Raw genomic sequence first — 576,716 nt, 5'->3', positions numbered from 1 at the left:
CTCAAAGGTCACTTTTCAATGAGGCTTACCCTAACCACTCTCTTTCATATTGTAGCGACCCCCTTTAACCTCCCACTCCAAGTCCCCATCAACTTTACCTTGCTCTACTGTTTTGTTGTCTTTTTTTCCATCACATGCATCACATCCTACTAAATATAATTTACTTATGTTCATTGTTTACTGTCTTTCCCTGTTAAATACAGATTTTTCCCAGCACAAGGATCTCTGTTTTATTCATTGATTTATCCCTAGAGAAGAAGGCAAATTTACTGTTATGTTTTAGATAGCAAATATTTATGATTTTGTGGGTCACACATTCTGTTGCGACTACTCTGCTTCATAACTTGAAAGCAAATAATACACAAATAATACATCAGCAAAAGGGCAGAGCTGGTGCCCAGGAATACTTTATTTATGGACATTAAAATTTGAACTGAATATGATCTGCATATGTCACAGAAGATTCTTTTTCTTTTTTTTTTCCAACCACTTAAATAAGTAAAAAAACACTCACATTCCTCAGGCCATAGTGAAACAGGCAGCTGGATTTGGCCAACAGGCCAGTTTGTCAACTGCTGACCTAGAGCATGAATAAGGTTCAAATGAAAATTTCTATGCCAAAGTGCTTGAGTATTCAAAAGTGGTTTATTATCCTAAGTATATGATCGTGTACATGTTATTATTGTGTTTGCCAAGTGCCTTTTCATAGTCTATAAGAGGAAAATTTAACTTTATCCACTCTCTGAAGTAGTGATATTGGAATAAGGAAGCCCTCAGTAAAGACAGTCGATGGTAAACAATTGTGGACACAAAAGTCTGATTGCGCTCACATTTTACTTTATCGATAAGACCAAGTTCTCAGCACAAGCCTTGGATTTGATTTTTAAAAAAAATTTTTATTGAGTTAATATTGGTTTATGTCATTATTGCCATAAAAGAAGTATATGATCCCCCCTTCAGGCATTGTTGCCAGAGTGTGCCCACCACCAAAAAACCCATAGTCGACCACCATAGACTCTTGTTATTGCTTAAAATGCAACCGACAGAACTAGAAACTAAACCACTTGTCATGATATATGCATTTTTGATGATGACTCATAATGAGAAAAGATGAAGTTAGTTAACCTCATGGGTATAGAAAATTCTGTGTAGCAGTAGTATATATATGATTGGAGCTTGAGGGTCATCTCAACACATTTCTGACCCATGGCTCTGCGAAGGAGATAGTTCCACACAGGTCAGTTTGTTCAGGGCCTTGTTCTTGTAGAGACATCCTGCCTCCTAGAACTAGGACTAGGACTAAAGTACCATAACCTCATATTGACCTACACAAAGGAAGCAGAGCCTTGACATATAAGAGGTACTCAGAAAATATTTCGATGGAGGAATCCAAATGCATTCATGAATGGATGAACATATGAACGAATATATGTATGAATGAGTGGATATATGGATGAATGGTGACTACATTGATAATTTTGAAATACTAATTAGAAAAATGCACTCATTCTATTGAACAGCTCATGAACAAATACTGTTTGTTTTGCTCTATTCTTGTCTGCCACAGGAGAAACAGGAAATATAGCCCCCAAAGTTTGGCCAGTTATTTAGTCAATTATTTCACAAACATTTATTGAGTCATACTGGGTTCCAGAAACTCTACAAAGAACTGCGCCCATAAAGCTAATAAGACACAGAAGGGTTGTATTGCAACTTTCATGAGCCCTAGACACCTTCCCCTTCCTCCATAAAAAAAAAATTCTTCTGCATTAATATAAAAATAAACATCATTATTGTCAGACATCTTGCTCCTCTGAGACTTCAACAGCCACACTGAGTTGTGTGGTCAACTAATTCAGGTTTCTAGATTCATTGTTATATTTCTTATTGTTGTTGTTTTCATTATTATAAATTTATAAGAAATTAAAATTACATTATTGTCATGGACCCTTAAAATTATTATGGCCCATGAGCACCATGTCTTTTGTGCTTGGAGGAGGAGTCAGCCTTGTGATAGTAGCTGCTTTCCTGCCTTCAGTTCTGAATAACTCAGTCCAGAAGTTATTAGGTTGACTAGTCAAAAGAGATAGAGATGATGGCTGGAATTTCAGGATGTGGCAGCCCTGAGGGGGTCACTGTGGAGAGCTTCCATCAGGGGGCCTAGGTGATAGGTAGGGAGGGGGTTGTGTGTGTGGGGACAGTGACAGCAGCCTGTTGAGGGGCAGTAGGTCCTGAGCAGAGTGAGGAGGGGATGTAGTTGTGTGTTGGGGGCATAGTGAAGATTGCAGGCAGGAAAGTGAAATGGGAGCAAAATGACAAAGGTGACCACACCACTCAGTGTGGCTGTTGAAGTCTTAGAGGAGGAGTAAATATCTGTGTAAGGAAACCAAGATGGTGGAGTAGCCCGTCAGGAGCCATTGTGGGGTGGAGAGGGCCTCGAGGAGGGCTAGGGGAGCAGAAGAAATAGCCTGGCTTGGAACATTGGTGTGAAGCAGGGTGAAGAGGATATTATTACATTCAGTGGCAGAGCTGGAGCAGGGTGGGGCAAGAAGGCAGTTTCTCACAGTCAGGAAAAGCGGCTATGAAGATGGGAAAAGAGAAAACTAGAATGACTCTGTGCTATTGACTTTAAAGTACTCTTAGAGTCCAAATATATCCCTGTCAATAAATACAGACATAGGGCCTCCCCTGGTGGTGCAGCGGTTGAGCGCTGGGCTGCGAAGCTGCCTGCAGCCTCTGCAGTGCCAGTTCAATCCCTGGCCACCAGTGAGGGTCCCACATGGCACGTGGACCTCTCCTGTCGCCCGCTGCTCCCCTCAGCAGTGTATTTCGTCTGTCTGCCTGTTCTGTTCCCCGCTCTGGCTCTGGTGGATTCTCTCACCCTCCTGCGCTTCTGACTGTGCCCAGTGCTTGTATAAATAAATAAATAAATCTTTAAAAAAAAAAAGTTAAAACAAAGAGGTAAAAAAATAAATAAATAAATACAAACATAGGGCCTCTCCAGTTGCGCAGCGGTTGAGCGCTGGCTTGAGAAGCTGCCTGAAGCCTCTGCAGTGCCGGTTCAATCCCCGGCCACCGGGCGAGGGTCCCACATCGCGCGCAGACCTCTCCTGCCTCCCGCTGCTCCCCTCAGCAGTGTACTTCGGTCCTTCTGCCTGCTCTGCTCCCCGCTCTGGCTCTGGTGAATTCTCTCACCCTCCTGCGCTTCTGAATGTACCCAGTGCTTGTATAAATAAATAAATCAAAAAAATAAATAAATAAATACAGGCATGATATAAAATACAAAAATATAAAATGCAGTATATAAAAGACAAAACATAGTATATAATATACAGCAGATAAAAGATAAAAAGATATAAAAAATAATATAGCTGTAAAGGGATGTGTGTGTGTGTATGTGTGTGTGTGTCTGTTACCTATCTCTAACCATTTAGAGGACATGGTAGCAGTGACATCCTTATAACAATAACCACACCAAATATCCCCATCCACATTTTGATTTCTAAATGCCATTCTCCATTAAATGGAATCAAGGCTCTTAGAAGAAATGGCAGGAGAATTACAAGATGAGCTTGGAATATCTTATTGTTTCAGAAAGAAAGTAATCAAGGAATGATTAGGACACTACCAAATAAGGGACAATTTGGTAACAGATTTGATAAATAATAATGATAATATGTTCATTATAATAATGCTAACTCTAACAAATTAGTCTAATGAATAAAATGGGAATCCATGAGTCTGTGCTGACAGAAATTAATTAGTCGGTTAATTGATTAATAAGGAGAAGAGAGTTTTTGCCTTATAAAAGAATGTCAGCTAATAAATAGATAAAATGAATGATTGAATTTAATTAGAAAATTACTATCAGGCAACCACCATAGTAATATTGATTCAGACAGGAATAATCATTGTATGCTAAAACTAACAGGTGCACATTTAATGCAGAATGGGATCTTTAAACAATCTCAAAATACCTCCCCCAACATACTAATTATAAAGAGGAAAGGATTACTCCTACAAGAAGGAAGCCTGACAGAGTCTCTTCATCAAATGATCTGTGAGCATCACCATTAATGTAATAACTTGAAATTGTGCACCACCTATTGGAGGCAAAGAGAAGACCATCACGTCTGTGATATTCCTGTCAATAATAAAAATAAACAGGCACTTTCTAAACCTAATTATGAGGAAACATCAGACACACCAGAACTGAGGTACATGCCACAAAATACCAGTCTTATAATTAATTTTTTTACTGTGCATTCCTCTTTTTATTTTTATAAAGGATGACAAAATAAGGAAGCAACTGGCAAGTTAAGCATTTGGGCAATGAAAAACTGCCTTGACCTTCTCTTGACGTCTTAGGGATCACAGGTGGGCAAATGTTTCTTTAAAGTGATTTTTGTCCTAGAACAGATTTCAGAGTGGTTCTCATAATGGGAGGAGGGGGGAGGAGGGGGGAGGAAAGACAAGAAATATGTATTCACAATTATTTTAACTGACTTAAAAGATAAACATAGGGCCTCCCCTGGTGGCACAGGCAGTTGAGCACCGCGCTGTGAAGTTATCTAGAGTCTCTACAGCTCTGGTTCAATCCCAGCTGGCCGGCAAGGGTCCCACATGGCACGACAGACCTCTCCTGTCGCTCCCGCTGCTCCCCTCAGCAGTATATTTCGTCAGTCTGCCTGTTCTGTTCCCCGCTCTGTGTCTGGTGAGTTTTCTCACCCTCCCACGCATCTGGCCTGTACCCCGTTCTTGTATAAATAAATAAAATTTTTAAAAAAGCTAAATATAATAAACATAGCAACTCCTTTAACCTAATACAAAAACAGTGCCAGAAACCATTTATTTGTTCAAATACATTGAAAAGGCATAAGAATACAAATAGATATTAACAGTGCTTTGTGATGATTCAGAGGTTTGTGTATCTTCAAATCTTATAGAAATTTATATTTTCAACTACTTTTGAAAATGGTATTTTTTTTAAAGATTTATTTATTTATACTTCAACTGGGGTACAGGCCAGAGATGCAGGAGACAGAGTAGGGAGCAGAAGAGGCAGATGGACCAAAAACACTGCTGAGAGGAGCAGCAGACAAGACAGGAGAGGTCTGCCGCACCATGTGGGTATCTCTCTGGCCGGCCAGGAATTGAACCCGCACTGCAGAGGCTGCAGACAGCTTCACCGTGATGTGCTCAACCCCCTGCACCACCAGGGAGGCCCAGAAAATGGTATTTTCAATGACATTCATTGACATGTTTACACAGATTTTTGAGAAGCATGGAAGGGAGACATGAGTTTTCATTTTTGCTCCCTGTGGAGGAACAGAATATCTAGTAAAGTCATAAAGTGTTGAGGTCCTGAAATTCAAGGAAAGATTTGGAACCCTCCAACTTTGCAGATGAAAGAGACATGACACCTCAGTGTAATGCATGATCTTGGACTTGGTGAAACTTGAATGGGGCCTGCAGAGATAGTGATAATGTGTCCATGTTATTTTCTCAATTATGATGGTTACATTATTGTTCTGCAGAAGGATGTCCCTGTGATTCCCTGAAGGAATCACACACTAAAATATTGGGGTGGGAGGTGGGATGACAGGATAATATTTTTAAATCATATACTTCCATATCAATATCTTTTCTGGCATAAAAATATGGCTCCCACATCCAAAACAAATATATAGTATTAGAAGAGAAGAAGCAAAGCCAAACTTTTTTTTTATTATTTAACTTAACATAATCACCTCAAGGTCCATCCATTTTATCCCAAATGCCACCATTTCATCTTTCTTTACAGCTGTGTAGTACACCATTGAGTATATACTCCACAATTTCTCTGTTCATTCATATGTTAATGGTTTCACCCATCTGTGGAATATAAATACCAAAAAAAATAATATGCAAAGAATAGTAAGAATAAATCTTGACTAAATCTCAGCAAAAAGAATATACTAGATACCAGAGGGACCAGAGAGGATAGGGGAGGAAAGTAGATGGGGTATGGCCATCAGTGGTTTGGTGGAGGATGAAAATAATTTTTTTTATAAAATAAATAAAAATGCCCCCAAAAATAAATAAATGAAAGAGAAGAAACTAGCTGCCATAGCAAGAAGATAAAGGAGAAGCAGTGCATAGGAGAGAGGCATGCTGAGTCAGTCTTTGTTGCCTAATCCAGGTGCTGACACACGGTGTCCCAAGTTGTATCATGAAGGTACATTCTTTATGTATTCCCTTAAGCTGTACACTTAAGATCTGTGCTCTTTTATTGAAGCATGTTATACTTCGATGAAATGTAAGCGAAAAATAAACAGTCCCGATTTTTCAACACTATGCAATCCACCATAAACACAAAATGATGACATTTTTGTCCCAGTTGCTTATCTGACACTCACAAATGAAGTGAACCATAAAGCCAATTTACAATGGAGCTCTAAATGTGTGGTTGCATTCAAGGGAGAAGGTCACAGGGGTCCAAAATAGTTTTAAAATAATAATCATCATAATAATAATACACGCTCACTCACTGACTCTCCCTCTCTTCTCATGCAAAGGTGGTGGATGGAGATCAAGGTCTCATTTTACTGCCACATTAACACTGCTTGTAATACTGTGAGGAGCACTTCAAAGGTGTTTATTGTAAAGACCCCCAATGATGCTGTAACAGTTATGAACCCATGTGGTGCTGGTATCTTAATAACCCCCACGGCGATGTTCCAAAGGATGTGGGTACAATCAAGAAAAAGAGCATCTACTGCTGGTGGCAGACATAGCAGGGATGGACTTTCTATGCGAACATGAGTCTAGCTACTACCAGCCTTTTTCCTCCTCACCAAGAGCAGGGAATTTTCACCCAGAAATTCCAGCTCAACCAGGACAACGCAGTCACCAGATAAGCACATGCACCCCTGCTCCCTGGGGCGGCCTTCACTGCACACCACAGTTCTCATCTTACTGCTTCTTAGACTTTAACCTGGTGAACTCATTAAAACTGGACTCAGACTGAAACTGGGTGGGAGATTTTGCATTTCTAATGTAGTTCTGCCAACGCTGTCGATCTGTGGTCTCATACAGTCAGTCAGGTGTTAAAGATCAGCCTTCCTTTCACCCATGTGCTTCCCCTTTGCGGGGAGAGGTTGAGCTGGTAAAACTAAGATATCTGATAGACTCATTGAACTTCTTTGCAATTTGGCAAACACTCAAAGGTAAAATAATGAAGCCAGAGAGAAAGGCGTGAATATAGCATCTCCACCCACTCTACAATAGTATTTCCCTCACCTTCCCACTTGTGGGCTGTAGAATTCCAGTTCTCCATTCAGACCGGGGCCCTGGCATTCACAAGTTATGTATTTTGAGACAAAATACTTAACTTCACTGTACTTTTTCACTCACCTATCAAAGTAATAATAACATATACTTTGTTCTATTTGTATGAAATAAAATCTAGTCGGGCAATGTTATATAACTGAGCAATGTTAAAACATATCAACACATAAAAAAAAGCAATCATGTGGTGACTAAAAGACATGCAGGCAGGGGGCCTCCCTGGCAGTGCAGGGGTTAAAGACAGTGCTATTAAGCTATCAACAGCCACTGCAGCACGAGTTTGATTCCCAGCCAGGGGGCTGACCCACATGGTGCAGCAGACCTCTCCTGTTGTGCCCACTGCTCCCCTCAGCAGTGTATTTCAGTAGATCTGCCTGTTCTGCTCTCCAACTCTGTCTCAGTGAATCCTCTCACCCCCCACCCCGCACCTCTGGCCTGTACCCCAGTTCTTGTATGCATAAATAAATCTTAAAAAAAAAAAAAAAAGACATGGGGCCTCCCCGTTGGCGCAGCGGTTGAGCACTGGGTTGCGAAGCTGCCCACAGCCTCTGTAGTGCCGGTTCAATCCCCGGACACCAGATGAGTGTCCCAAATGGTGCGCAGACCTCTCCTGTCACCCGCTGCTCCCCTCAGCAGTGTACTTCCTCAGTCTGCCTGTTCTCTTCTCCGCTCTGGCTCTGGTGAATTCTCTCACCCTCCCGCACTTCTGACTGTACCCAGTGCTTGTATAAATAAATAAATAAATCTTTAAAAAAAAAAAAACATGCAGGCAGAATGGTAATAATTATAGTTTGACTTACTGAGAGACAAACCCTCCTCTGCTTTAGCTTTACATGCAGTTTCATATCACCTTCCTCGGTCTACATTAACAGCACATCAAGGTAGGCATTACTATAATCCCCATTTTTACAGACAAGAAAACTGAGGAGTAGGTGGTGGACACGATGGGTGCTTTTGTGGTGAAAGCACTAGGGTAGCAGTACTGGAAGGGTACTGCTTCCAAAATACAAACAAACAATGTAAACCAATGTTACCATAATAAAGAAAAAGAGAGAGAGAGAAGTAAAACAAAATTCTACCCAGAGAAAATTTAAATTTAAAAAAAGGAAATAAAATGGAGGACTCAAGAGGCTACTTGTAGGTAAAAAAATACAATTGTTAATCTGTCAGAGCCCAAGTTCTAGATGGCAAAATGGGCTTCAGAATCATCTGTTTATCATAATCACTTGAAGGACTTGCTAAAATCCCAGATTCCCAGGCCAAAGACCAGATCCACAAGGACAATTTTACAGAAACTTATACAGCACCAGTTCATCCATCTGAATTTAGGAACCACTGCTGAAATGTTCTTTCTCTAATAATGTTAGAGAACATTCAAGAAACATTTATTGTAAAGGGATAGGATTATTATAAAGAGCCTAATGGCGTTTTAACAGTTCCTACCATGCCTAAGGGAGACCTCACAGTGCTGGTTCTTACAATCATGATTCTTACAGATGAAGTAAGAAGAAGACAAAAGAGGCCTCACAGAGTCACTGTCTCTTTATGTCACTGGTCTCCATTTCAAGGTGAATACCAAGACATCTATAAGTCTATCACTCTCTTGTGGTATATATACATGCAATGGCGATCAAAAAAGATAAACTCATGCCATTTGCAGCAACATGGATGGAGCTGGAAGGGATTATGCTATGCAAAATAAGTCGGGAGATAAATACCAGATGGTTTCACTTACATGCAGAATACAGAGAAACCAAACAGTGTGTGTGTGTGTGTGTTGAGGGTGAGGGGAACAAAACTTGCACGCATAGATCAGAGGCATAGAGCAAGGAAGGAGGAAGGGTCAAAACAGGGACAGGGGAGGGAGCACAAGAGACTGTGATGATGGATTGCAGGTGTTATGGTGATGGGAGAACTACATGGGACTACACCAGAGGGGAAAAATCAAATACTATCCAAAAATTAACCAGAGATGGAAGGAAGGAAGGAAGGAAGGAAGGAAGGAAGGAAGGAAGGAAGGAAGGAAGGAAGGAAGGAAGGAAGGAAGGAAGGAAGGAAGGAAGGAAGGTCTGTCTTAGCCAAGGACTTGTTGGAGGCTGTAAAAATCCAACTTTGAATTCCAGATTCCTGAAACTGACCACAGCAGGAAAGAACCTTGTATCCTGGACTAAAACCCAAGAGGTAATAGCCCCACTTGGAAGACATGTGCCCAGAACTTGTGATGTTGTTTTCCCTTCACACAGATCTCCTGAAGTACCTCTGATTTCCCCCTGCCAACACTGGTCCACTTTCGCTCTTGACTTGTGTGGACTTCCTGAAGTCTCTACCATTTCAGACCAGGAGTTTCTCACTTTCGCCTAACCTAGGGTCAAAGGAAAAGATTAAATCATCCACTCACCTGAGATAGGATTCATCTGCCTTAAGCCTTTCTTTGCCAGTTTAGTGAAAGGGAAGGGAGAAAAAGGGTTCAATCCAGGAGATCTGGGTGTGATTTCTGGCTCTGGTTTAGCTGTGGTTCTAACACAACGATGATGACAAGCAAATTATTGATCACATCCTCACCTTGTTTTCCTAATCAGAAATATAAGAAAGTATTTTTTAATAATTTCTGAAATCCTCTAGCATTAAGCTGCATGACAGTGTCACATTGTACAATAAACACTCAGTAAATACTTAATCAAGATATAGTTAAATGAATCTTTTCTAAGATCAAATGGCCCCACACATCTTCAGGGCCCAAATCTTGATTTTTACCACAACCACAGTGGAAAACATCTTGAGAAGATCAGACTGGCCTGATGCTGGCAGTGCCCTCTGCAGTGCCACTCTCCAAGTCCTTCTGCATCCTGCCTCTATTTCTGGCTCAACCCCATGCTCTTGCAACCTCAAATTCAATACCAACAAAAAAAGAACCACTTACCTCTTCCTCCCTAGAGAGTCACTAACTGGTTCATGATCTCAGAATGAGCAAAGATTCTTAAATAGAATAAGTAAAAAGCATCTTTAGGGGGGTAAAGATGCAGATTATGGGATAGAAGAATATACTTGCAATATACGTATCAAGCAAATATCTATATTGAGAATCATAGCCAGAATATATAAAGAATTGTTGGAAATCAATCAGAAAAAGAACACCCCAGTGATTTTTAAAAACAGGCAAAAGCTTGAACAGCCATTTGACAAAACAGGATATTCAAATGGCCAATCAGCATATGAAAGTGTTTGGCACCCTTAATCTTCAAGGAAATACAAATTAAACTATAATGTAATACCTTAATACCCAGCCAAAATGGCAACAATTTATTTTTTTAAGATTTATTTACTTATACATACAAGAGCTGGGTTGTAGGCCAGAGTTGTGGGTGGGGAGGGGTTGAAAGGATCCACCAGAGACAGAGAGGGGAGCAGAACAGGCAGACTGCCTGAAATACACTGCTGAGGGGAGCAGCAGTTGAGACAGGAGAGGTCTGCTGTGCCATGTGAGTTAGTTCCCTGGCTGGAGATCGAACTAAGGCTGCAGTGGCTGCCAATAGCTTCATAGTGCTGAGACTGAACACCTTGCACCACCAAGAATGCCCAAAATGGCTACAATTTAAAGGCTATCGATAGTAGTTAATAGGTAAGGATGGAGAGCAACTGTAGGTTTCCATTATTACTGGTGGATGTTTAAGTTGGTATGCTCATTTGGAAAACTACTTGGCAATACCTATTAAAGCTATGTGTTTTTTCTACAACCAAAAATTCCATTTCTGATAGGCACCCAAGAAACAAGTGTTTATAATCACCAAGATACATATAACAGAGTACATAGTAAGTTTGTTTATTTAATAGCCCAAACTGAAAATAACTCAAATGAACCAATACTATACATATATATATGTATATATATATATATATATATATGAATTTCATGACAAAATGTTGAGCAACAAAAGACACCAAAAATAATATACTGGATGATTCCATTTGAATGGAGTTCAAATAATAATAATAACAACATCAAATCCCTATCTGTAGTAATAGAAGTCAGAATGGTGAATATCTTTGGGTGGAGCTTTCTGGGCTGCTAGAAATGTTCTATAGCTCCGCCTGGATGGTGGTCACATGGATGTATACATATCAAGTTCATTGGGCAGTACATTTGAGACTTGTACACGTTATAACACACAAATTATAACTTAAAAAAAAAAAAAAAAGTCCCAGGCTGTCTCTGGTCACATGCACACTGTGGCTCAACCACCGTAGCCAGGAAAAACAATCAGTGTGGGCTGGGGTTCTACAATTCATCCCTAGGACTGGGAGTGTAGGCCCCGCCAGGGCAAGAATGGACTCAAAGGGAAGTTGGGAGGCGCTTCTAGAAGATGAGTAAACGGCTGCTCTATGAGAGATGGACAGCCACTTTCCAGCAGTTAGAACAGAGGTGGCCTTCACTGGAGCAAGCAGATGGGAGGAACCCATCTTCAGGAGAGCAAGTACCGAGAGACACACGTGGAGCAATCCGGTCCTGGCATTCCAGTGCTATGCCTGAAGCTACATTTCCTATTTGGAGGCTCTATAAGACTCCTCTGTATCTATAGGGGACTTCACATTCCTTTGGACCATTCTGATTGTCCTTTTATTATTTGGGAAAGTTCTCACCCAGAATCTTGGTAGGAGGCAGAGCCACTTCTCATCATCAATGCGAAAATGCTAACTACCTGCTTTCCAGACTGCGTTGCTGCAGGATGCAGAAAGGTGGTCTAGGCTCTGCCTGGAAGATCACACCACTCCCAGACCACAGAACCCATGAAGCACACTCACTCCTGAGGAAGGCATAGCAGAGCTGGTGCAGCCAAGACCCAGGGTGTTGGTGAACGGACAGCAATGACTCCATGGTGGCCCTTACGTCCTAATCAACTGCCTAGTGGTATCAAATTTGACCCTTTGCCCAGCAAAGCCTCACACCTGGGTCTTCAGCTTTGCTGTGCCTGATGAATATCTTTTCACTAATTCCTTTCTGGCCTAAGTCAACCAGCATGGATCATGTTGCTTGAAACCAGGAACCCTAACTGCTGACACCGTAATTCCAGAAAATTTCTCTTTTGGGTTTTATTAGTTTGCCAAAAATCTGTTTATATACAAAATGGAAAAATGTCTGAATTTGAGGACTGCATGAATTTTCCACATCTTCAGGCAGTCACAAGTAAGTCACTTGTTAGCCAACAGGCCCTTAATGCCCCCACAAATCACAGCACTGGAGAAAAGGGGGGAAGTTCATTAATGGACGGGACTGCTGTTATGTCTTCAATATGTGTTGATTAGTGAAATCATGAGAGAGTATTGTGTTAGTTCATAGACTGCCAGAACAAAATAGCACACACTGCGTGACTTCAACAATAGACATTTATTTTCTCACCATTCTGGAGGCAAGAAATCCAAGTTCAAATTCTTGGAAGTGGCCTTTCTGCTGAGATCTCTCTCTCTCTGGCTTGCAGAAGGCCTGCTTTCCTCTGTATCTCACATGACCTTTCCTTTGAACATGCCTGGAGAGAGCTCTCTGGTATATCTTCATTTCTTATAAGGACAATAATCCTATCAGATTAGGACCCCGCCCTATGACCTCATTTAGCCTTAATTACCTCCTTAGAGACCCTATTTCCAAAGAGTCACATTGGGTTAGGGCTTCAGCATAGGAGTTTGGGGCAAAGGGTATGAATTTGGGGTGAAGAGATGGGGGAGTGGGACACAATCAGCCCATAACAGGTACCATCCAACACTGCAGAAGAGGGGCCTCCTAGTGGTACAAGGGGTTAAGACGCAGCACTATGAAGCCATCCACAGCCACTGCAGCATGAATTCAATCCCCTGCCAGGGAGGACATCCACATGGCACAGCAGACCTCCACCGTCTCACCTGCTGCTCCCCTCAGCAGTGTATTTCAGTCAGTCTGCCTGTTCTGTTCCCCACTCTGTCTCTGGTGAAGCCTCTCATCCCCCTCACCTCTGGTCTATACCCCAGTTCTTGTATGCATAAATAAATAAATCTTTAAAAAATAAAAACAATACTGGAGAAGAGAAACATGAGGTTAAAACCCTTGTCCTAGGTCTAAATAAAGTCTTTGTACTTTCCAGTCTCATTTGTGGTAGAAAGTATCTGAGCTTAGAAATGAAAACTTTCAAAGCACTAACGAAACGTAAGTGGATGTCACTGAGCAGTAAGAAAGGTGTAAGTGGGCCTCCCCGGTGGCACAGTGGTTGAGCGCTGGGTTGCGAAGCTGCCCACGGCCTCTGTGATGCCGGTTTGATCCCCGGCTGCTCCCCGGCCACCGGAGGAGGGTCCCACAAGGCGCGCAGACCTCTCCTGCCGCCCGCTGCTCCCCTCAGCAGTGTACTTTGGTCCTTCTGCCTGCTCTGCTCCCCGCCCTGGCTCTGGTGAATTCTCTCACCCTCCCGCGCTTCTGACTGTACCTAGTGCTTGTATAAATAAATAAATAAATAGAAAGAAAGAAAGAAAGAAAGAAAGAAAGAAAGAAAGAAAGAAAGAAAGAAAGAAAGAAAGAAAGAAAGAAAGAAAGAAAGAAAGAAAGAAAGGTGTGAGCACGACCAGAAGGGGAGGGTGAGAGGGGAGGGAAAAAGAGGGGAGGCTGCCCAGTGGCCTGGGGTAAAGGACTATGGGTGCCTTGGTGTGGGGGGCTGCACGGTGGTGACATGCATCCAAAGAAATGTGAATTTATTTGCCTAAGTCAGATAAACCAATGTTGCCTCAATTTTTTAAAAAGAAGAGGAGGGGATGTCAAAAAGGAAACAAATATGAATGAGCGTGGGAAAAAGCCAGTTCAAGAACCCAAAGGTCAGTGCTTAGGCCAGTGGCAGGGGGACCCAGATGCACCCATGGGCGCCTCTGTGAGTCCAGCTGTGTCAGGGGTGGGCTAACTGCTCGTTCCTGACTGCCCCCATCCCAGGTCCTCTGCTTGGGTCCTGACACTCACATTCCTTTGTGAGTCTGACAGACACTCCCTCCTTAGAACCTTCTTCCTCACCCAGCCTCCCTTGGCCTGCTGAGTCCAGTTTGAGCAAAGAATTCTGCTAAGTCAGTTTATAGATGATCCCCCCAGCCCCCCAGGACCTATCCAATCAGGTTCTCTTCCTTTACTCTTTATACTGAACCAAGTTCCTTTTAGCAGTTTTCCATCCACCCCCTCACCCTGCCGATTGGCTAGAAATCCTAACTGTAGCATTGAGTCCAGTTGAAACCCTTTCATCTGTTGCAAGAATCTTGACTAGTCTTTCTTGCCTTCTTAATAAGTATCAGTGTAATTTTGTCTGTGTGTTCTAAAGGCCAGGCCCACATTTCACATTCCTCTTTACATCCCCCCACAGCACTCAGCATGTGCTTCAACTGGTACTTTGCCCAAAAGGCCAGTGAATGTGTGGGTGGGTGAGTGATAGTGAAGAAGTCCATGAACGACAAACAGAGGAAGCCCAGAAAGCACCTTGATGCCCCTGCAGAGTTGCAGATGGTATCAGCCTTGGAACGGAAGCACAGAGGAGGGCAGGGTCCAGAACACAGCGGGGGCCATGTTCTACTGTCCCTCTGGGCCGTTCCAAGAGCAAAGGACTCCAAGCCAGATAGCTTAGACTCCAGGGCCCAGGGCCTCATTTGACACACACTGGACAGTCCCCCCCCACCCCCAGGAGGTAAATGCTCCCTGATCCTCCATCTCTCAAGTGTGAACTGAGACAATGGCTCCTTTACATATGCCAGGAGATAACTACATGAATTAATCTTTTTCTTTTTTTATTAGCTCTTGTTATTTATTCACAAGAGCACAGACAGATGTTTTTTCCAGGCAGAATTAAGGAACTAGTCTGAGTGCCTACTTTTCTTTGCATGGTTTTTAAGCATGCTTTATCCAAATGCACATACCATCAACAGTGGACTGCTGAAATTTTTAAAGAAACAGCCGTGCAAAAGATGGGAAGAAAAGCTTCACTCCTGGGCACATGAGCCACTGCTGCCAGGAGGCAGGAGATGCTCCTGGGAGCAAGCAGGGAATGAAGCAGCTTGAAAGAATGGCCCCTTGGGGCCCGGTGAGCTGTCCAAATCCTTGCCCAGAGGTGCAGCCAACTCAGGACCAACTAGTAGGTCCTCATCTCCAAAGGTGGTGGGAAGGCCCAGGTATATGCAGGTGGCGTGATGTGGCAGCAGAGTTCTCTGGGCAGATGGAGATCTGGCCATCGGGTAGTGCAGTGCAGGGCTATGGTGTTGTAACAATTTGTGACAGGGGCCTGTCTACAGCTGGAGCTCAAGACACAGATTTTCAGAAGAGGGATCCTGGGACTGACCTGCACGAGTGAGCACTTCAGCATGAGGCCCCAGGCCAATGACAGGAAGCCAAATTACCATTCCTGCAACAAAGACAAGCCCAGGAGGGGAAGGGAAGCAACAGTCGGGCAGGGGAGACAGATGGGGACCAGAAGGATGATGGGGGTGGGGCAGTCTGCAGGGAGGGCACTGCCTCAGGGGGCCAAAGTTCCCCTGACCCAGTGATCATCATCTTCGTTGTCACCCCAGACAAAACCAGCCTTATTCCATTGAGGACATGACAACCAATGTTTATAAAAGCACACATTCCTGGTAGGAAGTAATTCTCCCCAGCACCCATTTTTCTGAGACATCTTTTCATCACTGCAGCACTCGGAATGTGTTATTAGCTCTGTTTTACAGACAGGACAGTGGATTTTCCTGGGGCAGCATTTCCCAATGGAATGATGAGAGTTGGGGACAGAGGGGAACATGAAATCCCTTCTGTGGTTAAATACGTTTGAGAAATAAAGCAGCAGGGGACTGTGTCCATGAGCACGGCCTGAGGAGTAATATCCACCTGGGTCTGAGGGCAGGCTCTGCTCATGATGAGCTACAGAACTTGAGGAAAGGGTAACATGAGTTGCCTCGTCCATATATTGGAGGCATGAAACACACACTTTGTGAGGTTTTACAAAGAGCCATGTCACTTCCAGCCCTTAGAACTCTGGAGCAGAGTTCTCCATAAATGTGAGGTCTTACTGGCTTAGTAGCATGTTTAATGTGAACACCTGCTTGCAGAACATCTGGTTCTATCATACTTGAGGGGAGACATAGATTCTGCTCAGGAAAACACCTTGATAAATCACCAGGGAAGTGGGCAGATGAGACTCTAAAGATGGGAGGCATCAACAACCTGGGACAAGCCTGAAAAGGAAACTGAGCAAGCCAGAGAGACTGAGGGGGTGGGGGCGTCAGTGGCTGCTGCCTTTCTCACCCTGTTGTTATTGTCCTTGGCAGTTCTGGCCACAGGGAAGAGGTCTCCCCTGGAACCATGGCCCCTCTCTCTTTTCGGCATTGTGCCATCTCCTCACTCACACAAACACTCGCATGCTCACGCACACTCGAGCACACTCACATGCATACTTACATGTACACACCTTGTTTTCCAGGAAGACAACCATGAGCTCTGGTTGAGTATAAATACTACTAATCAAACTTCCTTTCCACTCCTTAGACTTCCCCTAAAAGGAACCTATTTCTATAAAGTATAACTTATTTGCAATGAGATGTTATCTTTGTAGCTAGATTTTTCTTTTAAAAATGTACTTAAAAAAAAAAAAAAGTGAAGGCTTTGCTCTGCCATGAGCTTTAGGAAGTCTCCCCTGCCCATCCCCAAGTTAGTCACCCCTTTTCTGAGATCCCAGAACATACCCTTTTGCTATAGACTAAATCGAAACACTGGCTTACCCAGACATCCCCTGACTTCGTCGTGCAGGTATTCCCTGCATGTCACTCAGAGCTGGCAGGACACACCCTGGCACCGGGGAGCCACGCCTGCAGCTGGACATTTTCCCAGTAGAAGAGCCCATGGAGAGGAGGAGCAGGGTCTGAACCTCCCCCCGACCCTGCAGAGTGTGGGTGCTCAGACAATGCACCTTCCAAGGCCCAAAGTGGCATTCTTGTTACGTCCTGGAAATCCCCTGGTTGGGGGCTTTTGGGGTGACATCCAGTATGTAAATACACAGGGTGGGATCTTGGTAAGCAGCAGCAAAGTGCTGGGTATGAAAGTTCCACCAACAAGCCTTCATTAGTCATTTCAATGCAAACAGCTGTAAGGAATCTGGCAAAGTTGGGTTTGGCTGGTGTGGAAGGGGGTGCATTTTCCACTCGTGGGCGTCTTGAAAACTTTCTCACCAAAAAAAAAAAAAAAAAGTCATGAAAACCATCATAGTCCAAAACGGGAAGCCAAAAATTGAAGGTGGAAGAGCAAAAATAATGGAAAGAGGCCCGGACTTGAAGTCAGAGTCAAGCTCCCACCCAGCCATGAACTGGTGTGTGATGGCCAGTCAGTCTCTGCTCTGCTCAGGAATCCTCATATGTAAACAGAGATAACAGAGGAGAAAACAATCACTGAGTTAGTGGGTGTGAAAACCTGGACCACTCCCAGGCAGTATTCAAAGGTCAGGCAGGGCCTTCCTGGTGGCTCAAGGGGTTAAGCTATCAGCAGCCTCTGCAGCATGAGTGCCACGCCCAGCCAGCCAGGGAGCTACCCACAGGGCGCAGCAGACCTCTCCTGACTCACCTGCTGCTCCCCTCAGCAGTGTGTTTTAGTCAGTCTCCCTGTTCTGTTCCCCACTCCATCTCTGGTGAATCCTCTCACCACCCACGCCTCTGGTCTGTACCCTTTCTTGTAAGCATAAATAAATAAATCTTACAAAAAAAAAAAAAAAGGGTAGGCAAAAGACACAGAGTTCATAGAAAAGAGAAGGAGGGTGAAGGTTAGGGAAGAGGCACCATTGGAGCCAGCCTCCACCCCTTTCTGCAGTGCCTGTAAAAGGTCCACAGGGCGAAGAAAGGACAAAAGGAAACAGCCCTTCTTGCTGTGGTTGGGTCAGGGTCACTAGGCCAGAACAAAGCCCACAAAGTCCCTGCTATAACGGACTTAAGGATTTTTAAAGAATTTTTTAATAGATTAATATGGATTCTGGAGCTGACTTATGCTGCATTTATACCTCCCCATGATTTTTTTAAGATTTATTTATTTATGTATACAAGAACTGGGGTACAGGCCGGAGGTGTTGGGGGTGAGAGAATTCACCAGACAGAATGGGCAACAGAATGGGCAGCCAGCCAGGGACTGAACTTGTGCTGTGCTGCAGTGGCTGCGGATAGCTTCATAGTGCTGCGAATTAACCCCTTGCGCCACCAGCGAGATCCTACCTCGCCATGATTTTGACCTCAGTTTGTTGTAGTATAAGATGAAAAGCAGGAATCCAAATGCAAATCAATTCCCCTATTTCTTGGCAATGTCACTATGCTTCATCCCTTCATCCCCTCTGATTTTTACCTCTGGACAATGCATTTACCTCTGGACAGTCAATGCATTTGAAACATGGTGACTGAATGAATGAAGTGCATGCGACAGGATTCGAGGAAAACACACATCTGTTTTCTATTCTTTTTGTCCCTTCAACTCCACTATCTGTATTTGGATGAGATCCCTGTGCCTTGGATGAAAAATGAGCAAACCATGGGTTTTCTAACCACTCTTAGCCAAGTGGCACTCTTTCCAGGATGTAACAAGAATGCCACTTTGGGCCTTGGAAGGTGCATCGTCTGAGCACCCACATTCTGGCAAGGAGTGGGGGGATTTCAGGCCCTGCTCCCCTTCTCCACGAGCTCTTCTCCTGGGAAGATGTCCAGCTCCAGTCGTGGCTCCTCAGTGGCAGGGTGCAGCCTACCAGCTCTGAGTGGCATGCAGGGAATACCTGCATGATGGAGAAAAGGGAAAGTGATTTCACTATTGGTGGGAATGTAAACTGGTGCAACCATTATGGAAAGTGATCTGGATTCACCTCAAAGCTAAAAAGTTGAAATGCTTACTGTATGACCCAGCAATTCCACTCTTAGGCATCTAGCCAAGGAATATGAAACCATTGACACAAAGACCCATATGCTCCACAATGTTCACAGAATTAGTTATAAAAGCTATAACATGGATGCCGCCTATAAATGTCCATTGCTAGATAACAGGATCAGGAATATGTGGTTATTCACACCATGGAGTGTTATACAGCTATAAGAAAGGATGAAATGCAGCCATTTTTAACACTATAGAAGGAATTTAAGAGAATTATATGTAGCAAAGTAAGTCAGAACAATAAAAAAAAAAATACTGGACATTTACATAACAGACAATGCCCTCACATAAAATACTTCCAAAATCCAGTGGACATCGGTAAACATGCTGAGGGTTCTGAGGTTAAGAGGGAAGAGGAGGGAAGGGACAAGAAGACATACAGAATGGCGGTGAGAAAAATAAATAAATAAATAAATAAATAAATAAATAAATAAATGAAATGTCAATCCCAGTTCAAAAAAAGAGGCTCTAACTTTTGACTAGTCCAACATAATAGTACTCCACTCAATGCAAAACTAACCTCTCCAGCACACAGGATTTAGAGAAACACAAATATTGACTTTCCTCTAAGGCGTCTCTTGGGCACGTTGCAGTAAGAGTATGTGGTCACCAGGTGGCAGTAAAGACTGCTTTCTTTGCCAGGAGCACGTACTATCAGTTTTAACGGCCACATAATTTTCAGAAAATAAAATATTTTCCATCCATTTAAAAAGAAAAGAAATACCTAAGATCACAGATTGTCTTGACTAACACAAAGCTAAATTCAAGCTTTGTTTGACCATATATTAATCAGTTTGGTCAAATTAATCAAAAATTAGAGCCATTGCTACATTTCCTTATAAAATTAAGTTTTTAACATAAGCCTACCCTGCCAAGTCAGTTTAATCACAAGCCCGGCTCCCCACCCCACCCTTGCGATCACCTTCAATATCTAGTTTCTCAACTTCCAGCGTCCCCCAGGTAATGTCTGATCACCTGGTCTTTCTTCATCAAGAATCCTGTTATGTTGGTTTAACCAGGATTCCTCTCAGTAATTTTCCATTCACAGGCCCCCACCCTGACCCTTGGCTATTAATTCCCACTTGTCCAAGAGCTGAGCCCAATCCCTTCCTCCCCTCCTGTAAAATCCTATTAACATATTACCTATGTTTATCATAATGGGCCTAAATCAAGTCTCCTACCATCTCTCTCTCTCCCAAGTGTCACTGAATACTTTTTTCTTTAAAGGTATCCTAGGCAACACATTTTTAAAGAAAATCTTTCAAGTCATTAAATAAGCATATAATTTACTAATTCTTTTCTCACCTCCATTTATTACTGTAATTCTAAATCTCCCCAGACCTTAATCATAATTTACCTTCCCTTAACTCTGACTGAGGAAGTTTTCCCCAAGGGCTCCCTGTTGGGGAAATTGCCATTTAAAGACCTTTCTGTGTGGGAGCACCTAGTTGGGTTGGGTCTCTGCTGCAGGGACAAATATCACTTCAGTGCTTTATTTTGCTTTGCGGTATGCTCAGCACAATAGGGTAATACTAAAGACGCACAGCACATGAGCGACTGCTGAGGTTGCCATCCAGGAAAGACTTTCAGTGAGGAGCTGGAGAGACAGCGTGATTCTGTATTTCTTTCAGAGGGAATCGCTTTGTGTGAAGCTGTGGCTTCAGAATGTCTGTGTGAGGAGGCAAGTTCAGGAGCCTTCTAGGACGCCATCTTGTACTGGACCCCATCAGGATCATGGGTAATGGAGTAAGTACCCATATTGAAATGCGTCTTAGCACACCCTCAACTACTAGGACCCACTAACCAAAGAAGGGAGGAGGGAGAAATGAAGGGAAGGAAAAGCCTTTATTAATATTAGCTATTGTACTAATAACATCCTTCTTTTCAGATTTTTACTATGCACAAGTTGTAGAAATGTTATAGGACAGGGAGAGGGGCAGCCCAAACCCCGCAAACCTGCCTATTCTACATGGGTTCTGCCATCCGCCGCATCAACACAAAACATAGGAGACTTTAATGGGAAGGAACTTTAATAAAACTAGGAAACAATACAGGTAAGGCAAAGAGTCTAGTTTCTAGTCTAGTTTCTAAATGAAGCATCCAGAGTTACCCGTCCCCTCGTGGGTAAAAGTCCATCCAAATGGGATTGGCCCAGAGCAAGGCCCCAAGGCCTGCCACAAATCTAAAGCATCTTCCAGTGGGGACCCACAGAAAAGGGTCACAAACAACTGGACAAGCCCAGAAGGAAAAGAGCAAAATCAACATCAAGATAAAAGCTGCCATTGTCACCTCCCCATGGGTCTCACCCACATCTGTGTCACCCCGTCCACGACCAAAAGACAAGCGCAGCTTCTTCACGTGTCTCTAGGCTCCATGTGCCTCCTCCAGGTCTCCTGGCTCCATCCTGCTTCCTTCCTTCCTCAGTCTCTTCTGCAGCTTCTCCTCTTCCTGCTCAGCTCCACCCTCCCTTGGGTGGGGCAGGGAACCTCCCCCTTTCCTGGGGACCACCCTGTTACAGAAAGACTTAAATAAAGTATTTCATCTTCACAACTCTCCTATAAGATAACTATTTCTATTCCCACGCCCCACCCCCATGCCATTTAGGGTAGCCAGGTAAAATACAGAATGCCCAATTTCAGAAAAACAATGAATAATTAGGTAACCCCCGTTTTTATGGATAAGAAAACTGACCCTCCCGGATACAAAAGTTGAGCAAAACTAACAGCTGGTAAGTAATGTCTTTTAGCTCCTGGCAGTTCTCTCCATCTGCCAGCTGCTTCCATCCTCTGGTAAAATAACCCTTCGCCCCATTCCTGCAAAGTACAAGAACATTTACCTTATCAGACAAGAAGGATTCACTTGAAGGTGAATTCCCAGACTAAGTTTCCCAAATCTATCTTCTTTGCCAGTATTCCTCTTTTGTAAAGATAATGACAATTTCCCCCACCCCTTTTCATTTTGATATTCATGTTTCTGTAAGTCTTTCAAAACTATCTTTAAAAAATTAAAATTTAAATACAACTTTCCATTCCAACTTGTTTTCTGTCTTTAATTACCAGAAATGTAAGTCATTTATTTTTTTAAAAAGATTTATTTATTTATGCATGTAAGAACTGGGGTGTAAACCAGAGAGGGCGGGTGAGAGGATTCACCAGAGACAGAGTGGGGAGAAGAACAGGCGGATCTATTGAAATACACTGCTGAGGGGAGCAGCGGGGCGAGGAAGGAAAGGTCTGCTGTGCCATATGGGTAGCTCACTGGCTGACCGGGGATCAAACTCATGCTGCAGTGGCTGGTGACAGCTTGACAGTACTGTCTTTAACCCCTGCGCCACCAGGGAGGACCAACATAGTCATTTAAACCTAGACATAAAGAGAAAAAATATTGCTATAGTGTCATTTCCTTATATGGATATCACATGTTCAGGACTTGTTATTGCTCTTTCTAGTCATAGCTTCCAAAACTTGAATGATAATAAATCTAACCACTTGTGTCTCACTGCAGGATTTACTGTGCTTCTTGTGTCTGTAAAAGGTTGACCTTGACCTCTAGCAGAAAAATTTAGCAACAGAAGAACATGTTTTTTTGTTTGGTTGTTTTGGGGGGTTTTTTGCATAGAAGAACTGGGGTATAGGCCAGAGGTGCGGTGGGGGCGGGGGGTGAGAGGATTCACCAGAGACAGAGTGGGGAGCAGAACAGGCAGATCTACTAAATACACTACTGAGGGGAGCAGCAGGCAAGACAGGAGATGTCTGCTGCACCTTGTCCATTAGCTCCCTGGTCCAGGATCTAACTCAGACCTTCAGGTGATAGTGCTGAGACTTAACCCCTAGGCCACCAGGGAGGCCCAAAGGAACATTTAAAGGAGTTTGTGCAAGTAATGTGCTTGAAACTGCCAATAGCAAATGCTCAGTCAATGTGAACTAGTGTTACTGTTAATTTAAAACCTGAGGGCAATTTTGATGGTCAGGTCAGGAAGTGGCTTTTAACTCACAGGTCATAAACCACACTGAAAAACAGAGGAGTGGGTGTGTACAGAGGGAAAGAGAGGAGTCTGAGAGAGAATGGAGAAAATGAACTTTCGTTTAACAATCACATACAAATTGAGAACTATATGCCCATCAGGAAGGGCTGGGAGTCAGTGAGAGAAGCAGGTCTTTGTAATGCAGTTTGATAAATGTGCTGAGCGATGCCGTGGGGCGTGGGAGCACAGGCTAACAGAAAGCCAAACTCGGCCTTGGAGCCGAAGAGGGGTCAGGGAAACTTCCTAGAGCCGACACCTCAGCTGCTTCCTACTAGGGCGCTGAGCTTCCTACTGGGGGTTGAGAGCTGGCCAGGCTGAGTCTGGGAAGATGCCACATGCCAGGTAGAAAAGGCAACACAAAGGCACAGACAGAACATCTAAGCTTTGGGTGGGAGGCACAGGGGAAGGATTTGGGGGGGTGGAGAAAATTCATTTCCCCACTCCCTTGGAACACCACCCGATCACTAAGCAATCTGCAGTTACTAGAACAAGAGACCAAGCTGTGGCCCCCAGACACACACACAGAAGACCAAATGGAAGGCTTATCTTCAGTCACCCAGAGCAAATGGTAAACATCCTAAAAAGAGAGATTTGGCCACACAGAGAGGTTTGTCAGTGTCATACATTGGCAAATAATGACCACTGAAAATGTTAACCGAGTCCTAGCCAGCTCGCGAGCTTTTCACATGAATTCTCATGACCATCTTAAAGTAGATTTTATCATCCCAGTCTTATAGATGAGAACACATATTCTCAAAGAGATTAGTTTTTCCTCAAGAACACATAACCAAGAGCAGGAATAAGAAACTGTTAAGACCAGAATGTCAGTGTTTCGCACAGTTTATTTCCCCTTCCTCTCCACCCCTCTAACCTTCAAACCTTCTCTGCTTCTCTGCTTCAAAACAGCCCTGTTCAGATCCCAGTTTCCCAGCAAAGCTTTCCCTGTCTTCCCCATAACACGCAGGACAGCCTTTCATGTACCCAATACACATAATAGTTTGATGATTAACAGTGATGATCAATGATTTGGTGACTGACAATTATCAATTTGTGTGGGTGTCTTGTGACCATAGTAAAGAGGGTCTCCAGTAGCCTGGATTCAGGAGAGAAGTCCCGAAGGAACGAATAGTCTTTGAGCCAGGTCATAAAAAAGTGGTTGTGTTAGGGGGAAATGATGTCCTGAGTTAATCCCATACAGGCTTTGTGGACCCCACCCCCACTCCAGACTAAAGCCATCAAGACATTGGGAAAGACAAATCCCATCACCACCAAAGGGAAGGTGGCTGGGACCTAAGGGTGGAGTTGGGCAGCCAGGTTGGATATAAAAACCAAACACGTGGGCCTTGGGCTGGCTCGCTATCACTCGCCTCCTGGCTTTACCACTCCTGGCTGGCGGCCAGCTCTAAGAGCGCCATTTTGGGATTCCTGATCTGCAGATCGGGTAGGACTTATTTAAAACTTTGTCTCCCACTTTTCTCCCTGAGCTGTACAATTCCTCATTTCCCCTTCCCTTGTAAATAAACCTTTTATTAACCTTTCACGTGTGCCTGCCTGCAGTAGAGCATTGATAAGTCCTTTTAAGCGCGCGGGTGAGGACCCACAGTCAGGCACCCCGTTTTGTATCGGGGTTACTCTACAACAGTTGCTGTGAATTTTCCAGTTCAAAGTTTCAATAACTGAAAAGGTTGAGAAACCCTCTCTTACAAGCTCCAACAAAATTCAAAAGACACAATGACATTACAAAGAATGTTATGAAAAAAAGATAGAGATTCTTTCCTCATTTAGGAAGACATTTTGACAAATAACAGAACCTGGATCTGACCAAGTCTCTAGATACAACTACTAAGTTACAGGAGACAGAGGATGGAGGACCCAGGGAACCAATCAGCAAAACTTACTAGATGAAGTTCTCAGGTTTTCAACAGATTGTAAGGGTGTGGGTCTGCTAATCCTGAGTGGCTTGTTCAGCCACCATTTTTTTGTTACCTGCAGTTGTGCATTCCTACACAAGGTCAGAACTGTCATAGGAGGTAAACCTTACAAGATGCCTTTCATATCAACCAAGAGCTTAAAGCTTCATCACTCTGGGAAGATTATGCATCATGAGGTTATGGCCAGGAACTCCTGGGGGCAGGGGTGGGGGGCTGAGGACCAATGACAAGGTACCCCAGAAGTTGATCAGTAGAAAGCCTTGTTGATAAGATTGAAACCGTGGCTGTGAATCTAGGGCTTTATCTCAATTACAATACCAGGTCATCAAGCAGATGAGAAGTGCCTGGAGGGCAGATTCACAATCCCCATACTACAGATGACAGAGCACATTTTCTAGTTTCACCCCTCCCTTTTCTTTTAGACCTCCTTCCTCTCACCACTGATGCTGTATGATTATTCTATAAATAAAAAGGCCAGGATCTTACTCTTCAGCAGCATCCTGCATCCTACAGCTTGCTCCACGACTGCCATTTGTCAGTGAGGTGTTGTCAACACAACATAAGGGTAATAAGACACAGGAATGTGGAGGAAGGAAATCTATGGAATAAGCATGACTTAAGAGATGAACTAATTACAATATGTAAAGGTGATTTGAATCCTAATTCAAAAACATAAAGTGTAAAAAAAATGCAGATTTGCATTTGAGACAATTAGAAATTTAAATACTAAGTAGTTTATGAAATTAAAGAATTACTGTTTATCTAGGTGACTTAATTGTTTTCTGTTACTTTTTTCTAAAGTGGTCCATATCAATTAGAACTACATGTTGAATTGTTTACAGATGAAATCATCAAATTTGCTTCAAAATAGTACAGAAAAGGGGGGTGTGCAAAACCAGATTAGGCCACAAGCCGATCTTTGTTGAAGCTGTGCAGTGAGCACAGGGAACTTATTTTACTACTCACTCTACTTTAATGTGTGCCTGCATTTTTTCCATATTAAAATATTTTTTAAAAAGAATATTATATGTATTTTTATGAAAAGTGTCTTTTTCAGAGAAAGGTCTCCCTCCTACCTATATACCCTCATCTCTCTAAATGATCTGTTCACATTTATCATGCTTAGAAATGTGCTCCCAGCCAAAGCAGAAAAGAAAAAAGTACCCAGACTCCTCTTACCACTTGTTAGGTGCCAAATAAATAGAAAGGGTCCCAGTTTAGAGTGAGTGACACTCACTGGTGAAAAGAGGGGAGCTGGGTGGGCCCCTCGCCTTGATTAGACCCTGCCAGCTCTCTCTCAGTGGCTCTTGGAAACAGCTGAAGGAGGGATTTGATCCTCAGAAGGTGCCTAGCCCTGGGCACAAGGGGCCACAACTTCCCCTTCTTCGAGGAAACAGACCCTATGGCTTCCCCATCAACTGGCCTGATGCTTGGTCTCCGGTGAGTCCCCTCCAAAAGGAAAGAGGGAGGAAGTTGATTTCGTGGGTTTAATTTTTGAGTGAGCATGAGGGAGCGTTAGCAGTATCTTCCCATCCCCTTCAAAGCTCTTTGCGGCAGAACAATCCCAAACAGTAAAGATCAGTGGCCACACCAGATGTCCAGCTTCCCTGTCTTAGCAAGAATTTTCAAAGAGGTGCTGGGCTGAAGCTGTCAGCTGTTGCTTTGTAAAATAAATCCTATACTCAAATAGCTACTCCTCGCAATGCCCACTCAAGTGCTACACTTTATTTTTAACCTTCATCACAGTCCTGCGGATAGAATGTGGGGCACTGGTGCTCAGCTGTTGGGTTAAACCCAAGCCTGCCCCTTCCCCCACCACTCCATTTCTGTCCCCCCACCCCACCCCCATCCCCCACTGCTCCCTCCCCACTGGCAAAGATCTGCTGTCCAAGACAGCACCTGGCTTGGCAATACCGCAGATGTACTTAAAAACTTTTCAGGAGGTAGAGCTTATATTAAGTGGTTAAAGCTCAACAATGTGAAGCTATCAGCTAACCGGGAGCCACCCACATGGCAGAGCAAACCTCTCCTGTCTCACCTGCTGCTCCCCTCAGCAGTGTGTTTTAGTAGATCTGCCTGTTCTGCTCCCCACTGTGTCTCTGGTGAATCCTCTCACCACCCCCCCCCAACTCTGGCCTGTGCCCCAGTTCTTGTATGCATAAATAAATAAAATATTTTTTAAAATGTCAAGATAAGATCCTCTTCCCTTAGCACCCAAAGACTGCACAAACCACCACCTGTCTCAGGCTACCTCTGCTGGGTCAGGATAATTGGTAGTCAGGCCTAGGCCTCTGCTGCAGTCTTCTGTACAGCCAAGAATCTGTTTATAATGTGAATAACCAGTCTCTCAAGTTCTTTTTGAATTTTAATTCCCCACCCTTTCACTTAGTAAGATTTCTTAAAATGTGGTTCAACCAGTAATTGCTAGTTTGTTATTTTTCAATTCTCCCCATTGCCACCCCTCAAAGAGCTAGAGAGCATGCTATTTTCATTGTTATGTTAATATTTATGACATGGATTTAAAGTAAATAAATTAGTATAATTAAGGCTCTAAGTTTCTTTGGAGAAGATTTTTACATTATAAATATCTTCCAATCAATCATTTTTTGGGGGAAAAATGTTGGTTTCTTTAAACCAGGTGGGAAGATAAAGAGGAGGGGGCCCAGTGGACAGTGGTGGAGGATGGTTGGTGCTTTGGTGGTGGTGTGATGTGGGGACATACATCTCAGGAGGGGCAGGCCTATTCCCTAAGTCATATACAGCCTGTCAAACAATATTACCCTCATAGAAAATACTACCATTAAAAAAACTAACCTCCAGGCCCTCCCCTGGTGGCGCAGCAGTTAAGCACTGGACTGAGAAGCTGCCTGCAGCCTCTGCAGTGCTGGTTTGATCCCCGGCCACCGGGCGAGGGTCCCACATGGCGTGACAGACCTCTCCTGCCGCCCGCTGCTCCCCTCAGCAGTGTGCTTCATCAATCTGCCTGTTCTATTCCCTGCTCTGGCTCTGGTGAATTCTCTCACCCTCCCGTGCTTCTGACTGTACCCAGTGCTTGTATAAATAAATCTTTTAAAAAAAATCCAAATTGGGTTTGAAATTCAGAAATACTGTGGTGTTTCCAGGCTAAAGTTGTTAAATGTCCTATGCTTCATTCCTGAGTAAGGTGTTGGGCAGTAGAGGGACCTCCAAGCTTCTGGGGCAGGATTTGTTAGAGGTGCAGCAAAAGAGAGGCCTGCCTTAGCTCCTGGACTTTGGGCAGTGCTGAGGACCTGCCAGCAGAGGGAAACACTGTTTTCTTGTGCCTTACTTAGGTGACTAGTGGCTGAGCTTTCTTCCTGCAGGGAAGGTTGGCTGCTAAAATGATTCTTTTGCCAAAGCTACTACTTTCTGAATAAAGTGTATCATGGTTGACAACCTGCTTTCACATGCATTACCTTGCATGCTGCCTTTTGCTGACAATATTCCATGATCTCAGGATGCATAGGATAAAAAGAGTATTGAGGATCATAATCTGATGTTGACATTTGCCCAAATTTGGAACTGAGCCTAAATCTTGCCCAAGAGCTTACTTGCAGGTTACCTGAGGATGCCACCTAAGCTTTAATCACCTCTGACCTTCAAGGTAGAATGATTTGGGAAATAAGCAAAGTATAAGAAACAACCACCAGGGGCTGGCCACTCAAAATATGTTCATTTCCTTTTCTCCCCTTTTCCCCAAGGGCCTCTCACTGAGATACACACACCTACAGTGAGAAAAGCTGGGAAACTTTCTCTGGGAAACAAATTTGAAGAGAAAGTCAGGTAAAGGGAAAGAAATCTATCCCTGCAGCCTGTGACCCAGGTCATGGAGACATATGAAAGAGAAGAGAAAAGGGAGGTCTTCCTGGAGGAAGGGGTGAATCCAGGTAAGTTGTCAGGCCCTAGGCTTATTTCCTTGGCTTTCCCTGGGAGACATGTTCTTCACACACATGTAACCATAGCTATATTATGAACACAGGGTGGTTGCCAGACTTCAGAGTGGCACCTTCTGGTCAGACTATGTTTTGGGTGAGAGCAGTAAAGAGAAATAAACTGAGTGTAGCAGTGCCCTGAGCGTGTCTGCAAAAAATGGGTGAAGGAAGCCATGAGGATTGATGAGTAAAACCTAATAGCTAGTGCCTAACAGGGTGAAGGAAGAAGAGGTCCTCCCCAGTTAGCCCTTGGTGCATAATAAATGTGAAACAAAACTTGTCAATTCCTAGGAATTTTCTGTCAAGTGGTGATCAAGAATGAGGGGTTGTCTCCAGTAAAGAACCCAGTCCAAACCCAGAGACCAGCTCTCCTGCAGACACCCAGCTGAGCAGCCCAACCTTCATCAGAAAATTGCAGTTACACCCAGTAACTGTTGCAGTTACACCCAGTAATTGTGCTCCACCCAAACTCATAGGCCCCAACCCTGCTGTGACCGTATTTGGAGATAGGGCCTTGAAGGAAGTAATTAAGGTTAAGGGAGATCATAAAGGGTCCTGATGGTCCTTATAAGCAGAGGAAGAGACACCAGAGCTCTCCCTCCACACCCTCACCATGTGAGGTTGAAAGAGGTCTCACCAGAAACCAACCCCGCCAGCACCTTGATCTCTGACCTCCAGCCTCCAGAACTCACAAACAATACATTCCTGCTGTTTAAGCCACTTATGTCATCATACTTTGTTTCAATAACCCTAGAAAACCCATATACAAAAAATGCATACTGACCTTCCCTTCCCTTATATTGTCTTGCATAGTGTCTAGTTAAGATATTACATATGCATGGTACCTGTTGTTATTAGTATGACCTAGTTGCTCCTTAGTCCCTGTTTGAACCTCATATAATTTACATTGTGGCATTTTCCCTTCTTTTCAGACAAAAGATCACTTGGGAGACCTGAAAAACTGGTGAGTGAGCAAACAATGGGAAGCACTACAAAAAAAAATAGGATATTTGAGGTAGTCAGTTTCACCACTAACCCTTCACCTTTTTTATCTCCAAGTGCCCAGCCAGTTGAAGGTGCTGTTGAGGCTTAGCATGGGAGTAGAAGTGCAAGTAAAGACAGAGTGAGAATATGCTGGGGGTGTTAGGAAGGGTACTTAGTTTTCTAAATATAATTTAATTTTTGAGCAGTTTTAGGGTCATGAAATGGAATGTATAAAAATGTACATTCAATGCCATAGAGACCAAATGGGGTGCTAACAAAGAGACCACCCCCCTGCAGAGACTGGCACCCCCAATGCTATCTGAGTGACTGACATATAATGTCTGAACATAATGGCAAATATAAGATGAATCATACAGGTTTTTAGTCTTTTTTTTTAATTTATTTATTTATGCATAGAAGAACTGGGGTATAGGCCAGAGATGTAGGGGATGAGAGGATTCACCAGAGACACAGTGGGGAGCAGAACAGGCAGATCTACTGAAATACATTGCTGTGGGGAGCAGCAGGAGAGACAGGAGAGGTCTGTTGCTCCTTGTGGGTTAGCCCCCTGGCTGGGGATGGAACTCAGACCTTAGTGGTGAGAGTGCTGAGACTTAATCCCTCGGCCACCAGGCAGGGAGGCCCCAAATCATACAGGTTTTTATTCTAGGAGCTCTACTCCATTGATAAAAGGAGGAAATCCAAGGAAATTCTCAGTGTCCAGTATCAGGTGTACTCATGGCTGGGAGAGACATTCAATGCCCCTGTGAAAGAGGGAGAAATACCAAATAAATGGGGCCCTGACAACAAGGCTTAGGGCATGCCCTGGAGGAAAACTGGCTGCTAAGAATGAGTGATACTGTTCCCCTAGGGGCCGGGTGCACAAAACAGCAAATGAAGGTTGTAGGGACTGCTGAGACTTGAAATCTTCATGGTTCCTCATGATCATCCCCAGAGGTATGATGCCACATAATAAGAAATAGGTCCAAGTTTGGGGGGATGAATGGCACCAAATGCCCCTGTTTTGAGGGCTCCAGAAGGGGGCTCTCAGGGCACATTGCTGTAGTATCTCCAGCATCATGTAAGACTGAAAAATGTTCCCTTGTCAATCTGAGCCGATAAAAGTCTCTCACTGTGGATTTAATGTGTACTGCTTTGACTCTTTGTGATGCTGAATGAGTCCACACATATTTATTGGCTAGTTCTATTTCTTTATATCTTTGCCTATTTTCTATATTAAGAAAAATAACGTGGGCCTCCCCTGGTGGTGCAGCAGTTGAGTGCTGGGCTGTGAAGCTGCCCGTAGCCTCTGCAGCGCCGGTTCGATCCCCGGCCGCCAGCGAGGGTCCCACATGGCACTGCAGACCTTGCCTGCCGCCCGCTGCTCCCCTCAGCAGTGTATTTCCTTGGTCTGCCTGTCCTGTTGCCCGCTCTGGCTCTGGTGGATTCTCTCACCCTCCTACGCTTCTGACTGTACCCAGTGCTGAAAGAAAGAAAGGAAGAAAGGAGGGAGGGGAGGGGGAGGGGAGGGAAAGAAAGGAGAGGAAGAAAGGAGAGGAAGGAAGGAAGGAAGGAAGGAAGGAAGGAAGGAAGGAAGGAAGGAAGGAAGGAAGGAAGGAAGGAAGGAAGGAAGGAAGGAAGGAAGGAAGGAAGGAAGGAAGGAAGGAAGGAAGGAAGGAAGGAAGGGAAAAATAACGCTTTGATTTTCAGGTGGAATTATTTTACCCAGTTTGACATTTGTCCTCTAACTTTATTACCTTTTCTGACATACATAATTTAAGTTTTCCATCCAAGCAAATCTAGATGATGTCTTCATTTATACTTAGGAAGTGCTCCAATTTTAAAACTACACAGTATTTGTGTATTTTTTGTAGTCACGTATATTTTTCTATGTTTTTATATCTCATAATTGGTTTTTAATCCTTAACCCATTTTGGATTTCTATCAGTTGATGGTGTGATATAGAGTTTTCTTCTGAGTTTTAGGGGTTGGTTTGCTTTGAGTCTATATATTGAATCTTGGTCATCATCTTTTTATTAGTAGCTGTTCTGTGTCAAAGAAATTTCGTTTACTAAGTAATTTTTAAGTACAGAATTTCTTGGCACACAGTCTTCATTAGAGCAATAAAATGTTCTCATTATGAAAGGAATTTAAACAAAGACAGCCAAAACCTTCTTACTAGTATACCCTACAAGGTACATTTCAGATAAAGAAATGTTGGCTATCATTCAGCGGCCAACTGCTGTCCCTCTGGGGCTTTGTTGAGGTTTCTGAATGAGTTAAGCAGGTTCTTTTTCCAGCACCATCTGCCAAAATGGGTTGCTACAACTCACTTGGAACCATCAGTCCCCTAAGGGCACAAGAGTTCATCCGGCAGTCACAGCTGCTCAACCAAAAGGGAACATGGCGTTCTGAGAAATCCAACATGTTTGGCAGCACCGACCCAAGATTTCCAGCAAAGCATCATCAACACAGGAAAGATTAGGAGCAGGAAAAGCCTCTCCTGACATCAGCTATAGTACCAAATGAGGAACATCAAACTGAATCTCTGGAAACCTAGACTGGCATCCTTACTCCATCACCAATGGTTCGACCTTGAATAAACCACTTCGGGAATTTCCATTTCCTCTCTGATAAAATGGATGACATCGTCGAACCTTGGAAGAACGAAATGACAAAGTCTATCTGAAGGTACTGTGTAAATTGTAAGGCACTATTCAAATCACAGTGGATATTAATTAGCCTACGATTTCACTTGTGATATTCTATTTCCTGTGGAGGAGGAGGAGTTGGCCAGTCTGTCCTGGGGAAGCAGGGTCAGATCCCAACGTCCAGCAGACGTGCCTTTGGCTTCAAAGTCGAGGACTTCCAAGAAATTAAGCCTGCATGTGGGAGGAGGGGGTATAAAAAGGAATAATGTCTATTGAGCACCTACCATGTGTCATGCACTGAAAGAAAGTAAGGACAATCTCTCACTTTTTATTTTAACTTCCACTGGACGTGGAACATGAGCGAACCAGCCAAGATACCACCAGCCGACATACCGCACTAGGTGAGTCTGTTAAGCATGAATTACTTTTCCACCCTTGGGCAGCGTTAGGACTGGGAAAGTCTGCGAATGTTAGGTGCAAGGAGAATGTTAGGTGCAAGGCGAAAATATAATACTTGCAAAACAATTAACATTATAGCTGACTCAAAGATCTGTGTGTGCAGTCTGTAGGTTCAGCACTCTTTATGGGAAGCCACATTCTAGATATGTTACTCTCCTGCCCTACTTTCATTTTTTTTCTCCCACCCTTTTATCAGGTTTTCTCCAGTTCAAGTTCTGCCACAGGTGATTTTTTAACTACTTTTTAATTTTATTGGAAAAAAAAATCAGATAGCTATAAAAATTTAAACAATACAAAAGATTATACTAGAAACCATAAGTTTTCCTTCCTACCCAAAGATAGACACCATTCTTTTTTCCTTCGAGAAATTTCCCACTTCCTAAAAAGAAGTAACAATTCAGTATCAGAGACTCTCACACACTAAAAAGAGCATTGATAGTTTCTTATCTTTCACTAATATTTAAGTAATATTTAGTTTATTAAAGTTATACATTTTTAAGCATAGTTTTTAAAAGTCTTTCACCTACAGCTAGTTTCAAAATGTTAAAGCCTAACTTTGAAAAGACTCAAGATATTCAAATTGATGTAATGCTGTTATTAATGGAATAGTGTTGGCACAACAAGAATTCCTTTTAGTTTATTTTTGAAACATTTTAAATCATGGTAACAAGAGGTCAAGTCAACCTCTTTGAGATCCCACAGTGTGGTCTGAGAATCAGGAAAAGTGTGCCAGCTACTGCAAATCTAAGAAATCAAACATAGATACGTCTTAAACATGTAATCATGGCTTATATAAATTTAATTCTTAAGTATGTTTCAAATTGATATCACAGACCTAATATAAAATACTTCAAACACTGTAAAATTCCAAATCCATGCCCGATCATAATGAAAAAGTTGTCAAGTATCTTAAATAATTAACAAAACATCCATTACCACAACTTACGCCTAATTTAGCACAAAAAAATATTAATACCATCAGCTTGATTTACTTGACCCTCTCTATATTTAGTTATGCACCTTTCCAGAGGTACGAAGTCCTTTGCCAAACTAAACAAGCCAATTTTCTACCTCAGGGGGTGCCGTGTTCACTCACTCTAGGACTCGGGACTGAGATTTATATATTGATTCATGTCTTGGCTCAAAATTCTTGACAAGAATCTAGGTTGTGTCAGGGTGTAATTTAATAATGTTAGAAACTATGACCCCACCCCTGGCCCAGCAGACAGTATTGGGAGGCTTGAATAGATAAGGGAATGTTTTATGGCTGCCTTGGGGATGAGGCCATAAAACCAACCACCAACCAGCCCAGCTCCAGGAATGCTGAAACAGACACCAGGACATGTCTGTGTCAAAGGCCAGTGCCTGACACCAGATAGCCCAGCAGTTAACTGGTACAAACTGACACTCCAAGTTAGAAAGCCCACAGAGTGTAAAGGAAAGCCTCAAATCCTCCTTCTCGGGCAGACCTCTCCTGTCTTGCCCACTGCTTCTCTTATCAGTCCGTTTCTTTTTTTTTTTTTTAAAAAAGATTTATTTATACAAGAACCAGGGTACAGGCCAGATGCGCACCAGAGACAGAGCGGAAAACAGAACAGGCAGACTGACGAAGTACACTGCTGAGGGGAGCAGCAGGCGAGACAGGAGAGGTCTGCTTCGCCATGTGGGATTCTTGCCAGCCGGCCAGGATCCAACCTGCACTGCGAGGCTGCGGACAGCTTCACAGTGCAGAGTTCAACCGCCTGCGCCACCAGGAGGCCCTTATCAGTATAGTTCAAGAAATCTGCCTTTTCTGTTCTCCACTCTGACTCTGGTGAATTCTTTCACCCCCACACCTCCCACCTCACCCCAAGATTTCTCAGCAGTACAGCCTAGGCTTTTCTTTCAAGAAGACTCCACCCAAGCCTCGAGAGACAAACACAATTGGAAGACATGGAGGAAGGGAGGACATGATAAGAGCTGTGCTTTTAAAAGATTATTCTGGTTGCTATTCAGAGAACTCAAGGGAGCCTGATCAGAAGGGAGCCGGAACCCCCTAGCGCTAGAGTGTTGCTGCTGCCTTCTCCTGCGCATATCTTTCAAAGACTGCGGTTAGTGTGTCACAGTGGGAGACTGAAATAGGCCATGGTGTGAGTTTGAAGATGTGGAAAGATGTGGAAAGCAGGCCTTTTAAGACATGTCACCTTGGCATGGGGATTATTGCAAGCTGAGGTCAACTGAAATCCAGCAGACACGGGGGAACCTATTATCACTACTTTAACTACCTAGAAAAATGAAAATTGGGGCCATTAACTAGATTTAGGGTTATCCCCAGCAATAAACTTTCCATTGGAGAAACTTCTCAATATGGAAAGCAAACAGTCCCCCTCTCCTCATCCTGTGAGATCCCCTCCTCCCTCCTTGAACCCCCAGGCCCTACTCCTTAGCTCAGGATAAAGACCCTTGTTTTTTTTTTTACCCCCATTGACTTTAGAATTTACATCTATGGGGCCTCCCTGGTGGTGCAAGGGGTTAAGTCTCAGCACTATGGAAGCTATCCAGAACTACTGCAGCCAGGTTCAATCCCCGGCCAGGGAGCTAACCCACATGTCCCAGCAGACCTCTCCTGATTCACCTGCTGCTCCTGTTTCACAGTCAATCCACCTCTTCTGTTCCCTACTCTGCCTCTGGTGCATCCTCTCACCCTTGCACCTCTTGCCTGTATCCCAGTTCTTGTATGCATAAATAAATAAATCTTTAAAAAAATTTACATCTATGTAGACTCGCCATGCATATGTAATTAAATTTGTTTTCTCCTACTTACCTGTTTGATGTTAATTTGATTGTTCAACCTGTCCAAGAAGAACACAAAGAGATAGACAGTTCCTCTCCACCCCTACTGTAGGGTAAGGGAAAATGTCAGGCTTTTCTGCCCTCCGGCCATCAGGATAGATGATGGGTCCTTGCAATCCTGAATGCATGCCTGATGGTGGGCACCTGGAATAGGGTGTGGGCATAGGTAGATGGGATTCACCTGGGCTAAGACTGTGCTTTTAAGGGCGGCATCACAGGGATGCCAGTAAAAGCTGAAAGAGAAGCCGAGAAGCAGCAGAAGCCCAGAAGGCCCAAGAGCCCAGATAGAATCAAGACTTGCTGGGGGCTGGGAGGCCTGCCAGCCTCCCGGCCCCCCAGCCTGCTGTGTACCTGGTAAGTCCCAATAAAAGCCTGCAAAAGCCACTGAGGACTCTGACTCCTCCTTTACCCAGTCTGCTGGATCATAGAAAACCTGCTCAGTGCCCTGTTCTTGTCTCTACACCTACAGTTATTTATACCAAGAAAATCTGCAGCTATTACAAACCAGGGCTTTCCTACCTGAAAAACCTGTCAGTTTTCAGCACACTACTGCCTCAAAGGCACTTACAGTACAGCAGACAAGAGGGCCCGGTGCTTGGTGTAGGTGGTGGCAGTGGAAGAGAAGGGAAGTAGATAGACTTGGGAAGGTATCTGCAGGTGGAATTAGCAGAATTTGCTGAGAAGTTGCATATGAGATGGGACCCAGGGGAGAGGAGAGAGATGAGGATATCTCCCAGGTTTGGGTGGGAATGTGTGAGCATATATATTGAGTTTGGCTTTGAGACAGAGAACGCTCTAGACTCTGACAATGAAGTAATTGAAAAACCGCACACCCACAGCTTTCAGTTAGCCCCAGTCCATCTTCCTGACTCATCCTGGACCATTCTCTTCCTCTCTGCCCTACTCTAGTCACACCTGCCACTTATCAGGTCTTCACTTAGAAAACTCCCTGAGTCCCAAGCCTTCTCTAATCCTGTTCCCTCAACCCAGAAGGATCTTATTACAGCTCTTGGCGCAAGGCTGGCTTGTTTTCTCCCTTAGACCTCTGCTAATAGAGAACATCTCTAACTCTTCTAAATAAGTCTCCCTCCAACTTTATCCCCCATTTGTTTCCTTCCTCGCCCTTATCATCATTTACAATCATATTTTTATGTCTACTTGTTTGTGCTCTGTCTCCCCACTATACTGTAAGCTTTTTGTTTTTTACTCATTCTGATTCCTCAGCACCTAACACAATTTGCTGAACAACCAGGTAAGAGAGGTAATCTGCCCACAACTTACAGAAAACAGAGACTAATATTACACCACCTCTAAATGTCCACAATAAATATCTGCAATTAGCCTGACCATAGAGCATGGTGACCTGCATGGGTAGCTCTAGGCTTGGGGCTAGTCCCACTGCCTGGACTATCTCAGAACCTTTGGTGGAGAGCCAGCTAAAGAAACAGCTGTCACTGAAAGTAACTAAGGGGTAGGTGTATCACATGTCTACAGTAATCCCAGCTCACAAAAGGAGATTCCCATTTTCTGTCGATCCTTATATTACCCCCATGCCACAGGCAGAGCAGAGGTCAGACTTGCTGTGTAGCGAGGAGGAAGCTGAAAGGTCAGCATCATGGGGCTAACAAGTATAAAGCCTAATTAAAGATCAATCATCTACCTCCACATTCAGAGCATTCTGTTTCCACTTAGCTTGTATCTTTGTGAAACTACTATATGGATATATGGGGCAAAAGGGAAACATAAAACACAATCCCTGGGCTAATAGAAGTAAAAACTTGCACTTCAAATACATGCTGAGTTTACAGACTGTAGGAGCTCAGAGAGAGCGTGTAGGCGATAGTGGGAGAAGCCATTACAGAAGGTGAAATTTGAGCTCAGCAGATCCCAGCAGCGTGGAGTAGACCTGATTCACTGTGTCCTCTCTCAGCTCATCTCTTGACTTTCACTGATGAAGACTTTTCAGTCAAGGAGCCTCTTTTCTAATCAATAACATGTTGCATATGCAAATACTTCAAATTGTTGCAGCCACCAGGACTCTTCCCACCCAGACTATTCCATGATCAGCATTGCGTTGTCTTGTTTCTTTCTTCCACCCTGCCATTTTCTTTCCGCAACGTTCAAATCCCACAAACTCAGCAGCACTCAGCACCACCTAGCAGGCCCAAATTGAAAGGTCCATGCAGGAGGCCAGAATGCAAAAACCCACCAGGTAGCCCACCTGGGAACAGGAATGCGGAAGCCTGCCTAGAGAATTCAGACAATGAACCTTCCCCCTCCCTACAAATTTTTTCCCGCCATACAAACCCAGTCTCCCACCTGACCTCTCCTCACCCTATAAAAGCCTGCATCCCCCAGACAATGTGCGCGGCTTCACGGACCCCCACCTTGGGTCCGTGAGGTCCGCCCAGCACGCAATAAATTTTCCCTTTCTTTGAGAAATTTAGCCTGGCTCTCCTTTTCTTCACTGCTCTGAACCTTTCATCTGGTGCGCTGGCTGGGAACGGGGTTTAATCCCGCGTGGGGACCCTGCCCCGTCCCGAACCCTCCACTCTCCCTCTCGTTCATTCTCTCTCTTTCTACCTCTCCCCGTGGAACTGGAAGCCAGGAACCCCTCGGAGCTCCCTAAGGCTTAACAGCAGGCGGTAAGCGACCCAGGGCACCCCTCCCTGCCAGAGAATGGCCCTCGCTGCCTCTAATGCCATGTGAGCAGAGCAGGGACTTGCTCTAGTCCCTTATTGGGCTTCCCTGGTAACTCCAATCCATGGGGCCACTTCCATCTCAACAACTTCTTCTCATCTCCCTTGGAGGGGCCATCCTCCTCTTCCTCCTTTTGGCCCACCACCTTCTCTTCCTATGGCACTTCACCAAATAATCATAAAGAACGAAAAGACTCGGCAGGCCTGTGGACCACCAGCGCTTGACTCTTGACTCTCCCGGGTGAGTTGTTGCCTCTAGGGTCCCTCGGATCATGAGGTCACTTCATTTTTCAGTGATCACAACCCCCTCCTGATCCACAGTTTCCGTTTGGGGCTTCCTCTGAGGTGAGACGTCTCCTCAGGGGGACGACCCATCCTATTTCTTGGAGGTAAAGAGGATCGCGGGACACCGGCTTTCCCTTTCACTCTCCCACTCAACTTCCTGAGGATTGGGCCAGGACGCTGGGACGCCAGCTTTCCCCCGACCCTCTATTTGAGATCCTAAGAGGGATACTCACTATGGGATCAACGCAATCTCTCATTCCGGCAGACACACCCTTGGGGTCCCTTCTAAAGGCCCTTGGCCCTCTACATTTAAAGCCGGATGTGAGACCTAAGCGCCTCATTTTTATTGCACCACGGCCTGGCCCAAATACGAATTGGACAATGGCTCTAGGTGGCCAAAAACGGACTCTTTTGACCCCAAAATTCTAATCGACTTAGACAACTTTTGCCATAGGCAAAAAAGCGGCCCAAAATTCCCTTAGGGCCAGGCTATCTTTCTCTTGCGCTCTGCCCCTTCCCTCCCTCCTAAAAACCTGCCATACTTTCAAAGTCTCAAGACTCCTCACTCTTCACCCTCTCCAAACCCCTCTTCTGCATTCTCTAATCCTCTAAAAAAAGCATCTTGACTCTTTCACTACCTACACCCAAATATTTTGTTATCTCACCCGAGTCTATGACCTTACAAGTCATAATTTACATGTGATCTTCTCTTCCACCCTGACCTCTAATAAAAGGGAACATGTTTTTAGGTCTGCCCAAGACCATGCGGATCAGGTCCATTTGCCGGACACAACCATGCCCTCAGGCTCTGAAGCAGTTCCCCACCGGGCTGGGGTGGGAATATCAGACTGACAGACACAGCCCCCGGGGCAGGGCTCATCTAGACCATTTTATTACCTGTCCCCTAGCTGGTTTCCAACCGGCAGTGCATAAACCTATAAACTTTAATAAGCTAAGAAAAATTACCCAGTCTGCCTCAAAAAACCCTTCTGCCTTCCTTAGCCACCTGACAGAGGTGCTCCAGCACCATACTGTTACAGGGCAGCCGCGATACAAAACGGGGTGCCTGACTGTGGGTCCTCACCCGCGCGCTTAAAAGGACTTAACAATACTCCACTGCAGCACACACGAAAGGTTAATAAAAGGTTTATTCACAAGGGAAGGGGAAATGAGGAAATGTACAGCTCAGGGAGAAAAGTGGGAGACAAAGTTTTAAATGCGTCCTACCTGATCCGCCAATCCGGAATCCCAAATGGGGCTCTGAGAGCTGGCCGCGAGCCAGGAGCCATGAAGCCAGGAGGAGGGGGGCGGGAAGAGAGAGAGAAAGAGAGAGAGTGAGACTTCCTAGGCCCACGTGTCTCGTTTTTATACCAACCCCGGCTGCTTAACTCCACCCTCAGGTCCCAGCCACCCTCCCTTTGGTGGTGATGGGATTTGTCTTTCCCAATGTCCTGATGGCTTTGGTCTGGAGTGGGGGTGGAGTCCACAAAGCCTGCATGTAATTAGCTCAGGACATCCTTTCCCCCTAACAATACCAGGCTTGACCCTGACTCGCATGGAGGCGCCACAGTAGCCATTTTATATCTCAGTCAGCCCCAGACATTAAAAAACAGCTTAAGAAGGCTGAGGACGGTCCTCAAACCCCTATCTGGGATCTGCTGTATATGGCCTTTACAGTATTTAACATCTGGGAGGAACAGGACAGGGCAGAGAGGGAACTCTGTAGTCACCAGAAGGCTGAGCTTCAAGCTCAGGCCCTAGTAGCTGCCTTAAGACCGCCAGGCCCTGCTCCTCCAACGACCGCAGCGCCTGCCACCCGACAGAGGACAACAATGGGCCCCAACCGACCGCCGCTGGGAGCCTGCTTCCAGTGTGGCCTGGAGGGCCACTGGTCCAAACATTGCCCCAGCCCCCGCCCTCCGCCAGGACCATCTGGGGTCACTGAAAAAGTGACTGTCCCTCCATGCCTGGCTGTGGTGGGCCTGGTCGTGGAGGGCCAGTCCTTCCAGTCCCTGCAACTCTTGCCACCAGAGATCTTGGGTTTGGCAGCTGAGGACTAAAGAGGCCCGGACTCATCAACTCCGATAACCTTTGAGGAGCCCAGGGTAACAGTCAAGGTAGCAAGTAAGTCCGTCTCCTTTCTGGTTGACAGGGGGGCTACCTTCTCTGCCCTCCCCTCCTATTCCGGTCAAGTTTATCCTTCTCAGGCCTCAGTTATGGGTGTTGACGCCTTCCTTCTCAGCGCAGGACCACTGGTCCACTCTTTCCTAGTCCTGCCATCTTGCCCCACACCACCCCTGGGTCACGACTTCCTGACCAAACTTGGGGCGACTCTCATGGTTCCAAGACCCTAGCGCTGCTCTCACCCTCCGGCTGCTCCAGACATCTCCTAACCCTCCTCAGGACTCCCCGCCGTCTCCTTCTGTTAGGGGGAAAGGATGTCCTGAGCTAATTCCATGCAGGGTTGGTATAAAAACCAGACACGTGGGCCTTGGGGGCTCTCGCTCTCTCGCTGACCTCCTGGCTTCACGGCTCCTGGCTGGTGGCCAGCTCTCAGAGCCCCATTTGGGATTCCAGATCGGCGGATCGGGTAGGACACATTTAAAACTTTGTCTCCCACTTTTCTCCCTGAGCTGTACATTTCCTCATTTCCCCTTCCCTTGTAAATAAACCTTTTATTAACCTTTCGCGTGTGCCTGCAGTGGAGCATTGATAAGTCCTTTTAAGCGCGCGGGTGAGGACCCACAGTCAGGCACCCCGTTTTGTATCGGGGCTGCCCTATATCACTTCCACTGTCGACCCCAGGGTCTGGCATACCTCTACACTGGTTATGGCCACTCACCACCCCCTACAGAGTGGTCATGGGCAACCCAGGTCACCCAGACCAATTTCTATATATAACCTCCTGGCTTACTGTAGTCCTTTCCCAGCCATCTTGGTTAAAAGTTGCAGTACAACCTCCTTCTGTTTTACAACTGTCCCAGGGTAGTCCCCAGGAAAGTGGGAGGTTCCAGGTTCCCTGCCCCACCCAAGGGAGGGTGGAGCTGAGCAGGGAGAGAAAAAGCTGCAGAGGAGACTGAGGAAGGAAGCAGGATGGAGCCAGAAGGAGACCTGGAGGAGGCGCATGGAGCCTAGAGACACGTGAAGAAACTGCGCTTGTCTTTTGGTCGTGGACTGGGTGACACAGATGTGGTTGAGACCCGTGGGGAGGTGACAATGGCAGCTTTCATCTTGATTTTGATTTTGCTCTTTTCCTTCCGGGCTTGTCTGGTTGTTTCTGACCCTTTTCTGTGGGTCCCCACTGGAAGATGCTTTAGACTTGTGGCAGGCTTTGGGGCCTTGTTCTGGGCCAATCCCATATGGATGGACTTTTACCCACGAGTGGACGGGTAACTTTGGGTGCTTCTTTTAAAAACTAGACTCTTTGCCTTACCTGTATTGTTTCCTAGTTTTATTAAAGTTCCTTCCCATTAAAGTCTCCTATGTTTTGTGTTAATGCGGCGGATAGCAGAACCCGTTTAGAATAGGCAGGTTTGCAGGGTCTGGGCTGCCCCTCTACCTGCCCTGTAACACAACCTCAACTGCAACCTCTTAAATCAGACAAAGACTTCTCCAAAACCCCCGACCCCACAAAAAACTTGAGTAACCTGTCTTTTCATCCACTAATGATAAAGAACAACCACAACCATATGCCTGGGCACCCTGGAGGCCCCCCTTGTATCCTCCTCTACCGGCCTCCCAGGAATCCCACTTAAATGAGCCCCATCTACTTACTCGATCTAAATCTGAGCCTCAGCTGTCTCCTGCTAGTCCTGACTCCAAAGCCACTGGTTCTTATGCCCCAGGTGGTAAAACGTGTAGGTTGCCAGGAACAGATAGAGGCTCTCTAGCTCCCCTTAAAAAGACTCGGGGACCAGTATATTAAAATCCAAACGGGACTCTCTGAGGTAAATAAAGGTTATTTACCGACCAGCCCTACTACACCACGGACTTGCTCAGCTGAAAAATCCCGTACACCTTCCTGCTCCAGTAAGCCCTAGGCTATGATTAATCTCAGTCCCACAGTGAACACGCCTAGAATCCAGTGTCACCTTGGGATTCTTAACAGTATCAGCCCAGCTAGAATTTCCCCTTTAAAAAATCCACCCACCCCACCTCCTCCCCTAACACAAACCCTACAGGGTGACCTTAGCCAAATTACACCTTAAATTTGTGTTTTTTTCATCATTGTTTACATGGTGTTAAATTTCCTTATAACACTAAGGTTTTGCTAAGTTTAGTAAATGCAAGTAAGGTGAGATATGTGTGTTTAAAAAATGTATTGAAGATGGGTATTCTGACGGTCCTTAAAATAATTTAAAGTAGGATGGGTAAAATGAAATGGTATTAGAAAGAAAGCAAAAGAAAGTGTTGAAGGTCTGAGAGAGATTTTGGTGAGAAATCGTGTGTACTCAGGTGTCTCCCCCTCCTCCAACACATTCATGGGCTTGCTCATCTTGTTAGGGGGAAGTGATGTCCTGAGTTAATCCCATACAGGATAAACTTTGTGGACTCCACCCCCACTCCAGACTAAAGCCATCAAGACTCTGGGAAAGACAAATCCCATCACCACCAAGGGAGGGTGGCTGGGACCTGAGGGTGGAGTTGGGTAGCCAGGTTGGATATAAAAAACCAAACACGTGGGCCTTGGGCTCTCTGGCTCGCGATCGCTCGCCTCCTGGCTTCACCGCTCCTGGCTGGCAGCCAGCTCTCAGAGCGCCATTTTGGGATTCCTGATCGGCGGATCGGGTAGGACTCATTTAAAACTTTGTCTCCCACTTTTCTCCCAGAGCTGTACATTTCCTCATTTCCCCTTCCCTTTGTAAATAAACCTTTTATTAACCTTTCACGTGTGCCTGCAGTAGAGCATTGATAAGTCCTTTTAAGCGCGCGGGTGAGGACCCACAGTCAGGCACCCCGTTTTGTATCGGGGTTGCTCTACAACAATCTGACCAGCAAAACCCCTCTGACTGACTCTTCATCAGCCGAAGCTGGGGCCAGGATTACCAGACTTGGACCAGCTCTCCCTTACTGACAAGGATCCTGCCCCTAGTAGGCCCGGTAATAATGATCATGCTTTTCTTTGTTTCTACACCCTGTTTTCTCCGCTTTATCCAGGCAAAGATCTCTGAGATGAGCCTTAGCTCTCCCAGACCCGGAAAAGCCATTCCTGTTATTGACAGATGAGCAACAGGGCCCCTGTGGACAAGCAGTATGTATGTCAGCGCTTGGGCCCAACTCGGGTACACACCACTGCGCCCCTGGTCCAGGTTCCACTCAGCCTACAAAGTAGAGGCCCTCTGACTCTACCCCCTGTTTCTAATCCCATCTCTTAAAGCCACTTCCGTTCTTCTGTCTATGCCTGGCAATTCCAAATCAACCCAGCCAATATTAATGATACTTTTTTTTTGGCTCCTTGCCTCCTAAAATTCACACAGGCTCATATTCAGTAAATGTCTCTATACCACCTTTAACCAACTCCTCCTCCACCCATATTCTCGTGTGCCTGCAGAAGGCCTTCATAACCAGGCCTGAGCCCCACCCTTGGTCTTCGCCCCTTTTCCTATCAACAAAAGGCTGGAATGAAAGGTCCATGCAGGGCCCAGGAATGAGGAAGCCCACATAGAAAAAGACAAGATGACCCTGACACCAGGACCACTGACACCACCAAGCCTAAACTGAAGCCATAAACAGGAGAAAACAACTCGGCTCCACCCAAAACAACTTTGTTCCGCCTAAACCGTTTGCCTCCTGCCAACCCAGTTTTCCTGCCTGATCTCTCCTCACCCTATAAAAGGGACATCTCTCTTCACAACGGGCGCGGCTTCACGGACCCCCACCTTGGGTCCGCGAGGTCCGCCTGGGGCGCAATAAATTTTCCCTTCCTTTGAGAAATTTAGCCTGGCTCTCCTTTTCTTTACCCTGCCAAACCTTTCACAAATAAGCATGGCTGATGGCAGCTACCTTCTTTTCCATCATCGAATGCCTGCCGCGTGGCTAACGAGGACACCAGCACCTCCATCTACCCATCTCCTCAGAGAGTGGATGCTCTGGGGAAGTTACTCCCAGCTGCGGCCATCTTGCCAATCCTCAAAAAGTCAGGAGGGAAGGAACAAGAGAAGAGGAAGAGAGAGAAGCTGTATGTGATGAGAGGTTAAAGGCCACCAATTATTGCTTTCAGAGTCAGTCAGTGACACAGGAGACACAGGCTATGTCAGCTAGAAAGCTGCTGAATGATTTTGCAGATTGGCTTGTGACCAGGAGGCAGTGCAAGCTTCTCCCCCACTCCCATCACCTAGGGCACAACTTGTAAATAATTACTCCAGCCTCTCCTCCTCCTGGCTTGGAACCCAGTTCTGCCCTTTTTCTTTATGCTTTGTTTTGTTTTGTTAGTGCTGCACCTCCCCCTGCAGTGACCTTCAGGGCTAATGGCTGTTGCCATGGTCCCTGAGGTCCGGGCGTGGGCAAGGAACCATAAGCGCAGGGGGAGAACAGCAAATTCCCTAAGATGCAGAGAAGCCGAATGTCTGCCAAGAGATAACAACTACCAGAAGCCGCCACAAAGACTTAAAAGGGATGCTGACCACACAGAACCTTATCTCGCTTTCTCAAGGCCCACAAACTTTATTCTGCTACAACTGTCTTTCTAAAATCTTTCCTTTCTCTGGTCATTGATTGCTGATTATAAAACATATGTAATCTAATAACTAGGCTAATTCAAATGAAACATTACTAAACTGTGTAATAATAGAATTGTTAGTTTTATGATTTCTCTGATTGTGTCCTTGGCTTTGTTATCTTTGATCTTATGAAAAGTATATTCACCCATGCTAATTAATAAATAAGTTAGTGGTAGTGAGTAGTTATTAAAACAAAAAAGTAATTACATAGAACAAAAGAAAGAATTAATAGCCTGTCTACTCAGAAGTGTAGCTAAGTCCAGATGTAACTTCAGACATAGATCACTGCCCTGTCAATGATAAGCTAAACCTATGAGCCAGCTGGTTTAGTTCACTGATAACCGATCCTATGCCTTTAGAAAAACATATATATACTGACCACTGACTCAAATAAAGTTGCACTCAGATTTATACTCTCTCTTGAAGTGTGTCTGTCATTTCTTTCACCGAATCCCTGACCACCCTGTGCAGTCTCTCAACCCTGAGACGGCCTTATCGCTCACTGCTGTGCTGGTCCGCGGCAGTTAGTTTTCAACATTGTGTAAGTCTCAGACATACAGCTTCACACCTCCACATCTGTATAAACCACACTGCACCTGCCACCAAAGGTCTAATTTTCCATCCACCACCATCTAGCCAACCCCCTCCACCTGTGCTCTTCCCCTCTGGTAGCCATTGTGCTATTGTCAAAATCTAAGGGTTTGATTTTGTTTTGTTTTGTTTCTTTATAGTCCACTTGTACTATGTGTATGAAATCATACAGTATTTGTCTTTCTCCTGATTTATTTCACTTAGTACAATCCCTCTCAAGTTCCATCTGTGTCCTTGCAAATGGCAAGGTTTCATCGTTTTTTTAATAACTGAGGAGTATCTATTGTGTATAGATATCAGATTTTCTTTATCCAGCTATCCATCACTGTGCACTTAAGTTGTTTCCACATCTTGGCTATTGTAAATAATGCTGCTATGAACATAGGGGTACATATATCAAGATTAGTATTTTTATATTTTTCATGTAAGTACACAGAAGTGTAATTGCTGAGTCATGTGATATTCTACCTGCTGTTCAACATCAACCTTGTGAGGTGATGTTTTTGTGGACTCATTTTCAACACCAAGGGACAGAAAAGCAAATGCAGATGAATGGGGCTGTCCATCTTTTTTTTTCTTAATGAATATTTATTTATTTATGCATACAAGAAGAGGGGTACCAGCCAGAGGTGCAGGAGGTGAGAGGATTCACCAGAGAGGGTAAGGAACAGAACAGGCAGACTGACTGAAATATACTGCTGAGGGTGTAACAGGGTGGTCCCCAGGAAGGGGGGAGGTTCCAGGTTTCCTGCCCCACCCAAGGGAGGGTGGAGCTGAGCAGGGAGAGAAGAAGCTGCAGAGGAGACTCAGGAAGGAAGCAGGATGGAGCCAGAAGGAGACCTTGGAGGAGGCACATGGAGCCTAGAAACGTGAAGAAACTGCACTTGTCTTTTGGTCGAGGATGGGGTGACACAGATGTGGGTGAGACCCGTGGGGAGGTGACAATGGCAGCTTTTATCTTGATGTTGATTTTGCTCTTTAACTTCCGGGCTTGTCTGGTTGTTTCTGACCCTTTTCTGTGGGTCCCCACTGGAAGATGCTTGAGACTTGTGGCAGGCTTTGGGGCCTTGCTCTGGGCCAACCCCTTTTGGATGGAGTTTTACCCCCGAGGGGGCGGGTTACTTTGGGTGCTTGATTTAGAAACTAGATTCTTTGCCTTTCCTGTATTGTTTCCTAATTGTATTAAAGATCCTTCCCATTAAAGTCTCATGTTTTGTGTTAATGCGGTGGATGGCAGAACCCTGTATAGAATAGGCAGGTTTGCAGGGTTTGGGCTGCCCCTCTCCCTGCCCTATAACAAGGGGAGCAGTGGGCAAGACTGGAGAGGTCTGCTGCGCCATGTGGGTAGCTCTCTGGCAGGCCGGGGATCGAACTCATGCTGCAGAGGCTGTGGATAGCCTCACAGTGCTGTTCTTAAGCCCTTGCACCACTAGGGAGGCCCGGAACTGTCAGTCTTAATACTACCTTGCTTAAAGATGATGTTGTTTTCCCATGCAAGAGGAGATGGTATTGTCCAAAGAGCAGGAGTTCAACTAGAATATAATTTTCATCCGTGTGGATGGCTGGACCTTGTTCGCTTTCTTAGTCAGGAAGAAACAGATATTTTGTTTAAAGCAGTTACATAAACAATAAAGCTACAAAGCCTCCTCCTTATGAATCTTTTCTCATTTTATTTGTTTGCATTGTGTGTTCCTCATACCGGGTGCTAAATTGAGGAAAAACAGATTTATTTTTAAATAAACAATGTTCCCAGGTGTAATCTAGCTGCATCATGAGATGAGGAATTCTAAATCTCTCTCTTAAAAATAATAAAATCTGTCAGGTTTAAAATCCATCAAAGCAAAATACAAGCTATATTTATAAAACCTAATACAAATTACTAAAGTCTTAATTTCTGAGTAATTTCACCACAAGGTGAAGATGTTCAAAATCCCGTGAGAAAACACTCTTGTCAAAAATAAACAAAGATGGAAAATAAGAATAAAAGCTTCTCATATTGTTGCTAACCCCCTGGAGGGCTGATTAATTAGAACAGGGGTAACTCCTCCCTGCTCCCGCAGCCAAGTGAAACCAAGCAGCTTCATTTCAAACCCACACACCTCACCAGCTTATCATCTCTCATCTCAAGATCCACTTTTCTCCTACACTCTCCCCATATTTTCCCTCTCTACACATTTTCTTCTCATCCCTTTCCTCCTTTTCTCCACTTTTCTCTTCCCTCTCTGGGCCCCCCATTCTCTACCTCTCTTGTTTCCTGATCTTTTTCTTATGCGTCCAATCCTTTGCCACTCAAAGACAATATAAAGGCTATAAAACTCAGTCCAAGATAAAGGGTTATGTGTTTTGAGAACACTTATTTTTAATTTTAAAGGTGGGTGCTTTTTCACTCTAGCATAAAAGCTTACTTTTTGTGTGTATGAGTATACCTGCATGCATGTGTGTTTTTGTCTACCATGATCATGGTGATTCCCCCGGGAATTAGTGGATCTTGAAAGAGCAAAGGGTATCTGGCTATAGGCCTACATAATTTTGGATACACACTCTCAAATCAGTTTGAACTCAATTATCTCCTGGATGCACAGGTAACTGTAGGTATAGTGGTGACTTTCTGCCCCTGCCTGTAGAATGTATGATGAATGCTCCAGGGTCAAAACCAAGAAAAGCCTATCACCCCATCCTAAAAGAGGGGCTGGTGACTTCTTACCAGGCTATTAAAACCAGTCCTGTCCATTTTTTACATAAAGCAATTCCCAAGAGACCAAGATGCTGGACAGAAAAAATGTGTCAATTAATGGACTAGTGGATAAAGAAAATGGGAGATATCTCTACCTACCTAGATATCTATATACCTATAGCTATCTCTACCTATCTATCTACCTCTATATTTATATGTGTTGTTATACACTATGTAACAATGCAGTCAATGATGGAGTACAAATACAAGAGTGGCCTCTATTTACAGTCTAGGGGTGCAGTAGGCTATACCATCTAGGTTTGTGTAAGTACACTCTATAATGTTCCACAACAATGAAATCACCCAATGAAACAATTCTCAGAATGCATCCCCATCATTACATGATGCTTGGCTATAATGATGGAATATTATTCAGTCATAAAGAAGAAGGGAATCTGGCCATTTGTGACAACATGGACCTTGAGGGCATTATGCTAAATAAGTCAGACAGAGAAAGACAAATACCATAGGATATCACTTTATGTGTAGAGTTTAAACTAAAAATAAAAACTAGCTCATAGATAAAGAGAACTGAATGATGGTTGCTAGAGGCAAGGGGTGAGGGGTGGGCAAAATGGGTGAAGGTGATCAAAAGGTACTAACTTCCAGTTATAAATAAGTTCTGAAGATTTAATGTACAGCCTGCTGACTAGAGTTAATAATACTATATAGCGCTGTACATTAAAAAGTTGCTGAGAGTAAACGTATTGAAAGTTCCCATTTTGGGCCTCCCCTGGTGGCTCAGCGGTTGAGCGCTGGGCTGCAAAGCTGCCTGCAGCCTCTGCAGCGCCGGTGTGATCCCTGGCTGCCGGCAAGGGTCCCACATGGTGCGCAGACCTCTCCTGCTGCGCTTGCTGCTCCCCTCAGCAGTGTATTTCATCGGTCTGCCTGTTCTGTTCCCCACTCTGGCTCTGGTGAGTTCTTGCACACTCCCGCGCTTCTGACTGTACCCAGAGCTTATATAAATAAATAAATCAATCAAAAAAAGAAAGAAATTCCCATTTTAAGAAAAAAAGTTCTAATTATATATGATGATGGATATTAATTAGATTTATTGTGGTGATTATTTCATAATATATACAAATCAAATCATTATGTTGTATACCTAAAACTTGTATAATGTTATATGTGTTAACCAAAGCTAACAATTCAGTGGCTACTCTTCTCCCCAGTCTCATTAGGGGCATGAGCCAAGTGCCAGCACTCAGCTGATCAGGTCCTAAGAAGAAACTAAGCCTGAGAAAAATGCTGCCTCACTGAAAAAAAAGCACTTGGAAGCTGCTGTGTCTGGGCAAATGGGTAACTTCAAGGAATAACAAGTCTGAGATTTGTGACATTGCTAGAACTCCCAGTTCCCAAAAGATAAACTAAATAGGTTTGACAAATTTTAACAACGCTTTTTGTTTTTGTCAGTCCATAGGTAACATCACACAGATCCATGAACTGGACCCTTACCCGGATTGTCTTTGTAGAAATTCTTAAAATGTTTTATGTAACCTCTTTGCAAATTGTATATAATCCTCATTGAGAAGCTCAAGATCTTTCCCACAGATCTCTGGCGGCTGTTCCAGACTCAAGCCTCAGTCTTTGATTCTTTAATAAACTCACTTTTTTTTAACTTAACTTTATTTAAGTTGACATGTCAATTATATCAATGTTTCAATAGCATTTCCCCTCCTTTGCTCTTCCATTCTTCAGGAGAACATGGATTCCAGAGGCAGAGACTTCCCTTTGTTCTCCCCAGAGCCCAGAACATGTGTGGTGAGGACTGGGTAACCAAACACTGGTTGTTACACCTTATAGCCTATTGGTCTGAGGAAGGCAGTTACAGCGGTGGGAGCTCAGCCTGGTGGAAGGTCTGTCTTCCACAGAACATATCCTTGCTCCTTCATTCCACTCACGGTCAGATCACCAGATCACACCAGGCAGTAGACAATCAAGATGGAGCATGCAGGCAGTATTTGGAATATTACAAAAAATTCCTTGAACACATTCCTAACCCAGAAATGTTGACTGAGTCCCTGGCCAAGGATCTTTGTCCCAAGCTGTTGGTGGTACTATTCCTGTTCTGTCAAGCTATTGGACATAAAGGTGGGCCATTTCCATGGTTGAAAATATTTGGGAGGCATTCTCACCAGCACAGAGGGGACAGGGAGGTGAGATGGGGAAAGTCCCAGGAAGAGACCATATTCAGGCAACCAGAATGTTTCAGGCTTTGTTCTTCTCCTTCTCAAGAAAAGTCAAGCCCTCTTCCCTCCTCAATCCTTGCTGAGCTAGAAGGTGGTTGGGAGGCTGGGGAGAAGAGGTATTGTAGTTCCCAACAGCAGTCTGCACATATTCTCTGGGTTCATAAGAAAAAACAAAGTAGAGCTGAGGCGTGAATGTTGCCTAACACCCTGACACACGAGCAAGCAGAGGAAGTCGGTGATGTGCTCTGGTGTTGAACAACTGAATGGGAAGGGTGGGAGGCTGGCAGTGCAGCTGTACCATCTGCTTATTTCTATGGTGTAAATGCTCCCAACTTCAGGCTACCACAGTGACATCTGGACAGTGATTTAGGAGTAAGTGTACAGGCAGCTCACCAAGCAGATATGACAAATGAGAAATGGCAAATACGGTAAAATGAAAAGTGATGTTCTGAGTAGTTTTACCTTTGTTTGCAGTATAACTTATTTAAATGTGTGTATAAAAATTTTAACTTTTAAATGGCTGTATTTATCCACCAGTTTGCAAAATCCTGAAAATTGAACATTCTGTTCTTACAGACTAGTGAGAGTAGCTCCCACACCACCTCAAGAAAGTCACTGCCTCTCATCTAGTTAGATGGGAAAGGCTGGTGCTCAGATCCAGCGGGATTTTAAAAGCCATAGTAATAGTAGAAGGGGGGCCTCCCTGGTGGTACAAGGGGTTAAGGACAGCACTATGAAGCTATCTGCAGCCTCTGCAGTGGGAGTTAGATCCCCGACCACAGAGTTACCCACATGGCACAGCAGACCTCTCCTGACTCACCACTGCTCCCCTCAGCAGTGTGTTTCAGTCAATCTGCCTGTTCTGTTCCCCACTCTGTCTCTGGTGAATCCTTTCATCCCCTGAACCTCTGGCCTGTACCCCAGTTCTTGTATGCATAAATAAATAAATCTTTTAAAAAAATAGTAGAAGGGAAGGAGTTCTCCTTAGTATTGACATTTGTGCATAAAGATTGCACTTCTCCAACCAGGTAGCTTCTCAGTGCCTATAAGACACTCGGCTGCATCTACCACCAACTCCTCCTTCCTCAGTCAACATTTTCATCCAAGCCCTCCACACTGAGCCTCACTTATTTCCAGTAACTTCTACTTTGCCATGTTACCATGTCAACAATCTAAAGATTAGCTACATGAATATCTTACTGAATGGGAAAAGGAAGCATTAGCTTCCATTCAATATCCATTCAGGATATTTACAAAAACCTCAGCAAACTAGGAATAAAACAAAATTTCCCTGATCTAATAAAAGGCATCTATGGGAAAACGTACAGCTAATGTCATATTTAATAATGAGAGAGTAAATTGTTGGAAGATTAGAAACAAGGGAAAGATGCCCTCTTCTACCACCCCTATTCAACAGTTTGCTAAAACACCTAGCCAGTATAATAATGCAATAAAAAGAAATAAAGGACATATAGATGGGAAGGGAAGGAACAAGAATATCTTTATTTATAGATAATAAAATTGTCTATGTCGCCAACTTCAAGGACTCTACAAAAAGGTCTTGAAACTAATAAGAGAATTAGCAAGGTGGCAGAGTACAAAAGAATGTACAGAAGTCAACCTGATTCCTTTATATTAGCAATGATTAACTGAAATCAGCATTGTAAAAAATACCATCCACAATAATACTCAAAAAAAGTAAAGAACTTAAGTATACACCTAACAAAATATATGCATAATTAGTTTGCTAAAAACTATAAAAGATAGGCGAAAGAAACCAAAGAAGATCTAAATAAAAAGACGACATGCGGGGCCTCCCCGGTGGCGCAGCGGTTGAGCGCTGGGTTACGAAGCTGCCCGCGGCCTCTGCAGCGCCGGTTCGATCCCCGGCTGCTCCCCGGCCACCGGAGGAGGGTCCCACATGGTGCGCAGACCTCTCCTGCCGCCCGCTGCTCCCCTCAGCAGTGTACTTCGGTCCTTCTGCCTGCTCTGCTCCCCGCTCTGGCTCTGGTGGATTCTCTCACCCTCCCGCGCTTCTGACTGTACCCAGTGCATGTGTAAACAGAACAAACAAACAAAACAAATAAATAAAGAAATAAACATGCCTCTATAAAAATAAATAAATAAATAAATAAATAAATAAATAAAAAGACGACATGCAACGTTCATGGATTGGAACACTCGACATTGTTAAGATGTCAAGTCTCTGCAAATGAAGAGTCAATGCAAAACCAATCAAACTTTCAGCAGGAGTCTTTTTAAATAAAAGCAAGCTGATTCAAAATTTTATACGAAAAATCAAAGGAATCAAAATATTTTTTATTTTTTATGTGTGTTTGGATATGTATAGTTTTTTTATTTTTTTTTATTTTTTTTTTTTATAGAGGCATGTTTTATTTATTTATTTTGTTTGTTTGCTTGTTTTTGTTTATACATGCACTGGGTACAGTCAGAAGCGCGGGAGGGTGAGAGAATTCACCAGAGCCAGAGCGGGGAGCAGAGCAGGCAGAAGGACCGAAGCACACTGCTGAGAGGAGCAGCGGGCGGCAGGAGAGGTCTGCGCGCCATGTGGGATCCTCCGCCGGTGGCCGGGGAGCAGCCGGGGATCGAACCGGCGCCGCAGAGGCCGCGGGCAGCTTCGCAACCCAGCGCTCAACCGCTGCGCCACCGGGGAGGCCCATGTATAGTTTTTTTAAATTTTTAATTGAGGTAATATTTGGACACCCCCATCAGGTGTTGCCACCATAGTGCACCCACCACCAAATCACCCACAGTCCACCACCATATTCCATTTTGCCTCCTTTACTCTTTGTTCTTACCCTTTCCCCACCCCACCCCCCCCTTGCTCTGGATGCTTCAATTCTGTAGTCAGCTTTCAAGGATTCATTTTTAAAAATTAGAAAATGAACAGAGGTCTCACACTACAAGAATTATGGTAGTAAAGGGAGTATGATATTAGCAATAGGAGAGAAACTAGATCAATGAACAGAATTGAGAGTCCACAAGTAAACCCTTATATTTAGGGCCAATTTATTTATTTATTTTTAAAATATTTATTTATTTATGCATACAAGAGCTGGGGTACAGGCCAGAGGTGCGGGGAGGTGAGAGGATTCACCAGAGACAGAGTGGGGAACAGAGCAGGCAGAAGGACCAAAGTACACTGCTGAGGGGAGCAGCAGGCAAGTCAGGAGAGGTCTGCTGCACCATAGGGCTGGCTGGGGATCGAACTCCTGCTGCAGAGGCTGCGGATAGCTTCATAGTGCTGTGCTTAACCCCTTGCACCACCAGGGAGGCCCTATTTTTGATAGAGCTGTAAAAGCAATTCAATGAAAAAAGTATGGTATTTTTCACAAATGGTGCTGGAACATTTGGACATATAAATGCATATAGATGCATATAAACATGCATGAGAAAGAGAGGCCTTCCTCTATATACCTTATGTGGCAGCTCCTGCCTCCATGGTTGGCAATGCCACTGTTGCCACCATTGCTCGCCAGTAATTGGATGAAATAAAGAGTGGCTGTACTGTGGATGCTCACAAATAAAGTACGTAAGACCCTCTTCCCCTGTGCGCTGGACTGGACAGTCAATGACGGGTAAGATTGGGGGCAGACTAAAGAAGGCACTGGCCAGCCTCATGTCTGTGACTCCTGACGACCTAAGACAGACGCAGTCCCCGAGGGGCTTCATCATAATAAACTTTGGCGTTCAGATCAAACAAGGCCTACAAGCCTATAAGCCCAATCTAGGCAATAAGCCTGCAGTAAAAAACCCCTTCTTTGCTTGAAAACAAGGCTGCTGAGAGCGTTGCCTACAAACAAGCCTGATGGAATTACCTACAAAGCAGTTTAACCATTAACCAGTTAATCATTGTTTCTGAATAAGTAGTAACTTAGCAACTTGTCCATAATTAATTTTCTTACCTGACTTTTTCTATATATGTAAAAATCAGTTTCAGGAAATGTAACCACATATGCTTAGCAACTTGTAAACTATTAGCTAGAAAATTGTATTCTATGCCTAGGTAACAAAAAACATTGTTATGCTGGGAAAATAGATTTTGTGTGACCTAATGCCTTTTGAAAATGTATAAATATGCGTAATGATTTGAGCAAATTACACTCAGATTTTCACTCTCCCTTGAGTGTGTCTGTGTGTCATTCTTTCTTGTCCCCCGCCCTAATTCCTTCGACCACCTTTTGCTCGTTCTCACTCAACCCTGAGACTGTCTCGATCTCCCGCCACCGCTGAGCTGGTCTGTGGCAACCTTACATGCAAAGCCAGTTGAAGGAGATAACAGACCTAAATGTAAAATCTAAATTAATAAAATTCAAAGGGGGTGTGGGGGAGTTGCTTGCTCTTCTGTTCTTAAAGAATTGTTTTTAACTTCAAAACCCCATAATTGGGGCCTTCCTTGTGGCTCAAGGGTTTACGTCTCAGCATATCAAGCTATGGGCAGCCACTGCAGCATGAGTTCGATCCCCAGCCAGGGAGCTACCCACATGGCGCAGCAGACCTCTCCTGTCTCGCCCGCTGCTCCCCTCACCAGTGTATTTCAGTAGATCTGCCTGTTCTGCTCTCCACACTCTCTCTGGTGAATCCTCTTACCCCCTGCACCTCTGGCCTGTACCCCAGCTCTTGTATGCATGAATAAATAAAATAAATCTTTTCAACAAAGGTCTTGCCACTGGACCGCTCACTCAGGTGAAAGTTGAACCTGGCATGGGCATGGCAGCAGGGCTCTGGGGATAACTGGCGCTGAACCCACGTTCCCAGATTTTATCCTCCCAAGTCACTACTTGCTCTGCAGAGTGAACATGAACCAATATAACTGCACTATTATGTCCTTACTAAACAAGTGTTATGTAAAAACCTGAGGTGTGTCTGACCTTGTTTCTCTTCCGTGGTTGTTTCCTCCTTTGACACAGTTTCTCACTCTAATTTAGAACCCAAGGCTGAAATAAAAAAAACAAATCCCTGTTTGGACAGGAAAGTGGAAGAATTTGTTCTCATACAGTTTGTTCTCCTGACCACTGAAATACTCAGCCTAACTTCTTGGTTTTTATTCACTATTGTCAGTAAATATTTATTAAGTAATCATTCCAGGATTACTAACAAGTAAAAATAGATAAACGCTAAGCAACCAAAAGAAAAACACAAAGCCAGAGTCCCCAGCCCTCAAGGGTCCTTCAAGAAAAACAGTAAATATAAGCCATACAGTAGAAAAAATGAAAAAATAGAAAAGCATTAAGGGGAAAAGTCAGGTAATTCTCTTTCTCCTCTCTTTCTCAATGTCTTACTATATGTAACATCTTATTTTCAGCCCACATTTGACTTTGGATAAATAAAACGACAGGAATGAAGCACGGTAACGGTGAACTGCCATTGCACTGAGACGTCTTCCTATTAGAAGGATGTACTTTCAATGATTTATCCTTTATTTTTTTTTAAATTTTATTTATTTTATACAAGAAGTGGGGTACAGGTCAGAAGTGCAGGAGGGTGAGAGAATTCACCAGAGCCAGAGTGGGGAGCAGAACAGGCAGACTGACGAAATACACTGCTGAGGGGAGCAGCGGGAGAGGTCTGCCATGCCATGTGGGGTTCTCCCTGGACGGCGGGGAATCAAACTGGCGCTGCAGAGGCTGCGGGCAGCTTCACAGCAAGGCGCTCGACCGCTGCACCACCAGGGAGGCCCCGGTTTATCCTCTATTAGAGATGAATCAGCCACATATCCTGCCCAGGATGACCAGGGGTTGATTTTAGGATGACTTCATGGAATAGAGCAAAGTTAACAGGAGTCCATTAAGTCTGAACCCAGGGTTTGGTTTTCACTGGAATTGTACTTTCAACCAATATGAGATGGAAATGAAGGCTGAATACTTACCGATGAAAACTGCATGCTGAAGTGGGTACACAAAAAATGGATTTTACATGTAAACACTTTGTTCAAGTAGCCTCAATTTTCTAGCTCTCTGAAAAGGAAAGAATTTGTTTCGAGACATTCGAGCTCAGTATCTAAGGACTCTGTCAAGCCCACATTCTTTCTCTTTGGAACAGAGAGATCCTCTCTTTCAATAGTTAAGTCCCAGCCATTTGCTGAAGGTGACTGAGTGCTCAGAAAGTCCAGGAGAATAAATTTCAGAGAAAGAGAAAATGTCTCTGCTAAAAGTCCAGTTTATAAGCCACCCAAGTTATCACCCATACAGTCAAAAAGCTAAGCAGAGTCAATGCTGAACCGTCCAGAATTGAACAACATACATGTGTTTCTTTAAAGAGATTTCTTCTATTAAAGAGCCTGAAAATTGCCTCTCAAACTGAGTTCTTGAAACCACAGTGTTGAAAGACACTGGTTGAGAATCTGGAACCTAGTGTTCATTGAGGTTATAATGGCCCATGTTTACTCTGCAGAGCAAGCGGTGACGCCCTAGAAGAAGGAGCAAATCCGGGAACCTTAACTCAATGCCAGTTACACCCGGAGCCCTTTGCCTCATCCAGCCTACCTGAACAGGCCGAACTTTAACCCTAGTTAGGGGTCCAATGGCAAGAAGGGGTTTTTGGGATAGATTTTAAGGAGGATGGACAACCTTTCCTTTTGTGAGATATATGCTGCAGATGAGGTAATTACAGGGTTTTGAGGTGGGGAAAGACTCCCCAGATGTAGAAGGTAGACTAGGGAGCCTTAGAGTGACTCCAGATTGTCAGTTTCATTCAAGCCTAATCAGAACTCCCATTTCAAGTTCTGCAGTCTCATTTCTTTCTAATTGATGACCAAACTTTCATATGATAAAACTGGACAATTCAACCAATATGATTCTGCAACCTGCACAATTTAATTTTACATTTGCATTTTCAATGATATCATCCCCATGGTTATAAGAAAGAAAAGGGTTTTTTTAGGGCTGGTATGAAAGTTCTTTGATTCTCAGACCAATCTAAGAGTTGGAATAGGGCCTGAGATTTTAATCTTATTTCTGTAAGCACTCTATATACAGAGAAATAAGCATCCTACACCACAGTCCTTGCAGTGATTACCATTGCCATAAAGGTCAAGTGCAGCAGTCACTTAGAGCGCCAAAGTACATGTTTCAGTTGCTATTTCATTACAATCAACCACATATAATTTGATTGTGATGTCTTTTTGCATGTCATGCATTTCCCATCAGTAAAGAGCTCAAACAAAACCAACCTTCAAAACTAGTCTTTGAGAGTTTTTCCCCTAGGACTACTCCGGGTATCATTTTCCACTTCAGAGTACAGTCAAGAGGCAGATGCCGGGCCTCCCCTGTGGCGCAGCGGTTGAGCACTGGGTTGCGAAGCTGCCCACAACCTCTGCAGCGCCGGTTCGATCCCCGGCTGCTCCCCGGCCACCGGAGGAGGGTCCTACATGGCGCGCAGACCTCTCCTGCCGCCCGCTGCTCCCCTCAGCAGTGTACTTCCGTCCTTCTGCCTGCTCTGCTCCCCGCTCTGGCTCTGGTGAATTCTCTCACCCTCCAGCGCTTCTGACTGTACCCAGTTCTTGTATACATAAATAAAAAAATAAATCTTTAAAAAAAAAAAAAAGAGGCAGATGCCACACAGTAATTCAAAGCATCATATAAAGAATGTTAATGTGGTAAAGCAATGTTTTCTACTGAAAAGGGTAAAAGAAATGCATGGTGTTGAAACAGGGTTAACTTAAATGGTTAAGTTGCTCTCAGATCCTATAGCACAAAAGAAAAAATTCTTATTTAACTTTCTCTTTGAGGCTTGTGTTCACAGACACAGATGACACAGCCTCAGCAAGCAGAAACAACTAACTTTGAGCTGAGTTCTAAGGTCATCTAGAGCCAGGAGACTGCAAGTGCAGACAAGAGGGGCTACTCAGAAGTAAATGCTCACCAACAGAAATTCAAAACTTCATTTATCTGGGGGAAAAAAAACCTCTTCATTTTCCATGTATGAATTTCCATGTGACTAGTCAAGGAACTTTAGTCAAGTCCAGATTACTTTACCCCAACCTACTTCTTTTTTTAATAAATTCTAGATTAATTTTATTTATTTATTTATTTGATGCATATAAGAGCTGGGATGTAGGCCAGAGGTGCAGGATGTGTAAGTGTGTCTGTGTGTGTGGTGTATATGCACACGCATGTGTGTGTGTGTGGGCGGGGGGATTCACCAGAGACAGAGTGAGGAGCAGAACAGGAGTATTGACTGAAATACACTGCCATGTGGGTCAGCAACCTGACTGGGGATCGAACTCATGCTGCAGTGGCTATGGATAGCTTCATAGTGCTGAGACTTAACCCCTTGCACCATCAGGGAGGCCCACCCCAACCTACTTCTTGACAATAATATTTAACTCCTTTGTTCTCAACACTACTCCCCTAAATCAATAATAAACCTCTTCCCTTTCCTAGACAGAAAGGCAGATTTGAATCCTCCCTGCCTCTTATCCAATTTGCAATAAATCCTTTCTTTTCTTAAAATCTGTTGCCATGGCATCTGCCACTATGCACAGCAAGCCGATTGCTATTTAACGGTGTAAGAGAGGTGGGAATCAACAACAGACTATGGTTATCACTTTTAGGACTGAGGAAAAGGTAAACAAGAGAAATTTTGAAAACTAAAGAAGGGCAACACCAGGCTAAGATTTGGATCTAGAAGGGGATGGCTCAGTTGGTGGAGAAGCATGTCACCCACCACTGGGATGAAGAAACTGTTGGAGGACACTCACTCCCTGAAGCCCTGGTGGCAATCCACTGCCCAGGGATGCTGCTGGGGCCACTGCATGCTGGTCCAATTACTGTCATGTGGAGGGGAAAAAAAAAAAAAAAAGAAGATAAGATTCTTTTCCTGCTCTAGCCCTGAGTATGCCTTCAGCACACTCTCAGCTCCCCACTGACTGAACCTAATATCCACCCCTATGGCTGAGGGGGAAATAGAGTTTGTTTGCACAGTACAACTCCAGGATCATAAAACAAGGCAAAGAAAGGTCAAGTGAAGCCACAGGGAGTAAATTAGTAACTAGAACATCTGAATACGGAAAGTAGGAGCAAATATGGAGAGAGGTAAACAATAACAAGTTATATACACTTGGAAGGCAGAGTCACTTGCAGTGGATGTTAAGACTCCTATGGAAGGTGAGTAAAAGGAATCAGAATGACCTTTTCTATAGGAAAGAGAAAATTAGGGATGTTTAGTCTTTTATTAAATGAGCTTATTTTGGTGGGGGAAGTGGAGAAATAGAATTACATTTTAGACATATCTCATTTGTCTATGACACACAGGTCAAGGATTAAATGGACAGATAGATTGCCAGATAAGTCTTGAGTGTGGCTGAAGATAAAAATAAGCATCATCAGCATCCAAATGTTATTTAAGGTTATAGTAATACTACAGAGAAATTCTAGACAGATGAAAAGATCAAGAAATGTGCTCTGAGAAGTTCCAACTCTTAGAAATAAGAGGACTGAGAAGGCAGCTTTTTTTAATGTATAAATAAAAATAAAATAAATCTTACAGCATAAGAAAGGAAAAGGTGATCTTTAATGTTCTTTCTATCTACCTAACAATTTATTCAATATTCTTTCTATTTATCTAACAATTTAACTTTTTTACTTTGGTTAGTAATAGTTAATTTTTTTTTAGTTTTGAAACCATCCTTAATAACTTTATTTTTTTTTTAATAGAGGCATGTTTTATTTATTTATTTGTTTGTTTGTTTGTTGTTTATACATGCACTGGGTACAGTCAGAAGCGCGGGAGGGTGAGAGAATTCACCAGAGCCAGAGCGGGGAGCAGAGCAGGCAGAAGGACAGAGGTACACTGCTGAGGGGAGCAGCGGGCGGCAGGAGAGGTCTGCGGGCCTTGTGGGACCCTCCTCTGGTGGCCGGGGAGCAGCCGGGGATCGAGCCGGAGCCGCAGAGGCCGCGGGCAGCTTCGCAACCCAGCGCTCAACCACTGCGCCACCGGGGAGGCCCCCTTAATAACTTTAAAAAAGAAACATTTCGATGTTAAAGATAATCCAATCCAGTGAAATATTTGTGTGTGAATTAAAATTTGCATTTACCAAACAAAAATATTACATCTTAAAATTTGCACTCTGTTTCACTGTTTTAATTATTTTTAATTGCTTTAATTTTTAACTGTGGAAAATCTACTACGTTAACCATATTTTTAAGTGTATAGTTCATCAGTATTGTATATTCACATTGCTATGGAATACATCTCCCTAACTTTTTCATCTTGCAAATCTGAAAACCAATATTCATTAAACAACTCCCCATTTCTCCCTCCCTCCAATCCCTGGCAACTACCATTCTACTTCTATTTCTATGAATTTAAGTGGGATCATATAGTCTTTGTCTTCCTGTGATAATGTACTCAAGTTTCATCCATGTTGTAGCACATTTCCCTCCTTTTTAAGGCTGAAGAATATTTGATTGTATGTTTATATCACGTTTTGTTTTTTCATCCATCAGTGGCCATTTGGATTGCTCCCACCCCTTGGCTATTGTAAATAATAATGCCTGAGTTTATAAATATCTGAGATCCTGCTTTTCATTCATTAGCATTATAAAGGAAGGCAAAACTTTATCTTTGATTTTCAGCAAAAATAGAGATTAACATAAGAAAAACCAAACACTAAACATGGGCAGATATAAACCTAAAAAAAAAAAAAAAAAAGAAGCTCAAAGCAGCAGCTTAGAACTGTAACTTAAATACCATATTTAACAAAGACCAACAGAGAAATGACAGGACAAAGGAAAGTGATTTTAGGTTTTCAAGGACAGCAAGCAATAGGAAGGCAAAGGATAAAAAAAATTACTTAGAGGTGAAGGCAATTAAAAAGTAGCAAAAGTAGCAAAGTTAGAAAATGCATTCTTTGAGAGGAAATTAATGGAGTAAGGTTTGGTGCCAGATTCTCCTGGCACCATCTCTGACTGATAAGAGTCTAGAGTCTCCAGGAAAAGAATTTTTTTATCTTGCCTTTAGGAAGGAAAAAGGTGGTGTTTTTGCTTTTTTTTTTTTTATTTGTTACTTTTTTTTTTTTTTTTTTAATAGAGGCATGCTTTATTTATTTGTTTGCTGGTTTGTTTGTTTGTTTTGTTTTTATACATGCACTGGGTACAGTCAGAAGCGCGGGAGGGTGAGAGAATTCACCAGAGCCAGAGCGGGGAGCAGAGCAGGCAGAAGGACCGAAGTACACTGCTGAGGGGAGCAGCGGGCGGCAGGAGGGGTCTGCGCGCCATGTGGGACCCTCCTCCGGTGGCCGGAGAGCAGCCAGGGATCGAACCGGCGCCACAGAGGCCGCGGGCAGCTTCGCAACCCAGCGCTCAACCGCTGCGCCACCGGGGAGGCCCTATTTGTTACTTTTTAATTTCCTTCAAATGAAAATTATTTTTATAACAAAGAGGCATATTTTGGGGTGACATTCTAGTTTCCTTCAGTTCCCCATTTGCAACTTTACCTTCAGAAAGTTTCACATATTAAAGGCTGAGTTGATAGCTGTGAAGAGATTTGGGTGAGAAGTTGTGAGATAATCAAGCAGCAAAGGGGGAGAAAAGCCTACGCCAGAACAAGCAGAAAAGGACAAATCTAAGCACATCGTCCACCAATTACTGAATGAGTCTCTTCCTCTTGGGAATAAGCCAGATCAGTTAAACAGTCATGTCTCATTTCAGAAGGCAGTGTTGCAAGTGGGCTTCCATTAAATTAGGCCTCTTTATGGTGTAAGTAACTAGGTATTTAGTAAGACATATCCCTACAGAAACAAAAGAAAAACAAAGGTTAGTGGTTGAAGCAAATTATCAGATTTTGAGACAAATTATCCAAAAGGGCAGCCAATTGAGATTTCTAGATATTGGGTTTACAGTGTCTTTTGATGGTGAAGCTTTTATTTGATATTTCATTTTCTTCATTTGGAAACTTTAACCATGAGACAGTATCATATAACAAAACTGACTAGTTTATAGTAGAACAATGGGATCCAAATTGTGTTTACAGAGGCTGGAACAAGTTAAGGTTATCACTCAGATCATGCTATTCCATTTGTCTGTGTAGGGATGCTTTTATGCTAGTACCAATCTATTTTGATTGCTGTAGCTCTGTAGTATGTTTTGAAATCAGAAAATACAAGATCTCTAATTTTGTTGTTTTTTTTTTTTTTTTAAATTACTTAGGCACTTTGGGATCATTTGGTATTCCACATGAATTCTGGGATAAATTTTCCTAATTCTGCAAAAATATCAGAATGATTTTGATGGAGATTGCATTGACTCTGTACATCACTTTGTGTGGTACTGACATTTTAATAATATCAACTCGTCTAGTCCTTGAACACAGGATGTCTTTCCTTTAATTTGTGTCTTTGATTTGTCTTCTAGCAATGTTTTGTATTTTTCATTGTACATGTTTTTTAAATTTCAAACACAAAAATTTCAAGTAGTCACTCAGAATAAAATAACTTAGTTTCACCACTTAAACTTTATAATCATTGAGGTATTGTTGCTTCCCCCCACTGTGAACAGCTGCCTGAATCTGATGTCCCACATTCTAGTCACCTACAAAGGATCCAGTAATAAAGCATTTTGTGCCAGGCCTCTCACTAGCTGTTAGGTAGTAATGTAGGGTGACTGCCTATGGGTCAGTCACCCAGTCCGATGCCATCCCCAATGGCCAGAGGGACGCATGAGCTATCCTCAAGATGAAGCCTCTGCAAACACTTGCCTTTCTCCCATTTTTCTTTATTTATTTGTCCCTTTCCCAGCTCTTACGACTTCTTTGCCATCTGGCTTCTCTCTTTTCTCCCCCTTTCTCTTTCCATTTTTCCCTCTCTATGACAGCCTCTGTATATACAGAGATACGAAACTCCACTGTCCTCTCTATAAAAATAATAAATTCTTTCTTTTATGACATGCAGCTTCTCATGCTTAACCAAAAGCAGATACGAGAGTTGGCTAACTTCATTCACCATCTTTCAGACAATTCCAAGTTGGTTTTTAGCCTTTAGTTACCCAATTATTAAATTATGATTTCACATCGAATCCTTTACCATGATTTCTCGCCAGATAGTAGATGTCCTGTGACAGGTACAATAGGGAGAGGAGACCAGCGTGTCACGTGATAAAGAGCCCCCTCTTACCAGTCCCATTCACACAGCAGGCCCATAGCACTGCCCTGGTCAGTACCGACTGTGCTCTAGCCTTCTTTCTATTTTTTTTCTGAAAAGACCATCAAATGTTACAAGAAAGCTCAGATGAATTGTTTTTAAAAACATAATTTCATCTTCTAACATTAACTTCAAGTTTTACGTACTCCTCCCACATACATAAGGATTTTTTTTTTATCTTCCTACAATTATAACCAGGGACACATTGCCCTGCTACTCCCAGCTTAGTCATCCAAGAAAAGTTGAAGTTGTGGCAGCAGGAAGGAGCCAAATGCTTCTCTAATATTTTGTGCAAACTTTCACCACACCCACTATGTGAACACAACAGGACACAAATATTAATAAATAAGACATGGTCAAAACATTAGGGGTTCACAAGAGAGAGAGAGGGAGGGAAGGAGGGAGAGAGAGAGAGAGAGAGAGAGAGAGAGAGAACAATGTACTCTTGTTCTTCCAAAGGGCTGTTGCCAATTTTTCATCATTTCTTCCAATCTGTCCAAGCAGCAAGGCAGAGACTCAACTAGTCAACAGTCCTCTGAAAACCCCAAAATTCCTTCCTTCCTGTCACTCAGGAGATAATTCTAAGAACTTCGAGGTTATCCCCAACCCTGACAGCTGTCTGAAAACATTTTTCCGGATATTGGCATCTCCACTCTCTGCTCAGAAAAATGCACCCTTTAGCCTAACTCTCCCTTTTCCACATTCTGGTCTCTCCTTAGAATGCCTCCCATAACCGGCTCCTTTCCATCTTTCCCATGGGAATGCTTGCTAGCCTTTGGGAAAATTCCCAATCTTTTCCCTCTGGAATGGGGCTCAGTCCAAGGAGTATCTACTTCAGTTCAGGTCAGAGGCTAAAACTCAGCGACACACAAGAGGTAGACATGACAAATGGTGTTCTTCCAACTTTGTTTGCATAATAAATATATGGGAACGTTCTTTACTTTTACAAAGAAATATGAGCTACCTTGTTCCTCCTTGAAACACAAGGCCCTTAGTGAACTTTTTTAATTGTCAGTTGTCAACCATTTGTATCAATTTTGACAGCAATAGGAATATATTAGAATAGTATTCATTTTCCTCCTAATTCTAAGAAAAACAATCGTGCAAGAATGGGGTGAAAATGACAATTGATAAAATGGCAGTAAATAATGGGGACCATCTGAATAAATAGGGACTACATTCACTCTAAAAAGATTACTACAGTTACTACAGATCTTCTGGCATAGTAGAAATCATGTTTTTTGAATGGTGACAGCTAATTCAATAGAATTTTAAATGCTGCAAAGGCTAAAGCAAACAAATTTTCAGGGTGTAGGTAGAGGCCAGCACTCAGCCTCTGGTACTATACATTCCAACAGTCACTTATCTAATTATATTTGCTTAATTTACAATAGATAATTGTAAAATTACACTTGTATAAAAATGGTGATAGTTATATCTATATATGTTCTATCTATATAATTATGCCTTTTATAGAGATAAGTAATCTGTTTCTGTATTCCTTCTCCATGTTTACGGTATATATGTGTTTTCTAACTTCACAACATCATTAATAGTATCATAAAGTCACACTCCTCTTTCTTTCCTACACAAGGAGTGAATCACAACACTTCTAAAACCAAAGTTTAGAATCAAAATACTTTCGAGATTAAATTATAGTAGTCCTACGTAGCTTTCTAGAGTGGCTAGAATTATCATCAGTAATCTTTCTTCCAAGTCCTTGTTCAGAGGAGAGCTGAGCAAATATGATTAGCATGTTGCACACACGTACACACAAATATAAGTATGATGAAAACTGAAATCACAATGTGTGGGAGTCACTTCTGTTAATACTGTAGTGTGATTTCTTTATGCTTGAGGAGCCCTATTCAGAAGACTCTTCCCACTCCTGAATTTCAATAATTTGGCATTCTCACCCCATCAGCATTTACCCTTCATGGACCTCTGCCTTTAGTGAAAGAGCAACTATATCTCTCCATTGTATCACCAGGCCTGGCCAGTCCTACTACATGGTTATTGTATAAACTGTTATCATCATCCAAATAAAAGTTCCACTTCCAGAGCGCTATGTGCTGAGTAGTTTACCTACATTATCCTGGAGGCTTCCCCCAACCAGACCATCCAAGACCAGCCACTTTCTAGCACATTATTTTTTCTCTGAGTAAGACTTACTGATATCTAATATATTCTCATTTAATTATGTCCCCCACCCCCCATTAAAATGAAAGGTCCAAGAGACTAGACATTTGCTTCATGCTTGGCACATAGAAAGGAAAAAAATTAATCTAAGCATCCCTCCTCCCGGGGTAGCAGATTTGATCTGGGCACAGTAGATCTCAAAAGATAAGTTTTTAAATTTATGTTTATGGGCCTCCCTGGTGGCGCAGCGGTTGAGCGCTGGGTTGCCAAGCTGCCTGCAGCCTCTGCAGCGCCAGTTCGATCCCTGGCTGCTCCCCGGTCACCGGAGGAGGGTCCCACATGGCGCGCAGACCTCTCCTGCCGCCCGCTGCTCCCCTGAGCAGTGTACTTCGGTCCTTCTGCCTGCTCTGCTCCCTGCTCTGGCTCTGGTGAATTCTCTCACCCTCCCGTGCTTCTGACTGTACCCAGTGCTTGTATGTATAAATCAATCAATCAATAAATCTTTAAAAAAAAATAAATTTATGTTTAGGTTTCAGGGTAGGTGGATTGAATATTTTTACGGTTCATAATGAACTGGGGGTGGCCAGTGAAGCAAAAAAAAAAAAAAAAAAAAAAGTTACATTCACCCAAGCAGTGGCTGACTCGGGTGAGGGAATTTTTGCTGCAATAATATAAAGCCACTTCCTCTGACAAGGTCCTCCATTTCTCTAGGTCTTGCCCCATCTTCTGCAGAGCTGGCTGGGCCGGCCAGGATTCCAGACGCTCACACTACAAAGAGGGGAGATGTGGGGTCGCCCCCAACGTAAGTGAAAGTGCAGGAGGGTCTGCGCGGATCCTTGAGGCCCCGCAGGGTGAGATGTGGGACTGCGGCAGCCGCCGGAGGGAGCCTGCCCGCCTGGGTGATTCTCGGTATGGGGGCACCGCTTTTGCTACGTTCAGCTTCCTTTTACCTCCAAAATCCCAAACTCCTTGCAGGGTCAGACCCTGCGCACGCCCAAACCTGCAGGTGGTGACGCCCTGGACCCCAGATCAGGGGATCTGCGCGCAGGAGTCCACCGGCTCTGGGAAAGGTCAGACGCCTGGCTGGACGCCAAACTGATCTCCGGGTGAGCCTGGCTTGGCTCCGCCCCCGCCCCGCCCACGTGGGACTAGGCCCCGCCCACAAACCGGCCCAGGCCCCGCCCACCCCCGCCCCGGCCCCGCCCCCGCCCCACAAATAGCGAGGCCGAGGGCGCCGTGCACCTACTTTCTGGAACCTGCGGGCTGCCGGCCTTCGCTGCCGAGCTTCCTCCCCTCCTCCCACCGCCGCCGCCGCCATGCCCGGAGGGCTCCTGCTCGGGGACGAGGCGCCCAACTTCGAGGCCAATACTACCGTCGGCCGCATCCGTTTCCACGACTATCTGGGGAGCTCGTAAGTGGCCGCCTCGCAGCCCCGCCGTGGCCTCGGCTACGCGGGGCTCGGGGCGCCCTCGCTATTCTTCTCCCTTCCCGCCTCCGCACCGGTTCCTGCACGTGCCCCCGGCCGGCGCCTCCGCCCAGAACTGGCCGCGCGCCTGCTGCGGGGGGCAGGTGACCCTCCGGCGCGCCCCGCCCGCCTCCGGGCCCGGGGAGCGCGCCCCCCGCCGCGGGGAGGGCCTGGAGGCGTGAAGTGCGGGCCCTGCAGGACCCGGAGCTGGAGCTGGAGCGCGGGCGCGCGTGGGGGCTGTTTCACTCGGGCTGGGCAGCTGCGAGTGGCATGGTCAGGCCGGCACCCGCGGGAGCCGCGGCCGGGCAGCGCCGGCGGACACCCCCCGAGACTGGGGCCCGAAGTCCTGCCCTCGCCTCCCCCCTCCTCCCTCCCCCCGTCCCTCGGTGGAAGTGGGTGTCTGAAGCCTGAGTCGGAGGATGTCTTGTTGGTCGAAGGCTCAGCGTGTTATTTGTGGGTTCTGATTGTTGTGCACTGGTTTTTGCAGGCTGTGAGGCACAAAATGTAACATTTAAATCGCCTCCCCGGTGGCGCAGCGGGTTGAGCCCAGCGCTGTGAAGCTGTCCGCAGGCGCTGGTTCGAGCCCCGGCTGGCCAGGGAGAGACCCGCATGGCGCAGCAGACCGCTGCTGTCTGGCCCGCTGCTCCCCTCAGCAGTGCTTTCGGCCCATCTGCCTGTTCTGCTCCCCACTTTCTCTGGTGAATCCTCTTACCCCACCCCCCAAACCTCTGGCCTGTACCCCAGCTCTTTAATGCGTAAATAAATGAATTTAAAAAAAAAAAAAAAAAAACCACCAGCTGCCCAATCACTGGCCGGAGGACTTATTGTCCAGAGCCGCCTCCACTGGCCAGGTTATGATTTGATAACAACTTTGGGAGGAACCGAGAACGGTCTGTATGTGGGTGTGTCTTTCAGTCCAAAGTTTGCAACACTTTGAGTGAAGGACTTTCTGAACTTGTTGGACTTTCTGAAGTTGTTCAGTTGCAGTGGCCTATTCTGGCCAGGGTTGGCCATTGCAGGACACGTGTACCTCCCCACTGGGAGACCCTTTGTTTCCCACCCTTTGTTTCCTAGCGTGTCCCCTCTCGCCTCCACTTCTGCCTCACTTCCAAAGGCAGGAGGCCTTGCTAAAGTACCGGCTATACTGTGAAGTTCTGAGGCTTAACAATCCGTCTTTCAGATTTGTACCCCTTTTACATAGAGGTGCGTGTGTGTATAAAAAGAAAGGGGGGAATTTATAAGCTTAATCAGTGATTGGACAAAGCCTGCAAGGAAGCTGGGGGAGATTTCTTAAACCTTAGGCCTACGGAACCTCTTAAGCCCATTTTCCAGGCACTGATTAAGGGAATATCTAGGCTGTGTCAAAGACAGGGTTAGGCTAGAAGAAAGAATGAGAAATGGAGCCTGCACTTCCTTTATGTCAGGAAACGATTTCAGAAATAGACTGAGGCCTGTCACATACTTGGAATCTAGGTATTAATATTTTTCCAAAATTCCATGGGTTTCCCATTTCCAACTATAGCCCTCACCCTCACAAAACAAAATCTTACCGGAATTCTTAAATTGAGTGGATTAAAGATAAATAGTGACACAAAGCATATTTACCATAGCAGTGATTATACTGTCACTCTTTAAGCTGACCCTACTTTGAGGTGTTTTTTTGTTGTTGTTGTCCGTTGGCCTCTGATTCAATCCTTGCTTGATTAAAAGCAGTGCCTTCTCAGGGAGCCACATAGTAGATGAAGAAAATATCTGCACCTATAAAGAACTACTACACAAGTTTGCCTCAGATGATAGTCCCTGCCCTATCCCAACATGAGTTCGAGCCCTTTACATCATGACACATGGATTTTTCCCAAATATGATTTTCCCCATAGTTCGTTCTATATGTGATTTCGGTTGAGAATGTCGATTTTTTATTTATTTATGGATACAAGAACAGGGGTACAGGCCAGAGTTGTGGGGAGTGAGAGGATTCTCCAGAGGCAGAGTGGGGAACAGAACAGGCGGATTATCTGAAATACACTGCTGAGGGGAGCAGCAGGCAAGGTCTGCAGTGCCATGTGAGTAGCTTCCTGGCAGGAGATCAAGCTTCTGCTGCAGTTGCTGCAGATAGCTTCATAGGTTGTGTCTTAAACCCCTTGGCACCACAAGGGAGGCCCCCCAGAATGTTGATTTTTTTTTTTTTTTTTTTTTTTTTTTTTTTATAGAGGCATGCTTTATTTATTTGTTTGCTGGTTTGTTTGTTTGTTTTGTTTATACATGCACTGGGTACAGTCAGAAGCGCGGGAGGGCGAGAGAATTCACCAGAGCCAGAGCGGGAAGCAGAGCAGGCAGAAGGACCGAAGTACACTGCTGAGGGGAGCAGCGGGCGGCAGGAGAGGTCTGCGCGCCATGTGGGACCCTCCTCTGGTGGCCGGGGAGCAGCCGGGGATCGAACCAGCGCCGCAGAGGCCGCGCGCAGCTTCGCAACCCAGCGCTCAACCGCTGCGCCATCAGGGAGGCCCCAGAATGTTGATTTTTGATGCAAGTTATTTTGGAGAAAAAATTTTAAATAATTTCAAATATTATGGTTATCTACCCTGCCCCTGAAACATGGAAACAACTAAGGGGATTGGTGCTGGATTTGATGATCTGAGTCTTCTATGATGTTTCTGTACATTTGATAAAAGAAGCTGCATCATAGTACATCTTCACCAAACAAAACATGTTTTCCTAGAGTTTTCCTGGGAGTTGGTAAGATAAGGGACACCTCCATTAAAGGAGGAAATCTTTTGTTTTTTAAAATGAGGACGGAAATGGGATAATGTAATTGAATCTCTCTTAAGAGCAGCAACAGAGAGACTTTGTAAGGGCGGGCAGGCCACTGTAAGAATTCTCAGTTTACCCTGTTCCTAGCCTCATGATTAACTGGAGTTTCTCTTCTGAAGAAGAGGAGGGTGTGAAGTAGCTTAAATTGGATTCCTTAGCATGATTCAGCAAGTCTCTTGACTTGCAATGGAAAAAAGAACTTCCAACTTTCTAATTAGTGACCCCTTTAACAACAGGAAGAGGCACACCCAGTCCCATTTCTTTGCAACTTCTGGGAATTTTCTCTTAAGTCTAACCTGACCCTTATACAGATCTTCTCCATAGATCCTAAGGCCTACATTTTACTCAAAGCTAGGTGATTTATTTAAAAAAATCCACGTTCCTCTTAACTGCCCTTTAAAAAAAAGGTTAACATGCCTCTCACCCCTCCACAGTCTTAACGACATTATCTGAAATATCACCATTGGGCCCTCCATCCTCCTTGTAAGAAGGTTTTTTCCTGAAACTGTTACAGGGCAACCCCAATGTGAAGTGGGTTGGCCTGACTGTGTTGTGGATCCTCACCTGCACGCTTCAAAGGGACATAAAATGAGACTCAACTGCAGGCATACACCAAACGGTTAATGAAGTGTTAGTTTACAAAAAGGGGAAATGAAATGATTAACTCAGAAAGAGAGAGAGATAAATTGGTGAATGTGGCCTACAAGTTCCACTGAGCTGGAACCCCAATAGCATGCTGAAAGCCAGTGAAAAACCAAAGACCCTAAAGGCCCACATTTCTGATTATATACCAAACCCGGCTGCTTAACTCCACCCTCAGTTCCCCGCAATCCTCCCTTCCATGGTAATGACAATATGGGATTTAGAGTCTTTGGTGCCTTGGAACTCTTTGGTCTGGGGTGGGGGTGGGGCCTATAAAACCTATTTGTGGAGTTTGTTCAAGATATCCTTTCCTCCCAGCAAAGTCTTGAGAGTTGAGTGGCAGGTGTAGCTAAGGAGGATTAGGTACTCTTCTATTTTACTTTGAGCGTCAGAAAACACAAACTTTGCAGAGGCCAACTTGGCATCTAGGCTAGATTTAGTATTCTGCTAGTTTAGAGTCCTGTTTTAATGTTGAGTCGATGGGAGTGTGGAAAACAAGTGTTGAACTTTCTCTTTTCAGTGTGGTTTCTGTTGCCAAGGAGAAGGCAGAGGTACTCGGAATAGTCTTGGTGACTTTTAGTTTGAAATATGCCTAAAATCTATACAAGTTTAACTCTAGGCAATGATGATTTAGGTATTAGTATTTACCTAAGAATCTTTAATTGTAGAAATCAGTAGGCTGTAGGCTGTCAGTTTTCTACCTGCTTGGTCTCAAGCAAGACGAAAAAAGAAACTACAAATGAAGAAATAGGCAAAGTTCATAAAATGCTGTGGTTTTTGTTGGGATACAAATATTCGGTGTCCTGTTTGGCAGGTTAGAGCAGTAAAATGGTGTTACAAAAGATTTTATATTCATTTACTTGAAGCCAAATGTGGCCTTTAATTTTGCATATAAATAGAGGTGAGCAAGCCTATTTGTTTCAGATTACATAATCTGTTTACTATTGCAGTCAGGCATTTGCTTGGATTTGGGGCATATGGGACATCATTGTTGGAGCTGAGTGTCAAGGCCTCTGCTTAGAAAAAAGTGTAGAAATTGGGCCTCCCCGGTGGCGCAGCGGTTGAGCGCTGGGTTGCAAAGCTGCCCGCAGCTTCTGCGGCGCCAGTTCGATCCCCGGCTGCTCCCCGGCCACTGGAGGAGGGTCCCACATGGCGCGCAGACCTCTCCTGCCGCCCGCTGCTCCCCTCAGCAGTGTACTTCGGTCCTTCTGCCTCCTCTGCTCCCTGCTCTGGCTCTGGTGAATTCTCTCACCCTCCCACGCTTCTGACTGTACCCAGTGCTTGTATAAATAAATAAATAAATCTTTAAAAAAAAAAAAAAAAAAGAAAAAGTGTAGAAAAGGGTAAGGGGAAAAACAAACTATTTCAATAAACTACTTGGTTTGAGTAGCACAGATTTCATTAGTTAGAAAGCAGTCAGGGTGACTTGTCATTCATTGAGGCGACACTTAAAATACTACAGTCTTAAAATATTTATCATCTTGGAATTCATATCTTGGATTGATTTGAGCTTCAAACATAGACTTTTCTGGAGACAAGAAGGTCGAAAAACAGTCCTCAACAGAAAAGCATAAAAATAACTGTCTTCAGGGCCTCCCCTGGTGGTGCAGCGGTTGAGCGCTGGGCTGGGAAGCTGCCTGCAGACTCTGCAGCACGGGTTCGATCCCCTGCCACCAGGTGAGGGTCCCACATGGCGCAACAGACCTCCCCGTCTCGCCCACTGCTCCCTTCAGCAGTATATTTCATCAGTCTGCCTGTTCTATTCCCCGCTCTAGCTCTGGTGAATTCTCTCACCCTCCCGCACTTCTGACTGTACCCAGTGCTTGCATAAATAAATAAATAAATCTTAAAAAAAAAAACAAACACTGTCTTCATAAACATTCGTTTTACTAAGTCATTTTTTTTTTAAAGATTTATTTGTTTATTTATTGATACAAGCACTGGGCACAGTCAGAAGCGTGGGAGGGTGAGAGAATTCACCAGAGCCAGAGCTGGGAACAGAACAGGCAGACCGACAAAATACATTGCTGAGGGGAGCAGCGGGCGGCAGGAGAGGTCTGCGTGCTAAGCAGGACCCTCCTCTGGTGGCCGGGGAGCAGCGGGGGAGCAGCCGGGGATCGAACCAGTGCCACAGAGGTTGCCGGCAGCTTCGCAACCCAGCGCTCAACCGCTGCGCCACCGGGGAGGCCCTGCTAAGTCATTTTTTACCTATGATTTGTGACTTCCTATCCTCCATGATGTTGGTGACAACCTCTTCGTTCAGGTGTGACTTTCTCTTCCTTCATTTCAGATGGGGCATCCTCTTCTCCCACCCTCGGGACTTTACTCCAGTATGTACCACAGAGCTTGGCAGGGCTGTCAAGCTGGCACCAGAATTTGCCAAGAGGAATGTGAAGCTGATCGCACTTTCAATAGACAGTGTTGAAGACCATCTTGCCTGGAGCAAGGTATAGTACCCTTTGGGGTGTGCTTTGAGGCTATAGGTCAAGTTTATCAATTATAGAGAGTAGCTTGGTTTGTTTTTGGTGAAGGTAACTTGGTGATTTGCCCTCATGTTTTTCAGGTCTCAACTCAAATAATACCATTTTTAGGTCTTTCTTGACCTCTTTATCTAAAATTATAACTCCCCTTCACATTCCCTGTGCCCTCTAATTAATATTTCTCCTTAGCACTTTTCTCCATCAGAAACCCTCTGCACATGGCTCACTTGGTTGATTTATTTCTCTCCACCAGAATGGAGGTCGGCAGGGCAGACTCCTGTTTTGTCTATTGCTGGAACAGTGCTCAGTACTCAGTGAGCGGTTGGTCTGTATTTGTTGAATGAATGAACTGTGAAGGAAATGTCTACTTTCAGCAAAGTATTTACTTGGACATGAAATGTGGTGTTATAAACTTCAGACCATGCTAGGACTTTGCTAAGTGTGCTATTAAATCATTATTGGTAACATTCATGGAGGCTTGCTCTGCACTAGGCTATATCAGGCACTTCAACTTGCAACAAAAGATGTACAGTTGACCCCTGAACAACAGAGATTTTAATAATAGGGGTTCACTTATTCAGGTGTAAATAGAAGGTGAAAACTTATGGTATTGATAAATACAGTGCTGTAAATGTATTTTCTTTATTATTTACATAAATGACATTTTCTTTTCTCTACCTTATTTTATTGTAAAAATTCAGTATATAATTACTATGACATACAAAATATGTATTAATTGACTATGTTATCTGTAAGATTTCCGGTTACCAGCAGGCTATTAGTAATTGAGGGGGGAGAGGTGGCAGGAAGCAGGGGCTAGTTATACTCAGATTTTCAACTACATGGAGGGTCAGCACCCCTAATCCCCACATTATTCAGGGATCAATTATAGTACTGACAGTTGACCTCTTGAGGCTGTATCCCTAGCCATTTCATACCAATTAATCCTAATGACTGAGATTACAAAAATCATGTATAGGAGAAAAGGGAAAGCCATTTCTCTCTTTCTTGAGGTAGAATTTTTTTTTTCCTTTCCTTACATTTGCCTGTTAATGGTATCTGGTTTTTCTGCAGGGTTCTCACTGGTAGTTTCAGGTAGCAGCCCTTTAAGAAAAGTATGTGGTTTCCAGTCTCATTTTCAAAGATGAGAATGTCTTTCAGTCAGAGATGGAGGCTCAAGATTGCCCTGCTTTAAAAAAAAAGGGTGGTAGTATGATTCGAACATCAAACTAATGCTCTTTTTCATACTAGATTATAGAGACTAGAATAACCTGATTTAGGATAGAAAAAAAACCAAAGCATATTGTTCAGTGTTCATGAATATAGACTGTTATATAAGTGACAGGATTGAGAAGACTGCATAGCAAGGATTAAAACTAGATTGTTATAGGAAAAAGGCTTATGTAGTCCATTATTTAATACCTTTTAAAATATGGAATCATACCTAGGCTTATTTTAGCTGGTGAGCTTCTGCCCAAGAAGTTTTCAAAATTGTGATTGCATTGAATTGGAAACAAGTTTTAACTAGCAGATACCTATTTCAAAGTTCATGAATGCCACTTTTACCCTATTGCATCTCTGGATAAATCCACAAAGGTTCTGTAAGTGCTGTGTCATCAACCCGTTTTACTTTGAAGGCACCGCATAGTAAATAAACCTTGTTCAAATTTTAGACTTCTTTGCCATTAAATCCTAAACCTTCATCCAGCGAAGCTCTTTATTCCTGTCATCAGTTTCTGCTCAGAATTGCCTAAATGTTGCATTAGTATTGCTTCCCATTCCTGGAATGTCTGTCTTTGTCCTGTGAAACTCTTATCCAGCCTTCAAGGGTCCAGATGAAAGTCATACCGTGTTCTTAAAGCCTTTCCCAGTGGCTCTACAAATGGGAGCATAAGTGTACTTCAGCATTTACAATCATCCATTTACATATTACAGTCTTGTGTTTGCTTCTACCTCATATGGGAATCATCTAACCAAATCAGAATTCCTTTGAAGGGTCTTACTCATCTGTATTCCATGTATATTTACAATATTGCACAACCCATCTTTAACTCTTTAGCAATGCTAGATCAAATATAGAAATGAGATTTCCCCTCCCCCAAGTTTCCAGGGATTAGAAAGTAGGAATGATTGAAGTTTTACTGGGAGAAAGGGGAATAGAGAGGAAGACAGTAAATTATTGTCCTTTAGTTCATCCTTAAAATGCCTTTGTGTGGATTTCCATAAATATACCTCTGCCTTTTCACCCACAAGACATTTACCTTTGAATATATTCAATTTTTTATTCTTGTGTTGCTTTAAGTTATATGATTTTTTTTTTTTTTTTTTTTTTTGGCATTCCCTAATATCTGTCTTATAGTAGATGGACATCTGAGTGAGGAACAGACTCTGGAGACTGTTCTCAGCATGTGGCATTATTGCTAGATATGATGAACTTAAATGAATTTACTATTTCTGGTGGTTTTTACAGTATTTGGGTACCCAAAGGTACCTTTGATCTTCTTATTCAACTTTCAAAGAGTTCCTGCTGCTTCTCAACGCAGTAGAAACATGCTGAACTTTAAGAGACTTGGGCATGAAAAAGATCTGCAGTTACAAGCTAGGTGTCATACTTACTGTTATTCCTGTTGATGAATAACTGAGACAAGGCATGTTCATTAATTTTCTTATTGAAATTGCTTGAAGAATATGATTATGATTATGGTCCTGTTTCCTGTCTTGCAAGATGGTGACTCAGAGGATGTGCCAACCTTTGACTTCTCTTCTCCCTCTGCCATGCATTTCAGGATATTAATGCTTACAATGGTGATGAACCCACAGAAAAGTTACCTTTTCCCATCATTGATGATAAGAATCGGGAACTTGCCATTCTGTTGGGCATGCTGGACCCTGCAGAAAAAGACGAAAAAGGCATGCCTGTGACAGCTCGTGTGGTGAGTGGTAGGAATCTATGGTGTAGACATCCTGATCAGCCAGGCTGGACTTCCAAGTAACTACTTGAGCCAACTATAGGGAAGAAATAGGAGAACAATTCCTCTTACATAATAACTGCATTTGTGGCCATCTCACTGCTTATCTGGAAAGGTGGTGATACAAAGTAAAATTTTCAGCCTAATTTTCAAACTGCTGAATTCTTAGCATGAAATCTACATAAAAATATGTAGTTATTCTAAATGTCAAAGAGAGTTGAGAAACATTTTCTCTAGTTATCCTAACAGCCTTCACTTTCAAGTGATGGCCATATCCTTCTTCATAAGGCAGCTCTGATTTTGAATTCTTATTTGTTCTGTCCTCTTAAACATGCTTTCTACCCAATAGGAAATAAACTGAGTCCCTCATCTGCAAAAAATATACAACTATTTGAGTATACCAGTACCAACTCCCATTAATATCATTTTATGATAATCATCCCTTCCTGAGGCCTTCCCTGGATTAAATTGCACATTGGCCTTTCTTACTGGGATAGCCGGAACCAAATATAATTCTCTTCTAAGTTCAGAAAGCTAACATGAAGAAGAAAATTGTATTCCTGACTCCCAGATTGCAGTTTGACATATCTTTCAGGTGTTTAGGGAACAGGGTGGTGGCAGTGGTTTTGTTTTATTGTAATGCCCTTGAACATTTGTAATGTCTGAAGAGCTTTTCTTTTTTTTTAAGATATATTTCTTTTTTTTTTTTTTTTTTTTTTTTTTAATAGAGGCATGTTTTTATTTATTTATTTATTATATTTGTTTGTCTTGTTTATACATGCACTGGGTACAGTCAGAAGCGCGGGAGGGTGAGAGAATTCACCAGAGCGGGGAGCAGAGCAGGCAGAAGGGCTGAAGTACACTGCTGAGGGGAGCAGCGGGTGGCAGGAGAGGTCTGCGCACCATGTGGGATCCTCCTCCGGTGGCCGGGGAGCAGCCGGGGATCGAACCGGCGCCGCAGAGGCCGCGGGCAGTTTCGCAACCCAGCGCTCAACCGCTGCGCCACCGGGGAGGCCCTAAGATATATTTCTTTATGCATACAAGAACTGGGGTACAGGCCAGATGTTGAGGGGGGGTGAGAGGATTCACCACAGTCAGAGTGGGGAACAGAATAGGCGTATTGACTGAAATACACTGCTGAGGGAAGCAGCGGGCGAGTAAGGAGAGGTCTGCAGCACCATGTGAGTAACTACCTGGCCAGGGATCTCGTGTTGCAGTGGCTGTGGACAGCTTCATAGGTTGATGTCTTAACCCCATGAGCCACCAGGGAGGCCCATTTTAAAAGACTTTAATAACAATAGCATTTAAAGAAGTCTTTTTTTCTGTCTGTGTGCTCTGCAGGTGTTTGTTTTTGGTCCTGATAAGAAACTGAAGCTGTCAATCCTCTACCCAGCTACCACTGGCAGGAACTTTGATGAGCTTCTCAGAGTAGTTATCTCTCTCCAGCTGACAGCAGAAAAGAGGGTTGCCACCCCTGTTGATTGGAAGGTAAAGATGTTAAAAGGGCAGATAAACCACTTGACTGGAAGGCTTGGGGGGCCATTCTCTGAATGGCTCCCTTTAGCGTCAGTGTTGCCTATGGCTGTTTCTAGCCTGCAAATAACACTAGGGGGACTTTTCTTAAGATGGTCATTTTCAGGGTCTTGGTACCATTTATATAAAACTCCCGGTATTGCTTTCTGACTTTCATTTTATAGATTCCTTTTCCTAATAATAGGATTTAAAAGCAAAAAAAGAACCTTTAACCCTTTCCCAATGACAGAATACTTATAGAAAACCTTGATTGGTCACTAAGTCATGGCTATCAAACTATTTGTATTACTTTTATAAAGCTTTTCATTTCTCTTACGCTTCAGTCTTTTAAACCCATGTACACTTATCTAAAACTCATTACCTTTTAATTTCTTAGGATTTCTGCAATATGTAGGACATGAATAAAAATATCACAAGACAATTTTAAATTTACTACATCATCTTTAATGTGCTAACCTGAATACTGGGTATTTTTGTTTTGTTTTGACTAGTAAATCATTTCAATACTGTATCCATTCATTGAACAGTATTTTTTGAGCCCAGACAGTGGACACTTGGGTAAACAGTATAAAGTCCCGGCCTTCTTAGACTTAGATTCCAGCTGGTAGAAACAAATATTACACAAGTTTATAGGATATTATGCAGTGATAAGGACAGCAGAGAATAATCATGCAGAGCTAGTGTAAGGGCAGGACAGGACACAGTGCAGGTTTTCTGATCCAGCAGACCAGGTAAAGGAAGAGTCAGAGTCCTCAGTGGCTTTTTGCAGGCTTTTATTGGGGTTTACCCGGTACACAGCAGGCAGGGATGCTGGGGGGCCGGGAGGCTGGCAGGCCTCCCAGCCACCAGCAAGTTTTCACTCTATCTGGGCTCTCCGGCCTTCTCTGCTTCTCTCTCGGCTTCTATTCCTTCTTGGCTTCTGCTGGCGTCCCCGTGACGCCGCCCTTAAAAGCCCAGTCCTAGCCCAGGTGAATCCCATCTACCTCTGCCCACACCCTACTCCAGGTGCCCGCCATCAGGCATGCATTCAGGACCGCAGGGATCCATCATCTATCCTGATGGCGGGAGGGCAGAAAAGCCTGACATTTTTCCCTTGCCCTACAGCTAGGAAGAGCACGGAGTTGGGAGGATTGGTTTTTTGACTGTCAAGGAAGGTCTTTCTCTGAAGGGATCTTTGAGGAGAACACGAAGAAAACAAGGGACAAAGTAATGCGTATTTGAAAGGAAAAGCCCTGCCTGAAGAAGGAACTGGTAGTACAAGGAACTTGAGCTAAAAGTGAGGCTGGTGTATTAATGGAATAGAGGGAAAGCTGTGTGCCTGGAGAAGTAGCAGCAGAAGGTGGGGAGCGGGCCCAAGGATAAGAGAGGAGGCAGTCTTCAAACATGCAGGGCTCTCTAGCCCATGATAAAGACTTAGAATAATGGTTTCAAAGTGTGGGGCAATTCCTTACTAGGTTTAAAACAAGACTATTTCGTGTTAAGTGGGAAAGTACTTACCCTCACAAAAGTAGGAGAGGGAAAATTCCTTAGAGGGGAGAAGGTAAAGAATACTTGATTATTCTTGATTATTCTCATTAGTACCTATAGCAATAATTCTTTTCCTTTTCAATCTGAGATTGAATCTCACCCTTCTCAATGTTTTCCAATAGAATGGAGATAGTGTCATGGTCCTTCCAACGATCCCTGAAGAGGAGGCCAAAAAGCTTTTCCCTAAAGGAGTCTTCACCAAAGAGCTCCCATCTGGCAAGAAATACCTCCGCTACACTCCCCAGCCCTAGGTTTCTCCGAGCTGCTGGAGCTGCTGGAGCTGCTCGCTTCGTACCGTGAGCCAGAGGATGCCAGCTGCCAATCATGTTGGCCTGCGACAATTCCATAAAAATGTCCTGGTGTGATCACATCCACAGCCTTTAGATTGCTCTAGGCTTATTAAATGAATATGGCACTCAAAATTTCTTGGAATTCTTGACTCTGTGCCTTAACCAGCATTCTGTCCTGTTCACATATCTTAGCACTCTGCTGGCTCTCTTTGAAGTATGTGCTACATTTGAGAGTCCAATCCTGCTGGGTCTCTGCAAGGTTTGCGATCAACATGGTATTATCCGTTGATGGTTGAAAAGCCTGCTTTGCTCCATCAAAGAATGACTATCAGGTTTTTTAACTGTTCTAATCAAATTCTCCTTTCTGTTACCCATTTTTGTGAGCAACAGAAATTGAGGTTCAGCTTCGTCTGTAGATATCTAAGTATTAACCCAAGAACTTAGAGTAACTTGGATATCTTCAATATTCAGTGTTTTAATCACAATGGGGGGGAACTTTTTGATTCTGTACTTTTGCAATAGGTGACTGAAGCAGGATGAGCAAGGGGAAGGATCTTGAAATATTTTGCTATAAAGAAAATTTTTCAATAAATGTCTTTCAAAAGAGGGAGCTTGCATGCCTGCCAGGGAGGTGTACCAGAAGGTATGAGTGGTGCCCTGTGCCCATACCAGTCTGCTCGATCAGGATGTACACGTGAAAGGTCACACCTTGGAAAGTGAGAAGATGACTGAAAATGTTTTATTATAGAACCATTCTTCTGGGCGGGGGGAGGGCAGAGATGGGGTGTGCTATTTTCTGAATTTTGCTTTTTAGGGATCAGCAAATAAATCCTTTGGTTAAACCAGACAAGAGAATTCTGTTGTCACATTTTGAGTTACCTGTTGAACAGAGTTTTCTCGCTGCCCTTGGCATTGGTCCTTTTCTGCAAGACAATAGAAATTTTCATATAATGAAAATGGAGGAGCAGCTGATGGTCAAAATTTCACCACCTCTCTTGCCCACTTTGCTCCTTCATGTTACTTCACTCGATCTTGGAGTTCCTTGAGTTTGGGACCCCTGCTATAAAGAGCTCTCCTAACCTGATGCCTGAATTGAATTGGGCTCAAGAATATGAACCATGAAGACAGTGGTACATTTAAGCTTTTCTGCCAGAAACATACTAATTATTTTGAACTCAAGGTCTCAGACTTTTATTATATTGTATTAGTAAGTCCTACATTTAGAAAGAAATGTCCCACACCTGCTGTAGTCTTGGGTAACATGTAACCCTATTTTTTTTTTAAGATTTATTTATTTATATAAGCATTGGGTACAGTCAGAAGCGAGGGAGGGTGAGAGAATTCACCAGAGCCAGAGCGGGGAGCAGAGCAGGCAGAAGGACCGAAGTACACTGCTGAGGGGAGCAGCGGGCGGCAGGAGAGGTCTGCGCGCCATGTGGGACCCTCGCCCGGCAGCCGGGGATTGAACTGGCGCTGCAGAGGCTGTGGGCAGCTTCGCAGCCCAGCGCTCAACCACTGCACCACCAGGGGAGGCCCAGCCCTCTCTATTTTTCTTGAGTAAGTAACACTAAACATGATACCTGATAGGATGTGTTAGCAGTGTCATCGAGCCTTTAGTTTCCATGGTTATATCCACATGTAAAATTTGATGCCATTAAAGCTGAGAGAATAGGTGAGAATTCCAAGTTGGGGGCCTCCCTGGTGGCCTAGGGCTTAAGTATCAGAGCTATCACCACTGCAGCCTGAGTTACATTCCTAGCCAGGGAGCTAACCCACATAAGGCATAGCAAACCTCTCCTGTCTCGCCCACTGCTCCCCGTGGCAGTGTATTTCAGTAAATCTGCCTGTTTCCCATTCTGTCTGGTGAATCATCTCTGGCCTGCACCTCTTCTATGCAAAAAAAAGAAAATTCCAAGTTACATAATATCCTGGGGGTGCTTGACTGAAGGAAGCTAAAGAGTGCTGGCATCCTATCCTCACCTCTTCTCCAGTTCACAATATAGTTTGCTGTTATCTGCTCCTCTAACTATATACGTCTTCTGACTAAGCTCTTATTTCCCATGTCTGGTTACCACCCTGAGTATTTTCCTTGCTGCTTCCTTCCCTTTTGCTGTTTGCCTTCTTTAGTCTATCTTGAATCTGTTCATCATTTGCTAAAATCTCTTGTAAGAAACTAAGGTTTACCAAGTTTAATAATGAGAGTTGATATCTAAAATCAGTCTATCTAAAATTACTGTGCCTTCAGGTTTACATTTTGCACCTTATTGTAAGGAAACTGAAATTTTAATGTCCTATTGCCTAAATAATTTTAAAGCAAGTGCTTAAAATTTTTAACAGATTATGTGTACCAGTCATCTAGTCTAAAGGGATGATAGTATAACAGCTATTACAATTTCTTACTATCTAAAAACTGGAATGTAACAACTGAAATGCAAGTAAGGGTGCAAAAAGGGTTAAAGCATTCTAAGACTCCCTGTGCTAACTTTTAATATCAAAGACAGTTTAGCTAACCTAAATGTCTTGGTATTCTTCTACCCCCCAGTGTGGTTCCCTGTGAAAAATCTAGTCCTATCAGCATTGCTAAGCCTTGTCAGAGAAATAGATCTACTCTTAAAAAATCTTTGTCACTCTGGGTAGTTATTTTATAAAATTCTTTAAGTATGTAACTAATAGGAGTGTTTTGAAGTATGTAAGACTTCTTAAAACCTAATATATTCTGGAAGGCAGTCCATAATACGGACTCTCAATGGGAAGACCAATCCCGAAACCCCAGTTGTAGGGGCAGGGATCATATGACTACTTGCCTCCTCCAGGGCACGCAGGAAGTCATTGTTAACCCAGTGAGTAAGACTAACTGAGGGAAGTTACTCAGGAGCCCAGTGAAAATCCTGCATGAGGCCATGAGGAAGTACTCTAATCTGGATCCAGAGACTAGAAGGACAGGTCATCCTAACAGCATTTGATTAGCCAGTCTTGCTCTGACATCAGGTACAAGCTCCAGTGACTGCATCAAGGGCCTCAGGCCTCTTTCTCAATACTTCCAGACACGACCTTCAAGGTCTACAGTAATAGGGAGAACAGCCAGGCTAAAAGAAACGAGAGGAAGACAAGAGAAAGGCCCAATATGTGGTGGCTGGCATTGGCAGCGCCCTGCCACCTCAGATTCACCCAAGACCCCATAAACCTTTAGGACACTTAGGACCTCAATCTCTTAAAGGTCCCCCAGCAACTGGGACACTTTAGCTATGAGTGTCTGAAAAGGCCATGCCCTCAGCTATTGCACAGGACATTGGTAGAAAGACCGTCCCACTCTCCAGAGAGGGAAGGGCCAGCCCAAAGCATGTGCCAGGTGGGAAAATAAGAAGGGCATCATCAAGTGCCTCTGACTATGGTCATTGACTATGAAGAACCCAGTGTGAGAGAAGAACTTTTCTGAAGGGGCTCTGAGGTGAAACAGGCTCGCCTATTTACTATTTCTAGGCAGAGCCTCAAGTGATCTTGGAAGTGGCAGACAAAGAGATCACCTTCTTAGTGGATACAGGGGCCACTTACTCTGCCTTGCTGCAGTTCTCCAGAACTGCCTACTGGTCGACTGTCCTCACTGGTGTTGATGGCCAACCTAAGCCAGGATGCTCTACAGCACCACTGCCCTACTCACTACAAATCCACCTGTTTACACTTTGATTTCTGGTCTTGCCCCATTCTGATTCCCCATTCTGCTATATCACTTTTGGGCCTCTGGGATACTACATTCCCAGGCTGAGCTATCTTTGTGACCCCTGTTAGGGTGCAATTAAAGGACCCTCATTTTCCCTAGTGTTATAGGGCAGCCCCGATACAAAACGGGGTGCCTGACTGTGGGTCCTCACCCGCGCGCTTAAAAGGACTTATCAATACTCCACTGCAGGCACACGCGAAAGGTTAATAAAAGGTTTATTCACAAGGGAAGGGCAAATGAGGAAATGTACAGTTCAGGGAGAAAAGTGGGAGACAAAGTTTTAAATGCGTCCTACCTGATCCGCCGATCAGGAATCCCAAATGGCGCTCTGAGAGCTGGCTGCAAGCCAGGAGCCGTGAAGCCAGAAGGCAAGCGACAGAGCAAGAGACCCCAAGGCCCACGTGTCTGGTTTTTATACCAACCAAACCTAGCTGCTTAACTCCACCCTCAGGTCCCAGCCACCCTCCCTTTGGTGGTGACTGGATTTGTCTTTCCCAATGTCTTGATGGCTTTAGTCTGGAGTGGGGGTGGGGTCCACAAAGCCTGTATGGGATTAGCGCAGGACATCATTTCCCCCTAACACTAGGAAGACACAATATCTAAGGACTATGACTTCTTACACAAAATTCCTCCACTTGGGTCTTTTAAGACCTGGCATTCTTAACTTTTTTGTTTAGTTTCATCTCACACACCATCAAACTACAGCTTCCAGTTATGGAGAATCAGGCACCATGGAGTACCGTTCGTTATGGAGACCTAGAAGCACAAACAGCTGCGGGAGATGTGAACCTGGATGCTTGGTAGCCCATTTTGGACAACCGGCACCACCTGAGCCCCTCAGAACACCACATAGCAACTAAAATTGACCCTGTCTGAAAGCCCAAAGTGCAGCCATCAAATTCTTCACACCTCTTTCCCACCATACCCAGATGACAATAGGCTAATGGCCAGCACTACCGGCCAAAATTCAGCTTGAAGCAGCTACACAAGCCAGAACTCCAACCCATTCCCAAAGATTCCCATCATCCTCTCAGAAGAGGGGGAAATAGCGGGTATCATTATCAAGATTAAAAAGTAAAGCCCCATTCCTTGCCCAGCAGGCAAGTTTGGAACGCTTCAAAAGATAAAGGGAAATGATAAGGTTGCTATGAACCAGGACATAAGACCAGATCACCTTGACTATGAATGTGGAAGCAAGGCCAGGACACATGCTGTGTCAAAGGTCAACACCCAAGACCAGACATCCCAGAAGATAACAGGTTATGAAAGAAAGTCTTAAGCCCTTCATCACACACAGACATCTCTGTCTTGCCCCCTGGTCTCTTGCAAGGTATTTCAATAAATCCACTTTTTCCTGTTGTCCCTCCCCCACCACAATAAAGTCAAGCTCATTAAACAAATTTCAAAAGTATTATAATCAAAATCTGCTTTCAGATTTTGCACACCACTGAAATTTCCAGTAGGTTCTTAATAGTTAAGCTTGACTTTTTTTTCTGTTGTATTTCCTTCTATTCTTAACCCCTAATATGGTTTTTCCTAGAGTAAAACATCATATATTCTTTCCATCTTTCATCTCAAAATTGAGCTAAAACGAATAATGGATTCTAAATAACAAACCATAAAAATTCAACTTTATTTGACTTTTTAAAATAAAATGGAAAGTGATACCAAATAGTACTATGCAATGTAAACTTGTTAATTTCCCCCAAATTTTGCTTTAAGTAACAAAGATTGTGGAATATTTGTTCAGTGTTAACTAAATTAGGACAAGAAAGGGAAATGACTTTACTCTGGAAAATGTTAGGGAAGCAATAATAACAACAATATCACAAATCAAAATTCTAGGCCCTATGCTTTCAATAATAATATATTAGTTGTACAACAGATTTGGTAACTTGTACCCTATTATAACTGAGTCTCAGCTGGAAGTAGGGTTTCATTTGGGAGCTTTCATTCAGCTGGAAGTAGGGTTTCACAAGTTTTAGGATATCTTGCATCATCCTGAAGAATTCTTGAACCTCTCAAGTATACTGCAACTGCTTAAAATTAGAGTTTTACATCAGTCCATTAATCACTTGTAAGATAAATATTGCAGTAAAGTGTTCCAGCAACTTCTAAGCAAACTCCTTGCCAGGTAGATAAAATCCTTTAGCACTTGAGCCAGGATATTAATTTGGTCTTTCGCCTGACTCCATACATCATATTAGTGCCTTAAAAATCTTTTTTGAAATGGGATCCAGCTTCCAACTATAAAAGAAAGTCGAAAGTAAAATATTAGACTATGAACATTTCTAAAACTTACTATTAACTGCAATCAGAAAACTTAATGAAAAGCTTCCATTTTATTGTCTGAAACAGTCCCCTATAAGTAAATACATGTGCCTCTCTATACCACCAATCTCTATACTTGATGATACCATCAAGTATCATCTTATAAAGACATATCAGATTGTTTTGATTAGAGTAGTCTATAGAAGGTACACTGAAGGGAAGGAAATGTTAGGAGGCTTGAATTCCTGTTAACTTTATGACTGGTTGCGTGAATGAGATTTTTTTTAAATAATGGGGTCTGGGAAAGACCATGACAAATAAGGAGCCCAAGCACTTGACTCCCAATTTATTTTTCCCATTTGTGAATGAGGGTCCCTTTAAGAAAGAGAAGAGGGTCATGCTAGGGATACAGCCTAAAAAGAGTTAAGTTTCTTTGTTTAGAGGAGCCATTAGCCACAAGTTTGGTGAGTTTCCTTTCCCCCAACAAATTACACTGCAACCCTTCTTGATTGGCATAAATGATAGTGACTGGATCAGAATTTTTATTCAAGGGTCTATAGTCACTTAGGGTGACTATGTGGTTTGGGGTGTGGTGAGGCAAGAGACTGCTCTTGAAGCCACATTTCAATGCATATCTTTTTTCCTTAGATGGCATGTTTATTAGGGATGACTTGGCAACTAGGGGAGGGTAGGTACTGGAGACCCTGAAGTCCATCCTTGGCACCATTAGTGCCATCTGGCCCACTTCCGCATTTTCCTAGTGTCCTACCACCCTGCCAGAGTTGTCCACTCCACTCCCTAGATTTGGAGCTCTCAGAGACCCCTTCAGTGAAGGGGATAGCAAAGTAAAGTAGTCTTGCAGACTCTCTCCCCAACACACTTGCCTCTACTCTGTCCTGGTCCAAAATGCCCTGCCCCTTCCCCATACCGGGCGTGACTTGCAGCACATCTCACATTTTCCTAGATGAGTCCTGATTACAGAGGGAATTAGGAAAAGTCTTCATGGCAAAACTAAGTGACTTTCCATATAAAATATTTTGAAGTAAAAATGGAAATGCCATATGACCTAGCAATACTTCTCCTGGTGAAGAAGAGTATGAAAACACTAATAAGAATTATGCACCCCTGTGTTCATAGCAGAATTATTCACATTATCCAAGATATGGAGATAGTCTAACACCTATGACTGGGCTTATCCAGCTCATCCAGATGACTAGATAAGCAAATTGTAGAATATCTACTCAATAGAAGACTACTCAACTATTTAACAAAGATGAATTAGGCCTTTTGGAACAAAATGGGTGGATCTTGAGGTGATGATGCTAAGTGAAATAAGTCAGAAAGTAAAAGGTATTTAGTTACCAGATGGTTTCACTCATGTATGGAATATAAACAACCAAAGAAAACAAACTGACAAAATACAACAAAAATAACTCTTTGACTCTGTGAAAACTATGGTGGATACCAATGGCAGCTAGAGGATAGAGGGTACAAAGTGAGTAAGGTGGCAGTGTCTTGTCACTGCAACTCTGGCAGAGGACAAGGGCAGCATATGTACATGTTGAGATGTGAAGGTGTACTCCCAAACACACAATTTTTTATAAATGGCAAATCAATAAAATTTTGAAGAAAAAATGTCTTTGATGTCTCTTATCTTAAAAATTCATGCAAATTTGTCCCCCTATTGCATAATATATTTGTTTTAATATAAAACATTTTAGGGGCCTCCCTGGTGGCACAGGGGTTAAAGACAGCAATATCAAGCTATCACCAGCCACTGCAGCATAAGTTCGATGCCCCACCGGGCCAGGGACCATCTGCTGGTTCTGCTCCCCACTCTCTCTGGTGAATCCTCTCACACGCACCCCTTGTCTCCCATGCACCTCTGGCTTATTTATGCATAAATAAATAAATCTTTAAAAAAAATAAAACATTTTAAACAATCTAAATAAGCTAAATGAGTTAATTTAGCTTTATTTATCCCTTTCAATTTAAATTTAGTTTATTTCTCCCTTTAAAAAATCGAGTATAATTGATAATCTAGGAACATGTCCATAATCAGCTTATGGTTCCACATACCCCCATTTTAGCACTCACACATCCTAGGGAATGCACATTGCAAAGGAAGGGGCACTGATATTTAGAGGCTAATGTCTGACTATATGCATGGTTAAGCCCATTCCCATCCCAAGGCCCAAAGATCTCAACTTTTGAACTAAAAATCAGAGAAAGGGGGTGTTGAGAGAGAAACTGGGAGAGAGAGAGCTGACAAAATTGCATCTTTCAAAAACATTACATAATTTTAATTTTAAGTAATTCAAGTGAGTTTTACCCCAATTTCCCCATATTAATGAGCTGCCACTAAGAGTCTCTTTCTTACCACCTACATTTACAACTTGACTTCACAATTTTAGTTGTATAGTTCAATATTCACAATAAAAAAATCTATCAAATCCTTGAGTTTATTACCTGATCTTTTCCAGCCATATTCTTTCTTGTTCATTCGAAGACACGTATTGACTGAGGCTGTCCAAATATATGCATTAAATGGAAAAACAAATTAGGAATTTAAGAATATGGTAGCACTAGAATATTTTAAAATATCAACTTGCTTACTCCTTTCAGGTCCTCCCTTTGCCTTTCAAATGGGCCCTTTACTCCCTCGAGGATATTTGTTAATATATTCCCAAAAATCCAACACAAGAGCTGACAAACTCAAATGGGAAGAGGGAGGTCACAGAAACAATTAAGGAAGGCTGGATATGAGACAAGAGGGAGCAGTTAGACTGTGGCAAACTGGTAAGCATCTGTTTTCCCTACAATAGCCAGCAATATTGTACTATCTGATTATTGCTATTGGTAAGAATGAGGATTTAGTATTGGCAGACTTTCTGATTTTATTTTTCAAGAAAACCTTGAAATTTGGATTCGTTAAATATGAAATTTCTTGATGTTTATACTTGGAAACAATTTTTTTTTAATTTAAAGAAAATGTGTATGTTTGCCAAATCCAGTGTACTGACTAGATCCTGTCCATGGACCTACCATTTATGACTTTTGTTCTGAACCCATTGAACAGTAGAATGATGTGTTTCCCTCAGTCTAAAAACAATTTCAGAGGGTTTTTTTTTTTAAAGATTTATTTATTTATACAAGAACCAGGGTACAGGCCAGACGTACAGGAGGGTGAGAGGATTCACCAGAGACAGAGCGGGGAACAGAACAGGCAGACTGATGAAATACACTGCTGAGGGGAGCAGCGGGCCAGACAGGAGAGGTCTGCTTCGCCATGTGGGATTCTTGCCAGCTGGCCGGAATCCAACCCGCACTGCAGAGGCTGCTTCGCCATGTGGCACTCTCACCGGCTGGTGGGGATCAAACCCGCACTGCAGAGGCTGCATACAGCTTCACAGTGTGGCACTCAACCACCTGCCCCACCAGGGAGGCCCAATTTCAGAGGGTTTTAAGAAGGAAAGAAAACGATGGCCCAAGGAATAGAAAGGACTTGAGCCCTAATCCTGGCAGTGTTTTAGGTCTCTGACTCAGTAGCCCTTATGTGGCCCCAATGTGGCTGACACTAGGCCCTAAACTCCCAGCCTTTGCCATAGAATCCTATACCCTAAAAGTATTGTGGAAGCAGCACAGTGGCAGCCCTAATAGACTATAAAGCCTGAGAGTAATGGTTATATCAGTATTAACCATTTTGGAGAGAAGACCAGAAGCAGAAGGGACTCCCAAAATCATGGCGTTGCACATGACCCCATAATAGAGCATGGAGGGCCTCCCTAGTGGTGCTGGCAGTTGAGCGCCACACTATGAAGCTGTCCGCAGCCTTTGCAGAGCGGGTTCGATCCCAGCCAGTCGGGGAGAAACCCACATGGCGCAGCAGACCTCTCTTGTCTTGCCTGCTGGTCCCTTCAGCAACGTATTTCGTCGGTCTGCCTGTTCTGTTCCTCGCTCTGTCTCTGCTGAATCCTCTCACCCTTCTGCATATCTGGCCTGTACCTTGGTTCTTGTATAAATAAATAAATCTTTAAGAAAATTAATTAATTAATAAAAAAATTTAACATAAAAAAAAAAAGAACAAAGCATGGAAAGTGAGCCCAGTGTTGTACTTGCTGCTAGGGGGGAAATGGAATTACTTATTTAATGTCCGTCTCTTCCTCCATGAGGGCAGATAGATGGTTTGGCTGACTTACCAACTAACACTTGACACTGGTGCCCAGTACATGGGGAGAGACATTTTATAAGAATTATGCAAATGTAGGCCTCCCTGGTGGTGCAAGGGGTTAAGACGCAACCTATGAAGCTGTCTGCAGGCTCTGCAGCACGAGTTCAATCCCCAGGCCAGCCAGAGAGCAACCCACATGGTACAGCAGACCTCTCCTGTCTTACCCGCTGCTCCCCTCAGCAGTGTACTTTGGTCAATCTGCCTGTTCTGTTCCCCACTTTGTCTCTGGTGAATCCTCTCACCTCCCACACCTCTGGCCTGTACCCCAGCTCTTGTATGCATACATAAATAAATCTTAAAAAAAAAAAGAATTAGGCAATTGGGAAATGAGGCATAAAACATTAATGAATGAAATGTCATTTTATGCACAAAACTTTAAATCATATCAACCATTCTCAGAAATTAACAATTCTTTAAGAATTCCATAATGGAGGCCTCCCTGGGGGCGCAGGTGGTTGGGCGCAGCGCTGTGAGGCTGTCCGCAGCCTCTGCAGTGCCAGTTCAATCCCCATCGGCCTTAGAGCAATCCACATGGTGAGCAGACCTCTCCTGTCTCGCCTGCTGCTCCCCTCAGCAGTGTATTTTGTCAGTCTACCTGTTCTGTTCCTCGCTGTGTCTCTGGTGAATCTCTCACCCTCCCGTGCATCTGGCCTATACCCCTGTTCCTGTATAAATAAAATAAATCTTTTAAAAAAAATTGCATGATGTCTAAGCTAGCAGGTCACATGAAGTATTCACCAGAATGCTGGCGACTAGAGGAAGACATCAAGATGACTTTGTTTTCAAGTCAGGGTAAAAGAGAAAATGGTGACATTGGACTTGGTAAGGCATTAATGCCGAGCACTAGAAGAAAGATCTAGAATAAATTCTCTCTAGTGTATGGGCCTCCCTATCTAGTATTTTTTGTGCAATATTTAGCTCCGTGATACATGTGATTGGGTGTTAATACATATTTAGTGACTATAATTACTTAGTGACCATTGATGTACAATTCAGAGCAAGCCATTTGAGTTGTGACTGTCACCACAGTCTGGATTCTCAGTGAGCATGGGGCGGGGTTCATGTTCCCTTTGATTATTGGGAACAAACTCGCTCCTCAAGCCTGAGCTCACTGTGAGAAAGTTCACCCCCTCCCCTGCTCAGCCCCCAAACTGCACTATGTGACTCACCCCAAACAGGGCGGGAACAGAATCCAACATAGAAACTGCTCTCCTCCTGCAAGGGGGTAGAGCCAGGGGCATGGGAGAGGAAGGAGTCACTTTCATTTCAGTGTCTGGAAGTCTCTGAATCTATGTTTTCAAAGTGGCAACCAGGTGGACCCAACGATGGAGAGCGACGATAAACCCACACAATGCCCTCCAATTTCATTTTTTGAAGAATTAAATGAATTTTACATGTATCAAAATTCCTTCTCAATGGTTTCCCTATTCTTAAAGGTTTACCCCTTACCCATGACATTTGATACAGTATCTTCTGGGGAAGCCTCAGATGTTTGGATAACCAGCAGCTTGCTTAAATCTGAAGTTCCCTGAACCTAAAGGAAGAAAAGTCAAAATTAGTCAAAAGAGTATTCTTTTCCTGGGGCCTCCCTGGTGGAGCAATGAGTTAAGTTTCAGCACTATGACGATATCCGCAGCCACTGAAGCATGAGTTCAATCCCTGGCCAGGGAGCTACCCACATGGCACAGCAGACCTCTCCTGTCTCACTCGCTGCTCCCCTCAGCAGTGTATTTCAGTCAGTCTGCCTGTTCTGTTCCCTGCTCTGTCTCTGGTGAATCCACTCGCCCCCTCCCTGCCCGCACCCTTGGCCTGCACCCCAGTTCCTGAATGCATAAATAAATAAAAATAAATCTTAAAAAAAAAGTATTCTTTTCCTAACCTTAACCTTTCCAAAGAATATAAGAAATAAGCCATCCCCTGGAACTAGGCCTCCAACCCAAGTTCTATCTTATTCATTTCAAATTCTCTTTAACGCTGTTTCAAAAAGTGTTGGACCAACAAATTATCTTTTGCATATTTATAGACATCAGAGAGAAAATTTCCACAACTTGCCTCTAAACAGACTGGAAATTCTCAGTTTTGAAAACAGAGACTCCCCAGTGTCAGCTGAGTTACTTTTATTCATACATTGACATTTATGGGCTTTGGCCCAGTCTCCCAGATGGCAATACGGTCTTTTCATCTTGGGGCTTTTGCCTTGCACGCCACAGAATCTGACCTCCCAGAATGCAAGTAGCAGCCAAACAACAAATAAACTATCATCACCAGAGACCACACATTTTCTCCTTTAATCCTCACAACAACCAGATCCTACAACTGCTACTATTACCCATGTATCAATAATAGGCAACTGAGATCAGATTCCCTGTGCTCATATATCTAATGGGCACAGGGTCAGGTTCAAATTCAAGTGTGCCTGACTCCAAGCCCTGATAACTTACCACACTAAACTGTGGGTGGTGCTCCCACCTTCTGCATTCCTACCCCTTCTTTCAAACCTAGAGATTTCCACTTTCTGTTCATTAAAAAAAAAGATATTCAAATCACTATTGTCCTCTGAATTGCTGAGAGATATAAAATAAGAATATGATGAAGGGGGCAAAAGTGCTTTTTAGGACACTTGCCAACTGTTCCAGGACACAATTTTTCATTTAATTAGTGACCTTCCTCAGCGTGATAAGACAAAAGGAATCTCTCCCAACTTTCTCCCAGGTTCAAGAGATGGCAGTTCTTCCCACTCTTCTTGATCCCCCCCTTCTGTCACTCCTATATTCAACAGCTGGTGATCCATTAAGGGTCTTGTTTCGTCTTTTCCTGTCTCCGCTATACTATACCTGTATACCTCTCTCTCGTCATGGGACAGTGAGGCCCAGGACCAGCTATCAAGTTGCACCCACAGTCCTCAACATGCAACAAAGCAACCTGAGCCCTGATCACCTCCCTTCTTATAAGAGCAACAGTGCGGTGCAACCTCCAAGCCAGTAGGGGACGCTCATAGCCATCTCAACAGTAGAAGGCAGAGCTTTCCAGACTCCACCCCTTCATATCCTGCAGGGATGATGGGAAATAGGGGTAGGGCTGGAGCTTTAGCAGTTAAATTGCCTTTGAGGAGGTGTCTGTGGAGAAACTGGCTTCACTCTGAGCTCTGGTCTCTGCTCAACAGACACTATCTGGCATGAGACAGATGGCATCTGGCCAGGTACGAGCCAATAATTTTTCTCTTTCTCTCCCTCCCTCTCTCTTACCTCTCCCTTTTCTCACTCCCTGTGTAAATAAATCCTGTTATTGTTGTTTCTCCCCGTGTGTCTGCTTTTGAGTCATGTTCTGCAGGTGACCACATAGATGAGGACCCAACAATTGGGTAAGCTGTAGCTCCCTGGTTTGTCCTGTTTCACTATCAACCAGTGCAGAAACTTCCAGAACCATGGTAGCATTTGATATCACCACTGCCTTAGTGGGAACTAGTAAAAATGCACTCTGGGAAGCCCAGAGAAGGATGTCCCATAATAGAACAAATGACTTGGCAAACAGAGAGCAGACAGAGTCCAGACCCATATATCCCTTGGTTGTCCCGTGAGCAGGACACAAACTACATGACAGTACACTGAAACCTTGGTCATGTTGACTTTATTGCTAGGGGGTGTGTCAGAATTACAGGGTCGCTCCAAGTTAACTTTCTTTTTGAAAAATGGTCAGTTGAGTTTTAAAGTCACTTAAGGGGCACCATGAAAAGCAAATCACCTTTCAAAATGATCCTCCTTACCTGTGCACAAGTTTTAGGTAAAATACAAGGTGCAAAATAAGATGTCTCTGTCTTTATATCAATCACACTGCCATACACAATAATAACAAACTTCATGGTCCTATTATCAATCGTCATTTCATTATAGCTTGACAAAGTCTCCACATATACAAGATTGCACATCACACATTTCTGGAAATTTAGGTCCTAAAATAAAATTACATTTTTCTATAAATCATACAAAATGATACGTGATCTCAAGAAAATAGCAAATTTGGCTGATTTAGCTGAGTTCTTTGAATGTGTCACAATGGCCTCTGACAAGATTCTCAATTCCAAGTTTTTTTTTTTTTTTTTAATTAAATTTGTTTGTTTTCTTGTACTGTTGTTAAATTTCGGACAGTATTTGATTTCTTCCCTCAGGTGTGATCCCCATAGATCTCCCACCACCAATGTAGCATGTACAGGAGCTAAAGGTGCATCTAATGGCTGGAATCTCCTGGATGCACCCAAAATAGGGGCCATCAGGCCACTCTGAACATCTCCAGCCATAGGGAGTGCACGGTGACATGACCCAGCCCTCAGACCTTGGTCCCTACAGGCAAATCAAATATTTAATTGCTGAGGACACCAATACAGCTGAAGTACCAAAATCAAATGAAAATTAGCTAACTTATCTAGAATTTTACAACAAGAAAATCTAAAAAATAATCCATTTTGGTTTTCAAATGCATGTAAATTTCAAGTTATATAATTAAGAGGGTACAACATAATTCTGTTAGGATGTAAGGGTTCTAAAAAGTGTTCATTGGCTAGCTTTTTTATGGAAAATTCTAGAAGAAAATAAACCGAAGTGTTTAAAATAGAGATTTTCTGGGGAATAAAGTCAGGGTGGAAGCTTATTATTTTCTTGTGTTTTTGTAATAAACAAAATAATATAAATAAAATTTATTTTGTAATAAAATAATAATAAAATAAGATGGACATCCATCTTATTATTGAATCAAGTGTGACTCCATAGAACATCACCCTATTTATCCTAATTCTCTCCTTTGGAGTTCTATGTTAAACAACTCTAAACTACTGCTCATGAAAAGGTAAGACAAAAAAAAAAAGAGAAGAAAATAATTCTCCTTACCCTTTTGCTAAATTTTTTCTGAAAATCATTGGCACTGAGTAAAAGAAACATGATTGCTAATATGCTTAATATGATTTGCTAATTATTTTTAAGATTTAATTTTGAGAGCCTTTTTAGGTTCACAGCAAAATTAAGAGAAAGGTACAGAGATATCCCATATACTCCCTGCTGTTGGGGCCTCCCTGCTGGCCCAAGGGTAAAAGTCAGTGCTGTCAAACTATCACCAGCCATTGCTGCACAAGTTCGATCCCTGGCCAGGGAGCTAACCACATGGCACAGCAAACCTCTCCTGTCTCGCCCACTGTGAGACAGTGGATCTGCCTGTTCTGCTCCCCACTCTGTCTCTGGCAAATCCTCTCACCCCTGCAGCTGTGGCCTGTACCCCAGTTTTTGTATACATAAATAAACAAATCTTAAAAAAAAAAAACAAAAAACGCCAAATACTCCCTGCTTTCCACACAGGCATAGCCTCCACTGTTATCAACATGCTCCACTACAGTATATTTGTTATAACTGATGACCTGACACATGATCACCCAACATTCATAGTTTCCTTTAGGGTTCACTCTCAGTCCTGTATATCATGTGGATTTGGAGAAATGTATAATGGCATTTACCCATCATTACACTAACATACAGAGGATTCTCATTACCCTAAAAATTCTTTGTGGTCTCTCTGTTATTCACTCCCCACCCCAACTCCTAGCAACAATTTATCTTTTTTATGGTTTCCATAGTTTTGCCATTTCCAGAATGTCCTATAGTTGGAATCATATAACATGAAGTCTTTTAAGATGGCTTCTTTCAGTTAGAAATGTGCATATAAGTTTCTTCCAGGTCTTTTCACAGTTTGATAGCTCATTTCTTTTCAGTGCTAAATAATATTCAATTGTCTGGATATACCACAGTTTATTTATCCAGTCATCTCTAGAAGGACCTCTTCAATAAGTTATGAATAAAGTTGTTATAAACACTATTGTAGGGTTTTTTGTGGATATTTTGTGTGACATTTATCACTAAGTAAATATCAAGGACCATAATTCTTGGATTGTAGCATAATTCTTGGTAACAGTGTGTTTAGTTTATAAGAAACAGATAAACTATTTTCCAAGGTGGTTGTAGCAGTACCAGTAGTGAGTGAATATGCATTCCTATTGCTGCATAACACTAGCCATTTGGTATTATTATTTTTTTTCTTTTTTTTTTAATTAATAAATTTTATTTTTATATTCCCCATACAATTGCAATCCCCCCATTCTGACCCCTATCCCTCCCCTCCCGCCCCCCACCCCCCAAAAAGTGTCTCTGGTTCATAGTTTTTGTTGATTTTGATTTTCACTTTCTTATAGTTATTCATTTTCCTGGTCCCTTATTTAAGTATTCTAGATTCCTGCTATGAGTGAGACCATCCGGTATTTTTCTTTTTCTTTTTGGCTTATTTCACTGAGCATGATCCCTTCCAGCGCCATCCATGTTGCTGCAAATTACATGTGTTTATCTTTTTTGAATGCTGAGTAATATTCCATGGTATATATGTACCACATCTTCTTGATCCAGTCATCTATTTTTGGGCATTTGGGTTGTTTCCAAAGCTTAGCTGTTGTAAATAGTGCTGCTATAAACATAGGGGTGCAGGTGCTCTTTGGAATTGATGTTTCTGTGTCCTTTGGGTAAATACCTAGGAGTGGAATTGCTGGATCATATGGAAGCTCTATGTTTAGTAGGTCCAGAAATCTCCACACAGCTCTCCATAGTGGTTGGACCAGTTTGCACTCCCACCAACAGTGCAGAAGAGTTCCTTTTTCTCCACAACCTCGCCAACATTTGTTGTTGCTAGTTTTTTTAATATGTGCCATTCTCACTGGTGTAAGATGGTATCTCATGGTAGTTTTGATTTGCATTTCCCTGATTGCAAGTGATGTTGAACATTTTTTCATATGCCTGTTGGCCATTTGCATTTCCTCTTCAGAGAAGTTTCTTTTTAGCTCCTCTGTCCATTTCTTGACTGGATTATTTTCTTTGTTGTTGTTGAGTCTCGTGAGCTCTTTGTAGATTTTTGTGATCAGTCCTTTATCATTAGTGTTGTGTGCAAAAATTTTCTCCCAGTTGGTGGGGTTTCTCTTTGTTTTTGTTATTGTCTCTTTTGCTGTGCAGAAGCTCTTTAATTTGATGTAGTCCCAGCTGTTGATCTTTGCCTTCACTATCACTGCTTTGGGTGAAGTGTCTGTAAAGATGTCTTTGATATGCAAATCACATAGTGTTTCGCCTATATTTCCTTCTATGTATTTTATGGTTTCAGGTCTTATGTCTAGTTCTTTAATCCATTTTGAGTTGATTTTTGTATATGGTGTGAGGTAGTGGTCAAGCTTCATTCTTTTGCATGTAGCGACCCAGTTTTCCCAGCACCATTTATTGAACAAACTTTCTTTGCTCCAATGCATAGTCCTTGCTCCTTTGTCAAATATTAGTTGACCATAAACCTGTGGGTTTATTTCTGGATTTTCTATTCGATTCCATTGGTCTGTATGTCTGTTCTTGTTCCACCATTTGGTATTATTATTAATCTGAATTTTGGACATTCTAGTAGGTGTATAATATCTTATTGTTGTTTTATTTTGTATTTCTCTGATGATATATGATGTGAAGCATCTTTTCATATTTATTTGCAATCTGTATATCTTCTTTGATGAGGTATCTGTCAAGACCTTTGACCTATACTTTAATTGGTTTGTTTTCCTATTGCTGAGTTTTAAGACCTCTTTGTGTATTTCAGATTAACAGTCCTTTATCAGATGTGTTCTTTTGCAAATATTTTCTCTAGTCTATGCTTGTTTTTTCATTCTCTTGAGTTATGTTCGTTTTTAAATTCAAACTAAAATCCAGTCTGTCTATTCAATGAATATTGTTAACTACAGGTCTTTCACCTCCCTAGCTCCTGAGTCCATAGTAGGAGCTCAAATAATTATTAAATAGAATATAAGTATTGTAAATTTTACCAGTGCTAGAACAAACTCAAAACGCTACTATTTTCGAGAAAAAAGTTCACATAAGCGGCTCATTTACTCCAGTAAAGATTTTTTAAAAACAGGAGATTCACATTAACACAGGTAGAGTAGACTATTGTAAACACCAGACTGTTTATTAACCCACTCTGATTAATGCTATGCTTGGTTCTGGGGGAATCTATTTAATATTTGCTTAATTTTTTTTTTTTTTAAATATTAAATTTTATTTTTATATTCCCCCATACAATTGCAAACGCCCCATTCTGACCCCAATCCTTCCCCTCCCGCCCCCCACCCCCCAAAAAGTGTCTCTGGTTCATAGTTTTTTGTTGATTTTGATTTTCACTTTCTTATATTCATTTTCCTGGTCCCTTAATTAAGTTTTCTAGATTCCTGCTATGAGTGAGACCATCCGGTATTTTTCTTTTTCTTTTTGGCTTATTTCGCTGAGCATGATCCCTTCCAGTGCCATCCATGTTGCTGCAAATTGCATGTGTTTATCTTTTTTGAATGCTGAGTAATATTCCATGGTATATATGTACCACATCTTCTTGATCCAGTCATCTATTTTTGGGCATTTGGGTTGTTTCCAAAGCTTAGCTATTGTAAACAGTGCTGCTATAAACATAGGAGTGCAGGTGCTCTTTGGAATTGATGTTTCTGTGTCCTTTGGGTAAATACCTAGGAGTGGAATTGCTGGATCATATGGAAGCTCTATGTTTAGTAGGTCCAGAAATCTCCACACAGCTCTCCATAATGGTTGGACCAGTTTGCACTCCCACCAACAGTGCAGAAGAGTTCCTTTTTCTCCACATCCTCGCCAACATTTGTTGTTGCTAGTTTTTTTAATATGTGCCATTCTCACTGGTGTGAGATGGTATCTCATGGTAGTTTTGATTTGCATTTCCCTGATTACAAGTGATGTTGAACATTTTTTCGTATGTCTGTTGGCCATTTGCATTTCCTCTTCAGAGAAGTTTCTTTTTAGCTCTTCTGCCCATTTTTTGACTGGATTATTTTCTTTGTTGTTGCTGAGTCTCATCAGCTCTTTGCAGATTTTTGTGATCAGTCCTTTATCATTAGTGTTGGGTGCAAAAATGTTCTCCCAGTTGGTGGGGTTTCTCTTTGTTTTTGTTATTGTCTCTTTTGCTGTGCAGAAGCTCTTTAATTTGATGTAGTCCCAGCTGTTTATCTTTCTCTTCACTATCACTGCTTTGGGTGATGTGTCTGTAAAGATGTCTTTGATGTGCAAATCCCATAGTGTTTCGCCTATATTTCCTTCTATGTATTTTATGGTTTCAGGTCTTATGTCTAGTTCTTTAATCCATTTTGAGTTGATTTTTGTGTATGGTGTGAGGTAGTGGTCAAGCTTCATTCTTTTGCATGTAGCGACCCAGTTTTCCCAGCACCATTTATTGAACAAACTTTCTTTGCTCCAATGCATAGTCTTTGCTCCTTTGTCAAAGATTAGTTGACCATAAATCTGTGGGTTTATTTCTGGATTTTCTATTCGATTCCATTGGTCTGTATGTCTGTTCTTGTTCCAATACCATGCAGTTTTGATGATTATGGCTTTGTAGTATAGTTTGAAGTCTGGGAGTGTGATGCCTCCATTTCCTTCTTTTTTTTTCAGTAGAGCTTTGGCTATTCGGGGTTTTTGGTGATTCCATATGAATTTCATCAATAATTGTTCTATTTCTTTGAAGAATGCCATTGAGATTTTGATTGGAATAGCATTGAATCTGTATATTGCTTTTGGTAGGATGGCCATTTTAATAATGTTTATTCTTCCAATCCATGAGCAGGGGATGTCTTTCCATTTCTTTGTGTCTTCTTCTATTTCTTTTAACAGTGTTTTATAGTTTTCTTTGTATAGGTCCTTTACCTCTTTTGTTAGATTTATTCCCAAATATTTGATTTTTTTTGTTTCGATAATAAAAGGGGTGGTTTTTTTGATTTCTTCTTCTTCAGATTTATTGTTTGTGTATAGGAAGGCTACTGACTTTTGCGTGTTGATTTTGTATCCTGCCACTTTACTGAATTGATTGATGAGTTGAATTAGTTTTTCTGTGGAGATTTTGGGGTTCTCTATGTATATTATCATATCATCTGCAAATAGTGATAGTTTGACTTCTTCTTTTCCAATTTGGATTCCTTGGATGTCTTTCTCTTGTCTTATTGCTCTGGCTAGGACTTCCAGTATTATATTGAAAAGCAGTGGTGAGAGTGGACATCCTTGTCTTGTTCCAGATCTTAATGGAATTGCTTTCAGCTTTTCACCATTGAGAATGATACTGGCTGTTGGCTTGTCATAGATGGCCTTTATGATGTTGAGGTATGTTCCTTGTATCCCAAGAATTTCAAGGGCTTTTATCATGAATGGGTGTTGCACTTTGTCGAAAGCTTTCTCAGCATCTATTGATATTATCATATGGTTTTTATATTTCTTTTTGTTGATGTGTTGGATAACGTTGATTGATTTTCGGATGTTAAACCATCCTTGTGCCCCTGGAATGAATCCAACTTGGTCGTGGTGAATTATCTTATGGATACATTGTTGGATTCTGATAGCTAAAATTTTATTGAGGATTTTTGCATCAGTGTTCATTAGGGAGATTGGCCTATAGTTTTCCTTTTTTGTGTTGTCCTTATTCGGTTTTGGTATTAGTGTAATATTGGCTTCATAGAACGTGTTTGGTATTGTCCCTTCCTTCTCAATTTTTTGGAAGAGTTTGTGAAGGATAGGCACTAATTCGTCTCTGAATGTTTGGTAGAATTCATTTGTAAATCCATCAGGTCCTGGGCTTTTGTTTTTGGGGAGGTTTTTAATTACCATTTCAATTTCGCTCCTTGTAATTGGTCTGTTTAGGTGTTCTATTTCTTCTTTATCTAGCTTTGGGTGATTGTAGAGTTGTAGGAATTTGTCCATCTCCTCTAGATTGTTGAACTTGTTTCCATATAACTGTTCATAGTAGTTACTGATTATTCTTTTGATTTCTGCTGTGTCCGTTGTGATTTCTCCTCTTTCATTTATGATTCTGTGTATTTGTGCTTTCTCCCTTTTTTCCTTTGTGAGCCTGGCTAGGGGTTTGTCTATTTTATTTATTTTTTCAAAGAACCAGCTCTTGGTTTCATTGATCTTTTGGATTGTTTTTTTAGTTTCAATTTCATTTATTTCTGCTTTGGTTTTTATTATTTCTTTTCTTCTACTGGTTCTGGGGTTTTTTTGTTGTTCTTTTTCTAGATCTTTGAGCTTCGAGATTAGGTTGTTTCTTTGAGTTCTTTCTTGTTTTTTGATGTGAGCTTCTATTGCTATATATTTTCCTCTTATTACTGCTTTTGCTGCATCCCATACATTTAGGATATTGGTGTCCTCCTTGTCATTCAATTCAAAGAATTTTTTAATTTCTTCTTTGATCTCCTCGTTAGTCCAGTGGTCTTCCAGTAGTGTGGCTTTTAATCTCCATGAGGTAGGATAGTTCCTTGCCTTCTTTTTATGATTTATTTCTAGTTTGATGCCTTCGTGGTCAGAAAAGATGGTTGGTATGATTTCAATCTTGGTGTATCTGTTGATGTTTGTCTTGTGCCCCAGTATGTGATCGATCCTGGAGAATGATCCGTGTGCGCTTGGGAAAAATGTGTACTCCGTTTTTTTGGGGTTTAGTGTTCTATAGATGTCTGTTAAGCCCAAATGCTCTAGGTCCTTATTTAGAGCTTTAGTTTCTTTACTTATTTTTTGTCTTGTTGATCTATCCATTGTTGATAGTGGTGTGTTGAAGTCTCCCACTACATATGTGTTTTCTCTGATGTCTGTTTTCAGAGAGGACAACAGTTGTCTGATATATTTTGGTGCTCTTTCGTTTGGTGAGTATATGTTAATGAGTGTTATTTCTTCTTGAAGTATTGTCCCCTTAATCATAATGTAGTGACCATTGGGGTCTCTTTTTATTTTTTTGAGTTTGAAGTCTGTTTTATCTGATATAAGTATAGCTGTTCCTGCTTTCTTTTTTGGCCCATTTGCTTGTAGGATTGTTTTCCATCCTTTGACTTTGAGCCTATTTTTATCTTTTGTAGCTAAATGTGTTTCCTGGAGACAGCAAAAGGTTGGGTTTTGTTTCTTAATCCAGGCTGCAACTCTGTGTCTTTTTATTGAAGAGTTTAGTCCATTTACATTTAGAGTTAATATTGATATGTTAGCATCTGTATTTGCCATTATGTTTGTCTTTCCTTTGATTTTATTTATTTATTCTTTTAATAACTTTTTTTTTTTCTTTCGTTGTTATTCGTCCCTCTGAGGTTCTGGCTTTAGGATTCCTTGTAGTATTTTTTGGAGTGGGGGTTTAGTCGCAATGAAATTCCGGAGTTTCTCTTTGTCTGGGAAGGTCCATATTCTTTCTTCATGGAGGAAAGAGAGCTTTGCGGGATAGAGTATTCTTGGTTGGCATCTGTTTTCTTGGAGTCTGTTGACTATGTCCCTCCACTCTCTCCTTGCCCATAGTGTTTCTTCAGAGAAGTCTGATGTCAGCCTGATTGGTTTTCCTTTGAATGTTATCTGTTTCTTCCCTCTTGTCAGCTTCATTATTTTTTCCTTGTCCTGGATTCTTGGGAGCTTTACTATTATGTGTCTTGCTGTGTTTTTCCTTTCGTCGTGGAAGTTTGGTGTTCTTCTTGCTTCTTGTATATCAATTTTCAGCTCCTTCTTCTCATTTGGGAAGTTCTCTTCAATTATATCCATGAATATTTTCTCTGTTCCTACATCTCTCTCCTCTCCTTCTGGAATTCCTATAACTCTTATATTTCCTTTCCTCATGGAGTCAGATAGTTCCCGAAGTCTTTCTTCATTCTTTTTCCTTCGTACTTCTCTTTCCTTTTCTGTTTTGGTTCTTTTTATTTCTGTGTCTTCAAGATTACTTATTCGTTCTTCCATTTCATCTATTCTGCTTTCATTGCTTTTCCCAGAGTTCTTTAGTTCCTCCATTAATTCTTTGATCTCCTGCATTTCTTTTACTTCCCTCTTTAGGGACTCAATTTCCTTCTTCTGATCTATCACTTTTTTAATCATGGCAATTTTAAATTCTCTTTCTGGAAGGCTCAGAAGTTCTTCCAAGTTGCTGTCGTTGCAATCTGGGGAGTGGGTTTCTTTTTGTGGTGTGCTTCTTTCCTGAGGAGTTTTTAGGTTGCGTGTGGTTCTTCTACTCCCTACTGTCTGTTTTCTAATTTGTCGTATGCGTTGGGACACTGTGTTGCTCGGACTGACTGACATCTTGGGTGAACTTCTCCGCTCCCCTCTGGCTCTTCCAGGAGCCATCTCTGTCTTCTGGGGGGGCTTTCTGCTGGTTTTAGGCAGTTTTTACTGAAGCAATGTCCCTGTTCTCAAATGGCGAAGCGGGATGCAGTCCCTGCGCCTCCGGTTTCAGGCACACTCTTCTGCGCACCCAGTCTGCCCCAGACGTGGGTGCCTGCTCCCTCTGTGGGCTCAGACTGCTGGTCGGAAGGGGCCTGGCGTGGAATAACTTCCCGGCTGGCCACTGGGTCCTCCAGAAACCTTCTGCCCTTTTCAAGCAGTCTTAAGAAATGTCCTGTTTTATAGGGTGTTAGTGACTTTTTTTTTCCTGGTCGCTAGGTGGCGCCAGAGATCTCTCCTATTGTCCTTGGGGGGCTGTTTTTCGCCTCCCCCCACCCCGTGGGACAGAGAACAGAGCGGGAATGGTAGGGTACACCTCAACAGCTTTGGGGTGCTGTGTCTGCCTTGTGCCCCACCGTCGTGGAGAAACCACGCCCCGAATTTTCGTGCCCCGGGTCTCAGTTCAAAGCCCTCAGTTCCAGGACGCGGGCTGTAGCCCAGTTCAGTGGCGCGGGAATGGCGCCTTTTGCACCGCTCCCGTGCCTGGGCGCCTGGTTCCTGCTCACTCAGGGAGGGACCTTCACCTCAGTGAGGACCTCCGCGCGTCTCCCCGCAAGCCTAGGTCGTCTCCCAAGCCTAGGTCGCAGGCGCGGGGACCTGGGCAGCCGAGATCCAGGTCTGCACTTGCTTTTCAAGCGCGCCGAGTGCGCCGCGTTCCCGAGCCAGCTTACCGGCAGCCCGGGCTGTGTGCGCGTCTCCCGGGGTCTTTGTTCTTCTCTAATGGCGCCCGGAGCCGTTCGCTCACCGCCGCGGCGGATCCTGCAGGGTTCGCCTCAGCTCCCGTTCACGGGGTGTGGTGGCTGCAATAGTTCCTTTCCACGCACAGTCCCGCTTGCTGCGTCCTTTGTTCTTGTGGGTCGTTTTAGTTTGTTGTTTCCCTCCTCTCTGCCGGTCGGAGAGTGCCGCCTCTGTGGGCGGGGGAGGGGAGCAGGGTTCTGCGCTTCCCTCCCTTCTAGTCCTCTTTTATGGCCAGTTTCTTCTTCGGGCAGTTCACTGGCGTCACCCGTTTATCTTCCGTGTCCCACTTCTCACTGGGACCTGCCGCTTTTCCTCCCTATTCACTTTTTTTAATGGGAGATCTTACTCGCAGCGTCTCCTCGCCGCCATGTTGCTCCGCCCCCCTCTTTGCTTAATTTTTTTAAGGGATGACATCAAATAGCCTTAGAAAACTAACTGTGACTACAGGATTGACAACAGATACAACCTTCTTTTCTGCCTTTGCCTCTAACATGAAATGCACTTTTGTGAAAAATATAGTAGATAAAAGTTCATTCATATTTTAATTATGTAACTTACCTCATTGATGAGACTTGATTCAAAATATTGATTGGCAATGCCGAGAGCAAGTTTTAGCCATATTTTATATTCTAGGGATGGCCAGAAGACATCAAAACCTTCATATAAGTCCTCCAGAGAGATAAAGCAGGCCTGGAAACATGAAGAGGTATCAAACAGCAAACTTATTTTGGAATTAAATGACATCAGGAAACAAAATGCCTATAGGTTTAATCTTCATTTAACCTCTTAGAAAAACTGACTCTAGTGTAAGTATGATTCTTGGTCACTTAAAAGCACTGGCCCGTGCAGAGGCTCTTTCTATGGATAACATGATAAAATATAATCAAGTTAAAGCTACAGACTTAATACTAGGTCAGGAAAATTCACACCACTCAATACTAAGATAAAGGAGATGGTTTATGAGCCTAAGGACCAGGACCTGCGCCACATAAACTTATCTATTTTTATTGTGATAGTAGGTAAGGTGGGCTCATTCCCAGTGCTTCTTCCAGAGGCAAACTCCTTCCCTGAGCAAGGAAGACCGTTTGTTCCGAATCCCAGCTGCATGAACTTTAATGAATCCAGTTCAGCCTTGATACTAAATCCATGTTTTCATCCTCTTCCAGAAATGAAATAGTATGATAAAAACTGATAAAACAACAATCTCTTTGGTCTTTAAGACTATGGATCCTGCTGCATTGCACCTAATGGTCCCAAAGGCTTCTGTTTTCCTTATAAGCACAAACTTTGGTTCACTTCAATTTGAATTCCCCACCCCTGGAATTTTATGTAGGTATTTTCCTAATCATCATAACATCAAAAGCTGGGGGAGAAATCAAATACTCTCCAAAAACTAATGATGTATGAAAATAAATTAATTTAACTTAAACTTTAAAAAAAAACCACACCAAAAGCTAGATCTTCTCTTTTATTTTTCTTTTTGAACATTTTTTTTTAAGTTAGCAAAGATTTATTTACAAGGGAAAAGGAAATGAGGAAATGTACAACTCAGGGAGAAAAGAGGGAGATAAGTTCTTAAATGCATCCTACTGTTCCACCGACCTGGAATCCCAAATGACCTGCCAAGACCAAACCTGTCTGGCCAAGAGCACCAGTCAAGTGCCCCAGACACCACTAACATGGCTGGTTTTATTTACAAACAGAGAAAATGGCCATTTAACTCTGCCTTTAGGTCCTCACAACTTCCCTTTGGGGATCCTGGGATTTGTAATTCCCAGTGTCTTGATGGAGTAGGGGTGGCATCCACAAAGCCTATATGGAATTCACTCAGGACATCCTTTCCCCCTAACAATTCCCCCCTTTCACTTTTTGCCACCATCCATGGTGATGAATAGATCTTCTCTTTTAATAAACAAGGACATTAAGACTCAAAGGGGCTAAACTATCTCAACTCCAAGTCCTACACTCAAGATGTGAGACACTAAAATCTTCCTTAGCTTAGCTGCTTCCCAGTAACTGGTTGGTTGACTCAGTAAGATACCAAATCCAAAGGAAGAAAGGACACTGGTATTCTTTATTTACTTGAAGAACAAGCAATTAATAGCCATGGTACTGACAACACCAGCTTCTTACCTGTAAAGTAGTTTCACAGATGGCAGTATATTCAATTTCATGCTTAAGCAGACAACTCAACTCTCCAATTATGTCCCCACTGGTACAGTATTCTGTAAGTATGGTATTGGACTCTGTATCAGGCCTTAGACCATGGTTTATTCCAAAGGTAGGAAGTGGACTATGCAACTACAAAAGGCAAAAAACATGCAAAAGTAAAAAAAATTAAAATATTTGACTAAGTCATAGCAGTTCCCACTGCTCTTGCACTTACTATAGCAGAAGGAAAAGATTCTCTGTGAACACTTTCAGGTTTCAAAACAGAAGCAGGCTTCACAAAAGTCATGGTTTCTTTCACATTTCAACTCTCCAAGGTAAAGACTGTTAACAATCTTTAGCTTTACAGATGACCCCTATTTATAACTTTCTATTTATACCTTCCTTATATAAATAAAAATCCCACCAAAGTAGTAATTGCAGTCTGCAATTTATATAGTCACCCACTCAGAATCTACTAGATATTCTGGTGTCTTGCTGGGGTGGGGGGTGGGGAAGCATGGGAGGGGGGCACAACTTTTAAATTCGAGAATGCATAAATCAGATATCATGAATTAATTGGCCTCCAAACCAAGCCATGATTTCAATTAAAAACCTTGTCTTCCTTATAATGTTTAAAAATAAGCATTTGTCATCATCTGACATCAACCAAAAAAAGTTTAGAATGACCACAAAGATGGTTGAATCTCTTCAGGAAAAGAACTGGTAGCCATGGGTGGGGAAGAAACAGGCTATCAGAGCTCAGGAGGAAGATCAGCAATCAATCAGAAGGATTACAGAACTCTCTAGAAATTGTAGCTGTAAACATCAAAGAGGAAGGCTATTCAGGATACAGGAAATAGGGAACAGAGAGTAACTGATTAAGTTGCTGTGAAAATTGCACTCCCATCCTATTAATTACCAACTCAGAGTTTTAGAGGCATTTGAGCTTCCAAAAGATTGAACTCTTTTTTTAAATTTAATTTTGAATCCACTTCAGAGGCCATTTGGGCAGTGAAGAATAGCTCTGCTTTTTACAAACCAAGAAAAAGAAGATATCATTTGTGATAGGCACAATTCTAAAGAAGTCCTTTCAAATTCCTCTCTTTGTTATTCAACCAAACATTAATCTAAATATTGCTGTGAAGATACTTTACAAGTAGAATTAGGGTTACTAATCAGCTGATTTTAAAGAGATGATTCTGGATTATCCTGGGGGACCCAATGTAATCACTTGAGCTCTCATAAGTAGAACAGGAAATATAATCAGTCACAGAGAAGTGCTTCAACATGAAAAAGATTGGAAAGGATGAACTCTGAGATGTGTGTATTTGCAAGCAATGACCAAAGGGGAGCTAGCACCTAAAGGTGGTTCCCAGCTGAGGTCCTGCAGAGAAGCAGGACATCTGTCCTATAACTCTAAGGAATTGGATTATTCTGAAAACCTTAAGGAACCTGAAAACTAATTCTGCCCACAGAATTTCCAAGAAAGGAATGCAAACAATAGAACCTTTTATTTTGGGCTGTGAGCTTCAAGCAGAAGAAGAGCTAAGTTATAGAAGTTCTGAACAGAGCTATGAGATTCAGATAATAAACCTAAATCACCAAATTTATGGTGGTTTGTAATAGCATTTATAGAATACTAAAATAACATTTTCAGCCCAAATATCATTGGACTTATGTTTTAAGAAGCCTTAGTTCAAATATTACAAGAAATTTTCCCAAATGAACTGCAACTTTTATGTGTTTGATTTAATGTATTTAATAAATACTGGTAGGAATATATTTTTGTTATGATTCTAATGGGAACAGCACTAAGCATGTGGTTGCTAATAAAGGCAGTACTGTACAATGGCCAAGCACATGGACACCGGAAGTAGACTCCATGGGTTTAACCACTTACTAGGTGTCCTTGGGGTCAAGTCAATTAATTTCTTTGTGCATCATTTTTCTCATGCGGAAAACAAGGTTGTTATAAGGATTCAATGCCATAACATATTGCAATTCTTGACTACGACTAACTCCTTCATCTATCACCTCTAACATACTATAGAATTTACTTATTTATTTTGTTCATTGCCCACCCCCTTCTATGACTTGACTAGAAACTAAACTCTAAGAAGGCAGGGGTTTTTGTCTGTTTTGTCAATTCCGTGCCAAAAATAAGCAGTACCTGTTGCCTGATAGTAATAAAGTAAATATTTGTTAGATGAATTAATGAATTAATGAATGGAAAGTGTCAACTACTTAATAGTTTCTATATGTGTGTTTGTATTATAATATTTATATATGTTGATATTTTTTATTTTCATGATCATTTTTTGTATTTTTAAGGTCTAAGATAGCCATTCTAAAAATAGAAAGTCAAATATACTTCTTGCACTATAATAAGGGGTTGTCACTTCTAATTGTCATCTAGGAACTAGGGATCATTTGTGTCATAAGCTGGGGTTCACCCCTGTATTTGATGTAATTAATAATGATTAGTCTCTCGGATAAGCATTAACAAGTTTGTCTTCCCCCATCTCTTGCAATTTTCCCCTTTGTTTGACAGGTTTGTCTTCTTGCGTTCCAAGGAAAATGGAGTTAAATACCAGTTGTTGAAAACGCAAGATGGCGCCCAACCTGCCCACCTTTCTCCGTGTCGACCCCTTCCCTTCCCTTTGCTGACTCTTGCCCAGCTCCCCACTTTTTTCCCTTTGTATAAATAACCTGCACTCTGCCAAAGAGCAGGATGGTGGTCTTTCAGACATGAGTCTGCTACCTTCTTCATTTGTTGACAAATTAAACCACTTTCCTTTTCCTCAAACTCTGTTTCCTTTTATTAGCTGAGGGAAACTGAGGCCAACATTTGGTATCATATTCAGATACTAGTATTCAGATTCTAAATGACCCTTGTCCACATCACTATACTGACATCTTTCTCTTGTCACCAAAAGTCTCCTATTGGTCAGAAGGAAAATTGTACTTTTGATCTTTACCCTATTTGATCTCTGTGAGGCTAGGACATTGCATCCCTCATTCTTGGCTCTCACTTCCTGTGGATGAGTAATTCAACCTTCCCAGGTATTGGGTGCCACATCTGAACATTATGGGAAAGACTACTTTCTCCCAGGATTGTTATAAGGAAAAATTAGTGACTGTGAAAGCATTTTGTAAAATATGAAGTGCTTTCCAAATGTTGGATATTTAACTACCAGCTGTTGTGGCCATTCTGAGCAGAAATGGTTTCATTTGGAAAAGAGACTGCACTAAAAAATTGAAACTTTTTTGGGACCTCCCCGGTGGCGCAGCAGGTGACCACTGGACTACGAAGCTGCCCGCAGCCTCTGCAGCGCCGGTTCGATTCCCAGCCAACGGCGAGGGTCCCACATGGTGTGACAGACCTCTCCTGCCACCCGCTGCTCCCCTCAGCAGTGTATTTCACTCAGTCTGCCTGTTCTGTTCCCCACTCTGTCTCCGGTGAATCCTCTCACCCTCACCCACAGTGCTTCTGACTGTACCCAGTGCTTGTATAAATGAATAAATTTTTTTTAGAAATTGAAACTTTTTTCTTGAATTTCTCCTTATGTTATAATTATACACTTCAAAATACATTTTTAGTAAAGAATAAATAGCCCCTTACAATTGCCATTCCCGAAGTAATTAAGTAGATTCCTTGTGACATTTCACCTTCTTTACAAATAATATCTCCATAATCAAAATAGGCGAGCTTAGCTTTTTCCTGGAAGAAAAAAAAAAAAGTCAATACAACAACATCATAGTCACTTTTCTAAATGGAAATAAGTGTGTAAAGCTAAAATGGCTTTCAAGTAACATGAAAACAGAACTACATTCTTTAGTTTGTTAATGAATTACTACTTGCTGACATACCTTTATCAAATTTTAGATAGAAAGGGACAATCAAGCAAGCTGTAGACTTGTGATTAGAACCTCATAAAATCTGACAGAAACACTCAATAAAAGTTTATGCAGTAAAAGAGTGAATTAATGAATATCTCTCCAATATTGTGATCATCTCCTAACTGGTCTTCTTGACCACTTTGTAACACTTTTACTAGTCCAAAACACCATCAACTCTTGCCTCCAGTATTGTAATCACCTCCCAAGTGGTCTCTCTGATTTGCCTTTGACCCCTTATAGCTCAATATAACATCAGGATGGTCATTTTATTTTATTTTAAAGATTTATTTATTTATACAAGAACCAGGGTACAGGCCAGATGCATGGGAGGGTGAGAGGATTCACCGGAGACAGAGCTGGGAACAGAACAGGCAGACTGAGTGAAATACACTGCTGAGGGGAGCTGCGGGCGAGACAGGAGAGGTCTGCTTCGCCATGTGGGATTCTCGCCGGCCAGCCAGGATTGAACCCGCACTGCAGAGGCTGCCAACAGCTTCACAGTGCAGTGCGCACCACCAAGGAGGCCCAGGATGGTCATTTTAAAATGCAAGTTAGATCATGTCACTTCCCTGTTTAAAATCTTCTGGCAGGTTTCCTTTTAATTCAGAAGAGAAGCCAAAGTCATGGCTAACAAAGTTCTACTAATTCAGGTTGTCTACAAACTGCTCCAACTTCATTTTCTCTCTTCATCGCTGCTCCTGACACATGATCCTCTGTGATGTTCCCAAAACACACTAAGCACATTTCACCTCAAGACCTAGATTGCTCTTCTCCCATTACTCTAGGTGACTTGCTCCCTCAATTCTTTCAGATCTCAAATGTCACCTTATTAGAAGAGTCTTGCCTGACTACCCATACAATATGGCTCCCAAACATATTCCCTTTTTTACCTATTCTCCAGAGTTTTTATTAGTAATCTTGTACACTACATATTTCGATGTTGGTATTTTTATTACTCTTATCCATCTATATACTATAAAATCCATGGAAGAAGACACTTTATTTATTTTATTCATGGGCAAATCCCCAAACCTAGAACAGTCTCTGGCACATAGAAAATAATAAGTATTTGTTGAAAGTGTCCAAGTTCCTCTAATAACACTCAGCTGACTTTAGACAGAGTATGATCTTTTGAATACACAACACAATTTACATTTTTCCCTGTCATACTACACTCAGCTGGTTTTGCTTTCAAATCATCTGCCTGGCCTGTGTAGTGATTTACATTTGAGACTCTTATTCCAAAAAAAAAAATAAAAGTCTTTTCCAAAGCATGCACCTGAAAATCCAGAACTCTATAACATAAAATAAGGTGGAACTGGCAGCAATCAGGTAACAGAAATAGTTCATCCTCAATAGACAATGGGGTAAATTATCTTTGTCTTTAGGCTCAAAATAAAATCTACTTTTCTGGGTTTTGTTGGGTCCTTCATTTTGAGTTCCCTTCATTAGTCATTACAGGATTCTTACTTTGAAAAAATATATATATATATATATTTGTGTTAATCTTAAATTGTTGAGTTAAAAAAAAAAAAAGGGAAAACAATTATCATCAAACGAGTCAGAAGAGGAGACAGAATTTTTACCTTGAAGAAGTCAATAAGAACTTCATTATTTTCCAGCCACACAATATTATGAAGATATTTCTCAGGAGTAGGGAGCGGAATTAACATTGGAAAGTTATTAAGTGCCTTTATTTTTAAAAGTAGTACCTAAAAACAATCAACAGTAATCAGATCCTGTAACAGGAATGGAACATTAGGTAAAAACTAAGGAAAATTTTAAAACTACTGTTAAATAAATTTAACATTGACTTTGGCTCATAGTTTTTTTCACCCTATTTAAATTATATTCTAACCTTTTTTTGACACTATTCACCCTTTATTACTATTTTCATTGTTAGACTAATCCAATCAACACTGTAATCTACACTGTCTTAATTTCAAATTATCTGAATGTCACAGTTAATTACTACAAAATTTAATACCATGATCTTTCTATTTTTTATGTGTATAATTTGTTTCTCTATATTTGTCCAATTTTAGATAATACAGTTCTAGTTTTTCAGCCTCTGAGAAGCCTTTTATGGCTAACGGACCTGGTAAGAGATAATCATTCATTTTTTAATTTGATAATCAAAGATAATAAAAAAATAAGAGATAATCAAACCATTTTTTTATTTGCCTGGCATACCTTGTATAAGTCATTACATTGCAATATTGATATTTTTACTTATCTGTCTCACCCTCCATATAATATAACATATGTTGATGGAATCAATTCAGGGAATTTGGGGTCATTGTTATAGTCATTAAATATCTGAATCTCCTCAAGAGCCCATAATGCTAGTAGGTATCCAACATATATTTACTTGATTAAATTGAATAAATTTATCTAGCTCTTTATGATCTGGGATTGATGATTATATCTCTTTGGCTGGCAATTAAGACTTATTAGGCAATTGAGTAACTGCTGAATGATGGATTTACCTTTCTAAATAGACCTACAGAAAAAAAAAAAGTCTCCTCATAGGGGCTATTATTTATTTCTTTTAATTAATGGACATCAAGCAATCAACTGAATCCTATATAGGATTGGATCTTTCAAGCAATCAACTGAATCCTTCAATGTGATATATGAAAAAAGTAGAATACAAAACATAATGTGTGGTTGTAGGAGACCCCTAAGGCATGCAGTGCTGAGACAAGGAAAACATCAAGGTCATGGCTAAAAAAACTGATCAGCTCAGGTCAGAGGACTGGCCCATGTACAGACTGGGATGTTCTTTTTTGTGTCAGCACTGCATGCCTTAGGGGAGACAACATGTGGCAAGGTGGAACTTGAGGGGTACAGTAAAAGAGCATGTTGTTCCCTCTGTCAGGCTAGAGAGCTAACCTTGGTCATTATGTTATGGAAACCGAAGGAGAGAACAGGAGGGGGAATATGCTCTGTTCCACATCCCTCTGGGATCATGGTGAGGCAGCACTGTCCAGGAAATGGCCAGAGTACGGCACAGAGTGGCCAGTAGCCAGGAATTGTCAATGGCAAGGAAAAGTCTAAGACACCCAGGAGCAGCTTCTCAGTGGGCAGACCTGGGACCAGACAAAATGTAGGACCAGAACATCTATTTCTGCTTTATGCTACCAAGCAGATAAACCTTTGTACAGAGTAGGAAAAACATTCTCATTTGCACAGATACACAGCCTGGATGGCAGATTTGATAGAGTGGTAGGATGAAACATTTAATATCTTTTCTACTATCCTATGTTTGTTTGTTTTTTTTTGGCACACAAATTTATAATTTTTCAAAAATTCATTTATTAGGTAATAATTAGAGTATCTCTCAATCCCTCCCCCAACACACACACACACACACAGACACTCACATACACAAGTTGGTTGCCTCCCTACCATGTCAACTTATATGACTCCAATCTCCCTTATCACAGCTGGTGGGACTGGACAGCACTTATTCCTTCAGTGGTTAGAGAAGCAGAAAAATCTATAAGTTTGTTGAGGGTACCAAAAGAAAATACCATAGATGGCAACACTGATAGGAAAAGAAAAATCTGAAAAGCCTTACAGGTCTTTGTTCTAGTCCCTTCCTGAGGCTTAGCCACATGGCCTGGCACTCTCCTTACTGTTAAATCCCCAACCTTACTTCTTTGTTAAACCTAGTTAATACTGGTTTCTATTACTTGCAACCAAGAAGTTTTTTTTTTTTAAGATTTATTTATTTATGCATACAAGAACTGGGGTACAGGCCAGAGCTGTGGGGGAATGAGAGGATTCACCAGAGACAGTGGGGAACAGAACAGGCTGGATGACTGAAATACACTGCTGAGGGGAGCAGCAGCCCAGACAGATCGAACTCATGCTGCAGTGGCTGCGGATAGCTTCCTAGTGCTGAGACTTAGGCATTTGCACAACCCACAATCAATCAGTTTTGACACAGAGTACACCAACTAGCACTGGTACTAGTTGCCATTGGCACTAACAAAGGCTGTAGGTAAATTACAGAATCAGCATCTGAGGTTAATCATTCTTTTCCCAATCTCTCTCACTCACTACACTCTGCCAAAGTAACAGAGTAGGCTGGGGTGTTGGGCTGATGGAATCAAACAATTGCTTTATTACCTTATTAATCTCTTTGCCCTCGTATTTATCAATGATGCCTCTTGACCAAAGGAAGGTGAGGTTTTTCAGAGCTTTAGCAATCACGTTCTGGATTGCCTGCCTAGTCTTCAAAGTAATGACAACATCACGACACTGGTGCTCGATATGTCCTGAAGCAAATGAAACTGTCAGCACACAAACTAGGCAATAATCACAATAGTAACCAGTATTTGTGGAATCACTTATAATTTCCAAAGTATTTTTGCAATATCCTCTCACTCCTGTTTTAGACAGTATTTATGAGGTCAGTAAGACTAGATCCAACACTTGATGGATAAGGAAATTGAAAACTGGCTTCCCCCACCAAATAAGAGAAAATCATTACGTCTACTTTCTTGTCACAGCACCTTTCACTTATCTTTATTAAAGAACACATTACTTTGTTGTATTATTGTTTACTCTTTTGTTTCATCATTATATTAAATAATTTGTGGGGGGGGGAAGAGACTGAGCGAGTAAGTGATTAAATACAAGAGCCCCTGGACTATGGTTGGTGAGTCTTTCTGAGATCAAATAGCATGTTCTTTCCTCTTTAATAAACATGAAATCAGTCATGGATGGGATTGAGAGTCCACACTAAAACAGCATCCTTGTCATCTTTGTAACCTTAGCATTAGAACAATGCCTGCAATGTAAGATCAGTCCCCAATCCACCCCCCACCCAAAATATTCAGACAGGTTTCTTCCAAGATGTCCAGAACAGTTTTTTTCCTAATATGTGTCACCTTAGTGTGTGGAACTAAGGTAAATCAAGACCCGCATGGGCCTCAGGAAAAACTACAATATTGTCACAGTCTTAAAGAATGTAGATTACCTAGATTTAGAATCATCTCCAGAAATAACCTTCTGTCCAAGAAAAAGGCAGGGAAAAACATCTACAGGCAAGGTTTTATTATATTAAATCATCCCATCTTTGTCATGTGAGACCCCCTCCTCTCTCCTTGATGCCCCGGATAGCTACCCCATTCCTTAGCACAAGATATAAGCCCTAATACATCCCATTTTCTTTAGAATGTATAGCCATGTGAATTCTTCAAATGTATGCAATAAGATTTGGTCTTTTCTCCTACAAATCTGCCTGTTGTTAATTTGTTTGCCATCTAGCCTGAAAAGAACCCAAAAGGGTGGGAAAATTTCCCCTGTGCTCCAACACCTGACACCTGAAAAGTGCTCAATCATTGTTTAAACTGAAATGTGCTGAGCAGTAAAGTGAAGGACAGCATCATCAAGAGCACATGTTTTGTGTCAGATACACGTAGGCATGAAATCTATCTCACTACTTTCTAACCATGTGACTTTTGGCAAGTAAACCTTTTTAAGCCTCAGTTTCACATCCATAATATGAAGACAATAATAGTATTTGCTTCACAGCATAGATAAAAGGGTTAAATAAGATAATGCACATAAAGCAGTTAGCACAGTTCCTGACATAATTAGCATTCACTAATCTATTGTAGTGACCATATGGGAGTAAGCATTCTGTTTTAGAGGACTGAACCAAGACAACTTTGCAATATTGTATACTGATCTAAAATAAAAGGCAGCAGCTCTGAGCTCGTAATATTCAAAAGCACAGAAATAAAAATCTGCCTGCGTGTAAATAGCAACTCTAGGTCCCGGATAATCTGAAACAATACCAAAGTATTTTGAGCTATTGTTTCCAACCTTACAGTTTCATTCATTATACCATGTTTTGATTTCGAAAGTATGATCCTCATGTGGCATCTTACAATATGATTATCAATGTAAAGTGTTTTTACTTTATTTCTTTGGTAATAATTTCATTTATTAAGGGCTTATCATATATCGGGCCCTCTACCAGATACTTTGGCACATCTTGGGAGCCTAATCCATAGTCCCCTTATGAGGAGACAGACATGAAAACAGCACGAAACAGGAGACAGTTCATCAAAACAGCATGAAATCCTAGGGCTCCTACTATGTGGGCTTCAACTCAAGCAGAGTAACTGTAGATATTCAAGAAATGGTATCTCTTAGAGGCCCACATTCCTGAGTATCCTTGCAAACAAAGCTAACCAAAACCAAAAAGAAAATCCCCTTGTCAAAGGTAATCTTCATGCCTTTTTCTTATAATCATAAGGAATCTAAACTTGCCATCCTCTCAAATAATTGAACTCCTCTAACTTTATACAATAATATATTGGTATGTTCATACCCTCCACCAGGCACTGTACTTTTTGTATGTCTGACCCATTACATATGTCCAATAAATTTTTATTTAATGAATGAGTGATTAAACGAGAATATAAACTTATTTTCTTTTGGTTAGATTATAGGATACTAAAGTATGTTTCAGGAAATCAAATATTCTAATCACCTACCTAGTTCTTTGATAGCATCTCGTTTGTTGGCTTCCAAAATGTCAAATAATTTCTGCAAGAAATTAAGAAAACATTAACTTCTTACCACATCAAGTGCATTTCTGGCTTTAGAATCTAGGGAAATCTCACTTCATTTACAATTTGCTTCCCCAAATCATACCGGCCCAATTGTTCCCTGTCAATTCTGTTGCTTTGCCCATGCTCACGCTCAAATTACAGTGAATACTGTTGCAGTCAGTCACTTACCTAATTACTGTGCCTAACATTTCTCATAAAAGATTAATGTGCACTCCTTCATGCACCAAAGAGAATGCCCCTTGCTAGAACCCCACCAAATGAGCAGATGTTTGGGGAACCATTCTATCGGGAACAAAAAGCACATGGAAGAATTGAGAAAACATGGTGTCAATTAGTTCATGTTTCCTAAGATAACTCCTGATGCAAATGAAGACTTAGTCTCACTCCCGGGCTAAACACTGTGTATTCAATTATAGCACAGGTATCTGTCAAATGCCCACTGTGTCCCAGGCACTGCTCTCCATGGAGCTTAGCTCCAACTGTGAGCATTCCTGAGACTTGTACATAGCCTTCCCAATAACCTTAAGAACAAAACAACTGCCAGGACCTGAGGATGGTCAGGTACAGAAGACTGAAAGCCTGCACTCAAACAATGCAGGGCAGAGTGCTCTTTACAAGGAATAACTGGGTTGTTATTTAACCTTTAAGCAGCTCAAGTTAAGTTTTTGTTGCCATTTTGAGTTTAGAAAAATCACCTGTAATCAGCCCCTCATTTTGAATATAAGAATGAGGTTTACAGTTTTTATTAATTGCTCCTTCTATTTTATAATATCAAATCATTATTGGGAAGGTGCCAAATTTCTCACCTGTTCAAGGCACCGAAGTGACTTGATCCAATCCTGCTTATACACACGCAAAGGCAGCCGCTAAGCCCATTTCATACCAAACTGGACTTAGGGAAATTCTGTAAAACTGCCCTAGAACAGCCTTGCATGAGAGGGCAGAGAAACTAACTCCTATCTACAAAGAGAATATAATCAAGAAAGCTGAGACATCTATGTGTCTTCTCCAAAGGTGAGTTGCAATGGCCAGTTTCTTTTTTTTTTTTTTTTTTTTTTTAAATATTAAATTTTATTTTTATATTCCCCCATACAATTGCAAACGCCCCATTCTGACCCCAATCCTTCCCCTCCTGCCCCCCACCCCCCAAAAAGTGTCTCTGGTTCATAGTTTTTTGTTGATTTTGATTTTCACTTTCTTATATTCATTTTCCTGGTCCCTTATTTAAGTTTTCTAGATTCCTGCTATGAGTGAGACCATCCGGTATTTTTCTTTTTCTTTTTGGCTTATTTCGCTGAGCATGATCCCTTCCAGTGCCATCCATGTTGCTGCAAATTGCATGTGTTTATCTTTTTTGAATGCTGAGTAATATTCCATGGTATATATGTACCACATCTTCTTGATCCAGTCATCTATTTTTGGGCATTTGGGTTGTTTCCAAAGCTTAGCTATTGTAAACAGTGCTGCTATAAACATAGGAGTGCAGGTGCTCTTTGGAATTGATGTTTCTGTGTCCTTTGGGTAAATACCTAGGAGTGGAATTGCTGGATCATATGGAAGCTCTATGTTTAGTAGGTCTAGAAATCTCCACACAGCTCTCCATAGTGGTTGGACCAGTTTGCACTCCCACCAACAGTGCACAAGAGTTCCTTTTTCTCCACATCCTCGCCAACATTTGTTGTTGCTAGATTTTTTAATATGTGCCATTCTCACTGGTGTGAGATGGTATGGTAGTTTTGATTTGCATTTCCCTGATTACAAGCGATGTTGAACATTTTTTCATATGTCTGTTGGAATGGCCAGTTTCTTGAACCATGTCACTTTGATATCTAAACCTCTCAAAAATCCATTTAAATCTTCACTAAAGACTTTTAAAAGGCCAGAAGGAATTCAATTAATTTCTTATACTTCAAGGCAACTGCCCCCAAATCTCTATGCCTTCTACCAAACTCCTTCTCATGCTTTAACTCTCCTCACTAAGTATTGGTTTTCCTTTTCTCCTCTTTCTGTTCTGAGTAAATAGCTCTGTGTTCTTTCTAATGTAGATCAATATAGACTTTCTGTAGTTCTTTTCATTTTAGACTCCAGCATTGAAAGTAAATCAATAATCAACACTATTGATAAATCTAAATAGTATTTCTCTGTCCTCTCTATAAGGATATCATGAAAGATGTTAGATACCTTCCTAAAATTCAGGCATGCTCTTCTTTAGGGATCCCTGATTATACAGGAAAATCTTAGCTGCTAAAGATAGTTAATAATATATTATTTGTATATTAGAAATTAAAAAGATTAGCATAGGTGTCTTCACAGCCTCTTTTCCTTTCCTGAATTCAATAAGGAAAAAAGCCGACAGTCTGAGATAATAAATGGTCATCTCGAAAAATAAGCATGAACACCAGAAGACAAAAACCCCAGTCCAGGGCCTCCCCAATGGCGCAGCGGTAGAGCGCTGGGTGGTGAAGCTGCCCGCGGCCTCTGCGGTGCCGGTTCGATCCCCGGCTGCTCCCCGGCCACAGGAGGAGGGTCCCGCATGGCACGCAGACCTCTCCTGCCGCCCACTGCTCCCCTCAGCAGTGTACTTCGGTCCTTCTGCCTGCTCTGCTCCCTGCTCTGGCTCTGGTGAATTCTCTCACCCTCCTGTGCTCTGACTGTACCCAGTGCATGTATAAACAAAAACAAACAAATAAATTAAAAAAAAAAAAAACCCAGTCCAGCCCTGATTTTTATGTTTACACACACAATATTAGGTTGAAATTTAGAAATCACTAGTCTCACTCAAGCTGAGAAAATCCCTTGCAGCTAGAGATACTAGATCCTCAATTTAGATCCTCATCTGCAAATAAAAGTATAACCACAAATCCTCAAATACTGGGCAGAAAAAAATGAAATAAAAGACAACAACCAAATATGACAAAAGGAAGAATGAAATTCAAAAAAGCAGAATTAATAAAGGAAACAGAATTTCTTTTAATAAAGAGATTCAAGAGAATATCACATTCAAGAAAGAAGGAAAGAAGGGATGTGGCCAGGAGGGAAAGAAAACAGTTGCTATGCAAAAGGAGCAATCACAGTTCCTGGAGATAAAAAAGGAGAAAAGAAACTCTAATAGGTGGGCTAAACAGCAGAATGGATTCAGCTAACAACTAAATTAATAACCTCGAAAATCAAGCTGAAGGGTTTCATGCAAAGAGCGCAGAGTTGAAGTTCATGAGAAAGTTGAAACAGGGACTAAAAGCAGAAATTCAAAAATCTGTTTAAAATGGTGGTAAGAGCCTGCACCCCTATGTTTATAGCAGCACTGTTTACAATAGCTAAGCTTTGGAAACAGCCCAAATGCCCAAAAATAGATGACTGGATCAAGAAGATGTGGTACATATATACCATGGAATATTACTCAGCATTCAAAAAAGATAAACACATGCAATTTGCAGCAACATGGATGGCGCTGGAAGGGATCATGCTCAGCGAAATAAGCCAGAAAGAAAAAGAAAAATACCGGATGGTGTCACTCATAGCAGGAATCTAGAAAACTTAAATATGGGACCAGGAAAAAGAATAACTATAAGAAAGTAAAAATCAAAATCAACAAACAACTATGAACAGAGACACTCTATGGGGGGTGGGGGGCGGGGAGGGGAGGGATTGAGGTCGAAATAAGGGGGTCGCAATTGTATGGGGAATATAAAAATTAAAAAAATTTAAATTAAAAAATAGTGTTTTTAAACATGAAAAAAATAATAAAATGGTGCTAAGAGGAGGAAAAAAAGCAGAAGGGAGAGAAATAAAGATATAATAGCAGATAGCAAGCTTCAGATTGCAAAGGCCCTATCAAGTGTTGCATGGAGTAATTTTATTTTTTACCCACACATGGTGAAACTATGAACTCCAAGGATAAAGAGAAAATCCAGAAGCCTCTAAAGGGCAAGAAAAATGTCACCTACAAAAGCAAAAGTAAAATCAGATGTGTATCAACAATGCTGAAAGAAGGCAATATCTTCAAAAAAATTTGAAGGAGTCAATGTGAGAGAATATAAAAAGATTTTTTGACATATAAGTCCATGCATAATATGAGGAAAAAATCACTTATGGAATAATCCAACATAATAAAAAGGAAAGTAAAAGATAGCTCACACAGGACTCCTCACATTCTGAGGAACAAAATCCAAAGAAAGAGAAAAAATAGCAGTTAGAAAATTTTTTAATCCACTTGACTGTTTCATTTTGAAGAATCTCAAGTACTAAATGTTTAATGACATTGAATCATACTGTCTAGGTTACAGGTTAAATCAAATGATAGGTCCTACAATAAATAATATTTATATAACCATAACAAAGGTTGGCTTTTGGGTTTCCATGTATAGAGTCATTTATTGGAAAGAATGAAGATTTTATACATACAGACTAAAAAGTAAATATCATAAACCTTTGTTTGTGAAATAATAGCTCCGAAAATTTGAGATGGGGAGAAAAAGAAAAGGTGAAAAGGGAGCAATGTTCTAAATTTCTTATACTTCATGACAGAGAGTAAATAAAATCTTGTTAAAGACAATAAATCAAGAGTTAAATGTGTATACATATTAACTAGAATTAGTATGACAAGCCCAAGAGGAATATGACACAGGAATGGTTACTGCTGGGCTGTCTCTGGGAAGTGGCAGAGTGAAGGGTTGGGAGGGATCTTTTTATTTATTATTATATTATTTTAAAGTTGTAAAATTATGATTATTTCTAACCACCCTTTCTGTGTTTTCTCCTCTCTTCTCTTGCAGATGATTGATTGATTGATAGATGATAGATAACGGACATAAATATTTGGATTCAAAGACCTTTCCCTTCAAAGACCTTCCCCTTTAAGCCAAGCAAAGCCATTGAGTACTCTTAACAGAAAGTTACACATGAAACTTAAAGTAACAATTATGCTGCTAAATTGCAAAGAGACCCAGAGTAGACAGACTGAGGTAAGGGAACCCAGTTATGAGGTGATTCAGTGCACTGACAAGTTTCTAATGAGCTTATGCCCTGATCTCCCATTTGGTACATACTTCATACTGCCCAGAAATGTGCAGGGCTTTGAATGATAAAAAATAATCAGTACTACTACTCATCCACTCCTTCCTCAGTGCCAGCATGTCAAGTTTTCACAAACAAATCTTTGCTCTTTTTCTCTCTTTCTTTCTCTCCGCTTCAGATGGTCCCTTTCTTTGAAGCCATGTTCAAATCTCAACTCCACTGAAGCGTTTCCCAGATGCCCTGCTTTTTAATAAGAAGTAGTAGATGCTTTTCTGTGAGGCTCATAAGTGAGTGTGATAAGGATAGCCAAACTGTAAAGAGCAGGGCCTATTCTCTGCATCATCTCCTATAACATAACAATTGAATCGCATTCACTTTTCAGTTTCTCTGTTGTGTTACATACATCCAGAAATAGTCCGAAAAGAAATGAATATATCTCAGTGTTCCCCCAAATGACTAGTTTTGTCTCTTACCTGATAAATTGATTCTCGGCTAGAAATCTGTTTTATTAAAAATTTGGTATCATCTTGACTTTTGACATAACCTTTTGTAATACTGTACATCAAGCTGAGACGCTTTTTGATCTGCACATCTACAATATTTATCAGTAGTGGTATCATTATCTGGAAACAATGGAGAGGGGAAAAAAACATGAAAATTTGATGAGGAAAAGCGCTCTGTAGGGCAGATTTTTTTTTTTAAGATTTATTTATTCAGGCCAGAGGTGTGGGTGGGAGGGTGAGAGGATTCACCAGAGACAGAGTGGGGAGCAGAACAGGCAGACTGACTGAAATACACTGCTGAGGGAAGCAGAGGGCAAGACGGGATTGGTCTGCTACGCCATATGGGTAGCTCCCTGGCCAGCTGGGGTTAAGCATAGCACTATGAAGCTACCCGCAGGTAGATATTCTTAAAGTGTGGTCTCTGGACCAGCAATGACATCACCCAGAGAGTCACTAGAATTGCAAATTCTTGCCCCTCACCCTAGTGCAGCCCAAACAGCAACTCTGGGTATGGGGCCCCCAAATTAGTATATTAACAAGTCTCCCAGAGCCTCCCTGGTGGCGCAAGGGGTTAAGCACTGCACTGTGAAGCTATCTGCAGCCTCTACAGCGTGAGTTTGATCCCCGACCAGGGACAACCCACATGGCGCAGCAGACCTCTCCTGACTCGCGTGCTGCTCCCCTCAGCAGTGTATTTCAGTCAGTCTGCCTGTTCTGCTCCCCACTCTGTCTCTGGTGAATCCTCTCAGCCCCCACCCACACACCTCTGGCCTGTACCCCAGTTCTTGTATGCATAAATAAATAAATCTTTAAAAAAAAAAACAAGCCTCCCAGACCACTTTCTAAAAATGGAAGCTCAATGAATAACTGATGTGGCCACTTTGAGGGGACTTCCCTACCTCTAACTTCCCCTCCCTTTTCTCCACACACCCAGATTTTGGGAGATCAGAGCGATGACCTCACAACGTGTGTGACAGTGACCACTGAATAAATTGTCTCTCAGCACCTCAGTTTCTTCATTCATAAGATAAGGACTTAGGGAATCCAAGATCCTTCTTAGCTCTTAATTTCTGTAGTCACAAGCTAGAAGTAAGAGAGGATGACACTTGGAGAAAATGAGATTTTAAATAAGACCTCCCTGGGCTCAAATACCAGCTCTCCAACTCTCTGGCTCTGTGACCCTAAGCAAGTTATTTTAGTGACTTTGAGGACTAAGTCTCCTCAACTGCAAAATTAAGATAATACCCAGGTACCAGCATAGGTGGAGGGGGATCAGGAATATGGGTGCAAAACCAGAAGTATGGAGGGCAGGATGCCATTTTCCACAGGGTGTTCAGGGAAGGCCTTGATGTGAAGGTGACATTTAAGTAAAGGTTTGGAGGATGTAAGAGATACCTATGCAGATAATCTGTCAAATCAGTCTGGGAGAGAAAAGATAGCACTCCTTCCTTTATTTCTTTTAAAATAATGAGGTTTCTTAACATTTAACAAGCAGTATAGAAAAAAAATAATTCTTAAAAATGGAAACTTACCTTGATGAGAGGAATAAGTCTAATTATTCTGCCATATCCTAATATTACTGTAATCTGGATTAGAGTCAAGTTATCTGGTCTCAGTCTGACAAAGTATATACACAAAATATCAACAATTCCAATAATCAAGATACAAAATTCCAAAGTATTCCAAAGGTCATAAAAGTATTGCCTTTTAAAAATTATTATCTGTTTAGAAAACAAATAGGACAATAATGTGAGGGGAGAACTCAAAAATCAACAAATACTCAACTGAAAATGAGCTACATCCTAAAAAAGGGGAGGTGACCCAATGGGCTGTGATAGGGGATTATGAAAACACCTTTGGTTAAGTATGGTATGATAACATAATCTGAAGAGATGTGAACCTATACTTCCAAATCACATGCAGTGATGTAAGGCAACATTACCTCAAAAAACATTAAAAACATAGAAAGTAAAAGTGTTTTTTAAGCGATTCACCTGGAATTAAACAAAAAATCCTTTTTAATTTCGACCAAAACTGCAATTTTATTTAAAAAATACAATCTTAATGATGTTGAAATGCCAAAAACAAGCAATGAAAAATTGCAGCAAGGGGGATTGTTATACTTTTATTTTTTTAAGATTTATTTATTTTTATACAAGAACTGGGGTACAGGCCAGAGGCACAGGAGGGTGAGAGGATTCACCAGAGACAGAGCAGGGAGCAGAGCAGGCAGACAACCGAAATACACTGCTGAGGGGAGCAGCAGGCGAGACAGGAGAGGTCTGCTCCGCCATGTGGGTATCTCCCTGGCCGGCTGGGAATCGAATCTGCGCTACAGAGATTGCGGACAGCTTCACAGCGCTGCGCTCAACCCGCAGTGCCACTGGGGAAGCCCTGTTATACTATAATTAATAATAATTAAAGTGTGAATATAAATGCCGATAAATTATCTTTAAATCATTTATAGTTCCTATGTTATGATAAGAGACTTAAGCATATTCGGTTTTATTCACTCATTTTTTTAAATTTTTCATTGATGTAATATTGCTGTATACTGTTGTTTATATTTTGGAAGTATAGGGTCCCCCCTTCCAGTAATGTTAGCATACACTCTCACCACCAAAGCATCCATAGTCCATTGTGCTCCCTCCCCACTTTATGCTCACTTCTCCCCCTTCCACTTCCCCTCTGAGTGCCTCTATCATCAGCTTTCAAGGATGAGTTTTTGAGTTTGGCTTTATCTGACCCTTTGCCTGGTTTCTTATATTCCACATATGAGTGACACCATCTGGTATTTGTCTTTCTCCTTTTGACTTATCTGGCTTAGTATAACCCCTTCTAACTCCATTCATGTTACCAAAAATGGCATGAGTTTATCTCTTTAGATCACTGAGTGGTATTCTATTGTGTATCTATATCACATCTTGATCTACTCATTTGTTTGGGAGCATTTAGATTGTTTCCATAGTTTGGCTATTGTAGATAGTACCACAGCAAATGAACCTTTCCCTTTGAATTAGTATATTTGTGTTCTTTGGGTATATAACCAGGCATGAAATTGCTGGGTCTTATGGTAGATCCATTTTTAATATTTTGAGAAACCTCGATACTGCTATCCATAGGGGCTGGACATGTTTACATGCCCACCAACAGTGTAAAAGTGTTCTTTTTTCTTTTTTTTTTTTTAAATAATAAATTTTATTTTTATATTCCCCCATACAATTGCAAAAGCCCCATTCTGACCCCAATCCTTCCCTTCCCGCCCCCCACCCCCCAAAAAGTGTCTCTGGTTCATAGTTTTTTGTTGATTTTGATTTTCACTTTCTTATATTCATTTTCCTGGTCCCTTATTTAAGTTTTCTAGATTCCTGCTATGAGTGAGACCATCCGGTATTTTTCTTTTTCTTTTTGGCTTATTTCACTGAGCATGATCCCTTCCAGCGCCATCCATGTTGCTGCAAATTGCATGTGTTTATCTTTTTTGAATGCTGAGTAATATTCCATGGTATATATGTACCACATCTTCTTGATCCAGTCATCTATTTTTGGGCATTTGGGTTGTTTCCAAAGCTTAGCTATTGTAAACAGTGCTGCTATAAACATAGGGGTGCAAGTGTTCTTTGGAATTGATGTTTCTGTGTCCTTTGGGTAAATACCTAGGAGTGGAATTGCTGGATCATATGGAAGCTCTATGTTTAGTAGGTCCAGAAATCTCCACACAGCTCTCCATAGTGGTTGGACCAGTTTGCACTCCCACCAACAGTGCAGAAGAGTTCCTTTTTCTCCACACCCTTGCCAACATTTGTTGTTGCTAGTTTTTTTAATATGTGCCATTCTCACTGGTGTGAGATGGTATCTCATGGTAGTTTTGATTTGCATTTCCCTGATTACAAGTGATGTTGAACATTTTTTCGTATGTCTGTTGGCCATTTGCATTTCCTCTTCAGAGAAGTTTCTTTTTAGCTCTTCTGCCCATTTTTTGACTGGATTATTTTCTTTGTTGTTGCTGAGTCTCATCAGCTCTTTGCAGATTTTTGTGATCAGTCCTTTATCATTAGTGTTGGGTGCAAAAATGTTCTCCCAGTCGGTGGGGTTTCTCTTTGTTTTTGTTATTGTCTCTTTTGCTGTGCAGAAGCTCTTTAATTTGATGTAGTCCCAGCTGTTTATCTTTGCCTTCACTATCACTGCTTTGGGTGATGTGTCTGTAAAGATGTCTTTGATGTGCAAATCACGTAGTGTTTCGCCTATATTTCCTTCTATGTATTTTATGGTTTCAGGTCTTATGTCTAGTTCTTTAATCCATTTTGAGTTGATTTTTGTGTATGGTGTGAGGTAGTGGTCAAGCTTCATTCTTTTGCATGTAGCGACCCAGTTTTCCCAGCACCATTTATTGAACAAACTTTTTTTGCTCCAATGCATATTCTTTGCTCCTTTGTCAAATATTAGTTGACCATAAATCTGTGGGTTTATTTCTGGATTTTCTATTCGATTCCATTGGTCTGTATGTCTGTTCTTGTTCCAATACCATGCAGTTTTGATGATTATGGCTTTGTAGTATAGTTTGAAGTCTGGGAGTGTGATGCCTCCATTTCCTTCTTTTTTTTTCAGGAGAGCTTTGGCTATTCGGGGTTTTTGGTGATTCCATATGAATTTCATCAATAATTGTTCTATTTCTTTGAAGAATGCCATTGAGATTTTGATTGGAATAGCATTGAATCTGTATATTGCTTTTGGTAGGATGGCCATTTTAATAATGTTTATTCTTCCAATCCATGAGCAGGGGATGTCTTTCCATTTCTTTGTGTCTTCTTCTATTTCTTTTAACAGTGTTTTATAGTTTTCTTTGTATAGGTCCTTTACCTCTTTTGTTAGATTTATTCCCAAATATTTGATTTTTTTTGTTTCGATAAGAAAAGGGATGGTTTTTTTTGATTTCTTCTTCTTCAGATTTGTTGTTTGTGTATAGGAAGGCTACTGACTTTTGCGTGTTGATTTTGTATCCTGCCACTTTACTGAATTGATGAGTTGAATTAGTTTTTCTGTGGAGATTTTGGAGTTCTCTATGTATATTATCATATCATCTGCAAATAGTGATAGTTTGACTTCTTCTTTTCCTATTTGGATTCCTTGGATGTCTTTCTCTTGTCTTATTGCTCTGGCTAGGACTTCCAGTATTATATTGAAAAGCAGTGGTGAGAGTGGACATCCTTGTCTTGTTCCAGATCTTAATGGAATTGCTTTCAGCTTTTCACCATTGAGAATGATACTGGCTGTTGGCTTGTCATAGATGGCCTTTATGATGTTGAGGTATGTTCCTTGTATCCCAAGAATTTCAAGGGCTTTTATCATGAATGGGTGTTGCACTTTGTCGAAAGCTTTCTCAGCATCTATTGATATTATCATATGGTTTTTATATTTCTTTTTGTTGATGTGTTGGATAACGTTGATTGATTTTCGGATGTTAAACCATCCTTGTGTCCCTGGAATGAATCCAACTTGGTCGTGGTGAATTATCTTATGGATACATTGTTGGATTCTGATAGCTAAAATTTTATTGAGGATTTTTGCATCAGTGTTCATTAGGGAGATTGGCCTGTAGTTTTCCTTTTTTGTGTTGTCCTTATTTGGTTTTGGTATTAGTGTAATATTGGCTTCATAGAACGTGTTTGGTATTGTCCCTTCCTTCTCAATTTTTTGGAAGAGTTTGTGAAGGATAGACACTAATTGTTCTTTTTTCTTTGCATCCTTGCCCATACTTGTTTTTGGTCTTTTTGATATGGGCCATTCTCATAGGAATGAGATGATCTCTCATTGTGGTTTTGATATGCATTTCCCTGATGATAAGTGATGGTGAAAATGTTTTTATGTGCCTGTTGGCCATCTGTATGTCTTTTGAGATCTGCCAATTTAGCTCTTCTGTCCATTTTTTGAATGGGCTATTTTCTTTTTGTTGAGTTGTATGAATTATTTGTGTATCTTTGATACCACACTTTATCAGTCCCTGTTCTTCCATTCAGTAGCATGTCTTTTTGTTTTGGTTATGGTTTCTTTTGCTGTGCAGAAGCTTCTTAACTTGATGTAGTCCCAATTGCTTGTGTGCTCTTTGTTTTCATTACTATTGAAGACATATCCAATACATCATATCCAAGACATCACTGAAGTTTATGTTGTGAAGTGTTTTGCCTATGTTTTCTTCTATATGTTTAATGATTTCAGGTCTTACATCCAAGTCTTTTATCTACCTTGAGTTGATTTTTGTTAATGGTGTGAGATAGTGATCTAGTTTCATTCTTTTGCATGTAGTTGTGCAATTTTCCCAACACCATTTATTGAAGAGGCTTCCTTGCTCCAATGTATATCCTTCATTTCTTTGTTATGTATTAACTGTCCATATAGGTGTAGGTTTATTTCTAGGGTCATGATTCTATTCCATTGTTCTATGTGTCTGTTTTTGTTCCATTGCAATGCTGTTTTAATAACTATAGCTTTATACTACAATTTAGTATAGTTTGCAGTCTGGAAGTGAAATACCACCATTTTTCCTCTTTTTTGTCAGGATTTCTTTGGCTATTCAAGGTCTTTTGTGGTCCTACATGAATTTCAGTAACATTTGTTCCATTTCTTTGAAGAATGCCATTGAATTTTTTTATAAAGATTGCATTGAATTATACAATGCTTTAGGTAGGATGGCCATTTTGACTATATCAACTGGCTCATGATGCCAATCCATGAGTAGCTAATATCTTTCCATCTCTTTGTGTCTACTTCTATTTCTTTTAACAATGTCTTATAGTTTTCTTTGTAAAGGTCCTTTACCTCCTTTGTTGAGTGTACTCCCAAGTATTTGTTTTTAGTGTGACTGTAAAATAAATTATTTTCTTAGTTTCTTCCTCTTCCAGCTCACTATTTGTATATAAGAAGGCAACTTACTTTGAGTATCAATTTTATAACTTGCCACTTTGCTGAACTGATTTATTGTTTCAATTTGTTTTTCAGTGGCATTTTTAGGGTTTTCTATGTATATTGTCATGTCATCAGCAAATCAAGATAGCTTTACTTCTTTCCTGGTATGGATTCTCTTTATATCTTGCCTAAATTGCTCTAACATCATTTCATTCTTTCCTTTTCTATCCAGATTTTTTGTTCATTCACATCTTCAAGTACACTGATTTGTTCTTCCATTTGGTCTATTCTACATTTACAGCTTTCTTCTGAATTTTTCATCTCCTCTATTGCTCTTTTTATAGGCTGAATTTTCAATGTTTTCTTATTTAAAATTTCATTTTAATCTTCTGTTCATTGATTTTATTTCATTCATTTAGTCCATTCATTTTTCTTCCATTTATTTGAATTTCTTTATCATGGCAATTTTTTTTATCTCCAATATGACTTTTATTTTATTTTTTTAATTATAAATTTTATTTTTATATTCCCCATACAATTGCGACCCCCTTATTTTGACCCCAATCCCTCCCCTCCCTGTACTTCACCCCCATAGAGTGTCTCTGGTTCATAGTTGTTTGTTGATTTTGATTTTCACTTTCTTAGAGTTATTCTTTTTCCTGGTCCCTTATTTAAGTTTTCTAGATTCCTGCTATGAGTGAGACCATCCGGTATTTTTCTTTTTCTTTCTGGCTAATTTCGCTGAGCATGATCCCTTCCAGCGCCATCCATGTTGCTGCAAATTGCATGTGTTTATCTTTTTTGAATGCTGAGTAATATTCCATGGTGTATATGGACCACATCTTCTTGATCCAGTCATCTATTTTTGGGCATTTGGGTTGTTTCCAAAGCTTAGCTATTGTAAACAGTGCTGCTATAAACATAGGCGTGCAGGTGCTCTTTGGAATTAATGTTTCTGTGTCCTTTGGGTAAATACCTAGGAGTGGAATTGCTGGATCATATGGAAGCTCTATGTTTAGTAGGTCCAGAAATCTCCACACAGCTCTCCATAGTGGTTGGACCAGTTTGTACTCCCACCAATAGTGCAGGAGAGTTTCCTTTTTCTCCACATCCTCGCCAACATTTGTTGTTGCTAGTTTTTTTTAATATGTGCCATTCTCGCTGGTGTAAGATGGTATCTCATGGTAGTTTTGATTTGCATTTCCCTGATTACAAGTGATGTTGAACATTTTTTCGTATGTCTGTTGGCCATTTGCATTTCCTCTTCAGAGAAGTTTCTTTTTAGCTCTTCTGCCCATTTTTTGACTGGATTATTTTCTTTGTTTTTGTTGAGTCTCGTGAGCTCTTTGTAGATTTTTGTGATCAGTCCTTTATCATTAGTGTTGTGTGCAAAAATTTTCTCCCAGTCGGTGGGGATTCTCTTTGTTTTTGTTATTGTCTTTTTCTGTGCAGAAGTTCTTTAATTTGATGTAGTCCCAGCTGTTGATCTTTGCCTTCACTATCACTGCTTTGGGTGATGTGTCTGTAAAGATGTCTTTGATGTGCATATCATGGAGTGTTTCCCCTATATTTCCTTCTATGTATTTTATGGTTTCAGGTTTTATGTCTAGTTCTTTAATCCATTTTGAGTTGGTTTTTGTGCATTGGGTGAAGTAGTAGTCAAGTTTCATTCTTTTACATGTAGCGACCCAGTTTTCCCAGCACCATTTATTGAACAAACTTTCTTTGCTCCAATGCATATTCTTTGCTCCTTTGTCAAAGATTAGTTGACCATGAATCTGTGGGTTTATTTCTGGATTTTCTATTCAATTCCATTGGTCTGTGTGACTGTTCTTGTTCCAATACCATATCATGGCAATTTTGAATTGTGTTTTTGATAGGAAGAACAGATCTCCCTTGGTTTGTGATTGGGTTCTGGAAATTTGTTCTCCCATGGTGTAGTATTCCTCCCCCATGGACTCATGTTGCCATTTGTTGTAGTTTTCCACCTCCACCTTTTTGTTTATTTATTTTGCTTTCAAGGACCCTCTGCTGTGGTAGGACTTCTTCTGTATATGGCTCCTTCCATCCACTGGGCTGAATGGATTCTTACCAGGCTCACACAAGTCAGGGCTGCTGCCCTGGGAGTTGCTGCCTTGGGGGGCTTTAACTGCTGCCTTGAAAGCTTCAGTGGTACCTCCCATTCTAGGCGTAGCCTCTCCCACCTATCCTGGACCAGAAGTGGCCTTACTATGTCTGTGTGCCTGTGACTGCTGCATTGGTGTCCTTATTTATTTTTTGCATCATTATAAGGAAGTGTTTGAGGAAAACACCCATGTATCAATTTTAAGTTCTCATTTACCTGATCTTTGAGATTCTCTACATTTTTATGATACTTATTTTATCTGCTCTTTAAGACTGTGACTATTATACTGATTTCATTTATTAAATCCATAAAATTCAGGATAACTAATATTCTAGGATTCTATCAATCATAAAGCAAATGATAAAAAAAGATTTAAAATACCTGAAATATTATTTTTATAGAACATATTTCTTTTATTACAGTACCTTCAATGCTGACTCTAAGAAATAAAAAAATATAAAGTAGTAGTTTATGAATAGCAATGCTGTCACATTTAACTCTCTTGTCAGTGCACATAGATGTACTATCAAAGGATAAATATATGTTAATGCCATAATACATCCTGCATATTCAAATTCGTCTGAAAATACAATGTGATTTGCAAAAGTCATAAATTTATTATTCCTAAAAAAGAGAACAAATAAAATGTCAGACCATTTTAAAAGTATGACAATTAAGATCTGAAGTTCAACATTTACTTATACAAATCATTAATTTGAAGAAGAGTATAATTAATATAAAATATAGATGAGTAAAAATCTAAGATATACTTTCTACATATAAAATTCATAATGGAGAATGATAAAAATATGGTTCTTGTTAACCTATATCAGGAATGGGGAACATTTTTTAAAATGACAGCTATGAGCACATGGAAAATAATGTAGAGATTTATATATCAAAAGCAAGAAAAAAATAAATTTAGGTTAAAAATATCAGTATTGTTTAAAAGTAAGAATAGGCAAAACATCCTATTCAATAATTAGCATCAAAAACTAGCATTTAAAAAATTTTCCAATCATTATAGAATAAAACCTAACAAAAAGAAGTTATTTAGATATATGTCAAGACTCTAGGGTTTTACTTTTTATATTTCTCTTCAAACTTAATAAATGGATGAAAGTAAAAAATTATCAGAATTTGTTATGAAAGGTATGTTAACTAAAATTTAGTTGCGTTGATGCTCCCAATATCTTCTCATTTTGACATCTTCTGTTATCAGAAAAATCTTGCCTTCCTGCTCCAAAATGTTTATAAACTCATAAGTTATGCAACAAAACAAAATTAACCAAATTTAAGTAAAAGCTGTATTTTGTGATTTTTGGGAAAAGGTTACAGGTATGAAGACCACTTTGTGGTTTTCCTAATAACAGATACTAACAGAACCACCCTATAGCACTGGTGAAGTTGAGAACTAGTTCTAGTTCATAAGTTTGATGTTTCTCACCCCTGCTCTGTGTTATACCCAGAAGAATATCAAAGAATATGTAAGCAGTCGAGTATGTAACATGACTGTAAGAAATCACAATTAAAATTTGAAAAGGGTCTCACTGATGGTAAAGGGGTTAAACACAGCACTGTCCACAGCTGTCCACAGCCTCTGCAGCACATGTTCAATTCCCAGCTGGCCAGGGAGCTAACCCACATGGTGCAGCAGACCATTCCTGTCTCGCCATGATGCTCCCCTCAGCAGTGTATTTCAGTCAGTCTGCCAGTTCTGTTACCCATTCTGTCTCTGGTGAAACCTCTCATTCCCCGTACCACTGGCCTATACCCCAGTGCTTGTATGCATAAATAAATATACCTTTTTAAAAAAAAATTAAACTTGAAGAATCCAAAATTGACCATCCTTGTCTTTTTCTTGATGATGATTTTCTTATAGAGATGTCAGTGAAGTTGTTAAAAGAAAATGCAGGAAAAAGAACCAAGCACCCTGCTCCTTCACCACTCAATCAATAGGAGTTGCCCATAAAATTCAGTTGTTGTTTTTTTTTTAAGATTTATTAATTTATGCAGACAAGAGCTTGTGTGTAGGCCTGAGGTATGAGGGGTGAGAGGATTCACCAGAGACAGAGTGGGGAATAGAACAGGCAGACTGACTGAAATCCACTGCTGAGGGGAGCAGTAGGTGAGTCAGGAGAGGTCTGCTGCACCATGTGGGTCACATCCCTGGCCAGGGGGATCGAACTCATGCTACAGTAGCTGCAGATTGCTTCACAGTGCTGATACTTAACCCCTTGCACCACCAGGGAGGCACCCCAAATTCAGGTTTTTTTAATGAGGAAAATCAAGATACTCTATTCTGGCAATATAGCAAAGGTCATATCTTCAAGTATATTGTAATTAAAAGTTTATAATACTTACGCACGTGGAGTCATAGGTGCCTTATATTTATGCTGTTTTAATACAGATAAAATGTATTTAAACTTCATAAGCCAACTTTCAGCTTTTACGTAAGATGAAACATCATAAATACTCATGAATCTAACAAAGACAAGTATAACATATGTTATAATAAAGATAAAGTGCTTAGTCCTGAGCTGGTATGTGTATATACATATCCCTCTACCTACTACCACAGTCATGGCACAGCAACATCTTTAGTGTGAGACTCACAGTGTATTTGTTCTTGGAAACATTCATGACTCTAAGTTAGAACATAATTAAAATTTCTCCAGACCAATTCTTTGGAGTTCAGAATCAAGCTTTCTTTCATCATATCTTGTCTAGCCCAGGCTTCTCCAAGTCCCTGAAGGCTGTTCCTTCCCCAAGCTATATCTAGGAACTGATGATAAGATAGATTAACATGTTACTGAAATATTAACTATCATCCAGAGAGGATCTCCTATCATTGTTGCCACACAAATTTGTCTTAGACCATTTGTTATATAATATTTGTCAGGACAGACCCAGATAAGGGTATCTAAGACACTTGAGTTTTTTTCCCGCCAGGCTTTATAGCACCATCTATCAGCACCATCAGTTGGGTCAACTCCTCCAGAACATACTCCCCTACACCCCCAACAGTCTAATCGCATACTCTAGGCATCACTACCTTTCCTAGCCAGTCATTTAGTGAATATGATATAAAGGCAAAATAATTATAACAGTAATTGAAATAATATGGGTGCTCATTCATGTATTAATCTCTTATCTACCACAGTGTAGACAATACTTCCTCCAGAATCTTCTAGTATTGCCAAGGTTATGAACCTTCAGGGGAAAAATTGTAAACAAATAAAATATAAAGTGGATGGATAGATGGATGGATGATGGATGGATAGAAAAATGGAAAGAAAAATAGATAGATGAAACTTGATTGATCTGGACATTCAAGTCTTAATTTGTTCACATGCCCATTTTCCCATGCCCATTCAATATTGGAAATACGAATTAGAGAAGTATTACACTTACTTTCCTTGGATGGAGCAATAGCTTTTGGCTGCACCAATTAATATCCGGGCTGCTTCTACACTAAGGAATCCATCATTACATTGTTTTTCAAAGTTACTCTAAACATAGAATTTTTTAAATAAAAATTAAAAAGGATTCAAACAGAAATGTATTGTACTCTACTTGACCTTTTCATAGCCCCCACAATTACTATTGAACTCAATATATGAAAACACAATTTTACAAAAAAAATTATATAGCAGGAAAATTTCAAAGTAAATATTTACAGAATATTCATTTTTTTAATTTCTTATTGAATACTGGTTTATAACATTAGCTAGGTTTCAGGTGTACATCATTATAAGTCAATATCTGTATATACAGCATTATTTTCACCACAAAATGTCTAATTCTATCTTCCACCACATTTGAATCCTTTCACCTGACTTGACCCTCTATTGTTCTCCCCTTTCTGATAAATACTAATTTGGTCTTGAGGGGTGGAGAGTGGGAGGTGGGAATGAGGTAGGCACCAGGTCCTAGTAGGAATTCTACAAAAAGAATGTGAGCATAACACTACTCTGGGTAAGAGCCTTTCAAACTCTGACATTTTAAATTTATATTTATAGAAATGTTTAAAAGGATGATAATACAGTCTGTCTGGATATTTTTGTATATAGGTTCTTAAATATATTCTTCAAAAAGAACCTGGAAATAGGTTCTTCATTGGGAAAAATAAAAGAAGGAAGCCATAGATTAAAAGAGATTTAATACATGTTCATTGCAATGCATAGACTTTATTGGAATCCAATTTAAATATGATCTGAAAATATACATTGATCATACTTATCAGGCCATTGAAAAATTTTTTTTCTTTTTTTATTAATATATTTCATTTTATAAAATTCTTACATCATTTTTCATCTTTGCATAATGTATGCATTTTCATTATGGTTATATTCCCCATACAATTGCACCACCCCCCCTTATTTTGACTCTTCCTTCTTCTTCCCACCTCCCCTTCCCCTCCCCCCTCGTAGTGTGACTCTGGTTTATAGTTGCTTGTTGATTTTGATTTTTACTTTGTATTGATTAGTCTTTTTCCTGGTCTCTTATTTAAGTTTTCTAAATTCCTGCTATGAGTGAGACCATCCGGTATTTTTCTTTTTCTTTCTGGCTTATTTCGCTGAGCATGATCCCTTCTAGCTCCATCCATGTTGCTGCAAATGCATGTGTTTATCTTTTTTGATTGCTGAGTAATATTCCCTTGTGTATATGTACCACATCTTCTTAATCCAGTCATCTATTTTGGGGTATTTGGGTTGTTTCCAAAACTTAGCTATTGTAAATAATGCTGCTATGAACATAGGCATGCAGATACCCTTTGGAATTAATGTTTCTGTGTCATTTGGGTAAATACCTAGGAGTGGAATTGCTGGATCATTTGGAAGCTCTATGTTTAGTAGGTCAAGAAATCTCCACACAGCTCTCCATAGTGGTTGGACCAGTTTGCACTCCCTTGCCAATATTTGTTGTTGCTAGTTTTTTTAATATGTGCCATTCTCACTGGTGTGAGATGGTATCTCATTGTAGTTTTGATTTGCATTTCCCTGATTACAAGTGATGCTGAACATTTTTTCATATGCCTATTAGGCCATAGGCCATTGAAAATTTGACCATTCACTTGATGTTTGATGTTATTAAGGAATTATGAAATTTCGGTGCAATGTTAATATTTCACTGTTTTTTAGAAGACTTTAAAGTTTAGTGATACATGCTGAAATATTTATAGATGAAATGATACAATATTTGGGATCTGTTTCAAAATAATATGGAGGGTGGGGGAATGTAGCACCCCTGTGACTTAGCAGCAGGTTTAGTCAAGTGTATAGTTTATATGGCTAGGTGATCGGTAGACAGTTCATTACACTATTCTATCTAACTTTGTATATGTTAGGAATTCTTCCTAATACTATGGTTTAAAATGAAAGTAAAAAAGAACTCTGGGCATAGTGAATAATTTTGATATTTGCAACACTGAATAAAATTTATCCCATTAGAATATAGTCCCAATTTAAAATAAGCAATTTGAGGAGAGGAGGAAGGGGGCAACATAAAATAAAATGTGCAATTTGATAAGTTAGTTTAAACTTATTTTCCTAGTAATATTCCTAAATTTACATTGAAATTTTTAAATAGTAAATTTTTTTATAAGTTTTTTTTTTTTGTTTTGTTTTTGTTTTTGTTTTTGTAGAGGCATGCTTTATTTATTTGTTTGCTTGTTTTGTTTATACATGCACTGGGTACAGTCAGAAGCGCGGGAGGGTGAGAGAATTCACCAGAGCCAGAGCAGGGAGCAGATCAGGCAGAGGGACTGAGGTACACTGCTGAGGGGAGCAGCGGGCGGCAGGAGAGGTCTTCACGCCATGTGGGACCCTCCTCCGGTGGCCGGGAAGCAGCCGGGGATCAAACCGGCGCCGCAGAGGCCGCGGGCAGCTTCGCAACCCAGCGCTCAACCGCTGCGCCACCGGGGAGGCCCCTTAAATAGTAAATTTTAAAATATTTTAAGAGAACTGTTGGTTCACTAGATTTATTTTAACTTAAAAGCTTTATAAGAGTTAAATAAGCACTTGACAGAATTTTGTATAAAAAGAACTCAAATATACATGGAAATTATAAAAGTGATTTCAAATATTTGAAGATGTTTAAGTAAGCAGATACGTAAATAGAGCCAAATATTATTCAGATATCCCTCAAAAGTAAACTGCTAAAAATTGCTAAACTTATAAACAAAGTAATAAGACTTGTGACTTGAACTTAAAGCTTAGGAGGTTTTTTTAACTTTCATAAATAAAACATTAATTTTAACAACCAAAGCATTATTGATGGGGGGAGTTGTACTCGCCTTAAAACCATCTTTAAGATTAAAGGCATGGCAAGTATTTTTTTTTAAAAAGCAGATATGGGGGGCCTCCCTGGTGGCACAAGGAGTTAAAACGCAGCACCTATGAAGCTGTCTGCAGCCACTGCAGCACGAGTTCAATCCTGTGCCAGGGAGAAAACCCACATGGCACAGCAAACCTCTCCTGTCTCTCCCGTCGCTCTCCTCGGCAGTGTATTTCAGTCAATCTGCCTGTTCTGTTCCACATTCTGTCTCTGATGAATCCTCTCACCTCCCACACCTCTCTACCTCAGTTCTTATGTGCATAAATAAATAAATCTTAAAATAAAAACAGATATGGGAACAGTACTGACCATTTGTATTATAGCAACATTCAATCTGGCTTCTTCTATTAAAGCTTCATCTGTTGGAGACTCCTCCTCTGTTTCATTACCATGTGAAACATGGGAAAGTGGAACAGCATCAGCCTAAGTTTAAAAACATATAGTGATGAAGTTAAAAAATAAGGGAAAATAATGAGGAGATGTCAAATAATTCACCCAACAAAGATCTCAATAACCCAAATCAGAATGGCTAAAATGGTACTCCATTGTATAACTAGATAATGTTTTTGATATAAGAAGTGCTACTTTCATTTGTGGCTTAGGGACAGATCATTCGTGGAGATTTGGAAATCAAACTCTTCCCCAAACCTCTATTTTTTTTTTTTTTTTAGAGGCATGTTTTTATTTATTAATTTATTATATTTGTTTGTTTGTTTTGTTTATACATGCACTGGGTACAGTCAGAAGCGCGGGAAGGTGAGAGAATTCACCAGAGCCAGAGTGGGGAGCAGAGCAGGCAGAAGGACTGAAGTACACTGCTGAGGGGAGCAGCGGGTGGCAGGAGAGATCTGCGCACCATGTGGGATCCTCCTCCGGTGGCCGGGGAGCAGCCGGGGATCGAACCGGCGCCGCCGAGGCCGCGGGCAGCTTCGCAACCCAGCGCTCAACCGCTGCGCCACCGGGGAGGCCCCCAAACCTCTATTTTTGACAGATCTCTGAATCAGAATGTGTTTTCTGCTTTTTATAAAGACGTAGACGGGAAGAGAGCTCTTGTTCCTTAACCTGTTGGAAACATCAGCTGGGCAGAGACCATTGATAATCAGCAATCAGTATGTAAAACCAACCATTCTCCAGTATTGACAAATAAGGCTAGGTCACCAAGACCATTCCTTTAGAGACAGAAGTCAAACAAGTCTTTTCACTAAGATAACAAAGCTAATAAATTGATCCCTCAGTTTTCTCACATTTAATTAGCAGGATAGATGGATGGGTGAATGATGGGACTGATGATTAGATTATCTTATCATCTATCTTGTGAAGCACAAGAGGCAGATTCACGAAGGGAAAGGAAGGCTATTTTTTGCCAGCTATCAACTCACAGGTATGATACATTCAATCCTCGTTTTTTCTTCCACTAATGTCCAATTAACATTTGTCAAAATTTTTTCTGCTTTAGATAAGTTTATTGTATTTTGTATTATCTCCTGTATGTGCATAATGGCATTTTGCATGGCTATTTGTCTTGGGAAGGAAACAGCACATAAACCTGTGACCAAAAAAAAAATCAAGGACCTCAATAGCATACAGTGAAAGTTGCCAGGGGAAACGAAAAGGTCACACACTGTAATGATATTTTGGCCTTACCTGCATAGTGAAACCAGAGTGCTTAGAGCAAGGGCAGATTTTTGTCTAAACTTTTCCAGAAAATGACTCAACTGTCTGTATCCTTTTGGCTATATAGCTCAATTTTTTAAAGATTTATTCATTTATGCATACAAGAACTGGAATACAGGCCAGAGGTTGGTGGGCGGGTGTGTGTGTGAAAAGATTCACCAGTGACAGAGTAGAGAGCAGAACAGGCAGAATGACTGATATACACTGCTGAGGAGAGCAGCGGGTAAGACAGGAGAGGTCTGTTGCACTATGTGGGTAGCTCCCCCGCCTGCCAGGGATCGAACTCTTGCTACAGAGGCTGTGGATAGCTTCATAGTACTGTGCTTAACCCCTCGCACCACAAGGGAGGCCCAATATATAGCTCAATTTTATCTGACTCAACACTAAAGAATGTTTTATTAGTTTCCTTTTTTTTCATATACAGGTTTCCCCCACTATCCAAAAGTAGAAGGTTCCTATTTGGTGTGATTTGGTAGGTTATTTTTTGGTTCTGAGAATGCTACCACCATTAATTTATACGAGAAAATTTTTAAGCATTCTTAGTCCCAAAAAATAACCTACGATTTCATAGCAAATAGAAACCTTCTTCTTTCGGTTAGGGGGGTAACCTGCAGCTGGAGACATGATTCATTAATTTAAGGCATCTAATCTGTATTTCTCAGCATATAGAAAACTATGTGTATCTTCTACATGTAGAAGGTCTGATTATTAAATTATACAAATTCCTGGGCTCCACTCTCTACCTAGAGAATCACATTGGTCAGGAAATAAGCATTTTAATAAGTTCTCCAACTAATTCTTATACATATAAAATGGAAAGGTTACTGCAATATAGACCCTCCAAATCTAACATCCCTATTTCTGGGCCAGCAACCCTACATGTCCAAAACTTGTAGCAGTTTATATTTTCTGGAGGTATGAATTTGAAGTTATAGCTAAGAGACTCAATTACCAAAAAAAGAAAATTAGTGGGCCTCCCTGGTGGTGCAGCAGTTGAGCACTGGGCTGTGAAGCTGCCTGCAGCCTCTGCAGCACCAGTTTGATCCTTGGCCGGCCAGCGAGAGTCCCACATGGCGCACAGACCTCTCCTGCCACGCCCGCTGCTCCCCTCAGCAGTGTAATTCGTCAGTCTGCCTGTTTGGCTCCACGCTCTGATGAATTCTCTCACCCTCCTGCGCTCTGACTGTACCCTGTACAGTCAGAAAAAAAAAAAAAGAAAATTAGTGAATGAGCTTAGCCTACTCACTTGGAATTCCATCTCAATAAAACTTTCTTTCTTTGTAATTGCACATAAAACATCTCATAAAGTTGAAATCATTTCTTAATATTTCAGTTTAATGCTATTGTATTGTCTACAGAACACTGTATACAGTAGTATCTGACTTGGAGGGAATCCAGAGACAGAGTGGGGAACAGAACAGGTGTATTGACTGAAATACATTGCTGAGGGGAACATTGGGTGAGACAGGAAAGGTCTGCTTTGCCATATCGGTAAGCTCCCTGGCTGGGGATTGAACTCATGCTGCAGAGGCTGCAGATAGCTTCACAGTGCTGAGATTTTTAACCCCTTGCACCACCAGGGAGGCCCCCTCACTTGCCTAATTAGAACCCACTAATATGATGGAACAACAGCCACTTTCCAGTTGTTTTGAGAAAACACAAGTATATGTGTGTGACCCCTTGGTGGCACCAAAACATTTGAATGATCATAGAATCATTCCATTGTTTCAGATGATCTGGAAGAGTATGAGGAAGGATAACTTTTTTTTCTTTTTTAAGATTTATTTATTTATACAAGCACTGGGTACAGTCAGAAGCGCAGAAGGGTGAGAGAATTCACCAAAACCAGAGTGGGGAACACAACAGGCAGACTGATGAAATACACTGCTGAGGGGAGCAGCGGGTGCAGCAGGAGCGGTCTGCAGGCCATGTGGGACTCTTGCCAGCGGCCGGGAATAGAACCGGCGCTGCAGAGGCTGCAGGCAGCTTCGCAGCTCAGCTGCCCAGAGCTCAACTGCTGCACCACCAGGGGAGGCTCCAAGGAAGAGGGATCTCTTAAAAGCTTAGACCAGATGGAAGAAGTTGCTTTAAAACTTACTGAAAAATATCAATGGTTTCAATTATAGGAGGAATATAGACAATATATACAGACAATTATAAACCAGAGACATCCTGTGAGGGAGGAGGACGGAGAATGATCAGAGGGAAGGGGTGAGGAAGGAGCACAGAGGACTGTGGCAATGGTGCACGGGTGCTTTGGTGAAGGAAATTCTATGGGGACTATACCTGAGGTGGGGGTAAGCAAATATTGTTTAAATATGAAGTGATGTTAAAAATAAATAAAAATAAATCAATAAATAAAACTTACTAAAAAATTCATTGTCAAGTCACCTGTTAAATGTATGCTACACAGACTTTCTAAAAAGGATAAGCATTGATTTTTGAGAGGATGAAGTATGTGTCATATATTTTTGTTTTATAGTAAGTTAAAGAAAATTCTGAGGTTTAGCTATTACAGTTCAAAATTTACAAGGAAAGAAAAAGAACAAGGAAAACCATTACCAGGTTAGTAAAAATCCTCATTAATGTTGCCTCCGCACATCAGAGTGAGAGGAATTACAAGAAAGCAAGTATGGGAGACACCCAGATATTATGTCCTAAACAAAGAGAGTAAAGTGCGGACAAACCCCTGGGAGTAAAAAGAAACTGGAGGGAAAAGAAGTGTTAGCAAACTATCAGGAGCTGCACTATGTCTACTCATGCTCCAGTGAGGAAGCTGATCCATTTCCAAGAACAACAACAAACCCACAACTAGGGTGAAAGGAGAACTGTCAAAAATCTACCCCATTTATTCACCCTATTATATATTGGGTTGTCACAAGATTGGCAATACTGTCTATGGGGTACAGACTCAGGAATGGGCATGGCACAAGTAGAGCAGTGATGTCTCTTGTGAATAGGATAGGGAGGAATTCACCAGGCTATTTCCCTGTTTAGAAGAACTCTCCTACAACATTACTCTTCCATCGACCTCTCATTAGTTCCATGCTTTCCAAGAAACCTTCTGATTACTAATTTGTTTTTTTAAGGAAATTGGTACTTGGAGATGAACAACCAGACCCAGAATAATGATCACAACTATATCAGCTGTAAAAAGAAATAATCCTCATTACAAATTAATAAATGCTTTGCTGCCTTATCAAGGCGAGTGCAGTATATATAAATCTCCAGCAGACAGAAACAGTTCTCTGCAGCAGCAAAGCTGAGGACCAGGCCATGGGCTATTAGATGACACGCTAAGACTTTGTACAGCACCCCCCTATCATCCCCTCTGCACCCTTTGCCTCAGATTGATTATCTTGAATATCAGCAGTGACCTTATGTCTACTTGTGATTTTATCATAATCCTGCATTTTATCATCAACAGCCACAAATTCCCTCTAGAAATTGGCACTTGGTAGAGCCTATTCTCCCCTATCTTCTATTATCAATAGACAATCTAATATTGGGCTGAGCATATGGCTAGCCAGGTAAAGATAATATTTACCAGCTTCAAGTTCTGGCCAATGAAATATGACTGGTAATGATATAAATTTCTGGATTGCGCTCTTAAAAGGAAAGTGCTCACTCTCCATTGTCACCACCACCCCTATTTTCCCTTTGAGGTTGACTGGATTGAAGAGGTGGGGAAGTGGGTTGATTTCTACCTTGTAAACAAGAGGAACACCCTAGGGAGTGGAAGGGCTCCTGACTCTGGACAACCTTTTTATTTCTTTGCCAAACCATTCTCTTCCTTTGACTGTTGCTCTGGATAAACCAATATCCCCATTAATATAAGACCTATAAACAATGAGTAAATGAAAAGACATGATTTCTAAACCAATTCTTTGGGCACCATAAGAAGTCTTCCCATGATGTAACAATAATCTATTTGCTTTACTCTCCCCAGTTAATTAATGAAAGCTAGATATACTTTACCTAATGTCCTGGCTGAATGAGTCATCAAGTATGAGTTTATCACCATAGTCATTAATGATATTACATGTACATAAAATAAACACTAAAAGCAAAACACAAATAGTTAGGACTAAAACATTCGTAAGCTCTCCAAAGGGAATCATTTTTCAGTTAACTTCTGACAAAATTTAATCTTAACCCACATTTTTTATTTCTGCCTCTGATAAGTAAGGTGAGGCAAAAGAATGGATGCAGAAATCAGTTTTCAAGTAAATGAGAAAAAATGAAGGTTTTAGACTTTCTGGAAGGGATAAGGAGAAGAGGGAAAGCGTTCTCCACAATTAGCACTTCCGGTAGAAGTCATGCAAAGCCAACAAGGCAGGAGCCATCACAGATACAATTATGGAAACAGCCCAGCCACACTGGGCTGTGGTGAACAGGGGCGGCACTGGGATGTGTGCCTGGCACAGGCATTACCATAGCTGTACAGGAAGCTCTGAGGAAACAGATGGGAATTGTGGTAGATTACGGAGAGGCCTGTGCACAAGTAGAAACACATTCACAGGGAAAGATCTTGGCCTTGTTGTTGATCATTCATATAATTTAGGGCCAGTTAATTTAATCACTCTGAGCCTCTAGGGTCCATCATTGAACAATAGAGTTTATAAAATACATGCCAAATTTGACTAACAACAATAAGCACTGGAAGTGCTTACTGACACCCAGGACTACTCCCTGTAAATTCTGGTTCTGTTATTTCTGGGATGGTGCCAAAGGGATTCGTAACATCAGACAGATTTGGGAATCTCAATAAAATGATACTGAAATGTTAGTTAACACTTCGTTGACTTGGTTTTAAGCTAATTTTTTGCACAAAAAAGAACTGACAGAGGTAGATGTTGGTTGTTTTATTTTATGTTTCCTTCGGATCATGGAAAGACCTTTGAAAAGCGCAGATTTGTGTGACTTCACATGAATTCTCAGACTATGCCCACAGATAAAATGTAAATCCTCAGGAGAGATGGTGAGGAATATGATATTCCCTTATTATTTTTTTTTTAAAAGGCTTTCTCTTTGGGCTTTCCCTTAGTATATGTAACTGACATTTCAGTTATTGCTCTAATAGCTATAGGGATTGGTATGCTCTAGAGATAGGGTAGGATTTTTTTCATGCTTTCTGACAGCTATTGAAAAATAGCATTTATACACTCAGTAACATTTATTGAGCATTTATTAAGTGTGGGCTATTTTACTAAGCCTCGTCTCGTCCTCAACTGAAAAATGAGGTTCCACAAGACTTGGGGAAGTTGCCCAAAGTCATTCAGTCTGTGAATGGTGAAGTTCAGATTCAAATTCAAGTTCATCTGATCCTCACATCTATAACCATTACATGACTGTTAGTCCCTTTCATGCTGTCAATGAAAACTCCCCTCTGAAAGTTCCCTACTACTTAAAAAAATGCATTTTAAAATCTAATTTTAAAAAATGGTTAACTTTATCATTGGGTACAATGGCAAAAGCAACAAAATAATTTTAAAATGTATAAATATGAATAGTATTGAGACAGGATTTTTCCTACCTTTTGTGGTGACTCCATTCTTTGTCCAGACAAATTATAAACATCAGGAGCCAAGAGTAAGCTAAAACTTCCTTTAATTCCAGACCATGCTATAATAATTGCCCATCTCCAATTATATGCATAACTGGAATGCATCAGAATAGGGCTCACTAATATGATAGTAAAAAACCTGTGGAGAAACATTTTTTAAATTCATCCCTTAGGAACTAATATTATTCATGGTTGAAATAGTGTAATAAACATTAAATTTCATATAAAAATTTTCAGGAAAGAGAAGACAACCTAGTGTATTGTAAGTTATTCAAACATTGGAACTTACAAAATCTGTCTAAATTTTGCATAAACTACTCAAATCTTGAAATATATACTAGAAATTCTATACAGACATAAGGAATTATCATTAACACCAGTGTGTACTATTTAGATTTGGGTAGTAAATTCCTTCAGGGAAACTTCTTCAAATAATATTGACTAACTCATGTATTCCCTGCAAGAATAAGACTGGATTCAGAAATTAGGTAGGGGAAGCCATGTAGGTCATGGACAAAATGTTAAATTATTGAAGATAAGGGGCCTCCCTGGTGGCGCAAGGGGTTGAGATGAAACCTATGAAGCAATCCACAGCCACTGCAACATGAGTTTGATCCCCGGCCAGGGAGGTGACCCACATGGCGCAGCAGACCTCTCCTGTCTCGCCTGCTGCTCCCCTCAGCAGTATATTTCAGTCATTCCACCTTGTTCTGTTCCCCACTCTGTCACTGGTGAATCCTCTCACCCCCCTACACCTCTGGTTTGTACCCCATAAATAAATAAATCTTAAGAAAAATTATTGAAGATACAGTAATAAACTTAGTTGAACCAAATTTCTCTTGAACTCCCATTAGAATCATACACTGTCACATAAATAATTCCAATTGCTGCCTTCTTTCTCTACAAGTCATTTTTCTCTAGAACTCTGTGCCAGATTTAGAATCTATCTTTAGGGATCTGTACCTAAAGAGTATAAGTACTGCCCTTCAAAGATTTTAGCAGAAATAACACTGAGGTATTCTCAGCTTCAAAAAATATATTGTATAACACTGCTTCAACTGGAAAGCTCACAAAACAACATAAAGAATTTCTATCATTGCATGAGTCATAGCAGGAATTTAGAAAACCTAAATAAGGGACCAGGAAAAAGACTAATTATAATAAAGTAAAAATCAAAATCAACAAGCAACTATAAACCAGAGACACACAATGGGGGGTGGAGGGAGGAGAAGGGACTAGGATCAAAACAAGGGTGGTGGGAATTGTATGGGGACTATAACCAAGATGAAAATGCATCCATTGTGCAAAAATGAAAAATGATGTAAAAAATATGTAAAATATAAAAAAAATTAAATTAAAAAAGAATTTCTATCATTGAGAAACATTAAATATTCAAATATTCAATTATCAATAATCCACATAATTAATGTCAGTGAACCTTCTGCCTTGCAGTTAAACCTTTTATAAAGTTATTCTTGCCAACCTTTCCAATCTGACTAAATAATCTTTGTCTGAAATAGAACAATTTACGTCATTTCCTCACATCTGACACAGAGAGGCTGTGTAGCAAAGATGGTGGAGCCAATCTACCTGGGTTCAAATCGGGGCTACTTTCAATAACAATATAAATTTAAGTAAATTATTCTATCTTCCCTAGACTGTTTCTTCATCTGTAAAATGGAGATGACAGTAGTAATAATTATATTTGCCTCAAAGGATAATTATGAAGATTCAATTAAATAAGGCACTGTTCATAAGGCTCGAAATGATGTTTAGAGTGTGGTCTGCACTTGCTACATATTAGCAATGATTATTGTGTCCAGGTGGTTGTTTACCTCATCCACTCTGAAATATTTTTTCAAAAAGTTCCTTTTTTTTTTCACATTTTATTTAAATTTTATTTTTTATATTCCCCATACAATTACAACCCCCTTATTTTGACTCCAATCCCTCCTTTCCCTGCCCCCCACCTCCCAGAGAGTGTCTCTGGTTCATAGTTGTTGATTTTTATATTTTCTTTCTTACAGTTATTCTTTTTCCTGGTCCCTTATTTAAGTTTTCTAGATTTCTGCTATGAGTGAGACCATCCGGTATTTTTCTTTTTCTTTCTGGCTTATTTCGCTGAACATGATCCCTTCTAGCTCCATCCATGCTCAGCATTCAAAAAAGATAAACACATGCAATTTCAACAATTTTCTTATGGAAAATCCCACTCACACTTTGAGGACCCCTGAGGATGACTCCCTCCATTAGAATCTTACTTCTAGTGAGAGGGAACCATAAGCACATTCACTAGCCTTTTGACCGTGGCCCTTAGTAGCCATTTGACCTTTGGCAAGGCACTTTGTCTCTTTTGATCATTTGCTTCATTTATAAAATAGAGATAATAATTCCTATCTCCTGGTGTTATTGTGAAGATAAAATGAGATAAAGTATGTGTAGTTGTGTTAAATAATATACAGAAAACCATCTACCTTTCTTTATACCCTGTGACCAATCTCAACTGCATATGCACTGCCATGGTGGAAAGAAATATAAATTGCAAATGAAATAACTTAATCTCCCTGAGAATGGGATCTGTATAATCATTGTATAAATTAAATTGATTTTTTTCCTCTGCCAACCCATCTGATGTTGTTTTGATTATCAGACTGAGAAGAACCCAGAGGGATAGTAGAATTTTCCCCTGTGCCCTAACAATGGTAACTTTTGTTCTTCCTCCAGGACTGTGGTACATCCTTCTGTTGAGAGTAGCATGAAATGCCTTCAGTGTCAGCAGAAGCAATGTTCCATGAGAACATCTTACAGAAAAAATCCCCTTGGTCAGGTCTGCCCTGAGTGGAAATGACAATACTTTCAGAGGCACTATCATGAATTCTCATGGAAGACACCACCTCCATGAAAGAACAGTGGTTTTAAAAAAAAAAAAAAAAAGCAGTGGAAATTGAGTTTAAATGTCAACTCTGCCCTTACATGTTGGAGTGACCCCATGGGTTTCATCTGGGAAATGATGCAATAACACCTACCTCACAGGGTTGTATTAATAACACCTATCTCATAGGGTTGTATTAATAACACTTACCTCATGGGATTTTATTAATATTAGTGGTATATAGCACATGGTAAATGTTTAATAAACAGCTCATAATAAATGATGATGAAAATCAACAAAAATGTTAGGCACCATTAATCTAGTCTTGTATCACTCAACCTTTAGTGAGCACATTGAAACAGTTCATGGCTCATAGCTGTGCAAATCTAATTCAGTAAATTGGGATGAGTGTGAAAAGCTAATATTTTGTAAAGTCATTCTTTAAAAAGGAGCATTACAGAGAAATTGCATTACCTGTCACATGGTTTAAACTAGATTAAAAAACTTTGGACTGTGTGAAGAGCAATTGTTTTAAGAAAACATCAAACAAATAATTATTTGAAAGGTTTTCCTGAGCAAGAGAATTGATGATTACAGATGTTTAACCAGAGGATGGAATCAGTTGCTTTTTCATTCTTTCTAAAGAATGAGTAACCAATTATGTATAGCCAAGAATAGCTTGTTTGTTAACACTTTTCTCACCTACTTTTTTTTTTTTTAAAAGATGTATTTATTTATTATTTATACAGGCACTGGGTATAGTCAGAAGCGCGGGAGGGTGAGAGAATTCACCAGAGCCAGAGCGGGGAGCAGAGCAGGCAGAAGGACCGAAGTACACTGCTGAGGGGAGCAGCGGGCGGCAGGAGAGGTCTGCGCGCCACGTGGGACCCTCCTCTGGTGGCCGGGGAGTAGCCGGGGATCTAACTGGCGCCGCAGAGGCCGCGGGCGGCTTCGCAACCCAGCGCTCAACCGCTGTGCCACCGGGGAGGCCCTCATCACCCACTTTCTTGAACGACTTACCTCCCCTTCCTCTTTTCCTTCTATAAAACTTCCCAACTTTATCTCTCCCTGTGGTCACATTTTAGGTTTTCTACTTGACTCCGTATATCCTGAATTGCAATTATTTGATCCCCAAAAATGTGCTTTGCCTTTACTGTCTCCTGAATTTTTAGGTTAACCGGTCCATGAATTTGCAATTCCATCAAACTCAGTTTAGGCTGATACTACTTACTCTGCCCTTTCTCGTTTTACAGATGAAATCTTGTAGAGTAAATGGACTTTCCCCTAGTCACACACCAAGCCATTGTCAGGATCTTGGCAACAACGCAAATTTCCTGACTCCACATCTATGCCTCTTTTTATAAAACTCACTGCTTCACAGTTCTAATTCTGGGCTGGAGTCCCAAGTTCAGTAAGCAAACTTTAAAATACAATTCTTACCTTACAAGATTCACTGTTGCAAACAAGATGATTAAGAAAACTATAGTGCGAAATCCTAAATACGTGTTGTCTCCACACCCTAATACAATGCCAAAGAAAGTATATATTAAATGTTGGTATATAGATGAAAATATCATTAGGAACCTAGAAAGAATAAAAGGAAATTACATTTTAAGTAGTGCATTTTCAAAATAGTTTTCTTTCCACATAAAGCATATATCTGCCATTCTTGTCTTAGCAGAGGTCCCAGGCTCCATCATTTTTAGCAATCAACTTTTTAAAATATTTATTGGAGCTAAAAATATTTGGATCTCAAAAGATGCAAGACATTTTTTGTGATTTGCATGAATGTCCCTTACCTTGAAAGTTTCTCCTGTTTATTTTCCCATCTACCAAATTCCTGAAACTTTTTTAAGGCAACTCTGATCCCATGTGTCTTCGTACTGATAATGTAATGATCCTATCTGTATTCACATTCTAATGACCCTGACTGATGGAAAGGTGCGGGCAACTAAAGCAACCATTTGTTTGCTTTTTGTTTGTTTGCTTTTTGTTTGTTTGTTTTTGTTTTATCAGTGAAGACACTGATAAAAATGTGAAAGACAGATAAAAACCTGGCTAAGTAGAGTGTTCCACCTAAATCAAAATTAAAAAATGGATCTGATAATAGGCCTCTGAAAAGTGTTATAAACATCAAGTTGAAGGCAACTGAAAATACTTATGGCCACCATGTCCATAATCCTAAAATCTTCTCCAAATTTTGGTGTGTCACCAGCAACCCCAGCCCTCCCTTCCCTACAGATGGGCACATGCCAGTAACTCTGAGGCACTACTGGCCCTGCCTTCTCAGTCTCCCAAATTTTGCCAAGATGTTCATTACCTTCCTCCTTTTGCTGTCAATCGAATTGAGTTCATATTATTGTAATGAGTGTTCCCCTAACAAATTCACATTGTGGTTACATGCATCAGGCTTGAGTCATGAGTGAAGTCTTCCCATTCTGTGCCAGTTAACACTGTAGAGATCCCCATAAAACAGCTGGCACAGCTGGCAGAGTCTCATGACTCAAATATCTTGACAAAACTAAATTTATTAACTTGTAATTAAAATGTTGGAGTCAATAAAATTCTTATAGGAAATACTGCTTTTTAAAAAATATTGGAGTCAATCCACAAAAAGATAAAAACTATCACTATCCCTGAGCATATATTGATTTCCACCAATTCATGGAAACCTGTAAAGGCTTATATTTGTAAAAAAAAAAAAAAAGTTCTGTTATGGATGGAGCAAGTATTGGCTGATCCTCCAACCTACTGCCTTCATTCCTCTTATTAACTGGCCTAAGAAAAATGAAATCTCTGCCTTAACTTCTAAAAATTTCATGTGCTATTGATTTAGATAGGCAGAAAGGAGAAACTTTAGCAAAGAAAATTCTTGAAAATTAACCCGGGAGAATATGATACTCATTTTAAAGAACCAGGGAATTATACAAATCACAGAGGCAGTATCAGTGAAAATTACTCAGGGTCATGATGGAATAAATATATGACAGAAAATAAGTTATTTAATAGACAGACATTACAGCATATACATAGATATTGTGATTAATATGGATAATTAAATATAAATTATATTAATTATTGGTTAATTAATAACAGTTTCATTGACTTATCAGGACAATTTAAGCATGAAATGTGTATGATATCTATAGCAAGTGCACAACGGGATGCTTACTTTTTAATTATGACCTCGTTCCTTGCTTTAAAACTTAAGGAATCTAAATTCAGTCCTACAGTGGCTAAAGTAACCATGCCCGACATTCCAAAAAACTCCACTGTGGAGGGGAAAAAAAAATGAATGAAGTTAGTTGCATTCAAATCTGCATGCTGATTTACTTTATCTTGAGTGGAGAAACTTGGTGGGAAACTTAAGAGCAGTGTTTCTGATTTCACTCATGGAGCATATAGAAAAACAAAACAACAGACAAAACTAAACCAAAACAAATCCTAGAGATGTAACTGCCAAATTGAGGCAACATGAGGGGGAAGAGGACCCTTTTGTCTACAGTAAAGTACTATGGGGTGTGTTGGTGGTGAGTGTGGTGTGATTACATCTATGGAGGCGTGAACCTATTCCCCTAAATCACAAACAGTATTGTAAACCAATGTTACTTCAATTAGGAAAAAAAAAAAAAGATGATATTTCTGGGAAAGGGAAAGGCCTAACCCTAATCTAGCAGGGGTCCACAAACCTTTTCTGTAAAGGATCAGATAGCAAATATTTGAGGACTAAACAGCTGTGTTGTGGTACACAACCAGCCATAGGTAATATACAAGTGGATGCTTGAGTAAATAAGAAGCTCTGAAATTTGAATTTCATGTGTTTTTTGCATTCTGCAAAATATTCTCCTTTTTGTTTTGTTTTTTTAAAACCACATTAAAGTGTAAAAACCATCCTTAGCTCCTGGGCTATACAAAAATAGACATATTTGGCCCACAGGCCATAGTTTGCTAGCTCTTACTGTAAACTGTTGAAGTTAAGGCTATGAAATAATAAGTAGAACAGCCTCTGCCCAGCACCTCAGGGATGCTGTGGTGTCTGTGCTGAAGGTGGTGGCCCAAGCTCAGTGTTTCTTTGGTGACAGCAGATGCTGAGGCTTGCTGTTTTTTTTTTTTTTTAACTAATATAGATTCCCCTAAAACTATAATTTTGGGGAGTCTAAACATATGTGTACATGATATATGAGGCAGGAGAATCAACTATGAAGAATGTTTGAGTGTCCTAAAAACCAACCGCCCTAGACTTCAGAACCTTCAAACAGTATATAAACATCAGACAGAAAGGAAGGGAAAGAAAGGATGTGCAAGGTAGAAACAGAAGCCCAGTGGGCACAATCAGTTGCTGTGGGAATGTGACCCACATGTTTGCATTATGGTCCCTGCATCTGTCAAATGGTTACAGAAGAATAATGTCTAACAGAGACAATGTAAGGATTCCATTAGATAACATGAAGTGTTTGCCACACTTTTAAAACAATAAATAAAAGATAATCATTACTACTGTGTATTTTTTTCTATGTTCACTTTACTGCTTAGTAAATTAATATTGTTTATTAATTTAAAGAGGATTTTATTACTCCCTTGGTTTTTCTAATCACCTAAGTTCTATTTAACTTTTTTTCCCTACTTATTTGATTTTAAAATAAATAACTAATGACAGTAAAACCATCATGCTGGGCACTGTAATGAGAGGGCAACTGTCTCTCAAAATCTTATATGAACTTTAAAGCTCATCATAGATTTTTTTTTTTAACCAGTAATGGTTACTCCTTAGAAACAACAAATGCTATGAGTAAACAACTAAATAACTTTATTTTAATTCTGATGACATTTTAGTATAATCCCAATAGCATAGGCATATATGGTGTGAATGCACACATTAACATAAGAATGTACATTTATATGTATTTTTTAAAGGTTGTTGGCATATACCAAAATGTATCAGTGGTTAAGTTTATCACATAAATTTATAGGTGATTTTTATCTTCTTTGACTTTTCAGAATGTTTTCGAAATTCTACAATGAATGTGGTTTTTTTTTAAGATTTATTTATTTATTTATACAAGCACTGGGTACAGTCAGAAGCACGGAAAAGTGAGAGAATTCACCAGAGCCAGAGTGGGGAACACAACAGGCAGACTGATGAAATACACTGCTGAGGGGAGCAGCGGGCGTGGCAGGAGAGGTCTGCGCGCCATGTGGGACCCTCGCCAGCCGCCAGGGATCAAACCCCGGGCTGCAGAGGCTGCGGGCAGCTTTGCAGACAGCTGCGCCACCAGGGGAGGCCCTGAATGTGTGATTTTTATAATTAGACAAAGGAGGTCTTTTAAAAATTACAAACACTTTCATATTGTATGGTATTTAAAATGTTCTGGAAAGGGAGAAAAAGCAAAGAAAGTAATTGTCATTAGAATAAGCCCAAGTAGTTAATTAAAAAAAAAAAAAAGAGTTGTAAAAACTTTCTGACTCAACGACAAGAAACCATCACAGAAAACTGATGCTGGAAACCAGTGACTCTCCATCTACCTCTGTCTCTCTCTCTGGTTTAGAAAAAGTGAAGGTCCTGCTGATAGGAGAATCAAAGGGATTTTATTTCCTAAAAAACACAGGATTCAGAAATGGATGTTTCTGAATATAATAAGATGACACCTGAGGCTTTTGGCATTTATAGCTTAAGCTTGTTAAGAGAAGAGAGAGCAGAGCAATCAGCCCAGGCACAGGCAAAAAGGGGTATCATTGTTGGTGAGTTTTTCAAAAAAATAAAGTGGACTAAAAATCATCTGCTTTTTATTATCTCCATTCTCCAGAAATTCTGAACAATCTCACCGGACAAAATGCTTCTTCTGTTTGCATAGACCCCCTCCCACCACTCCTTCGGGTATACCTCTGGTCTGGATTGTTATATAACCTACCATCTTTCATGAATTACAGACTGACTCTCTTAAAGGGGCTTTTGTACACTAAATTTAGACTCTCTTCCATGGGTTGATATATGAATATTTCCAGCTGCCCTACCTGTCAACCAATGATTTTCTGGAAGCACTGCATTCTTTGTGTAGCAAAGTCTATGCAATTTTTGATTATTTTATCTCAATATAAGGAATGAAAAGGCTGATATAAGAGATTTCTAGAAGTCCAGGTTTCTTGAATTTAACACAATATAGACAAAAACAGAAACTACTATATATTTCAAAGAGGTAAGTCTCTAACACTCCCTGGACTTAAGCTGGCTGACAGTATGGTCATTTGTGAAAAACAAAATCAGATATCAAGGTGTAGAAATGTAACATTAGAGGATATATAAATGAGCATTTTATCTATGGCTTTCTGGTAATGGAACTTCTCCTATAACTATGTCTATTACTGACTTTTACTGTCAGGAACTTGTTAAGTATAAGAGTAAAGGTCTCCCCAAAGTTGTTTCTTAATTCTGGAAGCAGAGAACAATGCAGTGGAAGCAGGAGGAGTATTAGTGTCCTGAGACTACTGTAACATGGTACACTCTAAGTGTCTTAAACAATGAGACTGTAAATTACAGTCTCATAATTCTGGAGGTTAAAGGTCCAAGATAAAGGCTTTGGTTACTTCCTAGATCAGTGAGGGAGAACCTACTCCAGGCCCTCAAGCACTAATTGGAAGCCCTTCTAGCATTTTATTAATAGAAGGAAGTGGAAAGGGAACCAACATTTATTAGCTGCACTCCCTTGAACCCAGTGTATGTTGGTAATTGTTTAAAAGCAGCTCTCTGAGGATGAAAAAAATAGAAAGCCCTGGTTTTTAGTGTCTGCCAATTTCCATGGTGCAAATATGCCCTCTATGGTAAATTTCAAGTTACCAACATGAGTCTCTGTAGCACAGATTTGGGGAGTGCACAGATGTGCACTATCAGCTCATTAGTGTTTTCAATACCTCTGCCAATTAGACATTATTTTATATATATATCACTTTATAGATGAGAAAACTATCTTTAATATTAAGTAACATGCCACAGTCACCTAACTAACTGTGAAGACGAGATTTGAACTCAAGTCTGCCTATCTCCAAAACTCTTCAAGGACCAGTATCAGTTTATTCAGCCAACATGTGTTAAATTACTTTTGGACATATGGTAAGCACAGAGCTTGGCAGGGGAAACACAGAAAAGAGAATAAATCGTAAGATGAATAAGAGATGCTCCATTTTGAAGAATCTCATGGGCTAATGAGAAATGGAAATACTAGATTTAAATTTTTTTTTAGATATTTAGGGCATGCATAAAAGGTCCACGGGTAGAGGAAAAAAATGACAAAAGTTGAATGATAGTGGCCATTGAGTGACCGTTTTCTGTAATTTTACTTATTCAGGTAAGGGAGAAATACACAGGAAGGCATGTTTCTGTAAAGGAAGTAGTCCTTTTAGGTAACTGGAGGTGAAGGGAGCAGTAAATACCCTCCTGATACCTGAGGTCTCTCATGGATGCAAGTTGCTCCACTGTGTGAGGTAAGAGCAGATTTTGAGTTTCACCATAGTTCCATGGCTCTAGGAAATTGGTTACTTCAGGCAGGCCAGTAAAAACTTGGATTCTCAATCTCACTGAACTAAACTAGCAAATGATTACTGATGGCAGGGCACTCTGACTCCTGAATTATTCCACTCCCCTGCTTCTCTTCTACATATAGGTCTACCTGATCTCATCCCCTCCTTCCTGCCTCCCAGCCTTAGTTATGCTTCTACAATCCCTTCAATTTTGTAGTCATTCAATTAAAAGCTGTTTAAGTGGAAAAGGCCACAGAAGCATCTCTCCCAGCTTCCTCATTTTAGAGATGGGTTGCTAAGTGTCAGAACAGGAATTAGCTCAGTGTTGATTCCTTCTCCAGGAGAATGCCTGTGACTAAATGTAAGGTCAAAAAATGAGAGAGCAGTCACATGGGGGTAGGGGAGAGAGAAGGAGAATACAATTACAATTAAGGGGATGTTAAGAGAGACCATAAAAGATCTAGAAGTGGCAAAAGGATGAGACAGCAAAGAGCATGGAGGGAACACAGCAATGGCGAAGAAGTCCGGAAGAAGAACATGGATTCAAGATCAAGAGAAAATAGCAATGTATAAAGTTCATTTTGAGGACAGTGTTTTTTAAATTGGTTTCAGCCTTACCTAAGTAGAAAGTCATGTACACCATTGAAATGCAAAGAACGATGTTTGTCAGCGTATTGCTAAAAAGGTCAGTCAATATAAACTGAATGATTCTTGCACACCAGTATCCACACGTTATGCTTCCTAAAATGTCCAAACTGAGACCCATGATTATGTGAAACTCTAGAAAAGAAAATAAGGGAGAGGGGGAGGTAAACTATAATTTTTTTTCCCTTCATTGATGGCATTTAGGTCTCATGCACTTTGGTTTGTGCTTGAGATTTGGTGTGGGGAACTTGTTTAGCAGATGGGAGTTTACCAGGAAAATGTAGCAAAAGAGGTTCAAAGGATATACTTTTCTTATTGTCTGCAGCTTGAGGTTTGCTTATCTAGGGCAGCAAACTCAAATGTTGCCCTAAATGCATGAATTTGAAAATCCTGTTAAAAACCAGACAGTGAATAGCCAACCAAAAGATTTCCACTCAATTTTTTTTACAAACTATGCCAGGGCCAAACAAACCATGTCCCTAGTCCCACCAACCTGCAGTCCATTTGTGACCCCTATGCCTAGCCCACAGGGCATGTGAGACATGGAGAATGGAAATTTTTCCATAGTCATAATGACAGGGGGACAATAGTGGCAGTTGGTGGGCAAGTATGAGGCAATGTCATGGGTAGTCCTAAACAACAAAAATTGCCACCCCAAATGACTATAGCTCTGCCACTGAGAAGCACGCTAAACTCCTCTTTATCATGAACATTTCCTTCCCCTTTTAGCACTTTTCTCCTCCCACAATCATCACATAAACATATCCAGAGGATATGTTTCTTTTTTTATTCTTTATGCTATGGATTTGCCCCCTTCTCTAAATCTGCAGCTCTAGCAAAGCAGCTTGCTCTGTACCCCAATAAATTTTAACCACATGTATTTATATCTTCACGTTCTAAAACCTGAACCATTCTGCTTTCACCTTCAAGCTCAAATGCAGGATGAAACCAATTCTTAATATTCACTTATTGTGCCCCAGGTTGATCCAGGAAAAAAAGATCTGAGCCAGATGACACAATTGTGTGTGTGTCTTTTCACATGCATGCACCTGCATACGTGCCTACTGTGGGATAAGAATATATTATTTCTTTAACATCCTTCCCCCTAACATCCAAGATAATACAAAAACAGTAATTATTTTCTTGTTACCTGGAGACTATTTTTTTAATTGGTCCAAAAGCAAAGTATAGGGAGAGCAGTAAAGTTCAAACATCTTGAATATATTTTAACTTCAGTGTGAACTGAAATGTACCATATAAGAATGATTTTATAACGTATATAGACCCCCCAAAAATGCTCCTACCCTTGAATGTAGAACTGCTAACTAAGTTAGCCCGAAAATTTCCAAAAAAAATGGTTGTGAAACCACAAATGACCATCGATTCTCCTCTAATGATATCAGTGTACAATTTGGAAATGCCTGGAAAAGGAAATAGAAAATAAATTTTAATACGATACATGAAAATGATGCTCTTGCACAGGAAACATAAGAATAGAAGTGAAGAAGTATGTAGGTGAGAAAAGAAAGAAATCATGTGTCTGCAAACAGGAGCATGGCCATAACATTCTTTAAAGTATCCACAGTGTCAAACCAGGCTTAAGCTCCAGAATAAAGCAAAGCACTTCTTAGGACACTACATGTAACTTAAATAAGCATAAATCATTATATTCCAAAAGAATCACATTTTATGAATAAGTTAAAATAATGATCCAGAAATCTGACCCCTACATATATGTATGTATGTATATATGTAAATTTAAGTCAGTTTGTACATGAATTTAAGTCAGTTTGTACAACAATTTGTACATGAATGTTAATGGCAGCATTATAATGGTCAGAAATAGAAATAACCCATAGTCCATCTGCTGATGAATGGATTAACATAAGGGCATAATGGATTATTAATCAGCCACAGAAATTTGATTTATATGGAATAGGTAAATTTACATGAGTAGGCATATCCATAGACAGAATATATATTATGGATCACCAGGGATTTAGGGGATGAGGGAGGGAGGTAGGACTGCTAATGAGACATCTTTGGAAGATGATGAAAATGTTCAAAAATTAAATGGCAACGATGGCTTCATCACTCTGTAAAGACCACTTAATTGTGAATTTTCATGGTATGTGGATTTAAAGGGTGAATTTTATGGTATGTGGATCATATCTCAACAAAGCTATTATTACAAATGAAGTGCAAAATCATATTGGCACTTAACATTCACTTTAAGTTTAATGGACAATAGAAATAACTTAATTGCCTAGTGATATACAACTTATGAGTAGGATGATGGGGAAATGGTACCCGACTTTCCAGTATCCATTATCTGTTTCTCTTGATAACAAAAATTGTTTTATTCAAGGCAATAATGTGTCTGACTACCATTTTTCAAATCAATCAATGCTCCATGTCCAAGAAAAACAGCACAAACTCCAATTCTACTGGATATACAATTCATGCAAGATAAAAAAATAATCAAAATAAAATAATTTATCCTCATATCTTCAAAATAAGAGAGAGGTAAATCTTACATACCAATGTGTTTCAGTGAATTCACAGAATAAATAGGATCTGTAATGGAAAGGGTCATGCTAAAGAGTAGGCAAGCCTGTAAATTCCATGAGTCTGTATTGTATTTCAGAACTACATATCCAATTATGAGGAAGGCTGTGGCAAAGCTAATTAATCCTGTTAACAGGACCTGTGAAACCAATTCATAACACAGTATTAGATTTAATGTTTGAAGATGGCATGACTGAATTTACTTATGTCCTAAGAATCACATATTAGTTATATGTATTTTATACAATTACTCTGGAAGATAACTTTAGTTTACCTGCCTCAAAAGAAACCATCCCTTCTAAACAAATGAGATTGCTTAATGATTATTAAGAGGCCAATTGAACAATCTTTCTTGTTGCTATTCCAGCTTAATAATTCTCAACATCAAAATGTCCTTAAAACTGATTGCAAATTTCCCCTGCTTCTGTATAAAACATTTCCTGATTTCTTCAGTATTGATCTAAAAGGCTACAGGTAGAAAGAGAGGAAAAACAAAGCGGGGAAGCGTATGTCAGTTGCTTGGGATGATAATGTAAGCATTAAAAATAAACCTATTTGGGATGAGGCAAAAAGAGTAGAGGAAAATGCAAAACTTAAAATGCATAAAATGCAAAAAGCTAAAAATCAATCAATCTCTAACCCAAGTTGTTACAAAAAGAACAGAATAAAACCAGAGAAAGTAAAATGTTCTTTGAAAGAAAAAATAATCTGACAAGCATGATTAAATAATTAAAAAGAGAGCAAAGGCACAGACAAAAAAGTTCAATAGTTTGAACAATAGTTTGAACAAAAGTTCAAAGTTAAAATAGAACAATCTAGATACAATTAAGATGAAGTCAGACATGGGATTAGAATCTAGGTTTCTGCTATTAATCAGCCTGTGTTTGACCTATTAGCTACAGTCTGCTTCTATGTCAAATGGACATGATAGTTACTCAGTGCCTACTCACAGCAGTCACTCAGCAAATATTCATTTCTTCTCCCTCCTTTCAACTCTATCTAACTAGTGATTCTGCAGAATGATGAGGGTAAAACAACTGAAAATTTGAGTTTGTGAATTTATCTACTTTATATAGCCATTTTCTGTCAACATGGATAAGCAAGAAAGAACTGAACAAAATATATTTTAAAATATGTTCTTACCTGCCAAAGCACATTCTTGAGCATATGAAAGTCCACATCTAAAGCAGCCATAAATATAATTAAAGGTGCAAAATAACAAAAAAGTGAATAACTTGGTGTTCTCAAAAGAGGGTAAACTATTTTGTGCACCTGAAACAAAAAAGGCAAGCAAAAAACTAGTTTACTATCATTTTGGAGTATTAGAAGTGAGACTGACGCTATCCCAATCAACATAAATTTTAGAATGTTTCAATTTGTAACTAACAAGAAATAGTTGCAAGGCCAGTCCTGGGGAACTTGTAGATTTTTGACCTAACTGTCCAGATGAGTTTTATGTATGGTTCTATTCATCAGAGAATCGATGAGTTTAGGCTACACGAACATCATTTATGGTAAATAACCAATGCTTTCAAAAGTGGTATACAGTCCTATCATTGGTGACCCCTGAGGCAATTTTAGGTAGTTCAGAGATAAGTAGTTTTTATTTGATTGTTAGATATTTATTCTAATTTCCACTAAGAGGGAACAAAGAAATTTGCATAGGTACTTGTGGTTTCACACACATTTATTTAGGATTTAAAATTCCTTCAATGAGTCAAGTAGAAAAAAATAATACAGAGATAATAGTACCATTTGCATATATATGACATAAATCATAAAGGTTGGACACAGATGAATAGAAAACACAGCAATAATGATTGAAATATGGAAATATTTTCTCCTAAACCAGTTTTGGCTCAGTTAATGCATGAATCTTTATTATTTAATTTTGGATGCAAGTCTCCTCATCTGTAAAATGGGGATAGAGTACCTATTTCCATTGGGTTACTATGTAGGTGAATAAATTAACACAAGTTAGTGAGTTAATAAATTAATAAATACAAAGCACTTAAGAGAGTGTAAATGCTCAAAAAATGTCAGCTAACAATAATGGTGGTGTTTCAGAAGACTAACAAGAGGTTTTTCACAATCCTAGATTGGTACAAGCATTGTCTCCTCTTTCAAAAAATAAAGGAATGCCCGGAGATGATCTGCTATTATTTACATTGCTCTGCATTTGAAATCAAATTAATAAGTTAGTAAGCTAATGAATTTTTTCTATATTATATGGTACATATAATCTGCATTTAATCCAGCCATTAGAAAAGAGTTATCATGCCTCATCATGACCACATACTGCCTTTTGTAACTAGTTTTCACATGTGTTGAAGACAATAACGCTCAAGAAGCCAATATTATATACAGAGGAAGGAAACAACAGCAAATCTTCAAAGCCAGGTGATGAAGAACACAAGAAGACAATTAAATTTTTCTCATTTCCAAACTCATACTTTAATTTATGCTTCTCTAATTTACTTCTCTTTGATTGCATAGCTTTTCATTTTCAAAAATTTTAATATCAGATAAAATGTTTTCATTAGCCACTCACATTTTTAAAAAATTTTCATACATTAGGGGTGAGGGAAGAAGCAGATCTGGTTTTTTTTTTTGTCTTTGTTCTTGAATTAATTCTCTAATTTCTTGTACATACATTACCTCAACTGAATTGTAGGCCAGTTGTCCTATGAAATATCCTAATAGAGAAAGAATTATCAAGACAATGACATCAGAACTCTTTAAACATGATCTCAGAAATCCTAAAAAAAAAAAAAATACATCTGTATTATTTAGACATAATACATGGTTTCAAAATAATTCCATATTCCTTCCTCTCTTTAGTTATTCAATTTTAAACTTCCTCTGAATGTCCTACCATTATGAATAATTAATAGCTATTATGAATGCTCTCACTTTAGTACAGGATGCATATAATAAGGAATCTCTCACGGATGAATGTGGAACAACCAAATTTCAAATTTCCAACAATTCCAAATTCCAATTTCCAACAACCTACCCCAGGCATGGGTATCTGACCTATGGATCTGATAGAGAAATTATGAAAAGTCAAACTTTATATCTACTCACCTTTTATTAATAATTATTCTTCCTAAGCTATAGCCACATAATCATTTTCTTAAAATTCAGAAGTACTTTTAACTGAGCTCCAACCATAGGGAAAACTGCCTTCACCGGATAAGTAACAAAACATCTTATTCTTTGTCTACATGCATTTTCTGGCCTTAAAATTAACTATTCTGGGCCTCCCAGTGGCACAGGGGTTAGGACGCAACCTGTGAATTTGTCCACAACCTCTGCTGCATGAGTTCGATCCCCGGCCGGCCAGGGAGCTACCCACATGGCACAGCAGACCTCTCCAGACCCGCTTGCTGCTCCCCTCAGCAGTGTATTTCAGTCAGTCTGCTCCCCACTCTGTCTCTGGTGAATCCTCTCACCCCCCACACCTCTGGCCTGTACCCCAGCTCTTGTATGCATAAATAAATAAATCTTTAGAAAAAAAATTAACTATTCTGTCCACAGCTACTCAGTTCATTTTGTCTATAGGCAATAGTCTTATATAACCCAATTAACTGATACCTAGGGCAAGAGTTACTGGAATCCCAGTTTTTGCATTCCTTGTCTATGTCAATCCCATAGTAAATATTGAATACTTCTTGTGTAAGGATAGATAATGTTTTTCAAACTATTTCTGCAGTTTCCCTTTGCCACTGCAGTATTTGTCTCTCTGTAATTATAAATGACCAAGAGCTAATGAATTCACCAACACTTCATTTACCAAGGGACCCAGGTCATCAGTATTTTAAAATCAAAAAAGCAATTTCACTCCCTGATACAATGAGCAAAATTGAAGAAGTTTTTTATGTGTTTTTACTTCATTGTTAATCTCTTTATAGTCTTCCTACTTCCAGAAAGGATTTTAAAGCTGTTGACATTTTTCCCAGATAATTTTTTTTTTAAAGATTTATTTATCCATACAAGCACCGGGTACAGTCAGAAGCGCAGGCGGGTGAGAGAACCCACCAGAGTCAGAGCAGAGAGCAGAGCAGGCAGACTGACAAAGCACACTGCTGAGGGGAGCAGCGGGCGGCAGGAGAGGTCTGTCACGCCTTGTGGGACCCTCCCCCAGTGGCCGGAAAAAAACGAACCGGCGCCGCAGAGGCTGCGGGCAGCTTCAAAGCCCAGCGCTCAACCGCTGCGCCACCGAGGAGGCCCCAAATAAATTTTAAAGGCGACTAGAAGCTGCTCTAATCACTAGTATGGAATTGTGGAATAAACACCCGCCTTTTCTTAATATGGTATTTTCTCTGCATGAATATCCTTCATGAATACCTGTCGAATTCTTTATCATTAAGACACCCTTATTTGTGAAACCCTTAATAACTCCCCTCTAGGGAGAGGGCTAGATAGTACATCTTCCCTAAAGATAGTCATAATAGAACAGACAAAATTGATGACACCAAATTTCCAACTTGTGAACCACATGGCTAGGTTCTATTTGCCCCACCTGGCTTCCCCTCATTCCAGATATTTGGGTCAGGTTAGGCAATAGAAAGCTCTCCCTCCTCTTTATCATCAGAGACTCGACCTGTGCACTTAGTCACTATGCTACATTGTAATTATTTGTTTGCCTGCCTTTCCTATGCAAGGGTTCCTTGAAGTTAGGGACTGTCATTTATTCCTATGCCTACCATCTGCTATACTCAGCCAATATCACTGAATGAGAGAAGAGATAGTTGATGCTACTTTTTAATTAAATGACACTATACTGACTGCATTCACTCAAATCTTATTTCATGGACCCCTTACATTTGATGTAGTTATGAGCACTTTCTGTGCTGAAGAAGGTTTGGAGCGCAAAGGAAAGATGAGATTTAAAAGCAATCACTTACCTCCCAAAACAATAATGAAACAGACAAGCAATGGGAAATGGCTCCTTAAAATAGTATAGTCAGCTGACCGTCCGCAGAGTAAGTCAGGTTGGTTCCCTTCTGTTGGAACCAAGGTAGAAGTGTTCACTTTTGCCATTGATTTTTCAGTTCTAAAGTAATGAATTTCTATGTGAGTTTTAATTGACATTTTCACTACTATAGACTAACTTGTTAATATATAAAAAAAAAAAAATGTGACCCACCAAGACCCAATGCATCCACATTCTATCAAAGGGTACAAAGATTCTAAGTACCATGTGATCTCAGCACATTTCTTCTTGCCCACCAGGCCCACATTAACACTTCATTCCACCTCTGGCTCAAAGATCATTTTATAGGAATATTAACAGCAATGTTAGTGTTTCTCCCCCATACAGTTCTGTGTGTTTGGTCACAGGATTGTATTAATTTGTGCATTTCCCATTGTATGATATGATAATGCATTTGCCTTCCCCAATGGATAGCGAGTTTCTCAAGGACCAGGACTGAATATTACTTTTCCTTCACAGACTACACACACATTATGTGAAACACAATAGGCCAGGCTCTCCCTAAGTATTTGATTCAACTGAACTTGTTGAGGGGGAACACTTTATCATGGTAAAACGACTAGCAAATAGAAAATGAGGTCAAAGTTGAGTTGCAGCAGTTATGGTTTGGAATGAGGAGGGTGTTTAATACCCTAAAAACAAAGGAAAATACTAAATTTGAGGCTTGGCCATATGACACCTGAGTAACTTAGAAAAAGTCCTCCCCCACTCCACAACAGGGCATATGACTTTGCACATGATTAAGAGATTGGATTGCAGCCCCCAAAACCCTCTTAGTTGGCTCCCTTGTGTAGCCTGCACAAATCTGTGTGGTGGTCCTGAGACAGATATATTGTTTTATTTTCCCTTGCAGCTAGCCTTAACCAAAAACATTCCTAGAGGTTCCTGGAAGTATCCCCAATATCTAGAGTTCATTTTTGGTTTTTTGTTTTGCTTTTATTTTATCTCTAAGTCACAATGATTCTAGCAGGAAGCAGAAAGAGGCCCCAAAACAGATACTAGATGCTGCATCTTCAAACTACTTCACCTGTCTCACAAGTAGCCCTTCAGCTCCTTGATATCTTCAAATCCTGCTGTCTGCACTTAACAGCTACACTCTCAGGTCAGGTTTCTCCCCAAACTATAAAGACCAGAGGTAACTTCTTCCAAGTCTAAGCTGGTTCAAAGTTGAGATCAAGATGGAGGCTCATGAAAATCACAAAGAACAGTACTCAGCCCTGTGTGTCTGTTTGCCAGAGACAGTACTGCCAACTGATATCACACTGAAAGCCATTTCCATGCCTAGTTCCCATTGGTTTCTTGTCAACTTACTTTCATTCTGATTGGCTACATGTATTATCCCCACCCCCAATCCAGAAGAAGCTAAGTGATGCAGTTCCAGAGAATCCTGCATTTCTTAAAGCCCAAGTACTGTCTACATCCATAACCGTTTTTAACTGATTTTTGTGTGTGTGTGCCTGACATGATAGCTAAAATGGTCACTGATCACATGGACAGAGCAACTGATAACTCTTTCTTTCCTGAACTCTTAACAGATGCTCTTTCTTTCCTGTTCTTCTTCAACACTGCCTTGTCACCCTCCAACATTTTCCTTTATCTTTTTCCATTTTCCCTCTTTCTAACTCTTCTTCCTTCTTAATGAGAGTCTCCTCCCACGTTCCTCCTTAACTCCTATCATTGGCTTTTGGTCCTAAGTTTGAAGAAACAGTATCATCCATTTTCATGAAAGGACAAATGATTCCTAAATTCTGTGATAATTTATATATTGTTGCCTAATCACTAAAAACAAATACAGTATCAATATAAACATAGGAACATAATTAATCCATTTATAATGTATCTTCAAGGAACTTACTTCGTCATAATAAAATTTTACACTATCATTCCTATGCCACTCTAATCAAATCCTCTTCTCCTGGGCACCAAGGATACCACTACAGCAGGGAGACTGCTAATTCTATCATCAGTCTTCTCCATTGCTATGTATTAAGGAAACTTTGACAAATGAAAGCCCTTATTCCTCCTTAGGCTAAACAGTTTCAGTCAACAGTTCTATGTCGACCTCTGACTACAATCATCACCTTTGGCACCCAGAACCATTCCTCACAAAATTTGCTTTACAACATTTTATTATCTGGTTTGGATCTTCTAAGATAGTGGGTCCATTCCTCCCAAGGACATTTTTTTTAAGTTGCCTTATTTACAGGCTGTCTCCTGAGACCCATTGCCTACTTTTTCCTTTCCTCCCCTTACTTAACTCTTCTAGTTACTAACTTCACTCCTCTTCATCCCATTTTTACCTTCACCTTATCTACTTTATCACCTTGATTTCTCTCCTCAACTGTACCACATCAACTCACTTTGAATAGTGTCCTTCCAGATTCTATCTAGTTCCTATCCTACTGCAGTTCCCTCAGTCTCACCTGGCTCACCAAGACCCCACACATATGACTCATGCAGTTTTACATATCAAAACTCATATTCTCCATGGCTTTTAGAAAAATTGTCATATAAGAAAACACAGACAAAATTCAGAGTCCACTCTATTCTGTGAGCTAGAAGTAGCACATAACTAAAATACAGAGATGATCAAATTTCTCTATGTTAGAATCTTTCCCACAGACCTTTAAAAAAGGTAATAATAAATTTATATTTCACTATCTTTGGTAGAGCCAGCTGAATAGATTTTATAGTTGAGAGCTGAGAAATTGCGAGCTGAGAGTCTACCCAGTGTATTTTCTCACAACCCCATTTTCTGATAACACAGTATCTAACTGAGAAAGGTATATAACACAGGTTGATTCACTCAGAATTTCTTATTCCTCCAACACTATGACCAGTTCAGATATACACAAACAGGACTTAGACAAGACCAATCAGACAGTTCCTTGGCTTGATACATATACCATTATTGGGAGAGAGCTGATCTTTGTCCATTTGGCTTAGCTGTGATAATGATTGCCTGAAGCAGTCAAAAGTCAACTTCCCAGCTGCACTAAGAAAGCTTTTCTACTTTATGTCTGAAATGTTCATGACGTACCACCTTAGATCTCGCTGAGGTTTTAACAAAGGATCTAACGATCTGACCTGAGATTTTATCTTTTCTCAGAAGCCATTTTCTTTTCTGAGTTTGAAAATGTATTGCTATCCAGAATGGCTGGGAATGAAAAAAAAAATTAATTTCCAAGCTCAGAAATTACTGGCTCCCTTATATTTCACTTAAATATATTTGAAAACTGAATTTTTCCTGTTCAGCCTATCTCTCTCCTTTCAAGGTTTAATAGAAAGAGTTGAACACTGGAAAACTTCTTAGCAGGATTACTGGGTTTATTACTTAGACAAGTTAGCCAAATTTACCACCATCAAATAACAAGGATCATTTTCCTCCAGTTTCTAAAAACATTTTCCTCTCTTTCCTATAAACCCCTACTCAGTGGCCTTATAGGGGCCCTTAAAGATCTTGCTAATCTCTAGGCCCTTCCAGCTTGTTTGCCAACCAGCACCAAAAAAAGCAATGCCACATATTTTCTGAGCTTCAGGTTCAAAAATTTATATATTATGTATTGCTGCATAATAGACAGACACAAACTTAAGCAGCTTAAAACAACAACAATCATATATTTACCTCAAATCTACAATTTTGACAAAACTCAACAGAGAAGGCTCATCTCTGTTCCACACAGCATAGTCGGCAGCAAGTGAACAGGTGGATCCACTTCCAACATGGCCGCTCATATGGTCAGCAGGTTGGGTTGATTGCAGGATAGAGTTCAGCTAGGGTTATGGGCTTCAGTTCCAGTCCATATAGGGTCTCTCCACAGGCTGGTTTCTAATGGTAAATATCTCAAGAGAACTAGGCGGAACTCTTACAATCTTTTATGATTTCTGGAAATCATGTAGTATTACTTTCACTGTAGTCATAGGACTGCCCAGATTAAAGAAGGGAGAATAGAGACACCTCACCCCTGCTCCACCATCATGTGAAGAATGTCATGACCAAATTGTGAGAAAAGTGTGTGGGATGGGAGATGAGCTAGTCTTAGAAAATACAATATATCACATATTAGATCAAGCCTTGGGGTGCATTGTCACACCTTTACAATTTGTGCCATTGTGTTGACCTAAGCTGCTTTAGCTTAGAATAGAGCAATAGTCTCAAAGGCCAATAGTCTCATAGTTGCAGAGGATAGTAGTGACTCCTAACAAAATTTCCATCCTACATGACAAAACGATAAAAATAAAAAAGTCTATAACAAAGCTTAATTTATTCACCTTAAAGGGTAGAGCCTTCTACTGAAATTGTATTTGTCCTTCTTTTCAGGAGTTAAAAATGTCTTTTCTTTAAAAAAATTTTTTCTTTTATTAAATGATAGTGATAGTAAATAGTAGTGATATTTTTTATTGAAGTAACATTGGTTTTAAATATTATATAGGTTTCAAGTGTACAGACTTCTGTATCAATATCTGCATATACAACATTATTCTTATCACCAAAAGTCTAGTTTCCTCCCATCTCCATGCAGTTGACATCTTTTACCCAAGTAGACTATTAGCAGAAACTAATCATTAGCAGGACCACATGCCTGGAAAGTAGTTTCACATTCAAGATCAAGGCTCAGGAATTTTAAGGTGGGAACAACAAAAATGGTGCATGCCCTTTCCCAAATTATTGCAGTGCTTAAAGATAAAGGAATTCTCACTATATACAATATTAAGAGAATGAAGGAAATACGGGTCTCCTTTGTACCACTCCATTAACACCCACTGGGTCTACCAGTGAGAAGAGGAAGAATTATTGCGTTGTTCTTTTGCTTAAGGCAACTGAAATTGAATTGCTCACACACAAAAAAATCTCAAAACTTTAAAATTTGTGAAACAGATGTAAAACAGTGTTACCTCAAAACCAAAGGTGGAAAAATATCAACTAATAAGGAAATACTGATTGCTTGTTTCTTTTCCTTCCTCTCTACAACAGAAAAGTATCTTTCAGGGTGGGAGAAAGAAGAGCAAGTCAACCAACAACAAATCAATGTTCTTGGGCTTTGGTTCTTTTTTTTTTTTTTTTTTTACATTTCCTTTTCTATCAAACTTTTCTAGGAATTTACAGGTAGTAGAAGGTTTGGGGGCTTAATTAATAACAAGTAACATTAGAACAAACAACATTCTAAATCACTAATGAGAAACTAACACTTATATTCAAAATCAAAAAAAATAGAATAGACAGAAAAATTACACAGGGTCCAGTGACACTATTTGTATTGCCAAACTGACTGAATAGGGGAAAGCTAAAGTTTTTTTTTTTTTTAATTTAAAGATAGAAGGAAGTTAAAGACAAAGAAATAAGAAAGTTTTCTAACTATATACCATCTTACAGGTGAATTTTGATTTGGACATAAACAGCATTATAGAAGCAGAGAACTCTGATCCAAACCATTCTTAATATTTCCTGCCTCTGGATGTCATTCCATCACTCTCCATCTTAGAAAGGGAGAACAAATCATCCTCTGGAAATATGCCTTTTCTTACAGAATCCCTCAACTGAATGGCAATTTCCTGCCTCAGTTACACAAACTTTATTAGATCTTCTAAATAGATTTTAGAGCTTCCAGACAGATTTGGGATTCACCCCAAAGTACCCTAAGGAAGGAGCACATGGAACTCACATGGTATGCATTTGAGGGAGCAGAAGTCAGGTCAGAGAGTCTGGACATAAGCACAGTGAATAGAGTAAAACAAAACTGGTTGTTTTAGTTCCATATTTAAACATTATTATAAAATCCAATGTCTATTTTCTTAACTTCAGTTGACACGAATAGGTTTGCTCTTAAAAATACTAGAAGAAAAATATTTTAATAAAATACACGTTAATAGAAGGTATGATCTTGACTTCTTTTCTGACCATGGCTTAGGATACAGATTTGGCACTCTTCACTTGACCTGAAAGGAAGCAGATTTTTAAATTACATTTAATTCTCTTGTAATATAAAACAAAAATAAAGGCATATTTTAAAACAATGGGCAAGAAATAAAACAGCATGTCCCAACCTAAACTAGTCATTAATTAAAACTTGGTGTTGGTACACCAATTCAAATACTCTTCCACAACCTTTTTTTCATATTTAAAACTGTGAGATCATATTTTCCCAATCAGAATTATTGGTCCTAGTTCTTCTATTGAATAGAGTAACTTTAGTAAATTGCTTAATCTCTCGTCTTCACTTTCTTCATTATAAAATGAGGAGATGGTTTCAGAGGTTTCATCAAGATCTAACATTTCTATCCTATGGAGTTGGAATACAGGAGGGTACTCTGGATGGGATGTATAGATGACCTTGGGACAGAGGCAAGCCTCCCTTAGGTGTGAGAAGGAAGGAGAGTTTCTGGCTAGGCCAATAGTAGTAGTGGTGGAGCAGGGAGAGAAGGTAGGAATAGTGCTCTATAACCAAAAACTCAGGCTTTAGTCATCTTGACAATGGACTATACTGGTCTCACTCCCTCTATTCTCTTCTTCCAACTATTTTATCAGGAGAATCAGATTTTTCTCCCCAACATAATCCCATTTCTCTCCTATCCCAAAGCCTTTCATGGAAACCACCGCCAGAAAATAAAACCCAAACTTCTAAGTTTAAAATTCAGTATTTTTAATAAAACAATCACAACTTAACTTTTCAACCATATTTTCTCAGGTTCCTCAACAGAGACTCAACTGCAGTCAGGCAGATGTATACTGGCCACTTCCCTCTTTCCCATATTTGAACCTTTCCACACCCTACTGTGCTTTCATCCCAGAATTCCCTTCATAGCCCACCCTGGCTAGCCATCCTCTTTCGGGCAATTCCTCTTTCTTCATGATACTTTCTCTTTATACTGAAGTTTCTCAGAATATACACAACATTTAGTTTATCATTTTAAATTTTCTTTTTTTTTTTATCATTTTAAATTTTCATGTTTAATTATGAACTGGGATGTGGAGACCTTAAATACAAATATATTATAAAGCATCTCTCTCCCGTTAGGGGGCTAGGAAAGTGTTGTATATATGCTAAAAAGATGTAAGGTACGGGCCTCCCCTGGTAGCGCAGCGGTTGAGTGCTGGGCTAAGAGGCTGCCCGCAGCCTCTGCAGCGCCGGTTTGTTCCCCGGCCCCTGACAAGGGTCCCACAAAAAAAAAAAAAAGATGTAAGGTACATGTGACAAGAAATATTCTGCCATACTACCTAGATGAGATTAAGTATCTTAACCTTTTAACAAAACTTTTGATAAATAAAAAACTTTAGGTATGTAAATCCACAATCAAAAGAATTGAGTTGTTTGCCAACCTGGTATCATATACGAAAAATAATTCAAAATGGATCACAGAAGTAAATGTAAGAGATAAAACTATGAAAAGGCTTTTTTTTTTTTTTTTTTTTACAAAAAGACATAAAAGTAAATCTTAAGGACCTTGGAATGGTAATGTTTCCTAGCTATGACTCTGAAAGCACAATCAACTAAAGGGAAAATAGATACATTAGGCTTCAAAAGTAAAGCCTTTGTCACACCCAAAGGATGACTAATATTAAAAAGAGAGAGACGATAATAAGTGTTGATAATGACATGGAAAAGTTGAAACCCGGGAAAAAGCAGCATTAAACCTAATCTGCATCTTTCTGATATTCAGAGCACTTTTTATGCAAAACTTACGTGGTGCAGACATTTTTGTGTAGATAGGAGTCACAATATCTTCCAATTGCTGTTTCTGTTCAAAAATCTCATTAATGGACGCTTCCAAATGGGTTTCTAACCACTCATTTTTTATACGGCATGCATTGAGGATGGTGTTCTAGAGACAGAAAGAAGGAACTTACTTTTCACTTATTTATGAAAAAATAAAACTCTAGGATCTCTAAACTAGCACTTTCCAACAGAACTTTCTGTGATGATGGACATGTTCTATATGGGAATTGTTCAATACAGTCACCATCAGACACATATGGCTACTGAGTACTAGAAAAGTGGCAAGTGGACTGAGGAAATGAATTTTTAGTTCATTCACTTTTAACTAATTCAAATAGTCATATGTGTCCAGTGGCTACTATATTAGACACTGAAGCTCTAATATTAATGAAATGTGAAAATAATAAAATTCACAACCTAGTCATGAAGCCTTGGGCCAACCTACAGTATCAGGTGAGGACCCTGATACTTTATTTTCACTGAGGCCTAAGATAGAGAAGTGTTTGCACAGCAAATGGCTGGTGCCTGATATAAGATGGTTACCATTAAGTGGTTTGTAATAATAAAGACAAATGAATAAATGTATTGCATGTCTTGTAAGCAGTAGTAATATGCAGAATGTATATGTAGAGTATATTCATTGAAGTCTAGAAAGATGTCCATAAAAAATTATTATTAAGAAGAATGCAAATTAAAAAGTAATGTGTATAGTATGATCTCATTTTTGTATAAACACAAAATCTTCCTTATAAAACTATATGTATACAGATATATGTTTATATAATTGAAGGGACTTTGTTATTAGAAGCACAGAGTAATAAGACTGGAAATAGAAAAAGGAAAACTATGAAGTTTACTTTCGACATTTGAATTTTATTCTAATTATTACGGCATGTATAATATTTTTCAGTTCAAACAACTAAATATTTAAAGATTGCATTAAATAGGTTTTTACAGTAACCAGCTTAAGAAAGCATTATTTTGCCAGGAAATTTTTGTAGATAGATTGATAGATAGATAGATAGATAATAGATAGATACTAAGATGACTTTAGCATATATACATATAATAAATATAAAATATATGCTAAAATATATGATGGGCAGGCAAGTTTTGAGGCAATATAATATAATATAATATATATGCTAAAACATATGATGTGCAGCTAAGTTTTGAGGCAAAATAATGAAACCAGTATCAGTGAACCCATTAATCGACAGAAGAGCCAGAACATGACCAGTATTACAAAGATACTTGTGTCCATCCCCTATTTTCATCCCCCTGCCGGCCTCTAAGAGATAATCACACTCTGTATACATACCTTTGTTTTTAATTTTTAGTAATTTTACTCCATATATATAGGCATCCCTAAAATATAGATTGCTTTTTGTTTGAGTTTTTTTTAATCTATGTAGTCTTTGGTGATTTTTTTCACTCAACACTACATTCCTAGATTCATTCATTTTGTTGGCTGTGATACTTAGTACATCAATGTCACTCTAATATTATTTCATTTAATTTTAATCAGTCTATCTCTTATTGGTAGTTTATTACAATAGGGAGGAAGGCGGGAAGGAAAAAAGAAGGAAGGGAGGAAAAGAAGAAAGCAGAAAGGAACACCACCTACCACTAGAGCTTTAGTGCAGACATTAAAGATATGTCATAAACCTCAGAAGACTTCAGAACAAGCAATAATCATAATGCAGTACCTTGTCTTCCTTTAAGAGCTTCATTTGTCCCTTTTCTGTGTCTGTAACACCTGCAGAGACCTTAGCAATATATTTTTTCAGAGTCAGCCTCGCATCTGAAAGAACAGGACAGTAAGATGCATAATCACAAGTCAAAGACCAAAAACTGTGTTCAACAGTTTGTAATGTGCTACCAGATATCCAGAACTTTAAAAAGATTGTGTGTCGGAGGTTTTTTCAGTTGTTTTTACTGAATTTCAAGAAAGATAAAACTCAACTGGTACCACAATTGGGGTACTCACTGTGTTCCTAGAAATGGGGCTAAAATTTTTGAAGAACAATTAAATATAAAACATGAAACTTGATCCCAAAAAGACCACACTATTAAAATATGTATTCTGAAAAAGGAAACAACAACAAAACTAAACATTTCCTTCTTGACTCTTAAAAAGGAATTCAAGGAGGGGGCGGAGCAACATGGCGGCGAGGAGACGCTGCGAGTAAGATCTCCCATTAAAAAAAGTTAATAGGGAGGAAAAGCAGCAGGTCCCAGAGAGAACTGGGACACGGAAGATAAACGGGTGACTCCAGCAAACTACCCGAAGAAGAAAGTGGCCATAAAAGAGGACTAGAAGGGAGGGAAGTGCAGAACCCTGCTCCCCTCCCCCGCCCACAGAGTTGGCACTCTCCGACCGGCAGAGAGGAGGGAAACAACACACTAAAACGACCAACAAGAACAAACGACACAGCAAGAGGGACTGTGAGTGTGCAGCCACCACACCCCGTGAACGGGAGCTGAGGCGAACCCTGCAGGATTCGCCGCGGCGGTGAGCGAACGGCTCCGGGCGCCATTAGAGAAGAACAAAGACCCCGGGAGACGCGCACACAGCCCGGGCTGCCGGTAAGCTTGCGCGGGAAAGCGGCACGCTTGGCGCGCTTGAAAAGGAAACGCAGACCGGGATCGCAGAGGCCCAGGTCCCCGCGCCTGCAACCTAGGCTTGCGGGGAGACGCACGGAGGTCCTCACTGAGGTGAAGGTCCCTCCCTGAGTAAGCAGGAACCAGGCGCCCAGGCACGGGAGCAGGGCAAAAGGCGCCATTCCCGCGCCACTGAACTGGGCTACAGCCCGCGTCCTGGACCTGAGGGCTTTGAACTGAGACCCGGGGCACGAAATTAGGGGCGTGGGTTCCCCACGACGGTGGGACACAAGGCAGACACAGCACCCCAAAGCTGTTGAGGTTTACCCTACCATTCCCGTTCTGTTCCCTGTCCCACGGGGTGGGGGGGGTGAAAAACAGCCCCCAAGGACAATAGGAGAGATCTCTGGCGCCACCTAGCGACCAGGAAAAAAAAGTCACTAACACCCCATAGAACAGGAAATTTCTTAAGACTGCTTGAAAAGGGCAGAAGGCTTCTGGAGGACCCAGTGGCCAGCCGGGAAGTTAGCCCACCCCACGCCAGGCCCCTTCCGACCAGCAGTCTGAGCCCACAGAGGGAGCAGGCACCCACGTCCGGGGCAGACCGGGGGCGCAGAAGAGTGTGCCTGAAACCGGAGGCGCAGGGACTGCATCCCGCTTCGCCATTTTAGAACAGGGACATTGCTTCAGTAAAAACTGCCTAAAACCAGCAGAAGGCTCCCCCAGAAGACAGAGATGGCTCCTGGAAGAGCCAGAGGGGAGCAGAGAAGTTCACCCAAGATACCAGTCAGTCCGAGCAACACAGTGTCCCAACGCATACGACAAATTAGAAAACAGACAGTAGGGAGTAGAAGAACCACACGCAACCTAACAACTCCTCAGGAAAGAAGCACACCACAAAAAGAAAACCACTCCCCAGATTGCAACGACAGCAACTTGGAAGAACTTCTGAGCCTTCCAGAAAGAGAATTTAAAATTGCCATGATTAAAAAAGTGATAGATCAGAAGAAGGAAATAGAGTCCCTAAAGAGGGAAATAAAAGAAATGCAGGAGATCAAAGAATTAATGCAGGAACTAAAGAACTCTGGGAAAAGCAATGAAAGCAGAATAGATGAAATGGAAGAACGAATAAGTACTCTTGAAGACACAGAAATAAAAAGAACCAAAACAGAAAAGGAAAGAGAAGTACGAAGGAAAAAGAATGAAGAAAGACTTCGGGAACTATCTGACTCCATGAGGAAAGGAAATATAAGAGTTATAGGAATTCCAGAAGGAGAGGAGAGAGATGTAGGAACAGAGAAAATATTCCAGGAGATAATTGAAGAGAACTTCCCAAATGCGAAGAAGGAGCTGAAAATTGATATACAAGAAGCAAGAAGAACACCAAACTTCCACGACGAAAGGAAAAACACAGCAAGACACATAATAGTAAAGCTCCCAAGAATCCAGGACAAGGAAAAAATAATGAAGCTGACAAGAGGGAAGACACAGATAACATTCAAAGGAAAACCAATCAGGCTGACATCAGACTTCTCTGAAGAAACACTACGGGCAAGGAGAGAGTGGAGGGACATAGTCAACAGACTTCAAGAAAACAGATGCCAACCAAGAATACTCTATCCCGCAAAGCTCTCTTTCCTCCATGAAGAAAGAATATGGACCTTCCCAGACAAAGAGAAACTCCGGAATTTCATTACGACTAAACCCCCACTCCAAAAAATACTACAAGGAATCCTAAAGCCAGAACTTCAGAGGGACGAATAACAACGAAAGAAGACCAGAAAAAAAAAAAAGTTATTAAAAGAATAAATAAATAAAATCAAAGGAAAGACAAACATAATGGCAAATACGGATGCTAACATATCAATATTAACTCTAAATGTAAATGGACTAAACTCTTCAATAAAAAGACACAGAGTTGCAGCCTGGATTAAGAAACAAAACCCAACCTTTTGCTGTCTCCAGGAAACACATTTAGCTACAAAAGATAAAAATAGGCTCAAAGTCAAAGGATGAAAAACAATCCTACAAGCAAATGGGCCAAAAAAGAAAGCAGGAACAGCTATACTTATATCAGATAAAAGAGACTTCAAACTCAAAAAAATAAAAAGAGACCCCAATGGTCACTACATTATGATTAAGGGGACAATACTTCAAGAAGAAATAACACTCATTAACATATACTCACCAAATGAAGGAGCACCAAAATATATCAGACAACTATTGTCATCTCTGAAAATAGACATCAGAGAAAACACATACGTAGTGGGAGACTTCAACACACCACTATCAACAATGGATAGATCAACGAGACAAAAAATAAGTAAAGACACTAAAGCTCTAAATAAGGACCTAGAGCATTTGGGCTTAACAGACATCTATAGAACACTAAACCCAAAAAAAACGGAGTACACATTTTTCTCAAGCGCACACGGATCATTCTCCAGGATCGATCACATACTGGGGCACAAGACAAACATCAACAGATACACCAAGATTGAAATCATACCAACCATCTTTTCTGACCACGAAGGCATCAAACTAGAAATAAATCATAAAAAGAAGGCAAGGAACTATCCTACCTCATGGAAATTAAAAACCACACTACTGGAAGACCACTGGACTAATGAGAAGATCAAAGAAGAAATTAAAAAATTCTTTGAATTGAATGACAAGGAGGACACCAATATCCTAAATGTATGGGATGCAGCAAAAGCAGTAATAAGAGGAAAATATATAGCCATAGAAGCTCACATCAAAAAACAAGAAAGAACTCAAAGAAACAACCTAATCTCGAAGCTCAAAGATCTAGAAAAAGAACAACAAAAAAACCCAAAACCAGTAGAAGAAAAGAAATAATAAAAACCAAAGCAGAAATAAATGAAATTGAAACTAAAAAAACAATCCAAAAGATCAATGAAACCAAGAGCTGGTTCTTTGAAAAAATAAATAAAATAGACAAACCCCTAGCCAGGCTCACAAAGGAAAAAAGGGAGAAAGCACAAATACACAGGATCATAAATGAAAGAGGAGAAATCACAACGGACACAGCAGAAATCAAAAGAATAATCAGTAACTACTATGAACAGTTATATGGAAACAAGTTCAACAATCTAGAGGAGATGGACAAATTCCTACAACTCTACAATCACCCAAAGCTAGATAAAGAAGAAATAGAACACCTAAACAGACCAATTACAAGCAGCGAAATTGAAATGGTAATCAAAAACCTCCCCAAAAACAAAAGCCCAGGACCTGATGGATTTACCAATGAATTCTACCAAACATTTAGAGACGAATTAGTGCCTATCCTTCACAAACTCTTCCAAAAAATTGAGAAGGAAGGGACAATACCAAACACGTTCTATGAAGCCAATATTACACTAATACCAAAACCAAATAAGGACAACACAAAAAAGGAAAACTATAGGCCAATCTCCCTAATGAACACTGATGCAAAAATCCTCAATAAAATTTTAGCTATCAGAATCCAACAATGTATCCATAAGATAATTCACCACAACCAAGTTGGATTCATTCAAGGGGCACAAGGATGGTTTAACATCCGAAAATCAATCAACGTTATCCAACACATCAACAAAAAGAAATATAAAAACCATATGATAATATCAATAGATGCTGAGAAAGCTTTCGACAAAGTGCAACACCCATTCATGATAAAAGCCCTTGAAATTCTTGGGATACAAGGAACATACCTCAACATCATAAAGGCCATCTATGACAAGCCAACAGCCAGTATCATTCTCAATGGTGAAAAGCTGAAAGCAATTCCATTAAGATCTGGAACAAGACAAGGATGTCCACTCTCACCACTGCTTTTCAATATAATACTGGAAGTCCTAGCCAGAGCAATAAGACAAGAGAAAGACATCCAAGGAATCCAAATAGGAAAAGAAGAAGTCAAACTATCACTATTTGCAGATGATATGATAATATACATAGAGAACCCCAAAATCTCCACAGAAAAACTAATTCAACTCATCAATTCAGTAAAGTGGCAGGATACAAAATCAACACGCAAAAGTCAGTAGCCTTCCTATACACAAACAACAAATCTGAAGAAGAAGAAATCAAAAAAACCATCCCTTTTATTATTGAAACAAAAAAAATCAAATATTTGGGAATAAATCTAACAAAAGAGGTAAAGGACCTATACAAAGAAAACTATAAAACACTGTTAAAAGAAATAGAAGAAGACACAGAGAAATGGAAAGACATCCCCTGCTCATGGATTGGAAGAATAAACATTATTAAAATGGCCATCCTACCAAAAGCAATATACAGATTCAATGCTATTCCAATCAAAATCTCAATGGCATTCTTCAAAGAAATAGAACAATTATTGATGAAATTCATATGGAATCACCAAAAACCCCGAATAGCCAAAGCTCTCCTGAAAAAAAAAGAAGGAAATGGAGGCATCACACGCCCAGACTTCAAACTATACTACAAAGCCATAATCATCAAAACTGCATGGTATTGGAACAAGAACAGACATACAGACCAATGGAATCGAATAGAAAATCCAGAAATAAACCCACAGATTCATGGTCAACTAATCTTTGACAAAGGAGCAAAGAATATGCATTGGAGCAAAGAAAGTTTGTTCAATAAATGGTGCTGGGAAAACTGGGTCGCTACATGCAAAAGAATGAAGCTTGACCACTACCACACCATACACAAAAATCAACTCAAAATGGATTAAAGAACTAGACATAAGACCTGAAACCATAAAATACATAGAAGGAAATATAGGCAAAACACTACGGGATTTGCACATCAAAGACATCTTTACAGACACATCACCCAAAGCAGTGATAGTGAAGGCAAAGATAAACAGCTGGGACTACATCAAATTAAAGAGCTTCTGCACAGCAAAAGAGACAATAACAAAAACAAAGAGAAACCCCACCAACTGGGAGAACATTTTTGCACACAACACTAATGATAAAGGACTGATCACAAAAATCTGCAAAGAGCTGATGAGACTCAGCAACAACAAAGAAAATAATCCAGTCAAAAAATGGGCAGAAGAGCTAAAAAGAAACTTCTCTGAAGAGGAAATGCAAATGGCCAACAGACATATGAAAAAATGTTCAACATCACTTGCAATCAGGGAAATGCAAATCAAAACTACTATGAGATACCATCTCACACCAGTGAGAATGGCACATATTAAAAAAACTAGCAACAACAAATGTTGGCGAGGGTGTGGAGAAAAGGAACTCTTCTGCACTGTTGGTGGGAGTGCAAACTGGTCCAACCACTATGGAGAGCTGTGTGGAGATTTCTGGACCTACTAAACATAGAGCTTCCATATGATCCAGCAATTCCACTCCTAGGTATTTACCCAAAGTACACAGAAACATCAATTCCAAAGAGCACCTGCACCCCTATGTTTATAGCAGCACTATTTACAACAGCTAAGCTTTGGAAACAACCCAAATGCCCAAAAATAGATGACTGGATCAAGAAGATGTGGTACATATATACCATGGAATATTACTCAGCATTCAAAAAAGATAAACACATGCAATTTGCAGCAACATGGATGGCGCTGGAAGGGATCATGCTCAGCGAAATAAGCCAAAAAGAAAAAGAAAAATACCGGATGGTCTCACTCATAGCAGGAATCTAGAAAACTTAAACAAGGGACCAGGAAAATGAATATAAGAAAGTGAAAATCAAAATCAACAAAAAACTATGAACCAGAGACACTTTTTGGGGGGTGGGGGGCGGGAGGGGAAGGATTGGGGTCAGAATGGGGCGTTTGCAATTGTATGGGGGAATATAAAAATAAATTTTATTATTTAAAAAAAATAATAAAATAAAAATAAAAAGGAATTCAAATATATCTTTCCTCTTTAAAAAAAAATACACTAAAGTAATTCCATTCACTATAGCACCCATAGTAATGTTACCACAAAATCTGCAAGACCTATTTAAATAAAATTACAAAACTCTGAAATAAATAAAAGACTTAAATAAATGGAGGGGCTTACCATATTCCTAGATGTAAAAACTGAGCATTGTAAATTGTAGAATAGTTCCAAGTTAAAAGTTGATGCATTGTTTCCTCTGGCCACTATAACAAACTGTCATAACTTTGGTGACTTAAGAAAACACAATTACACCCTCCTTAAGTTCTAGAGGCCAGAAGTCTGAAATCAGCTTCCCTGAGCTAAAGTCAGGGTGTTGGCCGTGTTCTAAGGGAAAGAGCCATTTCTTTTCCTTCCAACTGTATTCTCTGGCTGGTGGCTTCTTCCTCCATCTTCAAAGTGCATCACTCCAAGCTCAACTTCCATCCTCAAATCACCTTCTCATCTTCAGTGTCAAATCTCCTTTTGCTTCGTACTTTCAATAACACATGTTACGTTCAGGTCCTACCTAGATAATACAATATAACCTCCCCATCTCTATGTCCTTAAGGATCTGAAAAGTACCTCTGCCCGATAATGTTCACAGGGTCCAGGGGTTTGGACTTAGATATCTTTGGCAGCCACAGTCTACCCTCTGGCCTCCCAAAATCCCACATGCAAAATATATTTGCACCATCTTAATATCCAAAGTTTCAACCCATTGCCACTCATGTGCAAGTGATCATCTAAAATATCATCAGTTCAAACGCCTCAAATTTTGTCATTTAAATAATCTAAACAAGGTATGGGTGAGTCTTTAGTATGACCCACCCATCGTGCAGTAAAATTCCTCTCCTTCTGTAGACCAGGAGCCAAGTTCTCTACTGTCAAAATAGTCATGGGACAAACACAGTATAAGTTGTAGACAATGTCCTTCAAAAAGGGAGAAAAATGGAAGGAAAAAAGGTGTCACCAGTCCAAAGTAATTTTGAAATCCCACGAGGCAAATTCTCTTAGGTGTCATGACCTGGGAATAATCCCCTGCAGGGCAAGGCTATAGCCCTCAGGATGCAGCTTCAGCCTAAGTCATCCTTCATTTTTCATGAACTGTTGGTGTCTGGCAGCCATTTTTTCCATGTTGTCCTCTCTCTGGCCCTTTATCAAAACTAGCAATGTTTCTACTAATGTAACATTTTCAAAAATCTTGTAAGTCTCTCTTCATGTGACAAAGATTCATTCCATTAGACAAGAAGGTCCTCCACTTTTTTGGATATCTCATTTCTACTCCTGACTTGTGCTGAGATGGCAGAAGGGATCCTTGAGTAACATGATTAATCTCTTCAGTACTAGCAAAAACACTGTCCTAGTACATCCTGAATTTCTCTCCAGAGCACAATTGCCTGACAGTGACTCTCCTAATGCTAGCACTTTTATGACCTGAATAGGCTGAGAATTTCCCAGATCATCAACTCCTTACTTTTCCATAATAGTTTCCTCAATTCGTCTCTCTTCTCTCACACCTTACTGTAAGCAACAAGAAGAAAACAGGTCATGCCTTCAGCATATTGCTTGGAAATCTCTCCAATTAAAAGTTCATCATCTACAAGCTCTCCTTTCCATAGAAGGGAATACAAATTCAACTAAGCTTTCTGCCACCATGTAACAAGATCACCTTTGCTCCACTTTTGAATAATGTCCCTCATTTCCTCTGAGCCCTCACCAGAAGTACCTTTATGGTTCTGATTTCTGCCAACATTCTGTTTATGATGATTTAAGTGCACTTTAACACCATGTAGTCTTTTGCTACCATGCTCCTCATTTCCTTCTAACCCCTCACCAGCACTATCTTTAATGTTGGCACTTCTATCAATAGTCCTCAAGGCAATCTAGGCTTTACCTATCATGCACCTCAAAATTCTCCCATTTATACATTATCCAATCCCAAAGCCACTTACACATTTTTAGGTAATTGTTACAGTCACGCTTTGCTTTCAGATTTCAAAATTTGTGCTAGTTTCCTACAACTGCTATAACAAATTACGATAAACTTCATGACTTAAAACACCACTAATGTATTCTTTTGCAGTTATAGTCCAAAGATGGTTTCACTGAACTAAACTCAGGCATTGGCAGGGTTGATTCCTTTTGGAGTCTCTAAAGGAAAACCAGTTCCTTGACTGTCTATATTCCTCAGCTTATAGCCTTCCCAGCACCTTCAAAGTGCATCAACCCAATCCTCTGCTTCCAGTATCAATACACCTTCTTTTCTTCTGCATCAAATATCCCTCTGCTTGGGCCTCCCTGGTGGCACAGCGGTTGAGCGCTGGGTTGCGAAGCTGCCCGCAGCCTCTACAGCGCCAGTTCAATCCCCGGCTGCTCCCCAGCCACTGGAGGAGGGTCCCGCATGGCGCGCAGACCTCTCCTGCCGCCCTCTGCTCCCCTCAGCAGTGTACTTCAGTCCTTCTGCCTGTTCTGCTCCCCGCTCTGGCTCTGGTGAATTCTCTCACCCTCCCGCGCTTCTGACTGTACCCAGTGCTTGTATAAATAAATAAATAAAAACAAATCTTTAAAAAAAAAATCCCTCTGCTTATCTCTTATAAGGACATGTGATTTATTTAGGGTCCACATCAATAATCACAAAATTTCAAGATCCTAAATTTAATCATATCTGTGATATTCCTTTGCCCTATAACATTAGCAGGTCCCACTGTATCCTTCTATGGTAGAAGGGGCTTGGGAGCCTTATGGGTCTTCATTTATAAAAACACTAATCCCATTCATGAGGGTTCAAACTTCATGTACCTCAAAAAAATCTATTAAGCAGTTGGATTTCAACATATGAATTTGGAAGGTCACAAATATTCAGATCACAGCAATGTCTTAATCCTTCTAAGTTTCTCCATCTATAAAATGAAAGTAGCATAGAGTTCTGGTAGTGTTTTTTCAAGGATTAAGTAAAATGTAATATAATGTGTACAAATATCTTAGCATATTTAGCAAAGGTACTGTGTGCCTGGCACACAGAAGAACACTCAATGAGTTTATTATTGTATCATGACTCCCTGTTGACCATGGAATAAAATACAGGGTCTTCAAGATCCATCTAAATATAAACTAATGGGGGCCTCCCCAGTGGCGCAGCATGTTGAGCACCGTGCTATGAAGCTGACGGCAGCCTCGGCAGTGCGGGTACGATTCCGGCCGGTGAGAATCCCACATGGTGCCGCAGACCTCTCCTGTCGCGCCAGCTGTTCCCCTCAACAGTGCATTTATGTTGTCTGCCTGTTCTTCTCCCCACTCTGTTTCTGGTGAATCCTCTAACCCTCCCGTGCCTCTGGCCTGTACCCCAGCTCTCGTATAAAAATAAATCAATCTTAAAAAAAAAAAAACAAAAAAACAAACTAACATTCCAGTTTTATCCCTTCCAATATTCAACCACTCTATCCATTATGTACTTCCTGTTCCCCCCACCCTCAGATGTCAACCAGTTCCACAGTTCTATGCTCAAGCATCACCTTATCAGATAGGCCTTTCTTAACTGCCTTCTATAAGTAGCACACTTGCTACCAACTTAATAACTACCTACCACTCTATTTTTCTCCATGGCATAATATAGCTACATAGATTTAGATAGATATTATTTTTTGTATCTCCCTACTAGAAAATGAACTCCATAAGCATAAATATTCTGTTTTGTACCTCATTTTGTATGTATGTTCAGCTCTTAGTACAATATTTAGTACATAAGAGGTGTTCAATAAATATTTGTTGCATGAATATTTACACAGAATTTCCTACAGTTTCTTCAACCTCAGGTGCCCTCTTCATTGACACTCGCCAAAAGCCTGATCACTCATCAGAGCTTACTCAAATATTCTTCCATGAAACTCCTAGTTTCCCTAGGTAGAATTGATTGCTCTATCAACTGTTACATAAGTATAATTTGATTTAGCTTTTATTTTAGTGTACCTTTCAATTTTTATTCTTATTTTTTGCTTCTACCTTTAGATCATCAGCTCCTCAGAGGCAGGATCTATGTCTCATCTCTCCATCATATACCATGACTCCTCACCATCTCATCTTTCGTCACGCACCATGCCAAGTTCCCCATCCTCACCTACTACCTACCATACCACATTGGCACCAAAGCCACAGAAGTAAGAAGAGGAAGGCACTCAATTTGTGTTTGACATTTGAAGGGAAGGATGTTTCAGAGTGCAAGTGAAGGGGGGGGCGGGGAAGCAGGGGCTAGGTTATATGAAATAGTATAACTGGAGTTACTTTTTTTTTTTTTGTTATTCTCTATGTAGACTGTAATATTTATTTTGGTTTGTCTTTGCACAACTTTACTGTTACTTGCACAGACAATACTGTGTAGAGTCTAATAGTAGCTGGCTTTTATTTTTTTTTTTAAATAATAAATTTTATTTTTATATTCCCCATACAATTTCAACCCCCCCATTTTGACCCCAATCCCTCCCCTCCCTCCACCCACCCCTCCAAAAGTGTCTCTGGTTCATAGATTTTTGTTGATTTTGATTTTCACTTTCTTATAGTTATTCATTTTCCTGGTCCCTTATTTAAGTTTTCTAGATTCCTGCTATGAGTGAGACCATCCGGTATTTTTCTTTTTCTTTCTGGCTTATTTCGCTGAGCATGATCCCTTCCAGTGCCATCCATGTTGCTGCAAATTGCATGTGTTTATCTTTTTTGAATGCTGAGTAATATTCCATGGTATATATGTACCACATCTTCTTGATCCAGTCATCTGTTTTTGGGCATTTGGGCTGTTTCCAAAGCTTAGCTATTGTAAATAGTGCTGCTATAAACATAGGGGTGCAGGTGCTCTTTGGAATTGATGTTTCTGTGTCCTTTGGGTAAATACCTAGGAGTGGAATTGCTGGATCATATGGAAGCTCTATGTTTAGTAGGTCCAGAAATCTCCACACAGCTCTCCATAGTGGTTGGACCAGTTTGCACTCCCACCAACAGTGCAGAAGAGTTCCTTTTTCTCCACACCCTCGCCAGCATTTGTTGTTGCTAGTTTTTTTAATATGTGCCATTCTCACTGGTGTAAGATGGTTTCTCATGGTAGTTTTGATTTGCATTTCCCTGATTACAAGTGATGTTGAACATTTTTTCATATGTCTGTTGGCCATTTGCATTTCCTCTTCAGAGAAGTATCTTTTTAGCTCTTCTGCCCATTTTTTGACTGGATTATTTTCTTTGCTGTTGTTGAGTCTCATCAGCTCTTTGCAGATTTTTGTGATCAATCCTTTATCATTAGTGTTGTGTGCAAAAATGTTCTCCCAGTTGGTGGGGTTTCTCTTTGTTTTTGTTATTGTCTCTTTTGCTGTGCAGAAGCTCTTTAATTTGATGTAGTCCCAGCTGTTTATCTTTGCCTTCACTATCACTGCTTTGGGTGATGTGTCTGTAAAGATGTCTTTGATGTGCAAATCACGTAGTGTTTCGCCTATATTTCCTTCTATGTATTTTATGGTTTCAGGTTTTATGTCTAGTTCTTTAATCCATTTTGAGTTGGTTTTTGTGTATGGTGTGAGGTAGTAGTCAAGCTTCATTCTTTTGCATGTAGCGACCCAGTTTTCCCAGCACCATTTATTGAACAGACTTTCTTTGCTCCAATGCATATTCTTTGCTCCTTTGTCAAAGATTAGTTGACCATAAATCTGTGGGTTTATTTCTGGATTTTCTATTCGATTCCATTGGTCTGTATGTCTGTTCTTGTTCCAATACCATGCAGTTTTGATGATTATGGCTTTGTAGTATAGCCTGAAATCTGGGAGTGTGATGCCTCCATTCCCTTCTTTTTTTTTCAGGAGAGCTTTGGCTATTCGGGGTTTTTGGTGATTCCATATGAATTTCATCAATAATTGCTCTATTTCTTTGAAGAATGCCATTGAGATTTTGATTGGAATAGCATTGAATCGGTATATTGCTTTTGGTAGGATGGCCATTTTAATAATGTTTATTCTTCCAATCCATGAGCAGGGGATGTCTTTCCATTTCTTTGTGTCTTCTTCTATTTCTTTTAACAGTGTTTTATAGTTTTCTTTGTATAGGTCCTTTACCTCTTTTGTTAGATTTATTCCCAAGTATTTGATTTTTTTTGTTTCAATAATAAAGGGGATGGTTTTTTTCATTTCTTCTTCTTCAGATTTATTGTTAGTGTATAGGAAGGCTTCTGACTTTTGCATGTTGATTTTGTATCCTGCCACTTTGCTGTACTGATTGATGAGTTGAATTAGTTTTTCTGTGGAGTTTTTGGGGTTCTCTATGTATATTATCATATCATCTGCAAATAGTGATAGTTTGACTTCTTCTTTTCCTATTTGGATTCCTTGTATGTCTTTCTCTTGTCTTATTGCTCTGGCTAGGACTTCCAGTATTATATTGAAAAGCTGGAGTTACTTTTTAAATAAATATAAAACTTCCATACTTCAGAAGGGTTGGAAGGGATATAAGTAAATTGTTTCCTATTTAAATCCTATTAATATGATTAAAATTTGAATTTATTAGCTAGCAAAATATGAGTAAATCTTTATCTTTCAGAAACTGAAGAAGTACAAATAATTCAGACAAGGAAGGAAGAGAATTCCTAAGAAATCCAAGGTGATTGGCAAGGTGACAACTTTCTACTGTAGTTCTTTATGATGTCACCGAATTTATCCCTGAATCACTATGACTGATGATATCACAGTGACCATCAGTATGTGTTTTACCGGCTATATCTTGATCACTAGTTAGAGTACGTTAAATACTTCAGGGCACTTCTACCCTGTCTCTAACAAATTTTTTGGTTATAGATTTTTTTTTTCTAATGGAGAAAGAAAGATGTCCATTCAAGGAATATCCCTGATTTTTTCTCTATTGTTTATGTGCTTCTTCAGGGAGAGCTTCTGCATCTGTGATGGAACTATCTGGACAAAGGTTGGATGGGAGATTTTTCCAGAAGAAATGCATTATCTCAAAGTTAAGCCTTCTCCATCTCACTGTCTACCTTACCCTCTGGACAAACTATGCTGCAATTTTGCTAATATGGATATATTTCACAGTTGTTTAAATATCATTTATATTTTAGTACAAGCTCTCTTTTTAATCCTGTCTGTTTTATCTGCACATTACCTGTGGATGAAATGGAAGAAACACCAAAAAAAGGTGAATTGGTGATACAAATAGTAATAGCTAAAGGGTTTTAAACACAATATTATCAGGTTTTTTGAGGGAAAGTACTGTCTTAATCCTCTTTGTACCTTTTCTCCCCACCCTCACCACTCTCCCCACTATTCCCTCACCTACCATGCTATCTTACACATAGGAGGTGCTCAACAAATATGTATTGAATTATAAGGGCCTTACAAATAATACAGTCCAATCCCTCTATGCTAGTCCACAGAACACACTGAGAAAGTAGTAAGCTATGTGTAGAATATATAGGAAATGACGTCGACTGTCTGGGCTGTTAGGTAAGTCACTTGATCTTGCTCAGCCACTTCATAAAATGAAGGATCTGGAGTAAGAGATCTCTTAGATCCCTTCAAGCTCTATCTAGGAAAGTTAAGTATACAGAATTTGGCATGTATTATTTTTTAATGGATTTTAAATTAATTTCCTAGGATAACTTTCTAGAAAATTGCAGTATTGAACTAATTGCCCACCTTGCCAATAGATGACGCCATATTTTGGAGGCAATCTTAAAAGCTCATTAACAAGAACAATCTCATTGACCTTCACAACTGGGTATTTATAAAAGGACTATGATTTTATTGCATTATACACTGAAGAAAATTATACATAAAGGAAAATGTTTTGCTAATTTTCAAAGAATTTTTCCTAGCAGAATGTGCTGACCATAAAAATCACTTAAATATTTCTTGACAATATTGATCACTAAAATCTTATATGGGCGCATATACAAAAGAGCATTTGTTTTTTTTTTTTCTTTTGTAGAAGAACTGGCGGGCTTCCCTGGTGGTGCAAGGGGTTAAGATGCAGCACTAGGAAGCTATCGCAGCCACTGGAGCAGGAGTTCAATCCCAGGCCAGGGACCTGGTACAGCATGGTACAGCAGACCTCTCCTGTCTCGCCCGCTGCTCCCTTCAGCAGTGTATTTCAGTCAATCTGCCTGTTCTGTTTCCCACGGTGTGTCTGGTGAATCCTCTCACCCCCACACACCTCAGGCCTGTATCCAAGTTTTTATATGTATAAATAAATCTTTTTTTTTTTTTAAATATTAAATTTTATTATTATATTCCCCATACAATTGCAAACGCCCATTCTGACCCCAATCCTTCCCCTCCCGCCCCCCACCCCCCAAAAAGTGTCTCTGGTTCATAGTTTTTTGTTGATTTTGATTTTCACTTTCTTATATTCATTTTCCTGGTCCCTTATTTAAGTTTTCTAGATTCCTGCTATGAGTGAGACCATCCGGTATTTTTCTTTTTCTTTTTGGCTTATTTCGCTGAGCATGATCCCTTCCAGCGCCATCCATGTTGCTGCAAATTGCATGTGTTTATCTTTTTTGAATGCTGAGTAATATTCCATGGTATATATGTACCACATCTTCTTGATCCAGTCATCTATTTTTGGGCATTTGGGTTGTTTCCAAAGCTTAGCTATTGTAAACAGTGCTGCTATAAACATAGGAGTGCAGGTGCTCTTTGGAATTGATGTTTCTGTGTCCTTTGGGTAAATACCTAGGAGTGGAATTGCTGGATCATATGGAAGCTCTATGTTTAGTAGGTCCAGAAATCTCCACACAGCTCTCCATAGTGGTTGGACCAGTTTGCACTCCCACCAACAGTGCAGAAGAGTTCCTTTTTCTCCACACCCTCGCCAACATTTGTTGTTGCTAGTTTTTTTAATATGTGCCATTCTCACTGGTGTGAGATGGTATCTCATGGTAGTTTTGATTTGCATTTCCCTGATTACAAGTGATGTTGAACATTTTTTCATATGCCTGTTGGCCATTTGCATTTCCTCTTCAGAGAAGTTTCTTTTTAGCTCTTCTGCCCATTTTTTGACTGGATTATTTTCTTTGTTGTTGCTAAGTCTCATCAGCTCTTTGCAGATTTTTGTGATCAGTCCTTTATCATTAGTGTTGGGTGCAAAAATGTTCTCCCAGTTGGTGGGGTTTCTCTTTGTTTTTGTTATTGTCTCTTTTGCTGTGCAGAAGCTCTTTAATTTGATGTAGTCCCAGCTGTTTATCTTTGTCTTCACTATCACTGCTTTGGGTGATGTGTCTGTAAAGATGTCTTTGATGTGCAAATCCCGTAGTGTTTCGCCTATATTTCCTTCTATGTATTTTATGGTTTCAGGTCTTATGTCTAGTTCTTTAATCCATTTTGAGTTGATTTTTGTGTATGGTGTGAGGTAGTGGTCAAGCTTCATTCTTTTGCATGTAGCGACCCAGTTTTCCCAGCACCATTTATTGAACAAACTTTCTTTGCTCCAATGCATAGTCTTTGCTCCTTTGTCAAAGATTAGTTGACCATGAATCTGTGGGTTTATTTCTGGATTTTCTATTCGATTCCATTGGTCTGTATGTCTGTTCTTGTTCCAATACCATGCAGTTTTGATGATTATGGCTTTGTAGTATAGTTTGAAGTCTGGGAGTGTGATGCCTCCATTTCCTTCTTTTTTTTTCAGGAGAGCTTTGGCTATTCGGGGTTTTTGGTGATTCCATATGAATTTCATCAATAATTGTTCTATTTCTTTGAAGAATGCCATTGAGATTTTGATTGGAATAGCATTGAATCTGTATATTGCTTTTGGTAGGATGGCCATTTTAATAATGTTTATTCTTCCAATCCATGAGCAGGGGATGTCTTTCCATTTCTTTGTGTCTTCTTCTATTTCTTTTAACAGTGTTTTATAGTTTTCTTTGTATAGGTCCTTTACCTCTTTTGTTAGATTTATTCCCAAATATTTGATTTTTTTGTTTCGATAATAAAAGGGGTGTTTTTTTTGATTTCTTCTTCTTCAGATTTATTGTTTGTGTATAGGAAGGCTACTGACTTTTGCGTGTTGATTTTGTATCCTGCCACTTTACTGAATTGATTGATGAGTTGAATTAGTTTTTCTGTGGAGATTTTGGGGTTCTCTATGTATATTATCATATCATCTGCAAATAGTGATAGTTTGACTTCTTCTTTTCCTATTTGGATTCCTTGGATGTCTTTCTCTTGTCTTATTGCTCTGGCTAGGACTTCCAGTATTATATTGAAAAGCAGTGGTGAAAAAAAAAAAAAGAACTAGGATGTGGGCCAGAGGTGGGGGGCGGGGGAGGTGAGAGGGTTCATCAGAAACAGAGTGGGGAGCAGAACAGGCAGATCTACTTAAATACACTGCTGAGGGGAGCAGCGGGCAAAACAGGAGAGGTCTGCTGTGCCAAGTGGGTTAGGTCCCTGGCCGGGGATTGAACTCAGATCATAGTGGTGATAGCTTAGAGACTTAAACCCTAGGCTGGCCACCAGGGCGGCTGGAAAGAGCATTGCTTCTATACCATTATCTTTCTTCTTTAGTAAACTTTGGTAGAGTAAGTAATGTGTAGTGTTTGAAATTTAAGTATAAATTTGTGTGTCAGTTAATGACAGGGGTATGGTCTAAGAAATGCATTTTTAGATGATTTAATGGTTATGTGAACAACTAATACACACCTAGACTAAAAATAAGGACCACTATGTGGCACTTGATATATATATATCAGGAAACAAATTTCATTTGAGCTATGGCAAGAAAAAAAACCTGTAACCCCATTTGTTTTCCTCCTTTTAGCTTAAAAAACAAGCCGCCGTAGAGGTATCTGGTAATGCTCCAGAAAGCCAGCCTGCTTATGATATTGACCAAATACTCTGTAAATTGGTGGCCACAACATCAATGATGACCAAGTACCTGAACCAAATGTCCCAGAATCCTCCAGCTAAGAAAGCCAAGCATCACAAATTAAGAGGACGAAGAGTTAAGGAAGAGGAGGAGCCAGAAGATAACAGACCTCACATGTAAACATAGCTCAGTCCAACATGGACTGAGAAATCTATCGGACAAAAGAAATCTACTGAGAGAACTGAAGTAAGGATAAAAATGGTCCTTTGGAGGCCTTTGTAATTTTTTGCCGCGTTCTTTATTGAAACTTTCCAAAGAATTCTGGGTTGAAAAATTATTTCCATTCAGCTAGAAAGGCATCCATACTTATTAAATACTGGGGAAAGGTTATATACTATCACTGCTTCATGTTTAAGTATTTTTAAAGTGTTAGATTAACCAATTTGTAGAACAGAATTATGACTTAATGTGTCAATAAATCTGTGATTTAAATAATATTTTTCTCTTTTTCTTATTTTCCTATGCAAATTATATAGCTATAAGGAGACTTTAGTTTCCCATCTCAGATTGCTAAAATAATATGGAAACATTAAGAAATAAATTATTTATTATTTTACAATTTGGTGTATGATTTAGGGGAATAAGTTCATACCTCCTCAGCTACCAAAGCATTCAGTCATTTACCCTAGATCACTGGGCCCCCTTCCATTTTGTTCCCCCCCCCACACATCATCTCTTCACCCTCCACTAGACTGCAGTCGTATTTCTAGAGTTTGATTTGGTTTAGTTTTGTCAGTTCCTTTGTTTTGTTTTCTATATTCTACATATGAATGAAATCATTTGTATTTGTCTTTCTCCTGACTTATTTCACTTAGCATAATCCCCTTCAGTTTCATCTACGTTATCCCAAATTTCAAGAGTTATCTATTTTATACCTGAATAGTATTCTGTCATGTATATACACTGCATCTGAATCCATTCCTTTGTAGCTGGGCAGTTAAATTAATTTTTTAAGTACAAATGTTTCCATTTTAATATAATAAAGAAGCATCAATATTTTTGAAATTTCAAACTTCTGTTGATAAGACATTTCAATTTTGTAAACTGAGTCAATTTTTGTTTATCAACCATCTCTTTTTTTTTTTTAAGTATGGTTACTATATTTTCCTAACAAAAACTGGGAGGCTAGTTATAAACTGGGACTATTAAAAATAAGTTGAAAAATTAAAAAAAAAAAAAAGGCCAGATCTATAATAAAACCTCCCATCAGTATAAAAGAGGGAAAAACACTTAAAAAGCAGTCCTTACAACAGCAAAGGTAAAGAAGGTGCCTACCTTACATTACTGTGGATTATTAAAAATTTATGATTCCATTTCCCGGGGTCGTCTCCTTCCTTCACACCTCCTTAGCACAGCCCTACTCCCACATTTCCATAAATGTTTGTTCTAGTCCTCATAGTTCTGAACTGTCGATCACACACATGCACACACACTTCTTTTAATTGAGAACTCTTGAAAACTTTTTTAAAATTCTCCAAGCCTCTGTAACCCCCCAAAATTAATATCTCATGGTAGAATTTTCAGCAGCATGCAAGCACCTCTTTGGGGTAGGGAGACCTCCATGTATAAATCTCTCCAAGAGATTCAATCACTAGGAAGAGTGGATGTGATGTATAGCCTTAGTAAATCTGAATTAAACAAAGGTCACTGTAGGGTAAGGTAAAGGGTATCAGGCTTTTCTGCCCTCCCGCCATTAGGATGGATGACGGAACCCTGCAGTCCTAAGTGCATGCCTAATGGCGGGCACCTGGAGTAGGGTGTGGGCATGCATAGGTGGGTACACCTGAGCTAAGAGACTGATTTATAAGGGTGGTGCAGCAGAGTGCGGTGTGGAGGGTGGAGGAGTGGAGTATACAGAGGAGAATGGCGACTACAAACAACAGCGAAGAGCATGTGGCTGCTAGAACCGTTCACAAACCTGCCCGGAATGGGTTGGTTACTTTACAATCACATTCAATGTTGAGCAGTTTGTTTTTCTGACATTCCACATACAACATCAACAAGAAGCTCCAATCCTTATAATTACATCATTGATCTGGAAACAAAATACTTATCTGCTTTTTAGAGTCTTATCTTCATCATTAGAAAATGCTGGGTGTAATTCCTCTAGGAATGTAAGGGCCTAAACAGATGGGTTTTACAGAGAAGGAAACCAATGAAACTCACCACCTATGATCCCTAAACTGTTTCTTTCAGAAAAGTTACAGCAAAATTTGTCCCTGGATGTGGTTTTTAAGTAGCATGGGTCACCCTTTAAAGTAGATTTTAAATTCATGTCTTTAAGTTCAATTCTTTGCTGTTTTCCTTTTGCTTATAATCAGAAAATTGAAGGTATTGAAAGAAACACTGCCTCCAGAAAACATTTAGTACAAATGGACAATTACCTATAATCTACAAAGCATAGATTTTTCTTCCTGAAGTTTTTTTCCTTATTTCTATTAATTCTCCCAGTTCCTTTCTCATTTTACTGATAAGCAAGCTCTTTATTGCTACCACACAAATCTTAAAACATTGCTTTAATCCTCTTCCTCCTCTACATAAAACCTTTCAGTGGCTACAGAACTGAAATGAAAATACTTAGCCTGGCATTTGAAGTCATACTCTGACTGCAATGACAGTAGCAGCATGACTGAAGTGCTGACCACAAGCCAGGTATGAGCTAAATGCTTTACATTATCTCATTTAATTCTCACAACCTCACCACCCCGCCCCCCAAAGTGGGAACTACTACTGGCCCCTCTTCTAGAAAATGAAACTTAAATACAAAAAATTTAAGTAAAACTTTTAAATTTAAGTACCTAATATAAAATATATATCTAGATAGGTCTATATACATATATATATGAAACTTATATAATTTTATAAATCAGTGTTACTTTAATTTAAAAAAAAAGAATTTAAGTACCTTATCCAAAGTCACATGGGTTTCAAGTGGAAATACCAGTATTTACACTCAAGCAACCCACTGCAAGAACCTGTGTACTTACTCTCTCATTATTCCCCTTCTGCTGTAGCCTATTTGTGCAATCTGACTCATTGTTCCAGTCAGATGCTCTCATCCCTGCCCCCCAACATGCCACTTTCACTCCCAGCTCCAGGATTTTTGCCCACACCCTTCCTCCTTCTATTGTGTTTTCAAACCCCACTCATTCTCCAATACCCAGCCCAATTGCAGCTTCTCTGACATTATGTTCTCTGACCTCTTGTTCTGCCACATCAACCCTTAATCATGCATATTCTGACATAATAATTTAAGCCTATATGTGTGTGTAGCTTATCATCCCCCACTTAACCAAGGTCCAGATGGCAGGAACAACCAATTGTCCCCACAAAACAGCTATATTCATAGTGGACATTCAATAAATGCTTGCTAAAAACAAATGCAGATAATATTGTAAAATGAATGCTGTGAACGTCATAAACACTAGTTTTTAAATAATGTCTGTACACATGTGTAGTTACAAGTGTATCTTCCTGAAATCTCTTTTAAGCTATATTCTACAGGGCTATAGAGTTGATGTAAGTACAATATCAGTAAAATTCAACAGTAGCATCAAATTTTTTGCCCTCTGAAGCATAACATATATACAGAAATGTGCAAAAATTATAAATGTAAAGCTCAATGAATTTTCACAATTTTACCTGAGCACACCAGGTAACCAGATTGAAAGAACACCATATCCCAGTAGTACCCCTCATGGTATAAAGTAATTGCTATTCTAACACCATAGATAAAAATGATTTGCCAGGCAAAGTTGAATTATTACAACTGTTTCTACCTTGGAAATCAAACATATTACTCAAATATACTATTTCTTTAAACATTGAAGGAATGGTCCACCTGCCGAGGTCTCTCAGAAGACAGTTTGAACAATATACATACATTCTTATAGAAAATTATTGGCAAAATTGTCAAAAGTTGGTAAATCAGTTTCTGATATTAAGTACTTTCTATTAAGTACAATGTCTTATGCCAGTAACAAAATCACAAGGAAAAAAAAAGGTAGATTTCATAAATTTTCAAAAGCAACATAATAGTGGTTATAAAGACATAGCCTATAACTCTTGAGAGGAAAGTCCATCACATCAATCAGTTTGCTAATATCCTGTGAGTTCCTTACCTGCCCAATCCAGGAATTCAACACATTCAGTCTGAGAATACCGAGCAGCAACATCTCGAGCTCTTTCTTCTCGGAAATTTAAAGCTTCTATATCAACATCCAATTCTACTAGTGCTTTCAAAGTTTCCAAACGACCCCAGGCTGCAGCACAGTGTAAGAGTGTATAACCTAACAAGTAGAATGAAGTTGTCAGGTAAGGCAGACTACATAGTTTTAGGCTATTTTATAATGGCGATCAAGTATTGAACAATTAAATGGGCCACACGCTGTTCTAAAAGCTGTACATATAGTGACCTCATTTAGTTCATAAAAACCCTATGAATCAGAACTACTATAATTCCCATTTTACAGATAAGGAAACTGAGGTCCAGAGAGGTTAAGAAACTTGCCCAAAACAGCCAATAATGAACATAGCCAGTAAATGGCAGGGGCAATGCTGAGTTCTCTTCTTCCCAGAAAAAGGACTGTCTCACTGGCAGTCATCTATTGTGAAACACTCTTAGAACCATACCTTTAAGCAATTTTCATCAAACAAATTACTTTAGCACTATGGTTAATATGCACTTACTAAAATTGCATATAACTTTCATTTTGAAATTCATCACCTGAATTAAATTAAAATTATGGCCTATCAAATTAGAAAGTTATTTCTTACACTTACTGAGAGAACTAGCATGAGGTGTAATTGTAAAGGTGAGAAACATGGGAGGCATCTTTAAAAATTTTTTTTCAGACTGGTTTAAAAGAGATCAAGTAAAAGTTGATTGTTTTAATCTACCCACAAGGATATGCTTCTGACCCACTTAACCAGTCAAAGAGGCATGCAGGTCTACTGTAATAGCTGAGCAAGAAAATGAACTAACAAGTATTAAATGCATAAGTACCAGGCACTTAATGTGCTACTACTTCATTTAATATTTCCAATAACCCTATGAAGTACATATTATTAGGCAGTTAAAGGAGATAGAGGATAGTTAAATTCAGAGACTAAATCTTGCCTAAGGCCACACTGGCAATAAGCAGCCAAAGCAAGGCTCAGGCTCAGGTCTGGTGCCAAATAAAGGGTTTATAAGGAGCAGGAAATGGAACCCGAATGTTTACCTCTGGGAAACCTTGGGAAAACAGTACAATAGTGATTTCTCTACTTTCAGAAACCTCTCTTTGGCTCCCTATTTGCCACATTCCCACAGTCCCGAGCCTATCTTCAACTAAGCTTTGAACTATATTTCTTGTGGATCTCACAACCAGAAGGGATAATAAAAGGTGAATAAGGAATCAAAAGGAATAAGAAGTAAACTATTCCAGGATCAGCCAAAATTGGAATTACCTCCCTCTTTGGCCCAAGCTTTTCCTCTTTTTTTTTCCCCAATTATTTTCCTGGTAATATCACAGAGAGAAATTTCAAAATACAGAGATACAGACTGGCCCAAGAATTTTATTGTGCCCTTTATGGCTTACAAAGTGGGGTGGGGGCAGGGGGTTGCTGAGAAATGCCCAGATAGCACCCTCATTATTCCTGCCTTCTGCCTGAAGATGGAAGTCTTTAATCAGTCAAATTGTCCAGAGCCCCTGATTTGCTGGGGAAAAGGGACACATCTATAGACCAGGAGGCCATTCCAAATGAGAAGTTCCAGCTCCCTATATTGCTCTTAAGGCTGAAATCACAGGCCACTGTTAATATCTAATCACAATGCTCTTAATTTATGCGAGACACGAAAGAAGTACTTTTCTCTTTTTTAACACAAAGCCTAAAAATAAGAAAATAAGTTTCCTAAACAGAAAAAGGTTTTTATCAAGTAATTTGCAACCTTTACCAGTTTTTTCCCCTTTGCTAGAGATGGTTTGTCTTCTAGAGAGAGACACACAGATCTTTGTAGTATATTAACCCCATAACCACCACAGAAAAAGGAAAACATTTAAAGATGATCTCAAAAGCAGGCAGACAAGAAGGGAATTTTTCTGAGCTTTCCTCATAAGACTGGCAATTATCCCAAAAGGAAGATACAGCTATGTGCTGGGAATCCCATCAGAAGACAGGACTCATAACTGAAACTGGGAAGACCTGAGGTTGATTCTTAGTGAATTAAAAAAAAAAAAAAAAAAAAAAAAAACCTCTTTGTGGAAGGTTACTGGTGATTAAATACAGAGAGACTCAATTGAGCAGCTTCATAGTAAAGCAAAAATCAGAAAAGAAGAAAAAGAATCTTTTCCGGCACACAGGCACTATTCTATTCTATGTGTTTCATAAGTATCAAGTCATTTAATTCTCACAATAATCCTATGAAGTAGTTACTGATGGTATAATTAAGATTTATGAAGACAGAATTGAAATGTTCTCAAAAACCTGATTTGATCTAGTTTCTCAAGTGAAAAAACTATTATGTACAGAATCATACCAACCAATCAAGAAATCAACTATTAAACTTCCATGTAATTCATTATTTTACAATGCGTAATAATTGCCAAGTTAATGGATATAAATAAGATGACCAGCCCACTTTTGTCCTCCTCCTCAAGATGGTGGCTTCTCAGGTAATAAGCAGCCTCAGCCACTTCACTGCTTCCAGGATGCTTCACTGCCCAGGTTACATTTGCCACAACTTTACAAGGGTTCTCTACTTTGCCAATCAGAACCCATATTACCTGTGGAGTCAAAGGGGATGCAGCAGTTATTCAACTTAACTCACCCAATTCAAAGGTAAATGCATTGAGTAAAGCCAGCATGTTTGGTCAGAGTTCATAGACGCAATAACTAAGCAGAAGTAATGAATGAATAAAGTCAGAATTTGTAGATATACAGATGAAATCTGGGCTAAGGATCAAATCAGCAATGCTATCCTTATCAAAGGTAGGCTGCTTTCTTGCAGGTGTTGATATCAACATGTTAACCTGCAAGACCACTCAAAAAGTAATGCAAATATCAGAGGAAGAATAGAGGATATCTGAAAAATTTGAAAAGTCCAGAAAGCCTCTGTGGCTGCCAGTGGTGGATCCTGCTTGGGAGGAGGACTTGAACTTGCCATTTCAGGCCAATACAGAATAACAACAAAAGATAGAAAAACAGTATTGGGTGCTCCTAAAGTCTTGCTGGCAGTCTTACCAGGAGCAGGAGGCACACAAAGGCTACCCAATATAGTGGGCTTGCCTGCTGCTTGTAAACAGAGCAAAGAAAATGGGATTAGTCCACAAAATGATGGACCCCTGGAACCAAGATTAAAACCTGCAGATAAATGGGCCATTGCATACCTACAAGAAGTGGCAATTACTTTTACCAAAAGATTAGCTGATAAGGACTTTCCCTGGTGGTGCAGCAGTTAAGCTGTGGGCTATGAGGCTGCCCGCAGTCTCTGCAGCGCTGGTTCGTTCCTGGCCACCGGAGAGGGTCCCACAAAAAAAAAAAGATTAGCTGATAAAAGAGAGAAGGGTTGGTAGAAAAATTTATATACACCAGAGTATTCCATTTGGCAGGCAACAAAAAGGTGGAAGAAACAGTGCAAAAACAGACCAAAGGCCTTCATCCTGTACCTTGGGCATTGCCCAAGTCTCCATGGATAAGGGTCTAAAGACTATATTTAATGATGCTACCCTACCCCACTGGGCCATGGACAGCAACAAGTGTCTAAGCATTGAACTATGAAGTGAAGGAGAAAATGCTGACATCATTTGAAAGGATCTCCATTTTCAGCAACTTGACTGGGCAGCTTGATTACCAGGATTTTCAAAATGCCAACAGGGTAACTGAAGCTCTTTTTGAGAACCTTCATCTTAAGCACAAATTGCTTACTGAAATAGATACGATTCCACATCATTATGTCCTTGCCAATAACACATCTGCTCTCCCAATCAATGTAATTGCTCCTGGCAGCAGAAGACCTGAGAAGGTAACTGGCATATACTACTTCTCTCCTCTGGATAAGATACAGCTGCTGGAGATTACCATAATTGACAAAACTCCTAAGGACACACTGGTTCTGATAGGGGATGGTGGGAGGAAAGGATTGGAAAAGTTACTACTCATGGTAAAGTAAGAAATCTGTCCATACACATTGATTGCATGGCCTGTCTACTCTGAGATGATTTTCCAGCCCAAGGACACATCTGGAGGAGTGCTGCGAACCAGTACTATCAGAAGACCAGAGTCAGAACACTGAGATGCACTTGAGAGCAGATGTCCAGGAGAGTGACAGGGGCGCCAGGGCTGGACATCATGAGCTCCTGGAAGCCTTGAGGGTCTGCTTACTTCTGAACAACAGTTTTGTTTAACTCACTATAAAAAGACAGCTGGAAATGAAATGTTGTTTCTTTAGGGTCTTCCAGATTGCCAGCTGTATGAGTAAAGTGCACCTTAAAGATTTAACTCCTGTCTCTGCTTTATTGGCATGTGGTGGTGAGAGGCAGCCCAAGCTCTGGACTTCCAGTTACAGTTCTCCTGTAACAGCTGGTTTCAAGCAGTGGAAGATCACCATTGTGGTAAAGGATGGACCGGGCTTCTACACCAACAGGTGTCTTGTACCCGTGATGTCTGAAGTCATCAGAATTCTCCAGAAAGGAGTTAAACCCAAGAACCTGGAAACCCTGACCGCAAGCTTTGGCTCTCCTGTAGCTGCTGCCATGCTAGTCGGTAAAGTTGGTATAGATGTAGCAAAACACGTAACAGAAGATCTAGGTAAAGCCTTTGAGGAGTGGTTTGAAGGTGTTAGCCTAGAATTGCTGAAATAGATGGTGTCCAAGAGCTTCCTAGGTCAAAAGTCTGGGAAGGGCTTTTATATCTATTGGGAGGTTGTAAAGAATAAGAATTTGAATTTTGACGTGGACAATATTTTGACAAGTCTAAAGATGCCTCCTAGGTCTGATGTCTCCCCTGATGAATACATCCAGTACTGCCTGGTGATAAGATCTGAGCACAAGGCAGCCAATTGCTAGCAGCAAGGTATCTTGGTCACACCTGCAGAGGAAGGCATTGGCAGATGAAGAAAAAGAGACACAAAAAGATTAAGTAACTTTCCCAAGTCACACAGCTAATGAATAGTGAAGTCTACGTTCTTAACCACTATACCATTCTATATCAACATGTACACACACATATGTTGACATATATGTGTGTGCATATTTAATATATGCAATCTAAGTAGGCATAACAAATTTACCTACCTTTAAAGACAGTACACAGTATCTTTAGATAGTAATACTGACAAGAGAAAAAAGACAAAATACCTCTGGCAGTTTTTTCATTCAGATTCACGCCATATTTTGCCAAAGCTCTAATCACATCACTTTGCCCAGCCATGCAAGCTGCATACAATAAATTTCTCCCAACGATGTCTTCTTCCAAAAGTAACTGCATGGCTTGTTCATGATGAGGGTTCTCAGGATCATCCAAAATCTTCTGCAGACCTTCCACATCCCCTGTGAGAGCAGGCTGTAAGAGGGGATTAACTGTGCTTACATCCTCTGCTTCTTTGTCTCCTTCATTTTCTTCATTAACTTCTCCTTCCTCTTGTGGTAAAAATACTGGTTTTTCTGAATTCTCTAACTCTGGGGGTCCTTCCGACTCCATTAATTCCAAAAAATACCTGAGACCAAAGAATATATAGACATCTACTCAAAACAAATCAATATTTATTGGGCTAAATTATTATTGGGCTAAAAACACCTACCTGGTTGAAAATCATTATAAGATAAGATAGTAGGACCTCCCTGGTGGTGCAATGGGTTAATCACCGCACTATGAAGCAATCCACAGCCTCTGCAGCACAATCCCCAGCCGGCCAGGGAGAAATCTACATGGCGAGGCAGACCTCTCCTGTCTCACCTGCTGCTCTCCTCAGCAATGTATTTTAGTCAGTCTGCCTGTTCTGTTCCCCGCTCTGTCTCTGGTGGATCCTCTCACCCCCCCCCCCCGCATCTCTGGCCTGTACCCCAGCTCTTGTATGCATAAATAAATAAATCTTTAAAAAAAAGATAAGATAGTACATTCACTTACTGAGTAAAGTTTACTGTGCACCATCATAAGGCAATATACTGTCTGAATATATATTAAAATGCTGAATTGTGATACAAACTGTAACTCAATAGGGACAAAGGAGGGGATCCATGGAGGCTAAATTCAAAGGAAAACATTGAAAGAAAATGCTAAAGAGACTCACCTGCTTCAACAAGAGTCATTTTGGGGAGAAGTGAGAAACACAGTTAGAGCACTGCAATCAGATTAGCACCTTAAAAATGCGGCACTGGCATTTTAACAGAATTCATTCAATCAATAATTCTTACTGGAAGCTTATTAATACACTAAGTGCCCTTGTTGGTGGTTATATAAATAACAAAGAATCAAATTTACCTCCTGCTCTCAACAACTTACTATTTCACAGGAGAAAATATGGTATGTACAAAATAAGTATAGTAAAAGGTGATGAGATTTAGTATAAGGCAGTTGAAAAGGGACAACATTAATTTTAAGTAGAATTAATTAGGGAAGTCTTACTAGTGCTCACTCTGGAAGAATATCAAAGTGAGAATGATGGCTCTCTCTGTTCCTCCAATTCTACAGAGAGCCACCTCTTTTTGTGCAGCGCCAGCATGGCTCTCAGACACCATGGTGAAGGTCAGAGTGAACAGATGCGGTTGGATTGGGTGCCTGGTCACCATGGCTGCTTTTAAATCTGGCAAAGTGGATATTGTTGCCATCATTGACCCCTTCACTGACCTCAACTACATGGTCTACAAGATCCAGTATGATTCTGCCTATGGCACGTTCAATGGCACAGTCAAGGGAAAGAATAGGAAACTTGTCATCAAGGGAAAGTCCATGTCCGTCTTCCAGTAGCTAAGATCCCACCAAGATCAAATAGGGTGATGTTGGTGCTAACCTGTTGTGGAGCCACTGGTTCTCCACTACCTTAGAGAAGGACAGGGCTCACTTGAAGGGTGGGATCAAAAGGGTCATCATCTCTGCCCCCTCAACCGATGCCCCCATGTTTGTGACAGGTGTGACCCACAAGAGGTACAACAACTCCCTCAAGAGTGTCAGCAATGTCTCCTGCACCACCAACTGCTTGGATCCCCAGGCCAAGGTCATCCATGACAACTTTGGCATCATGAAGGGACTCATGACCAGGGTCCATGCCATGCTGCCACCTAGAACATGGGAAGCTGTAGTACAATGGCCAAGGGGCTGGCCAGAACATCATTCCCACATCTACAGGCACCACCAACGCTGTGGGCAAGGTCATCTCTGAGCTGAGCGGGAAGTTAAGTGGCACGGTCTTCGTGTCCCCACTTCCCACATGTCAGTTGTAGATTTGACCTGCTGCCTGAAGAAAGTTGCCAAATTCAATGACATTAAAAAAGTGGTAAAGCAGGTGTCACAGGGCCCCCTCAAGGGCATCTTGGGCTACACTGAGAGCCAGGTTGTGCCCTGCAATTTTTTTTTAAAAGATTTATTTATTTATTTATACAAGCACTGGGTACAGTCAGAAGCGCGGGAGGGCGAGAGAATTCACCAGAGCCAGAGAGGAGAGCAGAACAGGAAGAGTGACGAAGTACACTGCCGAGGGGAGCAGCAGGCGGCAGCAGGAGAGGTCTGCGTGCCATGTGGGACCCTCGCCCAGCGGCCAGGGATCAAACTGGTGCTGCAGAGGCTGCAGGCAGCTTCGCAACCCAGCGCTCAACCACTGCACCACCAGGGAGGCCCTGTGCCCTGCAATTTTAACAGTGACACCCACTTATCTACTTAAAATGCTGGGGCTGTCATTTCTCTCAATGACCAGCTTGTCAAGCTCATTTCCTGTTATGACAATGAATTTGGTTACAGGGGTCTCCAAGGAGTAAGAGCCCTCTGGAACACAATCCCTCCCCTGTGAGAGTGCAAGAGGCGAGAGGTACTGAGAATCTCCTGACTTATCACAGTTCCATCTCAGAACCCCTGGCGAAGGGGAGGGTCTTAGGGAGCCCTGTTTTGTCATGTACCATCACTAAAGTACACTATACACCAGCAAAAAATAAATAGAGATAATTATTTAGAGAAAGGCAGCACATTTCACTCCTATGTGCAAAAACAGCTTGTAGCATCACTGTTCTTAACAGCAAAAATCCTTGGGGCAAGGAAGAACTAATGTCCATGAAGAAGAGCATAAACTACAGTATATTCACCAAACAATAGTATATAGTGGTTAAAATGAATAAATTACTATGCTACACCATGTGGTAAACAGGTTCTGACAAGGCTTCCAATGTCCCTCACCTACCTCGTGTAATTCTCTCCCTGGAATGCTGGCTAGACATGGTGACTTTTTTCTAATGAGAGAATACAGAGACAGTAATTAAGATATCACTTCCATAATTTGCTTACAACAGACTATGGCATTTGTCTTGCTAGTATTCTTTTTGTCTCTTCTCACATGGTGTGACATAGAGGGTCACTTTTCAAGGAACGGAGGGCAACCTCTGGCCAATAGTAAGGAATCAAGGCCTTCGGTCCAATAGCCCATAAAGAGCTTTATTCTGGCAACAAACACCCAGTGAGCATGGAAGTTGGATCTGCCTCAGATGAACCTTGGGATGACCATGGCCCTAGGCAACACCTTAATTGCAGGCTCCTGAGAAACTCTGAAGTAGACCTAGCTAACTACTGTCCTGATTCCTGACCCACTGAAACTATGAAATAATGAGTGTGTGCTGTTTCAGGCTACTAAATTTGGAGGTAATTTATTACACAGTAATAAATAGCTAAGACACACAACAATCCAAATGAATCTTTGCAATGTAATATTAAGTGAAAAAAGTAAATCCAAATAGTTTGTATATGTATATGTATATACATATATGTATATACTTATGTAAATAGATACATAGATAAGATTTCTATAAAGTTCAAAGACTTTCTTAAGAATACAAGCAGATGCAGTACTACTTTTTTTAAGCAGAAGAAAAGCAAAACTGAACACAAGTTTCAGGACATTGTTTATGGTGCAGAGGAGGGAAGAGCCTTCTGAAATAAAAAGACAGTCTTCCAAGGCATTTACCCATAAGTTTGACTTTAAAAACAAAGTATCTGAGAATAAAAGTAAACACTCATCATGCTTTTGGTGTTCTACTGTTGATTGTGTCCCTCATCATATTCTTTTGAAGACAATTCAAAATGCCATTTTTATGGGGTTTTTTTCCTTCTTATAACATAGAAACTTCAGAATACTTTAAAATAATTTACTATGAATTTAAGCACTAACTTCATGATCACAATAAAACAGCTTTTTCTCTCTTAAGTTTGTCTGTATCCTATATACTGAAAAATTTTAATTTGATTTTCTCACTATTATTTTTGTTTTAGAAAATAGTAACTTTCCCTGAAAAAAAAAAAAAAAAAGAAGGGAATGGAGGCATCACTCTCCCAGATTTCAAACTATACTACAAAGCCATAATAATCAAAACTGCATGGTATTGGAACCAGAATAGATACATGGACCAATGGAACTGAATAGAAAACCCAGAAATAAACCCACAGATTTATGGTCAACTAATCTTTGACAAAGGAGCAAAGAATATGCACTGGAGCAAAGAAAGTTTGTTCAATAAATGGTGCTGGGAAAACTGGGTCGCTACATGCAAAAGAATGAAACTTGACTACTACTTCACCCGATGCACAAAAACCAACTCAAAATAGATTAAAGAACTAGACATAAAACCTGACACCATAAAATATATAGAAGGAAATATAGGCGAAACTCTACATGACGTGCACCTCAAAGACATCTTTACAGACACATCGCCCAAAGCAGTGATAGTGAAGGCAAAGATAAACAGCTGGGACTCCATTAAATTAAATAGCTTCTACACAGCAAAAGAGACAATAACCAAAACAAAGAGAAACCCCAACGACTGGGAGAAAATTTTTGCACACAACACTAATGATAAAGGACTCATCACAAAAATCTACAAAGAGCTCACAAGACTCAACAAAAACAAAGAAAATAATCCAGTCAAAAAATGGGCAGAAGAGCTAAAAAGAAACTTCTCCAAATAGGAAATACAAATGGCCAACAGGCATATGAAAAAATGTTCAACATCACTTGCAATCAGGGAAATGCAAATCAAAACTACAATGAGATACCATCTTACACCAGTGAGAATGGCACATATTAAAAAACTAGCAACAACAAATGTTGGCAAGGATGTGGAGAAAAAGGAACTCTCCTGAATTGCTGGTGGGAGTGCAAACTGGTCCAACCACTATGGAAAGCTGTGTGGAGATTCCTCAACCTAATAAAGATAGAACTTCCATATGATATAGCAATTCCACTCCTAGGCATTTACCCAAAGGACACAGAAACATCAATTCCAAAGAGCACCTGCATCCCTATGTTTATAGCAGCACTATTTACAACAGCTAAGCTTTGGAAACAACCCAAATGCCCAAAAATAGATGACTGGATCAAGAAGATGTGGTCCATATACACCATGGAATATTACTCAGCATTCAAAAACGATAAACACATGCAATTTGCAGCAACATGGATGGCGCTGGAAGGGATCATGCTCAGCGAAATAAGCCAGAATGAAAAAGAAAAATACCGGATGGTCTCAGTCATAGCAGAAGTCTAGAAAACCTAAGTAAGGGAATAAGAATAGCTATAAGAAAAAGAAAAAGAATAACTATAAGAAAGAAAATATAAAAATGAACAAACAACTATGAACCAGAGACATACTATGGGGGGTGGGCGGGGAAAGGAGGGATTGGGGTTAAAATAAGGGGGTTGCAATTGTATAGGGAATATAAAAATAAAATTTAAAAAAAAGAAAATAGTAACTTTCAATGAAAAAGTTTGTGTTTAACGTACATAATGGGTTTATTTTTGTTATCAAATAAATATGTTTAAAGTCTCCATTTTAACTTCTAATTCTCACTGTATTTATAATAATCACTGATAAACAGCTATAACACAAAAAAGGAAAACTCTGAAATGTAAAGCTCTTTGGGATCAGTAACTTTTATTTTTTTTTTTTTTGTTATCCAAAGTAAAGATTTTGTCAATTATTATTTTATATATTTTTACATCATTTTTCATTTTTGTACCATGTATGCATTTTCATCCCGGTTATAGTTCCTGTGAAATTCCCACCACCCATTAACTTGTGAACCATCACCATGGTCCCTTGTGCTCTTCCCACTCCTGTTTTGATCCTACTCCTTCCTCTCCCCCCTGCAGAATGTCTCCGGTTTATAGTTGCCTGTTGATTTTGATTTTTACTTTATTATAGTTACTTTTTTTTTTTTCTTGATCCCTTATTTGGATCCTCTACATTCCTCCTATAAGTGAGACCATCTGATATTTTTCTTTTTCTTTCTGGTTTATTTCACTGAGCATGTGGGATTAATAATTTTTAAAAGTGTAATGGAATCCTGAGAACAAAACGCTTGAGAGCCACTGATTTAAGATGTATATGAGACCTAAAAGGACCAGAGAGTGTTGGGGAGTGGGTTGTACCCACTTTATTACTGCAGCAGAGAACCAGGGGGAAGTTATCGAAGAACCAAGACGTATTTGTACAAAATAAACATTAGCCAAAAAAGCCAATTACTGATTGAGCTAAACTTTAAAACCAACTGAACATTTCTATTTTTCCCCTAATAATCAACAAATGAGTATTCATGAAAAAAACTAACTCAGTCATAGACAAAAGTAAATTACATTTTCATTGTTCAAGAACGTTACAACTTGAAAATGGCAAAAAAAAAAAAAAAAGGCAACTCCACAACACAGAACCAAAAACTCATACAGATTTGGAGAGGAGAGGGAAGGCTGGAACTATACAGGCAGTACGGCAAAGTGCACTGTGAATCAAAAGGTCCAGGCTTTAGACCTGATTTGGCATCTCTTAACAATGTGAATTTTCTGAATGCAAGCTCCTTGTTTGTGAAATGAGACTTAGCACCTGCTCTGCCAGAGTAGGAACGTAAATCTATAACTTTCTAACTACAAAAGGGAAGCTCTTTTGAGGTTAAGTACTAATATAGAAAAATTACACATGTTCCAGCGGCCTTCACAGTCTAATGAAGACCACAAAAGAAAATCAGCCGCCACGGTGTGAGATAAGGAAAATATTGGCGGTAAGCAAAGGATGCTATGAAAGTAAAGAGGACAAACTTCGAAAGGAGATTTGGAGCGGGTGAAGACGTGACTCTTTAATATCAAATAGTAAGAATCTTAATTGAAGAAATGAGCAATATGAGGAATGGGAGAAAGGAGGCAGAAAAGGAAGCAGGAGGTTGTGGCAGAAGAACAGACCCTGAAGGAGCTTATGAGCTAAGAGTAGGAGGCTTTCTTCAAAAATTGTAGTCCCTTCAAGACTTTAAGTCCTATTTCAAGGAGAAGGCCATAAAGGGCAACTTTGAGGCTCCAGGGTTAAACAATAGGAATGCTCCTTCAGGAAGGGAATACAAAGTAGCAGCTCCGCTGAGGGGACCAAAAAGTCCAGCAGAGAGGGCACCTCACTTCTGGGCACCAGAGCTCACCATTCCGCCTGAATGCCCCGGGGGGATAGAAGGGATCCCCGGAGGCAGCCAAGGGGCGGGACCCGCTACGCAAAGCTAGGGGCGGAGGCCAATTCTGAGGAAGCCGCGGTCAAGCCCACTACCCTCCATTCTCCACAGAGGAACCTGGCAGAGAGAGGCCCCTCCCCACCCGCTTCCTCACCCCCACCCGCCCCATCACCTCACCCGCCTTATCACCCTACCCCCATTATCACGCCCACGCCCAACCCGAACGCCCTCCCCTGCCTGGGCGCCAGGACCCCGCACTCACCGCTTGCGAGGCCCGGGCTTCCGCGGTTACCATGGCGATGGCGCACCCCGCGCGGTAGCGCCGCCCCGAGCGCAGCGGTTCCGGCTGTGCGCCAAGGTCAAGGTTTCTAGGCACGGAAAGCCAGAGGGCAGAAACAAAATGGTTAAAATCGCTGTGCTGGTTTAGTCTTTATTTTGTAAATTTTCTGTAAAATGGTCTACATTTATTTCACAATTTAAAATATCTATATTTTTTAAATTACTGTGCACACTGGTTGCCAGTGTTATGGCTATATTTGACCTTTAAATGAAGACTTTTTGGAACTATGAGGATGCATTTTAAAAACTACAAAAGATTGTAATTCAACAGACATCCTGCTTAATTTCTAATCTATGGGATATCTTTTTATGATTTATGGTCATTGCCACCCACAAATAGCATTTTCTAACACCTAATAAGTGCCAGAGATAGCAGGAGCAAAAGGAACTGTGTAGCTCTTGTTTCAGGAATTTAAGGTCCAAACAGATGACTTTTAAAAGTGATATTGTTACGGGGAAAGGATGTCCTGAGATAATCTCATACAGGCTTTGTGGACTCCACCCCCACTCCAGACTAAAGCCATCAGGACATTGGGAAAGACAAATCCCATCACCACCAAGGGGAGGGTGGCTGGGACCTGAGGGTGGAGTTGGGCAGCCAGGTTGGATATAAAAACCAAACACGTGGGCCTTGCTCTCTCTCTGGCTCGCGATCGCTCGCCTCCTGGCTTCACCGCTCCTGGCTGGCGGCCAGCTCTCAGAGCGCCATTTTGGGATTCCTGATCGGCGGATCGGGTAGGACTCATTTAAAACTTTGTCTCCCACTTTTCTCCCAGAACTGTACATTTCCTCATTTCCCTTTCCCTTGTAAATAAACCTTTTATTAACCTTTCACGTGTGCCTGTAGTAGAGCATTGATAAGTCCTTTTAAGCGCGCGGGTGAGGACCCACAGTCAGGCACCCCGTTTTGTATCGGGGTTGCTCTACAACAATATGGCTGTTACCAGATTCTAAACTGTACTATTGAGACACAGGGCAAGCTAGACAATTCCGGTATTGTAACAGGGTGGTCCCCAGGAAAGGGGGAGGTTCCAGGTTCCCTGCCCCACCCAAGGAAGGGTGGAGCTGAGCAGGGAGAGAAGAAGCTGCAGAAGAGACTGAGGAAGGAAGCAGGATGGAGCCAGGAGACCTGGAGGAGGCACATGGAGCCTAGAAACACGTGAAGAAACTGCGCTTGTCTTTTGGTCGTGGACTAGGTGACACAGATGTGGGTGAGACCCGTGGGGAGGTGACAATGGCAGTTTTTATCTTGATGTTGATTTTGCTCTTTTCCTTCTGGGCTTGTCCAGTTGTTTGTGACCCTTTTCTGTGGGTCCCCACTGGAAGATGCTTTAGACTTGTGGCAGGCTTTGGGGCCTTGTTCTGGGCCAATCCCATATGGATGGACTTTTACCCACGAGGGGACGGGTAACTTTGGGTGCTTCATTTAGAAACTAGACTCTTTGCCTTACCTGTATTGTTTCCTAGTTTTATTAAAGTTCCTTCCCATTAAAGTCTCTTATGTTTTGTGTTGATGCGGCGGATGGCAGAACCCATTTAGAATAGGCAGGTTTGTGGGGGTCTGGGGTGCCCCTCTCCCTGTCCTATAACAGTATCACTATGATGGCAAGAGCAATTGAAACAATGTGGTATTGGAATAAAAGTAGACATAGATCGATGGAACAGAACTGAAAGCCCAGGGGAAAAAATTATGCATATAGCAATACATAACTCTTGATACAGGAGCTACAACCACACAATGTAGAAAGGAGAGTCTTTCTAACAAATCGTGCTGGGAAAACTGGATGAATCACTCTAACTTCATGCACAAAAATAAATTCAAAATGGAGTAAAGACTTAGATATAAGACCTGAAACAATAAAAATGTAAGAACTATGAAAACTCAATATGTTCATAGAAACACTAATAAAGATGTCTTTGGAGACTCCACCCCTATGGCAGGGGAAATAAAAGCAAGAATAAACAATTGGCTTTGCCTCAAGTTTTTACACAGAAAAGAAAAAATAAGTATATTAAAAACTCTACCAAATGGGAGACTATATTTACATATTACACAACCAACCAGTGGTTAATACCCAAGATATATAAAAAACTTACACCACTTAACAATAAAAAAACAAAACCCAGCCCAATTAAATAAATGGGCAACAGTTCTGAAGAGACAATTCACCAAAGAGGATACCCAGATAGCCAACAGATACTTGGGACATGTCCATCATCACTTTTAATAAGGGAGATGCAGGACAAAAGCACAATGAGATACCACTGCACACCCATGAGAACAGCACATAATCAAAGAATCTCCAACAGCTAGTGCTGGAGAGGACACAGAGAAAGAGAAACTCTAACATAGCTGGTTGGAATGTAAACTGGTGCAGCCATTTTGGATCTAGACATAGCTTCAAAAGGTAAAAGTGGAACCTTATGACTGAGGAATTCCACTTTTGGGCATCTGTTGAAAGAACTTGAAACCGTCAACTCAAAAAATATTATATGCTCCACAATGTTTAGTACAGCTGTATTTACAATATGTATTTACAATAGACCATGAAACAACCTAAGTGCCCATTGATAGAGAATTGGATCTAGAAAATGTGTTATATCTACACAGTGAAAACTACTCAACCATAAGAAAAGACAAAATGTGAATCACAGTGAAATGGAGGGAGTTTGAGACAATAATATGTAGTAAAGCAAGTCAATGACAAAGACAAATATTGGACATTTGCATGGCAGACTATCTGGCAAGGTTATAAAAGCTATCAGACATTAACAAATGAAGTGAGGTTCTGAGGTTAAGGGGGAGAGAGACAGGGTCAAAAGAGTATAAGGGATGATGGTAGGAAAAAATATTTGTCACAAAAGTGGAGTAAGATATTGGGCAGTGATGGGATGGGTGTAGAGAGAAACCAGCAGAGATTAACCAAGCTTACCCAGAAATTATATAATTACACACACACACACACACACACACACACACACACACACACTGACATCTATCACAGAATGAAAACCAAGAAGTATCTGTACAAAAGACAAGTGTGAAGGTAAACATTTCTTTCATGATTATTTCTACAAGGAAATCATTAAGGAAGAGGTTTAAGTTAAGAGGAACATTTCAGCTGAAGACTGAATGGCCTAGCTTTTAATATGATTGTTTAGCTAGAGCACAAGCAAAATATCACTATCATGGAATTGAACTTCTGCAATACAAGAAAAAAACATGAAAAGTGTTTAAACTGGCATTATTATTAAAATTTTCTTATTCAAGTAAGTTATGTAGTCAACATTTTAGAGTTTAACATTGTGGACGAGAAGTCTAGACATTTTGTCAGCTACTAGCTTGCTTCTGCAACCATTATGTTTGTTTTACTGAACACTCATTTCCAACTGAAGTTAGCGGAGCAATACATATTTTGGTATTTCACTTTTAATGTGCTCTTTTTCATAGTCTTTGGTTTGAGGTGTTTTTTGAAATGTCTGGATAGAAGATGAGTTTTGATGCACAATTTTGCATGATTCTGTCCTTAATTAGATGTAAAAATACCAAATATAATTTTTTGAAAGTCCTAACTAGAATTTAAGAACTAAAAATTAAATAGATTTCTTAAAGATTGTTTCCAGTACTCTGCATGCTAGAAAGGGTGTGGGAAGACACAAATGGGTCTGAAAAACCAAAAAGCTGCTTAGTTCCATGTCAGAAACAACTGTATGATTCATTTAGTCAGACTAGGTTAGAAAGTGCATGATGAAATAGAGTCCTGACCCAGGTATGGCCCAGATGCAGAGAAAAGGCTCCCTTTTCCCCTCTAAATCTTATCTCCCCTGTGCTACCCCTCAAGGTTAGCACAAGAGCTTTTCGATCCAAGGGGGTCAAATGGATATTCAAAAGACATAACAACCTGAGGGTGCTAACAATGAAGGTCCAGATCTCTAAATAACCATTTTTACAATTCTCACTTTGTCTTTCATTTTTATTCTAAATATATGCCCTCATACATTATATTTTTACCTCTTTTTTAAAAATAAAGTTAGCATCCTATAAACACTAGGGATTTTTGTAACTTAATATATCCTGAAGAGTATGCCTTGTACATAAACAGAGCAAATCTTCCTCATTTTTTTTATAGCTGCATAATCCTCATTATGTGGCTATCCCATTGTTTATTCAATCAGTCCCCTACTGAGAGGCTTTGAGTTTATTTCCATTCCTTTGCTATTACAAAGAACCCTGCAGTGAATAACTTTGTGCATATTTTTGTTTTGTTTTGTTTTGGCTAGTGTTCCTTGGGATGGTGAGATTGCTGGGCCAAAAGGTAAATGCAAATGTGATTGTGCCATGTCTTGTCAACTCACTTTCATAAAAGTTCTATCATTTTGTACATACTCATCCATGAAGGAGACCACCTCCTTCTCCATGGTCTCATCAACAACAAAAAATTGTCTGATTTTGGATTTTTGCCTACCTGACAGATCTTACCATAGCTGCAACATATTTATATATTGCTTAACATGGCTAGATGCATTCAGCAAGACTGAACATATTTTCAAATGTTTAAGGGCCATATCTTTTTCTGTGAACTGATTATTTCAGTTAACAAGTCACAGGGAAATTTTTCTCCACTGTTAATAATCAAATTCATCCATGTTTTCTTATACTATTTTTATGTTTTGATTATTTACATTTACATTCCTGAGTCATTTGATGTTTGTGAGATATAAAGACTTCACCTAACTTGTGACAATTAAGACAAGACAGCTTCAGAACTTCCTATGGGGTCTTTAGAGACCCTGGATGTGACAAGCGAGTCCAACTTCTTATATGGAAGGGATGCAATTTTATCTTCTTCCAACGTTGTATCTGCATTATTTATCCAACAATCCATACATTCCCCACTGATATATCATTTTACCACCTGCTAAATTTCAAAAATTCTGTGAACAGAAAAAAAAAAATTCTACATTTTGCTGTGTCAGAAAACGTCTACCTCGGGTCTCCCCGGTGGCGCAGCGGTTGAGCACTGGGTTGCGAAGCTGCCCGCGGCCTCTGCAGCACCGGTTCGATCCCCTGCTGCTCCCCGGCCACCGGAGGAGGGTCCCACATGGCGCGCAGACCTCTCCTGCCGCCCGCTGCTCCCCTCAGCAGTGTACTTCTGTCCTTCTGCCTGCTCTGCTCCCCGCTCTGGCTCTGGTGAATTCTCTCGCCCTCCCGCGCTTCTGACTGTACCCAGTGCTTGTATAAATAAATAAATAAATAAATAAAAATCTAAAAAAAAGTCAAAGAGAAGTCAAGTGGAATACATTTAAAAAAAAAAAAAAAGAAAAAAAAGAAAACGTCTACCTCCTTGCCAGGGTCCCCTCCAAAGGGTGAAGTCAGGAAAATGATGGCTCATTTGCTGTGAAGAACCCGATGGTGAAAAACAAAAGAAACATCTGAAGATGAAGATGAGCCCCTGTCAAGTGTGGGAGTAGCAGAAAAAAGGAACATGAATTAATGACCTGACTATGCCTCACATCTATACGTGTTGATTGAAATAATCACTGCCTTAAAGTAACCTCAAAGTTTAGTAAAAGAGAAATTTACTAAAGAGGCTATTCAAAGCCATATGGAGGACCCAGTTCTGCAAGTTCAGTATCAGAATTTCTGAGTGAATGATCCCTATCCTCAGAGACTTTGGCCTTGGTTTATGTAGAAAAGTTACATGTACAGAAAGTCTGGTTTTTGTATACAAGGCCTATGTTTTTTCTTTCAAAGGAAAGAGGCTATCTAGTTCATTTCTAACATACTCAGTTAATTAAAGGAGACTCCTACAGATTTATTAGTCTGTAAATAAATTAATTGGTGAAGGAGAATCACTGTTCATAATTTAAAAGCAATCCCTTGATCTTACAGATCTAGTTCGGTCAGAGCCATCTGTGTTTTGGAAGATATAATGACAAATGATTATTTGAACCTCTTATCCAAAAGTACCTTTACAAACATGAGGGCACCGTTAGGCCATCATCTTCTGCATGACAGTGGCTCAGTCTCTGGACTTCTCCAACATTCCTTTGTTTCTGGTATCAGGGTTCTTCCCAGCCAACAAGAATCATTGTCCGACTGACTCCAACCTCTTGAAGCGGCCTTGACGTGGTAGAGGTGGGCATTTTTTAGCAAGGCAAAAAAATTTTTTTGTTTTGTTTTTCCTTGATGGACAAGGAATACTTTTATTATTATTATTATTATTTCAGGTTACAGTTCTTAGGTCAATTTCTGGGTTTCCTATTCTGCTCTATTCATCTGTATGTTCATATACCAAAACCACAGAGATAGTATAAATACCATTAAACAGTCTAAAACTAGAAGCAGAAAAGGGCAGAGTTAACCTAAAAGTTATTACCAAAACATGTTAAACTCTGTAATTAAAACTGTGGTTTGGTATTTGAGGAGAAATACATTTTTGTTGTGTAAGTCACCCAGTCTGTGGTATTTTGTTAGGGCACCCCAAACTAAGGCTGGACCCTCCTTTTTACCCTGTAGTCCAGATCCAGGCTCCCTACTAGATATTTTCTTTAGCATGCCATAGGTCTCTTTCAGACAATTATCCCAATTATTATTAGACAATTACCCATAAATTCATGCATTAATTTTATAATGTCTCCCCCAAAACAAAAACTCCACAAAACTAGGAGTCCTGTGGGTTTTGCTAAATCTTGGGTCCAAGCACAGTATTTTATATACAGCAAACCGGATGTAATTTCAAATTTCTAACTGAAAGACTAGAAGATAAATTCAGCAGCCCCTCGTGAATCTTTTGGCTGATGCCTCTGCTTCACACTCAATAGAGACGAAATCTATTTTAGGTCTATCTATGACTAGAAATGCAGGCTCTCCGTAGTCTGACTGGGGGTGGCAGAAATCTTCTAGTTGTTGCAAATGCCAAGGGTACTGTATTCATCTTTCTAAATGGAGTCCTCAAGGCATTGCCATAAATAGAAAGGGTTGGTTTACTTTGAATTGTTCCACTAGAGGAAAGAAATAAAGTTAGCAGAGGCACAAGCCATATTGCAGTGGGTTGGAGAATGAATCACACCTTCCCCAAAATAGAAGAAACTGCTCTTATCCTGACCAAGGGTTTAAATACTCAGCCATTGGTTAGCAGCCTTCCTTAACATTCTTGTACCTTCCTCATTACCGTTTTCTCTTGTTACAGAAGAGGCTAAGTGTCACTTTTGAAACTGTGGCACACCCACCATGAGCAGGAACAATTGGACATATTAACTATCTTCTGAGTTTGTTTTCACAGAAGCAACAGGGTGTAACACTCATCTATGAGTCATATAGTCCACATACACAGAAGTGATTGACCTAAAACTAAGCATGAAGTTGGCCAGAACCAAAAGACCACTGACACAGAACCAAGAAGACAGGAAAAGTGACTACCCAGACAGTGTTCAGAAGCTAGGGATCCATCCTCCAGGTAGACCTGGTCATTTAAAAGAACACCTTAACTCATATGAACTGACCTGTAACTCTCCAATACATTTCAACCAAGCCCACCTTCCTTTACCTTTAACCAACTCCATTGACAAAGGTGCCAGGACATACACTGGAACAAGGATAACCTCTTCAGTAAGTGGTATTGGGAAAGCTGGCTCGAGAACATGTGAATAGTACTGGCTCAAGTCACAATGAATAGTACTCAGTGATCAAAAAAGATAAACTCATGCATTTTTAGCAACATGGATAGAGCTGGAAAGGATAATGCTAAGTAAAATAAGTCAGAAGGAAAAAGATACTGTGTGGTGTCACTAATGCGTGGACTAAGGGTCAATAAAGACAGGATTAAAAACTAACCCTTGAGAGCCTCCCTGGTGGCACAGGATATAAAGTCTCAGCACCATCAAGCTATCACCACTGCGACATGAGTTCAATCCCTGACCAGGGAGCTTACTCACATGGTGCAGCAGACCTCTCCTGTCTTGCCCCCTGCTTCCCTCAGCAGTGTATTTCAGTAGATCTGTCTCTTCTGCTCCCCCTCTGTCTCTGGTGAATCCTCTCACTCTCACACCTCTGGCCTATACCCCAGTTTTTGTGTGCATAAAAAAATTAAATCTTAAAAAAAATAACCCTCAAAAGCTAACTACAGAACTGAAGGGGATGGGGGGGGGCGGTGAGGAGAGGGGAGAGGAACTCTAAGAATGAAGAAAGTAGGAAGCATAATGGACTACGGCGGGGGACTATGGCTGATGTACTACAGTGGTTATAACTGATGGGTGGGGATATTAAAGTTACCTCAATTTAAAAAATAAATACATTTATTAAAATAAAGTGCTAGGGAATCTGTCTTCACAATCCTCATTAGATATACTCTGATTTTTCATTAGACAATATTTGGTCATTCGCATGGAGATGCTTTAGATCACCTACTCATAATGGAAACGATGTTGTAAACTACCTTAGGTAAATAAATTATCACTACAGCTTCAGAATGTTGTGTGTCTCATTCGCCACAGTATTTCCAAAGTTTAGAGCAGTACCTAGCATGCAATAAGCACTCAATTAATAAATGAGACCATCTAAATAAGTAGGCAGGAGGGGGAAGAAAGAAAACTTACATTTGCTGAGTGCCCAAGTGCCAACACATAACGACCTTCATTATAATTTATTTTTATAAATTAATTATAATTTCTCAAAACAATTTTATCAAAAAGGTATTACTTCCCCTTCTTGTAAAGGAAACTAGTGCTTGATATATCAATAAATTGACCAAGATCACAAAGCTAGTCATTTACAGGACAAGGATATGAAACTATGTGTTTGGTTCTAAGCACCATGCATTTACCACTACAAGTTAATTAACAAAATGAATTCTTTCCCTCTCAGAAACAAACTTGTGTAGATCCAACCCATGTGAAGAACAGCTAAGAAAAAAACTGATTTAATTTCATGCTTGGCCTAGGATAGTTTATCAGGAAACTAGAAATAGTCTTTCACAGGTATTCCTCTTTTGTTTTCTAAACATATAGTAAAAATTTGGCGGCTGTGTGTGGTGGAAAAATCAAGCAATGGACAAATTGTGGGGGAAACTTATTTTTCCCCCAACACTGGAGTCCACGGAAGTGTTTGGCAATGCGTTTGGGGGTAAAAACTAAGGGAAAAGGGTAAGTTGACATATTAGCCTAGACTGTGGGAAGTCTGGAAGGTTGAGTCTCTTTCTGACTTGTCTGTGTATCCTCAAAAGCTTGCATATAACATGGGGGTCTAAATGATATCTATTATTAAATTACATATTAAATATAAATATATGTATTTACTGTATATTTCTCTATAATTATTAAAATATTAAATGTATAGATTAAATATATTAAATTATATTAATATATTGAATTACATACTACATATTAAATGATAATATATCATTTAAACCACATGTTTGCGTACGCAAATCAATCAATCCACCATTGTGGACAAGATTGTGTCACTAGGAGACCCACCAGTTAACAAATAAAACAAAATTCCTGGTTTTCCGTGACCACTTTCACCTTTCTATTGCATTCAGCTGGGGAAAACACATTAAAAAAAAAAAAAAGGAGGCTACAGTACTTAATTACTTCCAGTTCACCTGTAAACTTGTAGAGTGGTCACCCTGGGACTACAGGGAACGGGACACGAGCACAGCGTTTGACGTTCCCCGAATCCCCAGCGACGGGCGCGGCTACTTCCTGCGCCGCACCGGAACCTCTTAGCGCGCCGTGTGGCTTCCAGGAGGAGCAATTTAGGAGCAGGACCACTTCCTGCTGCTGAACTGGGGTGAGGGGTGGGAAGGAAAACAGCTCGAGGAGCCGCATCTTGAGTGCGCTAGCGGCGAAGGTGCGAGCAGACAGGCAGCGGCGGGCGGAGGAGGCACAGTAGCCCGCAGCGGAGCAGAAGAAAGAGTTAGAGCCGGTAAGTTAGCCGCCTTAGAGCAGGGGACAGTGGACAGCGCCCAGGGCTCGCTTTGCAAATCTGTGGTCCCAGATTGCCGTGCTGCCCGATGGGGTAGGGGCCCGGCTTCGCCCACCGCCGGTCAGTGGGCGCTGTGTGGGGGCTGTTGGGGTGCTGGGCCTAGCGGGGCTGCAGACTGCTCTTTCTCTGGCGGACAGCCCTACCCCTACCCCGGCGCCGGGGGAGGCGCTGGACTGTCCAGTCTGGGAGCGCTGGGTTCCGCACCCTGGTCAGTTTCATCAGCTGGGCGTTGGAATTCGGGGGGAGAAAATGGATACTGTGCGTCCCCGTTAACCCTGGGGACTTGGCGAGATTTTGCCAAGTGGGTGGTGGACATTGTTTCGGAGAATGAGGAAAGGGCTTATCAAGAGAATGTTAGTCTAAAGCCATAGTTTCCCAGTTCTGTTCAAGCTGCCCGGGCTGTCGGAAGCTGCGTTGTTTTAAAAAGAAAATTCCACTTCCTGATGCTGTCATTTAGGGGCAAATTAACAGCTTTCAGATTTGTTGGTAAACCAGCATGTTCCCTATCTGATCAATCATTTCATTGTTGCCGTGATTATCAGGTAACTGTTCTGTAAGTGTACTTGTTGGTGAGGTCAGAGTTAAATGTCACCAAGTGCTTTTAGAAGAGAGGCAAGGCTAACTTAGCAATGGACCTATTTAGTTCTTCACTGTTCACATACAAACTGTGTAGCATTCATAATAATAATAGTGATAGTCACCTGAAAGGTACTAGATAACGGTTATTATTGTGTATCTGCAAAAGGCTGTGATATAATAGGATATAAAATTATTGATCACTGAATGAATGATTATATAGAGATTGACGTTGGAAAGACCAGAAATAGTTTTTATTAAGCTACTGCTTTTCTGTTGTCTTAGGTTCGGCTTTAGAGTGTGGTGAAGGGTACTTTTCATGGTGCATGGAAGGAAAGCCAATGCGCAGGTAGGCATTTAGGATGAAAACCTTCGGTTTCACTGATTGAAATTCAGTGCATAATGATTCAGGCCTTGCTTCATTGAAAAGAATTTTTTAAAGTTTCAAATCTTACCAAATTCTGCTTGGAACTAGTGATTTTTATTCTAAAATAAGTCAAAAGTAACATCAGGAATTAATAGCTTTTTTAAGAGTAAAATATAAAACACAAATCTGAAGAGTGCTATGAATTTTATGTAGTTGTTAACATTTAAATTTTCTTTTTGTGTTGTAACTTTTTTGTAATAATCATTAAGTGTACTATGATACATTATGGATTTATTATGGTTTGCAATTCCCTATAGAATGTAGGTTCTGTGGCCATGTAACTATGAATTATTTATCATATACTGCATGTCTAATTATGGTTTTGGTTATTTCATTGATGTTCAATAATACATTTGTTCTGTTAATTAAAATAGCTGCATTGCAGGGAAGATTGAGGTCTAGAAAAGACTTTGGACATAGTAAACCACAGAAAAATAGAACAGTGTGTGGAGAAATGTGGAAAATTATAGGCCCTCCAGCCCTAGCATTTAGTAATGTATTTTCTCACTCTGTTCTAACAAATAAGACTAAGATTCTAATTGAAGCAAAATCAACTCAGTTCTTTTTCTTCATTTTTAAAACTCATATTTGTTGAACTGTATTTAACCTAATTTTTTTAACATCAAAGATAAACAACTTGGTCAAACCTTTTAAGAGAAGAAACACTTCATTATGGGGCTGTGATTTATAAATTAGAACCAAGAGCAAGAACCAGAATATATATCTTTTTCCAAATCTGTTAATGATTTTATTGGCTTTGCGCTGTTCACCTGCTCTGTGCCCCAGTTTATTTCTCTAATGTGTCTGACCAGGATATTGGGAATTAATGAATGCTTGCAAATGCCTTGAGATTTCCACATGAAAAGATGTGGATATAAAAAATTGCAGTTATCTTGTTTGTATCCTACCTTATGGGAGGATATTTTGAGTAATATTTGACTACAAAGGGCATGAAAAAATTCACAGTCTATATACGTAACTAATGTTTCATCACTTCAACTTTTAATATTGCAAAGCCACTGATTGCTTTTCATCCTCAGCTGCCATAAATGTCATATCTTATGTAATTGCTAAAATAAGACCTTGTTATTTTTTAAAACAGGAAGACAGAGCGTGGGAATTTTTCTGATTTACCCATAATTTCTATGTAAAATATTGCTTAATCATTCATACTGACTTCCCCCCCCTTGCTTTATTATATAATAGTGCCAGTATTCAGAATCATGTTGGAGAACTCTAGTGCCATTAATTGTTAAGTTACAGCTCTTTCTTCATCGCCATAACTTGGCCAGAGACTGGCCTATCCATTGCTCTCTGGTTTTACTTTTACCTGCCTCCTGCAATAAATCGTGATCACACTTCCCTGCCCTCTCCTTGTTGGGCTATCATTCTGCTGCTGCAACCCAGAAAGCAGGCTCTGGAAAGCAATGTAGGTTTATTTATACTTAGCTGCTATTGGAGAAACTTTAAATGAGAAGTGCTTCTTTACATTGAGATTATTTGAATATACTTCATTTTCCCTACTAAAATGTGAGCTCTTTGAGTTTTATATATCTTCTGTATATTTGCATCTTTGCACCTAATGATAACTGAATAGTTGTTTGAATGACTGAATAGTATCTGCAGACTGCCAATCAGTGATCAAGAAAAGATTGAAAATCATTGTTAGCACTATTCTAATGTTTAATTTTATAAAGTTTTATAAATTGATTGGCATTTTATTACTAAAGCTTTATTGCATTTATTTAACTACCTAGTATGTGTATGTGATAAAAATTTAAAAGATAAAAGAATACTCAATGAAAAGTAAGTGTCCCACTGTTATTCCCAGCTTCTCCTCTCCAGAGGCAACCACTATGAAGCAGTTTCTCATGTATTCTTTCACTGGCATTGTAATATATAATCAAACATATATAGGACTCTCTCCCCCTTTTTAAAACACTAATGTCAGCATATTCTTTGGTATCTTTTTTTACCTCACAATTTGTCTTACAGAGTGTAAAATACATACTGATTGACCTTATTCTTTTATTTATTTATTTTTTAAAATAAATTTTATTTTTATATTCCCCATACAATTGCAACCCCCTTATTTTGACCCCGATCCCTCCCCTCCCTGCCCCCCACCCCCGATAGAGTGTCTCTGGTTCATAGTTGTTTGTTGATTTTGATTTTCTCTTTCTTATAGTTATTCATTTTCCTGGTCCCTTATTTAAGTTTTCTAGATTCCTGCTATGAGTGAGACCATCTGGTAATTTTCTTTTTCTTTCTGGCTTATTTCGCTGAGCATGATCCCTTCCAGCGCCATCCATGTTGCTGCAAATTGCATGTGTTTATCGTTTTTGAATGCTGAGTAATATTCCATGGTGTATATGTACCACATCTTCTTGAGCCAGTCATCTATTTTTGGGCATTTGGGTTGTTTCCAAAGCTTAGCTGTTGTAAATAGTGCTGCTATAAAAAGGGGTGCAGGTGCTCTTTGGAATTGATGTTTCTGTGTCCTTTGGGTAAATACCTAGGAGTAGAATTGCTGGATCATTTGGAAGCTCTATGTTTAGTAGGTCAAGAAATCTCCACACAGCTCCCCATAGTGGTTGGACCAGTTTGCACTCCCACCAACAGTGCAGGAGAGTTCCTTTTTCTCCACATCCTCACCAACATTTGTTGTTGCTAGTTTTTTTAATATGTGCTATTCTCACTGGTGTAAGATGGTATCTCATTGTAGTTTTGATTTGCATTTCCCTGATTGCGAGTGATGTTGAACATTTTTTCATATGCCTGTTGGCCATTTGTATTTCTTCTTTGGAGAAGTTTGTTTTTAGCTCTTCTGCCCATTTTTTGACTGGATTATTTTCTTTGTTGTTGTTGTTGAGTCTCATCAGCTCTTTGCAGAGTTTCCCACAATCTGTAGGTACCATAGTTAACCAGTCCTGTTAAAAGACATTTATTTCAGATGTTTTTGCTGTTATAACCAGTTCTGCAATACATACCCTTATAGGTGATTTTTACCCAAATATGTGAGTATGGAATAAATTCTTGTGGAGAATTGTCTAAAGAGTGTGCACATTTTTAAATGTTGGTAGATATTGACAGATTCCCCTCCTTAGATGTTATAGCAATCTACAATCTCACCAAAATGTGCCCCTTTCCCCAAGATGTTATTTTGTCATCATTTGCTTCATTTAGAGATACTAAACCTTTTGCAGTATAATTCTTCCATTTTTCCTTAAGTATATAAATAGAAAACCAAATTTGATTTTACTAGGAATTATTTTATTCACCTACCAAACATTTGTATAGTACATGTATTATACCTGTGTACTATAGGTATACTAGAGCAAAGTAATGGTATCAGATATATAAACAGACACCATAATATAACATACCCAGGATTTTATTTCTTTTTTTTAAAGATTTATTTTTTGGGGCCTCCCCGGTGGTGCAGCGGTTGAGCGCTGGGTTGCGAAGCTGCCCGCAGCCTCTGCAGCGCCGGTTCGATCCCCGGCCGCCGGGTGAGGGTCCCACATGGCCGCAGACCTCTCCTGCTGCCCACTGCTCCCCTCAGCAGTGTACTTCGGTCCTTCTGCCTGTTCTGCTCCCCGCTCTGGCTCTGGTGAATTCTCTCACCCTCCCGCGCTTCTGACTGTACCCAGTGCTTGTATAAATAAACAAACAAATAAATAAATAAATCTTTAAAAAAAAAAAGATTTATTTTTTGTATTTATGCATACAAGAACTGGGGTACAGGTCAGAGATGCATGGGGGGGGGTTGTAGAGGATTCACCAGAGACAGTGGGGAACAGAACAGGCAGGCTAACTGAAACACACTGCTGAGGGGAGCAGCTGGTGAGATAGGAGAGGTCTGCTGTGCCTTGTGGTTAGCTCTCTGGCCAGGGATTGAACTCATGCTGCAGTGACTGGCGATAGTTTCATAGTGCTGATACTTAACCCCTTACACCACCAGTGAGGCCTGATACCCAGGATTTTAATAGAGAAGTAAACACAGAGGAGAGGACCTCTGCTCTGTGGAGATGAGGAGAGCTTCACAAGATGGTGACATTTGAGCTGCATCTTCTAGAAAGGATAAGAATTTAAAGAAGGCATTAATAAAAGACAACATAAACAGAAGGAACAGCTGTGTCCCCACTCCCCCTCAAAAAAGGCATCAAAACCTAGAAATGTATGATATTTAGGGAATGGTACGTATATCTGGAGTATAGGATACATAAGGAAGAAGAGGAAATGGTAGGAAATTATGAAAAATAGGGTGCAACTGTGGGAGAAACTCTCATCTTTATCCTTTTAGGTATTTAAGAGCCAGTGGACATTGTTAAAAGGATCAGATTTGTTCTTTGGGCTTAAGTTTAGGAACATAGGACATGGACTAGAAAGTGGGAAGAAATGATGGCAAAGGAAGTAATCTAAAGGAGTTGTGGTTTAGATGAATACTGATGAGCTGAAGTATAGCTGTGAATTTCAAGAAGAGGATGGGACTTAGAGTTTGTTTAATAGTAAATGTGAAAGAACTTGAGTAATATGGAGTCATGAAAAGGCAACAATTATGAGAATTCCAAAGATTTGAGCTTGAGAAATGAGGTGCTGCCATGGTGGGAACAAAATATAAGAAGAACAGATTTCAGTAAGCCAAGAATAGGTTCTGCTGCATACTCTCAAAGATTGTGTACAGGAATCAGCCAGGTAGCCATAGCCAGCATGTACTGGAATATAAGTTTGTACTGGGTATTTGAAAACTGAATGGTATCATTATGAAAAAGGTCTGGGAGTTGTAGGTATGAATGTGAGTAGAATAGAAAAGGATACCAAACCCCAGGACCATAACCTGTGATTGTGGGCATAAGACAGAACTCAAGTAAATATTCTAAAATGGATGAGAAACGTTTAGTTCTTTGGGTCTTGTTTTAACTGTATCCATAGCTTTTATTGACCATTTTTCACTCATGATGAAGATCAAATGAACTTTTTCTGGAATTCAATTTCAAAATACCAAAAAAAATTCCATTCCAATCTCATATCTTTAGAATTTACTATTTTTTCTAGACAGTCTAAAAATGGATGACTGAAAATAATGGTATAAGATATATCTGCTAGTTTTGTCTGTTTCTTGATGTGGTATGCACTGTAGGTTCACTTACCCAATACCCTCTTCCTTTCTTCCCTCCCCTAGATAAACACAAGAAAATTAAATACTATGCCTGATATCTTAGTTCTCTTTACATTTTGGGTTGGCTGTGTAACATGTGTTGCCAAAGACATGTCAGTGGAGGTTGCTGAGAGGTATAAAACTTACTTGCTTGGTCATTTGCTCCTCCTCCTTTATCTTGTGCTTTGCTGGGCCAAGGTACCCAGTGGTGACACTCATTTTGCACAGTAAGTAGAGATGAGATACTTGAGGCCCATTTTCAGCTTGACTTTCTGGTATGGAATGGAGTGTTTAGTGGGTGTCCTGCTAGTAAGCAGACTGGCATTTTGAGATGTTATTTCTATTTTAAGGGCTGTGTACTCAAATCTGTAGCTATCTAGCTATTCAAGTATGTTTAAGACTATAAATGAGGATCAACTTTGCTGAATCTTTTTTAAGAGCAGACTGTTGATTTCTAAGTTTAAGCAAAAATGTTGAAATATAAAGGGGAGATGTTCATTTAGATTGAGAGCACAATTTCAGGCTAAAGAAAGATTCTGCAATGGATCAAAAAGTTGTGGTATATTTATACAATGGAATATTGCTCAGCAATCAAAAAAGACAAACTCGTGCCATTTGCAGCAATGTGGATGAAGCTGAAAGGGGTTGTGCTAGCAGGAATTATTCAGAAGGAAAAAGAAAATATCGGATATCACTTATATGTGGAATATAGAGAAACCAAACAAAAAGTCAAGAAAAGTCAAAACTAGCAAGCTAAGCATAGAACTGAAGCATTCAGCAAAGGAGGGGGAGGGGTGGGGGGAAGGATGAACAGAAGGGAATATGGTGATGGTTCACTGGTGATGTGGTGGGAAAACTACAATGTAAGGAAAAAAATTAATAAAAAATTAAAATTGAAAAAAAGATTGCACAGAACTTTGGGGCTAAGAGATAAGAGTTGATTATAAATGCCTTCAAAGCAGTCTTTGTTTTCTAGATTTTTTTATTGTGCTTTATTTTAAATATTCTTACCCCTTAACAGGGCTCAATTAAGACTATTACTTTTAGAATAAAAGATCTGAGGAATGTATGGCATGATAGCTATGAAATTTGAAGTTGACTCATACTTTCTGGGTGATTAGAAATGTAATTTGCTTAGGGAGGTATCAAAAATCATAACATTCCTTTGGTAATCATGAAGTCTATTTAAGATACTTGATTTGTTCTTTGGTTTATGCTTCTTACATGCAAATGACTTGATTGTGCTATCATTTTAGGAGATATCAGTATTCCTGGGAATAACTCATCCATTTACCTATCCTATCTTTCCATGATTTCCTAAATTCTTATAACTTTCATTTTCACTTACTCCTACAATTCATTCTTAATGTTTTTCAGGAAAACTCTGAAATCACACTTCCTAACTCATTTTCTGACTATAATGTCTTAAAAACCTACACTGCCTGTTCTTTGACCTAAGCAAAATCAACATGCATTTTTGGTTTTGGTTTGGTTTTGTTTTGTTTTTTTTTTTGCCTGTTTTTACACAGATCACTTCCACAACCACTGCAGCCATTATCTATCAATTTTCTCTAATATTTCCAAACTCTAAATAATGTGGACATTGATATTCTCTTATCTGAGCTGTTGATTCTTTCTGGGTAAAGCCAACCATAGAAAATCTCTGCTGCTACATTCAGAGATCTTTAGTATTATTTGGGACAACAGTGTTATCCAAAAATACTTCTTGAGTCCCTGGTCAGTGCTTACTCATTCCCCACAGTAGCTACTTCACATCCTTACCATTCTTCTCAAGATCTTGTCACCATTCCTTTCACTGGCAACAAATGACATGTTCCCCCAGCTCCCAGTGTCACAAAAAAACAAAACAAAACAAAACATAGAACCCATCAGGTATGAACTTACCCAACTTCCTGACACTTTCTTAGCCCAAAATAAATGCATCTGTTTCCACATTATCTCCCCTCCTACTCTTTGACCTCTTAATGGTGAGTTCTTCCTTTTGTCTAAGATCCATTACTCCCTATTTTGGTTCTATACATCCCCACTCTTCAAGAATCTTGTTCCATCATTTATTTTCTCCCTTTTTAATTATATTTTTAAACTTCTTCCTCCTTCTGGCTCTTCATGCCATTGTATAATTATGGAGTATTTCTAGAAGGATGTTTGGCAGTGGAAAGAAGAGATGTGTCTGCTTAAAGAGAAAAATAATTATATCCATATTCACTATCTCCTTCTTCACCTTCATTGATCACCACCATTGAAAATCTCAGGTTTTTACGGAAAGTTTAGGGATAATGGAGAAGGTCATAAAATTTTTTGGCCATCCACCATTTTCTCACTCTCTCCTTCAGTCACCACCTGCCACCATTTTTTTTCTCTCAGTCTCCCTTTTCTTTCTCTTATAATTCTCCCCATAAAACTTTCTCCCTTTCAAATTACTATTTTTTTAATTATACTGAGCAGTTTCAGTTCTCTTAGCTATAACCCTGGTAGTTTAGAATAGAAATTAAAAAAATAAAAATTTCATATATCTTTTAAGTAGTTCCTATATTCATAAGTCAGAGATTGGTGGGGACTGTGGTGAACTAAGAGTACCAATCATCCTGTTGACACTCAAATTCAATGTCAAAGTAGAACCAACACCAAAATACTGCAAACAAAGCACTTTATCATCCCAGGGGCCCCTCACCTTGCCTTTTATAATTAAAAGCACCTTCTGTCTCTGAAATAAAAGTTGCCCTTTTTCCCAGAATGTGAAAGAACAATAATTGAAAATTTTAGTAGCTGTTTTTCCTGCCCATTTTATATCAAAATTATATAAAACATTTGTAGGAATTGTATGAAATATTTGATGCCTGCTTTATAGAATTTTTATTTATTCACACTTGGTAAATGTGGATTACATAAAATAAAGATTTTATATGTTTGACAATGGCTGCATTTTGAATTATTCCTTTCTCCACACTATTATGCCTATTCCATTTAGGTCAACATAATTCTTTTTTTAAAAAATCAACTTCCACTGAAAAAAGAGATTGATCTAAGCCAATTATTAGTCAGACTTGGATGTTTGTTATAATTGCCTACTTGCTAGTTAAAAATTCTAAAGGACACCACCAGAGATTGTGATTCTTTGGCCCCTTTTTATCAAGTACCCTCTGATATCTGGTATCAGAGAAACAACAGCCTGGTAGGAACTGAACTATAAGACAGTGAAGAAACAGTCTTCTACCTACATTTTCATTTAATTTGAAAGAAAAAGCAAAAATTCAGACCATAATTTATTTATTTTTATTTTTTTAAATTTTATATACTTTTTACATCATTTTTCATTTTTGCACAATTTATGCATTTTCATCTTGGTTAAAAACATACATGGATGGGGCCTCCCTGGTGGCGCAGCGGTTGAGAGCTGGGTTGCAAAGCTGCCCACAGCCTCTGCAGTGCTGGTTCGATCCCCGGCCGCCAGGCGAGGGTCCCCCGTGGCACGCAGACTTCTCCTGCCACCCGCTGCTCCCTTCAGCAGTGTACTTCATCAGTCTGCCTGCTCTGCTCTCCCCTCTGACTCTGGTGAATTCTCTCACCCTCCTGCACTTCTGACTGTACCCAGTGCTTGTATAAATGAATGAATGAATGAATGAATAAATAAATAAATAAATAAATAAGTCTTTCAAAAAAAAAAAAAAGATACATGGATGGAGCTAGACGGGCTCATGCTCAGACCATAATTTAAATACCATATTTGAAATCTGATAATGGAGGAAGAACCTCTATATAAGAGGATGAACTAATTGACCAATCAAAGCCAGGGCAAATTTCTATTTTCAATTTGGTTATTAAATTTAGATTATGTGACTAATTTTATTGTTTCACATTTTACACATACTGTGTTTTTGGTATCTGAATGTTTTGGACTATAAATAAAACAAATTCCTGACTCAAAATGCCTTAATCAATATGGAAGTCTTATATTTACATAGTAACAAGGCCAGAGAAGGGTGCATGCCAGGGTTAGTTGATGCTTTGCCTTGATAACAACATCTTAGACCTAACTCTTTTCTGTCTCAACCAGTGTAACTTCTGCAGATCAACTTCCCTCTGGCTTAAAATTGCTCTCCAGTCCTCCCAGTAATACTACCAGTGTATAAAGCTACATTGTTCCTTATTAACACCCTGCTGAAGAAACGCTCCATAAATCATGGAATATAAATCTGATCCTACCATTTGATGATCAGCTTTAACAAGATGTGTCAGCTAATTTATTTACAAGAATTCAGGTTTTGTACTTAAAATTGGGGTATGGTCACCTTCCCCTTGAGCACATGACTAGTACAACAAGATCAAGTTTATGTTAAAGTTGAGAGTTGATTGTAAAATATGCTTTTAGTAACATTTATCTTAGAGTTATGCTTTTCAGAAGTGCTAAAAGAATATAAAATTTGCTAAAGTTGTCATTTAGCAGATTTTATACCCTTTGAGTTTTAGAAAGACTGGCTCTCTCCCAGAATTGACAAACTCATTTTGTAGGAGAAGGCAGAAGCTCTCTTTGGTTTCCCTAGTTTGCTAACTGTGGATAGAGTTCAGAATAGTTTTTTCACTGGCCTCTTTCAGACTTAAAATGTTTATAGATATTAGTCTTGCAAATTAAGTTAGTAAGAGTTCAGTTTCTTTTTGTGGATATTTGTAATATCATTAGTTTAGTATTGGGCTAGAAAGCCACAGATTGAAAAAGCAAATAATTTGTTATTTGCTAAATAAATGTTACTAAAAGCATATTTTACAATCAACTCTCAACTTTAACATAAACTTGATCTCTAGTTTCTCAAGATGAATTTTTACTTAGACAATAAGCTTATTCTCCTCTATTCCATCAGACTCCCAACAAAGTAGTTGTGAATATAGATGTGTCAAGGTGTGAACACAATCTATTTCTAATTTCCCTTCAAAGGTGCCCAGAAAAAAGGACAAAAAACAACACTTTTCTGCCAGTAGAATACTTTGGATATGAGGAGAATGATAGGGGGTGTGGACTTAAATTTTTAAGTACTTATTTACAAAAATAGCAGAAACACAGGAGAAACAATTTAACACATAGAATTAAATACAACTTCTAGACTTAAATTGCTAAAATTGAATACAGCTCCTTAGAATATTTACAATGAAATGCCCCTTACTCAACCTACAAATGAACCCTGTTCTCTGTTCTCCTTTCTTCTCCTAAAGCAACAGCGTAGTACAGCCATCGTTTTTCTCCTACCTATGAATAACAACCACATAAACTAGATTATCAGGGTCATTTCTGTTTCAAATACTCAGTCCAGTTCCCCAAGTCAGCTTGGAGTCAAAACCTACATTCAGACAAATCTCAACATTCACTCCTTGTGAGGTTGGTATAATTATGCCCACATTGCAAATGATAAACTTGAGGATCAAAGAAGTTAAGTAATTTGCCTAAGATTATAACTAATAAATAATGGGGCTAAGGGTTTGAACTTGTTTGCCTGGCTACAAACCTAATGTTCTTTCAAGAGAACTGGAAAAGTTTGGAGGATATAGTTTATTTTGGCAAAAAGAAAAGTTGAATTCAGTTAACAAGTATTTAATGAGCACTGGATTTAGGCATTGGGATATAACAGTGAACAAAAGAACAAAGGCCTTGTTTTCATGAAGCTTACATTCTAGTTGGAGAAAGCCTGATATTATTGTCAAGATAAAGAATATAGAATGGTGGGGGAAGAAGATGCTAATTCATATAAGGTGGTCTGATAGGTGGACATTTGAGCAGAGATTTGAAAGACATGAGTGAGTGAGATCTGAAGATATTTGGGGGAACAACATTTTAGGAAGAAGAAATCAGGCTCTGAAGCAGAAGCCATGGCAGAGCCCAGCAATGGCAAGGAAGTCTGTGTGTGTAGAGAACAGTGAACAAAAAGAAAGTAGTAGGAGATAAATTCAGTTAGCCACAGGAAGAGTCATGTAGAACATGGTGCACCTTACAGGCTTTTTCATAAGTATTTGAAGTATGTTGAGCAGAGTAGTAGAGTAATCTCACTTTTCTAAAGGATCACTTCAGTTGTCTAGAGAAGAGTATCAATTGGAAAAGGCAGAAGCAAGAAGACCACTTAACAAGGTTATTAAAATATGAAAAAGGTGAGCGTAGCCAGAATTGGCGTGGTGCTAGTGGGGATGTAGAGAAATAAGATTCTTGGTCTTATGTAGAGGTAAGTAATAGGATTTGCTAATGGATTGGATTTGAAGGTATGTGAAAGGAAAGAGGCCAATGTGAAGAATGAAATTACCTTTTATTGATCTGGGGAAGACTAGAGCAAAGACGATGGGGGTGATATATCAATATATCAAGGGATAGACTAAGTTTGAGTGATGATAGGGGTTTTTTAGAAAACAGTAAATATGTAAAAATTAGCTCCCATATTATACTTAAATGAAATAAAAAACTATACCTGAGTTGAACATTATCATCTTTACATGTATAATTAAGGTTGCAATAAAAATGCTTTAATTTCAACATGCAACATCAGTATCATTGGGAATTTTAATGGTGGTTCATTTTAAAGAAGCTAGATTGTACCACTGCTAACCATGATTTATTCTTCCAGCATCTACTACATACAAGGCACCATTAAGCACTGCAGTTAAAAGCTTTCTTGTTTGTTTATGTGGGTGATAAAAAGTATTCTTTACTTAGCTTTCAGTCTCTAAATCATCAAGCATAAACAGTACTGTCCAGAATTATGAATAGTTTGTACTCTAAGATACATACTCATCTGCAAGCAGAAGCACAGAAAGATTAAATTTATAAATACTTTGGAAAAACAGGTTGCTATTGGAGAAAGGAGAACCATGTTCTTTGTTTTCAAATTATGCTTTTGTAATGTGAATGCAGTTTCTTCTTCCCTGCTTGTCTCCTTTCCTTCCCAGAGGACTCTTTCAACATTCTAGTATTTCACTGTACTGTAATTGTTCTCAGTTCTGCAGCTTTGGAGGGAATACACTGATACTGCCCCATTCAGGGCAGTTACAAGACTTGCTCTATATTATAACTACACTGTCACGGATGTTTACTTTCTGAGGCTCACATGAAACTGAACTAAAATCCAGTAATGCTGGAGTCACCTATACACTTCTATTTTTTTAAAGAATTATTTTTATTTACTTATACATATAAGAACTGGGGTGTAGGCCAGAGGTGCGGAGAGAGAGGATTCACCAGAGAGAGTGGGGAGCAGAGCAGGCAGATCTACTGAAATACACTGATGAGGGGAGCAGTGGGCAAGACAGGAGAGGTCTGCTGCACCATGTGGGTTAGCTCCCTGGCTGGGGATCGAACTTAGGCCCCAGTGGCTGGCAAGAGCTTGATAGCACTGAGACTTTAGCCTACAGGGAGGCCCCTACCTACTCCCTTTTAAATAACATGATACCTTTGGAAGAATTAGTCATTGAAGATTGCTCAGTAAGTTTAGAGTCAAAAACAGAAATGTCATAATCTGGAGCAAGGAGTGGGATTTTTTCACTTAAACTCTTGAAGCATATTATCTTAAATTTGACTTTAATATAGAGAAGCATAACCGCCTTATCTAAAAAGAATAAAGATAGTTATGTTACTACAACAGCATAATTTAAAAATGCTTAATATGTAGCAAGCACTGAACACAAGTTTTTATAATAATTATCTTCTTTAATCTTTACTTATGAGGGAGATCCTTATTCATTTAGAACCAAAGAAACTGAGTATTGGAAAGGGTAAGTAACTTGTCCAGGAATTGACAGTACTAGGATTTTAACCCAGGTCTATCTGATTTCAAAGTTTGCTTTGTAAGTTTATGGTAGCTATAGCTCTAAAGATTCCTAGTAAATATCAAAATTATGATACAGGTATCCCTTACTTTTCCAAACTTCACATTATGCTACTTTGCTTTTATGAAAGACCTGCATTGGTACTTGTTTTCACTAACTACATTCAGAAAGATATCTCAAAAGAATTTTGGCTTTTAGGACAAATGGCAGAATATCAAAAATAGTGTTGAGCATTTTTTTGCAATAGCCGTTCTAAAAGCAGCATACACCCCAACAGCAAGAGTGGCTCCACCAAGCTCCTTCTGTGGAAACTGCTTTATACAGGCTACGTATTTACCACATCATTCTTGCTTTTACTAGTTACTTTAGGTTTTATATGTTAGATGTTATGATTGGAGAGGTTATTTTTGGGTCTAGGAACACTCAAAAATGTTTCCACGTAAATGGTATTTGCTTCTAGACTTTATGCCATTTCTGGAAGGATTTATAAGAAAACTATACTTTCAAATAGTGGGGCAAACCTGTAACAGGTTTGTATCCAAGGGTCACTGTTGGGTGGAAAAAGGAAGTGCTAATTTAAGATCTGATAAAACATTTTTAGATATCTGTGGTTTGACTCAGTCCAACTTATGCAAGGGAAGGAATTTTAACCCTGTAATGGTTTCTAACATATTTGATTTGATTCTTTCCCATTTTAGGGACTAACTGTTATAAATAACTAGACAGTTGTTTCTATATTTTCTCTTAACATGCACGTGATTGATTTAATAGCAGTTTTTTTGAAATATAAATATTGACTTAAAATTATATAAAGCTTTTCATACTGACAAATAGCATGTGTTTATCCAATAATTGATACCTCAGTTTTCTTCCATGTCAGAGTTTAATTCTGAGCTTTCCTCTCATTCAGAGAATCCTCTGAATTATGTTTGACCCTCAGCAATTAACTATAGCACTCTACTAACATGCTACTTTTAGTTACTGTGCTTGTGATTTTTTAATTTTAGTTTTGTTTTTTATTTATTCAGAACCATTGTGATTATATAAACTGTGAGAACTGTAGAGTAGAATAAAGGAAATATAGTAGTACATATAAAGTTAATTTCTTGGACTCTGGCCTATTTTCCTTCTGATAATTTCATGTACTAGACTATATTTTATAGAGTTTGAGCTTTACCTTGGAGGAACTTTAAATATTACCAAGTAATAATGAGAAATGAACATTTTCGTGTCTTAGAAAAATGGTAAATGTCAAAATTTTGGTTAAAGCAGATTAAAGAATTAAAATTCATAGGTCTGTTTTATGCGGAGAATCATTTACAAATGTTTTCCATGTGTCTTTATTAATTTATTGTAGGCAATTGTAAAAGATGTCTGTCTGCTACTGAGATTAAAAAAATGTACCTTATTTTATGGGAGTGCATTTGAAAGTGCTCTTATTTGGAATTCTGCTTATTCTTTAAGAGACTTCCAGAGTTCTTAGAAAGGGAGCCCTTTGGGCACCTAGTTCTGTTTTTTTTGGTTATCTGCAAACATCCCCATCTCTTGATGTATGAACACTTTGTAGCAGTAGTGATAATATGCCACCATCTCCTCTCTCTTCCCCCTCCCCATTCCTGCAGGTGTACCAACATTCGACCAGGAGAGACTGGAATGGATGTAACAAGTCGCTGCACCCTTGGAGACCCCAACAAACTTCCAGAAGGGGTTCCCCAACCTGCCCGTATGCCCTATATCTCAGACAAGCACCCTCGACAAACTCTGGAAGTGATTAACCTTCTAAGAAAGCACCGGGAATTATGCGATGTGGTGCTAGTTGTGGGCGCTAAGAAGATATATGCCCATCGAGTCATTTTGTCAGCCTGTAGTCCCTACTTCCGAGCTATGTTTACAGGAGAACTGGCAGAGAGCCGCCAGACAGAAGTAGTGATCCGAGACATAGATGAGAGGGCTATGGAACTACTGATTGACTTTGCATATACCTCCCAGATAACTGTGGAAGAGGGCAATGTTCAGACCCTTCTGCCAGCTGCTTGCCTCCTCCAGCTGGCAGAAATACAGGAAGCCTGCTGTGAGTTCTTAAAGAGACAATTAGATCCTTCTAACTGCCTGGGCATTCGAGCTTTTGCTGACACACATTCATGTCGTGAGTTGCTAAGGATAGCAGACAAGTTTACTCAACATAACTTTCAAGAGGTGAGTTGTACTTGGTGGTTTGAATTCATTCATAACATATTTGTCAGGCAAGCCCTATGAGTTCACATCTGCTCCCTGATACCTATCTGCTTGGGTATATACTGCTGATTCTAACTCAAAATATCAAAGAAGTAAGTTGCTATAGAGTCTAAGCCTGATTTTTATTTGCGAGGCCAACGTTGTGTTCTGTCAGTACAAGTTAAAGTTCATAGATCACTTCTCCCTAGCCATATTCATAAAAGGCTAAGGAGTTTATTCATAAGAGCTCTGTGTCTGATAGGATACCTGGTATTGGTCATTTGCATGAGCATTTCCTTCCTTATTATATAGATTAGCAAAATAAATTATAGATCAGAAATAATTTGGTACACTAATAATCAGAAAAAGTGAAATTAAATGCTATCAAAATTTTTTTTCATCAAACCTATTATTCCATTTAACAGATATTTCTAAAGCTGTATTTTAGCCACTATACTGGAGAAGAAAATCTGTGCTAATGACCAGAATGCCTAGAGTAATTGTTCTCATGGAGCTTGTAATCTAGCAGGAAAAATAGCCAGTAACTGCATAGTTACAAAAGTATATAACAGTTAATCAGTACTACAAAAAGTACGGAATAATTTAACAGTGTATTACAGAGAGAATTAACTTTGGTTCTGAACAGCTCGTCCAAATTCTGAGGCATGAAGAAACCTAACTAGTTTGAGGAGCGGAAAGAAACCCAGTAAGACTAAGGGAACAAAAGGGAGGATGTTACATAATGATTTTACACAAAGAACAGAGCCAGATCACATTGGAGTTAATAAACTATTTTAAGAATTTGAAATTTAATCTTATGAGCAATAGAAAACCATTGAAAGGTTTTAAGCAAAAGAAAGACATGGTCCATTTTTACACTTTAGTATCACTTTTCTATACTACAGGACAAATCCAATTGATCAAAGATTTAAAAATACAAAAGTAAAACAATGAGAATATTAGAAGATGAATGGAGCAATTTTCCTATATAATCTTAAAATGAAGAGGACCTTTCTAATTGACTAACCCAGAAGGCATAAAAGAAAATATTGATATATTTGATATATACAAATAAAAAATAAAATTTTGCATGGTAAAACAAAATAACAAGACAAAAGCCAAAGACAAACTTTGGAAAATTATTTGCAATTCATATATCACAAAATCTTCTTAATATATCAAGGACTCCTGTTGGTCAATAACCTAGACTAATGCCCTAATAGAAAACTGGGCAGTAAACAAGAACTTCAAATTACCTTAAATATATAAAAATTTGCCCAAGCTTAATAATAACCAAAACATGAATTAAATTACATCAAAGGACTTTTTTTATCTATCAGATTAAATATTTATAATTTGTCAGATTAAAAATATCCAGAAGTTTGATTTCATACCCTGTTGACAGAGAAACAGCTACATTGCTGGTGTACAACCCCTTTGAGGGGGAATTTGGCAGTATCTATCAACATTGCATATTTTTTGCAAATACTTTTTGACTCAGCAGTCCCTTTTCTGGGAATTTGTACTGCAAAAGTAGTGGAGAGAACAATTTTAGGAGGTAAGGTCATGCATTCTGTTGTAGATATATTCAGTTTGAGGCTTGCAACTGTTTTGTATGTCTTAGGAAAGAGGTTAGACTGAAGTTAAAATTTAGAAGTCGTCAGCATAGTAATTAAGTTATAATACTTAAATTGTGGCTTAAAAATTTAACCATGATATAACCCATAAAAGAAGAATGGTAAGTTTGATAGCATAGAAATTTTTAAATTTTGTTCTTTATAGCAACAGCAAAAAAGCACCATAAGCTAAATCAAAAAGTCACATCAAACTCAGAACATACTTGGAACATTCACAACAAATGATAAAACACTCATTCCCATAAAAGTCACACTAATTCAAGTAAGGAAAAGAAAACATGAAAAGCACAATAGAAAAATGGACAAGGTATGAATAAGCAATGTGTATAAAACAGATACTCAAATGTAAAACATTTGAAAGGATACTCACCCTTCTGTGCAATTAAGATACCAGTGTTTGACTTTCAGACTGAAAAAATATTTTATTTAAAAAAAAATTAAATTTACAAGAAATTATAGGGGAAAAGAAACCTTTCTTACCCTTTACCTAGATTCAGCAGTTGTTAATATTTTCCCACATTTGTTTATTTTCTAGTTATGTAAAAGTTTTTTCTCTGAAAAATTTGGAGGTTTATTGCTTACATCATATTCCTTTGTTCCTGAACACTTCAGTGTATTTTTTGATCACTTGGTTAAGGGGAGTCCCCAAACTGTCTCCCTTATTTTTTTTCCTTTTGTATTTAGTAAGAACTTTTATGGAGAGATGCTTTGAATGTGTAATTATTTGTTCTAGTCAAACTTTCATTCAGATTTTAGCATCCTTTGGTAATTTCTGCCTGACTCAGTTACTATTGTTGGAGCACAGTGGAAATTATTCCATAGCCCTCTTGGTTCTTCAGGCATCAGGCAGATTCATAAGAGAAAGTAAAAAGAAGTTTTATATATACAAATTTACTACAAGTTTATATATTCAAATTTACCACCAAAACCAAGTAAATTACAATGTTAAAACAAGGAGGTTGGAGATAGAAAGGGGTAAGGTGAGCCAGGGAGTTTGCCAAGGCAGGCACAGTAAACAAAGGTAGGGATATTTAAGTTCTGCCTTCTCATAGAAAAGAAGTAAGGAGATTAAGTCCTGGCAGTACAGAGTTGTTTACATGTACATGTCTTTTTCAAAACCAATCACCCAACCTTCAGAATCCCTCCCATGAAATCATCTTTTTCCCAAAGGCACCTTTTGGAATAACAGATTTTTTTTTTGTAATTTTGGGATGGATGTCTTGGAGCCAGAACTGTAACCAGTTCATCCTTCCAGGGGAGATTTCTTTCTGAGGTGACTAGTACTCTAATGGCTCTTAAATGCTTGACCCATGTCCAATGGCATTTGTAGCTTTTTGCTTTCCAAGCTTTGCTTAGTAATAACTGTTAATCTCAGTGCACATTAATATGTTTCCTTCTTATAGTGACAATACAGAAAACAGCCTTGGATAGAGGAGGGAGGGAACTTTTCCAAACATCAAGTCTGGAACAACTTGGGAGGAAGATCCTGGAACCCAAATTTTCTACCCATGGAATAGAGCAGAACAGTACCTTGAGGTTTGAAGACCTTTACCTGAACCTCACATAGTGCATAATGTGAACAAAACACGACCAGATCTCAGTTCTAAAAAAATCCTGAAAATAAAATCTCAAGGGAGACTGAAAGAAAAAGGAAGACAGAGCCTTCTTTTGGGAGCCAGTGTCAAGTCTTTTAGGAGTGATGAAAAGCAATGAATTGTCAATAAGAACAAAATTCTTAAAGCTAAAATAGTCACACAATACCCAAGAAGTTAGCTTCAACAATATTTTTTCCTACCAATCAAATTTAGAGAGAAGAGCAATTTCATCATTCCATGCCTCTGTACCTAATGGACAGAGATTTGGAAGTCTGACCTGGTAAGAATTCTGACCTTTTATCCAGCTCTCATGAGACATGGATTCTCTTTCCAGGGCAGCTTTCAGAAACAAAAAATGTTTAGCCTGTGAAGTGTCTCTGGGTTGGATACAAACTGTCAGAACACAAAGGAAATCAGCCTACAGCCCTTTTGATTCTTCTAGGCTGACAAGCAAGAAGCAGGTAGATTGAGAAAAGTTAAAAAAAAAAGTTTAGTAGTACATCTCCTATACACATGAGATGGTCCCCACAAATCTGAGTAACTCACCACATAACTTCAGATGTCTTCTTAAATAGCTAAGCTTATGACAATAGGTTCGGAGGGTGCAGGGGGAGGGAAGGTCAGTGAAAGAGTTTGCCAAGGAAGGCGCATCAACACAGGTGGAAGTTCTGCCTTCTCCATGGAAAAGACATAAAGACATTAGGTCTTGTAGTGCAGTGAGGAATCTTTTTTTTTAATACATACAAGAACTGGGGTGTAGGCCAGAGGTACAGGGACTGAGAGGATTCACCAGATACAGACTGGGGAGCAGCACAGGTGGATCTACTGAAATGCACTGCTAAAGGGAGCAGCGGGAGAGACAGGAGATATCTGCTGCCTCCATTGGGTTAGCTCCCTGGCGGGGATCGAACTCATGCTGCAGTGGCTGGCCATAGCTTGATAGCCTGAGACTTTAACCCATGTGCCAACAGCGAGGCCCCGCAGTGAGGAATCTTGAGAGAAGTTTACATATAAATATCTTTTTTCAAAACACCCTCCCACCCAGCCTTCAGAACCCCTCTCATACAATCATCCTTTTGCCAAAGACATATTTGGGGTAGGAACAAACTATTATTTTTTTAACTTCATTTTTCTATCTAATTCTGCTGTAAAAGAATTCTTCTTGTTCAAAGTAATCGATTGATTCTAATCAAAGAACTATAGTCTATTGCCATTTATTATTTGGATACTTTGTAGTCTGGTTTATCCTTCCTATACTTTTGCAAAAATTAGCAGATTTTTTTTTTTAATTTCCATTTCTTTTCCTGCACAAAAGCTAGCATTCTGTATGTTTGCTATTGCATTCTTTTACTTAAGATATTCTGGAATTCATTTCATATCAGCTCATATAGAGCCTCCTTATTGAGTCTTCACAGCAGCTTTGTATCCATGTGTGAATGTACCAGTGCTTGTCTCTGGCACCAGAGTTTGAACATTTAGACAGTGTTCAATATTTTACCATTATAAACAATGGTTAGCCTTGTATGTAAATATTTTGCTATCACTGGACTTTTGTCTTTCAGATGAATCCCTAGAATTGGTATTGAGAGCCAAGGATAATTGCATATGTAATTTTGTAAATATCACCAAATTACCCTCTGTAGGGATTGAACCATTCCAACCAGTGATAAATGAGGGTTACTGTTTCCTCAAAATTATTTACAACAAAATATATTGTCAACCTTTTGTATTTTTGCCAAGTTAATAGACAAAATAGAATCTCAGTGTGATTTTGTATTTGCATTTCTCTTTAAAAGTGAATATATTTCAGGGCCTCCCCAGTGGCGCAGCGGTTGAGCTCTGGGTTGCAAAGCTGCCTGCAGCCTCTGCAGCACAGGTTCAATCCCCGGTTGCCGGGCGAGGGTCCCACATGTCGCTCAGACCTCTCCTGCCACCCACTGCTCCCCTCAGCAGTGTACTTCTTCATCAGTCTGCCTGTTCTGCTCTCCACTCTGGTTCTGGTGAATTCTCTCACCCTCCCGCGCTTCTGACTGTACCCAGTGCTTGTATAAATAAATAAAGAAATCTTTAAAAAAAAAAAAAAAAGTGAATATATTTCATATGTTTAAGGTCTGCTTTTATGAGTTTTTAAATAGCATTTGCTCATCTTTCTTTTTGATTTTTGGTCTTTTTTTCTCCATTATGTTTTCTCCATAATGTTTGTCACCTTTTCTCTCTGTCTTAACAGTGATAGCCTGTTTTGTTTGTTTAATATATGTTATAACCTTTTTTTCCCCCAGTTTGCTTTACTTTTCATCTCTGTTTATGGTATTTTTGGTCATGGAGAAGTAGTTGTTTCCATTTGTCTGATGTTTCTTTGCCCATCCCTTCACCATTTTTGCATCATGATTTAGCTATTTTTTTTAATCTACATAGAATTAGGTTTTACTTTATAAGTCACTTTGAAAATCTTTTTATTTAAATGGGCAACTAAAGTTAGCTTTTATCTATTGCTGTCACTGATATGTTTGTTCTCAACTGTTGTGTTTTACAAAGTGTTTGACTTAGTTTACTGTATTTCATTCTCTATATAGTGTCTTTTTCTTTTCATTTCCTTTTGTCTATAAAAAGGTTTATATTTTTGTTCCAGTGGTTACTTTTGTAACCACAGTAAACCACAGTAAAAGAAGAGCATATTTAACCCAAAGGAAGTAGAAAGAGGAATAGAATAAAATTTTAAACAAAAATCAGTGGTTCTTTGGGAAAAAAAGGTGAACCTCTATAGTAATCAATAAAAAAGGGAGCAAGACGACACAAATTTTAGCAGAAATAAAAAGAGAAGACACCACTATAAATTCCTTAGACATTAAAAGGGATCGTAGGGGGCCTCCCTGGTGGCGCAGTGGTTGGGCACTGGGTTGCGAAGCTGCCCGCAGCCTCTGCAGCGCCAGTTCAATCCCCGGTCACCGGGCGAGGGTCCCACTTGGCGCGCAGACCTCTCCTGCTGCCCGCTGCTCCCCTCAGCAATGTACCTTGATCCTTCTGCCTGTTCTGCTCCCCGCTCTGGCTCTGGTGAATTCTCACCCTCTCGCGCTTCTGACTGTACCCAGTGCTTGTATAAATAAATAATAAATAAATCTTGGGGGGAGAAAAAAAAGGGATAGTAGGGTACATTATGAACAAGATTTTGCCAAGAAACTTAACAACTGATACACAGTGGAAAAAATGTTTGAAAAACATAAATTGCAAATACTGATTCAAGATACAAAATTAGAATAATAATGTCTGTGAAGGAAGTTGAATTCATAATTTTAAAACCTTCCCTCAAAGAACATGCCAGTCCCAGATGGTGAATTCTATGAAGCATTTAAGGAAGAAATAATACTAATCTTATAGAAAATCTTTCAGGAAAAAAAGGTTACTTAACCAGCTCATTTTATAAGAATATGATCACCCTGCTATCAAAACCACAGGTTCTGAAAGAAAACTACAGACCAGTATTTTTTTTTTTTTTTTATAGAGGCATGTTTATTTATTTATTTGTTTGTTTGTTTGTTTTTTGTTTATACATGCACTGGGTACAGTCAGAAGCGCGGGAGGGTGAGAGAATTCACCAGAGCCAGAGTGGGGAGCAGAGCAGGCAGAAGGACCGAAGTACACTGCTGAGGGGAGCAGCGGGCCGCAGGAGAGGTCTGCGCGCCATGTGGGACCCTCCTCCTGTGGCCGGGGAGCAGCCGGGGATTGAACCGGCGTCGCAGAGGCTGCGGGCAGGTTCGCAACCCAGCGCTCAACCGCTGCGCCACCAGGGAGGCCCCAGACCAGTATTTAAAAGCATTATTTTCTTAACCTAGTTGTTTGACTCAAGGATAGACTTCAGTGCTAGATTTGTCTGAATAGTAGATCATTAACATCTTTTTCTTGTGGGTGAGAAAAGAAGAAGTGACATTTTAACCTGACTTACCAAAGCATTATTTTTACTCTTTGTTCTTAGTACCAAACAAGTATTTTCTCACACAGGTTTTCATGTCTTGCAACCTAATGTTTCCTGTAAGTGACTTACAATAAATTATTATTAATTTATTCATAAATTTAAACTTGGTGATCATTGATATTTATATTAACATCTGATTTGTAATCACTAACCTGGAGGGAAGAATTATACTCTGACAATATCCAAAAGGAATGTTCAGGCATTTCACAAAGAAAATAGAAGTTAGAGGAAAGTAAGAGGCAGATATAGCCAATATTTGCCTGCTATGAAGGTCATCACACTTAATCTGAAGCTAGGCTCCAAATTTGGCCACATAAGGTTGCCAAATAAAATACAGGCTACCAGTTAAATTTAAATTTCAGATAAACAGCAATTTTTAAAACCTGTATTTTTATTTGCTAAATCTGAAACCTATCACAGTGTGTAAAATGCATCCTCTCTAATAACTTCTATGTTAGTAACCTAGGTTAAGTAATCTCAGCTAAAATTCACAGGTTACCTATCTGATTTCCTGAATCTCAGAGGGTTTCTCATTCAGATGACACACACACACACACACACACACACACACACACACGAAAGAATGTATGTATGACTGTATATAGATGGATGAATAGATAGATCAGTATATATAAACTTACCATAGAGAAGCTATGAATGTACCAATAATTTAACTTTTACCCAAGACTAGGAAACTCAGCATGGAGGTGAAATGCAGTGCAGTCACAAATCCCAAGATCTGAAAAATCTGTATATCAGAGTGGTTTGGTCCTCAGAAGTTTTCATAGGTCTAACTCTATCCTCATTATGTTCATTCTTGCTTATAGAATTGTTGACACTCTTACTTTTTTTTTTTTTATAAAACTGGATCCTTGGTGTTTCTGCCCTGGACTCTGACCTTTAAGAGGCAGTTAATCTCCCTCTGAAAACTCCATATATATATATGGAGTTAAAATTTGGTAAGTTAGCTTATTTTTGAGTATAAATTTTTGTTTTGATACTTTTGGAAAAAAAGAAATTGCTTGAATTAAAATTGTTTTTTCTAGATTTTAATTATATCCTCTGTACTCTGTCTTGTTCCTCTTTTTTTTTAAATTAATAAACTTTCTTTTGAAAGCAGTTTTGGTATACAGCACAACTGAGAAGAAAGCAGAGTTCCTATATAGCCCCATATCCATATAGGGACAGTGTTCCCCTGTCAGCATCCCACACCAGAGTGGTACATTTGTTACAACTGATAAACCTGCTTTGACTTGTCATTATCACCCAAAGTCCTGAATTTATGTTAGGGTTCATTCTTGGTGGTCTACATTCTATGGGTTTTGACAGATGCCTAATAATGACATGTATCCACATTGTAGAAGTATTCAGGATAGTTTCATTGTCCTAAAAATCCTCTGTGTTCTGCTATCTTTGTTTCCTTTTTGTGTGTATCTGGTAATCTTCTGCACTTCCGCTCCATTACAGAATAGAAGGTTGCAAAATAACCCTGAACAAAAATAAAGAAATAAAAAATATGATCACAGGGTTGTTTCTTTTACCTGCCTTTTAACAGGTGATGGAAAGTGAAGAATTTATGTTACTTCCAGCCAATCAACTCATTGATATAATATCTAGTGATGAACTAAATGTCCGAAGTGAAGAACAGGTATTCAATGCAGTGATGGCCTGGGTCAAATACAGTATTCAAGAAAGACGTCCTCAGTTGCCCCAGGTATGAATGAAATATTTCTTAAATAACTGCTTTATAGTGAATGAAGTATTACATATTTGATTGGCAAAAAAGAAACCATCATCACTGTCCCTTATATTAGACTGTAGAGAAGGTTGCTGTAGGACTGCCTATCTGTTCCCTAAAAAAATGAAGGAAGTAAGTGATCAGAAGCATTTTAAATATTTATCTTTCTGAACATTTTGCTCCTTTGCTTCCTTACTGTTTTGCATCAACTCTAGGTTTAGGCAGTAGCACACATTACAACCTAAATGATACAAAATAAAAGAAAGCAAGGATGGTGATTATCGTGCTTCCCTTCCCTATGCTTGGAAACCACACCAGATAGTTAAGATTAGAGAGGGATGACATGGGGCATTAAGTGGTCACTGAATGAAGTATTTAATGTTCTTATTATTATGACTACAGCCTTTAACAATTTAAGAATATTTTTCTGGACTATTAAGTAGCATCCAGTTATATAAGCTATTATAGAAGAACTTAAATTACTGAAAGCTTAAAGTAACATTCTAAAGTGATGTTGGTGTACTTTCAGTTTTTTGATCATTCTAATTACTGAGTTGATGGTTATAATAAATTTAACTTTGTATTTATGCCTTTCTCTCCCTCTTCATTATTAATTAGCCCCATTAATAAATTAATTCAATTAGATACCAAAATAATTGAAAACACAATAGGGGATCATAGGTTATATACTCTCTTAATTATCTTACAGACAGGAGTTCGTGCCTTTAATAGTGTTTGTTATCTTACAGGTGCTACAGCATGTTCGCCTGCCTTTGCTTAGTCCCAAGTTCCTGGTGGGTACTGTGGGCTCTGATCCCCTCATCAAAAGTGATGAAGAATGCAGGTATGGATGGCCCTAAGTGGGAAAAAGTCAACAACTAAGCATTCCTTTTTTCTCCTAATTCCCTTATTTGCATTCCTTTCTAAAAATTGTATTTCTTAGTGCTGAAATCAGGCAGTATTTAACAGGTTTTTCTTCTGGGCTAGGGTCAAGAGGAGGAGATGGAAGAAGAAAGGACTCAACTTCCAGTATTCCATTCCATTAGTTTTTTATGTGTGATGCTTATTGGTGTAGAAGTGGCAATAAAGAGGTAGATTTCTAAGATTTTAATGCAAGTTTGAATTTGAAGAGGCAAGTCTCTGCTAATATAATTTTTTCCATGAGATAAATAATGCTGTTGACTCTGTCAAAAAGTATGTCAGGAGTACTTTTTCATTCTATCACATATGCCTGTTTAGGGAATAGAACCGCCCTTGTTTTCTAAGATTATGGACAGTGTTAAAAGTCTACCTAACTCTTAAAATAGCTATAGATAGATTTCTCCTAGAACTTGGTGAGGCAGTTTCATGAAATTTTTTTAATTGAAAGAAACTCTAAATACTTTTACAAAGCAAATGAATAAACAAAATACCTAGTTTACTGGAATGTCTCTGTAATATGTTTCAAATTTAATAAATTACTTTTACCAGTACTCTGACCTTTAAACTACATTGACCCTTGAGTCTCTCCAGGTGGCTAAAGAAACTTGTTCTAGAATCAGAAATCTGTAGAACATTTTCTATAAACTGAAGCCTGTCCTTATTAACAGGAGATATTAGAAGGGGTATTAGATGTTTATCTCAAATTTAGAAAATAAGTGTCAATTAATTCCCCTAAATATTTACAATAGCAGAAGGAAAATCGTGAATTATGCGTGCTCCCCTGTAATACATAAATCAGATTATCCTGATTCTGGAGGTAACAGGACTTATGAAGTCACTTTTAAAAAAGGCACTGCCTGATATCCTAACCTCTCCATTTATTAGCTGTGTGACCTTAGGCAAGTCTCTTTCTGCTAGTTCCTTCATCTATAAAGTAGGTGTAGGATTAATACCTACTCCATAGGGCTATGATGGTTTTTAAGAGTTTGTATTTATTAAGCCCTTAAAACAGGATCTAGGACATGGTTGTTGTATTAATGTTAATTTTGTGTTGGCTTGCTAATAGTACACTTTCTAGGAACCCCTGAACATCTTAAAAACCAGCTATTATTAGATCAGTCTTTGTTTTTAAGGCTGAGGAAGCTAGAAAAAACTCTTGGTCATCAGCTTGGGGTTTCGAGGGTAGGTGTTTGGGGGTTTTAGGGTAAATTTACTCAGAAGTAAACTTTGCAAAGCCATATGTTATTGAAAAATACATTATTAGGTCATGTCTAGGACTAGTCCAGCAGTAATAAATTACTCTTTATTACATAAAATAACTTAGAGAAATGAAAATGTATTGTAGTTTTCTAAACTGTTTCAGAGTTGAGAGAGAAAAGAGTAACAGATTGAATTTGCATTAAGACACTAAATCCCGTAAAGGACTCAAGTGGATTAAGTACATAAACAGTTTGTAGGGGCCTCCCTGGTGGCGCAGGGGGTTAAGACGCAGCACTATGAAGCAACCTGCAGCCACTGCAGCACAAGTTTGATCCAGGAAGGTGACCCACATGGTGCAACAGACCTCTCCTGACTTGCCCTCTGCTCCTCTCAGCAGTGTATTTCAGCAGATCTGCCTGTTCTGTTCCCCACTCTGTCTCTGGTGAATCCTCTCACCCCCCACACCTCTGGCCTATACCCCAGTTCTTGTATACATAAATAAATAAATCTTTTAAAAAAAAAAGTTTGTATTAGTATTAGGACATTATATTTAACAAGTATAATTGCTAAATTCTTTTCATAAAATAACTTGCTAAAGAGAAAAAAATCCTTTCTTCCTCAGTAGAGTTGTTGTGCATAACCACTCATAACAGTACCAGATAAAAATTAATATTAAATAATGGTACAGTGTTTTCTTTTTTAGCAATCCAATTTTTACCTATTTTTATTACTTTACTGTCGCAAATATATAGTGCCATGGCTGATATGCTACTTTGCCACTGTTCTGCAGAATCTAATAAAATTCATTAGAAAGGAGTAACTATTTTAATTACTGTTTACTGTTACCATTTACTTACTAGCAGGTGGTAACTGTGTTGTGATTTTTAATTTCCCATAAGTTATTGTTGGCTCAAGCATTTTGAGTTTTAGGCAAAATATGCTCGAAGATATGAAGTCATGATGTAAATACCAGTCATTTCAGTGTGATTTGCATTAGTGCTGTCTTGTTTGTGACTTAATATTGACTGACATTCATGATTTGATTTATGCTTGTTTCCCTTTGTCCACTTACATATTCCTGAACCTTATTGGAATTTGACTATGTTTTTGACATTTGAAATAAAGGAAGAATTTTTTTCACAGGGACTTGGTAGATGAGGCTAAAAACTATCTCCTCTTGCCTCAAGAACGACCACTAATGCAAGGACCAAGGACAAGACCACGGAAACCTATTCGATGTGGAGAAGTACTCTTTGCAGGTCTGTGTCTTAATATACTGTGACCAAACTGAATAGTGACACTTTTTATGTATTACCTGGCTTTCATTTCCATTGTCTTATGTTATTTCTGGTGATTTTTATTTGACAATTATATTGATGTTTGTTTTTGATGGTATATACTTGTGACCCATTGACTGGGTTGATCTCAAACTCCAAACTCTTTCTAATGGTCCATATTTTTACTCTATTCCTCCTCCACATTGTATAATTTTGGTGTCTGTTACTTCTAGATGAAATTTGTTGTTATTTTATAATATTCCCTTTAGTATTTATTTCAAGGCCAGTTTGACGTGATATATTCTTTTAATATTTGTTTTTTGTAAAATTCCTTACCCCTCCTGCAGTCTTGAATAATAGTCTGGATAGATAAAGTATTCTAGATTGGAAATATTTTTCTTTGAAGAATTTAAGTATCTCTACCATTCCTCTCTTGCCTGAAAAGTTGACACTGAGAAGTCCATATATAGCCTAATTCTGTTTCCTTGTATGTAAATCTTTTCTCTGGATACTTTTGGTATTCTTTGTCACTAGTTTGTAACAGTTTGATTATAATGTGACTTGGGTGTGTCTGTTTCACATTATTTTGGAAGGGTTCTTTGAGATGTTGGATCAGGATATCTGGTTCCTTTCCCAGATTATAGAGATTCTCCATATTATTTCTTTTTTTTTTAAAGGACATCCATGATTTTTTTTTTTTAAGATGTATTTATTTATGCATACAAGAACTAGGGTACAGGCCAGAGGTGCAGAGGGAGAGAAGATTCACCAGAGACAGAGCAGGGAACAGAACAGACAGAATGACTGAAATACACTGCTGAGGGGAGCAGCTGGCCAATCAGGAGAGGTCTGCTGTGCCATGTGGGTAGCTCCATGGCCGGAGATTGAACTGGTGCTGCAATATCTGCGGATAGCTTCATTTTAACCCCTTGCACCACCAGGGAGGCCCTCTCCATTATTATTTCTTCAAATAAATTTTCTGGCTTGGCCTCTCATTTTTCATTAGGCTTCTTTTTTTTTTTTTTTTTAATAGAGGCATGTTTTATTTATTTATTTGTTTGTTTGTTTGTTTTTGTTTTATACAGGCACTGGGTACAGTCAGAAGCGCGGGAGGGTGAGAGAATTCACCAGAGCCAGAGCGGGGAGCAGAGCAGGCAGAAGGACCGAAGTACACTGCTGAGGGGAGCAGCGGGCGGCAGGAGAGGTCTGCGCGCCATGTGGGACCCTCCTCCAGTGGCCGGGGAGCAGCCGGGGATCGAACCGGCGCCGCTGAGGCCGCGGGCAGCTTTGCAACCCAGCGCTCAACCACTGCGCCACCGGGGAGGCCCTTCATTAGGCTTCTTAATGCTTAAAAATTTTGTGTTTTTTCGGGCCTCCCTGGTGGCGCAGTAGTTGAGCGCTGGGTTGTGAAGCTGCCCGAAGCCAAAGCCTCCGTGGCACCGGTTTGATCCCCAGCTGCTCCCCGGCCACTGGAGGAAGGTCCCACATGGCATGCAGGCCTCTCCTGCTGCCCGCTGCTCCCCTCAGCAGTGTACTTCGGTCCTTCTGCCTGCTCTGCTCCCCGCTCTGGCTCTGGTGAATTCTCTTACCCTCCCGCACTTCTGACTGTACCCAGTGCTTGTATAAATAAATAAATCTTTTAAAAAAAATTTTTTTGTGTTTTTGTTTGGTTTGGTTTTGGTTTTTGCTTATGGTTTTAATGAACCGTACCTTCATTACTGTTATACTTTTTGACTGAATCTTTTTGAGTAATTCTTTTTAGAGTCATTATCTTGCACATGTAAAATACATGTCCCCCTTTTCAGTAGTTTTTCCATAGGTACATTGCTGAGAGTTCTGTAGCAAGGTCTATGTGTACGCTTATTTTACTAAATACAGTAAAATAAGCTTATAATAGTAACTTAGCTTGTAATAACTGGATATGTTTCAGGTAAGCTGTCACCTGTAGTCTGGAAAATCATAATGCACGTAAAATCACTATAAGGCAGTGAAACTGAAAAAACCCTTGCCTTTTCTTGTCTCCATAAGTCATAGGAGAGATTTAAATTTTTCTAAAGGCCTATTTTTTCTTTAGTATTAAAAAAAAAGCTTATGAAATAGTAATTTGATTAGGATCCAGTAATCCAATAAAAAGCTAATTTTAATGGCTCCATTATAAATTTGTGCCTAAGATTTAATGACTAAGTTATTTGATTTGTCTCAAATGCTTATGGCCCTCACATTTGCGGCATTTTTTATTTTGTAATTTAAGATGTTTTCTCTGCTATTGAAACTCCTGGCATATATCCTAGAACAAAATTCAAATTTAAGCAAATCAGTATACATAAAAACTAGCATGGTTTAGTATTAAATATACTGATTAAAAGTTAAAATATTAAAAATAAAAAATGAAACTATAAAACATAAAATGTGTACAACACATTGAGATTTGAAATTTTCAGATCCATCTAGAAGAAGGTTAAAAACATCATTCCCATTTTAGTCTGAGACCCCTCCCAGAAAACACTCATTTTCCAATGTTCTCAGATTAAGTATAATCTTATTTAATTTTTTAAGCACCAGAATCTTTTATTTTGAATTGAAATAGATTGTCTGAAAGAATAACAAATATATCTGCCGTAATCATACTGTTTTTCATGGAGTACTCAGAGAAGTTTTATGGAACTCGGTTTGAACCTGCTGTTCTGAGTATTACCTTATTTTGCAAATAAGGTAGTTTATAGGGTAGCTCCAAGATCACATAACTAGTAGAGGCAATACTCAAGCCCCAGTTTTCTCACTAAACAAATCCAGTGTTCTTGTCATTAAATACCACATTACCTCCCAATTTGATTTGGATTGGTGTCCTTTCCATACTCGTAAAATACTAATACCAATGTTTTTGGAAAAGTAAGTAGAAATTCCAACAATCCCAGTACTATAACTTATGTTTTGGCCTGCTTTTAGAAAAGTTCAAGCATTTGGCTTCCCCGGTGGCGCAGGGAGTTGAGCGTCACGCTGTGAAGCTGTCCGCAGCCTCTGCAGCACCTGTTCGATCCCAGCCAGCTGGTCGAGGGTCTCCCACATGGCGCGGCAGACCTCTCCTGTCTCGCCCGCTGCTCCCCTCAGCAGTGTATTTCATCAGTCTGCCTGTTCTGTTCCCCGCTCTGTCTCTGGTGAATCCTTTCACCCTCCCTCGCATCTGGCCTGTACCCTGGTTCTTCTATAAATAAATAAATAAATAAATAAATAAATAAATAAATAAATAAATCTTTTTTTAAAAAAAAAAAAGAAAGAAAGAAAAAGGAAAGTTCAGGGCCTCCCCTGGTGGCGCAGCGGTTGAGCGCTGGCTGCAAGACTGCCCGCAGCCTCTGCAGTGCTGGTTCGTTCCCTGGCTGCTGACGAGGGTCCCACAAAAAAAAAAAAAAAAAAGAAAGAAAGAAAAGTTCAAGCATTAGGTCAAAATTTTAAAGTTAACAGTGAGTGCTAGAATCTGTGCTTTAAGGTGGGTATCTGACCATTTCTATTACTTCCCCAGTTGGGGGTTGGTGCAGTGGAGATGCCATTTCCAGTGTTGAACGATATGACCCACAGGCCAGTGAATGGCGAATGGTCGCTTCAATGAGCAAAAGAAGATGTGGAGTTGGGGTCAGTGTTCTTGATGACCTGTTATATGCAGTAGGAGGCCATGATGGATCCTCTTATCTCAATAGTGTTGAAAGGTAAGTAAGGTCTATTTGAGATTTTTTTCTCTACTGTTCACAAAATCTGCTTTTTTACCTAGGACCCTTGTAGCATCTGAAGTTTAGAGGTACAGATTGAGTAGCTAAGAAATTTCTTTAAAAGGGATCACATACATATAAGTGTTTTTAAAAGAATACTTAAAGTGATGAGTTAAAGAAATGAGGGAAGTGACTAAATATTTACAACTTTAATAACAGTTGGCACATATATTTCAAAATGTGTGGAATGCAACAAAGGTATTCAAAAGCAAATGTATATGCATTATAAAATTTGAAACATTTCAACTGCATTCATTTGAAAATAAGAAAGATGGGAAAATAAGTAAATCATACTTTTATATCAAGAAGTTATAAAAAGAACACCACCTAATTAATTTTTTTAAAAAATAATGAAATTGAAGAAAAATAAAATTGATATCACTACGAATAGAGAAATTGGGTAGAATTTTAATTTTTTAATTAAAAATGAGCATATTCTATGTCCCAGTAATTGTACTTATCATCATTAATTTGCACAAGGAAAACTATACTAATCACTTTTTTTTTAAGATTTATTTTTATTTATTTATGCATACAAGAACTGAGGTATAGGCCAGAGGAACCTGGTGGGGGGGTGAGAGAATTCACCAGAGACAGAGTGAGGAGCAGAACAGGCAGATCTACTGAATTACACTGCTGAGGGGAGCAGCAGGTGAGACTGGAGAGGTCTTTTGTGCCATGTGAATTAGCTGCCTGGCCAGAGATCAAACTCATGCTGTAGTGGCTGACGATAAATTAATAGCACTGAGACTTTAACCCCTGCACCACCAGGAGGCCCTAAAGTAATCACTTTTTTATAGCAAAATGTCAGAAACAACCTCAGGATACACAATAGGACTATGGCTAAATAACATTGCACAAAGTATAATGAAATAGTTCAAGGGAAAAATCTCAGAAATTGATCTTTAAAATATTTTGAGTAAAAGAACAATGCCAGTTATTATTTATGTAAAGAAAACATGCTTTCATATAAAGAAATATATATATGGATAGACTTATACCTATTTAAAATTCTTTTAAGCCTCCCTGGTGGCGCAAGGGGTTAAGCCCCACACTAAGAAGCAATCCGCACCTTCTGCAGCACGAGTTCGATCCCCGGCTGCCCAGGGAGCAACCTACATGGCGAGGCAGACCTCTCCTGACTCGCCCGCTACTCCCCTCAGCAGTGTATTTCAGTCTGTCTGCCTGTTCTGCACCTCACTCTGTCTCTGGTGAATCCTCTCACACCCCGCATCTCTGGCCTGTGCCCCAGCTCTTGTATGCATAAATAAATAAACCTTAAAAAAAAAAGCTCTTTTAAAACTTACACCTATTTAAAAATCATTCAAGAAAAGATTTGAATGATGCACTAGTAAATCAAAATAGAAAGACACCAGAATTTGGGTAAAACTCAAAGGAAACTTTAGCTTTATGTATAACATTTTAAAAAGATTTTTAAAAGGAAATATAGTCACATGTAACTTGTATGTAAAGATGATTTTCAAAAAATGAAAATAAATTAGACTTTCATATGCTTTAGTTATTGATCAGTCCCAAATGTAGGAAGAATACATATATTATTGAATATGTAAACACAGGTAAACTTTGTGTAATACAGACTCCACTTTTGCTGTGTTCTTTGCAGGTATGACCCCAAAACAAACCAATGGAGCAGTGATGTGGCTCCTACAAGCACCTGCAGGACAAGTGTTGGTGTGGCAGTGCTTGGAGGCTTTCTCTATGCTGTGGGTGGCCAGGATGGTGTGTCTTGCCTCAACATTGTTGAGAGGTGATTTTTTTTTAAGTTATTTTCAGTTATTTTTAGAGGCTATAGAAGGCTCTTTAAAGGAACCAATTTAAGATACGAGGGGATCCACTGTGCAGTGAGTTTCTCCTCGGCTTTAAGCAAAAAGTTTTCAGTTGATCTTAAAGTCTAGGAAGATGAAAGACATGGCCTAATTTTTTAAACTCTGCATTACACTGATTGAGCCTAGATATAGCAGAAGACAGTTCATGAACTCAAAGACCAATTAATATGAAATATCCAAACAAAATGGAAAGAACAGACCATAAGAGACTCATAAAACATAATTCTTCAGGATTTCCAGTTCACCAGCATTTATATTTCTGCTTTCATCTTTATAAACTAATTCATCGTTAATTTTTTGAGGTTTTTCCTTATGTGCTGTCCCCCTCACTTGCTTCTTAAGAATGTATCATTTATTTTATATTTCTTGTAATATTAATAGTGTTTGGTAAAGAGCACTTAATATACTTACAGAATTTTCCATGTAATAAAGTACCCAAACACTATTCCAAGTGATTTTGTCATATTTGCTTCTGAATGCTAGTAATTTATCAGATAAAGTCAATTAAAAAGAAGAAGAAACCATACCAGTTATTTTAATAGAGAGAATTTAAAATTTTTTAAATCAGCTAACAGGTATTAAAGGGCTGATAAAAATGAAACCAGGACACTGAAGTAACTGGACTGGGAAAACCAAGGAAAGGACATAGTTATTAGACCCTAGAAGTTTGGGAAAGAGACACCACAGAGTGAGGAACGTCAGCAACTGTACTGCCTGCAGCTGACAGTCTCTCTTAGTTGGGAGAAGGTGCTCTGCAGGCCAGCTCACACCTCTATGGAGGAATAGCTGCCTGGCTGATTTGGGGACTTTGTATTTTTCAAAGATGACTACAACAGCAGTACCTGCCATCTCACATTTTTCATACAATTTGACTTTGACACTCCTCACCGAGAGGTCTTGAATCCCAGCTGGTATGAGCATGGGAGGAGTAGCACTATGTAATTGTGGAGGCTGGGTTATAAAAGGTAATGCATCTTAAACATGAATCTCTTGGAGCTCTCACCTTTGAAGTTTAACACTCTCTGAGTTTACCATGCTGAGAGTAAGCCCAAATAGCTTATCTGGGATGCCCTGAGGCTACGTGGAGAGATTCCCAGCCACTTCTGTAGCATTAGCACCTTGCTATTTTAGTCCCTGCCACGATTTGACAGCCACCATATAAAAAACCTGAGCCAGAGCTGCCTGTGAAGCCCTTTCCAAATTCCTGGCCCATTGAAACAGTTAATAAAATCACTATTGTTTTGAATTTGGGGTGATTTGTTAAACAACACTGGATAACTGGAACACTGGTATATCACCCCAGATGCTCAGAGGAGGTGCCTCACAGAGCTGCAACTAAAACCTCCAAGAAAAACACACGGCTAGTTTTAGCAGTGCCAGAAAAAGGCTAGAAATTGAGATTAACTGGTATAGTCACAGTGGAGGGCTAGTGCTGAGACAACACTGATGGGTGGCAAGCAAGAGAAAGGAAGAAGTCCCTTTTCCTTCCCTAGACTTCCAGCGTCTAGTCCTTCCTTTTGGCAGAATCTAATAGAGAGCCAATGGGCCTCCCCAGTGGCGCAGCGGTTGAGTGCTGGGTTGCGAAGCTGCCCGCAGCCTCTGCAGCGCCGGTTCGATCCCCAGCTGCTCCCTGGCCACTGGAGGAGGGTCCCGCATGGCGCGCAGATCTCTCCTGCCACCCGCTGCTCCCATCAGCAGTGTACTTCGGTCCTGCTGCCTGCTCTGCTCCCTGCTCTGGCTCTGGTGAATTCTCTCATCCTCCCGTGCTTCTGACTGTACCCAGTGCTTGTATAAATAAATAAATAAGTCTTTAAAAAAAAAAAAGAATCTAATAGAGAGCCAACTTGGCAAAGGAGAACTGTAGTTTGCAGAGTTCTAATCCCAGCATTGTAAGTCAGAGTATAGAAAATAGCTTAATAATGGACACAGGTACAAATTTTAAGATTTTCTTTTCCTAATAACTAAGTAAAATGTTAGATTCTCTGCATTTGTCCAAGTTGGTCTACATATTCAACATGTATTTAGCATGATTTCCTACCTTATGAGAAAGGCTTCACTTAATAAAAACATGCATTCAGTCTTTGGTTTCTGTCATTGCAGGTATGATCCAAAGGAGAACAAGTGGACTCGAGTGGCCTCTATGAGTACCAGAAGACTGGGTGTGGCCGTGGCTGTGTTAGGAGGGTTCTTATACGCTGTAGGTGGCTCTGACGGGACATCTCCACTCAACACAGGTTAATCCCTTCCAAAGTCAGTCTGGTTCCCCAAAAGCAGTACATTTCCCTTAGGAGAGTATCCTACAAGAAGTATAAAAACTTCAGGTTATACAATAATTTATTAGGAAACTTATTTTCCCTCTAGGAAGTTGTAACTCAGCATTTCCTCAGCTCCTTTTATAATCATTGTCTTTTAGTATATTCCCAATACTTTTTTTTTCCTCCTGCTACTTTACAAGTTTCTGGGAATTCCAAATAAAAACTGTTTTTTTAATATGATTATTTTCTTCCCTTCCTTCCCAGCCATCTCTTTACTTAAAAAAAAAAAAAAAAAAACACCCTCTATACTTTAATTAATAAATAAAAACATTGTTATAAATTGATTTATCTGTTTAGAATAACAGATATTTTTGCCTAAGGATATTGACAGTGTGGCATTCACATGACAGTCATTGTCTCATCTTGTCTGCTCTTCAGTGGCTTGGAATCCAGTAGAAACAGAGGACTACAAGACTATGGAAATTGTCTGGTTATGATGATAAATAACTAGTATGGGATGGTGCTCACAGATCATATAGTTTGACCCCCTCATGTAAAGATAAGGAGAGGGCCTCCCTGGTGGTGCAGGGGTTAAAGACAGCGCTATCAAGCTACTGCCAGCCACTACAGCTGGTAGTTGGGTCTCTGGCCAGCCAGGGAGCAACCCACATGGCATTGGCAGACCTCTCCTATCTCACCCACTGCTCCCCTCAGCTGTGTATTTCAGTACATCTGCCTGTTCTGCTCCCCACTCTCTGGTGAATCTTCGCACCTCTGGCTTACACTCCAGTTCTTGTATGCATAAATAAATAAATCTTTAAAAAAAAAAAAAAAGATAAGAAGAATGAGGCCCCAAGTCACCTAATGAGTCAGACTAGCCAGAACTAGAACTTGATACCTTGACTCCCATTACATACCCTGCCCACCACTCCATACCTGGAAGAAAGCAGACCCTGGTGAGAGTATAGTGTTGGCACAGAAAGGTATACAAGTCCTTTCCAGAAGGAAAAATCAGATTGCTTATTGAAAATATGTGTTTTGATGACTATGAAGAAAGCTAGAGGTGAGAAAAAGTAGTCATTGACTGGTTTTTCTTTCCCCTGCAGTTGAGCGCTACAATCCTCAGGAAAACAGATGGCACACCATCGCCCCTATGGGGACCCGGAGGAAACACCTGGGCTGTGCAGTGTATCAGGACATGATCTATGCCGTAGGAGGGAGAGATGACACTACAGAGCTTAGCAGTGCTGAGAGATACAACCCCAGAACTAACCAGTGGTCTCCAGTGGTGGCAATGACATCCCGCCGTAGTGGAGTAAGTGCCCAGCTCCTGAAAACTCTGAAAAACAAGTATCAAGAAAGAGCTTGGGACAGTGAGGAGGAACCCTGTTTATGCTAAACAAACCCTACTACTTTCACTAGAAAAAATATTAATTTGATTGCTTTTATTTCAAGTAGTTAAATATATCCAATCATATCTTTAATCAGGAAATTGTTTTTTATGATTTATCTTGTATGAGCTCTTCTCTGAAAGACATCTTCCTATCTTATCTACTACCTTGTCTTATTTCATCCATATATATCTATATCAGATAGTGGATTCACCCATATCTGTTCGAGCTAAATATTCTTACCTTATATTTCTAGATGATATTCCAAGTAGTTGACATACCAGTACATATGTTTAGGCAGGAGGCACATCTGACCCCACCTCCAGTCTCCACAAGCTGCTCTTTTCCATTTTAGTGGAAGCCAAGTCAGACCTACGTAGATCTTGTTCTCTAGATCATGAGGACCTGTATTTCAAGAGACTTTCAGAGTAGAGTACAGAATTCACCTGCAATAGTAGGATGTTTAACCTAGAGAGAAATGTAACACGTAAACCAGTGATTTTGTCAGCATTTATCACTGTAGGACAACAGATGGGAGAATCCATTAGTAGCTAAAGATGTCATAATCTGAGGATTAAAAGGAGTGACTTCTGGTTCGTACAAATTTGGCAACACTACTTGTAGGCATCCCCACATGCTTTGAATATTACTGGTAACTTGGAGCTTCTTGGTCACATTACAGTTGTTTTCACTGCTATATAGTATTGATTATATTTTCACTCACTTAGCTAACATTTATTAGGTGCTACTAATTTATTAGCTGACTTACCTAACATTTATTAGGTGCTGTGTTGGGAAAGCAAAAGTAAGTACAGTGTGATTCCTCTCTAGGCGTTCCCAATTTAGTGAAGGTAAGTGAAATGTTTACAGCTAGCTGTGAAAAGCAGATTCTCAGGAGTGGAATAAGCATTGTTGAAGAACATGGAAGAATATGCTTCATGCTTTTGGAGCAGTGAAGAGATCAGAGTAAGTGAGGTGTCAGGTAGGCATGAAAGAAGAAGTTTCTAGAAGTGGGAAAGGAAACACCAACCAGGAAAAATGTGCACAAGTGTGGAGATGTGAGAAATGAGTGATATTTTCTGGGGCTAGCAATTAATCCAGTATTACTGTAGCATCAGGGATAACAGCAGGTGAAACTAAAATATGGGCTAGTCTAGATTTCTTGTACCTAAATGACATAATAAGGACCTTAATCTTAGATGGGAGGGAATCTCACAAGGTTGTTGAAGGAAAGTAACAGCATGATAAGATCTGTTTAAAAAGGTAATTTCAGTGACAGTTTAAAAAGTAGAAAATAGTTTAGAAAGATTAGAAGTGAGAGCAGTTTGGAGATTCATACTCACTTCCAGTGAATGCTTTTCCTAAAATTAAAGAGAGTTTTCAACTACGTAAATATTCTAATTAAATATATAAATTTTGTAGTTCCCATAATTTGCTCATTACTTTTTTCTTCTGTGTTCAAGTAAACCAGAATGTAAGGCCATAAAGACTTATTTTATTAAAGAGATTTATCTAGAAACCAATCTGATCTTTCCCAGTGATTGTCTGGTTTCTTCAACAGCCACTGTTTTGGTTCTGTAGGTTGGCCTAGCAGTGGTAAATGGACAACTTATGGCTGTAGGAGGCTTTGATGGCACAACATACTTAAAGACCATTGAAGTTTTTGATCCTGATGCCAATACATGGAGGTAAGCTTTAAACACTACTGCGAATTAGCTCACTACTTACTTGAAAATCAAAGTGAAGATGGTCAGCATTATTGATTACCTCTTGCAGTACTTCAAGAGGGCTTAAATTTACCCATAGTTGAGGTATTATTTTGACTTCATTATTCTTTTTTTTTTTTTTTTTTTTTATAGAGGCATGTTTTTTTTTTTTTTATTTATTTATTTGTTTGTTTGTTTTGTTTATACATGCACTGGGTACAGTCAGAAGCGTGGGAGGGTGAGAGAATTCACCAGAGCCAGAGCGGGGAGCAGAGCAGGCAGAAGGACCGAAGTACACTGCTGAGGGGAGCAGCGGGCGGCAGGAGGGGTCTGCGCGCCATGCGGGACCCTCCTCCGGTGGCCGGGGAGCAGCCGGGGATCGAACCGGCGCCCCAGAGGTCGCGGGCAGCTTCGCAACCCAGCGCTCAACCGCTGCGCCACCGGGGAGGCCCATTGACTTCATTATTCTTAAGTGGCTTATGTTTCATAAAATTCTTCTCTTTGTAACAGTCGTTTTATAATTGGAGATAGGGCAAAAATTCTCTACCCCCATCATGTTCAGCTGAACTTGCTAAGGCTAAAAAATAAAATGACTTGCCTAAGCAAGTTAGTGACTGAGTTAGAAATTAGAACCTGGAGCTTCCCTGGTGGTTCAAGGGGTTAAGTCTCAGCACTATGAAACTATTCGCAACCACTGCAGCACAAGTTTGATCCCTGGCCAGCCAGGGAGCTCACCCATATGACACAGCAGGCCTCTCCTGACTTGCTCGCTGCTCCCCTCAGCAGTCAATCCACCTGTTCTGTTCCCCACTCTTTCTCTGGTGAATCCTGTCACCCCAGCACCTCTGGCCTGTATCCCAGTTCTTATATTCATAAATAAATTAATCTTAAAAAGAAAAAAATTAGAACCTACTAGGTCTTTGGCGTAATCTGTCAGTACATCTTTTTGGTATTCTTGTGGGTACCTTTATGGACAGGAGAAACAAATTGAAGTAACTTTTTAAAATAAATATTTAATTTTAAAACTGATTTTTTTTTTCTTAAGCTTTTAAAGTCTGAAATATTATTCTGTTTTAAAAGTTAATAAATTTTAACTGTCACTTTTAGCAGGGAAGATATATCTTATTAAAAGTTTAACTACATTAAACTATTTTTATAGATGTATTTTACTCTGCATTTTATTTATTCATTATCTAATAAATCTTTCTAAGTCCTAAGCAGTTCTTGTAAATTCATATAAATCAGGTAACTCTTCCATTTATTTTAATATTCAAAAACTTTACAAATTTAACAAAATTCTCTAAACCTTTACAACTTAGAATCATGTCTAAATCTTCATACATTTTACACTTGATTCATAAAACTAATCTGATAGATGGTCTAATATGACCAAAGTTTCTTAAACATGACAGGAACTCAAAATGTCAAATACATAGTTAATTCCCAAACAATACAAAATATTAATACTATGGGTTGATGTACTTCATGTCTATACTTAATTCTAAATCCTACCTTCTAAGAAAACCATTTGGGGGTTCTTTTTCAACAAATTGGGTTTCTTTGCAAATCTCAGGTAAAGTCTAAATGGTTGAGGCTGCATATCAGCTGCAGAGAGCAGTCTGGATATAAGGTCTGAGCCTGCAGACATTCTGAAAAACTTTTCCCATGACCATGAAAGATGAGCTGAGGTCTATTTTATAGTTGTCCTTCTGAAAGGGGCAGTATCAGTTCATTGCTGCTGCATTTTTCTTTTTTTAAGATTTATTTGTTTGTTTGTTTGTTTATTTATTTATATACTGTACAGTGGTACAGTCAGAAACACAGGAGGGTAAGAGAATTCACCAGAGCCAGAGCAGGGAGCAGGGAGCAGAACAGGCAGATTGACAAAGCACACTGCTGAGGGGAGCAGCGGGCCTGGCAGGAGAGGTCTGCGCCATGTGGACCCTCTCCAGCAGCCAGGAATCAAAGTGGCACTGTGGAGGCTGCTGGCAGCTTCGCAGCCCAGCGCTCAACCGCTGCACCACCGGGGAGGTCCCATTCCTGCTGCATTCTAACGGTATACATTTTCTCATTTTGAACCTGAAACTAACACCCAAATCTTTGTCATGACTCTACAGGATTGAATTAATGAATAAAGTGGGTCTTTTTATAATCTTAATCTCTGGGAAAACCACAAATTTTACCGATATTTAATGACATTATTTGAATTCTGCATATCATGGCTCTATATAGTACTGTGGTCAAAATTCTAAAATCAGACTAATGATGATTTAACATTTTTGCCTCTTACAGCACATTTTCACAGCCTCCTTCACTAAGATTTACTGAGTGTTGTAGAATCTGAGGATACAGAAGTAAACAGAACAAAATTCTCTGCCTGTCATAGTAATGGAACTGACATTCTAGTGAGAGAGCAAAATTAGACAAAAAATATAGAATATATGATTCTATGTAATTGTTAGAAGTCAATTTAGGTACAAAGGCATAAAGTTATGATGTAAAAAATAGATATAACTTTTTTATTACTATCCTAATAATGAGAGTATTTCAGTGTCCAAACTAATTCTGCTGCTTACCAATAGCAATTCTAGCTCCTAATTTTTAGTGAGATACATGAAGCTGAAAATATTAGTTATGACTAGAGACAAGTATTTTATTTACCTCTTAGTTGTGGAAGAAACAGTACTTTTTCTAGTCAGAAATCTGATTCTTTCTTTCTTTGCAGGTTATATGGCGGGATGAATTATCGACGCCTAGGGGGTGGTGTAGGAGTTATTAAAATGACACATTGTGAATCCCATATATGGTGAATATTTGGAAGACAGTGATATATATGCTCCTCTGGAGAGCGTTAACTTTGGAACTTTGTACAGCTGAAGAAAACATTAGAACAAATTTTATTCTTTGCCGGTGCCTCAACATATGGAAATACAAATACAATGAAAGTACTTCACCTGCAAGATGCCACCTTTGCACAATAATTTTCAATTCTGTGCTGAAAACTATTTATTTTTTGTTTTAATTTATGGGCTTTTTTGTTGTTGGGTTTGGGTTTTTCATTTTTTTGGTTTTGTTTTGGTTTTTTTGGTTTTAGCCTTCCTCTCATGGAAAAAAAAAAAAAAATACCAAGCAGTAAAATATTATCTTTAGGATATTATGTTTGAAAATACTAATAAGGGGAGAAGGGCTGTGTATGATCTAGTTGTTACATCTAGGCACTCCATCCACATGACTCTACTTTTTAAAAGGACTACCAGTGACAAGGTAATCAAAGTGTATTAGTAGCCACCATTGCTACACCGAGCACCAGAACACTTGAAAATCTAAAACACACACACACACACACACACACACACACACGAAACATCTCATTTTAAATAATACAACCTAAAAGTAATATTAAATCAACCAAACCTAGCGGGACTAAGACACTAGAGTTTTCATCACTGTAAGTTTGCATCTTGTTTCCTGCCATGTGAACTTGCTTTCTGCTGTATCTCAAGTCTTTTCTCATCATGTTTTCATAGAGTTTCTGCTAGATCTAGAGCTATGCTCAGTGCCTCTATAAAAACAATGATTCTCATATACAGTCATGAGAATCCCCCAATAGAATCATGCAGCTCTGCAAAAGAATTTGCTCAACAGCATAACTGTCTAAAGTAACTCTCCTTCCTAATTTCCTTAATGCTACTAAGGACCAGCAGGGAGAAATGTCCTCCTCCCAGCAGTGAATATTGTTATGCAACTTACACTTGATGCTCAGGCCTGCTGAAGCTGAGGCTTACCTGTAATAACAACTTCTAAAGGAATGAATTCTGTTATGTTCATTTAATAGCACATGATAATGAGAGTAAAATCAATCAAGGCATTTAATTATATCTTGGTTCTTTTATACAAACTACATGTCATTATCCTCATTCTATAAAGCCACTGTTACTCTCAAATTGCACTTTCTAGTGAAAAATCAAAATTTTTAAGGAAAAAAAAGATACAAATGTCAGTGGTTGAAGTTTTTTTTCTCATTGTCAATTTTTTTTTCACTGTATTTTGCAGGAAAATCTTTGAATAAGACTTTAATCACAAACAAAAGGAATCTTCTCCCTCCCCACAGTATATGTTTGGCAACTTTTGTGTTTACATTTAATGATCATTTGCACCTTTACAAGGAAAAAAATAAGTATTTGGTAAACAATTGTTTACATGTATCATTTATGCTTTTTTCTAGCATGTATAACTTTTTTAAATAAAGGTAGTTTTTACCATAAAATATTTGGTTAATGCTTTTTAATGCTTCTGTCTTATTTAATTTGGACTTTGTTTCTATATCATAGTTCCTTCATGTAAAGTTATAACTACTTTTGACCTGAAGAAATAAAGGGATTATTCCCAGGTGGAATTAGGAATTTTTATTTTAATTTAAAAAAAAACTTTCTATTTGAAAACAATTTTGAACCAAAAAGTCATAGAAATAAATTAGTAAAAAGACCACCCATATATGATCTGCCTATTAACATTTTACCCCATTTGACTTTTCACTTTCTTTGTGTGTGCATACATAAGTACTTAAAGATCTGGGGAAAGCACAGCTGTGTAATACAAACTTTGCATGAAAATTAAAATCTAACACCTTCCATAAGGTTCCATTCTATAGACTTCTGAAGGAATCTACCTCCTTCTCTTATTTGAGTAGGAAAGTTTGAAAATCATAGTTCAAACAAAACCCTAGGCTCCAGGACTGGGACCAACAGCCCTCTTGATTCTAAGGCATTGAGTTGGACTGAACTATACAACTGACTTACCTGGTTTTTCAGCTTGCAGAGGTAGATCGTGGGACTTCTTGGACTCCAAAACTGCATGAGCCCATTCCTATAATCTCCAGAATGTGTCAACATATATGAGACTGCACAATTTATTGAGTTTTCTAAATAACCAATACATTAGTTTAGAGATCCATTCAAAGTACAAGGTAGCCAATAGGAACAGCATGAAAGGGCTATTGATAAGGTTTCAGATTACTTGTTAACAATTACTTGATGTAGTATCAAGACTATCCATAATAGTTAAGAAAAAGCTATTTAAAAATATACTTGCCTCCAATTTCATGTTCATGTAAGCCATGTTTTCTTCCTATACCTCAACCAAAAAAAAAAAAAAAAAAAAAAAAAAAACCTACCAAAAAATTGAATACAGGGCCTCCCCAGTGGCGCAGACTCTCCTGTCTCACCACTGCACTCCTCAGCCATGTCTTTGGTCCGTCTGCCTATTCTGCTCCCTGCTCTGTCTCTGGTGAGTCCTCTCACCCTCCTGTGCCTCTGACCTGTACCCCAGTGCTTGTATAAAAATAAAAAATAAATCTTTAAAAAAAAAATTGAATACAGAAGCAAGCATGAGAACCCAATGAAGTGTGACTTCATTACTATTTTGTGAAAAATTATTTTTTTAGAAATTTTAAGTAACATTTTTATGTTAATATGTAACAGACTTACTATCTTTGGTACACTGAAAATTTAAAGAATTGGTGCTCTAAATTTTCTAGTTTTCAGGAAATACAGGGGAACAGAAGAATGTGTTAATCTCAGAGGGATTCAGTGAGCAAAATCCAGGAGGTGGGAAACTATAAATATTTCCTCAACAAATGAGTTGCAAGGAGAGGAAAGAATGGGAAGGGGAAAACTAATAGATTAAAAGGAATTTAAAACATCAATGAAATGCAGTATACAAGTTTTACTTGGACCCCTGTGAATCCCCTGGAGGTTTTTTAACTCTCAGATTTGTCTACATTGAGCTTCTAGGAATTATCAATGAACAGCTCAGTGTTTCTGACTCTGGCACTGGTTTCCATAAAGACATCTGCTCATGAGACACAGCTTCAGTAAGCCATTACATTACTCCCCATAATCATCTGCTTGTTTCTCCACTCTCAGGGGCAACAATTTGCCCTGTGTCCTCCCAGGGCACCGGAAAAGTTGTTGATTTTTCCGTCTGTTCAGCTTTTTATTTGTGGGTAGGATACAGTGGCAATTTCTAAGCTGCTATTATGCAGAACCAGAAATGAAATGTGTAGCTTTAAGTAAAAGAAAAAAATCACCATAAATATAGAAAAGTAACTTGACAAGATCTAATATCTACTATTCATAATAAAAATCCTCAATAAATTATGAATAAAACTTCTTTAACCTGATAAAGGACAGCAATGAAAAACCTATAGCTAATATGATGATAAACATGTTCCCACTAAATCAAGAACAAAGTTGGAATGTACATTCTCACCAGTTTATCTACCATTGTATTTGGAGATCCCAACTAAGGCAATTTGGCAAGAAAAAGAAACAAGACACCAAGACTGAAATAAAAAATCTTTATTAAATGACATGAATGTTGTATATAGAAAATCCTAGGGAAAATATTAGAATCAACAAGTTCAATGAGTTCAGAGGATTATAGACCAATATGCAAAAATGACTATCTCTATATACTAACAACAAGCAATTCAAAACGAAACTGAAAATCATTTCATTCTTAATAGTATAAAAAATAAAATAACTAGGAATAAATGTAACCCCAAAAAGTGCAATCTGTATAAGGTGAAAACTATAAAAACATTGTTGAAGGAAATTTTAAAAGATGTAAGTAAATGGAAAACTAGGAAAAGGTTCATGGATTAGAAGACTTAATATCATTATAATGATAATACTCCCCAAACTGATCTACAGATTCAACACAATTATAGAAATCCCACTTATCAGACCAGATAGAAGCTCCAGTCACAGCTGAGTGGCACCACCAGTAACAGTTGCAAGGGATGCTCAAACTTGAAGCAGCCATGATGCCCTCAAACTAGGCTCTGGAATAAAGTGAATCTTATGTGGGACCAGGATATAGAGCAGGCTATGGACAGAGCAGGAGTGGGTCTGAGTTAAGTTAAGCTCTACTCTACCCTGATTAGAAAAAACTGCCTGGCTAGGGTCTTTGTTTTTGCCTCCGAGTCCTAATGTAACTCCCCCAACCCCCACCCAAGGTTGCTAATTAAAAAATAAAATTTTAAAGAAATAGTTTTTTAAAAAAACCCAGCTAACTTTCATAGAGCAACTGGCAAAATGATTTTAAAATTCTTATGGAAACACAAAAAACCCCTATTAGCCAAAACAGTCTTGAAAAAAGAACAATGCTGGAAGACTGGCATGCATGATTTCAAAATGTACCACAAAAAAACAATAATCAAGGTAGTGTGGGACTAGCAAAAGAATTGACATAGATCAATGTAACAGAGCTAACAGCCCAAAAATAAACATCTAAAACTGACTGATTTTTAAGAAAAATGACAGACAATTCAATAGGAAAACAACAATCCTCTCAACAAATGGTGCTATCACAAATGAATAGCCACTTGCAAAATAAATTTGGATGCCTACATCGTACCAGACATAAAAATTAACCCAAAATGTATTACAGACCTAAATTTAAGAGCTAAAATTATAAAATTTTTAGAAGAATCATAGGAGTAAATTGTCAGGACCTTGTGTTAAGTAATGATTTCTTAGATACAATATCAAAAGCACATTGATATAATTATGTTTTGCCTTATAAATAGTAGGAAAATAACAATACCAATATTATTAATAAGGTAACAATGAATTTAGTAAATATACTAAAAATAATTCTTTTTATGATTATGCCATAACTTAATAAAATTATATTCACCTGTTGTCAATTATTAAGGTTTGTTTTGTTTTCCTTTTGATCTAATTTTGCTTCAAAATAAATTATAACACTTACATGATTCTAAACTATAAACAAAAAAAATTTCAGAGAATCTTAACTTCCATTACTGCACCTCCACTCATTTCCTTCCCTCTATTAGTAACCACCTATTAGTTTTTGTCTTATCCTTTGTTTTTTGAAAATACCCACACACATTCATATTTCCCCCATTCCTTCCACCAAAGAAAGCACACTGTACTTTCTGTGCATACTATACACTCTGTCCACATCTTACTCTTCACATAATTTTATATTCTAGAGATCACTCCATGGCAGTAGATATCTTCCTCAAACCTTTTTATTGTTACATAGTAGTAATTCACTGTACAGTTATGGCATAATTTATTCAACCAATCCCCTTTTGAAGGACATTTATTGTTGTTTGTCTTACTTTTGCAAATATTATTGAAATAAATAGCCTTGTACATGCTTGATTTTGTATTTTTGCCAGTGAATTTCAAGGATAGAATCCTAAAGTGGGATTAGTGGTCCCTCTTCCACTCTGATCCATCTATAACTCACTCTCCTTCATATCTTACAAAATCTTATAAAATACAAATCAGGTAACATTACTCTCCGCTTAAGACTTCAGTGGCTTCCCAGTGCATTTAGAACAAAATCCAGTTTCTTAAAGTACCTCTAAAAACTTCCATGATGTGGCTGGCTCCTGCCTCTCTGTATGAGCTAGGATTAGGTTTAGCTATAAGCAAGAGACCCAAAATAACAATAGCTTAAGTAAGATAGAATTTTACTTCTCTGACACATAAGTCTGTTGAAAGACCATCCAAAGATGGCATTTAGGATTCAGCTTCAAGAAGTCTTCAGGGCACAAACTCCTTCCAGATTGCTCCACCATCCCTAGGAACTGACTCTCATCCCTGTGACCTAAAAGAATAACTAGAGTATCAGTCATATGTGTTCCAGGAATCAAAGTTGAAAGAATAAGGGACAAATTTAGTCATGTAACTATACTGTGTGCCATGTGCCCAGACAAAATTGGGAAATGTAACACCACTGAAGCAATCTGTTGCACAATCTCTTCTGTTTCATCTCATATTATCCACTTCACTATGTTCCAGTCACAGAGACATCCTTTGTTCCTCATATACCCCAAGTCCTAAGCTGTTTTAAGGCCTTTCCTATTCCAGTTTCATCTGCTTAGAACATTCTTCCTCTGATCTTTACATGGCTGGTTCTGTCTTACCATTCAGGACTCAGCTCAAAAGTCACTTCCTCTGAGAGAACTTCTTTGACTATGTAAATTAGGTCTCATTCCAGTCACCCTTTTTCATATTGTACTGCCTTATTTTCTTTATAGCATTTAAAATTATTTCTCTTTTACTTTCCTCCATTAGAATATAATCTCCACAGGACAAAAACCTTTTTTGTCCTCACTGCTCTATTCCTATTACCCAATATAACTTTAAGAAGGAGCTTAATATTAGTTGAATAAATATCTGACCCCAAACCCATACTTTTTCCACTCCTCAGTAGCTTCTTATATATTTGAACTAATATCCATTATGGAAGCTAATGTCTGCTTTCAGAATAGCCTGTTAGTTTCTCTCAAGCAAGATATTAAAAGAACAATGTTTCTTAAGTAAAACAAATCTTCCTATGCTCAGTAAGTAAAAAGATTTATATATAACATCTGAGGCAAGTCTCTTAAATTGCTTAATCTGTTTTCAACTGCAAAATAGGTAAACTGGTTAAAATTAATTCACTAAACCTACAAATACTTACAAAGCAGCATGCTAGAGCAAAAATAGGGACATGGAAGTTAAACAAGATATTTTTTGCACTCAAAAGAGGTTTACACAGGAGTTTCAACGCCACAATCATATAATTATTGGTTTGTAACCTATGTGCTAAAAGAAAAGTCTACAACTTCCCAAGGTGGTCACCTAGTAACAATCACAATACTTCATTTTAAAAGTGAGTATTTAATTCAACATTGCAGTAAGAATTGGAAAGTTTTAAAAACAGAAGCATATTGATGGCTTTTTAAAATGTGTATTACTAATCTTTAGTTTCCTCTGGAGAGGACTTTAATTACCAATTCTCTACAACAAAATGATGCTAGGAAAATATCTTTAGAGAACAGAAATCGTCTCTTAACACAAGTCTAAAATCTTAAAAGAGATTAAAGGCTTTAAAGGACCATTCAGAAATATTCAACATTAGAGATATTTCATTTGAATCCCAAAGGTTTGACATAATAAACATTATACAATTTTTTTTGGAAAGATGGACAATAAGTTAACATTCAGCATTATCCCAGATTGTCAGACTTCCATGAGAATTACATGAGCACCTGGCTATGGTTCATCCACTACCATCTTCTCTGTTCTATCAGATCCTTCATGACTTCCAGCTGAGCAACTCAAAATACACTGTGAGGAAAATACATGCACAGATGATGCCCATTTCCCTTCGGTATCTCTCAGTGTAGCAATTAGGCAATTATCAGTAAGAAAAGTTATATAATTTAGTCCATATAAAGCCTCATTCAATTTGAAAAATTGCCAGTTCTGTCAAATATGCCAATACTCCAATAAGGTATTTATGACACAAAATCTGAAAGAAAAAAGGAGACATTTAAAATTGTAAGATTTAATTGTGATAACAAAGTAGCTTGATATTGGATATTGCAGGATTATTTTAAATCCAAAATCTGCAAGCTAAGATACTAATACGAACCCAAACTACTGTTGCTCTAAGTCAAATACGTTTTATTTAGTGAAGACTACTACGTTTAACAAATTTACAACTACTAGTTAATATTGCTTTGAAGGAATTAGGCTAGGGTTCTGCTTTACTTTGGCTTACTTGAGTGGGCTGACATTTGCCTAAGAAGTGAGGCAACTCACTTCACTTCCTCACTTCAGGAAGGGGTATCTATGAACCTCTTGGGACTTTTTTTTTTAAAGATTTATTTATTTATTTACAAGAACCGGGGTATAGGCCAGATGCGCGGGAGGGTGAGAGGATTCACCAGAGACAGAGCAGGGAATAGAACAGGCAAACTGATGAAATACACTGCTGAGGGGAGCAGCGGGCAAGACAAGAGAGGTCTGCCTCGCCATGTGGGACCCTCGCCGGCCAGCTGGGATCAAACCGGCACTGCAGAGGCTGTGGACAGCGTCACAGTGCTGCACTCAACCGCCCACTAGGGGAGGCCCTGAACCCCTTGGACTTTGATGTACATTTTCTAGAAAGAGCTTCCATAGGTTCCTTCTTCTCAAGGGGATGATTCCAAAGTACTCTGCAGAAATTAAGCAGAAGGCAGAAACCTCGTGATAATTTGAAAGTTTCGAGAGATATTAAGTGTTGCAGTTAAAAGCGTAAGTTTTTCAGGAAACTGCCTGGATTCAAATTCTGACTCTAGATATTAGCTGTGTGATCTTATGGAAGTGATTTATCCTCTGCGCTACAGTGTCCTCCTTACAAGTTATGTAAATGGGTACTTGTGAAAACAAAATGAAACAATAAAGTGCTTAACAATGCCTGGTACAATTGAGTGCTTAATAAATGTTCATCCTGATAGTATTTCAATCTAGGAGGCATAGTTAACTGTTTCACATCATTAAAATAGTTTTTAAATGTAATTAACTATTAGAGTGTGGACATACGTAAACAAAATCATGAACACTAGATTCTAGGGTGCAAAAATGTGTTTTTCTCTATAATATCAAAGTAACATGGTATAGAATTATTTTGAGGGTTTTTTACTGTAAACCATAGTAAGAAATAAAGTTAACATCATGATCCAGTGAAAACAAATGTATACCCTAACCACATGTGATACACACTCAGTTTTATGTTTTCTATTCTATTTCTCCTTTTGTCTTTTAAAGCTAGTCTCTTCCCATTAAAATCACTACCCAACTTACTGTTGCACTGTAACCTCCCATTTGAAAAGCACAGTGTAGCGCTTATTGATAAAATATGGACTTCTTAGAACCTAAGAGACAAACTTTCAAGTCTTGACTCTTATTATGCTCTCTTGTATATATCCTTTAACCTGATCTTGGCCTCAGTTTCCTTACCCGGCCAGCCAGGGAGGTGACCCACATGGTGCAGCAGACCTCTCCTGTTTCCCCCACTGCTCCCCTTAGCAGTGTATTTCAGTCAGTCTGCCTGTTCTGTTCCCCACTCTGTCTCTGGTGAATCCTCTCACCCCCCTGCACCTCTGGCCTGTACCCCAGTTCTTGTATGCATGAACAAATAAATCTTAAAAAAAAATAAAAAATAAAATAAAAATGAAACATGGAAAAAAAATCAAGTACACAGCTGCTGTAAAGATTAGTTAAGGTATGTTTGACTTCTAGCACAGAGACAACATGATATGAAACATCCACTGAGTGTTTATTATAGTTACATTTTAATATATTAGATATATTAACATATTTTAATATATTTAGATGCCTACTCATACTTTATTTCTGATAATTCCATGATAAGCACTTTATAAAGAGGAAAACATTGTCTCTATTATTTCTTTCCCAGTAGGTATAGAATAGTCTAAAATGTAAAGATGGTATTTAAGTTCTATATTTCTGGACCTAATATTCTTACCCAACACTTAATCCTACTATGATTAATAATTTGACAAGAAATAATTTTGAAGCCTCAAAGTTACTAAAGAATAATAATTCATATTACCAAAATCTGTAGTACACAGTATATAGTATCTTTCCATTATAACGCTGCATATATAAAAGGCTGAAGATTATTTAGTAAATCATTTATAAAACAAAATAAAATCTCTACTATCTTGAATTGGCATACATTCAAATGTGCTTCTTCACTGTGGAAAGTACAATCACCATTATCATGAAAACTATGCCACAATAAAGAAAAATTTGTTTAAACTAACCTTTATTTTTCCATTAGTATGTGCCGAAGCTACAGATGTTGAAACACGAACCAATCTTGTAGCTGATAAACGAATTTTGAAATGCCTATAGAAATGTGAATAAAGGCAGTCCATGAATAAGTCAACTTCCTCCTGGGTAACTTCCCCAGGTGTTCTGTGGACACTATCCCACAAAGCTTTTGCATCCTCTGGATGTATGGCATAAGAAATGTCCAGACTTTGAGGGCTACAGGGTACAGACCAAAGAAATTCAGTAGCATCTGTATAATGGTCCATTTTGCATGCTGTCCACATAGCAGCCATCCAGGAAAGATTAAATGCATTGATTGCTAAGGGACTGAAATAACAGTCAAAGGTTTTCTGAAACCAGGTTCTGATTAAAGCCGTGTTAGACTCTGTTCCATTTGCAAGGAATAAAGGTAGACAAGTGAAATCTTTTGAAACAGTCTCCAGAAGACTATCTCCAAATATACAGCAGAACCAACCAGTCCACAACACTTTATTTTCTTTGTTCTCAGATGGCAATTGAGATTTTGATAGAATCTACAAAGAACAATAAGACAGGTTCATTAAGTTTAAAAGTATATTTACTCCTAAATTAAATTTTCTCAAAATTAGTACATTTAAAAATGTTGTATTACATGCCAAAACACATGAGGAAATACTCTCTAAGCATTATTAGGGTTCATAAAGTTAATTGACTTTTCAATTAACTTTTTTAAGTTAATTAATATTTTTCTATACTACAGACATAGTATATACCAAAATTTTGGTACAATCAAAATGCAAAATAAAGGATGACAATATGGCTTAACTAGGTACAGTATCCAGTACCAGTATCCTAGGGGGAAAAAAAAAAACACCTCAACTTGAAAAGGGACTGTAAAAGGTCACCAAATCCAACAGGTTTGAATTCTATTGAGGAAGATTTCAATATTTCCTGAGGTAGTCTTTCTATCAATTTAAAATGTTTTTTAATATGCCAAACTCTATAGTGTCCACCCACTGGCCCTGCTTCCTTTCTTAACATGCATGTCGAACAAATCAAAGTTCTTCAGAGTATTCAGAGATTATTATCAAATAGACTGCCAAGATCAATATCTCTAGTTTCTGCAACTATTCCTGTTATGAGAAATTCATTCAAGTTCTCACAATTTCCTAGAAACTCTTCTATGTAATTCTTCTGCATGGGAGTCATTCATGTGACTATAATTACTTCAAAAAGGCCTGATTATAGGACTATCTCTATCTTTAACCTAAATTATACTTTTACTAAAACAATCTTAGATTGTTAGCAGTTGTCTGGCTTTTAATTGACAGTTTTACATGAATTAGTCCTACATATTTATTTTTGCTGTTTGACCACTCCCCCAACTTACATTAAGGCAGAAAACATCCCTAATCAATTGTAATCTCTTTCAATTTGGCCTGTTGTACCCACCATACAGATCTTCTATGATTTGGATTGTATTTTCTAGTAGCTTGGTTAACTCTTCAAACTAAATTTATTAATTCCATGACAAACATAGCTTCCAGATATTTACAGAAGTTTTAATTAAAGTTTAATCAGGACAAGGTTAAGATCACAATCCAGTATCATGTATTCCTTTAGAGATGATCGTTTTACCATAGTTCTCCCTCTTGTTCAAAAGATTATAGAGACTCTGAAGCCCAGATATATTACGTCTATCACACTTTCATGACCTAAGGATCCTATAACCCTGTCAAGAAATGAGATTTAATTCAAAAACTATTAGGAAACTACAATTGGAATTCAAAGGGTCATTTCTAGTCCTGGCAAGAATATTTGCTTAGTTACTAGTGACATACAAACCACACAACTGCTCTGAGCCTCATTTGACAGAGAAAACAATTACAGTATCTATTTTTCCTTCCATAATAAAACTGCACTATTACTTGGGAGAGTATATTGCCAGTAAAAAGAAAAATTTTTCCAGTGTCACTTACAACCAGGATCTAAAGAGAAGTTGTTGGGTCTCAGCAAATCTTATAAAAGATGTACTCAGTGTCCTGATAGCCTTTCCCATCTTCTGCCTACTTCCTGTCTGAAACTTGAATATAATATTAGTGCTTCAGAAGCCATATTCAACTATAAGGTGACCTGAAGGATGGAAGCCATATACCAAAAGACAAAAGGAGCTTTTTCCCCCCTGCCGAAGCGCTGCCGGGCCTGCGCTGCTTTGGCAAATCGCGGACAACTGGCGTCTGCGCCGCAAAATGAGGTTTGTAAAAGTTGTCAAGAATAAGGCCTACTTCAAGAGATACCAGGTGAAATTTAGAAGGTGAGAGGGCAAAACTGATTACTATGCTCGAAAACGCTTGGTAATCCAGGATAAAAATAAGTACAACACACCCAAATACAGGATGATAGTTCGGGTAACCAACAGAGATATCATTTGTCAGATTGCTTATGCCCATATAGAAGGAGATATGATAGTTTGTGCAGCTTATGCTCATGAACTCCCCAAGTATGGTGTGAAGGTTGGCCTGACAAATTATGCTGCAGCATATTGTACTGGCCTGCTGCTGGCCCGCAGGCTTCTCAATAGGTTTGGCATGGACAAGATATACGAAGGCCAAATAGAGGTGACTGGAGATGAATACAATGTGGAAAGCATCGATGGTCAGCCAGGTGCCTTAACTTACTATTTGGATGCTGGACTTGCCAGAACTACTACAGGGAATAAAGTTTTTGGGGCCCTGAAGGGAGCTGTGGATGGAGGCTTGTCTATTCCTCACAGTACCAAACGATTCCCTGGTTATGATTCAGAAAGCAAGGAATTCCATGCTGAAGTACATCGGAAGCACATCATGGGCCAGAATGTTGCAAATTACATGCGTTACTTAATGGAGGAAGATGAAGATGCTTATAAGAAACAGTTCTCTCAGTACATAAAGAACAACATAACGCCAGACATGATGGAGGAGATGTATAAGACAGCTCATGCTGCTATACGAGAGAATCCAGTCTATGAAAAGAAGCCCAAGAAAGAAGTTAAGAAGAAGAGGTGGAACCGTCCCAAGATGTCTCTTGCCCAGAAGAAAGATCGGGTAGCTCAGAAGAAGGCAAGCTTCCTCAGAGCTCAGGAGCGGGCTGCTGAGAGCTAATAAGCCAAACCATTTTTTAATGGAGATTTTTAAAGACAATACAATAATAAAATTATTGATCCAGCAATGAAAAAAAAAAAAAAAAAAGACAAAAGGAGCCTAGATTATTAGTAATTTCATGAAGCATCACACCAGAATTGGACCACTCTGCTTTCAGACACTTCTTTTTTGTTTATTTCACTGTTATTTAGACTCTCTCTTATGTGTATCTGAGCCTAATCCTAGGAATTTTGAGATCCATGCCAATTTCATGATCTATACCAGGGGTAAGAAACTTTTCTCTCAAAGACCAAATAGTAAGCATTTTAGGTTTTGCAAGCCATATGGTCTCTGCAGCAACTACTCAACTCTACTGCTATAGCACAAAAGCAGTCATAGATAATATGTAAACAAATGAAAGGGACTATGTTTCAATAAAACCTTATTTAATAAAACAAGCAGCTAGTCAGATTTGGCCCATAGGTTATAGTTTGCTGATCCCTGTCTACAGAAACAAATGAAAATCAAGGCTTTCAACTGTTTCAGAATTTAGTATCTTAGTCAACTGAGAAGTAACAAAAGTATTTTGCAAGAATATAAATCCAATTTCTTATATCAAAAGATAGTCACAGTATTTATATACACTACATATAGAAAGGAATATACAATGTTATATTTCTGAGAGTAACTTGGCACGATATATCATAACAACAATAATATTTTACCTTTTTTTGACTAAAATTCTAATTCTAAGCATTTAATCCTAGTAAAAACCATAGAACTATATAGCTGTGGCTTCAAAAATGTACAACTAATATCATGAGTAATTACTTATAATACTGATTATTAAAATAGCCATAATGCAAAAGTATGGGCAGTATGATCCCAATTTTAAGACTGTAGAGACAGGGGCTTCCCTGGTGGCCTAGGGGTTAAGTCTCAGCACTATCACCACCACAGCCTGAGATAGAGCCCAGCCAGGAAGTTAACCCACATATAGCATAGCAGACCCCTCATGCCTCGCCTCAGCGGTATAGTTCAGTAGATCCACCTGTTCTGCTCCCCACTGTATCTCTGGTGAATCCTCTCAAACCCTGCACCCTGGGGCTTACACCCCAGATCTTGTATGCATTAAAATTTTTTTTTTTTAAAAAAGACTGTAAAGATAGTAAAATAAACAATAAACATATCCATGTTCTTAAAAGATGATTGATATAGGGCCTCCCTGGTGGCGCAAGGGGTTAAGCACCGCACTATGAAGCAATCCGCAGCCTCTGCAGCTTGAATTCGATCTCCAGCTGGCCAGAGAGAAATCCACATGGCGAAGCAGACCTCTCCTGTCTCGCCCGCTGCTCCCCTCAGCAGTGTATTTCAGTAAATCTGCCTGTTCTGTTCCCCACTCTGTCTCTGGTGAATCCTCTCACCCCCCCCCCCGACATCTCTGGCTTGTACCCCAGTTCTTGTATGTATAAATAAATCTTAAAAAAAAAAGAAATATAAAAAAGATATTGACCTATCAAAAAAAAGATATTGATCTATCTAAGAAAGTTTTCCTTTCGGAAAATATCTTTGGTTTGGTATCAGGATGATGGCCTCATAGAGTGAATTAAAAATATTCTTCTGCTTCTATCCATTGAGATTGTAGAGAATTGCTATAATTTCTTACTTATTTGGTAGAACTTACCTGTGAACCCAGTTGGGTCTGATATTCTTTCAAAGGGTAATTAATTATTAATTATTCAATTCTTTTTTTTTTTAATTTTTTATTTATTTATTTATTTATTTATACAAGCACTGGGTATAGTCAGAAGCGTGGGTGGCTGAGAGAATCCACCAGAGCCAGAGCAGGGAGCAGAGCAGGCAGAAGGACCGAAGCACACTGCTGAGGGGAGCAGCAGGCGGCAGGAGAGGTCTGCGCGCCATGTGGGACCCTCCCTCAGGTGGCCGGGGAGCAGCCGGGGATCAAACTGGCGCTGCAGAGGCCGCAGGCAGCTTCACAGCCCAGCGCTCAACCACTGCGCCACCAGGGGAGGCCCTATTCAATTCTTTTGATACAGGCTTACTCAGATTGTCGAAAGCCAAAATGTTAAATTGCTTTTAACATCCCTTGTACTTTTATGTATTTTCTATGTCTTCTAAAACAAGCATGATTATCATATTGTAATGGGAAAAGATTATTTTATTGGCCATATCTAATCACTGTAATTTTGCTAAATAAGACATAAAGGTTATAAATAACAAGTTTAAGAATTTTTAAATTGTACAGTGAAGGAAGGAAGACTTTTAGTGAACACGATAGATCTACATGTTGATTTATAGTGATATATACCTGAAATTTATGTGAAAAACCAATGTTACATCAATTTTAAAAACAATAAGAAAATACCACAACAATTTCCAAACCAAGAAAATACATATTCTCTTCCCCTAGGAAGCAAGTACTGATCATATAGTATACCTGGACAAGAAATGCCTCAGGGTCTCTTTGAGTTCCTTTCATTCCTAGAAGAGTAGAGAAAATCACTTTGAAGCTGAAGTCTTCTCCTACTTCCACAGCAAGTCCTTTTTGCTTTTCAGCAGCAATAAATGCATTCAGAAGTCTAGAATACTCTTTGAGATTATTATAGGAAAATTTGTATAAGGGAGTTAAACTGTATAAAGTCCATTGCTTATGCAGAAGGAATGTGACCTTTTGAGGATCAACATTTTCCTAAAAAAAAAAAAATCAAGACAAAAGAAATTTAAGGGTTAGCAAACATTAGTAAATAAGAATTCAGTCATAATATCTTAAGTACTTAATACAAATCTATTACTGGGTACTAAATCTTTGCACTCCAGCCAAACTGGAGTTTGCAGGACACTGAAAATCCTTTAAAAGGCTCTTCATTTGTTCTACTTCCCTTTGGAATGATTTTTCCATGAATGTTCACATGGCATATTTGTTCATTCAGGTCTCCACCTACATGTCACTCAAGAGATCACCCTATCTAAAGTAGCACCTGAATCAAATTCAACTTTGTCACTCTATATCTTCTTACCTTGCTTTATTGTTTTCACAGTGTTTATTATTATCTGACATTATATATTTGATTTTTACTGTGTCTTCCCAATGAGAGTATGAATTTGAAGAGAATAGGGACTTTTTGTCTATTTTGTGTATTACCACTTTTCTAGCACTTAGAAGAGTGTCACTTAGAACACGTGTTGAGTAAATATTAGACAAATATTTATGTTTTACTTTCAGAAATTTCAGTTACAGATTTGAAAATATTAACTATTTCTGCAGTATTTAATTTGATAAGCTCTAATTTTTTTAAATGTTTGCCAATAATGACAATGCCCTGTTCAGTAAATTATTTTTGCCATGCTATACTAGAGCCACAGGTACCATCAAAAACAAAACACGTTTTTTGATCTGGCCCTATGTATTGACATTGTTGAGGGTTTTCACATACACCCCTGTGTAAATTCCTAGTTTCATCCTGAATTTTTCTATAGAATGCACACTTCCTAACAATCTCACAGCTCTAGCTCTTTGGGAACCTTCAAATTAGTTGCCTAATTTATAAAAATACATATTCTGACTAAAGAATTCCTGGAAACAATTATCAAGGTATTTTTTATTATTATCAAAAGGTATAGGGCCTTCCTGGTGGCGCAAAGGGTTAAGACGCAACCTACAAAGCTTCCACAGCCACTGCAGCACGAGTTCGATCCCCGACAGGCCAGGGAGTAACTTACATGGCTCTGCAGACCTCTCCTGACTCACCCGCTGCTCCCCTCAGCAGTGTATTTCGGTCAGTCTGCCTGTTCTGTTCCCAACCCTATCTCTAGTGAGTCTTCTTACCCCCCCACACCTCTGGCCTATACCCCAGTTCTTGTATGCATAAATAAATATTTAAAAAAAAAAGGTATGACAAAAATATTTGTATCGGGGCCTCCCTGGTAGTGCAAGGGGCTAAATCTCAGCACTATGAAGCTATTACCAGCCACTGCAGCACCAGTTCAATCCCCAGCCAGAGAGTAACCCTCATGGCTCAGCAGACCTCTCCTGTCTCACCCACTACTCCCCTCAGCAGTGTATTTCAATCATTCTACCTGTTCTGCCCCCCCCACTCTGTCTCTGATGAATCTTCCCCACCCCTCACCCCCATGCCACCCTGCACCTCTGGTCTACACCCCAGCTCTTGTATGCATAAATAAATAAAAATAAATCTTAAAAAAAAAATTGTGGGCCTTCCCAGTGGCATAGCGGGTTAAGCGCAGCACTGTGAAGCTGTCCACAGCCTCTGCAGCGTGGGTTCAATTCCCAGCCGGCCAGGGAGATAACCAGGAAGTTTTGACCATGACATATGCGTGTGTCTCCTCACAGACACTAAGTTGCAGAGGAATAAAACAGTAATTACTGGGCAACACCTTGACAGGATGATCAACTTAACATCACCTGTGTGCTACCAAAAACACAAATATATATAGCATCCACCAGAACATATAATTTCAGTTCAACCATAAGGATACATTAGATAAACACAAATGAAGAATATCATATTAAAAAATGGAAGAAAAGATTATTCTTCAAAAATGTCAATGTCCTTAGAAGTACTGAAATGCTCCAGATTAAAGGAGGCAATGTATATAATTATCTTGACTGTTTCTCATTTTATTACCTGAGGGATTAAGATACTAAAAACATTATAAGTAGTAACAAAAATTGTTATTTTTTTGTCACAGATATTCTCAATTATTGAGCAATATAAAGGAACACAAAAAGCATACCTGCAGTTGTGAACAGTGGGGAATTTTCCTTCGAGGTGGCGTTGGGAGAAATGAAGTCTGCTTCCTGACTGATTCTAATCGTTTCTGCAGAGGGGTGGCACCCACAAAGAACTCTTTAAGCTTTGAGGATGCACTTTGTCTAAGAGTCGATTCTGGCGTATCATAAGAATCCATGGTCTACAAAAAAAAAAAAAAAAAAACCAGAATTCTAAACACAAAAAAAATTAATCCATGCTTATAGTTTCACTGATTCTTCTCACTAATAGAGCAATTCTGTCCTTTTCCTCCCCCTACCAGTTTTAACTTTTCAACCAAGTCCTGTATTTCTCATTGGCAACAAGCTATTTTTCTGATTATCTTACAGATCCCCACACACAGTATGTTCAAAACTAAATTCAACTCCTTCCATCCTCTTCCTTCCAAAAGGTAGCAAGTCCATTTTCAAATCCTTATCAATGTTCTAAATTAACTTAAATTCATCTAAGTACTCTGCTACTTTCATTCCTATTCTGCAGTCATTAAGCACATACTTTTCTAAAGCATATTCTTTTGAGTATTTCATTCAAGTCTCTGTCTTCCATTCCTAAAGCTACTTTCTTAGCCAGATTCTTATTATCACAAATAAACATTTCCACACCTAGAGGAGTCCCTTTTTTTCAGAAAAACTTTAAATTCTAAACTTTTCTGCTGGGCATTTAAGGTTTTTCAGCATGTCCTATCCTTCCACTTCTAGACACAAACATTTTTGTCATCATGTTTTTAACCAATTAGTGTCCTTTTTATTAGTGTCCTTTTTTCATTCTACTGCCTTTAAAATCATGCTTCTTGAATTTGAACCCCTTTCAAGGAGGGTTTTAACCCTTTTCCCCAAAAATACCTACATTATACATACACTCTGTGTGTGTGTGCGTAGAGTGAGATCTCAGTATTTTTTAAGAGCCCTCTAGATAAGTCTAACAAAATCCTTCAAGAATGTTCTATAAAATCTTTGGAGTTTAATAATATGCCAGCCCACATGGCTCTTCTTGACCATTTAATTCTATACTATTCATTTGGCCTGTATTCATGTAATTTCTTGCGTTATTTTTCGGTGTGCATTTCTCGTCCTCCCAGCAATCTACTGTGACTGAAGCCACACTTTATATTTCTCACATATAATTAGCCAATATAGTGTTGCATCCCCTCTAACTGTTAAACAAGTGTTGTACAAAAATATTTCAGAGAGCTCCAAAATTCTAATTGAAAGAAATTATGCTTCATTGAAAGAAATTATGCTTCATTGAAAGAGATTATACTTTTAAAGCTATGATGCTAACTCCTAAGTACTGACACAGTTACCTTTTTAAAGAGTTTTTCAAAAGTGAAAAGTTGCATTTATTACTATAATTAAATTTCAGTATGCCAAAGACATATGTCTGTATCTTACACGAAACTCCATAAACTGAAAATATGGTCTCAAAGCTCATATAATGCCCAGAGTAAGATGTCAGATAATTTAAATAGTACCTACTATAAACCATTCAAACTTTAAATGTATACTGAATTGTCCACTTAAAGTGAAATTTTTTTTTTAAGGGCTAAGTGAAATTTATTTATTTATTTATTTATTTATTTTTTTTTTTTTTTGTGGGTCCCTCACCGGTGGCCAGGGATCAAACTGGCGCTGCAGAGGCTGCGGGCACCTCGCAACCCAGAGCTCAACCGCTGAGCCACCAGGGGAGGCCCTTAAAGTGAAATTTTATTTTTTTTTAATAAATTTTATTTTTATATTCCCCATACAATTGCATTCCCCTTATTTTGACCCCAATCCCTCCCCTCCCCACTCCCTACCCCCCATGGAGTGTCTCTGGTTCATAGTTTTTTGTTGATTTTGATTTTCTAAAGTGAAATTTTAATCAGACCAATCTACATAGAATGTTTCATTCAGATTTGTTATTTGGAATAATTGCTGATGCCTACTGAGTATTCATCATGTACATGGGATTTATCCAAGCCCTGAATAATAACAATCTCATTTACTCCTTAAACAATCTCAGATAGGGGTTATTATATTCTCAGTTGGCAGATGGGAAAACAGGGAAGTTAAGTAATTTGCCAGAGTTACAGAGTTAAAGAATGCAAAGGCCAGAATTTGAACACTAACTGGAGAGTGAATGTCCTTATCTACTACTTTAGCGAAGTTGTTAAGTAGGAATCACTTTTAAGGTAAAACAGGCCCTATTGAGTTTGACTCCTTAAAAGAGAAATGCTATGAGTTACCAAAAAAAAAAAATTTTTAAGTTTATCTCAATAAGAAAAGGACAATTAGTACTGACAGGGTTGGTTTTAAGATATTTCTTTTGAATATTTAGTATCATGGTACTATGAGAATAGCCCAATCCATGCATTAAGAATTAGAAAACAGGGCCTCCCCGGTGGCGCCGCGGTTGAGCGCTGGGTTGCAAGGCTGCCTGCAGCCTCTGCAGCGCTGGTTCGATCCCCAGCCACCGGGCGAGGCTCCCACATGGCGCTCAGACCTCTTCTGCAGCCCGCTGCTCCCCTCAGCAGTGTACTTTGTCAGTCTGCCTGCTCTGCTCTCCGCTCTGACTCTGGTGAATTCTCTCGCCCTCCTACACTTCTGATTGTACCCAGTGCTTGTATAAATAAATAAATCTTTAAAAAAAAAAATTGCTGACTTTAAAAAAGAATTAGAAAACAATTTATACCTATTTTACCTTCTCACTCCACACTTAATGATGTGCAACTTTCCCCTTAAATTTTTAATTTAAGAGGTTAAACATATACTTGACTCAATTTTCTTCCAACTGTAAGGAAAGAAGTCACTTATTTTTCTAATAAATTTAATCTGCCAACCAATATTATGGTTTGCCAAACCCTTTCACATTTCCTTAGACACCCCAACCGTTTATTTCAAGTCTCTCATTTTTATTCTCTACTCCATGGGCTACTTTTCTTTCACTGCGTATTAATATTTATTGCTTAAATCCATTCCATCTTACTCCTTTTGAGACCAGTCTCCTGAAAATAGGGCACACAATTACTTCCTCACTAGTAAATATGTATTGGACATTACACCTCTAAACTTTCTGAAACCTGTTTTTTCTGGCACTCAATTTTTAAGATTTTTTCCCTCTTCTTCTATCTTATGTTCCTGCTGATTCCTATTCCTCCTGTTGCAACAGGGTGTCCCCAGACACTGAAAACATTTACTCTGCATGACTCCTAAATCTCTATCTTCCTCAAAATTTGGCACTTGAATTTCTAATTTCTTGTATGATATTAAACTTTTGTGTCCTCAAACTAAGATCAAAGCTAAACATTATTTCACAATCAATCTTTCCTTCCTAACTACCTTGTTTCTCACAGTAATAATTCCACTCTTCTCATTTTTTCCATCCCTTACAATACACTTTATCTTTTACTTTTCGCTCAACTTCACTTTTCCATCCAAATGTCATCATTCTGACATTTCTTAAAAGGATCTGTGCTACTAGCTCCATCAGATTTGGCCTTCACTTGAAATAATTACGAATTTAATTACAGTCATTCATCTTATTCCCAGTCTTTCCCAATCCATGGCTAGATTTCTCACAGACACCACTTTCATCTTGTCATTACCTTGCTTGAGATCCTGTAACAATCCACACATATACTCCAAATGAAGTCAGAACTTTTCGGTCTGGATTTCAAAGCACTACAATACTTTCCCTTACCTGCTCCTATTCAGGTTCATTTTCTATTTTTACTTCCGTTCTTACCCTAAGATTAATGGACAAGTGAACTCTCCAAAAACCAATAACTTTCTAAGGTTATGGGCACAATGCTGTACGCACGTATAAGTGGTGTAGGAGAGGGGTGTGGAGAACGGGCCAGCAGACAACTCTTTTAAAGGGTTAAGAACCCCGCCCTACACCCAAACGTAGGCCCCCTACCGCTTAATGGTTCATTATCCTACAGCTCTTAGAGTTTTTCAAGTCTGTCTCTGCTCCCTGATTTTTTAGTCAGCCTACCACCAATTAAGAAAACTTCTCTCCCCATTTGTTTGAACAAATCCCGCCCATCCTGCAGGTTTCATCTCCTCAATCAAAGAATATCCATAGAATTAGCTCTCCATCACAGACATTCACAATAACTCAATTGTTTTTCCATGGTGAGTCCATGGAAGAAGGGACCCGATTTAAAGCACTTTTCTACACCGCCACCAATACCTAAATCCAACCGTCAATGCTTAGTCAAGTTGTAAGCACGCACGTCATGTGAATCATCTAAACACACAGGCATTGTAACGGTAACGACCACACGACAGGGTAAAATATAAAGTTTACTGCCAACTCGGGACCAGTACAACGCACCTTACCAATAAAATGCCGTAATGACGCTATTATTACCCATTCCGGCTTCACGAATCATTCTCCAAGTCTGGATCCAAAACTCTGTCGCGGATGAAATCCCTTGAGCTAAAAAAACTCGCTAAAATGACATTCCGGCCTACCGGATTCCTTCTCTGTCCACACCGCGGGCTCCCCAAGAACACAAACTCGGCGGGAAGGGGACCTCTGCTCCCTCCGACGCCAGGCCACCCCCGCGACTTCACCCTGGGAGGGACATTTCCGCTGACCCTCGCCCCGGTGGTGCCAAGAAGAGTCGGGATCAATGTGTCCCAAAACTCGACCTTCTTGACCAGAGCACGTCAGGGCCCAGGGCCCTTCCCGAAGCCCGCGGTTGAGAAGCGCCAAACTAGCCCTAAGCCGCCTACTTGGTTTAAAATCATTTCCCGACTCGCTCTGCGGCCGGATCAAGCGGCTTCCCTCGCGCCGATTCCCAGTCAAAGAAGCAACTAACGTCGCCATTTTAACTGAGGGCAAGGTCGAGGGCCCTAACCAAGAACGGTATTCACGCACCCGATAGTGCTCTTCCGCTCTTTCCCACCCGTGTGACGCGTTCCCTCAAACTTCCGCCCTCGGTAAGCATGGAGGCAGCATCTCCCGCTCTGATTGGCTGATTGTCTGCCCCGTAATCTTGGGCGCCCGGGGGCGAATGGACGAGCCCCTGAGTCCCGGCGGCGATCTGAGCGAGTGGGTTCCAGTTCTCCGAACGTTTTGAATTTGCTCGCGTTACTCATTCGGAAGACACGAAGTGGGCCGCCAGGTCTGGGAGATTTGAAACGCGAGACGCGTTCCTCTCAAGTTTTCGATTTGGCCTTCGAGATCCTTCCGCGAAGGGTGGAAGGAAAGGAAGGGCGCGCGCCTGCCTACTGACCCTCTCCACCTCTCTGCAAGGGCCCGACTCCCGCCTGGCGTTACTGTGAACTCCTTCTCATGGTCTCTGCAGACCGCAGCCTTTTTTGTTAATAGACGTGGAAACTGATGCTTGGACGGGGGATAAAAAGTTCTTTCCCTTACCCACTCATCCCCAAAGACATTGCAAATTTATCTAGTTGCTAGACACGTGTACGTGCATATTCCGCGGAGAAGGGCTTGATTATTGGAGAGAACAATGGGAACTCCTGGGTTTTTAAGACATTTCCGTGTATTTCCAAAACTAGCGACCACCATCCAACACCGGCAGCGTGGGATTCCTGAAAGGCTCTGGCCATCCTGTTGCTCCTACAGGCACTTCCATAGCTGCTTAAATCGGCTTAACCCGGGTTTATCCAAACCCTTCGGAAGGCCCACCCAGCTGATCTGCGGTTCTCTATCCAGAAGTCTGGTGCTGAGTTCAAAAAGGAGAAATCCAGGTGAAACTGTGTGGAGCACTTCCTCCTGATGCTTTTACTCCTTCTCCCCGCTAGTCTTGACAGCCTTGTGTGTAGAAGCAGATCATGCACTTTCTTCATTCTTTATATAATGTAGGTTTTTTTTCTTGGAGCTTTAAAAAAAGGCCAGAAAATTAACCACATGGGTAGGATATTCTACCGTTAGTTGATTCTACTAGTAAAAAGCCTAAAAACTTCGTTCACACTGACATCAAATAGTGATTCTCGTGTACTCTGATTCGTACTAAAGCTAAACTGTTAATTCACTATCAAACTTTTGTAATTCCTCAGATATTTCATTTGGGGAAGAAATGCTCAGTATTAAGAATAGGGTCATATTAGATCAATGCAAATGCTAAATGATAAAATCGTACTTCCAAAAATTTGCATTAAAATATTCACTTGGCTTTTGACACATTTCAAATTTAGTGATTCAAATTACATGTCTTTATAAATTTCATCCATTGACCTGAAATACCTAATAGGATGTGATTTGAGAGTATTTTTCAAGCAGTTTGCAAGTGATGTGCTTTTAATATTGCTCTTCTTTTTGTAAGAATTCAGTAGCTTTGTTGCCCGAACCAACACGTGTGGAGAGTTGCGTTCTTCTCATTTGGGTCAAGAAGTTACTTTGTGCGGATGGATCCAGTATCGAAGGTAAATTGAGGCAGATGGTTTAAGAATGCCTGGTGATTCTTCTCCAAGGCAGTTCCAAACCTTTATTGACTTTCACCAGTCGAAAGAATAAAAGGGTTTGCAACTCCTGCAGCAATTTCAGATTCATTGAATTTTCAATTTTGTATTTATTTTGAAAGATACACGCTTTTATTTTTTTTTTTTTTGATGTTTCTCATCCTTGCTCTGCATTTTATTTATTTTTTTTAATCTTAAATTTTATTTTTATATTCCCCCATACAATTGCAAACGCCCCATTCTGACCCCAATCCTTCCCCTCCCGCCCCCCACCCCCAAAAAGTGTCTCTGGTTCATAGTTTTTTGTTGATTTTGATTTTCACTTTCTTATATTCATTTTCCTGGTCCCTTATTTAAGTTTTATAGATTCCTGCTATGAGTGAGACCATCCGGTATTTTTCTTTTTCTTTTTGGCTTATTTCGCTGAGCATGATCCCTTCCAGCGCCATCTATGTTGCTGCAAATTGCATGTGTTTATCTTTTTTGAATGCTGAGTAATATTCCATGGTATATATGTACCACATCTTCTTGATCCAGTCATCTACTTTTGGGCATTTGGGTTGTTTCCAAAGCTTAGCTATTGTAAACAGTGCTGCTATAAACATAGGGGTGCAGGTGCTCTTTGGAATTGATGTTTCTGTGTCCTTTGGGTAAATACCTAGGAGGGGAATTGCTGGATCATATGGAAGCTCTATGTTTAGTAGGTCCAGAAATCTCCACACAGCTCTCCATAGTGGTTGGACCAGTTTGCACTCCCACCAACAGTGCAGAAGAGTTCCTTTTTCTCCACATCCTCGCCAACATTTGTTGTTGCTAGTTTTTTTAATATGTGCCATTCTCACTGGTGTGAGATGGTATCTCATGGTAGTTTTGATTTGCATTTCCCTGATTGCAAGTGATGTTGAACATTTTTTCATATGTCTGTTGGCCATTTGCATTTCCTCTTCAGAGAAGTTTCTTTTTAGCTCTTCTGCCCATTTTTTGACTGGATTATTTTCTTTGTTGTTGCTGAGTCTCATCAGCTCTTTGCAGATTTTTGTGATCAGTCCTTTATCATTAGTGTTGGGTGCAAAAATGTTCTCCCAGTTGGTGGATTTCTCTTTGTTTTTGTTATTGTCTCTTTTGCTGTGCAGAAGCTCTTTAATTTGATGTAGTCCCAGCTGTTTATCTTTGTCTTCACTATCACTGCTTTGGGTGATGTGTCTGTAAAGATGTCTTTGATGTGCAAATCCCGTAGTGTTTCGCCTATATTTCCTTCTATGTATTTTATGGTTTCAGGTCTTATGTCTAGTTCTTTAATCCATTTTGAGTTGATTTTTGTGTATGGTGTAAGGTAGTGGTCAAGCTTCATTCTTTTGCATGTAGCGACCCAGTTTTCCCAGCACCATTTCTTGAACAAACTTTCTTTGCTCCAATGCATAGTCTTTGCTCCTTTGTCAAAGATTAGTTGACCATAAATCTGTGGGTTTATTTCTGGATTTTCTATTCGATTCCATTGGTCTGTATGTCTGTTCTTGTTCCAATACCATGCAGTTTTGATGATTATGGCTTTGTAGTATAGTTTGAAGTCTGGGAGTTTGATGCCTCCATTTCCTTCTTTTTTTTTCAGTAGAGCTTTGGCTATTCGGGGTTTTTGGTGATTCCATATGAATTTCATCAATAATTGTTCTATTTCTTTGAAGAATGCCATTGAGATTTTGATTGGAATAGCATTGAATCTGTATATTGCTTTTGGTAGGATGGCCATTTTAATAATGTTTATTCTTCCAATCCATGAGCAGGGGATGTCTTTCCATTTCTTTGTGTCTTCTTCTATTTCTTTTAACAGTGTTTTATAGTTTTCTTTGTATAGGTCCTTTACCTCTTTTGTTAGATTTATTCCCAAATATTTGATTTTTTTTGTTTCAATAATAAAAGGGGTGGTTTTTTTGATTTCTTCTTCTTCAGATTTATTGTTTGTGTATAGGAAGGCTACTGACTTTTGCGTGTTGATTTTGTATCCTGCCACTTTACTGAACTGACTGATGAGTTGAATTAGTTTTTCTGTGGAGATTTTGGGGTTCTCTATGTATATTATCATATCATCTGCAAATAGTGATAGTTTGACTTCTTCTTTTCCTATTTGGATTCCTTGGATGTCTTTGTCTTGTCTTATTGCTCTGGCTAGGACTTCCAGTATTATATTGAAAAGCAGTGGTGAGAGTGGACATCCTTGTCTTGTTCCAGATCTTAATGGAATTGCTTTCAGCTTTTCACCATTGAGAATGATACTGGCTGTTGGCTTGTCATAGATGGCCTTTATGATGTTGAGGTATGTTCCTTGTATCCCAAGAATTTCAAGGGCTTTTATCATGAATGGGTGTTGCACTTTGTCGAAAGCTTTCTCAGCATCTATTGATATTATCATATGGTTTTTATATTTCTTTTTGTTGATGTGTTGGATAACGTTGATTGATTTTCGGATGTTAAACCATCCTTGTGCCCCTGGAATGAATCCAACTTGGTCGTGGTGAATTATCTTATGGATACATTGTTGGATTCTGATAGCTAAAATTTTATTGAGGATTTTTGCATCAGTGTTCATTAGGGAGATTGGCCTATAGTTTTCCTTTTTTGTGTTGTCCTTATTTGGTTTTGGTATTAGTGTAATATTGGCTTCATAGAACGTGTTTGGTACTGTCCCTTCCTTCTCAATTTTTTGGAAGAGTTTGTGAAGGATAGGCACTAATTCGTCTCTGAATGTTTGGTAGAATTCATTTGTAAATCCATCAGGTCCTGGGCTTTTGTTTTTGGGGAGGTTTTTGATTACCATTTCAATTTCGCTGCTTGTAATTGGTCTGTTTAGGTGTTCTATTTCTTCTTTATCTAGCTTTGGGTGATTGTAGAGTTGTAGGAATTTGTCCATCTCCTCTAGATTGTTGAACTTGTTTCCATATAACTGTTCATAGTAGTTACTGATTATTCTTTTGATTTCTGCTGTGTCCGTTGTGATTTCTCCTCTTTCATTTATGATCCTGTGTATTTGTGCTTTCTCCCTTTTTTCCTTTGTGAGCCTGGCTAGGGGTTTGTCTATTTTATTTATTTTTTCAAAGAACCAGCTCTTGGTTTCATTGATCTTTTGGATTGTTTTTTTAGTTTCAATTTCATTTATTTCTGCTTTGGTTTTTATTATTTCTTTTCTTCTACTGGATTTGGGGTTTTTTTGTTGTTCTTTTTCTAGATCTTTGAGCTTCGAGATTAGGTTGTTTCTTTGAGTTCTTTCTTGTTTTTTGATGTGAGCTTCTATTGCTATATATTTTCCTCTTATTACTGCTTTTGCTGCATCCCATACATTTAGGATATTGGTGTCCTCCTTGTCATTCAATTCAAAGAATTTTTTAATTTCTTCTTTGATCTCCTCATTAGTCCAGTGGTCTTCCAGTAGTGTGGCTTTTAATCTCCATGAGGTAGGATAGTTCCTTGCCTTCTTTTTATGATTTATTTCTAGTTTGATGCCTTCGTGGTCAGAAAAGATGGTTGGTATGATTTCAATCTTGGTGTATCTGTTGATGTTTGTCTTGTGCCCCAGTATGTGATCGATCCTGGAGAATGATCCGTGTGCGCTTGAGAAAAATGTGTACTCCGTTTTTTTTGGGTTTAGTGTTCTATAGATGTCTGTTAAGCCCAAATGCTCTAGGTCCTTATTTAGAGCTTTAGTTTCTTTACTTATTTTTTGTCTTGTTGATCTATCCATTGTTGATAGTGGTGTGTTGAAGTCTCCCACTACGTATGTGTTTTCTCTGATGTCTGTTTTCAGAGAGGACAACAGTTGTTTGATATATTTTGGTGCTCTTTAGTTTGGTGAGTATATGTTAATGAGTGTTATTTCTTCTTGAAGTATTGTCCCTTAATCATAATGTAGTGACCATTGGGGTCTCTTTTTATTTTTTTGAGTTTGAAGTCTGTTTTATCTGATATAAGTATAGCTGTTCCTGCTTTCTTTTTTGGCCCATTTGCTTGTAGGATTGTTTTCCATCCTTTGACTTTGAGCCTATTTTTATCTTTTGTAGCTAAATGTGTTTCCTGGAGACAGCAAAGGGTTGGGTTTTGTTTCTTAATCCAGGCTGCAACTCTGTGTCTTTTTATTGAAGAGTTTAGTCCATTTACATTTAGAGTTAATATTGATATGTTAGCATCTGTATTTGCCATTATGTTTGTCTTTCCTTTGATTTTATTTATTCTTTTAATAACTTTTTTTTTTTTTTTGGTCTTCTTTCGTTGTTATTCGTCCCTCTGAGGTTCTGGCTTTAGGATTCCTTGTAGTATTTTTTGGAGTGGGGTTTATTCGTAATGAAATTCCGGAGTTTCTCTTTGTCTGGGAAGGTCCATATTCTTTCTTCATGGAGGAAAGAGAGCTTTGCGGGATAGAGTATTCTTGGTTGGCATCTGTTTTCTTGGAGTCTGTTGACTATGTCTCTCCACTCTCTCCTTGCCCGTAGTGTTTCTTCAGAGAAGTCTGATGTCAGCCTGATTGGTTTTCCTTTGAATGTTATCTGTTTCTTCCCTCTTGTCAGCTTCATTATTTTTTCCTTGTCCTGGATTCTTGGGAGCTTTACTATTATGTGTCTTGCTGTGTTTTTCCTTTCGTCGTGGAAGTTTGGTGTTCTTCTTGCTTCTTGTATATCAATTTTCAGCTCCTTCTTCACATTTGGGAAGTTCTCTTCAATTATCTCCTGGAATATTTTCTCTGTTCCTACATCTCTCTCCTCTCCTTCTGGAATTCCTATAACTCTTATATTTCCTTTCCTCATGGAGTCAGATAGTTCTCGAAGTCTTTCTTCATTCTTTTTCCTTTGTACTTCTCTTTCCTTTTCTGTTTTGGTTCTTTTTATTTCTGTGTCTTCAAGAGAACTTATTCGTTCTTCCATTTCATCTATTCTGCTTTCCTTGCTTTTCCCGGAGTTCTTTAGTTCCTCCATTAATTCTTTGATCTCCTGCATTTCTTTTACTTCCCTCTTTAGGGACTCAATTTCATTCTTCTGACCATTGTTTTCCCTCTTTAGGGACTCAATTTCCTTCTTCTGATCTATCACTTTTTTAATCATGGCAATTTTAAATTCTCTTTCTGGAAGGCTCAGAAGTTCTTCCAAGTTGCTGTCGTTGCAATCTGGGGAGTGGTTTTCTTTTTGTGGTGTGCTTCTTTCCTGAGGAGTTGTTAGGTTGCGTGTGGTTCTTCTACTCCCTACTGTCTGTTTTCTAATTTGTCGTATGCGTTGGGACACTGTGATGCTCGGACTGACTGGCATCTTGGGTGAACTTCTCCGCTCCCCTCTGGCTCTTCCAGGAGCCATCTCTGCCTTCTGGGGGAGCTTCTGCTGGTTTTAGGCAGTTTTTACTGAAGAAATGTCCCTGTTCTCAAATGGCGAAGCGGGATGCAGTCCCTGCGCCTCCGGTTTCAGGCACACTCTTCTGCGCACCCGGTCTGCCCCGGACGTGGGTGCCTGCTCCCTCTGTGGGCTCAGACTGCTGGTCGGAAGGGGCCTGGCGTGGAATAACTTCCCGGCTGGCCACTGCAGAAGCCTTCTGCCCTTTTCAAGCAGTCTTAAGAAATTTCCTGTTCTATGGGGTGTTAGTGACTTTTTTTTTCCTGGTCACTAGGTGGCGCCAGAGATCTCTCCTATTGTCCTTGGGGGGCTGTTTTTCGTCCCCCCCACCCCGTGGGACAGGGAACAGAGCGGGAATGGTAGGGTACACCTCAACAGCTTTGGGGTGCTGTGTCTGCCTTGTGCCCCACCGTCGTGGAGAACCCACGCCCCGAATTTTCGTGCCCCGGGTCTCAGTTCAAAGCCCTCAGTTCCAGGACGCGGGCTGTAGCCCAGTTCAGTGGCGCAGGAATGGCGCCTTTTGCACTGCTCCCGTGCCCGGGTGCCTGGTTCCTGCTCACTCAGGGAGGGACCTTCACCTCAGTGAGCACCTCCGCGCGTCTCCCCGCAAGCCTAGGTCGTCTCCCCGCAAGCCTAGGTCGCAGGCGCGGGTACCTGGGCAGCCGCGATTCCGGTCTGCACTTGCTTTTCAAGTGCGCTGAGCGCACCGCGTTTCCGCGCCAGCTTACCGGCAGCCCGGGCTGTGTGCGCGTCTCCCGGGGTCTTTGTTCTTCTCTAATGGCGCCCGGAGCCGTTCGCTCACCGCCACGGCGGATCCTGCAGGGTTCGCCTCAGCTCCCGTTCACGGGGTGTGGTGGCTGCAATAGTTCCTTTCCACTCATGGTCCCGCTTGCTGCGTCGTTTGTTCTTGTTGGTTGTTTTGGTTTTTTGTTTCCCTCCTCTCTGCCTGTCGGAGAGTGCCGCCTCTGTGGCGGGGGAGGGGAGCAGGGTTCTGCGCTTCCCTCCCTTCTGGTCCTCTTTTATGGCCACTTTCTTCTTCAGGTAGTTTGCTGGAGTCACCCGTTTATCTTCCGTGTCCCAGTTCTCACTGGGACCTGCCGCTTTTCCTCCCTATTAACTTTTCTTAATGGGAGATCTTACTCGCAGTGTCTCCTCGCCGCCATGTTGCTCCGCCCCCTTCGACACACGCTTTTAAGTATCAGTAACTGAAGGACAAAATAATGAACTGTGACCCCCAAAAGGACTGAAATGTCCTTGGGCTTATGAGTTTCTAAGACCAGTAGTTGAGAATGGGCCAGTTGTTATTAAAATTAAGTAGAATGAAATAACTTATTTTAGTCTAAATCTAGGTAGAGTAAAAAAAAAAACAACCTAAAAACATCAATAGTGATTCTGTAAAATTAGAGCCCCTAGTATTATTCATCTCTATATTGCCGAACATACTTGAATAGTGTGTTAATTTACAATGATATGATCCAAAATGAATAAATTGTACTACCTTCCTAAAGAGTATGTCCTACATGGGTAGATGTTTGACCCATAAAATTGGTGACTTTATTATCTGATTTGAGGCGTCTTTCTGTACGTCTTCCTGGTACAAGCACCGAGAAATGTAGGCTGAATTATAAAATGTTGGGATTCTTGGCCCTTTTGATGATTTATAGAGATGTAAAACTGATGTGTGGACCGAAAGGAAATTTTATAATTTTTTTTAAGAAAAGACTTTATAATGCTGTGTTTCAAAAATGAAAAACGAGATGTTTCTTAATATCCTAAAATATTCTCTTTGGATTTTTATATATATTCAAAGTTTCCAAATTTGGTAACATTCTTCTTATAAAGATCTAAGTCAGTCCTCCCCGGTGGGGCAGGTCTTAAAGTCTCAGTACTCTCAAGCTATTGCCAGCCACTGCAGCCTGTGTTCTATCCCAGCCAGAGAGCTAACCCACATGTCGTGAAGCAGACCTTTTCTCTTGCACCTGCTGCTCCCTTTAGCAATGTATTTCAGTAAATCTGCCTGTTCTGTTTCCCACTCTGTCTCTGGTAAATCCTCTGACCGCCTGCACCTCTGATTTACACCCCAGTTCTTCTATGCAAAGATTAAAAAAAAAAAATCTAAACCAATGAAAATTTAAAAAATGTATAAATCTGCCTTTTTAATAAGCCATCTGAATACCATTAGTAAGTTGCCTGTATAGCTAATAAAAATTGAAAATAAAAGTTTGTTTTCATTATTAGGTACATAGATAACGATTGCATGAATGTAGCTAATGAAAGCACATAATGTATTACTAAAAAGGAACATGACAAGCTACCTGTTTTTGTTGTTTAATTTGTTTTATTTGCTAAAGTTTTGGACTTACAGATTTTATCCTAATGTGTCCATTTTCTTCATTAATCAGACAAAACATCTTCCTGGTGCTAAGAGATTTCCACGGGCTTGTTCAAGTTGTCATTCCCCAGGATGAGGTAATGGAAGGTGTCCTGCTGTTATGTGAAAGTCTCTTTGATGCTATGGTTAGAGTAACCTAGATTATGTTAGATTAGGATACTTGAGGTTTTAACTTCAGAAGTTTATTAGTGAAAGCTAAAAACTACCATAAGCAACCTTAAGGCAAATGATAAACTAGGAAAAAATATGTACAACTTGTATCATAAAGGGCAAATATCTGAAATTCAAAAAAAAAAAAAAAAACCCAGTGATCTAGTAGAAACAGGAACCCAGAATATGACCCTATAAAATTTATAGAAAAGAAAATATAAATGACTTATATTCATGAAAATATGCCTAACCTCACTCTGGTGGAGAAATGTAAATTATAACTAAACAGAATTGTTACTTTTGACAACACGTTGGATTGACAACACATTGGGAAAAACAAGTGTACATTCCTGGAGGGAGGAGTACAAATTGACAGTAGATCTATGGAGAGTCATGTAGCAAAATCATATTATGAATGCATATGTGCTTTGAACCATTCATCCCATTTCTAATGAGTTGTCTCACAGCTAGACTTACACAGATGCAAAATGACGTAAACAGAAGGTTATTCCCTGCAGGATTAATTTTAATAGAAAAAAATTTCAGGAATTACCTACATACCCCCATAAGAGATTGGTATAAAAAATAATATACATCCTTATGTATAAACTATAGAAAAAGGATTAGAGAAGCTCTTTTTTTAAATATATTATGTATGTGTGTATATATATATATATATATATATAGTATATTTTTCACAGTAGAACTGGGGTATAGGCCAGAGGTGTGGGGGGCCATGTGTGGGTTAGTTCCCTGTCTGGGAATTGAACTCACGCTGTAGTGATGATAGCTCTGAGAATTAACCCTTAGGCCACCAGGGAGGCCCGAAAAAAGCTCTTTTGGTACTAATAGAAGGAGGAGCAAAGGAAATCCAAGGTATTGTATATTTCATGGGGATACATAATAAAAATGGGTACAGAAGGGCATGTAGAGTGCTGTCATCTGTAGAAAAAAGGGTATGTGTATTAAAATAATGTGTCTGGAAGGATACAGAAGCATCTGGTAACATTGATAACCTCGGGGGAGAACTGAGGGACCAAAAGACATGGAAAGGGGGGAGAATTTTCACCTTCTATCTGATTGTACCCTTTGAATTTTGAGCCATGTAAAGGCACTCCCCGATCAAAAAATAAATATCATTAAAAGAGAAAAAACTCTGTCATGCTCATTTGGCAGCATTGGTTTTTATTGTAGACATTTATACAATTACTTGTATGCGTAAGATAATAGTGATTTACTCAGCTCTTAGTGTTTAATATAAGTAAGGAGCAATCATTTCTCTTTCAGATCTGGATCATAGCTAACTCAGGAGAACTCATTTCACTTGGACTCCATTATTACTATTAAATTTAACTACTCCTAAGACGGTTCCCTTTAAAACATGTGGGTCTTGTTGGCATTGAGTCCTTCTTCTTATTTTACTTTGAGGAAAAAAATTAAAACTAACTCTTAACTAATGCTTTACTTGCTGTTTTATATGGAGCCAAAATGGGAATGCGCTTTACCAAATTCTTTCATCAAGGGAAGGGCCCATATTTATGAAAATTAACCTATGATTATTAACATTTTTCTAAACCATAAACAGTTACTGCAGAGTCCTTTAAATTCATTTGTTTCTTGAAACTCTTTTCTCCTCGTATTCTGCAGTCAGCTGTGAAGAAGATTTTATCTGAAGCCCCAGTGGAATCTGTGGTACAAGTGTCTGGGACAGTCATTTCTCGACCTCCAGGACAAGAGAATCCAGTTAGTAGCTTAGAAACTATGTAAATGTTATCTGTATGCATTTATACTGTGTGTCCATCTGTTCAGACATAGAAGCTAAGCACTTCTGAACATTAGGCACTAAAGCTCTATAAACTCTATAAGTAAACCTACAGATTCAAAAATTTCACTGCAAATGCACACACCTATATAACTATGTATGTTAACACATTTGTTAACAAGCACCTCAGCCACATAGCCTGAGGAATGTCCAAATCATGCACAGACTTGCTGAAGCACCTGCATATTTTACATACATGAACAAATGCTTGAGTTCTGCAAACTCCTGATCTGTACATGGTCCTGATGAGTCATGTTTTTAAATTGGTCTTTTATCTCTCTTTAAGAAAATGCCAACAGGTGAGATTGAAATCAAAGTGAAAACAGCTGAGCTGCTGAATTCCTGCAAGAAGCTGCCCTTTGAAATTAAAGACTTTGTGAAGGTACCATCCTGTTATTAATAAAATAGAGTATCTAGAATATGCTGATGATTAGTAAGATATTTTTGGAGTTTTTTTAAAGGAAAAGTTGAACTTTTACAAGAATAAGAATTTTTTTAATAGATGTATCATGAGTTATTCAGTTAGCTCTTGTAGGGGCAGGAAGGAGCCTCTGAGCAGGTTTTCTATGATCCAGCAGACCGGGTAAAGGAGGAGTCCTCAGTGGCTTTTGCAGGTCTTTTATTTAGATTTACCAGGCATATGGCAGGCAGGGGTGCTGGGGGGCCGGGAGGCTGGCAGTCCTCCCGGCTCCCAGCAAATCCTCACTCTATCTGGGTTCTCTGGCGTTCTCTCTGCTTCTCTTCTTCTTCTCTCGGCTTCCGTTCGTTCTTGGTTTCTGCTGGTATCCCCGCAACACTGCCCCTAAAAGCCCAGTCTTAGCCCAGGTGAATCCCATCTACCTATGCCCACAGCCCATTCCAGGTGCCCGCCATCAGGCATGCATTCAGGACCACAGGGTTCTCTCATCTATCCTAATGGCGGGAGGGCAGAAAAGCTTGATACTTTTTACCTTACCCTGCACTCTACGATTTCTTTGCAAACTACTCAAAATAGCAACAGTTCAGTAAGCTGTTATAGTCCCTAAACCACTGTATTGTTTTTTCAGACAACTTGAAACTTAGCTCTATCTTTAGGACTTGGGGTATTGTTGAAATGTTTTTGTTACCTTGTTTTACATTTTGGAAGGAAATCTATGTCTAGCTTGGAAGTGTCCAAATGGCATAAAGACATAAGAGATCCTGCACCTCTTAAGTTCAGGTGATAAAAAGTGATAAATGTTTGCTTGACTTTGCAAGTATATAAATAGGGTTACTGAAGTTTGGGATGTTCTTTGCCAAAATTTCAGGAGGTGAGGGAGCACTAGATAAGTATACCCAGATAATTTTCAGCTTTCACACAATTATCTAAGGTCTATATTTGTAAAAAGAGCTATCAAGGGATGTGTAAAGTCATTGCACAGTCACTTGGTTTTACATTTAAGTTCCCAGTATTTAATCTTTTAGTCAGAAAAAGAAGTAAAATTTCAGAGTTCACTTTACTGTGAAAAAAAGAAGGAAATATACAGTATGCCCCCCATTAAACTTCCAGAAAGAGAAGTTTCAGATAGGTCTTCTGTTTCTATTATCAGAGAAATCAGAGAAATTAACTTACTCGAAAAGGCCTTTTTGAGAAGGTTGTCAGTACAAGGAGAAATCCCGGGTTTACAGCCTTCAAAATAAGCAGACCTCATGGGGTTCCCACTAGCGTAGCTGTCGTGACTCTACCACTCCCTTGCATTTCTCACACTCACACCTGTAGTCCCATTCAGGTGATAAAGTTGTGGCTATGTTTTTTTTTTTTTTTTTAAAAGGAACTGAACATTTCTTTTTTTTTTTTTTTTTTTTTTTTTTTAAAGATTTATTTATTTATTTATACAAGCACTGGGTACAGTCAGAAGCGCGGGAGGGTGAGAGAATTCACCAGAGCCAGAGCGGGGAGCAGAGCAGGCAGAAGGACCGAAGTACACTGCTGAGGGGAGCAGCGGGCGGCAGGAGAGGTCTGCGCGCCATGTGGGACCCTCCTCCGGTGGCCGGGGAGCAGCCGGGGATCGAACCGGCGCCGCAGAGGCTGCGGGCAGCTTCGCAAGCCAGCGCTCAACCGCTGCGCCACTGGGGAGGCCCTGTGGCTATGTTTTTGAGAGCTAAAGTTTTTGAGAAACTCAAATTCTATCTAAAGGTAGTATCTTTTTTTTTTTTTTTTAAGATTTATTTTTATTTACACAAGCACTGTCAGAAGCGCAGGAGGGTGAGAGAATTCACCAGAGCCAGAGCGGGGAGCAGAGCAGGCAGACTAAGGTACACTGCTGAGGGGAGCAGCGGGTGGCAGGAGAGGTCTGCTCGCCATGTGGGACCCTCCTCCGGTGGCCGGGGAGCAGCCGAGGATCGAACCGTCGCTGCAGAGGCTGCGGGCAGCTTCGCAACCCAGCACTCAACCGTGCCACCGGGGAGGCCCCTAAAGGTAGTATCTTTTTAACGTTTGAGAAATCACTAACCATAATAATCTTTAAATTTGTTTAGAAAACAGAGGCTCTTCGCTTGCAGTATCGCTACTTAGACTTGCGTAGTTTTCAAATGCAGTATAACCTGCGACTGAGGTCCCAGATGGTTATGAAAATGCGGGAATACCTCTGCAATCTGCACGGTAAGGGAAAGGCCTGAATGTTCTTCTGTTTTAGTCAGCAGTTGTATTGTGTCCTCTCCTTACTATCATTGGGTGAGATGTTGCCAGATATCTGGAATTCTCTTATAAGATATTACCAGAAAGAAAAGAAAATACCGGATGGTCTCACTCATAGAAGGAATTTAGAAAACCTAAATAAGGGACCAGGAAAAAGAATAACTATAAGAAAGAAAAAATCAAAATCAACAAACAACTATGAACCAGAGACACTCTATGGGGGTGGGGGGAGCAGGGAAAGGAGGGATTAGGATTAAAATAAGGGGGGGTGCAATTGTATGGGGAATACAAAAATTTAAAAAATTAAATTAAAAAAAGAAAATCAGTAAAATTCTTTGGGATAAAAAAGGATATAAATCAGTTTTTGAAGTAAGGTTAATTTCCAGGTGTTTTGTACTAGAGCATAATTTAGTAACTTGTTCCCTATTGGGTCTTTTAAAGGTAACAGTGCCTATTAGATTGTATTTCCTATCACTATTAAAGGTAGGACAGACCTACTTACGGTTATCTTTAAGTTATCTTAATTCTTTAAGCTTATGTATCGCTTTGGGTCAGCAATAGTATGTAATTTAACAATTTGATTAGTCCTGGTATATTTTCTATTATTTTTGTGTTATTTTTTGCTACACTGGCAGAACATTTAGGAAATCAGAATAATTTGAGACAAAACTCCATCAAATAGAATTATTTCCTAACCAAAGTATCAACTTTATGAACACAATGGGATTTTATGAAAATCTTCAGCTTCTTTCTTGGATTTTTAGAAACCAGCATCAGTAGGCTTCATAACTAACTTCAGTCACAATTCATTATTATAGGTAGCTTCAGGGACCTCCCTGGTGGTGCACGGGGTCAGGTACAGCACTGTGAAGCTCTCGGCAGCCACTGCAGCATGAGTTCAATCCCCAATCCCTGGCCAGGGAGCTAACCCACATGGCGCAGCAGACCTCTCTTGTCTCGCCTGCTGCTCCCCTTAGCAGTGAATTTCATTCAGTCCACCTGCTCTGCTCCCCACTCTGTCTCTGGTGAATCCTCTTACCCCCCCCCCCCCCGCCACCGCACCTCTGGCCTATACCCCAGCTTTTGTATGCATAAATAAATAAAAAACAAATCTTTAAAAATAAATAAATAAAGGTAGCCCCAGATTTGTTGATGTGTGCTATAGACATTTTATTTGACAAGTTCCTGCCATGTTTCTTTATAGGATTTGTGGATGTGGAAACGCCAACATTGTTTAAGAGGACTCCAGGGGTATGTATATTCCTTAAATCACCCTACATTAGTTATGAAACTTGACCACTTTGCTTTTATACTCACATGGTCATATTTATTTTACTACCTCAGGAAGATCTTGTTAACTAGGTTTTCTTAAGAGTTGAGAAAATTTTATGGATCAGTATTTTGTGGTTTTTTTTTTTTAACCCAGCCAGGTTTTTTTTGGTTTTTTTTTTTTTAAAGATTTATTTATTTATGCACACAAGAACTGGGGTATAGGCCAGAGGTGTGAATGGTGAGAGGATTCACTAGAAACAGAGTGGGGAACAGAACAGGCAGATTGACTGAAATACAGTGCTGAGGGGAGCAGCAGGTGAGTCAGGAGAGGTTTGCTGAGCCATGTGGGTAGCTCCCTGGCTGGGGATCAAACTTGTGCTGCAGTGGCTGCGAACAGCTTCATAGGTTGTGTCTTAACCCCTTGCGCCACCGCGGAGGCCCTTGGTTTTTTTTTTTTTGAAGATTTATTTACACATACAAGAACTGGGGTACAGGCCAAAAGTGCAGAGAGTGAGAGGATTCACCAGAGACAGAGTGGGAACAGAAAAGGCAGATTGACTGAAATACACTGCTGAGGGGAGCAGCGGGTGAGACAGGAGAGGTCTGCTGTACCAAGTGGGTCACCTCCCTGGCTGGGGATCAGACTCGTGCTGCAGTGGCTGCCTATAGCTTGATCACGCTGTCTTTAAGCCCTGCGCCAACAGGGAGGCTCCTGGATCAGTATTTTGAGTCAGAATTCTTTTATTCGACATGAATTAGGAATTATTGAGATAGGATTTGATGTGCAAAATTCTTCTAGCCAGTGTCAAATTGGGAATTCATTTCAATCTATATATATTTAATAGCTACTACATATAAGCAGTATTTAAGGTCTACCATATACAAGCCTTGGAGGCATAAAAATTTGGGAACTTTGCTCTTTAGTTAATTTCACTAATGGGTTTGTTTTTTAATTATCTCTGCTTTTCTTCTCTCTCTTTAAAAGGGTGCAAAAGAGTTTGTAATACCATCCAGGGAGCCTGGCAAGTTTTATTCTCTCCCTCAGAGTCCTCAACAGTTTAAGCAGCTTTTGATGGTTGGAGGTTTAGACAGGTGAGCTTGATGCTAGTAGTTGTCACAAAAAGAAAAGAGGAAAAAAAGAAAAAGGAAACACAAAATTGATCTTTTAAAAGAATTCTAGGAAATGTATGAGTTTGGAAATACTTTTAAAATACCCTAAAAATAGGTAGTCAGCATTTAAAAAAGATTTACTTGGATTTACTTGATGACCACCATGTGCAAAATTCTATGTCATTACATGTTTCAGGGGATTAAAAAAAACCAAAAGGTTGTTTTGCTCTTTAAGAGTAGGAAAGTAAATATTAAGAGGTTTAAAATTACATTGTCTGTGGAAATATAGAAAATTTCGTGAGCAAGGCCTTTCTGCTGATGAAGATGAGAGTTAGCACAAGGAAGTTCAAGTATATTCATGAAGCAAGAGGTGTTTCAATTTGACTGAAGCAGAAGAGAATGTATAAAGAAGTATGGACTGCCTTGCATACCAGTCTGATATATGTGAATACCCAAAGGTGCTGTTATGTATTTTTAAAGCAGTTATATAGAATAATTAACTTTTCCTGGGTCAGCAATATGTTTGACTAGATTAAAGCATCATAAAGAATTTAGAAATTTCTTATGTTCTTTAAGCAACATTATTAATCTGTTTCATAGCCTGGCATGCCATGAATTTTTGGGAGAAATTGTGTGTGCTTCCTGAAATCATGATTCAGTTAACAACACTATTTTTCAATTACAGATATTTTCAAGTTGCCCGATGTTACCGGGATGAAGGTTCGAGACCAGACAGACAGCCTGAGTTTACTCAGGTACTCATTTATATTCATTTGTCTCTTACGGGTGAAAGCTTGGTATAACCAGTTATTCAAGAAGAGGGCAGTAGTTATTATCCACTGTAATATTTCTTGTTACATTTTATCCATCAGATATTTAATTAAACAAACCTCCAATTAAGGTACTATTTAATTTTGATCCATTTCATGTATCCTTTTTATAAGGAGTATGTTATCAACCAAGGAATGCCAAAATTTCATAGTGTTTTAATGTTCATGGTATGATAAAGTTCTTAAATCATGTGTACATTAAAAACCAGCAATTCTGGGCCTCCCTGGTGGCACAGCGGTTGAGCACTGGGTTGCAAAGCTGCCCGCAGCCTCTGCAGCACTGGTTTGATCCCCGGCCGCCGGGGAGGGCCCAACATGGTGCGCAGACCTCTCCTGCCGCCCGCTGCTCCCCTCAGCAGTGTACTTCATCAGTCTGCCTGTTCTGCTCTCCACTCTGGCTCTGGTGAATTCTCTCACCCTCCCGCGCTTCTGACTGTACCCAGTGCTTGTATAAATAAATAAATAAATCTTTAAAAAAAAAAAAAAGGCAATTCTGTACATTGATATTTAATCTGCAGTTTCATAAAGCTATTATGGTTTCTGCATGATACCTCATAAATCACTGTGGTTAAGTACAAAAATCATAAGCTTTTGAGTAGGAGAGCCCTGGGGTCAAATGTAGATTCAGTATTAAGTAAACTCACATATATAGGCAGGTTAACCTCTTTGAGCCTTAAGCCATGACATAGTCATGGGAACTAAATAAGTTGATGTATGTAAAGCATTAGCATGGTGCCTGACATAAAACAAGGGTACAATAATGACTATATCAACACTTCCCCCCATGTATTAAGTATATGTGTGCAGATTCCAATGGTAATTGGAGAAATAATGAATGTATACATACTACTATTGTGACTGTTCAAGTTAGTTGTGTTATTTTGGTTTCAGATTGACATAGAGATGTCTTTTGTAGACCAGACAGGGATCCAGAGTCTAATTGAGGGTTTGCTCCAGTATTCTTGGCCCAGTGACAAAGATCCTGTGGTAGTTCCTTTTCCATCTATGACTTTTGCTGAGGCCCTGGCCAGCTATGGAACGGATAAGCCTGACACTCGCTTTGGGATGAAGGTACTTTTCTGCATATTTCCAGGACTCTGCTTCCAAACAGTTCATTAGTCTTTGTTTGAGCCACTTCAAAATTTACAACCACATTTCTCTTGTAAGGATATTCTTCAGATATTTTTAACTCCTTAGTTCAAAGCACAAACTGGTTAAAGCTGAGAAGTGTTAGATCATACTTTTTGTTATCAAGCTATTGCAAGAAAGAATAATAGCATGCTAGCTTTGCAATACATTTTTTTTTTCTATCTACTGTGTACCAAGAGCAGGGTTCTTAATAAAGTTTTTGTTACTGACAACGTATTAATTACAAGGATATTATTGGTAACTTGGAAGGGAAAAAAATGACTATTTTTCCTCTTCAATTTTTCTTAAGCCAAAATGACACTTGGAAGCAAATGATTAAGAGTTATTTATTCTTAACTACTCAGCTGTTAAAAGAGATGAAACAGTGTCTTTTGGAATAATATGGCTAGATCTTGAGGTGATTATGCTAAGTGAAATAAGTCACCAGATGGTTTGACTCAGTTGTGGAATATAAATAATGAAAAAACAAATGGCAAAACACAACAAAAAGAAATCTAGAGTCTGAAAAAACATGCTAGCTACTGCAGTGGAGAGAAGTTAGAGGGGATAATGAAATAATATATGGGCACTGGGGCTTTAGTGGAGGGAGAAGGAAGCATATGAACATATTGAGGCATGATATAATCCCCAAATTATATAATATTGCAAACTAATGGCAAATCAATAAATTTTGATATGAAAGAGGAATTATTTGTTCTTTTTCCCTGATCTATAAAAGAGCTCAAACATATAACGCTTACTCAAATTACTAAAACTTGTACGTATTTCAGTAAAGGTAGAAGTTATATAAGCTGTTTCCATTATCAAACTTCTCATAATTTGCTCTTAGAGAGCAATATCCTTTCATCTTTGTAATGCTAATGACATTTCTGTGTCTTAGTTCACAGCGCAGATTTCTTAGAAATTTAATTTTGCTGACCTATGAATAAAGCTCAGTTCTTAGAATGACAAAAATATAATACACAAAAAATCATGACTGCTTACTTAGAGCTGCCAACTTAACCATTCCTCTTTTTAGCTTTTGTAATATGAATAGTGTTTCTTAAGTCAGACTACATAGGTTAGTCAGACTACATAGGTTAAATTCTGGCTCTGCCACTAAATAACTTGTCAGCTTAGACAAGTTACTTCCTTCTCTGTCTTGGTTATGTTAGTTGGAGATAACAAGAGTACCCACCTCCTACTCTGTTGTCATGATGGATTTAACTAACACTAATGAATAATATATTAGTGCTAATATTAGCACTGGCCTTAGTGCCCATCCCATACTCCATGAATGCACTCTGTTAATGTTAATTTACTAAGAGCTATACTCTTATTTAGAATGTTGTTTGTAAAATGTTTTGAGATCAAAATTACTTCACGTATAGTTACCTTTCTTTGTTATCCATTTTCCAGATTGTAGATATCAGTGATGTGTTCAGAAACACAGAGATTGAGTTTCTTCAGGATGCACTTAGTAAACCCCAAGGAAGCGTCAAAGCCATACGTATCCCTGATGGAACAGTAAGTGAAGCGCAACTCACTGTTTTCTCTAGAATGTATATTTGGGGTGTAAATATGTTCAATGCTGGCATATTGAAGCTTCAGAAAGAACAATTCTCTTGGGGGCCTCCCCGGTGGCGCAGCGGTTGAGCCCTGGGTTGCGAAGCTGCCCGCGGCCTTTGCAGCGCCGGTTCGATCCCCGGCTGCTCCCCAGCCACTGGAGGAGGGTCCCACATGGCCCGCAGACTTCTCCTGCCGCCCGCTGCTCCCCTCAGCAGTGTGCTTCGGTCCTTCTGCCTGCTCTGCTCCCTGCTCTGGCTCTGGTGAAATCTCTCACCCTCCCGTGCTTCTGACTGTACCCAGTGCTTGTATAAAATAAATAAAAATAAATCTTTAAAAAAAAAAAAAAAAAAGAAAGAACAATTCTCTTAAATAAAATTTTTATATAAAGTTCAACATTGTCCCTAAAGTTATATATAAGTAGGAAATAATAAAATCATATAAATACACGTTTATACTCAGATATAGAGCCTTTTTTCCTTTTAAATGATGCTCCTGGGCCTCCCTGGTGGCACAGCGGGTTGAGCGTCGCACTGTGAAGCTGTCCACAGCCTCTGCAGCATGGGTTCCATTCCCGGCCAGCCAGGGAGAAACCCACATGGTGCAGTAGACCTCTCCTGCATTGCCCGCTGCTCCCTCAGCAGTGTCTTTGGTCCGTCTGCCTGTTCTGCTCCCTGCTCTGCTCTGGTGAATTCTCTCACCCTTCCGCACCTCTGACCTGTACCCCACTCCTTACGTTGAGTGGAAAATAATTTAGTATCCATACTCTACTGTAGACATAATAAATGTATTGAGGTAAGTTATATGTGACATATATTATCTACTCCAATTAGAGTATGCCCATTCTTCCCCTAGTAGATTATAAGAACTGCAGGGTTGTGAACTATGTTTTCATCATTTGTATCTCCCATACCCAGTTAAGTACCCTAAGAATTACAGTTAATGATAAAAACCATAGTGTCTCATTGAGATAATTTAGAAAAAAATAAGATATAAAGACGTTTCAGAAACCTGAAATAACTCATTCTGAATCTTCTTTATTTTCTTAAAGTTATTGTTTTAATATTTATCCTGCATATGTAATTTTCTGTGGACTATATCCATAGCCATTTCCAGTGAGACCTGCATAATTGAACAAAAATAAGCCCTGTAACAACCTTTAAAAATTTGTCTTTTGGCTATTTGTTAGTGGATATGGTTAAAAATACTGGTTAGTAGTTAAAACAACACTTACCCAAAATAAAATATTATATAATATATAATATATAATTATTTAATATATAATATATAATTTGTCATTTGGTGGCAGAAATTAAGTTTCTATTGAATCCTGTTGTGGATAGACAAAATATATTTATATCCTATTTAATATCATAAATATATTTATGAAACTGTCATAATATTGACTAGTTTCCTTTGGTTTTCCTTTATCAGAAATACTTAAAAAGGAAGGACATTGAGTCCATCAAAAAAATTGCAACTGACCATTTTAATCAGGTAAGGAGTTAACTAGAGCAGTTTATTTCCCTTTTGTTTAGATTTCGATTTTTCCAATTGATGCTATGGGGGTAGGGGCAGTATGGTAACATATATTTGAAGAAATTTGAACCTATACTCCTAAAATATATCCAGTGCTGTAAACCAAGGTTACCTCAATAAAAAAGTTGTTAAAATAGAAATACAGGGCCTCCTGGGTGGTGCAGGGGGTTAAGACACAGCACTGTGAAGCAGTCCGCAGCCACTGCAGCATGAGTTCAGTCCCCAGCCAGGGAGGGGACCCACATGGCACAGCAGACCTCTCCTGACTTGCCCACTGCTTCCTTCAGCAGTGTATTTCAGTCAACCGCCTCTTCTGTTCCCCACTCTGTTTCTGGTGAATCCTCTCACCCCCCACACCTCTGGCCTTTACCCCAGGTCTTGTATGCATAAATAAATAAATCTTTTAAAAAAAATAGAAATTCAACATTTCTAACTAATAAGTGCTTGAACTCTAATGCTATTATTTATTTTGAGGGTCTGGTTATTTCAAATCATTCTTCAGTTTTCTTTTTTTGTAAGTTAATCTTACTTCAGGTATAATTGTAAAACTTGAACTCAGACAGTTGACTCTACCATTAATGTGAATGAATGTGAAAGTGCTACCTTAGCCTTTTTAAATAAACAAGTAAGAAAAATAAATACAGCCCATGTGCTCAAGCTTTAAATGAAAACATCCCATAACCTTCTTAAAATTCTAGATATACCTTTTGACAAGCACATTTGTTCGCTTGCCTTAGGGAATGGTAGAATAAAAGGGAAGAGCAGGGATAGGGAGTGGACATTCTTACAGTTGTCACTAGAAGTATGAATTGTTTTGGCCATTGTGGAATCAATAATTAAAAAAATTTGAGTCAGTAATCTTCTAGTCTAATTTATAACATAGTAGTGTCATTTATAACAGGAATAAAATGAAACCATATGGGAATGATGAAATACATTAGGTATAATCAAAGGAATTTACTTTAAAGTTCCTTTTTAAAACGTTGTCCCCTAAAGTTTGTAATACAGGAGAAATATTCATGTTGCAATGATTTGTAAGAAAAGGAGAATACAAAATTTTATATACATTGCTCCATTATTCTCTAAGCCAGACCTTCCTGCCTCTTGCTTCTTTAATCATTCCTATCCCATTCACTTGCAACTTCTCAAAATTTTTAGAAATCCTTTCTCTGCTAATACTTCTTCCCACTCTTGACACTCTCCTTTCTCATTATTGTGAAATTACCTTTTTTATTCCTTTAGCATAATTTTATCCATTTAGTATCTTTTTGAAGGGCTGAGGGAAGGACTAGATAATAATCTCATGGAGGCTCTGTTCTATTGGGAACAAGAAATCTTAGTACTATGAGAAAAATAAATCAACCCCACATTTTCTAAAAATGTGAATAAATCTTTGTCTTTATTATAGGAAGTCTTACCTGTATTCTTAAAAGCCAATAGAAATTGGAATTCTCCAGTTGTTAAGTTCATAAAGGATGAACAGAATCTGGAACTAATCAGACTAATGGAGGTCCAAGAGGAAGATGTGATCCTGCTAACTGCTGGAGAGCACAAGAAAGCAGTAAGAAATATCACCACCAAGTGTCAATGACGTTAATGCTGGCTTCATGCCTCTTTCCAGTGTGCATAACACATATTTGAAATTGACTGTTAATTTCATTCTGATTGAAAAAATCACATAGGTAGAGGGCTATTGGTGTTTGTTGTACAACCATGAAAATATTTTCATTTTCAGGATATTGCAGATTAAGAAAATGTGGTAGTCCTAAACTTTTGCATGTAATATCTTCCTGAAACTGGACATATCAGACTGCTGGAGGGCTACCGGGCTGCAGATAACCCATTCTTCATTTGGTAAAGGCAGAACCCTTGTTGCTCAAGAACAGCCAGTGTCAGGTGATGAGTGCTGCCAATTTAATCACCACTCCTCAGGGAATGTATAGAAGACTGAATTCAGCAGTAGAGACCCATTGTAAAATGTGCCAAAGTGTGGAATAAAACTCAGTCATGAATATGACTGACTATATAGGTCATACTAAGTAGGTCAAGCATGATATAAATTCCTTTTTGCACTATAGTGTAATCTGGTGTCCTCCTAGTAATAGTGGCTCATCATTCCTTCATTAGGTTTATTATTCTCATTTGTATGCTTACTCTATTTACTTATTGTTTCTTCCAAAGGAAGTTTCAAGAGTTCAGCTTCAAAGCTAAATGTAACCCACTGCCTTTCTCTTCCCTGCAATAGTAAAGAAAGTTATTTAATTACAAATTTTATTGCCAATGTAATTCTTAAAAAAGAACTTGGAGGGCCTCCCCTGGTGGTGCAGGCGGTTGAGCGCAGTTCTGTGAAGCTGTCCGCAGCCTCTGCAGCACTGGTTCAATTCCGGCCGGCCGGCAAGGGTCCCACATGGCGCGGTAGACCTCTCCTGTCTCACCCGCTGCTCCCCTCAGCGGTGTATTTCATCAGTCTGCATGTTCTGCTCCCCGCTCTATCTCTGGTGAATCCTCTCACCCTCCCACATATCTGGCCTGTACCCCAGTTCTTGTATAAAATAAATCTTAAAAAAAAATTAATTAAGTAAATAAATAAAAGAACTTGGAATATCCTACTGCAAATTCATTTGGCTATTCAGCTTTCCCTTGGTATAAACCAAAACTGCTAGAGATTGTCTCAGGAAGATACCATTCTAATTCCTACTGGGGCTTCCTTGAAAGACCCTAGAAACCAGACTTAGGAGAAATAATTTTAGCATCCTGAATATGATACAGTGAAAGTCCACTGAGTGGATATGTAAGTGTAAGATACAAGGTCACGACCCCCAAAGGGGTGTTGAAAACTAATTGTACTAAATGTCTTTTGATAAACCATTTGCTCACATTTTGTGAATATCTATAGTATATAGACAGAGCTCTTTTATAAGGCCAATTTAATATTGGACAGTTAGTTCCTGGTTATTCAAATATGTTCATTCAGAGTTAATTTAATGTCTCAAACTAATAGTTCTAGACACTTAGAAGAGCTCTAAATTTGCTTGTATCTAAAGGTTTAATCTGAGTTTTCCATCTCAGTGCCAACTATATCCTCCTACCCACATTTTGTTAATGCATGTTAATGCATCTGTTTGTTATTGATAATATTATGAAACTATGGAGGGAAAAAAAAGTAGAAGGCCACAAAGTGACACCTCTATTTATATCTCCAGTCATATTTCTCTGTTTTCTATTTTCTCAGGGAAGCCCTGTTTGTCATAGTGAACACATTAAGTTCTTCTGTTTGCCTAGCACTGTTCTGTACTTCGTGTATTTTAACTCATTTACTCCTCATACTAATGCAATTGAGAAAAGTACTGATAATGTTTTAAAGAGAATAAAACCAAGGCCCAGAGGTTAAATTTTTGCTTGATTCTCACAAGCTAGGAAGTGAAAGAGGCATATTTCTATCCCACAAGGTTTGGTTCCAAAACTCACTCTCCTGAATTAACTTCTAAACCATACTGCCTCTCAAGTAGTAGCCAACATCTATTGAACACTAACTATGTAGCAGGCACTCATCAAATCCTTACCACAACCCTTCGAGAGCAGTCAAGAAATAATAGACACCATTTATCTTGCACCTTACATATCTTACCTCAATCTTCACAACAATATTTGAGTAGATATTTTTATCCCCATTTTACTATGGAAAAAGGGATAGAGAAGTTAGCCAAACTGAGATACGGACATAGGTCTGTCAAGCTTGGATACCTGTGTTCTCAATCACTGTTCTCCAATGTTCACCCAGTCGGCTAAGTCTGACAGTCGTTCCCAATTGTGTTGCACTCAGATCAACCTCACATATTTGCCTTCTATGAGGCTGAGTGTCTTCTCTACTGGTTAGCTAGTCCTTTCTCAGAGATAGCCTGGCTTTAGAATCCAGATTGTGTCATTTGCTGCTATCCCCTTTATAGCAGTTAACTCAAGTTTGCATTTCTACTTGTAGTGCTCTTTGTTGGGAAAATTACGACTGGAATGTGCTGACCTTCTAGAAGCAAGAGGAGTGTTGCTCCGTGACCCAGCTCTGTTCTCTTTCCTTTGGGTGGTGGATTTCCCACTTTTCCTTCCAAAGGAAGAAAATCCTGGAGAACTGGAGTCAGCCCACCACCCATTTACTGCTCCCCACCCCAGTGACATTCACCTCCTATACGCTGAGCCTGAAAAGGTACCATACCTATATTTCCAAATAAAAAAGGAAATGTGGAAACAAAGACTTCAGTTTACCCATTCTGACCCAGTTCATGAAAACCTAGAAGAACTGCTGGATTTGAGACAGTGGTTAATACAATGTCCTTTAAGTAGCTACAGTATTTTCAATCTATAGAACAGAAAACCAGAAATTTTCTCTAACACAAAGGCTCTGTGAATCTTCTAGGTCCGCAGCCAACACTATGACTTGGTTTTAAACGGCAATGAGATTGGAGGTGGTTCTATCCGAATTCATGATGCAAAGCTACAGCGTTATATCCTGGCAACATTACTAAAGGTAACATCATCTTCCAACCTTATTTTTTTTTCTAGAATATTTGCCCATTTTGTTAAAATTCATTCTGAAGAAAGGATTCATTAGCTACAGTGTCCGCTTATCTTGGTAGTGTAAGATTTTAAAAAGTAAATGTTAGTAACTGTTATTAGTGCTTTCTTTAGCCACTGTTCAATAACTTATATGCTTTAATACATCTAATCCTCACAGTTGCTTTATGAGATAAATACCCTTATTCTGCCCATTTTTTTTAAAGATTTATTTATTTATGCATAGAAGAGCTGGGGTACAGGCCAGAGATGTGGGGGGGTGGGGGGGAGAGGATCCACCAGAGACAAAGCGGGGAACAGAACAGGCAAACTGATTGAAATACACTGCTGAGGGGAGCAGCGGGCGAGACAGGAGAGGTCTGCTTCGCCATGTGGGCTTCTCTCTGGCTGGCCGGGGATTGAACTTGTGCTGCAGAGGCTACGGATTGCTTCATAGTGTGGTGCTTAACCCTTTGCGCCAACAGGGAGGCCCTATTCTGCCCATTTTAAAGATGAGAAATAGGCAGATTAATCAGTTTGTTCAAAGTCACATGCCCAAAAGTAAGCAGAGCGAGTATTTGAATCCAAGAATGGCTCTTGAATCCAAACTCCTACAGGAATTCTATAGTCTGAAATGATTGAGAATGTTGATAATGCTAGAAAGATAGATTTAAAAATATTTTTTATCATTTAACAGATACTACTTTATTTTTTAATTTTTTTTAAAGATTTATTTATGTGGGCCTCCCCTGGTGGCGCAACAGTTGAACGCTGGGCTGCGAAGCTGCCCACAGCCTGTGCAGCACCGGTTCGATCCCGGCCACCAGCGAGGATCCCACATGGCGCGCAAACCTCTCCTGCCGCCCGCTGCTCCCCTCAGCAGTGTATTTCGTCAGTCTGCCTGTTCTGTTCCCTGCACTGGCTCTGGTGAATTCTCTTACCCTCCTGCGCTTCTGACTATACCCAGTGCTTGTATAAATAAATAAATATTTTTTTAAAAATTTATTTATCTATGCATACAAGAGCCGGGGTACAGGCCAGAAGTGAGGGGGGTGAGAGGGTTCACCAGAGACAGAGTGGGGAGCAGAACAGGCAGACTGACTGAAATACACTGCTGAGGGGAGCAGCAGGCAAGACAGGAGAGGTCTGCTGCGCCATGTGGGTTGCTCCCTGGCCGGGGATCAAACTCGTGCTGCAGAAGCTGTGGATTGCTTCACAGTGCTGTGCTTAACCCCTTGAGCCATCAGGGAGGCCCATAACAGATACTACTTTAGTTGTATATCAGGTAGGTAGATTTTAGTGAAAGAGAGTGGGATGGTCAGAATTTTTTAAAGAAAGAGTCTATACAATGGTAGAAAAAAGAATTTGCAATTTGTTGATGATTCTATAGATAGCTAGGATAGGTGTCAGAAAGATGGCCCAAGAGCATCCGATTTTGTGGGATTAACTAACAGGTGTGAGATAGGGTAAAAGAATTTTATTTTTGACAGCAGAGTTGGAGAATTCAACCCCAGCTATAAGGTAAGATGAAATTTTTCCATTTGTAAGAAAATGGAGGGAACTCCAGGGGATCATGCAAAGCAAAATTAGTCAGAAATTTAAAGACAAATACTTGACTTCAGGGCCTCCCTGGTGCCACAGGTATTAAAGTCTCAGTGCTATCAATCTATTGCCAGCCACTTCTGCAGGAGTTCGAACCCTGGCCAGGGAGCTAACCCACATGGCTCAGCAGACCTCTCCTGTTTGCCCTCCTGCTGCTCCCCTCAGCAGTCTATCTCAGTAGATCTGCCTGTTCTGCTCCCCACTCTTGTCTGTAGTGACTCCTCTCACCCCCCCCAACATCTCTCACCTATACCCCAGATCGTCTATGCAAAAGAATAAAAATAACTCATGTTTAATAACTTGCCATTTTTTTATAAACTTTAAACCTCCTAAGATTTTTTTTAGCTCAATTATATTTTTTCCTTTAGCACCTAAGTTTATAGGGTGGCATTTAGAATTTAAATTGAAATATCTTTTTAATTTCAGGAAGATGTAAAACTGCTCTCCCACCTGCTCCAGGCTTTAGACTGTGGGGCGCCCCCTCATGGAGGAATTGCTTTAGGTAAATAGTACTGTCTCCTAGCCCACATGGAATGCAGATAAGAGGGTATGGGGCAAGCCCAAGAATTCTCCAAGAATTTGATTATATTGGGTTGTTGAAAAAGTTATGACGCATTTTTCCAACAACCCAGTATTTTAGTGATATTTTTAGTATACTTTAGCAGTTACAAAGGGAAACCATAACTGATAGTTTGCATTTGAAAGACTTTAAAAAGAATGAAACTAGAGCCTTAAGTCAATATTGTTCAAATCCTTGGTGGGTCACAAACACATTTAAAGGAACTTGGAAAGCACTGCTTGAGGAAGGGGAAATGTTTGGACCGTTCAGGTGGCCATGGTTGTTCACCTTGTATGTTTTATCAAACATGGAAGAGAGAAATTCTAGGAAGCTCACCTGTATTGTCTACCTTCCACCTCAGGGACTTCTGTTTTTGAAGTCTCCACATAGCACCTAATTTTGTTCACCTTATTTAGTAAGGTGATTTAGACTTTTAGTAAGCCCTTGTTAAGACCTTAGTAAAAAAATATTGATTGTTTTGACTGTTAATCCCAGTAACATGTGTGTATTAGTCCTGAGTATTTTCTCAGAATAAGATAGAAAAGAACCTCTCTCAACAAGATTCCTATAAAGGCAAGGTAATATGCTTGGCTGCAACTTGTTAAAGATTCTTTCAAGGTTTTCTAGAACTTCTATGAAAACTCAGTCACTCCCAACTTTATATTCTCATCTGTTAACTTTCTATATTTTACTCACAGGGCTAGACAGACTGATATGCCTTGTCACTGGAGCACCAAGTATCAGAGATGTCATAGCCTTCCCAAAATCCTTCCGGGGGCATGACCTCATGAGCAATGCCCCAGATTCTGTCCCTCCGGAGGAACTGAAGCCCTATCATATCCAGGTCTCCTGGCCAACAGACACAGAAATGGAAGAGAGCTCGTTGAACCATTCACACTATCCAGAGAGCTGAACTTCTGAGTTTTGTCCTCTTTGCTTCCCAAGGCTAAAATCAGATCTGCAGGAGGTCTGCCACAGATCTAACAATCAAATCTTTAGGTGGAAGGAACCCAGGCAACATTCTTCATCACAATGAAGAAAAAAATTTTGAGTTGACATGCATTATTAGGATTTTTTTGTTTGGAATTTTGAAGTTCCTTTTTACTTGGAGAGAGATGAAAGATTGCTCTTTGTTGGAGTAATATGATGGCTTAGTATTTTCTAATCATGTTTTTCATACCCAGATAATAGATTGTTTACTTAAGACTGAGTAATCAAATCATGTTTGATATGTGGGGAAATGCTTGCCCTTATAGACAGTTGGTTGATAGAGGGTCAATTTACAATCCAAGAGAACCCTGTCTGTTAAACTAGGTAGTGATTTTTCAACTGTGAACATAACGCAGTGAGATGATATAATGCAAAAATCACTGAAGTGAAAATCACAAAATCTTGGTGTTTCACCTTGAACTAGCTACATCACCTGTTTCCACCTCCTTTGCTGCTTATGTAACATGGAAACAGTACTTGCCCTGGCTACTTCATAAGGCTCTGGCCAGAATCACAGAATATGTATAGAAAATGAGTGAAAATGCTTTGAAAAACTAAAGCGTTACACAAGTTTAAGATAGTATCTATTAACTGATACTAGTACATCTATATGCATTTTATAGTTTGATTAAACAAAACTGATTTGTTGTAAAACAGTAATTCCATGAACCAGTGTTCTATTTCTATTAAAAAAAAAAAATCGCTGAATAACACGTTCCCCCAGTCATAGGTAATTGAAAATATTAACTGACCTTAGACTAACCTCAGATGTATAAAAAAATAACAGCTCATTTCTGATTTTTTCTGTGGACACAAAAGCTAATGAATTATGAAATGGGAACAAGGCTTTGATTAATGTTTTTGAATTTTTTTCTACTTGATCATCTACTTTTGCCTTGACATTCTTTTGATTGATAATTTATGAACACTTAAGTATCAGTTCTGTATCCCTGCCTGTGTTTATAAGTGCTTTAAGCAATGCAATACTATCACCTTTTTGTTTGAAAATAAATTCGACTTCCTTTCCAGGAGTAATCTATCATGCCTAAAAGACTTTGTAAAAGGAAAAAAAAAAATGGCATCTATATCTTTCAGTGCTTTCCCAAGTTGTCCTTTATATCTCTTTTTATCCAGTCTCTCCCCATTTCTGGGTCTATTTTAGAGCCAGAAAATCTTTGCTGGCAGTGTCCTCATGGGAGAAAAGATGTCCAAAACTGCCTGCCTTTCTCAGTGGAGAAAACTTCCAGAGATACCATTTATTAAATTGTATAGGAGGGGCCTCCCTGGTAGCGCAAGGGGTTAAGTTGCAGCCCTATGAAGCTATCCACAGCCATTGCAATGAGAGTTCAATCCCACGCCAGGGAGGTGACCCACATGGTGCAGCACCCACTGCTCCTGTCAGCAGTGTATTTCAGTTAATCCACCTGTTCTGTTACCCCACTATCTCTGGTGAATCCTCTCACCCCCACCTCTCTGGCCTGTACCCCAGTTCCTGTAAACAAATCTTTAAAAATAAACTATATAGGAAAATACAATTTTGAACACCTGTCACATGTTACCGTTATAAACAAATTCACTATTTACTAAAAAGAGCCTGGTGCTGACCAAAATACTGTATTTCCATCCTGGGAATGAGTTGTAACAGACACCCAAACCCTAGAGACTATTTTCTAACCTACAAATACCAAAGCCTCCAGGTCCCAAATGTCAATCTGTTGGCATCTCAGATACCCTATTACTTTGGACATCATCAGCATTTTTTTTTGGACCAGCTGTCAGAGAAAAAAAAACTTATTCTAAAACCCAGAGCAATGTCACTAATGTACCCTAACCAATTATAAACTGGAAGCCCAGTTTACTTCAAATCCAACCAACCCAATTTTCCTGGGGATTTAGATTTTTTTTTTAAAGATTTATTTATGCATACAAGAACAGGGGGTACAGGCCAGAGGTGTGGAGGGTGAGAAGATTCACCACTGGCAGAGTGGGGAACAGAACAGGCAGACTGACTAAAATACACTGCTGAGGGGAGCAGTGGGTGAAGCAGGAGAAGTCTGCTGTGCCACGTGGGTCACCTCCTTGGCCAGAGATAAAACTTGTGCTGCAGTGGCTATGGATTGCTTCATAGTGCTGAGTCTTAACCCCCTGCACCACCAGGGAGGCCCTGGATTTAGATTTTTTTATTCCAACTTTTAAAAAACAAGGTAAGCAACTGCCAGCAACAACACAGTAATTTAAAGAGAACATTGTGTTGAGAATAGTTTCTCCTTTTTGGGAAGATGGATGAGTCTAATGGTATTATGTTCTGAGCACTGCTAAAACAATCCATCTATACAGCTGCTCTCTTATCCCAGAATTACCCCCTGAAGAATCAAAACTGTCACAGTGGCCACATTCCTCAGTGTATAGAAAACAGTCTCCAGGCTTTGGTTGTCTTTCATAACTTTTACATTGCTCAATGCCAACTGTAGAAACATTACCTCAAAATATAACCAGCATTTGACTTTCTCATCTCCAGGCTACCTGATTCAGGTGACCACCTTCTGCCTCTATTAAAAGAAAATCTTCCTGGGCCTCCCTGGTGGCGCAGCGGTTGAGCGCTGGGTTGCGAGGCTGCCTGCGGCCTCTGCGGCGCCGGTCCAATCCCCGGCAGCTCCCCGGCCACCAGAGGAGGGTCCCACTTGGCGCGCAGACCCTTCCTGCCGCCCGCTGCTCCCCTCAGCAGTGTACTTCGGTCCCTCTGCCTGCTCTGCTCCCCGCTCTGGCTCTGGTGAGTTCTCTCACCCTCCCGCGCTTCTGACTGTACCCAGTGCTTGTATAAATAAATAAATAAATCTTTTAAAAAAAAAATTAGAAAAAAAAAGAAAATCTTCCTAACCATTTTGCTTATTCTTCCCCCACAGCAGCTCATCAGTGAAGTTCAGATTATGCCATACATCTGTTCAAAATCCCCCAGTAGTTTCTCATCTCAGAGAAAAATATATTCTTCATGACCTCCAAAATCCTCCATACCTGCCACTTGCTGTTTAGCTGTTTACTGACCATCTCCCTGTCCCACCCATACTGGTTATCCTTGCTTTTTCTGTACTCTCTGGTCCCCACACCCCACCTTCTCTGCTTTAGCTTTCTCTAGCACTTTAATATCTAACATACTGTTTCACTAGAATGTAAGCTCCACAAAGTATTTTTATTTTTCTATTGTTCTCTGCATTATCTATGCCCAGTATCTAAAACACCACTTGGTTCACACACTAGGTACTCATCTTTTGGATGAATTACTAAATGGACTGGTATGTGCCAACCTCTGGGTCTCTTAGGAACTGCACAGGGTACAAAGGTGAGTCACTGTGGAAGAAGTAGCTTGGGAGGGGAGACAGTATCACTGCTGTACCGTACATTAAAATGACATCATACACAAGAGGCCCTGAGGCCAACCTAATCAACTGGCAAAGCCTACTAAAAGCGAACAGTCCAAACAAATGATGGCAGCTCATTGCTGATGGTAGATTATAGCCCCTAGCTAACGTTGACCTTTCATTTAAGTATGACTGGGGAGAAATAGTCACTTATACAAGAGTTGTCCTAAATTTTATCTGTATAGTCCTGCACATTTTACACCAGCAGTAAGAGGGGAGATGTCTTATTTCAAAGCCCAAATATTTCTAAAAGCATTGTAAATTTTATAAATTTGAAAAGCCAACTTATCCTAAGAGATGGAACATTTGAAGGACTAAATATGCAGTTTTTAGGTTAGAATCCAGCTTTGAGATCATGCCATAGTAATCCTGCTAATGTACTCAAGATATACAGTGAAACACAGTAGAATTGCCAATTTTTGGCTCTGCAGTAAGATTGAGAACAACTCCATGGGTTATTTCCATTTCCCTCAGCCAAGAATTTACATGGACTTCAAAGCTATTAAGTACAATTTTCCAGGGAACATATTATATGGATACTGAAGTACAAATCTGGGAAACCAGTGACCAGAAATGACAGTACCAAACACCACCACCACCCCACCTGGCACTTGAGCCTGCCGAAGCCTGAATTTAGGAAATTTTGTTAGAACGATGATCCAACCTTCCACCCACCGCAAACGTTACACTGTCAAGCCAATTTTCCCCATTCTAAGTTCAGCCTTGGGCGTTTCTGGATCAATGTCTGAATACTTCAGTTACTCCCTCAATAGCATAATCAGTTTACAACATACATGTACATGACCTCAGGTAAACGTCTTTAGAGGTTAGTTAGCTGTCATAAATAGCATTAAACAAAACAGCTTACATTAAGCATTCCAAATGTGTATTCACCAAGTCTCTCAAAATTCTCAGTAATTACTTTTGTGAATTGATTTCAAGCAGGCATATTCCCCAAACTAGTCACCAGCTCTTTTATGACAGGATATATACTATGCTGCATTCCTCTGCTCATGTAATTACTTCACAAACACATCTACAGGCTTTCTGCATACTGCCTTTTTTCAATAGTAGGCTTGGAAAATGTTGACAGACCAAACCTAATTCACTTTACCTTCTAGGAATAAAAAAGTACCAAGAATAAGTGGTATGAAAAACAAGTGAGAGCAAGAGCAGGGGGTGGTTCTTAACAGGATCTGACTAAGAAATTAATAGGTGACCAAGAACTTGTTTATGTGATTATCTTTCCTGCAAGTTAGCCTTTTAAAATGTCAGGAAAACGGGCCTCCCCGGTGGCGCAGCGGTTGAGCGCTGGGTTGCGAAGCTGCCCGCGGCCTCTGCGGCGCCGGTTCGATCCCCGGCTGCTCCCCGGCCACCGGAGGAGGGTCCCACATGGCATGCAGACCTCTCCTGCCGCCCGCTGCTCCCCTCATCAGTGTACTTCGGTCCTTCTGCCTGCTCTGCTCTCCGCTCTGGTGAATTCTCTCACCCTCCCGCGCTTCTGACTGTACCCAGTGCATGTATAAACAAAAAAAAAACAAAACAAGTAAAGAAAGAAAGAAAACATGCCTCTATATTAAAAAAAAAAACAAAAAACTCTTAAAATGTCAGGAAAACTAAGTGACAAGTGACTGATGGTTTAATCTTTGTAAAATCCAATCCACTGGCTACTTAGTTATTAACCATTCCATTACTGCTCTTAAGACATTTCTGAAACAAGGACATTGTAATAGCCTTAGCTATTGACCACATTTTATCATAAGCACTTTCCTTTTTAAAAATACATGTTTTGGCTCATGCAATTTGCAGCAACATGGAGAGTTGGAAGGGATCATGCTCAGTGAAATAAGCCAGAAAGAAAAATACCAATGGTTCTCACTCATAGCAGGAATTTAGAAAACCTAAATAGGGACCAGACTAATAAAGAAAAAAATCAAAATCAACAACTATATAAACAAGACACAAGGGGGTGGGAGAAAGAAGGGAGTGGGATCAAAACAAGGGAGGTGGGAATTGCAAGGGGACTATAACAAAGATATACATTGTGCAAAAATGAAAAAAATGCAAAAAATATATAAGAAATGTTTTGGGCCTCCCTGGTGGCGCAAGGGGTTAAGACGCAGCCTATGAAGCTGTCTGCAGTTACTGCCAAGGAGCTTACCCACATGGCATAGCAGATGTCTCCTGCCTTGCCCACTGCTCCCCTCAGCAGTGTACTTCAGTCAATCTGCCTGTTCTGTTCCCCATTCTGTCTCTGGTGAATCCTTTCAACCCCCCACACTTCTGGCCTGTACCCCAGTTCTCGTATACATAAATTTCCTTTCAACCCACTATATTAAAAAGTAATTACACTAAGATGTTTGTAAAAAGTTTTATTAAAAAAAAATCAAGTCCATTTAATCTTCTATCCCATGAGCATCCATCCACACAGCTCTCTGCAACAAAGAAGTCATGTTTTAACCACATTTCCATTATTTTAATATGGTTAATTTTGAATACAGAATATCAGATCTTTATTTGTCATCATATTATCAGTGAGAGAGTTCAAGTTGGGGTGAGATCATCATGTATTCTGCATTAATTATCAGTGCTGATATTCTCAAGCCTCACCTTTCAACAAACTCCATGATTACTGCCATCTTAAAGACCCTAGAAATAAAGAGTATACATTACTTATGGTAAAAAAAAAAAAACAAAACCACCACCACACCCCAAAATTAGCAAAGTAACCTCAGAATCAAAATGGAACGGTTTTGAGTGATATCATTCTGTTTCATTTGGCAGAATCATCACATCACTGGTTACATTCTAAATTGGCACATATACCTAAGACTGACTTACCTTGCAATCTCCAGGGAAACAGAAGGTCTGCCTGTTCAAGATGAAGAAACCATTCATGTAAAATTTGCACTATTCAATCCTCTCCATTATTCACTCAGAGCAGTGAAACCTATCCTGCACAATTCACAGATAATGGTTCTACCACTAGTCAAATCTACAGTGTAAATGCTCACATAATGAAATTTAAGAGGTCATGTTTGTTTAGTTTAGAAAATTAACTCATTCTGGCTTACCTATTAGCATGCAATTAAAAGCTTATCTATTGGGCCTCCCCGGTGGCGCAGCTGGGTTGTGAAGCTGCCCGCAGCCTCTGCAGTGCTGGTTCGATCCCCGGCTGCTCCCTGGCCACCGGAGGAGGATCCCGCATGGCGCGCAGACCTCTCCTGCCGCCCGCTGCTCCCCTCAGCAGTGTGCCTCGGTCCCTCTGCCTGCTCCGCTCCCCGCTCTGGCTCTGGTGAATTCTCTCACCCTCCCGCGCTTCTGACTGTACCCAGTGCTTGTATGTATAAATAAATAAATAAAGATGGAATTTCAAAATACTTTAAAAAAAAAAAAATAAAAGCTTATCTATTAGCATGCAATTAAATTAATCTGCAGTTCTCCAATGAAATCAAAACAGCACAGAATATCTAAGCCAAACCCTGAACATTCTGTGGGACAATAAAATGACTAATTCCTTTTTTTATGCTACAAACTAGTTGTAGCCGATACATCAGATAGGAGCGAAAGACTTAAAAGTGCTCGTCACTGTTAGTCTGCTGAACTATGTAATCATCATTGTATCGGCTAGACAGTCTGCTGAACTATGTAATTATCATTCAACTTGTGAACTTGAAAATATTGTACCTTTTGGTTAATCTTCAGTGGTTCCATGTCTTACAGCCAACCCCAACCTGGTTCTCTTCACATCTGCAGAAATTCAGCTCTACTTAGTAATAAGCAATAATGGGCAGACTTGCAAAATTTCCAAGATACTGTTTCAGTTTTTATAAATCTTCATTCTTTTTCAGAGAGATTCCCATCTGTTAATTTTAAAAATCATCACCAACAGCATCTTGCTTTAGTAAATATGTAACATTAGAAGACACTTACCTTTATATTAAAGATGTATATAATCTGCACCTAAAAAAAAAAACCACATTTTTTAAACTTCATAATAGAATACTAAGGGTTGGTTATGCTAAACTGTCACTGACTTTGCAACCCAAGAATACTAATATCAATGCATTCTATTATATGGGGTGCTAGAGGTGCCAAGTTTTCATTTCTTACCAAGTGAGCCATCCACACGAGCCCCATAGCTAGAAAAGAAGTAATATATGTCAATAAATTGCGAAATATCAAAATTCTGTAAGAATCAGTTGTCCCAGGGTTCTCTTCAGTGTTAAATTTGTCTACATGCTCAATTCAGGTCAGACATTTGCTCAACATCATTACAAAAACCCCATTCAGCTCATGCTCAGCTAAACAGCATTCATTAACTAAGCGCAGGAAGGCTAGTAAGCAATTAGCTTGAAAAGTAAGCGTTGTACTTAAGCAAGCATTCTCAGTAAGTTTCAAGTCTACTAAATGTTAATACTTACAGAAAAAAAGTTGGTACACACATGCCAAGACTCAAGTCCACCTAAGAAATAAAAGAGCAGTTCTGTAATAGCCTAAAGTAAACTTCCTCACCCAGATCTTTAAAAAAAAAAAAAAGCCAGCATCAGATAGAGCTAATTAATACCCTCATGGTAAGTCAGCATTTGCTTATCATCACATAGGCTGCTTTTACCAACTGTGACAGCACTCTAAGCAGTTAACAGAAACAAGGACCTGGCATTTATTCAATGTATGCAGCACACCATCAAGGACTTCATGGTAAAACTGCTTCCTGCCCATTAAGGACCCTAAAATGAATGTCAGGGTCCTGTTTGCCAGTTTCCCTGCTTATTTGGATTATAAATTTACTTACCACTTCACTCTCCAGCGAATTCTATTTAGTGCCTATACAAACAGGAAAGGACAGATCAGTATTAGGTTTGTTATGAGCACCAAATAGCAACTTTTATTAATTCCAGATACATCAGACAAATGGTACATCTCTTCATAATTCAATCTGCTGAACTATGCAACCATCATAGTATCTGTTTCCTCAGGTTTCCCTCATTAAAGATAAAATTTCACAGAAGGTTGTTCAGAAGAGGAAAAACCCCAATGGACAGAAGCATACCTAAATAACTTGCAAATTACTGAGCAAATACAGAACACAAAGTTACTCACATGTTTGTCCATGGCTGTGAGAAGCTTGTGCTTTACGACCTGCAAAGAAACAGCGTTTTGTAAATCCAAGTGCAACCTTCATTTTCTCCATCACCACTTTGTGTGCCTCAGTTAAGATACGGTGGTAATAACTCTCGTCATCCCCTCGGTCAAGAGTAGCAAATAAATGTCATCATTGTGGCACGCTGGGGGGTGGGGGGGGGTTTCATGCCAACTTTCCTTTGTAAAGTTCAGTAACTTACCCAGGAAGCTGTTCTCATCCAGCTGTCACAGAACTGAAAGACAAAGAATACCCAATGAAGCAGGCTGTGCTGCTAGGAAACACTAACGTTTTAAGTCTTTAAGCCTCAGAATACAAAATTTTCAGAAATCCCTTCTGCCCACTACTCTTACACCATCATAGGCTTTGACACCTCAACACACATTAACACTTGCCATTGATGGTGTCCTACCTGTCCATCAGATGCCATCAGAAGCCACCCAACATTCTTGTCTAGCAGCGGCCCTAGAGAAAAGATTTGGAAGTTTGTCATATTGCTCTAAGTTATATTCAAACTTTGCATGGTTTTACAGTAATTCTAATAATTTATAAAACCCGTTTTAAAAAAAAAAAGGGTGCACCGGGAACTGCAGAACCACGTGGACTACCGCTTTTCTCTTATCTAACGCCGAAGGCTATTAACCAAAGGCCCACTAGGTGACTCGGCGTGCACCGCCATCAGAGCCGTTGGCATTCATCAACAGTCTCAGATGTCCCTACCAACGCAGACTTCATCAGAGGCAGGGCACGCGAGCTGAGCTTCTCCGCACTTCGGCCCTATCTGGGTCGCGTCCGCACTCCCCCCGCAATCCTCCACCATCTTAACTCAAGAACCACGCAAATGTTTGCGAGCGGCCTAGAAACTCCTGCCAATTTAAGGAGACTTTAGCTGACAAAACATGAAAGCCTCGACAGAAAATGACTATTTTTAGTAAAAATGAGGAACTCACAAAGACAGCCAACGTCGACTCCCAGTCGCGAAAGACCGAGATGGCGGCCAGGTGCCAGTATATAAGGAGTCTTTTCATGACGTCATGACGCACGCTCTCGCTACCGCAGGCTTCGACTCCGCCCCTTCTCCTCAATCCCGCCTTTCCTCGTCCCCGCCCCCTTCGGCATTGTGGGCGGGGACACGAGTGCGCGGGTGACGCAGGGCTCCGCCTTCCTGCCGACAGATGAGGAAAAGAAGAAAGGGGAGGGGGCGTGAGGGACGGAAAGCGCTGGGGGAGGGGGGAGGGGGGAGGGGGAGGGGGGAAAGAGGGAGGGGGCGGTGTAAGGGTGAGTGATTTCCTTCCGGCACGTCGCCCGCTCCGGGGGAGGGGGTGGGGGGTTTCACTTCCGGGACGGTGTTCCGGCCCATTCCGGCCCATTTCCACCCCCGGAGGTAGGTGCTGCTCCTTGACTGGCCTCGGGCCCGCACGCCCGTCCGGCTGCCCTGCCCCGGTGCCGCTTTGCCCGGTCTCCGCCGCAGCCTGCTCCCGGGGTTCTCAGCCACTTCCCTGTCCCCTCCCCCCCACCCCCCCGAGGCAGTGGGAGACCTTCCACCCCCTTGGCCCAGGGCCGGGCTGAGCCGCCGGACCCGCCCCCTCGTCGGGCCCCTCCTTCTGGACCCCGGGATGGGCGGCCCCCTCCCCCACGCAGCCCGGACACACCCAGATACACACACCCACCTCTGGGCAGCTCCCCGCCCGCCTACGCCTGCCGCCTGGACCGGGTCCCGGGGCGCCGCCCCCTTCCCGGTCCTTCACCCTCACCTGATTGCTCGCTCGCTCGCTCCTCGGCCGCCCGCCCTCCGTCCCCGCGCCTTCTCGGCTCCTGGGTGGCTTCGCGCCGCTTAGCCGGTTCCCCGCTCCCCATGCTTCCTAACGCCGGCGGAGGCCGCTCAAGTCTTGGAGTGGCCAACCCCATGCGGTTCCCGATTCTCCCTCTTGCAGCTCTCACCCCTCCAGTGCCGACGGTAAAGAAAGACTTTACTCCAGGGGCTTCCTTCTCACTGGGGAATTGCCGGAAAAAGCAAACAAAAAAAAGGCGCTGGTGTAGGCTCCAAAATAAACATCTGAATTCATGATGGCATCGACAGTGGCTCTTATTGGATTAAAAGTTTCAAAACAAACAAAAACGCTTTGGAAAAAGGTCAGATTGGCTAAAGTTGGTATTTGAAAGCAGTGTATACACTTCCTTGTTTACTGATAAGTGTGTTGTATATTGTGAGCTTGAAGTTTCAATTTTTAGGTTACTCTGAAATACCTTCTAGTACCTGCATATATATGGAAGCACATTGGGTTCAAGTCAGTGTCATCGTGTTGGTGTTTGTACAATGCTATGGACCGCCTTTGAAGACTGTAGGATGCAATTGTAGACATAGTGTTTCAATATTAAAGAAAAATGTAAAAATGTTGGCCATACTTGGTAAATGCTCTATTTTTTTTTTTTTGCCAACTTTGAGGAACTAAATTCCAGAATCAACGTATCCTTGGCACACTGAAATATCCAATTTGTAATTTAAATAGAGGCAAGTTTAGCCTTCCTAATTCTGAGAATGGACTTCATCAAATTCTCTGCATCTTGATTGAGTCCTGACACAGCTGTCACATTTTTCCTAACCTTCAGTTTGCCTCAGTCTTAATTCCTTAAAGCAAATTCTTTTTTGTGAGGGGTCTGACTCTTAAACTGAAAAATAAGAGTTTATGTTCATCTGACTTATTTATTAGTCACTTTATAAAATAATAAACATAAACTATGCAGTGTTTGAGGAAATACTGAGAAGTGGTATAACTAAGCAGTCCATCTCAGGATAATTGCATTTACTCAAAAAGCTTATTTCTGCCCACCAAAATAAAAGTTGTCTCCAGATTTTATGTTCAGTATACTTTATGATTAATACTTTAAAAAAAAAGCTGTCACACCTACTTTTTTCTCCCGTCCTCTATTCTGTTGGAACTCTTTTTTGATACTACCTAACTTAGTAAGGAAAGTTTGGTCGTAGCTTGAATTTTTGGTTGTAACTATATCTATCGTTGAAAAAGCTAAACTAAAAAACTGCTGGTACTTCTTTTCCATATGTTTACTTGGAGATTTTGAAATTTGCCAAATGTTTTTAAGTGGATTTGTCTTGGAAAATATGAGGGGAGTGAAATCATAATTATTAACGAGAATATGATTTCCTCTTTCAGCAGGGTTGAATGCCTGCCTGCACCCTCAGGCACGACCATGGAGAAAGGTGGGAACATACAACTGGAGATCCCTGACTTCAGCAATTCTGTCCTGAGCCATCTAAACCAGCTGCGTATGCAGGGCCGTCTCTGTGATATCGTGGTCAATGTGCAAGGACAAGCTTTTCGAGCTCACAAAGTGGTACTGGCTGCCAGCTCCCCCTATTTCCGGGATCACATGTCCTTGAATGAGATGAGTACTGTCTCCATCTCAGTCATCAAGAACCCTACTGTTTTTGAACAGCTCCTTTCTTTCTGTTATACAGGGCGAATCTGCCTGCAACTAGCAGATATCATCAGCTACCTGACAGCTGCCAGTTTTCTGCAGATGCAGCATATTATAGACAAATGTACACAGATCCTGGAGGGCATTCACTTCAAAATTAATGTGGCTGAGGTTGAAGCAGAATTAAGTCAAACAAGGACAAAGCATCCCGAGAGACCTCCAGAGTCTCACAGGGTTACACCAAATCTAAACCGCTCCCTTAGCCCACGACACAGTGCCCCAAAGGGAAACCGGCGGGGCCAGGTTAGTGCAGTGCTCGATATCAGGGAGCTTAGTCCTCCAGAGGAGTCCACCAGCCCTCAGATAATTGAACAGAGCTCTGATGTAGAGAGCCGGGAGCCCATTCTTCGGATCAACCGAGCAGGACAGTGGTATGTGGAGACAGGAGTAGCAGACCGAGGGTCCAGGAGTGATGATGAAGTTAGGGTACTTGGAGCAGTACACATCAAAACTGAAAATCTGGAGGAATGGCTTGGGCCTGAAAATCAGCCTTCTGGAGAAGATGGAAGTAGTGCAGAGGAGGTCACAGCCATGGTGATTGACACCACAGGCCATGGGTCTGTGGGACAGGAAAATTATACTTTAGGGTCTTCAGGAGCCAAGGTGGTTCGACCAACCAGCAGTGAGATTGACAGGTAAGATTTGTTTTGTTTGCCCTTTTAATGGCTCTTGTGCAGCCACTAAAGCAGGCCCTCTGTGTGACAGAGAGCATTTTCCTTGATTGTTCTTAGCCAAAATAAGTTGATGTTGGGGAAATTGGAAGTATACCAAAAGACTTGCATTCCTATTTTTTTAAAGCAGGAAGCTTCTAGTCCTGAAGTGTTCACAGTGTTGTGAGAACAGTGGTAAAGTTAGACACTTCCATGAATCAGAATAGCATCTGCAGCCACACTAGGATCAGTATTTGCCAGGGCTTCCTCTGGATTCCAGGCAGGGAGCTGAGCATCCGCTGGGAACCTGGCAGCTTTGCCCTCCCTTGGTATGTTATCACACAGGTAGGTGGCCTGGGGGGTTCACTAACCTATATAGCATTGTTTACTTTTCTTTCCTCTCGCTACCAATTAGAGGATGTGTAGTACCAGCAGTGATTATTCTTGTCAAATTAGTATAATCATAGTAATTTCAAAGAAAGACTTTTTGGATGTTTTTCTTTCCTTTTTTCACTTGTCACTTGAGCCTGTCTTCCCTGTTTTCTTTCACTGCTGACTGCTGCTACCACAAGCCTGAGAGTCTTGTTTTCACCCATGTGACTATGTCCTATGCTTTAGATTTCTCTTTCTCGTTCAGTACAGTTGTTAGAACATTTCTTTTTGGTGGAAATAGCACTAGCTTTAATCTAAGTCAAGGGAAAAAAAGATATATCACCCACTTAGATTAATAGTATTTGTTCTTGTCCTCTCAAAAGTAAATTAAAATTGGCTGTATGAAGAGTGAAAATAAAGAAGCTATTACTTTGGTTCACATCTGGTCTTGAAAGATATATACACCACAGCTTCTGGTATAGGTGGTCTTGTGTCCTTCATAATTAAAATATTCTTGGGCACTATATAATTATTGTCCTCTTATATTAGAACTTTATCAGTATTAATAACTTAAATGCAGAAATTTTTAATCTCCATGATCTATACCAACAGCTTAAATTACATAACAGGTTACCATGGGACCTAAGGAAACAAGCAACCAAAAACCTAATAGTGATGTAGAAGAAACAAAATTATAAATGCAGTTTTAATTTATTTTTTTTATGGTCTCTTAGTACTAACATAAGGATGGAAGATTATATTTAGTCTTAGCCTGTGGGCCATCTGCCTTGTCATTTTGTTTCATAAATATACTAGTGCAAAACTTTCTTATTTCAAATCAGATCTTACACCAACTCTGTGAAAGTATTTCTTAGTAATCTGTTGTTTAGTTTGTTCCCCTTTCTTCTGCCATGTTTAGAGAGTGTAAATGGCACAATTTTCAAAGTCTTTTGACACTACTTTGCTATTAGTCTCCCCTTTTATTCCTCTTCTGACAGATTTAGCCCCTCTGGCAGTATTGTTCCCTTGACAGAGAGACACAGAGCCAAAAGTGAGTCTCCTGGGAGAATGGATGAGCCTAAGCAACCTAGTTCCCAGGTATGTAGTTTGGATTTACGGTTGATGTATTGGAGCTATATTGATGTACTGAAGAAATTGCCTCTGTGTGTGAACAGAATATAATGCATAAGAAAAGAGATGTAGGAAAGGTAACAGTGGCCCTGTTAAATACATACACTATTTGTTACTTTTTTCCCCCTCTATTCTTACTTGTGAGCATGCAGGAAATACACTTTTGATATCAGCAGATTGGGAAATAGAAAAAGATAACAAGATGTGAACTCTTTCCTGATAATTGGAACCAGACTGTAGTCTTGAGAGTAATAAAAATAACCCCTGAAAACTACATGCAGGTAATTTAGGATTTGGGATGGAGTCTCATTTTGTACCGATGGTTATAAAACTATAATAATGACTAATTTATGTGGTATTACACATTTGCAAATAAATTGCTTATGCATTTTTGTGAGTTTGCTATTTTGGATGCTTTTATCTTTTCATTTATTTTTTTCCTGGATCTTTGTTAGACTAAATTGTTATAGAAGATGTTGAATAAAATGATCTCTGCTGTTTTCTTTGCATTTCTTCTTCACAAGAAGTGTGAGTAGTTGGTTGATCTTTTTATCGGGTTTTTTTCCTCACAAATATATACCATTGAAGATTGATTTTTTTTTTAAGATGATGAATTTATAAAGTAGAGCACGATAAATCGTAAACACTCTTGCTCTAAAAAGGAAACACTGGTAGATAGATTGCATAGCTAATTTTATTTGTTTCTGTGATATTCTGATATATTTGTAGATTTTATCTAATCTTTTACATATTTATTGTGTACATAGTATAGTAACAGCAGCCATACATTGTTACAAACTCTATTTACTTATCATCAGGCTGTTTTTTTCAGTACTACAAAAGGAATTGTGGCTGTTACAAGGGAATTTTTTAGTTTTAATGAGGTGTTAGAGAAAAGTTAGAAACTTAGAGGAAAAGTATATTTTTCTTCCCATCTCTCAAATAGGTTGTGATTATTATGCAAATAAAGTGCATTAAACAGACCTTACAGCTAAATGGGGGGCAATAAGTTTAACAAATACACAAATCACATATAAACTGTTTAGATTTCAGTAACAGTGATGTGGGAATAGAAGTGCTTAAAAGGGAATTTCTGGAATCAGTATCCACTTCAGGAAAGTTTTAATCAGGAGAGTGTAAATACAGTTTTTAAAAAAATAGCAAGGGATAATTTAATTCCTGTGTAGATGGAGTAGAGACAAAAATTGGAATTCTCCAAGGGCGTTTACCTGACTGAAGCAGAAGGTACAAGCTACAAAGAAAAAGGAGAGACTAATATTGTCTAGAGAATGTATGAGAGATGAGTTAACATATGCCTTAACATGTGAAAGTTTATTATGGTTAATCTCTTTACCAGTTATTTTTTCACTGCCACAGAGAACCAAAACAGGACATGGTCTGCATTACATATCTTGATAGACTAGTACTTCCTGATTATTAGGGTGAACAGAACCCTAATGTTACTCCTTTACTCAAAAACATGCTGCTGTTTTTTTGCTTTTGTACCACATGAAAGTTAAAATACTTTGCCAAATTTTCCATGCTTTTCCTACCATTCATCAGCATTCATTCTCTGCCCCAAACAGGTAGACTTTCTTTTTTTTTTTTTTTAAGATTTATTTTTTATTTATACAAGAACCAGGGTACAGGCCAGAGGCACATGGGAGGGTGAGAGGATTCACCAGAGGCAGAGCAGGGAGCAGAGCAGGCAGATGACCGAAATATACTGCTGAGGGGAGCAGTGGGCGCAACAGGAGAGGTCTGCCACGCCATGTGGGAATCTCCCTGGCCAGCCAGGAATCGAACCAGCGCTGCAGAGGCTGCGTACAGCTTCACAGCACTGCGCTCAACTCTGCACCACCGGGGAGGCCCAAACAGGTAGATTTTCTGTATGTCAGAGCCACATGTTCTTTTCTGGTGTCTGGGTCACCCAGCGCCCAACCTTTGAAATAGATACTATTATATTCATGTACAGAGCAGTTAAATATTGTTCTTACCCCCTCTAGCTTTCAGGTACAAGGAACCTATCATTATGTTATGTATTAAATACAATGATTATTTAGGTTATTAATGTCAGATTAGATAAATTTAAGGATATACTTGATCAATATTAAGAAATTATTGGGACTTTTTTAGGTATAATGGTGGGATTAGATTATATTAGGAAAAACATCCTTATTTAGAAGTATGTATTAGCATTATTTATGGATGAAATTATATTTCCATTATAATATAATTATAATGAAAATATAAAATAAAAAAATAATTATATTTTTATCCTAAAAATATAATTATATTTTTTGGATTTTCCAAAAGTGGTATGAGAAAGAAGAGAAATAGGTGAGGGTAAATAAAAAACAATCGTGTGGTATTTGGGTAATGGGGATTTAACATAGTGTTCTAAGATTTTTAATAAGTTTAATACTGTATTATCTGACTTTCATAAAGAAAGTAAATTAAGGGCCTCCCCTGGTGGCGAAGTGGTTGAGCGCTGGGTTGCGAAGCTGCCTGTAGCCTCTGCAGCACCAGTTTGATTCCCGGCCCCACCCCACCCCACCCCCCACCGGGTCCCACATGGTGCACAGACCTCTCCTGCCGCGCCCGCTGCTCCCCTCAGCAGTGTCCTCCCTCTGTTTGCCTGTTCTGCTCCCCGCTTTGGCTCTGGTGAATTCTCTCACCCTCTTGCGCTTCTGACTGTACCCAGTGCTTGTATAAATAAATAAATAAATCTTTAAAAAAAAAAGGAAAATAAGTAAGTAAATTAAAAAGAAAAGGAAGGGCCTCCCTGGTGGCATGGCGGGTTGCGCCACGCTGTGAAGCTGTCCGCAGCCTCTGCAGCATGGGTTGTATTCCCAGCCCGCCAGGGAGCAACGCACATGAAATGGCAGCCCTCTCCTGGCTCGCCCGCCTCTCCCCTCAGCAGTGTCTTCAGGCCGTCTGCCTGTTCTGCTCCCCGCTCTGTGTCTGGTGAATTTTCTCACCCTCCTGTGCCTCTGACTGTACCCCAGTTCTTGTATAAATAAATCTTAAAAAAAAAAAAGGAAAGGAAAAAATTTAAAAATAAAAAAAAAATCAAGAAAACAAAAAGTATTTTTTACAGTAACTTAAAGGGGTAGTTATCTAACAATAGAGTTCTAAGTTTTACAGTTATCTCTTGTTTAGTGTTATAAGTAAGTTAATTATCATGTAAGAAATTGGGAGATATCTATAAACTAAGAGATTGAAGGAATAATACATAAATTAGATTATTTAAGTTAATTTGCTTAAATCAATTCAAAACCACTATAAATAATAAGTGTATAAACTTAGCTTATATCTCTGTACTGTATTTCAAACATTACTATAAGCAATTTGAAAGTAAATTAGCAATATCATTAGGAATATGTATTTTCTATTTCTCTGGTTTTTGTTCATGAGTTTTAATCAATTTGTTCAGAGGGCAAAATCAGAAAAAAGTCTTACACTTCTTCATCTGTGGTGCCTATCATTGTATTTGGTGCATAGTAGTCATTCAGTTCAGTAAATATGAGTATCAATTTGTGAAAAGGTTATAGGAAGAAATAAACAAGTTTGTAAATTCATATCTTAGTTTATTTTCTCCGGCTTTTCTGCCAGTTTGCTGAGGTCAGTTCAATTGAGTTGTCTTTAGATTGAGACTAATATGTTGGTATGGTATTTAATATCTTGGGTGAAAAGGATTGTTACCTAAAAATAAATTTATGCATTTTTCTAAAGCTCCTTGCTGTTTGGTAATAATGATAATGCCATAAATGTATTTTATAATATGCTTACCGTAATGTATTTTGTACTGTCAGGTATAGCCATTAATCACATTACTTGTGGTTATTTAAATTTTAATTGAAAGCAATTAAAATTAAAAATTCAGCTCCACAGTTACACTAGTCATATTACAAATGCTAGTAGCCACACGTGGCCAGTATTAGATGGTACAGATTGTCAAAGATTTCCTTCAACATCACAGAAAGTTTAATTGAATCAGCATTGTCTAAGTACCTACCTGATTGTCTAGACTATAGTTGCAAGAGTAGAATTCAGGAGTATGGTATATAGATTCATATTCACCTATAATTGTAAAATAGAACATTTAACAGGGATTTAATAAGCATTCAATCAGCCAGAAAATATCTTTATTGTCTTGCTCTTTTATAGTAATGAAAGTGTCCTCAATTTTTTAAAAAAGTATATTAACATTTTTATTTTTTGGTAGTAATCAATTTGTGTTTAGATTGCTACTAAAAATAACCATTTCGTATACTAACAGAGGTAGAGATATATTTCATTTCTTTAATATGTACACTTAATGGTATTCTTATTTTCCTCACTTGGCACAGGTAGAAGAGTCAGCAATGATGGGAGTAAGTGGCTATGTGGAATATCTCCGAGAGCAGGAAGTATCTGAGAGGTGGTTCCGGTACAACCCACGTCTCACCTGCATCTACTGTGCAAAATCTTTCAACCAGAAGGGGAGCCTGGACCGCCACATGCGCCTACACATGGGCATCACACCGTTTGTTTGCCGCATGTGTGGCAAGAAGTACACTCGGAAAGATCAGCTAGAGTATCATATCCGCAAGCACACAGGCAACAAGCCCTTTCACTGTCATGTTTGTGGCAAAAGTTTCCCCTTCCAGGCCATCTTGAATCAGCACTTTCGCAAAAACCACCCCGGCTGTATCCCCCTAGAGGGGCCTCACAGTATATCCCCTGAAACAACTGTCACATCTAGAGGACAAGCTGAGGAAGAGTCACCTTCACAGGAAGAGACAGTTGCTCCTGGGGAAACCGCCCAGGGCTCTGTGTCTACCACTGGGCCAGATTGAAACATAGAGGGGGAGGGGGCAGACCCTCTTCCCCTTTGGGCCGTAAGCTGCCAGCATCAGGGCCACGGGCTGGTACTTAGATTCACAAAATGCCACATCACTAGACCGGAAGATGCTCCCAAGATGTTGCCAAACTAGAGGATCAGCAACATACACAAAAGCACTAAAGGTTCTTCCCCTTCTTCCCACCTCACACTTTGGAAAATAATCAAGCAAATCAACTTTCTAATTCAGGGATCAACAGCCTTGGTTTGTTAACTTTATAAGAAATTTTTTAACAAAACAATGATAAGTGGTGATTTATCTACGTCATGTTTGAATACTGTACTTTGGTTCATATCATCATGGTGGCTGTATTTGCCTAGCTCTAAAAAATGCAGCAGGAGCCTTGGTCATCTGAACCAGCTGCCACAAGAAAGGAAGTAACCAATATGGTGATGATGAGGAGGAATTTCTCCTGTTCCTTCCCTGCCAGAACATGCAGTTTCACGTTTCAAGAAAAAAGAAAAAATCCTAGTGGTCCTTGTTTTGAAAGGTTAGACCTCATCTTTGCCCTGACTAAGGCACCTGGTACTTTGCCTGATTGTTTCACATAAGCAGCCATCTTGGAGCAGTGTTCTGGTGGGTGACATCGCCTGAAGCACTTTAGGCAGCAGGAAGTGACATGTACGGTAAAGTCTTCGCAGTAGCTACTGTGCATTTTAGAGTACCTGTTGTCTTCAGAAAGAGGTGTTCCCAGTAGGTACTGTGCATTTTAAAGTACCTATTTGACTTCAGAAAGAGGGGAGCAGGGAAGGAAGTGTTTTTGTTTTGCAAATATCGAACAGCACAGAGCCAAACTGCAACTTTCTGATTGGTGTTTGTAAACCATAGTGCTCATATATCTTTGGGTGTTAAGGAAATGGCTCTAGTCCAGATGAATCAATGTGTTAGGCTGACTACCAAAGTTTCATCCTATCTCTTCAGCTAGTTTCACATAACAGCAATATTGTACATCAAAATATCACTTTCCAGTGAAATGAGCCTGGATATTTTTAAATCCACAGGTGTCCATATTTGATAACTTTTATATGAAGTTTTAAACACATTTTTTCTGCAATATTGTGGTTGAAGAAATTCAACACTGATTCTCAACCACAATTCCATTTCCTTCAACATATGGAATAGTTTATATTTTCAGTCCTATAGGAGAACCTCACTAAATCTGTCTCATGTCTGCAAACCTAGTAATTCATAAACTAACCACCAGCAAGTTGCTGGTGACTCCAAGAGCTTTGCTTTTTAATAATACACTACAGGGCATTTACCAGAGAACATCATGCACAATCACGTTGCAATAAATGATCAGCTTTGATCAGGTTTGGTTACTTAATCATTCCTAAGATTTTTAAAACTTTAAGGGACCTTTTTGGTAATCTGGGTATTTCTGAGATTCTTAATCCAGCAGAGAATCAGAAAGAACTTACCAAATATATAGAGCTTTAGATGCCCTGTCCGCATGCGGAGAATAAAGGAGGAGTATTAAAGGATGCAAGCAAGTAGATGCTTACAAGTTACAGTGCAAATAGAAAAGAGAAAAATCTCTAGCTTCTCTTAATTGATCATTAATGTTAAAAGTATTAAAATATATAGTTTAAGAAATTGTTTTGGTGCTGAGGCATAGATGATTGTATAGATTAAGGAGAAGGGCTGAGCCATTTGTGAGATTGTCATAATGTGCTCCCTTCTTCAGAATGCTTTGTGGTATGTAGAAAGGTGGATAGAAAAGAAGCGTTTCTTTGATGATAGAACGTTAGAACACAAAGGGTAACTCTTAAGCTAAGAATTGCACATAATTCGTATAGGCTACACAGTATCACTAGAGAAAGTTATTTTCTTTCTTCTGGGAAAACAGAAACATGTCTTTCAGTAGGAATGTAATGCTACCATTTGATAAGAGGCTACCTTTAAGGTAGTGTTGAAGCTGTGGGAGACATAGATTGGGGCATTCTCTAGTTGGGCAACAGCCTGAGAGTAAAAACTGTCACCTAGAGCCTTCTTAGGGACCAGCAGTGCTCTGTGCCATAGAAATAGTGGAGTTGGAATTAGGCTGAAATCTCTAGGGAAACATTTTAGTTAGTAATCAAGGCTTTCAATAGACAAATTTTGGCATTAGTAATTAGGCAAGGAGGTGAGAATACAGAATATGTTGCTTTAGATGGAGCTTTGAAGCCTACCAAAAAATTTTTCAAGTCCATCTACTTTTGAAAAGTAGTATACTGGAAAGTTTTTTTTATTGCTTTGCTTGTTTCTTATATTTTATGTGGAAAAACAGCTTTTTAAACTATTACCAAATTTTAACGGTGAAGTGCAGTAATTTCTGTAAAGGGAGACTTTGCAGCATTTGTCAGCACTCAATCTAGGTTTAGCAGCAAAAATTGAAGTGCTGTGCCTATATGTTGGGTTCTCCCCACACCCCTTCATTCCCCTCCCAATGGTTTTTTGCTGTATTGATATTGTGAATAGAATGGAGTGCTTCCAGTGCACAATCACATTTGCTGGTTCTATCCTCTTAATTGACCTAGCCTGAATCCATGAAATCCATGAAAATTCAAGCCAGGCTAACTGTTTTAAAGTTTCTGAAAGTAATTTCCCCATTTTAGGTAGGAAGAGATACTACTTTCTAAATAATTATCCGATTCCCATCACTGTGACATTGTCCTAGTTCTTAGCTAACATCACTGTAGGGGCATAGGAGTTAGTAGTATTCTGTCTGCTCTAATGAATAGCTGTATTGGTGTGTGCACAGAAGATACCTCTCTTAAGGTTATACTAAATGGACTTTAGCAAATGCTAAAAACTCATTACCAAATCTTAACTTGCACATGTCACCTTGTGGAGGGAACTGCATTAACAGAGCTAAATCATCATCATTAAGTGCTTTAATGCTGTGAAACAGCAAATAATGGGACTGTTTCCATTCATTGAGTGGCACTTAATAGCAAAGGAGCTACCTACTATTCGCAGCATAAGAAGAGAGATGGCAATATAGTAATCTTTTATTCTAAGCAAAATCTTTTACTCTGAACTCTGATAAGCAGTATAAAATACAGCGTTGGCCTAACAGTAGCACTGTACTTAAGCAGAAAGGCTCTTTCTAATGACTTGTTCTCACTTTACTCAGAACCATATTTACCTCTGAACTGAGTTGAGTTTTAAAGTTGCAAACTACCCCCAACCCATTTCCTTATACCAGGTAGTTAAAGATAATCTTGAATATGTAAAAATAAATTAGTTCCCAAAGGATAGATATTGGAAAGGAAGGGCTATAGCATTAAGGAAAGTTTTCTTGTTCCTTTGTTTTCAGAATTTTTAATGTTTCTGATTCTGTCTTCACCAGTGAAACTGGGTCTTCCAAAAATGGTGTTTCAACAGAAATAACCATTTTCCCTCTAACTTCATAGTTGAAACTTAGCCTTGATTGGACGTGTCTGATGGGAGAGTGAAATAGTGAACTTCATACTCAATTGCTGAGTCCCCTTTCATCAAGAAATAACTTTTAAATTGTTTGGCTTTTACTTGACACTGATTGTGTTTTTCTTAACTGGTGAAAACTACATTTTGTTTGACTAGGAGATCTAATACAAGAAACAAAAGCTGTGAGTAATGGAAAAGACATTAATTGAGCAGAGACAAAAAGCTTAATTATAGTGAGAAAGCATTTAATCAGAAGGGAGTTGCAATCCTGGAAGTTTTCCTTTTTCATATTCAACAGATGTGTTTTTTCTTTTTCAAAATGTCCTTATCAGTGTTCTCAGTTGTTCAAAAAATAAGCGATGGGTCTTTATTGAACTTCAGCCTTTGAAAATGGGGCCCTTATGCCATGTGGGAAACAGTGTAAAGTATTTGAAATACTTTGGTTACTGAGATATAGAAAAGGGGACTAGTGGTTAAGTCAGGTAAATCCCTAAATTTGAGGGGCTCCCCCTTAGCAAAGTATATTTCTAGGATTTATGGATTAGATCTGCCTTGGCAAACTGTAGTCCCCAATCCAAATCCTGAGGCCACCTGTTTGTATAAAGGAAGTATTACTGGAATAGGGCCACACCTGTTCATTTAGGTGTCATTTGTGGCTACTTTGTATTCTAATGACGGAGTGGAATACTTGTGACAGAGACCACATGGCCTGCAAAGTCTGAAATACTGTCCAACACTTGATGCTCAGAACTTGCCAATACCTGAAGTAGATTTCAAAGAATTCCCTCTCAAATGTGTTGGTCCTGCCATTTCACTTTTATAGTAGTTGGGTTGAGGTTGATATAGATATATGTGTCACATATGCATATATGCGTATATATATGCATCAATTTCTTGAAAGAGTTTGCCATCCTTTTCGAGATCCTTTTTTCATAATGCTCTGTGCTCCTTATGATTCTCATTGTCTAGAAACATTTAGATAGGATTTATGATTCATTCTTGCCTTAAAGGTGCATTAATTAAAGGTAAATTAAATTTAAAGATAAAGTCTAGAATAGTGCTTATAGATGTAACAAAATGATTCTTAAAACTAATTCCCATGCATAGTAATGTATACTTAAGTGGGTACCATGTTCACATAAAATACTATAAAAAATACATTTTTGTAAGTAAATTTGCCCATTCCTCTGAGTCTGCTTGAACTGGTTTGCATAATGATGGCAAGAATGAACATATTCCTGCTAGATTTAAAACTCTGTTATGAATAGGTGGTTTGATTCTAACCCAAAGTACTGCTTTCCTAGATTAGAAACCTCTTCCTCTTCCATGTACTATAAATCTTTTCATTTCAACTTCCTCAAGTAAACTCATTCATGTGGAGTAGTAAAAAGCCAGACCTTCCTTATTCTTTATGAATGTCTTAAAACATAATGAAACATCTGGGATTTCAAATTCTTCTTAAACTGATCACCCAATTTCTGCTCTGTTTGTAATTTTTCTAAATCTGTATTGGTCCAAATTATACTTGCTTTGTGAATGCTCATTTGTGCCTAGTGTTCACATTAGCTTATTTATACCAGATGTGGAAGAAATGGAAACTGTTAGGGTGATAAATAGCATTCCTTGCAAGAGGAGAATGTCACTGCACCCCATTTGGCAATAGTGCATGGATTTCTGATTTAAATGTATTTACCCAGATAGTGTTCTAAACTGATACAATAAGCCAATTTGATTCCTACTTTGTTGTGAGCTCTACAAACACAGACTAGTTTGGATGAGTGACCTAGCCTCTTACAGAGCACCCCTTCACTAGGCATTTTATTCTTAAAGTTGCCTTTATCTAAGTTGGATATTAGTGTGTTCATGACATACTGGTGAGTAATTGATAATCTTCATCTGTAAGGTTCCAGAATATCTGCCTAGGTTAGATCTGCCTTATTTTAGAGCACTTTTACTCGTAGTAATAGTGGGCTCTTGAGATTTTGGAGTGTTGCTTTTCTGCTTAACTTGGGATTCTGATTAAACTGGGATATAGGATTTATAAAAGAAATTGAACTAGGGAACCCAGGGAATCATTCGTCTGCCTGCAACTCTATTTGATAGATGTCATTTAAATATGAGTTAATTGAAAACAGTGAAGTTTGCAAGCATTACTTGATAATTACCAAACTTATTTTTTGCCTTTCTTGCCTTCAATCTCTTTACCTGTTTTCAGTCTTATCCTTAAGTTATGCTAGTCTTTTTGCTTTTCAGTAAGTAGGCTTTCTTGCTCAGGACAAGCCAAAGTTAGATGCTGTGAGTACAGTTGACCCTTGAACATTGAGAGGATTGGGATACCAAACCCAATAGTTGAGAATCCACGTATAATTTTTAGTTGATGTGCTGTAATTGAGGAGTCAATCAACCAACAATGCATTTGGATGAACATGTGAATGTGTAACGGGGCACCACAGTGTAACAGAGGGCTGCAACCCTGTTACAAATGCAGAACTTGCAGATGAAAGTGTCCACATTTCAAGTCTATGTTCTTCAGGGTCAACTGTACTTTGAAACACCTGACTTAATTGCATTCCATAAAATGTAATTATTGAAACTAACATTGATATCAAGGCCTGAAAGATATCTGAACAGACTATACAATTTTGTTATGACGGCAGACTGTCTTTTCCCTCAACTCTGAGGAACAGCAATAACTGAGATAGCAAGTACTACTTGAAATACATGTTATCTTCACAGAGGGTACATATGTAAATAAATTTCTTCTATCTTCCCCATTATCTATATAATAAATACCTCCCATCTTAACACAGTTAAGAAAGGCCCACTAGTTCAAATAGTGGAAGCTTTAAACAACAAAGCTAAGTTTTAAAGACAGCAGTAAAGGAAAAAATATTTTTTTTTCTAATGCTTCTTTCATGTCTACTCATTAAGTCCTCTTGAGGAGGCTAGAATTTACCTTCCAGTTAAGAGGAATATATGTGCAGCCTCTCATGGCCAACAGCACAATTGAACATACTGTGAATCTTACAATTTGAATTAATCCATGATGCCAGAAGTCAAAGAATCTCATGGGGAGATGTTTTCTAGTCAGTGAAATCACTTATCTTAAGTGATAGGTAGTTTACAGGAAAATATGTTACATTTGATAGCAGACAGTGCGCTTGAGGTTTATAAAACACTGATTTTAGCCATAGTTTGTATGTGACTTTTCCTGTACTGGAAAAGTTCTGGATGTACGCTTTTTAAAGCCTGCAGTTTTCACTGAAGAGATAAAATATCAAAATGAAGGGGACAGAATTAATTGTACTAATTGCTTTAGTGACATAATTGCAGTTAATCCTCAAAAATAGTTCTATGAGATAATAACTGTACAATTGAAAATAGCGGATCTTTTTTGAATATCAACTGTGGGCCAGGCACAGTCCTGTTTGTTCACATCTGATGACTATCTAATCCTTATGTGACAGTTCTGTTAGGGTTTTGACTGTTGTCATCCTCATTCTACACAGAAAAAACTGAAACAGGTTAACCCAGGCAGTCTAACACTAGAATTGAACTTTTAATAAACTATGTTGCCTTTAGTAGGTGTTAGTATTCTACATTTTATAGCTAAGGAAAATTATGAACCCAAGGTTACACAATGGATAAATTGCAGAACTAGTATTTGCCAATCTGATTCCAGAATCCAGACTCTCTCCAGTTTATAATATTGACTGTTGACTTCCAGGAGTTGGGGTGAACTGGAACATACAATACTCAGTAACAGTAACATAACTGCTTGTAATGAACTTTTAATTCAAGCATAGATAATCAAAAGATTCCTTTAACAGAATGTAGTTGAACTCTGAGCAGACAATGAATGGTGAATATTCCCTGGAGGCAATGCCTACTGCTTCAGAAGTGTTATCCATTTGTTAGGTCTAATTGTGAATGAGTTGCTACCAAGGCAAAAAATGAAAGAGAGCATTCCAGTTATCTAGTGCTGTGTAACAAACTACCCTAAACTTTAGGGACTTAAAACAACTTATTGATGTTGTGAATGAGAAATTCAGGAAGAACTCCTCTAGACAAGTCTCTTGCTCTCTGTGATTACCACTCAGGTCTCTTGGGGTATTCAGAGGTGATTGGACAGTTCTGGACTGTCCAATATGACCTCACTCTCATGCTGACTTCCTGGTGTGGAGGCCTAGAAGGTTTACACTCAGCAGGGGTCTTCTTGCCTCTCTGTGGAGTTGCAGGGACTCTGTGGTCTCTCCATCAGGATAGGTGGACTTACAAGAGGACAGCCCAGGCCTCCAAGAGGCTGGGCAGAAGGTGCCAGTCCTCTCACAGGACAAGTATAGAGCTGACAGTCATTGCCATAGACTGTTGATTAAAGTCACAGGTCCCAGATTCAAGAAGCATTACCACTTGATGGAAAGTATGCAAGGATTTGGAGCCATTTTTAATTTGTTGTAGGTAATGTTAGGGTTTTTTTTTTTTTATTTATCTTGACTAATATGTTCATTTAGGTCAGTTGTTTGTGCCATTGAAACCATTTATTATATGTAAAGGAGCCAGAAGAAGAATGAAACAAATACCTGGAGTAGATTTCATTAGCTGCCTGCCCCCTGAGTTTCATTTATCTTATTGCAAAATGTCCAGTTTTACTTTTGTTCTGAGTTGTGTACACTTGCATGTTTTGTTTTTTGTTTTTCTGTGAAGCCACAGTAACTATATATATGCTGAGCCAGAAATACTCTAGCGGGAATCAAAAGCCTACTGTTACAGAACTTAGTTTATTAAAGATATCACCTGTATTTTAAGTTTACAAATAGGTGAAAACTCCTGTGGTATGGGACATTATATGGCTACTAAATCTCTTTCAACAGGAGTTTCTTTTGCATGGTGAGATTAATGATATTCTTTAGAAAATTTCAAGTTTTGCCTGCTTATCCTACTCCCTTCTCTACTACTAACCAACCACACTGCCTCTAGCACAACTGTGCTAGATAGATGATAAGTAGGTTCATGCCATTTTTATTACCTTTTGTATGAAAAAATCCATTCCCAACTTTACATGTTGTTCATCTTTTAAAATTAATAATTGGTACAGCGTCTCTTACCTAAAATAACAACTCTTTGAGGTTCTTTGATTTTTGGCTGTATTTGTCAGATTTAGGATGCTTTATTTAACTTTTTGCTGTCTTCTAATAATTAGACTATTACCGTCTTCAGAATAGGGCAGAGAAATTCTGTACTAAAAAGTGATCACACTGAAATCAGTACAATTTGATAGGGGAAAAAAAAACCAGTTTGAGATTATCCATCCATTCCATGTGCAGAGAATTAGCTGTGAGGGCTTCTTCCTGGTTAGCCCTAGTTACCATATAATTAGATCTCTGTTCCTAGGTCAGGTTCCAAGAATTGCAAATACAGAAAATAAAAGGGGTTCTCAGGGTCAGAAACGTAATTTAGGGCTCTACAAAATGCTGGGACAGGAAAAAGGTATTTTTCTCTTTGGTATTTGTAGTTGAATAACTAGGGATGGATTGTTTGAAGCATGTAGGAATCAAGATTAATTGGATTTTTATCATGTACAGATTGGGGCCAATTTTAATGACTAAAACTAAATGAGCCTGAACATTTTCTTTTTGAGCCACATTTCTACTCTGGTGAACTTTAAAGTCTACCCTTTGTGAGAGAGAAAGCCTTTGAAAATATATTCCCAGGGAATGAAAAGTCACATGATAATCTATGGAGATGTCTGTTTTCCTGTTCTTTACATCTCTTTGGACCCTCCTTTAGATTCTCGGTGACTCTTAAGTTTGAAGTCATCCAGTGGTTGCATGAAAATTCAGTACTATGATCTTGAATTGTAAATGGGGACAAAATCAGAAGGATGGGAACTAGTAGGTTGACAGAATATTTATTCTTCAGCATCTCAAGTCTAAACCATTACAAGCTAATCATAGCAATCTGAGTGAATAGAAATTTCTTAAGGTTTAGATTTCTGTTCTTAGCTACATCTTAAAGCAGATGTTTATGACATATTTGAAGATGATCTACTGAGTTTCCTTTAAAGCAATAGAATCCTAACTTTAGTGGTTCTTCAAGAACTACTGCAGAAACAGAATGACAACACAGGGAACAAACCGTAAAAATGTGTTTCCTCTGGAAGCCAAGATGCTAAACAGGTCACTAAGAGTGTGACTAAAATCCACCTCTAGAGTGGCTATCTGAGTCAGATAGCAGAAATATGTAGAATTTATATGGTATTTCTGATATTTTTACAAAAATAATTTTAAATCATGTAACTTGAAGTTTAAAAAAAAAATGAGCCTGTTTTCTTTTTGGAAAATGGGCCCAATAAAAATAACACTAATATAATTCAATTGTATATGCATGTGCATTGGACACAGAGTGGTATACTAAAGATAGTTCATGCAAATAACTTTTGTGAAAAGTTTGACTATTTTCTTAATACCTTTCTTCATAAATGTATGTTTATAAATATATTTACTCATCCACTATGATCTTGATAGCTTAGAAGCATTTTGGTAGCTGTATCATTTGATTCTAAAAATCAGATCCCTAGCATAGTAGGGTAGGAGAGCTTTTTGTCGCTTTGTTTGTATTTTAGCAAAGAAAATTATTTCTTGCACTTTCTATTTATAAAGATGTTATAACACATTGCACCCACTTAGTGCATCTGTTCATTAGAGACAAAAGATGTAGGTCTTAAAGTGAAATGTGTGTTTAAAAACCTGGTGAAAGGATGGACCTCAAAAAAACAAGCTTGGCTTTGATCCACCTGAGAAGGGTGGGGTAAAATATACAGTTTAGATTGAAAATAGCTTTTGGGCTAGGTGTGCAGTTGCTGCAGGTTGCAGTATTGTGAGTTGCCAGCTGTATGTATGTGATTTCATGTATGTATGTGAGAAAAAGGTGTTTGATGAAGGCAGATAAGTCAATGTAGACCACGCTACCTCCCATTAAAGACTGAACATAGTCCGAGATCGCCCTGTAGCCCCTGGGGCTGGAGGCTGGATTGCTCAGTCTCGGTCCACCCCATTCTCTTTTGTACTCCCTTCAGCATCTCTACCTCTGAGCACTTGGCTGAAGAGAGAGTATAGTTTTCTGTAGCAAGCAAAGTTAGACCTAAAATATTAAGGCTGCAGATCTAAATTCTTATCATGTTCAAATGTTAACGTTTGATTTGGTTGCCCAAATCAAACTGGCAGAACACTTGGGTTTAATGCTTTTATCCATTGGTTCTTGTTTGGCGGTAGTAGCCAGAGGAAATGGAGGCTTTCTGTTTATTTTTAAAGATGCACCCAACTGCTTTTAATGATGTGAAAAATTGTTTGAATCCTGAATTCAAATTTTTTCATTTGCGGTCCATTTTTGGAGGACTGGAATATTAGTCACATTTTTACTATACCGAATCTTCTGCCAGTACCTTGCCATGCATGGATTTTTGGATGACCTGACTTGCTTTTTGTCACTCCAAAAAAAGATATTCCTGTTTTTAATGCAGATTCTGTTATAGTAGTTAAGATGTCCTTGCTTGAATGTTGTGTCAGGAAATTCATTTTCAGTAGTAAAATGCCGCTAGGCAGACCACTTACTCTTCAATCCAGTTGTAGCACTCACTGACTTGCTATTTGGGGCACTAGTACACTGGGCCAATCAGGTTACCTACCTTTTGAACACTTGTTACCGCTGAGGAATGATTGTTTAGAGATATCACGGAATGCGTCGCGCCTTTTCATCTTAATGCACTGGCAGGTTATAATGTCTAAACAAGGATTCTTTGGTTAAGAGTGAAAATGAGAGATGATCCATTTTTTCACTTTTAGAGGTTGGCATCTGTACTTTAGGTATTAGCTGATAAATACTTACTTTCCAGGTGAATGGGCAGGGCAAGTGAGCATGCAGATAATGTGAAATTCCAAATAATTAGACAAGCATTACTCAGAGGTGACAACTGATATATAACTTCTGCCACATTACGGTATGAATGAGGCAGTAAAACCATGTGAATCTATTCACCACAGCTGTTTTTTTCCTAAGTATATAATAATTCTTAACCCGTAAGCTATGCTGTATTCTAGACTCAGGAATCACCTCCTGCTTAGGCACATTCTTCCCTCTGACTTATCTTTTGTTTGTGCCAGGGTTTCTTCCTATGCTGGTTTTACTATAATACCGTAACTTACTGTTGGTTTTGTGGCCTTTTATGGCCAAAGTGATTTATTTAAAAAGAAGACAAGTCACAAATGTAGAGGTTATTTGATTGCGGCATGTTAAAATGATGAATCTGGCTGGAGTGAACACTGGCCTTAACGCTTCCTGCTGCAGAGCCAGTTGACCTAAACCAGTAGTTCTCCATCTTGGCTGTACATTAGAATCACCTGGAGCCCATTCCAAGTAGTCATATTTAGTTGATTCGCTGTGCAACCTGAGCTTTAAAAGCTCCTTGGAGGATTCTAGTGGGCAGCCAGGGTTGAGAATCACTGTCTAGGAGATCCTTAGTGGTCTTTGGCAGGATAACCTCAATCTTGTTCTCTTTTTGTCATTAGATACCTTCATATGTATTCCAGGCATGACTCTGAATTTAAAGCTTACAGTGGGTCAAGGCTCAGTGGTAAAGTGGATCATCTAGAGTGATTCTGGAGAGAAATGTTGCCATCCATCCACTTACCTCTCTATACCAAATGCAAAGTATTAATAAGTAAGCAAAACAGATGTTCAAAGTCTGTTCTTGAGAATCCTCTTTCCTTGGCTTATGTGGTTTGAATGGAAATTCCTCAACTCTGCTGAAATAGAGCCCTTGAACTTATTAAAAGAGCCAAGCCCAAGCCTTCTGAAGTGATTTCTAATTGTCAAAGGAACAGGTAGCATTGTTAAAGTTAATGGAGAAAAAGAAATCCTTTCTGGGGTGATGGTTATACATTTATTATTCGTCTCTTAGCCTGTTTTCTAAGTGGGATTTTAATGTAAAGTGACTTTCACTTTTCCTTGTTTCCTTGTGAATGATATGCACTAGCTAAAGCTTAAATATTTCTGAATTTTATATAAAATGTGAAATGAGTCATTTTAGCATCTTTGCTCCCAGATATCAGAGTCCTAACCCAGGAATTCCCAAATGAGGTTCCCTATCTTTTATTCTTTCCACCCCAGGCAGTTAAGGTACCTGCACATGGCAACTTCACACAGGTTAATGGGAAGGGGAGAACTGTTTGATTATCCTTAAAAAGTGAGAACCACTGTTCAAACTAGCTACCAATGATTTCTAATTCATGAAATTTTGTTTAAAAGCACTTCAAATGTAGCAGAAACTGCTGAGTGGATTTTCAGCATTATACAAATTTTTATTCTTTGATACTGATAATGTGAATATCAGACTGCTATCAAATATCAAAATAATTAAATTTCAAATGAGTGGTGTGCTGGAGGAGAAAAGTGGGTCAAGAGAAAGATTGGTTACTATGAGGACTGAATTTGCATCAGGCTATGAAGTTTTATTAAAATCACACTAAGGCATGGCTATTTGCTTAACATGCTTTAGCATACTTGCTACAATGCCAGATCAAGTGACTTAGGAAATTGGTGAGGGCTTCTTAATATTGGTTGAAATAAAAAAGCAGTAGTTTGGGGGACTTGTAAGCATCCAGAGAATAGCCCCTTTATCGGGTTTCATACTGAAGAACATTTTGGAGTACTGTAAAATATTACATTGTTGAGCTATATGCAGATCATACCACACTGGATTTTAACATTTTAAAGGGGAAAGTAGAGGAAAAGGATGGGGAAGTAATGGTAAAAGATAAATATATAAACATGTACCATATTTTAAGTAAGGAATGAAACATTCCCTATCAGAAATTCTCTGTCAGGACTGTGAAGTTTAGTCTTTCTGCCCTACTGGGTTGGTTTGCTGATTCCTCTTGAACGTTTAAGAAGTCCTTTCTGAAACAGCTAAACAATTGCTTGTCTGACTGTAGCTTCTCCCCCTTTCCCCATCCCCTACCCTCAACAAAAGAAAAACATTCCCAAACTAGAAGCAAAAGAAGTGTGCTCCGTCTCAGTCCATTAACTTTTCTTCTGCTGTAGTCTTTGATCAGGTTTTTGCCTATTGCATTTTGTGATCTAATGCAGGACTTAAATGATGGTTCAGTCAGGAACCAGTGCTTCTCCTTTAAGAAATTTTAGTATCAGAGCTCTCAATTTTTGGCAAGTCAGCAGAAGTGAGTAAAGGGAGAAATAGAAGAGCACTTAAATTTTCTGACTCCCCATGATTTCAGGTTGGGTCCCACTCATGCTCTGCCCCTGAGAGAAGACTAGGGGTTCAAAGAGAGAAACGTCAGTGTAGCAGGAATGTGGTTTCCTTCAGACGGACATAATCTGAAAGAAATCCTCCTAACTGTTTTCTATGGTGCTTATATGGTGGGTGACAACTGTCCCCATCTCCCTGTCCCTGGCACTGTGCCTTCCCACTGGTCACTGTGAAAAGCAGATCACACTGGACTCAGAGGCCAGAATCCAGGACAAGTTCCCCCTTCTCATCTTGAGCCCATCACTTCTTCATGCAGCTGATAATGTAGCATTTACTCCTCTTTGGAAAACTCTTGGGGTTGTCCCCCAAGAAACAGAAAAGCATTTAAAGGAAAACAGAAAAAAAGATTCTGGTGGTAGCTATCAAAGTAAGAGAGTATAGGAAAATTTCACTTCCTCTCAGTTGATATTGAGAGATAGCAACTATGTCTCCTCTTTCTGAGTTTTTAAAGGCTACCATAATATTTATAAACAAGAAACATATGAACATTTTTTCACAACTTCCTAAGGATTCATATTAAACAGACAATCAATTTCTAAAATGTTATCCCTGAAAGGGAATGAAATAAGAGTTTTTAACTATAGGAACCCACCAGTCTTTTTTTGTCCTTGGAAAAAACTAACATTTGAGGTTTGTATCTTTCATGTTAAGCGATTACTCCTTTAGTGAAGATGCCTCAGAAGTCAGTGAGCCAGGAGGGCACTCTTGTCCTGTGAGGGTGCTGGGCTGGGCTGGTGCATCTTACTTCCTTAGAGAATATCTGTTTTTATTATGACCTTAATTATAAATACCTATATATAGGAATAGGATTTTTCTCCGCCCCAACCCTCTTTTAATCATTATCACTTAAGTGTAAACCATACCTTCCCTCACCCCCCTTTTATTGAAAAAAAAAAAAAAAAGAAGAAGAAAAAATGCACTTTAATTCCTAAGAAGAGTGGCTGTTCCTGGCCTTGAAGCCAGATTACTTCAGGAGGAGAGTTGAGGAGGGAGAACTCCTGCCAGACCCTGTGAAATGAACCAAATTCTTTAATGTAATAGCATCTGTTTTTAAACTGCCCCCTACCCCTGCCAAAGGGGAAAGGAAACAACTAAAATGGACAAGTTCAAAATACCTACCCTGATTTTACAAGTTTCACTGGGAAAAACATCCAATATTAAGCTATTTGCTCAGCTCCCAAATTATGAGAAACTTCTGGGGTTTGTGGGAGGCCGAGATTTTTTAAAATTAAAAGAGGCAAGTGAAAACACACGCTAAAGTAGGACCCTGGTTTGTGTCATTTCGAAGTCATGACTTGTTCTTGCCCTTAATATGACAGGTATTCTCAGTCTCTCCTCCTGTAGATTCTGTCCTTCCCCTGATGACAAGCCAATAATAGTTCTTGGTGGGGTTGCATGTCTCTTAGAGCCCAGGAGCCCTGTTGTGTCGGGGGAGGGGGGAGGGCAGGTGGGTGGACAGAGACTGGGGTTGGGGGAGGGACATTAGAGAAAGAGTGAAGATATGGGTTTATATAAACATATTTAAAGCAGTTTAGCAAAAGCTTTCTCGTTGAACAGCTTTAAGAACAATGTGAATGAAATCTTAGCAACTTGGTTAGTAATCTGAAAAGTCTATAAATGTATACTTGAAATTGTTTGTATAAAAATACATTTTCCTCTTTATTTTAACACTGTGTAAAAGAACATTATGCATGTGAGTGGTTTGAGAATTAAATGATTTAATACTCAGATTTGAATCTGTCTTTTATGTATATGGAGTAATTAATTTTAAATTTGTGAATGCTTGTAGTGCGATGTGAATACCAAGATTGTAAGCACCCACTCTGCCCTGCCGGATTCCTGCCCTCTTTCAAGATGCAGTGGCATAGCTCCCTTTTTCACTTTCTGTTTTTAAAATTTATTTTATTTATTTATGCATACAAGAACTGGGGTACAGGCCAGAGTTGCAGGGGGTGAGAGGATTCACCAGAGACAGAGTGGGGAGCAGGACAAGCAGATCTAGTAAGATATACTGCTGAGGGGAGCAGCGGGTGAGACAGGAGAGGTCTGCTGCGCCATGTTACCCAGGTGGCTCCCTGGCCAGAGACCGAACTCAGGCCACAGTGGCTGGTGATAGCTTGATAGCGCTGAGACTTAACCCTTGTTCCACCAGGGAGGTCCACCCCTCTTTCACTTTCTGACTCAGATGTGTTCACTAGCAGAGGAGAATTGAAAGCATCGTTTTACTAAATGGCCAACAGCACCTCTATTTCACCTTCCCTTGCTTTCATTTCAGATGGCAAAGTCCATTTGTATTTGTTTTTATTTCTATTCACAAACCAAAACGGGAAGAGGTGCAAAGAATAGAAACGCTTTAGTTAACACAAGGGTTAGCCACTCTGCCCATAAAGACAATAGTGTTCAGAGCAACTTCCCTTATCAGAACCAGGAAGGGCCTGTTGGCCTTGAAGGTCACTCTGTTGGGGTTCAGCGAACGGCCAGCAATGGCGATGGCCGTACTTGCAGCTGCTTCACTGCCTTCCTCGTTGACCTGCAGGTTAAACAGGAAACATTAGCTACTCTGCAATTCATTATAAGCAGGTAAGTCATCCACAGACACACCATTTAAAATACTTGTTTTCCAGTAGAAAATCTACTTGGGCCAGATTGGGTAACCTCCAGAACTCTGTACTCATTCTTTAATCCAGTGGTTACTGATGTAAGCACATGTGTTTGTCAAAACAATATGCTGCATAATAAGTGCAAGGGTTCCATTCAGACAACCCCTAAACCAGCAGTCTGAATGGTCACAAGGTTGCTTTGTTACATCTCTGACTGGCACCATTGTACATGCTATTACAGGAGGGTTGTTTCTTTCTAGATGCCAAGAGATTTTGACTCAAGATCAGAACTCTATAGTTGAGATAGTTTCACTCTTAGAGCATCAAATAGAGCTACCCCAAAGCAGCCACTCAGGACCTAGGGCTGTGAATAGAGGATAGTCCTCTTGCCAGATGAGGTTAGTATTTCTGGGAGTAATATCTAGAACAGTGGTATTTGAACTTGCTGATCAACAAAATTGCCAAAGGTCTAGAGGGAGACATCTTCAGAAAACATTTTTGGGGTACTATCACTGAACTCTTCCCCTTCCTTTTCAGGACAGCACTTGGATCGCTAGCTTTGTAGAGCTGCTTGACGATGTTCTCTCCAGCTCTCTTCCTCCTCGTTGCTCTTGCTTCTTCCTTCCCATCATACCCCTTCTCCCCCACACTATCAGTCTCATGGCTCTAGGGCTAAATTTAGGACTGAAGCTTTTAAAAGACTAGGATTCTTTCATTCTCATCAGATTGTTTTTTTTTAATGACTTCCCAGGAGATTTGCAATTGGTTGGAGGGTCCTCTGTATTGGGTTACAAGATATTCAAGGAAAAGCACTTTGTTCCAAGAGCAACAGAGGACACTTGCTTAGTTGTTTAGTGGGCTCAGGTATGTGAAAAATGAATCCAGACCTCTGCTTTTTCCTAATAGTAACTACAAAGCCCTCAAGGAAGTCTGAGATGACCACTTCTAGAGTCTTTAAAAGAAGATTTTTAATCACAGTTAAAACCCTGAGGACTCAGCTTCCCTTGCTGTCTTCCTAAGTGCTCTTTCTTCCATAATCCATGTGGAAAAGGATGCCAGTCATATCACTTTTACTTTCAAAACCATTATTCCAGCAGTCAGGTAAAATTCTTGTTCTGACCTCAGTACATTTAAGATTAAATCTTCTATTCTTGCCGTTGTCCTACAGGACATCTAATGTCCTGCAGATTCTATCACCACATCGAGGATTTTGGTTTCTAGCTTACAGGCTTGCTTTCTACCTCAGTTCCTGCTATCCTTTGACCTAGACAATTAAAATACCTTGATAGGAGACTCATTTAACACCCTGACCGCAACCCCCCCCCTCCCATTTCATCAAACTCAGTGAGCATTACCTTCACTCTACTTAAGCAAACTAGTCCCATGGCTACACCTTGAAATTATAGTACATTATCCTTTCAGACCATAATCTTCTATTTTTCCTCCTAACTAAATATTTCCCACTGAGCCTGGACACAATGATATTTACCTTGTGCTCTGAAACCTTCTCTGACCCCATCCTTCCTCTGTGATTCCTCAATCCTGCCATCTCTCTAAAAATAGCCCATCTCATTTCCCTCACAGCCTGGTTCCCCCACAGGTTAGTCTATACAAGTAGTTCTCAAACCTGGTTGTGCATCAAATCCTTTAGGGAACACTGTAGACATACAGATGCTCAAGCCCTATCCTGGAATCTCTGAGAGTCAAGCTCCCTAGATAGCTAATGCCATTAGGAGTTCATAGGCCAGAATTTGTTTGAGAACCAGAAGTTACAGCTGAAGTTACTTTAGTAAAGAGTTCCATGGCCACTTTGGTTGGGGAAACACTACGTTAAACAATCTTGAACCTTTTTTCTTCATTATGGAATTTCTCAGACTTCAACTACACTAGTGTACATTTTCAGTTTCCCAAGAAGAGGCAAATAAATACATTTATTTGACCACCTGGCTTTTGTTTTCTGCAGTGTAGTAGTACAGACCTCTACTTCTCTGGAACATATTTTAGCATATGATCCACACTCACCAGCTCTACTTTCTAACTTCTCTTCAACTTTTTTTTTTAAAGATTTATTTATACAAGAGCCGGGGGTATAGTCCAGATGCGCGGGAGGATGAGAGGATTCACCAGAGTCAGAGCAGGAAACAGAAAAGGCAGACTGACTGAAATACACTGCTGAGGGGAGCAGCTTGCAAGTCAGGAGAGGTCTGCTGCGCCATGTGGGTCACCTCCCTGGCTGGGGATCAAACTTGTGCTGCAGTGGCTGCGGGTAGCTTCATAGTGCTGAGTCTTTACCCTTTGCGCCACCAGGGAGGCCCCACTCTTCAACTATTATACTGCTGCATGTGCCCCCATACTCTGTCCAATTCCTTGGGAAAAGGTAACCTGTGGTCCCCTTTCAGTCTTCTTGCTGGATGTTCTCCCTGTCCTTAAAACTGATCCCTGGGTTTCCACAAGCTCATATCACCTGGTTCTCCTTTGCTGGTTCTTTCTCCTGTGTCACCCTCCTTAATGTTCATGTACTTCTGAACTGCTTCCGCAGAGAGGGTGGGAGGGAGGGTGGAATAATTAGGCCTTGAGGGCTCCAGGGGAGGGTTGTAATACCTTAGCAGGCCTCGTGGAGGAGGGAGCTACAGAGTTGGGGTTTGAGGGACACTGGAAAGAAGCTGTTGGGTCCCGCTGTTCACACATCTGCTGTCTATACCATAAGAGCCAGCATAGCAAAAACTCCAGTATTACAATGAGACACTGGTGTATTAAGTAATAAAGCAACATGGCAGTGGAAAAGCAGCAGAAGAGAAAGCAAAGAGAGGTGAACTCACTTCAAGAAATGCCTTATGGAATGCATCTGAGACATAGAGGTCACTCCGGCCTCCCGCAATAATACCTGGAAAAAAAGGCCAGAGACAGCTCTGTGAAATGGGAGAAACTTTGCCTCCAACCACAGAAAGGAATTTGGTTTGAATTAAGAGGTCCTTTGGGCTTTGAAAAATAGGACGAAATCCTGGACCTTCACTTAATGATACCCCCAAATAAGCACGTGCTAAAAATAATAAAGTATTTTGGGTTGGTTCAACCTGGCTCCTGTGAATTTAATCTCATACTGCAGCTCTTGGGTGAGGTAGGGAATAAGGGACTCTTTATTTTTTTAAAGATTTATTTTTTTGTTATTTATGCATACAAGAACTGGGGTTTAGGCCAGAGGTTTTGGGGGTGAGAGGATTCACCAGAGACAGAAAGGGGAACAGAACAGGTAGAGCAACTGAAATACACTGCTGAGGGGAGCAGCAGGCGAGACAGGAGAGGCCTGTTGCACCATGTGAGAATCTCCCTGGCCAGCCGGGAAGCAAACTGGCAACGCAGAGGCTTCGGACAGCAGCACTCAACAGCCTGCTTCACCAGGGAGGAGGCCCAGGGCATTCTTTCTTAAAGAAAAAATCCATCTGGTAGATCTTTTCATCCTGGCACCATTTTTAAGAGAAGGGTTGGTTTTTAGACCTAGTTTAAAGATAGTTCACTAAGGGTAAATTCAATTACCTATTATTGTAAACTTAGGATTTTAAAAAACATTTTGATACATAATTTTAAAGAATGGTGGGTTGGAGGACCAAACCAATAAACACCATTACTGAAGAATTACAAATGGGGAGAGGGTGGCCATATCTTTCCAAGGGACCTTAAGGAAAATGCTCCAGCCCTTTGTCTCTAGTGAACCAGATGGCCCCAGTTCTTAATCACATGTGTCATTTGGTTCTAAATTCTGAAGCCTTTCAAGTTCTCCATCGAGTCTCCTCTATCAGTTACAGGCTGCAAGGGTTCCACTGCCAACTGGGCCCATGGAGGTGCTAGAGCAAACTCCCCTTTTACAGAAGAAGAAACTGAGACCTCCAGAGGGGAAGGAGTTTCTCTGAATGAGCAGTAGAACCGGGATCAGAACCCAGGGGTCCTGATGCATTGTTCTTCTCCACTCTTACTCCAAACCTGCCACTTCATCAGATCACCTCCGGGGGCAGAGAGGAAGAAAGTCCTTCCTACACTCACCTGGGAGCCTGGAACTTTCAGGGCTGAACAGGTCCACGAGGCCCATGTCCTGCAGCCGCTCCTTGAGGCTGAAGCTGTCCTCGATGCGGAAGCGGGGCACGTGCGCCACCAGCAAGGTCTCTCCCAGCGCATCCAGCCACTCCTGCAGCACCTCGGGCGAGAGCTCCCGCTCCACCTTGGCCAGGCTCTTCTCAGCCTTGGGCAGGATGAGCACCATGGTGATGTCATCGCCCTTGAAGGGCAGCTCCAGCACCTGAGTGCCTTCCTCCACGCGCCGGTAGCGGAACTTGCCCTCCTGGTACATCATGGAGGCCGAACACGACTCCCCGTCAGCCTTGTGGAACAGTTCTGTCCTCGTGTTCTCTGGGCTGAACTTGGACTTCCACAGGCCCTGGGAGAATACCAGGGAGTAGACACAACTTAAGTGACCCAAAACATCCACAGGCAGCACTGACAGGGGAAATACCTTGCTCTATTCTGTTAACATGTAAGTGTAATTATTAGTGGGGGGAATGCTAGAGAGGGGGGATACATGAAAAAGATAACAATGACTGTCACAGCGATGGAATTAGTGGTGGTGGTTGTTTTCTGTGAACTTTTCTGTATTTCCCAGAATCTTAGCAGTGATTCTTTTCTTTTACAATGAGAAAAATAAAAACTAAAATCAAGAACAAACCTACTGGCCTTTTAGCAAGTCCCTTCTTGTGTTTAAATCTAATTGCCTTTTGCTTTCTGCTTCTCAGCAGTTTTTTCTCAAAGGCCATCCTTAAAAATGCCGGGCTCTGTCCCTGATGAAAAAAAGGCCAGACCCCACTCCCACCCCATCCACCACCACCCCCACTCACCCCACCCCCCTCAGTCATCTGGCAGTTAGCAGAGAGTGAGTCTCACTCTAAGAGGGAGGGAGGGGCCTCCCTGGTGGCACAAGGGGTTAAGCACCACACTGTGAAGCTTTTCCAGCCTCTGCAGCACAGGTTTGATCCCCAGCCAGGGAGCTACCCACATGGCACAGCAGACCTCTCCTGTCTCACTCACTGCTCCCCTCAGCAGTGTATTTCAGTCAGTCTGCCTGTTCTGTTCCCCACTCTGTCTCTGGTGAATCCTCTCACCCCTGCACCTCTGGCCTATACCCTAGTACTTGTATGCATAAATAAATAAATCTTTTAAAAAATAAATAAAAAATCTTAAAAAAAAAAAACAAAGAGGGAGGTACCCTGGGACACAAGAAACCCCTCAGAAGTTTCTACAGTGTAGGGCCTCCCCGGTGGCGCAGCGGTTGAGCGCTGGGTTGCGAAGCTGCCCACAGCCTCTGCGGCGCCGGTTCGATCCCCGGCTGCTCCCCGGCCCCGGAGGAGGATCCCACATGGTGCGCAGACCTCTCCTGCCGCCCGCTGCTCCCCTCAGCAGTGTGCTTCGGTCCTTCTGCCTGTTCTGCTCCCCGCTCTGGCTCTGGTGAATTCTCTCACCCTCCCGCGCTTCTGACTGTACCCAGTGCATGTATAAACAAAACAAACAAACAAATATAATAAATAAATAAATAAAAACATGCCTCTATAAAAAAAAAAAACTATTAAAAAAAAAAAGTTTCTACAGTGTAATTATTATCATTTATCTCTGTGGTTTTGAGACAAGTCATTTAACTCTTGAGTGGTGGTTCCTCATCTGTAAAATTAGGAGCTGGTGGTTGCTAATACTTGTAGGCTGCTGAGTGCGTGCCAGACATTGCTTTAAGCATTTCAGATATATTAACTTATTCAGTCCTCTCTGCAACTCTATGAGGTAGATGTATCAATATAACCATTTACACATGCTGGAACAGAGGCACAGAAAGTCCTCAGTTCACACAGTCAGAAATGGAAGTGTCAGGATTTAAAATAAATCATCTATGTGAGTGATCCAAGGTCTCATTTGTGGTGTTATAGGATCATGCAGATGAATAAATGGCAAAGTATTCCATAACCCATAAAGGGGAGTGTGCTTTGTGGAAATGCAACCTACTCCATCGTTGGGGATAGGGAAACCCCAGACAGCGAGGTCGCAGCAGCGAGGAATGACTGAATCCCTGGACCCTGGGAGAGGAGGGAGAGCATGCAGATGGAGCATCACCCCAGGGGTCCTCCAAGTACCCATGACCTGTTTACCCCCAGGCCCACACCCTCATTCTTCTCAAAGGTAATCAGTTTGAACAGCCTTTAGAAATGTTGACTGAGGGGCCTCCCTGGTGGCACAAGGGGTTAAAGCACCACACTATGAAGCAATCCGCAGCCTCGGCAGCATGCGTTCAATCCCCAGCCGGCCGGGGAGCAACCCACACAGTGCAGCAGACCTCTCCTGTCTCGCCTGCTGTTCCCCTCAGCTGTGTACTTCAGTCAATCTGCCTGTTCTGTTCCCCACTCTGTCTCTAGTGAATCCTCTCACCTCCCGCATCTCTGGCCTGTACCCCAGCTCTTGTAGGCACAAATAAATAAATCTTAAAAAAAAAATGTTGACTGAGAATGACAAAGGCACCTGCATGATCAAATCACATGACCACTGCAAAGTTTCAAGTGAGCCTGATAACTGGAGGTTCAGAAACCACATGCAAGGGAACTCTGAGTCACTGTAAAAGTTGCTCCAGATAATGGAGAAAATCTTATCACTGTGGATGTGAGTTTGTCATTTTGTTCCAGATTTCCAAATGGAGCCTACTGGACAGCAGAAATTGTCACATAGATATGAGCATTTATCACGACACACCCCTTGTGCTCAACAGGCTAGGGGAGTGTGGATGCTCTGCCAGGGGCCAAGACACGACAAGCATGCCCCCCTTGATTTCAGTCCAGCAACCGAGGTCCTATGAACTCTTTAGCAAGCTTGTATTTCTGCATGGACCATGCATGGTCCATTTCTCATAAAGGTCTACCTACACATGCCTGGTGATGTGACAGAGAGGAGTGGAGGGCCAGGGGAGATCCTGGGGTCTCCCCAGGGCCATTTTGAGTACCTTGAAGTAAATGGTGTTAACCAGCACCAGGACAGTGAGCTCATTGATGGCGTCTGGGGGGATGACGTCAGTGATGCGTCCCTCGGTCTTATTGGAAATCCATTTGTTGATGGTCTCTCTGGACTGCTCTGCATTTTCCTGAGGAGAAAAAGAGACTAACCTACCCATCTGTGGTAGTCAGTCAGCGTCTTCATTTCCCTGAGCAGCATTTTATTTTGTTTATCAGCCCTCTACCCTTCCCCACCATTTGGTTAAATCACCACTCTAACCCAGATTGTGAGAAACTCACCTATCTAGGATAGAGCCATGAATTTTCCATACAGTCAATAAATATTAACAGAATAAATAGGAATAAATGAAAGAGAAAGAGAAAGAGAAAGAGAAAGAAAAGAGTAAGGAACATAAAAGGAGAAGATGGTCTAGGAAAAAGAAGACAAAATAATTATCTTCTCTGGCTTTGGAAAACCTAAACTCATAAGAGTTCAAGTTTCCAAAACTTGTTTTAAGGGAAACTAATAAGGGGTCCAGGGGTAGGGGCAGGAGGGATGCCCATGTGGTCAAAAAAGTTTGAGAAGCAATGACTGAATCATGCCAATAGACTTTTTGTATTGCAGGATTTCTCAGAATACTTAATAGATTCATGTGCTTCATGAATCTCCAAGAGGAAAATAAAGCACACACTACATGCCGGTTTTATCTGACCATGGTATCTTTTAAAAATTAAATTAAATAACATATCTTGTGGGACTGGCATCTCTAGAATACCTTTTGGTATATACTTGATCAATAAAATGAAGAATTTATTGTTTAGATAAATTTTTTCAGAGAAGCCACTATAATCTAAGCCATAAATACCATTGGTTCCTCAGGTTTCAAGCAAGAAGGAGTATTCCAGAGATTCTGACTTATACTCACCCCAAACCTGCCTTCAACCAGTGTTAATTTGGACCGTGCTTCTCTATCGCCTCAATCTCTGAGTGGAGAGGAATGACATCTGCCACTCACCTTGAAGTCCAGGGGTTGGAGCTTGGCTCCATATACCACCTCACTGATGTCCTGGTAGGTCTCGTTGAAGGTAAGGGATTTGTCTCCAAAGAGGCGGTTGGCTGATACCAACTCGGAGGACTTGTTGGCTTTTCGATAGAGTCGGCAGTTTAGTTTGGCAAAGAAAAAGTGGATCTGGTCAGATGTTTTCTCAGAGATGGTATCAAACTTGAAAACCTGTGGAAACCAAAAAAAAATTGCAGTCAGCTTGGGGAGGCAGCCTGGCTGACATGGGTAGCGAGCACAGTGCAAGGCAGCCCCTAACCTAGAGCCTCCTCCCTTGTGATCTCCTTCAAGCACAGGGCCTGGCACGGTGGAAATGCTCAGCTCATGTTTTCTAAATGAACCAATGGATGAAAGAGGAATAAGGGGTGGCAAGGAAAAAGGCAAAGAGAAACGCAAAGATCCAGAGATAGTTTCTAAAGAGCCCTGGCTCTAAGCACTTCTAAGATCCACAGATCTAATGGAGCTAGCTACTTTTAGGGTCTCTGGGATGCCAACGGATGGTTGAAAAAACAAGAGTCATTCACAGGGCCTCCCTGGTGGCGCAAGGGTTAAGACGCAACCTGTGAAGCAATCTGCAGCCACTGAGTTCGATCCCCAGCCAGAGAGCAACCCACATGGCGCAGCAGACGTCTCCTGTCTTGCCTGCTGCTCCCCTCAGCAGTGTATTTCAGTCAGTCTGCCTGTTCTGTTCCCCACTCTGTCTCTGGCAAGTCCTCTCACCCCCCACACATCTGGCCTGTGCCCCAGCACTTGTATGCATAAATAAATAAATCTTTAAAGAAAAAAAAAAGATGCATTCACCATAAGGGATTAAAAGGCTCAGAATCAGAGGTAGACTTGAAAAGGACTGAAATGTCATCTCTGCCAATCAGGCCCTGGAGGTGGTAATATCCTGATCTCCAAGGTTACTTTTCCCATCTCCCTTCCACTTTCTTGCCAGAGGAGAGTTCTTCTGGCTTTATCTGACCTCTGCCTTTGGTGTTCCTAAATTTTTCCAGTATCCACTTTTTGGAGGGTGGTTCATTTGTCCAAAAACTTGGTGCTGATTTTTCTCTTTTCTCCATAGAGAGACATAGTTTCGCCCCATTCTCACCCCACTTTCCAACACATGGCATTTTATGTTGGAAGATGTTGTGGAGAGAAAGACCCAAAGAAATGCCTGGTTTGGAAACCATATAGGAAGGGGACACATTTAAGGTTTCCCTTGGGGTCAGAGACACGGATGATATGGAAGTGCTTTTAGATCCAAGCCAATGTATATGTGGTTTACTGAAAAGCCCAGAAAAGATAGAATTACATCACTTTAGGTTTTCTAAAGCTGTAGTTTCTTTTGTGGAGGGAAGTCTTCGGTTAAACCATCACAGAGACTGGATAGAGATGATGAAGTTCAGTGCCATTCTGGCCACTACAGTAGGGGCCAACACTTCTAAGATCCACAGGCTTCAGTGTCTGTGTTTGAAATAAACACTGTGTATGTGGTAAGGGTTACTCTGGTGAGGGATACACGTACCTCCCTGTCGATTACCTTTGTCTCCAATGTGTGATTCAACCTGAGGAAAGCAAGTCAGACACCCACACCAAGGGGAGATTAATGACCCATTGTTTCTCCCCCTGACGTGGATTTTTAACGCAGGCCACTCCCTCATCTTGACACCCTTCCTTCCCACAAAAAAGGGAGATACTAAATCATTGACCAATACAGCCCAGAGTCAGAAAACACTCATATATTTGAGTCAAGGAATCCTTCTCCTGCATTCCTTGAGCCCCATGTCTCAATATCCAGTCATAGAATCTTCATCCACAAGAGCCTGTGTACCTCAGCTGACCAGATAGTAGGCTGCCCTTCCTCTCCCGGAATCCCTAGCCCCAGCTCAATGGCTGGCTCAAAAGAAGTGTTGATTAACCATATAAATGGTCAAACCAATGAGTAAGCATATAAATAAAAGAGTGACTAATAAGTTGGAAGAGACACAGGGCTCTCATTTTAAGGTAGCCCAAAAGAAGAAACTCAGATTTACTAAGCAGACTCATCTAGACAGTAATTCTTTGTCTAATTTTTTTAAAATTAGTTTTTAAGGGAAATTATAACCCGTGAAGCTGTGACTCACAGGAAAGCACAATCCATACTGAGCTCTCCCATGACTGTAGAGTTTGAGTCTTTAGACCTGTGGAAATCTGGAAAATGGCCCCAGCAAGGCAATTAGGCAGAAAGACTTTGGAATTTACCTCCATCAGCTGCTTGAGGGTGTTGTCACAGGCACCCAGCTTGGTCATAGCAAAAGCTGTGGAGATACTCAGGGGTGACAGGAAAATGTTGTCATTGTCATTCTTGGAGTCTGCCAGGTGCTGATAGAAGGCGGTGGCAAAGCGGGTATTAGCTTTGGACAGTTCCCAGACTCGCCGGTTGGTGGCCTCAGGGATCTTCTGCTCTGAGGCCTCGTCCTCAGTCGCCTTCTTCTCTGGGGCCCGGTAAATGCACATGGGATTCATGGGAATGTCCCGAGGCTTGGCTGTGCAGATGTCCTCCACAGGGCTCCAGTGACAAGTCACAGAGCCCCAAAGGCCAATGAGCAACAAGGAGAGAAGACACACCCTCCTACAGGGAAACAGAAAGCTGAGTTAAGCTAGGCTAGAAGACCCACTACCCCCACCGCCCATCACAGACTTCTCCCAGTAACCTTGGATCCCAGCCCTCCTGATGTGACCAGGAGGAGAGCTGTAACATTTGAAAAAGTACAAGGACCTTGCAAATGAATAGTTACACTTGACTGGACCTAGCTATGTTGAGCTTAGAATCAATTATTAAAACACTGATGGTTATTAGAAGGATTGTATGTCCAAGACTCTGGACTGGGAGAAGTAAAGAATGTGCTTCCAGCTGGTCTGTTGGGACATGCACATGTGAAAAGCAGGCAGGAACTTTAGTGCCCAATATACCGTTGGGGCAATAGGAGGAACCATTTACAGAAGCTGCTTAGGGAAGCTTTCTGAAGTGGATGGAATTTAATCTGGCTATTAAAGGATTGAAAGGATTTTGATGCAGCAGAGGATTTTTATGCAGGATTTCACCAACACAAGAAGGGAAAGAAGAAATGGATGGAGCAAAGGCAATACCTATGTGATGAGGACTCCCAAATCTCTAGCTCCAGCCCTAACCCTTCAGCTGAGCTCCAGACGATAGTTTATTAGACAGGTCCGCCTTCTCTTCCTCTAGCTCAGCAAAACAGACCCTCATGCACCCTGGCACCCAGTCTAGAAAACTGGAAGTCACTGTAGATTCCTCCCTCTCACCCCTCTCATTTAGTCATTTAGTCTCATTAATTCTGTTTCCCAGCTTTCTCACGGCCGTATCATTTTCTTTGCCTGGAAATTTTAATAGCTCCCAACATGAGTTTATTAAATGCATTTACATTATGTGTAAATTAATTTTACTTATAAAAAATGACACCCTGAGATTGGTAAATAAGGAGAACTAGGACAGCCAATTAAGCAAACTAAATTTTTTTGTAGATAAGACAGGGTGGGTCCCTGTGTCTAGAATGGGGGTCTGTCAGAAATGGAGCAGATCAAAACTCCCATACTGATAAGACAAAGGGCATCTGTGTGTGGGTACTAAGTCTTCTTAGTCTGGCCCTGCCAGAAAATGATAGGCACACACTGTAGAAAGGACTCACTGAGGCAGCCTGTCAGGCAAGAGTGGGATTGACTGGAAGCTGGGAGACAGCTTGTGGCTTCTTCTGTGATCTGAGGCAACTCTGCGGCCCCCTTTAAGAGGCCCAGAGTGGAGAGAAGTGGTGTCCCTGAAGGAGATACGGATGGAAGACAGGGTGCGCTCGCAGAGAGAGGGAGCCTTATTGTTCATCTCCCTACATTTGTTGCCTTCTGCTTTCCATTTTGTTCCTCAGTTACATTTGGAAATGCAAATGCTGGTGGAGGGGCTCTGAGAGCTCCATTAAATACAAAGAAAAACCAAGATGGTCGAGACACAGCCTCATTTCTAACCTCCTACAACAACCCAGAGCAAGAAGGGAATGTGTGATGTTGAGGGATGAGAAACAGGGCTGTAATATTTTTTTTTTTTAAGATTTCTTTCTTTCTTTATTTATTTATACAAGCACTGGGTACAGTCAGAAGCGCAGGAGGGTGAGAGAATTCACCAGAGCCAGAGGGGAGAGCAGAGCAGGCAGACTGACGAAGCACATTGCTGAAGGGAGCAGCGGGCGGCAGGAGAGATCTGCGCACCATATGGGACCCTCCCTCGCCCGGTGGCCGGGGATTGAACAGGTGCTGCAGAGGCTGTGGGCAGCTTTGCAACCCAGCGCTCAACCGCTGTGCCACTGGGGAGGCCCAGGGCTGTCATCTTTAGTCAAAGGACACTGAGGTCCTGGACAGGTTGTGGGCAGAGGGGGAGAGCTAATGGAGGTTGGAGGGAAAAGGGAGTTAGGAGGTCCTCACAGATTCAATTGGCCTTCTTTTCAGATGTATGGCAGGCCTGGAAATTTTCCTTGGAGTGTCTTCTGTGAGGGACGTGTTGGAGCAGCCTCTTTATACAATAGAAGACATCCCCTTTGTTTCTGGGGCTAAGAACCCAAGGTGTGGCCTAGTGAAAGACCTTACTCTGAGAGAGGGAGGAGGAGGGAGTGACATCTTCCAAACAGGTTCCTGATTATAACTACCTGGGAGAGGGCCTGGTCTTTTCAAAAGTGTCAAGTCGTCCTTGTGAGTCTTCGAGATCAGAAAACCCAATGAGAGCATTCAGAGGGAAAGCTCACCCCTCTTACCTTTTTCCAGCAGCCACAGCTCCTATCCCATTGGAAAACATGGTCGCTAATCTTCCACAGGGCTGGGTGAGTGAAGATAGTGTGGTCTGAGGCAATCCCTCTGAAAACTGGTTCTTTCCTCAACACCTGATTGAGGTTCCAGAGGCTAGCGTGGGGGAGTGAGCTGGTGAGGAGGGGAGGACTGAGGTCAAAGGCTGACGACCAGCTCCCAGGGTTAAGCAAAGTGTAGAGCCCAGTGTTGTTTGATTAGTAGGGAAGTTTTAAAGTTCAGTCAGATCCAGGCAGAGCAAAGCCCACCTTACTTACCCAAACTCCCACACTCTCCTCTTCATTTTTATGAAAAGGAAAAGGAACATATGCTCACAAGTCAAACATGGTCAGAAAATGCCAGACTGAGGAGAATTTTTTTCCCTGGTGACCCAAATTAGGAGGTAGAAAATAGAATGAATATAACTAGCCAAGTTAAATATCTAGAAGCTTCTAACCTTCTACCTGCTCAATGTAATACCCTGTCTTTCCCAACTCTTCTTTCTTGCTGTCCATAATATCTAACCAAAGCACAAGAGGAGTTTTCTTTTTTATTATATTTTTTTGTGTAGGAGAACTGGGGTGTAGGTCAGAAGTGTGGGGGGTGAGAGAATTCATCAGAAGCAGAGTGGGGAGCAGAACAGGTGGATTGACTGAAATCTGCTGCTGAGGGGAGCAGTGGATGAGACAGGAGAGGTCTGCTGTGCCATGTGTATCAGCTCCCTGTCTGGGATCCAACTCAGGCCACAGTTGTGATAACACTGAGACTTAACCCTTAAGCCACCAGGGAGCCCAAAGAGGAGTTTTCTGAAATAAAGTGCTACCTATTCTATAGGTTGCTAAAAGTAGATATGTCCATGACCTAAATCAGGACACACAATGGCTATAGGTATGGCCCAGAGGAGACTCATTCCCCACTCAGCCCTGATGAATGGGGTGTTGTGGCCACAAGAGCAAAGGCCTCAGAGCACAATAAAGATACTCTAGAGTTGATGAGCTGGTTGAAGATATTTATTTATTTATTTTTTTAATTTTTAAAAAAGATTTATTTATGCAAACAAGAACTGGGGTATAGGCCAGAGGTGTGGGGGAATAAGAGGATTCACCAGAGACAGAATGGGGAGCAGAAGAGGCAGACTGACTGAAATACACTGCTGAGGGGAGCAGCAGGTAAGGCAGGAGAGGTCTGGGTCTGCTGCGCTATGTGGGTTTCTCCCTGGCTGGATCGATCTCATGCTGCAGAGGCTGCGGATAGCTTCACAGTGCTGTGTTTAACCCCTTGTGCCATCAGGGAGGCCCCTGTTTAGAGATATTTAGCAAAATTCTACTGGGGTTTTAGAAGACAAAAAAATACATGCAGTTGCTGAAATACTTCTTAAAGATCAAACAAAATGAATTCTACTTTTATGTGTATAATTATTTTTACTTGCTTTATTGGGGAGATTAAGTTAATTCAAACTAATGGTGATAAAAGGCAGGTTTATTTACATTTCCTTTTTCCTAAGTAGCCAAGGACAGTATCACAAGGAGTGCTGCAACAGTATTCACAGGATGAGTATGCTACCTACTATGTGATTGAAGACACCTTGACTTGGTACAGTCATAAGAATTCTAGAGTTCTCATTAGACAGGAAATCTCTATCCAGACTGAAGTATTATGTACATTCTTGGCTGATTTAGACCTTGGATACCTCAAGAACCCTGTTGTGCGATGTGAAAAGCTACAGGGAACTGTCCTAAAGAGGCTGCCTGTCACTGCAGACTAAAGACAAATGAAAACTCTCCTGTTCAGTCACTTGTGCTCAATGAATAAGAGTGCTACTTGTGCCATGTGGGTTAGCTTCTGTGTGGGTTAGTTGGCACAACTGTAATAGCATCTGGAGATTCCAGTCAGGGGAGGCGTACAGTAATCATATTAAGAGGCAATATGTTAAAAAAAAAAAAAAATGGGTCCTCCCTGGTGGCGCAAGGGGTTAAGCACTGCACTGTGAAGCAATCCGTAGCCTCTGCAGCATGAGTTTGATCCCTGGCCAACCAGGGAGCAACCCACATGGCGAAGCAGACCTCTCCTGTTTTGCCCACTGCTCTCTTCAGCGAAGCGGACCTCTCCTGTTTTGCCCACAGCTCTCTTCACTGAAACTGTGTTTCAGTCAGTCTGCCTGTTCTGTTTCCCATGCTGTCTCTGGTGAATCCTCTCACCCACTGGTATCTCTGGCCTGTACCCCAGCTCTTGTATGCATAAATAAATAAAAAACAACAAGCAGCATATAACATGTCAATCAGGTGTAATAAAAGCCATTGAGAAAAATACAGCAGGACAAGGGGACAGAAAGTGATGGGGGGGGGTCTCCCTGGTGGCTCAGGACTTAAAGTCTCAATGCTATCAAGCTATCGCCAGTCACTGCAGCATGAATTCAATCCCTGGCCAGGGAGGTGACTCACATGGTGCAGCAGACCTCTCCTGTCTCGCCCGCTGCTCCCCTCAGCAGTGTCTTTGGTCCGTTTGCCTGTTCTGCTCCCCGCTCTCTCTGGTGAATTCTCTTACCCTCCCGTGCCTCTGACCTGTACTCCATTTCTTGTATAAATAAATAAATTTAAAAAAAAAAGCCACACAGATCACCATGTTTATAACACCTGGCAGAAAAAAACCAAAACAGCAATTTACACAATCTCTGTAACAACATGGTTTCGGTCTCAGATGCTTCTTCCATCTGCCAAGTGTGCTCTGCTGGGTGCGGAGGTCTCCTGGCCTTATGGGGTCACTCTCAGCCAAGGCTGCAGCCCAGAGCACTCGTCTAGCTGGGCAGTGGTGCTGTTGGCTCTGCTGGAACAACAAAACTGTCACCAGCATATTCAAACAGTGTACTGAACAGCCTTTAAACATCAAAGTGAGAAACAAGGCAAAGTAATAATGTTATCAGAAAGATGATTAGCAAGTGAGGACAGCTGTGCAAAGCTGGTGTCTAAAAAGTGGCTGCCCAGCTTCATTTGTTTGGCTTCTTGGGCAGTGGCCACTGGGCCAGCAAGATGTGTGGTTCTGGTGTGTGGATCATATAATGGACTCATTCCTGACCCTGCTGAACACCAAGATCCATCCCTCCATTCAGGTTTATTTATTTATTTATTTATTTATTTATTTATTTATTTATTTATTTATTTATTTATACAAGCACTGGCTACAGTCAGAAGCACGAGAGGGTGAGAGGGTGAGAGAATTCACCAGAGCCAGAGCAGGGAATAGAACAGGCAGACTAATGAAACACACCACTGAGGGGAGCAGCGGGCGGCAGGAGAGGTCTGCGTGCCATGTGGGACCCTCGCCCGTTGGCTGGGGATCGAATCGGCGCTGCAGAGGCTGCGGGCAGCTTTGCAGCCCAGCGCTCAACTGCTGCGCCACCGGGGAGGCCCTCCATTCAGGTTTAGATATAAAATGGGTTTCAGAGACTAGCTTGGTGTAGCGGCAAGAAGGGCACAGAGCAGGATCTCTATGACCCCAGCAGATGGGTGAAGGAGGAGTCCTGGAGCCCTCAGTGGCTTTTTCAGACTTTTTTTTTTAAAAGATTTATTTATTTATGCATATAAGAGGTGGGGTACAGCCCAGAGATGTGGGGCAGTCAGAGGATTCACCAGAGACAGAGTGGGGAACAGAACAGGCAGACTGACTGAAACACACTGCTGAGGGAGGCAGCGGGCGAGACAGGAGAGGTCTGCTTCACCAGTGGGTTGCTCCCTGGCCGGCCAGGGATTGAACTCATGCTGCAGAGGCTGGCGATAGCTTGATAGCATTGAGACTTTAAGTCCTGAGCCACCAGGGAGGCACCCCCCACACCCCGCCATCACTTTCTGTCCCCTTGTCCTGCTGTATTTTTCTCCATGGCTTTTCTAACACCTGACTGACATGTTATATGGTTGTTGTTGTTTTTTAAAGATTTATTTATTTATGCATACAAGAGCTGGGGTACAGGCCAGAGATGCAGGGCACGGGGCGGTGGGGGCGTCAAGAGGATTCACTGGAGACAGAGTAGGGAACAGAACAGGCAGATTGACTGAAGTACACTGCTGAAGAGAGCAGTGGGCAAGACAGGAGAGGTCTGCTTCGCCATGTGGGTTGCTCCCTGGCAGGCCGGGGATCAAACTTGTGCTGCAGAGGCTGCGGATTCCTTCACAGCGTGGTGCTCAACCCCTTGCGCCACCAGGGAGGCCCCTTTTTCAGGCTTTTTATTGGGTTTACCAGGCACACGGCAAACAGGGGTGCCAGGGGGCTGGGAGGCTGGCAGGCCTCCCAGCACCCAGCAAGTCTTCATTCTCTCTGGGCTCTCTGTTCTCTCATGGGGTCCCCGCTGTCTCTGCTTCTCTGCTGGTTCTGCCCTCTTCTGTTCCTGTTCCATGACGCCGCCATTACAAGCCCCATCTCTCAGCCCCCGTGTGCCCACCAATGCACGCCCACACCCCGCTGCAGGTGACCACCATCATGCATGCATTTAGGACCACAGGGATCATTAATCTAATGGCGGGAGGGTGGAAAAGCCTGATACCTTTTTACTTACCCTGCACTTGGTTATGTCCTTGGGCAGCACGACACACTGGCCCTTGAACTCATCACACTTGTTCAATAGTAAATTTGTTTGTGTGATATGATCGCTGTGCCTTAGGACCCTCAGCCCCCCACCATCAGCTGCCAAACAACTCCCAGAAGCACGTAAAACAAAAATGTTTCATTTGGAATAATTTCAGACTAATAAAAAACTTGTAAAAATAGTACAAAATAGAGACCTTATACTAAGTTTGCCAATTACCCCTTTGTAGGGTAAATAAATGTCAGGCTTTTCTGCCCGCCCGCCAATAGGATTGATGATGGAACCCCGTGGTCCTGACTGCATGCCTGATGGCGGGCACCTGGAGTGGGTGTGGGCAACCATAGGTGGGTACACCTGGGTTGAGAGACCGAGCTTATAAGGGTGGCGTCACAGGGACGCCAGCAGAGCACAGTGGAACCATGAGAAAGAGAATCAGCAGAGAAGCAGAGGCCACGAGAGAACGCCAGAAAGAGTGAAGATTCTCTGCAGGGTGGGAGGCACCTCTGCCTGCTGTGTACCAGGTAAATCCCAATAAAAATCCTGAAAAAGCCACTGAGGGCTCTAGGACTCTTCCTCCTTTACCCTGTCTGCTCCAATTATAGAGATCCTGCCTTGTAGCCTTCCTGCTGCTACACCCATTAATTCTCTTTACAGCAGTAGTTCTCAAAATTTTCTGCTTCAGAATCCCTTTATAGTCGAAATATTAAAATAGTTGCATATTGGGCCTCCCTGGTGGCGCAAGGGGTTAAGACGCAACCTATGAAGCCATCCGCAGCCTCTGCAGCATGAGTTCAATCCGCTGTCCCACCAGGGAGAAACTCACATGGTGCAGCAGACCTCTCCTAACTTGCCCTCGCCTGCTGCTCCCCTCAGCAGTGTACGGTTCTGTTCCCCACTCTGTCTCTGGTGAATCCTCTCACCCCCCCACACCTCTGGCCTGTACCCCAGCTCTTGTATGCATAAATAAATAAATCTTAAAAAAAAATAGTTGCATATTAAAGTAACTTTAGCTTCACGCATACACTGAAACATCTTGGGCTCCTCCTGAGGTTCCTGCACCATTCACTCTAGGGAAAACATTGATTTAGCACCCCCCTCAAGTTTTTTCTGCACATATTGCATTTAGTTGTCATGTCTCTTTAACGTCTTGCTCTCTTTGTTTTCACAACTGGCATTTTTTTTTAGTACAGGCCAATTCTTTTTGAAGACTCAATCTGTGCACTCCTGAGTTTTCCTTATGATTGGATTCAAGTGACACTTTTCTCTGCAGGAAAACTACAGTGTCTGCCAGTGCATCTACCAGGAGGCACATGATATTACTTCACCCCGTTAGTGATGAGGTTAGCTTAGATCACTTGCTTAAGATGGTGTCTGCCACCCTTCTCTGCTGTAAAATAGAAGTTTTTTTTTTTGTTAAATAAGTCTCTTATGGGAACATACTTTGAGAGTACATAAATATATTGTTTTTCACAAACTTTCACCTGTTAACATTTGCATTCCTCATTGATTATTTTGCAAGATGTTTTAAGCACTGTACTTTCCCTGTTATTTTCTATCTGATTCCCTAAAAAGGGTTATCACTGAAATATTAGAGTCAAAAGAGGTTAACAAAGTCAATCCACACATTCTTGCAAAGGTGTGAGGAAATAGGCCCTTTCACCTACTGCTGCTGGGAGTGCAGAATGCTGTAATCCTTTGAAAGGAAATTTGGCAATACTGAATTTACACATTGAATTGGAAGTCCACTTCAGGAAATATATCCCACAGAAATACCTGCATGGGTATAATTAGATTATCAGTCATAACCTGATATGTTATAGCAAAAGATTAGAAACAACTTCCATCCATATGGGACTAGTTAAGTAAACCCAGGTACATTCCCACAATGGAAAACAATGCCGCTGTCAAAAAGAATGAGGAGGCTCTCTGAGTCTGACATATCAAGGTATTAAAAAAAAAATGTCCTGGGTAATTAAGAGGGGGAAAACAGCAGATGCAGAGCAGTATTTATGGTTTGTATCATAACGTGGGGATGACGGGAGTAAGGGGTGGACAGACAGGTAGGAGTTAGCCTTGTCAATATGCACTTTGTATTGGGCCTCCCTGGTGGCACAAGGGGTTAAGTTGCAGCAGTGTGAAGCTATCCGCTGCCAGGGAGATACACACATGGTGCAGCAGTCCTCTCCTGTCTTGCCTGTTGCTCCCTTTATCAGTATATTTAAGTAAATCTGCCTGTTCTGTTCCCCACTCTATCTCTGGTGAATCCTCTCAACCCCTGCATCTCTGGCCTGTACCCCAGTTCTTGTATGCATAAATTAAAAAAATATGTACTTTGTATTTTTCTACTTTTGAACATGTCAGTGTACTGCTTATTCAAATAGTCTTGACTTTGTGAGCAACAAACAAGAGTGCTGTATCTGTGTTGTATCCACAGAGGATTGAGGAGTACCAGGCATGAAGAAGGTGATGCCAGCATCAAGGAGGATCTGGAAGGAGGCTGAGTCCCAGGTGAGAAAGGAGAAAAGGAGAGTGAATGAAGACCCGTTCAGTGTCTGTAGGTGGAAAAGAAAGTGCCCTGCCTGGCAAAATAATTTCTAAAGGCTGTGGAATATTCTGTTGTATATTATTTATTTTTGCGTAGAAGAACTGGGGTGCAGGCCAGATGTGCTGGGGTGAGAGGATTCACCAGAGACAGAATGGGGAACAGAACAGGCAGATCTACTGAAATACACTGCTGAGGGCAGCAGCGGGAGACAGGAGAGGTCTGCTGCACCATGTGGGCTCCCTGACTGGGGATCAGACTCAGGTGGGCCTTAGAGGTAGGTGGTGGTGCTGAGGCTTAACTCCTAAGCACCAGGGAGCCCTCTGTCGTATATAATTTAACCATTGCTTTACTGTTAGGTATTAGCTTAGGTCAAATTCTTTATATAAAAATTTTTTTATATACAAAAGGGCAGGTTTATCATAAAAGGGAAGGGAGGGATGCTTGCATAGACACAAGCGGGCAGAAAGCTGCCATTGAAAGGGACAGGTTTGCTAAAAGACATGCCTGCATAGACAGAGATGGGGAGAGGGCTGCCTCTGCTATTCTGCGAAGGGAGAAGGTTGGTGAAGAGAAAACACCTGCAGTAGTCAAAGGTGGGCAGGAGAGCTGCGTAGGTCAAATTCTTTAAATAGTTGACTATGTCAGTTAAAAATACACACATGGCCGAAATCTATGCTAAGTGCTTTCCAGGCATTAGTGTCTATAATTCTCTCATCAGCTCAACCAGGAAAATATTATGCCCAGTTTACAGATGAGAGACCTGCTGTTCCCAAGGGTGAAGAACTTGTCCCAAATTACAAAGCTCGCAAAGCTGAGATTCAAATCCTTGTCTGTATGTCTCATAAGTTTCATGGCTCTACATGAAGAACACAGCCATGTCTTCTCAGGTTAAAAAACCTTACAGGGTCCAGTTGTGTTACTTGGGGCAGCATTTATCACATGTCACCAGCTGGTTTTCGTCTGGATGGTTTCTATCAAGTTTGTCTGTGATTCCCTAAAAATCCATAACTCAGAATTGCTTCCTATTTCTCTGGTCACTCATATTTTATTAGAAAGTGTTCATCTCTAAGGCACATTCTCAATGAGCGTTTCAGTTGGTCTTTGGGAGCCTTTAATACCAGCCTAGTCTGGTTTTCACTGCACACAGTGTCCCTGGCTTTCACTGTGTAGAGTTTAATAACCCAAATCTCTTTCTCTGGTTCATTTTAGACTGGTTGATTAGGAAAGGATAAAAGAGCTTATATCCAAGCAAGCTAAGCTAATTCCTCTCTCTCTCTCTCTCTTTCACACACACACACACACACACACCCATTGGTATTCTATACAGTCTTTCAATAATTTGTATATTTTAATATATAGAAGAATATTTAGAATATTTAGGGCCTCCCTGGTGGCAAAAGGGGTTAAGTCTAAGAACTATGACGCTATCAGCAGCCACTGCAGCAGAAATTCGATCCCCGATCCCCGGCCAGGGATCTGACCCATAGGGCACAGCAGACCTCTCCTGTCTCTCCCACTGCTCCCCTAGTCAATCAATCCACCTGTTCTGCTTCCCATTCTGTCTCTGGTGAATTCTCTTGGCCCACCCCCGCACCTCTGGCCTACACCCCAGCTCTTGTATGCATAAATAAATAATATAAATCTTCTTTTAAAGAAACATATCTAAATAAGATGCTTCATTTAAATTTCTAAACATTTTTGGAACTGAAGGCAAATTTTCAAAGAACTATTATTAGGTAAAAATTAGTTTTTAATTCTCTACTTCTGTTTTTTTTTTTTTTTTTTCTATTCTGGGTTGAAAGAGCTCCTAGGGCCTTTTTGTGCTTTGCTGCATTAGAAATAGGTTTGAGGAGTCTGGAAGAGGAAAGAATGTATTATTGAATAACCCTGTTTCTCTTTTTTAATTACTTCCTTCAAGGTCAATAATAAAAAAAATTATTTCCTCCTGCCTCTAGTTTCAGGAGTCACTCCTATTCTCAGGTAATCTCTCTAGTCCTTACCGTTGCCTCATATCCTAGACTGTTCTATTCTTTTCTTTGGACCCAAAAGTCCACCACAGGGAACAAACAGTAGAGCTGAGGTCCTGCTGTGGTTACTGAATAACTCAAAGCTCAACTCTTCCACAGAAATTTGGCAAAAGATCTAGCACAAAAAGCTGAGTTGTCTCTAACTCTCTTGGTTTCTAAATTGCTACATGGTTATGATATTTAATTAACGCAAAATAAAGTTTATCAAAGCAAACCCTACACTATCATATACATAGCAAACCCTGCACTGCCGACATCAACCCTACACTTTCAGGTGAGACTCTCAAAGCATCTGAATTTGTCTAAAATCTTGCAACTGTTAGAAATCTCGGTTTTTATTTCAGGGAAACCAAATCAAAACAACAAATATTTATTGAACATGACCAGTGTTCATAGCACTGGGTCTTGAATGTCCCAGATACTCAATAAATATTTGTATTTGAAGAAACCCAGATTCAGAGTAATTTTGCTGACTTATTGACAGGAAAATATGTTCCTCCTAAATGGAAAGTTAAGATTATCAAATAATAAGTTAAAATGTTTATTTGTCTGGCGGAATTGACAACTCGTATGAACAGAAACACTAGCAAGGGGATTCTTGGGAGACTGAGCAAGAGCAAACTGCATGCAGTCCAAGCTTATGGCTTCCACGTTTCTTCAGGTAGTTGCAGGTGCTGAAAGAAAAAAAAAAAACAAAAAAAAAACAGGAAAGGGGAGAAGATAGCACTGGGGCAGAGGTAGTGGGAGAGAGTTCCCTGCAGACATAGAAGAGGGACTGGACAACAGGAAGAAACTCATAGTAAAGCTATGGTCAAGGGACTGGTGTTTCTTACCACCCTCTGCCAAGGACTGCTCTTGCAGATTTGACCACGTCCATTTGTGAGAAGACATGAAAATGAGGGTTTGGGAATGCAGCTTGGTACACATTACCCCATAGTTGGTTTAAGTCCCTTCCCAGTTGGTCAGTGCTAAAACCCAACAGAGGCTGCTTGCTCTAACTACAAACAGAAATAAACTTCAGGAATCTCGTCTTGGGTGGCACTGTAATGCTAGCCAGGTAATATGCTGAAGGTCAGCTCTCAGAGAAATGGGCCAGCCCACTGTGGTGAGGCAGCCCGAGTCGTGCCCTAGGTCCGGGAGCACATTGGTTTTCCTAGTTTGTTGTCAGGGTAGCAAAAGCCAGTTTTCTTTTTTTCTTTTCTTTTTTTAAAGAAAAAAGAAATAAAACCCCTCAACCACCCACCATCATCCACTATAACCATTCTACCATTGCTCCTACCCTCACCTCTTCAAGTAATCTCATTCCATTTTCAGTGTCCACTGTTAATTTTTTCCTGTTCATCGCTTAGTTTGCTTACATCACATAATAGGTGATTTCATCCACTTATTTGTCTTTATCTTTCTAGTTTTGCTTTGCATAATTTCAAGTTGCTTCTATTATGTTGTAAATGGCAAATTTTCATCTTTCCATATAGCTGAATAGCTTTCCATTGGGCATATATTTGTATATATTACATTTTTTTTATCTAATTATTTATCTGTGGGCACTTGTTAGCACTCTCCCCTCCCCCCATATAGGATATCTCCCATCCATAGTTTTTCTACCACAAATGTGCCTATATTTCTCCACCATACTCCATTCTTTTTTTTTTTTTTTTAAAGATTTATTTATTTATTTATACAAGCACTGGGTATAGTCAGAAGTGCGGGAGGGTGAGAGAATTCACCAGAGCAGAGCTGGGAACAGAACAGGCAGACCAACGAAATACACTGCTGAGGGGGAGCAGTGGGCAGCAGGAGAGGTCTGCATGCCATGTGGGACCCTTGCTGGCAGCCGGAGATCGAACCAGCGCTGCAGAGGCTGCAAACAGCTTCGCAGCCCAGCGCTCAACCGCTGCGCCACAGGAGAGGCCCAGATTCCATTCTTTCTGATATGTCTTTCCCACACTGTGAACTATCACATTGTGCTTTTGATTTACATTTCCTTAATAGTAAAGTTATGATGAACTGTTTTTCATATTGTCTGTTGGCCATCTGTATATATACTTTGGAAAAGTGTCCATTCAGTCCTCTGACCATTTTCCCCTTTTTTGTTGTTGTTGTTGTTAAATCTTATGCTTTCTTTATAAACCTTGGATATTATTCCCTTACAAGATGTGCTGTGTGCAAATATCTTCTTGCATTCTACAGGCGAGCTTTCTAATCTGCTTTCTTCTTATGAAAAACTTTAATTTGATATAGTCCCAATTGCTTATTGTTGCTTTTATTTCTCTTGCCTTTGGAGTGGTGTTCTCAAGACATCTCTCTCACTCATGTCATGGAACATACCAGCTATATTTCCTTCCGTTTATTTTGCGGTTTCAGATTTAACGTCTGAATTCATTCTTTATCCATTTTGAATTTATTTTTTATAGAGTTAGTGATTTAGTTTCATTCTTTTACATGTGGTTGTCTAGTTTTCCTAACACAGTTTATTGAATAGGTTTTCTATTGTCCATTGTATGGCTCTATTGTCATAAATTAGGTGTGTGTGGATATGTATGTGGATTTATTTCTGAGCTGCCGTTTCTGTTCCATTGATCTGTGTTTTTATTTCAATACTATACTGTTTTAATTACTGTTGCTTTATATTGGGTCTTTGGGAAAGTTATAACACATTTTTGCATAGAAACAGAAAAAACACACCATGACTTTTCTGACAACCAAGTAAATTTTTACTCTAAAGAATGACTATTTTCGGGCCTCCCCTGGTGGCACAGGTGGTTGAGCACAGCGCTGTGAAGCTGTCTGCCGCCTCTGCAGCGCAGGTTCGATCCCAGCCGGCAGGCGAGGGTCCCACATGGCGCGGCAGACCTCTCCTGTCGTGCCCGCTGCTCCCCTGAGCAGTGTATTTCGTCTGTCTGCCTGTTCTGCTCCCCGCTCTGGCTCTGGTGAATCCTCTCACCCTCCCGCGCATCTGGCCTGTACCCAGGTTCTTGTATAAATAAATAAATGTTTAAAAAAAAAAAAAAGAATGACTATTTTCTACCTGAACTTGTGCAAAAATACAATTAGAATAATTACATTTTTAGACACCCTAGTTACCTTAGTAACTAGGTATGTATCATCAGAGGTATGTATCTTAAGTTCAAACCAAAGAGCATGCGTTAACATTATAGTTCTGACTTTTCCTTACAATCTTCTTTACTATGTTACTTCTAATCCTTTACAAACTATCAACAGATTAGAATTCCAGCCAGAGAATTGGAACTTTTTATTATCTTTCAATATTCAGTTCACCATCCACAAGATTGTTTTTCTTCTGTTTTTGAACTAGTACTTAGATCTACTATAATTTCTTCCTTTTCTGGGAAAACTAAGAAACTGGTTCAGTTTCATGAGACACAAGGGTTTCACAAAGTGTTGTACCACAAGGCCGAAGAATTGAAATCCGAATCTCTTCTGGCTGGGGTGATTTGGCCACTGACACTCCTCTGCCAGACACCTAGGGGGAAAACATGGCAGCAGGATAAGGCACAGAAGTCCCCACCACTAGCCACAGGTGACAAAGGGCCAGTTCCCTGTCAGCTGCCTCCAAAGAGAAGGATCCAGGTTTTCTCCAAACCACATTATGAGGTTGCTGCCTGCCCCTGCAGACGGCCTCTTCACAACTAAAAAGCTCTTACTGGAATTCTGGTAATTTGAGCTTCTGGACAAAATGGGCTCTTGAAATTCTCAGCCACAGTTACATCAAGTTTTAAATAAACTACCATGGATTCCCAGAAGGTTCTTGGTGTCAGCATTGTGGTGCAGCTTATCAATATTCTGGGTGATGATCAGGACTCATTGGCTCTGCTTGTGCAGCTGGGCCTTGCATTCTGCAATGGTGAGGTGCCTGGGATTGGGCTCCTTGCTCTGCATGACCTCCTGCCAGTAGTGGTAGAACTCCCACAGCTAAGATGGGCTCGGTGCAAACAACTGAGGAGTGTTTTCCTTGATATTATCTTATAAGGTTGTTCTTTTTAATTTTTTCCTTTTTGTTGGTCAGTTTGTGTTCTCTACTACCATGTGTTTAAGCTCATTGTCAGCTGCTGCTTCTTGTCTACTGTTGAGTCCCTTTATTGTATTATAAAATTCAGTTAGATTTCTTAAAGGTCATTATTTGAAGCTTTGTCATATTTTCCCTATCCTTGTTATTGTTTGCTCACCCTTCACTCCTTCATCAATTCTTTTTCTTTCTTACTTCAATAAGCATAGTTAGGACTGTTGCTTTAGTCTTCTTCAGGTTTTTATTTAGTTTTTCTGGATTTGTATTTTTCCTAGACTTGGTTTTTTGGTTTGCTTTTTTAAAAGATTGATTTATTTATGCATCTAAGAACTGGGGGTATAGGCCAGAGGTGTGGGGGAATGAGAGGATTCACCAGGGACAGAGCGGGGAACAGAACAGGCAGGCTGACCGAAATACACCGCTGAGGGGAGCAGAGGGCGAGACAGGAAAGGTCTCGCCATGTGGGTATTTTGATATTATGAATGTGGTATTATGAATGGGTATTTCCCATATTGTGAATGGGTATTTCCACAGCTAGCCAGCAGGGATCGAACCCACGCTGCAGAGGCTGCAGACAGTTTCACAGCGCTGCGCTCAACCACCTGAGCCACCAGGGGAGGCCCTCATTTTTAGTTTTTATAGGTTGAGCTAAACAGTATTTTTTCCTTAACGATGTGTTAAAGTTACATATGGGTTGCAGAATATAATCCTAGGTTGTTTGACCAGGGTGTCCTGGGGTGTATGTTGCTCTATAATAAACTAGTGTCTTTGCACCTGTTTAGATGACTAGAGCTCTAGTGCAGGTTGTAGAAGGCCAGGCAGTGGGGAACCAAGATGTTGCAGCTAGGGAGTACTAAGAGTTCAAGTCTCCTAAGGAACAAGCCTCCTGAGAGGCTAGTTCTGGCCTCCCAACTGTGCTCCAGCCCTGGTTGTAGATTCTGCAGCCAGCAATTTCCCCCAAGGTATGCGTGAGAACAGTGATCTGGGAACTGCAGTTTGGAACTGTTTCTCAGGGTCTGTTGGTGCTTCCATAAAAGACTGTTCCCCTTGCAGGCTTCCCTCTTGTGGGGGTTGTGGCACTAGGAAGGGATTGGGATCAGAGCAGAACCATGGCAGGTGTCTTTTCCTAATGGTTTTCACATTCTGACCCTTCACCCCTTCAGGAATAAAATGCTGTCAGGGCCTAGGTGCTTTAAACTCTGATTAGAGGGAGCAGGCACTGTTGGTGAATGCTATCCTAGCAATGGCCCCAGGGAGAGGTGGACAGGTGTTTCCTCCTAACATAGAAGACAGTTGTAGAAAGGAGCCACTCAGGTCCTCCTTTAGGGGTATAGGGGGGGCCTCTTCTTATATCCAGTTCTTGTAACCAGGCCTTTCCCACTGGTCCAAGTTACAGCTCCCTCCATCCCAACCTGACCGACCCCACCCTAGATGTGCTACTACAAAGGCTGACAGCCTCAGGAACCCCTAGTGGCAGGGGTACAGGTGACCCAGTTAGATGATGATAACAAGCTTAGGGACATGCAGAAAACTAGGAGTCTTGTAGATCACAACTTGGACATTTATGGACTTGGGAGGTTAAGAAAACAGTGATAAACTGAGATTACTGTTTTTCTTAAACCTGAGTATTTCCAAGGGATTTGATACTGCAAAGGTAATTTTCGCCCTCATTATTTCTTGTAATTCTACAACAGATTCATAATGAGGGCCTCTGCCCAGACCTATTCCACTTAAAACCACAATAATCACATCACTGCGTGGCTTAAAATCTTTACTGGGTTTTAATTATCAAAGTATAAAATTCAAAGGGTCAATTTAATTTTTCTATCTATTCCCAACTGATTTAAGTTCCAACACTACTGTGTGTGCCCTGATCTGGCATCTCCACTCCGTGAATCCTCCTATACCTTACAGGATTAACTTTTCAAAACAGAATCACCTTGCTTCTCTAGTCCCACTTTTTCCTTTAAGGAATCTCTAGGTAGGTAGTGCTAATTATGCCTGACATCTCATACTTTCACTAAAATTTGTCTGACAAGTAGAAACCCAATCTGTTTCTAAAATTGCCTATCACATAGAACCTTAATACTCTTACTTACACCCTAGTGTGGTCTTCAGATAGTACCGGCATCACCCAGGAGTATGTCAGGTCATCTCCAGAATGGTAAAAACTGTAAATTCAGTTCACCAAGAGTCCCAGGTGAACTATGTGTATTTTGTTTGAAAAGCACTCACAGAAAACTGTCCAATGAATGAATAAAGAGACGCAAATCTGACCCCTTTATTTCCCTGTTTACAGTCTTTCCATCAATTCCCTTTACTTTCAGAGGAAAATCCAAAAATTTCACTACAGGCGTCTGAGGTGTGGGGTTCTGCCTCATCTCAAGTCTTAGTCTTACAGGTCTTTTCTAGCCTCAATGACTTTTCAGTTCCCATAACAAAGGTTCTTCTTTCATTGAGTTCACATCCCGCTTTCTCTAGGTTTCCTGTCTCTAACACTCCCCACGCCTTTATTCATGTCTTACCTAAAATACAACTTTCTCAGGAAAATCTTTGCTGTACAGCCAGACAAGGTTAAGTCTTGTTTGTATACACCATGTTCCGTTTTAAGGACAACTGTGTCCGAAATAATCCTTTGGTGATTCTGTTCAGTGCTTTCTGGATGGTAACTATTTTAAAACTGTATATGTGTCAAGGTTCATAACTGAAGTCTAAACTCCTTGCAAGTATATTTTCTAACTGTCATCTACAGTGCTGTGCAGAGTACTCAATAAAAACCAATGGGTGCTCTGTGAATAGTTGAAAGTTCACTTTTGATGTCTTGATGTTCCAAGTAAGAGTGGCAGTCATTAACTGAGTCAGCATGCTGGAAAGCAGAGGGATTTAAACGGATCATAGCAAAATAGCTGGTTGCTGTAATTGAAGTACAAATGCACACAAAATAACAAATTGACAATCATTTGTAAATCTCCATCTAAGGGTTAAAAAAAATGCTCCATTGCTACTTAGCAGGACAGGTAAGTGGTCAAGATGGCATGTCTGGTTTTTGAATTACCACTCTGGGTTTTCATAACATTTGAGGGTAGTTGTAGTGGTTTCTGTCACCACACCCTCTGAACTTTTGTTGGTAAGAGGAATATAAATCTTCACTGGTAATGTGTACTGTATTTTTCTTTTTGAAATATTTAGTTATTTTAAAGAAATCTCCAATCATTGTCAGTTATACATTTTCTTATATAACCACGTTGTTACCATCACACCAAACACCAAAAAGCCGTTTCTTGATATTATCCAATAACCAATACTTAGATTTCCCTAATTATGTAGAAAATATCTTCATATATTCGGTTTTTGGAATTAGGATCCAACTAAAGTCTACATTTGATTTTTTTTATAATTTCTTACGTTTCTTTTAGTTGATAGTAGTTTCCTCCCCCCCCCACCTTTTTCTTCTTCATGCCATTGAGTTGTTAACTAAGGTAAGTTACAGTGGTCTCTAAGAAAAAACAAAACCTACATTTTCCTCTAACTGCAATGAGTGGCTAAAGGGTGGAGATTTCAGTAATTAAGAATGGAAAGAAAATACATTTTGTACCAGATAAGGGTCCAGAATAAAACCATGCCACTTAAGCATAAAGAAGTTCTGGTTTTAAGAGAACCAAAAAACCAGGATTTTGGATGCTAGCCAGGCAGTCTTATTGAACACTGACCCTGGCATCTCTTATTACCTTTACTCCTACCATACAATCACTCTAAAACAAATGAACTTATTGGACTGTAGTGTATTTAAGCTTGGGCAAAATTCCTTGCTTGTGCACATTATCTACTTTTCTATTTTTTACTTAAAAGATGACAAACACTCCATTTAAAAGGTATAAGAGAATTAACCCCAAGATTAGGATAAGATAGCACAGATTCATTTACAAAAAAAGACTACACGCTTCTCCTCATTAATTTATCATTTAATATAAATGCTGACAGAAAGCAGATAAAGACCTTGTAGAGACTTTCATATATTTACAAACCAAAAGGTGAATCACACCTCCTCCTACTTGCTCAAATAATCCTTTTATCTGCAACTCATGGGAGCTTTAAACACTAGTTAGGAGCAACATGAGGCTGAGTCAGTTTCCACGGTAATAAAGGAAATAGCTTTTTAAGAAAACGTGGCATCTTTGATATAAACAACATGCACACAAATAATACAAAGTTGAAAAAGATGGCCCTAAATCTTCTCAAAAACCTGAAACAAGAGAAATATGTACTTATTCAATAGATTGAGTTCTGCTGCCCTAAACATTTTCCTACTACTATTGCTTTTTCCCCACTCAATTGCTTTAAAGGCTGTTTAAAAATTAGAAGTATAAATAGATTTAAAAAGAGAAGAAAACGGTCCATTTCAAAAAGAGCTCTTTTTTCTATTCCAGAAGAACCTTGTGGAGATAAAGTCTTCAAATAAGATTTCACAGTTTGCCAGATACTAGGGAATTATTCACAGCTTGTGAAATTCCAACCCATTACTTATCAGTCTTCACTTTTATTTTAAAGTTGGAAATACTAAGAAAAAGTAAAGTTTCACAAACTTCAGCAATTAAAACAAACTATCACTCTAAGGCTCAATATTTTTATTTCTGAATAGGTAGGTAGAAGCAGACAATAAAAATCAGGGAGCTGAGACAAGGAAAAAAATAGGAATGCAAGAAAACTTTAAAAAATGGTATTTTGTCTAGCACTGACTTATAAGAATAGGAGATAAAAATTCTCACTATCCAAACCTGCAAATGATTTCATGAAGTCATTTATAACCTGACTCAAATCTCATGGGCTCCTTTATTAACCTAGATTATCTTTGTCTTGTTAAATATACCTCTGCAGGGCACAATCACATACAATCAATACGATTGGTAAATTACACAAGCTCTATCCCAAGCAAATATGCATTAATGTTAAAAAGTTATTTTTTAAAAACAAAACAAAACAAAACAAAATCCACCCAAAAAGGTGATAATGACTGCAGAAATGTCTCGGGGAGACTGTTATGAGCCTAAAGACCAAATTGACCATAGTCAGGGGAAAGGGGTAGCAGGGGTAACAAGGGGAAGGAAGAGACCACACACACAAAGAGGAATCTCACAACTGGAAAATGTTTAAGTGAGTAAAAGGTTTTGTTCGTTATCTTTAAGTTTTTTCAATGCTCTTAGTCCAAAAAGTCATAGGTTAATCATAAAGTAAGGTACTGAGGGTTATAGATCAATGCATAAAATGAAGCAAGTATTTTTTTCCATGTTATTCTTATTAATAGAAGGTGGGAAAAAGAGGAGAGGATGAAAGGGGGAATGATAATGAAAACTTAGGCAATAAAATGAGAAAAAAAGTAGCTCTCAGGACAGTGTCTTAGTTGAATAGAAGATGTAAAAACAATAAGCAAAATCTTAAAATGCCTTTAAATGAGAATTATTTTATGTGGTCATTCAGCTACTGTGAGAATGGCAGCCAATCAAGTGAAGGCAGATTACATAAATTAATGATTTTTAAAAATCAGACCAAAAAAAAAAAAATCCATCCTATAGCTTGTTTCCATCCTTTTCTTGACCCTTTCATTTACCAGCTGGGATAGGGGTGAGGGGCCACCTGACAGTTTCCAGTTATAAGATGACTCTAAGTGTACAACCTAGAAGGGATGCCAAAGACTTGTGAGCTCTGTCTACTTAGCATTTAAAAATAAAACAAAATAACCATAAACAGTGAGACCTTAATACAGGAAAACAAGTCACCTTATCTAGTATATAATATACATTAGAATAACAACTCCACAGGATTTTATTTTTCTAAATACACATTTTGGATACAATATTGTCTTGAGGTTTATTTTCGGTTTTCTCTCTTAGGTAACTGTGCCATATTTTCTTGTGAAAATAAAGGTTACTATTCTAGGGATTTTTGCTCAGTAATACAGTTTAGGAAAATTCAGTGTTTGGCTGAAAAATCAAGAGTTTCTGAAAACAAGGATTCCAGTGTGAGGTAAGTCCCTTTATCACAACAGGATTATTAAGGGCTCTGTACCCACTTTGTTCAGTGCAGTATTGAAAATCCACCTATTGGGAACACATTTATTATTAAAAAGCATTACTTCTTCCTGATGGTAGCAGCTTCCTATTCTTTATTAACACTATCGCTAGTATTATATATCAGTTAGAATCTATTATATGTGAAAATATCTTTAGCAGTCAAATAAAATCTTAAAAACCAAATCTTATTTACTACGATCAATAGTAACTTTGACAAAAAGGTTTTTCCCCCCCCAAGTGGCTCAGAAAAACTGAATTAAGAATTTAAAAAAAAAATATATATATATTTTAACTGCAATCCACCTAAACATTCCAATAAGTTATGTCAGCAGGAAAATTTCTTAAAGCTGAATTGAAGCAACAAATAAATATAAAAGCCAAAGCTGTCCAAGGTAGAAAGGTATGAATGTGGACCAGCAGAATGGGCACTCAGGTAAAGTGACAGTAGATTGCTTTCTTCTTTAATCCCTAATGTTGAAAGTGAAATCTGCTTCAGTTTAGTAGCTCTAATTTTTATCTGAAAGGATGGGCACATTTTTCAGGGAAGAGAATCTCTTGCAACACTATAACCATCCAAAAATATAAATACAGTTGGATTCTTTAAAGGGAAAAATCTAAACACTGCAGTTAATTCCCAGGCAGATTATTAATTTCTCCTAAAAAGTAATTGAGCTTTTCTTTTAAATATCATTCCAGGTACTTTGTTTACAGACAGATTTAATATTTGAAACCTTTAGTTAATTCTTTAAGATGAACAAAAAGAAAGTAGAAAACAGATGTTAAGACTTCCATTCATCAACATTTTATATGTAAGTAATAGGAACCCAATTCTCTTCAGGGAAAATAGTCTATTTTTCCCCCCAAATTTGTTATAATCTAACATGTACTCACAAAACTCTAATTGTTTCTCACCAGTCACATGCTCATGAATTCTACTAAAGTCCTATGGCTTGACAATAGGTAGACTGTCCTTTAGGCACAAGTTAAAAAACAAATATACACGGTATCTCCAGAAAAAAGGGGAGGAAGAACTTTTCATAGAATTATAAAAAATGACATTCACTGCTTTAGAGAAAATGAATTTTCATTACTTTTACATTTTATAAGGCCAGCTAACTGTTACAGTTAACTTTAGATAAATCTACCTACATAGTACATCAACTCACAAATACAAAAAGGTTTCTCAATCGAAGTGGACACTACTTCCCCCCCAAACCAAAACAGAGTAAAGCACAAGTCTTTGGCTCTCCTTTAAAGAAAACAGCAGGTTACCATTCTTAACCAGACCTTTGTTTGCCTACCAGTAGGGCAAATACCACATTTGTGCATCACTGAGTAATAACACCATTAGAAAAGGCAACTTCATAGAAGTTATTGGCTAAGCGAATTCATTTGAATGCTCTGTTTTGAGGCAGCAAACTGTCACTGTTGCAGATTGGGGAGGGCAATGGGTGAGTCAAAAGGGGAATTTGCAAGATAGAAAAGGACCAGGAAACAAAACTTTGCGCTCCAACTCTAAAGACCTATGGACATTCTGATGGGGTTACCTATGTAGGGTGGTAAATGAGAATCATACCAATTTCATGTCCTTTAAGCAAAAGAATAAATATATAGGGAAGACTAGGAGAGGGGAAGGGAAATAAGATGGGAGAAAGGAATCAGCCACATTAATGCTATACCAAATACACTTTTATAGACGCTGAGTAGCTGACTATTTGAAGCTGGCATTATAATGTCCATCATTTGAATACTACTACTAGAAACTTAGGCTATAATTAACTTCTTTTAACTAAAAAAGTAACAAGGAATGCATCTTTGGTCACTTTAGCTTCTGTAAATTACCCAAGATAGGGTAGCTATTGTACTTATTTTGTGACAGTATCTATAAGTAAGGCAAAAGAACTACATAAATCAAAAAGTTGAATCTAGAGTCTTATTCTCAGTTCTCCTTTTCCAGAGATCTTGAAAAAAGAGTAAGTCAAAGTGTTTATATATTCCTGGCTATAACAAAATCCTGGTGATGTTATGTAAACAAGAGTGAATATAATGTTTATTACTCCTACCCTAAACCTTTTCAGAACTGTCATGTTCATCTGAGATGTCCAAGTCTTGCTTTTGAATTCAGTGAAAAACAAAGTTATCTTCAGAAGAAATACTTTAATAAGTAGAAAGCAAAAAAATTAAAAAAAAAAATCGTATTTCCTATCTGATTAGTTTCATCTCTTATCTCTTAAAGGGATACAATTTAAAAGCCAGAAAAATCAATGTTTTTCACAAATTTTGAAGAATTAAAGAGTCAAGAAGTTTTGCCCAAACATGTTATTTACCCTTATAGGCCCATCACATTACAAATCATATCACAGAAAAAAAAAAAAAAAACCACACTCCCCTCCCCCCACCTCTGGAGGTTTTATTGAATTCCTAAAACTGCTGGTGAGCACTAGGGGAAGTTGTAAGGATTTCCATGAGGTAAGGCAAAATGACCAATTTAAGATAGGTAGTTATAGGCACAATGGAAGAGTATACCATTCTTCTGCTTTTCTACCCATCCAGATCTCTTTTAAGAGAAGTACAGCTAGAATTAAGGCTACAATTTAAGAGTTTTATCCCCCTTAATTGAAAATACCTTAAATGGTGAAAGAAACGATTTTGATCAACTCACAATGGCTTTTCTGGTTTAACTCAGAATAGGGATACTGTATAAATTAATCCCTGTTCCTGTCTAGCTCACAAAATTAAAATGGTGAAGGCAAGAATGAGACTATTTCAAAGAAAAGAATAACAGAAGTTCAGGTATTGGGGGTTTCAATATACTCAAATGAAATTTTACTTTTATTCTGAACTTCAACAAAATCAATACCCATAAATTCCCTTGAATTCCAAACTGAAGTAACTGCTTCTAAAATTGAAGAATTATCTTACTTGTCCAAAGGAGAAATAAGGTCTGCCTAAATCTGCCTATAAAAGGGGCAGGAGTGTTGCCTTTAATGGTTTATGGAAAAATAAAACATCTTGGGACTCTCAGACATATGAAAGTTTCTCTCCTTCTCCCACAAAATAATAAACACTTAAATAATAAATGTAAAAGGGTTTTAAGCAAAAAAGAAAAAGGCAAAAAAGCAAGTGTATTTTTTCAAAAAAAATGTGAAAAGAAAAAATTATCAACTGAAAAAAATGCCTCATCTTCATTCAGTGCTTCTACCTCCCAATCAGTCATTTTATGGCAACAGCTGCACTCATGCGAAAAAATCCTTAAAACATACCCAATATATATACAGATATAGCTATGTATATCTGTATATATATAATATATATAAATTTTTATTTAAATAAAAAAGAAAGCTCGAATCCCAAGCCAATATGTGTATATCAAATCCTTGACCAGCCAGGTCTGTAGGGCATAATCAAATTCAATGTGAAATAGTATATAAACACGGTGCCTTGACTGGGCAAATTAAATAATCGCTACTCAAAAGAGTGTTCTGTTTGGACTCTCCTACTGGTAGGCAATGGCAGGACTGTATTACCCCCCCTCCCCCCATTTGTTTCAGTTAACAGTATGATGGACACTGAGCTTAGAATGAGGTTGTTATGACCTCAGCAGGAGTTAAGGGTTAAGAAAATAAGAAACAAGAAAACATAAATTCTTGCTTTTACCCAACCAAAGCAATGCAGTAACTTATTACATAACCAGTGCTTTCTGAATTAGTAGTATACTCCAGAAAGGGAAAATTTCTTAAAAATCAGGCAACAGAGGGATGGGAGGGTGACTACACCAAATAATCCCCACTAAACATTTTTAATAGGGTCTTAGTTCAGAATAGACACGTGGCATCAGAATATGTGCAGCAGAACTAAATAATAAAAATTCATCCTTATCTTTTTGACATTTTCATAATGTTTTCAGTATTGTAAAGCTCAGTCTATCAAAAGTGACTTCTAGGTACTTGCTATATATGTGCTAGTGATTTTGAATGGCAGTTAACTGATTAATTTGTAAACTGCCCTTAAAGATCCAGACAGTTCATAGTTACCATATCTCTGTCAAAGTTAGGGGCTCCAGCTTATAAATTTTATGTTTGAGTTCTGAGAGAAAAAACTTATCCACTGAAATAATACGGCTCTTTCTTCATTTTAAGTTCAAGTAAACTGTTGCAGCTTTAAAACATGGTTGATTATCCTAATTTTTAAAGGTTTATGATTTCAACAAAAGTTTTTAGTTTCAAAAAGCATAGCTCCAAATTTCCAACTATCAGTTCAATATAGATAATACATCAACCATGTATTTTCAGTGCTTATATATCACAGTTCATTCTTAAAAGTCCATTTAAATACAATTAAACAATCCAAACATCGATCCAGCTTTCTGATTACATTGAAAAAGAAAAAGGATCCATAATATGGAAATAAGAACTTCAAAAATTGGTAATTGCCTCTCTGAGAAATTGAAAATAAAAACAAAATTTTTATTAGTGTCATAAGAAAAACATGCCTACACATGAAACTAGTGATCCAGAAAGGTGGAAAAAAATTTATGGCTTCCACAGTCTCAGAAAGATTGGTTTGCTGCACATTTTCTAATAACTAGTCTATTACTGTATCTGTTTCTCAAGCACCATAGAATTTCCAGAAAGACTGGTGCTTTTTGTCTATTTTAATTTAAAGGGTTGTGAGAGTTGGAAAGGTTTAGGGTAAGGAATTATACACTGGGTATGTAATAATACCAAAATACAAGAAAAACCTACTTCATTAAGATCATACAATTAATCAAACAGAGTGTATATATAATATCTTTTTTTTTTTTAAAGCCCTGGATCCAAGGCGTCCAAAGTTATTAAAATAAAGTTCATTCACAGAACAAAAACAAATTTAATCTGAATTGCTTGCAGATACTGCTAATTTTCTTTTTCTTTCCTTTTTTAAATTAAAAAATGCATTAATATGAACTATGTGCAGGGTTTGTTTTTAGTAGTGGTGTTTGTGCACATTGCCTCCGGGTGCTTTTCCTGGATTTCTCTGATCATTCTCAGAGAAAAACGTTCAGAAGTTATCCGTTCTCCTACCCCTATGCCCCACAAATTGATTACGGGCAAAAGGTAAACGTAGAATTCTTCCTACTTTAGGGGGCAGAACTGGGTGTAACTCCTGATCTCTGAGAGTCATTGTTGTCCCCTCCTCCCTCAGGGTCCTCTGACAGGTTCAGAGAACTGGTCTTGTTTGATAAGAGGCTGATATTCTCTTGTGTCAAAGCTGATCCATTCGGCATATCACTGTTAACATAAAAAAAAAAAGTTAGATTTTTTCAAAAGGAGAGAGATGAAAAATGATTATTCAGTAGAAAAAATGGGCATGGCCTGTCTTTTAGCAGTGTGGAAAAATATGTGAATGGCTTTCAAACTTTAATTTAGAACCCTACCCCCATGTGCTAGCACAGAGGCTGGCAAATTAAGGCTGGTGAACTTCCTATTTTTTGCAAATAGTTTTACTGAAACACAGCCATCCTCATTATTTACATATTGCTTATGGCAACTTTCACACTACAATAACAGAATTGAGATTTTCAACAGAGACTGTAAGACCCATAATTTAAAATACAACTGGCTTTTAAGAAAAAGTATTGACTCCTGCTTGAGCAGTTTTACTAGTATAAAAAGCAATTTTGAATCCTGGACAGTACATGGATTAACAATCAAAAGTTATGTCTGAAGCAACAGGGTATTAGAAATGATTATTTATAACCAGGATGACAACTCGCAGCTATGCATCAGTCTCAAAATACCCCAAGAAAATAAAGAAGTACAAACAAAGGACTAACTGCAATATTGTTTATGGTAAGGTTATTTATAGCAGCTGATCTGTTTCCTTCTCACACACATAAAATATTAGTTAATATGGTACAAACTAATTGAAAACCAGGGGACAGAGTAGTGGGTAGATCTGAAAGAGGCTAAATGCCCACTTTTAAATAAATGGAAAGGTATGCATTCAAAGGTTAACATTTGTTTTAAGTAAGTTTAAAAACCAGGGAAGCAAATGGAACCACAAAACTTCATTGTTAACAGATTCAACCTTGAATCTATTCTAAAATAAGGTTTATAACTCCTTAATTTATACAGAAATATTCACATCTCAATGCATTCAGAATGACATTTTTAAATGCAAATCATATATATATTTTTGTCATGACTAGAATATATAAGACTATGAAAGACATTATTTACCTGAATGTAAGGTCCTCAGGTGGAACCTTATTTTGTGGTTCTGGTTGTCCATTTTCTGCTTGCTTACTTGTATTCAATTTGCTTTTCATATCCAGAGAACACTGGTTCTCCTTTGAAACAAAAGGAATTAATGCAATTATCTTCTACTTAATGGTGCTGGTGGAAGAGAGATCAAAGGTAGATAATACAAAATAATGACTAGAGCCTCCCTGGTGGCACAAGGGACTAAGTCTCAGCACAATGAGCTATTGGCAGCCACAGCAGCACAAGTTCAATCCCCGGCCAGGGAGCTAACCCACATGGCGCAGCAGACCTCTCCTGTCTTGCCTGCTGCTCCCCTTAGCAGTGAATTTCATTCAGTCCACCTGCTCTGCTCCCCACTCTGTCTCTGGTGAATCCTCTCATTCCCCCTCCCCAATATATCCGGTCTATACCCCAGTTCTTGGATGCATAAATAAAACCAATCTTTTTTTTTAAAAAAAGGATAATCTGTAAATCATGGATAATCTAGAAATGATAAAAATTTCACAGAAAACACAGAACATGGAAAACATGGAAAAATTTCACAGAAAAAACCCTGATGATTTAGAAAAGTTAAAATATAATTATTTAGGGCCTCCCCGGTTGCGCAGCAGTCGAGCGCTGGGTTGCGAAGCTGCCCGCAGCCTCTGCAGCGCCGGTTCGATCCCCGGCTGCTCCCCGGACACCGGAGGAGGGTCCCACATGGCGCGCAGACCTCTCCTGCTGCCCGCTACTCCCCTCAGCAGTGTACTTCGGTCCTACTGCCTGCTCTGCTCCCTGCTCTGACTCTGGTGAATTCTCTCACCCTCCCGTGCTTCTGACTGTACCCAGTGCTTGTATAAATCAATCAATTAATAAATAAAATAAACCTTAAAAAAATTCAAAAAAAATAATTATTTATAAACATTTATAAATATTTATAACAATATAAGTATGTTTGATATAAATTTAATTACTAAAATATAATAATTATTAATTACATAATAACTATACTTATTGAAAGCAGGAAAACTAAATATCCTATCTATTTGGTAGAAAGAACGTGAAACTGACGGAAAAGTCAACCACCATGCATCTGAGGGTGGGATGAGGGAATGACTCAACCCTCTAAGATTCAAATGTATTGACATGAATGTTCATCCATTATGAAGCAAACCCTAAGCTTATCTATCAATACAATTCCAAAGGAAACAACGGATGGTTTGCTTCTCATTCAAAACAAAAAATAAGTCATCAGCTTAAGGGCTATGAAAACGATAATGTTATTTGGTAACATCTTTACAGAACATGATGGTATTTATCACAAAATCATCTTTTCTGCATTTCCAGTATGTTTAATATAAATTTAATGACTTCTGACTATCTGTTTTCCCTATAAGATTTTTGTAATTGTGCAATGCAGAATTCTAAGACATACACTCAAGCCAAAATGGAATGGAGTAATTACAATAAAATAATAAAACAAAGTGGGTGGAATGGGTCAATTCTTTGAGCACTGGTCTTATATAAAATAATAAAACAAGATGATAGCTTATCTTCATGAAAATGAGAATCACTCAACTCACTGGAGAGCCTTATGTGATTCTAGAATTCTAGAATGATGCGTTTCATGACATATCTACACAGAAGTTTTCCTTTTCTTTTCCCACCATAACACTCACCATACTCAGTTCACGGGTTCTCTTCCCGATTTCCCTTTCCACCTGATGTAGTTCCAAGCTCAACTGCTCACTTGAGATCATTCCAGGCCATTTTGGAGGTGGTGGTGGGGGCTGTGGCTGGCTTGCCAAGGTGTTTGCCTCCCTCTGCAACACCAGTCTATTACTAACAGCCTAGTGCATAAAGCCAAGCACATATACAACTCAACACAGTTCACACCATGCAGAGGTAGACCTGTTCCAATTCCAGACCACAGTCTTAATAAGCTTATCACTCAGGTATTTGTAAAAACAAAACAAAACAAAACAAAAAAGCAATTATAAAGCACTAAGTATCACTTGAATAATAAAAGAAAAATATACAAGATTTAAACTTATTGAATAGTAATTTACTCTTAGATATAGCACACTCTTATTTTTTTCTTATTTAAAAGAGAAGTCAATTATAAATGTGGATCTTTCCCCATGTTGCTTTATTGTACTCTGAAGTAAAATCTGTAATTTATTTCAATGAAACCTCTGTAATGGCAAGGACTTAAACCACAATGAGTTAAATCTATAGCAAGCTTCCAAATAAATGATGCTGATACTCTTCTAGGATAGAAAACATGTCTAGAAATTTCAACCAAGATGAAAATTCATGAATTAGCAATTAAGGTACAATGCTTTATGGAGTTAAAGTCCAGAATTTTCAAAAGTTAATGAACTAAAGATGGACATACAAGAGGAATCATCAAGAAGTTTTGGACCAGTGCAAATAAAGGAAACAAAATATGAGTGACTGTATTACATGGATTTAAAATTTTTTAAACCTTACTGATTAGGCCAGACGTATTACAGAAAACAATGTCATACTGATTGGTCTTCCTAATAAAAATATAAGTACAAGTAAGATCTTTTTCCTCCAAAGTAATGCCTTCCTAATCATCTTGGTAAAAGCTAACATTCTAACAGTATCTTTCTCTCCAAAAGGGAGCAGCTGCAATAGCTGCAGTTTTCCATATTCAAAGAATAGGTTCCATGTAAAGGATAATATGAACATATCTAGCTTTCCTTATGTGGCAGCAGTACCAGTCTAAGCTACCTGTCAGTTACATTGGTTCAAATAAGGGGGATGGAGGGGAGAGCGTAGGTATGTCAAATAATATATACGATAGTAATTTATAAAATGAAAGAACTATATTAATGAAAGGAATTAGTATACATAAGCTTTTTTTCCAAAGTTTTAAGCGTCTACTTTTTAAAAATTTATAAAATGCTGAGGATTAAAGCAAATAAGAGAAGTATTTTTAAATTATAAAAAAGAAATAAGCAAAATTTCTATAAAATCTTAAACTCCAAGCATTTGTTCATTAAAAACTGTACCCCTAAAACTTAAATGCACCATTAGAAAATATTACCTCCAGCAGGGGAATTTTAATCAGTTTTCTATTCTCAAAACTGAATTTTAGTACTTAAAGTTTCATTCTTTCTTGAAGAATGGACACCTATACTAATTCCTAAGAAAGACCATTGTGTTCATAGTTCCTAAGTTTCTCTCTTTAAAATCTCTTTGAGAGCCTCCCCAGTGGCACAGTGGGGTGAGCGCTGCTCTATGAAATTGTCCGCAGCCTCTGCAGCACGGGTTCAATTCCTGGCCGGTCAGGGAGATTCCCACATGGCATGGCAGACCTCTCCTGTCTCGCCCGCTGCTCCCCTCAGCAGTGCTTTCAGTCCGTCTGCCTGTTCTGCTCCCCACTCTGTCTCTGGTGAATCCTCTGACCCTCCCATGCCTCTGACCTGTACCCCAGTTCTTGTATAAAAATAAATATTTTTAAAAAATAGTAAAATTTGAGAACCCTCACAAAATAGGAATGAAAAAATTGCTATAAGCTGATACCTCTAGCCCACGTAACTGGGTCTGTTGGCTAATTTGATGATTTAGTTGCTGCAATTCTAGTCGTAGCTGTTCCCTCTCAGCAGATGGGAGGGGTTTTCCATGACTGGCCACTTCTGATATGGATATTCTCTCCCTTGGGTGGGGAAGAAAACATGGAATAAATTTAAATTTTTATATTTTAAAATATTTACCAGAAAAAAACAAGAAAAACTAAATAATTTTTAAAGGTTTGTTTAAGTAAAAAGAATGACTCATACCTCTCACTGAAGTGTCCCTGAGAAGGTATGTTTTGATGAGGTGAATATGGAGAGCCTCCCCAGCCACCATGGGTTCCATATGGACTATAATCTGTAAGACAGTAATTTACCATGGCATGATATAATTCACAGATTTACAGAAGATGTAATTCTTCTTTTAAGGCACCTGTAATCTAAGAGGCATAGGCACACTGTGTACACAGTTATCTAAAAAGATGTCAACCAAAATGGTAAGAGGGTGTTGATGTTTTTATTCCCCCACTGAAACATCAGTCTTATTTTGTCTGAAAATTTTAAAAATAAAAATATACTATTTTAATAAAATAAACCTATTTATAAAAAAGAGAAACAAAAGCTGTTTCACATACAGACATTTGAATTTTAGCTTCTATCCATCCCTACAATTTCCTGGGTTATAATTACCTTTTTACAACAATAATTCCCTAGAGAAGTTTAAAGATTATAAACTCTGGAAGATTACAGAAAGCAATAACAACAAACTGTGTGAAGGGGTGGTTCTGAGAGTCATGGATATGAGGCCTCTAGAAGTATCTACCTCTGAGATACTTACCTGAAATGTTAATAGATTTTGTGGGCGCTCCCTGAGGTGCTATGGCTTGCACTGGGCCAGCACCCTGATAGATTGTTTTGGAAGTTCGAGAGATGGCACCAAACCGAGATACTGTTGGTCGATCTCCAAATGGGATGAGGTCATCATCACTGGTTTCTGCTGCTCTTCTCTGAAGATCCAGTCGTTGGTCTCTCATTCCCTTACTTTCCACATTCTGATAAAAAGTAAAATTAGAAATCCACTCCAAACTTAGATCTCTAACATAATTTTCTCTAGTTCTGTAATAAGGCTAAGAAAGAGTATCATATTCTTATTGGTAAAACTAAAATTCTTAATTTGCCTTTAGGTGTCATATAAAACATTACTTTTAATCTTCCGATCACCCTTCATTATAAGAAATATATTTTGCATAATAACCCAGTATATACCTATAAAAATTCATGACAAATATTTACCCCCCCACTATGTGAAATACATTCTTAAATTTAAATTCTATGTTATTCTAATTCATTTCTTTGAAAATAGGCTTGTCATGAGTCGCACAATTTCAAAACTCACTAGTTAGAAAACTGTTTAAAAATGTAAAGATCAACAGATTGTTCAAAGTGATTCCTATCAGAAACAAACACATATCAAGATAAATATAAATGAAAATCTAATCAGAAATCTAGTTGCTAGAGCCTTGATACTTAAAAGTATATTCCAAGAACCAGTAGTCTAAGAATCGTTTTGGAACTTACCAGGAATGTAGAATCTCATTTCCAATCCTAGTCTTACTAAATTAGATCTAGCATTTTAAAAGATCCCTAGGTAATTTGTATTTTTTAGAGCAATTCATTTTATTTATTTATACATTCAAGATCTGGGGTGGAGGGCAGAGGAGGGGTGTGTGTGTGTGTGTGGAGGAGGGCAGAGGTGTGTGTGTGTGTGTGGAAGTGGGGGGTTGGGGAGGAGGATTCACCAAAGAGAGTGGGGAGCAAAAGAGGTAGATCTACTGAAATACACTGCTGAGGGGACCAATGAGGGACACAGGACAGTCTGCTGTGCCATTTGTGGGTTATCTCCCTGGCCAGGATCACACTTATGTTGCAGTAGCTGGAGATAGCTTGATAGTGCTGAGACTTTAACCCCTGTGCCACCAAGGAGGCCCAGACCCCTAGGTAATTTAGATGTACATTACCTTTTGAGAAACACTGGGCTAGATTCCAATCACTCATTTAGGAGATTTCCAATTATATCTAGGTTAGGTTAGCAAACATTTTTATTATTTACTGACATAAGGGAATAACTTTTATTTTGCTAATATTTGTTGTGATGTTTCTCTAATACTACCATAAAAAAGATTGGCTTGCCTTTTCCTTCTCCTCTGTATCTTTCTTCCTCTCTCTCTTTTAGTTGACATCTAAGCATATTTATGCTGCATTACCACTTCATTTATTTGTGAGCATCCAAATCATCTTTTTCTGTTACCCAAATTGGTAAAACATGTGTGTGTATGTGTGTGTGCACATAAAAATTAGGGAACCTCCGTAAGAGTTAATAAGGGCAAATGGTCTTAACTTTTATTTTTTTTTTATAGATTTATTCATTTATGCATGTAAGACCTGGGGTACAGGCCAGAGGTGTGTGTGAGGGGAGGTGGGGGTGAGAGGATTCACCAGAGACAAAGTGGGGAACAGAACAGGCAGATTGACAGAAACATACTGCTGAGGGGAGTAGCGGGCCAGACAGGAGAGTTATGCTTCGCCATGTGGGTCACCTCCCTGGCCAGAGATCAAACGTACGCTGCAGTGGCTGCAGATAGCTTCATAGGTTGTGTCTTAACCCCTTGTGCCACTAGGGAGGCCCCTGGTCTTACCTTTAAACACAATATCACCACTAATCATAACTTTCATGCATGTGCTCAAGGAGACATACACATAAGAATAAATGTTCACTGTAGTACTGTGCATAACAGTAAAGGACCAAAAATGTCCATCAACAGGAAAAGTAATCTTTTATATATATATTTATTGCATGATATCAGTTATCATACAATGGCATCTGCTAAAAGCAGCTAAAATGAATTAACTTGACTACAGATATAAATGTGTATAGCTTTCAAAAATAAGAATGTATAAAAATACAAGTTTAAATACATTTAAGGTATAAAAACATGCAAACAAAATTGTTTAGTAATAGTATAAAATCCATGATAATGGTAAACTCTCAATTCAGGATAGAGAATATCTCTAGTAAAAGAGGTTGGGAATAAAATGAAATTAGGGAGGTAATATATAGGACTATTTAATTACTTCTGGAGTTTTATTTCTTTAAAAAAAGAGATTTTTTAAATAAAAGAGATTTTTTGTATGTGTGTGTTTTTTTAAAGATTTATTTATTTATAGAAGCACTGGGTACAGTCAGAAGTGCAGGAGAGTGAGAGAATTCACCAGAGCGAGAGTGGGGAACAGAACAGGCAGACTGACGAAATACACTGCTGAGAGGGGAGCAGCAGGCTCGGCAGGAGAGGTCTGTCACACTGCGTGGGACCCTCGCCTGTGGTGAGGGATCCAACCGTCACTGCAGACACTGCGGGCAGCTTCACAATCCAGCACTCAACCACTGCGCCAACAGGGGAAGCCCAGATTTTTTGTATTTTGATGGTACACACGATGTATGTACACACACTTGCAGAAGTGCGAATCTATGCCCCTGAAACATACATATTGTACATCAATGCTATAAACAAATGTACTTTTTAAAAAGTTTTGAAAGAACGAGAACTGGGCCTCCCTGGTGGTACAGGCAGTTGAGTGCAGCGCTGTGAAGCTGTCCTCAGCCTCTGCAGTGCCAGTTTGATCCCTGCCGGCCGTGGAGATACCCACATGGTGAGCAGACCTCTCCTGTCTTTGGTGAATCCTCTCACCCTCCTGCACATCTGGCCTGTATCCTGATTCTTGTATAAATAAATTAAAAAAAAAATAAAAGAACAAAACTAACGAAGCATGAAGATTAAAGAGTGATATATTTTACGTTTGGGTATTTAGATAAACTGATACTACATTATATTTTGTTAAAAAACAAAACAGCATAAGCATAATGCATTTCAGTATACCACAGCCCACTTGAAACTAAGAAGTAATTCTGGCTCAAGCACTACTGTTGTTCACTAGATTCAACTTAGTTGTTTAAACTTCAGAGTTGTGGGCCTCCCCTGTGGCTCAGCGGTTGAGCGCTGGGTTGCGAAGCTGCCTGCGGCCTCTGCAGCACCGGTTCGATCCCCGGCTGCTCCCCGGCCACCAGAGGAGGGTCCCACATGGCGCGCAGACCTCTCCTGCCGCCCGCTGCTCCCCTCAGCAGTGTGCTTCGGTCCTTCTGCCTGCTCTGCTCCCCGCTCTGTCTCTGGTGAATTCTCTCACCCTCCCGCGCTTCTGACTGTACCCAGTGCTTGTATAAATAAATAAATAAATAAATAAAACAAAAAATAAATAAATAAATAAAAATAAATCTTTAAAAAAAAAAAAAAAACTTCAGAGTTGTAAGACCTATACTTTTTTTGGAGAAGAAATTCAAGATCTTGATTAATTATGTAAAATCATTTAATTTTGTTTTACACAATTGTTGGGTAAATACTGGCTCCACAGAAACATCTGTTTTTCTTTGTTTAGGTAAGTATTAAGATTTTTATTTCTAAATTAAAAAAATAATTTGGCTAAGTTATTATACCTACCATCATTTCCACACTCCCTGCCGCCACAACATCTTTGGGTTTTGCATCTTTGGTTCCAATGTAGGAGCCGATGGTGTCACATGACCAAGGGGAGTACTGGCTATAATCATTTCCTTTGTATTTTCCAGCTACCTTCAAGTCTTCATCCAAAAACTACAGATGGGGAAAAAAAGGGAAACAAAATAAAAAATGGTTTTATGAGTAACAAGACAATGAATTTCTTAGAACATCATGCTGAAACAACCTGATGGTTTTCTGTCATAAGCAGATTTTTGTAGGTTATGAAAAATATAAAACAAGGATGATGTTTAACCTTTATGCTTTGTTAACAAAAGGATTAAAAAGAAGTATCTCAGTATCTTTCAAGGAATGAAGCTAGAATTTTTTGTATGTTTCCCCTCCTCTTCTTCACAAGATAAAGTCAACACTTAAATATGTAACAGGTCATATTTTTATAGTTAACTATGTTTCTTTCAGTAACATTCCTGGCAAACATGAGTATTAAAAACTAAAGTTAATTCTAAATGTTCTTTATTGTACATATATAAACTTTTCTAGTGAAATCTCTTTACTAGCAATAATTCGTATCTTGAAATAACTTTTGCTCCTCAGACTGATCCAATGAAATGAAAAGGATAAGATATGTAATGTTCTTTTCTCAGGATGAGTTTTTAAATTATATAACAGACAAATAGCTAGTCTAGGTCTACTGTATTTTTACTAAAATCGTAACAGTCCAGTGCCTTCCTGGAGGCCCAAGGGATTAAATTTCAGCATTATGAAGCTATCTGCAGTCACTGAAGCATGAGTTAGATCCCAGGCCAGGGAGCTAACCCACACAGCGCAGCAGACCTCTCCTGTCTCGCCGGCTGCTCCCCTCAGCACTGTATTTCAGTAGATCTGCCTGTGCTGCTCCCCACTCTGTCTCTGGTGAATCCTCTCACCCCCCAGCATCTCTGGCCTATACCCCAGTTCTTATAGGCATAAAAAAATAAATCTTTAAAAAATATATATGCATAATTATAGCTGAAGGGGTATGAACAATTAACAATTCAAAATAAAGATCAACAGAGCAAAAACTGACTTTTTAAAAAGACAAAATTGATAAATCTCTAGCAAGACTGACCAAGAAAAAAAATATTACTATGACAGAAATGGAAAAATGAACACTACAGACTGACCCCACAGACATCAAAACATTCATTCATGATAATTAGTATTATCTTGTAGAAATGCAAAGATTACCCCCTCACCTGCCATTATAATTAAACTGCCTTGTAGTATATTAGTCAGATTTTCCAAACAACTTTACCTCAGTGCTATGGGTTTTTTCCACTGACTTTCACTACCTATATATAGCTTGTCTCTCCTATTCTTTGAATCAACTTTAACACCATCCTTCCTAACTGTGAACAAAGATAACATAGTGGCATTTGGGACAAAATGGATGGACCTTGAAATGATTATGTTAAGTAAAATTAGCCCAAAAGTAAAAAACAGGTATTATGTGGACTATAAACAAAAAAATATACACAGGCAAAGTACAGTAGGAATAAATCTTGAATTCAGTGAAAGAATATAATAGGTTACCAAAGGGAACTGAGGAAAGAAGGGGAAGGGAGGCAAATGGGGTATAGGCCTAGGAGGTTTGATGAAGGGTGAATGGAAGATGTGCACATACCTAGGAGCAATAATGTAACCCCCAAAATTAAAATTAAATGAAATCTTAACAACAAATACTGTATGGGATTGAAGGCTGGGGCTGAGTTCTGAGATAAGAAAAAAATAACAACCTTAATTTGGCTAACAGATTATCTTGTTAATGCAATAATAGAACTAAGGTTATATGTTACTACATCATCAATATAGTTTTATTTTGATCACTTGCTCAATAATATTTACTTCTGCTGTAATCACATGTATTTTGTACATTTAAAATCATTATTCTGAGGGCCTCCCTGGTGGCGCAAGGGGTTGAGATGCAGCACTATGAAGCTATCCACAGCCACTGTAGCATGAGTTCCATCCCTGGCCAGGGAGATGACCCACATGGCACAGCAGACCTCCCCTGACTCGCCTGCTGCTCCCCTCAGCAGTGTATTTCAGTCAATCTGCCTGTTCTGTTCCCCACTTTGTCTCTGGCAAATCCCCACCCCCACACACACACACAAACACCTCTGGCTTGTACCTCAGCAGTTCTTGTATGCATAAATAAATACATTTTAAGAAAAAAAAAAAAATCATTATTCTGAGAAGAGCTCATGAGCTTCTACCAGATTGCTTGAGGGACTCCTAGCAAACAAAAAAGTGAAATTCTTAAAGGAAGACTATTCCCTTACAAAATAAAAAATTCAGACAATCACATTAAAAAATATAAACATCTGAAATTAATTTCAACAATAGGTATTATTAATCTAATACATACAAAGTATTATCATTTCAACATGTAATTAATAGAAAAATATTAGTGAAATGGTTTTCTTTTGGGGGATAGTAAATCTTCAGATCTAGTACATATTTAATATTAGCGTGCACCTAAATTCACACAAGTCACATTTTAAAGTGCTCAACAGCCACATGACTGACTAGTGGTTATCATACTGAGTAAGCACAGATTCAGAATTCAGTACAATGCTAATAAAAATTACAGCAGATATTTTTGTAGAAATCAACATACTGAATCTAAAATGTGTTTGGAAATTCCAAATATCAAGAACAGCAAACGTAATCTTGAAAGGAGACATATAGGAAAACACACACCACACCACATATCAACACACATTATAAAATTACTAAGACAATGTGGAACTGGTACAAGGATAGAGAAAAATACCAATGAAACAGAAAAGAGTCCAAAAATATATATATATAGTCACCTGACTATGATAAAGGTGACTGTTAGGCATTGGGGAAAGGATGGTGTTTTCATTAAATGGTGCTGGATCAATAAAATCCTTTGGGAAGAAAAATAGATCTTGACTACTAATACACTATATATAAAAATAAAATCTAGATGAACAGTAGACCCAAATGTGAATAAACAATAACACCTTTAGGAAAAAAACACGAAAATATCTTCATAACCTTGGGAATTGGCAAAGATTACTTAAACAGTATATAACAACCCACCGATATAAAGAAAAAAACTTAAATGAGACAAAAAATGAAGTACTTACTTCCTCCTGATGGAAGGTAGGAGGTAATGTTGGTGATGGTGCAAAAGGAGGTGGAGAAATGACCTTTCTTTCCTCTAGCTGGGCCATTATTTCTTTCCGTCTGCGATGCAGCTCATCTAGGCTAGGATGGGGCTGCGGAGGAGGAGGAAACCGGCTATAAGAAGGCTCCTAAAAATGCAAAGATTAAAATTGAAAAAGAATTATGGAATACATTAATTCATTCAGCACCTACTTTAAATAAGCAGCAGCTTGTATACCAGTCCTAACATTTGGTAATCCCAAGACTTTTAATAAAACAAAACAAGGCAGAACAAAAATCTAAAAAAACCTTTCAGAAATTCCTAAGAGCTAAGTTTAAATATCCTTTTCTTGACCAGAGACCATTAATTTTCAAATAGATCTAAAAATGTTAATAAAACTATCTGAAGTTCACAAACTAACAGGATAGAAAACTTTTTCCCCTTTAATGAGTTTAACTTAAAAAAAAACAACAACAACAACAACAAACCTACCCAATTTATGAAGGAGGAAAAAAAAACAGTAATTTTTCTTATTCAAAAAAGAATTGATCAGGATTATTACCATTGCAAAAAAAGTTTTAAAAAAAAATCACTGTAAGCAACTATCTACTTGTATCTATGTAATAAGACAAAAATACAGCATACTCTCATGTATGGTCTGATCTGAGTTGGATGAGGAGCCACTGGATAGTAACCATCCATTTGTTGATATCTTTCTCTGGATTCTGGTACATAGGACGGTACTGCTGCAGCTGGAATTTCAATGGGAATAGGACTTTCTCGGAAAATTTCCTCTCTCCCATAAGACTGAGCAGGGTATAGTCGACGGCCATCATAGTGTGGAGGGTACATAGGTGGGTATTGTTGTGGCTGTGTGCCATACTGAGAATTTACTACACGATCTTGGAGGTAGGGTGGATAATGATCCAAGTAGGGAGGACCAGGTTCAGGTGCAGATGGTGGAGGTCGGACAAAGCGGGACACACATTGTGGTGGTGGAGTATAGTACATGCCTGTACAATATAAAAGAGGAACCAAAAGCAATAATAAGCCAATCTAATTTCCTAAGTAAGACTTTTCCTTTCCAAATATTTCAATACTCAATTTTTAACAATAATTAACAATCCACTCATTCCTTTAGATGTTCCCCCCTTTTTATGTAGCTTTATGAAAAATAACAAGCAAAAATTATCCCTAAAAATCATTGAAAACAACAAATCTGCCTATAATCTATCATAGTAGAGTGGTGTCTCAATACATTGACTATTGCAATGTAAACACTGGAGAGTAAACTGCATTTCTTTGGGGGTCCCATAAATCATTCTTGAATGAGTTTTGAATGTGAAATTTAGTTAACTGGAAAGAGATATGGTGCACAAAGGGACCACTCTGCTGGGCAGACCCATAGATACTGCCTAACTTTAGAGTTCTTGAAGCAATAATTGTAGCAGTAGTTTCTCAATTTCCAGGCTGATACTTAAAATGATCTGGTCTTGGGGCTGGCAATTAAGACATTCCTATTTCTACTACTTATTCACTGACAAATGTGTTTTCTTTGGTCAGTATTGGGACTCATTCCTAGAGGTCTAACGTAAGCCTGCTTCTCCAGTACTCATTGTGTAAAATACCTAAATACCCTGTATTAAAACTCTTGATGCTTTGCAGAGCTAGAATGATTTCTGTTATCTATAATCAAACTCTGACTGACAGTGTACTTAAGATTATCTCAGCAAAAGCAGTTAGTTTCTCCTTATTGGATGGTCTAAAAGAGGCTATAAATCAACTTTAATGATATTTTTACATGTATCAATAATGTCATTATCAATTTTAAGCTACACTTTTAACTACAGAAGGCATTTGTGATTCAAAATTAGGACAGTCTTAAAGAACTGGAGAGCACCTTTAATCTATCCCAGTTTAAAAAATAACACTATTCTGTCTTTGACAGAGATCTAATACTTTAGTTTAAAAAAAGTGGGGTTTTTTGTTTTTGTTTTTTGATTGTATATATGAAATCTCGGTCATCTCCTTTCCTTCATTCTCCATACCTATCATATAGTCTCCTTAATCCTTCAGACTCTACACTCTCAATTTTGCAATCCATTTATTTATGGTCAACATCATTATTGTAAGGGAACTAAAAAGCAAAACTACAATGAGATGTTATCTCACATTGTGAGAATGGCCTACAACAAACAAGTGTTGGTTGAGAAGGGTGTGGAGAAAAAGGAACACTAATTCACTGTTGGTGGGAATGTAAATTGGTGCAATCAATGAAAAATGTTAAGGAGATTTCTTAGAGAAATGCCATTTGATACAGCAATACCACTCATACATATTTTTCCAAGAATATGGAAACACTAACACAAGAGGATTTATGGGTTCTGATGTTTATAGAAGCATTATTTACAATAGCCAAGATATGGAAATCAACCTAAATGCACTACTGGGTAACGATATTTTGGTATACAGGGTCAGTAGAATGCTACTCAGCTACACTGACTTTTGGGACAAAATGGATAGATCTTGAGATTATTGTGCTAATAAGCAAAGTCAGAAAATGAAAGACAAGTATCAGATGGTTTCTCTCATTTGTGGATTATAAATAAAGAAAACAAACTAGCAAGACACAAAAATAACATAATCTGTGGAAACTATGGTTATCAATGGTGTGTGTTTGTGTAACACAGGGTTAAGTTAGTGTATGGGCACTGGAACTTTGGTAGAGGGCAAGTGAAGCATGTGTATATGCTGATGTGTGAAGTTGTGTCTCAAACTTATATATGGCATATCAGTAAAATCTGATGGGAATAAAAATAATTTATAGCCATTATAATATTCATTTCTTTTTTTTAATGCTTAAAGAAAATTTTGGTCAGGAAGATACATACTACCTTACACAGGCAATTTCCACTATCTACTTGGCTGATTTATTTCCATAAATATGTGAACATATTTAATATATAATTTTTAGTAGATTATTTGCTTTTTATAGTTTTGCTACTTCATCTTTTTTCATACTATTTAGTTGCTTATAAAATGCTTTTACCAAAGTATTAAAAGAAGTTTTTAGTAGGAGACGACTCAGATAATTCTCTTAAGTCCTAAGAAAAGTGAGTGACATAAAATGAAAGAGTATTACCCTGATGATAAGGTGCTGGTTCAAATGGTGGAGCAGCTCCGCGAGGATCCTGATAATAAACATCTGCCTGCTGAGCTGGATATAACTGAGAGCCTCGTGATACCATCTGAGGTGGTTTGGTGACAGGCATAGGTGGAAGGTCTGCTGGTCCCCTTGGAGGTACAGGATGTGGATTCACAGGTAAGGCAGAAATACTCTTGGGGACAGGTTCTAGCCTAGGGACATAAGATTCTGAAAGTCAAGTTTAAGGTTTCCAAAATACTTCTAATGAATGCAAAATGTTAAAGTAAAAAACAGCAACAATTAAGTAAACATATTTCTTTTAATTGTCATTTCTTCTATAAAGTGTGCAAACTTGGATCTTCTTTCATCTATGCTAATTATTTCTTAAAAAGATAGTATAGGAAAAAGAAAAGAAAATCACCAGAGTCTTTTTTAAAAAACAAGACAATGATTATTTTTTCCTTCTCTACTTTTTTCATAAAGAAGAACAAATAAGAGGAAAAATGACGTACAGGTCAGGAGGGGATCCAGGGGCACTACTGCTCAGGTGATCTATCTTTCCTGGTTTCAGACTAGAATCGTAGTTGGTGTCTGTCCCTCGTGGAATCAGCTTTGTTACTGTGTTCCCTGCTGATACAATTCCATTTGGCAGAGCAGGGGGTTTTCTGTTAGGCAGATCCACTGCACCTTCATCTGGAAGTATAGCTGCTGAAGGCAGGCCCACTTCATTAAGTTGACCCAAAGAGGCACTCAGGGGTCTTCTGGGAACCAGGCGCTTATTCATTTTACGGAATCTAAAAAACCAAAGGCACACACCAAAATCTAGTATTATGAAAGCAAAACCAAACCAATCATTAAAATAAATATAAGAAATAGGTACAAAAAGATTACAAGCACATTATTTATCAAGTATAAAATTTCTTATAACGAGTATTTGTAACATAAATCATGCTAATTAATATCTAGACTATAACTAATATTTATTGAAATTTCTATTTCAAAAACTTATTAGAAAAGGGTTAGAAAAATCTTCAGAAGTTTTGGGAACATTCGACATTAGTGTCCCCTCAAATGCTTTAGTAACAGTGAGCCAGTATTAAAAAATTAAGAATAAAATAAAAAGCCAGTGTGCACTAAGAAAAATTTACCAATTCTAGTAAAAACTTACAAATACCAAAATTTTGGATTTAAAAAATATTAATATATGAGATATTTCTGCTATCTTTGTCAAATTTAGTGTCAGTGTTGTATTGGCTTTGAAAAAAAAAATGTTTTCTTTTTTTTAATTCTTTTTTTTTTTAAAGATTTATTTATTTATTTATACAAGAACCAGGGTACAGGCCAGATGAGTGGGAGGGCGAGAGGATTCACCAGAGACAGAGAAGGGAGCAGAACAGGCAGAATGACTGAAATACACTGCTGAGGGGAGCAGCGGGTGAGACAGGAGAGGTCTGCCTCAACATATGGGACCCTTGCTGGCTGGACGGAATGGAACTGGTGCTGAAGAGGCTGCGGACAGCTTCACAGCACGGTGTTCAACCGCCTGCGCCACCAGGGGAGGCCCTGTTTTCTTTTTTTCTAGTATGTGTTGCAAACTTTATCATCAGAATTACCTACTCCTTGAAATTTGAAAAAAATCTGTGAAACTGAGTCTAACTAAGTAATTTCTTAAAACAGAGAAGTGGACAAATTTTTCCATTGGAAATGCATTATTCAATTAGTCAATATCAGTTAAAATTGATGAAAATTCTTAGAATTAGAACTTTTTAGATAGTGAAAATAACTCATTTCTAAACTGAGTCAACCATAAATCATTTTCTATTTATAAGCATGATATAATGAAAGAAACTAGTTTTCTTTCTTAAAATTCAGTATTGTTGGGGCCTCCCCGGTGGCGCAGCGGTTGAGCGCTGGGTTGCGAAGCTGCCCGCAGCCTCTGCAGCGCCGGTTCAATCCCCGGCTGCTCCCCGGCCACCGGAGGAGGGTCCCACATGGCGCGCAGACCTCTCCTGCCGCCCGCTGCTCCCCTCAGCAGTGTACTTCAGTCCTTCTGCCTGCTCTGCTCCCCGCTCTGGCTCTGGTGAATTCTCTCACCCTCCCACGCTTCTGACTGTACCCAGTGCATGTATAAACAAAACAAACAAGCAAATAATAAATAAATAAAACATGCCTCTATAAAAAAAAAATTTAAAAAAAAAAAAAAAATTCAGTATTGTTTTCTAGAACATACCATTTATTGCAGATAATAAAGATAATACAATCACTTACTGCATTTTTTATTTTGCTTCTTTTTACTTATCTTTTTTCCTTTTGTGTATCTCAATGGTGGCAAATTGTTCTACTAAATACTTCTCCCTTATTCTTTTTTTAAGATTTATTTATTTATACATACAAGAACTGGGGTATAAGCCAGAGGTGCAGGGAGTCAGAGGATTCACCAGAGACAGAATGGGAAGCAGAACAGGCAGATTGACTGAAATACACTGCTGAGGGTACCAGCAGGCGAGTCAGGAGAGGTCTACTGCGCCACATGGGTCACTTCCCTGGCTGGGGATTGAACTTGTGCCGCAGTAGCTGTGGATTGCTTCATAGTGCTGATTTAACCCCTTGCACTACCAGGGAGTAGTGAGGCCCCAACATGTCCCTTATTCTTTAACAAGTTATAGGCTAAATCTAAAATCTTCACACTTACTTTTCCAGTTCCTCCTGTGAGTGTGCAAATGTACAGCTGGCTCCACGAGGACATCCTCCTCTCTGCTTCATATCTCGACACATGTATGTTTTATATTTACTGTGCTGTGGAGGCTAAGACCAGATGAAAATATTAGCCACTTAAAAAAAAAAAAAAACCACACATGTAAATTTTGTGCAGCCATTTTAGGATCTTTATTGTATAGATGAATAAATGAAATAAATTCACATACCTATCTACATTATATACAGCAAAAATGATGGAACTCATTTTATCTAAAGTCTCAGAGTCCAAAAACAGATTAACTAAAAAGAATGCAGTCATGGATTTTTCTGATGTTGGCATTAATTCTCAAACATATAGCATCACACAAATTCTTTTTCTAATTTTCTTTTTATTTATATATTTTTTACATCATTTTTCATTTTTAAATGTTTGCTTCCCACCCTGCCCCAAAAATTCTTGATTAAATATCATGAGGGTTCTATGATCTACTCTCCAGGTTTTTTAAACAAACAAACCATTGGCATTTAGGACTTTCAAATGTTTAAACTGTTCTAATATTTGTTTTGAGCAATGTTCAGTATAGCTATATGTGTAATGATGTTTTCCTTTATTTAACATCACAAATCTACAATAGGCCCTACAAAGTAAGAATATTCGATAACCAATTATTGACTCAGAGAAGAATACATCAGAACTTAAAATAGCTCTAAAGATACAAATGAAATTTATTACTTATAATGTACTACTTACAACATGAGAGATAAGGTAAGACAAAGTATTTGGTAGTTAAGAGATAACAAGCACAAAACCACATTAAATAAAATTTAATATATATTTTCTCTTATTAGTCTTAATTATTTGTTATTTTCTTCATGACATTTAATGGAACAGTGAGTTAAAAATAAGTTTCTCTTTTCTTTTATTTCTTCATAAAACAAAGCTCTCCCCTGTGCTTAGCATGATTAGGAAAATCAAATCTACATTATTCTACCTAGCAGGATACTTTTTGAATTTCCTGTCTTTCAAGGATAAAAGGAATATTGACAAATATATTGTTAATATTTATGAGGCAGATAAATAACCACGTTTTAATTTCTCAAACTTAGTAGTACAAAATACAAGACTTAATGACTCTAACATAAATCCTAAAGGCAAAACAAAATTATTGGGAATAAAATGTAAAGTTCTGGCCATAACATACATTATTCTATTTTATTGCCTAATAATATTTAATTTTTTTAATTTCAGGAAATTTTACCCACTGCCATAACATTATGAATGAAAATTTTTTAAATGCTAACACAGAAAAGTATAAATATGTAAACAGTATCACAAATATACAGAGCATTAGCACTAAAACATATACACCTATGGTTAAACTGAAATGCAATTATAACCAAAGAAAATAATCTTTTTTAAATGAGATACCTTTTAGCACAGAATCATTCTGTTATATCCAATGTGAAATGTGACTCTAGCACATTAGACCAACAAGGATTATTTCATTTCAGTGTTGACTAGATTAATACTAGGCTAATTCCAATAATCTGTTAGCCATACTATGTTAATTTAGTTTCTATAATTAGACTCTCAAAAAATTCCCATGATCTGGCTGGCTTACTTTATACTTATAAGAATATCCATAGTAGCCTATTTCTAAGTTTCAAACTTTTCTTTACCTGCTGTTGGTCTGCTCCTTTTTTGCTATGATTCTGAATATAATCAACCAGCCCATGTACCACTGTACGCACAGCAACCAGCCCATTTTCTAGCTGTTCCCAAGTAGGAGGAGGAGCATCTACATAATAAACAAAGAGATTTTAAATTATGCTACTCAATATTTCTCCCAACATTAAATCAATAAAGGTGTTAGGATTAGCACTGATGTGAAATCAAGCTAAGCTCCATACAGTCTTTCAGATAACTTATTCACCTAAACATTTTAAAGAATGAATATATATTTTTAAAGCTAAGGTTGCAAAGTAAAATAACCACAGGGACAGGGAATGTAGCAAAAAGGAATTCAGTGGGTTAGACAACAAATCCACTAGAATCTTAGTGTTGGGATGAGAACAGAAAATAATCTGAACAAGAGGATGATCTGGATAGTATGTTTCACATCTAAAGTTATGGTTACTATTCAACTTCAGCCAACTATTGTTATGTGAAGATGCAAGCCTGGCATTGCTAGATATATCATTTTGTGATGAAAGACACAAAGAATCTACTTTCCTGGCAAAACAAGCAGCACAGTTAAAAGTTTTAAATAAATATTAGATGGACAAGATTGGAGCCAGAAATTTAAAATACTATAGAAAAGATCTGGAATAACTACTCTGGAAAATTCTAGGTGACAGTAACAGAACATAATTAAAAGAATCATTGAGCAGTGCTGAGGCACACAAAGGGTAATTAAATTCTTTGGGTTTACCTGGACTAGGGTCAATGTTTGCTAACAGCTCCAAATGGGGTCTTAGTCGGTTCAAGTTTGCTGGATCTCCAGTCCGCTGGAGAGCAATTGTTAATTCCTGAACACTTTGTGCAAAAGAGGCTGGGGTCTGCAACTTAAAAAACATAAATATTAACTTTCCTAAATGCCAGATAATCCTTTAAAAATAAAGATTCTTTACAATAAACATACAATTATACAATAATTATACAATTATAAATAAATATAATAATGGTAATCACAATCACTTTTGCAATTTATTAAATTTAATTTCAAACCTATCACACTTTGGCCAGATTCAATTACCTGCTACCTGAATCCTGCATTTCTCAATATCCAGTTTGGTATATTGTACAGTCTATTCCCTCTGCTGCCACAGTCCTCAAATGTTGGACCTTTTTCAACCCCTCAATTTAGAAGTTCTCTTTCCAATCTGTTTGTCTAACACTATGTTAGCTTAGTTCTGGAGGCCCTTCCAAATAACTGAACTTTGCAATATAGTCTACAGATAAACATTATATAATAGCAAAAGCAACAAAGAAAATGAACTTATTTAAACAAAATTTGAGTTCAGGTTCTAGATACAAGATGATCGCTCTGGCCATAATCTTTACAAACTCAATCTGAATCCATCTGTTACATGGAATAAATAATTCCATGAGTTCACTCAGTTCAAAAATATCCTATACTGATTTGGGATTCTTGGAACTAATTAGGGTATACTAGTTGTATACCCACCCTAAGGTTTAATGACACACATCATTGTGCTGAATTCCCTAAGCTGTTCATACACATGACCTTTAACAGGGGGGAGGGGAGGAAAATGACAGTGATGAACTATGGGGGCTTACAGAGAGCCTTTAGTTTTCTATGCTGTTTATTAATATAGATGAGAATTTTTCTTCCCCAAAAGGTCAATCTATAAGAGGCAACTTTAAAAAAAGCATACATTTATAAAAACACAGAAAAAACACACAATTATCACTAAATGCTGGCATGCTTTTATTCATCTTTCACTCACTCACTGAGCCTTTCACTACCAAAGCCAAGATTTGAAGTTCTAAGCCCTCAACAGGATTTATGGTCTGTGACTAGAAGTGGAAACCCCCCCCCAAAAGATTCAGGCTTCATCATCTTCAAAGCATCTTCTGGAACAAAGGCGTTATAAATGTTCCTGAAGCATTTGGTTAGGATTTGTTCCAATCACAAAACGGTGTTACTATCAAAGAAAATAATTAAAAAACAAATACAAATAATACTTTTTAAAATTCTGGTTATATAGATTTGCAAAAATAAATAGTAATATTCAAATGTTGAAGAACTTAATTCAACTACCACTTAACATCCACTTCCTTTCTTATTCATTATACCTTTTAAATGCGAGACTTTTTTTTTTTTACTTTTTATGCTTTTAGTTTTTTTCTTAATTAGTATTGGTTTACATCATTGGAGGTGTATTAGAAATATAGGTTCTCTCCCCTCAGATGCTGTTACCACACTGCACATACCACTAAGACACCCATAGCTGACCACCATAGTCCACTGTGCTCCCTGCCCACCTTGCTCTCCTCACTCCCGCTTCCCCTCTGGTAGCCTCAGTTCTATAGTCAGCTAACCCACATGGCACAGCAGACCTCTCCTGTCTTGCCCGCTCATCTCTTTAGCAGTGTAATTCAGTCAATCTGCCTGTTCTACTCCTCACTCTGTCTCTGGTGAATCCTCTCACTCCCCCTGCCACCACACCTCTGGCCTACACCCCAGCTCTTGTATGCATAAATAAATACATCTTTTTTTTTGTAAAAAAAAAAAAATCTCCTTTTTTTTTTGTAAAAAAAAAAAATCTCCTTTTTTTTTTGTAAAAAAAAAAGATGTATTTATTTATACAAGCACTGGGTAGTCAGAAGCCCGGGAGGGTGAGAGAATTCACCAGAGCCAGAGCTGGGAACAGAACAGTCAGACTGACGAAGAAAGATACTGCTGAGGGGAGCAGCGGGCTCAGCAGGATAGGTCTGTAGCGCCATGTGGGACCCTCTCCAACGGCTGGGGATTGAATCGGTGCTGCAGAGGCTGCAGACAGCTTTGCAGCCCAGCGTTCAACCGCGAAGCCACCAGGGGAGGCCCTAAAAAAACCTTCTTGTAGAATATTTATAAAAGCAAGATAAGTTTCTATTCATTGGAAGAAAGCTACTCCTTTAAGAAATCATTACTATGGTTTTATTCAGTTATAGACAGTTACATAATTATAGGACTTGCAGGTAAAAATTAGGTTAAAGGGAACTCTTCTAGAGAAGGATGGAACAAATATATATAGTAGTGAAATTTATGCAAAATGAAGTTATCAAACACATTTCCCAACTCTCTTTTGATGTCAATCTACTACTCACACAAATAATTTTGTATTTGTGAACAGCAAATAAGGGGGGAAGGGGGCAGTCCAAAAATAATGTGGAAAGAGGTGGAATGGTTAAGAACATGGATTTTAGAGTCTGAATGCCCTGAACTCAAATCCAGCTCACTTATTACCTATATGATACTGAAGAAATGTACTTAGCTTCACTATCTCTGTATAAAAGTAATAATGCCAGGGTTGTTGGGAAAATTACTGAATTATTTAAAACCATCAGGCACATAATAAAATCTATGTATTAATTATTATGTATTTAGGCCTACTCTTATATATTGACCTTATTTCTCAAATGAAATCTAAGGTATAGTTTAATGGATAATCATCTCTGGTTATAAATAAGGTAAAACAAAGAAAAATTTAAAATACTATTAATGAACATAATATATTTTACATGCACTTAAGACTTTTTATACAGCAAGACTTTTTTTTTAAAAAATAGATATTATCCCCCCCCCTTTTAAAAAAGATTTATTTATTTATTTATACAAGAACCCGGGTACAGTCAGAAGCACGGGAGGGTGAGAGAATTCACCAGAGCCAGAGCAGGGAACAGAACAGGCAGAGTGACGAAGAAATACACTGCTGAGGGGAGCAGCGGGCGGCAGGAGAGGGCTGCGCGCCATGTGGGACCCTCACCCAGCGGCCGGGGATCAAATCGGCACTGCAGAGGCTGTGGGCAGCTTCGCAGCCCAGCGCTCAACTGCTGCACTACCAGGGGAAGCCCTATATAGCAAGACTTTTTTTTCTTTAAAAAAAAAAAAAAGATTTATTTATTTATTTATTTATACATACATACATACATACATAATACATACATACAAGCACTGGGTACAGTCAGAAGCATGAGAGGGTGAGAGAATTCACCAGAGCCAGAGCAGGGAGCAGAGCAGGCAGAAGGACCGAAGTACACTGCTGAGGGGAGCAGCGGGCGGCAGGAGAGGTCTGCGGCCATGTGGGACCCTCCTCCGGTGACCGGGGGCAGCTTCACAACCCAGCGCTCGACTGCTGCGCCACCGGGGAGGCCTATAGCAAGACTTTTTAATGTAACAAGACCATAAAGTCTTATTACAGTATTACTCTAGTTTTAAGAGAACTAAATATATAGCTCTTAGAGTCAGAAGTAAATGGAACCTGACCTGTAGTCACGTGTACTCTAATGATGTTTTCATCATAACAACAAATAAAGTAGAAATAAGTTTACCAAAAATATGATCAAACTTAGAATGGTTGGTAACTTACTATATGAAATTATTCTGGCTAAGAATCATAAGAAATCTCAATGCGTACATCTTCCAGACCACTGAATGCTTCAGGAACACAATAAAGTCATTTAGAAATGGGTTTAACTAACACACTGATCAAAACTCAGAGAAAAATAAAAGAACAGGAACAAAGGCAGATAGAGACTTTCAAAAGAATGAGAGTACACTGAATAAAGCATGATAACACTTATCAAATCTTTATCTGGTATTATGATTATATGTTATTATGATTTGATTAACCTGATATGACACTCAGAGAATATAACTTACAAGAGGCTGACATACAATATTCACTTAAACATATTTGTTAAATAAATGAATTATCAAACTTCTAGGATCAATTCTAAGAAGTAACAAAAAAGGGTCTACCTTATCAATGATGGACTGCATATGAGACTTGTGAGACTGGTCTCCATAAAGCAATGAGGACCACTGGTCTGGTGCAATTCGTAAGCCTGCTTCCATAGCAATCTGCACTATCTGGGAGTCATGTTCTCGCCGCAGTGCTTCATAGGTTCGGAATTCTTCTTTCAGCTGCATCAAAGAAGAGTCTTCATCACGTTTGGTAACCTAGTAAGACACACACACACAATCTTATAATGGTTTAGGCAAGAAACAAAGTGGTTTTATATTTTATATGACCACATACAGATAATCTTCAATACAACAAAAACATTTCTTTTAGCAACAATATTAAGAGTAAAATGGAATACACTGTTTTGTCAGTACAAATTTTCCCCTTCAGGAATTTCAAAATTTTTTGGACCAGGTCTTACAGAAAGAAATGTATTAACACATGATGGAATGAAATCCAAACATTAACAAAGACACACAGTTTAATGTGCAGTTTTGAAAATAAAATATTAAGTACAATTATTCTGAAAAACATTGTATATTCTACTCCACAGCTGTGGTATTACTCTTGGGCTTGCCTGGCTTTGAGTTAGCTGATACTTGTAACTGAAAGAGTTTCATATGCTTGTGTGATTCTAAAGATTACTGATTTGTAGTTGGCTTAATTTTCAATGGAATTTTGTGGGTTGGGGCCACCATCAAAAAGTATGGCTTTTGAGATGCTGGACTACAATAATCGTAATGATGATAATAATACTAATTGCTCACTTAGTATATGCAGGTCAATGTTGTTACCTTATTAACAGTTATATTACTGCATTAACTCATTTTATTCTCTAAATTTGTTGAGGTTGGTATTTTAATTATTACCTGCAATAATTCACATTTTAGCTGGAATTAGGCCAAAGACTCAACATAGCAAAGTAAAATAATTCCAGACCAGGATTACCTATAACCTCTTACTATATTTTGGACATATTATGTCTGGTTAGCCTTTTATTCAGATAATGACTCTAGGTAGGTCCACTGAAAGACCAAATAGCTAAAACACCAAAAACTATAGTCACAAAAACTAAATGTATTTTGCCCCTAAGCAAAGGCAAATCCAAAGAGTTTATGTATGAAAATAACCCCTCAATATAGGCTAGCCCTCATTAAAATGTGGTATATACTTTTTATATGATATACCGGCTCCCTAGACTTGACTCTTGATGTTGTCTTTAACTAAAAACAATGAAGGATTTCCAATGGATGCAATGTCTAAAGTCCTGGATCTCTAATGGCCTAAGAATAACCAGAAATATCTACTCCACAGCTTGAAAAGACTTTTCAAATGAAAATAAGAGAGATACTTTAAAAAAAAAAAAAAAAAGCCAGAACACAGATAAATTGACAAATAAACCTGAAAGTAAGTATGGAAATGTAGTCTGATTTGAATTCCCTGAAGATGATGAAATGGATACTGATAGACATTTGACACTCTACTATAGTAAATTAAGTTTGAATATGGACTTTTTTCTGATGACACAAGTATCTTGTCATATATGAAACTGTAATACAAATCACCATCAAAAGAACAAAATGGGTGGCTAATGAAATAAAGAGAAATAATCATCACCCAAGTAAAATATAATTTACTTTAAAAATTTCCAATTTTTAAAAGAACTATTAATGAATTTAATGAGCATCAAAAGAGGTTCATTTTGTGAGTATTTTGGAGTTTTTTTAGCCCCTATTATTCTTCACAGGTTGGATTTTTTCTTTGTTTTTTAAGCTTCCTATATGGTATTTGTTGATGGAAAACAAATTGAAGCAGACAGATGGGCATTCTGAAATGTACTCCAGTGCTATTATAATCATTTCAGGGCCTCCCCAGTGGCGCAGCGGGTTGAGCACAGTATTGTGAAGCTATCCATAGCCTCTGCAGTGTGGGTTCGATTCCCGGCGGGCCAGGGAGTGTCCCACATGGTGTGGCAGACCTCTCCTGTCGTGCCTGCTGCTCCCATCAGCAGTGCTTTCGATCTGTCTGCCTGTTCTGCTCCCCACACTCTGTCTCCTCTCACCCTCCTGTGCCTCTGGCATGTACCCCAGCTATTGTATAAATTAAAAATAAATCTTAAAAAAAATAATCATTAAAAAAAATTGAAGATATTCAGGAAAAATCTAGAGCAACTGAAGTTATTATGACTAAAGGTTCTGATAGTTTCAGAGGTATCCTAAAGAAAATGAGATAAGTGGATACTTTTCTATAGTCTACACCCCACTTTTAGTATATAATCTAACTCTAGAAAGAAACAGCATTATATAGTCATTTTATTTAAATTTTTTAAAATAAATGTAGAATTTTCTGTTGTTGTGAACCATTTTATCCTTTCTCAGAAAATAATATACTAGAATAGTTAATGTGGGATTTTTTTAGTTTGAGTCACTGGTGACAGAATATGGTGATCTCAGGAAAGAATTTTCTTATGTGGATGAATAACAAGTTTTTATTTTTATTTTTAATTTTTAAAAAACGAGTTATGTATTTATGCATACAAGAACTGGAGTACAGGCCAGAGGTATGGGGGGTAGAAGGATTCACCAGAGACAGAATAGGGAACAGAACAGGCAGACTGATTGAAATACACTGCTGAGGGGAGTAGAGGGTGAGGCAGGAGAGGTCTGCTGTGCTGTGTGGGTAGCTCCCTGGCCAGGGATTGAACTAATGTTGCAGTGGCTGCAGATAGCTTCATAGGTTGCGTCTTAACCCTTTGTGTCACCAGCGAGGCCCTGAATAACAAGTTTTTAGAGACATGTTGCCTTTGTCTGTATTGTCTTGTTACATGCTGCCAGAAGCAAGAAGTTTTGACATTATATGAGATATAGTGGGCACCAATGTTTGAAGTATTACTGATTTAATTTGGGATACAAAAGACTATGTTCAGCATTACTATATATACTCAAACTGAAATGGCAAAAGGAGCTCTAGTACTGTATATATGGAATTTTACCTGAAGCAAATAGCCAAATAAAATTCATTTTTGCTTCAATGACTCTCTTCACACCAGTTCTGCTCATGGTCTTGACTGGAAACTGACACAGCTTATTTGTTTCTTGGAATACAAAAATCTATAAGCCTCGGTCTGATCTATTGATACATTGTTCAATAACAAACAAAATTCAAAACAACAGGATTTAAGTATAATAGGTACCATCAACTTTAAAAGAAAAAAGCTGAAATCTTCTGAAAAAATAAAGACAATTTTAGTAAATTCGAAGTTTTTACTATTCAAGTTTGGGAATGGACGATGTTTCCTTTTAAGTTGAAATCTGACAAAGGTTTATACCTTGAAGCAGGAGGCTCTATAAAGGAGCTGGACAACATGCCCAATGCTAGTTTTAGAGGCTTGAGGAAACCGTGGCTCCAACCTTTGCACCACAAAGAGAACCAATACTTTTCTTGACAAAGCAGAACCATCTTCTAACGCCAGCAGAACCAGCTTTAAAGCTTCCTCCTGCATTGCTAAGAAAAAGTTGGACAAAACAAAAAGTTATCACTTGCAGAGAGATAAATCTATTTAAAATGGAAGGGTTATACTAGGTATAATAAATCAGGAGGAAAAAGACAAATAATTTTATTCATATGTGGACTATTAAGAAGCAAAACAAGGGAACAGAAAAACTAAGCCCATACAACCCTTGAAATCTGATTTCAGAACTGAGGTTACCAGAAAGGGAGGGTGAGAAGTGGAGAGGGTGCCCCAAGGATTATAATAGATGATTAAGTGGTGTAGTTACATTTTAAGAGGTAAGACCCTATACCACTTAATCACATACAGTGTTGTAAACCAGAATTTCCATAATTAAAAATGATAAATTTATACAAAGATAGATACCCCCAAAATAGTATATTTTATATTCTATTATATATAAAGATAGTACCCCAAAAATCCATTCATTAGAATCTTGCAGGTACCACTTAATCAGAAGACTACACAATAACAAATATTTACAGTTACACATCTTAATTGTTTGGGACAAATTCTGTACTGCATTCTATATATTTTAAGAAAGCAGATTAAAAAAAACTAATACAGGGCCTCCCCGGTGGCGCAGCAGTTGAGCGCTGGGTTGCGAAGCTGCCCACAGCCTCTGCAGCGCCAGTTAGATCCCCGGCTGCTCCCTGGCCACCAGAGGAGGGTCCCACATGGCGCGCAGACCTCTCCTGCCGCCCGCTGCTCCCCTCAGCAGTGTACTTCGGTCCTTCTGCCTGCTCTGCTCCCCGCTCTGGCTCTGGTGAATTCTCTCACCCTCCCGCGCTTCTGACTGTACCCAGTGCTTGAATAAATAAATAAAAAAATAAAACAAACAAACAAACAAATAAATAAATCTTTAAAAAAAAAAAAATCAGCCTTTAAAAAAAACTAATACAATACTTCTACAAAATTGTATGTTTGGCATTAAAAGTTTTAAATACTCTGAAAAACACAACGTATTGCCCAAGTCATGATTGTCAAATGGGATAGTACCTGGTAATAACAGAATATTGCAAAGAACTAGCCCTTGTACATTACTTGTTAAGTTCCTGCACATCATACTTTTAGAATCACCAGTAAATATCAAACTTTAATTACATACCTGGTCCAAGGAACTGGCAACCCCTAGCCCTGACTGCTGCCCAAAGATTGGAAGAGAGTTGCTGAGGATTCTGGTGTTGGAGAATGAGCTCTGTGACTGTTCGTTCGCCCAAAGATCGAGCGGCCCTCATGGCACGAATCCTGCCTTCTTCTTCCACTAGTTGACAGTGGACCAGAGTCACCAGCTTCCTCTGCATTGGGCGACTCAGAACACTCTGAGTGGTGCTATTCAGACCCACTCCTTTAAGACAGTAAAAGGTCATTTCAAGGTTACAATGCATTTTACAGAACAGAAGCACTTCCTCTGATGGGCTGATTGACTTATGGATATGAGAATAGTCCAGGTTTGGCTATAATATTTAAACAATAATATTACATGAGTAGAACACTGTTTGCATTTTTGAAAGCTGTTATCTCATGTAAATTTAACACTGATGGTATTAAATGTACCATTATTCATTTTAATCATGGAGGAATACAGAGGGGGGGAAAAAAGACCAGACAGCATTAACAATTAGCTTAAAACCCAAATACTGAGGTCATAACAGTTCTGTAAGGTTATTTTATTATGGTTAATCTTATTAACTTCCCAGTGAAATAACAAATGCAATAACTTTCAATTTTATTACATCCTCAGTAGCACACAATAAAGTGAATAGAAGGAATACAATTCAGGGTTGTTAAATGATGGAGTACCCTTTTGAAACAACTATTGTATTTGCATTTACCTGTGTAATACATTCAAATGTTTCCAACATCACATAATCTCTAAATTAGTACCAATAGGTTTAGTTTTATAACAAATGTCTTTCATTAAACTTTCATTTATAGCCCACCATTTTAATGGTAATAATAGCAGCTTTAATAAAACACTTTCTTAGCATGAATAATTGCATCAGATTTACCTCTAGCACTGCTGAGTGGTTTCAGATACAATGCTAATTCTTCTACACATTTCTTGGCTTCCTCATAATGCTTTGTGTCTTCAACCCCACTACACAAAGTAATGGGCTGCTGCTCAGGGACCTACAGGTCAAAAGATCTATTTGAGTGCTTACTAATTTATTAAACAAATATCTTATTGTATACTTTATGCTCTGCTACTCTTAAGTAAGCCTGGTTCCATCAAAACTCACTAAATTTCTGAGTTCTTTCAAAACACCTTGTCTATACAAACACAATTTATAGCATATTTTTGTTTCTGTATCAGCTTTGAGATATAATTTGCATATCATATAATTAACCACTTCAAGGTATACAACTCAGTACTTTATAGTATATTTATAGCTGGGCAACCAACACAATTTTTGAAGAATTTTCATTACCTCCAAAGAACCTCGAATTTTAACTGCCACCCACTTCCAGGTTTCCTCCTAACCCCCCAGCAGCCCTTGGAAAACACTCATCTATTTTCCGGCTCTATGTATTTGCCTATTTGTTCATTTTATATAAAAACCAAAAATCATGGAATCATACAGTAACTTCCAAAGTACATTCCCACCAGCAATAAATGAATGTTTCTGGTGTTCTATATTCTCGCCAGCATTTGGTGTTTTTCAGTGTTTTGGATTTTAGTTAATTCTAATTGGTGCATGTGGTGTCTTACTGTTTTGAATTGCAATTCTTTCATGTCAAAGGATGTGGAGAAATTTTTTACTTACTCATTTGCCATCTGTATTATCTTCCTTGGTGAAGTATCTGTTCTAATAATATTCTTTATTATTGAATTATAAGAGCTCTTCACTATTCCAGACACAAGTTTTATTTATTTTTCTAAATCAAATATGATTTACTTTATTTTCTCCCATTCTATAGGTTCCTTCACTCTCAAGATGATGCTATTTGAAGCAAAATGTTAAATTTTGACTTAGTTCAATTTATCTTTTGTTCCATGTACTTCCCGTGTCATATAAAAAAATACTGCCTATGACAAGGTCATGACAATTTACAAATATTTTCTTCTAACAGTTTTAGCTTTTACATTTATCTTTAGTTCTTTTACGAATTAATTTTTGTATTGGTATGTGGTAGGGGTCCAAACTCATTCTCCTTCATGTGGATATTCAGTTTCCCCAGCACTATTTATTAGAAAGACTCTCTTTTCCCTACTGAATGGTCTTGTCAACCCTGTCAAAAATAATTTGACAATGCATATATATGTATGTGTATATATATGTGTATATATCAAAGCACATATGTCAAATATATGCACATCTGACACACACATACATATGGATACATATATGCATATGTCATACACATGTGTCATGCACATGTATGTGACATGTCAAAGCATATTTAGCTATATATATATATATATATATATCTCTTTATTTCTGGACTCTATTCTATCCCATTGATTTAAATGTTTTTATGCTAGCCCTGCACTGTCTAGATTACTGTAGGTTTGAGATTTCAAAATCAAGAAGTATGAATCTCCCACTTTGTTCTTTTTCAAGATTGTTTTGGCTATTTGGGGTCTTTTATAATTCCATTTGAATTTCAGGATGTTTGTTTTTTTTCTCTGTTTCTGGGTGGGGGCGAGCACCACTGAGATTTTGACAGAGCTTACACTAAATCCATAGATTTCTTTGGGCGGTATTGGCATCTATATATTAAGTCTGCCAATGCATAAACAGGTGATATCATTCCATTTATTTACTCCTTTAACTTCTTTCAGCAATGTTTTGTAGTTTTTAGTGCACAAGTCTTTCAATTCCATCACTAAATTTATTCCTAAGTATTTTATTCTTGTTGATGCTACTATAAGTGTAACTGTTTTCTTAATTTTCTTTTGCATTGTTAGTATACAGAAATGTAACTGGTTTTTACATGCTAATATTGCATCCTGCAACTTTGCTTAATTATTTATTAGTACAACCAGTTTTTTTAATGGAAATCTTTACAGTTAAAATCTTTACAGGCTATTGGGCCTCCCTGGTGGCGCAAGGGGTTGAGAGCCGCACTGTGAGGCAATCTGTAGCCTCTGCAGCATGAGTTAGATCCCCAGCCGGGGAGCAACCCACATGGCACAGTAGACCTCTCCTGACTCGCCTGCTGCTCCCCTCAGCAGCATATTTCGGTCAGTCTTCCTGTTCTGCTCCCCACTCGGTCTCTGGTGAATCCTCTCATCCCCGCCCCCCACCACATCTTTGGCCTGTTCCCCGGCTCTTGTATGAATAAATAAATCTTCAAAAAAAATAGTGGCTATTATGCATTATTAAAATGTCCTGTCCTCAACGTTTATAAACATTTGTTGTTTTAGTTTAAGATATGAAAAGTAGTAGTAGGGTCAGATTCCAAAGTTCCACTATATTTTTTCAGAAAAGTATTTCTGATAAAACTATGGTCCTTTAGACTCACACTAAACAAATTAATTTTGTGAGAATATTTAGGTGCCTCCCTTAGCTTTGTGAAGTCTTCTGAAGACAGTACTGACTCTAATTGAGAACACTGGGATAAAGCTTTCAAAATATTACCTTTATAATTAACAGATTAACTTTTATATTTAGGTACCTGCAAGTATTTGCTCCAGCTCTAAATAAACAGTTCTCCAAAGTGGTGTCTATAATTTTTGTCATCTTCTTCATCATTTATTTTGGTTAGTGTTTACGAAGTAAAATCACCTGAAGTAGTTTTTTTCTTGAGTAAAATGCAATGGTTTTATGATTTTTGATATTAAGAGGCTCTTAATATCATGCAGTCATTAAAAGGTTATGACTTACCTCTGAGATTCTCTAGTGATCTCAACAACTAAGGTTGTTGAGAAAGTCTGACTGCTCATTAAATTATATTAATGTACTGTAACTGAGAAACACAGCATTACCACAATAAAGTTTTTAAATACTAAATTAAAGGACTGGCACAACACTAAACTTTATTATTTAAAAGAAGGCAATGTTACTCACTTTTAATTCAAAGGGTTTATTTCAGAAGGATAATACACAAAGAAAAATTAAAAAGTATAACAAGTCACCCATCTTACCTGAGCACCCACCAGCTGCAGCAATGCTGAGTTCACAGGGAGGAGCTCTATGTCTGTATTGATAGTGGTCTGGTCAAATGGGCAAGCCTTGCGGTGGAGTTTATTCAGGCACATTTTGCAGACAGTATGGCCACAACCCAAACTGATGGGCTTTCGAATTGTTTCGTCGAAAGTCTGAGTGCAAATTGGGCAGGAGAGGAAATCCGTCCATTGTGGAGCTTGTACAGGCATTGCTTCTGGAGTTACAATTCACTAACACACACACACACACACACAAATCTAAAGCAAAGATTCCACTGGAATCAAAATCTTTGAAAAAGTTTTTTTTTTTTTTAAATATGTTCTGTAGATACAGTCAGCACATAGTGTGAAATATAACCTGAAAAAGAAAAAGAAAAAAAAAAAAATGAGTGCATCCCTTGGAGTCAAGACATAAGTCTCTAAGGTTTATTTAAGTCTGTGACTATTTTCTATTTAAAAAGTTATTAAGGGGGCTAATAAAAATCTTTCTTCTCTCTATACTAGTTACATGGATCTGCTCAACTGTGAAAATACATCAAGTTCTTTATGTACGGTATGTAAATTCTCCTGTATGTCATACCTCAGAGTAAAGATTTAAAAGTGGATTAGCATAAAACTACCTTAAAATACTTTATTATCAAATTCAGTGTGGTTAATGAGAAAACGGAGACTATGGGTCTCTCATTTTTTTTTTCAAGATTTATTTTTATTTATGCATTCAAGAATTGGGATGTAGACCAGAGATGCGGGGGTTGAGAGGATTTGCCAGAGACAGAGTGGGGTGCAGAATAAGTGAATCTACTGAAATACATTGCTAAGGGAGCAAGCAGGCAAGACAGGAGAGGTCTGCTGTGCCATATGGGATAGCTCCCTGGCTGGGGATCAAACTCAGGCCACAGGGGCTGGCGATAGCTTGATAGTGTTGAGACTAACCCCTGGGCCACCAGGGAAGCCCTGTGGGTCTTTTTAAAAAGGTTTATTTTTAAGAGTTTTAGATATTCTTAAGTGTTTTATTTACTGGGAGATACTTTTAAGTCCCAGGTATGGCCTATACTATTGCTGTGGTATGCTTTGTTAGAACAGTCAAAATTGCTACTTTGAAAGATTTTTTAAATCTCCAATTTAAGGATAGACTAATTATAGTTAACTTAAATCCAGGCATAGTCAAATTTCAGTCTACCCTCTATTTTGGTGGAGGATAAAAGACAAATCACAAAAAAATTAAATACCTATATCTAACAAATTTTCTTTACACATGAAACTCAACCTGAAACTTCTAGCACATAGCTTAAACTGTATTTTCCACTTGTCCTCTAAATAGTTTTAAAAAATGAGAATCAATAAACAGCAGTAAGGTAACAAAGTATTACAAGTTATTAAAGGCTTGATTATGCTAAAGTGAGATTATTTACAAAGATGAAACTCATTATTGATAAAGAACAGCTTCGTTAGTGTGCTAAAAAATTTATCCATTCATTCAAAAAAACACAGTAAGTACGACTCTGTGCCACTATTTGAAATGCTGGGGAAGCAGTGAAATACTGGTTATAATAACTACATTCTGAATAATGTCAATTTTGTTTTTTTTTTTGGTAAAGTATACTACTACATAAACAGACAATTAAAAAACAAACAACTAATGACCCAGGAGATAGTTATCAAGTTAATTTTATATTTAGGATCTAAAATTAAAGTCATCTCCATGTGTACTCAAATGGTCCTTACAATAATAATTGCCCATACCACATTTTGATTTCTACAATGTTTTGATCATACTTTTAACAAAAATGCTTCTGCAAATAAATTATGAGTAACTACAAGTATATTTAAATTAAATTACTACTATTTAGTAAAGTGAGATCATCTGGAATAGTACCTAGTTATGCAATTCAAGAGTTACATACTCTAATCGTGCATGGGGTTGTGGAATGCTCCAAAATAAAGAACAAAAAGGTTGACAGAGCATTCAAAGTGAGAACTGAGTATCAGTCAGAAAATATTTACTGAAGCTATTTAAGTTGGTAAAGCATCATCCATGTGAACTTTTCTATAGCACATGGCAATTTATATAAAGGCCTACAAAGAATCTGACTCTATGCTAATATCTGCAAAGTAGACTTAATTTTCCCACCTTTTTATTAGTATGGGTTACAGAGAACTTAAAATCCATTAACTAATCATTAAGATTAAAACAAAGCACTTTATTCCCTTTAATCATTACAAACTATACAAACTCAAAATGGATTAAAGAACTAGACATAAGATCTGAAACCATAAAATACATAGAAGGAAATATAGGCGAAACACTACGTGATTTGCACATCAAAGACATCTTTACAGACACATCACCCAAAGCAGTGATAGTGAAGACAAAGATAAACAGCTGGGACTACATCAAATTAAAGAGCTTCTGCACAGCAAAAGAGACAATAACAAAAACAAAGAGAAACCCCACCAACTGGGAGAACATTTTTGCACCCAACACTAATGATAAAGGACTGATCACAAAAATCTGCAAAGAGCTGATGAGACTCAGCAACAACAAAGAAAATAATCCAGTCAAAAAATGGGCAGAAGAGCTAAAAAGAAACTTCTCTGAAGAGGAAATGCAAATGGCCAACAGACATATGAAAAAATGTTCAACATCACTTGTAATCAGGGAAATGCAAATCAAAACTACCATGAGATACCATCTCACACCAGTGAGAATGGCACATATTAAAAAAACTAGCAACAACAAATGTTGGCGAGGGTGCGGAGAAAAAGGAACTCTTCTGCACTGTTGGTGGGAGTGCAAACTGGTCCAACCACTATGGAGAGCTGTGTGGAGATTTCTGGACCTACTAAACATAGAGCTCCCATATGATCCAGCAATTCCACTCCTAGGTATTTACCCAAAGGACACAGAAACATCAATTCCAAAGAGCACCTGCACTCCTATGTTTATAGCAGCACTGTTTACAATAGCTAAGCTTTGGAAACAACCCAAATGCCCAAAAATAGATGACTGGATCAAGAAGATGTGGTACATATATACCATGGAATATTACTCAGCATTCAAAAAAGATAAACACATGCAATTTGCAGCAACATAGATGGCACTGGAAGGGATCATGCTCAGCGAAATAAGCCAAAAAGAAAAAGAAAGATACCGGATGGTCTCACTCATAGCAGGAATCTAGAAAACTTAAATAAGGGACCAGGAAAATGAATATAAGAAAGTGAAAATCAAAATCAACAAAAAACTATGAACCAGAGACACTTTTTGGGGGGTGAGAGGCGGGAGGGGAAGGATTGGGGTCAGAATGGGGCGTTTGCAATTGTATGGGGGAATATAAAAATAAAATTTAATATTAAAAAAAATAAAATAAAAAAAAAATAAAGATTGTGACACCTTTTAGGAACAAAGTAAAGGAAAATAACTAGCTTTTGTTCTTTCTGTGATGGTTTCTTTTTTTTTTTTTTTTTCATGTTTTTATTTATTTATTTATTTGTTCGTTTGTTTCGTTTATACATGCACTGGGTACAGTCAGAAGCGCGGGAGGGTGAGAGAATTCACCAGAGCCAGAGCAGGGAGCAGAGCAGGCAGAAGGACCGAAGTACACTGCTGAGGGGAGCAGCGGGCGGCAGGAGAGGTCTGCGCACCATGTGGGACCCTCCTCCGGTGGCCGGGGAGCAGCCGGGAATTGAACCGGCGCCGCAGAGGCTGCGGGCAGCTTCGCAACCCAGCGCTCAACCGCTGCGCCACCGGGGAGGCCCTGTGATGGTTTATTTCTTTAGGAAAGATTTGAACAAATCTGAATGTTAGACTTTGTTTAATTCATACAGCACCTACCTAAGTATTTATTGCAATATTTTCTAAATTTTGTTCTGAAAAATTTTATAAATTGTTCTTGGTTATAAATAAAATAATAAGGAAATAACAAAACAAAAAAAAAAACTATACAAACCAAAAAGCACAAAAGTTAACTACTGTTATCCTAGTTAAAAAAATAGGAGGAGTGGAGGTTTACAGAAGTTGAGTAAGCTAAAAAGTTGAGTAGCTACTCTGGCTCAAAATCTAAACTCTTAACCCACAGAATAAAGGTTTAAAATAAAGGGAAAACTACTTGCAATTTCATTCATAAACCAATGTCACAGAGCTTGATTCCCTAACAACTACTGATTTCATAGAAATTCTGCTCTTCTGTTGCCAAAGCTAATTATCAGGTCATTTGTTCTAGTCTTACTTGTCTTCTCAACAAGATTTGAAACAGATAAACTACTCCCTTGAAAATGCCAATGAGCCACATTCCTGCCATCCTTCTCAAGTCACTGGCTATGTTTTCAATCCCTTAAACTCCTAAATGCTGGAGTAATCAGGGCTTTATCTTGAGTCTCCTTTTCTCATCATTCCAGGTAAACTCTGAAATGGTTTCCTTTTACATTCAGAATAAAATCTAGTTTTAAGTCAATTTTACAGACTTAAAAACACCTTACTGTTCATCTATATGATTTCAGATTGATGCTGTAACACATTTTCTGAGCATTTTAATGAGAAATTAAATCATTAAACTTCATTGGCAAAAAGACCCCTTAAAGATCAATTAGTTCTAGTCTAATTTTTCAAGATGAGATGACGAACATTTATGGCCATATCTGTAACATGTGCTATTATTAAGCTTCTTCAAAACACCTCTTTTCATTTAACCTTTACAATTCAAAGAAGTTGGAATCAGTTTCCTTCTTTTTACAGAGAAATAAAACAACATTCAGAGAACTTGCCCAAGGTCATATAGGTAGTTAAGTGGCAATTCAAAACGGGACTTCCTCAAGTCAGTAGTTGACACTAAATCCTATTTCTAAGCACTTTCTGCTATACCAATTTGACTAGGAGAGACCAAAAATGAGTAAAATAGTTTTACTCCAAATCATGCAGTTTAAAAATGGCAAGACTAGGGTTAGAAAGCAAGTTTCCTAACTCCCAGTTTTTAGCACTTCCACTAGATTACCTTACATAAAGGTAATCACCAAAGCTGAAATCACCAAAGCTCTGAAAGATTCTGAAAATATCTTTGTATATTAAAACCAAAGTTGGAAATAACATGCAAAATTGTATATACACAATAATATATAAGACTTATGACTTCTATTAGACTTGGAAAGATTTGTTTAGGGAGAAAGAAGGAAAGAGTAGGTAAGAGTAACTGACCCATACATATTAAATAGCTGTTGAAAATATAAGAATATAGACCAGAAACAACAACCTATATGAACATGTTTCCTCTGTGTTTATACCACAATCTCAATAGATTGACTTTTATTAAAGAAATATTTATGTGGGTCAAAAAAATTTTTTTAATGATTACAGTGAAATATCTCCCTCCCACCCATCTTCCACAGATAAACCACTGTTTACTTTTCATTTCTTTATTGGTTGGTACACAAGTATATACATTATCATATAAAATTAGGAAATATTCTAGATGCTGTTGTTTACAACTCTTTTCTTTCTTCATTAAACATTTTTTTCTTAGAAATTATACCGAGTAACTCTTTTCCATTCCCAGGAAAAATTAAACAATTACTTGCCCCCCCTCCCAAAATAAAACAAAAGCTTTATTAATCTTCACTTTGCCCAGCACTGGGGATAAAAAAAGTCATTTCATGTATACATATAGCGTACATTGATTCCTTCATTAGCTACAAACAATATGTGACTGCAAGTTATGGTAAATAAGAAGATGAAGACAGGATGATATAAGCACATTTAATGAAAAAAATCTAACCAAATTGGGGTAGGAGTGTGTAGAATATTGCTTCCCAGTGCAAGTGATATTTCTGGTAAGATTTGAAAAATGAAGGCTGAACGAAAATCATAGGAGGAATAATGGGTGACATGTATGTGTAGGTTCTATGTACAGAGAAAAGCACAATTATACTGCTGGGCAACTGACAAGATGTTTATAATCATGAATTACTTATATAAATGCAAATATTTGAAAGAATGAAAATGAGAAAAACAAGTATATTTAGAACATAATTTAGGCTATTTCTAAGATATATTACTATAAAATCATGCAAAACTTTCTTATTAAAATGACCATCTGGGCTTCCCCTGGTGGCGCAGCAGTTGAACGCTGGGCTGCGAAGCTGCCCACAGCCTCTGCAGTGCAGGTCTGATCCCTGGCCACCAGCGAGGGTCCCACATGGCGCGCAGACCTCTCCTGCCACGCACACTGCTCCCCTCAGTAGAGTATTTCGTCGGTCTGCCTGTTCTGTTCCCCACCCTGGCTCTGGTGAATTCTCTCACCCTCCCATGTTTCTGACTGTACCCAGTGCTTGAATAAATAAATAAATAAATCTTAAAAAAAAAAAAGACCTTATTTTTACACATTTGCAGAGCCAAATTATCAACACTTAATGTTTTTTTCCAAAATTCATTAAAAACCCTTTTTATAACTTCTCTATGAACATAAGTCACTCTATAATTCTATTTCATAAATTGCAAAATCATAAAGCAAAGCTTTTCTTTTTTAAAAAAGATTTATTTATTTATGTATACAAGAGCTGAGGTACAGGCCAGAGATGTGGGGGGTGAGAGGATCCACCAGAGACAGAGTGGGGAATAGAACAAGCAGACTGACTGAAATACACTGCTGAGGGGAGCAGTGGACGAGACAGGAGAGGTCTGCCTCGCCATATGATTTTCTCCCTGGCCTGCCAGGGATCAAACTTGTGCTGCAAAGGCTGTGGATTGCTTCATAGTACGATTCTTAGCCCCTTACGCCACCAGGGAGGCTTTACACTGTTTATATGTTAGAAGTATAGGATTTTTGGAGAAATGTCTTTGGATTATAGTTATTAGACCCAAGAAGAATTTCTATTTCTTCATTCTTTAAACATCTTTCTCCAAATTCATATTTCCAAATCCTCCAAGTTTCTCAAACACAATTGTTTACAATCTCTTCAACTACAAAATATATCTAAACTACATAGAAAATGATTTACTGAAACATTAAGTCAAGGGTAACACATATGAAATAAAATTACTAAAACACAAACATCAAGATTCTCTAAATTTCCTCTGAGCAAGGTTTTGTCAGCAAACTTAAATAAATAAATAAAACCTAAATAATTCCATTTTCAAAGCATGTGTGCTCAAAGCCTGCAGATAAATTGTTATATATATTAGAGCTTCAGCCCAAATCTAGCTCATTAGGAGTAATTCTACTGGAATCTTCCTAATTAGAAACAGAGGATGAATTTCTTTATTCCAAAAAAATCCAAGAGTGACTCTGCTGCTCAGTGATTAAAGCAATGGATAACTTTCTCATCAGTTTAAATAAGGGCTACATTTCTATGTAAATTACAAAAATTAGTGACTATTGCCGGTAGTGATAATAGAATACACTTGATAATAAAAGAGTAATCAAAGTCGGGCCTCCCCGGTGGCGCAGCGGTTGAGCGCTGGGTTGCGAAGCTGCCCGCAGCCTCTGCAGCACCGGTTCGATCCCTGGCTGCTCCCCGGCCATGGGAGGAGGGTCCCACATGGTGTGCAGACCTCTCCTGCCGCCCGCTGCTCCCCTCAGCAGTGTACTTCGGTCCTTCTGCCTGCTCTGCTCCCTGCTCTGGCTCTGGTGAATTCTCTCACCCTCCCGCGCTTCTGACTCTACCCAGTGCTTGTATAAATAAATAAAAATAAATCTTTAAAAAAAAAAAAGAGTAATCAAAGTCAAGGTTCAAGGCCTTCAAGAAGACCCAAAATTTAAAATATCTGTAATTTCCCCCAATAATGTATAGTTTTACACCAGGAAGAGTGCTCATAGAATATAATTAAAAGATTATTTTATTTGGTTACATGCCTCCATGTCATTGACTGGTACTACTATACAAAATCTCACATTTAATGTTCTAATTTATCCCAATTTCTAAATTCTGGTTAAAACCCATCAGTTTTCCAAAGTCCTATACTTTTATCATTAATAGCATTTGGCTTTTCTTGAAACTTGTATTTTTAAACAAAGAAATAAGATCTTATTAGAATAAGAAAATTATTTCTATGAACTGAAAACAAAAAGATCACTGACTCATTGCACCAGCTAAGTGATTAATTTGCAGATCTCAAACTTCAAGTCTTGTTACTGACTTGTAAGTTATTCAATTCAAATCCATGCTTCTACGAAATAAGTAACCATGTGTGATGAGCCTCAAGGTTAAACTGTGGTTAACACAACCACCAATGAACTATAATAGACAAAATTTTGATGACAAGATAAATAAGTGAGCTTAGTTTTCTGATAACCAACCATATGTCAGGCAGCAGACTAAGTATTTTCTGATGCTTCTTTTATTTAAATGTCTACAGTTAAGGACCTCCCTGGTGGTGCAAGGGGTTAAGCACAGCACTATGAAGCAATCCACAGCCTCTGCAGAATGAGTTGGAGCCCCAGCCAGGAAGCTACCCACATGGCGCAGCAGACCTCTCCTATCTTGCCCACTGCTCCCCTCAGCAGTGTATTTCAGTCAGTCTGCCTGTTCTGTTCCCCATTCTGTCTCTGTGAATCCTTTCACTCCCCTGCATCTCTGGCCTGTACCCCAGCTCTTGGTGTGCATAAAGAAATAAATCATAAAAATATATATATATATATAAATGTCTACAGTTAAGTCCAAACCACAATACAAACTACTACCAGTACCCAATGTTTATTAAGCACCAACTAGGTGCCAGCATTTTCAGAGCGCTCTCTACATACAATATCTAATTAATTAAATGTTCATAGCAACACTGTACTGTAGTTACCCAAATAAATAAAAAAGAATGGAACCAAAGTACAGAGCAGCACCCAAAGACACAAAGCTAGTGAGTGGCAGGACTATGATTCAAACAGTCCAGGTTGAGCTGGACTCTCAAGGTAGTTACTTTTAAATCTAGTAAATCTGTGCAGCCTTACAGATGAAAGTTAATAGTCATTAAGATGAGGGAGGTTTTTGGGGTTATGGACATGTTCTAAAATTGAACTGTGGTGAAAACTGCAGAATTTTGCAAATTTGCTGAGAATTACTGAATCATGCACTTAAAACAAGGGAATTTCATAGTATGTAAGTTAAACGTTAATAATGCTGTTAAAATCATCAATAAGTTATTTATAAAGATTTAAGTTTTCAAAATTTTTTTTAAGATTTATTTATTTATTTATACAAACACTGGGTACAGTCAGAAGCGCGGGAGGGTGAGAGAATTCACCAGAGCCAGAGCTGGGAGCAGAGCAGGCAGAAGGACCGAAGTACACTGCTGAGGGGAGCAGCGGGTGGCAGGAGAGGTCTGCGTGCCATGTGGGACCCTCCTCCGGTGGCCGGGAAGCAGCCGGGGATTGAACCGACACTGCAGAGGATGCGGGCAGCTTCGCAACCCAGCGCTCAACCGCTGCGCCACCGGGGAGGCCCAGTTTTCAAATTTTTAAAAACATAAAAACACTTTAGATTTGTTCTGAGCACAGTAATAGTCCCATTAAATAGCTAAGTTATACTGAGTTAAAGATTTCATTTGAATATATTATTTTTTTAAAGATATATTTATTTATGCATACAAGAGCTGGGGTACAGGCCAGAGATTCAGGGGAGTGAGAGGATTCACTAGAGACAGAATGGGGACCAGAACAGGCAGACTGACCGAAGTACACTGCTGAGGGGAGCAGAGAGCGAGTCAGGAGGGGTCTGCTGCACCATGTGGGTTGCTCCCTGGCCAGCTGGAAATCCAACTCATGCTGCAGAGGCTGTGGATTGCTTCATAGTGTGGTGCTTAAGCCCTTGAGCCACCAGGGAGGCCTTCATTTGAATATATTATTAACTGACATTTTAAAAACTTAAAAATTTATTACCATTTTCTCTATTACAGAATCACTTTATCTGCCTCTCATTTAGAGGGACAGACATGGAAGTTAAAATATATCAAATATGAGCCTCCCTGGTGGTGCAAGGGGTTAAGCACAGCTCTGTGAAGCTATCCGCAGCCTCTGTAGCAAGAGTTCCATCCCTGGCCAGCCAGGGAGCTACCCACATGGAGCAGCAGACCTCTCCTGTCTCACCCACTGCTCCCCTCAGCAGTGTATTTCAGTCAGTCTGCCTGTTCTGCTCCCCACTCTGTCCCTGGTGAATCCTCTCACTCCCTGCACCTCTGGCCTGTACCCCAGTTCTTATATACATAAATAAATCTTTAAAAAAATATATCAAATATCTCAAATATCTTCTATGGGCCATTATTATGCCCATTATATAGAACTCTTGATTTTCAGCACATTTAACTTACCCAAAAGGGTAATAAATTATTGAACTGAAATTAAAATCTTAAGTGAATGTAAAGTATAAGTTGCCCTGGGAAAGATATTAAATCAGACAAAATATTATTGTCTGTATGAAGAAAATTTGGATTTCTTCCTAGCCCACCCACCCTGCCCCATGAGATGAATTTAACTCATTATTCCTGACCTTAACTTAATTTTCCATTTCTCTGGAACATTTCCATAGCAACCAACATGCAAGGCAATATCTGAGAAAAGAAAATCATTAACTATCTTGAAAAAACACAGGTAAAAACAAGAAATTAAAAACAAGAAAAATAAATGAAGACTTAAAACACTATTCAGTGTTATAATTCTCAGCAAAGAATGAACCCTGATATTTTTGAGAAAGCCCAAGGTTTTCCTGGCAAAAATATCCTGTGAAAATGCTCTATCTGATTATAAAACATGTTCTTCCCAAATATATAGATTGAATTGTAACCCTATTATTACACACAACATACTAATGTAAGCAACTTAATATGTTAATGTTAAATACAAATGAACAAATGTTAACACAAACGGACAGCTATAGAGAGGCTTGTCATTTAGAGGGGGGGAAAAAGCCTGAAGAATGAACCTGAGTTGAGGAAAATGCTTTATTTTAAGCACTTACTTAGATCTTACTTTCCCAGTGTTCACAGGGACAAAATATAAGAGAACATTTCTACACCCAATCAAATGCCAAATTTAAGAGGCAAAAAAGTAATTAGCATAAAACCATTTGAGAGACTGCTGATCTGAGGTTGAAGGGGAACACTTTAAAAAGTGAATGACAGGGCCTCCCCGGTGGCGCAGCGGTTGAGTGCTGCGTTGCGAAGCTGCCCGTGGCCTCTGCAACGCCAGTTCCATCCCCAGCTGCTCCTCAGCCACCGGAGGAGGGTCCCACATGGCACGCAGACTACTCCTGCCGCTCGCTGCTCCCCTCAGCAGTGTACTTCGGTCCTTCTGCCTGCTCTGCTCCCTGCTCTGGCTCTAGTGAATTCTCTCACCCTCCTGCGCTTCTGATTGTACCCAGTGCATGTATAAACAAAACAAACAAACAAACAAATAAATAAAACATGCCTCTATAAAAAAAATAAATAAAAAATAAAAAGTGAATGACAGCCTCTAGTTTTTTGCACATAATTTTGAATTTCTAGGTTTCTATTCTCCTTAGCAAAGCATGCTCTGCACATAAATATCCTAGACTAATGAGGACATTAGCAATTAAAAAGGTGGTAAGATGAAAAGATCAGACTCAAAAGTATCCTCTTTGAAGGCACTGAGGAACATGCAAGAAAAATATCCATTATAGCAAAATAGCAAGGGTATATTTTCATTTTTCACACTATCATGCTGCTAAATATTACATATACTATATTGCCAAGTAAGTAAATATGCCATCACGATGTGGAAGTAGTCTAAAATAAACATCAAGGCCATGTAAGGACATAGTCAAATCTGCAAGATTTTGGAATACACTGGGCATTAGAGGTGACCTATTATCTTGTTAACTGCTTTCAAATTAAATGTGTATTTCCAAAATATATGTTTTCTTTGAAAAAACTGGTATTTCCTTCTTAATTAAAACTCTTTTTCTAAATCATAAGGATAACTCCATCTAGTACAAAAAATTTATGAGTAAATTTTGAAGAATAAGCCAAATATTTTAACAAGAGTTTAAACTGTTTTTCAGGTTCTATTTGGAAATCCATCCTTTTGTTACAACAATGGCTCCTTTTTTTATAGAGGAAGTTTGCTCCTCCTGTTCTCAAAAGTTATTTTGAGACACAATGACAAATCTGATTGGCAAGTACTTAATACTCAATGTAGGGGGAAAAATGCTTACAATGAAAAGAAAATGCAACCTATGCCTAATAAGTTTATATTTCAGATTGTTAAATATCATAGACTCCTAAGGAATACAATGAAATTGAGACATTTTAGGAGGCAACACTTCCATTCTGTTTCTTCAACTTATCCTCTTCTCTTTACTAATTCCTTTCATACCAGTAAGCCTAAAAGTTTTATTCAGAGGAACTAAAAAAATCCCCACATTTCTGCCTCATTTAATATATTTTTTTAAAGATTTATTTATGCATACAAGAACTGGGGTGTAGGCCAGAGAGAGGTGCAAGAGGTGAGAGGATCCACCAGAGACAAGAGTGGGGAGCAAAACAGGCTGATCTACTGAAATACACTGCCCAGGGGAGCAGAGACTGAGACCCTATGTGGGTCAGCTACCTGGCTGGGGATCCAACTCATGCTGCAGTGCTTGATAGCACTGAGACTTAGACCCTATGCCACCAGGGAGGCCCTCATTTAACGACTTTTAAAAGGTCATTCAACAGCCACCCCTGCCTTCTTCTAGCCTCTATTTTCTACTTCATGATCCGTTTTCAAATTAACTCTCTATTCCAACCATTATTTTGAAATACTCTTTAAAAGTACACCAACAACCTTCTTACGAAATTCAGTGGTCACATCTCAATCCTATCTTTACTTCTTTACAGCATTTAATAACAGCATTTAATAATGTTGACCAGTTACTCCTACAAAGGTTGCGCCCTTTTGATTTTTATAACAGAACACTAGTCCAGGTATAACACTAATCGCAGATCACTCTCTGCATGTCTCTGTTGAAAGCTTCTCCTTTGTTCATCCTTGGAATATTTATGATTCTTCAGAATTCCTTCCTTAATTCTCTTTCTACAGTTTCAAAGTGATTTCACCTCTTTTTCATCTTTCAACTATCAAACAGATGCTGATGACATCCAAATCTATATCTTTTAGTGCTTTCTTGTGAGTGCATATCAGGGCCATATAACCAGTTTAGCCACTAGTCATCCAAACCCTACTGGGTCTCAAACCATATTCCCCTCACCAAATCTTGTTCCCTATGTCAACGATTGAATAACAGCTGGCAGAGCATGGGGAATCATCCTTGACTACTCCCCTTTCCTCAAATCCTTCTCCTTCCCTAAGCAATTACAATGTGGTATTCATTTTATTCTTTTGCTTCTTAAAACCTTTCCATCCATTCTCAAAACTTATTTTAGGCTACCAATAAATATCACCCCAATTACTCTGACAATTTCTTTTTTTTTTTTTTTAAAGATTTGTTTATTGATTGATTGATTGATTGATTTATACATACAAGCACTGGGTACAGTCAGAAGCACGGGAGGGCGAGAGAATTCACCAGAGCCAGAGCGGGGAGCAGAGCAGGCAGAAGGACTGAAGTACACTGCTGAGGGGAGCAGCGGGTGGCAGGAGAGGTCTGCGCGCCATGTGGGACCCTCCTCTGGTGGCTGGGGAGCAGCCGGGGATCGAACCGGCGCTGCAGAGGCTGTGGGCAGCTTCGCAACCCAGCGCTCAACCGCTGCGCCACCGGGGAGGCCCTCTGACAATTTCTTAATTGGTATCCTCAGTAGAACAAAGATAAGCTATAATAAGACAGTATGTTCCTTTAATATCATTATTTTCTCCATGGCTTTCATACAGAAGTCTCTCATTTTCTATATATGAATGTATGTACATATGCATGTATGTATATGTATGTATGTATTTCCCCAATATAAAGACAACTGCAATAATGGAATGTTAGTAGGGAAGGGTTTTACCAGTCAGAGGAGCATGCACAGATGAACAAAGATATATCAGACTGGAGTAACACTATAAACCAATTAGCTCTAAAAGATACCTAAGGAATAACCAAGAACAGCAGAATTCTTTTCAAGTGCATATACAACATTGTCAAAGACAGACCATATGGTAGCCCATAAAACAAATCTCATTAAATTTTTTTAAAAGATTTATTTATTTTTTAAAGATTCATTAAATTTTAAAAGGATTGAATAATTAAAAAAAAAAGTTCTCTAGCCATAATGGAATAAAGCTAGAAACCAGTAAGAGGAATTTGGAAAGCTCATAAAGGGAAATTAGAAAATATTTTGTATGAATGAAAATGAAGACATATCATCTTAAAACTCTCATTCTCTTAGAACATAGGGTCACTACATAAGGAAGCTTGATGATGAAACCATATAGAAAAGAGAAAAATTATCCTGGTTTAGACCCCTAAATTAGCCCCAATTTGAGCTACTAGGAAACTAAAGCTGCATGAGTGTTCTCAGTGGAAAACACCAGGAAAACCACTCAGGCCCAACTGCTGACTCAGAATTGTAAGTAAATAAAATGGTTTGTTTTCAGTTACTAAGTTTTGAGGTGGTTTGTTACTCAAAAGGTCATCTTTATGTAGTCTTCAAATCATTTTCCCTTCAACCCAGGGAAGGAAATGAGGGCAATATGAGTGTCAAACATTTAAGAGATCATCTCATATAATCCTCCACAACCTGAGATAGCTAACACCTGTCCTTTATTGATGAAGGAAGTAAAGACAACGGAAAAGTGAACTCAGCTAATTCAGTGGTCTAGTCATAATTTGAATTCACATTTGTCCAACCTCAGAGACCAAGTTTCCCACTATTATATAAGATCTTCGAGCTTTCAGTACCAGTAATTTTTAAATTACAGTTCTTAGTAATTATTTTATTAGTCAGCCATAAACAAACAACAAAACAATGCCTGTTTTAGATTTAATCTGAGCATGACTAGTTTTAAATTAAGCATATTTAGTATAGGAACCCTGGAAGTGTTTACACTCAAGACTTCTTGTGACACCCTTAGGGTTACCACATAGCTTTAACTGATTCTAGAACTGGGCAAGAACGAGGAAAAAAAGGCAGAGGTATTCAGAATAGGTAAACTGCATATCTGATATATTTATTTTACAATGGTTGCATTCTTGTATAAATACTCTGACTTATGGGTATTTTACATTTGAAGATATTAACAGTAATAAAATTATTACTATAATATAATCTATTGGTCAAGGCTTAACGACATTTTCATTACTCTGTTATTTATAAAATATGCCTGATAGAATTTGAACTATTTCCAAAAAACCTCAGCGACTTCCAACTACACATAATTATAAAAAATGTTATTTTTGAAAGTATTGATTCATTTTCCATTTTAGCGTTATTCCTAGACTGTTATCACAACAAATTTTCAATGTAAGGGTTTAGAACAATGAATAAATTGCTACCTGGACTCCACAAAAAGAAACCTACAGTACAATGTATCTCATATATACAAAGTAGTTTCTAAAAGGTATGCAAGTTGTAAAAAAGATATTTTACAGATTTCCAAGTAACTACTACTGATAGAGAACATACTGATCTGTTGCTACTATTAATTACTCAATTAAATGCTTTAACACTTTCTTCGAGGCCTTCCTGGTGGCCTAGGGGTTAAGAGAAGGCCCACCTGCACTGTGGCCTGAGTTCAATCTCTGCCAGGAAGCTAACCCACATGGCCCAACAGACCTCTCCAGTTTTGCCTGCTGTTCCCCTTGACAGTGCATTGCAGTAGATCTGCCTGTTCTGCTCCCCACTCAGTAAGGTGAGTCCTCACCTACCTCTGGCCTACATCTCAGTTCTTCTACACAAAAATAAATAAATAAAATCTTTTAAAAAAAATCACTTTCTCCAAAATATGAAATGACAGTCTTCTAGGGATTAAACTTAGGCTTGGAGTGCATAGTGCACGTGTTCGTGTGTGCTGTAGGGAGAAGGGGATAAAAGATTGAAGTAAGTTTAACTGCTGTAGGTTGCTCATTAAATTGAAAAATCGGGCCTCCCCGGTGGCGCAGCGGTTGAGGGCTGTGTTGCAAAGCTGCCCGCAGCCTCTGCAGTGCCGGTTTGATCCCCGGCTACTCCCTGGCCACCGGAGGAGGGTCCCACATGGCATGCAGACCTCTCCTGCCGCCCGCTGCTCCCCTCAGCAGTGTACTTCGGTCCTTCTGCCTGCTCTGCTCCCAGCTCTGGTTCTGGTGAATTCTCTCGCCCTCCCGCGCTTCTGAGTGTACCCAGTGCTTGCATAAATAAATAAATAAATCTTAAAAAAAAATAATAATAAATTGAAAAATCTTTTACTATTACACTGTATTCTTTGGTAAAAACAGGACTCTCTGCTTTTTTCTTAAAAAAAAAAATTATGAACAATTTGTCCCGCTCTTCCCCCAGCTCTAAAACTAGTCCCCATTTCCTGAGGCACTAATATGTGAATTCCTACAGGCAAGTCTTACATGACCAACTCATTTAAAATTGATTCCTCAGGGTCTCCCTGGTGGCGCAAAGGGTTAAGATGCAACCTATGAAGCTATCCACAGACACTGCAGCACAAGTTCGATCCCCGGCCTGAGAGCTACCCACATGGTGCAGCAGACCTCTCCTGACTCGCCCGCTGTTCCCCTCAGCAGTGTGTTTCAGTCAATCCGCCTGTTTTGTTCCCCACTCTGTCTCTGGTGACTCCTCTTACCCCTCCACACCTCTGGCTTGTACCCCAGCTCTTGTATGCATAAATAAATAAATCTATTAAAAAAATTGATCCCTCAACCCCAATCCCACTACCATCACACATAACCTGTGCTTTCTTGTACTCTTCTGATTAATTTCTCTCTGTAATACTTCTTACCATCCAATCTGCCATATTTTACTTATTTTGTTACAGTGTATACCCACCACTACTAAAATATAAGCTCCATAAAGATAGGCATTGTTCTTTGTTCCTCTCTCTAACATTTTCTGAAATACATTCCATGTGCCAAGCATTACTCTAAATGTTTTACTTGCATTGCCTTATTCTCACAATGACCATATTAGATACCATTATAGCTTAATTTTGGAGATGGGGACACTGAAGTACTTAGGTAATATAACTCAAGGCCACATGATAATTAAACTTAGCCCTATTTTCAAGCTAGCAATTCCTAGTTGCTATCCACCTGACAATCGATGTACATACCTGATGATCATTCTAGATTCCACCCTCTTCTACCTCCATTAAAATATTTTACTGGGCCTCCCTGGTGGCGCAGCGGGTTGAGCGTCACGCTGTGAAGCTGTCCGCAGCTTCTGCAGCACGGATTTAGTTCCAGCTGTTCAGGGAGAAACCCACATGGCGCAGCAGACCTCTCCTGATTCCCCCACTGCTCCCCTCAGCAGTGTATTTCAGTCAGCCTGCCTGTTCTGTTCCCTGCTCTGTCTCTGGTGAACCCTCTTACCCCCCACACATCTGGCCTGTACCCCAGTTCTTGTATGCATGAATTAATAAATCTTTTAAAAAATATTTTATTATTCCTTGCATGTATAGTTTCCTTTCCATCTCCATTTACTTGATTGAGGCTTTTCATTTATTCAAAAAATACTTAACATCTATGTGCCATACTGTGTCCAAGGATTGGAAAACAAAGCCCTGAATGAAAAAAAGTCCTTGCCCTCATATAGCATATGTCTCTATCACCTGTATCACACAATAATCTTTAAACTAATATCTGCCTCCAGCTTTCTTGACTCTCTTCACAGTTGCTTGTCAGTCTACCTGTGTTTATCATCTATGACAAACAACTCAATTTAAAAAGGGACAAAAGTCTCAAACAGGTATTTCAAGAGAATACCCATATGGCCAATAAGCATATAATTTACTTACCAGGGAGTTAGAGAATAGCATTAATTACTCATAAGGGGAATTTAAATTAAAATAATGAGGTATCACGTCACACCTACCAGAATGGCTAAACTTCTAAAAATTGATAGTACCAAGTAGTAAAGAGGATGACAACACATGAAATCCTCATATAATGCTGATGAGATGTCAACTGGTACACTCACTTTGGAAAACTAGCATTATCTACTTAGGTCAAAGAAAAGCCTACTGGGCCTTCCTGGTGGCGCAAGGGGTTAAGATACATCCAATGGAGCTATCCACAGCCACTGCAGTATGAGTTTGATCCCTGGCCAGGGAGCTACCCACATGGCACAGGAGACCTCTCCTGTCTCACCTGCTGCTCCCCTCAGCAGTGTATTTCAGTTAATCTGCTTGTTCTGTTCCCTACTCTGTCTCTGGTGAATCCTCTCACCCCGCACACCTCTGGCCTGTACCCCAGTTCTTGTATGCATAAATAAATAAATTCTCCAAAAAAAAAAAAGCCTACTCATACCCCCAAAGTCTTCTATTAGGTATTACTACAAGAGAAAAGACTACCTATGTCCACCAAAAAAATACATTAGTGAGAAGCTGAAAACAAACCAACAATAACTCAATGTCTGCCAACAACAGACTGGACAAACTGATAAATTCATACAATGGAATATTACAACAGCAGTAGTACATGAGCAATAACAAAACAAAATGATCAACTATTACATATAACATGGATGAATTTCACAGATATCATAGTGAACAAATCTAGATACAAAATAGCACCTACCGTTAAGATTTAATTTTAGAGAGAGCAAGAATATATAATGTATAATTTCATATAAGAAGCAAAACAGGGGCCTCCCCTGTGGCGCAGCGGTTGAGCGCTGGGTTGCAAAGCTGCCCGCGGCCTCTGCAGCGCCGGTTCGATCCCCGGCTGCTCCCCGGCCACCTGAGGAGGGTCCCATATGGCGCGCAGACCTCTCCTGCCGCCCGCTGCTCCCCTCAGCAGTGTACTTCGGTCCTTCTGCCTGCTCTGCTCCCAGCTCTGGCTCTGGTGAGTTCTCTCACCCTCCCGCGCTTCTGACTGTACCCAGTGCATGTATAAACAAATGAACAAGCAAATAAATAAATAAAAACATGCCTCTATAAAAAAAAAAAAAAAAAAAAAGAAGCAAAACAGCATATGGTGCTGTAAGTCAGAATATTATTAAGAAAGGTGGGAGGTGATAGGGTTTTATCTGGAAATGAGCAGAAAGAATTTTTAGATGCAAGAAACACTGTATAGTTTCATCTAGGAGGTTGTGTATGTGTTCTTTAAACTGATAAACAACAAAAACCTCTTCCATGGGCCTTAACTGGATCACTTGCAAATGCTTAACAGGTTATACAAGATCTCTAGGATCTGGTCCCTACATACCTCTTGTCTTATTTCTCATCGCCGCCTGTTTCATTATTTTTATACTCTAGCAACAAAAAAGGACAAAGTTTTCCGTGCACACAGCATACTCTCTCATGTTAGGTCTTGCTGGGCTGAAGTAATTCCCTTAATTTGGAGAATTAAAGCCTTAACTATCAGTTAAATCCCACTCAGTTCAAGAAATGCAAGAAATCTTCTTTCATATAGCCCCATCTGCATTACATGCTCTACTGATGTGTCCAGTCTATTCTATGCTCTTTCTGAAAATCCCTATGTGGCATCGCATCACAAATATTTCTTCAGTAATTGTCGAACAACTTTAAAAAAGCCCCTACTTGGCCTCATTATGGCAAATTTCATTTTTCTAAAGGTAAATGTTGGACAATTCATACAAAATAAATTTGAATAGCAGTGGAAATTGAGAGCAGAATCGATCACAAGATGAATTAAATTTTCTAATACTGGTAATATTTATTTTTAAAGACGATTTATTCATTTACGCAAGCACTGGGCACAGTCAGAAGTGCGGGAGGGTGAGCAAACCCACCAGAGACAGAGCGGAGAGCAGAGCAGGCAGACTGACAAAGTACGCTGCTGAGGGGAGCAGCGGGTGGCAGATGAGGCCTGCACGCCATGTGGGACCCTCACCCGGCACCTGGGGATCGAACCGGCGCTGCAGAGGCCGCGGGCAGCCTCGCAACCCAGCGCTCAACCGCGGCGCCACCGGGGAAGCCCAATACTGGTAATATTTAGAAGGAAGTATGCCTCCAAAATTAAGCATATTATTAAAAATATCTGTAAATTAGGTAAAACTAAAACTGACATGACAGATTAAAAAGCTAAGGATATAGAAACCAATCTGAAACAGGTACATATTATAAAATTCCAAATATGACATTTTGGAAAAGGTAAAACTATAGAGACAGCTAAAAAAAAAAAAAAAAAATCACTGGTTGTCACAGATTTGGGGGAGAATATGCAAAGCAAAGTATTTTCAGGGCATTGAAAATGTCCCGTATAATACTAAAGGGAAGACCATTGTCAGTGGATACTACCAAGAGTGAACCCTAATGTAAACTATGGACTTAAAGTCTCAACATTGGTTCATCAATTATAATAAATGTGCCACTATGGTGGTAGATACTGATAATGGCTATGGGGAGGTTGAGGGAGAACAGATGAGAAATCTCTGTGTCTTCCTTTCAATTTTGCTGTGAACCCAAAATTGCTCTAAAAATAATTTTTAAAACTGAAAGAGATACGGATAAAAATAATCAACAGTTGAACTTAAACTCTCTCAAATAAAAGATTCTGTTGGCAGAATTTTTGTTCTTCCTGCTTTCCCCCTCCTCTCCATTTTGTCATTATTTACCTAAGAAGGTGCTTAAAGTTGTATCTTAACACTCTGAGTAGAATAAATTGATATTAATTCGTAAGTATATCAATCATTATGGAAATAGATGCTATGATGTTCCCATAAGAATACCATTTGTTCTAGGTTTTGTTGTATACTGAGTTACCTTAAATGCATTTAAGTAGATTTGAACATTACACTTTCTATTCTAAAAGTTTCCTTTGTCTAATAACTATCTTCTTTTTACAGCTGTAGAAAGAATAAATTGGAAGGGGATTTTGTGCCTCTGTATGTGTACTTATCACATGTTCACTAATTGTGGACCTAATAAAATGACATTTCCGAAATGATTCAGGTGAGTCAATCCAAAGAACTTCAATTTTTCTAAATGTATGGAAAGGCTTGCATTTTTTCTAATTTTCTGATAAATTGAAAGACTGACTAGATTCAGGCAAATGACTGTTTTAATCAAAACATTCAAAAACTGCTATTTGGGGCCACCCCGGTGGCGCAAGGGGTTAAGACGCAACCTATGAAGCTATCTGCAGCCGCTGCAGTGAGAGTAAAATCCCCGGCCAGGGAGATACCCACACAATGCAGCAGACCTCTCCTGACTTGCCAACTGCTCCCCTCAACAGTGTATTTCAGTCTGCCAGTTCCGTTCCCCCCTCTGTCTCTGGTGAATCCTCTCACCCCCTTTACCTCTGGCCTATACCCCAGTTCTTGTATGCATAAATAAATAAATCTTTTAAAAAACCCTGCTATTTATCAATGGGGTGATTAATGTAAAAATTGACATATAAAACATGGATATTAAAAGCAGTAATTATAGGAAAGCATTTTCAAAATGTAGGTTAAATTCCAGCAACTTTTTAAAAAGTGTAGTATTTAAATACGGAAGATTACTACTCTTTAACAATAATGTGCCTACAAAAATATACTTTAAAAAAAAAGATTTATTTATACAAGAGCCGGGGTACAGGCCAGATGCATGGGAGGGTGAGAGGATTCACCAGAGACAGAGCGGGGAACAGAACAGGCAGACTGATGAAATACACTGCTGAGGGGAGCAGCAGGCGAGACAAAAGACGTCTGCCTCGCCATGTGGGTTGCTCCAAGGCTGGCAGGGATCAAACCAGCACTGAGCACAGTGCTGTGCTCAACTGCCTGCGCCACCAGGTAGGCCCTACAAAAGTATACTTTTGAACAAACATAACCAGTATATAAAAAGTCAAATCAAGAACATGCAGTTTGGCTACTTTCAGCTAAAGACTGAAAGCACAGAGAGGCACAACTTATGTCAAAAGTCAAGCAAATGAGACTAACAAGAGACCATTTTTCTCTGGAAACATGATGTGTTCAGAAGACACAAGATCATGGGGTAACCATTTTGGGTTTTACAGAGCAATGTATAATTTGAATAGAATCCAAATTTAAATCAGTGTTAACAGAGCTTTGCAACCCAAAAATATTCAGTTAAATGTTATTCTATTTGCCTTTACTAGGTAATTCATATTAATAAAGGAAAATGCTTTTTGTAATGGGTTATTTTACATTATAACTTAATTACAGAGATATCAGCTATATTTCTCCATTTCTGATTCAAGCTGTCTAGGAAATATGAATAACATTTGTTAAATCTATAGCTATAGCCTCTATAATTTCGATTTATTAAGGATATATATAGTTGAACAATTTCCAATAACTTCATATGATAGTAAACTTCAAAAGTAATTGCAAAAGTGGGAATCCCAAGAGATAACTAAAAAAAGGAACTCTGGATTCTTATGGTAATTTTGCCGTGTATTATCAGTGCAATCTTTATACCTTTGATAAATATTCAAAAGGTTCAGAGAAAAATGAGAAAAAGATGTTTCCAGATTTTAGGAACAAAGAATGATGTCTTGAAAGGAAACCTAAGAAACCATATTTACTGAATATACTGAACATTCGGAACGGACGGTTCTTTGGGGGAGTAAAGTGTTTTAAATTACAGTCAGTCTAGGGTCACTGACAACATAACAAAACAGGATGACAAAAAATTGAAAACGTAGGCCTGTGGATAAACTGAGGAGATATATATATATATATATATATATATATATATGAAGCTCTCTGTGAGAGTGAATGTAAATGAAGAACTCGTGCTGGGGGAATAGTTTATATAATCATGCCACTTCAACAGGAATTCCTAAGGTGACAAAAATGTCTTATGCCTGCATTTTTCTAACAAAGTAGGCGCTAGCCACACATAGCTAGTGTGCGCTTTATATGTATTTGATACAACTGAGGAACAGGTGGGAGACAGGACATTTTAAATTCTGCATACTATTGTATATTGGTGCTTTTGCAAAACACATAGAACCATACAACACAGTGAACCCTAATGTAAACTACAGACTTTAGTTAATAATAAAATATCAACATTGGCTCATCAATTATAACAAATGCACCACACTAATTAAAGATGTTAACAGAGGTAACTGTGGGGATAGATGTAAAGTGTTCTTTCAGTGCAACTTTTCAATAAACCTAAAACCGGGGCCTCCCTGATGGCGCAAGGGGTTAAGGTGCAGCACTATGAAGCTATCCACAGCCACTGCAGTATGTGTTTGATCCCTCGGCCAGGGAAGTGACCCACATGGCGCAGCAGACCTCTCCTGTCTAACCTGCTGCTCTCCTCAGCAGTGTATTTCAGTCAATCCGCCTGTTGTGCTCCCCGTGTGTCTCTGGTGAACCCTCTTTGGTGAACCCCCACACCTCTGGCCTGTATCCCAGTTCTTGTATGCATAAATAAAGAAATCTTTTTTTTTTTAAAAACCTAAAACTAATCTAAAAAACAAGTCTATTGAAAATATCTAATTTAAGTAGTCATATGTAGCTAGTGGCGGATCAGAGCAGCACAGTGCATGCATATTAATGAAAAACTGATGTGGGAAGAAAATGGGAGTAGCATTTCATTTCCAATCACTACCTTCAAAAGCACACACTGAATTAATCCCAAGTTATACAAAGTTTATATATGTGGATATATAATGTATATATTAAAATTTATTTTGAATACAAATATTCTATAGACTTTTTTCATAGTCTAGGTAAATATATTTCTAAAACAGATTTTTGTTAAACAGAACTTAAGGGGAAAAATAGTATTTATGGGATGAATACTAGATATCAGGTATTTAAAACATATTATCTCATTTAAATTTAAAAATACAGTTGACCCTGAAACAATGGAAGGGTTAGGGACACCAACCTCCTGGGCTAAAAAATCAGAGCCTAACTTCTGACTTCCCAAAACTTATCAAGCCTGCTATTGACTGGGAATTTTACCAATAACATAAAGAGTTGATAAACACATTATTTAACATATTATATGCAATGTATACTATATCCTAATAATAAAGCTGGAGAAAAGAAAATGCTAGCAAAATCATGAGAAAACGCATTTACAGTTCTGTACTGAATGGGTACTGTACATTTATATCATCTGTTTACAAGAGAATCCACATAAGTGGATCCACACAATTCAAATGCATGTTGTTCAAGAGTCAACTGGAATCTTTTAAGGAAAATATTTCCATTTCTGTTTTCAGGTGAAGAATAATAAAGCTGAAGTAATAGAGATGAGAATCTAGATAGATCTGACTAGTCCATGTTCTAATATACTCTATATTTTTTATGATTCCCAAAATTATAAACACAGTTGAATTTTCACACAATGAATTTATCATAAGAAACAATAGGTTAAAAAAATAAAAAGAAAGAATAGGTTATATAGCACAATACAAAAAATTAATAATATATGCAGATCAGAGTCTAATGAGGGACTGTCCCTAAATTAAATGATCTCAAGCTAATCGGTCCCTTTACTCCCCTCACAGCTCCCTTGTTGTCCATCTTATTGTCCATTGTTGTCCATCTACACTACCTTATCCCACATCTGGTTAGTACAATTTAGCCTTCTGAGGTATTAGGAACAGATCATCAAACTTCTTAAAATTATGTAAAAAATGTGATTTTTTACAGCACTTCTAAGGCAGTGCCTAAGTGCAAGTGATGTAATTCATTAAGTTTATGACAATTGTAGATCTTTTTACCTACTTTATATTTTAAACTGGGATCCAATAGACGAAATAATACTCTATCATAAACTGATGAATATCATAACTTGTTTTATTCACAAATTTTCTCTAAGCCGTATTTTAAGCAGAAATCTCAAAATATTACCTCGTTTAAATAATTATTTTATGATTAAGTTTATTAGCATACTACCTTCAAGTTTTACTACCAAAAATTAATAAGGTATGTAAAAATACATAAATATAAATATTTACGGTTGATGTTTTCAAGAAAGTCACTATTAAAGAAAAGCAGTAATTTTACCAGATTGAGTTTTTTTTTTTTTTTTTAAAGATTTATTTATTTATTTATTTATGCAAGCACTGGGTAAAGTCAGAAGCGCAGGAGGGTGAGAGAATTCACCAGAGCCAGAGCAGGGAGCAGAGCAGGCAGAAGAAGTACACTGCTGAGGGGAGCAGCGGGCGGCAGGAGAGGTCTGCGCGCCATGTGGGACCCTCCTCCGGTGGCCTGGGAGCAGCTGGGGATTGAACTGGCGCCGCAGAGGCCGCGGGCAGATTCGCAACCCAGTGCTCAACCACTGCGCCACCGGGGAGGCCCCTAGATTGAGTTTTAAATATTCTTATATAGTTCTTCCTCATCACTTTTAAGTTATTCTTATAATTGAATTTCCCTTAAAAGGGAAGCTTAGTATCAAAATTTACATTCTTCCCCACTTAGATCTCCTGTAATCCACTACAAATAAAACAATTTCATTTTCAATTCATTTTTCATAACAAATTTTAAGATTCCAATTTAATTAGGGGAAATAGCACTTCGAATTTAAGATAAGAATGAAAGAGTATTTTCAAAGCCCAAGATTGAAACTTCAAATTTTAGCAATAGTTCTAAATTTATAAAGTTCAACTTTATTACTGTGTTCCAGAGAGAAAGTCTGTTTTCTCCCTCAGTTAAACTATAATTCACTGTTTCTGTAAATTCATGTATAGGGATACAGGGTATAAGGCCAAGATCAAGGTTTCTAAGATGTATTTAATAAGGGATTAAAAGCAGAGTGTTAGGCAAATCATAACTCTAAGCATCTTAACAATTAACTTATTGATACACTCCTAAAGCTAGATTCATAGAGATCAGCGTTTCTATATAACGATCCATTTCCAAAGTAACATCAAGTCAACTGACCTGTTAATACCCCTAACTTCTTCTGCATGTTAAGTAAAGCTAAAAGCAAAGAAACTGTAGGCAAGAGATTATTACTTGCTGACAGCTGTACAAAATTTGCTAAATTAATAAAATTTAGTTAAGGCTCACAACCCAATGAGGAAATACAAATGAATCTGAGAGTTGAATACAACTCATGTGTAGCAATCAAAACTAAAATTGTAAGTTGCTGTGACTTCCAACATTTCTTCGAGTCCCTGGCAGCATGCCTACTATACTTACAGAAACATGCAAAGAATTAGGTGGTTTTTGATTCCAAACAATCATATCCCAAAGATTTTCCATCTATTTCCATTACACATAGCACTATTCTTCAATCTTGGCTCAAAATGATTTTATGTTAAATCCCCAGAGACAGATAACAGAATGGTGGTTACCAAGGATCAGGGGAGAGGGAGAGGGGGATTAACCGCTTAGTGAACAGCTTTCACAGGGGGCTATAAAAATGTTTTGGAACTGCATAGAGTTGGTGACTGCACATTAGGAATGTACTGCCTCTGAGCTGTTTACTTTAAAATGGGTAATTTTATGTCGTACAAACTTTGTCTTAATAAAAAAAAAATTGAGGTTAACATATATAGATATAACTGACCCATTTAGAATACCTCTGCAAAATAGTGCTACCAACTTCAAATGCTATTTAATTCTTGAAGGTTTTTTAAGATAAAATGCATTACAAGTTAATTACTAGGTACAATAATAATCAGAGATACTGACATAAAGTAAAACACTTAACAAATACCAAGAAGAGTGCTGCTCCAACATACATTTGTAAATGAGCCTTACAAAGAAAATGTAAATGAGCCTTAAAACATTTCTTCCTCTATGACAGAACACAATTTCAGTCAGTTCAGCTATGCACCTAAGGTGATTTCAAATTTTTTACTACAATTCTTTTCCCAAACCACAACCAAACAAGCAAACAATGTGAACTGTTAACAAGTGCCTAAACTAATATTATATAAAAAGGAAACAAGATGATATAAATAAATACACTAAAGCGAACTGCCTTGGGCAACATTAATCAGATTAGTAAACTTCACACTTGAGAATGTAGAGAAACTGCCTTAAGAAACTTTGGAGTAAGAAAAATCCCTTTGTATAAATGCCTGATAAAATTAATCTCATGTCATAACCTCCAAATCCAGCCTAGACTCCAAGATTAAACAAAGGAAGATACCTTAAAGAGAATCCTTACATGACTATTTTAATGCTAGCCAATCTGAGAATTTAAAATCATTTGAATCTAACCTCGAAGAATACCTAAATCACTGACATGCCAGAGTTAAACCAGGTCAATATATCCTGCGCCAAGGAACATCTTGCTCTGAGGTGTCCAACAAAAAAGGATCATTTATTAGTTTATTCTTCACTTTGTTGGATGCCAACCACTTTCAAAACATATAAAAGTAGACTTATTAGACCCCTTCTACTTCAAGCCCTAAAATCTGAAGATTTAAAAAGGCTAAAGAATTCTACAGGTTTAAATAAGGATGGCACATATCAAAAAAAAAAAAAAAAGCCACAACAGATGTTGGCGAGGATATGGTGAAAAAGGAACTCTCCTACATTGCTGGTGGGAGTGCAAACTGGTCCAACCACTCTGGAAAGCTGTGTGGAGGTTCCTCAGTCTACTAAAAATGGAGCTACCATACGACCCGGCAATCCCACTCCTAGGGATCTACCCAAAGGACACAAAAACATTGATTCAAAAGAACACCTGTACACCTATGTTTATTGCAGCACTATTTACAATAGGCAAAACCTGGAAACAACCCAAATGCCCAAAAATAGAGGACTGGATCAAGAAGACATGGCATATATACACAATGGGATATTACTCAGCAATCAAAAAAGATAAACTCATGCCATTCACAGCAACATGGATGGAACTAGAAGGAATTATGCTCAGCAAAATAAGCCAGAAGGAAAAAGAAAAATATCCGATGTTTCACTTATAGCAGGAATATTGGGGAACCAAATAAGGCATCAGTGTAAAAAAATAATAACAGTACAAAACACAACACAACAAAGCCAAAATGGACAATTATAAATCAGAGACATACTGCAAGGGAGGAGGCGGGAGAGGGCTCAGAGGGAGGGAGGAAGGAGCACAGGGGGCTGAGGTGATGGTGCACAGGTGCACTGGTGAGGAAACTCTATGGGGACTACACCTGAGGGGATGGGGGGAAGCAAATATTGTTTTAAAATGAACAATGATGTAAAAAAATATTTTAAAAAATTAAGAAAATCCAGGCCAAAAAAAAAAAAAGAAAAAAAAAGAATTCTATAGGTTTAAAAATATAAACGAAGAAATTTCAATAGTTAGCCAACCCAACTTTGTCACTGAATGTTGTTACTAAAGTCATTCTTAAATTTTCAAAATTTCAAAGGCACATTTTAGTGACTGCTTATATAACAAATAAAAGTCATGTAGCAATTCCAGCAATACCATAACTCTGTTCTAAGTAAAGGGCATGTGTTTCTATATTTATCACATTGTGATCTGCAAAAAGCAAAAAATACTTTCTTTTATAATTCACATAAACAAGTTTACCGTCTTGATCTTATAAGCTAATATTTGGTAGTACACTAATAAAGATAATAGAAAGGATATTAGGGCTAAAGGCAAGTACAGTATTACAAAACACAGTTCAGAGTCCAGACAAGGCATCTGTCAACACAGGAGATGCTTCAAAGCTTAACTTGACACATAGGGCAACAGTAATATAAAGCATCTCATTTGTGTCATAAGACCTGGGTGTGAGTAAGCTCTTTTACCTACTAATTATGTGGCCTTTTTGCTAGTTTCTTAGCTTCTCCTAGTCTCAGATTCTTCATATATAAAATTACAATACCACCACATGACAACAGCACCAGGAGCATTAAATGAGATGTTTTTAATGCGTTCAACAAATGTGTGCTGAAAACTGTAATTTTTAAATTTTTATGTACAAAAAAATTCTTTCAAAAATCTTTAAGTGAATCAAACATTAACTTTTAATATTACTAAGAAAATGCAAATCTAATTATTAACTTATGTTCCTAAAACCTCTTAGAAGGAAATATTGCCTAAGAAGTACTAATATTACTTAAGAAATATTAAGTAAGATGTAAGAAAATCTGAGCTGAAATAGTCATAATAAACATGGATACTGAATATGACAATTGAGTAATCACATCTTAAAATAGTTGTGACACAAGTAAAAATAGCATAAAAGATTTTTCAACACTATACAGAAAAAAGGGAGCCAGACTGAACCTATAAATTATTGGGTCAACACCCAATCTCAAACATAGATTTTCGTTTCTTTTTTTCAAACACAAATCTTTAACCATTAAAAATGTTTGTTTTCCACATGCAGTTTGCAGCAACATGGATGGAGCTAGAAGGGATCATGCTCAGCGAAATAAGTCAGAAAGAAAAAGAAAAATACCGGATGGTCTCACTCATAGCAGGAATTTAGAAAACTTAAATAACAGACCAGGAAAAAGACTAATCAATACAAAGTAAAAATGAAAATCAACAAGCAACTATAAACCAGAGGGGGTGGGGGGACAGGAAGGACTGGAGTCAAAATGGGGGGGGTGCAATTGTATGGGGAATATAACCATAATAAAAATGCATACTTTGTGCAAAGTTGAAAAATGATGTAAGAATTATATAAAATATTAAAAAAATGTTTGTTTTCAGGAAAATGATATTAAATATGAGGAAAATGAGTCCACAACACATAAGACTTTTTCTATAACAAAGCACACTAACCACTTATAATTTATAAACTCCTATGTTAATACAAATGTTCTAACAGATTTTGGGCCACAGATAAATTTACCATTGTTACAATATAGACTTAGATTTTGTACAGCTCTAACCAAACTCCACATTAAAAAAATCACAGATTTGGTCCTCCCTGCAGGCGAAAGGGGTTAAGATGCAACCTATGAAGCTATTCTCGGCCATCGCAGCATGAGTTCCATCCCCAGCCAGGGAGATACCCACATGGAACAGCAGACCCCTCCTGTCTCCACCACTGCTCTCCTCAGCAGTGTATCTCAGCAGATCTGCCTGTTCTGCTCCCCACCCTGTCTCTGGTGAATCCTCTCACCTCCCACACCTCTGGCGGGTACCCCAGTTGTTGTATACATAAATAAATAAACCTTTAAGAAAAAAATCACAGATGTGAATACTTTAAAGAAAATTCACCTTAGCAGGAACTGTGTGAAAGCTGTTCCTTCCCCACCACTAAAAAACTCAAAACATCCACATTATTTGTGTAAGGCATAAAATGAAAGTCGTTATTTATATTCATCCACTATACTTCAATTCTAATCAACAAAACTGAACCTCCACATTTATTCAATGGCCAGTCTACTTACTGTCAACAATAGAACTAAAAACTAGCACTGTTCATTAAACTTCATGAAATCTGAAAATGCTTAGAATTACCATTGATATGAACAATTCTCATTAAAAGTGCATCCTAAAAATGGGTGAAAGACATTAACTGGTATTTTCTCTACACAAGCCAATGTGCCTTTTAAAAACACATACTAGATGGACCATGCAAATAGTGCAAAGCAATCATTTTGGCTGCATCCAAACAATTTTAATATAAATTTCTACACACCTAAGTAAAAACTGGAACAAAAGTAACTTGAATCATTCCCCCCTCACTGGGAAAAGGATGTGGCAAATGCCTTGAAAAAATTCTTTTAGAACATATACAGTCTACTGTGAAACTGACACACTACTAGCATAGGGCAAATACAACAGAGAGGGTCTCCTAATAAGCCTAAACATTCAAAGCAAAACTACAGTTGCTTCTAATGTGCGAAAATTACCAAGAAGTAAAGCAATCTCACAAAATATGCCTTAGAAATCAAATTTCTAACTCGGTGGAAAAGACTGGTGTTGAATAATTATAGGGCAAATTACGGAAAGGCTCAATTACAACATGAGATCCGATACAGTAAGTTTTGGCCTGGAGATGAACCACTTTATCTTCATTTTCTGTCTGCAAAAATACTTCATGTGGTCCATTTTATGTCAGTTAATGTTTCTTATGAGGCCTATTAATAATTCAAAACGGCTCGTTGGGAGAGAAGTTCTATTCAAACATTACAATCTGTCTTCGAGTTGTCAGTAAGTGGCTTTGTTTCCAGTATCAGGGACTATTCTGGGATATCAAGAGTTACATGACTGCTTCCAAACAGCCCTTGTTTCACACTCACTCTGGATGTGGGCATCCCTGATGTTTGGCGAGAACAGACGCCCGAGAGATGTTTCAAGAGGAACATCCCTTAGCACTCCATCCCTCACTGATCATATTTCATCATGTATGTATTTTTTGGCTGTTCTTGCACTTAAAAAAAAAATTGTAAAGACACCTACATACACAATTTCCCTGTGGCCAGCGAGAAGAAAGGAGACCATCTCCAGGAGATCCGGAGAAAGAGACAACTTCAACCCCAAGAGCCAAGGAGGCGAGCGCTCCGGGGGGGGGGGGGGGTCAGGGCAGGGAGCAGCCCCGGGGTTGCGGGAGGCAGAGGCGGTGCCTGTTTACAAACGCCGTCACCTTCCCCACCCCCACCGGCTAGGGGGGGTCCAAAAAAGGGTTTCCCGTGCGCACTCTCCTCCCGGCCGAGCGCCCCGCAGAAACACGCGAGTTGGGCGGACCTGGGGGGCCTTAGGGGGCCCCCACCCGGAGGGGGTCAAAACCACCTCCGCCGCCCGCCCTCGTCAGGTCCAGGGCGGGTCCGCCCGGCCCCACGGCCTCCCCTCCGGGCCCGGCCCTCCGGGCGCACGCGGAAGCCTGAGGCCTACAGGACGCCGGCCGCTGACGCGCCTCGGGGCCGCCGCGGTGCCCGGGCCGGGGAGGCCGTGGGGGTGTGGGGGGGCGGCCGCCGCCGCCGAGGAGCGCAGGGCGGGCGGAGACAGCCCCTTCCCCGCCGCGGCGGCCTATTGTTCCCACAGAGGCCCGGCCGCCGCCGCCCGACCCCGCACGCCGCGGCCGCCGGTCGCTCACCGCGCTGGTCCGAGCAGCAGCTCCTCTCAGCTCCGGGTCCCCGCGGCCGTCGCCACCGGCGCGGCAGCCGCCGCCGCCGCTGCTGCTGCTGCCACCGTCGATGCTGACTCTGTCCCAGGCCGCCGGGCCACGGCCGCCGCCACCACCGCCAGCGCCGCCTCCGGCCTCCCACCTGCTGCTGCTGAGGCTGCTCCTGCAGCAGGGGCCATCTTGTTGGTCGGCCTCCTCTTCCTCCTCCTCCGCCGCGGCCGCCGCGCCCGGTCGCTCGTTGTCCTCGTCCCCTTCCTCTTCCTCAGGCTGGGCCCGCCCCGGAGACTGGGGCGGAGACGGGGGCGAGGCCCCTCCTTCCGGGGCGGGGCGGGGCGGGGCGGGGACGGGAGGGGAGGAGAGGGGAGCTCTGAGTCACCCGCCACCAACGCCCGAGGGAGGCTGGCGACGCTCTCGGCCTCGACCCGGGGCTCACCCACGCCCTGAGCCGGAGAACTGGTCCAGCCATCCGCGTGGCCCAACCCCCACAGCGCCTCTGCACCCCTCGGGCAGGTGGCCAGATGGTGGGGGTGAGTGAGAAAATTTCAGGCGTTTCCATGGAATCCTGCACTACCTCTACCCCCTTGGTTTCCTTAACAATTATTTCTCTACTTTTGTTTTTATTGCACCCCCCTCCCCCTTACTGCCTCCCCTTCCCCTCAATTTGTTCTTCTGCTTTGTCCAGGTGCTGGGTCACACCAGCTTCGCCCTAGTCACCCCTGTCCCAAAGTAATTCAGACTCCCCCCCCCGCCCCCCCACCCCGTTCTCCCCACCCCCCACACACACTCATACCCTCCCCACCCCTTGCTCTGAGGCCAAAGGCCTGGACCCTCACTGCTTGAAACCCTCTGTCTAGGCCTCTGTGAACACTGAGAGCTATCTGCGCAGGAGGGGTAAGAGAGGGAAGAATATGACCCATGCAAGAACTCCTGGAGATAAAACTAACATTGTGACTATTGAAAGTTTCTTCTCCCTTAGGGAAAAGATGCCAGTTTGGGAGGCCCCTTCAAGACAATTCAGTTTAGCCAAACCCTTGCTTCTAAGGAGGGAATGGTTCTTTTCATGTCATATAATCATATACATAATCCTGATTTCAAAATAAATGTTCTAGAATAGAGGAGAGAGATGGCCCTCAAATAAACATCCAGTGAATACACTTCTGCAATATTCTGTTTCTTCAGTCTTGATTAAAACAGCGTAGCTTATGCTTTCCTGGCCTTTCTTCACTGCATACTGTTACCTATACCAAGAAAAGGATTATATTTAAAGAAGCTTCTGTGTTTAACTTGGTAAATGTAAACATGGTAAATTCATCCACTTTAACAGATAGTGTTATATTACCTGTAAAACATATCACATACCTTAAACTCTGAGCAGGGAAGAGTTCTTTTTAGTTATGAGCATCTCCTGCTGCTCAGATTTCAGCTTCTTTTTTAAAAGAGCTATTAATGTCTTTCTTTTGTTTAAATTTACACCCTTTGGAATAGGCTAAATCTGTAACCCCTACAGGCCAGTAAATACTACACAATGAGTAAATTTCTTGCTACCCCAGAGGAATTAGGTTAGCAAGTACTAATCTAAAGACTATCTCTTGGATAGCCTTTCCCTCAGTCCCCTGCTAGGAAAAACAGATTAATCTGTTCCTCCTGCTTTCCTCCTCCTCCCTTCTCACTCCTAGGGAACCTTCCACAACAGAAGGTTTTAGCGGCTGTTGCTAGGCAAACATGCCAACTTCCCTGTTTAGGTGAAGCAAGTAACCCAACTTCCATTACAAGCAACCTAGATAATCTAAGTCCTTTGAACTATTAATAGTTATACTTCAGTTGGTAAAGCCCCTTCAAGGCTACTTTATATAATATGATTTTTTTAATGTTAAATTTATTTTCTTTCCTCAATATTTAAATTAAAAATATTTAAAGTGGAGGAGCTTCTCAGATTTTTATTTTAATGTTATAATTAACAGAAACATTTGGTAGAGAAAGAAGAGCAGCTTTGAAGAAAACTCTTAAGTGTTTACAATACAAACTAATCCATGAAAAGTCATTTATATGCTTTGACTTCCCCAGTTAGGCAAAGAATGTAAGATAGAATATTTTGTCCTTTCAGACTGAGTCTACTTAGAAGAAAAATAATATGGTTATTCAGCAAGGAAAAAAAATACAGATTCTGTATTTTTCCCCCCAATTCACAATTCTGTAAGAATTTTAGCTGGTGAATTAACCTCTTTTTCCCCTGATTTTGCTGATTAAAATTTTTATGCCATTGCTATTAATTATGTACCAGTAACTTTTTCAGGGTTTGAGAGTCAACTTGGGTAAAATTAAACAAGATATTATGTTGAAATTTTAATTATGTATATTTAAACTTCTAAACTCTTTTAAAGAAATTGTTATTTTAAAATTTTTTCTTACATATTTGTTCTACCTTCAGGTATAGTTCTCCTGCTCAGATTTCAGCTTCTTTTTTAAAAGACTTTATAACTAAAAGACCTAGTGATTGCGTTTTCATAGCACACTTGATCCATTACTATAGTCCCTTGTGCTCTTCCCTCCCCTTTTTTTACCCCTCTCTTTCCCTTGCTGTTTGCCTCAGCTTGCAAGTTTGCTCTTTTTCCTGACCCTTTGTTCAGTTTTCCTATCTTCCTCCTATAAATGAAACTAATAGTTTTCTTTTTCCTTCTGACTTATTTTGCTTAGCATATAACCTTTCTAGCTTCATCCATGTTGCAGCAAATGATCATTGAGTAGTATTCCATTGTGTGTGTGTGTATATATGTGTGTATATATATATCACATCTTCTTGACCCATTCATCTGTTTGGGGGCATTTAGATCATCCCATAACTTAGCTATCGTAAATAGTGCTGCAATAAACATAGGTTTGCAGGGTTCCATTTGAATTAGTGTTTTTGTGCCCTTTGGGTTGATTCCTGGTAATGGAATCACTGGATCATAAGGTAGATCTACTTTTAGTGTTTTGAGATTCCTCCACACAGATTGATGGAAGTACACTGCTGAGGGGAGCAGTGGGAGAGTCAGGAGAGGTCTGCTGTGCCATATGGGTTGCTCCCTGGCCAGGGATCGAACTCGTGCTGCAGTGGCTGCGGACAGCTTCATGGGTTGTGTCTTAACCCCTTGTGCTACCAGGGAAGCCCCAATCCTTAACAATTTAATGCTATTTTTTACATCACATACAAATCAGTTAGAGTAATGCCTTGTGAATTTTTTCAATGTATTTTTTGATATGCTTCTATAGTGCAGTTTTTCCTTTGTTTTTTTTGTTTTGTTTTGTTTTGTTTTGTTTTTGAGAAGAAACCAGGCTATTTAGTTTATACTAAGTGAGTTTTTTGAAAGTTACCACATGGTTGGGCCTCCCTTGTGGTGCAAGGGGTTAAAAACCACACTATGGAGCACCCCACCACCTCTGTAGCACGAGTTCAATTCCCAGCCAGCCAGGGAGCAACCCACATGGCATAGCAGACCTCTCCTGTCTCGCCAGTTGCTCCCCTCAGCAGTGTATTTCAGCCGATCTGCCTGTTCTGTTACCCACTCTGTCTCTGGTGAATCCTCTCACACACACACACCCCACATCTCTGGTCTGTACCCCAGCTCTTTTTTGCATAAATAAATAAATCTTTAAAAAAAGAAAAGAAAGTTATCACATGGTTAAAAATTGCTCTGGAATGTATAATTGTCAACCTAAAACACTGTTTGTCATTTTAAGGCTAGAAAAGATCTTAGCTACAATTTACTTGTTTCAACCAATGAAGCAGACTAATAGATCGCCTATGTACCCACTGCTTATTTATAGACAGATAAACACCATGTTATGGAAGAGGGAGTTAGAAGGAAGGAAAAAAAGAGGAAAAAATATAAAGATGAAAGAATGTGTGTCCTGACTTTAATGAAAATTAACAATTTAACCAGAATATAAAGTAGCTTATTAATTACTGCTTAGAAAATATAAAATCCTACAAAAGTTAAAAGGAAGACATAGTAGGAATCTTTTTTCTAATGCCACAGAATCTGCCTTTTGACAGGTGGCAATATTAGAAGTATATCCAGAGACAAAATACAACTAGCTATCGATCGATTCAGGTTGGGGATGAGAAAGGATAATGATTGGGAATTTACGGAATGTGAGAATAGGGTTTCGATTATCTAAAAATCTGGTTAAAGTATAACTGGAACTTGAGAACTCTACAGTGCAAATCATTTATACAGGGGAAAGGAGTGACATCAGGGGCACTTGAGCAAAATAGGGAGTGCTAGAAAGAACTGAGTCACTTGGATTTTCTGATCTTTAGGTGGTTAAGGGTGGTAGTCCAATGGAATCTTCTCCAACCTCTCTGCCATCCATTTTCCCTATACATACAGTCTCCTTAACTTATTCCCACCCGCCTCCCCTAAATCAACACTCTTTTGTTACAAGTGTCAAGTGTTCATTAAAATAAATCTCAAGAAAATGCACAAGAAACAGAGGAAGATGTCCCGAGCAATTACGGTAAAGTAATAAAAGAAAACCAACAGTTTCTGAACTTACTTCTCTTTAAAGCCCTGTTCCAAGCCAGGCCCAGGTCAGCATCTGAAAATGCAGCCTAAGGTTTTGCCTTAGATTTAAGATAACAATCAAAAGCAATCAAAGTAGGTGTTGCTCGAGTCAGTTCTGGTATTTCTGGAACAAGGTCCTTGTAGACTTAATTCCAGAAGAGCTTAATAGAATGATTTTTCTGAGTCCTACCTGAAATTGCTTGCTCAATGAATGGAAATTATTAAAATTAGACTAGGTCCTATGTGTTACCTAGAGACTGGTGATTATCAGCTTAGCTGGAAGCTTTTCAAAACTATGTAGCTTCAGTTCTGACCCTAAATCCTAATTTGGTGTGTTGGTGTGGGGTCAGCAAACTCTACTTTTTTTTGATTTTACAAGTGATTCCATTTTGTCATGTGAGGTGAGAACCACTGCTATAGATAAATGGTCAGAAAGCTTTTTTGATAAACTGCCAAATAGTAACTATTTTCACTTCTGCAGGCTGTATGGCTTGTCACAACTATTCATTTCTGTCATAATAGCAGAGGGCAGCTATAGATAATATGTAAACAAATGCACATAACTGTGTTTCAATAAAACTTTAGTTGTAAAAACAGACACAAAGAGATGACTGACTGGATTTGTCTCCCCCAGCTGAGGTTTGTCAACCCTGCCTCATATGTAGAATGATTTTATTTTCCATAGCCAGGTTAAGTATTATTAATATGCTGAAAAACAGCATTAAAAGACTTACATATAATGAACAATATTTGGTGTTAAACATGATTAATTACTTATTCCTGACTTCCAAGGAATTAGTAAACTAAAGCAACAACAGTACAGACATAATATTTATAAGTAATAATGAGTAACTGTCATATAAACAGATGACTATACAAAACTAAATGTGACACTGAGTTTGAAGGTAGACAGATTTTCCTAATGTTCTTGATTCACAAATATCAGATAAAATAAAAGGAGCACAAAGGTTCATTCAGTAATCAATAGAAAGAGGAGAAAAATGCCTCAAAATAGCTCTCCCTATTCAGCAAGAGGCTATGAAAGAGGTTCTTTAAATAGGATCTGATATGGCTTTCCTCAGACTGAACTTGTCTTCTCTCAATAATAGTTTCCTTATCAAAATACATTATTATTATCAAATTCATTCTCTGAGTTTAGGTAATGTTGTTTGCAGTTTAATGAACCTGTGACCATTTTCTTTAATCTGAAACAAAAGTTTCCTTTTCTCAATAGAAAAGTAAACTTAGAAAAAAGTAAGTAGATCAATTTGTGTGTGTGTGTGTGTGTGTGTGTGTTTGTGTAGGTATGTTTAAATCAAGCGATCAGTAACTTAGCAACCTACTGCCTACCTTGTAGAAGGATGCAGTAGAGACTATTGGATAGGGCAAGAAGATTTTTTTGTATCTCCACCTATCCCTCCTGAAAGATGGACATATTTAGTAACTATATATTTTTTGGTTGTCCAGGATCTTACCGTACTATCTTTACACTGTTTGGGAATTCTCCACTTAGAAGTTTTTGTGGGTGAAGAATAATTTCTTCTCTTTTACAGTGACCAGAAAGTCCAGAAATTTGGCTTCTATCCTGCTTTATCTCTCCTCACAACAAAACTAGGGTGAGGGAAAGTGATCCAAGTTTGGTAGGCTCTTATATGGGACTTTGAATATCAAATGAGTTACATATAAGCAGAATTCATTCCGCTTGGACCTACGAGACCCAGCGTCTGGTGAGACAATAGCAGCAATCCCTGGGTGGAGTCCAGCATCCACTGCAATCATCGTGGTGCTTTTACCAGGTCATTTCAGGACTGACTTAGTGTGGTTCTGGCTATCCAAATTCTCTCAATTCCCTTCCTGTAAGCTACTCAATGTTCTTTTAGTAAATTCCCATTTCGGCTTATGTGAGCTTCTGAGATAGTATAACATTTAAAGGGAAGGATCCAGAAAGAAATCAAGGGATTGCAGAAATAATCCATTTTCTCATTTCTCATATAGTTGCCCTTTATTCAGTTTAATGGATTATCTGGACTTTTTTCTTTTTTTGGACCCTGATTTCTAGGATGATAGTCATTAGAGTCTCAAAGCTTTAGAGTACATCTGTGTTCATTCCGCCTAAACTGAAGTGAAGGTGTCTGTCCTATATTACACTTCCTTCTATTAGCTTTGTTCATTGATTATTCCAAAAGAATAAGTACTCCTCTCAAGGTTTTGATTTGAATTTTTTGCTCATCCTGCCAAGAATGTTTAGTGTCTACATTAAAAATTAATATTGCACAAACTGGTCCAACCACTATGGAGAGCTGTGTGGAGATTTCTGGACCTACTAAACATAGAGCTTCCATATGATCCAGCAATTCCACTCCTAGGCATTTACCCAAAGGACACAGAAACATCAATTCCAAAGAGCACCGGCACCCCTAAGTTTATAGCAGCACTATTTACAATAGCTAAGCTTTGGAAACAACCCAAATGCCCAAAAATAGATGACTGGATCAAGAAGATGTGGTACATATACACCATGGAATATTACTCAGCATTCAAAAAAGATAAACACATGCAATTTGCAGCCACATGGATGGCGCTGGAAGGGATCATGCTCAGCGAAATAAGCCAGAAAGAAAAAGAAAATTACCGATGGGCTCACTCATAGCAGGAATCTAGAAAACTTAAATAAGAATAACTATAAGAAAGTAGAAATCAAAATCAACAAACAACTATGAACCAGAGACACTCTATGGGGGGTGGGGGTCGGGGAAAGGAAGGAAGGGGTCAAAATAAGGGGGTTGCAATTGTATGGAGAATATAAAAATAAAATTAAAATTAAAAAAATTAATATTGCACAAATTTCTCTAGGGGAAAAGCTCCATGTAAATCCCTCTTTAAAATGACTACAAATTCAAATGCTTTGTATATTTTCTTGAACTTCTTTTGTTAACAAGAATTCTCCTAATCAAGCATTTCATTTGGATCAATCAAAATTAGATGGGAAAGGATTCTTTTTAAAATTCTTGCAAAAATATTTCAGCTACCACAACTGAATTGTTCATTTACAATCTTTTCTGCAAAGATCTGTAACCTTGTTTCCAAAACATCTAATCAGGTCTCAAATGTTGTCAACTCATAAAAGTCACAGAGCAAAATTAATTTATATCTTCTCTAGCACAAAAAATCACAACAAATATTTGTTGATATGTTTTGTGCCAGTCTTTGCTGTGGGCACATAGTAGAGGGACAGGCAAAGTCCCTCCTCAAGAGTTTATAGTTTAGCAAGGGAAGTTAGAGTATTTATAAATAATTAAATAATCACAAGTTTGAAGACCAAAGTGCATGGCATATTTAACAGTGAGAACTGAAACCAATCTAAGATGAACAGAGCAGGTTTCTTCAAGAAAGAGACGTTTAAACTGTAACTGAAGGATGAGAGAAATTAGCTAGGCAGAGAGAAAACAAAATATTTCACACAGAAAGACTAGCAGATACAAATGCACAAAGGTAGGGAGAAGAATGATTTATTTTAAAAAAATTTTTAATTTTATATATATTTTTACATCATTTTCCATTTTTGCACAATGTATGCATTTTCATCTTGGTTATAGTCCCCAACAATTCCCACCACCCTTGTTTTGATCCTACTCCCTTCTCCACTGCCCCTCCCCCCCACAGTGTGTCTCTGGTTTATAGTTGCTTGTTGATTTTGATTTTTACTCTATTATAATTAATCTTTTTTTCCTGGTCCCTTATTTAGGTTTTCTAAATTCCTGCTATGAGTGAGACCATCTGGTATTTTTCTTTTTCTTTCTGGCTTATTTCACTGAGCATGATTCCTTCCAGCTCCATCCGTGTTGCTGCAAATTGCATGAGTTTTTCTTTTTTGGTTGCTGAGTAATATTCCATTGTGTATATACCTCAGTAACATCTTTAAAGACACATCACCCCAAGCAGTGATAGTGAAGGCAAAGATAAACAGCTGGGACTATATCAAATTAAAGAGCTTCTGTACAGCAAAAGAGACAGTAACCAAAACAAAGAGACACCCCAAGGATTGGGAGAAAAATATTGCACAAAACACTAATGATAAAGGACTGATCACAAAAATCTACAAAGAGCTGACAAGACTCAACAAAAACAAAGTAAACAACCCAGTCAAAAAATGAGAGCTAAAAAGCAACTTCTCCAAAGAGGAAATGTAAATGGCCAACAGGCATATGAAAAAATGTTCAACATCACTTATAATCAGGGAAATACAAATCAAAAATACAATGAAATACTATCTTACACCAGTGAGAATGGCACATATAAGAAAAAACTAGCAACACCAAATGTTGGCGAAGAATGATTTATTTAAGGAACTAACAGACTGCCAGTTTGGATATAGTAGAGAGTTTCTAAGTGAACCCAGCAAAGAAGATACTCCAGACGTATGCACGTAGGCATTGAAAAGCAAAATGGGAATTTTGAATTTTATTTTAAGAGGTTTGCCAGTTTAAAAAAAAAAAACAAAAAACAGGACGCCAAATTAAATTTATATTTCAAATAATTTCAAATATGTACCTGAAATTTGTTTTTTTTAAAAAAAGATTTATTTATGCATGTAGGAGCTGGGGTACAGGCCAGAAGTGCAGGGGGTGAGAGGATTCATCAGAGACAGAGTGGGGAACAGAACAGGCAGATTGAGCAAAGTACACCAGTGAGGGGAGCAGTGGGTGAGTCAGAAGAGTGGGAATCTCCCTGGCCAGAGATCAAACTCGTGCTGCAGTGGCTCCAGGATAGCTTCAAAGGTTGCATTTTAATCCCTTTTACCACCGGAAGGCCCCATCTGAAATTTGTTTTTAAGGTAATAATACTTTAGTCTTATATATGTCACAAATATTGTAATGAACATACTTATACCAAAAAAATTATCTGTTATTTATAAAAAATTCAAATTTAACTGGCTGTCTTGCATTTTTATTTGCTAAATCTGGCAACCCTATTTTAAGAGCATTGTGAGGTCTGAAAGGATAAAGAAGGACATGATAAAATTTGCTTGTTGAAAATTTTCTTTCTAATTATGGAGTGACAAATGTATTGGAGGCAGAGCAAAAGTACATGAGATTTTGATCAGTCCTTCCTTTGCCACCCTGTGAACACCAGCTATCACCTGGTTTTTCCTCTTTAGGAAATCATCTGATTTATCTCCTCTCTCTGTGCTGACTACTTCTCAGTCAACTTTAATAGATACGCTTCTTTTATTAGACATTTAATGTTGATGTTCTAAGACTGGCGACACACAAAGTGACCACACATATGGAGCAATGAATTCTCACATATGTTATGAAATGCTGTGGGAAAAGGTCTATTATGATCTAGTCATCCCCCCTTTGGATATATTGTCAAAAAGACTTGAAAGTGGCATCTTTCTGCCTATTGATGGTTAGATAAAGAAAATGTGATATAGGGGCCCCCCTGGTGGTACAAGGGTTAAAGACACAGCGCTATCAAGCAATTGCCAGCCACTGCAGTTTGAGTTAGAGCCCCCGCCAGGGAGCAACCCACATGGAGCAGCAGACCTCTCCTGTCTCACCCACGGCTCCCCTCAGCAATGTATTTCTGTCAATACGCCTGTTCTCTGTGTTAGAAAAGTAATAAGCAGTCAGTTTTCATATCAATGACAACATCTAAGAGGTATCATTATGTGGAATTAACCAAATGTCCTGGAATAATTTTAGTAGTGTTTCAGTAGTATTAATTGTATTTTCCTGCTTGTGCATATTATTTCCAGTGAATCTTTGTCAACAGTTCCTTTAAAACACAAATTGATAAATTCCAAATTCAAAATCCAAAAAATGGGGCCTCCCCGGTGGCGCAGCGGTTGAGCGCTGGCTTGCGAGGCTGCCCGCCGGCCTCTGCAGGGCCGGTTCGATCCCCGGCCACCGTGTGAGGGTCCCACATGGCACGCAGACCTCTCCTGCCGCCCGCTCCCCTCAGCAGTGTACCTCGGTCCTTCTGCCTGCTCTGCTCCCCGCTCTGGCTCTGGTGAATTCTCTCACCCTCCTGCGCTTCTGACTGTACCCAGTGCTTGTATAAATAAATAAAAAAAAAATAAATCTTTAAAAAAAAAAAAAAAACTTACTGTATTAAAAAAAAAAAAAAACAAAATCCAAAAAATGTTGTCATGTTTTGAATTCTTCTGTGTAAAAATCTTTGAAACCTTAAAAGGTTTTTCTTTAAAAGAAAAATAAATATTTCATTTAGGGGAGGGCAGTAAACCTATAATATCATTTTGATTTTCATATTAGCTTGATATATAGTTTTTCATATTTATGTATTTAATATGAATGATTATTGCAGAGTATTTATGTAAATATAATGAGTGAATGTTCTGATCAGGATGATGCATGGGAAGATAAAGTGCAAAAGTAAAAATTTTATGACAGAAAACAAAGCAAAACAAAAGTCCACCAACCTTATGACCTATGAGCAAATCCACTTCCAGAGATTTACTCAAGAGAAGTGAAAACATGTCCACAAAGATTTATACAAAGCAATTATTAATAGCGTCATTAATGACGGCCCCAAACCGGAAACAACCTAAGTATCTTTCAGTGTGGGAAAAGCTAAACAAACCATCTTATATCCATATAACAAAACTCTATTCATCAATAAAAAGGAATGAACTCATGATACATGCGACAACACGGATGAATTGTAAAACTATTATGCTGACAGCAGCTCTCCCGCCCCACCCACCACCCCACCATGACTCTATAGGTATTTTCACAAACCTTTTCCCTTTGCAAAGCAGCAGCAGCAGCTCTCCTACCCACCTGTGATTATGCAGGTGCCCTCTTTTTTCCTTCTCCTTTTCCTAATAAACCTGTCCTTTTAAAATGTAAAAAAAAAAAAAAAAAAATTATGTCGAATGAAAAAAATCTCCAGTAAATTATGCTGGAGACAGGGCCTTTAAAGAAGTAATAAAGATTAAGGGTAGAGCCCCTAATCTGATAGAACTAGTGCTCTTTCAAGAAGAGGAAGAGACACCAGACCTCTCTTTCCACAGTGTGAGGACTGGTGTCCCAGCCTGTGTTTCCAGTTCTGCCTCAACATTTCTCCCTTTGATTTTGACTTTCACCTCTCTTGCCTTGTTTCCTAAACATGCTCCCTCTTGTCTTGGTGCCTTCATACATACTGTTTCCTTCTGCCTGGAAGCTCTTCCACTCACTTATCAACTGGCTAATTCTGTTCCTCCTTTAGTTTCATTTTAAATGTCACTTCTTCAGAGAAGCCTTCCTGACTTCCTCGTCTAATTAAGTGCCTTTCCCAGAGTATTTCACCTTCCTTAGAATGTAAGTTCTGTGCATGTAGGAGCAGCATGTCTTATTGTCGTATCCTCAGGAACAAAAATGTCTCATATATATTAGGGCTTCAGGGAATATTTGTGGAATGAATGAACTAAAATTGCAAATACAAATTTACTAAGTAGATAAGTGTTTTGTATACATTATTAAAATAAAAATCAGGTTAAAAAGTCATACATAAAATGATCCTTTTTGGTGGTGGAATATCTGTGAGTTGGTGGTGGGTACACTAAGGGGATAATACCTGATGGGGGTACCCCAATATTACCTCGATTAAAAATTAATTAAGTAATTGAAAAAATGATCCTTTTTATTATGTAAATACAGAACAAAACCATGGATCGGGTACCTAGACAGACACTCCCACTTAAGCAAGAAAAATTGCTGGCTAAAATGTTTTATTAAGAGGTCGATAAGGTGGTAGAGTGAAGACTCTGAGTTCACCTCCCCCACAAATTTATAACCAAATTATATGTAAATAAAGACAATGGTCCGATGACCACTGCATACACAGAGAGGGATGACATAGCAGAGAAGGCAGGGAAAACCGAAATTTAGTTGTGCGGAGCATTATCTGCCAGGGCAAGCACAAAGAGGGAAGGATGCATGTAATATGGAAACTTTCTTTTGTTGACTGAAGGAATCACACCTACCCTGGGGAGGTGAACCCAGGAAGTGCACAGGAGAAAGGGGTCCAAAGAGTTGGTGTGCTGGACAGAGCATTCTACCTCCAGAGAACTACAGGTGTAAGGCAAAAGGGACCTACAGTGGAATACAAGAGTAGTAGATAGACTCTTACCTGAAAAGGCAGGTGCTGTGCTGCCGGATAGTTACTAGGCACACAGGGCAAGAGTGTGGAATACCTTGCACTCTTAAACATGGGAGTTTGAGGACAGTGGACAGTCTTGGGGACTTTCAGTGTGGGGTCTGTAAAGTGGTGATTGTTGGCTGGAACCCCAAATGGTGGGAAAGACTAAATTTGCTCACCTGTGCCTCCACACATGCGAGGCAGGTCTCTACAACTGGCATTGGCGGTAGTGTTATGCAAAACACCTGCCTCACCCTCTCCTGCCCCCAAAACCAAGATAACAACTATATGTTTTGCATACTGCCATTAACCTGAGCTTAAAACATCTGATTTTACATTTCCTCTTCAGAGAAGTTTCTTTTTAGCTCTTCTGCCCATTTTTTGACTGGATTATTTTCTTTGTTTTTGTTGAGTCTCATCAGCTCTTTGTAGATTTTTGTGATCAGTCCTTTATCATTAGTGTTGTGTGCAAAAATGTTCTCCCAGTCGGTGGGGTTTCTCTTTGTTTTTGTTATTGTCTCTTTTGCTGTGCAGAAGCTCTTTAATTTGATGTAGTCCCAGCTGTATCTTTGCCTTCACTATCACTGCTTTGGGTGATGTGTCTGTAAAGATGTCTTTGATGTGCATATCATGTAGTGTTCTGCCTATATTTTCTTCTATGTATTTTATGATTTTGTTAGGGGGAAAAGGATGTCCCAAAGCTATTTCCATATAGGCTTTGTGGACTCCACCCCCACCCCAGGTCAAAGCCAAAGACACTGGGAACTCCAAATCCCATCACCACCAAAGGGAAGGTGGCTGGGACCTGAGGGTGGGGTTAAGCAGCCAGGTGGATAGAAAAGGCAGACGCGTGGGCTTTGGGGGACCCGATTTTGGGCTCTCCACCAGCTCGCAGCGTCCTGCCAGCTCTGAGAGTGACTTTGGGTTTCCAGGTGGTCGGATCAGGTAGGACGCATTAAAGACTTTATTTCCCTATTTTCTCCCTGAGTTGTACATTTTCCTTATTTCCTTTCCTCTTGTAAATAAACCTTTTATTAACCTTTTTGTGTGTGTCTGTAGTAGAGTATTCATAAGTCCTTTTAAAGCGCGCGGGTGAGGACCCACAGCCAGGAACCCGTTTAATATCGGGGTTGCTCTATAACAATTTCAGGTCTTATGTCTAGTTCTTTAATCCATTTTGAGTTGGTTTTTGTGCATGAGCCAGAAAGAAAAAGAAAAATACTGGATGGTCTCACTCATAGCAGGAATCTAGAAAACTTAAATAAGGGACCAGGAAAAAGAATAACTATAAGAAAGAAAATATCAAAATCAACAAACAACTATGAACCAGAGACACACTATGGGGGGTGGGGGGCAGGGAAAGGAGGGCTTGGGGTCAAAATAAGGGGGTTGTAATTGTATGGGGAATATAAAAGTAAAATTTAAATAAAAAAAGAAATCAATTTAAAAAAAAAATCTGATTTTAGCAACAGAGGCAAGCACCTCAGGGCAAGGCTGCTCACTTGAAAGGGAACATACACTGCGCTACAGCTCTTTCCTAATCATCCTCCTCCCAGTGCTGCAACTACTGGGAGTTGAGGGGGTTCCGCAGGGGACACAGTCTTTTGTGGAAAGTGTGTGCAAACCTTGAAAAACTCATACCCCTCATTCACCTATAATCAGAACTGGGACAGTAGCTTGTCCACAGCACAAACAAGCAGTTCTCAGATCATTCTGCTCCTGCCCACAACCCCAGGGGGTAAAAAACAGCTGGTTGCAGAATCCACATACCAATGCTGAACCCCAGCTGAGAGACTGATCCTAGTCCAAGATTATTTAGGATGTTTTGACTGAAAAATTGGCTCAGGCCAACTGAGGTGGTATCTTCTACCTCTGCCCTCATCATCCATGCTCTCAGGGAACTGCCAAGACACAGAAAGAAACAGGAAGACATTAAGCACAGTGGAAATACCATTGTTTTAAAACGTTTATTATATCATTGTTCATTTTTGTACAATATTTGATTTCTCCCCTCAGGTGTAATCCCCATAAATCTCCCATCACCACCTAACTGGTGAACCATCACCATAGACCCTTGTGCTCTTCTCTCCCCTGTTTCGAGCCCCTCCCTCCCCTTCCCCTCTGTATGTCTCAGATCTATAATTTGTCTGCTAGTTTCATCTTTTTTTTCCTCTGACCCTTTGTTTGGTTCCCCTGTATTCCTCCTATAAGTGAAACCATCCGATATTTTTCTTTTTCCTTCTGACTTATTTCACTGAGCATAATTCCTTCCAGTTCCATCCATATTGCTGCAACTGGCATGAGTTTGTCTTTTTTGATTGCTTAATAGTATTCAATTGGGTATATACCACATCTTTTTGATACAGTCATCTGTTTGGGGGCATTTAGTTTGTTTCTATATCTTACCTATTGTAAATAGTGGTGCAATAAACAGCAGCGTGCAGGTTTCCTTTCAAATTAATGTTTTTGTGTCCTTTGGGTAGATTCCTAGGAGTGGTAGCTCCCTTTTTATTAGTTTGAATGTCCTCCACAGATTTCCATAGGGTTTGGACCAGCTGGCATTTCCACCAGCAGTGTAAGCAAGAGTGTTCCTTTTTCTCCACATTCTCACCAGAATGTTGTTGCCATTTTTTCTAACATGGCCTCTTCTCACTGGAGTGAGGTGGTATCTTATTGTGGCTTTGATTTGCATTTCCCTGATGATGAGTGATGTTGAAATTTTTTCACATATTGTTGGCCATTTGTAGGAAATAAAACTGTTGATGAGGTTGTCAACATTTCCTGAGGACCCATGTTTAACTGGAGAACTCTCACAACCATTGAGCCTGTGGGCTGCTGTGTCGATGGTCACCACCCTCATGACATGAACATTGGTGTGGTGCAGCACACAGCTAGTTAAGAGCTATAAAGAAAAATGATTCAATAAAAGATCGTTCGACAAAAACACAAACAAACAAACAAAAAAACCCTAACAGATTTCCCCTCAGAAAGCCATGACCCTATAGGGCTTCCCCTGGTGACGCAGCCATTGAGCACTGGGCTGCGAAGCTGTCCGCAGCCTCTGCAGTGCTGGTTCTATCCCGGGCCACAAGGGTCCCACATGGCGCGATAGACCTCTCCTGCCGCGCCCGCTGCTCCCCTCAGCAGTATATACTGTGTATTTCGTTAGATTCTGTTCTGTTCCCTGCTCTGGCTCTGGTGAATTCTCTCACCCTCCTGCACTTCTGACTGTACCTAGTGCTTCTGACTGTACCCAGTGCTTATATAAATAAATAAATTAATTTAAAAAAAAAAGCCATGACCCTACAGAACTATACCATCATTATTAGGATGACCTCAATGAATACTCTTCCCTTCTTGAGACAGCAAAATATTGCCTATTTTAAATATTCATGCTGAATGGAGGGAAATTTACTCCCCTGAAAATTCATTGTCATAGGCCAACCCCTCTGCAGGTGTATAGTTTGAATTCACATTTTTGGACAGACCAAAACCACATCAAGTCAATCATTTCATTTAAAGTAACTGCTTTAGGGCCTCCCCGGTGGCGCAGCGGTTGAGCGCTGGGTTGCGAAGCTGCCTGCAACCTCTGCAGCCGGTTCAATCCCCGGCTGCTCCCCGGCCACCGGAGGAGGGTCCCACATGGCGCGCAGACCTCTCCTGCCGCCCGCTGCTCCCCTCAGCAGTGTCCTTTGGTCCTTCTGCCTGCTCTGCTCCCCGCTCTGGCTCTGGTGAATTCTCTCACCCTCCCGCGCTTCTGACTGTACCCAGTGCATGTATAAACCAAACAAACAAACAAATAATAAATAAATAAATAAGACATGCCTCTAGAAAATTAAAAAAAAAAAAATTAAAATTAAAAAAAAAAAAATAAAGTAACTGCTTTAAATGACCAGTATCCCTTGTCACCTGGTGGAAATACAGGCAAATCTCCTCTGGAGGAAACTACCTACAACCCAGGCCTCAAGAATTTCTGTTGAGGGCCTCCCCAGTGGTGCAGTGGTTGAGTGCTGGGTTGCTTGCGAAGCTGCCCACAGCCTCTGCAGCGCCGGTTCGATCCCCGGCCGCCGGTGAGGGTCCCACATGCTCGCAGACCTCTCCTGCCGTGCCCGTTGCTCCCCTCAGCAGTGCTTTGTCAATCTGCCTGTTCTGCTCCCTGCTCTGGCTCTGGTAAATTCTCTCACCCTCCCGCCCTTCTGACTGTACCCAGTGCGTATATAAATAAATAAATAAATAAATAAATAAATAAATAAATAAATAAATAAATAAATCTTTAAAAAAAAATTAATTTCTGTTGAAAGTTCAAAGAAGGGCCTCCCTGGTGGTGCAAGGGGTTGAATCTCAGCACTATGAAGCTATCCGCAGCCACTGCAGCCAGAGTCTGATCCCTAGCCAGTGAGCCACCCACATGGCACAGCAGACCTCTCCTGTCTTGCCCATTGCTCCCTTCAGCAGTGTATTTAAGTAGATCTGCCTGTTCTGCTCCCCACTCTGTCTCTGGTGAATTCTCTCACCACTGCACCTCTGGCCTACACCCCAGTTCTTGTATGCATGAATAAATAAATCCTTAAAAAAAAAAGAATTAAACATCTATTACTGATATTAATGGACTGGGGAACTCAAATTAATCGAATTTTGAGAACTACTAGAAAAAAAGTCAAAATATTTTTTAAATTTTGAAGACATGAGGGAGCTTACAGTACAATGAAAATTTGAAACAATCACATGTAATAAATTTGAAAATCTAGATTAAATGCAAAAAGTTCTAAAATCACATATATAAAATTTCAAAGTTAACATGAGAAGAAATGAAAAGCTTGAATAGAAAGGTTAAAGAAATTGAAATGCTAGTTAAGACCTCTATCTTCTCACAAAAGCATAAAAATGAACAAACAAAAAGTCAAAATGAACTTATGATTCAGTTACCAAACTTTGGGGAAGCAATTGATTCTTGTGTTATTAGAAGTTTTTCCAGAAGTAAGAGAAAGGACAAAAGACTCCCAGATCATTTTAGAAGAAACTACAACTTTGATTTCAAAACATGATAAAGATAATATGATATGGGCCTCCCGGTGGCACAGCGGTTGAGTGCTGGGTTGCGAAGCTGCCCGCGGCCTCTGCGATCCCGGTTCGATCCCCGGCTGCTCCCCGGCCACCAGAGGAGGGTCCCACATGGCGCACAGACCTCTCCTGCCGCCCGCTGCTCCCCTCAGCAGTGTACTTTGGTCCTTCTGCCTGCTCTGCTCCCCCCTCTGGCTCTGGTGAATTCTCTCACCCTCCTGTGCTTCTGACTGTACCCAGTGCATGTATGAACAAAACAAACAAACAGATTAAATAAATAAATAAATAAATAAAAACATGCCTCTATAAAAATAAAAATAAATAAAATAAAATAAGATAATATGATAAAAGAACACCATAGGCCAGTATTACTTATGAATAGGACTATGGATGCAAATATTAACTACAGTTATGCATGACATGAATGACTCTCATAAAAACAATAATGAATAAAAGGGTTAAATCAATAGAAAAATGTAATCACTGATTCCACTTAAATACAGTTCAAGAACATTCAAAATTAATCATTTGCTATGTAAGAACAGACACAAAAGTGATCAAAGACATAAAGAAAACAGGAATAACCTGTTTTAACCCAAAATTCAGGACAATTCACTTTGGGAGTAATAAGGAAGTCCCTAGATGGAACTACTGTTTCTTGGCCTGGGTAGGAAGTTTACACATGTTATTTTATCATTATTCCTTTTTTTTTTTAAGATTTTTTTTATTTATTCATACAAGAACTGGTGTACAGGCCAGAGTTGTGAGGGGTGAGAGGATTCACCAGAGATAGAGTGGGGAACAGAACAGGCAGATTGACTGAAATACACTGCTGAGGGGAAAGCGGGCAAGATAGGAGAGGTCTGCCGTGCCATGTGGGTCAGCTCCCTTGCTGGGGATCAAACTCATGCTGCAGTGGCTGGGGATAATTTCATAGTGCTGAGGTTTAACCCCTTGTGCCACCAGGGAGGCCCCAATTTAGTTATTTTTAACTCAGGAAACCTTAATATCGATACGGTTACTCAGAAACTAAATGATAGCTGTATTTTTAGTTTAGAAACCCTGTTAAGAGAGGCTGATGGAGATATGAAAATGAAGCAAGTTGGTGAGGAGGGACTAGGTTTGGGGCTATAAGAACCATTGTTTCCACCTCCATCACCATTGTAACAATAAAGCATTCTCAAAGTCTAGACATTGTGCTGAAAACTTTATGTTAATTATGCTCAATCATAACATTCCTGGAAGATGGGCATTATTATCATCATCACCATTTACCAAATAAGAAACTAAGATTTGGAAGGCTTAAGTAACTCACTCCAAATCAAAAGAAATAAATAGAGGAGCTAAGAATCAAAATGAGTTCTGCTCATTCCAGAGTGCTCAGTCTATACTTTAACAATGCTCACTCTCTTGGCCATCCCCAAATAAACTGACATTTGACTCAGCTAATGATGAGATATAGAACTGGCCTGAGACCGCTAGCCCTGGGATCCATTTCTTGCCTGTTTCTCTCTGATCTCTGTATCACAGTCAGTCCGTGTTAGCTAGTTTCCAGACATGTTTGGCTAGTAGGAGGAGCTTGGAAAGCAAGAGGAAAAATAAGACAGGTCATTTCTGCTTAAGCCACTTTTCACCTGCTTCAGATTTCCATGTTCCAGCTGCTTTTGGGGAGGCTTCTACCCTTTGACTCCGGGGCTTCTTTAATCATAATTCCGCCCTGGTACCTTCAGTCCATTGGCGTCCTACTGTGGCTGTCTCTGGAATACCTCTTCTAACTCCTAAGTAACCAGTTCCCTACATAAAACTCTGTGTGCTTTATAGTTAGAGTGGCTTCTACAAGTTTGAGGAGACCCACAAATTTGCCAAATATACACATTATCTTGTCTTGCTTGTGTTACAGGGAGGATATTGCTACTTTCAACCTAATGATTCCCCCCTACCCACATTGTCTCTCATTTTGCTGGTGAATGCCCCAAATTTATCTTCTTTTTAGCTTAAAGTTTTTAATTTTTTTTAATAATAATACTACCAAACATTTTTACATTTTCAAGTATGCTAAAGAACTGTCTATTTCAGGGGCCTCCCTGGTGGTGCAAGGGGCTCAACAACGCACTACAGCCTCTACTGCACGAGTTTGATCCCCGGCCAGCCGGGGAGCAACCCACATGGTGAAATGGACTTCTTCTGTCTCCCCCACTGCTCTCCTCAACAGTGTATTTCAGTGGGTCTGCCTGTTCTGCTCCCCACTATGTCTCTGGTGAATCCTCTCACCCCCCGCACCTCTGATCTGTACCCCAGCTCTTGTATGTATAAATAAAATAAATCTTTAAAAAAAAAGTCTATTTCATTAGGAAGGCTGACTGTATCCATAACATCTTTTTCAAAAAATTCTTCAAAGATGTTACTAAAGCAAGAGTCTTTGGTATAAGAATAAGTGGGTGTGTTTGTTCCTCTCGACTCTGTAATCATGGCCACCACTACCTGGACCAGGTGATGCCTCTGACTCAAGAACCTGTTACTGGCCAGCCGGGAACCTGGAGCAGGAACTTTGCCATCAGGTCCTTAGCAACAATATGTGTAGTATTTGACCTATGGATTTGGAGTGCTCTTTGTTGATAGCAGGAACAAAAGCAGAAAGTCACCCAGGGGGGAAACAGAGCTATGCCAATCATATCAGTTACAGGGCACTCAGGACATACTGGCAACTCTTGCAATGGAAGGGATGTGTTACAACTGCACTGGATCCTAAGGAAACTTTCAGTTCAGAAAACGCATTATATTGGGCCTCCCTAGTGATGCAGGGGTTAAAGTCTCAGTGCTATCAAGCTATCACCAGCCACTGCAGCATGAGTTCAATCCCCAGCCAGGGTGTTAATTCACATGGCGCAGCAGACCACTCCTGTCTTGCCCACTGCTCCCGTTAGCAGTATATTTCAGTATATCTACCTGTTCTGCTCCCCGCTCTGTCTCCCAGTCTGTCTCACCCATCCCCATACCTCTGGCCAATACCCCAGTTCTTGTATGCATAAATAAATAAAAAGTAAATCTTAAAAAAAAAAAAGCACATTGTAGTCTCTATCCACTTAGCTCAGATTCCCATTATTTCTGTGTTACTCATTGATTTTACCACTTCCTGCTTTTTGGTTGGTTGAAACTTGTGACTGAGATTTTTGATTTATCTTCGTTTAAGAATTTTCCCCCTGGGCCTCCCTGGTGCCAAGGGATTAAGCCACAACCTATGAAGATATCCGCAACCACTGCAGCACAAGTCTGATCCCTGGTCTGCCAAGATGCTACTCGCAGCAGACCTCTCCTGACTCGCCCACTGCTCCCCGCAGCAGTGTATTTCAGTCAATCTGCATGTTCTGTTCCCCACTCTGTCTCTGGTGTATCCTCTCGCCCCCCGAATCTCTGGCCTGTACCCAAGTTCTTGTATGTATAAATAAATAAATCTTTAAAAAAAATAAAAATTTTCCCTAGATATCTTTTCAATAAATCATTTGACATCTGACATAAACTGAGTGTGTTTATATATCTTGTAACTGATGTAACAATCTAAAACAGTCTTTAGAGCATCTTTACATTTCTTCCATCTTATTTACCCGGTAACTATGAGAAAAGAAGGGTAGAGATTTTTATTATCATTGAAAAAAAGACATTGAAGCTTCAGATTAGCTAAGTTATTTTCTCAAGGTCACTGAGCTAAGCAATAAAGCTAATACTAGCAACTATGTGTTTTGATGGTTGTGTCATTACCAAGGGCCTGATCTTCTTTAGTTCCATGTAAACACACAAGTACCCACACATCACCATTGATTTATTTACTGAGAAAATATACATTTAGACATACTAGGTATCCAGTGTTGACTAATGAGTTAATTATCCTTCAATGCATGTGAGTAATTTACATCTTTGGGAATCTTTTATGATAATGCAACTCCTATTTTACAGAAGAAAAGTCAAGGTGAGTCATAATAGCTAAATATTCTACAATTAAAAACCAGATAAGCCCTCTCATTCATTTACAAACATTTACTGGGATCCTACTCTGTGATGAAAATTTGCTAAGGACTGTGGATACAGAGATAAATAAAATACCATCTTTTGCTGGAATTTTCAGTCCAAAGGGGGAGAGAGAAAAATAGTAAATAAATAACAGCACAGTGTAAGAAGGGGAATAGAATTATAGCAAACTGGTAATATAAACAAGATGAAGGTTTGATGAACTTTATGGGGGGGAGTGTAATAGAGAAAGCTTTCTGAAAGAAAGAACATTTGATCTGAGTTTAGAAAGTCGAACAGGAGTGTCAATATTTAATGGTAAAATGGGAAAGGATGTTGCAAAGGGAAGAAAAAAATTAGTCAGATGGAAGAAAGAATGAGGCGAAGGGCCTCCCAGGTGCCGCAAGGGGTTAAGATGCAACCCATGAAGCTAGCCACAGCCACAGCCACTGTAGCATGGGTTTGATCCCCGGCCAGGGAGCTACACACATAGCACAGCAGACCTCTTCTGTCTTGCCTGCTGCTCCCCTCAGCAGTGTATTTCAGTCAATCTGTCCTGTCTCTGGTGAATCCTCTCACCTCTCACCCCCTCTCCCCCCTCCACCCCACACCTCTGGCCTGTATCCCAGTTCTTGCATGCATAAATAAGTAAATCTTAAAAAAAAAAAAAAAAGAAAGAATGAGGCAAGGTGGCAGCCCAAAGACCAAGAGAGATGGTTTCAAAAAAGTTATGTTCAATGGACCTGGCACCTAGGAAGCTCTTGGCAATCTTTTCCAGGGCTGTTTCGGAAGGAAGAAGGGTGGTAATTAAGCCGGAAAGAAATGGGGCCCAGAGAAAAGGGAAAAAATAGTAGATGTGAAAATATTTCAAGAATCCCAGAGAAGATGAAACTTGTGCCAGACTTCTCTGAAGTCGGAAAATGGTTAGAGAACATAAAATGGTGTGGGGAAATCAATGCAATCTGGGAGAAGAGTATCTAAGGAGAGAGATTCTCCTTAGAATTAAGGAGAATTTTTGATTACTGTGATTTTTCTGGCATGCTTTCCATTTACATGATAGAGGAGTATAATTGGTTTATTTCTCTTCCCTCTTCATTCTCAGATGAGTACACATCATTTCCTATCTCCTGCTTAGTATGCACTATAGGTTGTTTAATTCCTACCAATATCTAAGATCAATGATCATTTCCTCATATGAAATAATGTGGTCAGTCACAGCAAGCATGGATTTAAACTCTCTTTCTGAACCGTATTTCCACTATCTATGTGGTCTTCTGCAAATTAGTTAATGTTTCCACTTTCCTTACCTATAGAGCAGGGATAGTGACAATGCCTACTTAAGAGTATATATACTTGGCAGGTTTAAATGAGTTACAACAAATGCAAAAATGCAAAATGCTTAAAATGGTGTCTGGCTCATACAAACTGACATACATGGTATTGTTTATTAGTCTTAGTTTTTATTAGTATTACTTGTGGGAACAAAAAAACAAAATGTCTGAAACCGGAATTATGCTAGGGAAAAAAATCCAAAATTTAACAATTTTATTGTGAATATTGGAAGACCAGTGAAACTAGTTTTACTAAGAGTGAATGTAGCTATTGCATTACTTCAGCAGGGACAGATTTGTTTTCTTTGCATATCTGGACTGTCTGCTTGATGGCAACATTCTCCTCTGGTCACAGTCAGGGAAGGGAGGATGTGGATGGTCATTCTAGGGCTATATTTTCATAGTTTATAATGCCCAAACAAGAGCGGCTACCTAATTTCCACCCTGCTTTCAGTACGACATGCAGTAAAGTCCAGGAGAAAAAGGCACTGGCCTGGTCTGTGGACTGGAAGAAAGGGGTTAGACAGATAAATCTATGCTATTGTACCTCTTAAAATCATATATTCACTACACTTTGCTTTTTAGGCAAGATGTATTAAAACTCATTTTCTCATTTTTATTTTTATTTTTAAAAAGATTTATTTATTTATGCATACAAGAACTAGGGTACAGGCCAGAGGTGTGGGGGGTCTGGCGGAGGCGGGAGAGAGGATTCACCAGAGACAGAGTGGGGAGCAGAACTGGAGGAGCAATTGAAATACACTGCTGAGGGGAGCAATGGATGAGACCAGAGATCTGCTGCACCATGTGGGTCAGCTCCCTGGCTGGCAGGGGATCAAACTCATGTTGCAGAGGCTGTTGATAGCTTCATAGTGCTGTGCTTAACCCTTTGCACTGCCAGGGAGGCCCAAACTCATTTTTAGATATTGCAATAATTGACATCAATAAAATAACAATAGCAACTAATGTTAATTTGTGCATACTGTGTATAGGCATTTCTCTAAATGTACTGACTTAATTCTAACAACAGCCTCATAAATAGGTGTTGTCATTATTATTATTGCTGTTTTACAAATGACGAAAAGGAGGGAAGAAGAATATTAAGTTGCTTGCCTTGAGGTAACTATCGAAATAGGGGTAGAGCTGGGATTGAGCCCTTACAGTCACCTCGAGATCTGGACTCTTAAGCTGTGCTGCCAAAGAATAGGGGTGTTTGGGGAGGAACACTTATATAGTTCCACCCAAGAAAACATTTCAAGTACATTCAGTGAAGATTTTGACTCTAACCAAAAGATCAACTCAGTTTTATTTTTTTTTTAAAGATTTATTTATTTATGTATACGAGAGCTGGGGCACAGGTCAGAGATGTGGGGTGGGGGGGAGCAAGAGGATCCACCAGAGACAGTGTGGGGAACAGAACAGGCAGACCGATTGAAATACACTGTTGAGGGGAGCAGTGGGTGAGACAGGAGAGGTCTGCCTTAGCATGTGGGTTTCTCCGTGGCCGCCCGGGGATCGAACCCGTGCTGCAGAGGCTGCGGATTGCTTCATAGTGTGGTGGTTAACCCCTTGCGCCACCATGGAGGCCCTCAACTCAGTTTTAAACTTGCATCACATGTTGAAGACTTAGAAATGTCTGTTGAAGGACAGAGTAATTTTTAAAAAAAACTCCACCAGGGCCTCCCCGGTGGCGCAGCGGTTGAGCGCTGGGTTGCGAAGCTGCCCAAAGCCTCTGCAGCGCCGGTTCAATCCCCGGCTGCTCCCTGTACACCAGAGGAGGGTCCCACATGGTGCGCAGACCTCTCCTGCCGCCCGCTGCTCCCCTCAGCAGTGTACTTCGGCCCTTGTGCCTGCTCTGCTCCCTGCTCTGGCTCTGGTGAATTCTCTCACCCTCCCGCGCTTCTGACTGTACCCAGTGCTTGTATGAATGTATGTATAAATCAATAAATTAATCAATAAATAAATCTTTAAAAAAAAAAAAAACTCCTCCAGTATCTTAAATCATCCAAGGAATATATTGGATACAGTGTATTTCAATCTCCGAGGAGAATGGTCAGGAAAAAGCATGTCTTGCATATTCTTGGATTATTAACTAAGAGCTTACTTATATTACAAACAACTGTATCTAGTGAAGGACTGAAGACTCTCAATGGAGTTGGCAGTAAGACTCAAATCACCTTTGGTTAAATTAGAAGCTCTGGTTCATAAAGATGATGGAGTCTTTTTTGAGATCAGTGATATCTCTGCACAGTTCTCTTTCCCTTTGGTTTATGGGATTCCTCCTTTCTTTTTCATAGTTGCAATCCTTTCTTTTTCATAGTTGCCACCACCCCATCTATCTCTCTCCTTACAAGGCTATCTGAAAAACTACCTCTTTGGCTTTCTCTAGTGATTTTTAATGACCTCAGCAAAAAAGTCCACAGGCTTTTTTTGTTTTTAAGGAATTACTGTTAATTGCTATGGGGAAACCAATTCATGGTCAAAGAAGCTAACAAAAATAGGGAAATACCCAAATGAGTCAGTAGACTGGGGCTATGCTAATTTCATCATAGTCTGACCTAGAACTTGCTTTTTGCATAATTATTATTATTAAGCTCTTATCTACTGGGCACTGTTTGATGCATCGTACATAGGGTAGCACCTCATGACATACTTGTGAGAGAGGTGCAGGGAGCATTTTATTTCATATGGGGAAATTTAGATGCAGAAGGATTGGCTACTTGCTCAAGGTGACTTAGAGTCCTGAGCCAAATTAGCTCTAAAATCTACTCTCCTGAACTCTGTCCTGTATAGACAAATGTAGTACAAAACAGGAAGGTGATTTGACAAGCAGAAGTGTTCAACAGTCCAGGGGATGGGTAGAAGCACAGGGTAGGAGCTGCCTGTCCTGACAGGCTTACTTTGGCAGTCTATTTGGCAGGATCCCCACTCCTCAAAGATTGTCCCTCAGCTTTTTTTCATGAACTGGATTTTCTCAAATATACAAAAATGATGAGTGTTTTGCTTTTGTTTTAATTTTTTATTATATCCTTGTTTGTGTTTTGGAAGTACAGGATCCTCACCCCCCTCCACTTTTCAAGTGATGCTACCATCCTACCATCCTACCACCAAAGCACTCACAGTCTGCCATTATAGTCCATTATGTTTCTGCCCCACTGTGTGCTCTCCACTACGGCTCCCCTTGTCCTCCCCCTCTGAACGTATCGGTTCTTTTTTTTTTTTAAGATTTATTTATTTATACAAGAACTGGGGTACAGGCCAAAGGTGCGGGAGGGTGAGAGAATTCACCAAAGACAGAGCGGGGAGCAGAACAGGCAGATGGACCGAAAACACTGCTGAGGGAGTAGCAGATGAGACAGGAGAGGTCTGGCCCACCATGTGGGTATCTCCCTGGCCGGCTGGGAATCGAATTCACACTGCAGAGGCTGTGGACAGCTTCACAGCGATGTGTTCAACCTGCTGCGCACTGTACCAGAGGGGAGGCCCTGAATGTATCAGTTCTATAGTTAGCTTTCAAGGGCTAGTTTTTGAGTTTGTCTTTAGCTGATCTTTGTTTCTCCTTCTGATTTAATTCATTTAGCATAATCCCTACAACTCTATCCAATAATGAATGATTTGAAGACAATTCACATTGACCAAACTCATAAAAAACTGATGTAACAGCCCTGTCAAGCAATATATTCCTTTTCAGTGTCTGAAAACTCTTACCCTCTCCCTGGGACTTGTTCTTCCTGGTATCAGGGAATCTGGAAAACCAAAAAGTTTATTAGAGAAGAATTATAGCAAGAGAAGTTGAAAATGTGGAGGGCAATATTTCCTGTATGTTCTGGATATGGTTGGTAAAAATTCCTTCTCCTCTAACAGAGAACACAATCAGATGGCCCTTATTCCCAGATCTGATATCTTTCTCCAGTGGTCAGCTGATAGACGGACATGTCTAGTATTTGTCTAGCCCTCTGGATGTTAGATAGTAAAAATCTTCTTCACATTCATCCATTGGAGGTAGAATGTAAGTGGTAAGAATTCTCACTCAGTTCTAACTGCAAAGCCGATGTTCTTCAGACAACCCCATCATCCTGACTTAAAAGTGAGGTAATAGGAGAGAGTCAGAATCAGCCAATCAGACAAAAAATTTTTGTGCTTCTTGTAAGTGCTTCACTCTGTGGCGAGCAAAATGTATACTAGGATACAGACTGTGCCCTTAAGGAGATTAAACCTTCATCATTCAATAAGAGCAACAAACATGAAAATCTGTGGTATAAACTCTGGCTGTCCAGACACCAAATTGTTGAGAAAAGAGAATGATTTCTGAGGTTTGGCATAATCAGGGAAGGCTCTACAATTGATCAGAAACATTAAGAATGGGCTAAATACACAATGATGAAAGGGCAGGATAGGACATCCCAATGGTATAAAGATTATGAAAGAAGGAATAACTTCAAGCAGAACAATGTAAACGAATAGACTTACTGCTGGGAGGGTAGAATGGAGTTTGATGCGAACAGGCCTTGAAAGGTGGAGAGAGTTTAGATATGAAGAGTCTGCTATCCAGGTAAGAGTGTTTAGGGAGACCAGCCAGGTGGCTAATTTGGTGATCCAGAATTAAAATGGTAAGGGGTCTATTGGGGATGGAGGTATGAACAAAGGGGGAATGTAGAGAAGAAACTGATATTTGTAAGGGAATATTATTAGGACTTCCTTATCAAAAGGAGTAAAATTGGGGCCTCCTGGGTGACGCAAGGGGTTAAGACGCAACCTATGAAGCTGTCCACAGCTACTGCAGCATGAGTTTGGTCCCTGGCCGGGGAGCTACCCACATGGCACAGCAGACCTCTCCTGTTTTGCCTGCTGCTCTCCTTAGCAGTGTATTTCAGTCAATCTGTCTATTCTGTCTCTGGTGAATCCTCTCACCCCCCACACCTCTGGCCTGTACCCCAGTTCTTATATGCATAAATAAATGAATCTTTTAAAAAAAAGGAGCAAAATTGAGGATGGTTTCAAAATAACTCAGGTTACCCAGTTTTCCCACTCTCCTTTGTCTTTAAAACTGTCTTCTCCCAACCATATATAAAACCATAAGGAATAAAGTAAGATCAAATATTCTTGATATATTCTTTTTGGTCAGTTTATAAGTGTTTATTTCAATGGGAAAAGAATCTCAAGAATTAGGATCTTTGTTATATGTTTTTAAGTTACCTCCTTTGAACATTCAGCATGCGCCTTTTTCATTTTCTTTCCTTCCCTTCTTTCTTCCTCCCTCCTCCCTTCCTTTCTTTCAGTTTTGTTATTTGCATATCCAAAAGCAAATGGCTTTATTTCCTTTATCTCCAACAGAATTATTGGCTATTTTTGTCAGTTACCTGTTTACCTGAAAATATCTCAGGTTTCATTATATCCTCAAAATACTGTTTAATTCTTTTGTCAACACTAATAAAAATAACTTTAAGTTAATAGTCCACCTTTCATTTCCAAAAGAGTCCAACATTCTTTTACAGTGTGTGCTGATATTATTATTTGATGTAGACACACTGCATTTCCTTAGTGCCTTTCATCCGAGGATCATAAAGTACACAGCAAACATTAATTAATTCTTACAAGAACCATGTGAACTGTAATTTTTATGTGCATAGAGTGGATGAATCACCTGAAAGGCCAGCAAAACACAGCTTTTGTGGAGAAGACCAGGCTTGGCACAATTTAACCTATAAACAACTCAGTAAAATAGTTCAGAGCAGGAAAGGCAGCCTCATTTTTAATTTAACTAAAACCACCAGTGAATTTTCAGTTAGAGAATATTTACCTAAATAATGACATACCTAGGTTTCTACAAGCAACACTTGACTTTTGCAACAAACACCACCAGAAAAAAGAAGGGATTCTATTAATAGCTATAACGTCAATCTCATTGTCATTGCTAAATCAAGTACTTGAGCAACAAACAAGTTCTAGACATTAATTGATTTAGTATCTACGCAGGGAAAGTGTGCTGTGGGCTGACTCATCAACACTTTGCTTCCTACCTAGATTTCCCTGGTGTGTCTCTCTTTCAGGTGTATAAGCAGGCCAAGGCCTGTTTAGCTGAAGAGAAAACAAATCATTATTGTTACGTAGGTTGCTCTCTATAATAAAACAAAAGCAAAAATAGAATGTATTTATTATATATATATATTTTACATCTTTGTTCATTTTTATACAATGTATGCTTGTATGCTTTCTCCTTTTAGGTGTAGCCCCTGTAAATTCCCCACCACCAATTTACCCGTGAACCATCACTATAGTCCCATGTGCTCTTCTTGCCCCTGTTTTCATTCCTCTACCTTCTCCTCCCCTGCAGAATGTCTCTGATTTATAGTTGCCTGCTAATTTTGTTTTTTAAATTATTATTATTGTTATTTTTTTCCTGAACCCTTATATAGTTCCCCTATATTCCTACTGTAAGTGAAACCATCCAATATTTTTCTTTTTCCTTCTGGCTTATTTTGCTGAGCATAATCCTCTAGCTTCATCCATGTTGCTGTGAATGGCAGGAGTTTATCTTCATTGATCGTTGAGTAATATTCCATTGTGTATCTGTACCACATCTTCTTGATCCAGTCATCTATTTTTGGGCATTTGGGTTGTTTCCATATCTTACCTATTGTAAATAGTGCTGCAGTAGATAAAGGGGTGCAGGTATCCTTTTGAATTCATGTTTTTGTGTCCTTTGGGTAGATACCTAGATGTGGAATTGCTGGGTCATATGGTTATCTCCATTTTTAATAGTTTAAGGAAACTCCACACAGTTTCCATAGTTGTCGGACCAGTGTGCATTCCCACCAGCAGTATAGGATAGTTCCTTTTTCTCCTCATCCTCACCAACATTTATTGTTGCCTATTTTTTAAATATGTGTCATTCTCACTGGCATAAGGTGGTATCTCATTGTGGTTTTGATTTGTATTTCCTTGATTATAAGTGATGTTGAATATTTTTTCATAAACCTGTTGAGTCAAAAATAGAATTTATAATGGGAAATACTTACAAGAAAATACTCTTTTTCTCAGATAACTCACTGAAGAAGCAAGAAATATACCAAACAGATGCTGTGTTCAATGAAATTGCAACAGGGTGGTCCCCAGGAAAGGGGGAGGTTCCCTGCCCCACCCAAGGGAGGGTGTTGCTGAGCAGGAAGAGGAGAAGCTGAAGAAGAGACTGAGGAAGGAAGCAGGATGGAGCCAGGAGACCTGGAGGAGGCACATGGAGCCTAGAGACACGTGAAGAAACTGCGCTTGTCTTTTGGTTGTAGACTGGGTGACACAGATGTGGGTGAGACCCATGGGGAGGTGACAATGGCAGCTTTTATCTTGATGTTGATTTTGCTCTTTTCCTTCCGGGCTTGTCCAGTTGTTTGTGACCCTTTTCTGTGGGTCCCCACTGGAAGATGCTTTAGACTTTTAGCAGGCTTTGGGGCCTTGTTCTGGGCCGATCCCATATGGATGGACTTTTACCCACGAGGGGACGGGTAACTTTGGGTGCTTGATTTAGAAACTAGATTTTTTGCCTTACCTGTATTGTTTCCTAGTTTTATTAAAGTTCCTTCCCATTAAAGTCTCATATGTTTTGTGTTGATGCGGCGGATGGCAGAACCCATTTAAAATAGGAAGGTTTGCGGGGTTTGGGCTGCCCCTTTCCCTGCCCTATAACAGATTTGGCGTCCAACGTGATTTAGGACAGAGCCATCCGTGGTTAGTCAGCCCCATGGGGAAATTGGGCTTCCCTATGGCACTGGCTACCATAAGCGCAAATGTGATTTTTGGTTTCTCCAGTGTGTTTGTTTCATATGTCGATTTGCTGTTAAAAACTGGCTTGGGCTTTGTGAAGATTCTGTGTGTTTGTGTGTAATTTGTTTGTAGTGACTTGCTAAGATATTTTAATTTGTGAAAATTTTTTCTGTGCCAATTTTACTCAAAATATTAGGGCAGGGAAAGGGGCAGCCCAAACCCCGCAAACCTTCCTATTTTAAATGGGTTCTGCCATCCGCCGCATCAACACAAAACATATGAGACTTTAATGGGAAGGAACTTTAATAAAACTAGGAAACAATACAGGTAAGGCAAAAAATCTAGTTTCTAAATCAAGCACCCAAAGTTACCCGTCCCCTCGTGGGTAAAAGTCCATCCATATGGGATCGGCCCAGAACAAGGCCCCAAAGCCTGCTAAAAGTCTAAAGCATCTTCCAGTGGGGACCCACAGAAAAGGGTCACAAACAACTGGACAAGCCCGGAAGGAAAAGAGCAAAATCAACATCAAGATAAAAGCTGCCATTGTCACCTCCCCATGGGTCTCACCCACATCTGTGTCGCCCAGTCCACGACCAAAAGACAAGCGCAGTTTCTTCACGTGTCTCTAGGCTCCATGTGCCTCCTCCAGGTCTCCTGGCTCCATCCTGCTTCCTTCCTCAGTCTCTTCTTCAGCTTCTCCTCTTCCTGCTCAGCAACACCCTCCCTTGGGTGGGGCAGGGAACCTCCCCCTTTCCTGGGGACCACCCTGTTGCAAAATCAGTTTAACAACTTTTCTTTCTTACCAGGAGCCCGCCATTATTTTAGCATAGTTATGTTCAAATATATACAAAGATAGGCAGAATGACTTAACAAAGTCATTCATTTAAAATAATAAATGACTTAAATATGACTTAATAACTTTGGCTCCTCTTAATTCAACATTATCACCTTGAAGTGAGCACTTTGCAAAATTTCTAGAACCTTGGTTTGGCAACAGTCTGGCTATCTGAAAGGTGTAAGCATAGCTATCTCAAAGGACTCCTGGAAAGGTCGATGCAGGAGGTCGGAATACAAAAGCCCACCAGGAAGTCCACCTGGGGCAGGAATGCAGAAGCCTGCCTCAAAAAAATCAGACAATGAACCTCTCCAGCATAATAAATCTTCTCAAGCCCTACAAACTTTTTCCCACTGTGCAAACCCAGTTTCCCACCTGACCTCTCCTCACCCTGTAAAAGCCTGCCTCCCCCTGGCAACTTGTGCGACTTCACCAACCCCCACCTTGGGTCCATGAATTCCGCCAGGGGCGCAACAAATTTTCCCTTCCTTTGAGAAAGCTTGGCCTGGCTCTTCTTTTCTTTACCAAGCCGATCCTTTCACTCCTTAAGGCCAAATTTTAATCCTTTTAATTGAGTTTATAATACATATATGAATATACAAGTCAAAAAGTAGACTTATGGGAATATGAGAAAAATATGCCATGAAATCAAACAATAATTTCTGAACTTGCTTTTTATTAACTGCCAGATACTTTACCCCACTAACTGACCTCTTATTTATTTTATCAATAATTTGATACAGTGAGAACCAATATCCTTGGTTTAAAGGCTTGGAGAAGTTAAGTAACTGACTCACAGTCCAAAGCTAGTAAGCAACAAGATTTGCAATCGTCATTACCTAATTCTAAAGTCTGCAAGCTAGAGGGTCTAGTAGGTTTCAATTCAAAAGACATGTTACTGGGGCCTCCTAGGTGGCTCAGCGGTTTAGCGCTGCATTGGGAGGATTCGATCCCCGGCTGCTCCCCGGATACCAGAGAAAGGTCCCACATGGCGCGCAGACCTCTCCTGCTGCCCGCTGCTCCCCTCAGCAGTGTACTTCGGTCCTTCTGCCTGCTCTGCTCCCCGCTCTGGCTCTGGTGAATTCTCTCACCCTCCCGTGCTTCTAACTGTACCCAGTGCTTGTTTATAAATACATAAATTAATTAATCAATTAATTTATAAATAAATAAATCTTTAAAAAAAAGAAAAAAACCAAGAAAATAATTCCATTTACTATTAAAAAAAAACACATGTTACTAATGTTAGAAGGGGAAAGAAAGTGAAAAACATCTAATTTAAGGTGGGCGAAGGTAGGACAAAACCCATAAAAATTGTTGAAGTTTTAGCACCAAAGCAAAGGCAAGGAAATCAGTCAAGTCTACTTTGCATTTGCTCCATGTGAAAGAACCCTAGATTTCTTAACATGACCAACTATATCATTTGCTCAGCAATACAATAATTTAATATAGCCAGAATGCACAGTAAGGCATAATTTCACCTTGCCCACTGTCATGATGCTAAGTTAAATCAGAAACCATGCAAAATAAATCACCATTATTGCATTCTCTAAATCCATTATAAATTCATGCCATTCAAGAACAGTGCATTAAAACTTGAATTTTATTGATTCATTCATCCTTACCTTTTCTAACAAATTGATTGTCGAGATGCCAAAAATCAGTGGGATCTTGTTTGGCATGTTTTTCTTTCACTTTTTTTGAGGAAAAATGAAACCTTATTTAATTTTAAAACCAAACCACTAGGAAAATATATCACAGCCTTGAAATAGCAAATAGTCTATATTATCATTTCAAATAATATATTCATAGAAGACAAGATATTTATCAAAATGATAAGGTACCAGGGCTGGGGTAGAACACTACAGAATGCAAAGGCCTGGCATAAAGTGGTGTTTGGTAAGGGGTAGGGTGGGGGGATAGGATGTTAGGGGGGTGGGTAAAGAATCATTGCTCCTCCTCGCTCCTGACTTCCTCATTTTTGCCCCTTGACTTTCCTGTTGCTAAAGGATTGTCTCAGTAGGATTGGCTCACTCAGGAGGTTAAGTAAACAATTCTGGGTTTAGGCTGTCATTACCTTGTTCTGTGAAAGGTTTTTTCTAAATTCAGTACTTCATAACTTTTAAGTAAATAGCCAACAGTTTCTCTTTCACTATTTATTCCCAGATACTAATAGACAGCACTAATAGACACATCCCTTCCAAGGAAAGTGTCACTGTAAGAATGCCCCTTCGCTCTACTGCAGTCTCAGGGCCCATTCTGGCAGCCATGGAAAGGAGAACCCTTTTCCCACACCCAAAGGGGCTTTGCCTCTTGTGTTTCCACAGGGTCTCCCAGATGAAAGATGTAACATGTGAGAGTTTCAAGTAATGCACATGCCCATCTTGATGGCCAGAGACAGTTATCCACAAGGACTTTTCAAACTTACTATCCAAACTACCCTTTTTCCAACTCCACATCTTTTTTTTTTTAAAGATTTATTTATTTATGCATACAAGAACTGGGGTATAGGCCAGAGGTTTGGGGAGTGAGAGGAGTCACCAGAGACAGAGTGGGGAACAGAACAGGCAGATTGACTGAAATACATGCTGAGGGGAGAAGTGGCCGAGTCAGGAGAGGTCTGCTGCGCCACGTGGGTTGCTCCCTGGCTGGCCGGGGATCAAACTTGTGCTGCAGAGGCTGCAGATTGCTCCATAATGCTGTGTCTTAACCCCTTGCACCAACAGGGAGGCCCCCAACTCCAAATCTTAAATCAACTTCATGCAGGCCTCCCTGGTGGTGCAAGGGGTTAAGCACAGCACTGTGAAGTAGTCCGCAGCCTCTGCAGCATGAGTTCAATCCCCAGCTGGCCAGGGAGCTACCCACATGGCTCAGCATACCTCTCATAACTCGTTCGCTGCTCCCCTCAGCAGTGTATTTCAGTCAGTCTGCCTGTTCTGCTCCCTACTCTGTCACTGGTGAATCTTCTCACACCCCACACATCTGGCCTGTACCCCAGTTCTTGTTTGCATAAATAAATCTTTAAAAAGAATCAACTTCATGGCCTTGTGCATAAAACCAAATGAAACAAAACAAAGCCCCAGATATCTTTTTCCTCCTTTCTAAATTAGTGACTTCATGGATTTGTTTACAGTTATGAAAAATGGTGTGGTGATCTTCGTGCTCAAAAGGAGGTAGTCAACAAACAGAAATACCTCACCTTACAGATCATAGGCAGATTAGAAGAGCTGTCAGCTTGGAGGTACCTGTATACTGTGAAGAGCCCGATATGTGGAGGGTTTGGGTTTGGTACAAGGGAAATCCCTCTTGCCAGGAACAGCACTTGCCACATGAAATTTAGGCTCTCAAAGACTCTCCTGTGCCATCTCTGATGCAAATTTTTGCCCCAGCTTTTTTTTTTTTCTATTTCACTTTACAGAACTGAAACATAAAATGTCCAGAGGTCACTGCCCAAAGGCAAGTGACATCTGCCTTAACCTTTCTACTGTCTCAATTTCTTCATTCAAAAACTTTGCTTAAAAGGTAAAAATTCTCATTCCTTCCTTTTAAAAAGTAGATTCCTGCCTTGAGGCCCAATGGCCAATGGGAAAGGCTTCTATTTCCTAATGGAAGAGAGAGACACCTTCATCTTCTTGGTCATGGTTAGGATGAAGTACAGGTGGTTATCCACATACTTGGTCACACTCCCACTGTGCTTCACCTGAAGCTTTTTTTTTTTTTAATTATTTATTTATTTATCTATGCATACAAGAACTGGGGTGTAGGCCAGAGATGTGGGGGATGAGAGGATTCACCAGAGACAGAGTGGGGAGCGGAACAGGCGGATTAACTGAAATACACTGTGGTTGCAGCAGGCGAGACAAGAGAGGTTGGGCAAGCTATGTGGGTATCTCCGTGGCTGAGGATATAATTTGTGCTGCAGTGGCTGCAGAGAGCTTCATAGTGTTGAGACTTAACCCTTTGCACCACCAGTTAATAGTAAAAACACTTTTAATGTTTTAAAAAGCAAATGAGGAAAAATAGTGTGTCAGTTAAATTGTTCGCATCTCCAGCCACCTCCCCGAATCTCCTAGCTCTTTCCCACTCCCCATGAAGGTTATAAAGTTTATTTTATCTCTAATAGTTATATATATATTTTTAAAGATTTATTTATTTATTTATACAAGCACTGGGTACAGTCAGAAGCGCGGGAGGGTGAGAGAATTCACCAGAGCCAGAGCGGGGAGCAGAGCAGGCAGAAGGACCAAAGTACATTGCTGAGGGGAGCAGCGGGCGGCAGGAGAGGTCTGCGGCCATGTGGGAACCTCCTCTGTTGGCCGGGGAGCAGCCGGGGATCGAACCGGCGCTGCAGAGGCTGCGGGCAGCTTCGCAACCGAAAGCTCAGCCGCTGCGCCACCAGGGAGGTCCCCTCTAATAGTTATATTTTATTTCTCAGAAAAGATAGGGACATTTAATAACATCTTTTGATGCATTTTGTTGTTGCTAAGAAGTCAAGACTAATATTTTCTAAGCAAAGAGTCATAAAAATCTTTCAAAACAAGTAGCTAAATAAAAGGATGATTTGAAACTTTCATTCTGTTCTCTCAAGTTTCAAATCTGTGGAAAACAGCAGGCAAAGGAAGAGAGAGAACTTTCACAGCCAAAAAATCTTCTTCTCAACTGAACTGAAGAACATTAGTCAACTAACCCAAATTTTTAAAAGAGGGAAGCAAGTTTTTGTTAGGTGGTGACTTCATGGGTTCAACAGGACAAGATGCATTATAAAGACAAGTGGTGACTGAGTCATGGAGAAAACAACTTAGCTTCATTCCAACACACAGCTGAATTTAGCGTCACATCGCAATTGAGAACAAAGGCAGTTGGTTTTTCTGCCTCACAATAAAGGCTGGGGAGGTAGTTTTAGCATCAGCTCAGAATCTTCTGGAAAATTCCAGAGGTGAGGATCATTGGTTGGATTCCATTGCATATACTCAATGGTTTCTGCCTTTGTAGCAACAAGGGTTCCATCATTTATGATATCATGAAACTATAAAAATCCAAAAGATACACTAAGATAGACAACAGAAAATAAGTCTTCTTCCCTCCTCTGTCCTCCAGCTCTCTCATTTTTTCCCAGAGGAAAGCATTGTTTCCTGTTCTGATGCAGTTGCTTCTAAGATAGTCTGATATGTAGGTTTAAAAAATCTGCACTTTGCTTTCTATTTTTGCTTCTCCACCCCCTTGTCCTTAGAATCAATATAATAACTTTAAAAATATATTTAGTCTTATGAGTTTATAGTAAACCATTGCTGGCTCTTAATGATCAATTTTTGCTGCTTTTGTAAGGATATGTGTGTCCTTGAATTTCTCCTGGGACGGATTTCTAGAGTTTTCAGAGGTTATATATTAAAATTTCTTGGGGGGGGGCGGGAGGTGGGGCGGGGACAGCAGCCAGGAAATCAAAATACATAAAATGGTTGGGAGGAGACAGAAGGGAGTGGTGGATGATGTATAAACTGAAATGCCTAGACCAAGGGTATTTCAAATGATAAGGATATATAGTATATACATATGTATGTGTGTATGTAGTACAAATGGTACAACTAAACTATATGGTTTTGTGGTCCTTCATCACAAGTTTACTATTCTTAAAAATAACAAATACACTTACTCATACCAGTCTAATTTCTTAAGAACCACAAAGCCAATCCATTAATTTCAAGATCTTGACAGCTAATTGGGCTAGGTACTAAGGATTTAAGTATAGTATAGAAATGTTCTAAGTTCATGAAGCCAAATTACAGAGTGCTTAAGGACACAGGCTCTGAAGTCAGAGAGACTGGGGTTTGACCTTTGAATTAGGCATTTCCTAACATAGGTAAATTTCCCCAGGTCTCTGGGAACTCAGTTCCTTTATATACAATATGGGGTCAGTAATAATTGCTTTGAAGATTATATTCGATGAGATAGGTTAAGTGCTTAGCATAGTGCTGAGACCTACTTGGTGCTGGATAAATAATGACAATCATAATCACTTGTGATCATGAGATGACTTTGGTATCATTTTATATAGCTTTGGACTTGAATTCCTTCCTAACCAACTTTTCTCAACTTGTTTGAATCCAAAAGTCATTTTTGACAAAAGGTAGAAACAAAATAGGAGTTAATTCATTCAAAAATAAATATTTACCAAGTACTTATTACATGACAGGTACATTTTTAAATAGAGTATGGAAGATAAACTCTGTTCTCACAGTGAGAAGGACAGTTAACAAACAAGTTAATTAATATATGATGCAATTTCAAGTTGATAGGTGCTAGCAAATAAAGTAAAGCAGGGTAAGAACCTAGGTTCTGAGGTGGTTGTGATAGAATGGGAGCAGAATATTGATGAATGGATCAAAGTTGATGGAACCTTTGTTGACACAAAGATAGGAAATTAACATTGCTTTTAGCCACAACAATGAGTCCCATTTTCTTCACACCTTACTTAGCATTTTTTTTGTAAGACTGAGTTCATGTGGTTTCAGCCTTCCAGATAACTTTGTGTTGGAACTAATGTCTTGCATTTGCTCTAGGCTATGGTTCCTCCTTTCAACCAGTTGTTTTTTGTTAAGGATTGAGATTATCAGAGTCTTTCGCAGTTAACCACAAAGTAGTGGTTTTTATTTTTAATTTTTATTTTTTTTCATGTTTTATTTATTTATTTGTTTGTTTGTTTGTTTGTTTTTTGTTTATACATGCAGTGGGTACAGTCAGAAGCGCTGGAGGGTGAGAGAATTCACCAGAGCCAGAGCAGAGAGTAGAACAGGCAGAGTGACGAAGTACACTGCTGAGGGGAGCAGTGGGCGGCAGGAGAGGTCTGCGCGCCATGTGGGACCCTCCTCCGGTGGCCAGGGAGCAGCCGGGGATCGAACCGGCGCCGCAGAGGCTGCGGGCAACTTCTCAACCCAGCGCTCAACCGCTGCACCACCGGGGAGGCCCAAACTAGTGGTTTTTAAAGGGCTCTGCTTGTTTTAGTCTTTACTATGGACATTTGCAAATGCTTCTAATACTTAGCTGATGATCCCTCTTGCCATGTAACCAACCTGATCTTTGGTGGGCCAAGTCTGCCTTTTCCCTGGACAAACCTTGAGATATAACTCATCTTTTTGTCATTCCTCCCCCCAAAAAGCAAATCTGCTACACAAAATACTGAGAAAGTCAGTGTTCACTAAAGATTTCACAAGTGGGGTCTCCCTGTGGCATAAGGGGTAAGTCTCAGCGCTATCACCACCCATGCCTGAGTTGATCCCGGGCCAGGGAGCTAACCCACATGGCGCAGCAGACCTCTCCTGTCTCACCCACTGCTCCCCTTAGCAGTGTATTTCAGTAGATCGAACTGTTCTGCTCCCCACTCTGTCTCTGGTGAATCCTCTCACCTCTTACACCTCTGGCCTACACCTCCAGTTCTGTATGCATACATAAATAAAAATAAATCTTTAAAAAAAAAAGATTTCACAGGAAGAAAAGGATGAAGAGTTAAAAGGCACAGCGCGCAACAAATAACTTTAAATTTCCACGTGAGTATTTTTCTTCCCTTAAAATACTGTCGACTGTGGGTCAGCTAGACTTAAGCAGCCTGTGTGGGTCTGTTAGACTTAAGCGGCCTGTTCAGTCACCATTATTGTTACCTGAAGTTCTGCATTCCTATACAAAGGTCAGAACTGTCTAGTCACAATCATATTGTAACAGGGTGGTCCCCAGGAAAGGGAGAGGTTCCAGGTTTCCTGCCCAACCCAAAGGAGGGTGGAGCTGAGCAGGGAGAGAAGAAGCTGCAGAGGACACTGAGGAAGGAAGGAAGCAGGATGGAGAGCCAGAAGGAGACCTGGAGGGGCCACATGGAGCTGAGAGACAAGTGAAGAAACTGAACTTGCCTTTGGGTCGTGGACTGGTTGACACAGATGTGGGTGAGAGACCTGTGGGGAGGTAACAATGGTGGTTTTTTGTCTTGATTTTGATTTTGCTCTTTTCCTTCCAGACTTGTCTGATTGTTTCTGATCCTTTTCTGTGGGTCCCCACTAGAAGATGCTTTAGACTTGTGGCAGGCTTTGGGGCCTTGCTCTGGGCCAATTCTATTTGGGTGGACTTTTACCCGTGAGGGGATGGGTAACTTTGGGTGCTTGATTTAGAAACTATATTCTTTGCCTTTCTATATTATTTCCTAATTGTTTTAAAGTTCCTTTCCATTAAAGTCTCATATGTTTTGTGTTGATGTGGCAGATGGTAGAACCTATATAGAGCAGGCAGGTTTGCAGGGTCTGGGCTGCCCCTCTCCCTGCCCTGTAACAGATTTGGCACCCAATATGACTTAGGACAGAGCCATCCATGATTAGTCAGCCCCATGGGGAAATTGAGCTTCCCTATGGCACTGGCTGCCATAAGCTCAAATGTGATTTTTGGCTTCTCTAGTGTATTTGTTTAATATGTAGATTTGCTGTTGAAAAACTGGCTTGGGCTTTGTGAAGATTCTGTGTGTCTGTGTGTAATTTGTTTGTAGTGACTTGCTAAGACATTTGATTTTGTGGAAATTGTTCTGTGCAACAGTTTACTCAAAAGATTAGGCCGTAGGGAGCCAAACCTTACAAGGTGCCTTTCATATCAATCAGGAGCAGAAAGCTTGATCACTCTGGGAAGGGGATGCATCAAGAGGTATGACCAGAAACACCTGGGGGGCTGAGGATGGATGCATAAACTTACTCCCAACTCATACATTATGAGATATGACCGGGAACGCTCTGGGGGCCGAGCGAGTACCAATGTATGACAAGGGACCCCAGAAGCTGATCCGTGGAATGCCTTGTTGATAAGATTAGGACCATGGCCGGGGGTCTGGGGCCTAGTTTCAGTGACAACACTTGGTTATCAAGCTGATAACATGGTCAGCAGACTCGTGTCCCCCAATCCCTAGATAACAGTCCTGAGTTTCACCCATCCCTTTCTCCTTGTCCTCCTAATGCAAGTAGCTGATGCTCTATGATTATTCGATTAATAAAAACAGCCAGAATCCTGCTCTCAGCAGCTTCCTGCCTTGTGCAGCCTGCTCCACTACTCCTGTGTCTTTGTCAGTGTGGTGTTGCACGACACAACAATCAACTACAGGGTATCCCACTCTCTCCCAACCCTTCGTACTTCCTTTTAGAATAATTTAGCACTAGTCAACTCTTTAAGTTATAATTATCAGCTTTCCATAGACTTGTGAATCCTGGTCTCTCTAAATGGTTTACCAAAGCAGGTCTGTTCCTGCTGAAGGATTCTCCCCCATCCCTTCCCCCTCTAATATCTTATTTATATTGTAACATTCCCAAACCACTATTTCCAGATCAAACCTTCTTTTATGAACTCTTGTTCTCTGTCTAGTTGCCACCTATCTTCTCTGTCTGGATGTCCACAGCTACTTTATTTGTTCATGTCTCAAATCAAAACTTGCCTTCTTTCCTGACTTTCCAATTCTATTCCTCTTTTACATCTTCTATTTCAGAAAATGGTACTACCATCCAGCCAGTCACTCAAAGGCAGAAATCTGGGGATTTTAATCTTTGATCCTTGCCTCCTTTCTCACTCATTCTGTGTTATCACCAGCCCCATCCATATAGCAATCAGCAAGTTCTTTTGAACAGATTTCCTAAATATATGTCAACCTACTGCTTTCTATCCCCACTTGTCACAATGAATGGGTCTCTTTTTCTCCCAAAATGACAACAATGCTCTACTGTTTAACAAATAAAATAAAAACCTCTTTGCTTTTTGAAACAGAGACTAACATGAAAACACTTTGTTATGATCAGAGTTGTCAGGAGTTTTCCTCTCAAGGAAGCCATTTGCATATGATTAATTTGTACAGATACCTTTTACTTTCTCCCTTTTTCTAGTCTTTATTTTGATTAAAATTATACATGGTTTTAAAGAGAAAACTCATTTTATAAGTTTGAAACCAAAACTAACAGTCTCAACCCTATCTTGTCCATTTCTTTGTAGAAGCAACAATTTGCAACTCTTTATTGAATTCATTTGGTATTCTAGATGTCTGAATTTCTTTCTGCTTCTAAATTTTGAACTTTAGTTCTCACTGCCATCTCTGTGGTAAATGTTCCGTTATGATTATGTGAAAACTATGAACTGCTAAATCAAGTAAGAAATTATGGCAATCATTATTGTACAACTTTTTATTTCCCCTAGACTTAATGACTAATTTTGACTGTTGTTGTACAGCTTTCAACATGTTTCAGTGAAGGGAGAGGGATATCTCAGAACCTCTAAACCTGCCTGCTCTAAATAGGTTTTGCCATTCGCTGCATTAGGACAAAACATATAAGACCTTTAACGGAAAAGAACTTTAATACAATTAGCGTGTAATACAGAAAAGACAAAGAATGTAGCTTCCAAATCAAGCACCCAAAGTTACCCATCCTCTTGTGGGTAAAAATCCACCCAAACAGGATTGGCCCAAAGCAAGACCTGGAAGCCTGCCACAAGTCTAAAGCACCTTCTTGCAGGGACCCACAGGAAAAGTCAGAAACAGCTAGAAAAGTCTGGGAGGAAAAGAGCAAAATCAAAATCAAGATAAAAACTGCCTTTGTTAACCTCCCCTTGGGCCTCTCATCCACATCTGTTTCAACCAGTCCAGGACCAAGAAGCAAGCGCAGCTTCTTCACATGTCTCTCTGCTCCATGTGCCTCCTCCAGGTCTCCTCCTTGCTCTCCATCCTTCTTCTTTCCTTCTCCATTCGCCTCTCCAGCTTCTTCCCTCCCTGCTCAGCTCTACCCTCCCTTGGGTGGGGCAGGGAACCTGGAAACTTCCCTTTTCCTGGGGACTACCCTGTTACAAATAGAGTTACCAATAATTCAACCCCCAACTCTATGCCAAATATCTAAATTTCTTCTCCTTCCATTCAAATATTGTAGGCATTGTTTCTGTTTAATCTTCATGGTTAAAGGTCTCAAGAGCTTTCTAATCTGTTTTGCTGTGGACTGTCTGTGGGTGTCATATGGATCTCTTCCTCTGTCAACATCTTGGGGATTTGCCTCATACCTTTTCCTGTTCACCTTTTTTCCTGTTTTATTTTCCTTCTCATTTTGATGAAACACAAACTAGTAGCTGTCAAACAAAGTGTACGTGTGTGTGTGTAAGTATATATACATAGAGAGAGAGAGAGAGAGAGGAGGTAAATATTATAGACATTATGTATCTTAAAATAACCTGAATTAATTTCATAGCTAATTGGTAGTTTGGTTAGGAAAATAATTTTAGATTAGAAAAAACTTTTCTTCAGAATGCTGAGACTTGTATCTACTGTTTTCTAGTTTTCATTGCCACTGTTGAGAAGCTATATTAGTTTTCTTTTTTTAAAGATTTATTTATTTATACAAGAACTGGGTACAGTCAGAAGCACGGAGGGTGAGAGAATTCACCAGAGACAGAGTGGGGAGCAGAACAGGCAGACGGACTGAAGACACTGCTGAGGGGAGCAGCCGGTGAGGCAGGAGAGGTCTGCCACGCCATGTGGGTTTCTCCCTGACAGGCTAGGAATCGAACCTGCGCTGCAGAGGCCACGGACAGCTTCACAGCGCTGTGCTCAACCCGCTGCACCACTGGGAAGGCCCTATATTAGTTTTCTATTGCTATAAACAAACCACAAATAACCCATTTATAAGCCAAATCTGAGTGGAGTATAACTGGATTTTCTGCTCAGGAAATCACAAGGGTAAAATCAAGGCATTAATGGCACACAGTTCTTACCTGGAGACTCTGAGGAAAATTTAGATTCCCACTGGAACATTTTCACTTCCTAACTCATTCAGACTATTGGCAGAAATCATTTATTTGTGACCATGAGATCCACGTTTCTTTGCTGACTGGCAGCCAGGGACCACTTTGCAGTTCCTATAGTCCCCTGCATTACTTACCATATCATCAAAGTCAGCTTGTCTTCAAAGTCAACTATAGAGAGTCTTTTTTGCTAAGAAGAGCCCCATCACCTTTTAAGGGCCTTATTAATGCTGATTAGGTCAAAACTTTCTTTTTTTTTTTAAAAAAAGATTTATTTATTTATGCATACAAGAGCTGGGGTACAGGCCAGAGATGCGAGGGGTGAGAGGATTCACCAGAGACAGAGTGGGGAACAGAACAGGCAGATTGACCAAAGTACACTGCTGAGGGGAGCAGTGGAGAGTCAGGAGAGATCTGCTGTGCCATGTGGGTAGCTCCAAGGATCCTTCATAGTGCGGTGCTTTAACCCCTTGGGCCATCAGTGAGGCCCTAGGTCAAAACTTTCTTAAGGCCAACTGTACCATATAATATAACTTAATCATGGGAAGGAAATCCATCATATTCATAGTGCATAATTACACAGAGACTGGGGAATCTTGCCATTAGAATTCTGCCTACCACAGAAGTAAAAATTACTATAACTCATGGTCTATATTATATGTTCTATTTTTATCTCTGGAAACTTGTAGGATTTCATTGTTCTCAGGTTCCTGAAATTTCATGATGTGCTTTGTATGCGTCTATTTTTATCTATTGTGCTGCACATTGTATAAATCTTTTCAATCTGGAACATCACATCTTTCAATTCAATCCAATTGAAAACTTAAGTTTGTTACTTCCTTGCTTTCATTTTCTCTGTTCTTGCTTTCTGAAACGAATTATTTTGAAGCTAGTTCATCCGGTTAGTCCTTTAATTCTCCCCCTCCCAAGCCTCCCTGTCTCTCATTCTCTAACTCTAATTTTTGTTCTTATTTTTTCACAGCATCATCTTCCAGATATGAATTTTTCATTTAGATTCTCAAAATATTAATTTACAAGAACTGATTTTTTTGTTTGTTTCTGTTTTGTTTGTATCATGAATGTTCTTTGAAGGACATTGTATTCTTGTTTTACTGTTACAATGTCTATATTAATGACGATTTTCTTTTTAGAATATTTCCTTCACATTGTCTTTTTTCCCTCCACATTACTTTTACATATTTGTCAGAAGCTTTCCTAAAATAACTGTGATCATTGACTGGAAATGTAACAGGAATAGAGAAGCATAGCTGCCCACCATCTCCTTGGGTCGGGTCTGTACCACAAGGAATATTAAGTGTCAAATATATAGGTATTAAGAGAAAACTCTTTCAGTTTCCTTTTTGAAAGCTCTGGCAGAGACTTTCATGAGAGCAGTACTACCAATTCTTAAATAATTTGAAACCAACTACTAGCATTAGCTATTTTATGCATGGTTGATAAGAGATCTAGTCATTCTCATTCATTCTGCATTTCTAAGACTCTCATCAAATGTAATTTAGGGAGCCTCCCTGGAGGCACAAGGGGTTAAGCATAGCACTATGATGCTATCCACTGCCTCTGCAGCATGAGTTAGGTACCTGGCCAAAGAGATATCCATTTGGCACAGCAGACCTTTCCTGTCTTACCTACTGCTCCCCTCAGCAGTGTGTTTCAGTAGATCTGCCTCTTCTGTTCCCCGCTCTGTCTCTGGTGAGTCCTCTTACCCCCCCACACCTCTGGCCTGTACCCGGTTCTTGTATGCATAAATAAATAAATAAATAAATCTTTTTTAAAAATGTAATTTAAGCTGAGCATTCCAGTGCTTTTCTTCAACTTAGAGACTCTCCAAGCCCAATACAAAGATGAAACTAGGAAGGGGTCTGACGAAGAGACAGGACTGACTGCAGATCTTCCTAGATACAGACATTAAGTAGGTCAGAACAAGCATAAGGCTCACACCTTCTTCAACAGCATGTTGTTAGTGGAATGTGATAAACAGCACACCAGCAGAGCAATGAGTCCCTCATGGATGCTGTTATCAAAGCCTCTCCAGGCAAAGAATGTTAATGACATTGTCAGAGAGGAAAGGAATCTGAGTCAGAGTTAGCCACATCCTCAGGAGGAAGTGTTAATATTTGGGGATTATTTGGCAATATCTATCAAGATTATTTTTTAACATTTATTTATTTATGCATACAAGAACTGGGGTACAGGCCAGAGGTGTGGGGGTGAGAGGATTCACCAGAGACAAAGTGGGGAACAGAACAGGTGGATCTACTGAAATACAGTGCTGAGGGGAGCAGCAGGCGAGACAGGAGAGATCTGCTGCGCCATGTGGGTCCCTGACTGAGGATTGAACTCATGCTGCAGTGGCTGTGGACAGCTTCATAGTGCTGTGACTTAGTCCATTGTGCCACCAGAGAGGCCACTGAATTCATTTTGTTTACCTAAATAATCCATCCTTATTCATCCTCAAAACAAATCTCCAATTTTTGAGCTATACAGACACTTTGATAGTCCAAATTCATTCTTTTAAATCTCTGTCTTTTCCTTTTACTGTTTAGTATAATATTAAGCAGCAAGTTGTTTTCTGATGATTTTATTCAGAGAAATTCTGATTTCCAAACAGGTAAGCACTTTTAGTAAAAATTTCATTTTTACACACTTAAAGTACTAGATAAGAGCTTTGAATTCTTTGAGAGAGTAAAAGAACTTATTTTATCAAGTGAAAAGATTCTGTTTTGAATTTTTTCAGTGTATTACCCATAGACACCTAACAAATAGCCAGCAAAAGTTTGAGTATCTCTAAAGCACATCTCAAGTTCACAAAACCATTTCATCTTCATTACCACCTTTATTGAACTGTTATCATGTATCTGAAATATTACCATTACATTAGACTCTAACCCCCCTCCCTATTGCTACATTTCTCCTTTCCAACCCATTCTTCTCCCAGTAGTGAAAAAGATCTTTTTAAAATACAAATCCAGTCATGTTATTCCCCTGCTTAAAATCCTTCAGTGATTGGGCCTCCTGGGTGGCGCAGCGGTTGAGCGCTGAGTTGCGAAACTGCCCGCAGCCTCTGCAGCGCCAGTTCGATCCCCGGCCACCTGGTGAGGGTCCCACATGGCGCGCAGACCCCTCCTGCCGCCCGCTGCTCCCCTCAGCAGTGTACTTCTTCTTCAGTCTGCCTGTTCTGTTCCACGCTCTGTCTCTGGTGAATTCTCTCACCCTCCCGGGCTTCTGACTGTACCCAGCGTTTGTATAAATAAATAAATAAATTAAAAAAAATCCTTCAGTGATTTCATAAATTACTTAGAATAAAATCCAAACTCTTATCAAGGCATGCAAGTCAGTGTGATCTCACCTCAACTTTTCTCTTCAACCTCATTTTTTCAAGTCATTTCCCCTTTGCTCATTGAGCTCTTGACTATTTCATTTTCTTTCAGTTCTGTGGTTACACCAAGATCTTTCTCTCCTCAGTATCTTTGCACAGGCAAATTAGTGCTTGCAACCCCATCACATTACATCATCTTGTCTCAGTTTAAATGTCATCATCTTTTCCAGAACACCCTCTCTAGCTACTTTCCTTTGTTCTTTTTTATTCAACCTCATGTTTATTTTTTTCATAGAATATTCACATCTCATAACTATTTTATTTTTTCTTCACATTTTGTTGTCTGTCTCCCTCAGGGTGTTTTCCCTCCTTATTGTACCTCCAGCATTGCTCACAGGGCTTGGCATATAGTACCTGTTGATTTCATCAACAAATATAGAATAGGGCCTCCCCAGTGGCGCAGCGGTTGAGCGCTGGGCTGTGAAGCTGCCCGCAGCTTCTGCAGTGCTGGTTCGATCCCCGGCCACCAGGTGAGGGTCCCACATGGCGTGCAGACCTCTCCTGCTGCCGCTGCTCCCCTCAGCAGTGTACTTCGGTCCTTCTGCCTGCTCTGCTCTCCACTCAAGCTCTGGTGAATTCTCTCACCCTCCCACGCTTCTGACTGTACCCAGTGCTTGTATAAATAAATAAATTAATTAAAAAACAGATTTATTTAAAAAAAACACAAAAAAATATAGAATAGAATTTAGAATGCTAATTTTTCCAGTAGCTCTATGTGGATCTGATAGTTTCCAGTAGTTCTCTGATGACTAGAAGGGAAACTTCCATGGTTGATGCTCTGTCATTTTAAGTAAATCATTTGATCTTTATGTTCCTTAGTTTTCCATACAAATAATCATGTTCTATTTGTTTATGGAGACAGAAACATTACTCATCAAGGCAATTTGGAAGTGATGGTGAGTGACCACACCACTAATTAGGCATGCAAACTGTGCGTGTATGAGTGTGTGTGAGTGTATTTTTCTTTGTTTGTTTGTTTTTGTGGGACCCTCGCAGGTGGCCGGGGATGGAACTGGTGCTGCAGAGGCTGCGGGCAGACTCTCAACCCAGTGCTCAACTGCTGCGCCACCAGGGGAGGCCCTGTTTTTGTTTTTTTGAAAGATTTATTTATTTATGCATACAAGAACTGGGGTACAGGCCCGAGGAGTGGGGGGGGTGAGAGGATTCACCAGAGACAGAGTGGGGAACAATACAGGCAGATTGACTGAAGTACACTGCTGAGGGGAGCAGTGAGCCAGTCAGGAGAGGTCTGCTGCACCATGAGGTTGGCTCCCTGGCAGGGGATCTAACTGGAGTTACAGAGGCTGCTGACAGCTTCATAGGTAGCATCTTACCCTTGCACCACGAGGGAGGCCCAATTTCTGTTCTTTTAAATTAATTAATTCATTTATTATGTCGTTGTTAATTTTTGGACCGTATTTGATTTCTCACCTCAGGTGTAGTCCCTGTAGTTCTCCCACCACCATAGCACCCCTGATCCATCTCTCTCCCCTCCACCCTTTTGCTCTTCCTTCCCCTGTTTTGATTCCTTTCCCTCTCCCTCCCCTGCAGTGAGCCTCAGATCTACAGTCAGCTTGCAAGTTTTGTCTTCTTCCTAACCCTTGGTTCAGTTTCTCTACATTCCACATATAAATGATACCATCCACATTTATCTTTCTCCTTTTGGCTTATTTATTATAGCTTAGCATAGTCCTTTCCAGCTCTATCCATGTTATTGCAAATGGCATGAGTTTATCTTTTTTGATCGCTGATTAATATCCCATTGTGTATACACTACATCTTGATCCATTCATCTGTTTTGGGATATTTAGGTTCCTTCCCTCCCTCCCTCCCTCCCTCCCTCCCTCCTTCCTTCCTTCTTTCCTTCCTTTTTTCCTTCCTTCCTTCCCTCTCTTTTCTTTCTAGATTTATTTATTCATACAAGCACTGAGGTACAGGCCAGTGGTGCAGAGGGTGAGCGGATTCACCAGAGACAGGGTGGGGAACAGAACAGGCAGATTGTCTGGAGTACACTGCTGAAGGGAGCAGCGAGTGCAACAGGAGAGGTCTGCTGCACCATGTGGGATTCTCTCTGGCAGGCCAGGAATTGAACTGGTGCTGCAGAGGCTGTGGACAGCTTCACAGCGCTGTTCTCAACCTGCTGCGCCACTGGGGAGGCCCTTAGGTTGTTTCTGATTTCTGCTTTTTTCCTCTATCTGGACTAGCAAAATGTATACTACTATCAAAATGTTCCAAAGCCAATCATCAAAGATCTGGTATACATAGATTTGCATTTTGCTTCTGGAATTTTTTTCTAATCAGGCTTGACTTTTAATACTTTAATAATACCTTACATATTTACATTTTGCAACACTTTTTACATTCTTTTTTTTTCCAAAGATTTATTTATTTATGCATACAAGAACTGGGGTACAGGCCAGAGGTGCAGGAGGGTGAGAGGAATTACTAGAGACAGAGTGGGGTACAGAACAGGCCAAAGTACATTGCTGAGGGGAGCAGTGGGTAAGGGAGGAGAGGTCTGCTGTGCCATGTGGGTAGCTTCTTGGTGGGGGATCAAACTCATGCTACAGTGGCTGGGGACAGCTTCCCAGGCTACTCTTAACTCCTTGCACTACCAGGGAGGCCCCACATTTTACATTCTTAAACAAGGGACAATTTATCACTAACTTAGAGGGTTTGGAGACTGAGATTAAGTTATTTGCCCCCGGGCCATATAATTAGTAAAAGGCAATGTTTGGAATTCTACTCTTTTGACTTTTTTTTTTTTATTTATTTTTTATTTTTTTATTTATTTATACAAGCACTGGGTACAGTCAGAAGCGCAGGAGGGTGAGAGAATTCCCCAGAGCCAGAGCGGGGAGCAGAGCAGGCAGAAGGACCAAAGTACACTGCTGAGGGGAGCAGCGGGCAGCAGGAGAGGCCTGCATGCCATGTGGGACCTTCCTCCAGTGGCCGGGGAGCAGCCGGGGATCAAACCGGTGCCACGGAGGCTTTGGCTTCGGGCAGCTTCACAACCCAGCGCTCAACCGCTGCACCACCGGGAAGGCCCTACTCTTTTGACTTTTGACCAAAGTTTTATTCCACTTCCTTAAGTCATCTGTCTCATAAGTGCAAGGTGGTAAACTGACGTTACTTGTTGGCCTTTATAAAGACTGCAAGTAAGTAATGGAAGTCACTTTATAAAAAGAATCACTCAAAAAACTTCTATAATTGTGCAAGCATCTAAAATATTGACTTTAATGTTCTCACCATTGTTCATATTTCAAATTTCCTTTCTTTGGTTCATGGCTATTCTAGCTTAGGGGCACTTGATATGCTTTTTAAAATCGTGACTATGCAGTTCTAAAATACCCTTTTAAGGGTTATATTACCACCTAAGGTTTAAACTATTGTGATCACCTAGTGCCCTCTACTGAAACAGTCCTAGTATAACAACAATTAATTTCCTCAGAAATTTATTTGATGGTCTCATGTTAGCAAAGCGCCTACCATTTTGTAGTGATTCCAGCAAATTTCTCGTTTCTAAGTTTGTTCTATTTACAAACAATTTACACTACCTAGTTCAGTGACCAACTCAGAGGTCAGACATGTTTGGCAAACTAATTTGCATGTTACTTTGCTTAATTTAATAGTGCTCATGTGACAATACACTGTCATTATTTATGAAGTAATATCATCCTTTTGCCGTTTCAATTGGTCGTCAGTAATTTTCTCTTCTACTTCTTTAGCCCTATTTGGAGACGTGGTGGCTAGGGTGATTTCTGATCATACCCTGCTCCCACCTCCCCATCTCCAAGTTGTCATTTTTTTGTTTTGCTCAAAATCCACTGGAAATTTACAAAAACACTAAGATCTGAGTCTAAATCCAGACTGATACTTCCTTGAACAAGTAACTCATTCCTTCAAAATTTTTCTGGGATATGGAATGGAGTCAACTCAGAATAATTGTGAGGACTTGAATAATGGTATTGTGCAAACAAATGGCTCCATATAATACTTGTCAGTTATTGTTAGCTTTTATTGTTATTATTTTTTTGTTATATTTTACCTCAAGCAGGTTTTGTCTTGCATATTGAATTCACTGGTTGAGTGAATCTACATGGAGGACTACTCTGGATTGTTGCTATAAATACTTGAAAGCATTTGCAGAATATATGTCTCTAATAAAAAAAAATCTGTCCCCAAGAAGGACATTTCTAAATATCACTGCGTTTGATAATTCTTTTTCAAAGCTCTTATTCCAGGAGTTTTTAGCCAAAAAGAGTTGCCTTAGATTCCTGTCCTTTCAAGCTTCTTTACATTTAAGTCATTTTTTTATTAGCTCTTTCTCATTTGTTGAGAAAGTGGTAAAAATCTTCATTTAATAAGACGTGAGGAATCTGAAGCATGGAGAAGAAACTTGGAAAGACAGAATCTGGACACAGATGTAGAAGTGATGAAGTTTGGAACTTGTGGAAATTCTCTCCTGAGTGCTTTTATTTTTACTGGACTCAGTAAATAATTTTGATTTTGAAAGCATTATAACAATAAATAATGCAAGTAATAAATAATGCATATAAAGCATACCATAAATAATGCTTTAGAAAGCATTATTTTTGAAAACACCACTAAAATTTTACAGTACTTACTTTTTGTGAATTAATTTTATTAAGGTATAATTTACGTACAGTGAAATATACAGATCTTATATATTTAATTTGATAAATTAAGAAAATTGCACATCCCTGGGCCTCCCTTTGTGGCTCAGGGATTAAAGTCTCAGCGCTATCACGCTATTACTAGCGACTGCAGCATGAGTTTGATCCTGGGCCAGGGAGCTAACCCACATGGGCAGCAGACCTCTCCTGTCTCGCCTGCTGCTCAGCAGATCTGCTTTTTCTGTTCCCTACGCTGTCTCTGGTGAATCCTACTCACCCACCGCATGCCCGACCCAAACCTCTGCCTTGCACCCCAGTTCTTGTGTGATAAATATTTTAAAAAAGAAAAAGAAGGGCCTCCGCGGTGGCGCAGTGGCTTGAGTGCAGCGCTATGAAGCTGTCCGCGGTCTCTGCAATATGGGTTTCATTCCTGGCTGGCCACGGAGATTCCCACATGGTGTGGCAGACCTCTCCTGTCTCGCCCGCTGCTCTCCTCAGCAGTGTTTTTCGTCAGTCTGCCTGTTCTGCTCCCCACTCTGTCTCTGGTGAATCCTCTCACCCACCAGTGCCTCTGGCCTGTGCCCCAGCTATTGTATAAATAAAAAATAAATCTGAAAAAAAAAAAAAAAGAAAAAGGAAAGTGTACATTCCTGTGTAATAAACACCCAGGTCAAGACAAGCACATGACATTTTCATCAAAGGGCAAAATCCCGCCAACTCTTCCTATTCAAGTCTCTGATCCTTCCGTCCACCCGCTGCTGCTCTGCAACGCTAGGCAATAACTGTTCTGTTTTTTATCACTATAGATTATTATAATTTTTATATATTATTAATCCTCAAATAGATGTAATAATAAAATATTAAGTGTTTTGTGTCTAGTTTATTTTATTCAACACAATGATTATTTATCATGATTGAAGTAACACTGGTTTATAGAATCGTATGATTCAGGGAAACTGGTTCACGCTTCTCAGAGATACATTCTCACACTACCAGAGCACCTATATTCCTTTACCATATACTGTTGGGTCTCCTCCCCTTTACTACCATTCTCCCTTCCCTCCTCTAGTAGGCTCTTCACTGCAGTCATGTCTCCAGGCTTTGTTTGGGTTTCGTTTTATCAGTTCCTTTGTTTTTTCCTCCCTCATATCAGACATATGAATGAAATCATCAGTTATTTGTCTTTCTTTTTCTGACTTATTTCACTTAACACACTCTCCCTCCAGTTCCATCCATGTTGTGCATTTTTTGCTGGAGAGTATTGCATCATGTATATTTAAAAGACATGTACCCTGTCTTTTATTTATTTATTTAGTTTCTAAAGACTTATTTATGCATAGAAAAACTGGGGTACAGGCCAGAGGTGGAGGGCAGGGATGAGAGGCTTGACCAGAGGCAGGGTGGGGAACAGAACAGGCAGATTGACTGAAATACACTGCTGAGGGGAGCAGCAGGCGAGTCAGGAGAGGTCTGTTGTGCCATGTGGGTATCTCCCTGGTGGGGGATTGAACTCATGCTGCAGAGGCTGCTGATAGCTTCATAGTGCTGTGCTTAACCCCTTGTGCTGCCAGGGAGGCCCTACCCTGTCTTTTAAATCCTCTTATCAGTTGTTGGGCAGTTAGCTTGTTTCATGACTTGGCTATCATAAATAGTGCTGCAGTGAACATAGGATTGCACATATCCCTTCAAATTCGTGCTTTTGTATTCCTTGGAGTAGAATGGCTGGATCATATGGTAGATCTATTTTTAATATTTTGAGAAACCTCCACGTTGTTTTCCATGGGGGCTGGACCAGTGTACATTCTAACTAACATTATTAAAGTGTTCCTTTTTCTCCACACCCTCACCTGTATATTTGCTGTTCTTTTTGTTTGTTTTATTGTGGGCTGTTCTCACAGGAGTGAGGTGGTAGCCCATTGTGGCTTTGATTTGCATTTCCCTAAGTGATACTGAACATTTTTTTCATGTGCTTATAGGTCAGTCTTATGTGTTCTTTGGAGAAGTGTCTATTGAGCACTTCTTCCCATTTTTTGATTGTGTTCTTTGTTTTCATTTATTGTATTGTATGAGTTCCATGTAGATCTTGGATATTAGCCCATATGTTGGATGGATAATGTGCAAATATTTTCTCACATTCAGTAGGGTCTCTTTGTGATAGTTTCTTTCATTTCAATACATACAATATTTTTAAAATCATCCATTTTATGATGTGTATCAGTAGTTCTTTGTTTCTTATTGCTGATAGTAGTCCATTATTGTTTTAGGGATAATGTTCCAGACAACACAATGTGTTTATCTTTTCTCCTGTGGAAAAAATTTGGATTGTTGCCATTTGGGGTCATTACAGATAAAGCTGTTCTGAACATTCTTGTGCTAATCTTTTTGACAACTTTTTAATTCCAAAATCTGTACACTGAGAGGGACATTTTCCCCTAGCTGCCAACTCATACACTCTGTTGCCTACTTGAAATGCCATTTGAATGAACCCTAGGTTACTCGAACTCAAAATGCCCCAAATGAACTTTCCTCCAAACCTGGTTCTCTTCTACTACCTCTCTGCTCAGTAACAGCATCATTATCCACCAGGTAGCCATGCTAGAACCTAGTAATCACTCTTAACATTTCCTCTTCTTCACCTGCAGTGTCCATTAACTCACTAAATCCTGTTGATTCTATCTCCTGAGTATGTTTTTTGTTATCTTTTGAGTTGACCCACTAATTATATATTACAGTTCAATCCATTATGTATAGAGAAAATGTTTTTTCCTGAAGCTCAAATTAGGTCACCTCTTTCCTCTTAAACTCTTCTACAGTATATCTTGATTTTCCTTTAGGATAAAAACCAACCCCTTTAGCATGACATATAGGCATAATCTACCCCCCAGCTACTTCTCTAGTCTGATCTGTATGTGCCACCACACTGAACATATTTCCTTTCTTCTAGTGTCCTTTTTTTGCTTCTGAGGCTTATAAGAGCCTCTTCATTTTGTCTAGAACAATCTCTTTCCTGTTATTTGCCTGACTAATTCTTAACAATCTTAGGTACTGGCTAAAATTTCACTTCTTCTGGTCTGTCTTGTGTAACCCCTAGAATAGGCTAGGTCCCTCTAACTTATGCTTCATTGGCCACGCTAGGTTATAATTAGTTGTTGCATTTTCTTTACTTCCCATGAGCTCCAGGACAACAGTCTTGTTCACTGGTGCATTTCCAGTTCTTAGCACATAGTAATGACTCGATAAATATCTGTTAATTAAGTTAGTGAATGCTGTTTAATGAGTTTTAATATTTTATTAAATCTTATTGACCATATTTTATATTTCAACTCCCTTATTTGGAACTCTTGATTTCTTTCTTAATATGTAAATGTGTGTATGTGTGTGTAATATTTAGTTTTTTTATGTTATTTTATTTATTTATTTTTTAAAGATTTATTTATTTATACAAGCACTGGGTACAGCCAGAAGCGCAGGAGGGTGAGAGAATTCACCAGAGCCAAAGTGGGGAGCAGAACAGGCAGACTGATGAAGTACACTGCTGAGGGAAGCAGTGGGCATGGCAGGAGAGGTCTGCATGTCATGTGGGAACCTCGCGGAACCCGGGGATCGAACTGGTGCTGCAGAGGCTGCGGGCAGCTTCACATCCCAGCACCCAACTGCTGCGCCACTGGGGATGCCCTATTTAGTTATTTTAAAAAAAGATTTATTTATTTATGCATATAAGAACTGGGGTACAGGCCAGAGGTGCAGTGTTGGGGGAAGAGGAGTCACCAGAGACAGAGTGCAGAACCGAACAGGCAGATTGACTGAAATACACTGCTGAGGGGAGCAGCAGGCGAGTCAGGAGAGGTGTGCTGGGCCATGTGGGTTATCTCCCTGGCAGGGGATTGAACTTGTGCTGCAGTGTCTTCATATTGCTTCATAGTGTGCGTCTTAACCACTTGCACCACCAGGGTGGTGTAATATTTAATTATTTTTAAAAAGAATATGAGTGGTATTTTTATTGTGAAGTCCCTCATGTTTTTCTCTTGCCGTCACATACAAGAACATTGTTTCACACTTAAACAATAGAATGAATTTCACATATTTTCCCTTCAAAATTTCTAATGAACTCTGTTGCAGTGAAAGTTCTAAATGGTTTTTTGATCATTTATAAGTGATCTGCTTTAGTCTGTATGTTTAGATATGGAGTTTCCCCCTTTAATATTCCATCACATTTTCCTCTTTTAAGTCTTTTAGGTCCAAACATCTTCATTCAATTTGTCTTAGATTTACTATTACTTTTGTCCATGTTCTTCTGGGTTACTCCTTTGATATACTCATAATTCTCAGTTTGGGTTTTATCTTGTCTTTTCTCCTTTTGTAATTCTGTTTTATACAGGCTGTAACTTCTTGTTTCCTTATCAAGGATGTCAAAGAGTTTTTTGAACAAAAATCACTTTCAGAGATAAGTAAATCTACTAGATCATGTTCCTTTCCCCTTCTCAATATTATGTTTTATATTGCTTAGGTAAGAAGAGGACTTGGCTGTCTGATATGAATCAGGGTTTTAAGTATTTGGGGCAAATTATAGACAGCAGTCAGGGCTGTAGATTGGGACCAGAGCAGAATCAAGTCTAATTGCCTTGCCAAGCAGCCTTGAGAAACAAACAGTAATCTGAAACATGGAATCTGTGGGGGGAGATGAACTCAAGAACTGGATCTTTTTCAAAGTTTGTCAGGCAAGACTGACCTTAGCTCATAGGTTCTGTAAAAAGTAGGGAATGCTGACCTGAAATAAGATGCAAGCATGTGACAGCTTTTCATAGAACTAGATTTAGAGGGAATTATTAAGACCTTTAGTCAGTTTGGACAGTATTCTATCCCCCCCCCTTTCATTTCCTCCTCTATAGTCAGGATATCCATCATCTATACAAACAGAGGAAATATGGATTTCATTTGGGTCCATTCTCAGATCTCTAACTAAAGGTCAGATTGATATGCCTATATCCAGAATAATTCCCAGTGTTTCTTTTCTTATATGGCTTTGCTCTACTGCAATTTACTCCTTGCCAGTTGGACAGGAACTTACTGATTTTCTGACAACCAGACCAATGGAATTCATGCTCTGCTATCTGCTGGGCAAACACCGTGACCAACACTCTCCTGTAGACTTTGTTCACAGGGACAGTCTGCCAGGGAACAGTGGACATTTGGAAGGTGTAGCCTCTTCAGTTGCCTCTAACAGTACTACAACGACCTCTCAAAGCAGGGTTTTGGATTTTGGACACAAAAGAGGGCCAACAATTCAGTTTGCACTGCTCTATGGATTTCTGAGACAGCAGGCTAATAGTAGGAGAGGGGTGCTCAAAATTCCTATCTTTTTTTTTTTAATTATTATTATTTTTTAAAGATTTATTTATTTATTTATTTATACAAGCACTGGGTACAATCAGAAGCGTGGGAGGGTGAGAGAATTCACCAGAGCCAGAGCAGGGAGCAGAGCAGGCAGAAGGACCGAAGTACACTGGGGGAGCAGAGGGTGGCAGGAGAGGTCTGCGTGCCATGTGGGACCCTCGCCTGGCGGTCGGGGATCGAACTGGAGCTGCAGAGGCTGTGGGCAGTTTCGCAACCCAGCGCTCAACCGCTGTGCCACTGGGGAGGCCCAACCTCATTGATTTTTATTGTGATTGCATCAGCGTATTCTCAGTCATTCTAGCCTGCCTGTGGGATTTCCCAGGGCACAGTCTTTGTTTTTGCTATATATAAATACATAATATATATATATATATAAATGTTATATATATGTTTTTTATATATGTGTATATATACACACACTCACACAACATTGGTTTATAACACTAAATGCTGGATATGATTGACTACCTGGTCAATCTGCTCTCTCCTTCAGAGGATTCATCTCCTCTTATACCTTCACATCTGATGTCTGATGAGTCTCAAACTGCCATCTCTAGTTCTGTCTTTTCTCACTCTCCTAAATCGTGATCTTTATTTTTAGATTAAAAGAAATTTGTACTTATCCACTCCACAAAATTCTTGTGTCTCTGATGAAAGTACTCTTTTTTTTTTTTAAAGATTTGCTTATTTATGCATGCAAGAACTGGGGTACAGGCCAGAGATGTGGGGGGTGAGAGGATAACCAGAGACAGAGTGGGGAACAGAACAGGCAGACTGACTGAAACACAATGCTGAGGGGAGCAGCGGGTGAGACAGGAGAGGTCTGCCCTGCCATGTGGGAGCTCCCTGGCCTGATGGGTGTGGAATTCATGCTGCAGAGGCTGTGGGTAGCTTCATAGTGCTGTGCTTAACCCCTTGCGCCACCAGGGAGGTGCTGATGAACGTTCTCTTATCTTAATTACCAAAACTGCTAAAGTAGGGCCTCCCTGGTGATGCAAGGGGTTAAGACACACCTATGAAGGTATCCACAGCCACTGCAGTGCGAGTTCGATCCCCGGCCAGGGAGCAACCCACATGGCACAGCAGACCTCTCTTGCCTCGCCTGCTGCTCCCCTCAGCAGTGTATTTCCTCCAATTTGCCTGTTTTGTTTCCCACTCTGTCTCTGGTTAATGCTCTCACCCCCCACACCTCTGACCTGTACCCCAGTTTTTGTATGGATAAATAAATAAATCTTTAAAAAAAAAAAACCAAAAAAAAACCCCCACCTACTAAACTAGTAGACTCTAACACGGAGACAGGAAACAAGTGCTTTGTGCAAAGGTCATTTGGCTAAACTACAGGAGGCATAACCCCCATTTCAAAGGTTTAGAGCATATATATCTCATCTTGCAAACTACACCCCAGCTTCACACCTCAGTACAGCATGCCCCCCACTCCAGTTGACAATATAACTGAGTTTTCATTAACCATATCATTGTTTATTTATTTATTTGTTTTTTTATACCATACCACTGTTCTATAAGAGAAGCACCAACTGCTTTTCGGTGACGGGGTACAAGACAAGACCTGTAAATCTAAAGTGTGTCATACAATTGACTCACAGAACTCTTTTGTTTGAAGTAATGTTGGAAAATTCATAACCCAGAATGTTTTCAGTTGCAAGGAGTGGGAAGCCCTCTGAGTTATGGTTCTTGAAGATACAGGGAAGGTATCTCTTTCCCACCAGGCCTCAGGATTCCCCTAAATAGAGAGGAAAGTCATAGAAGTCCATTTAGGGCAATAGCTACCATATTTTACAGAACTTTCTATAAACTTGGTTGGATTATTTTTCCTCCTCAGGCAAATGATCATAAGGAAGTAACCCTGAGGCCACAGAAGTAGGATGTGGGATTTGGGGCAATGAAGTCAGAAGAGGTAAAGTCAGACTGGAACTTGCTTGCAGCTTTGAAACTTGCTTGGGTGTAGTCTTGGCCACATTGTTTTCACTTGATGATGATGTGTTGATGCTTACTTTATGTCTTGTTTGTTGAAATTAATTTCATGATGGACACCAGATATCTCATGGAACACATTCAATATAGCAAGCCAAGGTTGTTTCTAAAAGAACAGTTGTGTGTATGTGTAGTGCTTAATATATTTTAGATAATAGACCTCAGTTTTAATTTTTTTCTTTTTTTAAAAAAGATTTATTTGTTTATGGATGGAAGACTGAGGTGTAAGCCAGAGGTGTGGGGTGTGGGGTGGGGGTGGTGGTGGTGGTAGTGAGAGGATTCACCAGAGCCAGAGTGGGGAGCAGAACAGGCAAATCTGCTGAAATACACTGCTGAGGGGAGCAATAGGTGAGAAAGGAGAGGACTGTTGTGCCATGTGGTTTAGCTCCCTGGGCAGGGACAGAACTCAGGCCGCAGCTGTGATAGGGTGATAGCTTGATAGCACCGAGACTTAACCCCTATGCCACCAGGGAGGACCCCAGATAACATAGTTTTTAATAAGCAAGCAGAGATTTGTTTTCCTTCAAAGTCCTGGAGTGATTCTGCTAACAAATTTAGACATATTCTCCATAGAATATTAAAATTAAACACGCTTTTAGCGCCGTTACTTTATAACTTCCTGCACTTTAGTTAAGTTGGGGTATTCTTCTAAAGTAAAGATCAGACTGCTACCTTACCTACCACACAATGCTTGGTAAGTCCCCTTGGATTTTGGAGACAGCATGTAGCACATGCCTATGCTGCTCTGACTCATTTTTAGTTGGCTGAAGGCAAAGAGAACATGAAGCAAGTAGCAAAGAAGGAAAGACATCATTATCTCCTGTGGTCTTATGACCATTTTTCAGGAACAAGAACTGAAGCACAGAGCTGTATTTTCTCTCCTGTCATGTCAGAGTAAAATCAAAGTTATTGTATTGACGTTATGACTCTGCATAGTGTTGCCCCCACTTACCTACCCCCACTTACCCTCCTGATCTCATATTCTGCTATTCTCACCGTCATTGGTTTTCTTCCTTAGGGCCTCAGGTCTTGCTGTTCTGCTTGTCTCAATTGTTCTTCCCCAGATATCTGCATATGTCATCTCTTATACACTTATCATCTCTTTTAGGCCTTTACTCAAATGTCAACTTCTCAAGAAGTTGTTGCCCTTTTCTGGTTGCACTTCTAAAACTGCAACTCTCCTGTTCTCCCATATACTTCCTTTCTCCACACATTTTATTTCTCTGCTCATCACTGTTAAAATGACACTAATTGCCTGAAATTTCCAGTAGAACATTTATTCACTGCTGTAACTCCCCAGTGTGTGGAAGAGTTCTCATGGTAATTGCTCAATAAACAGTTAATGAATTAATTAATAAATGTCTAATTTAACTTTAAAAATTATTTAAAGCTATTTTCTCCCTACTTCTCCCATTATCTTATTAGAGATGTATTTGGTGTTTGTCTTTATAATTTAGTCTAGAGTTTTCTGAATATAGTGATGGGATTCAGAGGAAAAGTAGACAAAACCCAGGGATCACAAATTGAAGCTGGATGCACTAATTTAGTGGTTGATAAACTTTTTCTGTAAATGGTGAGATAGTATTTTAGGTGTTTTAGGCATACTCTTGGTGGCAACTATTCAATGTTGTCAACTCAGAACAAAAACAACCATGGCAATATGCAAAACAAATGGGCTTGGCTCTATTCCAATATAGCTTTATCTACAAAACCAGCTTACAAAAATAGTTCACCACTATTTACCAACCTCTGCTCTAACTGATGAGGTCCCCATTTGAGGGAGGTGGTGAACATGTCTTCAGTTGTTGAAGGAAATGTTGAAGCATATGGAGCAGAAGTACTTAATGTTATAAGGAAGGGAAGAAGTATATTTGTTTCTGTTGGGCAGTTAAGGAGTGGATTACATTGATATTTGCCTTTTTGTTTTTGGCAGCCTAGTATTTGAAGTTCTTTTTGTTTTTCTAACTAAAAGCTTCTCCATTGGACAAGCTATCCCAGACACTTGCTTTCCCATCCTTGTTTTCATTTAAGGCACCTCCTGGAACTTTTTAGCAGGTGCTAATGGTGAGGGGGCCATGAGGAATATTCTTTGATGGCATAGGCGGATGGCACAGAGAGAACGGCTTGCTGGGGCAGAGTGGCGGATTTGTCTGTTGATAATGCAATGTCTGGTGTTAATGGTACTGGTGGTACAAGTTGTCATGAATAGTGCTTTGTGTCAGCAGGAATGGTGTTCTCATAGTACCAATTCTGAGTGTTTATTACAAACATCACCAAAGGTTATATAGCCCTGGTTCTCGAGTACCCTGGAAAATTCTGTAAGTTATCCAATAGTCTTTTACTAAATTCCTTTTCTGCTAGAATCAGTCAGAGTTGATTTCTATGAAGCTCTATTTCTATCCATATAACTAGAGACTCAGATTAAAAACCACTGTTTTTACATTTACCAAACAATCTTGTGACATAGTCATAAAACTCTTTACAGAATGAGAATCAGCTGGATTAAGTAATTTTCATTTGGGTTTTCAACCAATATCTTTTAGTTTCTAAAAATTTTAGTTGTTTCTTCTAATTTGCTTAAAAAATATCTCACGGCCCTTTCTCACTTTGGTTCCTTCTTGTTTCTCTCTAAATAGACTGGACTTACATAAACAAGTTCATTAATAGTACAACACTACTTCCCATCATTAATTTTTTTCAAAACATGGACATGATATTCCAATTTAAATTGAATGATGCTGGGCCTTCCTGGTGGTGCAAGGGGTTAAGGGCCACACTATGAAGCAATCGGCAGCCTCGGCAGCACAAGTTTGATTCCCGGCTGGCCAGGGAGCTACCCACCTAGCACAGCAGATCTCTCCTGTCTCGCCCACTGCTCCCCTCAGTGTATTTCAGTCAGTCTGCCTGTTCTGTTCCCCACTCTGTCTCTGGTGAATCCTCTCACCCCCCCACATCTCTGGCCTGTACCTCAGTTCTTGTATGCATAAAATAAATAAATCTTTAAAAAAATAAATTGAATGATGCTATTGTACTTTAATTTAAATACTTTACAAAGAGTCTCATTGTTATATTACAACACATATACACACACACACACAATTTGTCCACATAAGTAAATCTCTTCTAATACTTACTCAAAAAATTCCACCCTCTCTTTTTTAACTCCTTTTGTGCTTAATTTCAGCACAAATCACCCAGTTATGTTATACTTCCATGATCACATTTATATGTATCACATAGGGTCTTTTTCAGCAATTATTTTGTATATTTATTGTTTGATTATATTGCTAGCTTTTATATACAAGGACAACATTCCCAAGGACTTATATAGAGATATTTAAAAAAATTAAGCTTCTATAGCCTTACTTGTTCCCTTGTACTGACTGGAAGGAGACTGGAAGGGGAAACTTGGAGGAGATGTAGAGACACTTGAAAGAGACTTGTGGGTGAGAGACACAGGGGAAACCTGTCTTTGGCAGAGACAATGGCAGCCACCATTATTGTGATTTGATCTTTGACTTTGCTCCTTTTGTCCCAGACTTGCCTGTCCCCTTGCTTGCTGTTCCCCACCTGAAGGTGTCTTAGACTTGTGGCAATCTTTTGGTCCTCAATCATCTGCTTCTGGCCAACCCCGTTTGGCTGGTTATTTGCCCATGAGTTTTATTGGGAAACTATTTTGAGTTTTATTGGGAAACTATTATTAAGAATATCTTTTCTTCTTTTCTTTCGCCTATGCACACTAATTCTATTAAAATGTTCCATACTAACAACAACAAAGAGTCGTTAAAAAATTGCTTGTCGGGAGCTCCCTGATGGTGCAAGGGCTTCAGCACCGCACTATGAAGCAATCCGCAGCCTCTGCAGCAGGATTTCGATCCCCGGCCTGCCTGGGAGCTACCCATATGGCACAGCAGACCTCTTCTGTCTTGCCCACTGCTCCCCTTAGCAGTGTACTTTGGTCAGTCTGCCTGTTCTGTTCCCCATTCTGTCTCTGGTGAATCCTCTCACCCCTCGCATCTCTGGCCTGTACCCCAACTCTTATATGCATAAATAAATCTTTAAAAAATTACTTGTTAATTCACATTTACTGTCATTGACTAGGGAGTTCCTTTCACTGAGGCCTGTGTTTAGTATTCATAATAGTAACAGGAAGAAGGACCTAAATGGGGAAAAATGTGATCTAGTTCCAGACAGAAATTATTATTTTAACATTGAGGGATCTCCCTGTGGTTTTGAGTAGGATATTGCTACATTTGGCTTCTCACAGCATGGGATTTTTTAAAAAAGATTTATTTATTTATGCATACAAGAACTGGGCACAGGTCAGAGGTGTGGGCAGTTACATGATTCACCAGAGACAAAATAGGGAATGCAACAGGCAGCAGTCGGTGAGACAGGAGAGGTATGCTGTGCCATGTGGATAGCTGCCTGGCTGTGTGGGGATTGAACTCGTGCTGAGGCTGTGGATAGCTTCACAGTGTTGTGCTTAACCCCTTGCACCACCAGGGAGGCGCCCCCCACCCCCAGCATGGAATTTTTTCCCCAAAGATCTGGGAGGGACTTCTAAATTCATAGAGACTTTGCTGGAAAGATGAAAGTGAGCAGAGAGATGTGAGATAGTCTATCTTAAAAGCTATTTGATAGGGGCCTCCCCGGCGGCGCAGCGGTTGAGCGCAGGGTTGCGATCCCCGGCTGCTCCCCGGCCACCAGAGGAGGGTCCCACATGGCGCGCAGACCTCTCCTGCTGCCCGCCGCTCCCCTCAGCAGTGTACTTCGGTCCTTCTGCCTGCGCTGCTCCCCGCTCTGGCTCTGGTGAATTCTCTCACCCTCCCGAGCTTCTGACTGTACCCAGTGCATGTATAAACAAAACAAACAAACAAATAAATAAATATAAAACATGCCTCTATTAAAAAAAAAAGCTATTTGATAGCTTAAAAGCCTCTATAGTTATTTGGGAAACTATGGGTATGGCATCTCTTGTTCCAGGAAGTCCTGATATTAATACATGTAACCTGTATTAAAACTGTATGGGTTTCCCCTTCTTTCCTTTTTAAGAATGGGGCGTCTTGTAGCCTACATGAGTAAGAGGGATTTTTGTCATTGTTCCCACTTCCCCTCTGAGTAGAGTATACAATTTATATTCCAAATTGAGACTCTTTGGATAAAGGAGTCTAATTACACTCAGCAGAGAAAAAGTACCTCAGGCATTCTGGTTCGTATGGTCACATTATCTGTAAGTCACCCTTTCATAGTTTCATGTTATTCTAAGGCATATACACTAAAGAGGATTTTTTTTTCTTATCTCTACTTGGAAAAGCCTATCATTTCATGGTTAAATCTTCCCTGATGCCTCCCTCTTATAAAATTCCCCAAGTCTGAGCCATTAATTTTGAAGTAGCATGCTTGGAACGTCACCTAGATAGTTAATGTTGTTTAATGCCACATAAGTCATGCTGGAAAGTCCCAGAGGGGTGGTAAAGAAGAGTTTAGGAATGAGAGACTCCTTCTGTGCAAGTGGTGCATGTGGAGTCTTCTGTTCAAATTGCTTTTTGAATCCAGAAGAGCACAGCAGTCAGGTGCAGGAGCGTAGAGTCCTGTCCACAACATTGGAGATGAGCTTATCCTTGGTTTTAGACAGCGGAGGACATGTCCTATAGCATTCTTGTCTTCTCATCATTTAGTTGCTGAAGAAAAAGTCATGTACAATTTCATTAAATCATTAGGCTTTTAAGATTTAAAGGTTTTGTGATGACTTGTTTCTTTTCTTTTGGGCTGAAACTTTTTCTGGTGTCTATACAAAATTCATGGGCAAGGATGTTAATTTTGAATTTGCAGAGTTTCAGTTGTAAATAAAAATGACTCAATAAAATAACATCCACAGGTTGCTTTTTGTATATCTTCACAATATGAGCTGCAGCTTGCTAATTTCCTTAATTAGGAGGCTGATTAACTTATTTATTAAAACTTTCCCAAAGTTAGGATTCCTCTGCCCATTCTTATTCAACATCATGCCGGGATTCCCAGCAAATGCAGTAAGACAAGAAACAGAAATAAAAGAGATACAGATTGGGAAGGAAGAAATAAAATGTCTTTGTTCTCATATGACATGTCTGTATAAAAAAACCCCAAAGGATCAACAAAACATTCCAAAACATAACAAGTTTGTAGGATATAAGGTTAATGTACAAAAGAAAATTGTTATCCATGTGCCAGCAAGGAATTTTGAAATTGAAAATCAAATACCAATTTATTTTGGCAGAGAGAGAGAGAGAGAGAAAGAGAAAGAAATAGACAGGGGGGAGGGAAGGGGGAAGGGGTGGGGAGAGGGGGAGAGAGATGCTTGGGTATAAATCTAACAAACTATGTTTAAGATCTATGTGAGGAAAATGATAAAACTCTAATGAAAGAAATCAGCAATTTAAATACATGGGAAGATATTTCCATGTTCACGAGTAGGCTACGGTAGGTAGAAGGAGTGATTAACTGTAATAATTTTTTTAATAATTAACTGTAATAATTTTTCTTTTTTGTCATGTCTTGTAATGGTGAATACTCTAAATTGTTTTCTGAATTGAATTTTTTTAAATGTTTCAGACATTATAGCAAGTCATTACTAGTCTGTGCAATCTTTGAGAGCAGGAATTATTTTTTACACATTTTATTAATTCCTCAGGACACAGTATGGCATTATTTACATTTTACTTGTAGTAATGCATAGGATTTTGTATGTTTTTGTATTTTGTATGTTTTGTATGTTTCATGAATAACTAAGTCAAAATTCATTTTTATTCTTAGTTAAAATAATAAATGATCCTGAGTTGAATATTTAAAACTGTGTAGTCAATAAGATCTTATTTAATAAGATCTGTTCTTTTTAGCACTATGAATCCAAGCTCTGCCTCTCAGTCAAAAAATCAACCAAAAAACGTTTTGAGTACTTATGATAGGCAAGTCAAATCACAAGTTCTTTATTAACTATATTACATTCTCTAGGAAAATAATCTGAGACATTGCTCTAGGTCACCTAGGGAAACAGGAAGCACCACCTCTTTTTCATCAGATGATTTACTCTAAACCAAACTTTTGTGATAAACACACTCAGAGTAGGTGTGAGTAAAGAGTCAGAAGAGTTTATCCACTTGAGATTAACAGGCAGTGCAGTCTGACTCCAACTAATGTGTTGATGGATAAAAGACAAAAACTAGTGTGTAAATTCAGCTTTCACTTTGTTGAAAGGGATTAAAATAGAAAGGAATTCTCTTTAGGTTTAGAAAATGAAGGTTGAGAATTAGAAAGAACTTTTGTAAAGGCGTGGGTTGGAGATATTTTTTCCTACTGAAGAGTCCAAATTCTGAAGTTGCCAGAATAAGCATCCTGTCTGCTTGCTTGTATTTCTGGTGTCCTGGTTAATCACATGACTGTCCTACACAGCAATTTTTAATCTAGCAACTCACAGCTCCAGAAAGTTAATATGAGATTATCCAGACACTGTTGGAAGGGCCAGAGATCAAGGAAACAAAGGAGCCTCTTCATAGGTGGTATGTGAGCACTTTTCTAGTCCTTAGGCACTTGGTAATTTCACAATGTAGATAGAGTATATTTGCCAAGCAAATCTCTTTCAACAGATCCTCTGCATTTGTTCTCTTTTATTATAAATGGAGTTTATATTCTATGCTTCCAATACAACACAATTACTTTAAATAGAATAATTTATTACTTTCTATTTATTGTATTAATGGTTGTTTTCTATATAGAATCTTATTTTCAACATCTTATACATAAAAAAAAAAAAACCTCACTAGAGACTTCAGAAAATATTTGGAAAGATGGAGTCCAGGAAACCATAAGTGCAAGAAAGCTGCATTAATAACTACCATTAAAAAAGTCTGCCATAAGAAGATCACCAGACACTTAAAAGGACTTATTTGTTAGCATCTATGATTTTAAATTGATTTTCAAAGACATATTTTCTAGATAAAATCAAAGAAAGCACTCTGCATTTTTAGCTTTAAAAGCTAGAAGATGTAAATCTATAATAACACTTTGCATTTACTGTTTAGTTCTTTTAAAAATGCTTTCCCATATATAATTTGAAATACATAGTGCAGGTATTATTATCCATTTATTGAGTAACAAAACTAAGACATGGGAATTTAGGTGATATGGCCAAGATCTTACAATTATATTGTGAAATGGAGGACCAGGATTCTTGTTCTGTTCTTTACCATCTATCAATAAAAATTGTATCTTAGATTAATTACAGGTACTCCCATTTTATAGTTCAGTATATGAAGACAAAACAAAAAGTCTCAATGGGTTTGTTCAAGTTCATTCTGTAAGAGAAGTGAGCACCTAGAAAAAGTATACGGGAGCACTGACTTGCAATCCTTTGCTGAAGTCGCTTGACCACAATAAATGTTAGAGTGAAGGCTAAAGGGTTGTACAAGAACATAGCGTCCATTACAGTTATTCTTAAAGTTTGTATCAGATAAAAGGTTTCCATTAAAATCCATTTCTTCTTGGCAAATATTGTAGCCTTTGTGTAACTACTTGTCTCCACTAAAATTCAAAAACAAAAGAGAAAAAAAAATCTTGGGTAGAGAGAGGAAACAGAACAAATTTTATGAAGAACAAAAGTCAGAAGGATTACATTTTTAAAAACTGAAGTATAGGATTATATTTGCCATATAGCTGCAAAGTTTATAATAAGCATAAATTATTATGTGACAAAATAATATGGCAATATTACGGTAATGTTATGTTAATCTGATTTTCTTTCTTTTCTTTTTCTTTTTCCCCAAAGATTTATTTATTTATTTATACAAGAACGGGGGTTCAGGCCAAATGCATGGGAGGGTGAGAGGATTCACCAGAGACAAAGGGGAACAGAACAGGCAGACTGAGGAAATACACTGCTGAGGGGAGCAGCGGGCGAGATAGGAGAGGTCTGCGCCATGTGGGACCCTCACCGGTCAGCCGGGATCCAACCAGCACTGCAGAGGCTGTGGACAGCTTCACAGTGCAGCGCTCAACTGCCTGGGCCACCAGGGGAGGCACGTTCTTTTCTTAAAGATTTATTTTATTTATTTATGCATACAAGAACTGGGTGTAGGCCAGAGGTGGGGTGGGGGAGTGAGAGGATTCATCAGAGACAGTGGGGAGCAGAACAGGCAGGTCTGCTGAAATACACTCCTGAGGGGAGCAGCGGCCCAGACAGGAGAGGTCTGCTGCCCCATGTGGGTTAATTCCCTGCCTGGGAAGGAACTCATGTCTGAGTGGCTGGCGACAGCCTGACAGAGCCAAGACTTTAACCCCTGCTCCATCAGGGAGGCCCTAATCTGATTTTCAAAACTTAATTTTCAATCAAAGAAACCCCTATTCACCAGATAATGGTTGTCTTATTGTTCTTAAGTAGCTAAGATTAGAGAATGAAAAATAATTTGGATACTTAGTGGAAATTGGTCATTATTTGGACCACTGGAACTGTTTTCCTGTATTAAGATGATTCTTCACTTTATAAATCTTGGTGGCAAGCAAGGATATCTCCATAATGGAAGTGGAAGGCATCAGATATTCACCTTTGCTGCCTCCCTTGGGCAAGCATGTGACCTAGGCTATCTAAATCTTTGCCTCAGAGTTGAAGATACAGGAAACTGAATTTCTCTGCGTCCCCTGGAGGCAGTGGAGCTTACTGAAACTACAATGTCCAGTGTAGAAAATGACCAAAAGACAAAATGTGTTGTCTATTAGAGTCCATGGCATTGTTATAGGGTAAACACCTGTCACATTTTGCCCAGCACTTTTCTGTTTTACCATGGAAAGCTTCAAATCCCTGGAAACAATCAGGATGGTTGCTTACTATAGCTAATTTACTCATCAGATCAGTTCTGTGGGAAGTTTATCCCTCCTGGTTTGCTGCAAGCCTGGTTTTTCTGCCCTCCCAGCAATTCTTGAACCACCCCAAATCCTTTAAAAATTCATGAAAGTATAACCCAATATCCTTTTGATCCATTATTGTTCTGCTTAAATCAGCGAGAGTTGGTCTCTCACTGCTACCAAGAATCTTGACTGAAACAGACACCTTTTTGTGTATGCAATATGGAGACTTGAGTTTCACCATTATCCTATGAGTCATATGAATTTGATTCACCTCAAAAGGGCTATCAAGGACCCTATTCAATAGTGGAAACTTTGTATTTTAAAAGGCACTGCAAAGCCATCAATAATAATTATTCTTATTGTATTTCTGAAATCCTGAGGTATTTCTGAAGGTTGAGATGATTGTAAGCCGTGATGAGATAAACAAACATTGACAGAAGATAAATCACTTAAAAGTAAAATTGCCAACAGAAAATTTTTCATTTTCCCCATTCTATTCCATCCCATCTCCTTTAAATTTATGAATGTTTACTTCTCCATATGAAGAATTTTTTTTTTTTAATATATTTTTTTAAGATTTATTTATTTATTTATACAAGCACTGGGTACAGTCAGAAGCACGGGAGGGTGAGAGAATTCACCAGAGCCAGAGCAGGGAGCAGAGCAGGCAGAAGGACCGAAGTACACTGCTGAGGGGAGCAGCGGGTGGCAGGAGAGGTCTGCGCGCCATGCGGGACCCTCCTCTGGTGGCTGGGGAGCAGTCGGGGATTGAACCGGCGCCGCACAGGCTGTGGGCAGCTTCGCAACCCAGCGCTCAATCATTGCGCCACCAGGGAGGCCCCATATGAAGAATTTTTGAAGTCAAAGAAAGAGGAGAAAGTGCTGATCTGAAAGTTCCCACTCAAAACTTCATCTTTGAAGCTTATATAAAAGTTATTTGTTGTTTTCCCTAAGAAATGGCCTTCCTGAACATATACTCCTCTCATTAATCTTCAACTTCATGACATCCTCTTACTCCTGCATTTTGATTTTTTTTTGTCCTTTTTAAAGAAACCAACAGTAAGGACATTCCTAGTCCATTGTCATTAAGATGTTATTCCATAAATAGTACATCTTTATTAAAGAAAAGTAGAAAACACAAGAATAAATATAGAAATAAGCATCTATAATTCTGCCACTGCTGATATATTGGTATTCTTTATTTGTAAGCATTCAGGTCTATAAATAGAGAATTCTAAAATTTTGAGGCCTAACAATCTAAATTATTCTAGAATTGGGGCCTCCCTGGTGCTGCAGGGGTTAAAGTCTCAGTACTATCAAGCTATTACCAGCTATTGCAGCATTAGTTCTATTCTGACCAGGGAGCTAACCCACATGGTGCAGCAGACCTCTCCTGTCTAGTCCTCTGTACCATATTTCAGTAGATTTGCCTATTCTGCTCCCTACTCTGTCTCTGGTGAATCCTTTCACTTCCCCGCCTCTGGCCTATACCGCAGTTCTTGTATGCATAAATAAATAAAAAAATAAATTTTTTTTTTAAATAAATTATTCCAGAATACTTAGTAGTAGTAGTAGTATTGTGAATTTCTTTCCCATATTCATAGACATAATTTAAAATGGCTACATGCTTTTAAAAATGTGTAGAAGTATAACAATATGTCTCCAATGCAATCTTGGATAGTTTTAGGTTTTTATAAAGAATATTATTAAGATCATATATCTAAACTTGAGTATTTTTCCTGATTTTTTTTCAAAATAAATAAGAGAAGTAGAATTTTTACATCATAAACTTCATTTTTGAGACTTTTCTTATATTTTGCCAAATTGCTTCCCAGAAAAATCATGCATTTTAGGTTCCAACTAATCATCTGTGAGACTGTATATTTCCCTCTCAACACTGAGTCTTATTCTTTTTAATCTTTGTTAATTTAATCTTTCTAATCTTTCTAAATTTAATGACAAAATATCCTTCATTGCTTTATTAATACTAATAAGGTTAACACTTTGTATGTATCTTGTTCTTATATTTATTTATTTTTGAATTATCTACTTCTATCAAGTACCCATTTTCTTCAGTGTAGATATGAGATTAATCACTTAATTGTGCCTTAAAATGCAAAGGAGCAAACCTAAATTAATTATTATTATTATTTATTATTATAATTATCAAGAATTGTCATTATTTGCTGTGTCATCATCAACTAAGTATTTGGTTTTACAAATTACTTCCTCCCTAAAACAGGTTTCTAGTTGATTTTCACTCTTTCATTCCCTTCTCAAGAAGTTCTTACAATTTCATTGGACAGTTTATAGGAGGAATACAGGGAAACCAAATAAGGGATCAGGAAAAAAAAAGAAAAAACTAGCAGGCAGCTATAAATTGGAGACATTCATCAGGGAAGGGGGAAGGAGAGGGACTAAAACAGAGGTCTAAAGCCTGGAAGAGCACAACAAACTATAGTGATGGTTCACAGATGACTTGGTGATGGGAATTTTACAGGGACTACACCTGAGAGAAGAAATGAAACATTATACAAAAATGAACAATGATGTAATATATATATATATTAAGAAAACAAGTTCTTAGATTTTTAAATCTTATTTTTGTATGCCATGATGTATTATGCTGTCCTATATATATTTTAAATAAAGATGTTTAAGATATTATAGCTTAGATAGGAAGATGTCTAGCAAGTACTACCAAATTCAGTAGTACCAATTCAGTACCGTTTTCCTTTAAGGTTAAATATGATGTCTCCTTTTTAAAAAGAAAAGAATATATCTTCTGGACTTTTTATCTATTCAGGCAACATATAAACTATTACATAAAATAGTTACAAGGTTTGTATATGTCACAAGGTGGGAGTTTAGAGAAAGTATAATCATTGTCTGTGCAGCTATCTTTGCTGCCTATTTCCCAACTTCTAGGCTATATTTTGCTAACCCTCATGTCCCATAGTCCCTTAAAATCCATCAGCTCCCACTTCTAAAACCTACCTGCTGAGCATTGCTGGAGGCTGTTAATATCAGTCACACCAGAGAGAGGAGAGTGGGCGGGAAACTCTTCAGGGGATCTTATTTGGCTTCTATATCTTAGGTCTATTTTTAACTCCCTGCAATCGATGTTGATGACATTAGACATTCATTTCAGCTCTGTGCATTCAGTCACCCTTCCTTGGCTCATTTCTCTCATACCTTCCAACCTTCTCCCAAATTACATCCCATGCTTAGAATGACCATATGCTCTCTTTTTCTCTAGAGTCCCAATTTCAAATATTCTGTCTTGGTGCCAAATCAGATGTTATACCATATGCTTCATAATTTGGGGTGTGTGTGATATATTCGCTGACCTATGGTTCAATTTCCTAAACTCTGTTAATTTAGATTTCTATTGATTTTGCCAGACAGCTTACAACAACCATTATTAATACAAAATGCAGCTCGGATGTCTTCTATAGGAAGCATGCCTTTGTAGTCTGCCTGCCTTCCATGGTGCACTGACAAGCTCCCAGAGTGCTCTGTACTTCACATTGCAGAGCTCAATCCAAGCCTTGGATTAGAATCACCTTCCTTGGTATACTTGGGGAAAAGAGTAGGATTTGCCTACTTGTGCTCTGCTGCACAGGAAGACATTCTTTGTCTAGATAGGGAACAACCTTCATTTTTCTGCTGCCAATGGTTTGAGTCACAGACAGGAGTCCACATTCTCCTTTACTTGTTGGTGGTCCATGAATCTGGATACTCCTCAGCAGCAGGTTTCTCCACATTGTGTGTGTGTTTTTTTTTTTTAAATTTATTTATTTATTTATTTATTTATTCAAGCACTGGGTACAGTCAGAATCACGGGAGGGTGAGAGAATTCACCAGAGCCAGAGCGGGGAGCAGAGCAGGCAGAAGGACCAAAGTACACTGCTGAGGGGAGCAGCCGGGGATCGAACTGGCGCTGCAGAGACTGCGGGCAGCTTCACAACCCAGCGCTCAACCGCTGCGCCACCGGGAGGCCCCACATTGTGTGTTTTTAATCTAGAATAATACCATGGGAAGCAAGGGGGAGGGGTGTTCCAGGTGGGCTTTCATTTTATATCCAGTTGCATAGTCTAGAATCTAGAGTGAAATTTGGCATTTTCAGGATCTAGGAAACAATGATTAAATCAGGCACATATGCACAGATTAATCTCCCAAACACAGCCATTAGTTTTGACTGAAAACGTCAGTTTTCAGAGCAGTACTATAGGAGGAAAAGAAACATTTTCTTAATTACTCTACACAACAGAGTCTTCAAGCACACTGGAATAAGAACTTTACATTACGATGCAGAACAGCATTAGTTCTTTTATTTATCTTTCATCTCTTTTCTACTTTTAAATAGGGAGCTCTCAGTCAATCAGAAATAAGAAAAATCAATGAATTGTTGGGTCTAATTTCCAGCAAATGGATGAAAATATGATATAAATGGTGATAGATAAGGAATAAAACTTGCCAAATGATTTCACTGAAGAATCTGTATACCTTAACCTGAAGTTTTTCTTTTCATTTGGTTATTAAGCATTTACTGAGTACCTACTCAGTGCAAGATGTTGTGGACATTTTTATTGAACAATCTCCCTATTCCTTGAATATGGGCCTTGTGATTTTTCTTTCACCAGTAAATGTGGCAGAAGAAATATTGTGTGCCAGTTCTTAGCCAAGGTTTTAAGAAACCTGTGTGCTTCTATTTTCACTCTCTTAATCTGAAAACCCATGTGACTAAGCCCAGACTAGTCTGCCTGAGGATGAAAGACACATATCAGTTGCTCCTATTCCCCCAGCTGACAGTGTGCTGAACCCCAGATGTAGAACCTCCTTGCTTCCTGGTAATTCATTGTAGACACATTAATTAATCCATTTGGACCAGAAGAGGTACCCATGTAGGACCAGCCCACATTGCTGACCTATAAAAGTGATGGGTTAGAGTAATGATTGTTTTAAGCCTTACATGCACGCATGCACATATGTTTCTGTGCATTACTACTATTAAACTAGTAATAAGAGTTTAATAATAAACTCTTATTACTAGTGTTTACGTGCCTAGGTCAAGTTATTTGTGCCTCCGTTTTCTCATTATAAAAGTGATTGTAAAATATTGCCACATAGGGTTGTTGTTCATTATGAAATGAGATAGTGCTTATAATGTGCCCAGGGCAATAATGAGCATATTGTATGTATTCAGAATAGAGTTAACAATAATTATTTTTCAAGTCAGAACCTATATTTTGCTCAACTTTGTATCTCCAACAGCTAGTAAGTGTCTTCTTTAGTTTTTAAATTTTTTGAAGGAATACTATTATTTTATATATATATATTTTTTTGACATTTTAGGATTTCTCCCCTCAGATATGGTCACCATAGCTTTCCCATCATCAAAGCACCCAGAGTCTTCCACCATAGTCCATTTTGCGCCCCCCCGCCCCCGTCTTCTTTATAAAAGGAACTCAATAAATGATACTAGGATTGAAACTGTAGCAAACTTAATAAAGATTCTGATTATAATGTTCTTGAAGATGTTACCATTTAAAAGGCAGCAAGAAATCATCACCTCTATCCTTGTGATTTAAAAAAAAAAAAACACAAAAAAATCTTATATCTTCTTTTCCTTGAGACTCAGGGCTGATATTGAAACTTTCACTTATCTCTGTGTCCTTATCAGCAGCATTCAATACCTTGCTGGTCATTCCTTTCTCCTTAAAACATTATCTTCATTTGTCTCCCACACACCACACTTTAGCAGCCACTCATCTGCAGTTTCTTTTGAGAGTTCATCCTCATCTACTCAGCCTCTACTTGGTGAAAGCGCTATTACTCAGTCTTTGGTCTTTATCTCTTCTCCATCTGTATTTCCTTCCTTGGTGATCTCATTTAGTTTCATGGTGTTAAATACATATCCTTATATACTAGCAGTTCCAAATTATATCTCTTGCTAAGATTCCTCTCCTTTGCCTAGTCTCCTTTTTTTCAAAGATGTATTTATTTATTTTGTAGAAGAACTGGGGTATAGCTAGAGGTGTGGGGGGTGAGAGGTTTCACCAGAGACAGAGTGGGGAACAGAACGGGCGGATTCACTGAAATACACTGCTAAGGGGAGCAGGGGGCGTGACAGAAGAGGTTTGCTGCACCATATGTGGGTTAGCTCCCTGGCTGGGGATTGAACTCAGGACCTAGTAGTGATAGTGCTGAGACTTAACCTCTAGGCCACCAGGGAGGCCCCTGTCTAGTCTCCTTTTTATTTATTTATTTTTAAAGATTTATTTATTTATGCATACAAGAACTATTTATTTATGCATACAAGAGGCCAGAGGTGTGAGTGGTAAGAGGATTCTCCAGAGATAGAATGGGGAACAGAACAGGCAGACTGACTGAAATACACTGCTGAGGGGAGCAGCAGGTGAGACAGGAGGGGTCTGCTGCACCATGTGGGTGTTTCCCTGGCCAGGGATTGAACTTGTGCTTCAGTGGCTGCGGACAGCTTCATAGGTTGTGTCTTAACCTCTTGTGCCACCAGGGAGGCCCTAGACTCCTTTTTAAAGACCTTCTCACTATCCTCAGCCTCTTGTACAGAGTGGGTCAAGTTTCTATGTTAGTACCACATGGCCTCATACTTTCTAGTTATAGCTGTGTGGAGATTAGTTCCAAATGGAGCCATTCAAATTCTCCTTTTCTGAAATTTCAGAGACACTGAGAAGTTGCTAGGTACTAGTAGAAGGAGATAGAGGACCCAAGGTGACACTCTGGGGGGTTGGTGGGAAGAGAGAGAGAGAGAATTGACAATGAAAAATAGAAAAAGAAACCTTGGTTTTTAACTTTTCACTTCTGGTTCCACAGAGTTGTGGGTAGCAGTTCTACTTCCTGTCCATTCTTAAACCTGTGAGAAATTCTTTATCTAAACTTTACTGAGTGGGTTTTTTTCTTGACACCAAATACTTTCTAAACCATATTATTCTTTCCATTAATTTTTTCCTCCCTACCTTCAATGTCTTCTTTGCTCATGTGGGTTCCTTTTGCCTGGACTGCTTTCTTATTCTGCTCCCTCCCTTTGAAAATGCTGCCATCCTTCAAGTTCCAGTTCAAACACCATTGTCTTCCCTCATGCCTTCTATGTTCACTTTACCTGGGATGAACAACCTCTCTGTATAACTACAGCATTCATTTTGTATGAATACTCTAACACTGATAATGTAACAGGGTGGTCCCCAGGAAAGGGGGAGGTTCCCTGCCCCACCCAAGGGAGGGTGGAGCTGAGCAGGAAGAGGAGAAGCTGAAGAAGAGACTGAGGTAGGAAGCAGGATGGAGCCAGGAGACCTGGAGGAGGCGCATGGAGCCTAGAGACACGTGAAGAAACTGCGCTTGTCTTTTGGTCATGGACTGGGTGACACAGATGTGGGTGAGACCCGTGGGGAGGTGACCATGGCAGCTTTTATCTTGATGTTTATTTTGCTCTTTTCCTTCCGGACTTGTCCGGTTGTTTGTGACCCTTTTCTGTGGGTCCCACTGGAAGATGCTTTAGACTTGTGGCAGGCCTTGGGGCCTTGCTCTGGGCCAATCCCATTTGGATGGACTTTTACCCACGAGGGGATGGGTAACTTTGGGTGCTTGATTTAGAAACTAGATTCTTTGCCTTACCTGTATTGTTTCCTAGTTTTATTAAAGTTCCTTTTTCATTAAAGTCTCCTATGTTTTGTGTTGATGCGGCAGATGGCAGAACCCATTTAGAATAGGCAGGTTTGCGGGGCTTGGGCTGCCCCTCTCCCTGTCCTATAACAATAACGCAAACTGCTTTATAGAATTATTTGTAGGCATGGATCATCTGACATACTGAAAAACTCGTGGGGGTAGAAAGAATAGAACATTAATTTTTATTCCCCCAACCCCTGAGACAACATAAGACAATTGTTGAATTAGTTGTGAGAAAATGTAGGAATACACAAAAGGCTTTGGCCCACCCAGTTCTAAAAGGGAGGCATAAGGCACATCTGGATGCCAAAAGTGAGCCATCTGTGATATACATGACTATATACTGGCTATTCTCGTATAGTACCAATGAATTAATTATAATATCTTTGGATCAAGATAATAAAATTGCTTAACTACTATCTACTTAAATGTTATCTCAGGACAGAGCAGAGATGAGTTGGTTGGAAATATTTAAGTTACTAGTTTCCTAGATGCCAAAGGAACCTTTTTTTTCTTTTCTTTTTATTTTTAAAATTGCTTAATGAAGTACCATTGGTTTACATCCTTGTTAATTTTTTTTTTTTTGATGGTATAAGATTTCTCCCCTCAGGTGTGGTTATTGTAGCTCTCCCACCAACAAGCACCCATAATCCTCCACCACAATTCATTGTGCTCTCCTCACCTTGTTTTCTCTCTTCCCACCCCCGCCACCCAGTCCTAATAGTCAGCATTCAAGGACTGATTTTGAAGTTTCTTTGTCTGACTCTTTGTTTTCTCCATATTCCACATATAAGTGACACCATTCGGTATTTAACTTTCTCCTGTCTTATTTTGCTTAGCATAATTCACAAAGGGAAAATTTTATCCCAGTGTTTCCTAAGCCACATACAGTTTTTTTTTTTTAAAAGATTTATTTATGCATGCAAGAGCTGGGGTGCAAGCCAGGGGTGTGGGGGTTTGGGGGGGAGGAGTGAGAGGATTCACCAAAGACAGTGGGGAGCAGAACAGGCAGATTGACTGAAATACACTGCTGAGGGGAGCAGCGAGTGAGACAGCAGAGGCCTGTTGCGCCATGTGGGTCACCTCCCTGGCCAGGGATTGAATTTGCGCTGCAGTGGCTGTGGACAGCTTCATAGTGCTGACACTTAACTCCTTGTACCACCAGGGAGGCCCCATAAATCACATACAGTTTTGAGATAAGAAACAAAAGCCATTTACGACAGAGTCCATGGTTGGTATGTGACACTATTGATGATGGCAATAATAATATTGCTTCTGAATCTGTTTAGTATTTGTAATATCTTTTTTTAAAAAAGATTTATTTTTATTTATGCATACAAGAGCTGGGGTACAGGCCAGATGAACAGAGGGTGAGAGGATTCACCAGAGACAGAGTGGGGAACAGAACAGGCAGAATGAAATACACTGCTGAGGGGAGCAGCGGCGAGACAGGAGAGGTCTGCTGTGCCATGTGGGTTGCTCCCTGGCTGGGAATTGAACTCATGCTGCAGTGGCTGCCAATAGTGTCATAGGTTGCATCTTAACTCCTTGCACCACCAGGGAGGCCCAGTATTTGTAATTTCTGTACACACAAACAATAGCATCTCCAAATGTGATTGGCAATCACAGATAAAATTGTTTATATATATACACACACTGTAGTGAAACTGATTATTTTAAGTTTTCATTAAAATCCATTTTTGACATTGTATGGCTAATATTTTATAAAATCATGAATTGTTTTGTATGACTTTGTATGGCTTTTATAAACTCATGAAATGGTTTGTGCTGTGCACAGTCATACTTGACACCTTCAACACTCTTGCTCTTTTCTCCTTTGGTACTTTGCTTGGCAAAATCCCAAGCATGGTGAAATACAATATCCATCTACTCAGTGCCTGCTCCTAATCAACTGGAAGAAAAAATATATCGTGCTGACTGGAGCCACTTCAAAATCACAACCTCGAGCTTCAAGTGGGCTCTCAGGGCTGCCCAGCAATTCTTTACATTCCCCAGTCATCTGACTCCTCTTCCAGATGAGACCATTCCCCTCGAGACACTCACTTCCTTCTCGATCTCAGCTGATGACCTTGCTTTTCATTTCATTGATGAAAAAGAAGTTAGAAGAGGCTTTTCACCATTTCTCACTACCATTTTTACCTCCCAGTGCTACCTACTTCTCATCTTCCTACCTATTACGAAGATTGAATTGGTTCTGTTCTATTTCCTCCTGGGCTCTGGCTCTTACTTCCTTTTGCTCATTCTTGGTCCTGAAAGTATCCCATCCTTTTCCTATATCAATTTTTCCTTCCCTGTGGGATCATTAACATTAACATACAAATTGATATTTTTTCATTAACTAAAAGAAATCCTGTCTTGGTCTATGCTAAGTGAAATAAATCAGAGAGACAGAGATTAATGCTCTATGATTTCACTTATATATGGAATCTAAAAAACAAAACAAAACAAAAAGATTAAAAGAAAAAATAAGTAAATAAAAAAACTTATAGATATGGAGAATAGATTGGTAGTTACGAGGGGGGAGGAGGGTAAGGCAGGTAGGTGAAATGGGTGAAGGGGATCAAGAGGTAAACATTCCCAGTTATAAAAAAGTCACAGAGATGTAGTGTACAACATGAAGTCAGTAGGCAATTGATTGTATGGCAAATACAAAATGTTATGAAGATAGTATTGCAAATACAAAATGTTACCAAGATAGGAGATGGACTTTTTGTGGTGATCATTTTGTATTCTATAGAAATGTCAAATCATTATATACCTGAGACTAATATAATGTCCATTATACTTCAATTAAAAAAATCTTCACTTGATCTTATATTTTTCTTTCGTCACTATGCTTGTTTCTTTACAAAAAAATTCAAAAGCATTATTTATATGTACTGTCCCATGTCGCCATCGATCATTAAAGCTTGAATTTACTCCAGTAAGACTTTTTGTCCTCGCCATTTCAATGGTAATGCTCTTATCAAATATACCATTGCTCTCCACATAATTAAATCGAACCTCCAGTCTCATCTTCTATAACCTTCTATTCCTATAACCACTGCCTTCTCTGCTCTACTTAGAGTATGCCAAGGGTTCTGCCCTATCAGACCATTTGTATTAAGGGGACTCACTTCATTAGGTTTTTAGCTCATGCTCGCCAGAGAGGCCTTCCCTGACTATTTATCTAAAATGGCTCTTTCTATTCCTTAACACTGTTTAGTTTTCCTTCATTGTATTTATTACCATTAGACACTACCTTTAATGTCTATTTCATAACTGCTGATAGTGTCCAAATATATCCATAAAGGCCTGGACCTTTTCTGTCACATTTCCTATTGTATCTGCAATGCCTCACACATTGCCTCCTACCTCAGAACTGCTCAGTTAGGATTTGTTCCATGAATGAATGGAAATGGTTGTTAATAACATGACTAAATGACAATGATATGGAAAACTTTGACCAAGAGAGAAGGGAAGGGCCCTGAAATAATAGCCCTCAAAAAGCAGTCTTGGGGGGTAAGGAAAGTTTGTTATATCTCATTCTGATTAGAGAAAAAAAAATAAAGGAATCATACCAGAGACACTTTTCCTTTCTTCTTTTGCTTATCCACTTGGGAAGAAAGGAAGGTCTTCAGAGAAGGGAAAGTTAGAATATGTAGAAATACAATTCAATAGCAAGCTATTTAATATAGTCACTAACTGAAATTATTCCACAAACTGAAGCACCTGCAGACAGATTTAGAAGGGTTTTGCTTTTAAAGAGGTGCTTGATTTTAAAGAAAGCAACCAAATATATATATTCTGGATGATTTTTTTTATTCTGAGATGAAGAATTCAGGGTTTGTTATGGGATGGTTTCTTAGGTCTTAATGTATGCATGGTGCAGTGGTAAAGAAGATGCAGAAATTTAAAGAAACTATGGGTGAAAGTTACTGCTCAGAGGGGAAAAAAACAAATTTTACTTAGTCTACAAATGACATTTTCTCATTATTATCAGTTTGTATTCCTTTTCTAATGGAGGATTTTATTTCCTAAAGCAAAAGTTATTGGAAAACTCTGCTAATTTTTTTCTTTAGTATTTATTGTATAGAAGAACTGGGGTGTAGGCCAGAGGTACAGGAGGTGAGAGGTTTCACCAGAGACAGAGTGGGGAGCAGAACAGGCAGACTGACTGAAATATACTGCTGAGGGGAACATATGGGTGACACAGGAGAGGTCTGCCACACCATGTGGGTTAGCTCCCTGCTCAGGGATCAAACTCAGGTGATAGTGGTGATAGTACTGAGACTTAACCCTGAGGTTGTTATAGAGCAACCCCGATATAAAATAAAACGGGTTGCCTGGCTGTGGGTCCTCACCCACGCGCTTAAAAGGGACTTCTTAGTACTCCACTACAGGCATACACAAAAGGTTAATAAAAGGTTTATTTACAAGGAAAAGGAAATAAGGAAATGTACAACTCAGGGAGAAAATAGGGAAATAAAGTCTTTAATGCGTCCTACCCGATCCGACGACCTGGAAACCCAAAGGCACTCTCAGAGCTGGCGGAAACTACGAGCTGGTGGGGAGCCAAAAATGGAGGAACCCCTCCAAAGCCCACGTGTCTGGCTTTATACCACACCTGGCTGCCTAACCCCACCCTCAGGTCCCAGCCACCTTCCCTTTGGTGGTGATGGGAATTGGAGTTCCCAGTGTCTTTTGGCTTTGGTCTGGAGTGGGGGGTGGAGTCTACAAAGCCTGTATGGAATTAGCTTTAGGACATCCTTTTCCCCCCAACAATGTCACCACCTGGACCCTACTTTTTTCTTAACCATGTCTCCGAGAAGCCTGGCTTTTTGAATCTTGACGCTGTAACAAATATAATTGGAGGGTGCATAGAAAATTTCAACAGAAGCATTCTAACACAACAGGTGTGAAATTTCAGAGTGAAGGACCAGACCAGGAAGCTCAGAAAAGTTTAAAACAAATTTTCATTGGTTAGATGGCTCTTAAAAGCCAAAAGGATTTTGCTTTCCCTCTCAGAGAGTGGGAAGTGAGGCCGAATTTTGAAGAGGTATTTTTTAGAGACAGTCATACTCTGCATCCTCCCACCTCTCTCACTAGAATGGAGGAGGAGAGGGTGCCTGCCCCTCTGGCCTACTGAGTGGGGGTTTTTACAGAATTATTCTCCTCTCATGCTCTGCATCCTCCCTCCTCTCACTAGGATGAAGGAGGACAGGTGCCTTCCCGTCTGGCCTAGTGAATGGGGCTTTTTACGAAATTATTCTGAGCATTATGTTGAGAGATAAGGGCTGGCATCTGACTCCCCTTAGGAAATTCTAGAGTGCCAAGAACTGATGGCCTGACAAGATCTTTGTTATTGAAAAGAATGCTCCAGGTTGCATTGGGACCAGATAGCTCAGTTTCCTCAGAGTTTGTGATCTCCACAGACTAGATGTGGCCCACGTGGAGTATGAAGAGACACTCTGGAGCTCCTTCTGATTCCTGCCCAAGAGATGTTAATTGCACTCTGACAAAGGGAACTGTATGGTGTGGTTATCTGAACAAACTGAAGCTAAGGGAGAAGTGGCAGCAAGAGGAATCAAAGAGCTGGTTTGTGTGACAGGAGTTGTAGTTTTGTAACAGGGTGGTCCCCAGGAAAGGGGGAGGTTCCCTGCCCCACCCAAGGGAGGGTGTTGCTGAGCAGGAAGAGGAGAAGCGGCAGAAGAGACTGAGGAAGGAAGCAGGATGGAGCCAGGAGACCTGGAGGAGGTGCATGGAGCCTAGAGACACGTGAAGAAACTGCGCTTGTCTTTTGGTCGTGGACTAGGTGACACAAATGTGGGTGAGACCCGTGGGGAGGTGACAATGGCAGCTTTTATCTTGATGTTGATTTTGCTCTTTTCCTTCCGGGCTTGTCCAGTTGTTTGTGACCCTTTTCTGTGGGTCTCAACTGGAAGATGTTTTAGACTTGTGGTAGACTTTGGGGCCTTGTTCTGGGCCGATCCCATATGGATGGACTTTTACCCACGAGGGGATGGGTAACTTTGGGTGCTTCATTTAGAAACTAGACTCTTTGCCTTACCTGTATTGTTTCCTAGTTTTTATTAAAGTTCCTTCCCATTAAAGTCTCCTATGTTTTGTGTTGATGCGGCGGATGGCAGAACCCATTTAGAATAGGCAGGTTTGCGGGGCTTGGGCTGCCCCTCTCCCTGTCCTATAACAGTTTGAGTGGCCAAGCATCAGCCCTCTGAGGAAATCACCAAAGTTCCCACAAGACAGGTCAGCTTTAAACATCTGCCAGTGCCAGAGAGGACAAAGTCTTCTCACTAAGTGTGAGTCAAGGATGACCTTTCTGCCCCCTTTTCTCAATTCCTTCCCAACTCTAATCCAGATGGCAAATAATAGTAGCTACTGAGTAGGGGAGAAAGAAAGCAGGAAAGAGAGAAGCAGCTGACCACATTCTTTTTTATGTAAGACTTTCCTTTCTAAATGTCAAATTGAAGCTGAATTTTGTGACTTAAAGGTGATTGCAAGACTTTCTATTTTCTAGAAGTGGGCAGAAAGTCATGCGATTGGATGGAAATTCTTTGTGGCAGGGGAAAAACTGATCCCTCTAAATTAATTTCCAAAGAGTGGTTATGTTTTGACTATGTCTCATAAGTCATGTTAGCACAATATAACAAATATACAGATTACCCATTGTATAGTTTTAGATCTTGTAGGTACAAATCTTTGGAGGAAATAAACATTGAAAGTCTAAATTTACAAAATAAAAATTTTTTGCAACCCCCGTAGTAGTTTCATTCACTGATCACTGCTGTAGAATCCTGAAATAAATAAGATGTAGAGTATTCAAACTTTATAGAAGAAATCAATGTAAAGTGTGAATGGAAAAAAAGTCCAGTCTTTCTGAAACAGGGGAAAATGCAGCACATTTTCAGTTAAAAGACTATCAGACAAAAATGGACTTAAAACACCTCAAGTAATAGTTATTACGTAAAACAATTACTGAAAGTCTCATCCAAACTTCATGTATCCTCTGCCTTTATAGATATTATGGATCCAGACAGAGAATTTCAATCAAAAGTTACTATGAAATGATTTTAATTCTCTATTCTAAAATCATGTAAATCAATAAAGAATCAATTCTAATCTTGAATAAATTTGGGGGTTCTGTTACTATGATGGAAAGAGAATGACTGTTGGGGCAAGGAGTTAGGAATCACTGGTGTGTGAAAAATTTAAATGTATTTCTTTCAATAAAATGGCTAGGTTAGGGCCTCCCCGGTGGCGCAGCGGTTGAGCGCTGGGTTGCGAAGTTGCCCGCAGCCTCTGCAGCACCGGTTCGGTTCCCAACTGCTCCCCGGCCACCGGAGGAGGGTCCCACATGGCGCGCAGACCTCTCCTGCCGCCGCCCGCTGCTCCCCTCAGCAGTGTACTTCGGTCCTTCTGCCTGCTCTGCTCCCCGCTCTGGCTCTGGTGAATTCTCTCACCCTCCTGCGCTTCTGACTGTTGTACCCAGTGCTTGTATAAATAAATAAATAAATCTTAAAAAAAAAAGAATTATTAAAAAAATAAAAAATAAATAAAATGTGGCCTCCCCGGTGGCGCAGCGGTTGAGCGCTGGGTTGCGAAGCTGCCCGAGGCCTCTGCGGCGCCGTTTCGATCCCTGGCTGCTCCCCGGCCACCAGAGGAGGGTCCCACATGGCGCGCAGACCTCTCCTGCCGCCCGCTGCTCCCCTCAGCAGTGTACTTCGATTCTTCTGCCTGCTCTGCTCCCAGCTCTGGCTCTGGTGAATTCTCTCACCCTCCCGCGCTTCTGACTGTACCCAATGCATGTATAAACAAACAAACAAATAAATAAATAAATACATAAATAAAAATACATGCCTCTTTAAAAAAAAAATAAATAAATAAAATGGCTAGGTTAAATATTATTAATACATTAGAATTATTGGTAAAGATCATTAATTGTACTATGATATGATTTTCTTTAAATGTAGGTACATTTTTGTTATTTGCAATCAGAGACTGATATATGAATGATCAGAAAACTCAGAATCTGTTATCTGATACAAACTTTCTGTTTCCTTGAGAAGCATTTCAGTAATTTCCAAAAGAGATCTGCAAATGTGTTTATTCATTCTCATTAATGCAATAAACTTTTACTAAATGTTTAGGCATTAGGGGAAAAAAGGACATGATTTTTGTCTTCAAAGACCTAATGTCTAGTGGAGAGAATCACAAAAAATTCAAAATGTAGGAAAATGTTATGGGTGCTGTGAGAAGATATATGTCAGGTATTAGGGGCACAGATGAGAGAGATAATTCTATAAAAGAGACTGTAGGCTATGTATCTAAGTTAGGCATAAAGTGATGGTGAAATTTGATTAAAAATTATCAGGCAACTTAAAAAATACCAAAAGGTAAAACATAATGAACATCCATTTAGTCAACATCTACCTTAGGAAATAGATATTATTAATATAATCACAGAACAACATAATTTTTATTTTATTTTTTTAAAAATTTTATTTATTTATTTATACAAGCACTGGGTACAGTCAGAAGCGCGGGAGGGTGAGAGAATTCACCAGGGCCAGAGCGGGGAACAGAATAGGCAGACTGACGAAGTGCACTGCTGAGGGGAGCAGCGAGCGGCAGAGGAGGTCTGCGCGCCCTCCCCTGGCTGCTGGGGATTGAACTGGCACTGCAGAGGCTGCGGGCAGCTTTGCAACCCAGCGCTCAACCGCTGTGCCACCAGGGAGGCCCCATAATTTTTATTAAAAATAATCCTAAAGCCTAGCTTTTGATATGACAGTTGACATACTTAGCATTAGTAGGTATATATCACTAACAATCTTCCACAAGAGGTTGTTACTCTTATTAAATTGAAGAATTAAATAGTAAGAATGTTCCTGAAATTATAGCAATGTTAGTAGTTTCTAAATTTGTCCTTTAATAATTCTTTTTTTTTTTTTTTTAATAGAGGCATGTTTTATTTATTTATTTATTTATTTGTTTGTTTGCTTGTTTTGTTTATACATGCACTGGGTACAGTCAGAAGTGCGGAAGGGTGAGAGAATTCACCAGAGCCAGAGCGGGGAGCAGAGCAGGCAGAAGGACCGAAGTACACTGCTGAGGGGAGCAGCGGGCGGCAGAGAGGTCTGCGCGCCATGTGGGACCCTCCTCTGGTGGCCTGGGGAGCAGCCGGGGATCGAACCGGCACCGCAGAGGCCGCGGGCAGCTTCACAACCCAGTGCTCAACCGCTGCGCCACCGGGGAGGCCCCTTTTAATAATTCTTAATTGCTTTTTTTTTCTTTCAAAATTTCAGCTTTTTTTAATGTAGCAAAGGGAAAAAGTGACTAAAAATGTTTTGTGGGGTGGGAGTGAAGAGAGGTTGGATTTCCCTTGACTTAGAAGGAGAAAGCAATAATTTCCCTTCCTTTACCATAGAGTATTTGTAAGTTCTTGAAGTTGTTTTTCTGCAAAGCACATGTATTTAAGGAATATTTCTTTTTTACCCAAAATCTAAATTCTAGGCCTATGGCAAGCACTTCAAGGAAACTTGTGGTCACTGCCAAAGCTATGTTTGTGTGCCTGGTACAGGGAAAGCATCAGGCACAAGAACTCTGCTAAAATGGTTTGGCACCACATCCACCAGAGGCAGGCTCCTTTTCTGACTATAGAGATTTTTTACGTTGTTAAAAATTTGAGTTTTTTTTTAAGAGTTTCTTTACATTTTTAGAAAGAAGAGCTCTTTTCCAATAGTTTTTTCCCCTACACTGTTAAAAAACAATCTAATTCAGATTAATATGACAAACTAGATTGACAAGGGAAGATTCTCTACAGTTCTGAAAATAAAAACACTATGGATAATAACCTAAAAAATAATAATAATAAATATTTTGCTAGTTTCAATGTTTTGAAAGCAAGAAAGGGGGGAATTCCCAGATTTTAGAAAAAAGAAAAACAGGGCATTTGAGGGAGTTAAAGTCAAACATGTGCTGGGCCTCCTTGGTAGCACAAGGGCGCACGGGGTTAAGACAGAACCTGTGAAGCTGTTGCAGCCTGCAGCCTCTGCAGGATAAGTTTGATCCCTCTGCCGGCCAGGGAGCAACCCACACGGTGCAGCAGACCGACCTCTCCTGACTCACCTGCTGCTCCCCTCAGCAGTGTAGTCTGGTCAATTGACCTGTTCTGTTCCCCACTTTATCTCCGGTGAGTCCTCTCATCCCCACACCTCTGGCCGGTATCCCTGCTCTTGTATGCATAAATAGATAAATCTTTACAAAAAAAAGTCAATGGATCAAGAAGATGTGGTATATATACACAATGGAATATTACTCAGCAATCAAAAAAAGATAAACTCATGCCATTCGCAGCAATGTGGATGGAGCTAAAAGGAATTATGCTCAGTGAAATAAGCCAGAAGGAAAAAGAAAAATATCGGATGGTTTCATTTATAACAGGAATATAGGGGAACCAAATAAGACATCAGTGTAAAAAAAAAAAAATAACAGGGCCTCCCCCGTGGCGCAGCGGTTGAGTGCGGGGTTGCGAAGCTGCCCGCAGCCTCTGCAATGCCGGTTTGATCCCCGGCTGCTCCCTGGCCATCGGAGGAGGGTCACACATAGCGCGTAGACCTCTCCTGCCACCTGCTGCTCCCCTCAGCAGTGTACTTAGGTCCTTCTGCCTGCTCTGCTCCCCGCTCTGGCTCTGGTGAATTCTCTCACCCTCCTGCGCTTCTGACTGTACCCAGTGCTTGTATAGATAAAATAAATAAATCTTTAAAAAAAAAACAGTACAAAACACAACAAAGCAAAAACAGACAATTATAAACCAGAGACATACTGCAGGGGAGGAGGAGGGAGAGGGATCTGAGGGAGGGAGGGAAGAGCACAGGGGACTGTGATGATGGTGCATGGGTGCCTTAGGGAAGGAAATTCTATGGGGACTCAATCTGAGGGGGTGGGGGGGAGCAAATATTGTCTAAAAAATGTAAAAAATGATAAATGTTAAAATAAAAAAATAAATAAAATGCTGAATGATGTGAAGAAAAAAAAAAAGTCAAGTATATGCTGAAGGCCAATCACTGACTTGGACCTGGAACTGGGTACATGCTGTGAGACTGGGAAACTAAAAGGACAGGCAACAACATGGATAAATACCAAAATAATTATGCTGAGTTAAAAAAGAAGCACAAAAAATATATACTGCGTGATTCCATTTATGGGAAACTCTAGGAAATGCAAACTAATCTATAGTGACAGTAGATCAGATGTTGCCAGAGAATGAGGGAGATGAAGGGAAGTGGGAGTCAGAAATTACAAAGGTACACAAAGAGATTTATTGGGGTGACAGGTATGTTCACTATCTTGACTGTGAAGATGGTTTCACAGGTGTAGACATATCTCAAAACTTGTCAAATTGCATGCGTTAAATGTGTGTAGTGAATTGCATGGCAATTAGACCTCAGGAAGCTGTTCAAAACAAACAAAATCTTCATCCAAACAAGTTTAATAATCCTCCTTCTCATTTTTACTGAGTAATTTATTTGTTAATGGAACTTGGTGGTCCATCTTGTAGTGTTTCCCACATTCTGGAATTTAGTGATTGTGGGAAAAAAAAACCCTTTACTGTTTAGCACTGTGTAATGAAGTATTTACAGGTAAAATTCATGTGGGGGATGGGAATGAGGAAATTGGTCATATGCTAATAATTGTTTAAGCTGAGTTATTGGTGCTTGAACACTCATTATACAGTTCTCTCTACTTTCCAAGTGCTTGAACATTTTTGTAATAAAAAGTTAAAATAAAGTAGGTTCTGAGTCCTATCCCAGAATTACAGAATGTTAGGGGTTGAGCATTTTTTAAAAAAGATTTATTTATTTATTTATAGAAGCACTGGGTACAGTCAGAAGTGCGGGAAGGTGAGAGAATTCACCAGAGCCAGAGTGGGGAGCAGAACAGGCAGACTGTCAAAATACACTGCTGAGGGGAGCAGCGGGCGGCAGGAGAGGTCTGTCGCGCCATGTGGGACCCTCGCTGGTGGCCGGGGATCGAACCAGCACTGCACAGGCTGCAGGCAACTTTGCAGCCCAGTGCTCAACCGCTGCACCACTGGGGAGGCCCAAGGGGTTGAGCATTTTTAATAACGCAGGTAAAAAATACAACAAAAATAATTGTTTATCTCTGTGAAAAGTATACTGGTTACAAGAGGGGGTATGGGGAGGAAAGAAAAGGATGGAGAGAGAAGATGATAGAACATTGACACTCGAGCTTTGGTGGAGAATGAGTGAAGCTTGTGTACATGTAGAGGTGTGAAGTTGTATTCTCAAAATCATATAGTTATGTAAATCATAGGCAATCATTAAAATTTGAGAACTATTATGCAGATGATTTTGTTATACATTAAAGAGAATTGCTATCCTAGATGAAAGGAAAGGATTCTGATGGTGAGATGAATTTCAGACACCTGCCTCATGGTATGGGAAAAATGGTTTTGGGCAGGTGTCCTTTTAATTCCTTACCAAATTACATAAGTAGCATGTTAGCTATTCGTCACAGAGACATTTATGGCTCTGCTGCCTCTTTCACTGCTGAGAAACTTTTTGATCCCTATATAATATTATTTGATTTTGTTCTCTTTTAGTCTTAAGAGGGTGTTTGTAATATAGGTTTGTTTTATCTTATCAGCTTAATATGATTTGTCTGAATTACTCTAAACTGCTCCCATATACATAACTGTGAAAATGAGATTTGTCTTCTGTATCTCTATTCTCCTCTATTACATCTTTGACTCTCCCCCTCACTTTCCTCAGGTTTCCAGTATTTCTTTTTCAATCTTCTCAGTATTAAAAAAAAAAGCCACTCAAAAACTGTCTGATAAACTCATTTATACAAGATTGCTGAATTGCTGATTAGAGTCATGAAGTCTTCTTCTCAGGGAAAGCTGATAAAATTACAATACAGACTTAGTGAAAAATATACTGGTTACCAGAGGGGCAGTGAGGGAAGAGGGAATAGGGGAAAGAAGGGGCTAGGGCATTGGCATGGGAGTTTTCATGAAGCATGTGTACATATGGAGGAATGAAAAATATAATCCCATAGACATGTAAATGACCAACAAATCAAAAAAAAAAATTCAGCATTTAAGTCAGTTTAAAAAAGAAGTGTAACCAGACCACAAAACAATATTTACTAAATTTTATTTACATTTCCTGTAGCTTATATCTTAAGTCTTCCCATATAGGATTCCATAAATAATATTTACTATTATAAAATAGAAAACATTGTTATGTTTGAAATATCAAAAAAAAAGATGTAGTGGCCTCCCCTGGTGGCACAGGTGGTTGAGCACAGTGCTGTGAACTGTCCACAGCCTCTGCAGCGTGGTTTTGATCCCAGCCGGCCGACGAGGGTCCCACATGGTGAGGCAGACCTCTCCAGTTGCGCCCGCTGCTCCCCTCAGCAGTGTATTTCGTCAGTCTGCCTGTTCTGTTCCCCACTCTGTCTCTGGTGAATCCTCTCACCCTCCAGCACATCTGGCCTGTACCCCAGTTCTTGTATAAATACACAAATAAATCTTAAAAAAAGAGAGAAAGATGTAGCAATGGATTCTCGGGTATTAGGTAATATAGCCAGGGAAGGATTTTTTTTTTGGGGGGGCGGGATGTCATGTTTTCAGACCATCTAAAATTTTGCTAAGTAGGCTTATTCTTCCCATTGGAAATGTTTCTGTACCAGAATCAGACAATGCAACTATAGCTCTTTCTTTTATAACATGCATGGAAAATTTAGCTTGGTTGCGAGTAATAAAAAGCCAAATTCAAACTAAGAAAATTTATTGGCTCAGGGAATTTACTGAATCAAGAGGAAGGGGTAGGTTCAATTTGGATTTGAGCTCTTCCATCATGTGTCAGCTTTAATTTCAGGTTGGCTCCCCTCAGGGTAACAAAGTGGCTGCAGTAATTATAGACTCACATCTCAACCATCAGACTAGCCAGAGTAAGGCAGCACTTTTCTCCTCCCAGCAAATACAAGATGTGGACTTCCTTATGATTAGACCAAATTAGACCTGAGTTAGTGTGTATTCATGAACACAGACACAGTCAGATGAGAATGGGATTAAGTTGATTAGGTACATCAATTAGGGTCCAGACTTGGAGTTGGCGCTGGGACTAATTCCATCCAAAATCATTAACTGCCTCATGATCTCAGAAAGGTGGAAACACCAGCTGAAAAGTCCACCAATAAAAAAATATAATATTTCACCTCCTTTAAATATCATAGTTTAAGCTCTTCCATTTTTGTTTGATGTTTAAGTTTTTTCTAGTTTTTTGATATCATGATATTTTAAATTGGAAATTATAGACCCACACAAGGAAACGAGAATAGCATAAGGTACAATAGGGAATGTAAAGACTTGGGGAAAAGAAAGAATGCATACTCTGTAGCTGAGTATTATGTGAAAATGCAAGGCCACTGTTACCAAATTTCACTTTTTTAAGAGAACCCTGGAAAGCATGAAAATCTTCTGGCATTTAACACTGGTTAATTATTTTAATCAATATTTTGAGTACCATGTAAGTCAAATAAAATGTCTGAAGGTTTGATTTGGACTTAGGCCACCATTTTTTTTTGGGGGGGGGTCATATTCTGAGTCAGATTAGAATATTTTATAATACCTTTGTTATAGGACAGGGAGAGGGGCAGCCCAAGCCCCGCAAACCTGCCTATTCTAAATGGGTTCTGCCATCCGCCGCATCAACACAAAACATATAAGACTTTAATGGGAAGGAACTTTAATTAGGAAACAATACAGGAAAGACAAAGAATCTAGTTTCTAAATGAAGCACCCAAAGTTACCCATCCCCTCGTGGGTAAAACTCCATCCATATGGGGTCGGCCCAGAGCAAGGCCCCAAAGCCTGTTAAAGTCTAAAGCATCTTCCAGTGGGGACCCACAGAAAAGGGTCACAAACAACCGGACAAGTCCGGAAGGAAAAGAGCAAAATCAACATCAAGATAAAAGCTGCCATGGTCACCTCCCCACGGGTCTCACCCACATCTGTGTCACCCAGTCCACGACCAAAAGACAAGCGCAGTTTCTTCACGTGTCTCTAGGCTCCATGCGCTTCTTCCAGGTCTCCTGGCTCCATCCTGCTTCCTTCCTCAGTCTCTTCTTCAGCTTCTCCTCTTCCTGCTCAGCTCTACCCTCCCTTGGGTGGGGCAGGGAACCTCCCCCTTTCCTGGGGACCACCCTGTTACACCTTCACCCAAAGCAAGAGCTCTAGTCATTTCATGGGCCAGGATTGCTAGGAGTTGCAAAGGAAATCAGAGTGAGTAGAGAAGGGAGCAACATACATATCATGAAGAATGCTTTATTACTTTTTTGACGTGTAGCTAGAATTCCTTTTCTGGTGGTAAGGAGGAGTTTGACTAAATCACCTTCACTGTCTCTTATATAAGTTCTCTTGTGACTTGTCTCTTATCTAGGTTCTCTTATGATGTCCCTTATGTAGGTTCTAACATGAGAAACAGTTCAGTTTTACAGAATGACCCCTGATGATTAGAGGTGTGACATGTGGTCATGGGACAGAGATTTATTTTCTTCCCAGCAAGCTGGCACATGGATTGGTTTTACAATGGTTACTTAGATGCCATGTTCCACTTTATTTTTTTAATGATTTATTTATTTATGCATACAAGAGCTGGGGTGCAGCCAGAGGTGCGGGGGATGGAGGGTCGGTGGGGTGAGAGGATTCACCAGAGACAGAGTGGGGAGCAGACCAGGCAGATCTACTGAATACGTTGCTGAGGGGAGCCACAGGTGAGACAGGCGAGGTCTGCTGTGCCATGTGGGTCACCTCCCTAGCCTGGGATCGAAGTCATGCTGCAGTGGCTGTGGGATAGCTTCATAGTGCTGTGTCTTAACCCCTTGCACTACTAGGGAGGCCCTACGTTCCACTTTAGTAGAAGAATTAACCGGCAACAGCCAACAATGGCCACTGGAACTGAATTTGGGGAACACTACATTTATTTTGGACTTAACATTTAAAAAACTCTTTCATTTTGTGGGGGTTAAATTTCTTACTGAGTGCAGATAATTACAACAGCATTGTCCTTTTTGTCAAAGCTTCTCTTCAGTTAGGAGATATCAGGAGGCATAAACTGCGATATTTTTCATGGTCGTTCCCAGTGTAACCTTGTTAGTATTTTATTTAGTAGTGGCTTATTACCTAATTGTTGATTTATTAATTAATAGTATGTCTCAGGAACTCAACAAATTATTTGAGTTCTTTTTTCCTACCTTTATTAAATATCAAACTCCAGCAGTGAGTGAGGCCAAAGCTAGGAAAACTCTTGTGGTCATTATTATTAAGGTTAATAAAGGACATTTTGGGAAGGTGCCCAGCAGGTAGGGGAACTATAAAATAGTGTAACACTCTTGATATGTCTCAGCATCTACAAAAGTTTAAGTAAGGAAAGGAGAAAAAAAGAACTTGAGAGAGTTCTTTTTTGTTCTTTGGTCAAAAATGTCACTCCTCAGGATAGATTTTGGATGAAGTGGGAAAATCAGTGCAGGGGAATTGAAGTGGAACAGAGGGATAATTTTAAACTAAAGAAATCACTATACAGCTCAAATCATTGGCTATACACTTAATTAATTCTACCTGCAATACATTCACTTACCAATGCAATAACATTTATGAGGACTTTCTATGCTAAGTGCTATGGAAGATATAAAGATGAAAGAAGCAGGTCCTCAGGATTCTTCAAGGTCACAAAACATTGCACAGGTTTACCTGGATCAGGTTGAATTTAGGTGACACACACCTATAGAATCAAAATGCTAAGGAAATTTGGAAAATTTACAGGTAATTTCTGGCAGCAGGATCTAGGAAGGATAGTCACAGTTCAAAGATCAGCACAGTATTTGTATAGGAAAAAGAGTTGGTTTATTTTATCTCTACTTTGTATTCCCAAATTTTGTTACCCTAAAATATAAAAAGGTGCAAATGAGGGCAACTTTTCTTCATAGAAGAACATAATAGTGCTGAGTGCTTTCTTGTTTATTCCCTGAAGGTGATTCCCTTCTCTGTCTCCGCTGAGTCCCAAAGAAGGCACCAAGGAGCGTTTCCTAGGCACTTGAGACACATTGCAAGAGGCACATGAAAGAGAAACAATGGAAGAGGCGAGAAAAGTTAGTATTATATTTTTCAAGGTGACTTCCTTGAACATTCATTACTAGGCATTAAGAACGAAAGAGTGGGGGCCTCCCTGGAGGCGCAAGGGGTTAAGCACCGCACTATAAAGCAATCCACAGACTCTGCAGCACGAGATTGATCCCCAGCCGGCCAGGGAGCTACCCACATGGCGCAGCAGACCTCTCCCGTTTCACCCACTGCTGCCCTCAGCAGTGTATTTCAGTCAGTCTGCCTGTTCTGTTCCCCGATCTGTCTCTGGGGAATCCTCTCACCACCACCACCACCACCACCACCACCCCTCTGGCCTGTACCCCAGCTCTTGTATGCATAAATAAACCAAAAGAATAAAAGTGTGGAAGCCAGGTTTATGACCAAAAAAACAATCGCTCCAAACTCAGAATGTCCTGAGAACTCAGTAACCGCTGGGCAGGTCTCTAAATCGCGAGCCCGCGCGGGATAGCTTTTTGGGCTCAGGTACCCCTCGGGGATTCTGAAGGGCCCTGAGCCCACCTCCTCGCTTCCCAGGTTCCCGATCTCACAGTCGACCCCGCAGGTCTTCTCTTCCTGCCCCCGCCCAACTGCGGCCGGGCTGGGACGTGTACGCGCGTGCGCGTCCCCGTCGCCGGGCGCTGTGAAGGCGCCTCCGTTCTCAGGAGCGCGCACGCCCCGCCGAGGGGCCCGAACGCGCGCGCTCCCGAGCCGCCTCCTCCTCGGCCCGCCCCCTCCCTCGCCTCTTCCTGCCGGCGGCCCTCCTCTCCTCCCCGCTCCCTCCCTCCGCCCTGCTCCCTCCGCCCTCTCGGGGCTCTGGCGGCAGCGGAGTGAACGGGGCGGGCCGGGCCGCAGAGCGCGGGGCGCCGGGTGGGACGAGGGCGCCGGGCAGAGTTGTTCCGGCCCTGCCCGCGCAGACGTGAGGAGGTGAGGCGAGGGCGGCCTTCCAGGGGCCGACGGGCGGGCGATCGGGCGGCCCGGAGTCGCGGGCCGGGCCGGGGGTGTTGGCGCCGGGGTTGGGCCGGGGAGGGTCAGGCTGGGGGCCGGGCCCGGGACGGCGTGCGGGGGGATCTCGGGGAGGAGGGTGCCGGGCGGGCTCGGGGCTGGGGATCGCCTTCGGGGCGCCGCGCTTCTCTCCGGTGGCGGCTCCGGCGACCCGGGCGGGCGGGCGGGCGGGGTCGGCGCCCCTCACCTGGGGGCGGGGTGGTGACTCGGGCGCTCGCCCCCAGCCGTGCCCTCCTGACATCGCCGCCCCCGTCGCCGCGCGGCGGCCGCTGCCGGGTTCGCAGCCCCAGCGGCTCGGCGTCCGGGGGGCGTGTGGTCACGGTGTTTTTTAGCTACACGCAGGCTTCTGTTCGTGACCGCGTCTCGCCCTCGCGCTTCCCGGGTCTCCGCCCGGCACTTTGCTCAGCTTCTGCTGTTGATGCTTGTGGTTTTGCAGTCTGGGATGGGCTGCATCCTGGGCAGATCTCTACCTGCCAGGAATGCCCCGCTTGAAAGTTGACCGCCGGGCCCTGACAAACAGCCCCCGTCCAGGCTGTGGGTGCTGATAACTCAAAGTTTCTGAGGCTGGGCTAGTACTTTGCACTGGTCGCCGACGGTGCAGGGCTGGGCAGTGCGTCAGCAGTGGAAAGGGGCCCCTGGCCAGCGGGAGGTGGCTGAGTGCTGGGGGACTGAACTGACAGCCCCCCCCCCACCTCCGGCCCTGATCCCAGGGCACTATGCCCCTTGGATCTCTCAGATAGCTTTTTTTCTTAGAAAATGTGTCAAAATGTAGGTGGTCACTTGCAGCAATGAGGGTTTCATGCAGCTGAAGAGAAACGCAAACCTCTTTTTAAACTAATGGTGAGAAGAACTTACGTGCTTGGTAGATTTCGGCGGTGACTGGAAACTGATTTAAAGCCTGCATTTTGGGGACTGGAAGGTTTAGGGGATTTTTAGTACATTTAAAATTTTCTTGTACATGGTGGTGAGTGCTTCTTTAAATTCTGGAAACACAAATTCATGAAAACCTGGCTTTTCTCATAATAGTATTTCTACTTGGCTTCTTCTGCCCTCTTGTAGGATACTCAATAGAGAGGTTAAGAAGGTACAAACTTTACTTGTGGTCAAATTGTAAATGAATTTTGTTCCATGGAAAATATTGGTGCATGAGCTGCTAGCACTGGAAAACTGGCCTGCGATTCATTATCGCAACAGAGAATTCCCTTGAAACTGACAAATTGCAAAGGAGAAAAGCTAGATGAATTTAATGTATATGCGATCATCAAGTTGTATTAAAAGTACACCTGCTTGGGGTGTTAACACTTTGAGTTTGCTGGTGTCTCTATGAATTAGTTCAGGGTGTTCTCTGATATATTTTAATGTCATCTGGGGAGAAGGGGGTGTGGAAGGGCAATGCTTATCTGTAAACAAATTTTTGTTCAGGGCCTCCCTGGTGGCGCAGAGGTTAAAGTCCCAACGCTATCAGGCATTGGCCAACCACTGCAGCATGAGTTCGATCCCCAGCCAGGGAACTACCCACATGGCGCAGCAGACCTCTCTTGTCTTGCACCCTACTCCCCTCAGCAGTATATTTCAGTAGATCCGCTTGTTCTGCTCCCCACTGTCTCTTGTGAATCCTTTCACCCCTGGAACCTCTAACCTACACCCCAGTTAATGTATGCATAAATAAATAAATTTAAAAAAAAAACAAATTTTTGTTCACTGGCACTCTAGCAAGCTGGAAACAAGGTATAGGTTTTAGTACTTTTGGGACTTGTAGTGTATATACCAAAATAAAAGAATATGACTAAATGTATGGATATTTTGGCTAGAATTATTTGATGGGAATTTTTACATGTTATACTTGTGATATCCTAAGAATTTTTATTCCTTTGATAATTGTTTCATGATTCAGATAACTTTCCTTTTAATTTAGTAATCATTATGAATCATTATGAATGGCATAATTTTATTAGGCTTGTGAAACAGCTGTTTTTATTGTTATTGGGTCACCAGTTATAAATTTGTGACTTAGAAAAACTAGTACTTAAAATTTTGTTCCATTGCCCTAACCCAAACTTGAACTTATTCAACTAGTGTGTATTTATTTGAACTCAGATAACAGCATTAAAATGGAAAGTTCTTTTATCCATTCTTTTGGAGTAGTCAAAAAACGAATTTTGTTTTGTCAAGTGAAAATATTATGAGTGGGAGACAGCCAGCCTTCTGGAGATTAACTTTGAAGAGAGTAGTAGCTTAGTAGTAAAGAATTTTTGTAGTGATGTTGTAGAACTGGGACTTCATTCTGACCTACCACTGTCTTGAAGTGGTGTGGGGATGATTATGGTTGGATAGAAAATAAAGTAGATACTGAAACCTATGAGATTCTCAGCCACGGAGCCATTTTCTATGTTTCTCAAGTTTTCATGAGTTACTCTATGTTTATAGCCGTTGCCTTAAATAAATAGGTCAACCACTGTGTCTGAGGATGACCAACAGCCCAAGATTATTCTAGCCTCTGGTTCTGAAAAGACAGCTCAGTAATTTTTTATGAAGATAGTCTTATGAATATTTGCCACCACAAACAACAGAGACAGAGGAAGTACAGACTTGAGCCGCAGTTACGGTAAAACAATCTCAGTTTTTAAGGTGAGTTTTAATATTGTGCACGGAGAAAGACAGTGTGTGACTTAACTCAGCTTTTCAGAGTGGAGAATAATTTTTACTTTAAGGTCAGGGTTTGAAATTGGATATAAGTATGTGAACTCTAATAAGGAAGGGTTAATGGAAGTAAGCAGAACTTGTATCTCAACATTCTCCTTTTCATACTTCATTTACTTTCTGTATTACACTCGTTCAACAGATACGTTGATATAATTGAGGATTGCAAATTTGTGCTCATGCTGACCTCTTTTTGTCATCTTTTCATGTTTTTTTGTTATAAATTTGGGGAATTTTCCTGGGAAACTTCTAGGCGTGTATTGAGTTGATTCAAAGTTAGATTTGGGCTGAGATTATTTGTATATTTGAAATTCTGAGCCTTCTCGTATTTTAAATAGCCTTAAAAATAGAAAACACAGTGCTTTATTAACACTCATGAAAAGTCTGGTTACAGGCTATGTTGTTGTGATAGACATTGCAGCCAAAAATATATTCAAGAAACATTTCCCGGCCTCCCCAGTGGCGCAGCGGTTGAGCGCTGGTTTGCGAAGCTGCCCACAGCCTCTGCGGCGCCGGTTCGATCCCCGGCTGCTCCCCGACCACCGGAGGAGGGTCCCACATGGCGCGCAGACCTCTCCTGCCGCCCGCTGCTCCCCTCAGCAGTGTACCTCGGTCCTTCTGCCTGCTCTGCTCCCCGCTCTGGCTCTGGTGAGTTCTCTCGCCCTCCCGCGCTTCTGACTGTACCCAGTGCATGTATAAACAAAACAAACAAACAAACAAACAGATAGATAAAACATGCCTCTATAAAAAAAAAAAAAAAAAGAAACATTTCCCTTCACCCACTTTGTAAAGCTTAAATAAGAAAATAAAAGCCTTATTTCCTCAGAGTATCAAATCTGACAACTGTTTGCTAGTTTTCCCTCTGCCTCTTCTAAATTCCACAAGTACCTTAGTATTATTACATGGCAAAAATTTAATTCTTATAAGGAATTTTCACTAATGTAGGGTTTATGAAGGGATGCAAACTTGTACTGGAGAATTTGGCGAGAAGCATCAGGTGTGGAAACTTTAAAAAAAAAAAGTGACATGACAGCATTATATAAGTTTCAGGTGTGCATCATAAATCAAAGTATGTATATACTACATGAAGTAGTATGTGGAAATTTACTTTTTTAATTTTTTTAAAGATTTATTTATTTATTTTTGCATACAAGAGCTGGGGTGTAGGCCAGAGGTGCAGAGTTGGGTGTGTGTGTGAGAGGATTCCCCAGAAACAGAGTGGGGAGCAGAACAAGTGGTTTGACTAAAATACACTGCTGAGGGGAGCAGCGGGCAAGACAGGAGAAGTCTCCTGAGCCATGTGGATTATCACCCTGGCCAGGGATAGAAGTCATGCTGCGGTGGCTGCGGATCACTTCATAGTGCTGAGACTTAACCACTTGCGCTATTATGGAGGTCTGAAATTTACTTTTTTTTTAAAGTTCTGATTTCCTCTGGACCCAAGGTTCTCAGTGAAATAGGAGAATGGGCACAAATATAACAATTATTTGGATTGTTTTTTGATATTATAGGTTTCCTCTTCCCCCATCCCCTAGCCCTTTGCTGAATGAGCGATGGCTACTAGTAGGCGTGCGTTGTGTCCTTCAGGTATGTGGCTTTTGCTGATGCTTCCTAAGCCAAATTTAATCTCCCTGTAATTTGCCTTCTGGTGATATCAGTAGACATCTGTCACTCTCATTTTTTTTTTAAAGATTTATTTATTTATGCATACAAGGGCTGGGATACAGGCCAGAGGTGTGGGGTGTGAGAGGATTCACCAGAGACAGAGTGAGGAACAGCACAGGCAGATTGACCGAAGTACACTGCTGAGGGGGGCAGCGGGCGAGTCAGGAGAGGTCTGCTGCGCCATGTGAGTAGCTCCCTGGCTGGCTGGGGGATCTAACTTATATTACAGAGGCTGCGGTCACCTTCATAGGTTGCGCCTTAACCCCTTGCGCCACCAGGGAGGCCCTGTCACTCTCATTTTTTGAAGAGAACGAGAAATTGTGGTGGTAAAGAGGTTATTATATATAACCAAGGGTAAACTTTATTGCAAAAGACAAGATTGTTTAACTGAAATTTATTAAATTTTGACACTGACTTGCAGTAAGAAATATATTTTATACCCTCATTCAGTGTGAGACACACAGACACTGTTGAAAGAAAAGTTCCGTGAAATACTTTTAGGACCTTAGGACCTTATAATAATGAATTGCAAGAGCAGTTGTGCCTATCCTCAACTAGCTCCATGTTCAGTGATATTTTGTTGGTAGCTTGAAATTGGCCATGGTGGGAATATTTACACAGGAAATCAGCTAATGGTACAATTCAGGGCTTTATTCCCCTCTGGATAGCCAGTCATTAAACATTTGCCATATTCCACTACCTACAACAAACTTTGATATTTCCTATTCCATTTCATTTTTAAAAAATGCTGGGTTTTTGACACGCCAATTGATTTTACAGCCATTTAATGAATACAAGCTTGTAGTAAAAAAAACCCAAAAAAGCCAAAAAAACCAAAACAAATAAAACAACTGGTTTAGCCCACCTTCTTCAGTTTGCAGATGACCATACCAAAAGCTTGAAGTTCAAGATCATATAACTGGTTATTAGCCAAAACCGAGTCTCTGGATTCCTAATCTGTGGTTGTTTTAGTGGCTTTCTCCTCACCTGAGCCATTTATGTAGTTCACTTACAGTGCTTAATATGTGCAAGGCATTGTGTTAAGCAGTTTGACTAGAGATAAATGTGGCAGGAATGTTGACTCTGAGACCTTTATGCATTTGTGGGATTGAATGTGGAACAAAGATAATGTAAGGCAGAAAGTATTGTATGGTAAGGAGATAAAGATAACAGTGCTGCAAGAGTTTAGAGAGGAGAGTTTACTTTTATTTATAAAGATAAAGGAAGAGGTGGGCCTCCCAGGTGATGCAGCGGTTGAGCGCGCTGGGTTGCGAAGCTGCCCCAGCCTCTGCTGCACGGGTTAGATCCTGGCTGCTCCCCAGCCACCGGCTGCTCCCGGCCACCGGAGGAGGGTCCCACGTGGCGTGCAGACCTCTCCTGCTGCCCGCTGCTCCCCTCAGCAGTGTGCTTCGGGCCTTCTGCCTGCTCTGCTCCCAGCTCTGGCTCTGGTGAATTCTCTCACCCTCCCGCACTTCTGACTGTACCCAGTGCTTGTATAAATAAATAAATAAACCTTAAAAAAAAAAAAAGATAAAGGAAGAGGTGACTTTTAAAGAATAGGTGTAACAGGGTGGTCCCAGGAAAGGGGGAGGTTCCCTGCCCCACCCAAGGGAGGGTGGAGCTGAGCAGGAAGAGGAGAAGCTGCAGAAGAGACTGAGGAAGGAAGCAGGATGGAGCCAGGAGACCTGGAGGAGGCGCATGGAGCCTAGAGACACGTGAATAAACAGCTTGTCTTTTGGTCGTGGACTGGGTGACACAGATGTGGGTGAGACCCGTGGGGAGGTGACCATGGCAGCTTTTATCTGGATGTTGATTTTGCTCTTTTCCTTCCGGGCTTGTCCGGTTGTTTGTGACCCTTTTCTGTGGGTCCCCACTGGAAGATGTTTTAGACTTGTGGCAGGCTTTGGGGCCTTGCTCTGGGCCGACCCCATATGGATGGAGTTTTACCCACGAGGGGATGGGTAACTTTGGGTGCTTCATTTAGAAACTAGACTCTTTGCCTTACCTGTATTGTTTCCTAGTTTTTATTAAAGTTCCTTCCCATTAAAGTGTCATATGTTTTGTGTTGATGCGGCGGATGGCAGAACCCATTTAGAATAGGCAGGTTTGCGGGGCTTGGGCTGCCCCTCTCCCTGTCCTATAACATAGGTAGAATTTGGGTAGAGGTGTTTTTAAAGAATGGGTAGGATTTGGACTTGTGGGAAGATGATAGCATGGTGAGAAAGACCTCTCTGGGCCGGAGGTCAGGGTGATCAAAGGTGGAAGACAAGAACTAGGCAAAAGTTGGTTAGCACTTTTTTGGTGAAGAGCCTTCAATGCCTTGAAGTCTTGAAAGTCTTCCTTCCTTCCTTCCTTAATGAAATTTTATTGACTTGCCGTTTGTTTACATAACGATATAATTTTAAGAGTACATAACACCTCAACATGTGCACATGCTTCACTCACCCTCTGCCAATATTCCAGTACTCACATGCTATTATATCACTCATCACTTCCCCATCCCATTCTATCCCCACCCCCACCCACAGTAATTTTTACAGACTCTAAGAGTTATTATTGTTGTGGCTTGCCAGTTTATTTTCTTTGGTTATTTATATTCCACATATGAGTGATTTCATCTGGTAATTGTCTTTCACTTTTTGAAGTATTTCACTTAGTAAAATCACCTCAAGATCCATCCATTTTTTTCCAAAAGGCACTATTTCATCTTTTTTAATAGCTGAGTAGTATTCCACTGAGTATAAATACATTTTTTAAAGTTCTGTCATTTGATGGGCATTTCAGTTGATTCAGTGTCAGGTGTCAAGTTCTAGTGGTCATGTCTTGCTATGTTGTGCTGAATGTTTCAAACTTAGAGACAATTTAGTGTCTTTTTGTACAGGGAAACCTGAAGCTGGAGATAGAACTACAGTAACTACATTTGCTGTTTTGGTGCAACTTTGCTTCATGTACCTTTGCAAAAAGTCCTGAAAAACCATGTTTTCATATTCTTCGGGTAAATATCTAGAAGTGCTATTTTTCAATCATATGAGATTTCCGTTTTTAGTTTTTTAAGGAATTTTACCATTTTCCAATAAGGCTGAACCAATTTACATTCTCATCAATGGTGAATGAATATATCTTTTTCTCTACATCCTCACATATCTTGTTTCCAGTCTTTTTGAGACAGACCATTCTCACAGGGGTAAAATGATATTTCATTGTGGTTGTGATTTGTATTTCTCTTCTAATAAGTGATGTTGAGCATTTTCTCATGAAGTGTGTATTTATATCCTTTGTCCATTTTTTGACTGTGTTGTTTTATTGTTGTTATTGTTGAGTTTTATAAGTTCTTTACTTATTTTGGAATTCAATCCCTGGTTGGATGTGTGATGTGCAAATATCTTCTTCTAGTTTGTAAGTTGCCTGTTTTGTTTTTATGGGGCTTTCTTTGCTACAGAAAGGCTTTTCTGTTTAACATAGCCCCATTTATTTATTTTCCTTACCCCTCCTTGCCTTTGTAGTTGAATCCTAAATACAGTTAATGTTCAGGAGTATCATTTATGTTTTCTTTTATCTGTTTTATGGCTTCAGGTGTTATGTACAAGTCTTTAAACCATTTTGAATTAATTTTTGTGTATGGAATCAAATGATTGTCATTTTTTTTTTTTTTTTTGCATGTGATTATCCAAGTTTCCCAGTACCATTTGTTAAAGGGGTTTTCCTTTCTCCATTGTATGGTCATGGCTTCTTCTTCAAAGATTAATTTTCCATATTTGTGTGGAATTATTTCTGGGCTCTCTGTTCCATTGGTCTATGTTTCTGTTTTTGTTCCAATACTATTTTGAATGCTATTGTTTTGTAGTATATTTTGAAGTCAGGGAGCATGATACCTTCATTTTTCTTATTTCAGGCCGGCTATGGTTGTTCAGGGTCTTTTGTGGTTCAACCCTAATTTTATAATTTTTTTTCCCTTGAAAAATGTCATTGGGATTTAGATAGGTGTTGCATTGAGTCTGTAAATTGCTTTACAGACATCTTTTTAAAAAAAGATTTATTTATTTATACAAGAGTTGGGGTACAGGCCAGATGTGCGGGAGGGAGAGAGGATTCACCAGAGACAGAGCGGGGAACAGGACAGGCAGACGACTGAAATACACTGCTGAGGGGAGCGGGAGCAACAGGAGAGGTCTGCCACGCCATGTGGGATTCTCCCCGGTCAGCCTGGAATCAAACCCGCGCTGCAGAGGCTGTGGACAGCTTCACAGTTCTGTGCTCAACCCGCTACACCACTGGGGAGGCCCACTTTATAGACATCTTAACCATATTTATTCTTTCAACCCATGAAGATGGATATCTTTCCATTTCTTTTTGTCTTTCATTTGACAGTTTCTTATAATGTTCTTTGTATAGGTCCTTCACTCCCTTGGTTAATTTGCTCTCAACTGTTTCATCCTTTTTGGTGTAATTGTAAATAGAATTATTTTCTTTTCTGTAGTTCATTGTTTGCATATAGAAGTGCGACACATTTTTTTTTAACCTTCATTTTTATATCCTGTTACTTTAATGTTATATATAGTACTTTTTGGTAGAGTCTTTAGGATTTCCTATGTATGTATCATGACATCTCAAATAATGATAGTTTTACTTCTTTTCTAACTTGGATTCCTTTTCTGTCTTTTTCTTTAATTTTTCTGGCTAGGACTTCCATTACTGTGTTGAATAGTAGTGGTGATAGTGGACCTTCTTGTCTTGTTTCTGATCCTAGGGAAATACTTTCTTTCAATTTTTTACCATTGAGTGTATTAGCTGTGGGTTTGTCATATATGACCTTTATTGTGTTGAGATATATTCCTTTTATTTCCAGTTCACTTTTTTATTGTGTTTTTCAGCTTATCTTTAATTTTTGTCTTTGGAGTCACCTAGTGCTTCTTAATATTAAATAAGCTTTATATACTGTGTTCCTGGTTGGAATGTGACCCAGAAAGCATTTAAATATCCTTAGAGTAAAAGCTGAGGGGAGAAATTATTAGTTTTAGGTAAACAACCTTGCGATACCAATCCTAGAGTTGGTGGAAGGGAAAAATACTTTCTTTCCTGGTATTTTTTGTATTGCCTAACAAATTAGCGTCAAATTAGCATTAGTAGAGCAGGAACCAGTTTTGAATGTCTTTTGAAAGTACTTTATAAAATGTGATTTCAAAATGTCTGGATATTCATTTGGGGGTACAGTCTGGTTCAGGCAGAGAGACAGTAGCTTTCAGAACTGACTAGCTTTCAGAATTTAGAGCAACAGGACAAGGTATTTCATACCACAATCAGTTGTGAGGGATTGATGGATTGATTCTTTATACTCAAAGAAGGTCTTTGGACTTCAGTGTTTATGTGTTTGATAGTCTGTATCAAGACTGAAGATGTTTAAAGTCCTGGATGGAGATTGCCTTGTTCTCTAGGGTAATCCGTAGCTAGAGATCAAGATAAATGATTAGTTGTGTTTGTTAATCCAATTGAAACACAGGTAGTAGTTTTCAAGGTTTTCTATCTGCTGATGATTTCACTTATTGCTTCTGATTAAATTGATATGCAGTCAATTTGAAGAGGCTTTAATTTCTCTATGACCCACCCATTCTATAAACGTGGAAACCCTTTTAAAGTGTTGCCCAGGTAACAACACACACAGAGACTGTTTAATAGCTCTTCACTGAAGTGTGTGGAAAATTTTGGTATCTTAGTTATGAAGTTGCTATAGTAAATAACTATTTGGTTGGTAAAAAGCTGCAGGCTACTTCTGGATGGTTAACAAATAATTTTTGGGGTGATGTTTCTCATTTGGATGATGTCTTTTATAGTTTTCCTCATTTGTTTATGTTTCTGATATTAAACTATATTGTTCTTATATTTTTCAATTTTCAGCAGTTGTATGTGAACTGCTCCACACACAAGATAGCACACTCCAAATAGCATGATAAAAGTTCAGATGCAGTATGCCTAAGATAACTTACACTGGTTGAATGGAGTAGTAAGCTAATCATGTTGGCACAGAGGTTGCTTTTCTTTGGGGGTGGGTCATGTTAGGCTTTCATATTGAATTAATTAGGAGCCTTTCAAATTTTCTACTATCTTTTTCTTATGATACAAAGAGTGATGTTGATGTCCTTAATTAATTAATTAAATTTTTAAACAAATTTCTTTCCTTTTTTTAAAAAAAGATTTATGTATTTATTTTTAAGATTTATTTATTTATTTATGCATACAAGAACTGGGGCACAGGCCAGAAGTGTGGGGGGGTGAGAGGATTCACCAGAGACAGAGTGGGGAACAGAATAGACAGATGTACTGAAATACACTGCTGAGGGGAGCAGCGGGTAAGTCAGGAGAGGTCTGTTGTGCTGCGTGGGTATCTCCTTGGCTGGGAATCGAACTCGTGCTACAGTGGCTGCTGACAGCTTCATAGGTTGTGTCTTAACCCCTTGTGCCACCAGGGAGGCCCTAAAGATTTATTTATTTATACAAGAGCTGGGGTACAGGCCAGAGGCACGGGAGGGTGAGAGGATTCACCAGAGACAGAGTCGGGAGCAGAACAGGCAGACGGAATGAAAACACTGCAGAGGGGAGCAGCAGGTGAGACAGGAGAGGTCTGCCGCGCCATATGGGTATCTCCATGGCTGGCCAGGAATTGAACCTGTGCTGCAGAGGCTGCGGACAGCTTCATAGCACTGCGCTCAACCTGCTGTGCCACTGGGGAGGCCCAGATGTCCTTAATTTAAACCATGCATAGGAACAACAAATGTTGGTGAGGATATGGTGAAAAAGGAACTCTCCTACATTGCTGGTGGGAGTGCAAACTGGTCCATCCACTGTGGAAAGCTGTCTGGAGGTTCCTCAGTCTACTAAAAATGGAGCTACCATATCACCCAGCAATTCCACTCCTAGGGATCTACCCAAAGGACACAACAACATTGATTCAAAAGAACACCTGTACTCCTATGTTTATTGCAGTATACTATATACAATAGGTGAAACCTGGAAACAACCCAAATGCCCAAAAATAGATGACTGGATCAAGAAGGTGTGGCATATATATACACACACACACAAACACACACACAGTGGAATATTATTCAGCAATCAAAAAAGATAAACTTATGCCATTCACAGCAATGTGGATGGAGCTAGAAAGAATTACGCTCAATGAAATAAGTCAGGAGGAAAAAGAAAAATATCAGATGGTTTCACTTATAGCAGAAATATAGGGGACCTAAATAAGACATCAGTGTAAAAAAAATAGTAACAATACAAAACACAACAAAATAAAAACAGACAATTATAAACCAGAGACATCCTGCAGGGGAGGAGGAGGGAGAGGGATCAGAGGGAGGGAGGGAGGAGCACAGGGGACTGTGGTGATGGTGCACGGGTGAATTGGCGAAGGAAATTCTATGGGAACTACACCTGAGTCGGGGGAGGGGAGCGAATATTATTTAAAAATGAACAATGATGTAAAAAAATTTTAAAAACTATGCAAACATCTTTTATTTTTATTTTTTTTCCGAAGTTTTATTTTTTTATTTTTATTTATTTTTTTTATTTTTTATTTTTTATTTTATTATTATTATTTTTTTATTTTAATAATAAATTTTATTTTTATATTCCCCATACAATTGCAACCCCCCATTCTGACCCCAATCCCTCCCCTCCTGCTCCCCACCCCCCAAAAATTGTCCCTGGTTCATAGTTTTTTTGTTGATTTTGATTTTCACTTTCTTATAGTTATTCATTTTCCTGGTCCCTTATTTAAGTTTTCTAGATTCCTGCTATGAGTGAGACCATCCGGTATTTTTCTTTTTCTTTTTGGCTTATTTCGCTGAGCATGATCCCTTCCAGCGCCATCCATGTTGCTGCAAATTGCATGTGTTTATCTTTTTTGAATGCTGAGTAATATTCCATGGTATATATGTACCACATCTTCTTGATCCAGTCATCTATTTTTGGGCATTTGGGCTGTTTCCAAAGCTTAGCTATTGTAAATAGTGCTGCTATAAACATAGGGGTGCAGGTGTTCTTTGGAATTGATGTTTCTGTGTCCTTTGGGTAAATACCTAGGAGTGGAATTGCTGGATCATATGGAAGCTCTATGTTTAGTAGGTCCAGAAATCTCCACACAGCTCTCCATAGTGGTTGGACCAGTGCAAACATCTTTTAAAGATACACACACATAAGTATTTGTGTTTGTATGTTTATATATACAGTCTCTCACACACATGCACACACACACACCTCATTCATTAATTGTTGGAATTTGTGGTGAAAATACAGTCTGTCTGGCAAAAGACTGACAATAAGTCTTCTTTGAGGGCTTTTACATGAAGTACTCACAAATATGAAAGTAATGCAAGCACAAAGTGATGTTTTTGGATATCATATTCCCAGGAAAGGGGGACATTTTAAAAGGCATGTATAGAATTTATTCATGTACCAGTGAAGAATATCTCAACCTCTTCCTTACCCCACATACACCTGTATTCTGCCCTCATTATCAGCAGTCAGCACAAATCACAAACTTCCCCTCCAGGGGAATGCAAATAATAAATGCTATTTTTAAGAAAAATACTAACCCGTGCTTTCAGCTTTGAAGGTTTAAGAGGCATATAGTTTTTGATAAGCCACACATAGAGTATTCCGAGTTTTAAGATGAATTGCTGTTTTGAGGCCTTCTGCTTAAGAACATTATATACATGCAAATAGTTGTTAAGAGTACTTATTGGTATTTCCTTGAATAGTTTGTTTCTCTATAGTACATTTATATTGGTATAACAGTTAGAATAGATTATATTCCTACTTCAGTGAAAAGTACTTTCATTATTTTGTTTCCACAAATACTTCTTTCATGAACTTGTGGTTTTATTTTAAATGTTTGTCTCATATTTGCCCTGCTGTTATTGGTCACATTTGCGCTACTGTTTTGATTTCTTTATGTCCCAGGGCTTTCTGTAGAGATGTATTTTGCCCATCAAGCTGATAATGAATTGTAATTCAGTTTAATGTGTTCTTCCATCTATTTCCTACTTTCTTGCCTCCCCACCATATTCTAGAATTGACTCTAATAGTAGCCAAAGATTCCTGATAAAGTTAATGGGAAAATGAAATACCTGTTATTCAAGTTCTAGGACCACCTATTTGCTAATACTAGTGAATCTATAACATTTTTGTCCATGTGTTATACAGCTTAATTTTCACTAATGAGTCTAAGCCTCCAAGTTATTTTTTTCATTTTAAATTCTGACATGCATTTTATATTTCTTGTCAGCATTGTCAATAGTTTTGATAGGTGAAACAGATTTCTCCTGTTGCAGTTGGTTTCACAAACAATAAAGTGACAGTCTTTACCATTTGGAGATATCAGATAAAGTTTAAAAAAGAAATATAATAATAAAGAAACCAGTTTGTTTAGCAATTAATGTGATACTTCCCATTTTGCATATAAATTTCACCATATTTGTGTGCCGCTCATAGTGGAGCTTTACTATGTTTTACCAGTAATTTACTTTTCTAAATAGAGAGCTTTAGCAATTTTTATAATTTTTGTAATTTCTTTTGTTAGAGGTGATGATGATAGTAGATTTTTTAAAAAATTATTGGTTGACAAGGGGAACAGGAAAGAAAGAAGATCATTGCTCAGATACAAATTAACTAATACATTTTGTTGTTTTGTTAAGCAAAAGACAATATTGGTAGAACACAGGACCTTATTAATTCTTTTTTTTTTTTTTTTTTTTTAAAGAGGCACGTATTTTATTTATTTATTTGTTTGTTTGTTTGTTTGTTTATACATGCACTGGGTACAGTCAGAAGCGTGGGAGGGTGAGAGAATTCACCAGAGCCAGAGCGGGGAGCAGAACAGGCAGAAGGACCGAAGTACACTGCTGAGGGGAGCAGCGGGCGGCAGGAGAGGTCTGCGCACCATGTGGGACCCTCCTCCGGTGGGCGGGGAGCAGCCGGGGATCGAACCGGCGCCGCAGAGGCTGCAGGGAGCTTCACAATCCAGCGCTCAACCACTGCGCCACCGGGGAGGCCCCCTTATTAATTCTTAATCTAGTGTCCTGTGAGATTTAGGGAGAACAAATGATTTGTCACTGATTTTCCTTTTTGTATAATAATGATGAACTAACATTGTTATATGAGTTAATTATTACGTAAGAAGATAATTACTTTATTGAGTTAATCTTCACATAACTGTATGAGGTAGGAAATATTATTAATATCATTTCCTGTTTGCAGATGAGGAAACAGGCTTACAGATTTAAGTAACTTGCTTAAGATCACACAGCTCCTAAAAGGCAGGTCTTTCTTCTAATTCTTCCTAATAGTAACTGTCAACTACTGCGCTCTTTTTTTTTTTTTTTTTTTAATAAACTTCGTTTTTTTTTTTTAATAGAGGCATGTTTTTATTTGTTTGTTTGTTTGCTTGCTTTGTTTGTTTATACATGCACTGGGTACAGTCAGAAGCACGGGAGGGTGAGAGAATTCACCAGAGCCAGAGCGGGCAACAGAACCAAAGTACACTGCTGAGGGGAGCAGCGGGCAGCAGGAGAGGTCTGCGCGCCATGTGGGACCCTCCTCAGGTGGCCGGGGAGCAGCCGGGGATCGAACCTGTGCCGTGGAGGCTGCAGGCAGCTTCGCAACCCAGTGCTTAACCTCTGCGCCACCAGGGAGGCCCTGCGCTCTATTGTTGATGCTTTAAGTGAGGATGATACTGGCCTTGCTTATTTCATAGGATGGTTAAGAGAGTCAGAAAAGGTAAGGATTGTTTATAAAAGAAAACATCTATATATATGCCTGGTGTTTTCATTTTATTGGATGATTTTTGAGAAGCTGAAGAAATCTTTGAAATAGTTAAGTACATAGATTACTTTGTAATCATTAATCATGAATGCCATAAATTAAATCAAACAAATGAATATTTAAAAGACTGCTATTTGTAAAAGAGAGGGCGTATTTTGTGTGGGTTCAGAGGATTTAGAGAGTAAAAGGCAAAAAGGCAAAAATGTAGGGGTGTATTGAATGAACAATGGTTGGATGATCTCTAGCAACTGGAGCTCTTTCTGTGATGAGGAGGAGTATATATAAATAATATTAGGTAACCTCTAAGATCCTTTCAGTATCAATAATTAGAAACCTTTGTAATGGGTGACTTTTCTTCAGAGTACCTAGATATACCCAAAATAACTTTCTATTTTAGCTATAGAATCACTACTTTTTAACTGTCACTGTTTTGCTGTTAGATTGTACTACAAAAGTATGTAAGTTGCAAAAAAAAAAAAAATATAGTTACATATTTTGTTCCCCCTTTCACCCCCATAAAAAGATTTTTTTTTGAGGATGTGATGGGTAAAACAGCTTAATATTATGTTGTCACATGCTACTACTTAATACTTACGACTTTCCTTTAAGTTTAGATTTACTGAATGCATGCTTTTATTTTTTTTTAAAGATTTATTTATTTATGTATACAAGAGATGGGGTGCTGACCAGAGGCACCAGGCAGTGGAGGGAGGTGAGAGGATTCATCAGAGACAGAGTGGGGAGCAGAACAGGTGGATCCACTGAAATACACTGCTGAGGGGAGCAGTGGGCCAGATAGGAGAGGTCTGCCATGCCATGTTGGTCACCTCCGTAACCCAGGATTGAACTCTTGCTTCATTGGCTGCGTGTAGCTTCATAGTGCTGACACTTAACCCCTTGTGTCAACAGGGAGGCCCTGGATGCATGTTTTTAGAAGAAATTATCATTGTGGGTATGAAAGGTCATTTTTATTATATGGAAGGTTATGACTTTATGACTCTTTATACAGTTGGTTTCATTCTTTGACATTGTTTTGTTCAACAAGCATTTATATGGCAGAGTATGGACTCATACTAGAGAAGTGGAACAGAGACTTAAGGAACTGATAGTCATATAGGAGAATCATGTTAAAATAGTGGAGTGTAGCAAGAATGGGCCATATAGGATGTGTCTTACAGGAAAGCATCAGAGGAGTATATAACCTGGCCTGTGGTTTTAGGTAAGGCTGCCTGGAATATCTGAGTTTAAAGAAGGCAAGAGAGAAATTTTATTTTATTTTATTTTTTTAAAGATTTATTTCTTTATTCATTCAAGAACTGGGGTACAAGCCAGAGAACCAGGGAGAGGGAGTGAGAGGATTCACCAGAGACAGAGTGGGGAACAGAACAGGTGGATTGACTGAAATACACTGCTGAGGGGAGCAGTGGGCAAGTCAGGAGAGGTCCGCTGCACCATGTGGGCAGTTCCCTGGCCGGTGATCAAACTTGTGCTGCAGTGGCTGTGGACAGCTCCATAGGCTGCGTCTCCACCCCTTGCGCCACCAGGGAGGCCCATGAGAGAAATTTTAGATAGAGGCACGGCATTAACGCTTTACCTGTCTTTACCTAAGTGGGATTTCTCATCTTTTTGAAACATTGCAAAAATCCCAAAGTACATGTCATTTTCATAAGGAGTTCCTTATAAATAAAGCTCTTTAACTCTCACTGAGCACTCCTAATATGTGATCCTTGTGGTTTCTAAGGTTGAAGCACTTTAGAAGGAGGAATAATTTAGAAGCTGACAACCATAGCAGGAATATATATATATATATATATATATTTATATATGTATATATGTACACACACACACACACACTCCAGATCTAAAAACCATGGATAGTATAAGTAAAACAACCCTGTACAACCTAATTAACTTTAGGGCATCAATTATATTTCTTATAATATAGAATAATAATGAAAGTTTGTCATGTTGTCTTTTACAAAGAAAAGGTTAAATATATGGTCCGTATAGTAAATTTGTGAAGGCTTTGAAATATTTATTTTAGAGAGAATATTTAAATACAAATCAGTATGAAACTAGAAGATAAGAACTTAGTTCAGTTATCAAATTGTTTCACAAGAATAACTGATTTCCAAAGGACTTTGAATAACTTTACATTTAATTTTCTTCTTATAAGGATACCCACAGACCTGTAGCTATTATGAAATATTAGGCATAGTTTCAGTATAGCATTTGTTATATGACATTGGTTAAAAATTATTTGTTATCTAAGATACCAGAGTTTGGCTTCTTGACCATTTGGATACCAAGTATTTTTAGAAAGTGTCAGCCAGGTTGTGTTCTAGATATAGTTGTTATTTCAGCATAGATATCATCTTGAAAGTTTTCACTGGAATGTACCCTCTTAACAATATCTCATGTGTTTCAGAACATCTTATTTTTCTCCCTGTTGTGATGCAAATAACGTTGTATTGCAACTTGTCCATTTCTGCATTAAACTGTAGACTCTTCAAGAAAAAAATACTGTTTTATTTAGGACTCTGAAATTGGCCTACTCTAGGTTTGTTTGAATCTTGAGTGTGTGTGCACTGGGGAAGATATCTGTAAAATGGGAACAATTGTATTTAATGCGTAGTGTTATTTATCTTGAAAAAATTAATGACTAGAGAGGCTATGGCACAGTTCCTGGGATGTATTTATCATAAATGTCTCCTCCATCTTTGCTCTTTCTTGGTGTGTCTGGCACTTAATAGGACTTTGAGTTAACACTTTTTAAATGAGTGTATAAGCTATGTTAGAGCTGAATTAGATCTGTTGTTAACATTATTAAATGGGATTATCTTAAAATGGATATAACTATCAGTAGTATATAGAAATACAGTCCTTGAGCTAGATGGCAGTGGATTGTTACGATGGCAGTTGATTTCAAGTAGGTGGGAGAGATTGTAAAGTTTCTTTTTCTGAACATGCTGCTTTTTCACCGTGTTCACTTTGTTGGTGACTATTCTTATTGCCATGATCTTGACCTTTTAATGATGAGATTATTATTGATCTATTTCTGGTTGGGGAAGGGGCAGAAAAGAACCCTGAATCTGATAGACTTACTAGGTGTGTGACCTTTGGTAAGTAAGCTTACTTCTGGGTTTATACTACACCTATGAAATGAAAGTAATAACACCTCATGAAATGTAAGAAATAAAATAGATTTTATTTTGGAAGGAAGATTTTATTTGGGGTATGGAAGGTGCTTCATACTCAGTGGGTGTTTTCAGCCCTATTATCAAGACAGAGTCCTCAGTATTTATTCGTAACTTTAATTGATAGTAGAAAGTCAAGAAATAGGGTGAAGGAGAATTGAATGATCTGGGGAATGGTGGCAGAAATTTGGCACCAATGATCTTGACCTCAAATGGGAGATGAGGATGGAAGCACCACTAGCTTTATAGGAAGGCCGAACCAAATTGCGTCAGGTGTGGCATAGCATCTATCTATATTCTGGCTTAAATTTTCATAAACCGACAGTGGTTTTTCTCTAGCTATTAAAATGCTTATAACACTAAACTACTAGTTATTTGATTATAGCATGATTTTTCATTGAGCTGAATCCAGTTTGTCAAGTCTTAGAGACTACTGAATTGTTCATTTGTGATAATGGGTTAAAGCATTTCTAGGAGTGAAATTTTTCCTCCCTCCTCTTTATCTCTTTAATGCCCTGAGCTGTTGAGATTTGTACCACTGCTGCTGCTCATGGGGTCTGCCATTTTGTTACATCTCTGTTCTTTGCAAGGCACCATGCAAGGTGCAGTGGAGGAATATAAAGAAGTATAAGGCATAAGCCATGTCTGTTAGGAACTTAACTGTAGTGAGGAAGTAATATGTAATATGTGTATGAAAAATAATTAATTTTTAAAAAGAGCTGGATTGTTGATTGAAACAACACCTTATTCTCTGAACCCAGTATCCCTAACATAATTTGTTTAAGATTAATAATTTTCTTGGTAGAAAAGTCTTAAGCTATTTCCTCTGTTGGTGTTAAAAGTTAATTGAAAAATTGGAAACTGAAGTTTATGACAAATGTAAATTTTTTCATCTTATTTGGAAACCTTTTTTTAAATTTGGAAATCCTTATTAGAATTAATGTTGTCCTAATTCCTTCACTCATATAAGGATTTAAAAATTATAAATTTTAAAATGTCTTTATATTGTCACCTTCAAATGTGATCACTGAAAAATTGGTTAATTATTCTGTCTTTCCACAGTAGGTTAAGTTAGATCATGACTTAGATATTTTCCTATGAAAATATTTTATCTCAATTTATCACTTGGAATAAATCATCACGTTAATATATTTATTATTGTATACCTTTGTACTTAAATGGCAAGCATTTTGATCAAAAGAAGCATTGTCACCCGTTCCCTTCATACCTTCTGTGCCTTGACTAAAACATGGTTGTAAGAGAAACTATCCAGATTGTTGGCTTCCTGTCATTCAGATTTAGGCTCTCTTTCCACTTTTTCTGAGTCTCACAAACCACCCAATCTGCAGTGGCCCATTGATCCTATAGGTTTGTTCTGTTTCATTTCCCTGTGTAGTTTAATTCAGTGTACTTATTCCTATCATGGAAGCAAACTTTAAATTTACTCCTTCTTATCCTTCAGTTGCGTTAAGCTCCTTGAGAGTTAAGACTTGATTGTTTTTTTCATGTGTGCTCTACCTACCTAGAGCTTTAAATAAAATTTTGTTGATTATAGAATGAAACAGATATTCTTGCCACTACCTACCTTTAAGACTTTATTGAAAGTTATTTCACTTCATTGTGCAAAATTGTTTCTTTGCAAAATGAGAGGGTTGGCTATAGGAGAGGAAAGAGATTGAATTGGGTTTTCTTGATCATTGCCATTTAAAGGCCTGCTATTTAGCAGGCTGTGAGCTTTGAGTTCTGTCCTAATGGTGTTAATGCATTTTTGTGAGAGCTACTTACCAATTGCTTTATTACCCTTATCTTTTTTAATAGTTACTATTTATTTTATTTTATTTTATTTTTTTTGGGAGTTTTCTTCTTTACTCATTTCTTTCATTTGTCACAGCAGATCAATGAAATCTAAAAGACTGTACTTATCATATCTTCTTTTTTTAAATTGAGGTACTATTGGTTTACTGTGTCTTCTTTTAAAACTAGTAGTGCATATTTATATTTGTAAGATTACTGACATTGGAGTGTCCACTCTGATTGCAGAATCAGGTTCCTTGGTGTGTCTGGATTATTAAAAAGATTAGATCTAATAAATTATTTCTATTTTGAAGATCAAATTGGTTAAGGACAGTTTTTTTTGTCCTATCCAAATACTAGGTTGAACTGATCTTTCTGGTATTTATCCTGAATACTAGGAAATTTGAGTTATTTCAACTTTTAAATTAATTTTAATTATGCAAGTTTTGATTTGCATGAACTTAAGCTTGAGATAATATACATATAAATAAAATAAGTTTATATAAATCTATATAAGAGGCAATGTTTGTAGTAATTTCTGGAAGGTAATGGGAGTTGTAGATATAACTAGTTTTTTGTTTGGTCCATATCACCACAAATTTTAGACAATTGACTTTTTACTTCTTTTCTTGGAAAATTTCATTATTGTAATGAGTAGAAACAGTTTTTGAAATCCGGTTAAGGAAATGAGTAGACAGTTGATAGCAAGGAAAAAGAACCTGTAAACAACTGGTAGAAGAATGCTAGATCTGGTTAGATTGTATAGAAGTCATGTTCAAGTATTTCCAGTAGATTGTAATTTGGCATTATGTTTCTAGAATTGAGCTGTTTATAACCTTTAAATAAACCTTTAATTTAGTGATCTCACTTCTGAGATTATACTAAAGAAATAATGCCAGGGGAAAAAAAGTAAAAAAAAAAGGCATATGCAGGAGAATATTCAGAGCAGTGATATTTATAGTAGTTACTGAAAACAAATTTATAATTGGAGACTTTAAGTTATGATACATCTATTCTGAGAGTCATTATGTAGAATAAAAATAATTATAGAGGATATATTAGCATAAGGACATGTCTATAAGTACATAAGAAAAAGGGCAGTGTGCTAAAATACTAATTATGTTAGGGTGATAGGATTCTGGAAATACTTTATTTTTTAAATTTATGTAAGCTTTATAGCAAAAAAAGTATAAATAAAATCAGATTTTTCTGGCTGTTGTAATTTTATTAGTATAACTAGGCAGCCAGGTTTAACAAATAAATTTGGCAGCATATACTAAACATTGTTTATCTGAGATTCAAATTTAAGCTGGGTGTCCTGTGTTGTATGTGACAACCCTAAGTGTAATACACTTTTGTTACAGTTCAATATTATTGGCAATAATAATATTGAACCCTCAGCTTTCCTAATAATTCTAATTACTGTTTTAAATCCCATTAACTTCCTTTTTTTGAAACTAGGATTATCTCATTGAGAGAATTACTCTTATGGCCTAGTTTTATTTCATTACTAGTTTTAGGGTGTTGGTTGAAGGAAATAAGCTTTAGTGTTTGGAAAGGGTAACTAAAAAGTATTATTATTTAACAAAAATGTGGTAATATTGGGTGCTGCCTATTTACCTTAGGGTAATGATTTATTTATCTGCCAGATGATTGGAGAGCAATAAAAATAGCATCAGGAAGACAATTTAGAAAGTTACTACAATAATGCAGTTAAGTGAATTAGGGTGATAGAAGTGAAGTTGGAGAGAAGTAGTAGAGTTAAGAAATTTTGTAAGTTAAAATCAATAGGACTTTGTGATGTGTTAGATTTAGGAGTGAAAGGAGTCACAGACTCTTGGGAAGCTTTATCAAGAGTGATTAGAGGAGGAACAAAATATGAGTTCAAGATTTGATGTCTATCATGTACGCATTGTAGAGGTCTATTGGAAGCTTGACGTGGTTATAAAACTTGAAAGAGATGTTTGGGTGTGAAATGTGTTCATTGAGACCAAGTGAGTAGAGTAGAAGAGGTCTAGGACAAAATCCTCTTAATATGGAAGAGGAATTTGTGGGGGAAAAAAATTGTTTCTAAAAACTTACATATTAATTTTTTTTCTCTTTGATTTGTTCCTTCTCTTTCCTCTATTAGATTATAAGCCTCAAAAGGACAGGATCACGTCTTATTTACCCAGTACTTGGCACATTGTGTTCATTTAATAAATATTTGTTGAATGAATAATTGCAATTTTGCCTATTATTGTACACCTTTTGTTTTTCTTTTGAGTCTTTTAGTTGTGGGCATCTATTTCTGAAATCTGTTTTGTTGTATGATAAGTTTTTCTCAAAATGAGTATTGTATAGGTATGCTTTATCTTTTTGTGATGGTGAATCTCAAATTTATAAGAAGGAACATAATTTATGTAATATCTGTGTAACAATATAAACAGTTTTATTTTTGTCAAATTTGCATCATCTTTTTTTGGTGCAGCATTACAAATTAGAAAGTTTGTAATGTAACAGAAATTTATTTCTCATGGTGCCTGAGACTGGCTATCCAAGATCAAGCAGATTTTATTTCTCCTTGTACTTTCTCCTTGGTTTGCAGGTGACTGTCTTCTCTCTGTGTCTTCACGTAGTCTTTCCTTTTGTGCACATCTCTGGTGTCTCTTTATGTCTAAATTTCTTCTCAGGAGACCAGTCAGATTAGATTAGGGCCCATTATAATGACCTTATTTAAACTTAATCACTCTTTAAAGGACCTGCCACTAAATATAGCCACCTTCTGAAGAACTGATGTGCATTTGTTAGAGTTGAGGGGAAGAGGAGAGGGTTAAAGCTTCAACTTAGCAATTTTGGGGGTACACAATTTAACCGATAACAATGATTTTTACAGCTGGTTTGTTCAAATCAAGATGTATTCAAGAATCATGGAGTTGTAATTAGTTGTAAATTTCAAATATCCCTTTTAATTTGCAGCACATCTGCCATCTTTTCCTATTACTAATAATTATCCAGACATCTAGCCAGTTGCCCTGTAAAATGTTCTACATTTTGAATGTGTCTGATTTGTTTCATTCTTTTTCACTGTAGTTTCCTTTGATTTATTTCATTTTTATTTACTGTATTTTCCTCTGCTGAAAACTGAATGTAAGGCTTCATTTAAAGTAACATTTTGGACACCATTATTCAAAGCTGATAATATGTATATTATAATGCTCTGTATCTGGTGGCACATTTTTGATTGTCCTACTCTTGGTGATACTAATCAGTAGATAAAGTGCTGACAGACTCTAATACCTCTGTTGTAAAGTTTATCTTCTCCCTGGTGACAAGTCATCTGTGGTAAAATACTTCAAGTAGCATATAGTTTTGGTAATTGTTATTTAGGGTAATGTGGTTTCTTGAGTGCCATCAGTGTTATGAACAGTGAAAATTTGTCATTTTTTTCCTTTTCAGCATTTGACCCTCTTTCTTGTATTTGAGTGATTTTCCCATCTATGAGTCAGAGTCTTATTTTCACTAGAAAAGTTGAAAATGTTAAGACACTTTATTCCCAGCTCCCTTTTCATCTGAGGCATAGATGCATACTGTGATTCCATCAGTCAAATACTCCCACCTCCAATTTTGGACTGGGTGCTAGTAATATAACCAAGATGGCAGTGCACAAAATCCATTCTGGCTGTGGGCAGTAGCCACATCTCATTTAGTTTGAGAAGCAGCAGAGGTTCTAAGTTTGGTATCCTGCCAAAGTGCAAGCTGACCTCTGTTCCTAGTGGCAGCAGTAGAGCAGAAATGGTGTCCTATCATTACTGAACTGGTTGAGACATGCTTTGTGCCTTATTCTTGGCTGTGTGGCCATTTTAAATTCAGTTCATTTTCTGGACATTCTGCTTTGGTAGCTAAACTTTACTTTTCGTCTTAATAACAAAGAACTCTGACTGAGAGAAACACTTTGAAGAGATAATTTAGATCAGAAGTAGGTGCAAGTGTCTTCTTTTAAATCTGCAGTTACAAGCGGGAGAAGAACACAAGGGAATATGGTGATGGACTATGGGTACTTTTGTGGTGGGAGAACTACGATGATCATACCTGAGGGGAGAAATTATATGTTTTCCAAAAATTAAATAAAAAAAAAATCTGTTGTTTCATTTGTCTCCCCATTCTTAATCATTAAAACCATATTTATGTTTATATTATTGTTTCTTATTTTTTGAGGTATAGTTTGTTTTCAATTGTTAAATTTTAGATATATCCATTGGAAGAACAATGAATATTTTAGGCCCAATGTGTACTGAGCTGGAGAGACAAAATGAATAGTCTGCTCTCAAGGAAGATAAATCATATAGAGATGTTAATCTTGAGAGGAGTTCAGATAAAGTGCATTGGCAATTTAAGTAGGAAGAAATCATTTGCAGTAGGAGGGATAGGAGATGATAAAAGAGGTAACTATTGAGCTAAATTTTGAAGGTTTGGTTGCAGCTAGATGTGGCTAGATGAGAGAGGAAAGGTGCTTTAGTTTCAAGGAACAGAATGACTAAAGCTAAGATGTTGGGTTTTTATATGGGGATATTTATTAGAATTGATTTTTAGAATTTATAGATTTACTTATAGATTTTTAGAATTTATTAGAATTTATAATTAAAATACTTATTCTTTAAAAATAATAATAACCCCATAACATAACTAACATTTTTAATGAAAAGTAACTATTTTTAAACTACAACTTATTTTTTTTTTAAAGATTTAATAATTTATTTATACAAGCACTGGGTACAGTCAGAAGTGCGGGAGGGTAAGAGAATTCACTAGAGCCAGAGTGGGGAGCAGAACAGGCAGACTGACAAAGTACACTGCTGAGGGGAGCAGCGGGAATGGCAGGAGAGGTCTGTGCGCCATGTGGGACCCTCGCTGGCGGCTGGGGATTGAACCAGCGCTGCAGAGGCTACAGGCAGCTTTGCAGCCCAGTGCTCAACCGCTGTGCCACTGGGGAGGCCCAAAACTACAACTTACTTATAGTGAGAAGACATTGTTTTAGATTTTGCAAAACTGTTTAATGTCTGCTTTACTATAAGATGGATGGATTCTCATATCTGCTACTGCATTCACTCTATTGTGGTATGTTGTTTAGGTTGTAGTATTTGAAGAGAATCTGGCCATTTACCTTTACCTTTAATCACCACTCATTGGATGGGGAGAACTGATAGTGTAGGTTATTGAAGGTGTCCTTCAGTACTTAACCTGAATCAATAAGATAAACCATAAAGATTTTGTGGGAGATTTGAGGTTAAACTTGTAAGCATTAGATAAATAGAAGGAATTAGAAGGATTTTATTAAGGCCAAATAGCATAACTATGAAATTCTGCGTGTCTCAAGATCAAAAGATTGAAGCAAGTTACTATGAATTCAAGAGGTACAACAACAACAAATACCACCTTCAACTGGAATCTGATAAAGTCCAGAGGATAATGAAAAGACCGTGAGACAGTTGGCTAGTAACCTTTTTAAAAAATTAATTTATTTATGCATACAAGAACTGGGGTACAGGCCAGAGGTGTGGGGGAGGATGAGAGAATTCACCAGAGACAGAGAGGGGAGCAGAACAGGAGGACTGACTGAAATACACTGCTGAGGGGAGCAGCGGGTGAGGCAGGAGAGGTCTGCTGTGCCATGTGGGTAGCTCCCTGGCCAGCCGGGATGGAACTCATGCTGCAGCGGCTGTGGACAGCTTCATAGGTTGTGTCTTAACCCCTTGCGCCACCAGGGAGGCCCAAGTAACTATTTATTGAGAGCTTACTATGTGTCAGTTACTGCTCTAAGTGTGCTACATGTATTCATTCATTTAATTTGCAAATAACCCTAAAAGGTTATCATCATGTAACACATGAGAAGTCTGAGACACAGAGAATTTATGTTATTCACCACTGATGACACAATTATTAAATTGTAGAATTAGGATTGGCTTCTAAGGCCCATGCTTTTATGGATCATACTAAATTGCTCCTAAAATATTAAGAAATAAGATTGTGTAAGAAAGGTTGTACTCATTACAAAGGAATCTTAAAACAAGAATTTAAACTTGATCTGTAAATGATTTTTCAATTGAGTTGTTCTAAGAAATAATGACATATTTATTGAGTTTTAGCTATGTATATGTCACTTCACACTCAGGGGAGTCTTCATTGTCTCTCATGGCTGTTTCCTCTTTCTTATGAAATTAAAGCATCTTACGCTGATGGTCACCCATGATAAAGATTACACTTCTGGGCCTCCCTGGTGGCGCAGCGGTTGAGTGCTGGGTTGCGAAGCTGCCCGCAGCCTCTGCAGCGCCGGTTCGATCCCCGGCTGCTCCCTGGCCACTGGAGGAGGGTCCCGCATGGCGCGCAGACCTCTCCTTCCGCCCGCTGCTCCCCTCAGCAGTGTACTTCGGTCCTTCTGCCTGCTCTGCTTCCCGCTCTGGCTCTGCTGAATTCTCTCACCCTCCCTCGCTTCTGACTGTACCCAGTGCTTGTATAAATAAATACAATAAATAAATAAATCTTTAAAAAAAAAAAAGACTACACTTCCTAGTTTTCTTGAAAGATGGAGAGGCCATATACATTGGGATATAGTATTCTTGTAGCAACTTGTTGGTTATTGCCTTGAGTGATAGGTGTTATATACCCTTCATCCTCTTTTTTCCTTTTGGTATGGTTTTTTCCCTCAGTCTTACTGCCTTTAAAATACCAAAAGGAAAGTTGTTAAAAGGAAGACAGTAGAATCTCATTGAAATGAAAATTCTTATAAAGAGATTATATAGAAGCCTGCTACATTGGTAGAAGGTGAAGGAAAAAGATATTTGTCATTGGAGTTAAAATTTGATGGAGGCGGGAGGAAAACCAAAGATGTGTGGAAAACTTTAAACTTTATTACTTTAGTAGTGTTTTATTGGTGAATTTAGATTACTTGATCCTGGAACAGTAAACACCCCTTGTTCCAACATGGCCTTCTCAGCAATTTCAAACTCATAAAGATGCTTGCCCAGAAAGGTCTATGATTATCTGTTCGTTTGCAATGCCAGCAAACCTTGGGCAGAAACTGACAACAAGGCTTGCAGGTCATATGAACAGCCTCCTTTTATCTCCTTGTTTTTAATCCCATAATATGATTATTTTTATTTCTTTTAAATTTTTGAATGGACAGATTTTCAGAGCAAAGAAAAATTGAGCAGAGGCACAGAAATTTTCCTGTATACCCTTTGTCTCCACACATGCATACTCCCTCCTCTCACGCATTCCTCATAGGGTGATGGATTTGTTGCAATTGATGAATCTATGTTGACACATCATTATCATGCAAAGACCATAGTTTACATTAGGGCTCACTGTTGATATCATGTGTCCTGTGGTAGGTTTGAATATAACAGCATCTATCTACCATCATAGTATCATTGAGAATAGTTCCTTTGCCATAAAAATCCTATGTGGTTTGCTCTTTTTTTTCTCCTTTCCTTCTTTCCTTCTTTCCTTCTTTCTTTCTTTCCTTCTTTCCTTCCTTCCTCCTTCCTTCCTTCCTTCCTTCCTTCCTTCCTTCCTTCCTTCCTTCCTTCCTTCCTTCCTTCCTTCCTTCCTTCCTTCCTTCCTCCCCTTCCTCCCTTCCTCCCTTCCTCCCCTTCCTCCCCTTCCTCCCCTTCCTCCCCTTCCTCCCCTTCCTCCCCTTCCTCCCCTTCCTCCCCTTCCTCCCCTTCCTCCCCTTCCTCCCCTTCCTCCCCTTCCTTCCCTTCCTTTCTCTCTCTCTTTCTTTTTTCTTTCTTTCTTTTTTAAAGATTTATCTATCTGGCACAGGCCAGATGTGTGGAAGGGTGAGAGGATTCACCAAAGCCAGAGCAGGGAACAGAACAGGCAGACTGACGAAATACACTGCTGAGGGGAGCAGCAGGCAAGACAGGAGAGGTCTGCCATGCCATGTGGGTATCTCCGTGGCTGGCCGGGCTCGAACCCGTGCTGCAGAGGCTGTGGATAGCTTCACAGCACTGAGCTCAGCTGCCTGCACCACGAGGGAGGCTCTGTGGTCTGCTTTTTCATCCTTTCTTCCCCTAACCTTTAGCAACTGTCTTTTTATTGTCTACATGATTTTGCCTATTTTAGAATATTATATAGTTGGAGTCATAAAATATATAGTATGGTCTTTTCAGATCAATTTCTTTCACTTAGTACTGTGTATATAAAGTATTTGCATATGTTTTTATGGCATGATAGCTAATTTCTTTTTTTTTTTTTTTAAATATGCTTAACTATTTTATTTATTTATTTCTACAAGCACTGGGTACAGTCAGAAGCGCGGGAGGGTGAGAGAATTCACCAGAGCCAGAGCGGGGAGCAGAGCAGGCAGAAAGACCGAAGTACACTGCTGAGGGGAGCAGCGGGCGGCAGGAGAGGTCTGCGCGCCATGTGGGACCCTCCTCTGGTGGCCAGGGAGCAGCCAGTGAACGAACTGGCGCTGCAGAGGCTGCGGGCAGCTTCACAACCCAGCGCTCAACCGCTGTGCCACCGGGGAGGCCCGCTAATTTCTTTTTAACTCTGAATATATTCCATTGTTTCAGTTATTATTTGTCCATTCACCTATTAAAGAACATCTTGATTGCTAACAACTTTTGGCAGTAGAGAATGTTGTAAATATACATGTATAGGTTTTGATGGACATAATTTTTCAACTCCTTGAGTAAGTAACAAGGAGCATGATTGTTAGAGCCATGAGTATGTTTAAATTTGTGATAAATCACCATGCTGCCTTCTGAAGTGGCTGTATCATTTTTAATTCCCACCAGCAGTGAATGAGAGTTCCCATAGCTCCATGTCCTTGTCAGCATTTGGTATTGTCAGTGTTCTGGAATTTAGCCATTCTCATAGATATGTAGAAGTATCTCATTGTTCAGATTTGCATTTCCCTGATATGTGATATAGAACATCTTTTTATTTACTCATTTTCTATCTCTATATCTTCTTTATGACATATTTGTTCAGATATTCTGCCCACTTTTTATTTTATTGGTATGTTTCTTTTCTTTTCTTTCTTTTTTTTTTTTTTTAAGATTTGTTTATGCATACAAGAACTGAGGCACAGGCCAGAGGTGCAGGGCTTGAGAGGATCCACCAGAGACAGAGTGGGGAACAGAACAGGCAGACCGACCGAAGTACACTGCTGAGGGGAGCAGTGGGTGAGTCAGGAGAGGTCTGCTGCGCCATGTGGGTTGCTCCCTGGCTGTCTGGGGCAATCAAACTCGTGCTGCAGAGGCTGCAGATTGCTTCATAGTGTAGTGCTTAACCCCTTGCGCCACCAGGGAGGCCTGTTTATTTTCTTTTTTATACTATTATTTTAATGCCCTTTTCTCTCCCCGACCCCGATATTACAGGTAGTGAGAGAGACAGTGTGTCTTAGTGATTAAAAATGGGGCCTTTAGAACCAGATTGACTGTTACAGTCCTTCTCCATCATTTAATAGCCATGTGACTTTGTGACTGCTCCATAAACTCTTGTGCCTCCGTTTCCTTCTTGATAAAAGGGGGTTGCTGATGATGGGTGAATGAGTTGATACATTAAAAGGATTAGGGCCTGATCTGTAGTAAGTACTTAATAATTGTTAGTATTTAGAACTTATTACCTTGTCATTTCTTATATTTGACATCAGTCTTTATCTATTTCCTCTAAAATACTTCTGCTAAATTTATTCTGTCTAAATTGTAAATGCTTTTTAGGAATATTTGTACTTTTAAAAGTTTTTATTGCATTTAAAAATCACATTGATGATACAGAAGCATATTCTCTTGGTAAAAAAAGTCAAGAAATACACAAGTACATGTAGTAAAAATGAAAGTTCCCCTGCATCTAACACCCCTCCCCCTACTTCCTCTTCTTTTTCCAGATGTAACTGCTGTTATCAGTTAATAATAGGTGAGACTGAGCAAATTGGCCACAGATATTCCATATTAAAAAATCCTGAAGTCTTCTGGCAACTTTTCTTCCCTAGTGTCCTTCCTGGGGATGTATACGATGTCTTTATTTTCAACCGAAGTATAATGTATTAAAAGGTGCACTCATCCTAAGTGTACAGCTCAAAACATTTTCATGAGGTGAACCCAACTGTGTGACCAGCACTTAGCCAAACAAATAGAACATTATTAGCACTCCAGAAGTTTACCTCTGTTGCCTTTCAGTAACTCTTTCCTTCTCTGTTAGTTTTCCTGACTTTTAACACTTATTTTTGAGTTCTATTTGAAGACAGTTATTTGATATTTATTCTTTTTGTGTCTGAATTTTTTCACTCATCATTGTGAAATTCATCAGTGTTGTTACACATAGTTATAGTTTGTTAAATTCTCATTGCTATGTTTTATTGCATTAATAGGCATACCCAATTTATTCTGTTGTTGATAGGTTATTTTCAGTTTTTGACAATTACCGTTAGTGCTGCTGCTTCTATGAATACTCTTCAAATCTTTTCCTGAATTCACACATGTGTTTTCTTGACTCTGTACCTAGGAATGGAATTGCTAGGTCATAAATGTTTATTTGTTATTTATTGTTACATAAATAATTTAGTGGCTTATGCCAATAGATTTTTTTTTTAAAGATTTATTTATTTTATACAAGAACTGGGGTACAGGCCAGATGCATGGGAGGGTAAGAGGATTCACCAGACACAGAGCGGGGAATAGAATAGGCAGACTGACAAAATACACTGCTGAGGGGAGCAGCGGGTGCCACAGGAGAGGTCTGCCATGCCATGTGGGACCCTCGCTGGCCGGCTGGTATCGAAGCGGCATTGCAGAGGCTGCAGACAGCTTCATAGAGCTGCGCTCAACTGCCTGCACCACCAGGGGAGGCCCTTTTTTTTTTTTTTTTTTTTTTTTTTTTTAAACTCACAGTCTGTGGGCTGGGAATCTGGCATTGACTTTGCTGGGTTGTTCTGCCTCAGGGTCTCTCATGGGGTTGCAGCCAAAATGTTGGTCCAGGCTGCAGTCATCTGAAGTCTTGATTGGGTTGTAGGATCCACATTCAAGATAGCTTTCTGCATGTCTGGCAAATTAGAAGGAGATCTCAGTTTCTCAACATGTGGATCTTTCTGGAATGCTCATTAGTTAGTACTCATATAGAACAGTGATCTAAAAGAGAAAGAAGGAAAGGAAACCACAGTACCTTTTAAGATATAGATTTACGTTACAGCATCATTCACCACATTCTGTTTGTTAAAAGTGAATTCATTAAAATTAAAATGTTCAACACTCAACAGGAGGGGAATTAGATTTTACCTTTTGAAGGGATGTGTTTACATTTTAACCATATCCTTCATTATTTTTTAAATCAAACACTGACTTTATCACATGAAAGCAGCTTAAAATCCTGTGATTGCTTGCTAAAGTATCAGAATTTTCAGATATTATTTCCACTTAATTTTTAATCAAAGTGAAAAGTGAATATTAGCTGTTACTTTGTGAGATTAACTATCTTTGAGTCTTCACTTGAAACCCCAGTATGTTGAGAATTTCCTTGGGAGTCTCTATCTAAAATACTATTCTGTTTGATAAACATTTTCATTATTTAATGAAATATCTTTCATCTCTACCAAAGTGAATTTGAGCATTAGTGTCCAAAAAGGAGTACAGGTGAATACACAACTTTATTTAAAGTAAATGTGCAGTGACATGTTGATTCATCTGCAAAACTCTGTCCCACTTAAATACCCACCAGTATGTAAAAATACATTACAAAGACACACATATTAACATTACTTTCAATGGGGGGAAGATGGAGAAAGGAAGAAAGGTACTCTTAAATACCTAACAATAAGGAAATAGTTCAATAAGTTATATGGTATTAATATGATGCTATAAAATTTCACAAAATGAGATCCAAATCTACTAAATCCTTT

At 39.6% G+C, this 576,716-nt stretch overlaps 12 protein-coding genes, 3 long non-coding RNA genes, 10 other non-coding genes and 3 pseudogenes across 46 annotated transcripts in view; 9 read left to right on the top strand and 19 right to left on the bottom strand.

Moving 5' to 3' along the window:
* Nucleotides 1-5,756: 5,756 nt before the first annotated feature.
* On the bottom strand, nt 5,757-67,883 carry LOC129145502 (uncharacterized). The gene is made up of 3 exons (XR_008551167.1): nt 67,848-67,883; nt 9,728-9,900; nt 5,757-5,874 (listed from the first exon to the last, which is right to left on the bottom strand). It is a non-coding gene; the product is annotated as an uncharacterized LOC129145502 (long non-coding RNA).
* On the top strand, nt 49,349-50,716 carry LOC129145501 (uncharacterized). 2 transcript variants are annotated; one of them, XR_008551166.1, is made up of 3 exons: nt 49,349-49,378; nt 50,287-50,413; nt 50,528-50,716. It is a non-coding gene; the product is annotated as an uncharacterized LOC129145501 (long non-coding RNA). The 2 variants fall into 2 exon arrangements; XR_008551165.1 differs by lacking the exon at nt 49,349-49,378 and adding an exon at nt 49,942-50,028.
* PRDX6 (peroxiredoxin 6) lies at nt 67,840-80,445 on the top strand. Its single transcript, XM_037506467.2, has 5 exons — nt 67,840-68,012; nt 73,810-73,966; nt 76,786-76,932; nt 78,310-78,456; nt 80,151-80,445. Exons 1-5 carry the CDS (start codon nt 67,918-67,920, stop codon nt 80,277-80,279), a joined length of 675 nt encoding a protein of 224 aa, XP_037362364.1. The 5' UTR covers nt 67,840-67,917; the 3' UTR covers nt 80,280-80,445.
* A 5,203-nt stretch (nt 80,446-85,648) lies between these two features.
* On the bottom strand, nt 85,649-165,293 carry SLC9C2 (solute carrier family 9 member C2 (putative)). Of its 2 annotated transcripts, XM_054693466.1 has the most exons (28): nt 164,959-165,290; nt 163,843-163,991; nt 161,591-161,691; nt 160,076-160,204; nt 158,906-159,071; nt 157,669-157,785; nt 156,338-156,499; nt 151,380-151,479; nt 149,648-149,791; nt 145,306-145,474; nt 143,748-143,829; nt 139,475-139,641; nt 138,405-138,518; nt 135,171-135,268; nt 134,121-134,240; nt 132,182-132,380; nt 124,261-124,449; nt 122,699-122,848; nt 117,135-117,186; nt 114,754-114,902; nt 112,203-112,328; nt 110,339-110,437; nt 106,699-106,866; nt 105,124-105,255; nt 94,302-94,487; nt 91,988-92,072; nt 88,777-88,833; nt 85,649-86,283 (listed from the first exon to the last, which is right to left on the bottom strand). In XM_054693466.1, the coding sequence occupies exons 2-28, from the start codon at nt 163,976-163,978 to the stop codon at nt 86,240-86,242; spliced, it is 3,441 nt and encodes a 1,146-aa protein (XP_054549441.1). In that variant the 5' UTR covers nt 163,979-163,991; nt 164,959-165,290; the 3' UTR covers nt 85,649-86,239. The 2 variants fall into 2 exon arrangements, with proteins under 2 accessions (XP_054549441.1, XP_054549442.1); XM_054693467.1 differs by lacking the exons at nt 139,475-139,641; nt 143,748-143,829 and having other exon boundaries at nt 164,959-165,293.
* Nucleotides 165,294-167,424: 2,131 nt separating this feature from the next.
* On the bottom strand, nt 167,425-217,713 carry ANKRD45 (ankyrin repeat domain 45). Of its 4 annotated transcripts, XM_054693464.1 has the most exons (8): nt 217,632-217,713; nt 213,998-214,150; nt 213,368-213,479; nt 200,367-200,725; nt 195,153-195,320; nt 173,356-173,450; nt 171,614-171,752; nt 167,425-169,868 (listed from the first exon to the last, which is right to left on the bottom strand). In XM_054693464.1, exons 4-8 carry the CDS (start codon nt 200,707-200,709, stop codon nt 169,837-169,839), a joined length of 777 nt encoding a protein of 258 aa, XP_054549439.1. In that variant the 5' UTR covers nt 200,710-200,725; nt 213,368-213,479; nt 213,998-214,150; nt 217,632-217,713; the 3' UTR covers nt 167,425-169,836. The 4 variants fall into 4 exon arrangements, with proteins under 4 accessions (XP_054549439.1, XP_037362358.1, XP_037362360.1 ...); XM_037506461.2 differs by lacking the exons at nt 213,368-213,479; nt 213,998-214,150; nt 217,632-217,713 and adding exons at nt 203,396-203,444; nt 207,950-208,023; XM_037506463.2 differs by lacking the exons at nt 213,368-213,479; nt 213,998-214,150.
* Nucleotides 186,864-191,427, top strand: TEX50 (testis expressed 50). Of its 2 annotated transcripts, none has more exons than XM_054693465.1 (2): nt 186,864-187,119; nt 190,924-191,427. In XM_054693465.1, the coding sequence occupies exons 1-2, from the start codon at nt 186,982-186,984 to the stop codon at nt 191,149-191,151; spliced, it is 366 nt and encodes a 121-aa protein (XP_054549440.1). In that variant the 5' UTR covers nt 186,864-186,981; the 3' UTR covers nt 191,152-191,427. The 2 variants fall into 2 exon arrangements, with proteins under 2 accessions (XP_054549440.1, XP_037362361.1); XM_037506464.1 differs by having other exon boundaries at nt 186,864-187,305.
* On the top strand, nt 201,745-202,003 carry LOC119241278 (glyceraldehyde-3-phosphate dehydrogenase-like). The gene has a single exon (XM_037506465.1). It carries the CDS (start codon nt 201,745-201,747, stop codon nt 201,973-201,975), a length of 231 nt encoding a protein of 76 aa, XP_037362362.1. The 3' UTR covers nt 201,976-202,003.
* Nucleotides 217,714-217,781: 68 nt separating the features above from the next.
* On the top strand, nt 217,782-261,762 carry KLHL20 (kelch like family member 20). Of its 2 annotated transcripts, XM_037506459.2 has the most exons (12): nt 217,782-217,954; nt 218,876-218,939; nt 233,619-234,192; nt 242,968-243,126; nt 243,900-243,994; nt 246,415-246,530; nt 250,066-250,249; nt 251,934-252,077; nt 254,257-254,390; nt 255,518-255,726; nt 257,384-257,490; nt 260,234-261,762. In XM_037506459.2, the coding sequence occupies exons 2-12, from the start codon at nt 218,917-218,919 to the stop codon at nt 260,316-260,318; spliced, it is 1,830 nt and encodes a 609-aa protein (XP_037362356.1). In that variant the 5' UTR covers nt 217,782-217,954; nt 218,876-218,916; the 3' UTR covers nt 260,319-261,762. The 2 variants fall into 2 exon arrangements, with proteins under 2 accessions (XP_037362356.1, XP_054549438.1); XM_054693463.1 differs by lacking the exon at nt 218,876-218,939.
* A 2,252-nt stretch (nt 261,763-264,014) lies between these two features.
* On the bottom strand, nt 264,015-282,803 carry CENPL (centromere protein L). Of its 4 annotated transcripts, none has more exons than XM_037506454.2 (5): nt 282,385-282,803; nt 278,033-278,209; nt 275,715-275,966; nt 270,149-270,691; nt 264,015-267,846 (listed from the first exon to the last, which is right to left on the bottom strand). In XM_037506454.2, exons 2-5 carry the CDS (start codon nt 278,204-278,206, stop codon nt 267,775-267,777), a joined length of 1,041 nt encoding a protein of 346 aa, XP_037362351.1. In that variant the 5' UTR covers nt 278,207-278,209; nt 282,385-282,803; the 3' UTR covers nt 264,015-267,774. The 4 variants fall into 4 exon arrangements, with proteins under 4 accessions (XP_037362351.1, XP_037362352.1, XP_037362353.1 ...); XM_037506455.2 differs by having other exon boundaries at nt 282,390-282,803; XM_037506456.2 differs by having other exon boundaries at nt 282,525-282,803.
* Nucleotides 272,314-273,342, top strand: LOC119241274 (60S ribosomal protein L5-like; annotated as a pseudogene).
* Nucleotides 282,804-283,056: 253 nt separating the features above from the next.
* Nucleotides 283,057-314,638, top strand: DARS2 (aspartyl-tRNA synthetase 2, mitochondrial). The gene is made up of 17 exons (XM_037506452.2): nt 283,057-283,769; nt 284,345-284,444; nt 292,246-292,312; nt 294,033-294,128; nt 294,494-294,589; nt 296,704-296,827; nt 298,068-298,114; nt 299,121-299,227; nt 299,931-300,000; nt 300,967-301,146; nt 302,623-302,730; nt 304,204-304,266; nt 305,717-305,869; nt 308,288-308,506; nt 308,717-308,827; nt 310,882-310,957; nt 311,713-314,638. Exons 1-17 carry the CDS (start codon nt 283,529-283,531, stop codon nt 311,925-311,927), a joined length of 2,073 nt encoding a protein of 690 aa, XP_037362349.1. The 5' UTR covers nt 283,057-283,528; the 3' UTR covers nt 311,928-314,638.
* A 2,344-nt stretch (nt 314,639-316,982) lies between these two features.
* Nucleotides 316,983-321,688, bottom strand: LOC119240070 (uncharacterized). The gene is made up of 12 exons (XR_005124071.2): nt 321,514-321,688; nt 320,976-321,028; nt 320,766-320,798; nt 320,524-320,562; nt 320,216-320,247; nt 319,845-319,885; nt 319,534-319,562; nt 319,354-319,383; nt 319,108-319,170; nt 318,262-318,292; nt 318,031-318,069; nt 316,983-317,855 (listed from the first exon to the last, which is right to left on the bottom strand). It is a non-coding gene; the product is annotated as an uncharacterized LOC119240070 (long non-coding RNA).
* Nucleotides 317,919-317,995, bottom strand: LOC119242425 (small nucleolar RNA SNORD81). Its single transcript, XR_005124438.1, has one exon. It is a non-coding gene; the product is annotated as a small nucleolar RNA SNORD81 (small nucleolar RNA).
* Nucleotides 318,148-318,223, bottom strand: LOC119242431 (small nucleolar RNA SNORD47). Its single transcript, XR_005124443.1, has one exon. It is a non-coding gene; the product is annotated as a small nucleolar RNA SNORD47 (small nucleolar RNA).
* On the bottom strand, nt 318,966-319,047 carry LOC119242434 (small nucleolar RNA snR60/Z15/Z230/Z193/J17). The gene has a single exon (XR_005124446.1). It is a non-coding gene; the product is annotated as a small nucleolar RNA snR60/Z15/Z230/Z193/J17 (small nucleolar RNA).
* Nucleotides 319,234-319,314, bottom strand: LOC119242427 (small nucleolar RNA SNORD79). The gene has a single exon (XR_005124439.1). It is a non-coding gene; the product is annotated as a small nucleolar RNA SNORD79 (small nucleolar RNA).
* On the bottom strand, nt 319,636-319,700 carry LOC119242468 (small nucleolar RNA SNORD78). The gene has a single exon (XR_005124477.1). It is a non-coding gene; the product is annotated as a small nucleolar RNA SNORD78 (small nucleolar RNA).
* LOC119242433 (small nucleolar RNA SNORD44) lies at nt 319,966-320,025 on the bottom strand. The gene has a single exon (XR_005124445.1). It is a non-coding gene; the product is annotated as a small nucleolar RNA SNORD44 (small nucleolar RNA).
* Nucleotides 320,320-320,387, bottom strand: LOC119242467 (small nucleolar RNA SNORD77). Its single transcript, XR_005124476.1, has one exon. It is a non-coding gene; the product is annotated as a small nucleolar RNA SNORD77 (small nucleolar RNA).
* On the bottom strand, nt 320,627-320,706 carry LOC119242423 (small nucleolar RNA SNORD24). The gene has a single exon (XR_005124436.1). It is a non-coding gene; the product is annotated as a small nucleolar RNA SNORD24 (small nucleolar RNA).
* Nucleotides 320,867-320,929, bottom strand: LOC119242470 (small nucleolar RNA SNORD75). The gene has a single exon (XR_005124479.1). It is a non-coding gene; the product is annotated as a small nucleolar RNA SNORD75 (small nucleolar RNA).
* LOC119242432 (small nucleolar RNA SNORD74) lies at nt 321,233-321,312 on the bottom strand. Its single transcript, XR_005124444.1, has one exon. It is a non-coding gene; the product is annotated as a small nucleolar RNA SNORD74 (small nucleolar RNA).
* A 193-nt stretch (nt 321,689-321,881) lies between the features above and the next one.
* On the top strand, nt 321,882-346,549 carry ZBTB37 (zinc finger and BTB domain containing 37). Of its 5 annotated transcripts, none has more exons than XM_037506450.2 (5): nt 321,882-321,947; nt 322,498-322,696; nt 323,737-324,696; nt 326,082-326,181; nt 326,367-328,052. In XM_037506450.2, the coding sequence occupies exons 3-5, from the start codon at nt 323,774-323,776 to the stop codon at nt 326,379-326,381; spliced, it is 1,038 nt and encodes a 345-aa protein (XP_037362347.1). In that variant the 5' UTR covers nt 321,882-321,947; nt 322,498-322,696; nt 323,737-323,773; the 3' UTR covers nt 326,382-328,052. The 5 variants fall into 5 exon arrangements, with proteins under 5 accessions (XP_037362347.1, XP_037362348.1, XP_037362345.1 ...); XM_037506448.2 differs by lacking the exon at nt 326,367-328,052 and adding an exon at nt 330,567-346,549 and having other exon boundaries at nt 321,884-321,947; nt 323,740-324,696; XM_037506447.2 differs by lacking the exon at nt 326,367-328,052 and adding an exon at nt 330,567-346,549 and having other exon boundaries at nt 321,884-321,947.
* A 539-nt stretch (nt 346,550-347,088) lies between these two features.
* On the bottom strand, nt 347,089-358,008 carry SERPINC1 (serpin family C member 1). 5 transcript variants are annotated; one of them, XM_037506442.2, is made up of 6 exons: nt 357,730-358,008; nt 355,459-355,674; nt 354,454-354,591; nt 351,471-351,861; nt 350,252-350,316; nt 347,089-347,362 (listed from the first exon to the last, which is right to left on the bottom strand). In XM_037506442.2, the coding sequence occupies exons 1-6, from the start codon at nt 357,991-357,993 to the stop codon at nt 347,186-347,188; spliced, it is 1,251 nt and encodes a 416-aa protein (XP_037362339.2). In that variant the 5' UTR covers nt 357,994-358,008; the 3' UTR covers nt 347,089-347,185. The 5 variants fall into 5 exon arrangements, 4 of the variants coding, with proteins under 4 accessions (XP_037362339.2, XP_037362342.2, XP_037362340.2 ...); XM_037506445.2 differs by having other exon boundaries at nt 351,471-351,804; XM_037506443.2 differs by having other exon boundaries at nt 354,475-354,591.
* Nucleotides 358,009-363,295: 5,287 nt separating this feature from the next.
* LOC119242266 (cyclin-dependent kinases regulatory subunit 1-like) lies at nt 363,296-370,387 on the bottom strand (annotated as a pseudogene).
* A 2,096-nt stretch (nt 370,388-372,483) lies between these two features.
* LOC119242265 (NAD-dependent protein deacylase sirtuin-5, mitochondrial-like) lies at nt 372,484-375,618 on the bottom strand (annotated as a pseudogene).
* Nucleotides 375,619-377,243: 1,625 nt separating this feature from the next.
* Nucleotides 377,244-450,038, bottom strand: RC3H1 (ring finger and CCCH-type domains 1). 3 transcript variants are annotated; one of them, XM_037506440.2, is made up of 20 exons: nt 449,961-450,038; nt 417,990-418,368; nt 414,910-415,030; nt 414,006-414,245; nt 412,715-412,890; nt 409,401-409,601; nt 405,345-405,471; nt 404,593-404,711; nt 402,908-403,020; nt 400,728-401,009; nt 400,213-400,427; nt 397,716-398,083; nt 397,051-397,218; nt 393,875-394,027; nt 390,163-390,376; nt 389,592-389,682; nt 389,335-389,467; nt 387,459-387,629; nt 385,777-385,886; nt 377,244-384,825 (listed from the first exon to the last, which is right to left on the bottom strand). In XM_037506440.2, the coding sequence occupies exons 2-20, from the start codon at nt 418,218-418,220 to the stop codon at nt 384,675-384,677; spliced, it is 3,384 nt and encodes a 1,127-aa protein (XP_037362337.1). In that variant the 5' UTR covers nt 418,221-418,368; nt 449,961-450,038; the 3' UTR covers nt 377,244-384,674. The 3 variants fall into 3 exon arrangements, with proteins under 3 accessions (XP_037362337.1, XP_037362336.1, XP_037362338.1); XM_037506439.2 differs by having other exon boundaries at nt 377,245-384,825; nt 405,345-405,477; XM_037506441.2 differs by having other exon boundaries at nt 377,245-384,825; nt 387,459-387,602; nt 405,345-405,477.
* A 93,601-nt stretch (nt 450,039-543,639) lies between these two features.
* RABGAP1L (RAB GTPase activating protein 1 like) overlaps nt 543,640-576,716 on the top strand; it is a 572,843-nt gene continuing 539,766 nt past the window's right edge. The window contains exon 1 of one of the 2 annotated variants that reach the window (XM_054693457.1): nt 543,640-543,655. The gene's annotated coding sequence lies outside the window, so the exon portion shown is untranslated. Of the gene's footprint in view, nt 543,656-544,488; nt 544,575-576,716 lie in introns of those variants that run through there. The other variant, XM_037507999.2, reaches the window with a different exon arrangement.

This window comes from Talpa occidentalis, unplaced genomic scaffold, assembly GCF_014898055.3.
Source record: "Talpa occidentalis isolate TD23 unplaced genomic scaffold, MPIMG_talOcc4v2.1 talOcc4.12, whole genome shotgun sequence".
NCBI classification, from domain to species: domain Eukaryota; kingdom Metazoa; phylum Chordata; class Mammalia; order Eulipotyphla; family Talpidae; genus Talpa; species Talpa occidentalis.
Note: the sequence above shows the minus strand (reverse complement) of the source record. Positions and strands in the feature narration are given on the sequence as shown.

Coding starts and splice junctions, on each gene's coding strand:
- CENPL (XM_037506454.2), bottom strand. CDS start 278,206: ATGGATTCTTATGATACGCCAGAATCGACTCTTAGACAAAGTGCATCC. Junction 275,967..278,032: donor CCCACTGTTCACAACTGCAG/GTATGCTTTTTG, acceptor TTTTTTTTTTAG/GAAAATGTTGATCCTCAAAA. Junction 270,692..275,714: donor CTGAGGCATTTCTTGTCCAG/GTATACTATATG, acceptor TGTTCTTTGTAG/ATTCTATCAAAATCTCAATT.
- PRDX6 (XM_037506467.2), top strand. CDS start 67,918: ATGCCCGGAGGGCTCCTGCTCGGGGACGAGGCGCCCAACTTCGAGGCC. Junction 73,967..76,785: donor ACCATCTTGCCTGGAGCAAG/GTATAGTACCCT, acceptor CATGCATTTCAG/GATATTAATGCTTACAATGG. Junction 76,933..78,309: donor TGCCTGTGACAGCTCGTGTG/GTGAGTGGTAGG, acceptor TGTGCTCTGCAG/GTGTTTGTTTTTGGTCCTGA.
- DARS2 (XM_037506452.2), top strand. CDS start 283,529: ATGGGAACTCCTGGGTTTTTAAGACATTTCCGTGTATTTCCAAAACTA. Junction 296,828..298,067: donor ATACCTCTGCAATCTGCACG/GTAAGGGAAAGG, acceptor GTTTCTTTATAG/GATTTGTGGATGTGGAAACG. Junction 308,828..310,881: donor TCCTGGCAACATTACTAAAG/GTAACATCATCT, acceptor TTTTAATTTCAG/GAAGATGTAAAACTGCTCTC.
- KLHL20 (XM_037506459.2), top strand. CDS start 218,917: ATGGAAGGAAAGCCAATGCGCAG. Junction 250,250..251,933: donor TATCTCAATAGTGTTGAAAG/GTAAGTAAGGTC, acceptor TGTTCTTTGCAG/GTATGACCCCAAAACAAACC. Junction 252,078..254,256: donor TGCCTCAACATTGTTGAGAG/GTGATTTTTTTT, acceptor CTGTCATTGCAG/GTATGATCCAAAGGAGAACA.
- ZBTB37 (XM_037506449.2), top strand. CDS start 323,774: ATGGAGAAAGGTGGGAACATACAACTGGAGATCCCTGACTTCAGCAAT. Junction 324,697..326,081: donor ACCAGCAGTGAGATTGACAG/GTAAGATTTGTT, acceptor CTCTTCTGACAG/ATTTAGCCCCTCTGGCAGTA. Junction 326,182..330,566: donor CTAAGCAACCTAGTTCCCAG/GTATGTAGTTTG, acceptor CACTTGGCACAG/GTAGAAGAGTCAGCAATGAT.
- RC3H1 (XM_037506439.2), bottom strand. CDS start 418,220: ATGCCTGTACAAGCTCCACAATGGACGGATTTCCTCTCCTGCCCAATT. Junction 409,602..412,714: donor ATAGAGCCTCCTGCTTCAAG/GTATAAACCTTT, acceptor GTGTCTTACTAG/GTTACCAAACGTGATGAAGA. Junction 384,826..385,776: donor CCTGAGGACCTTACATTCAG/GTAAATAATGTC, acceptor TTATGTTAACAG/TGATATGCCGAATGGATCAG.
- TEX50 (XM_037506464.1), top strand. CDS start 186,982: ATGTCCATTCAAGGAATATCCCTGATTTTTTCTCTATTGTTTATGTGC. Junction 187,306..190,923: donor GGAAGAAACACCAAAAAAAG/GTGAATTGGTGA, acceptor TCCTCCTTTTAG/CTTAAAAAACAAGCCGCCGT.
- SERPINC1 (XM_037506442.2), bottom strand. CDS start 357,993: ATGAATCCCATGTGCATTTACCGGGCCCCAGAGAAGAAGGCGACTGAG. Junction 355,675..357,729: donor CCCTCAAGCAGCTGATGGAG/GTAAATTCCAAA, acceptor TGGTTTCCACAG/GTTTTCAAGTTTGATACCAT. Junction 350,317..351,470: donor TGAAAGTTCCAGGCTCCCAG/GTGAGTGTAGGA, acceptor CTTTTTTTCCAG/GTATTATTGCGGGAGGCCGG.
- ANKRD45 (XM_054693464.1), bottom strand. CDS start 200,709: ATGGAGTCGGAAGGACCCCCAGAGTTAGAGAATTCAGAAAAACCAGTA. Junction 171,753..173,355: donor AGCTCTTAAAGGAAGACAAG/GTACTGCATTAT, acceptor TTCTGTCTCTAG/AACACCATCCTCAATGCATG. Junction 169,869..171,613: donor CACAAAAATGTCTGCACCAC/GTAAGTTTTGCA, acceptor GCTTCCTTTCAG/GTCAAGTGAAGAGTGCCAAA.
- SLC9C2 (XM_054693466.1), bottom strand. CDS start 163,978: ATGGCAAAAGTGAACACTTCTACCTTGGTTCCAACAGAAGGGAACCAA. Junction 143,830..145,305: donor GAATGGAGTCACCACAAAAG/GTAGGAAAAATC, acceptor TTTTGCTTTTAG/TGTTTATTTTATGTACATGT. Junction 138,519..139,474: donor GGATTGAATGTATCATACCT/GTGAGTTGATAG, acceptor TTTTAAACTTAG/GCTGATGCTGTTCCACTTTC.
- LOC119241278 (XM_037506465.1), top strand. CDS start 201,745: ATGGTGAAGGTCAGAGTGAACAGATGCGGTTGGATTGGGTGCCTGGTC.